Source organism: Hirundo rustica, chromosome 7 (assembly GCF_015227805.2).
Source record: "Hirundo rustica isolate bHirRus1 chromosome 7, bHirRus1.pri.v3, whole genome shotgun sequence".
Lineage (NCBI taxonomy): Eukaryota > Metazoa > Chordata > Aves > Passeriformes > Hirundinidae > Hirundo > Hirundo rustica.
Window position 1 is genome coordinate 14,958,092 of NC_053456.1, and position 516,250 is coordinate 15,474,341.

The 516,250-nt window shown below is 51.9% G+C and overlaps 23 protein-coding genes and 1 non-coding gene across 46 annotated transcripts; 16 read left to right on the plus strand and 8 right to left on the minus strand.

The window, feature by feature from the left end:
* Positions 1 to 163,662: 163,662 nt before the first annotated feature.
* TNS1 (tensin 1) lies at positions 163,663 to 229,919 on the minus strand. Of its 9 annotated transcripts, XM_040069400.2 has the most exons (34): positions 229,903 to 229,919; positions 226,140 to 226,254; positions 224,962 to 224,999; positions 209,962 to 210,000; positions 207,823 to 207,864; positions 205,026 to 205,075; positions 204,551 to 204,722; positions 204,143 to 204,193; positions 203,516 to 203,638; positions 203,157 to 203,221; positions 202,957 to 203,040; positions 202,725 to 202,837; positions 202,070 to 202,130; positions 200,609 to 200,684; positions 200,338 to 200,467; positions 199,900 to 199,965; positions 199,192 to 199,353; positions 188,884 to 190,584; positions 186,470 to 186,550; positions 182,519 to 182,697; positions 182,144 to 182,282; positions 179,719 to 179,811; positions 178,786 to 178,821; positions 175,278 to 175,464; positions 173,628 to 174,496; positions 172,260 to 172,346; positions 171,504 to 171,635; positions 170,998 to 171,090; positions 170,254 to 170,331; positions 170,080 to 170,151; positions 169,832 to 170,000; positions 169,517 to 169,585; positions 169,153 to 169,185; positions 163,663 to 168,172 (listed from the first exon to the last, which is right to left on the minus strand). In XM_040069400.2, exons 1-34 carry the CDS (start codon positions 229,906 to 229,908, stop codon positions 168,028 to 168,030), a joined length of 5,556 nt encoding a protein of 1,851 aa, XP_039925334.1. In that variant the 5' UTR covers positions 229,909 to 229,919; the 3' UTR covers positions 163,663 to 168,027. The 9 variants fall into 9 exon arrangements, with proteins under 9 accessions (XP_039925334.1, XP_039925338.1, XP_039925335.1 ...); XM_040069404.2 differs by lacking the exons at positions 178,786 to 178,821; positions 186,470 to 186,550 and having other exon boundaries at positions 182,207 to 182,282; XM_040069401.2 differs by lacking the exons at positions 224,962 to 224,999; positions 226,140 to 226,254; positions 229,903 to 229,919 and adding an exon at positions 217,722 to 218,090.
* A 6,712-nt stretch (positions 229,920 to 236,631) lies between these two features.
* On the plus strand, positions 236,632 to 241,782 carry RUFY4 (RUN and FYVE domain containing 4). The gene is made up of 9 exons (XM_040069541.2): positions 236,632 to 236,696; positions 237,430 to 237,536; positions 237,877 to 238,002; positions 238,269 to 238,375; positions 238,532 to 238,675; positions 239,330 to 240,398; positions 241,212 to 241,348; positions 241,459 to 241,590; positions 241,668 to 241,782. Exons 1-9 carry the CDS (start codon positions 236,651 to 236,653, stop codon positions 241,768 to 241,770), a joined length of 1,971 nt encoding a protein of 656 aa, XP_039925475.1. The 5' UTR covers positions 236,632 to 236,650; the 3' UTR covers positions 241,771 to 241,782.
* A 1,366-nt stretch (positions 241,783 to 243,148) lies between these two features.
* LOC120755205 (C-X-C chemokine receptor type 2-like) lies at positions 243,149 to 246,548 on the minus strand. 2 transcript variants are annotated; one of them, XM_040069889.2, is made up of 3 exons: positions 246,440 to 246,548; positions 246,254 to 246,316; positions 243,149 to 244,382 (listed from the first exon to the last, which is right to left on the minus strand). In XM_040069889.2, exon 3 carries the CDS (start codon positions 244,375 to 244,377, stop codon positions 243,301 to 243,303), a length of 1,077 nt encoding a protein of 358 aa, XP_039925823.1. In that variant the 5' UTR covers positions 244,378 to 244,382; positions 246,254 to 246,316; positions 246,440 to 246,548; the 3' UTR covers positions 243,149 to 243,300. The 2 variants fall into 2 exon arrangements, with proteins under 2 accessions (XP_039925823.1, XP_039925824.1); XM_040069890.2 differs by lacking the exon at positions 246,440 to 246,548 and having other exon boundaries at positions 246,254 to 246,378.
* A 1,321-nt stretch (positions 246,549 to 247,869) lies between these two features.
* ARPC2 (actin related protein 2/3 complex subunit 2) lies at positions 247,870 to 267,698 on the plus strand. 2 transcript variants are annotated; one of them, XM_040070472.2, is made up of 10 exons: positions 247,870 to 248,029; positions 257,744 to 257,778; positions 258,737 to 258,849; positions 260,861 to 260,906; positions 261,505 to 261,691; positions 262,120 to 262,213; positions 264,451 to 264,577; positions 265,946 to 266,046; positions 266,401 to 266,501; positions 267,248 to 267,698. In XM_040070472.2, the coding sequence occupies exons 1-10, from the start codon at positions 247,956 to 247,958 to the stop codon at positions 267,270 to 267,272; spliced, it is 903 nt and encodes a 300-aa protein (XP_039926406.1). In that variant the 5' UTR covers positions 247,870 to 247,955; the 3' UTR covers positions 267,273 to 267,698. The 2 variants fall into 2 exon arrangements, with proteins under 2 accessions (XP_039926406.1, XP_039926407.1); XM_040070473.2 differs by lacking the exon at positions 257,744 to 257,778 and having other exon boundaries at positions 247,889 to 248,029.
* Positions 267,699 to 268,080: 382 nt separating this feature from the next.
* On the minus strand, positions 268,081 to 272,267 carry AAMP (angio associated migratory cell protein). Its single transcript, XM_040070471.2, has 11 exons — positions 272,141 to 272,267; positions 271,698 to 271,850; positions 271,172 to 271,291; positions 270,900 to 271,039; positions 270,663 to 270,807; positions 270,428 to 270,511; positions 270,041 to 270,156; positions 269,597 to 269,700; positions 269,039 to 269,129; positions 268,618 to 268,772; positions 268,081 to 268,353 (listed from the first exon to the last, which is right to left on the minus strand). The coding sequence occupies exons 1-11, from the start codon at positions 272,226 to 272,228 to the stop codon at positions 268,278 to 268,280; spliced, it is 1,272 nt and encodes a 423-aa protein (XP_039926405.1). The 5' UTR covers positions 272,229 to 272,267; the 3' UTR covers positions 268,081 to 268,277.
* Positions 272,268 to 272,442: 175 nt separating this feature from the next.
* Positions 272,443 to 284,529, plus strand: PNKD (PNKD metallo-beta-lactamase domain containing). 2 transcript variants are annotated; one of them, XM_040069662.1, is made up of 10 exons: positions 272,443 to 272,533; positions 272,931 to 273,144; positions 281,744 to 281,859; positions 282,063 to 282,175; positions 282,417 to 282,475; positions 282,615 to 282,707; positions 282,937 to 283,100; positions 283,217 to 283,303; positions 283,414 to 283,529; positions 283,720 to 284,529. In XM_040069662.1, the coding sequence occupies exons 1-10, from the start codon at positions 272,506 to 272,508 to the stop codon at positions 283,891 to 283,893; spliced, it is 1,164 nt and encodes a 387-aa protein (XP_039925596.1). In that variant the 5' UTR covers positions 272,443 to 272,505; the 3' UTR covers positions 283,894 to 284,529. The 2 variants fall into 2 exon arrangements, with proteins under 2 accessions (XP_039925596.1, XP_039925594.1); XM_040069660.2 differs by lacking the exons at positions 272,443 to 272,533; positions 272,931 to 273,144 and adding an exon at positions 281,117 to 281,488.
* TMBIM1 (transmembrane BAX inhibitor motif containing 1) lies at positions 273,875 to 280,237 on the minus strand. The gene is made up of 12 exons (XM_040069664.2): positions 280,176 to 280,237; positions 276,479 to 276,723; positions 276,303 to 276,385; positions 276,168 to 276,232; positions 275,988 to 276,041; positions 275,825 to 275,875; positions 275,626 to 275,665; positions 275,455 to 275,492; positions 275,155 to 275,242; positions 274,949 to 275,044; positions 274,626 to 274,679; positions 273,875 to 274,528 (listed from the first exon to the last, which is right to left on the minus strand). The coding sequence occupies exons 2-12, from the start codon at positions 276,693 to 276,695 to the stop codon at positions 274,385 to 274,387; spliced, it is 930 nt and encodes a 309-aa protein (XP_039925598.1). The 5' UTR covers positions 276,696 to 276,723; positions 280,176 to 280,237; the 3' UTR covers positions 273,875 to 274,384.
* A 275-nt stretch (positions 284,530 to 284,804) lies between the features above and the next one.
* CATIP (ciliogenesis associated TTC17 interacting protein) lies at positions 284,805 to 287,394 on the plus strand. The gene is made up of 9 exons (XM_040070023.2): positions 284,805 to 284,905; positions 285,158 to 285,370; positions 285,492 to 285,547; positions 285,859 to 285,945; positions 286,090 to 286,260; positions 286,451 to 286,575; positions 286,664 to 286,740; positions 286,842 to 286,930; positions 287,164 to 287,394. Exons 1-9 carry the CDS (start codon positions 284,830 to 284,832, stop codon positions 287,392 to 287,394), a joined length of 1,125 nt encoding a protein of 374 aa, XP_039925957.1. The 5' UTR covers positions 284,805 to 284,829.
* Positions 287,395 to 288,980: 1,586 nt separating this feature from the next.
* On the plus strand, positions 288,981 to 294,234 carry SLC11A1 (solute carrier family 11 member 1). The gene is made up of 14 exons (XM_040069542.2): positions 288,981 to 289,107; positions 289,827 to 289,949; positions 290,224 to 290,343; positions 291,128 to 291,234; positions 291,315 to 291,385; positions 291,493 to 291,560; positions 291,693 to 291,848; positions 291,986 to 292,144; positions 292,309 to 292,398; positions 292,565 to 292,684; positions 293,120 to 293,269; positions 293,351 to 293,424; positions 293,868 to 294,021; positions 294,101 to 294,234. The coding sequence occupies exons 2-14, from the start codon at positions 289,878 to 289,880 to the stop codon at positions 294,200 to 294,202; spliced, it is 1,443 nt and encodes a 480-aa protein (XP_039925476.2). The 5' UTR covers positions 288,981 to 289,107; positions 289,827 to 289,877; the 3' UTR covers positions 294,203 to 294,234.
* A 3,704-nt stretch (positions 294,235 to 297,938) lies between these two features.
* CTDSP1 (CTD small phosphatase 1) lies at positions 297,939 to 302,806 on the plus strand. Its single transcript, XM_040070250.2, has 7 exons — positions 297,939 to 298,020; positions 299,274 to 299,416; positions 299,574 to 299,675; positions 299,906 to 299,962; positions 300,415 to 300,507; positions 300,786 to 300,971; positions 301,061 to 302,806. The coding sequence occupies exons 1-7, from the start codon at positions 297,954 to 297,956 to the stop codon at positions 301,187 to 301,189; spliced, it is 777 nt and encodes a 258-aa protein (XP_039926184.1). The 5' UTR covers positions 297,939 to 297,953; the 3' UTR covers positions 301,190 to 302,806.
* A 362-nt stretch (positions 302,807 to 303,168) lies between these two features.
* On the plus strand, positions 303,169 to 311,663 carry VIL1 (villin 1). Of its 2 annotated transcripts, none has more exons than XM_040069520.2 (20): positions 303,169 to 303,671; positions 306,079 to 306,180; positions 306,394 to 306,468; positions 306,605 to 306,801; positions 307,066 to 307,174; positions 307,441 to 307,551; positions 307,649 to 307,851; positions 308,351 to 308,429; positions 308,549 to 308,647; positions 308,737 to 308,890; positions 309,000 to 309,100; positions 309,235 to 309,372; positions 309,522 to 309,680; positions 309,760 to 309,939; positions 310,055 to 310,200; positions 310,296 to 310,440; positions 310,719 to 310,907; positions 311,061 to 311,129; positions 311,305 to 311,442; positions 311,530 to 311,663. In XM_040069520.2, exons 2-20 carry the CDS (start codon positions 306,106 to 306,108, stop codon positions 311,641 to 311,643), a joined length of 2,481 nt encoding a protein of 826 aa, XP_039925454.1. In that variant the 5' UTR covers positions 303,169 to 303,671; positions 306,079 to 306,105; the 3' UTR covers positions 311,644 to 311,663. The 2 variants fall into 2 exon arrangements, with proteins under 2 accessions (XP_039925454.1, XP_039925455.1); XM_040069521.2 differs by lacking the exon at positions 303,169 to 303,671 and adding an exon at positions 304,934 to 304,958.
* Positions 311,664 to 313,519: 1,856 nt separating this feature from the next.
* On the minus strand, positions 313,520 to 347,156 carry USP37 (ubiquitin specific peptidase 37). Of its 2 annotated transcripts, none has more exons than XM_040069848.2 (24): positions 347,075 to 347,156; positions 346,030 to 346,237; positions 343,058 to 343,229; positions 341,886 to 341,986; positions 340,465 to 340,646; positions 340,034 to 340,108; positions 339,417 to 339,514; positions 337,852 to 337,936; positions 336,780 to 336,941; positions 336,190 to 336,321; positions 334,326 to 334,449; positions 333,872 to 334,077; positions 332,679 to 332,796; positions 331,421 to 331,500; positions 330,745 to 330,909; positions 329,226 to 329,291; positions 328,157 to 328,307; positions 324,123 to 324,375; positions 321,999 to 322,165; positions 320,115 to 320,175; positions 317,865 to 317,980; positions 316,977 to 317,046; positions 316,326 to 316,464; positions 313,520 to 315,735 (listed from the first exon to the last, which is right to left on the minus strand). In XM_040069848.2, exons 2-24 carry the CDS (start codon positions 346,183 to 346,185, stop codon positions 315,648 to 315,650), a joined length of 2,967 nt encoding a protein of 988 aa, XP_039925782.1. In that variant the 5' UTR covers positions 346,186 to 346,237; positions 347,075 to 347,156; the 3' UTR covers positions 313,520 to 315,647. The 2 variants fall into 2 exon arrangements, with proteins under 2 accessions (XP_039925782.1, XP_039925783.1); XM_040069849.2 differs by lacking the exon at positions 347,075 to 347,156 and adding an exon at positions 346,647 to 346,745.
* Positions 347,157 to 347,318: 162 nt separating this feature from the next.
* CNOT9 (CCR4-NOT transcription complex subunit 9) lies at positions 347,319 to 359,599 on the plus strand. The gene is made up of 8 exons (XM_040070145.2): positions 347,319 to 347,442; positions 351,127 to 351,306; positions 351,669 to 351,784; positions 353,247 to 353,356; positions 354,216 to 354,325; positions 354,772 to 354,870; positions 357,204 to 357,295; positions 357,982 to 359,599. The coding sequence occupies exons 1-8, from the start codon at positions 347,419 to 347,421 to the stop codon at positions 358,148 to 358,150; spliced, it is 900 nt and encodes a 299-aa protein (XP_039926079.1). The 5' UTR covers positions 347,319 to 347,418; the 3' UTR covers positions 358,151 to 359,599.
* Positions 359,600 to 360,265: 666 nt separating this feature from the next.
* On the plus strand, positions 360,266 to 370,058 carry PLCD4 (phospholipase C delta 4). 4 transcript variants are annotated; one of them, XM_058421388.1, is made up of 16 exons: positions 360,266 to 360,363; positions 362,971 to 363,020; positions 363,373 to 363,531; positions 363,992 to 364,220; positions 364,438 to 364,567; positions 365,035 to 365,266; positions 365,666 to 365,867; positions 366,135 to 366,279; positions 366,701 to 366,853; positions 367,205 to 367,345; positions 367,705 to 367,861; positions 368,212 to 368,328; positions 368,603 to 368,781; positions 368,917 to 369,052; positions 369,144 to 369,293; positions 369,421 to 370,042. In XM_058421388.1, exons 2-16 carry the CDS (start codon positions 362,996 to 362,998, stop codon positions 369,525 to 369,527), a joined length of 2,262 nt encoding a protein of 753 aa, XP_058277371.1. In that variant the 5' UTR covers positions 360,266 to 360,363; positions 362,971 to 362,995; the 3' UTR covers positions 369,528 to 370,042. The 4 variants fall into 4 exon arrangements, with proteins under 4 accessions (XP_058277371.1, XP_039925901.1, XP_039925900.1 ...); XM_040069967.1 differs by having other exon boundaries at positions 365,825 to 365,867; XM_040069966.2 differs by having other exon boundaries at positions 360,276 to 360,363; positions 362,968 to 363,020; positions 369,421 to 370,058.
* Positions 370,059 to 370,182: 124 nt separating this feature from the next.
* ZNF142 (zinc finger protein 142) lies at positions 370,183 to 380,256 on the minus strand. 2 transcript variants are annotated; one of them, XM_040069965.1, is made up of 9 exons: positions 380,124 to 380,256; positions 379,379 to 379,711; positions 378,205 to 378,843; positions 377,697 to 377,957; positions 376,425 to 377,237; positions 376,022 to 376,199; positions 372,150 to 375,375; positions 371,175 to 371,280; positions 370,183 to 370,815 (listed from the first exon to the last, which is right to left on the minus strand). In XM_040069965.1, exons 2-9 carry the CDS (start codon positions 379,659 to 379,661, stop codon positions 370,316 to 370,318), a joined length of 6,006 nt encoding a protein of 2,001 aa, XP_039925899.1. In that variant the 5' UTR covers positions 379,662 to 379,711; positions 380,124 to 380,256; the 3' UTR covers positions 370,183 to 370,315. The 2 variants fall into 2 exon arrangements, with proteins under 2 accessions (XP_039925899.1, XP_039925898.1); XM_040069964.1 differs by having other exon boundaries at positions 377,697 to 377,960.
* Positions 380,257 to 380,276: 20 nt separating this feature from the next.
* LOC120755227 (mitochondrial chaperone BCS1) lies at positions 380,277 to 384,956 on the plus strand. 2 transcript variants are annotated; one of them, XM_040069972.2, is made up of 8 exons: positions 380,277 to 380,326; positions 381,118 to 381,494; positions 381,750 to 381,889; positions 382,005 to 382,199; positions 382,409 to 382,472; positions 382,827 to 382,996; positions 383,446 to 383,563; positions 384,256 to 384,956. In XM_040069972.2, exons 2-8 carry the CDS (start codon positions 381,175 to 381,177, stop codon positions 384,506 to 384,508), a joined length of 1,260 nt encoding a protein of 419 aa, XP_039925906.1. In that variant the 5' UTR covers positions 380,277 to 380,326; positions 381,118 to 381,174; the 3' UTR covers positions 384,509 to 384,956. The 2 variants fall into 2 exon arrangements, with proteins under 2 accessions (XP_039925906.1, XP_039925905.1); XM_040069971.1 differs by having other exon boundaries at positions 380,306 to 380,363.
* An 803-nt stretch (positions 384,957 to 385,759) lies between these two features.
* On the minus strand, positions 385,760 to 392,811 carry RNF25 (ring finger protein 25). Its single transcript, XM_040069970.1, has 10 exons — positions 392,759 to 392,811; positions 392,566 to 392,640; positions 392,391 to 392,493; positions 392,229 to 392,296; positions 391,457 to 391,526; positions 391,261 to 391,332; positions 390,412 to 390,552; positions 389,601 to 389,690; positions 388,969 to 389,103; positions 385,760 to 388,854 (listed from the first exon to the last, which is right to left on the minus strand). Exons 1-10 carry the CDS (start codon positions 392,794 to 392,796, stop codon positions 388,132 to 388,134), a joined length of 1,515 nt encoding a protein of 504 aa, XP_039925904.1. The 5' UTR covers positions 392,797 to 392,811; the 3' UTR covers positions 385,760 to 388,131.
* Positions 392,812 to 392,858: 47 nt separating this feature from the next.
* Positions 392,859 to 411,610, plus strand: STK36 (serine/threonine kinase 36). 3 transcript variants are annotated; one of them, XM_058421307.1, is made up of 28 exons: positions 392,859 to 392,886; positions 393,082 to 393,187; positions 394,036 to 394,176; positions 394,883 to 394,960; positions 395,383 to 395,513; positions 395,743 to 395,992; positions 396,397 to 396,490; positions 396,750 to 396,919; positions 397,128 to 397,327; positions 397,406 to 397,532; positions 397,643 to 397,786; positions 398,023 to 398,202; positions 398,418 to 398,515; positions 398,831 to 398,936; positions 399,635 to 399,776; positions 400,052 to 400,179; positions 400,779 to 400,883; positions 401,061 to 401,159; positions 401,347 to 401,441; positions 401,756 to 401,819; positions 401,990 to 402,100; positions 402,244 to 402,318; positions 402,706 to 402,835; positions 403,225 to 403,372; positions 403,551 to 403,710; positions 403,983 to 404,723; positions 404,824 to 405,313; positions 406,592 to 408,619. In XM_058421307.1, the coding sequence occupies exons 2-27, from the start codon at positions 393,104 to 393,106 to the stop codon at positions 404,986 to 404,988; spliced, it is 3,966 nt and encodes a 1,321-aa protein (XP_058277290.1). In that variant the 5' UTR covers positions 392,859 to 392,886; positions 393,082 to 393,103; the 3' UTR covers positions 404,989 to 405,313; positions 406,592 to 408,619. The 3 variants fall into 3 exon arrangements, with proteins under 3 accessions (XP_058277290.1, XP_039925220.1, XP_039925222.1); XM_040069286.1 differs by lacking the exons at positions 392,859 to 392,886; positions 406,592 to 408,619 and adding exons at positions 410,831 to 411,077; positions 411,188 to 411,610 and having other exon boundaries at positions 393,041 to 393,187; XM_040069288.2 differs by lacking the exon at positions 392,859 to 392,886 and having other exon boundaries at positions 393,041 to 393,187.
* Positions 411,611 to 411,682: 72 nt separating this feature from the next.
* TTLL4 (tubulin tyrosine ligase like 4) lies at positions 411,683 to 431,493 on the plus strand. The gene is made up of 18 exons (XM_040069290.2): positions 411,683 to 413,419; positions 414,076 to 414,185; positions 414,611 to 414,674; positions 416,514 to 416,638; positions 417,051 to 417,161; positions 418,056 to 418,132; positions 418,773 to 418,967; positions 419,051 to 419,133; positions 420,232 to 420,360; positions 420,987 to 421,109; positions 422,611 to 422,709; positions 423,262 to 423,396; positions 424,120 to 424,257; positions 426,097 to 426,199; positions 426,740 to 426,950; positions 429,100 to 429,170; positions 429,759 to 429,841; positions 430,632 to 431,493. Exons 1-18 carry the CDS (start codon positions 412,173 to 412,175, stop codon positions 430,720 to 430,722), a joined length of 3,195 nt encoding a protein of 1,064 aa, XP_039925224.1. The 5' UTR covers positions 411,683 to 412,172; the 3' UTR covers positions 430,723 to 431,493.
* A 1,514-nt stretch (positions 431,494 to 433,007) lies between these two features.
* On the plus strand, positions 433,008 to 438,310 carry PRKAG3 (protein kinase AMP-activated non-catalytic subunit gamma 3). Of its 3 annotated transcripts, none has more exons than XR_005701619.2 (14): positions 433,008 to 433,047; positions 433,387 to 433,470; positions 433,908 to 433,947; positions 434,212 to 434,432; positions 434,540 to 434,624; positions 434,711 to 434,769; positions 435,046 to 435,091; positions 435,204 to 435,258; positions 435,352 to 435,478; positions 435,590 to 435,755; positions 435,940 to 435,977; positions 436,207 to 436,353; positions 436,433 to 436,602; positions 437,129 to 438,310. XR_005701619.2 is itself a non-coding variant. In XM_040069367.2 (14 exons), exons 1-14 carry the CDS (start codon positions 433,015 to 433,017, stop codon positions 437,733 to 437,735), a joined length of 1,215 nt encoding a protein of 404 aa, XP_039925301.1. In that variant the 5' UTR covers positions 433,008 to 433,014; the 3' UTR covers positions 437,736 to 438,310. The 3 variants fall into 3 exon arrangements, 1 of the variants encoding a protein (XP_039925301.1); XR_005701620.2 differs by having other exon boundaries at positions 434,543 to 434,624; XM_040069367.2 differs by having other exon boundaries at positions 434,543 to 434,624; positions 436,433 to 436,526; positions 437,713 to 438,310.
* A 761-nt stretch (positions 438,311 to 439,071) lies between these two features.
* Positions 439,072 to 444,366, minus strand: LOC120754967 (sterol 26-hydroxylase, mitochondrial). Its single transcript, XM_040069366.1, has 9 exons — positions 444,133 to 444,366; positions 441,875 to 442,065; positions 441,405 to 441,604; positions 441,124 to 441,321; positions 440,824 to 440,984; positions 440,325 to 440,491; positions 440,019 to 440,100; positions 439,734 to 439,934; positions 439,072 to 439,635 (listed from the first exon to the last, which is right to left on the minus strand). The coding sequence occupies exons 1-9, from the start codon at positions 444,364 to 444,366 to the stop codon at positions 439,510 to 439,512; spliced, it is 1,560 nt and encodes a 519-aa protein (XP_039925300.1). The 3' UTR covers positions 439,072 to 439,509.
* A 9,070-nt stretch (positions 444,367 to 453,436) lies between these two features.
* On the plus strand, positions 453,437 to 466,142 carry WNT6 (Wnt family member 6). Its single transcript, XM_040070226.2, has 4 exons — positions 453,437 to 453,630; positions 461,604 to 461,824; positions 464,704 to 465,005; positions 465,291 to 466,142. The coding sequence occupies exons 1-4, from the start codon at positions 453,554 to 453,556 to the stop codon at positions 465,750 to 465,752; spliced, it is 1,062 nt and encodes a 353-aa protein (XP_039926160.1). The 5' UTR covers positions 453,437 to 453,553; the 3' UTR covers positions 465,753 to 466,142.
* An 11,125-nt stretch (positions 466,143 to 477,267) lies between these two features.
* WNT10A (Wnt family member 10A) lies at positions 477,268 to 494,012 on the plus strand. The gene is made up of 4 exons (XM_040069716.2): positions 477,268 to 477,357; positions 480,067 to 480,329; positions 488,197 to 488,573; positions 493,264 to 494,012. Exons 1-4 carry the CDS (start codon positions 477,299 to 477,301, stop codon positions 493,729 to 493,731), a joined length of 1,167 nt encoding a protein of 388 aa, XP_039925650.1. The 5' UTR covers positions 477,268 to 477,298; the 3' UTR covers positions 493,732 to 494,012.
* Positions 490,758 to 490,830, plus strand: TRNAV-GAC (transfer RNA valine (anticodon GAC)). The gene has a single exon. It is a non-coding gene; the product is annotated as a tRNA-Val (tRNA).
* Positions 494,013 to 516,250: the final 22,238 nt, after the last annotated feature.

Consider the following 516,250-nt stretch of genomic DNA (forward strand, 5'->3'; position numbering starts at 1 on the left):
TCATAAATCAAACCAAACTGAACCTTTAATGACAGTAGTTTATATCTGACGATAGTAAGGCAAATCCCTCGTAGAAATTACTCTTTTTCTCTCTGTTTTGACTTCTTTTGGGTTGATGAAAACCAATACCAAATAATAATTAATTTCAGTGCTGACTATCTAGACAATATTTGTTTGTCTTCTGAAAACCAATACCAAATAATCAGCAATTTCAGTGGCATCTATCTAGATAATATTTGTTTGTCTGCTTTTTTTCTTAGCCAAATGTTTGTATGTATATCCTGACAGTAGCCTCCTGCAATGGAGGAATATGGCATCTTGGATTTATCTCATGTAAGAAAAGCTGTAGACAGTGAATGGTCTTGCTATTCTTGCATTAAAATCACCATGTTGGCTTGGCCCATGTCCACAGACACCCCTCTTTTCCAATACATTAATATTTTTTGGGAAGCCACATTAGATGGACTCATCTTTACCATTGAAAATTTTCTTTATATTCTCTAGAGTTTCTTGAATTCTCATACCAAGTTTTGTATGCACGCCTCATCCCTAATATCCTCAAAATGTTATTCATGACTTACTAATTTCCAAGGCATATGAGAAAAATAAAATGACTGATTTCACTGATGTTGTTCCTTCCTAATCCATTCAGAACATTTTGAATTTGAGAGAGGAGTTGTTTTCTTCAGCAATTTAGTTTTTTCTGGTTGTTTTCCAAAAACTCGGCAATGTTGGATAATCATTCATTTTCCAAGTACACCAGTGCATGGTCAGACTGTGACCTGTCTGGAATAGTTTACAGGATGCATTTTGCTATTTTATCCTGCAGATGTGACACTAAGACACATCTCCCTTTAGCACTTGCTTATGCACTCTGATACACAGATAAAACTAACCAGTAAATCTCTTTATTTTAATCATCCACAGCGGCCAGATATGAACAAGTAGACTTCAGGACATCTGGAGATAAGAATACTTCTAATACTCAAAAATCCAAGTTGTGATTTCAGAAACTCTCATAACTTACAGCCAGTGAACATACTTCTAAACACTGGAGTCTTTTCATGAATGTCTGAGTTTGTGATTCAGAGATGGACAAGATCAGCTCACCCAGATAAAGTCTGCTGATCTCTTCCTGTAGGATATGCATCCTGCTAATGTCAAAGTTGTTTGAAAATACAATGTATTTTATACATACTAGAAGGATATTCAATGCATGCATTTTCTGCTATTAACACTAGTATCTTCACCCAGCAGTTAAAATTATATTTTCTTTCAGCCAAGTGTGTTAGATCTTGACATTCTCCTAAAAAGAACATATCCAATTTTTTGCAAACTTCTTGCAATTATCAACTCTTTTGTTGTTGGTTTGGTGCTTTAGATTGCCAGAGGAGAATGTTCCAAAGTAACACAGTGAATTTTTTTTTGCCTTATTTCTCTGGAAAGGTCAATAAGCCAAGGTAAAATCCATGCAGTGGTTTTATGAAGAAACTATGAGGTTTTGGCCCTGAAAGACATTGAACAGGACTGAAAACACCACAGAAGCTTGTAGCCTCAGGTTTGAAAAATACGAGCAGTCAGTTGTGCTAGGAAATAATTCAATGCCATGCTTTAAAAGGTAAAATCAAAGAATTCTGTGTGCCATATAAAGTTGAAAGAAAAGTAGAAAGAAAGGGTTGGGTGACCAGTTTTGAAACACTGTTTGAATAAGATGGATGGATTGGAGCTTGCCGTACTTGATTTGCAGCCAGGAATAATCTTTTCAAAGCTAGAAGTGCTTTTGATCTCTGCCTACTCCTCCTCATCACTGTGAATCTCCAGGGATACAACCCTACCGTGCAATACAAGGGAAAGAAAATGTGCTTCAGAAGAGGGAGAGGAAAAAGGACAAGGAAGCCAGTGAAACAGTATCTGAGAACAACACCGCTGCCTCTAATGACACTGACCTGCTGGTGCCAGTGGAAGAGTTTTGTAATATTTTTCCAGGTCTGCTCTTGTTTTTGATACTGCGCTGTGGAGCTGGTTCTGTGACTCTATACCACCCTCAGCACACTTCCAGGGGTATTGGGAATAGTTCCTATGAACCTGTGACTTGGAACTAGACACAAAATATTTACAGGCCAAAAGTCCCATCAGGCAAAATTGAGCCAAATTGATCTGACACCAGTGGGAGTAGGTGACGAGCAGCAATGAGCAGGGGTCTCTGCATCACTATCCTTATCCCAGCTAGGAGGTGGCTGTGTTGGAGGTCGAATGTGACGTGTTTGCATTGTGCAGCAAACCCAGGAAATAATTTGGGAAGAATTATAGGGGTATAATCCATCAAACGAGTACAGCAGAGGGCTCAAAGGGCACATGGTATTGTTTATAATGGAATGCACAGAGCTCAGCTTGGAATGACGTTGCAGCTCTATTTTGAGAAAAGTAAGCATCTTGTCTTTCAAGGACCATCAGACCGCTCAGCTACACATTACCTCCAAAAGCACCTTGGCATTAATTTTGGTTTAGACTGTACTTGTTGAGAAGGATGTGTCCACAGAATTACTGAAGCTGCAGACCTCTCCCTGGAGGTCTCTTCTTGCATCCTGCAAACACTAGAAAATCAGAATGTCCTGCTTGGAGCCTAGCAATCCAGTCATTTCGGGATGCTTCTTCTCTACAACTCAGATGCTGCTAAGACTGAAACAGAATCACCACCTTCTATTGGGTGGCATATCTTATGATGCATGGGAGATTTTAATAAGTTTTTTCTGTGAGTAATATAATCTCCTGGGACTGTGGATACAGGCTTGAGCCATGGAATAAATGTGGCTTTTTGGGCTTGCACTCATCCTGAGCAACATTCTCCACTCCAAACCGCACCCTGGGCTTTGCTGGCGGGAGAGTATAAACAGTCAGTTGGAAACTTCCTCTGGTTTCTTCCCACTCGACTTAGAAATCCTGGGTATGGAGGTACCCAAAGGCACCTCCAGCAGTGACCTCCATGCAGACCATTTCTGAAAGTCACCACAGCCACAGCTCCAGAGAAGCAAGCAAACTGCTGGCTTCCCTGAAGCCGTGCCAGGGAGCCTGGCCCTCTGGGGCTGTGGGCTGGGCAAACCCAGGAGGGGCACAGACCATACATCATGTCTGCAGAGATGGATCTCTGCCTGCTGGGTGGCTGAAGGGATGCCCAGGCCCCACTCAGAGCCCACATTCTGATCAGTTCCTTTACAAAGGTGTTATCTTTTGTTCACCACCCTGCTTCATGTGCGTAGTCATTCATGTACTTCTTGGAATGTCCAAGACAAAATGTGTATTGATTGGTATTTCCCTTGCTTGTCTCTGCATTGCCCAGCCCCACAATTCCTGTCAATTCCCCTTCACCAGCTGTTTGCCAGAACATTAATAATTTTCCAGAAATGGTTTTCCCTGGTGTTTGTCATCCTGTTGTGCACAGGGGAAAAAAAAATGTAATCATTTCTGGAAAAGAAATAAAGAAAAACAGAAAAAATGAGAAGAGGAGAGCAAGGGAAAGAGAGAGAAGAAAAGATGAAAAAAACTTTTCTTTGCCTTCAAAGGGTTTTCTTTTAAAGGTTTTATGAGTTTGCTGACAATATTAATTTACTGGCATCTCCTATACCACCCTACCTACTCCATAGAAACTTTAGCCAACTTTTAAAGCCAAACTGAATTCTAGGGAAAACTCACAAGATGCACAGAGAAGTAAATTTCAGCTTGTCAAGTGTTACACTGATTAGTGGTAGAGTAAAACAAAATCTCAAAGAACAACCTTCCCTCTCACTTCTTGTCAAAACCCACATCCTCCTGTTTTTCTCTCTCACCACCACCCTCACCTTAAAAATAAAAGCAATAAAAAGGAAAATAAAATAGCCCCCTATTTAACCACTTTGGAGAAAGAAAGCTTTGAAAGCAAAACAATTCCATGAAAAAATCCAACTGCAATTCAAAATAAACTGATCTCACAGAATAAGTTTGGTTATAATATTTGGAAAAACCACTGCATACATTCCTACCCGAGGTCTGGTAAAAGGCAGCCACAAATTGTCTGATCACAAAGAAGGAATTTCCCCCTCACTGGTTTGTGGCAAGTGCACATGAGGCTGAGAGTGATGCTCAAAGAAGACAAGCTGAGCACAACTTCTGGTGAGTGATTGACCCCTTCTCAGGCTCCACATTAAGTAATAGTAAAAATGGAGTAAGGAGAGAGGAGGAGACACAGTTCCATGCGTCAGCTGTGGTGGGAGCCAGCATAGACACGAGATGCTGAAGATCAGAAGTAAGCAGGAGGGAATCCCTAAAAGATGTTTTCAAGTATATGGCTGATAAGAACAGAAAGCCCAGACAATAGCATGAAGAAGTTTCTCACCCCTTGTATCTCTGAAGAACTAACTCAACAGAAGAATTCACAATATGAGGCCACTTTTGTGTGCTCCCAGGTACAAAAGTCACTGGATATTTTCAGTCCCACTAAAAATTTACTGTGTCAAGGGCAGCTCAGTAACAAATAAGAGACCATCAGTATCTTACTAAAATCTTGGTGGTGTCAACATTTATTTTCTTTCAGTTTCATTCAGTACATGGAAAAAAAAAAAAAAGGAAAAAAATAATAAGTTGGTCACCACTCTGCCTTACAGATTTCTGTGCAACCCCAGAAGCTTTCTCTTAGAGCTTGTATAGGATCAACTGATAAAGCAGAAATGCAGTGAAGTGAAACAAGAGCTGAGGAGAAGCATCATATGCATCGCATTTGGAATCCTTCACTGTTTTGACTGCTAAATGGGAGGTGCTGTGATTAATCTGTGATTATGTGACTCACCATAATTATGTCTTGTTGAAATTGAATTTATTGAAGCATGAATCATTCCACCCAAAGTAGAACCTAATTGCACGATTGCTGTGGCAGCCATTTAGGGTTTAGAGGAGAGGTTGCTATGTTGGGCGAAGACTTCCGCTCAATTCAAGCAATGAAAATTTCTGTCTTGTGACTTGCAAAAGGGTGAAACTTGTCTGTGAAATGAGAGGAGAAGAACCCATCCCATGAAGTTCCATTTGAAATGCTGGAAAATGTTCAGCCAACCTGATTGTGAAAAGATCACTTTGGGTCTGTGAGCCTGTTGCCAGTATTTGAACGTTGTATCACTCGAGCCAGAGACCTCCCACTGCTTCACTGTTATTTCTGGGCACATGCTCTCCAAGACTGGTATATATTCACAATAAACCTGTAATTTCTTCAGTAAGACCAGACTAGAGAGAGATGAGCCTGGCACTTCTGCTTTGGATGACACACGCAGGAGGTTGAAGTGTGGTGGTGGTGTATCTGTGGGGTGTCTCCCAACCAGCAGCTCTGTATAGGAGCGAGAAAACTAAGGTCAGCTTGGATGTTTTCCCTGTTTTAAAGAAGAGATCCACATTTTCTATTCAGCTGTTTGGATTTTTGGATGGAAAAGCCTTTTTTTAAATGGGAATTTTTATGGATAGTCTTTTTGTTCCATTTTTTTACCAAAAAGCCACATTTAATGAAACAGTCTTTGTACTCAGTTTAGAAGGGGAAAAAAAAAAAAAATTTACATTTTCTCCTCTGATGAAAAATGGACCCTTTTTCCAAACAGACTTCAGTACAATTATTGCTAGCATATATGAAGGAGTATAAACAATGACTCTCCAGTGTAAGGAGCTTTGTACAGTTGTTAAATTTCCTGCTCTATTTTTAAAATCATTACTGCTGCTGCTGTTGTCTGTAATATAGTAATAGCAAAGGCCCACAACAGCAGTTAAGGTTGAAAGGGGGATGAAAATTGCAATTAAAAACAAAACCAAAGTTAGAAAATACTTTGTAGTCCATAATGCCCAACCAGGCAGAAGAATCTGAAGGGGGGGGAGGGGGAAGGGGTGAAATTTACACTTTTTATTTCACACTTAATGCCTATTCAGAGATCTCTCACTAGGTTATAGGATAAAGGAAAAAATCCTGCCTCATATCACTCAACCTCAGGGCTCTGTGTACTATTGTTTCCCCCCAATTGTATTCAGCCAATGGGAAAGGGATGCAGGAGTCCCATCTGACAAAACAGAAGATGCTTCTTTGTTGGGATCACATCTGGTTTATGTTCACACTGAATCTTGGAAAGGAGATGTGGAGCCAGGGTATTTGCTTGTCTACTACAAATTTGTTACTTATTTCTAGCAATGCACCCTTGAAAGCAAATATTCAGTGCAAAATAGCTGGGCTTTATGGATGGGGAAAAGGAAATAAATATGACATTTTTTGAGAGATACTATATGAGTGTGTTTTCCATAGGTATTGCATTAGTGACCAGGAAGCTCTCCCTTTCAAGAGGAGAAGCTGCATAAGGTGTCAGCTTTTCTTTTCTATACCCGCCTCTCCAGAGAAAACTTTCACTGACCCTGTCAAAAAGCTTTCCAATTTTCAGTCTGAAACACTGGTTCTTGTGTAGGGCATCCATTATCCCTTTTTTTTTTTTTTTTTAAAAAAAAAAAAAAAAAAAAAAAAAAAAAAAAAAAAAAAAAGCTTAACTTGTTCACCTCTATGGCAGCCATTTTATTCTCAGACTCCTGCCATCTGGTCAGTAAGAGATGCCTTTTTATCATGGTTTCTTGCAGAGACTGCTTTTGTTTGCTCTTAGGTTTATTTTGGACTGGAGAGATGGAGTCACTTCTTGTTGTTGCATTGCCAAATACAGATTTTTCAAAATAAAAATGAATTGCTGTAGTTGTTCTTTTTGCATGCAAAGGTGACAAGAGGAAACCTTTTGCCTAGAACTGAAGTTGCGCTCAAGCCTTAGTCAATAACTCTATACATTTTCTGAGGTCCATTCATTCATGGTACAAAAAACTTTTGAAACTAATCTTGAGTATTGTACAAGATCCGTCCTGTTGCCACCTTCATGTGTCCAATTCTGGCTTGACATTGCTGAATGCTTAATGTTTAAAGGAAGGCATGCAAAAAACCTTGCTCCAGGATGACCCATGATTTCTCTTCTGGGTCTTGGAAACCAGTCCCTGCAGTCCCCGTGCATGGAATGGCACACAGTCCCTGCAAAAAATACAGGTGAGATTTGCACAAGGGGAAGCAACAGAAATAAGTCCCCAAAGCTGAGAGAAGCACGTGTTCCTTGCCTTGGAAAAGACCTTGTTCTTCTTTCTGGTTCTCTGCCTCTGCCAAGTAGAGTTAGAGCTGCAGAGAGGGATGGATGAACACGTGTATACATAGCAGTATTGCAGGCCACTGAGTCAGAGGCAAGGATGGTAATAAAACAGAACTTTTAGTCATTCTGCTACTTCATCCTCGAGCAGAATTGTGGATATCTGCCCCTTCCAGAGTGAGAGGAATGGAAAAAACAGTGACATTTCAAGATCAAGGTAGCTTCAACCATTTTGCCACAGTATTCAGTGATGGCTGTGACACCTTAGGTAAGAATACTAGGGCATGAGTCTTGTTGTTTTACTAGTAGTCTGTTCCTGGTCCACACCAAAAGGTCTGAACACCAACAGAGTCATCTTCTCATAGAGCATGGGACCACTCTTGATTAGATGGACAAATGCCACCTGACCGAGAGCTGTACTCTGTCTCCACCCCCACAAGAGTCAATCTGCTGTTCACCCAAGCAGGTTCCAGTTATTGGCATTACTTTCATCCTTTCTCCCTCTCTGTTAAATTTTTATCTCTCCTGTGCCCAGGAATAAACTGCTGGGTTTGTAGTTCTCAGGTTTCATGCTAGGTAAATGACACAATTGGTCCCACAGAAGAGTTGTCTCTTTGCATGAATCAAATAATTTTGTATTTCCATCTATCTATCTATCTATCTATCTATCTATCTATCTATCTATCTATCTGTCTTTCTACAATCTTTCTATCTTTCTATTTTTCTATTTATATGTATTTGCTGAGAAATGTTTAACCAGTTGTTTGGATGAGTGTTTTGCTGATTCTATCTGCTTTGCTTTCTTCTTCTCCAGTATATTTTTTAAAAGCATTTTTAAAGGAAGAAAAACTCCCTTCAGAAGATGTTTACAGACAGAAAAAGGAAACTTTATTTTCTCCTCAAGCCCCTACTGTTATTCATCTGAAAGTTGCTACCTTCCTCCCCACCATCTCCGCAGATGTCTTCACCAAATCAAAACTTTTACTCTAGAGTGCTTTTCCTGGGAAACGGAGTTTAATGTGATCATCTTGTTTATGTGTCAGCCCGCACAACTTCCAGCTAACAGCTTTGTAACCTGACAGGCAGGAAAGAATGCCTAAAAATATCGTGACTATCATATTTCGTCAAAATAAGCAAGTGGAGAAAGGAGAAAGACTTTCTTACTCAGGAATCACACCTTTTATTGGACACTAGAGAACCCACACAAGTTAGAGTCTTTGGAATGAGCTTTTGTTTCTTCCTCTACTTATGGAATCACTCTGTCTGTGAGTTGTCACTGCTCCCTCTAATTACAGCCCCCTCCCCTGGGTTGTATCACTTTTTCAGCAAGTGTGAAATATTGCCTTGGAACCTATCATCCCACAATTCACCTTGGGTCTTGCCTGGAGGATTGTGCAATTTCTGCAGTCTGCTCCAGTGCAAACAGGAAAGAGAACCTGAGCCCCAGTTTTTACAATGTGCAGCTTGCGTGCAGGAAATGGACCAGCTCGGCAGCATCTCTGGGATGTTTATTGCTCTGCGCTCCCGCCAGCAAGGCTGGGGACGTGCACCCTACCGAGGAAGGCTCGGAGCCTCAGCGTCCATCAGGCCTCTGGTGGCCCATCATCCTGATGAACATCAGCTGGAGCAGGCCAGGAGAGGTTCTCAGGCACTGCTTGAGGAACAGGGGAAGGTTTCTTCTTTTTCCAGAGAGGGGATGTGAACAATTGCAATGCTCCCACCCCCTGCCACCCCAGAGAAAAGGAGCTCCAAGTTACAAGCCAAATCTATTCGCAAATTTATTCAACTGCAACCCTGTGCTAGGTGTTAGTAGCACAGTCATCTGCAGTACAGTTGAGACCATAGGTGAATCCATCTCTGCCCAAGGCATGTCCTTTCTTCACCCACCTACGTTTTCTACATTTTCTACCTAGCTTAAATGTTCTATGTTACTTTGGTTTTGGTAGCTTCTGGGAATGAAGTTTCTCTCTCCAGAATAAAGATGGAGACTTGGGGAGCTGGGTTTAAATCTTCAGCTTTTTCATTAATTCATCCCATTTATGTCCACACAGGATGAAGCCCCATTCTCCTGGTGGTGTTTCTACAGTCATTAGTACTGCACAAATCAGTCCCATAGCTCACTGGTGAGTAGCTAGCTCACTAGCTCACTTGCCAGCTAAAGCAGACAAGATCTAAAAAAGCCTTTCTCCCACACTTTTCATGTTACCCAAATCCATCAAGGAATAATTTGTTTTTCTGAATTAATTTTTATATTCATTGACTTGTTTCCTTCAAAGTTAACTTTACTCAAAGGAGGAAATGGCCTAATCCCTGTTTTTTACTGCAGACAAGGAATTTGCATTCTCTCCTCTAATCTTTCACACCATGAAAACAGATGTGTAGATGTGGCGTAATATTTTGGGACTCCCTCTTCTAGCTTTCCAGACTCTGTGCCCTGTCGCTAGATTGCTGAACTGTGTCAATCCCACTGGTAAGTCACTTTCTCCCTCTATAGACCTTGGTTTCTCTACCTTTTATAAACTTCATTTGTGTTCTTGAGTGAGAAGAAGCCTAAGAGAACACAGTATTAATAGCAGCACAAAGACTACAACCAGGTGTACACTAAAATTCAGGAGATTCTTAACCTTGCCTTGGTTAAGGCAGCCTTTGTGGTTTGTGGTTTTCACCTACATATTGCTTTGACCCTTCAACAGTGTTGGGAGATCCACATGTGCTGGGACAGAAAACTGTCTTCTGCATGCCTTGAGCATGTAATCCAGACCAGGAGAGCAGAAGGAGCCACCACACGTTTGTGGAACGCAAGTGGTCCTGTGTGCAGCTGTAGATGTGCCCCTTATTGGGGGTTACCAACACATTCCTGCACAGGGGCAAGACCTCAAGCCCAGACATCACTGTCCCAGGACTTTAGGCCCCACAGCAAAACTGCATGTCAGCCAGAGGCAGTGAAACCCCAAGAGGGGTTAGGAAGTGAGGATGTTTGAGACCCTCTCCTCAAATGGGCACTGGAGAAGCTAGAGGAGAACATGTAACTTCTGAAGTGTTGAGCTGCCTCAATCCTGGACCCCCAGGACAATTGGAGGTACTAGAGCAATTCCTAGAAAAGCAGCAAGCTCTGCTGAAGGCCAATAGAGGGGGCAAGGTTTAGTACGTGACTGCAAGCTGCTTCATGTCACTCTTTCAGTATTACTGAAATCACAGTGGTGACTCAAGGAATGAACTCCAGAGATCTTCTTCACTCCCCCTCTCCCTCCCCTCGTTTATGCAGTGGATGACCAGAAGCAGCTGAACTGTAGTCCTGCTTTACTAGCAAAAGGTATGACATGCTGCAAAACAGAAACTTACCTCTACTGGGGTAAGATTTTCCCCTAGTATAGAGGAATATCAAAACTTCCTGCAGAAAAATGTAAATTTATAGGTAGAGGGAAAATCTGATTGTATTTAAGTTGCCTAAACTCCAGCCCAAATGTATTTTCCTTACAAGATCTCAAAGTGCTTTATTTCTAAATCTGTATTGTGATGTGTATCTTTATGGTACTCAGCAAAGATCAGGCGCCTATTCTCCGTCTTAGAACTGCAGATTTCCTAGAAAACTACAGTCCCCCAAGGCAAACAAATGTTGGAACTTTTTTTGACACTTGATGCCACTCCTGTTTGGGTAGTTTAATGGGAGATGTAGTCAATTTGATTTCTAGCTTATAGAAGACAACACAGGCTTGGACAACAATTCCCAAGACGCAACATAATGATGAATCTGAAAAAAAGTGCTAAAATTACCTCAGAGGAAGGGATCCTCTGTAGGCTGTCTCAGATATGAAGTGCTTCCATTATTTACCTTTTAAATGTCAAAACAAGATGTTTTGACATTTGCTACTAATAAAAAACACATTTGACATTTTCTGCAGATTAGAAATTCTGGAATTTTTTTTCTTTTTTTTTCTTTAACCTCATGTTTGGAACCTAAAACAAATTTTCAAATGTCAGATTTTCCCTTGGGATGGAGATTCATAATTTTTTCTCAGCTCTAGTTGTGATGCTTGGAATTACCTCTGAGAGCCAAGGGACCTACAATCCAAACAGTGAAACAGTCTGCAGGCTTAGGGAGAGGAGAATTTCCTCCGTTTGTTCTATATTTTGAAATAGTAGTCTTCCTTAATTCTATACCTCCTTTATCTGATATAGTTTAGCAAAGTAGACAATTCTGTCTAATAACTTTCTTCTTTACTATAGAGCAATCCCCTTTTTTTTTTTAACCCTGCCTAGATTATGTGTATAAATTTCCTAGGAAAGAGAAAAGGATCATAGTGTTGCAGTTGGGACCTGTGAATGATATTTCTCTTTCTACAGTTCAGGCTGAGGTTCTGTACACTCCATGGCCATTCCCTGGACAGCCAACAAAGGTTTGAATCCTTCAGATTGCCAAGATCTTGTCTGGATATCCCACATCCAACCCCAGTAAAAGACCGGGAGCTGACCCTTACTATCTGCCCTGTCAGCAGGAAGTGCATTACACCTGGGAAAAACTGAAAAGCAATGAAAATATGCTGACTATTGTACAGTAACCAAGACATGAGAAACGCACATCTCTATCCAAAGATTCTGCTAATATAGTTAGGTGTCAAGTCCCTGTTAAACAAGGTTTGGATGTGATATTGGAGACCCAAAGGAGCTTTTATCTGACCAAACTTTGTGCTTTTAAATAAGAGGAGGGTAGATGAGGAGACCATAGCATGTTGCTGGGGCAATATAAAAAAAAAGAGCCTATGAATAAAAAGTGGGAAGTGTGTTCCCTTGTGGTAGCAAACCAAGACACTGCGTTGATTGCCTTTGGACTTGGCAATGTAAGGAAGGCATGTCTGAACCTGTCATCAGACCCATGGGGACTGCTCAGGTTCATCCATGTGCCTTTGCAAACAGGCCGTTCCTTCAAGATGTGCCACATGAAGTGTTAGTGCACATAATTATAGTGTTAGAATTGAACATTGAACATAAGACAGGCCACTCACCCACAACAAAAAGCTGTTGATACCAAGGACTGCTCTGTCTGATTATCCTAACCAGTGGCAGCTGCTCTGGGATAAGTGCAAGAAACCAACCCCATTACAAAATTCATAGGTTATGTGAAGACTTTTGATACTCAGATTAGCTTGTATCCCACAGTTGTAGGATGTATTTTATTTTTTGTTTAGAATTAACTGTTGTACTCCCAGATGCTCGAGCTCTTACTGAACGTGTCAAATCTTTGATTGACTATATCAGTGTTCATGTTCATGAATCACGTTCTCTAGCATATATATCTGAAATAAATACCCTAAATAAATCTGACAAGGTATATATATCCTAAAGAAAAGGTGAGTAAAGGTAAAGCAGGTCTGATGGCATGCCAAAGAGCGAGCAAGGAATCACCAGAAAGGGTGAGTAGAGAGAAAAGTTTTGTCACCATCTTCCCTTTACCGAAGAACAGTGGCTTCAAAAAGAATCTGAAGTGATCTTGATGACTACTTGAAAATTTACTAGCGTTGGCTCCAGAGCACATTCCTCACAGGCTGTTAGCAGCAAAAGATGCTTTTGGACTTCAATAGACTGTCAGAAACTCCTGTCACAACTTTTCATACACAGGGGTGTGCAGCATTGTTCAATGCAATTAACTGGGGAGCTGAATATAAAGCTGATGTTTAAACTAAACTGGACCCCTGGGTAGACCATCTCATTTGGTATGAATGTGGCTTCAGTCTGATTTACCTTAATTCTCTCTGGGAGTGAAGTTGATGACTTAAATCTCAGGAAAATAAGTGCATTCAAGATAGAATTTCAAAGATCTTAGGGATAACTGAACTTGTCCAAGTTATTTTGAGTTAAATAATCTGCTTGGAAAAAAAGCTAATTCAGATTCCTTTTTTTTTTTTTTTTTTCCCTTAAACGTTTATTTGCAAATAAATCTGTGCAGATAATGGCTTTCTCATCCTGTGAAGCTTTCTGAGACTTCAGAATTTTTTCATGTCCCACAACAGGATAAACCCAAACTCTTTTGTAGTGGTTTTGGTTCATTTAGTTGGCATTTTTGGGGCTTTTTCTCTCTCTTCCCTTCCTCTCCCTGAACAAACCAACAAAAACTATCTCTCTCCGGAAAAGAGTCAGCTGACTAAAATAGCAGAGATCAGTTGGGGAAGGAGCCATTGCTCTCATGAAGTCAACTCAAGCCTTAAGACAATCTTTCAACTTTTAATGTTCATGAATGAGACCCCAAAACATCATCCTCGTAGTTGAGACCATGTCATGCTTATTGCAAGACATATATCCCCTGTATTAGCAGCTATTCTGAGCTGAAACAACCTACATTTGATCAGAAATTTCACCATCAAGCTGGGAAACCCACCTTCATTGAATGTTTGGATTTAATTTATTTTATAACAATGTTTTCTTGTAAAATTATGTACGATGAGAAAGCTGGAACAGAAATATTCTCTACTGAAAACCTTGCAGCCAACAGTCCTGTCTGTTTGTAAACTGGTTTTCCCTGGTCTGTGACTTTTCTGTGCTGCTACTATCTCATGGGCTGTGCTTACACATTTGATATTTTTATGTCCTTTCTTGTTGGACAGCCTAAACAATGCCACTCTCTGAGAGGCTTAGAAAGTACCAAATCCAACAGGGTCTCTACTGTCCCACTCTTCAACTGACCCAGACCTAAAAAAAGAGTGTAACAAAAGTCTGAGGAAACCCAAGATAAGGAACTAAGAAATGATGAGTGAGTCTAGACAAAGCTCATCTAAATCCTTAGAGTTGTTTAAGATTGTTGGGCTTAAGACTTGAATCTCATTCCTGAATTGCCACTTATTTCTCCAGGACTGATGCACACAAAAACATTTGGGGAATATATTTCTGATAGCAAAGTTCTTGTCAATGTCTATGTAGTCAAAAGAATTAATGCCAAGGATTTACATGAGTTTTATGCCATGAATGAATAGAAGTAACATGGAGTCTAGTAATCAAACTTGGTTTTTTAACTACAGTGATGATGGAAAAGAACTTGAGAGCATTTTCATTCAAAACTGGAATCTGCAAGTAACAGTAGCAAAAAGAATATATCCAGTATAATTCATGACAACTTTTGACATAGCCTGGTGAATGAGGTTGTAGAAACTCCATTTCTCTCCTCAGTGTGCCTAAGGAAGCAAAGATGCAAGCATACATGTCCAAGTGGCTTCTTACTAAGGATGACCAAGGAAAGCAGCCTGCCAAAACCACTTCACTTGCCAAAGCCAATAGCTTGAAGTCAGACGAGAACAGTCAGCAGGACAGCTCCTTGGGTTTTTGATTTTGGGTTGTTTGGATTTTTATCTAGAGGAATTAGTATTACTTCAGCCTCGCTACTTTGAACTGGTGGATGTTTGTCAACAGAATTGAGAAACATCTAATCATTGATCTGAAACTACTTTGGTGACAGAGTTACAAATGGTCCGAGTAAAGGAAATCAGTTAGAAGTTTGATCATGTAATACTTCATTGGTTTTGAAATAGATAACAATACCTTATATACAGCAAGATCTGAACAGTGTTGATCGGAGCTCTGACTTGTTATGGAGAGGAGGAGCTTGTGGAACAATGCCATTTTAACAAGGCAGCTTAATGCTGTAGTCGTGATCAGGTCCAGCTCCAGCTTTCTGAGGGAGCAACAACAGTGTGGTGTATCTTTGCATATTATCCCTTGGAAGTCCAGATTAAAGTCCCTTCTCTGTCCTAAGCTTCAGGAATATGGGTCAAAAAAAGACCAAGATGGCTTTGTTAGGGTGGCTTAAGCTAAAACATTGACATCCCTGGTGCGAAGCTCACTCGGCCAAGAACTTTTCAGGGATGCAAACACATTTACTTTATGTCACATTGCACCATGTCCTCATTCAGTCATTCTCTAAATTACCCTATGACTACAGATCCAGCTGTCTGTTTTTCTCTGATTGTTCACTGGAAGAAACTTTGGGTCACTGAAAATTGAACCAGGATAGAGCATGAGGGTGCCTGTACCCAGGGGGCAAACCCAAAGGCTCCCAGCATGGGTTGGGAAAGGGGCAGCTTGTTTGGATGGCTGGGACAGTTGCTTATTCAATGTTACTTCCCTCTGTCCATGGTCAGTTGCAGTGTGCAATAAGACCCTTAGTAAACTTGACCAGGAAGCAGGAATAGAAACAAGACTGAAATTCCCAAGTATGTCAGGGAGGGTAAAATTTCAATCTGCCTGCTTTATTGGAGAATACTGAAGCAACAGGACAATATTCATGACACAGGCTTGGAAAATTCAGAGCCAAATTAACAACAATTAACAACATTAACAACATAAAGTTTGGGTGATTTTGTTTGTTTGTTTGTTTGTTTGTTTTTTGTTTTGTTTTGTTTTGTTTCATTTTGGGGGGTTTTTGTTTGTTTGTTTAAGGAAGATTTGGAGCCAAATTTCTATGAAGGACAACAGTGAATTAGCTTTGCAATTCCTGGTAATAGGAGTCTGGTGAGCCTTCCTCATATACTGGGGGTTATCTGAATGCTGCCAACAAGAAGGTAGTTATACATTTGTCTTGCAGCAAGGACAGACAGAAAAATTAAGCAGGACTTTTCTTCTCCTCCCCATAAAACTTGAACATTCATACTCAAATAACTGCAGACAGCCCTGGGATCAGTAGAAAAGACTAGCAACTGGCTGTAAGCACCCTAACTTAGAGCACATTCCACACAAAAATGAAGAGGACTTAGGAAAAATAGAAATAGAATAATAGAAAGTGCCTCATCAAGCAAATTATTAGCACCCAGCTCAGAGAGAGGTGAAAAGTAAAAGGCTGAGGGAATGGACTGAAATTTCTGTGGCAAAAAAATGAAGAGAAAATATCAGGGAAGAATAAGAGTGTATAAAAGCAGTTGATGTCTTCCCATAAATCTTGCAATGTTTGCTTGTCAGAAGCAGTTCTAATGTCTGTAATCTTCTCCTTTTTCTTGATGCTTCCTGCTAAAGATGCTCACTGAATGACCTCCTTTGTTTTCTAATGGCTTATGCTTAGGGAGAAAAGCAAACATATCTTCTAAAATTCAGTTATTGTGGTAGGGAAGAAAAAAGACACTATTTGGAACTTCAATGCAAAAGTAGCATATTTAGTATGCTATTCTGGAAGTGATCCAGATGAAAACTCTCCTGGGTGTAAAATATTTACCTAGGTTTACTTACATCTCACCTCAGGTGTTTTCCTGTTCCATATCCAACTGATCTGTGGTGTGTGATCATGAATCTTAACTCTCTGCAGTTTCAACTCATGAAAATTGAAACCCATAATCTGAAAATCTGATACTTTCTGATCAGCTGAAGTTTCTTGGAAGCCCATACAGGGCTCAGCTTCAGGGCATCACATCCAAACTTGTCTGAATTTCTTGAAGGAAGGTTTGGATTCAAGGTTGTGGAAGACTGACTGTACCTCATAAAGAGCATGTATTTAAAGATCTCAGAGGCAACAGTGTCCTGTCAGTGAACATTCACTTTCCCATATGCCACTGAACTTGAAGAATAAAGATTATTCTCAGATTCTGTGGAAATTCTGCTATGAATCTGGGAAAAGATTCTCAGATCCTCCCTAATCACTTAACAAATTTTCAAAAATTGTGATAACAGTTTTTGTAACTGTTCACCAAAATCTTCTTCTCTTTTTGGTTTTTGCTCCCCTGTGAGTGTGTATTAACCTGAAGAGCCTAAATGCAATAATCCCTGCTAGGGGATCCCTCTAATAATTACAGTCCTACAAAGGAGACTATCCATTCCTACTGAATGCGTTCCCATCAGTGTTTTCCCAACATTCTTCGTAGGTCATTTCCTTCACCAAGAAAATCACTGCAGCTTGTTTAACAGGAGAAGGAATGAGAACTCCTTCTTGAAATCCCTTATTTACAAAAGAGCAATTATGGGTATGTCCATATAGCCTACCTGTGCCCTCTCCCTTCACAAGCAAAAGTCACATTTCTATAGGAAAGCTGCAATACAGATTTTTGGACCTGCAGTCAGACAACATATAAACCAATAAGAGTTCTCAGCTATCATCACCTCCAGCTAAAATCATAACAACCAAACTATTTCCAATTTACTCAAATGCCATGGTAGTTGGAAAGATGAAAAGAGTTTATTTTTGTCTTTTACTTTTTTTTTCATTTAAGTTTTTTCAAAGAATAAATCTTCATTTGTGGGGGTGGAAATTCCTTCTAGCACTTGGTTTAGTAGACTCAATGAAAAAAAGCACATTTTGTCTATTTTTATTTTTTAATAATTAATGTGGTTTGATTGGTCACTTCCCAGGAATGCTTCAGCCTGTTTTATGCTGGTGAAATTGTGGTGAAGTTAAAGAAAATAAGAGGTTCAGCACTTACAAAACCTGTCCAGTTTCTAAGGCATCTGGTGTTGGTATGAAAATTAAATATGGCTATCATGCACCACACATGATGACACCCACTTTTACTGTTGTGAGTCCAGATGCTACAAAACAGACACATCCTGGAAGCTGATTAAGCACCACTTGGCGAGCCTAAATCCAATGAAGAAATGCATGATGTTGTCAGAGCAGCAGCCAGGCATGACTCCTATGGGCATTTTTCAGTTTCTTTTGAGAAAATACTGATGTTGGGGGTTTTATTGGGCAGGAAAAGGACGTACCATTGCATAAACATGTGAAAATGCATCTTTTTGTGTCATCTATAGCTGGAGAGTGAGTCAAGAAGGCATTGAATAGTGAGGGAAAACCTGGGAAAGGTGTATCTAGCAGTGCCAGGCTGCAAGGTGGTGGGTCTGACAGACTGGTGTCCAGATGTGAGGTGTGAGCCCTGTTCCCATGGGGCTGTGATGCAGCTGTGCACCGTTAGCCTTGCCAGAGCATGAGTGCCCAAAGCCAGGAACACTTATATTCCAGAAGCAAAGTCTGGTGGTTGAACACCTCCAGATGGAACATTTGAGTAAATTTCTTCCAGTTGAGGATTGACCTGGGCCAGGTTTTAAGCACATTCTTGCGTAAGCATGGTTTGCAGGGACCGATATGCGGGTTTGCGCACAGTGTGCTCTGCACATGGGTCTTCTCTGGGTAAGACCTTCTGATTGCTGCATTTCCTTCTAGCAGGTCTGCTGCTTCCCAAGAAGCGTTTGCACCTATGCTATAATATCTCAGCTAGAGTCCTCTCCTGAAACAATGTGCTTGCTGCTGGGCCAGAGTGTCATCTCAGACAAGAAGCCAACAAGTCCTGAGTAGGTTTTAGACCGTGCACCATTGTATACCAAAAAGGTTACTGATGCCACCACAGCCCACAAAGTGATTTAGTGAGCTGGAAGGCAGAAACAGGTACAATCTGCAGTGTACCCACAAGGAAGACATGTGGCTGAAAGGGATGACATTGTCCTGATTCCTGGCATGAAAACAGTGCAGCTATTGCCAAAACAGAATAGGGGAAAAGCTGAAAGCTGCCCACTGGCCATTGGGCAGTGAAAAGCTCTCTAAGATACCAAGATGAGTATCAGCAGCCACAGCAGCATCAAGAGAAGCTGAACCAGACCTCAATCCATCATCTGTCTATTTTCATGAAAGCCTGAGGGAATGAGCATTTAGCATGTCATTTCAGGCTGCTACTCATCTCCATATCTTTTTCTTGAGTTCATAATTTTCCTTAAAATATAGTCCATAATAACCTAGTAAATGGCAGTATCCTTCTGTCCAGTTGAGATATCTTGAAAGTCTTCTGCAGTTGAAGTAGGTAGTAAATTGCTATGATATTCAAAGGTAATTTTTCATCATTAATGCCTTTTTTCCTCATCTGTATGTTTCATTTTTTCACCCAGCTGTAATCATATGAGACTCATTTATATTATTCATTCTCAAGTAGATTTGGTACATTTACCATGAAAAATTTCCTGATTTCCAGACCAGTCCAGGAGTGTCCATCATATTTCACAAACGTGCTTCTGGGCAGCCAGGTAAAATCTGTTCTTCCATAGCTTTCTAATTCCATAGATTGTTTCACTGCAGAAGGGACAACAAAACAAAGAACCAAGCCAACAAACAAAAATAAATGTACTCCCCAACAACCTTACCAGTAATATTCCTGGAGATGAAGAACATCCAACCCTCTGGTGCTCTAATGTCTGTCTAAAGTATCTATAGGCTCAAACACAGTTGTCAGCTTTACTCTGCAGTGGTGACAGCTCAGGGATTTCATGTGGCATCGTATTTCTGGTTGCAGTTTTCTGGAGAGTAGACCTGAGCTCCTGAGAGAAATTATTGCACTGTGTGCTTGCTGTGCTGCAGAGAGGGTGTCTGCCTGGGGGTGATCCAAGTGTCCATCTGCACTCAAACTCCCTGCTCCATAGGAAATTTTCTCCCTGGTTTCAGAAGTTGAAAGATCAATGTCTCCATGAAGAACACTCTGTATACCTACAAGCTAATCAGCTTCTGCCTCATTTTGCAGAGAGGTGTTACTGACCCTTCTGCATGGCTCACACACAGAGTCCCACATGGTTCCTGCTTCCCAGACATCCAACGTGAACCATGTGGGATGTCCAACACTGGCTTCATCCACAGTGAGCCCAGCCAGCCACCTGCCTAAGGGTAAGCCACGCTTCTCATAATTCTCAAGGCAATGGACCCTTGCCACAAAGGTGCTCAAAATATAACTTGGTGTATGTTCATCTCTCAAGGAACAGGAAGGCAAACAGCCACAGTGGTTTAGCCGACAAGGAGCAGCTCTGTTACGCGAATACAACACCATTCTGCAGAACAGGAGCTTCCACACACAGATACTTTCAGGACCATGTTGGAGTTAGGCTGGTGTTATGTGCCTGCTACAAACGAAGCCCATCCATGTTCCAAAACCAGCCTGCCCTTATGCTGCCATCGTAAAAAAGGATTGTTTTCTTCCTGCAGCCTGATTCAATTTTAAACCAAATTTTTATAGCTCCTATCTGTATAGGCTTCCAGTAAGACTATTCTCATCTGAGCAAAAACTGTTTTGAGGAATTTTTACCACAAACTCTTAAATACTTTGATATGATAGTGTCCATTGCACTGACAAACTCAAGGTTAAAAATAGAGTTTATGGGCTTAAGTTTGGCATCCAAGCTGACTGCAGTATTGCAAAGCAATTTAAAGTCAGCAAAGTAATGTTTAACATGTCCCAGATCCCAGATCTCCTTGGAGTAGCAAGTTTAAAAAAAAAAAAAAAAAAAAAAGAAACAAAAAAAAAACACCACTAAACAACCACAACATCAGGTCAGATGGTAATGTACTGCTGCCAAGCCTCGTCCATACAAAGTCATCGCAGATGCTTCCTGGTCAGTGTCAGTCTAAACAAGCAGTGAAACACTTACAGCTGTAAGCCTGCATCCCTATCCAAAACAGCCTTCTAGAAGAGAAAGTGCATGGTTTCAGAAAAGACTAATGAAGTTAGGATTCTATGGTAGTATCAGGGCAAACCTGGGGTTAAGAGAAAGAGTTGGATAAGAACATGCATGGATCTTCCCATAAGGGATGATGAGAGCAGTTTATTGACACTTTGCTGGTCCTATTTGAATTGTTGCTTACAGAATTTGTAGGGATTCACATCACCCAGATAGAGGGAAAAGGAGGATTTTATTTCCTGTGATTGACAGGCCCACTTCTGCCCCTCTTTACTAATTTTTCTCCCTGAGCTTTGCAGCTGAGTTGTAACTAGAGACAGGGTGTGGGACAAGCATGCTGGTGGTGCCAGAAGTAGTGAGAATTTCCCCTGGAGCCCAGCAGGTGTGAGGTACTCACACCATCCAGATAAATCCCAATGCCAGATTTGGATTTTTGAAGGATTTTTTTCTCATTGCTCAGATCTGGCATGGATTATTTTAGAGAGATTTTGCTTTTCCCTATGAGGTAGGGATTTAATCTGTTTTTCAGGATTCTCATCATAATAAAGTCCTCCCTGAAAGGAAAGGTGCCAGGAGTACACTTTATGCTCTCACCCTGAGTATGTGATGGTTCTCACATTCCCTCAGAATTTTACAACAAGATCTTAAACTTCAAAAGTGCACATGTGTACTGTGCTTGGAGAAAAACACCAGTTCTGAAGATCCTTTTTGACTACAGGTTTCCACATGGTGGTTTGAAACTATTATGATGGGGAGTTTTTTTCCATCTGTTCTGCTTTTTCTGTCCAAAGTTTGTTGTAGTTGGTTGTAGTGGCATCATACCACAACTGGAAAGGCTCAGCAAAAATCAAGTTGGTGATGTGCACAAAACTCAGTGACTTTATTAGAGACTGACTTTGCAGCACCGGCCACTTTCACAAGGCTTCTATTACAACACATGTTGTTTTTGGTTGTTTATGACTTTGCCAAAGCTGAATGTTTGGGTTCAGGTTTTCCATGCTGGATGTATCCCTTCAAGCTGAATTGCTCTTTGTTGCTCCTCTTCTGCCCTCCAAACACTTTTCTCATCTAAGCTGACCTGACAAACATCTAAAAGAAGAAAAGCCACACAGTCCCCCTTTCTCAGGCCTCGGTCTGAGCAATACTGAGGAGACTGCGTCACTAAGCATTGCTACACAGAAGGAATTAAACCACCTGGAAGATGTCAGGAAGGAAGTTCTTGGAGAAGCCAAGAACCACAATCAGGTTTCCCTAGCCTACAAATTGTGTCCTAAATCTCAAGCTTTTTGTTCTCTTTGTCCCTTGCTGTAGGACTTGTGAACTAAAGGTTGGGATGACATGGATGTCAGAGGAGTCAGAAACTCTGGGTCAGTTGGGTTAGGGGATCTTTGTTCTACAAAGAGCTTCCCTTGCAGGACTCGTGTTGGAAATGTCTTGTAATGTGGTATTTCTGTACACTAATCCTGTTCTCATGTGCTGCCCCACAGTCATCTGCGGTATCCACTCTCCCTGCTGAATTTCTCAGAGATGAGCCCAGAGACTGGCCAAACAAACAAACAAACAAACTAACTAACTAAAAACAACTCTTTCACAGGAAAGAGTGATTTGGCAGCAAATAGGGGACAAGGACAGAAAAAGGAAGGTGACATGAGGATAACAGAGCACAGCCCAAGACAGCGCCTGACCGCTCCCTGCAGAGCTCCAAGGTGTCCATCAGTACTGCCCCAAGGTGTTTAACACGTCCCAGGAAAATTGATAACATAGTCTCCATGGTTGCCCTGCTTTCTCTTCTTCTGTATTCTGGAAATGGCCAGTTGGAATCCAGCCTTATGGTTCTTACTGTGACTTCCTGGGAATGGGGCAGAAAAACACCTCCAGAAATATTCCCTGGTAGAAGGTCTCAGGGAACTTCATCAGACTTACAGAAACCCTTTTGTGGTAAAACTGAGGCCTCAGCCACCTTCACATCTAGATGAAGGGCTTTGAGAATGCCTAACCAGCTGGTGGAATGAGGTGCCAAAACTTTGGGTGCTTCGGAAGAGAACTCTCTGCCATGTGAGGAAAATGTTGCCGACTGAAAGTGTTTCAGATGGGAACGTTGAATAAAGCTGTCTGCTTTCTTTCCTAAATATATAAGATGTGATTTGGCTTACTTCAAAAATCTGTAATGACCCACCACCCTTTGAAACCAAAGCAGGAGTTTCTTTAGAGATTGATTCAGAGCAGAAGCCTGATTTCTTGTGCTCTGCATCACCTATCTCCCTACTGCATCTGACAGATGAAGACAACTAAATATCTGTACATGGCTAGCTGGATGCTGGGACATGAACGCTCTGTATAGGTTAAGTAGGTCTGTTCTAACAAATTTCCCACCAAAATATATTCTTCTTGAGGCTGGAGTGCCTTTCTTCTTCCTGCTCTAAAAAGTGATTGTAATTTACACATAGACAAAGGATAGAGGCAGGAAGCCAGGTCAGTTATTTCAGTCACGTTAAATCAACCCTTTTCCTTAGGTCATGTCATCATTATTATGGTCAGGAAGCCTCTAGGACTCAAGGTCCATCCACAAGGATACCTGAGTCTGTACATCCACTGCACAAAGTGACGAAGCTTTGTAAGGAACAAGGGATTGCCCCTAAGAAACCAGTGCAGACGATGTCTTACATGAATTGCAGTTTCTGGCTTGTTTCTTTTGCCTGGTACACCAGGTCAGAGAGGTTGTTGGATACACCTCCCTGTGACCTAGTGCTGATGTGGTATTAGCAGCCACAAGGAAAGCTTCAGACTGGTTCCTAGTCAGAATCACCCAGCACAAACTGAGGGAGATAGTCATGCTCCAGCCACATGATGTTTAAGACTGGAAAGCTCATCCAACTGAAACTGAACAGCTTTTATACTACCACTAGTTTTCAACCAGATCAGTTCCCTGAACACATTCATCACGAGATCACAGGGATGCCTCTGCTCCTCTAAGAGCAGAGAAGGGAATGGAAGAAATGTGAGGTAGGTAGATTTACCCCTGAAGATTAATGCTGGCTTTGCTTGCCCTGACTCAGGGTAGCCGTCAGAGGCAGACACATCTCTATGACATGATCTAGCTCCAAAACAGTATAGTTCTATGAAATTTCCTTATTTGAAAACACATCAACAAGCTCTTGGTTCAAATCTAAGATTATATATAAATCACAGCATTTTTTTGGCTTAAAATACAATGTCTTAAAAAAAAAAAAAATTATGTTCACTAATCCAGCCAAGAACTGTAATAAACTGTCAACATCAGTCTTGTTCACTTCATTTTGGGGTCTTGCTAGTCCTTACAGGAAGCTTCCTCAGCTATGATGTCCAGGCTGGTGGTCCATAGAGACTTTTCTGTTCCTGTGATTCTGTTTTTTCTATCTGAATCTGATGAACCTCATTAAAAAGGAGTCAGAACCCTATGGGATGAAATGTCAGGCTTGTCTTCATGAAATACTGTGCTCTGAATTGACCCAACACAAGCCCGCTCCATGTGAGATCTAATGCAGTCATTTAAGTGCATTGCTGAACCCAGCTAATAAGAGTTTTGGAGAAGTAGATTATATTAGTTGCCACTCAGCACCTTGTCATTGCATTTCCATGGCTTTTGGACAAGTTTGGACTGTGGGCAAAACTTGTCCTGCCCGCCTGCTTGCAAAAGACTGTGTGGATCCATGTGCATGTATATCTAATCACAAAAATGAATTCTCTAGGCAACATGAAAATCCTTGCCCATACTACAGGAAGGATGTAAGAAGCTGCATAGTCTTTGCCTTCCTGAAGTGCTGGGGCCACTTTGAATATAAATCTGAACACGAGAAAATTTCCTGAGGGAAGGCAAGGCCAAGTCAGGGTATTTCAGAGCTACACAAGTAATATAAAACTTCTGGAAAGCCATAAAGATTTACAGACAGGATGTCCTCTGTTCCCAGGTAAAGGAAAACAAGTACTTCCACAAGAAAAGGAGGAGGAAGGAGAAAAGCATAATTCTTGCTGTAAATTTCACTTAAATTAGGGCTGTGATACAGAGACAGCACATGTGGCAGCTCAGCTTGGTTTTCACAGTCCCATACCTTGTTTGATTTTGGTGGGGTTTTTTCCTGAGATGCTGTTCTCTCCTGAGCCACCCATGCCCTAATCATCCCTGTGACATAATGCTTCTATGTTAATCTGTAGTGGCTATCCCACATATTTGTGCCTGCTTCCTGCACCTTGTGCCAAACCTGCCTTGGTTTTTCTGCTACGCGGTTTCAGCCTTCACTCAGTTACACCAATTCTTGCCAGTACAACTTGTCATCAGCTCTAAGGTCAGTTCCTCACCGAAGTCCCATTCACACGTCATCAGGCAGCCATGGGCTCTGAGCTAAATCCAGCCTTAAAAAGAAAGGGCTTAGCAGTGCTATGAAAGTTAGAGTTGCCTTTGTTTGTCTTCATCACCTCCCAGGTGATGTTCTCTTGAGAGCAGCAGTTCCTTGTCTGAGCCTTGTGCCCAGCAGGAGCACTACATGGCAGGAGATCTAGTCCACGAGGCAATCAGCATGGAGTGGAAAGACCACAGTGGCTGCTGCTGCAGGAGAGACGTCATTTTTGTTCATGTTTTTTTTTTTCTTACAGCTGCCTATTTCCATGCAGTGATATTTAATTTACCAGCTTCTTGATTGTCTTAGGAATGTTTCAGACAGGTGCAGTTGGTTGTCAAAAAGACATTCCACCTTGCCAAGGTTTGACTCCATCCCAGCAGACTTGAGTGTTCCTCAAAGTGAGCAGCACATTTTGATTGCATTCATACTAACAAGAGGTTGTGACCACCCCAAGTTAATTTCTGATTTGCAGGAGCAGGGCAGGGTGCACGAAGAGGAGGCTGTGACAGTGAAAAGATTAAATGTGAGGTTTTGTCACAGGCGTCAGAATCTTCAGGATATAGTTTACAAACTGAGGGAGTCTACAGAGATGTTTTCTTCCTCTTTGTTCCTCCAAGAGAATGACTTGGTCAGAACAGACATTCAAATAACCACAGAGCACTAAAGGGTCCCTAGTACTTTGAGACAGCAAATGAATTGTACTTCCAGAACACTTCTCCTCAAGAGGTGGAGGGAGACATTCATTTTACCAAACAGAAGAGAAACCAAGGACTAGCTCATTTAGACTTTTGGTACAGATTGTGAGATAAAGATCTTTCGAAGTCCTGGTGTTCCATCACCTCCAGGACCCACCATTCAAATGTCTCCCTCCCCTCACCAGCAGAGGTCCAACCTCAGATAGTAAATGAACATTTCTGGTGGTGTGCAAATTCCTAATCTCATCACCTCACAGGTCTGGCTGAAACACCTGCTCCAGAGGGAATGGTGGCACAGCTGCTCCTTTCTCTTCCTTCTCCCTCGAGCCCCAGGCAACAGAGATCATAGAGGGTCCCTGAGCTAAAGACATGAAGAATCTATTTTGCTTCTTATGGGTAGTTACCTCTGGCATGGAGAGGTGACTTATACTCCTTACATCTTAATCAGACCTCAGATGTGGCATCAGCCCTAAAGAGGGCTGATTTCTTCTCAGGGCTGAAGATTAGAGACTTCGGTTGCACCCCAGTGTGGAGGCAGTCCCTGCAGGTGACCTCCTGCCATGCACCAGCTGGAGTAAACTCACCAAGCTCTGCACTGCTGCACATGGTTTTGTCACACAGACCAACCCTGTGCAGCCCTTTCCAGAGGGACAAGCAGGTCTGAACTTGTGAGTGACTCAATGGTCACATTAGCCAGTGCATTGTGCCTTTGCTCACACACCATTGACCGAGTCACTCTGACATCACGTGGAGGAGGGAGAGCAAACAAATTTCCCAGGTTTGCCTGGGAGCAGTGCATAGCTGGAAAACTGACTTGACAACTGCAGCAATTTGAATAAAATGCAAGGCCCCAGAACCTGAAGATGATGGAACCTGGTGAATCAGACTCCTTAGTCCTCCACAGCAGGCGATGGCCCCATTGCTGTTTTACAAGCACCTTCTCCACCATGCAAGGGGCTGTTGCTTCTGTGTGTAGTTGCCTGTCACTGCTGAGCTCACTGTGGGAGTGTGGCTGTAAACGTGCTGAAAAGCCAGTTTGTACTCAGGAAGAACAGGAATGCCTGCAGAATAAATAACAATGTAAATTAGACAGGATTGGAGCTCACCAGCCCCAGCAGGAGTTATCCCCTTGTCCAAACATTGAGCCAGCAGCTGATGAGCTTCCTTGTGTGCTCAGCAGGGCTCCTGCCAAACTGAAAAGATTAAGAAGGAAAACTTGCCCCAGCTGAACAAATAGCCCAAAGGTCTGTCTGAGGCTCAACAGATGATTGGGGTGGCATGGTTAGGCATTAGTTTCTGTAGCCTGAGAGACAGATGCAAGGAGCACCCCATCCAGCAGCAGCTGCCACACTAACCTGCAGGACCTGCAACAAGCCTGAAATTGTGCCCTCTGGAAAAGAACCTCACTCAACAGGCGAGAGCAAAGTTCAATTCCAATCATACAAATTCAAATACCATCCACTCTTAGTCATGCTCTTCTCTTAACCACAAGAACAGATACCTGGGAAACCAAATTCCTCCTACTTTCTTTGTCCCAGCCCTAGCACAGGAAAATAGTTAGTCTGTAAAAGAGACATCACATCTTCCAGAAATGTTGACAGTCCTCCATGTTTCACCACTACTTCTGAGCCCAAGAGTCAAGTTCTTCTTGGCTTATCTCCCCTAGGATGGTTGATGGCTCAGCAGGGACTGCAAATCTATGTCTTACAGCAAGTGAAGCACGGCTTCTAATTTACAGCCAAGCATTTATGCAAACATAAATTCAGTGTTGATCCATAGGGACCAGTGTGATCATACATTAAGAAAAACAGAGCGTTTTGAAACTCTAGTGACAGGTTCAACCCCACGTTCCTTAAATCACCTTCAATGATCTTGGCCTCATCTTAGTTCCCAGCTGAAATTAAACCTGCTGTCACACTATTTTTCCTGAGTTTCTGCTGCACCTGAACTCATCACCAGAGACTGGCAGCAGGGAAGAGAGGGGGCTGGAGAACCCAGTGAATATTATCATCACAGGGGGAATTTTTAATATGTTTTCCATCATAGCCACAAACTGAATTGTCCAGGAACTTTTATGATGCTATCCCTATGGCATCTCAAAGGATGGAAAATAAAACATATTTTTATTAAGCCTCTTGAAAGATATAACCATTTATTTTTATCTGTTGGAACCCTACAGATGGGAAGACTTGACAACTACTTCGCTTTCTGAATGCAAGGAAGTTTGTGGGGTGGTCAAACTGGATGTTACTCTAATAGCTTAACATCAGGACACCCCAAAACAATGTAGACAGGGTTTGGCATCTCTAAAAGGTCAGGTTTTGCATATTCTGAAGGTAAGCTGTGACTTTAAGAAAAAATTTGAGTGATAATTCTCATTTTCTCTGGTAAAGGAAAAAAAAAGTGAAGGTCTTTGGTTTATGACATTTGATACAAGCAGATGTGACTTTGTTCTGCTTTCCTCTGTAATTCTTTCACCAGAAATTGCTCACCACTCCATGCTGCTTGTGTTGCTCTCTGCCTGCAATCATTCATTCAAGATTAAAATAAGACCTAGCAATGATTCTTCCAAAATCACAGACTCTGGAGGGGAAGGTAGGTTTTCCACCAAACATGTATAAGCAACAGAGTTTTGTTTATGGAAATGGTATGTGACAGAAGCCCAGTGGAAAATACTATTGGGTCTCTGGGAAGTCTTTTTGTACTGCCCTCAAAGAAGCCTGAGAAATACAAACTCTAAAGGGAATGATCTTCACGTGAGAGATATACTGACTCAGCTTATCTTTCCAGGTGATGTTATGGGAACAAGAAACAAACAGAAGTCTAGCTTCCATAAAGCATTCCATGAACCTGGATTCAGCATGTCATCTCTGAGATGCTTCAAAACAGAGGTAGCCATGTCACTAATGTTATCTAGTGGGGATCCCTACCTGGACTGTAGGGTGATATCACATTTGCAATTTGGGCTTAGATCTGTATTCTTTAGAAAGCACCCCTCTTTTGCTCCTAAATATATGCACAGAATGTCTACAGTGATTCTGATCCTAGTATAAGCACCCATAGTTAGAGAAGGACACTTAGATGTGTTTTCACATCCCCAGTCTCAAGGAGTTTCCATCAGAGAATCTACAACCTGTATTAGCAGTCTTGTTGATAACACTGTCATTGTGCAAGGAACAGTAAAGAACATGATCCGTGGACACCAAGAGATTCACAGATGCAGAACACAGAAGCAGGGCAGTGGTTATAGAGCTGGATATATAGCACCCTAGGATAGGAGGTGATTTAAAGGGACTTATAAATATCCAGGCACCTTTCACTGGGGATGGTTTAGATATATCACCTTTGAAGCCTTCAGCAAATCACATAAATAAGGAAGTGACACAAAGGTAAATCAAAAAGTGGTTTAATAATCAGATACTCTGAAAAGTCCTCCGAATGTGGCAGAAAGATGATTACAAAGTTTAAAAATGTTAACTTGGAAGAAAAAAAAATGCACTTTTCTCCCACTGTGCAGTTCTTTTTCTTTGTCCTGGCATCAGACCAAAAGCTGCATCAATCTTTGGAGGCATGTCACAGAATGTGTATGGTTTCAGGACTAGAAATGGTGTAAGTGCATCTCAGACAACAGAAGTGCCCCTTGCTCCACTACGAAGGGTATTATAGAGAAGTGTCCCTGACAGGAAGGCCTTTGGGAAGGAAGGTCACTGTGGGCAGCTCCCCATGTGAGGGTAGTTGAAATGCTCATGCCTTGCCTGTTTGTGTATTCAGTCTGTATCACTGTTCACAGATAGGTGTCTAATTTGTCATTTTAGTCCTTCAGCTCTGGAGTTACCTCAAATTATCAGGCAGAGAGTTTAGAGCTTCACTCCCCTTGCTATCTCCTCAGTGCAAAACTGACATTTCTCATTCCTTTTCAAGCCTTCAGTCTCTCTTCTTTTGCACCATAGAACCCAAGAGGTCTTCAGCATCTTCCTCTACACCCATACCTCTTTAAAACACAAAGGTAGAGAGAAGGTTGGATACTAAAGTTTTCAGTCTTTCCTTTAGAGTTTTCTAGTCAGTCAGCCTCTTCTTTCTCCTCTGATCTCACCAATTGCTTTGTCCCCTTTTTGAAGTGTGAGGACCTTATACTTCAGCTAAGACTTCACTGATGATGAATTGGAGATTACTATTTTGGACACTTTTCAAGGCAATGTCCTCCTCTATACACCCTTTATGCACCCAGGGTGCAGCCTGAAACCCTGTTTCCCATTTTGTCTGGTCCATTTTCCACCCCCTCAATCTCATATTGGACAATGCAGAACTGCTGCTTTTCTATTTATTCCCCCATCCTGAGTACTACCCTCTTGAGCCATTGAATATCCCTTCATAAGCAGAAAAATTTATGCCTGTCTTTGGGGAAGGAAATTACATTTATTTAAGTCTTCTCCTGCAACTGGGAAAGACCTCTGCAAATTCCTGTATCTGCATCTCATCATCAACAGTTGAGATAGAGTTTTAAAATATTCAAGGTTCAAGCTAAATTCACGTTTAACCTTTTGACCATTGTAAAAGATGCTTGAATGTCATGCTCTGCTCTCCAGCTTCTTCCCATAGACTTAAAAACGTGGCACATTCCCATAACTCAATATGTCCTTGACTTCCATGGGCTTCAAATCAGTTCCTTCTCTTTAAGAAAATAGTGATTTAAAGGATTCTGTGTCTGTTACTGAACCACACTGGACAACTTCTCTTCCTTTTCTGAATAGTAAAAGAATATTTAATAAGTGTCCTGCTGTCATTATGGTCTATAGATCAAACCTAATGATTCTTGATAAAAGAGTTTCTTAAGTTTCCCTGGTTGCTTACATGGCTGTAATAAAATCACCAGGCAAAGGTATCTGGCAAGAATTGCCTCAGTTTCTGACCTCATTCCTCATGAATCTGCATACAGCTGCCTCTTACCCCCATCAAATCCAAACCCTAGAGGCCTGAAAGATTATTGTACACACTTGAACATGCCAAATTCCCAGTAGATTAACCCCCCTGAACGCACCACATCAGAATGCTTTACCCTTGCTTTGAAGAAATCACTTCCTTAAATGCCTCTGGTTTAAAGCAACAGATGAGTTCACCCCTGTGGCCCAGTTTTGGCCCTTGTTCTCTGCTGAGGCTGACATTTTATACACAAGCTGATGTCTTCCAAAAGCTTTAAAGCTTGCAAGAGTTTCTCCCATGAACAGACATGTGTGGTCACTTGCCCATGGTTCTGTGACTCTTTCAGGTATTTCAAGACCAAAAAAATTGTGGCTCATTAACCTTCTGAGCCAAAATGTTACTTTTTTTGTTTTGTTAAAACCTTTCATATATTCTTGTGAATTTGTTTAAATATTTTTGAACCCAAATAAACTTTCCCCAGCCACATAAAACTGCAGCATGGAGTTCCACAACTGAATTGCAAAATACATGGAAACACATCCTCTCTTCCTTTCTTTGTCCTGCCACTTAGTTTCTTTTGGTATACCCCAGTTCTTGAATGTGAAGAGACAGTGGGAAATCATTCCCTATTCATCCTTTCAGAGGTATTCATACAGATTTTTACCACAGCTTTCCTTGATTGTCTTTTTTTCCTGGCCATCTCATTAGCTTCACACAGATGGACAGATTGCTCCTTTTAACTTTTTCAAAGATCTACTTTTCACATGAACAATTTCTATGATGGACGCATATTCTTCAGAAATGGGCTGAGAACTATCAGCTTTATTATAATCATTAAATGGCCATTTCAGCCACTACTGAATGTGTTACCTCCTAAGACCAGTAAGTGGCTAAACACCTGTAGAATAATGCAGCAGAACTGGTAAGTACCAGTTGTTTTCCATTCCCATCAGTGTGAAAATGCTTGAACTTCTCAAGTGGCCAGAGTTGAGTTACCATGCCTCTCCCCAGCTCGGGCAACTCCCTGTATCTCTTCTCTTTGCCTGTGGCAAACACACAGTGATTCATTTCAGCTTAGTCTGAAGTGCTAAATTACATTATTCTTCATCTGCCCAGGGATAAATTGACTCAGCATTTAGGCTAAGCATTTACTGTAAGGTTTGCATCCAGACAATTACCTCAGCTTAGCTGATGCTTGGTAACTTGTTAAGCCACAGTATCTTAATTACAAGACCTAAGGCTCTCATAAAACAGATTGGAATTTTGAGATAACTTCTGCTTCTATTTTGAAAAGTTGGAATAAATTCCAGGGCAAAACTATTCTAAAACAAAGCTCTGCATTACAATCTCCCATCATGTAGTCAGAATAGTTTTGTATATAAAACAGGAGTAGCAACCATTTCTTTTCTAATCCAAACCGTCCACCAAATACAGAAAGAAGATGAAAAACTACCCTTGGCATAGCTAATTGCAATTAGAGACTTTTGAAAATTCAAGCTCTTGTTCCCCACTTCAAACACAATTCAGCAAAGTGTTTAAGCTCTGACTTGAATGGGATGACTTAAGTGATTAGAATTAACCACGTGCTGAAGCATTTTGCTGAACCAGGCACCTGAGGAGGAGAATTACACCTTAAAACTATAACAGTTCTTCAGCTGAAAGAACACAGAAGACCCTTATTCTGGGTACCAAAATCATATTTCTTACACCTTTTTTTTTTTTTTTTTTTTTTTTAAGACTCTTAACATGGCTCGTACTGCAGCCTTTGGACAGGGATGAGTCTAGTCTCTTGCAAGCAGCAAAATAACATCTCAAGGAAAATGTCTTCCCTCAGCAGTGGTGAGATGGTGCATGAGTCTGCAACACTGACAGCAACCCTTTAGCCCAGATATAGCCCAGTTTGGTTTAATATGTGTTCAAAGATGTGTGCCCAGCAAGGAATGCTAATTTTTGTACTTTGAGTATTAGGATCAATTCTGACAGCAACATAATCTGAGTAACTTCAGTACTTGCTCAGGACCAACACAGCATAATTTAGAGTAGGTTTTGGCACAGTATAGCTCTTAATACATCCTCTGTACCAAGATGTATTCCCAATTCATGTTGCACTGAATTTGTTAATGTTCTGTACTTAATGGACAGTTATGTTGAATAGGCCTTTAATTAGATTGAATCAGGCCTTGAGACTGGGATTTGATGTTTTGGTGGGGTAACATTAGAGAATGTCCTTGCTCCTCCCCAGCCATTCACCATGCATAACATGTACGTCCATGATTTTTATAACCTTACAAATTCTTCACTTGCTCATTTCCCATGGTAAATGCCAGTCATTTGCCATGGTAAGTGTGACTGCAATACCAAGGAAAGAAACTGTGAAGGCTGCAGTACAAGTTCAGTTCTTGTAAATATTCCAGGCATTCATGTTAGGCATCAGCTATGGATGAAATACAGATTTGTGGGGTTTTTTGTTTTGCCTAGATGATTGCTCTGTTTGGGATAATCACTGAAGCATGGCCTTAAAAGAAATGCCTTTACTCTGCTTCTGAGAGAACAACCTTGACAATTAAGGTCCATGAGTTTAAGGGTGACATGTATAGCTCTGCTTTTGAGAGATGAAGTGGTAACAGGAGTATTTTCTTCCCAGCCCATTTTCCTGTGCTTTTTGAGCTCTGCAATAGAGGCAAGTTGGCTTCCACAGTGCATGTATTCTAATATCTCACTGCTAAAATCTCTTTCTGTTCCCATTATCAGCAATGAATTAATTCAGGCCAATAATCTGCTCAAAGATCAAAAATAAATTCCAACAGAACATTAGAGGAGCAGCCCTCGTGTGTCATGTATCAAGCTTGTAACTGTGTTGAGGACCACGCATCTGTCAGCATATTATCCTGACTTGTGCATCAGGCTACTGAGAACCAAGGCCATTCCTAGATAAATTGTTCTGCTGTTAAAAAAAAGTGTTCCGTTTATATTTTTCTTTGATTTGTCATTCATCTTACAGTGGATTAAGTAAGGTCTTCATTCAGTAGTGCAAAGTCTTCTATCAATAAAGTCTTTTAGGCAAATAGAGCTGAAAGAAACTCCTAGACCATCTCCCTACCATAAAGTAAGACTCATTCTGCCTGTGCCCTTCCTAAGACCTCCTGTAATCTCCCAAGGCCTTCCCAGCTAGAAATCTCATTACCCTTTACGGAGTTTTACTTCCTGGAAGAACTCCTACCTTAGTGCACTTGTGCATCTGTCCTGTGTGTAGAAAGATTCCTGCTTTTCAATATTTGAGGCTTGCTTGTCTGCCTTCTCACAGAGGCACATCCTCCAGAGCCATTTTCCTAAACGGCACTGACAGACACCTATGTACAAAATGCTCGAAAACCTTCAGCTCATAACCCCCCTGAGAGCAGGTGGGCTCCTGTTGGGACTCCAGTGGTTTTGCCCTGGATGTTGCGCTTCTTATCCAAATGCCTCCATTTCTAGAGGAACTAAAAATGTCTGGCTCATGCAGCCCTTGCACATGATGTTTGGCAAATGCTGCAGATGAGGTTTCTCAGTCTAAGGAAAATGCAGCAATTAACACTACATTAATTAACAGAAGAAAAAGCAAGCTATTTTTGGAAGTAGGGCCTGCCCACTCAAAAGCATTCAGAAGACCCAGTGTACCCTTCTGCTAACAAAGCCTCGTTAGCCTTTCAGAACAACCAGTCCAGAAATGGGGAAAGATGATTTTAACTGGGGCTACACACTATGCATATCCATATTTTGAGAATCCATTTTCTGGCCTATGTCCCAAAATTCTATTGGATTGGAAAAGGAAACCCTGGGATGCCAGTAGAAGCAGAAGCTAAAAAGTAGCAGGGACTGCCCTGCTTTTTTTAATTCTGCTGTTGTGGGATAGAAGAACCAGAGCTCCAGTATGTGCTTGGCTGAGATATCTAAGTCTGTTTTTGGAAATCCATACTCGGCTCTTTTTGGACAGATAGTGTCTCTTTGAAGCACTAAAAAAAAAAAAAAAAAAAGTGCTTACAGAACCTGGCTTCTCTAATTTACCAGTGTAAGAAGAAGCAGGACTCTGCTCAATGTAATGTTTCACACGCAGATAAGAGGACCATACGAGGGAAGCTTTTTAGCTGTCTGATCCATGGCATGGTGGCCTCATAAGGAAGCTTCCTTGAGAAAAGAAACGAATAAAGGTAAACCACAGGGAAATCAATTATAGTAGAGAGAGAATGAAACTACATGCAAAAAAACGCCCCCAGAAATCCTAGTTTCTTCAGTTTGGTTAGATCTGCTTATGAAGATGATTCAGGTGGTGTTTGATAGATTTAAATACTTCTGTGTACACTCACCAGAGGCGCAAATCAGGAGCAAGAGCAGTGTAACCCTCATGTACCAGTACGACAAAGCCAAATTTCTGCCGTGCACAAGTCCCAGAGTGGCTGTCGTCTTCCTGGCCACATTCTGAGTATTGCTGACTCTGGGAGCAGCTCTGGGGACTTGGAGAAGGAATAAATTAGAGCTCATCATTGAGAACTGGGGAGGAATTTTCCAATGCAAGTGTTTGTTGTAGGAAAATGTGGGTTCATTGACAGCTGCACACATGGTAAGGATGGACTGACTTCAGTGACACTTTTATTTTAGGACAAGAACAGTTTTCATGTCCAAGCATGGAATTTTTATTCAAAAACAGTGCTGAAAACAGCAGCTCCAGAGTGCCCATTTATCCAGTGATTGCCATGTAAATTTGAAGATCGAAAACATAGGTTTAAGTCCCTGGTGCATATGATTTCATTTTTTGTGTCCTTGCATCTGTAGCAGGTTCCCTCACTCTGGAGGTGGTTGTCTGGGGAGAGGAACATGACCCCTCTTTCTGGGGAGAGCTGTTTCTGTCTTTGTTTTGCTTTGTTTGTTTGTTAAGAATACAGCATTATTTCATGCAGTAAGAGAAAAACAAAGTTCTTGAAATCTCAAGTGATGCCAGAACATATTTTCTACCCAGCTACTTGCCATAAATAAAACTGACATTTTATATCTTGGCCATTACAGCTAAATGACTGCCATGATTATTTTTTTCTTCTTAATAAATAGAAGTCATGTTAACACACACTCGCTACCAGAAAATTTGGTCTTGTTTCAGTTGGTGCAAAATGCAAATAGCAAAAATATCAGTTTAGAAAGACACATGAGAGGTTTTTTTCCTCCCTACCAAGCTTAATTTTCATTTGGGTGACTACTCTGCAATCCAGATGGTATCTGTGAGGGGGGAATGGAGACAGAAATGATTACTTTTTCTCTTTTTTTCCAAGGACCACATTGCAAATAAATTTAGAAAGGGGACCACTTAGAGAAGACCTGTTCCAGGAGATCCCAATTTTAATTCTGCCAAGGTGATTAGCAAAGTTCTATTTTCACACAGTTCTTTAAATTTTTCTAAGTCCTCAACTGGACATTAAGTGACTCACCAGCCCTTAGAATATTTTTTTTTCAGCTGAAACATTTCACTGTGCCCTTTTGGCAATGGATTTTTATGCTGCAATTTTATTAAAAAATTTGCATGAGGAACTTCAAGATTAAGAAAAAAAGGTTAAAAATTTTATGTCTCCATCTAGAACTGCCTAGTTCTGCACATCTGGAGAGTACCTGGGGATGGGATCTTTTCCTTTCCTGGCACAGATCTGAGTTTGATCCAAAGCTTCCATTGCATTACACATTTTAACACATTTCTCTGCATTCTCAGACAGTGATTTTTATGAGTAAATAACATTAACAATGAATAGCTCAAAATGTTGAGCTCTTGAACTCAGAATTGGGTTGCACAGTGAAGAGTGGAGCTCACTGTCTCAGGAAGAAAATAACAGGCTTGTATCTGAGAGAACCAAGTTAAATTCCTGCCATGGACTTCTTCAGTCTTTGTGATGCCTCTGGAGCTAAGACTGGGCTTTGCACATATATACAAACACACTCAATGGTATGCTGCTTTTAGTAAGACCCTTTTATTTCCTCTGAGTCCTGGACTGTGTTCATGCAATGACTCATGAGCAAACAGCTTTGCAGAACTTATCCTTTGATTTGTAATGCTCCCTGCCGTGCCTCTGCAAAGTCTTTTATTTCTTTACAAAGTTTGCACAGAACACTTTCATAACTATAATGTCCCAAAAGCAATCAATGAAGACTGTATCCATTACACTAAGGATGCCTTTGTCTTCTTATTTTCAACTTTAAAAATTGGAAGCTTTAAAGCATTTAACATTGAAGGCAAGAACACATACTACTACTTGGGAGACCAAATCCTGTTAGCTTTCAGTGGAGTTCAGGTACTAATGTCAGACTCCTAAACACTGCTTTTAGCAGCAGTCTGAGGTGGTTGAGCCTCCTTTTTATATCCAAGCTCTCCAGCTACGTTTGTGCTGCCTCCAGTAGAAGTCCTGGACCTCAGAGCAAACCAAATGCCTTGAGGTGGTGACACTTGCACTTATGGTGGGACCCCAAGTCACTCAGAAATTCATTTACCTGAAAATTCTGAATTCAGGCAGAAGCCAGACTTGGCTTGGCTTTTTAGCTCATGCTTCTGGCAAGCAAGGGAGGCTGACAAAACCCACTTTGGCCTCTGCAGACAGAGGCAGGGTATGTCTTGGCTAACATCAGGTAAGAGCGCTAGTAGAAGCTGCCCAGAAAGGCTGTGGAGGCTTCTTGGGAAATCTTCAAAATCCACCTGGACATGATCCTATGCAATCTACAGTAGGTGAGCCTGCTTTAGCAAGGGGTTTGGAGTAGATGATCTCCAGAGGTCCCTTCCAACCCCACCCATCCTGTGATTCAGCTTGAGTATGCGAAGAGGTAGCCTGAGGTGCTTTCCACAATGTTTATCCATCTCTTCTCCCCAGCTCTCATTTCAGTGACATTTTCATATCTAACTCCCCCAGCTGCCCTAGACAAACCTGGTAACTACAAACAGCACTAGCAGCGACATATGTTCTCCTATCCTTCCCAAAAAAGCCTAAACAGTTCACAAATGCTGAGAGATGCAGGCTTTGCAATACCTCTGTGGAGAGCAGGTTTGTGCTACCTGCTTTTATTTGACAGATGGAGAGATGAATGATGTGACTATTTATCAGAGATTGTAACAAAAATATCCAGCCAAGTGATGATGAATGTAATTGTTTTATATTTTCTTGGCAGCCTCCTTCTCCTTCTTGCCTCAGAGTTGAAGGACTACTAAAATTTTAACTGGACAGTGAGAGCTAGATGGGAAATTTTGTCTCATTCATCTTTCATTCTCTCTTACGGGACAGTTTATCGTGTTGGGGACTTCAAAGGACTGCACCAGATAAGCAGAGGAGAAACACAGATTAGCTGAGACATCAACAAGCATTGGATGAGGTCAATTAAAAGCCAAATTAAACAAATGGAGCTTTCAACTTCAATCCAGACAGGAAGAAACAGTCAGTTGCAAGGGTTGGAGATGAAAAGAATTCCAAAGGGCTGATGCAGAACAGGAGCATGGGAGTGGGAAGTGTATGACTAGCCAGGGGCAACAGGCAGTGTGGGGCAGAAGTACCTTCCATCTATTGTCTTCAGACAAGACCAAAGCTCAAACTTATCTGGACCAATGATACCTGAAGGAGCTGAAAGGGAAAAGCCCCGGTCAAGTTAAGAACTGTCTGGGTGGCTACAGAAAGGAGGATGAAGCAGAGCCCCAGAGTAAGGGTTGGGGTGAGTGAGGGCAAGGACAAGCCGTGCTGCAGCAGGCAGAGCAATGGACCAGCAGTGAGAAGAGGCTGATTTTGTGCCAAGTGGATTCTGGGTCATGTAACCGGAGCCAAGCTGCTGAGTCACTGTGCAGAGCCTTCCAAAAGTCACTTTGCCCACCTCCTGCTGCCTCAGTCAAACCCATCTGAAAACAGGGGTCAGGACAGTCAGGAACTGTGCTGCGAAAACAAGGTGCTGGCTGAATATGCCAGAGGTGACCATGAAAAGATCCAAGTCCACAGAAAGACCCTCTGAGACAACAGCAGAGGACCCCCAAAATGCTGGGATAAGAAGACTGACTTTGTCTCATAGAGGAGTTTTTTCAAGACTTTGCATTATTCTTTGCCCATCCAATTCACTCAGAATACTTCCTCTTCTTCAAGGCTCTTTTTAAAGTCTGGGCAACTAAAGCAAAAGCCATACTTGTAAGCAGTGATAGATCAGAGTTTAAGCAGATCATACCTTTCCCCTAGGCTGCCTCAATATTTTTCCCTAACATCTCTTGGTTTCACTCCCCTGACCATTAAAAAAATGATACCATTATTCAAATAGCTGTTCCAAACCACTTTGCAGAGTCATTGTTTTCCTTGTTTTAGCCTTTCAGTTCCCAAGTTTGCCTAATAATTGTATCCTTGCTTTCTAAAAGGATATAATCTTAATGATCTCAAAATTACTGTCTTTTGGCTTATGCTTCCACGTGGATCATCTGATTCCATCAAGAATCTTCAACCAGTGCAGTATAATCTCAAAGACATTATGTTCCCCAATTAACAATGGCAGATTATAGAAGCTGGAGGCCAACTAATGCTCTCTTGACAAGTGAAAAGCTACAGTGTGATCCTAGCAATTCTCTATTGTGCTTGGCCAGAAGGTCCTGAGTTTGAAAACTTAGTTTACTAAGACCTAGCAAGAAGAGAGGAGTTGATCAAGGGGCTACAGGACACAAGCATGGCAAGCAGTCATACAGAGTGGAAAGGTTGTTGTATGGTGAGGAATGACAAGGAAAATAATGGGCAGAAGTCCACAAGGAGAGTTTTCATGACTTTTTGTGTCCAGGGACTTTACCCTGGCCTGTATCAGAACATGGTTTACATGAACAACCTTTTCCTTGCGAAGCAATCTAGTTCCAGTAAGATACGCTGAATTTCTTTCTCTCTCAGTTTACTGGCATTGCAAAGGCAAGAACTTGGAGGGCCCTCCAACAACTTCCCTTCAGTATCTCAGTTTATCTTCCTCTCTTCTCAAGAATCCCAGGACAAGCCTGATGTCAAACTCTTCCCTTGAGGCTGATTTCCGTCACTCCCGGAGTTATGTTCAAACACTCATATAGCCTAGTAATTAATACAAACTATCATGAGCTGACACGTACCTCTGTCTGTGTATCAGTATCCTCCATGCCTCCAGAAGATGGATGGATTTAAATAGCATCTTTGAAGACAGCTGAAGAAAGTTAACTAGGGATTGACTAACACAGGAAAGCTATTTTTAGCAGTCAACCGATATCTGGTTACCTTGTTACGGGAAGCTTATGCAATGCTAGTAAATTCTTAACTAAAGAGATAGATCAGACACCAAAATTATTTCACTCTGAGAATGCTTATAGGACTTCAAAAAGAAATACATTTGACAGAAAGATCTTTACTTGCCTTCTGCTGTTGGATCTGCAAGAGATTTATTTTTTCCTTTAAGCTTTCCTCTGGAGCTATGCAGGCAACCAGTAAAAAAATGGAATTTCATAATGAAATACCTGCTTCCAGGAGCAACTTATTGAAATAAACTTTCAAATCTCACCATCTTCACAAGAATTTCATATGACCTAGTGGCACTAGAATTTTGGGGCATGCATTTTTAAAAGACTGGTGTTTTAGAATACACATATGCAAAATAAACTTTTCTGGGAAGCATTGGCATGGCCACAATGATCTGAACAGTCCTGGGCTGACCATCCCAGCAAGAGAACAACTTTGCACAGATGGAAAACACCGGGCAAAGCAAGCTGCCATTAATCTTCTGCCTCTCCTCCCTGGAGAAGGAGGACGGAAGAGGAGGCACAATTCTAATTTTGTTTTTACCTTTGCAACTCCACTAAGATTGTCCCTGGATCCAAGTAAGGACAGAGTTTGGCCCATTGACTACTGAGCAGGAGTAGGGGCTGATGCAACTGGACCCATGTGCAGAGGCAGCTGGCCAGTAACACAAACTGTCTTGGGAGCCAGGGCACGATGCTGTGAAATGCTTGATCCAGCACAGCAAGATGTTTTCCTTATTTGCAAGCCCTAATATGAGAACAAGGCACACCAAGTATATATAGCTCTGGGGATCTGGATGGAGAACTTTCATGTCCTCAAAAAAATTATAAATAAATAAATTGGTGGACAAAGGGGGACAGCACTGCCCAGCTTGGAAGGAATCACTTTTTTTGGAAGGATCAAGGGAAGGCAAATGGCACCAAGCCACTTCTAAAAATTGATTAGGAGGGCAAAGCATGTGCAGGTTTTCAAGCAATGAGTAAGCACCATGACATCAAGGAAAGGTTTTGTCAGTGGGCTGAAGAATTCCCACCGGTAACTTGTCTTGGGGATGCAGAGCTAGACAAATGCAAGAAGCCCCCAGGGGAGAGCTTATTGAAACCTATCACATACCCTAGACAATACAGTTCAGAGTTCTCTAGAGACAGGGCAGATTCTTTCACAGGATCACAAATAATGGCAGAACTAAGGTCTATCTATTGCCACGTCCTGATTCAAACAGTCAGCAGCACGAGGAGAGCCCCAGAAAGGAGTAAAATATTGGAATTTACCCTCATGGGATGAAACAAACCCAGATCCTAAGAGATCCTGCTCTTTAACAATCAATATTGGCCCGCACTAGGTATCAATGAGTCTAACATCCCTTTCAAAATCATAATAATTCATTCCAGTTCCTGTGAAAAATCTTGTATTCAACAGAAAACTCAGAGACTTTCTGTTTTCCCTTTAACCTGGCTAAATGTCCTGGTAGCTACATCCCACAGCGAAGTTCTTGAGTTTGCCTATATGCTGTGTTAAACACACACATACACGCACATTTACTCCATCCCTGGCCTGAGTTCATGTTGCTACTTAATGTCACTGAAAGGAATCTGTTCCCAGACTCTTATGCCCTTTGATCTCTGCAGGCGTGGAGGCGATATCAGTCCCGTACCCTTCCATGGCAGCAACTTCCCTGCTGGAATAGACTCACCTCCTAGTTTCTGGCCTCCAGCTGCAGGGATCAGTTCTGTTTTCCAAGGAAAGCAGCCCCGCCTGCAGCACCTTGCTAATTGTGCTCCCGTGTGGGCGTGTGGACGTAACTTGGCTCACGCTGCCAGTCAACGCCACCAGGCAGGAGGCACAGGGCTCTTGCAGCGATTATCTTATCTGCTGAAGTTGGTGGGTGCTGCTCTTACAAGTGAAGTGCCTAATCCTCTTGTCTCTCTCCCAAGCACTGGGCCTCCAGGTAGCCTCAGGCAAGCCCAATCCTCGTATTAATTATTGGCTGCATTTTCTTAAAGCCGTTCTTCTTTTCTTTTATTTCGCTCTCTCTCCCTCTCTCTTTTTTTTTTTTCAGTGACTCCTAAGCGAAATTCCATCCGTCACCCTTCCCTCATAACGGGTTCACATCTGTTTCTGTAGTCTTTCAGTATAATAACAAGCTCTGATTTTGCAACTGTAGGCAGATTTGGGGGTCTGAGGGCATTTTTGGGAGGGAGGGTGTTGGCAGATTAAACCGAACAAACTCAATAAATCTCCGTGATGACATCAGGCTAAAAGTCAAACTCACAGGGAGCAAAGCTCAGCTCTTCACCTCCAATCTTACATCTCACCTGCATTTCAAGTGCATGCTGGGGCTTTAAATAGCCAAATGAGCAAGCAAGAGCGTTCATCTGGCCCAGAATACACCTCCCTGATTCCCCTTTGCTGTCCTGCTCCCAGAAGCCTCAAAAATGAGAGATGTTAAATGCTGGGGGAGGGTTCACAAGCCTGTTAAAAGAGTACCATACTATTTCCCATGGTAGCACAGTACAGGTGCAAGTGAGAAAGCCAAAGGCATGTGCATTTCTTATTTTCCAAATGTAAATCATATATTTGCAATAACCCCATGCCCAAACCTATAGCAGCTCCGCCAAATGAATGTCTTTTGCTGTGCTTGCCTCTCTGCCTGCACCATCAACATACAGGAATCCTCAGCTTTACACCTTCTCCTGTGTGCTTTTTATCACTTTCCAATCAACCTCAGAGAGGACACACCACTCTGCTCACTACAATACGGTCATTTGTTCCAGCTTTGGAATGGATTCTTGCCCAGTTTTCCCTCACCTGCAGATCAGACAACCACGGCCACCTTGGTTGTTGCCAGCTGGAGCTGGATTTCCAAGGGTAACCTTCACCTGAAGACTTTGATCAAATCACATTCTTTTCTCTGCTCCAAAGGTAAAGATGTTGGAAATCTCCGAGGCTCTCCAAAATGCCTTCAATTCGGAAAGGCAACCCCACTTCTTCTCATCTACTTCATGACACTGACCAGAGAAAAGGAAGTCCTGCTGAGCAGGGGCAGGCCTTATTCCCTCCTATCATTTATCCCTGAAAAAAGACTTCACTGAATTTGTACTGCCTCCTGCTTCTACTGTTGAAAATGGCTTCAACTTTATCTCCTTCCACTGGCTGCCCTCACTCTGAGTCATGGCTCTGCACATCCCCTCACATGTCTGCAGGAAGGAAAAGGTTAAGTGTGACACGAATCTGTCTCTCCCCCGTCTCCAGAGAACTCCTTAGCACTACAGTGGAGAGGGACAAGGAGTGGAAATATCCAAATGTTGACAGCTTTTTATGGCACAAAATACAGAATATGTTCTTAGTCATCCCCCAAGACAGGCTGTTAGGGAGCACAACCATAACGGATGTCAGAAAATCTACTTGAGACAGGACTTCAAGAAAGTCCCAAACACAGATAAGAGCAACACAGGTGTGCACTTCCTTAAACAAAACAGAACTCAATAATCTCCCTTACCAGAACTTCATGTCCTTGAGTTTGTCAATTCCATGGCTCAAAACCTCTTCTGTTCTAGCTAACACTTCTCAGTTCCACTAGGATTGTGCTGGTTCTTGAGATGTCAGACCTCAGTATGAGCCCATGTGTGCATGTGCTTCAGGTTTTAGAGAGCAGTGCTGACACATGTTCTCAGAATATCCTGGCATTGTGCTGAAGCAATGCTAAAGAAAAAATCATCATCCTCCTCCTCATTTTTGCATCAGAGGTGTTGGGTCCCATGCTGTCTATTCTTAATCTGTAGCACCATCTTTTGAGGGCATGCTGTACTCCCAAGTAAATACACAGCTCTCCCCAGAGGATCCCCATGGGCCCTTGCTGGCCGCAGTCAAAGCTGGCTGAAAAAAAAAAAAAATTGTGACAGAAGCTGTTTTCCATTGGAAAGGGACGTTTCAAGGCAAAATGTTTCTTGGGAACATGTGACGCTGAGTAAATTTGTGACTGAAAAATGTCAGGCTGCTACAGCAGCAAGAAAAACTCTGTTCCAAGTATTTCAATTTGATCACGCACAGCTTGTTTTTGTCCAGCTTACATTTATATTTGGGCAGAAGGTACCATGTGTATTGATAATTACTATTCCATATTTACATTGTTAGATTTAATATCTTAGAATAATGTCTTGGCATTGATAAAATTGTCAATTTTTTGTTTTCAAATGGAAATTTTAATTGTGGGGGGGATAGAGAAATTTTGTTCTTCCTCATCCATTCTCCCTCCCTGTTGTTTATGGCAACATCATCCATACAAAAACACTTTCACTGTCTGGACCTGTTACAGTTAATAGCAAAGAATTGCTTTTTGTCACACTTAAGCTCTGAAGGACTTGCAAGGAAAGGAGTGAATGTCTGTGTGCAGTGTGTGCTTCCCTTCACTTTGTCCTGGATTTCAATCAAGGCTGAGGGAAGACACAGCAATATGTGCAATGATGTGTTAGTAACCTGTGGTGATGACAGAGCTGTGCACTTAGTGACTGTTCTGTCCGTGCAGTGCTCTGGGGTGAAATATTCACACCCAACGCATAATGGGGAAACTGAAGCTTGGGGAGGGGACATGATCCTTCTATAGCTACTCTTCAATATCTTCACTTTTTCCTTTCAGAGCTTTATGAAAGGCCATGGAATAAAAGAGGTCTGTTCCAGGGGAGTAATTTCTCATTCCACTTAGGTAGGCCCTGAGTACTGGCTCAGCAATGCTGCTCTGAGCCACCTGCAAATTGCTACTCAGGCATGTGGAAAGGGGTGGTCACCTGCTGAGCTGCAGGAGGTGGGCAAGGCCACAGAAACCAGAGCCTGGCATGGTGAAAGCTCGTGGATGCCGTGGTGAAGGTAATAATGGCAACATCTTCCAAAGGATAGCCATGTCTAGGGAGAAATATGAGCAAGGAAAAAAGTTTCCACTTTCCCTTTATTTTTATTTCAACCCCTTTTATCTGTCTTGTTTTATAGCTTTACATTGGAATACAGCCCATTTCCTGGTACGTACAGCAGCTTGACTGAGCATAGCTTGGCAACAGTGCCTGTTGCTTTAGGGAAGAACAGAGCATATTCTCATTGTGCGTGTTTTCCCTTGGAAACATTTCATCCTGTCTATATAATTCTATATATGGCTTCCAGCCATGCCACTACAAGCTGCAAAAACACCAGCTCTTATACACTAACAATGTCAAGCCTATTTAATAGCTGGATCCAGGGACTGCAAGAAATTACCTGTGATTCTATAGATTGTCTTCCTTGGGCAGATTTGGGAGGTTTTTTTGCCCAGCAGAGAGAAAGGAGCTATTTTGTCATTTTGGAGGAAATCCTCAAAATTCTCATTTCTCCCATGCTCATTGCATGCCTTCTTTGATGCTTTTCACAATGGTAAGAAAATTAATTTTGGTGACTCAACTAAATTTCAGTATTGATAATTTTTGTGGTTCTCCCTGTCCTATAGAGTCTCTTTCATCCATCTCAAACAGATCATGTGGAATGCCTGGGTCCCACTCCCACAATGGGGCTACATATTTCTTGAGTTGAACAGGGTATGCCTCCACTGTAGTACCAAATTCAGTCCAATTCTTCTGCTAAAAAGCTAAATAGAAGTAAAAAGGAAGGAATATCCCTCAGGAAGAGGGATGAGATTCTTTGGTGTCCTATCTCAGTAAAATGAAAAAAGAAATATTACACGTTGCTTTCAGGCCTTGTTTCATGTCTGTCCTAAATTCATGTTTGTTTTGCTGTTAATAACCATGTCAATGTCAAAACAGGAAACAAAAAGCTTGCAAACTTTCTTAGTGTTGAAGTCATAGCAGCTCTCTCATCCATGTAAGCATTGTTCAGAACAGCTGCACTATTCTGAGAAGTGCTATTTTTCTGAATATTTTTTGGCCCACACCATCTGAAGTAATTTACAGGGCTTAGACCTTTTATTTTTGTTCTTTGCTGCATCACACTGAGTGCCCTCAGCTCCCAGCATTAATAGTGGGAACTCCACACTGCTCCAGAGGTGATCTATGTAGGAGCTGTCAGCATAGGGAACAATAACTGTGGCAGGAGGATGTTTGCACCCAAAATGGGCAGGTTCAGCTCCACATCTGCCCTTCACATTGCAACCTGTGCTTTACTCATGCCATCCTCAGGCATAACCTCAAGTGTCTGAGACCTCTTGGCTCTGGCCACTTTTCTGCTGAGTGTTTCACTTCTGAGGTTAGTCTAATTTTTCTATGTTTCTCAGTTCCTTGACTGATCTGTCTTCTCAAACAGCTTGTGCAGCAAAAGCAAGAGGAAGAGACCCCTCAAACGTTTCCTTGATGTGCTCACTGCTGTACCTCTGGCAGCTCTGTGGACGCCGTGCTGTCCTTTAGGATGTGTCATTTGGCTGGAGAACACCCTTGGCAAGAAGGGACGATGAAAAATAGCAATAGCAGCAATGGTAGCAATAGATGGGGCTAGAAATCTCTCTCTGGGTGAATATGAGATCTGGTGCTCTTCTCAGCTGTTTGGGGGTCATTACTCAGTTACATATCCAGTGATGTTTGTACATGCCAGATTTCTCTGGTTCTTCTCACGGTTCTGCAGACTCTGATTCGGAGCAGCCAAAAAATGTAACATCCCAAAGTTTGAACCTTGGTCATTTCACAGAGCTGTGTGCATCTATACTGCCTGATTTCTTGCCATTCAGCTTCATGCTGTCTGCAGCCACCAGGAGTCTCTAGGTGAAATCCTGTTTACTCCTTGGCATCACTGGTTGTTATTGCAGGGGTGACTCATTATCTGCCTAGATTGGTTACCAGAGGGTGTGAAATCTTTCTGTAGTGGAGTCATTGACTACAAAGCCAAGAAGGACCATTTTGATGAACCTCAAATAACCTCTGAGCTGCAAGTGTTAGCTGGTGATTGTAAGGATTTTGTATGCGGAAATGGATATTTGCATTTTTCAGTTTGAGTGTGCACTTGTCCGCCTTCCCTCTCCAACCCTTTCCCTTTCCATGCTTTCATAATAAGATGGATTCTTCTATGGCACAACAATTATGGAGTAGAAATCCTTTTCCCAAATGGCAATCAAAGACAGTGGACAATGAACATTTAAACTGTCATGTACTTTGAATGGGTCTGATTCTCGAGATGGAGAGGTTAAACTTCGTATTTGAAGGACAGGAATATTCTTGCCAGGGTCCCCAGGTGTGACATCCACATGCCATCAGGCACCACAGGAAAGCTGCCTGTTCATAACCTGCCTTGCTAGCACAAAGTCAATTCCAAAATTGTAAGTCCAGATTTCCAGTTAAGGAGACACATCTAAATTCATCCAGGGCTGTCTGAGACAGGATGTCATGCTGCCACTCTTGCAGTCCTTAGTGTGAGTCCAGCCTCAAGAGCAAGGTGTTTTTCCTCTGTCCAAGATGACCTACGTGAACACCTGAGGTCACCACATCAAGCCATCTTCCCTGAATAGCACAGTTCCCTCCATGACTTGCTGCTCCCTGTCAAACCCAGCCCTCTGAGAGAACAAATGCCTGTTAGAAGACTGAATGTGCCCTGAACTAAAATTGTAGTCTATTCCCACACATCTGGATGCCATACTGTGTGGCTGAAAATGTTTCTTTTGACCATGATTCATCCCTCTTCATTTTTTCACTCTGTAAGCTTCTGTGAGTGACTCAAATCTGACACCCGTGAAAAGCCTTTTTCTTTATAATCCTGGTCAGACCACTAATTAATTGCTGTGTTTGTTCTTTAATACCTGACCAATTAGCATAAGTAAATAACATGGGTAGAACAAGATGGCATGCAGGACTAATAAAATTGCTGCAGTGGCTTTAATTGCCAGCTTAAAACCCTGTGAAATCTTTAGAGCAAAAGGAGAAGAAGGAAATAGGCTGAATGGCTAAATTATAAACTACCTCCATAGGTTCCACTTCCATCTTGTGGACTACTTGTAAAAAGTCTACAGATAATAATATATTTTAAAAGAATATCTATAATATTTTTTAGCCAACATGAAATCAGGAGAGCTGATGAGTCAACAAAAGTTGAAGACCAGCCTCTAAGCAAGACCTATAGCTGGGTCCAGATCCTCAGTACTGGGATCAATGTATTTCCACGCAGATTCCTATGTCTGCTGTTCATTTATTTTACTGGCTCACTATATAAAATTACAGTGTGGAAAGAGCAGGAATGTCTAGGGAAACCTTAGATGTCACTGTAACAGCCCTGCTACATTTCTAAAGTTGTGTATATGCATTAACACAATATTGCTTTCAAACTAAACCATATCCTGCCTCCTAGCTTGGCTTCTTACCCCAAACTCTGGTTCAGAAAGTCAGGTACATGGTTTCTGAAATAGAATCTCATATGCCCAAACAGCTTGGCCAAGGAATAGGGCCTGTTCAGAGGTCTCTGTGTAGAAGTGAGATATCCCCATCCCATCCCTCAGTGATGAGAAAAGGTAGCAAAAGCCCAGAAGCTACCTGGAGACATTAGAAAAGAGGGTTGGGCTTTTGATGTGTTTACTGAGAGACAGGAAAATGGAGTGGTCAAACATGAGGATGACGTTTCTCACTGCAAGGGTTCTCTTGAGGAAGCACCATCATTGACTCATTTCAAACTAGTCCTAACAAATTAAGAGAGAAAAGAGAAGCAGGCAAGCCTGGCAACAAGATTTGCGCTACAACATTGCTTGATCCAAAAAACTGTTGACCTTTCTCATCTTGAGTTTTCTTTGATTCTGCAGAAGCTTTTAATAATTTTATGGATTTTTGCATAAAACAGCTACAGTGTCACATAAGGTCTCTATTAGCAGCTCCCCCTCTGAAAACGTGTCAGCAATTCTGGTAGAACTGCACTCAAAGGGGTTGGGGCTGCAGGCATTTCATACACCACGGATATCCTCCATCACCACTCTTGGTGGAAGATGGGCTCAAAAATGATGTTTGTGGTTTTGCTCTTCTTTTAATATGAATTGCCTTTCTCTGTGGAAAAGCAGGCATAGGTGTCACAGACTGATAGGTGTCACAGACTGATTCTTCCACAGTTGTCTTCATCTCAGGCTTTGCAGCTGCTACAATGCCCAGTTTAAGTGTTAGTTTAGATACAATTCTCCTGGCCATAATTTTAAAGGCCTCGAAATTCTCAAAACCTTTAATGGCTGAGCAGCTTACTTTGCAAGCTAAATCCACCATTCAGCATGGAAATTCCCCGGTGTGAGTCTGTGGTACTTTCCCTAAGCTGTGGATTTCTGGAACCTGCGGGGTGCATTGGGGATGCTCTTGTGCTCTTCCCTCAGTGTGTTCTAGTTAGCTAGTTAGTTACCTGCCTACATGGATACTTGCCTGAATATGTGTGGAGACCTGGCAACTACAGGAGCTGCCTACCCAAGCAATGCACAGCAGGATTTAGATCTTTTCAGGGACAATCTTACAGGCACACAGTCGCCACGCTTATGTGTAAGGACCTCATGTGAAAGTTTAACACCAGGTTTGACCCCACAGTTATAGCACACAAGAAAGGCTCTTGGAAGCAGTGGGGCAGTTACAAGGAACATTTGGTATGAATTTTCCCTTGTTTTGCAGTTAATGAATCATTCCTGAGCCTGCCCTTCTACTGTTCTCATTTCAGTTTAGACTGCTGGGGAAAAAAGTGCTTTAGGAGACAGAGCAGTCTCTTTTTATGTATTTAATTTGGTTGGACAGAGACAGAGGGAAGATGGACTGTGTATTAACTGACTACATTCTTATTCAATACAAGTTTAAGCTTGCTCTCTAGGCAGTTTATCTCTAAATTCATAGGCTATTGTGAAGCTATAATGTTACAGGGGTCCCCAGAAAGTTTTTTCCTTTGCTGTGACTCAAGCATGGAACATTTGAATGCACCCTGCAAGGAGTTGCAAGTATGGCTTTTGCAACAGTGTACAGTGCACAAGGGTCTTCTGTTTACCCTTTCCTGGAAATTGTTTTCTTCAGCTCTGACCCTCAAGTGCAATGAACCAGATTCAGATAAACTCTCACGGTAAAATTTCTATCTTCTTACCGTCAGTTAAAAAAAAAAAAAAAAAGTAAACAACAACAAATATATATAAACACACACAAAAACAAACAACAAAACCCCCACCAACAAACAAACAAACAAAAAACTAAACACAAGACGCACCAAAATTGAAAGCTAAGGTGTCTGAAAAATAAATTAGGCACGTTAGGCACTTTGGTAGTAGGGTAAGGTGCCTGGGTTTTTCCTAGATCTCTGCTGTTATCTCCTTCTTGGATTGTTGTGATGGGGGTCCAGATAAGGAAGAGAGCTCTGTGGTCATTCTAGTAACTTTTGTGTTCTGCAGGGTTAACTCCTCTTCGGTTTAAAATGCAGAGCATCAACAGGACAGGCAAAAGTGCCTTTCTGTTAATTGCATCTTTTTCCAAAGGAAAAATAGATTCACATTTTTTGTCCAAAACATCAGCAGAACTTAGCTGATATATATAACTGTGTTTGAAAGCCAGTTGAGGGCACAATCCTACAAACCAGGAATGAGTTAACTTTAGAGAACTGTTGAGCTAGGCATGACCATTTATGCTGGCCTTCTTCTAGGAAATTCCCTGCAAGAGAAAATTAGAGGCAGAGGACAGCGTGTAGCCATAATCAAACCTTATTTAGTTTGGCACTTTTTCTATCTATCCCATCTCTACCAATCTGACTTGCTCTGCTGTTTTCCTTGGCTAGACCACTATAGCAGTTATTCCTTAGATATATGTAATATTTCAACATATATAACTAGTGCATTTGCTGCTTTGTCCATCCTTTGTGTAGCAAACTTCAGGGAGTGGTTTTGAATGTGATGAATTTCCAGGTTTGGCTGGAATTCTGCCTCAGGGCTGGGTGGATACCCAGAGAAGTGGTTCCTCTAGATTTTGCATAAGAGAGGAGGGCAGAGCCTTTTCTTTCACGTCTTAGACTTTATCAATGCACACATCACCATCCCAGTAAAACTGAATAATGTCCAGCTGAGGTAGCAAAAAACCTCTTTAATGTGTGAAAAAAAAAATGACCCCTAGGCAGAAATCTCACCAAACCAGCTGAGAATAGAATCCAAGGCATGATGATGTTTTCTTCCTATTAATGAACAAACTTTATATTGTAATATCTTTATTTTTTTTTCCAGAAGTGATTGCCAAACCCCATAAATAAACATAGCATTCTGCACACTAAGGAACTGGATTGACGTTCAATGACATTTCATACCATGTACACTTTAATTAAGACACGATGACCTGGATTAAGTGGGTTGATATGAAGGAGAATTAACTCTCCATTCTAATAGTTCTGCTGCCAAGGACAAATTCTCTGTTACATCGGTGTGACTCAGTTCAAACAACAGTCCTGCAGTTTAAAATCCCTGCAGGCCCTGGTAAAGTTTCCCCAGTTCTTGGATAACTTCCTTTTTTCTCCTTGATGTTTTTCCTTAAAGTGAGATATTCTGTTGCTTTGTCCTGATTTTCCAAGTAACGGGTGGGTCCTTATACTCCTGACAATAAAGTTGCCTTCCAAATATTTATCACATCAAATAATGTACTTTTCCATGTTATTAATCCTGGAGAATCTCCATATTTCCATTTAGTGAATTATGTTGTCTAATACGGACAGATATTTCCAGATTTAATGTCAGATTTAATCTCAAATTTCTGAGATTTCACTTTTGTAATGTGTATTGAAAAGTGTATAAGGAAAAGAATGAGAGTTAAATTCTGCTTTGTTCACTTTTTGTTGTTAACATCCATGTGGTTCTGCTCAGGTCAGTGGGTGTAACTCAGAGCAGGACTGGACACACTTGCATGAAACTGAGTGATTTAAACCGGAGATGGATGAACCTCCAGAGAAGCCATGCATATAGTCTTCTGAGAGATAGAAACAAAGTTCTTTTGGATTCTGTCTGGGTTAATGGACTATCCATTGAGTTCCATCCATGACTCACTTAGGTTCATATTGTCACTATGCATCAGATGTCTTCAGCACATTATGGAATTTACTGAGTTAAACTAAAAATAACCTTAGTCAGAGCTGATCAAATTTCTTGACTTCAACTCTGTGCTACAGAGACCTGAGCTTGCCTCCACAAATCTCCCAGTTTATCCTGGAATTTGCCCTTGCCTTCCTCTGAGAGGACCAGTAAAGGACTCTGCAGTCCTCTACTGAAAATAACATAAAGTAGGGTGAAGTTCAGTGACAAACTCTGAAAGCAGGGATGAACTTTTGCACTTTTCCCAGGTCCTGGTGCTGCAACAATCCAGGAAACCAGAATATTTTCCCCAGATCTTCAGGCTTTATCATACAAGTCTTTCTTTGGATTAAAAAGCGTAAATGCATGGAGAGAATATGAAAACTGAATCAGAAAGACAACAGTGTCACTGCAATGTGTCCTGTTCCCAGCACTAGCTAGAAGATCCCAAGGAAACGTAAGCCATTTGGCGACTTGGCTTGAAATGTGTCTGCCTGCCTTGGTGAGAGCAAACATTACAGGAGCTGGTTTGCTGCAGTTACTGGGGACAATCTGCTGTCTGAAGTGAGAGCCTGGCTTCACTGACCTGGAGTGTTTGAAGGTTTTAATGCTCTTCTGGAAGGCTTTGAATTCAACTGTGTTGCAATGCCACCACTAATAGTAGAAGGATGGTTCCACACTTTGTAGCTGGCTCCATGTTTCCCGAGCACTGTTAGTAGATTGGATAATCTATGTGCAAACCACTTTGAAACCAGGTCTGTTCATAAACTTTGGAATGGGCTAAGAGGTGGGGCTGCCCACTTTGCTGGGATGTGTGAGGGAAGAACTCCTCCACAGCATCACAACAGGTGAATTCCTTGCTCCCAGATTCTCCTCATCTGCACAGATCAAAAGCTTTGAAGATATTTTTATTTATTCTTATGTTTTAAAGATGTAAACTTTTCAGGGGCCTTTTTTTTCTTGGTTTCTTAAAAAAGGCATATTCCTGAAGCTCCTGTAACCCTTACCTTATCTCTCCAGGTACAGAGAGCTCTTGTACACATGCAGCTTTGCCTCCACCAGAGATTTTTTTCCTATGGTTCTGAATACCACCTGTTTCTGAAGGTAACAACTGGCTTGAAGTCTTCCCAAAGGATAAAGGTTGTGCACAGTATGATGGTTCCTGCAAGGAGCACCAGTAGCCCTGCGCAGCCAGTCTTCTGTTATTCTGCTTCACCCAGGACGGAGGGGGTCATGACAGCAGATACCGTGGAGTCTGCAGAGCTCTGGAAGCTGTGGAGGGAATAAATTCTGTGGAATGCACTTGTCTCCCTTCTCCATCGATAGCTTCAGACCACACACCGGTCTTCCATGCAGGACAGCTGTAAACACTGCCTACGATAGAGCTCTGGCAAAGGCCAGTTGTCCTCCAGCGGATCCAGATGGGTCTCGGAGGAGAACAGCTGTGTGTGAACAGGAAGGGAGAGCTTCCTCCTGCCTCTTCCAAAACCTACCACTCAACCGCTAAATAAATCAACATCAGCAGTGACTCTTCACAAGGGAGAGTGAGCCAAGCCCAGGCTGGGAGTTTACCTCAGTACGTAGCAAAGAGAGAGGATCTGTCTGCAGCAAACCAAGGCTTCTCCAATGCAAATCTTTAGGGCATCACCAACACATTTCTGCTGTGTGTTCATAAAGCTTCTTTACTAATACTGTTTGGACCACCTGCAGTTACAGCAAAAACACAGTGCATGTGACCACATGGAGACAAGGTACTCAGAGTGCAGAACAGGTGAAACAAAAATTACTTGCAGCTATACGACAGTAAAAATATCAAGCAGAGGCTTGGAACATTTTTGTTTGGGTAACACAGGAGGTCTGACCTCTCCTGTCACTGTCAAGAGTGGTGGAAGAAAAATATCACTTGCCTTTGCACAGAACATGAGGCAAGTGTATAATGTACAAGTGTATAGGTTGCAGGTTGTTTTGGTTTGGGTTTTTTGGGGGTTTTCTGCAGGACATGTTAAAAAAAAAACAAAAAAACAAAAACACTATGCTTTTGGATCTACTATTCCCCTTAAAGAAATTCACAATTTTTCATCAGACAACATATCAAGTGACAAAAAACTGTCTTCTCTGGTGTCTTCATGGAGCATTATACTGATCTTTCATCATTTTAAAACAGAACTTGAGGTCCTTTTAACATGATGTCTTGTAATCAGGCTTTCAAACCTCATATCTGGCAACCTCAACTTCCTTTTTTGGGTGTGTTGTTATAGGTGCTTAGTTCTCACCATCATCATGATGAATATAGTTAAATTTCATTAGGTTAAGGGGTATTTTATGGGTTTACTTTGTGTTGTGTATGGCATGATATGGTTAGAATGACAGAGACATTTGATTGGAAGGGACCTGACACATCTTCTGGTCCATTCTATAGATTGGGGCACTCATACAATGTACCAAGACAGAACTGTGCAGTGCACAAAGCAAGGATTAAACTAAACCAAAGAATAAATCATATTCACTAAGCTGCCCAGAGACATCCATAAGAAAGGCTGGATGGGACAGCCTGGCCTTCCTAGCACTGTATGAAACGGTCACTCTTGTTTGTCTGAAAAGGAGATCAGAACACATTTTTTCCAGTAAGATATTTTCCTACTGAAAAGCTTTATTTAAAAGAAATGCATTTTCCTAGAAATATGTTGGTTTGGACAGATGTTTGTTTAGAAAGAATAGTGTGAAATGTGAAACTTTAAAGCCAAGTATTCTCAAAGTAAGTAATTTCAGCATATTAGGGTTGGGGGGTATTACATCTTGAAACAACATTTTACCCGTCTCCATTTAGGCTGATAAATAGACATGACAAAGAGCTGGAAATAAAACAAACAAAAATAGCCCAAAGAAATTTCTTACTTCCTGAAAGGGAAATAGTTTTCTTTGTCCAGAAGAAAGAATTTGCATAGAAGCTTTCAAATGTGTTGTTGTTTGTCCCCCAGTCAGAATGCATCTCGGTGTGGATTCACAAGGTTTGATCCTTGTTCAGAACTTGCAGAAGCTCAAGAGCCAAGGTTCCCTAGCCTGTGTACCTCTCAGTCTTCACTCAAACAGTGAGGCTGAAATTTCCAGACACGAGAGAGGTTATGATGATGGTTTTTTAATCCTCCCTAAATTCTAGCATGATCCAAGGTGGTCCACAGGAAAATGCTACCAGCTGGTATCACACTTGGTTTTGGTTTTCCAGTCAGAAAGTCAGGTTCTCTCTCATAGCTGGGTGAACTAGGACAAGATCAAAGTATGGCTGGAGCACAGGCCTCTGCTTCTAAGGAGTATATGTCATATAGCTCTCTGGTACCTTTTCTCTAGCAGCTGAATTTCACCCCTGCAGAATATATTCAGGATTTCAACAACATACAAACTTGAAAGATTTCTAGGATGTTTTTGATTTTGAAACTTCACCAAGTCAGTCTCCCTGTAGAACAACTTGGCAAAGAAAATTTTAGCCTTTTCTTATTTGTTTAGATATAGGGGCAAGAAATAGGGAGGAAGAGGCTTGAACTTTTTTGGTTGCAGGAAAGCATATTTCTCCAGTCAGTCTGTAGCTGTTCTTCCTCATGCATCCAAATAAAATTTACATTCAGGCATGGATTATGTTTGGAAAACTTCAACTGACTATGTAAAAGCTCTGAAACAGAAAAAAAAAAGAAAAAAAAAAAAAGAAAAAAAAAAAGAGAATTAATAAAAGGGTGTTTTAAAGTGAAAACTCCTCGACAACCTTTATTATAAAGAACTGCCAGACGCCTCCTCTAAAAGAATTCGTACAAGGTATTGCTCGTTGGCCCCTTTGAGTCTGCGAACATAAATTAGGGTTACTCACATGCGTAAAGCATTGTGGGATTAGACTCCCCTTTTGCCTGAGTGTGAGCATCTGTAAAAAAAACTTTTTGGGATAAAAGACACAGAAGAACTATAAGACCCTTATGGTTGTCAAATACAATTTCCTTTACTTGCATTTTTCTCTTACATTTGGGCTCCGACCTCCATCTGTTTATGGAAATATTTAGATCCCTCTGGTGTATTTTTAGCAGATCGTTTTGCTTTTGCTGCTGCAATATCATTGCATCATCATTCTTGGGTTGCTCAGCTCTAATGCTTTCGCTTTTTTTTTTCTTTCTTTTTTTTTTTTTTTTTTTTTTTTTTTTTAATCTTAAGCTTCAAGCATTCCAGCAGACACACGCACACAAAGTAAATGCTATGCTGTGTTTACACTCACACAAACATGCTGGCAAGTTGCACACAAAGACACACGCAGACAGCATGGCTTGTGTTAATGCTGGGGCTTTTTCACTGTCATTTCCATTTGTGAATTATCCTGATAGAGACATTAGGGGATGGTTGCCCTGGGAGCTGAGATTGCAGGCTCTCAGAGGTACCTCCCATAAACAGATGAAGTCTGAAGGTACACCAGACTGTCACTGTCCTGTGAAATTTTTGCTGTCGCATTGTTCAGTCAGTCCTAAATACACACAGTCCTGGAACATACTCTTTATCAGCATTCAGCCCTGCATGCACGTGTGTATAGGAATCACCTTCTCCCTTGACTGAATACTTTTCTTCACATGGATATGGAATTCCCTATGTCTAGGACTTCACAGTGCTCCTTCCCCACCATGCCTGTTATTCTGCCTGCAAACATGTCAGAGCTTCAAATCCTTCCAAACTCAGGAGTTTTTTTAGGCCTAGTTGCTTACAAAGGCAGGAGAGCACCAGCCTGATGGCAGACATAAAGGAGAACACCTGCAGTCTGGAAACTCACTTGAGACCCAGCAACTCATTAAATAATCCTCTTCGTCCCTCTCCATCAGGTAACACTCACTGGGTTTTACAATGTCATTACCTCCAGTCTGAGACGACCAGGCACAACCCAAACCCTGGAAGAAGTTTTCAGGTGGACCCTGATGAAAGTCTAGGTGAGATCCATAGGGATACAATTAGAGCTGATTCCTGCATGAACATTTGAGAGACACTAAGAATTACGTCTTCTGGGCGAAAAGCTACCCTGTTTTGTGATAACCTTAGGGAAGTAAATATATGACTTGTCCCTTGAATTCAATTTCATAATGCTGTATTAGGTAACTAGGTGGAAAATAGAATATTACATCATTGGGAGGCTATGTCATTCTTTGGCCTAGCTGTGTTAGTTTTAGGAGAGACAGTGATTTGTGACTCATACATAAATAGACCTGCATTCAGGAGCGGTCAGGCTCCTTTCGCACACCTGAGGAGCCTCTGACTAGGCACTAATGAGCGAACCCATGAAAAGTCAAGCCATGCTCAGCATCTGCTCTTCCTAAATGCCTCAAAATTGTGTTGCCATTTGCAAAATTACAAACCACAGTGGTCTATTTATCTTTCCTAGCCAGGACAGAGAGTGTGTGATGCTTGCTCTGGACAAATCAAACAGTTGTGCCTCTCCAAATGCTTTCATCATCATCGTTATTTATTATTATTTATCATCCCTGCCATGTGTTATGTTTTTTCCATGCACAAAGAACAGGCAGATGTTTTCCATCTGCATGACTCCTTAATTTTAGATCTCAGGGGAAAAAAAAAAAAAAAGAAAAAAAAAAGAAAAAAAAAAAAAAGAGAGAGAGAGAAAGAAAGAGAGAAAAAAAAGAATCAAGAATGAAGAAATGCACAGTGTGTCTGGGAGTGGCACTGACCCTCATGTAGAGGTATGTGTATGCATAAGGTCTTTGCAACCAGAGCCAATGGATTTTCCTTTTGTCGGGCTCTTGGCTGACTTGAAGGAAAGGCTCCTGGGACTGCAATGGATGTCTTCCCCAGAGCACAGGTCCTAGGGCAAGCTTCACATCATGGGAACAAAGGACCTGTTTAGGAGGTTACCCTGACCCAAAATGTTGGGCTGAACTTGCGCAGACCCAGAGCAGGGTTCAGATCTGCTCCCTCCACATAAACCCTTTTTCATCCCTTTGGCCTGTAACCTCCCTTCAATTTCTCCTCTGCCCATAAGCTCTTGTGTCTCCAATTCCTGCTCAGCTTCTTTCCCTACCAAAGTTGGGTTCTTTGTTATTACCTGATGGCTCACATGAGCAAAGCTCTTGACTTTCTTCTCCCGATCATGCAAAATCGTTGTATCAAATCCAGCAGCCCAGGACAGCCCCAAGGCAGGAGGAGGTGGAGTTTCCCAGCAGTTTCACTCAGCTTTGCAACAGCTGTAGTCTACACTGGCTTTACTGGGAAACTGAAGCTTTGACACTTCGATTAAATGTACATTTTCTTGAAAAGTGTCTTCTTTCCACAGGAATTCTGACTTTTTGATGAAGACCAAGAAAGTTTTGGCCTAAACATTTAGGGGTTTTGAGTCTTTTTTTGGAGTATATGGAAGACAAGACATTTAAAATTTGCCACAACCAGATTCCAGAGCGAATGGGTTTATTCTGGTTTCCTTCACAGTTTTCCCAGAATCTCACTCTTCCCAGAATCATCCTTCTTTGGAAACTTCAGTGTTGATGTGAACAAATAGCTATGCCATACCACCTACCAGCAAGGGACCAGGCAGGATACCAAACTGGGATGACAGAAAGGTGAAAGGATTTGTACAATACTTCAGTTTCCAGATCAGTCTAGTTGCCCTAGAAAGAAATAAGACAAAAATAATAAAACTATGATGGGAACAGGAGCTATATTAATAATAATGCTTCATAAATACACATGGCCTTTTACAACCATATTACTAACAGACCATATCAAAGACCTTGCAAGAACAGCTCAGTGCCTCTAAGGCATTTGGAACACAGACCAAGATTTTGCCAATAGAAACTTATGTGATTCGTGAGGTGACACTTTAAATTCAGACATCTGGTGGGTTGTGGGGAACAGGGTACTGTGACTCTGGTATTAATAGCATGTTCCCTCCATTTACTAGTTCAAACAAGTTGCTGTGTTGTTGTTAACTTCAGAAAGCAACCAGGCTTGTGAAAAATTGAGCTGTTTTCTTTCTGCTTGACATATTGTCGAAGAACTGAACAGACACAGTAACAAGTTCAGGCACTCTGAAGTGTTTTGGTTAGTGATTATTGCTATAAAGTCCCTGTTTCTTCACCCCCACCACCCTTCTTGCCAAAATGAGAATTTGATGACAAGGTAACTTGACTCTGCCTCGCCCTTAGAAAGATAGAAACATTCAAAAATAGCTGTAAACTTCAGGCTACAGAAAGCTTGCAAAGAAAATTTACTTGAATAAGTAAAATGAAAATTTGTTGCATGGAGGCTGTCAAATACATGGTTGACCTGAAAATAATTAGAAAAATTTGGCTGAGGGTGGGTGCAGCAGGGTGTCAGCGAGAGTTGAATGTTTCCTGATCTTGGTAACTTTTTGGGCAATTAGAACTCCACCACATTGGGGTGGAATCTCTTTATAATTTTTCTCTCCAGTAAGAATTTAGTGAGTTTATTTCCAGCCTCAAGAAAAGGAAAGAAAGAAAAGCAGATGAAACAATTTTATAAAAGTAGGAAAAAAGGGCTAGAGGGAACATCTTAGTTAAGTTGTAATGACAGCAGGACAAGCCAAAAAAGTGAGGGGGAAAAAAGCAAAAATTTCTTTCAAGAACAATTTCGTTAATTGGAATTGAAATAGGCCATCAACTATTACATTGATTTTGATTTACCAATGTTTGGATTAATTTTCTCCCAAGAAAATTCCGGAGGGAGAGACTGCTTTCTTGGATAATAAGCCAAGAAGAGATTCCCTAACTTTAGGTCTATTTTGCCTGGTTTCTGGGAAAGATGAGCCCACAGACTTCTCTTGGAATGCCTGCCTTCTGGGCAGAGCCTGCGGGTGCCATGGTTCCATGCCCAACACAGCCGGGATAGCACCAGGCACTCCGGTGATGTCGCCCTGGGGCAGATGCCACGTACAAGTGCATCTCATCCCTAGCACCTTTTCACTGGTCTGAGTTTGGTCTCAATTCTGTTTTCCCTCCGCCTCACTTCCCCCAAAGAGTAGAGACACATCTGCCAGGTTGATCTGATAAAGAAAACCTGTTTGTCACCTGTTTCACCATAGCAACAGGTAAAAGAGCCTCTGATGGACACCCTGAAGACCTTGGTCTTGGGATGTTTCCATTCCCTTGTCCAGGTGCCTGAAGAAAAGGGTGTCAGAAAAATAGAAGAATTCAGTACATTGAACTTGATTTGAATACTTGATTTTGAGCTTGATTTCTTTGCTTTGAGAAGCGGTGAGACCATCATTTTACAACAGAAGACAATGGAAATAAATATTCAAAATCCCTGTGTCTACCACTCTGTGAGAAACAGCCTCCCCACTCATCCATTTTATTATCCTCACATGCAGCTCACTTTTAAACACCTTCCTGCACAGCACCAAGCTGGACTTCCTTTAGGAGGCAGCTGGTGAGCTGTGACCTCTGCAGACCCAGCAGGTCTGAAATATTTCAAAACCAAATTCATCTGCCCTATCATGCTGTGAACCTTCAAGCCTGCCCTGAGAGAAGCTTCAGTCCAAGAGCCAGAACTTTCTTAAGGTTCCAGGTGAGGTTAGGGGTGAGTTAGTGGGAGGCCAATGGCAGAGGAAGAGAGCAAAACCCTGGTCATGATTTGAGCATGTTGAAGGCCAGATGTCCACCTTGTAGCACTGGCCTTGGCAGATGTGCGGGGTCAATTGGCACACCAGTTCTGGGATAAGCGGGGAGCTGATCCTGGAAAGTGGAAAGTTAATATTTCAAAAGGTGAGAGATCCTGTCCCAATAAGAAAAAAATTCTTGGAATTCATTATATGTGAAGCTCTATTCAGAATATAACCTGTCTGCACTCATGTCTCTGATTATCCCAACCAATTTAGAGAACTTTTCTTCTCTTCCCACCCTCCCCCCCTTTGCACAACCCTGTCTCTATCTTGATTTTTTACTTCTTTTGGGGCTGCTGCTTCTGATTCTTTGTGACTGGGTTGTGTGGAGAGAGTCAAGGGAACTTCTTTACAGCCACAGAAGAAAATAATCACCTTGTTTCATATTTTTCTTTTATCCCTTCATATTGGGAGCATCAGTCCCCACTCCCAGCCTTTTGACATGATGGCTTAACAGTGTCCATGAGGGAGAAATTGGTTTATCAGCCTTGTGGAATTTCCCACTTCAGTTTACCTTAGAAAATGTGGGAGGTTAATTTCCATCTATTAAGGCTTTCCAAGTAATTCTATGATGCTGTTAAATCTTTCCCCATAAATGTGTAATGCCAGAGCTGTCAACCCAGATACAGCAAGTCTCTGCATGTACTTACTGCATAGACAGAGACCATATCTTTAAAAGAAAATGTCTGCATAAGCAGCTTTGCATTCAGTTACTGGTGGGTAATTTCTTTCCCTCCTGACATACATTTTGTCCTCTTTCTACAGCAGTATATATACATGTCTGCATACATTTATATAGATAAAACATTCTATATCTATCTATATCTATATCTGTATCTATATCTATATATCTATATCTACATCTATATTTATATCTCTATATATAGATGTATAACATTATACATTTCACTGGTTGAGTTACCTAAGGATAAAAAGGATTGCAGGTCATTTCTTAATTCTAAGGATGGGGTCCAGGCTTTGATGTTAAAGGTCACAGGTTCATCCCTTTGATAAGATGATGATAATATGGAGTGGCATGTGAAAAAAAAATCTCATCTCAATGTAGCAAGTACAATGATGTTACAGAACTTAAATTATTTTTCAAGTTTGTTATGCTGTTGGGTTTTTTTTGTGTTTTGTTGTTTTGGTTTGGTTTTTAAATTGAGAACAATATAATTTTCAATAACATAGCTTTATTGACCTTTTTTTTTTCATTTTGATAAATATAACTGACATGAACATGATTGATTTGGGGGAGAGTAGTGGGCTGGATTTGTCCTCCCCTATGTTCCCTGACAACAAATCAAAATATCCCTTAATGGCACAGCTCTGGGTTGAGTTTCAGATGGACTGAAATCCGATCCTGATCTTGCTACTATTTCTGGTGTGAACATGGGTATGCCCTTTCATTTCTCTGTGCGTCTTCTTTTCCTGCTGACCTCTGTCTCATCTAGACTTAGCTGGTCTCCTGTTTTTACAGCAGCTATCAAGAGCAGAGCCATAATATCGCCACTCAGCAGATAAAGATATAGAGGTTCCCAACAGATGCTGGAGTCTCAGCTGGGATGAAAGACAGTGGGGGCTGTTTGAGGAAGTCTGTTTTCTTTGCTCAAACCATTTTTGCCTTTAAGAGAAAATTCAAGGTATGTCAAAACACTAAATATGGAGTTGCTCAGATAGCTATATCCAAGGCAACTAGATGTTCTTGAGTCATTATCTGATCAGAAATCCATGTTAGGCCAGCCATTGACTTGGGAATAAACTAAATAAATCAGAACTATAAAGGACAGGAAATCAATTCCCATTAAAATGTTGGAATCTCTTTTAGTTTGCAAAAATGGAATTTTTTTTATTTTAGATTACATAAATGTGGATACCTGAAGGCATTCTGTTTAGAGACATAGGAACAGGAGATTTGGTTTTGAAAACAGAAAATATTTCACATGGAAGGTTTCCCAAACAAGTTAATTTAAACAGAGAATAAAAGAATGGTGCTCAGCGCTAATGAAACACCATGTACGCTAAGGGCATCTGCCTGAATAACTGTTTTATTATTATCCACTGCGACACAGCTGAAGAAGATAAACATTTCTTTTCTGGTATATTATCTTCTTTCCCATTCAGTGCAGAGATAGTATTGAGCCCCAATCCAGTCTTGCTGAAGGAGGTAGGTACATCGGAGATGAGGGTGGCAAAGTAGAAGGAAAAAAAAAAATCTTTATAGAGGAAACACCAGAGAAGTGCCATGCTCCCTGGACCACAGGCAGGGTATGCATTATTTTCCACATCTCAAATGGGAGAGTTAGGGGTTTCTTTTGGTTGTTTTGGTTTTTAGTTTTTGTTTTTTGGGGTTTTTTTACCAGATGTGAGAAATAGAATAAGACTAGGAGCAAAACCAGGATTTTTCAGAAAGGGATAAAAGATAGAAGTTCTTGACACAAAAAGAAGTTAGTTTGGCAGAGTGACATACCTGAAGACAGCCTAGGCCAAAGAATGAGAAAGAAAGATGTAAAGCCTTGCAAAAGCCAGCACATCATCAGAATGCAGCCAGGGATTAGCTCCCAGTGATGTGACTGCCCTCCCTCTGATGATCAGCTCTGTGTGATGTCATCTCTTTTCCCCTCACACATTCTAACAAACAACACTGTGCAAAGGGAGGTTGTCTCTTTTTTCTTCCTATCATTATTATTATTATTATTATTATTATTATTATTATTATTATTATTTTAATTTCAAAATTAATTTTGTAATAAGAGCAATTAGACTTTCTTGCCAGCCTGCCCATGGCAGGGCGGGGGGTGACTCTAGTAGTAGTAGTAGAACAAAAAATTTGCTCCTAAAGAACATCATAGCAGGCATCCAATAATCACCCAGAAACACACAGCCTGTAGTGTCTTACCACGTAATTATCCATCTTACCTTCTTTCAACCCTCTTCTTATTGTACCCCGTGTGATGCCTGTTTGTTTTACATAATTTTTCCCAACTGCCTTTCCTCCCTGCTTTAAGATTATGAGACTTGAAAACATTTTTGCCTTTCATTCTGCTGTCCTGAGGTTCCTTCTGCTTGGTTACTGCCAATCATTCCCATGAGGGATTACAAACTCAGCAATCTCTGAGAGGTTTTCTCATGTTTGAGTTTTTGGGGACAAATTCTGCCAGCTATAAAATCACTACCATGGTTTTTTCACCAAGTGTGAATGTGGCCTTTTGGTTTTAGGCCTGTTGACTGTGACCTGGTTCCTAAGAAGAGCCTCTCTTAAAGAAAGGGACATGAATCCAAAGAAACACAGCAGCCAAAAGTATTGCATTAAACTGTTGCTAGGAGTTCCTCGCCTGAATGTTCTGGGGTTAGCTGGACAGAGCATGTGCAAAACTGTACAAAAAACTGTTTAATGTGTATTTTGGTGTGCCTTGAGATCCCTTGAATTAAAAGCTGCTCTGGTTTAAGTTAGTTGCTAAGCTTTTCCAGATCTTGAAGTCACAGCCGAGCGTCTGAGTGGTATGAGAGTGGGGCAGCTCCTGTCCCTTCCGTCCAACCACACTGAAACAAAAAAAAATCTGTTCAGTTTGCATTGTTTTCCTCTCCCAATTTGAAGGGATGTTCTTTACTGAGCAAAATCTGGGCCTCCATATCACATCTAAGCAATACTCTCAAGTTAGTTTGAGAGTAGATTAGAAACCTAAGTCTGACGCTGAAGAGAGGAAAGAGATGAGCATCTCACTGGAAAGCAGCAGTGTTTGCATCACCCTTGAAAACAGGAATTGGTCTATGAAGTCACTGGAGTAAAATGATCTAAACTGATACATTTTTTATCCATGTTCCAAACTCCCTTTGGTTCCTTGACTCTCTGATTTCTTATGCTTTGTCTTTGGAACCAAACTAGGAGCAGGAACAGCTGGGTGCACTTCCTGAGCAGTTCAGCTGAGACACCTATGCCCAGGAGACTGGAAGGGACTAGTCCAAGACCAGAAGAACAAAAATACCAAAGAGAGCTGAGGAAAGTCACATTGCTCAGAGATGCCAGTGACAGGCTTCACCGTAGGTGAGGAGACTTAGATGGTATTTGAATTTTCCCTTTCTGCTTTCTTGGCTTTTCTTTTTTTAGATTGATAAAACAAAGAAAAATGCAGAAAGGGCAGGGGGAGATTTTCTTTTCCACTTAAATGATTTTTTAAGAAGATTTTTACGAAATGAGAGTTCAAATAAATAGGCATTTTTATACTGATATTTTAAATTCAGCATTAGCCATCTTTAAACACATGTAAAAATACAGAAAGGTAAATTAACTAATTTATTTTTAAATTAAGACCTATTTCCAAGGCAAATAATGGAAAACATTTATTTTCCAACCGAATGGAATGAAATGATTGGACGGGAAGGGGCTTTGGTATTATTATTGGGTGCTTTTTCCCTGTCTAAATGAACTGCTCAGGGGAAAACGCATGAATTCATAAAACATTTTGGTACCACTGAATCAGGAGGGGATTTTTTTTTCTTTTTTTCTTTTTTTTTTCCCCTCCTTTTATAAAAAGCCTTAGATGAAAAATATCACCTAGTTCAGTTTTGGCACCATGTCGGTCTAGTATTCGCTGGGGTTTGTACCTCAGTCGTTACCCACCATGTTTACCCACACTGAGAGCTGGGAGGGGAAGCCCATAACTCTCCTTGGCAAGTTCCTGCCTGGCCCCCCTGAAGAGCAGGTTTGCTGTGGCAGGAGCAGAACTGCGGGGATGCAGAGACGGCCACCCGCACACGGCCTCTCGTGGCAGCTGGGTGGCCAGCCCTGGGTGGGACAGGGAGCTCCTGGTGCTCACATCTGCACCCAAGGCAGCGCTTTATGAACAGTGCAGACAGAAGACCAGCCAAGGAACATCACTAGTAATTCCTCCCTCCAACCTACCAACTTTATTTTTTTCCCCTAAGATATGTGAGATACGTCAAGGCACGGCTTAGGAAAGGATTTTAAGAGATCTTTGCTGTTAAAGGCAGGCTGTGGTTTCATTATTTTTATTATTTTGGTAGAGTGAGTAACAGGAATAATAGTAGCTGAGGGTTGTTTCTCTTCATTGACTCTGTGTTAGGCTTGGAAGCCATTCGACCAGGACAGTCAAAACACAGACAGGAAATAATCTATGATAATGTCCAACTGGGGTATCAATTACGGTTTTGGAGTTTCATGTTAAAGGGATATTGTCAGATCAAATTTAAACCAAAAGTTGTGGGTTGCGTTTTTCAAATATATAGATATACATATAGATATGTATATACATGAGAGGGAGAAATGGAGACTGTTGGAAACTCTTCCAATTCTCTTTTCTTTTTAAGTTTAAAAAAAAAAAAAAAAAAATCTAAAGCAAACAATCTCCTCCCTGCCACGTGTGAGCCTTGACTGCTGTCCTCAGCTGAGTCTGGGCTTAGGAGCTTGCTGGAGCTTTTTTAACATCCTCTCCTAAAAGACTCTGGTAGGTGAAGAGACACACTCCCCAGAGACTAGAGAAAACATTGGACTAATCTACCACAGCAGCCCCACATCAGTCTCTGGAGCAGGAGTGGGCACATGCCTGCGCAGAAGCTTGACAAATGCATTCCTGACCAAGGTATGGTGCATCCAAGCACAGAAGTCAATGGGGCCTTTCTCCAGTTCTCAGGGGCTGAAAGAGATCTTCCACAATGAAAACCATGTCACGATTTTCAACCCAGTCATTTCAACCCCACCTTGTTCAGCATGGTCAGCCTTTCTTTTGGCCAGGGTGTGAGAAATCGATGACATTGATGCTGATGCTGTTCAAAAACAGCTTCTTTCTGGACATCTGCTGTTAAGTCTGTAAATATGAGTTGGTAACTGCTGTTTGGTGTTACAAAAAGAATCTGGGTGGTCCCCAGAAAACCATGAAAGATTCCTCTATGTTAGGATCACATAGTTATAAGAAATATCATACGCTATCATTTTCCTTCCCCCTCTTCCTTTTGTCATCAAGAACTGGCAGAAATAAATAGAAGAAGATGTATTCACAAATGAGTTTGCGAAGCCAAACTCTGGCAAGCATGTGAAAGTAAAATCCTATGTCCAGTTCTGGAGCTGGCACTTTAAAAAGAAAACTTGGAGGAAGCTCAAAGAAGAGCTGCCAGAAAGATTTATAGCCTGGCAAACGTGCTTACCAGCAAGAGAGGAAAGGAGAGCCATTTGTGAGATGGCATATTGGCTAACAGGTTAATAAGTGATCAGGGGACTCATGGAGTGAAAAACTCTGATATAAAATGAATCTTTGATGTGGCAGCCAGAGGCATGAGAGAATTCACGAGCTGCAAGTTGGAAATCAGAAAAGCCCACAGAGGAAATATGCCACGCGTTTTTGTGCAGAAGAGTAATGCAGTGCAGGGAGAGCTGCATCCCAAGGGACAGGGGGGATTTGCTGTCATTTGGAGCCGTGGGATGACATCCCTGGTCCCAGCCCAAGTGAACATAAAATATTACATCCCATGTTAAGCACAGGGCCAGATAAACTGGTGAGAGAGATGTCTTCCAGATCATCGGCTTGAAAAGTCTTCTGGGAAGTAACCATCATTGCCCTGGTGTCCCAGTTATGTGACCTCTCCGGTGCTGGAGCAAAGTTGTTTCCTGCACATGTGGAAGGAAAGGCATTTTCACATATGTGAACAGAGGGAAGGGACTGAGTCCCCAGGTGACGTCTCCATCCATGACAGGTCACAGCTGGATCTTGCCTGCAGGCCTGAAGAAGATTCACAAGCATTTGTCAGGCACAGAGGCCAAATGGAAGCCCCTGAGAGAAAAACAGCACATTAAGCCTTCCTGGTAGCTGCTAAATACGGCCAGCACAAGCTCTTTGGCTCACCAAGAGGGGACCTGAGGCATTGTTCAAGTGAGGCCCTGTGTTGGCATGGTAGAAGTGTTTGGCCTCACAAAGTGACTTGCATGGATTTGGGACCCTGCTGAAGGAAATTAGAATAATTTTTCAGCTCCAGGGCATTGATGTACAGAAAGTGGTTAGCAGGCTCAAGGTGAAGGACAGAAAAAAGGAGATTTTAAGCATAGAGTCACATGTATAAGACAGAGATTTCAAGCAGGAAAAAGCATCTAAATGAGCTTTTTCTGTTCTTTCAGTTCTCTGAGAGGTTTTTCATTAGTATTTTCATTAGCACTCATTCTTATAAAGATCATGCTACGAAAGACCAGTAGCTAGCACAGACTTGCCTCTCCATCAAGTTTTGGATGGGGCCTACCATCCTTAGAAAGTCCTTAGTTTCACCATGGTTGCAAAACTTGCTGAGCCATTAAGAAGAACGTGTGAAATTCCAGGGACATTCCAGAAAAGCTCACTCATGTGGAGCCAGGTTTTCACCCCAGGATTTGACTTATGCCTGAGGATAAGGGAAAGAATTCTTTATATTGGGGAAATGCAAAGCAAAGCAAATTTCCTGATTCAAAAAAATCTAGAGCTTATTCTGAAATCTATATTCTTCCCCATTCCTCTCTCACAGGTACTGTTAAAATCTGTGTTATCTCTGCAGGCAAGTCAGCCAGCAGAGGCAAACTGGGAGGTTTTACGTAGATGATGACTGAAATCTAGAACTGTGTTCCAGGATCTCAAGGTAGGTAGCTGGACCAAGACATAGAGACTGGACTCAGGGAGTGTAAGGGTAGGTGTTATCCCTCCTGTATTCTCCTCGGTCTTAAGGGCACAGCTTCCCAAAGCCACTCACTGCAGCATTCAAATCTCTGACCTCAAGGCAAAAGACTCCTGTTCCACTGCCTGGCTCTGGAGCTTTCCTGTTCCCAGTGAGGAGGCTTTTGTCTAAGCTTCCCTTCTTTCTCTCTTGCTCTCTCTCTCCTCAAGCTCTCTTAGGCAGTTCATGTTCCATGTGACTAGAAACTGGAATGATTAAAAAGGGAGCCTCTGATTATAATAAAACAAAAAAGGCAGAATTTGTTTTGTTTTCCATGAAAGAAGATCCGGTGGCTGGCTATTCTTTAGAGAGTTGCAATTTGGACAATTTGTCAGTGTGTTCAGGGCAGAGGAAAGCATGTGACAATGGATTCAGGGACCATGACCATAGCGTGGGACAGTGAGGGGATACACAGCTGACTGATCCCCACAGCCTGTTCTGCTTTTCTCCAGAGCCAATAAACAACCCCCAGTGATAATTAAGCAAATACCAAAGACACAGTTTAAAGTATTTTAACAATTCTTTTCCTTATTCTTGATCCAGGTAAAGCTTTATGCCAGAGCCCTAGGCAGAAGTGCTCATGGTGTTTCCCACAGGCTTAAGGACCAACCCCAAAAAACACGTGCAGAATTGGGGCATCCCACACTGACCAACACAATGTTGGTCATGTTATGTTTTAACCCTTTCCCCAGAGCCAGACTGCCATCAGGATAGGTTTCTTCTCCTCCAGTTTAACAAATAAAAATCAGTCTGCTAGCCTAGGCTGAGCAACCTCTGGAAGCAACTTATCCTACCTGGAGTCATCTGCAGAAAACTAAAGGCTGCTTTCCATTGACTAGCCGAAAGAAAGGTGGCATCTAATTCTAGCTGGCTGAGGTGTAAATAATCCCACATTATTCTGATGTATGCAAATACATACATAGAAGCATGCATTATTTGAAGAATGCATCTACTCTAAGTATCAGGAAAGATGGGTTAAAGTTGTCTAAAATATAAGTTTGATGATAAATATAATTACAGTACATTTAGGAGATTTTCTGTAGAGCAGAGTTGTGGCCTAAATTTCCGAAATAAGATACCTAACCTGCGGCCCTTATTTCCAGACCTCAACATCAGTTTCAAAATGTTGAGAATACCTGGATCTCACAGCAGTCACACACAAAAAAAAGTGAATAGTGTCGCTTATCACAAAGAGGTGAATTAAATTAATATTTCTTAAACATGGGAACAAATATGAGACAATGTGTCTCCCTTTCTTATGATAGGGGAAGGCTCAGACAGAAGAACAGAAGAGTGACAAATTCCATTTTAATGAAAAGAATGTTTTGTTTTCATGGGACATTGGGACTCATTGCCAAAGGAAGACTGGAATACCAAAAGCTGAAAATTTAAGCCGTTGCCTAGTTGGGAATTTGTCAAGTAGAGAGGAAGGAAAGGGCTGAACAGACCATCCAACAACTCTCTGGTTTGGATTGCACGACCTCCCTTCTGGTGCCAATCATGGCTGGAGACAATCTCATGTTCAAATGAATCTGGAGCACTGTGTCACACTGATTTCAGCAGGAGGCACATACAAATGACCTGACAGACAGGCACAAGGAGAAAAGCTCTGAAAGAGGCTCTCAGATGCCCCTGCTTTAATCACCCCATCCTGGCCACTTGTTTACTACCACCATACCCTAAAGCTGAGATCCTGTTCCCAGAGTGAATAAAGTAAAAAATTCCCAAAGGGGAATAAAAAATGGCAGGATCTCCTACAGGAAAGTATAGGGGTGGGACACAAACCTGGCATCAATAGAAAACTTGGCATGGATTTTCAAGGAGCTCCAGAAATGGCACACATGCTATCACTGAAAGCAAGAAGAGGAGGGCAAAGCAAAAATATATAGGTTTTATGGGGGATTTGGAAGATTAGAAGAATAAATAAGTAACACAATAGCTGGATATTGACTCAGAGAATACTTGAACTACATTTGACTGGCAAACAGTCCCAGTATCTATTTGCCAACTGCTTGGAATTGTTTGAGCAATGACCTTGAAAAACATACAGCAGATTCAGACTGGGAAGCCAGAAGGCCACACTGCACTGCTCTGATCCAATCCTCTGCACAACAGAGTCCCTCTAATGTCATCTAGCTTCAACTCTGGTAACTTTTTAAGCCAGCAAAAGTGGCTCAGCCACTTTAAGATATTAAACAGGTATAAAGAATTAAGTCCTTCTAAATCTTGAAAGCTGTTTAGCAGATCATGCTTTTAAGACCCTAAATTCTTAAACCACCTTAACTCTGATGGAGGAGCTGAAAGCTTAATACAACAGAGACGTGCTAACTTAAGAGTTTAAACTCTTAAGACACTTTTCACATTATCAGCCAAATTCAGGATCAAGCATAGTGCCCACATTCTTGGTTGGTGTCCGTTCAGTGTCCAATAGCTTCACCCCACACCAGGCTGAGAGACTCAGGCCTGAGTGTTTTAACTCATCACCTGCTTAGTCAAATGACTTGACTTGTCTTCCAAGAGCTTTCGTTCATATCAGTTAGTCTTAATCTATAAAGTTTATCTTTCTCTGCAGAGGGATTTTTTGCAGTACAAGAGTACATTGGGTAAGGTTTCTAAGTTCAGTTTATGTTGAAATTTTGTGATGATAAATACTAATGTAAGAGCATATCCAGACCAGATGAAAAATCCTAGAAGAGAGGCCTCACCCCAACAAATTTTAAGGAAAGGTTTCTGGTGGGCCTTTGTGACTGGAGTTGCACTTATACAATTAGGTTTAAAGAATGGGGTAGTTCAGAAATTTTGATTCCTCAACAAACATCAGCCCATCAAATTCACCTTTCAGCAGAAAGTTTTATGACTGGTCACATCTACCTTTTCCCTGGATGTACAAGGTTCATATTTGTAGCCTCAAAGGTGATCTTTGTTGAGCAGATGCGCAGACACAAAAAAGAACATAGAATCCAATTTTTCACATAGAATTGGGCTCATCTGGGTTGAGAGAAAACTCCTGTGGTTTAGTGGAATAGGACAGCTCCTAAAACAGTAGCAGTGGTAAAGAAAAAAACTGCAATTTACCGAACAGTTAACATATAGTGCACAAAAAGACTTGTATTGCATTTCTAATGTCTCTGTGCTGTCTAGAGAGAATGGTTTAAAGAATAGGGAGACTCTCTGAAAGGGTGGTTCAGAGCAGAAGTGTACTCAGACGATATTAAATTGGGGCGTGCAGAAGCACGCCCAGACAAATCTGAACTATGTGGTTTGGAGAGAGATTTGTGCGTGCATCAGTCCTCACTGCAACTCCACTGCCACCATTTCCATAGGAAGGAAACCAGGCACATGGTTCAGGAGGGAGCAACAGTGTTCTCAGTTTGGACCGTCAAGGAACAAGGAGCCTTGTGTGTACTCCTCACGCAGAGTGTCCAGAGTATCTCACACACAAACACACACATTGGGACTGACATCAAGAGCACCCTCTGGAAATGCTTCACTGTTAAATGGTCTTTTGGCTGAAGAGCAAATGGAGGCTTATTTTCTAGAGCCTGGTACTAAGTCCCTCAGATGACACTTGTTGTGGTCATATACAGAGCAGCTCAGCCCAAGACCATATTTTCAGCTTGTTCCCGCTGCACTGGGGTCAACTGTGTAGAGCTCATAATCTATCTGTCCATTTCTTTCTGTCCGTCACATACTTTACAGAGCTGTTTAAGAAGAAAGTTAAAGCAAGCCACATTTAAGAGCAACTTTGTTTTCCTGAGGTAACAGGTTTGCTCTGTACAAACACTATCTCTTATCTAATAGCCCTAGAAAGGCACGTAGCGTCAAGCTGATACTGTCTTCATGCTTGGCTTACTTTTGCATTTCAGCCTTGAGATATGCAGGCAACCTGCCATCAGCTGTAAAACCACAAACCCCAATCTGTGATGGGGACTGATAAGAGAAAATATATGAAAACAGACTCCTTAGAGCTTGACTCCGTTCCAGCAGGCTCTGGACTGAGATCTGGCATTTGAAAGTGATTGTTCATGCGTAAGAAGCAGCTTTTCTTTTTTTTTCTTTTTTTTCTTTTTTTTTTTTAATGTTTCCTTTTTAAGGCTGCAGAAAGGTTAGAAGAAAAGAGAAGTAAGTTGGGGGGAAATCAACATAATGTTGTTAAGCTCCCATCAAGATATTAGCAAGTGCAACATCCAGTAGAACAATGGCTTTGACCTTTGAAGCCCCTGTGATCCCAGAAGCCTTCTCCCCACTTCAAAATGAGAGGAAACAGCATGTCAGCAGGTTGATGTGATTCTCAGGGACAGAAAACAGAACACGAAACTGTCAGCTTCCACTCTAATAGACTACTTTATCAGTCCATCTTTCCCTTGCTTGCTCAGTCTAAGCAGCCACTTGCTGACCCTAAATTTTGGAGTCTACAAGTTTTCTCAGACCTCCCGCTTTCAAATTATACTTTGCTTGTTGATTATAAGAATCAGGTAGCATCCCTAGGTGATTGCTTGAGATGCTGTTTGTGTTCTAACATTTCAAGACCAAGAGAAAACACCTGGAGTGCCTGCAGTGGACGTGTGTGTAGTACAGTGGCAAACATGCATGATGGTGTGCATGCTCCCAGGCCCAGGGCACCACCGTACCTGCCAGCTTCCTTTGTACTGCTTGTCAAACTCTGCTCCTTCTCACAGAACTTCTGCCTGAAGACAGAACCAAGGTAATAGAGGAATAACTCCTCTGGGTCTGTCTGAGCCTGAAAGTAGGAACAGCAGGTACTGCTGCCACTGATGTGTGAAATCTGCTGCCCAGAAGGAAGTCTTTGTAGATGTTATTTAGCTTGTCTCCATCTCAAAACACCAGATCCCCCTGCAACTTGAGCTAAGAGGGTATTTCAACCACCTGTTTGCAGAACAGAGCCTGAGAAACACTCCCAAGCTGTTGTGCTGCTACCTCCAGGCAAAACCACCCCCACACTCCCTTCTGCCTATTAAACATTTTAAGTCCTTGCATTTCTTTCTGAGAGCAAGGCCCAGCTATGAGTGGGGAGTAGATAGTCCACCTCATTGAACTTACGGCATTGACCTATTCCCATATTTTGCCTCTCCAAAGTTCTTGGGAGAGGCACCCAACTGCCAAGCAATTTAAATGGATGAGGAGCCAACAAGTACACTAAGTGGCTTATCTGATTCTCTGGAGTGTCCATCTGGAGACAAGAGCCCTTCCCAATCTGCATAACAACAATTACACTGCCTTCTCACCCTCATCCTCCATAAACTCTCCTAATCCTCCATCCTTCCATCCAGACAAGGGCAGTGATTTTCTCTGGAGCAAAATGAGCTTGCCAAGGGACAGCTTTACCTTATCAGGAACACACCAGCTCCCGTGTTTTGTTGAAGAACCACCATGCAAACAATACCTCCAAGCAGAGCTCTTTCTCTCTCACAGCAGGGAAAGGAATAAATGAGATTTGTTATGAGAATGCTCTGGATGCACAAAATGGTCTGAATCTGAAGATTTTTATGATTCTGTGGCAGATGCAACTACCTGGCACCATTCTAGAACATCTTTTCTGCACCCCCTTTAAATCTTGAATTCTTCGGTGCATTTCTTGGGACCAGTGCAGAGGATTGGCATCTAGTCCCTATTGTGTATTTCTTACAGGTGTTAAGGACATGTTCTTGACCTCCACTGCACTGAGGAGAAGCAGTTATTGGCATCCTGGCCCATGTGGCTCTATTTGGTGGGTTCTCTTGAATGTCTGCCCTTGCAACACCTCTGAAGAAAGTAAAATGTAAGCAAGAGGACTCAGAGTTAAGGTGAGGAAACCAGAGTTGAGGGCAGCACCAATACAGGCAGCCTAAGAGGGCTTTTTTGTGAGAATGGCAGACGGTCTTCAGTGCCAAATATGGACAACTCTCCAACAGGCCATGGGCAATGAAGAAACCCAAGAAAGAGTTACAAGGAGAGAGCAAACATGTACTGACACCTTCCTAGAACACTACCTCTGGCCTCTGATATTTCAGGCTTGCGGACTTCCAGAGCAACATTTTTTGTTTTCCTACTGAACAGCTCTTGACAGATTCAAGGACCAGTTGAGGAAATTATTGAAGAAAAATTGGTAGCCACATGGGTTTATATTTTCTTTTTGATTCATATGATGCCTCCAATTGTTCTACCTTTAAGTAACTCTTTTATTTGTGGTCCTTGACCCAAATAAGTTGCAGAAGCTCTTTTTAATTCATATATATAGAATGATAATCTTTCTTTGAATGTGGAAGTTGCAAATAAAGACATGATCTGGACTGATTTCCTCCTGAAAAGCCTATGGTTGCTCAAACATACCTAATCACTTACCTTCATCTAGCCCATATTTTTCTTATTATAACGATCTTCGGTCTTTGACTGTAAAGGACTTTATTTTTGTATCATGGGGTAGCTAAATGAATTTGAAATGAATATGGATTTCCTGCTGATCTCATTTAGTTTTGGTCTTCACCCTGGAACTGAAAACATCAATGCCAGGGTGTGTTAGAGGTACACTTCTGGAAAGGCAATTATCCTATAAATGCTCAGCTGTAACTTATATAATAATTATTTTTTCAACTGAAGCGCCTTTTGAAGTACTTTCCAAAAACCTACAATAGCCCTAACCCCTAAGAATTTTGGTGAGGCAGGGAGACCAAATTCTGCACTCCATCTGAAACCATTCTACAAAAACCTTGTCTGACGAGAGCTGGCATTAAGTATAGCTGGATCTCTCACACTAGGTGTTTGGAAATCTGTCCTCAGAGATGTATGCCCTGCAATGTTTACTTTTTGAGTATTACTTGGAAATGATATGATGTATGACTGATACTTTTTTTTCATCCCCTCTTGGCTGAGGGTTTCTCTGGAACTTGAGACATGTCTCTGCTGAAAAAATCACTCAACATTTATGAAGAACAAAAGAAAGCAGAAGGTTATTCAGTGTGCCATGAAGTTTCACCTGAATCCCAGTCATTTCAGAGTACACGAGACATACCAACCACCTCGTTCAACTAAAAAGCACACTTCTTGCAAAACGTACACTAATTCTTGTGAAGTCAGTCATCTGCATGAACAGGTTGAATAACTTCTCTCCAACATAGTTGTTATCTGAGGGGAGAAAGGTATGGGCTAAAAATCAGCAGACTGGGAGAAGAGTAATACTTGGTGATTCAAGTAATCTTGGGAGCCTCCCTTCATACTCCTGGACCCTTACCTCCCTTTCTTTGTCTGAACCTTCTTTAAGTCAGGGAGTTGTTGTGCCTTGTTCTTACAAAGCCCATGGCATTAGGGAGCCCACAGCCACCACTGGGATCCTTTGTAGGCACTGGCTTGGTTTACAAATGATGTTCGGCTGCAGCATTTGGGTGAGTGACGTGGGAGAAGAACAGCCATTGGGGGAGGCTGCGCTGCAGCATGAAGCTGAACAGCTGGAGCAGTGTAGAGTCTGGTGTTTTGGGAAAAGGCCTTTCAAAAGCCAGCATGTGCTTAGGATTCAGAAAACAGTCACTGAGGGGCAAATTCACTCTTGGCAAAATCCCAGCCTGGGGTCACACTGGAGGTAAGTGTGCTTCCCTACTATCAGAGGGATTTGCAAGCAGAAAGAATTTTAACAAGGTCTTCAGACGTGACTAAAGACCCTGTTTGGTTTAGATTGAGCTCACTCCACCCCAGAGCCCCAAGTATATCTCTTGTTCATAAAATATCTCAAGCTCAGATATGTGTTTGTTTCCAAGGGAGACTCCTCCCCCACACTCAGCCAGGTTCACCTGTTAAAAGCTCGTGAGAAATTGCATCCATGGCATTCCTGTTCCTGTAACACAGGCTTGCAGTGAAAGCCAGCAAGCTGGTTCTCCTCAGAGTGCGTGAATATGCTATCTTTCAATCCTCCCTTCTTCTGAAGCACAATGACTCTTTTCCAGGGCTGGAACTTATGCATCTTAAAACACACACAAAAAAACAAAGTAGCTTTCAGAGGGTCTTTAAGAAACAAAATAATAACAACAATAATGATGATCATAATCATGATGATGATGGTGGTGGCAATGTAATAATAATAATAATAATAATAATAATAATAATAATAATAATAATAATAATAAGAGCCTTTTGAGTCTGTTGCTGTACCCCCCGCAGCTCCTTCTGTTAGAAGGAATCTTATTTCATGGGCTCAGATGAGGAGTCACAACCAATTCAATTACTCGAGAGTAAAATCCTTCATAAAGAAGAGCCCCTGCCTCTGTTCCTTTGGAGGGTTCCCCTTTCCTGCTCTAAGCAGCTGTGTTGGTATTTAGACATAGGATACCAGCTCAGACTCCACTTCCAGCACAACCTCTACTTATATCCTGCAGGCTTTATAAGTCCCCAGATGGTCCATAATGCTTGTGTAGCAGTTAGCCAGCCAAACAGTGTTTGCTGCTTATCTGGTGTATAACTCTCCGGAATGCGTGTGTGGGGAGAATGAGAAAAAATGCCAGATCATCTTCCCACAGAACATTTCCTTTCTTGTCCTCAGCCTCCCCTCTCTAAGCCCAGACAGAAACAAAACACCAGCTAGGGAAACGGCCACATTTGCGTTGCAATGGACTTGATCCTCGAGTCTTTTCAGAAGCAGCCTGGTCCTTTGTGGCTGTGAACCTTTGATGCCAGGGCATTTATGCTGATCTCTGAGCGTGTGACAACCCGTTTAGCTTCAGCTTAAATGACAGCACCAGATGGAAGTCAGTAACAAAGCATGTCCAAAGCTAGCAATTTTCAAAATAATGGAAATTCAGAGGATTCCTCCAGGAAAAAAAAAAAAAAAAAAAAAAAAAAAAAAAAAAAAAAGAGGACAAGAGAGAAAAGCTTATGGGGAATGGTCCACCACACCGTTAACTTCCAGAAATTCAGAAATATTTGTGAGGGTCTTTACTAGATTACTCTTCAGTCTCAGTTCTAGCTTGGCTCTTCCTTCACCATATGAAGAGCCACAGTGGTAGTCCTAATAGCCATTCAGTTCTCAAATTTAGCCAGCAGACATGTCTACAGTGAAGGAAATATTTTGGGCAATTATTAAATCAGGGATACCTTCAGTAAGTATGAAAGTTTCTGAAGGTGTCTCCAGGGCCAGTTCACTCTGCTTTCCCAGCAGAGACCTAGGTTTGCCTCTTTGTTTGTTCTATTCTTGATTTAACATTAGTATCTGCAAATTTGGATGACCTCCATCCTAGCACTGTGGGCAAATGAGGCACTGATTTCTCTTGCCAGTGTTGATCTGTTCTGATATTCAGCTAACCTGGAGCATAGTAGAGAGGCCAGGGGAACACACGGAGACACAGATGGAGGTTTTCCTTTCAAATTCACAGCTTCAGAAATTCCACACTTTAATGTAGAAAGAGAAACTTCTGTTTAGTGTGAAAAACAAATTAGTAAATGTTGTTGTTGTTGCTCAGTTTTTTGTTTTCATGAATAACTGCTGAATTTAGAAAGTGTTGGTCTTGAATATCATTTGTGGCTGGGCAAGTGGAGTGAACAGATCTCACCGGTGGTGGACACCTCAGGAGAGAGAAGAGGTTGTCATGGACCCCAAAATATTTATGTTTTGTTACACCCAAAAGAATAAATAAATAAATAAATAAATAAATAAACAAACTAATATTAAAAAAGAAAGCCAGGGTCAACACCTTCGCTCTGGGTTCCATAAACACTGTGACATTCCCAAGTAGGAACTCTGGGCTCTAAAGGGTACAACAGCAATTGAAAAAGCTAAAAATGTATTAAATAGAGGACAATAGTGACAAAAGAGCAGTTTCATATTCTCTTGGTGTGATGGTGACAATATACACTGTGACACTCCAGTCAATATCCATCCCCAGCCTCATTACCAGGTATTGAATAAGTAAGTGGAAATATATTCAGCCATATATTTCTTAATGGGAGTTCCTGAGTTTCTTTCTGACTTCTTCTGACTTCTGTGATTAAGAACTCACACAAAAGGACTGCAAATAAAGGTAAGGTGTCAGAGAAGATGAGTAACAGAAAGATCACGGAAAAATGTTGGTTCTTTTTCCCAGCATTTTCAAAGGACTTTAGGACAACATTGACCTGATATAGAATGTGGATACACCCAGTTGTAGGTCAGCAAAGATACTTAGTCATCTAACTCCCATTTCACTGGGTGCCAGAATGTCCCTGGGGTTTGCTACCCAGAGCCCAAATGACAGTAAGTTGGCCATTGAACTCCCTCTGGTGTTGGCTGCTCTCCAAACAATCGAGCTGAACGAGCATACTGCAAGAGCTAACTCAAAATATAACCCACTATCTTCCCACTGATTGTCCCTTTGATGGTGTTTCCACCTTTTCTTGTAACGTTTTTCTTAGTGCCTGCTGGACGTCTGTATATGGTCCCTTCTCTTCCACACTTCGTGGTCCATACTGATGTCAGACACTGACCCAGCCAAAGAGCGCTGTCTCCCAGCAGCACAACACTCACCTGACAATACAAGGCTTGCACCACCATGCAGGAGTCCTCTTGCCATGAACTGCTGGCGTGCTTTGGGAGTGGCTGACTAATTCTCCCTTTCCCCTGAAATAATTGCACAGGCTTTAAGCATCTATCAGGAAAACAGAAGGGGCTGTGAGGCAAAAAATGTGACATTAAAATTCAGATGCCACGTTCAGTAGCATGAATGAAAATTGTCTTAACCTCTGAGGTCAGGAGGTCGCCAGCTGGAAGCGGAAAATCGCCACCAGTAAATTGCTGTGGGTTGGAGTGATGAATGCTAGTTAGTACCAGTGAATTTCAGAAGAATCTCAGCTGTGGGGATACAGGGCATCTTGAAACAAGGCTGAACAATTGCCATCTGTGTTTTCTTTCTTCTTTATTCTGTCTTGTGCTCTTTCTGCTTCCACAGATTTCTCAGTTGAGGCAGCAAAAGATTAAACCCTTGTGGGAAAGCCATGTAGCACATAATAGGGGCGAAAGCAGTGAGATTCCATAGGGATTGAGTGGTGTTTAAGAAAATTGCTCTCAGATTCTACAGACGTCGAGAGAGGGCAAGTACTTTAGTACTTGTGATTTGCGAAGCTGTCTGCTGCACATAGGTGCATCCATTGCCCTCGTAGGCTAAAATCACTGCTACTTACATCAAACTACAGCCAGCAGCAGGCACTCTGTTCCATGTACATTCTGCTTGCCAGAGCCCAAGTTAGGAAGGTACTGAGTCCATCTTTCTCTTGCAGGTGGTAAACATGGGCACATTTTGTCTGGGTTCCCCATTGTCTTGACATCATTCCTCCTTCCATTGCTATGAATGTCAGCTTAGAGTCTTGCAGGGTGTAGTCACTGCTTAGCCACTCTCTAGAATAATGGGTTCTTGCTCTGTTCAGAAGACATAAAGGAGTGAAGTAAAACAAACTAATATCTATAGGAGTGTTTCCAATAGATGTGTCCAATTTACTCTGGCTAGTCCAAAATTTTAGGGTGGGGAAGATTTCAGGTTAAAAGATTGGACCACACCACAAAATGCTCCAGTAATGATACAATTCTCTACAATACTTGATGGGACACTTGAATATAAGCCCCTACTATTAAATTTGGTTTGAGGTTTCCATAAGGGAATGAGGCCAGCTTGCATTTCAGATGTCATTTCTGTAGGGGAAGCTGGACAAAAAGCAGAAAGTTGGCAGCAAAAAGTACCAGGCTTCTTTCTCCTTCCATCCAACCCTCTCCAACCTCTTTGGCTAATCCCCAAACCATGGCAGGAGCTGAACACTGCTTTTCATTGAGTGACATACCTGGCTCTAGAAGAACACGCCCTTGTGGAATTGGCACCCGGGCAACATTTCCATTCCCTCTGCACAACACTTTTCTTTAATGTCTTCCAAACTAAAACAAAACCAGGAGGATTTGCTACCATGTTCTGCTCATTATATTGGTTTTATGAGGGTGTGGCGTTTTCTTGCACCATGGCAGGATGGATTTGTCCCTGAAACCTAAAATCCAGCAAGAAAATATAATAGATGGGAAGGTTTTTTCTTTTTCTTCATCAGGCTTTTTACAGTTTTGGTTTGTTTCTTGAATAATTACCATTTCACCCCAAATCAATCCACAATCATTTCATGTGCTTTTTCAGGAATGTGTTCAGCCTTTAGAGCTAGAAAAGCATTGGGAAAATCAGACATCCTGGATTCACTATGTGGAAAATACGAAGGATCATAGCAAACAAGACTGCCAAAGTCTCCAAAAGTCACTGGAAAAAGTCATTCCAGTGTAAGATGGTTATACCTGTGCCATTCCAGATTTTATGACTTGTGATTCCAGTTCCGATGGACACATCTGCCCACGTGATGGACACATCGCCCCAAGTTGCTAAAGCTGTTTGTTTCAGTTTTAACCCATTGTCTCTCACCCTGTCTGCATTGACAGGCAAAGCCGGTTGTTCTTTTTGCTCCTTTTTTTTTTTTCTTTTTTTTAGCTTTGTGTGTGCACAAAGACATCTATCTTAGATTCCTTCAGTTTCTCTTCTCTAGACTAAACAACCCTACTTCTTTCAATCTTTCTAAGTCTGATCTTCAGTCATTCCTGTTACTATCCAGCTGGTTTACATCTTTCCTGAAAAGCAGTAACCCAAACTGCAAACAGTATTGAGTTCCTACTAATGGCAATAAGAGTGGAAGAATTACTTCATACTTACAGGCAGTTATCCCACTTATCCATCACAATATGGCGCTTGTCTCTTTCCCAATACCATGATTACATTGGATTGTGCCCAATATCCAACCTGCTCCAGGCAATACTCCTCCATCCTCTGGCAACTCAGATGATCATTCTGCTTAAGGGCAACAACCTGCATGTTTCTTTACTGAGATGCACCTTATTTTCCCTCCACAACCAGCCCCTACTCAATCGCCTCTGAAGGCAACAGAAAGAATATTCTGTCCTTACACTGCAATGGGTAATGAGAATGTGATCCATCTGCTCTGTAAGCGTTCTCCATAAAAGATTAATTTTACATTCCATGCTCATATTGCAGAATTTGCTAAATGGATGTTAGAGGAGCACTTAAAGATGTAGGTAAGAAAGCCACATTCTTGAGCAGGATACACCACTCTGCTGTTGCATGGTACTTCATTTTGTTATCCTTTCCAAGAACTTCTGAAGGCTGATTCAACCATAGGGAGATTAAGAGTTCGTAGGGACATAAATAAATTACTTTCAAGACTTATGGATGACAAGAGGGACTGAAATAGTTCCTTGATATATTTGAGGGAGTCTCTCCAGTAAACCCATGAAATGTACATCTCTACTGAGACCTTGAATTTTGAAATTAAACTCAAAGTTCCACATAGGGATTCTGTTGACTTTGCCACTTCCCACGCTGTGCAAAGGACTTTGAGATCCCTGGGTGAGGAAGTCAATGTGGGAAACCAATAAGTTCTAGTTCCTTCAGCTGGCTGAAGGCCTGGACTTCAGTTTAAAGGTTTTTATGGTGCATACATTTTTAAGGGGTAGGGAAGGTTATTCCAAGATCCCACGTGAGTAGAAGACGGGAGTAAAAGCAAATTGAGGCAGAGGTTTGTTTCCCTAAGCTGGCATTCCTAATAAACAGCTGTGTTTGCACAAAGCTTCCACAGACACATGGATGGGGAAAAATATAACTGGAAAAAGGTTATAACAGAACTGCCACCTTCCAGCTCCTACATGGGTTAAAGAGTCCATCACACTCCATTGCTCCTCCTTCTTCCCTCTCTTCCTAAAAATCTTGTAATGTGTTTCACAGAAAGTACCTTTTCTCTTCCTTTTAGTGTAATATTAATCTGGGGGGGAAGGGAGGAGGGGTTGGGGGAAGGGACATAGTGTTTTGAGGTTCATATTCCCCTTGCAGTTAATCTCTTTAACAAACCCCTTTAACAAACGAAAGGTCTGACAGGAGGCAAAGTCTTTAAAATGAATTAAAATGCATCCAGGAGAGATTAGTAATGAAGCCACTCACCAGACAATGCCCCTTTTCTTCTCCATGTGGACTGCTAGGAAATATCCCAGATTACAGAACAAAAGGTTTTACAGTTGAAAATGCTGATCCTTGAAAGATGTACCATGTTCTCTGCTCCTCGACTCCTTGCTCTACACAAGTACATCTGCAACCAAGAGATCCAAGCATAATCTCCTCAGGGGGAGGGTCAGAGGGATTTGATTTAAGTACCATGGAGCCTGAAAACCCTCACACACACTGAGGATAGGTCAGCAGACAATGATAGACGGCCCAGCAGTACATGACAGTGTCTGCCACCCTGGTGTGGTGAGACACCCACACATATCTGCTTCCACTGGGAACCAGAGGAGTTCCAAACAGGTCCAAGGGACAGTATGGCACAGGAGGGGTCCAACATGGGGTCAGTAATGAGTGCTGCACACAAGCTGCAGGTGGGAATATTGGGGGCATGGAATTATGGAGGCAGGGGAGGAACAAGAGCAGTCACCAATGCCTTGGTGACAAGTGGGAAGTAGGCAGCGGTAATGAGAAATGCAGCTGTAGGGGCGGAAAATAACTGGATTTTGAAAGCAGGTTTTCCTAACTCATACAGTGGTCATTCAGTATTGCAAAGGAGGCTATATAGATCCTCTTTGCTTCAAGAAACCTGTTTAGCTATTCAGCTGCAACTAGGCTGTTTTCTAGTGCATCATGGAGAGAGTCCCCAGAGACAAAGCTACATACCATATGCAATACTGCTAACAAAGACAGGGGTATCTGAATGATCTTCTCTTCCATCTGCTGTTGGAGGCACAGCCATGTGACCCGGTGTAGGAGCAGAGCCTGTGTTCCCACGTGTAAGTCAGGCAACCTGTGATCCACATGGGCATTTTACCCTCAGCCGCAAGAGAGACAAGACAAAACCCAGCAGGTTAAAGCTGGTCTGCAGCACTCAAGCCTTCAGAGAAACTGTTGAGAGGTCATAAAATCAACAGGAGGTTGAAAACAACTCCTCCAAGAGAAAGGTTAAACAATAGGTAAGTAAAACCTATTGGAGAAAGAAATTGAGATTGGAGAAAGATATCAGATTTTAAAATCTCCTAAGTTTTAAAAATATTATTCTTACTGTTAGGAGCTTCCTCTACCATTGCTCTGTCTCAGTTCTTTCAAATCTTTCCACTTTTCATTCCAGTGGAAAAAGAATGAAGAAATTCATTTGTCCTTTCTACCCACCAAAGCAGAAACCACTCCCTACTTCTTAAAGTGGCAAAATAATAATTTTGAAACACAACAAGAAAAATATGTTTAGTCTTAAAAAGTTGAATTCAGTTGATAGATCCTCAGTTTACCAACTAGCCCATGTATATGTCTGGAAAATGGCAGCTTCTGTATCTCAGGTCAAGGCTATTGATGAAAAAAGATTCCATTCTGCATCTGTAAACTCAACAAAACTTCCAGGGAAATAAAAAGCTGTAATAAGCTACTCCACTTACATGAATGAAATTCTGAGTTTTTTCAGCTGAGACTATATCCCAAAGTTTGCTGATGACAGAAAAACAATGAGGTAGTGAATTGATGAGGGACCCATTTCACTTGTGGTCTGACGAGTTATTATATCAAAACATGTCCAGCAGAGTTTAATAGTGTCAGCATTTAATGTTCAGCATAATGTCATTCCTACAGACCAAGACAGACACTTCCCATAGGTAATTAATCTTTTACAAGCCATCGTAAGCAAAAGTGGATGAAATGTATTAATGGGGGGAAAGGCTAGGGGCAAACTATGCATGGAGAAGCATTTCTCTGCATTAGTCCCAAAAAATTACAAGTGAGTTACAGCTGATAGATTTAGGACAGTTCCTGCTGAGTAATTGTATTCCATGAGGGTTTTCAATACAATGTGATATTCATTTTCACTTTATACAGTAGAGACAATAATGGCTACAGGTGCACAGGCTGTCTTGCTGGGAGAAATAAAACTGTGATTGTTTAACATCTGACTTTTCTCACACAGTTACAGCCTTTAGATTTGAGCTATATTTTGCACATATCTCAGACTCGAATTGTTCTCTTTTTTTATTATATTTTTTTTTTAAATACTCCAAGAGCCTAGCTCTAAAAAATGCAGGCTCTAAAGACCCATTGTCAAATGAAACACATTTCCCTCATTTGATTTGTTTTTTCCTCTCTTGCAATATCAGCTTTCACTACAGAAATGCAGACAACCCCATGTTTGGGCAGAGAAATGAAACTGCCAGCACACACAGGAGGCACAGCTGCCAGCCCGGGTTCCCAAAACCCAACTCCCAAAACAGGAACTTTCGTGTGCGGTTCTGAAAACCTGGACATCCCTGTAAATGTCTCTCCATTCTGCTGCTTTTTTGCTCTGGCATCTCATCACAGCTCTTCTGTGTCCTTCTGGGACTTTTCTGGTCTCTCAGACAAGAATAACAACAACAAACCCAACAAGCCAAGCAAAGAGAGAGCCTGAACTTTCTCCTGGAGAAGACAGTGTGGCTATTCCTGGATTTTGCCTGCCAGCTGCCTCCTGTCTCAGAAATGAACTCTCCTTCCTTTGTCTCCCCAGAGACACACCATGTTTACTTCTGACGTGACTGCAGCTAACCACATCCACCTGCCAGGGTGACTCCACTTCCTCACCAAAGATGCAGCATCTGAAGGTGGGATGGGAGGGAAGTCCAGCAGTGTTTAGCAAAAACTTACTGTGGGGTTTTCTCTCCACCAGAAAAGCTGTAGGTTCATTCTAATCAGGAAGTAATTCAGGTAGATCACTTTATTATGTTTCTATCCAATATTTCATTTCAGGGGGAAAGCTGATTGCCCCTAAAATTGTTGTGGTTTCCTGCCATGAAACATTGAATTATTTCTTCCTTCATACTTTAGAAAATTAAAACACATATTTAAACACTAACCTTTTTTTTTTTTTTTTTTTTTTCCCTACTTTGCTGGGAGAAAAATGTGTGGTAAAAATCAAGTTAAGAAGAGTTTCATTTTTTTAAACAAATACTGTAACAGCAAAATGGATTTTTTTTTTTTACCTTTTTAAAGAAAAATCCCTCCCTCAAGTCCTTAAGTACTTTGATTTAGGGAAATACTGAGTTTCAACAAAATTATCTTTTTTAAGTTAGGTGTCTCCAGGTTAACTGCCTCTGGACTTTGCCCTTTTGCACGTCTCCAGGAAGAAAATAAATCCTGTCAGTTTTGCTTCTAGGGTTATAGGGACCAGCAATAAAACTTTCCAAACCATCTTGGCGGCCTGGGAACACAAGCCCTCCATCCACCCGCTGGGCTGAGTACCCAGAGTGCTCTTTTGACCATTTTCCTCGTATTCTTGTAACTCCTGCAACATGCTGCTCACAGCAGCTCTGTAAGAACTGACACCAGTGCTGATTTCGTGCACTTTTTCTCTTCACCGCCGTGCCTTACAGTGCAAGTTCCCATCACAGTTTTCCCTGAGGATGAAACAAAGTGTCTTTGTGGTGTGTGAGAAGAGGCATCCTCGCCCTCCCTCCCGCACTGCAGTCAGAGTCCTGGGGTCCAGCTGCCAAGTTTCTCAGAGGTTTTTAAGAATGCAACCCTGTTGGTAGCTGCGCTTCTCTCACAGATGGGAGGAAAACCAGGACTCAGAAAATCCTGGGAATGGCAAGGACACACAGACAAGCATGAACAGAAAGAGCTGGGTAGTGTAGACTTTGCTTCTTTAGGAAGCAAAGCTGAGAACAACCAGTAAAACACACGAACACAATGTAAATAATCAACAGCATCCACATGCACCAGAATTTCTGAACTCGCTTTTAGAGCACTATGCTTGGGCCGAGCATTAGCTGAGGGTTTTGCTGCTCATCTGAAACAATTAAACTGTTCCCCTTGTGAACCTCAATCAACATCTGACCCCACAGACCCTGAGCACGATGTGTCACCTTCCCACTCCTGGGAAACAAAGTCCTCCAACGAGCACTGTGGGGACGAAATACGGATCACAGATGTTGAATCAGCAAAAGGCACAGAAACAAGTTTACAGAGCTGAAATAAAACTTCCAAAACCTGTATCCTTTGACATTTCAGTCAGCTGCTCCACAAGTCTTTGGGGGAAAAAGACTACAATTTCTTCCCTTCTTCTTCCTCCCCATTTTGTATTTTGCATTTTGCATTTTGTGTTTTTGTACAGTTATTTATTCTGTTTTATCTTTATTATTTATCTTAATTATTTATACTCTGTACTTTAACTTCTGTATATGTTTTGGAAGGCATCTCCAGTGTTTAGTTTTGTCTTTGCTCGTTCTAGGAAACCTTACATAGATCCACTGTGCTGCAGGCAGAGAAAGTACTGGGCTCCCCCAGACCCCATTCATTTATTTGTTTTTAACTCATCTTTGTGTTTCAATTCATCTTTTATAGAAAAAAAAATTCTAGTGGACATTGAAAGACACAGCTGGGCATGGGTGGCATGCATGCAGCGCAAGAGAAGGCTCCTGAGCAGGTGAGGTGTGCCCACTCACACAATCTAAAAGCATAAGCCATATTGAGCACAGCAAGCTCTGGAGCCCCGGCAAGTCATTAGCAACCTTTCAGCTCACTTTGAAGCAGATCTCTGAGACCTAGTCTGTTTTATATGGTGGAATGTGGAAAAACAACCACTGCAGCTAATAAAAGGAAGGGGAACAAAGCAATGTTCCTGTGCGCCTGCCAGTCCCTGCTTCCCTTGTCCCTTCTGTGCCTGCAACTGGCCAGACTGCACCCCTTCCCTACTTGACTCCTGTAATTTTCTGACCAATTTAAGCATGACCTGTAACTTCCCCTTTTACATCACTCATGAATTTGAATGCCTCCTAATTTTAGTTGCACCTTATAAATCCAATGGAAGTGATTGTGTGATCGTAAAAGCTTGGACTGGCTCCCAGAGGAGCTACTTCAGTTGTGAGCAATATGCCTGACACCAAAAATTAGTCCTGTTGGAATTAACCCACAGGTGCACACCCTGCACACTGTGTACACGTGTACTCACATGCACACCCACGCAAGTTAAAGCTGCACCAAAAGCTGAAGCTGCAGGTATGAACCACGACTGTGTACGTGCAGCTTCCATATCATACACACAGTTTCAGTCTCTTACCATTTCACAGCCAGTTCTCTCTAGACAACTTCACATTTTTCAAAATAAAGAGCATTTAAAAATAGTTCTTGTGAAGGCTCCCCTGAGTAAAAAAAGACTAGGGCTGAGAGTGATACAGATCAGAGGAGCAGAGGGGAAAGATGCTGCCTTTCAGCCTCACGGCCTACAATACACAGGGAAGCATCAGCAGTCGGTGCAGGTAGCTGTAGGCTGACGTTTATTTTGGCACCTGCCAAGGTGACTTTGTTGTTGGGATCTGGGCTTGGCCAGCAAGCTGTGCTGGTAGGACAGCATCCAGACCAATGCAATAAGCCATGTCTTGAGGGAAGCCAAAAGAAAAGACAAAAAAGACCACACACAGTTCAAGGTTAGAGCCTGGATTTTACAGGAGAATGTGTAGGGGTTTTCTTGCCTTTTTTTTTTTTTTTCTTTTTTTCTTTTCTTTTCTTTTTCTTTTCTTTTTTTTTTTTTCTTTTTTTTAAACTACTTTCTTTATTTTTATCCTTCTTTTCAAAATACTTAGGGACCTGTGAAAAGGTTTGAATCATTATGAAAATGTAATTCTATCCCATGATACAGCTGTAGTGAGCCAGGGCAGCTAGGTCTGGGGGAGTCAGCAAATCAGGCTCTCTGATTAGGAAGCAGGGAGGCCTTTGGTCAAATTTAATAAAAATAGACTTGTTATATTTGGAACATTTTATCTGAGAACATGTTGTCTCTTTAATGCTGTCTTGTATCTGTTTGTCGGGCAATGGGGCACTTCCTGAGAGAAGGGCAGGCTCTCAAGAGGACTTAAAGATATGGCTGGGAGGGATTTGTGGCTGCTGGGGGCAGAAGGAGCTGTTAAAATGATTTCAGGCTATCACAAAACTTTGTCCAGCCTGAGGGGAAAGGTTAACTTCTACACAGTATGAGTTGTCCATATGAATCTCTCTCCCTCCAATGCCATAGAGGAAAAAATCCTTTTACTTGTCTCGTCTGTCAGCTAAAAGCAAAGCAAAACACACCCCATGATATCTAAAGGTTAGGTTTTAGACAACTGCCTGGTATCTCTCCCCCCTGGTGAATTGCTGCTATTGATTTAATGTGTTATAATGCAGCATACAAACAGCAAAAGGCAGCCCAGATAAACCCATCATACCACTGGGAAATCCTCAGGTCTTGCAGTGCTGTTGTCAGCCTGTAACAGTGATGGACAGGTACTCTCTGGCAGTCCAGTTCAGGGGCAAACAAGAAAAGATGCACAGCACAGCACTTAGCAGCTCTAAGTGACTTTCTAAGGAGACAGAGAGGCAATGGACTTTTAAATTATTACAGAGAGTTATCATTTCTTTAATTCTTTAATCAAGAGCCTCTATCTGAAATACTTTGGTGGTTATGGGCCCTCAGTATGAGAGAAATCTAGAGCAGGTGAAGAGCCAGCAGAGAGCCCCTGAGATGGCCAGAGGGCATGAGCACAACACACAAGGAAGGGCAGAGGCAGGAGGCTGGGCTTGAGACCTCCATTAGCTTCAGACCATAAGAGACAGGCTGGTGAGTACCCTTTAATAGGAGGAAGCTATCCTCCCAGACCCCACTGGATAGATTGTGTTGGATTCCACAATCCTGATGTTAGGAAGTTTACAGAACTTCCAAAAGGAGATTTTTCTGATCTGATTCTGGTTTTGTTGTCTTCTATGGCAGACCCTCATGGAGTCTGCATCTCCTGTGTCTCAATTTTCTGTTTAGGTAGGAGCCATCTCTCTAGACTTGCCATCCACTCTGATCTCACAAACTACAGCAGGCCTCCTTTCAGCAGTGTCCTCATAGAACTTCTCCTGTGAAAACTTCTTTAATTGGGATATAACTGATGAACATCTGCAACATTTTCCTCAGAAAATAAAACTAAGATAAATGAGGAAAAACAAACAGTGTTTTTCATCTTGTGATAGATAATCTATCCACGAAGGAGCTGCTTTACAATCACTATGTTTTACAGAGTAGGTGTCCAAAAGGGAAAGACTGAGAAACATGATGAATTCTTCATACAGTCACATCTGATAACTGAGGTGTCAGAATGAATCTTTCACTATTTTACTCCTCAGGGCTTCATCACCTTCAGGCACAAACTACAGGACTTCTCTTGGCGTCTGGGACTTTCTCTAATCTTCAATAGCAATTGCCACCTGGATTCTTTATACCATATATGAACAGACAGATACTAACAACTTTCCCTGCCTTTTCTTTCCTGTCTATTTTTACCTGAGTAGCCTGAAACATTCATTACCTGAAGGTATAAAAAAGTTGCTGGTAAAACTGACTGCATGTATTTCCATCTGTTGTTTCTTACACGTAGATGTTCTGTCTGTTTAGGGTTAATTGTACCTTGGTTTTACTTCCCACAGAGGATCCAAAGGAGCTTGACCTTTGGCACTTACACAAGTTTTTTAGTGTTGTCTTATGCACATGGATTATGCAGCATGTGTGGAAAGGAAGTAGTTGACTGAACGTAGCTTTGGAAGTCATGAACTCCAGAGCATGCACTGGGATCTGGGTAGAGTCTAGGAATTTAGCATTTCCATCTCATTTTGCAACATGAGTATCACCATTCTGATACAAAACACTTAGAGACTTAATCTACCCTTGGGTGAAATGAATTCTCTCATAACTATAGCTGAGCCCGAATAATTGTATGCACTGTAGACACTTGACACGGTGGGGTAGATTTAATAAACCTGAGCTACACAGACCATTCCTGTGGTTTAGCTTTGGAACTTCTCTATTGAAAACTTAGGAAATGAAGAGTTAAAAAGGAAATCCCCATGTGTTTATAGCCAAATGGTCTGTAATGAATGTGTGAAATTAATTACCAAGGAAAGTCTTTGGTAAATTATGGTTCAAGCATCAAGGCCAGTCAAAAAATACAAAAACAAAACAAAACAAAAACCCACCACTCTTTGAATTTGAAAATGAAAAGTATAAACTTCAGATGGTGAGTTACAGGCAGCTGATGGGCTTGTCAGAACCAGCATCCTTCTTCTCTTGAGTGACTCATGGTTTTCACCTCTGTTACCACGTGTCCTCTCAGTGAGAGAGCAGACCACCTATGTGATACTGAGCTTCCTCTCCACGTGCACAGATGTGCCCATACACTTATAATCAGAAAGTTGTGTGGTCTAGGATTTCAAGGGGGAAATAAAAGTTGGATTCAAGATCCTGAGTTTTAACTCCAGTGGCTCCCAAAGGCTCATTGCACCAAACATGAGAAAGTCACTTGCTTCTAGCTGCAATTAAGGAATATGACACCTTTGGGGAACCATTTTTTATTGAGTAGATCTTTCTTGTTTCCTTGTTTCTTTCTGAGGAGGGCAATAAATACAAAATGGGCCTATTTAGATCGTCCATCTTTATGTTCCCATTCATTCACTAGTTTGTTTGCTTTGTCAACTGGCCTAGGCTGCAAGTAGCCCCATTAAGAAGGGATTGTTCCTGAAGGCCTGAAAATAACCTCAAAACAAATTTTTAGAAGATTTTAAGAGATGCCCAATAGAACACCTCTTCTCCAAGATTTGGCTGCTGCTTCTTGTGAGCCAACCCCAAATCTTACAACCACCACAGACATGAATCTTTGCCACGCTGGCTTGATTCTCCTGGAGTCAGTCAGGGCTGCTTACCCTAAGCCCCGAGCTTCCTGTTTTTGCTGATGGCTAAAACCTTGTGCAAGTCCCAAAAGAGGCAGGGTAAGGGACACTCATTGCACTTTCGTGCTAAGGCAATCTTGTTCCCCTTCAGTGCTTTCTTCAGGCTAATTTTGAATAGCTGAGCAATAAGGAATTTTCATCCCTGTGGATTACAAGGCTGCAGACTGATGGCATCTTCCTGCCCTGGCTAAGCAATGTAGCCTTGTTATTCCAAACTGTCCTTACTCCTGCTTTACACCATTTTCCTGAAACTGATGGCCTTCAGAAATATACAGGTGGCTTCCCTGGCTGACATACATTGGTGGCTCCCGGGCATGCTGAGGTTCATAGTATGTGAAAGTCATACTGGAGGCAGAGACAACGGTGCCAGGCTTGTATTTGTGTTGGAAGGGACAATTGTTTCTCAGGGCACTCTTTTGCATCACGCAAAATATTAATTTCTTCAAAACTTCCAGCAATGGAAGGAGGAAAGTTTTTTCAAAAGAAAGTTTTTTCAAAAACTTTCCATTAAATGCCAGATTGTGTGATACAAAGCACTGATGGCCCTCTGGCCACAGCTGCTTCTGTTTAGTCATAGTGTGAGCAAAGAGACACTCAAATAACACATTTGCACTGGAACAGCCCTTGCCGTAGCTTGCGTTACTGCAGCTGGACTCACATCAAAACCCAATGCACCGTGTGGAAAGCAATTACCCACTGCAAAATGGTGGAATGAAAAGCACTCTTCAATATCCCCTTTCTTAATGGTGCTGAACCAGATCCGGGAACTCAACAAAATAGTTGAGACTCTTGCTCTCTCCCCCTCCTCCTCCTTCTTTTCCTCTTTTCCTCTGTTGTTCAAGCTGCATTGCAAAGATCCACCAGGCACACTAAGCTGAGAGCTTTTATCATCCCATCCAGGTTCTTGACTGGCCTGGCAAGACTTGTGTAACTGCTTGTAAAACTGCGAGGATCCTGGTTAAGGGCCACATTGCACTAATTTACAGGATATAAACAGATATTGTGAGACCAGATATGGGGAGGATTCAGCTAAGCCTCTTGCACAGACTTTGGGGCCCAGCTGGTGGCCAGACATAACTTGGACACATAGTTTTGAATCTGGGAAGGGGTGAGCCCGGGGGCTGTGGGAGAAAAGGACTGCAGAACCCATGACAGAAAAAAATCACTATGTGCAGCCTAGTACGAGAGATGAGTGAATAAAATGTTAGAGGTCCCATTTTGCAAAACAGGTGTTTTTTTTAATTCAGCAAAACACATGCATGAGAAAACAAATCACTGGAGACCAAAATGACAGCCCTGTGATGCAAAAGAGAGAGTTTGCCGAAACAGCTTTGCATTTTCAAGTGTGTCCAATGGTGTGCCTTATTTGGGAGATGCAGCCTGTCAAGCTCAAGTGAAATTAGATCATTGATTTTCTGCTGCAGAAAGCACAGCAAGATTTCCCCACAGTCTGGAGGGTGGTTTGTTTGGGTTGGTGGGGTTTTTTTTATTAGAATTCATCTTTTTCCTTGCTGTCAAAATTTATGTCAGAATACAATGCCATTTGTAATGAAATAATTTATAGCCTCTTTTTTTTTTTTTTAATTGTTCCTGTTATTTTGTTTCTCACCTATCTGTGAGAAAAAAACCCACATTTGGAATAAAACATCTCCATTCAGTAGTTTGGGGTCTTTTTTTGCAACCTTTAGTACTTCTCTGTCACCTACTAACAAGCTAGAAAGTGCCTTATCAAAAGCCTACACCTAATTCTAGATGATACATGACCTCAACTGAAATGGTAGTTCCTGCCTCAGAGAGTTTGCTACTTACCCCAGAATAAAAAATGCACTATAGATGGGCACATATCAAAGCAAAGAGGACACAGGATCATTACCCGACACGGAAAGATAGACAGGTCACCCAAATTCAGACAGTGTCCTTCACTGCTGTCATCTCAGCATGCACCATGATAACACTCATATTTCCCAGCCTGTGGCAATTGTTGGTCTGCCAGGAGTGTATTGTCTTGATGTAGCCTTACTTGAAAGGGCAATGTCTATAGCACCCCAATTGGTGTGGCACACAAACCCCAGAGGTGCCACCCACTACCAGTGATAACCTGGGGTGGCAATTTGCAAAACGAACACATTTTTCCTCACCAGTTCAGCGGTGATAACAGACTGGTGAGTATGAAGAGGATCTGCTTTCTCTGGCCCACTGTGGAGGCAGTGGCTGGTAGACACCAGGGATTATCTTCCCACTGAGAAGTGTCCATGTCATTTGTCAGGCAGGGCCCCCACCAGCAAAGAGACACGGGAGATGCTAAAGGCATTTTAAATGAGTGGGACACAAAGAACACACCTCTGCCCTCAGGATGTGGATACCCAGCAGTTTTGGGGACAGGACATGGAGTAAAGAGAACACAGAGAGAAGCTGTGTCTCGAAAGCTGCCACTGAGAAGCCCTGCTGTAGCAAGCGCACAAGGACTCGAGGGGGGGTTAGCAGGGGAGTGTGCTGGGAAAGCAGAAGGTGCTAGCGAGAAGAGCAGCGAACAAGCGCGCTAATTGCAAGAGCAGCAAGGAAAATATGACAGGGAAAGGAGTCAAGGCAAAGCCAGAGGGGCCCCAGCAGCCTGCTGCTTGGTCGGGTGCAAATGGTTTCAGCAGAGGCAGCTCGCAGCTGTAGGGAGCAGGTGCAAGGGCAGACGGATGCTGCCCTGAACCAGGGGAGAAGGCTGTAGGCAGGAAGGAAACCAGTTTTCCCAAGCTCCAAACAACAGCACACGAAAGAGGGGAAAGGAAGGAGAGCAGTGTTCAGACTGAGGAGAAACAATTCTGTCACTCTCCACTTCAGGAGCATGATGGGCAGATGAAAGATGAATTTACTTCAGCCAGTCCCGTCAGATGTATCTGAGCTGTGGGACTTATCAGCTGTCAGACCAGAAAAGAATAAGCTAAACAAAAAGCTTTCACAACCCTCATTCCCAAATCTGTGCGTCATAGTGTGCCACAAAAAATGATTTCTGGCTTTTTCTTTTTCTTCGTTTTTTCTTTTTACCCCCTTTTCTCTGCTACTACTAAATATTTTTCCCTTTCTCTCACTGGACAGCTGGAGAGAATCCAGACAGCTGCTGCTCCTGCGGCTGCACACTGAATGCAATGCAGGGAGGCTTGTAGATGGCTTTCCAAGTAGCCAAACACAATGGTGGCAAGGCGCAATCTGTGTGGGGGGAGCAGAGGGCTTCCTCTGGACTGGGCTTCCTCTGAAATGACAGGGGCAATGACAGTGTGGGAACTCAGGGCTTCCGGTCTCTTCATTCTTCCATTATCTACCTCAAAACCTTCCGCTTCTCTTCCCCTGTGCCACCTCCTTTCAAGCTACGATTGGTGCCACCACACAAAGCCTGGATGTCTCTGCACAGCAGTCTCCTAGGTGGATTCAGCTGGTGTCTTGTTCTAATTAATTGCTTTTAAGCTGGAGTCTGGAGGTAATTGCCAGTCCAGATACTCTTGACTAGCTCGGATGAATACTCAGTACTGGGCTGGAAGAGAAGGAGGTAAGAGCAGCTCTGCTGTGCCAAACCAACACCCCACTGATGCCTCTGAATCAACAAGTATATTCACAGAATTCCTGAGGACATTTCCAATTGAATTATCTGATGATCCAGTGAAAGGTCTTCACTTCTAGAGGTCTACGCAGTTTGCTGGGGAACAGGGCTCACATGAAGTGATCCTTCCTTGCAAGGTTCATGTCTCAGCAGATAAATCTCACACCTCTGAACCATACAGGTGCTCATGCTTTGAACCATTCCTGACTTTTCTGATAGGGTTAAAAAATGTGTCCAGATTATTGTCTAGATTATTCCTCTTTGAGCGTCCAAGACGGTCTGAGGAGCCAGGCTGGAAAAGCAGAAACAGGTTAACAGCTTGAACCAATGGTGAGAGTGGCTTGAGGAGAAAACTATCTCATGTTCTTTATCCACCAAAGACAAAGAGATTGTGAATTCTTCCAGTTTATCATGGCTTCATGGATTACTAAGAATCAGCTAAACTACCTTATCAGTCTACATCAGCAGTCTCAGCTGTAACACAAGGGAACATGGCAGGGCACCATATGTAAAAGAAGGATCTCAGATAAGCTTGGTGTTTGGTTTGGGACAGCAGAAAACACCCAGGTGGTTCCTTTAGCTGTGCTGATGCCTGGTAAATTGCCATGCTCTTTATCATTTGATTATGACCACCACACACACCCTATGGACTTGGTTGACATTTTTTCCTCCTTGTTTTCCTCTGTGTCTTTGCATCCTGTCCCTGGTTTTTTTCTGTCAATTCTTTAAACAGCTGCTGGGTTCTGCTCCAGAGGTGGCTGCATTCCAGCAGTGGGGAATGTGACTCCTGACATATGGGAGAGCTGGTGCCGTGTGTCAGGAGCTGTGAAGCTGAGAGATGTGACACATCCAGGTCAGCTTGTCAGCGCTGTGCAGCCCCAGAAGAGGTCCCAGTTTGGACATCCATTTTATTATCTTCACGTGCTTCAGCTTGGTTTCTAGCAACAGCTTCTTGCGTTCATTTCCCGGCCTTTAACTTGAGTCACGCCCTCTGAAAGTCTCAGCAGTTGCTGTACACTGAATAGGCTTCACACATGAACTCCCATGCTGGAAATGACCCTCAGTCATCAACTCCAAGCAGCACCAGAGAACAGAGCTGCTGAGTGTGATCCTGGTGTCAAGTATCCAAGCAGCTGGGATGCTCTTTGTTTTCCCCATGCTGTGTTAGGAAGGGTCATGCTGCATTTGCCATGCTGGGTTGGGTCCCCATTTTCAAAATATTTTCTGGACTTCTCAGGAATCTCCCTCTGGCTTCCTCAGTTATTGGCAGGCACTTCACCACATCCCTCTTGCTTCTCCCTTGCACTCAGATGGTGCCAATGCTCTCCACAAAGAGGGGTACCTTGACCCCTTCACTGCTGGCCCTTGTGTTCAGCAGGTTCCAGTGTGCCTGAAATTTCTTCTGCTTTTTTTCCCAGGACAGAATATTGGCTCTGCAAGAAGGCAACTGTGGGTTTGCTGTATTCCTTTATTTCTCTGCTGCTTCACAGGCCACCTTCTGAGTTCTCATGGATCACCAGTGGTCTGTGAGCCGTCAGCTGGGAGAGTCAGAAGCAGAGAATATAATCTATGACTCAGTTTCCCACAACCCAATTCCCTTCGTGCCAGTACTGATGAGTATCAGTATCACAAACTCCAAAACTCCACACCTTGCTCCCAAGCTGTGGGCAGTGATGCTGCTGGCATGGAGGAACATTATGGTGAGGAGGCTGAGAACATGGTGGCAGAGCTGAAGCCACTATAACTAGCACATGCTTTTCTTCTCTGTACTTACAGTGGGAGACCATGAGTCTATAGAGCTCCACTCTTTCCGGCTGAGAAGTATCTGCCACAGTCCTTTTCCTTTAGCCAATATACTGCCTCTGCTTTGCCTTCCCTCCAAAAGATCTCTTCTCAACAGTTGCTTTCATGGACCCTCTAGGTAGCTCTTTTTCCAATCCTTTCAGGTCAGCCTCACTGATAAAGCGCATCAGTAAAGCCTCAGAGACCCTCATCTGCTTCTCCCTGGGTGGTGCATGGCCATTTCCATGGATTAATATCCCCACTCAACTGAAAGGTCAGCCTACAATCAGGATGCTCAGGGCATATTTTGTAGCAGACTCTCACGAAAGCTGTTGCTGGCCTCAACTCAGCTGATGGGAGAGGAGAAAAAGGGCCTTCAGCTTGACCTAAGAACACATTCTACTGTCATTCCTAGGGCTGGGAACAGATTTTGCTGAGATAATCCCAGTGCCAGGACACATAGCAGAGAAAAAAGCTTCTACAACAGGATCAAACCAGGGCCTAAGCTCTGTGCACCTGGAACAGGTTCTAAATTGCTGAAAGTTCAACAAAGACAATTTTTCTAGGAAAGACGGATTGTGATCCCCAAGCACTGGGGTTGTAACCCACAGAAATTATGTTGGCTGATAATTCAGTTATGTAGAATCAAAGTATATACCTTTTCTTTCTTTCTTTCTTTCTTTCTTTCTTTCTTTCTTTCTTTCTTTCTTTCTTTCTTTCTTTCTTTCTTTCTTTCTTTCTTTCTTTCTTTCTTTCTTTCTTTCTTTCTTTCTTTCTTTCTTTCCATAAGAATGTTTCCTAAGTTTCATTTCAATCCTTTAGTTGGAACAGGGCAGAATGAGACAGGGTAAAACAGGCAGGCACAGAACCAGGGATCACATTATGGGCACTCTGATCTTAGCTATCTGCCACCTACTAGTACCACTAAAACCCAGTACACTTTTACAGCAGGGAGAGGAAACCCATTCCTAGCCAAAGCCATTCCCTGGAACATTTCTGCACAAGCCTCTCATCCATTGAACCAGCACAGCCTCTTCCTTCTCATTATTCTCTCATGTAATACCTCTAAAAAATCTGTTCCTTGCTTATTTCTTTCCCCTCTGTTCATTCCCCTGCATCATGGGTGGCAAGGCCCTAAGCTCCAAAGATAATGCTGTGCCAAGGCACTTAGATACGGCTATGTCTGGACACAGAACATTTCTTTCTGATTCTCAGCAGTATTGTCTGAATATGTCACTGCTTGCATGGAGAGAAGACTTCTCAATGCCTTTATGAAACAGGAAAGGACTTTTTCTCAGCCAGAGAAGCTGAGGCATTATAGGACCTATCCAAAGCACCTAAAATAAACTTTAAATCCTACTGTGATGTGGAAGTTCAAGAGACCAATTGGAAGTTTCTACCATCAAGGTTTTGGGGAACTTGAATCGTGTCTGAGGTGGATGGTTGCATTCAAGGTCCTCATACCTTGCCCTGCTGCCTCAAACACTCTAGAGCTGGGAGATTAACATCTCCTGAACATTTGTGTACAGGTACAAGGAAACACATATATTCAAGATGGCCACAAATCCAAACAGAAGCGCTCCTGTTACAAAAAGAGACCAGGAAAAAAATAAAAACAGCCAGAATTACAAGGAAACACATATATTCAAGATGGCCACAAATCCAAACAGAAGCGCTCCTGTTACAAAAAGAGACGAGGAAAAAAATAAAAACAGCCAGAATTAGTTGGAAATCTCTTGTGAACTAAAAAAAAAAAGAAACAGAGAGTAGTGGCACCTGTGTCTTATCTTTAAATTATTTTTACACTACTGGAGTGTATGTAGATGAAACAACTCTGTATCACAAACCAGCAGCAGAGTTGTTTGTGAAACAAACATGATTAGTATTACATTATATATACAGCAGTATTCATACAGCAAGAATAAGAGGCTGAAACTGCTAAAGTAAAGGTGCAAATTGAAACTATCAGCACAACCACAAGCTGCTGATTTGTGTTCCCATAGCAAAGATGAAAACATCACTGCTGGCTCACTGCTAAATACACACAAACCTTTGCCAGAGGTAAAGTTGGTGCTGCAGAGTGATGCACCTTTAGTGGCGTCAGTGCTAAACAGTTTTTCTCTCACCCGTGAAGGAATATGCCACTTCACATCAAATGATCAGGAGATTAACTGTGTACTGCCATTGCAGAGTCCATATGAAAACAATAAACCAGAGCACAATGCTGTTCTTGTCCTGGAGCCAAATGGCAGTAATTTCTTTGCTTACCAATGAAATCAATCCTACATCTACGGGACTGCTATCTTGGGCCAGAATGCTCAAGCATGATATTAGACAACCAGAGATATTGGGGGGCTTTTTCTTGTACTAAGCCAACACAAGGATATATTGCAGTTTATGCATTATTTTTCCTGGCTTGTCTTTACATTGGCTTATCAAATTGTGAACTTCATCACCTGCCAAGTAGGAGATGTTTTCACAGACAGATCATCTAATGTATATTTCCTAGATTCATGGATTTTAGATCCACTACAATAAACTATTCCAGTTTCATTTGCAGTACAGACTATAATCAAGAATGCCATCAAAAGTAGGACAAGCGCACGTCCAGAACTGCAAAAAGGCATTACAGAGGTCTAAACAAGGAAAATTAATAGGAGATGATTGTAGCTTGGCCCTCATAATGTAAAGCTGAAAGGAGACAGACTCATAACAAAGAAAACTAAGCCCTTCATGCCATTTGCCATTGGACAGTCCAAGTCTGACACCAGGCACTGAGAAAATTAAAAGCTTGCAAGGACTTAAAAACTGAATTGATAGTTTAATGATCAATGGAAAAACAATCCATCAAGGACTCCCAGTCACAGATACAGCACCTCCGAGCCACCAGGTGCTAGCAGAGTTACTTGTGATGGATCTTCCCTGCCCAGGCAACCACTGTTGGCTTCTGTCAGAGAGAGGAGTTGGGACAGCTGGGCTTTTGGATGGATATGGCTCAGTCTCTCTTGTGCAGAAAAAACACTGACAGGCACACTGAATTTTCAGGACCATTACGAGCCTGAGACCAGGCTTATCATCTGTGCCTATAGGCAGTGGATCTGCCAGCCTACTCCAAGGCTGTACTGAATCTGAGGCTGGGACATCATGTGCCTCATCAGACTTGATCCCTCCTTCCTCCAGAAGTGGCTGAACAGATGTGAAGTGGGCTGATCTGGGATCATTTATCCAATCATGCCCAAAACCACACTTTAGAGTAATGTGGACACAGCCCTAGGGACTCATGCCCCTCTATTTGAAGTACAAACCCTTCATATCAGTTGCATTCTAGCCTTGGAAAAATACTTAAGGTGCTTAAGTGTGAAACCAAGCGAGTCTTCCCCTTCGTCCCTGCCAGGAAGCACTGCAGAGGGGCAAAATTTGTTTTTCTGATCAGACTCCACGCAGCACGACCTTTGCCATCTCCAGGCCAGGTCAGGCTGATTAATGGGCTGTCGTCCCAGCACAATGAGGACCAGAAGGGTGTGAGGTTGCTAGGACATTCTCCTAACAGCTTCTGCAGAAGAATCACTCTTGAATTGCTCTGCACCATTAAGCAAAGAACCTGGGGGTCTTTAATTTATCAGGTGGGAAGTGAGGATAATTACTTTTCAAGCAGCCAATATAGCCGATGTGCACTCACAACGGAAGCAAAGCAGGGAAGTTGGGGGATTCAGACACTGTTTACATTCCGGTGAAACTGGATCTTGGAGCTATACACCAAAACTGGGGAGTGTCGAACTGGGATGGAGAGGAGGACAGGCTGTTATATAGAGTGACTGACAGATTAATCTAATAGTCTGGACTCAGGCTCCACAGGTGTTCAAACCAGTGATCAGACCAGCCAAATTTGCAGACAATAAATCCAAAACCTGCATGGGGCCATTGCGACTAATTTTGCTAGGGGCAATGTCAGGTGTGTGATAGGATACAGGGACCCCCTCCCCCACAAGGACTGAAAGGATCTAGTGAATATTGAGGACATTTTTAAAAATTAATTTCTTTCTCCTTTCCAAGCTCCCTCTGGTTTTGATATCATACTTTATTGTCAGGAGCTTCGATCATTACATAAACATAAAGGGAATCAAAGCCCAGTGGGGGACAACACTTTCCCTTCTGAGCAGAGGGCTGGAATTTTTTCCTGTCACAACAGGACTCCAGTTACTGTTTATTTAACTTTCAGGGGAGGGATTGAAAGCATAAATATTTTATGGTGGTCTCACCCAAGAAAAGCTTGTCTTATATCTTAGCCTGGGATCCAGGACCTCTCTGTTCATTTCCAAAAGTGGAGCAATGGTTTGACTAGGGACTGGCCTGTGGAACTGATGTGGGTCAGCTGTACTGAACCTGGGTGATCATTTGGGATGACCACGGACAGAGAGGGATGATGGATTGCTCCCAGGTAACTGTCTAAAAGTCAGGGTCAGTGACGCTTGCTGTCATGCTCAGGAAGATAACAGCTGGGAAAGAAGCAGCTGAAAAAGGGAAAATCTAAACCTGCCTTAATTTCCCTAGGAAAGCAGCTCAGGAGCTCACACTTTTAGCAAGCAGGCAGATCTTTGTAGGATGCACAAGAGGAATGAAGCGAACACAAATCTTTTATCTGAGAGGAAGAGTGACTGAAAACTTGCCGTGAATGATGCTGATAAGCCTAGCGCACAGCCTTTCCTCGCATCCAGTGCAACCAGAAGACACAGAGGACTCCGTGATTTGAGTCTGTGTGACATCCCACTCTTGGATAAGGGAAGCTATCACTGAGCAGCATTTGACTTCCCTGCTCTGCACCATCCCACAGGAGACATGTAAATATCATACCTCTTTCAGCCTTTAGGTGAAACCAACCCATCAATGATATCTTCATAATATTTAACAGATGCTTGCACCTCCCCTGGGTTCAATAAATACATTCTGGGATCATCTCCTACCCCTCTTAAAGGCACTAGTTAAAAGAACAGAAGTGGGGGAAAAATAACCCCAGGTGCAGAGCAGTGCCCTGTGGAATGAGGCTTGGGTCTCAGAGCCTTCCTCACACTGAAACCCCCCACGAATTAAGTATTATGTCACTTGGGGCAAGAGGTAAAGAAATCGTGATCTATCAGCTGCTAAAATGCATCAGCACCAAGCAAGGAAAGGGAGAATCAGGCCCTGGGGGGACAGTCAGGGATCATTCAGCAGCACAGGCAGCAATGCTACAGCAAACGCGTTTACAGAGACCATCAATCCTCCCATTTCTAGGGCTGGGAAATTCAGCAAGAGTTTCTTCCCCTGCACCATGCAGAGCTGATGCCAAGGACCCGAATTATTATGCTGAGTAGTATAGGGGAAAAGGCTTTGTCTTCTCTAATATCCAGTGTTGGCTCACCATAAAAAACAGTGTAACAGGGTGGACGGAGCACCAAACTGGGATGTCCCAGCCTTGAAGCAGCAGGATGGCTGCAGGTGGCTGCAAAACGGTTGTATCTAAAAATGTTACATTTCTCTTTCCAGCTCACTGGGTTGATGGACAGGATGGTCCTTCCTCTGGAGTTTCAACAGAGGTCCACAGGGATCAATCCCTTGGATACCAAGGGAGCCCCTAATTCTTATATTTCCCCAGTGTGGTGAAAAGAGGTCTTGATCCATGACAAAGACTGGGCTGCAGGTGACCCTTTCACTCCTTCTCCTGTTTCCCCCATTTTCCAAGACCACCCTGTGCCCCAAGTGTTGTACTGCATGTGTAATCTTTAGGCAAAGATGAGGGTTTTGCTGTGTGCTTTTCCAATGCCTGGCAGCTAAAGCTGCTCCCTGTGCAGAGCACAGAGGTACTGGCTCCTCAGCACTAGAAATAGCAAAATACCACAAGTACTGTGTAGTTTCAGTAAAGAAATGTAACCACACATGAGCAGGGGGAATTCAGCTTTCTGGAAGAAATAAAAGGGTAAAGCAATGCTCTTAAGACTAATGAAATTTTCCTGGCTGTCATCAGGAATGGCTGGGAAAAAAAGGCTTTTCCTGTTGATTTTGCTATTTCCTCTAGCCAGTAATTATATCCTTCATTTTCTTTAAGCTCTCACACCTTGTCCTAGTAATCTCAGTGGCTGCAAGGATCCCATGCTCTGTGTTTATTGGAGATGTTTTGACAAGGTCTGTTTAGAGACAGGAAACATCTCTGTACTTCTATATGGGCAAATTGTCAGTTCCTTCGGGAATTTATATGAGCAAAAAGTCAATTCCTAGTACAGCAGCACTAGACAGGCATCTTCAACTTCCTCAGTTTTTCTTCTTATTTAACAGTAAGCTGCCATATTTTCAGGTAATTAGAAAGATACATCATTTGTTAGCCTACGAATTTAACTTAACCACAAGCTTACCTGTATCTGATAGAATGGGATCTGGACTTGGGACATGGAACTCCCAGGGAGTGGGCACACATAACAAATCATTATGGTACACAAAGCTCTAGAGATTCAGCTCACTAAATCACCAGCTATCTCCATATTATCTCTGGCATTTGTGCCAGCTGTGAAGAGTGTGGTTGGGTAAGGCTGCAGATAATCTCTCTGCCATTTCTCCTCTGAATGGATTGGTCAAGGTAGAAATGAGGCCTCCACAAAGGCATTGAGAATGGGCATTAACAGGGCAACATGGCACTTGACAAGTCAGAGAGAAACACTATTAAAAAAGGCATTAAATGTTTGTAGCCTAGTCAAGAGTTTTGGTTGAGCAGATGGCCTGACTGCAGTTCTACCAAGTCAGTTGAAATGGTTTCATGGCTGTGAACAACCTAAAGGAACTGTTTGCAACACCCACCATGGTACATATGCTTAAATAGCACCATTTGACCTGACAACTACACAAACAGAATCCCCTTTAGAGGACTGTCTTGTAGCACCTGTCAAAGATCCTCCTGATCCTCTAACACAGGGTCTGAGTGAAGAGATGGGGAATCTAACACCACACCCACACGCTGTCTAACCCCACAGAGAAAATACAGTCGACGTGAAATCCTTCTCAATCTGTCATCCATAACCAACCTGCCAGAAAGAAGCACATATCTGTAAATACACTGTGAGAAGGAAAATACATTGTTACTACACATAAAAACATGCTTCCTTCAGGAGAGAGGACTGAAATATGTCCAAAGCTAGTCAGCAATAAGAGGGTCTCCAAAATATGTGCTTCCTAAGAGCCCCAGTCCTTTCCACTGTAAGCTTTCAGCACAGCTTGAATTAGTACGGCAAATGTAAAATCTGTTATTCATCCACAATGTTGAGGTGAGCCTATGATTTGCCTTGCCTTTCTGTAGGGATGGATGTCAATCATCAGCTGTTGGGATTGCAATTTAATTCTCTGGAAGACAGTAATGAGATTCCTGGGAGCAGTACATTCACGTGGGAGTTTTTCTGCATTTGTCACTGGACAGAGGCGGACTTTTGCAATAGATTGTATATTTTACAGCATTACCGTTCCCTGGGCAAGCACTGCTCCTGTCAGAGCAGCAGAATTCGACAGTGCTGCTCTGAACCTCTTTCTCTCTGGCTCCAGCAGTTGAGTAACAAATGCTGAGATGAAGAGTTTGGTTTCTTTCCCTAGCTGGGTCCAGGGTCTAGCACAGTGAGACTTTACTGATCACTAGAGCTTTTAGGTGTTATGTAAATACTGCAATACTTTATCATGTCAGTGATTGCTCTTGAGGATGGCCTGGGGTGGGCTGCTACTTACAGCTGTGAAGCCAAAGAAGTGCCTACAAGAAAGACGTGAGACTAAGCTCCCAAGTAATTAATTGAAATATTAGAAGCAGTCTTGATACGTGACCAGAAAACTGTCCAAATGACCAGTCTTAGGTGTCTTACTCTTTTTATAAAGCATACAAATACATCACTTAGAGAAAAGAAAGAAAGGATGTGAGGTCTAGGATATCTCACAGATCTGTGAAACAAATATATTGGCTGGATAGAGACATGGCAGCAGAATAATTCTTTCCCAGAGAAGATGAAATACTGTCACAACAAAAAAGGAAGAGACGTGACATCCTGAGATAAGAGAACTTTGCCCATATTTTTGGCCTTAGTAGAGTGTACCTCAAAAATTGGTATTGTTGATCTGAAAATGCAGGGCAGGCAGAGTTCACTGGGGAGACAGTTCATTCATAGCAGAGGATGTTACGTCATTTCTCTGCATTAAGCAGTAATGGGAAAAGGACACCCTTAAGGACTGTTTGGAGGCATCCCTATGAAATATGCTATGGAAGAGATGAAAGAAATTACTCAGTCCAAATCAGAGACACCTCTATCACCAAAGATGTGAGACCAAGCCTGTGAGCTGAGCCTAAGAAGGCGATCTACCCTTCCTTTCTTGAGGCTCCCCACTGTGATGGGAGAAAGACATTTCCTTTTTGAGTCTCTTTGCCTGGTCTATGAATTAAGGCACTGCTCTCCAGGGATATCCATCTGGAATGCATCTGACATATTTCTCCGGTGTTGCATTTGGCTCACGGGAATTGCTGTCCTCCCAAATAAGATCAGGGGTCCATCTACCCCATCTGCCTGTCTTCAAGAACAGACAACACCAGATGCTGGAGGTGAAGCTGGAGGAAACCCCTGTGGTCAGGAATTATAGGATATCCTACCTAGGGAGACATTTTCCTTCAAAAATCCTATTGCTGAATGTAAACGAATAGGCAGGAACGTGAGGTTTCTGCCTTCTCTAAGAACATGTGCCTGTGAGCAAACACAAGAAGTTGCTATTTATGGGTTACTCTCCCTCAGCTGAGCTGCTGTAAATAACGGTATATGTCGATGGCCTGCTCCTGCTGAGAGAGAAAATGTGTTACCTTAAAACTCAATGAACTCCTAGTGCAACTCTGGCTCTTCCTGAAGAAATAAACTGCAAAAAAATAAAACGAGTTTGGCTCATATTTGATCCATCTGAAAACACCCCACTGCTCCTGAATCAAGTATGCATTGAAGCAAGATCATACTGGAATTGCACAGCGAGTGAAACTGTGAGAGCTGGCTGTGTTAGGTGCAGTGCTTTCACAACAGGGCATAAATCTTTTCTGAGAGCAAGAGGACAAAGGGAAGGTAAAAAGAAGTGGAAAAACAAGGTGCAGCTCTTAATTTCTCTAAAGGACCCAGACAGAAAATGCAAGCTCAAAGTCTTGACATGATGTGCTTAGGTTCATATTTTTCTTTTACACAGTGAAAAAAAAATAAATAAATAAATAAAAGCCTTACATTCCACAGCAGCAAGTCAGGACAAAGAGGAGACTGAAACCATGTCTGCAGGAGAAGAAACTGCAAAGATGCAATACAGCTACCAAGAAAGAAAAGGAGCCAGCACTGTGGGGTGTGGGCTGTACCTCTGGGGCTGACTACTGGGAGACTGAAAATTAAGACCTGGTCCACAGAGCGATGCAGGTGTCTGAACCCCAGAGTTCCCACTAATTCCTCACTCTGAAAAGGAGTTTGCTGAAGATAATGTTTAGAAAAGAGAAAGAAAATGCAACTTTTGCATTCTTTCTGCAACTCCATGAACTCACGCACTGGATGAGATTCATGAGATTCATCAGACTTTGTTTGACTGTTTGCATGTACGATAGGGCATTAGATTCCTGAAATCTTGTCAGCAACAGTGAGAGCAACAGCCAAGATTTTCAGAAGGAGAGGTGTTACATACCTGATGGATGAGAAAAGGTTAGGTCTGATACAGTACTCTGGGTCTTGATCTAGATTATCTACCCTTGTGCCAGTTCTGATCAGGCAAAACGAAACAAACTCTGTAGCTTTTCAGGCCCCAGCAAGTGTCCTGTCCTTGGCACTGCCGGATGGAGTCAGGCTAGCTTAGCTAGCAGGTAATGAGTAGCTAAGCAGGTCATTTGGCAGACAGGATGACTGATGAATCCTGGGTTCTTATGGCTTTGTGCCCTGTGAGTCATCACCCAACCCAATTAGTTGGTGTTAGAAAAGACTGAGCTTTCCCCAGATGTATGAAGTAAAAGAGACTCCCTCTTCAGCCAATTTCTCATGTCGTAATTGATTCAGTACACATGAGATGGTCAAGCTTTGGATCAGGGTGTCCAGAGAAGTGGTAGAATCATCATCCCTGAAGGTATTTAAGAGACAGGTAGATGTGGTGTTTAGGTATGGGGCTTAGTGGTGAACATGGCAGTGGATGGTTAACAGTCGGACTTAATGACATTTAAGGTATTTTCCTCTGTGTTATGGGGGAAGAAAGACAAACCCACACAGTGCAATCTTGTTGTTTTGGGAACCAGGGTGAACAAAATAACAGACCTCCCTGAAATCACTGCCTCTGAGAAGTTGCCCACTCCTGGTCTGCAACAATTGACAGAGACAAATCTGCAAACCCTTGCAAGACAAACTCCCTGGTCTGCCCTTAGGGACTCATGGAATTGATCCATTTCCATCCTCTTCCAGCAGCTTGTAAAATTTCAGTGTTATCCTGCCCACCTGAGGAAGAAAACATAAGACTGAACACAACAAGGCCATGAGCAACCTCACCTAACTTTGAAACAAGCCCTGCTTTGAGCAGAAGTTTGGATTAGAGATCTCCTGAAGTTCCTTTCTACCTAAACTGTCCCAACACAGACCGTGGCCCTCCAAGGGGACACCACCACTGGAGATGTGCCCCAATGTTCCTTCTGTTGGGATGCAACCAGGCAGTGATAGGATGAACCTCCACAGCAATGCATGGGTTTGACTGCTGACAGACAGCTGCCTCCAGCAAAGGTGGAAAAGGTAGTCTCCATTTGTTGGGTTTATTTAATCCTTTCAAAACTTGTGCCAATCAACACAAAAGAACTTCCCTCAGCAGGGAAAAAAAAAAAAAAAAAAAAAAAAAAAAAAAGCCCGAAAGAAAACTACTAAGCCCTCATTCAAAAGCTAACCATCCTGTCAGCCTAACCATCCTGTCAGCCTAATACTTGAAGCTCCTGAGGACTACCTTGCACCTCATCTCCCTCTTGCCTTTCAGATTCTGGATTTCTCTTCCCCCCCCCATCCCATTACAACAGTCTTTGAGCCAGTCCTGGCACCTCCCCCTCTTGTGCAATGTTTGCCTACTACCCGATCCCCTCTTCATCAAGAAGTTTCCCCTGCTGTAATGAAAGCTGACAGCAAACAGGGACCAAGGCTCATTTTCTGCAGAAATGCACACACCTCGCAGATTTCTACATGCTTCTTGCTGTTGGCCATAATAAACTCTCCTGGCAGTCCTCAACAGAATTAATGCATATTTGAGTCCCCAGCTGGGGGGGCTGATGGCACAGCAGATAAAACAAAAACAACTATTGTCTTTCCAAAACAGCACTGGGGGAGATGTCTTTTCATGTGACACCACATTACAAGAAATCACATGGATTTTCTCTGATGTGAAGCTTCAGGGGATTATTGTGTGAAACAGAGAGGCAATGGCTTTCTACGGCTCTGCATCTGAGTAATTTCCAATCGCCCATGCTCTCACACGTATCATAAGTTAATCTGGAAAAATCTGAGCAGGATATGGGACATTCAGGATGGAGATATTTCCAGGAGGAAATAGGTATCTGAAACCCAATCACTGCAGGATACCACAGCACAGAGCTTTACTAGGTAAGTCCAGTGGGGTCCAAGATTGCATTATGCCTTTTGCACTCACGGCAGAGTTGACCGTGAGGCAGGATCAATGTTCCTCTGCCTTTCCCTTCTCTTTTCAGGCTAGAGAGTGAACTGAGCTCACACAACACCTTTCTTGCCAAGAGTTCCCACAAAACATTTTTGATGGCAACCCTCTCCTCCCCGCTGGATACCAACTATCTCGTGCTCGTGCAGCTTGCTGCGTGTTTAAACATAGTCTCGACCTTATACAGCAGATTAATGCAAGGGGTCAGAAGTACTTCCCCAGGCAATGATTCAGGAAGTCTTTGGAAAGAGCAGCATGCAGTTATCCAAGCAGGAGTTAGGTGAAGGCAATAGAAGCCTTTCCTGCAAGACTTTTCTATGATACTTTTAGGACTGAAAGGAGACTGTGTCCCTTTGCTATGCCTTGATGTTTGCCTCTAAGGCAAACATCCATTTCTCTTCCTCATCCCCTGCATGAATATCTGAATCTGCACTATAAGGTCCTAACAACACAAACTGCAGAGCACTCGGAGCTGCAGTGAGATGCTGAACACCCATCTACATGAATTAGATGTAGAAAAACAATTAAGCTCAGAGTTCCTGCTCTGAGGAATTACCTGCTGTTCACTATCCAGACGAAGACTCAACTACTTTCCTTGCAATCTACCCTGAAAATATTTATCCAGCTTGGGATACTCAGGCCACTCACACTGCCATACAGTGTACTACAAGACTCTTGGAAGGCAGCACCTTCTCTTTTCCAAACCCCTGAGCCAGTGATGCACTGACTTACAGGACAGTGCAGCCCAGCAAATCTAGCACTCATCGCCAGCAAGAGAAGTAATAACTTTTAGGGGAGTAATGGCAAAATGCCACTAAATAGCCAGGGTCTAAATGAGTTGTGCACTAAGCAGACCAAGCAAGAGATTATCTTTGCACTGAAGGCATTATAACAATACAGAGAGGATAATTTAATGAAAAGGCAGTGGTATTTCCCCAAGGGAAATGCCCCACTGTAGGAACAGTGGTGAGAGGAGGTCCTGGATGTGCCTGTCTCTCTCCATTAGCTTGAACTCAGATGCCTCCTCAAACCACACCCGTCCTACAGTTCTAAAAGGAGTCCACACTACCGTCTTAGGTTCGGCACTTGGTCTGTAGACAGCAGATCCCGTGGCTAAGTGACTTTCCTGAGCTCAGATGAGGTCCCTGGATGAATCATGAACTGGATCTCTGCTTTTCACCTCTTTCTAAGTCTATCCATCCCTCTAATCACCTGAGTTTTCCAGTTTGTCAAAGTTTCTCGAAAATGAACAAAACTTAGCAATTAAAGGCCTGTCTCTTTAAGCACTACAGCATCCCCAAAGGATGAAAGTCAGTCCCACACAAATGCTAGTACCATGGCTAAATGGCTTGCTGGATTTCTGCTAGTTCTGTTTTCATGGCTGACTTCCAGCTCCAAAAGCTGAGCTCACATAGGTCTATGTTTCTGCTCACAGTGCCAACACTTTGCCTTTTCCTTTTATTCAAAACCACTGGAAAAGGAGGACTGTTTCTTCATCAGTTATTTGAAACCTTGGTGATTGTATTTTTCATTTCACAAGAAAGTGGAGGGGGTGGAGTTTAGACATTGCCTATAGCAAACTAGCAATATTTCACTATGTCTCTGCGATGACAGAGTTTCCAAACCTCCATAATCTGCTCATGAAAGAACACACTGACTGTGAACTTATTTCTTCCAACATCATTTGCTAGCTTCGACCCTAGACCTTCCTCCTGGTTTAGGATATTGGCTGAAATCTTGCTGTTGGGATTAATATCTCTCTCTCTAACTGAACCCTGGAAGAGAAAACAAGGTTTTACTTACAGGGAATTAAGAAAAGTTTTGCAAAGCACCCAGAAGACAATTAATGAACCTTTTCTCTAAGCACAGCAGTGTCACGGAAATAGAGATGTATCATGTGATGACTTGCACTCAAAGGACCAGGAAGCATGAAGCACTTTCTTCTATTGGAATCAGTTTTCCCATCTCTATGTTTTACTGGTTTGTCTGAGAGAGGAGAACAAGAGGCAGAAGTGGTGTGTCTGTAGCCATGGAGTGACTCAGTTCCAGATCTAAGACTGTGAATGCCCCTTGTTCTCTTAGCCTTCCATCTCAGTGAAGGCCAAACAATGTCCTCTAGGCTGCTGACAGTTCCTCAGCAGCTGAGTTCCAGTTTATTCCTATAGCTTTTTATGGCTACATTTATCATCCTGAGACAATTTAATCTCTAAGTATCATCAAGTTTACTTTTTTTGATCTGACAAATCCAGCCTGGTTTTTACTCTTCTTTTTAACAGTCTTAGTGGTTAATCTTTTGCCCACTGCAATATTGTTGCTCTGCAACTGTATCAAGCCAGGGAACTCAGCAGCTGACACTGCAAATATTGTTCTTAATCATTATTTGACGGGTTGTCATCCATAATGACAGCCAAAAAAACATGAGCAGGGATCCTGTTCCATCACATGCATTACCTTAGTTTGAATAACTGGATAAAAAAAAGCAAAACAAAACAAAACAAGACAAAACAAAACAAAACTATACACACACAAATCCTACAGCAAGTACTTAAGTGGCTGTAAGAGAAAGTCACTTCTTCATAGCAGCCTCCAACCAGGGAGCTTATGGCCAGCTGGTCAGCTGAATTCCCTTCTTTCCAATGACCCAATTTACTCCTATCACTTGTGAATCAGAGGCATCCTCCAGGATTTGGCAAGAGAAGGGGTGCAAGATTCTTGGTCCAATCCCATCTGATGAACCCACAGTCCACTCTCCATCAGCCCCAGCCCAGCAAAGCCCTTAAGCACATGCAAAACCCGCCTTGACTTCAGTGGAATTTCTCACTGGCTTAACGCTGAGCATATGGCTGCGTTCATAGCACCGCCTCCAGTGGCTCACTAGCGTGCCCAGGACCTGGTAAGCAGCTGACACATTCCACCCAGCAGCAGTTCTCCACTCTGAAAAAGGATTCCTGCATCCAGAGACTGGAAGACCCTTCAGCACAAGAAAAGCCTAACGGTTAAATGTCTTTTTATTTATTTCTTGTCTTTGTGCCCAGTCCTCAGCAATATATTGCTGTCAGAAAGGAGGAGAGTGAGAAAATTCCTGCTTAGTTTGCTTCTTATGAATCACCGAAACAGGCTTCTAAGAGGAAAGGGAGTGTGAGGACCTGAGTAACACACATCTGAGTTGGTCCACTACATGCGAGGATGACAAGGGTGTTACACGAAGGAGGGAGAAAGAGACTTAACAGCTTGAGGAAAAGATGCTGAGTTTAAAAAGAGCTGAGAGCAGGAAGGAATCTGCCCATAGGAAACTTGCCTGACAGGTGAGAAAATTCTGTCAACAGATTACAAACCCATGGCCAATACTTCATGTCTCCTTGCTCCTTTCCCTTAAGAGCAGCCATGCTTTGTCCAGCTGCCTTTTTTTTTTTTTTCCTTAAAGTCCTTTTGGCCCAAATAAAGAAATTTGGGCAGAGATGTCCTCACCTGAGAGAGAGGCTTGTCCTTCTCTCCTCTCCCATGGCTGTGCTGGACATAGAAACATCACACTTTGTAGGCCAGCTACACATGAGTCTGAGGAAGCATTGCATGGAAATTGCAAGTAGGACAGGATGGATGGGGCAAGATTCAGAACTTGGTACGGAGAAAAAGACTGAAAAGTTCTTCCAGGAACACTTTATTTAAAACATTGGTCTGCCTACAATTTAAGCCCATGTATGTTCTGTCACACTTCCAGTTCCATCTCACCAGTGCACTTAGAAGGATCAGACTTAGAAGGATCTCTAGTAACCCAGACTAACAAGATTTGTTCAAACGTTTCCCATAGGAGAGAGCTGAACCTGGCCAACTTTTATTGATCTTTCACCTGTACCTGTGTCAGAGGACTCAGTAAAATACACTGACTTTGTGTTGCCTTTATTTGTTGACCTCAGTGGATTTCATTGCTATAGCTCTGCTATCCAAGCCATGTGTGTGCTTTGGCAGAGGGTGAATAACTTCAGAAACGTTGACATTTGCTCCGTGTTTCCTTAGCAGGGTTTGGAGTTCAAGGACAATCTTTACTTTTGGAAAGCTGCGGGGAGAAAGCTGTTGACTGAGACATAATGACTCAACAAACAAAAGGTTTGAGCTAGAAATGTGAGGTATACTGAATTCTTCCCCTTGCTAGAAAGGCTGTGGTAATTTTGAAAAGGTAAGAAAGCAGGTAAACATGTACAGCCCATCCCCACCTTCCTTCTATTTGCTTTGCAATATTCAAGTATTATTTAAACAACTTTGTGTAGCAAGAGCAGTCACCAGACTTGAATTCTTTCAAGCCTTTCTGACTTCCCACTGACCAGTTCATCTAGGAATCATTTCTCCTTGTGAAGAGGCACCTGTCATTAGCCAACACTGGCATAGTGCTGACATGAAAATGGGGGAAGGCCCCATTTTGACATGTTCTACAAACAGAGGGAGCAGACATATTTAACAAAAAGAACAAGACTAAGATAGGAAGCATTCCCTTAATCAAAGTTCTTCCAGACAAACAGATACAACATATGTCATGACTTAAGCATCCTTAAGGAGTTAGCACCCCCTAGATTTTTGGCTCTTATCCATCCATCCATCCATCCATTTACCAAAAATGCCATACTTTTTTTCTCAGGTGCTGCATAGGTGGTTCAGAGGTCTTCTTATTATTATAAAGGACACAGAACAGGACTGAGCTACCGCTTGGGTAGATATCCATGAGAAACTTGTATTTCAGATCCAATCTCAGAATGCTAAATTAAGACTTTCCAGCTGAAGACTGTGGTATATAAAATTTGACAATACAAAGGAGGTGTTTGCCCTGTGTAGGTTACTGGCTACAGCTCACATGATGGACTGAAAGTTGCTGAGAGAAGGTAGGTGTGACAGTTTCTGCCATAAATGTGTGTCTGACTTGGCAAGAAAACAACTTTTTTTTTCTGCAGTAAAAGGATATAAAAGAATATTTTGTCATAATATCTGCACCAGGATGGAAATACATAGAAATAAATCCAAATGGAAATTGCCAGCTGGTCAGAGCTGACAAGGAAAATTTTGGAGGGGAAAAATGGTTGTGTTGGCTTTTCAATTCCTTTTTTCTTCAAATAAAAGCAAATTGAGAGCGTGCAATGGACTAGTGGAAGATTCAAAAGTGTAATGTTGGGCTTCATAAGAATCCCCTTCTCTGGAAGGAATATTTTTATCTGTCCCACTTACAAAATGGTTTAACCAGAAGTAGCATGGTGTGCCTCCTGGTAAAAGATCTAAGACAAACATCCTTAGACTTAACAACTTAACCTTAGATTAGTCTCCCAGGAGAGAAAAAAAATACCAGTCTCATTTTCTAGAATATTCTAAACTAATCATATTGCTGTGATAATTACTGATTTATCTTTTCAGTGGACAGAGAGAACAGATGAGAAGATTTATAGTTTTATTACATCTCCACTTTGATATCTGTAATTTCCTAAACATGGTACTCGTGTTGAGTGTTCATCAGAGTAAATAATAATGCATTTTGAAATCATGTAGAAAAATGGATAAATGTTCCATGACCACAGGTCTTCAGGGGATGGCAGAAAGCAGCTTGCTTTCAAGGGCTAGCTACACATATTACAAGTTCAAATGATGCACAAGAGATTTACTTGGTGACTGCGGCTTTTTGTCTTAGCAACTGGTCATGACCAAGACTTCAGTATTCTCAGAAGTGTTCAGCATGGAGGATTTATTTGTGAATTTCTTAGGTAAGCAACTTCTGTTCCACAAATTATGAATATCTCCAACTGTTTTAGAATACTAACAGTTTTTGACTGTTTGGCTAGCCTGACAACAGTGTATGGGGAGCCTTATGAATTCTGCAAGTCTATACTGTAAAACAAAAGAAAAATAAATGAGAAGTGAGTTTCTTTTTCTCCCATTACTATCTAATTTTAAAATTTGCCTTAGAAGGGAGAAGATCCTCTGGGGCACCGGTCCTTCACCTTTGATTATAGCATGAGGCTAGAGATAAAGAAAAGATTGTGTCTGCTTCAAGCTCAGGACAAAGTGTTGTGAGACAAATTCCACTTCTAATTTCATCCTATGCTGTATTTTAGCCATAAATGGATTTAACTGAAAGAAAGTTTTACTTCATGGCCATCAAACATGCCTGTCCCTAACTGATTTGAGGTCTTTGTGGAGAACCTTTCCAAGAAAGGCTGAGCCTCCACAGCTCTCAGGGAAACCCTCAGCACCTCACCACACTGGCCGCTTCGCTATTTGGCGTCCACGCTGCCAGCAGCATTGTATTTCAGTGGCACGTACCTTTCCACAGGGTGGAACACAAGCAGCAAGTGCACACAAAGCTTATTAAACCTGTCTCCAAATCAGCACACAGATGCAAAACACGACACTGACTTATTATTTACTAATTTTTGTGCACATCCACATAATGGAGGAGAGAAAATCCTCTGTCTCTTTGGTGACTGATTAGCCATGAAGAATGAGAAATGTAATCCAGATACGACTACCGAAGCAAGAAGAGTAAAATCCTGGACAAGATGGCCTGGAAAGTTTGTGAAATCTCCATCACTGGGGGATTTTGAAAGCAGCCCAGGCAACGGCTACTTTCAGCTGAGCTGCCATTGTCACGGGAAAGGTCAGGGCAGTAAAATGACTCTCAGGATTCCTCCCATCTGTTTTCTGTGGCTCCAAAAGTTTCCTGTTCTCTGCAACATTTGAGGTGTATTTGCACACAAGACCTGTCATGCACTGCGGTGTTCCAGAGGCAAGCAGCACATCAAGTAAAGCTTTCTCAACAGATTGCCTTGTCTGCATCTCTGTGCCAAGCAGCTAGAAAGGCTGAGGCACCCATGGGATGCTCTAATAAACACCCTGACCCAAATCTGGTTCAGAAACAGCCTATTTCCCCTGAAGAGCAGGATGACAGCACAACAGGAGGACACCCTCAGCCCCAGGACTGAGCTGCCAGGTCAGGACCTCCCAGGCCAGATGTGAAAGAAGATTAGCTCTCCTGTTGCCCACACCGCTGCTGACAGCATTTCTCTCCGGCAGCAGCCTCCTGCCCTCCCTGCCTGGCCCCATTCAGGCAGCCCCTCGAGGTTTCGAGCTCGACCCCAGGCTCCCCACGCAAGCAGGGAGGGGCACGTTCTGAAATGGCTCTTCACCGCTGGCTCCTTCGTTCCACGGCGGAACTCCGGTCGCAGCAGTCTCATTTGTTTGCTTCTATTGAGACGGAGGGGGTGGAGGGGAGGAGATGGGACGGGAGCTGCCCGAACATTCTGTTCTCAGGCAGAGCAAGAGCACCCTCTGCAGCTGGCTGCCCAGAGAGCAGGGGCGCTGGGAACGCCAGGATGATGCTGTGCCTCCGCAGAAGGACTCAGACCTGTTAAGCTGAGGTACGTGTAGGCTCCCAGATGTCTCCGGAGGGCCTGGGGTTCAGGGGAGGGTGACAATCACTTTGGTTCATCACAATTCTGACCTGGAAAGGCATTTGAACCAACTTGGCTGCTGAGAGCCACGTCTGACTTTCCAGGTTCTGGAGTGTTTCCAAAGATGAGTGTTGGAGCATCCCAAGGTGGACTCTCCTACACCCAGAGCACCAGGAAATCACAGGGTTGTCTTGCATGTCATGAGACTTCACAGGAATGCAAAATAATGTTTCATTTGTTTATTAGGCTCTGGGTGGGTTTTTTTACTAACTTGGGTCTTTCTGCCTTGTTGGAGAAGTTAGAAGAGTGTTTTCTTTCTCAGAAAGTGAAAGCAAAGAACCCTGTCTTATGAAGAACACATGATTCTCAAAGCTGCAGCTTCATGGTAACAACCAGAAGCTATTAAGCTGAGGAATGAGGAACACAGCTATTTGTCTCCTCCCAGCACTTCTCATCTTCTCTTAGGAATATAGATTTGTATCCTGTTTGCACTAAAGATTAAATTATTTTGTGTTTAGAAACAAATCAAAAGTCCCTCCTCCACCTCTTATCTGACCTTAGAGACAAGAATTTCTTTGCTAAATGTTCACAGATCCTCTGTTGATTGTTGATCAAAGAAAACATTGTGAATTTGACAGCCAGTGCCATACTTGATATATGGAATAGCACAAGGATGTGAGGGAACCTACTGTGATGCAAAATCCAGATCTCTGCTATTGGCAGGTCATCAGATCATATCCTCATGATAAAATCATTCACATCCATCACACAAGAATATCCCAGCTCTGAGGAGAGAGCTAAGATTTTTATGATCCTAGTGTAACCCTTTCTACAGCTTTTCCTGACAACAAGGGAGTGTAGGGCAATTAATAAACAGATTAGGGTCTGCTTTATTAATTTATTATGGGTTAAATACAACTAGAAAAACCTGTTTGTTTGAAAGTGTGGGCCAGGGGAGAGAGTTACATCACTGAATATTTCAGTTTAATGGTGCTGTAGATATGTATAACCCACTACAATAGGAAAGTAGCAGAAGGCTTCCTTATTTGTGTTTAAAATACCTCACAGGATGGGTCTCCAAGAAGCCGATGTTCATTCTCCTGATTCAAACCTTGCTATTAGAAAAGGCTGAAAAGAAAATCTCCAACAGAGCTTAAATCTCCTAGAGAGCTTAAATAATGTCTCCCTGGCAAGTATATTTATTGAAATGGCTTGGATTTTTCTGTTGAATTCCAAGAATGAAATTATTTGGGGTCAGTGAGGAAAGAAGAACGGACAAAAAGTAGCTTTTGGCTTGGAGCAGAATGGATATGTTTCTCTATTTTCAACAATAAAAGAGGTAAAATGGCACTTTCAAAACTCAGCTCTTCACTATGAAATGCCATTTTGACATTGTTTTCAAAGACACTCATTCAAACACCCAACATCTCCGTGATCAGCTACATGTCCCTAGAGCATCAAAAAGAATCCGTGTTCCTTGTCAACAAACACCAGCATTTCATTGTACCTGGTGACTTGCGCAGAAGTCCCATGGACATCAACAAGTTCCTTCTTGTGAAAATGTGTATCATTTCATATCTGTTTCTAAGGGGAAAGCAGACCAATTAAACAATAACCAGAAAAACCATTTCTGTGGATTTTTAGAGCTAGAATTTAATCCAGTTTTTTTCTCTCATTGTAGTAGACAATTACAGATAGACAGACTGTCCTGTCTCCTTAGTCAAAAAAAAAAAAATAAACTGAATTTTGCTTAGAGCTGGGACCCATTTGGCTTATTTGGAGATCTGAACCATATGATAATAACTAGAAATGACACAGCTGAACCCAGGGACTCCAAATTTCTAAATTCTGGAATCAGACCTAACTCGTGAGTTGGCTGGTCTCATCTCCGAAACTATGAATAACCCTTGCTCTCTCAAAGCTGAAAGGATAAGTTGACTTGAAATGGACCAGATTCATTAGGTTCCACTGATTTTCCTCCTTCCTATCAGCATTCTCAAACTGCTGGCATGTGTTTTCTCCCAGCTGCAGAACCTCTGCCTATGAGCAAGTACTGAAAGGCCCTTATGACTTCTTTTTCACCTCGCCTCTACACACCTTTTGCCTTCATGACAGGTCTTGGAAAGATGGACTATGCCACCTGCAGCACAGCTGCACTTAAAAGAGACTCCTGTAGTAGTGCTGTGACACACTTGAGCATCTGCAGAATACGACAACCTCTCTAAATCCTCCTCAGGCCCCCTTCCTGTAGGTGTTCCTGCTGTTCTCCCACAGCAGACCCCAGAAACACAGAAATCAATCTGGGAGGAACAGAGAAGATTACTTGGGTGCAGTCTCCTGCTTGCTCAGGCAAAAGCACCAGATTTTCTGAGGGGACATAATGCCTGTTACTACTGGGAGAGTCAGGAGGCTTCCGTGATTTGTGCACTACAAGAAAAGTGCTCTGAGATTTTTTTTCAGCGCTGCTGTTTTGCTCAAGCCAGGTTCATCAGTGCCCTGCTCATCTCTTGCACACACACAGAGCTGCTGGTCCCTAGTTCATTTGTTATGCAATTTAACCCTTAGGCGGGTGCTCTGGTCTCAACCCCAGACAGGGAGCAGCCCAGACAAACCAAGCAAAGAAAAATGCCCCTCAAACCACAGGGATCTGACTGTTCTTTTTATTTAAATTCTGTGTTCTTTCCGCAAAATACATCATTTTGCATTTCAAAAGCCAAGCCCTAGCCTTTCTTCTTGTAGGTAATTAGCTGGGAAAATGCCAATAGGTCCCAGTGTCCTTTTCAGGGCACAAAAAGGGTTATGATATTCCTGATCCAGGTCTCTGTACCTCCTCATTAACCTTGATCATTGTATAGGGCAAGTTCTCCTCAATGCGTGCTTTAAATTCCTGATTTGGAGGTCATGCACTGGTGATGCTCTACCCACCTTTAGGTGGAGGAGTGCTTTGAAGGAAGGCCATAAAATCACAATGCCACCATCCTCTAGACAAAGTGAAACAGCAGTCCCAAATGCTCACTCACAAAATATCATCTGCAGACACCAAGCAGCCTCCATCTGACTGTCAGCACCTGTCTCCAAAAGGGCCTGAGATGATGGTGTTGTCTGTGTGGCCCCAGAGGTGGCTGCGGGGAGGACAGAAAGCAGCCTGCAATCATGGGTGGCTATGGTTAAACAGTAGCTACATGAGCTTCAGTTGCAACAAGAGGGGATTATAAATTGAAGGGAAATAGAGCCCTTCTGAGGGAAAACATGACATTCCACCCATCTCCAGGCCGTGCTTAATTGACAAGGATCATTAGGAATAATTACCTTCAATTTTCAAAAGGGAGAAAAACATGGAGGTTAAGATTTTTGCCCCAGGGGCGCTTATATTACATAGTTTCAAAGACAGCATTTTGAGTTTGGACTCTAAAGCATTGGTTTCAAAACTGGGATTTGAAAGGGTTTTCAGGCAAGTATTTTTAGTAAACCAAAGAACATCACAGCCCAGAAAACAAGTCCAGGCTTTCTCACTCCTGACAAATAGTACAACCTTTTGGGCCAACCAGATCTTCTCCAAGATGCCTAATGTCGGGCACAACTGAACAACTAGCATAGTTTGGTCTCTTCTATAAGTACGGGTCATAAAAAGTAAATAAATTCCCTGTTTTGCATTTACGTAATTCTGATTACTTTGAAGCAATAAGTAGAGCAATTAGATAGTATTTTGCATGCACACTTGCACGTCTGTACTGTTAGAGAAGGTGGTTCCAGGCTAATGCTTGCCAACACAACTGGGCCATCAGTGTTTGAGCAGGATGCAATGTGGCTCAGATTCAGATGATATGTCTAACTTCTGTACAGGTGGTTTCCTTTATATGTCTACATGCAAACAGCAGCACTGCCAGTTTGCCCAAACTGCAGGCCCTGACGTCCAAGAGCTATTGTGTCTCCCGGTCACTCAAGGCAAGAGACCGCTCTCTCACTCCAAAGCCAACATACATGCTTCAGAATTTTGTCCTAATTTCCTTAGGCAAACTTGTGATGCGTTTGGTTATGATTTCTTCACTCTGAAGTCCCTCCTGTCATGGCCACATGCTCCTCATTTTGCATGACATTTTTGCTTGCACAAACAATCCTTTGTAGGCGCAAAATCTCTCATTTGTGCTTGCCAGTCAAGCAAGCCATTGTCTGCTCAGCCAGTCTTTGTGCCTGCAAAAATTCTAGGGCACATGCAAAGGCTGAACAGAAGAGCCTTTGGGACTCCCAATTTTCTAACCAGCCAAAGCCAAATGCATTTCTAACTCACAATGACCTCGTCGCAGTCAATGCAAACACACATCCATCCATCCATCCATCCATCCATCCATCCATCCGTCCATCCATCCATCCGTCCATCCCTGCACGAAGGCTGAAGTCCTGACCCTCTCCATGCTGATGGGAGCCCTGCCTCTGATTTCTGACAGATGACTGAACTTCCCTTGCGTGGCTTTTTCCAAGTCTCCCTTCAGCAGAAATGATGCTCCTCAGTTGCACATCCTCTGCCACTTGCAGCAGTAGAAGCAGCCACATGACCCAAGTAATTAAGGCACCGAGTGCTTCGACCGGCCGGCTCACTCCCGCATTCTGTTTGGTCACAAAAGAGCAGTCATGGACCGCTTCAGAAAACAGACCTGAACACAGAGACTCCATTGTCCCCAGGCCAGAAGAGATGGCTGCTGGGAAGAATTTGAAAGGCATAGGTTTCAGTATATATGTTGCTTTTCCATGAAACTATATACACTTTTGCAAATTATAAGCTGTTTCCTGTCTATGTTCCAGCACTTTGAGCTCAAATTAAAATCTCCTTAAAATTGGACCAGCAGGAGGGGGAAGAAGAAGGAGGCATTTGCTGGAGTTCTTGAGCAAATGGGAGGAATTTAAGGTCTTGTCCTCTGTAATTCCTCCCCTGTAAAGGAATGTACTTCACCAGGTTGCCACATACTGAAATAAACTTGGCAGAAGTGAGAGAAGCAATGTTTTCCTTCAGGTTTTTAATGCTTTTGGCTTGGATTGCATTCTCATTCCTTCTTCCTACTGCATTCTCCTGCCTTTCCATCCAGGTGCCACTTAACACACCGGCCATTTTGCCGAAGGGACACAGTAATAAAAGAAACCATTCCACCAGGCTGTGATGTTTTCCTTCCCCTTTGCCACTGGCGACCAGCAGACCTCCAGGCACCGGCCAAGGGATAGGTAATGTTTTATATGCCCCTTGCATGGGTTTGCTTGCATACCAATTACAGCCTGGCATGCCTCTGCCCCCCCTCCCCCAAGGATTGAGAACATCTGGAAGCATTCACAGTCCAAGCACAATCTGGCTCAAGTCCCAAACTGGAGGGAAAACAAACCAGGGAGCCTGGGAAGTCAAAGCGAGGTTCACTGAAACACACCAAGGACCTGCCTCTGATGTTTCTTCTCCTCTCTCTGCTGTGTGATGGGACTGCTATGAGGTGAAGAAATCCACCTGACTGCTGACTCCATGCTGTGCCTCTTTGGCATCACCAGGGATACTATCACCCATGCAATGGATCTCTCTTGTGGACTACTTTCTTCCTGTCTTCAAGAAGGACTCTGTTCTGGTCTCAAATGCCATAATCAAATATTTCAAGACTTGATCTTTTCCAGCCTTGTAAAACTGGTCTCCTGTTTCCCAGGGTCAGATTTGACAGTGCTTGCTGCATGCCTTGAGAGAGCACTCAGCCCCAGTGCAACTTGGAAAGGCACTTCATCTCTCAGGGAAGGGCTTTTCCCTCTAACACCAGTGCTCAGTCATGGCCCACTTTCACGCACCTCTTTCAGCCAGTGGAAATAGTTCAGTACCTGCCAGAGGAAAATTCAGGCCATGCACTTCACACACTGACAGCATCCTGAGGCACTGGTCTGCCTTTGCTGACTTTGCTCTGGAGGGATGGGCACCACTTCCCAAACTGATGCTGCAGCAGGCAGAGAGGTCAGTGCCAGCTGGCTGGGACAGCACAGAGCTCAGCATAATCCACCCTGCTTCTGAGGTGGGTTCTGTAGGATATGGTCAGTTCCATGCTGGCCTGGCTTGATTAGTACTGTGCTCCGGATACCTGGTTTAAAATCTGAAACTCAAAAAAAGTGAGGAAACCAAAGAGAATGGCTTGGTGTAGAAGAAAATATGGACTAGCCTTCACAAATTTTTCCTGATAGCTGTCCTCATAATGAAAGATGACACCATGGCAGAGGCATGTATGGACCAAGTATGTGCATGATTTGTAGCCTAAGATAAGTTCTCCATTCAGATTTTCATCCAACATTACAAAAAGCAGGAATAGTCTTTCTAGGCATATCATTGGTGGAAAATAGTAGAAAAAGAATGTGTCGAAAGTTTTAGATAATTTTCTTTGGCTTCTGTTCTGTTCCATATACACATAAAGACAAAGAGATAAAGACAGGAAATAGGCCCTCACTATGTTGGTTTGCTACTCTAATTGAAGTAGCAGTGACCCACAAGGCAGGCAGCACAACTGCGGTCTGATTCCACCTCAGCTTTCTGGATTAAGTTCACCAGCAACAGACCATTCCTTCATTTGCAGATGGCTCAGAATAAAGTACATATCAGAGGAATAACAGCAGAATGTATGTCCTAATCTGGACTAGGGAGGAGAGATGGATTTTTCAGTGCCTGATGCCTACCTCATGCTCCCAGAGGATGCTGGCCTTGTTAACTTCAAGTCTTGAGCAAGATCCTTGGCTTTTCAACATGGTGGGAACAGCAGCCTCTGTTTCTTTTAGTCATGGGAGTCAGGGGTGACCCTGCCAGCTCTGCTTGACTTTGCTAATTTATCCAATTCTCCCCTTGCACACCCTTGTTCACACTGAATATTGTTCCTCACTCTTTTGACATACCTGCAGCTTAGAAGGCAGAGAAGATGGTCATGAATCCATCCCAGGAGAGAACCAAGGAAAGGAACAGGAAGTCTGGTGGAGAGAGCTTGGTATACCAAAAATAAATGCAGTAAAAAGTGCTCCACCCGGACACAGGCATCCTGGTAGACAAGGACATATATTTATTTCAGAAAATATAAATCAGAATTCAACTGTGGCTTCATGTTTTATGGGGTGAATTTCATGGCAATAGATAAGTTTGTATTCTGTGAGACCAAGACAAGTACATTTATAAGGTCAGGAGAAGCAGGTACAGAACCAGCAAAAATACCATTTCCCTTCCTTCCCTCTCAGCTCACTTCAGCTCTGCTGCTAAGATTAAACAACACTGAGAATAAAGAAATTCCTTCATTTTTTCCAAATCCAGCTGGAAGGCTCTCAGATCTGAACTCAGCTAAACAAGCCAATTTTTCCGAAGTTGAATTTTATAAAGGAGAAAAACTAATACAGAGTCATAAAGAATGCATGCTGTCGCTCCTCTATGCCATGGTGTGCCTTCTGCTGGAGAACGTAGGGGTGCAGACTGGATATGCAGAGCTCAGAGGAGGAGCTCCTTCCTGCTCACACACGTACAACTGCCCTGGCAGCGTACATCTGTCAGCACAGGACTGCTCTGGCCCCATCTCCGTGCTGAAGGCAGGGGAGGCTGTAGCTGCAGTGGGCAATTTCAAGTTACCCAGCCCCTAGCTGCTCTCGGGGCCAAGTTGCTGCTCTGTTCCCCCTGTTAATGATCAGCTCCTTGTGATGTGTCCTGTGGGTTCCTTTGCTTTGCACCTCATCACAACCTGATGTCTTAGTCAGAGCCAAAAGAGTTAATACATCTGCCCTGTCGCTGTGGCATTTTCCCCTCCATACAAAGCAGAACACAAAAGCCTGTGTTGAGAGGCCTGTCATGGACAGGTGTATTTGTTAGGGTGCTCAGAAAAGATACTGACAAAGCAGATTTTTGCCTAATGAGGGAAAGAAAGAGAGGGAGAAAAAAAACCCCAACCCTGGGGAATCCCCATCCATTATAGTTTCATTATCTTTTCCACCCGAAGAAACAAACAAGGTAATTTTTGCTACAGCACTTGGGATTTTTCTGATCAGGATGGTTAGGTGCTGTCTGAAAACAAGGTACCCATGGTTTCTCTTTGGTCTTTTTGGTAATGCTTCATATGCCAACCTCAAAGACAACCACAGTGGCTATTGAGTGTGTAGATGAATTTGGTCAAACCTTTTTCCCACTTTCTGAGAGCTCCAGGGTAAAGCCTGGTCTGTGCAGGCTAGGGAAGGCAGAACCTCTAGATGTTCCAGTAGAGGCTGAAGGTGAGAGAGATTTAAGGTCCCTGTTCCAGGGCCCTGATCACACCGTAACTCCAGAGACCTAACCTTGGCCAGGGCAGGACTGATTACTGTTGTATCTGGCTGTGTAAGCTCTTAGCGGATGGGGAAATGAGCATCTCCAGAGATCAGTTTATCCAACCATTCTTGCTTCATTCCTGAAAGGCAATGAACCCTTCTAGTCTGAAAAAGAAAATAAATCTATTCTCTGTTCACTGATCCCAGGCTTTCCTATGCTAAGCATCACATGCTATATACTCTTAATTTTATTTCAAAAACACAAACAAACAACAACACACCAGTGGATGCATATATGGACTTTATCTTAATCCTGATTCCCCAGAGAGGCAGGGCTCCTTTAATATACCTCTGTTTCCTTATGGAACAGGAACACAACTTGGACATATCAAGTTCCAACCCACAGGGAGGGTTTATGAGCCAGCCATAAGAGCCTGAAACACGACTCCAAGATGTGTCTTTGAGAATATTGCCACTGAGAGCTCCTCAACTGAAAATGCTTCATATAAAAGCCTTAACTGGAACAGCCAAAGGAGAATGCTGGTGTCTGAGTACAGACTGAGGAATCAGCACATTCATTCAAAATTCAGATGCCAGCACTAAGACACATATGGAAACAGGCTCTATCCCTTCTAATATATATGATCATGGAGATCGAGTTCCTTGCAGGACCCAAGCCTCAGACAGACAGGAGATTTAGGCAATGGATGACCTTGAAAATGCTGCAGCATAAATCACCATGGAAATCCAGGAGGGTGGGTCTGTTTTCCCCATATGAATATTTAAAGAACACTCATTTTTTTCTAAGTGATAGATGACAAGCAGGTGGCCTGAAAACTGGAAGTATTCTTGCCATTTGTTCTGGGAGATTTCTTCACAGGTTTTGCATTTACTTCTTTATCTACTTATTTATTTATTGGTGGCTTGCCATTTTATTCTCCAAGGCCAGGAGTTGGTTTTGGAAACTTTCCTGGAGAACAGCGCTCCTGCTCTGGGATTGCTTTCTAAGCCTGGTTTTGATTTTAAGCAAGCAAGATCTGATTTCCCTGCTTTGCTCCAAGCTACCTTGCAGACCACGCTTTGGACCAGACCCTCGGCACTCACTACATGGTTGGGAATGTGCTGATTTCATTAGTGCATGAATACAGCCAGATCTGATCAGCCCAAAGGACCCAATACCTTTTCTTTGTCATTATGCAGTAACAGGTGCCCAGAGAAAAATACAAGGGCCAGGCAAGTGCACAGTGATACTGCCCTGGAGTGTTCTCCCACTCCCCGGTAAGACAGCGGCTCTGTGTTTAAAAGCCCTTTATTTACCCAGTCAGTTTTTGAATGCATGCCAGCTTTTTGCCCTTCCTAGCCTACTGTGGCAAGGAGCTCCTTTGGTTAATTTTTGGGAGTTAATATTTTTCTCCTTGCTTGTTTGTGTTCTTCATGCTTTTCCTGCTTTTACAGATATTTATAAAATCTTCTCCTGGCCACCTTGCTTCCCAGCTGAAGAGTTCTAGTCTGTTTATTTCTCTTACAAAAGCTCTTCTCCGCTTCTGATCACCTCTGTCAAGGGGGTGTGAGACACAGGTATGAAATCCCATCAGTCAGTCCCACCACCTGATGGGTCAGGGGAGTGGGGCAAGGCTGTTCGTACCTCTGCTGTGGCAGAGCTTGTACACACACGTCTCTATCCAGCACAAACATGTCTACCAAGAGCATCTTTTTAAAAACCTCAGTGGTTTTAAAACACAGATAGGAACTGGAAGGAAAACAAAAGTCATAAAGCAGAGGGCAAGATACTTTCCTCAGATAACCTGGTGACTGCAAAGTCCATCTGCAGGGTAGGTTAAAGAAACGAATGCCTAAGATATACTATCCAGGCATTAATGGAGACATCCACACAAGCCATTTCCTGGACCCAAGCAGTGGGAAAGCACTCTCCACTGGACAAAGCAGTAGTGGGACAGGGCCTAGAGAGATACTGGCAGGGAGAAAAAGTTCCTGAGCCTCAGTCTACCCCGGTTTATTTCCTCCCGCTACTCATTAGCATGAATAATAATGAGGTAACACGAGGAGGGGGCGTTGCTGGCAAGGCTGGTGACAGACCTAGTGATTCTCTAAGGAGAGTGTATGCAATTATCTGAATGAAGTAAGACTGAAGCCAGAGATAACCAGCACAAATAAATGAGCAGAGATGAGATCAGGCTGATGTCATTCACCCCAGGCAAATTTTGGATCTCTCTTCAGGCGGAAGTTTCACTAACCAGCACAGTGGAAATAGGAAATTGAAAACAAGACTCCGACCCATGAATTTCACCACTGAGTGCTAACACAACTGTCTCCCCAAAGCCAAGGAAGAGGCCAAGAGGGAGAGAAAAGATCAGGTTCCCATTTATCTAAGACTATCTTCTAGTCACCAGCAGTGCTTTGACATGATTGAGTGACTTCCAATGAGTCACTTCCCTTCAGCCTCCCCTTCCAACTTTCCTCCACCTTATGTTAGATGTTGGGCTTGTGGAGGTAAGACAGAAACCACACTCCAGTGGTCAAATCTAACAGACCAGATATCTGCCAAAGTTCCAGCAATTGTGCTATCAATTTTTTGGAAGTGTTAAGCACCACTTGACAGCAACAGGAGTCAGAGAAACTCAACAAGATTTTAAAGCAAAGCCAGAAAAGAAAATTGAGTTACTGCTGTCTTTTTTTTTTTTTTTTTTTTTTTTTTTTTTTTTTTTTTTTTTTTTTTTTTTTTTTTTTTTTTTTTTTCCCCAGTGAAAGCATATGTATAGAGAGCAGAGCTGCAGACTGGTGTCCCAGTGACTGACATGCAATCTCTTGGTGAAGACATTGGCCATGGATGCACAAGGGAGCATTCTTGTGCATCGTTTCCTTTGTTTATCTCACCAGCTGTATTTATAGATTTGCAAAATGCTCTCTACAGTCTGCAAATGACTGCTTCACACAGCTCACTCCATCTTCAAGATTTTTATGATGTGGACCCAATCCAACGTCTAGACCAATAATGACAGCTCACATCTCAGCCAAGCCTTTTCTTAATTGTCCACAGGTCTGGCAAGGAAATACAAACATTCATAGAAACAGCAACATTACTAAAAAGACTTTTGACCAGCTGGCATTTTTCCCTGCCAGTCTTGGGGCAGCTTCTTACTGTATATTTCCTAGAGCTCAACCAGTCTGGTCTTAAAATAGCTCAAATGATGGTGGTTCCCTGAAAAACAGAAAATGTAATGGCCAGAGATTTGCCTTCTGACTCTGTCTGTTGGGGTAAAACTTTGTTACTTCTTAACTCACCTGATGACCTCTCAGCTTTTATGACATGGTGTTACAGGAACAGGGTTTGGGGGTGTCTGTTGGGAAGGCTTCTCTATGCCCATCCTTCTTCCACATTGATGTGGCCACATTTCACATGTTGGAGCTCCAGAGCTGTGGGGTGTTCCAGTGTCAGTGGCAAAGTGCCCCTGGTCCCATTTAGGATACAAAGGCTCAACCACAGTGCAAAAATATTGTCCCAAGTGATGGCAGTTTGCATGAGAGGAAGTCTGGCAGTCCCATCATGGTATATGTCTTTGCAATCCTTTCCTTAAACTGTATGCTGCTCTTCTGGACATTCAGCATCTCCTGAAGGCTTTGTCCTTTGTTTGCAGCACAGATTTCTGTTACTTCTTTCCCCAGACAGCTGTCTTTCAATTTGGTGATCTTATCATACATCCATAGTTTCTCTGGCTCACTTCCAGATTTTTTTGTCTGTTCTCCCACTTTGGCTATGTATCATTGCCAAAAACATGTCCAAGGCCAAGTGTTGTGGTACAGGTGTGACTGTACCATCAGTCCTGACAAATCCTTCCTTATATTTCTCCAAGACTGAGATCCCCACAAAGATTGTCATGAAACCCTGAGACCATATGGTCTTGTGCCTTTGCATTCATCTCTGTATCCACCTATTTTTGTCTTGCAGGAGACTGTAAATTGGCTGGCTTACGCTTAATTTTGCAGTTTAAATAGCAACAGGCAAAAGGAGAGCGGAGTGGGGAAGGGAATGAGTCTGGTTCCTCAGTGTTCCCTCCACATCAGTGAACATTAGTAAGACAAAAATACAAACTGCTCATCTCTCTGGCACTTACAGGAAGGACCCCACCTCACCAACCTAGATCTTGGGTACCCCATCCCAGCAGGGTCTAAGCTTCACATGAATTCTGACACAAGCTATACTTTGTGGCATTAAATTACAATTAAGGTCTGAGCAGGCTTTATGAAAACTCCACGAAGAGAAAGAAGTTTCACCACAGCAACATTATCAGAGATCGCTGACTCAGCTGCTGCAACACCTCATTTTCAATTTCACAAAAGCTGCAGGATCCAGACTCCGATGCTGGGGGGCCTGGGGCTTCAAGATTTTGGTTGGGGCCTTTGTCCCCTTGCAAATTACCCATTGAAGACACAAGCAAAGCTGTGGGCTGTCATGCGATATGAAGCATTTTACTGCAGATGGGTTGGGGTTTTAAAATAATATGATACCATGCAATGAGCAGTTGGGAAACAGAGTTAGAGAGAGTGCCACTGGGAGACAGCAGCAGAGCCAAGAATTAAACCCATGGCTCCCAAGACCCAGACTAGCGGCTGAGCCACAGGATCATTCCTCTCCCCTTCCTGCAATTTCCCCAGCTGAGGGCCTGTAAGGTCCCTGCCATACCAGAACCCCACAGCCAGAGTAAATTTCCAAGGCATCCCTGCCAGAAAGACTGAAGCAATGCAGGGGCTTGTCCCTGCAGCACAGAAAGTGCTCTCACTGCCACCAAAGGCAATCTTTCTGTGCTTGCTGGCAGAGCCCAAGGAAGCTGCAGTTGCTTCAGCCTTCCAAGTATCAGCTTTCTTTTTCAGACACTAGAAACCCAGGCAGTCCAGTTTCCTTCATTCTGTACAAAGATTCTTCCCACACCACTAAAAAATGCAACCATCCCATTTCATATGCACAGTAAGAGAAGAAGCATGCCAGCCCATCAGGTTGTCAGAGTCAGAGTTTAGGAGGCACAATGGGAAGTTGAAATGCACAGCACATTGGATAGGAAAGCTTCAATCCATCAAAAAGAGCTTCCAGCAGCAGTCACCATGTGTTCTATTTGGTTCCCAACAGCCCCATTGAAGCACTCAGGTGCAATGGCAAGTGATCATTCTGTGGTTGAACTCAAGTGGAGTCGGATTTCGAATGTACCAGTGAGAAACGTCCACTGTATCCCAAGTTATTCAGGAACCCCAGAGGAGCAAAAGAAATAACACATACAACCATGTCTAAATGAGTGGTGCATAGGAAGACTATTTCTAGATATTTCTGATCTCCTGACCTTGAGTTTGTAAGCAGAACACTCTATTAATTTCATTTTTATTTGGTGTAATAACAGCAGACTTCCTTCATGTCTCTATTACTCTTCTAACCACTTCATTGCACTAGGAAAGTGTGTTCATCTGGACATTCACCATAAACGCTGTCTTCTGCATAGTCATGATCTTTGGGAGAAAGCTTTTCCCTTTTTTGCCTTTCCTTTTTGTTCAGAGATAATATGGTCATAGATACATGCATGTAGCCCTGTTAAAACCCACTTCCATGTGGAACCAGCTATCACTGTTCAGCTGGTTATTAGCAGCAAAGGGACTGAGCCAGATGGACACATCACTGCACACTTGTGGTAATGACAACACTGCCCTGGCACACAAATGATAGGGTTTCTAATGTCCTCCGCTTCATCATTCCATAGAAGTCTAGGTCTTCCAGACTGGAACACAGTGCTTTAGGCTACTTGGGGCATTGGTACTGTAGAAAGAAAATAGATGGGTGTGTAGGTGGTTGGAGACTTGCCAAGCCAACAAAAATAGCTGAGCAATACCACAGCCTAAGCCAAGAATGGATAATGCCTAATTTTTTAAGAAACTCTTATATTGCCTTCCAGGTGTTTCAGGTAAATGCAGCTTAATGTTGCAACTTTATCAATGTACTCCACCAGACCTATCATGGGCCTGCATTGCTCCCCCAAAAAAACACTCCCAGGATGGTAGGCCCTCCTGTGACCTGGATACTGAGACCTGCATCCAGCTTTTGGGCTGTTAGTTAGTTAACCCTATAAAAATCTAAACAGAGAAAGTGACCATGAGATACAGCGTCCCCTCTCATTTGACAATGCTCTTCATCTTGGATAAAAACATCAAGGCTTCCCAGCTGCATAAATCCTTTCTCTTTGTAAGGACACATTAGGCAGATGGCAAACTGCTCTAGGCGTTGATTCCACACAAAAATTCTCACATTTGGAGCATGACATCAATTTGGCCCATTGGTCACATGAATTCCCAGGCCTGCATTTCTCCTCCCTTTTTTGCTTCTTGGGTTGTTGCTAACAGAAAAACCCACATTTCCCCCATTCTGCAAAGACTTTTTGCAAGGACAGGAGTGTTTCTTCCCCAAGGTTAAAGCAGCTCCAGAAGAGCCATGTAGAATGGACAAGTTTGTTCAATTGGGAGGAAAGAAAAATCACAATAGCTCCAGGAAAAACCTGGCATAGCTGTTCTTTGTTTGACACTAGTGTCCAGTCTACCCAGCCTAGGCAGGACTCTCCTGCAGGAATGTTTCATTGCCTGTCTGCCCACACCATGGGCTGCATTCACAGATCATGGGTCACCTGCTTCTGGGGACACAAGACTGAGGTTTAACAGGTGCATTCCTCAGGGGGCCACAAACCCTTTTGAGGAATGTAAATAAAACCCATTTCCACTTGTAAACTGTAGATAATAATTCTTGTCAGACCTCCTTTGCCTAGTAAATTTGCTGCTCCTCCAAAGACAAGAGACACATAATCCCCACCACTTCTGACCTGACCAGTCAGAGCCACAAGGTAGCTCTTTACTCACAGTTTGGTAGGAAGGTTTTGCTAAAAGAAATTTTGAACTCCAAGTCCTGCACCCACAGAAAAAGCCTTAATTTGCTTTGGTATCTTGTTCCATCTGGAAACAGCAAATTACAAACTAGATAAAAAGAACAGTGTCAGCCCTACTCTGCGTACACTCTTGTAAAAATGGAACCCATGGGTCTCCAACAAGTGCACCTCCACTTAAAGTAGCAGTGACATAGACTGTGAGTAGCTCTAATTCAACCAGAGCTCTTAATGGAATGCTATGGTAAAAGCAGCAAAGTGGGACAGTCATTCCTAGAGCTAACAGCAGGAAATTAAATTTGACACCTCTGTGGATATAAATGCATATTTAAAAAACTGTACACTCGGCTTTGGAATAATTTCATTGAAACTGCAGCAGATTTTCCATCCTTTGAAGTCTTCAGGGGAAGACTGAACCCATATTCAGATGACCTACTCTAGACGCTTCACTTAGTTATTGCACACACTATGCACTAAAGAAAAAAAAATTAAAAATCAAGAAATTCTGGTTGTCTTCTCTCCAAAGCTATAAGATCATTGGATACCTATGCAGTCAAGGAAGAGAGATAGTCATGACATGAAGTCAGTTTCCTGGAACTGCTGGCCTGCATTTTGTTGTGGCAGCCTTCTCCATGACAGGTTTTGGCTTTACCTCAAACCGGTGAATTCAACAAATTAATCACCAGAGAAATTTTTACAGAGTTTGGTTTATCTGCCACGTGTCAGAATTTATCTTCATAACTGTCTTTCCCAGCCTTACTGTGCGGGGACCACTACTCAATAGCCTTTGGGAAGGACCAAGGTTCTTGGATAAAGTAGAGATTGTCAGCTAGATAAATGGCAATCAGCTAAAAGTTCGTTAAGGGACTTTCTGCTAGAGCAATAGCTTTGGGGTTTTTGTCAGCTAGGACAGAGTAAAGGAGAAAACCAGAACCATCATTTCCCCCTTCTGTGGGATGAATATATCCAACAGCTCCCTAATCTGTCCCCACTGGTGACCATCCTTCCACTCCACGCATGAACACCATGACCGGAATAACCCAATCGCCATTTGTACTCAGCAAAGAAGGGTTAAGCAAGGCCAAGAGCACCTTGTAAACAGACTGAAAGTGTAACCTTTGCTTATAAATCATGAATTCAGCCCCAGAACATGCCTTTAATCCTGTAATTACATTCAGAACTCACTGTTTCAGTCAAGGAAATACTAGCTCCTCTCCAAATGGCACTGAGGCTGACCTTAAATGATACGCTAGCTCCCCGAAATGGCCACAGAGCTCCAGGGCTGCCAGCCTCCCATTCCTGGTCAGTGGCACAGGGAGGGGGACACGCCCGGCTGTGTCCCCTGGAGTTCTGTGAGGCTCCCCTGTGGGGCCCTGCTTCCCACCAGCAGCTCCCTGAGAGAGGAAAACTGCCCACAGACAGCGGGTTGGCTTTGCCCTTGTGGCTGGCAGGAGACCAGATCCTCCACAGCTTGGGAGCAGTCAGGACCTCAGCCACGGGCAACGGGGCAGGCATTACTGGTGGAACACGGTGTGCCTTCTTGCAGCTCTCCTCCTTTTGTGGGCACAGCCTATCCCCACCATCCCTCGGGAATGAACAGTGGTCAGGAGCAGTGTGAGAGCAACCAGGCAGCTCCCTTTCCAATTCCAGCTCTTCTTCTGCGCCAGCATCTCCCTACAAGCAGACTGAAGTCTCTCTCTGGTCTCTGAATGGCTGCAAGAGGCAATACACCTCACTAGACCATCCTCAGGCTGGTGCCCTGTCAGATTCCTGCCTGTGCCACTCAGCTCTTACTCACAGACGAAAGGCTGGGAACTTCAAGAGTTTTCCACCACAACAGAAATGGGGGGTGGTCATCTGCCCTTGAGTAACTCTATAACAGCGACTTGTGCACCCAAGGTTTTCATTTATTCCCAGAGCATCTATAGTATCTTTTTCTGGTGAGCCCCAGGGTTATTTTCATCCCTATTCACCTCCTCTCCATATCTACTTCCTGCAGAAAACGTGCACCAACAGCTTAATACATGTGCTTGGGGAAGATTTTCAGGCCTGACCATCATCCTTCCTCAGATATGTTATCTTCCAGTAATTTCTGAGTCACTCCAGGTAGATCAGCAAGAAAATAAAAATCATAAAAAAGGGGAACCATAGTGGCAGTATAGCACCTGGCTCCCAGCTGCTCTGTCCTGGGATATTTACTTGAGCTAAAACTTGCTGAATGTTATCAGAGCTTTCAGTTTCCACTGGGAAATGGAGTTGCTTTCTAGACTCATTAGTCTTAGGACATAACAATGTGCTGTTTCTGAGGCATCTCAACTGGACAAATGAAGCACAGATCTATTATTTCCAAAGAGTGGCTGGCAAGATCCTACAATGAGCAGATGTTCTGCCAGCACCTCCTGAATTGCTGGAGTTCTTGAAGTTGTAAACAGGGTTATCACATTGCAGTGAACTCCAAGATCTCTCTGGATTGGATCCATTTTCCATCCCCTTCGTGGGAGTGATCCAGGAGCTGGATGATTCATTAGCAGCGACTGGCCAGAGCACACAGCAGCAGCACATGTCCTGGGTTTTATGGGAGTAGTTGTGTTACTAGTAATGTCCTCACTGCAGAAACAGTGGTGTGAGTTTCACCTCGTAGTTGCCTCACTGCTGTCCTTACTGAATCTTCACTTGGAAGATCTTGCCTTCCTCCTAAGCTTGCTTTGCTCAGCATCTCAAGGACAGGAAATACCAAAGGCAAAGCTGGACCAACAGGTCATGGTCTGTTAGTGGCACATCAAACAACACAGTCTCAAATGTCAAGGGGAAACATACACCCATGGTGCCCCTTTAAATGGTGTATACATCACACTGGGCAAGAAATTCAAATATTCATATCCCTCTGCCAAAAACCTACATCTGCAGAGATGATGTGGTGACCTGACCATCCGTCTGAGGTCAGATGAGATGCAGAGGATACCACTGTCTTATCCAGGGTCTGTAGGTACAAATGTGTTTCATTGTTTGTACCTGCAAGGACACCACAACAGCCTGTCAGCCCAGATGGAAAAGAAAGTTCCCTGGCTCTTTAGCTTTGGAACTGTTAAGGACAGTAAGTAAGGGCAAAGGGTAATACTGGTTTGTGTAGTTGGGTAGAACTGGCTGTTGAAGTCATATTTGGTTTTCAAACCTGCTGTTGAAAACAATTCTTGCAGTTGAGCCAGTACATATCAATCTCTCGAGTCCTAACCTCTAACTCAGCAACTAGGAATTCACTCACTTCCTCTTAGAAAGCTCGAGCATAGTAGTTCTGCAAGGATACTGAATTTCTAAATGTGCGATAATCTTACACCTTTGCTCACAATCAAGTAATTTCTTGCTAGAAAAGTCTCCTTCAGCTTTTACAACCCATATCTCCAAATACACTCTTGTTTTCTCCCATCTCCATTGCAAAATGTTAGCAACCAGACTAGATGTGTGTCATTCCAGCAACACGTGGCTGATAGCTTTTTAGGCTTGGCTCACTCTCTGGGGGAAGATTGCCCAGAGCTGATCTGTTCCCCAGTGCTAAGGAGAGATTGCAGCTAAGAAGCATTTTTCAGAGTTACATCCCAACTTTTACAGGCCACAAATAATTAATCTTGCCCAAAGCACGGTAAAAATCTTCCATCTTATGCATGGGATACATGCCCCTGAGTTTTACTATTTCTCTGTAATTTCTTCTAAGCCCATATATTCCCTGTGACAGCAAGGCAGATGCATTCAATTTAGTGCATTGAAGGGAAGGAAGAACAACTTCTTCTTTATTTGAGGGTCTTCCTCCTGTCACTGCTGTTACCACAGAATGCATTTGAGCAGGTTAAACTGACCTCCATTAGCACCCTGTGCTGCTGAGATAATACCACAGCACTATAACAACTTAGATTGTCAAACTTGGCTGCCGTGGTAAGGCACGACCATTGTAGAACTGATTTATGTGACCAAATGAATGTGGTGCGGTTGAATTTGCCTTCAGAAATCACAGCTTTTCCACAAGAACTCCTCCTCTCCCCTCGAGGTCTGCAGTGAGATTTTAGCAGAACAGGTAGCTCCAGGATGAGAGGAAGTGGACCTCACATTATTGGTTTTTTTCTGCCATGCAATTTGGGGAAGGTTGAACTGAGGAAAAGGAGAGCCCGGACACCATGCACTGACAGGAGTGGAAAATTGGCTGCAGAGCAAGAGCTGTCAGGTGATTCCCAATGGAATTCTTTCTAAGTGGGAAGGAAGTTGCTTATGGAATACCACAAGGATTAGCACTGGGTCTGCACAGCTTTTAATTATTTGTATTGCATAAATTAGAGCTGGGGAGCACTTGGAGCAGAAAAAAATGCCTTACCTGGCAAGCCAACTCTTATTCCTCCAAACCAAGCTTTTGCTCTGTTTCATGCCTACTCTCCATTCTTCCTCCCTTTCAGACCTCTACTCTCCATCATTAGCCAACCTTTTTTTTTTTTTTTTTTTACCCCTCCTTTTTTCCCTTCTTTTGCTCCAAGATTGTGCGAAACAATGCTATACTCCAATATGGTCTGTAGGTACTGCAATTCCACCAGCTTGTGAACTCAAAAAGAGGCGCAGTCAAGGCTGTGCTGGCATTTTGACCTTTAACCTGTTCATTGCCAATCATTAGTGATAGGCAATTACTTAGAGCCTTGTTGCAGAATGTCACTGTGCCGTCCTATAACAGGAGAGTCTCTGCCCCCAAAATTCAAGGAGCCATGAGCCAGGTGTAGGCAGGAACCTCACATTGTCACTGATCTCTCTGTCCCAAGTTCCGCTCTAGTCATGTATGGGATTGGTACCTGAGCATGACAAAGTCCAGACAGTAGTGTTACTGACGTGTGGCCTGGGCAGCCTAAAGGGCTACGCCCACCCACTCCAGTGGGCATGGAACTGGAAGCAGATCTGGGATCTGCTACATCTGCCCAGTCTACCAATGACCAACATTTTGGATGAGTGCAGTATCCAGGCTAAGTGGGACCAGACCCAGCACGCAGGTTATTTTCAGATTTGCTATGCAAGGAATTTCTGGTGCAGTGACACCTGGGAGGTGACAGAAGACAAGCTCACTTCACACCACCATCACTGCCATAGCGTTGATTACTGTGCAGAAGGACATCGCCACTTTCAGGGAGCATCTTTATTTCCAGTCCCACTAAAATGGGGGTTGGGGACTTGTTCTTTAATTTAAAGAAGTGACAGAGAACTGGCAGCCCCTTGGCTTTGCAGAGGTGGGATCTGTCCCACTTCAATGGGTCAGCTGGCTGAAGAAATTGAGGCTGAACATGAGCCATCTGCAGAGCCACATTTCTATCACTCACTGTCTTCTTTCTCAGCTAAGGCACTATCACTATTCAATGATGAAACCAACACAATCTGCAGCTTCACAGGATAAGCATGCAGTTTGGGAGGAAAAGTCAGGAGCCATAAATTTTGCAGTTAAAAGGAATCATCTGAGCAGTTATTTGCATTTTTCCAACAAAGCTTTATTATTTTTTTTTTTTTAAAGAGCTGAACGAAAACATATGAGAAAAGGATACACAGCCTCATTTACAGGCATATGAACTGCTTTCTTCAGATAAGACTAAAGAAATAAATGTTCAGCCTGGGAGTAACTCCATCAGCTCCTACACAATCACACAAAGTCTGAATCTGATTCACAGAACAGAAGAAAACAAACAAATTAACTCCAAAAAGGTCAAACAGCCAAAGAAAGTGAGAGGAGTGGAATGGGAAACCCAGTCAGTGGTTTCCCTCATGTCCTGAACTTCTTGTAGGCTTGAACCCTGAACCCACAACGTAAGCACAGACATTTTTCATTACAACAGAGGTATTTCAAAGCATTGGGAACTTTGGCAGTTGAGCCTTATTCTGCCCATACAGCCCCCACCAGGAGCCAAAAGGGATCAGTTTCATTGCTAAGGTGGCTAACTAGGATCAGATGAGGACTGAGGTTTGGGGTTGCTTGTCCTTATGCTCTACAGTCACTCATCCAGCAGCAAGGCAGCTAGAAAGTTATGGGGTGCAAATGGATGTTCCCTTCAGACTGACCTTTCCTGGGAAAAGCAAATTCATCGAGGCAAAAGCTTTTCTGGCCCTGGTACATTTTCATCCAGTGAAATATTGGCACTTCCACTCGCAGGAACGAAGATTTCCATCCCAAACCAATGCGATATCCTTTCTCTGACAACCGCCAAAAACTTAATGCCTCAGAGGAAAGCAATAAACTGCCACAGCACACCAGGCCAATTTTGTGTGGCTAAAAGGAGCAGAGGATTGGGCTAATTCCTTCCTGGCTTCCAGGATGATCTCTTTGCTGATGCCTGAGATCTCATTACTTCCCTCCTTCTCTTGCATGACTGCAAGCACATCTGCATCTGCACTTCACTGTGTTGCGAGCCACCGCATTTCTGAAATTTCTGGTGTCTGCTCTCCATCCTGCATGCCAGGCAATCCCCTGCTGCCATGATCAGCTGCACCAGCCAAACCCCTTCTGTAATCATTGAGGTGGGAAAACAAGCATCCCATATGTCCACATGGACATAGATTAAACAAAAATCTCCATGGCTTTGCTCTGCTTAGACAACAACCACAACAACCCACAGGAGGGTTGTACAGTCATCTCAGAGGGTGATGCTCGCTTTGTGACATGCAGTCACAGGCCATAGCCCGGACTTACCTGGTTTTGTCTGTCACCCCCTGTTACCATGACTTCCTAAGAAACATGAGTGGTGTGATGCACATCTGCTCTGCCACGTGTAATTTTTAACCCAGTTGGTTTCTTTCACCAATTTCCATAATGGGAGCTCAGGGTGATAGTTCAACACATTTGGGAAAGTGTGTCTGAAACTGAATCCTGCTCTTATAAGAGAAATGTGATTAGCCACCACAGCATCTACCTGAGACACCACATACTTTTTGAAGGGCTTCAGCCATGGGACAAGTTTCAGCAAGAACCTTCTGAGAAAGCAAAATGAGCCAGATGTAAGGCAGGGCTTTTCAAGTACTTTGGTACCCACCGTCCTGCCCTGTCTCCTTCCGACACAGAGCAGAGTAACCTCTTAGAAGGAAGAAGGATGAGGCAGAGAGGCAGAAGCAGCAGTAGCACCAGAGCACACTCAAACAGCATGAAAGAAGAGCCATGCATGGGAAGACACAACCTATTCTCCAGTGGCTCAGCCCCAGAGCTATGTAGAAGGACAGAAAACCTCCTTACAGTGAAGTCAAGCTGCAGTGGAAAACCTTTGGCTTGGAAAGGAAGAACGTTTTGCGTGGAGGCTTAATTACATGCATGATGTATCCCTTCTGAGGAACATTGAAGAGGGAAAAGCGTTTCCATTGAAACAATAACAGAAAGGGAAAGTTTCCATGACCCTGTTCTCAGGATAAACAGAGGGATGGGGAGCAAGAGCTCACAGTCTATTGTTTGCCGACAACTTTGCTTTGTGTTTCTGAAACCAACCAATCAAGAACACAGAGGGCTGCCAGACTTCCTGTAAACCCCACCTTCTCATTCCTCCTATTTTACAAAGTGCCTTTTATTTTTGACATTATTCCCTAAATGAACAGGCTTATGCAATCTCACTCATTCTCCATCTGCCCCTCCCCATAGCAGCTCTGAAACGCAAAGGTCCTTTCCACTGAGTTTGCTCAAAGGGAAGAGGTCTCAAAGATAGGCAGCTACTGTCAGACTTGTGAAAAGGTTTTCAAGAGAGGACACAGTCTGTATTACGGATCTGGGTGTTATTAGGGATCTCACAGTAGGGTGAGAGATGAACTCAGCCGTACCAATCCACACAGTTGCACCATCACTTACTACACTACATTTAGGCGCTAAGGTCTGGCTGCCCAAGGGTCACAGCCTTGGTCAAGGATTAGCAAGAGCTGATATGCACCAAGCCAAAATCAAACCCCATTTCCCACAGCATCTGAGGTGCTGCACCCCTCTGAGCCCAGATGTTGCTGGGCCTGGAGATGCCTCTAGATTACACATGGGAACATTAGAAAGCAAGAAGGCTTTTCTGGAGTAAAACAGCTAACAGAACCTCACCAGCAGCCACAGGCAGAAAGTAAACTCAGTGCCAAAGAAGTCACAGCCTGTGAGACTTGGTCTTGAGTATCGCAGCCGTTCTGCTAGGGCTGTCTCTGTGCTCTCCACGGGAGATAGAAAGGGACCTATACCTCCTTACAAAGAGTCTGGCAGCAGCTGGTAAATGCTTTTGGATGGCCTCACTCTTTGAGAGGGGATCAGCTCCAGCACAGCAGAATCAAAGGCATTACAAAGCTTTGTATGGGTGCTGTGCTCTGGGGTGTGTCTCTGGTACAAGTCCCTGGAGAAGAGAAATAAGGACTCGTCACAGAGTTTCTGACCTGGCCCCTAGGAAGCAGTTCACAGAAATGTTCCTCACAGCCTGGTTTAATGTTCTTGTACCTCGGGGCTGTGTCTGGTGGTCTCTGTCTCTTTGATGGGGTGACAGTTCCCCTCTCTTCCCAGAAGGAAGATATGATTGTGCAATGTTTCCATCATCACAGAAGGGGAAAATGAGAAGCTGCCCCATGGATCTATGGCATGGCTGGACTCAGAGCAACTCGGCGAGAGGTCTTACGCTGTTAGCAACAACTTGCCAGCCCCTCCATGCCTCATTTTTCCAGCAGAGCCCTCTGAATCCTATTGGTCCTGCAGCTGCAATGCTCAGATCACAGAAACACTGGGAATGACACTAGTAGATTGGTTGCAGGCTCCCACATTTTGCAAGACTGTTTCAGGCACTCTTGTTTCCCTTGGGGACATTATTGATGTGTCCAAACACATCAGCAGCAGAATCACCAGCAGAGACCAAGTTTCTCAAGCTGCCACCCCCTATTGCAGCAGCAAGAAACCAAAGGAACAAGCCTTGGCTTCAGGGAAGGGGCTGAGCCCATCAGCTGTCTCACACTACCGTGGGAGTGCAAAGCTGAGCAACCCTGCCCTTTTCTCCACACCCACCAAGGAATGGGTGCTGTGGGCATGAAGCATCTCTGTGGTTCAGAGAAGCAAACTTCCTGGCAAAGGGTACCCCCCTCGGATGGCATCCCAATGTTTTCCCCACTCCAGCCTCTCTGCCAGCCAGACTCCATCTCTCTAGCTGTCACTTTGTCATGTGTCTTCTCCTTCCCAGCTGTGCTGAGGCTCCTCCATCCACTGTCATGCAGTGGAGGTCACCACAAATTGCTGACTCCCTGTGTCTGCAGAAACATGCCCCATCACTGGGGGGTGGGAGAGAAGAGGTCTTTAGCTCTGTGCCAAACACACACACCCTCCAACACTGATTGTTTTCCCTGCAAGGCTGCCACGGCTCCGAGGAAAGCTCCCTGAACCCACAAAGCAGCTACTGGCTCAGACAACACAGCCTCAGGGCCCTAAGCCCAGCTGTGGCTCTGTGCCCCAGCCCCTGCACTCACACACATTTTCCACTTCACACAGATGCTGCTCAGCTAACCAGAGGCCAGGCTGCAGGAGTCAGCAAACCTCCAAAGGGGAGGCCAGGAAGGAAGAAGACTCCAGGGTAGGCAGCTCTTTGCTCTGGGGTAGGCAGTCCCTCTGGTCTGAGCATCCCTCTCAGCAAGGAGCAGCACTGCCTGACAAGGTGCCTGCACAGGAGGCACCTCTCACTATCGTGGTGTAACTTCAACAACAAACCTCCATCTCCAGCCACTTTACCTCCCCACTCTTGTTGCAGAGCAACTTTCAATCACCAACAGTATTTACATTTCCTTGTCTTTCCCTGGGAGAGCTCAGCAACCTGCTGAAAACCATCATCCCTTTCCTGGAACTTCAGGTACCTGTTGGCCTCTTTAAGATGGAGAAGACAAGTTCTTTGCTCCTGGTTCACCAAAGAGCTGTGAAAAGATTGGAGCTCTGCTGCTCTCCTGTCTCCTCAAAAAATGGCAGTGGAATTGAGGCTGAGGGCAGATGCTTCAGCTGGGACCCTTGGAAAGACAAAATAACCACTGGCCTTCAAGTACTGCTATGGAGAAACACTGTGCCCACTACTCTTCCAGAGGTCAACTGGGAAGATCTGTGGTGGTTATCCTACTCGACAGACTAAAACTGAGCAGCATCAGTGACGCCAGGTTCCCTTCCCTCCTGGGAAGGACCAAGTAAAATGTCTTGCCTCTGAGTGTGACATGGCTAGGGGAGCTCTCAACAGCTCTATGTTTTTAATGTGCTCACAGCCTCCTTCAAAATAGATAAAATGCAAAATCTGGTGTCTCCCCAAAACCACTGAAACCTTTTGTATACACGTATTGCTGCCAAGTCCAGCCCAAGGTAGTCAAGACTAGTGTTAAGCAGCTGGATTCACACCCCAGATTTTCCTACCTGCATTGTGTCTTTCACAGTTGTTCATGCTCCAGCATTGCTCAGAGCTAAATCAGCAAAGTCTGGGTCTCTCAAGGTAAACTCCTAACAACTTGGGGCTCTATGCTGAGACTTGAGAAGTGAATACACAGTGACCACCTGAACAACACTTCTTTATGTGACCAAGGTCACATTTGAACTTAAACTCCCAAGTAAATAACCCCTTACAGATTCTTCTGTGCTTCTTTTGATTTATACCCTACACAAGAAGGGCTTCTTGGTGCCTCCCAGTGTCTACCCATGAGAAATCTTAAGTACAGAACTGCCATGAAAACAGGGTTGAGTCTGGTGCAAGGGGAAGATTTATTTTGCTGGAGTTGTCTGAGTGAACTACTTCAAACATAAGAAAGGCTGTGAATGCCCCCCCAAGTCTCAGTGTCATTTACCAGCATGCTGTCCCCTCCACTCCAATGAGTGGAAACTGTCCAAGCTTGCAGCTGCTTGAAGGTGACTGGGTAAACATAAAAAGTACTCCCCCCCCCAAAAAACCCAACTAAGCAAATAAAAATTTGAAACATGATGTCATTTAGCCAGCACAGTCACAGTCTCAGTGTAAGCTCCACCAAAGGGCAACCAAGAATCTGGGAAGGAAAGCAGAGCTTGATCTCATCTGCAATTCCATAGAGCCTCTGACATTAACAGGAAAAATTAAATCCCCTGAGAGGCAAGAGGTGAAAGTCCTGCATTGTTTTGTCCAGCATTCGCTGAAGCCTCTAGGAGCAGGACAGAAAAAACCACACCATTTTGAATTCTGACAGAAGACTTTTTTACAAGAGGGTGTTTTTTCCTTACTGGACTGAGCACCAGCAATGAGAAGCACAACTCATGTTGATCTTTACCAGGAAGGCCATAGAATGAGTGCTTGGCTGGCTGGAGGGCTGACACAGATCATAAAGATGAACACAGGAACCCACGTGCCTTGCACTGAGATGTGAAGCAGGAGAGTTCTGTTCACCTGGGGTTGTCATCAGGCCATGCTTCCCAATCCCCTCTTTACACATCCTCTTCCTGATCAGATGAGTGAGCAATTGTACATGGGGTTACTGTAAATCAGCTCTCAGAAATGAGATGAGCTACCTGTGCTACCCAGTACCTAGCCTGGTAAACAAGAAGTAAAGAAGCATGAAACCCAGGTTTCTGCCCTGTTCTCACTTGGGCAGGTAACTCACCTTGGTGCCCCCACCCAAGAAGTGCAGATAATCTGCAGTTACATGCCCCTCCTGGTGTGCAAATACAGCAAGAGGTTTACATATTCTCTCAGTGATTCCTGGTGGCTTATCACCATCGAAATGTCTGCCGTGTGTCTGGGCTCTCAGACATCCTCTGCAGTATGACCACATGGTGCTGCCCAGGGGATTTAGAGGCACCATTCCAAAGCAAATGCTTGCTTGGCTTCATAACAGTATCTTTGCAAGATAAATCACACCGCTCCCTGCCTTCCCCATCCAAGAGCAGCATTTATAATCAGAGTTTTTATTTTGCAAAGCAGAGCTGCACCCTGACCTCACAGGGAAGGAAGAAGATCCTTTCTCTCTCCTGGAAGGAGGTCTGTTCCCAGTCTCAGTCTGGAATAGCGTGTATGAGTTCAGCAGGGGCAGCATCCAGTGCTGAGAGGAGCGATCCCTTTGACACAGCCCATTTGAGGTTTGGGGTGAGGAACAGTGGTGGGAAGGAATTAAACACCATAAAAACGTAAAAGGAGTGCTAAAGACACACACTGCCATTTAAATAGGTCGGCATGATTAAAACCTGATGTGTTGTAAGATCTTATGGGCATCTCATTAAAAACCTATTACTTAAAAAACACAGCTTAGATGGGAATGTTGTTAAAGGGCAACTTAAAATAAAACTGACCATCTGGTCCTCATTAGGCAATTGTCTATAACCACCATGTTATTATAAAATCCACTGTGTGCTCCACATCTGCTTATCTCTGCTCTCCCTGCCTGCCCCTAAAAGGGCAACACCAGCTGAGACTGGGAGTCAGGAAGGAGCACAATCTGGGGGAGATGGAGGGGGTCTATTCTGGTGTAGGATTTCTAGGTGATAGTGATCAGCTCTTCCCACACTACAGGTCTGTCTATGCACTCCTTATTATTTTATTTATCCTCCTGCCTTCCATCCATCCCTGTATGGTATTTCTGTTGCAGTATCCACTTTTTTTTTTTTTTTCCTGTCTCCCAGTGTAAACCACCCAGGTTTCTATCTCACCCCACTCTGAGCTTTGGCCACTGCCCCCAGCATACTTAAGGCACACTCAGTGACCATTCAACCAGAACTCCAGGTTCTTTCACCCCAACCTGCAACAGCATGATCCTAAGACCCACGCCCTATGCTGCAGCCCCAGACCACCCACACTCCAAAAGTGTGGAATGGGTCAGCATCAGAAGAGGAACATGAAAGACAAGAACCCACCTCCAGCTAATGCTAGACTGATCAGCTAATGCTAGACTGATCCGCTAATGCTAGACTGATAAATCTAACATTTCCCAGAGGTGTTGCACTCTGACATGGTGTTTTGAGACCAAGCACGGACTCCATCAGACATTCCTTGTCCCAAGGCAGCTGTGGTGGAATAACAAATCAAACCTGCATGTAGAACTATCAAGCCTTTTTGTCAAAAATATTACAGGAAATCCTACAAGCATGCTAATATTTTCTACACAGAAAACAAAAATAATAAACACCCAAAAAAGAAAAAAATATATATATATATATACGATTTGGCTTTGTGTCTGCTAGTGGCAGAGTTTAGGATGAAGGGGCTTTGTAGGAACAGCTGAAGGGTTATCCACCCAAGAAAGATGCCCCAGGGAAGCTTGTCCTCTGCACTATTGTCCAGAAGCAGGGCCACCTGCTGATCAGCAAGTACAACACCAACCCCAGAGAAGGCAACCAGTTAATCAGGCCTGACCTTATACAAAGAACTCAGTCAGGGACAGCTAATGGGCAAAAAGACAAGCTACAATCCACCTCAGAGGACAGATTTGGGATACAAGTCACCTGGAGCACAAGTTCAGTCTGTCCAGGAGGCAGGATCAGAAGCAAAGACTACAGCCAAGCACACCCACAACACAGGAAAGAACTAAATACCCCAGGTCAAGCTGAAACTGGGCTCCTGGGGTGGGGGCCGAGGGTGTGGGTGGAGGTCCCAGGAGAATTTAGGGTAATTAGTGCCTATAACTATCCTGAGGGAGCTGCCAGAAGAGTTTCTGTACCATGGAGACACGGGTATTGTCAGTGGGGGAATGATTCCAGCAAAAGAGTAAAGCTCTGCGTCTGCACTGGAACAACTCACAAAATCACTTCCTTCACTTCAGCATAATCTCCAAGCACTCCAGCTAGACTTGTAAGAGACAACCTCTTGCCTGACCTGTCATTAATGTACCTTGCCTGACCCTCCCCACAAAGCCAGCTAGCATGCTCCTTCATGCTGAAGAGTGGGACCACACTCTCATGGTGCCATACATTAGTCCACCCAGCAAACATGGGATCAAACCAACGGGAATCCTCCTTTCACGGTCCTTGGACTCAGGAAGCAGAGACAAGGCCATATTAAATGTCTCAACCATCTTTCCAGACCCAAGGATGGGGCTTTCCCCAAGAGGCAAGGGTCAGAGGAACGATTTGCATGACTCTTAGCACTTTCAATACAGAGCACAGGCAGTTCTGGCCAGGAGGAACATGCAGGTAGGTAATCCAGAGACATGGCACGTGAGCTTGGAAGCCCTAGGAAACACTGCCTGCCAATCCTACCTGCAGTGGTGGAGCGGCAGGTTTCCAAGAGAGACCTGACACCTCTGAAATGTTTTTGTCTTGCTCAGAGGAGGAAAAGAGAAGGATGGAAACAGACACTTGTCGAGTAGGAAATTATTGTAGGAACAACATCCTGACTACATTCTTTTTTAGAGGGACTAGACGCACAAAACAGGTTTTGCTGGAGTTTTCATCTTGCCTCCCCAGAGAAGAAGTCAGTGATTTGCAGTTTGTTCCAAGTATTCACCCTGACACAGTGCTGTGTTTACCACCAAGGTACACCTCCTGTCCCCAGGCTCTGGAGAGCAGGGTCAGATGCTGTTTCAGGAACACGGGGCCGTGTGCGTGTGTGCTTGCTTGTTTGTTGGTTTGTTTGTTTGTTTGCTTGTTTCTCATTGGGATGTTGTGAAGACTGCTTGGTTAGTTTATTTGTTTCTTAAATCTCCCAGGGGAAGTTTCTGGCAGAAAGCACCTCCTGAGCAAGCTTGGATCAGGGTGTGCTTTGGCTGGGAGCTGAGGAGATTTGTGTATGAAGAAACAAGAGGTGAAGAGGAGATGTATGAGGTCAGAGGGCTAAGGATTTGGCTTTGCTGTGTAATGTGCTCATCAGGCACATTACAAAACAATCAGAAAATCAGAAACAAGCTTTGCCCACAACACAGCTCAAACCTCAGCAAAAACCATTGGAAATATTTTCATTTCAATTTTTTTGCCACTATTGGGCCTTCTTGTGTGTTTTATGTGACAGGCACTACTCTGGTTCCTATTGAGATTCCATGGGAAGCAGCCTCCTTTAGGCTGGAACACTGTGAACCCCCTGCTTTGAGAGAGATTGAGAGTTGTTAATGCAGCCTTACGTCTCAGAGATCTTGGACATGGTTTTCTCTTGGAGTTGCATCCAAGACAATTAACATTCCCTACAGGAGCACCTGTCAGCCAGCCTTACCTCTGCCACTTGTTGGACCATTTCTGCAGGGACTTTTCCCGTGAAGATACCCACAGAGCTCAAAAATACGCCTGATGGGGAAATCTCCGGACAGAAGAGAGAGCCAGAGGGCTGGCTTATTGCTGTCTTTACAGCCAAAGGAACACGCTCTGCGGCTGCTGGGCGATCACAAAGCCATAGGAGCTGTGGTGAGCTGCACTTTTCATGCAGGCTGGGTCTGCAAGCCACTTCAGCTGACCATGTCATTGGTTTCAGAGTAGTTGGACATGTGGAAAATAGAGCTACCTTTCCTGTTCACCCTTTCCCTTGGGATGAACGAATATTGCACAGATCACTACAAAGAAATCTTTCTAACGAGATGCCAGGTCCCATCTGCTCTGGGAGAAATCACACTCCTGCATTCAAAAAATCCTGATGGAAGTAACAGATGATGTACTAATGATCCTTGGGGCTTTTAGACAGGTTTACTTAGGAAACCAGGCATGTGAGATCACATTGTCTTTTAGTCTGCCAATACATTTGTCTGGGTCCTTCCTAATAGCTTTTTAACTTACAGGTCAGTTTTAAGAAAATATAACAGAGGAGTGTAAGTCTGCAAAATAGAAATGTCCTCTGACTTTTATGAAAATGATTGACCAAGTGGAAGAAAAAAAGAGAAAAGTATAGGTTTAATAAAAACACCTACTGCTGCATGAGCTCAACTCTTTACAGGGCTTCAGAGACTCCACAGAGATTCTCACCTTAAGGTTTGATTAGAAATAGAGCTTCTTCAGTTTTCCCATTCATATAATGATTTAGGACAACTTTAGGCTTCAGGTTTTCCACAAATGGGTGTCCTTGCCCCCTTTATCATACTATGCAGGTCAGGACAATATGTCCTGACACAAACACGTGTGTTTGTGCTTGTTGGTATAAACTGTGCTCTGGATAGTGAGGAAAGACACACAGGAAGTGAATGGAAGCTGCAAACCCCAGTGCCCAGGGGATCAGCATGGTGTTGATTTCTGTAGCTGGTGCTAACACAGGAACACTAAAGCACAGCTCTCCTGGTAGCACCTGGCACCACCACGTGCCTGGGGAGACACCAGAGCATTGATGCCAAACAAAATTCTTTGCTTGTTTTTCAAATGGCCTCAATCCTCTCCCCTTCCCAACACCCCTCTTTTCACTGGTCACATCACTGGTTTGGAGGACAGGTGTCTGCAGTTTTCCCTGCAGAGGCTGATGCAAGAGGAGACCCACCAGAGTCAGCGCGTAGCCGTACCCAGTGAGGATTAATCTCCTTGTCCCACCTGCTGCGTCTCATCACACACCCGATACTCCTCACGTATTAACGTCTGGAATGCCACCTCTGCTACTTTATCCTGGGCTTCCTTGCCCAGCTATGCCAGGCGCAAAAAGCCTTTTCCTTCCCTGATCTCCTTCTGGACCTGACACAAATATGTGGAAAGAGAGGGGAGGATGGTGCGATAGTTGTTTCTTTTTCCTTTTTTTTTTTTTTTTTTTTGGTATCATCTGAAGATTTCAGTGGTGAAAGATGCTCTGTCAGTGTGTGCCGTGAGTGGTGAGCTGTGAACAGACGGCAAGTTGTGGTCCCTATCCCCGGCCAGCTGGGAATTGCACATCTCCTATCGTATTTATTGGTCACACATATTCTGTCACCTCCCCCTTTCTATTTACCCATTGTCCAGCTGCTGTCTCTCGTCTTTTAGATCTCTGGGACATGGAGATCCAATTAAGATGATTATAGCTATGTATGAGCCTTCAGCTGCCTCCTAACATACATATTGGAATAGTGTTTACAGGCTTATTTCCATTCAAGGACATTGTCAAACTCAACTTCATATGTTGATATACATAAGCAGAAAGTCAGAGATCTACCCAAGATGCAGCAGCCCTAGGAAAATGGGTTTAAGGAACTGTAAAGTACAGATTCACATCACAGGCAGTGAAGTACCCTGAAATATTCTAGGCCTGTCCAATGTGTCTGATGATGAATGGATCAGCCTGCAGATCCATTTCAGAAAACCCTCTGAACCTTTGTTAAAGTATTCTTACAACATTTTACATCAAAACCAGTTAAGCAAATTCCTAGAGCAATTCAAAGAAAACACTCACTTAGCCTGTTATGAAAACTATAAATAAAGTATAAAAGCATATTGCACATTATTTCCCTCTAGACCTAAACAATTAACAGAATGGGGGACATGTTATGATTATTTCCAATTGAAAAATTGATTACACAAATGCAGTATATTCTTGATGATATCTTGTAAGCATTTTTTGTCTGAATTTTTTTAAATCCTAGTTTCCTTTAATAACAGTGGTAAGAGTGGCATCCCTTTTTACTGCTGAAAACTCCTTAAGTAAGGTCCCTATGCTCCTGTGAATTTTGTTTCTAGAAAACCTTTTATCTTTCTTTGCTTCTTTGCATGTTATATCCTCACTGCCCAGGTAATTCAGAAGTTGTCTCAATTTTAACTTACTTCTCTACTCCATTTCTACAGAAATAAAGTCCTGGACTTGGGTTTGGAGCTGCTTTGGACCTGGACAGACAGGCTGAAGTATTCATAAGAACTTTGAAGCAACAGATATGACAAAATCACAAGGGTCCTGATAGTCTTCTCATCCATGATTTCCCACAGTAATTCCTGAAGGACAGACAAAATTCTTCCAAAATGAACACAAGTTATGGGGAAAAAAACACAGCAGAGAAGCTGGTAGGAATTCACCTGTCAACACAGTTATAAAGAAGTAGGGGTGACATGAGCTGCATCTTTCACAATGCTCAACATACCAGCTAAAGCTGGAAGACTTTTCCCCAAGGCAGACAGTCTTCTGGCATACCCAGGTCCCCTCATGGCCAAGAAATGTAGACTGAACCTCTGAGGGCTGAGGTGCAAAACAGTTATATGGGAAGTCTGCAGTCAGAGATGGTAATGGCTGTCCAAGCAGGTATGCCGCTCCATATCTGGGAAAAAAAACTGAACAGTGTGATGCTGGATCCAGGACAATCCAGAGACAATCTGGGTTAAAATATACAGAGGGATTTATCTCCGGATGTCTTCACATCAAGATCTCACATCACCAGTAGGACCCAAGGACAGGTGATGCTAAACCTCCACCACTTCAAATGCTGCCTCTTGTAATACATGCAAGAAACAAAGCAGGTGACCTTCTAAGAGCCACTGGAGCACCTCAGCCTGGATGTGTCTGAGCACTCAGGAGCCATGTGAGCATCTGTAGGAAGGATCCTAAGCAGCAAAAGGCTGTTTAAGAAAAGTGCAGCGATGAAAACTGCTCAGGTACATTGCAATCTGAAGAAAGAGTACGTGGAGGAAGAGACAAGCACTCTGCTTCCACACCACTGAAGTGTACAAGTCCCTCAGCCTAGACCCAGCTAAATCTTGCAAGCTCACTTCGGACGTGGTGTGGGCACAAGGAGGACAGTCAGCACTTGGCATACACGAGCATACCCTGGAAATTCAGCTGTATAGGAGCAGCCAGAAGTTATCTGTGTCTGTACTGCTTTTGCTGTGTGCAGACAACCTGCCCGCTATATCCTTGCAGCTTCCCCTCTCCATCCTGGACGAGGTGGAGGAGAAGGGGGAGGTGTTTGTTTCTCCCAGCCCTGCTTTGGAAGCTGTATTGTGCCCATGCACAGCACTCCCCTCCCCCTCTGCCAGCCCCTCCCCAGGGTTCTCCTGGTGGCCACAATAAGAGGTTAGTCAGCCTATTTCAATTAGTGGCAAACCGTGTGGCGTGACTCCAGGGACTCCATATGTTCATAAGTATATGCAACCACACTTTCCTTGACGCATTCCTCATTCCAGGGAAAGGCCACATCTCCACAGCTTGCTGGCACAAGTCACACAGGCAACTGCAGAAGAGATGGGATAACAAATACACGCTCACATACACACACACACACACACATATACGTAGGAAAACTTGGCACCCTCCCACCCTCTCCCGTGTTGACTGCCACATGGTCCCCATCAATTTTTGTCAGAGCCAGCAAGCCAGCCAACCGCTCACAGATGCTGACAAGGCAATTTCAACAGCTGAGGGATCTCTCTCCTTTCCTCCTCCAACACGCAGGATTTTGGTTGACTTTTTTTTCTTTAAAGTCATCTGCTCCAGCCCATGGCATTGCCATCTTCCTGAGGGCTCCTTGACTAGAGTGCCCCTCTCTGCATCTGAGGGCCAGCAGCTTCCACTTCACCCTGTGCAGAGATGGGGTCTGAAAGCAAAGAGGTCATAGGAACATGCTGTCTCCACTATCTTGAGCATCCCCAGAGAAGAATAAAGATCTCCCAGTCCAGTTGCTGCCATTTCCCCCAATACTGGCTGCAGGAGTGCAAATTCTGTCTGCTCCTCCTCCTTGAACACCGTTGCTACCTTCAGAGGGATTAGAGGGTTAAGGACACATCTCAGTGTCCAAGAGATCCTCCTGTAAGGAGCTCGTTCTTCCATGTCATGTTTTCAGGGCTTTCTGCAGGTGACTGGGAGTTTGTGTCCAGAGTCAAAGTCAGGCCTGAATTAATGAAGACCTCCAAAAAGATATTTGACACATTTCAGCAAGTTTGCTAATACCTAATGACACAACACACACGAGCAATGGCCCCCAGGCTTAAGTGAAGGGCAGGAACTGTCCTCAAGAGAAAGGGATGCAGAAGTAGTTAGGGGAGGAAACAGAAAGCAGTGGTGGTAGAATGAGGTTTTCAATCTCAGTGAAATCCTGGTCCCACTGAAGCCCTGGCAAAATCTCTCATGATTGCCCACTTAGACCCTATCCTGGGTAGAGCTCAGTCTGCTGTCATGTAGATTGACATTTTCAGTCCCACGAGAAGAGACATTTTTGTGTCCAGGGCCTGAAGGTTCTCACTTATCACCTGCACAAATCCCTGATATCTGACAGTTCTTGCCCAGATCAGTCCTACCCCGAATCAGAAGGGTCTGTCATTGTAATGTGGTTCAGCAAAGGGAGAAAGCCCCTGGTAAGGCAGTATCATCCACCCAGCACTTCTCAACACAGCTGTGGGGCTGCATTTTGCAGGCAGGAACACCAGGCTTGTTCAGATGCCCAGAAACATCTGTGCAGACAGTGAGACTGACAGGCACACGGTGGGATGGTAAACAGAGGGAGAGCAGGACTGGAGGGACTGGGAAATGACTGAAGTGAACCGTTTCAGAAAGCTAAATCCATCAAGTTTTTACAACTGGGGTGCACATGCAGGTTCGGCAAAACCATCCAGCTAGCACAGGAGTACTCATCTTCCTCCACCCCAGCCTTGTGTCAATAATGGGCAGCACAACTGAAACCTCTCTCTTCATTGTTTACTGTCAGGTCATGTCAACCCTTGCCACGCAGTCAAAGAAACCACACTGCTCAAGCAGCCCCATTTTTCAGAGCTGGAGGCAGCTGAAACAAGGAGATACTTGAGAAAATAATGAAGTTCAAGAGGCGGCTCAAGCCTAGATGGGGTCATGGATAGAGTCAGGGCAGTCAGGAGGAAGTGCTCTGACCACAAGCGTACACTGTCTGTCACATCCACCAAAAGACACATCTTCTGACATGAACAGGGGTGTCATTAGCTGTTCAGACTCTGAAAACCATCCAGAGTTGACGAACCTTTTCCAAACCACTATCCTGGGCACAAGATGCATGGTCAGAGGATTTCCCTATTCCTATATTATCGCGCTACTCAATTCTATGTATTATGGTATTTCTATCCCTCCCTCAGAAACCCCAGGTGCTGATCACAAGTCACGGCTGGAGAAGGGGCAAGGATAACTGCCAGCTTGGAGCTTGAGACTAGAAGCTTTGGGAATTGGGCTAGGCAGCCTAGTCTCACAGAGCAAAATATCACCGCTTCCAAGGATGCACAAAGTGAAGGGTGCTAAGGTGCTGGGATGAGCTGAGGATTTGTAAACCCTTGCAGCCCTGTGTTCTGTTCAGTGCTCTGTCTGGGACTAGGATGGGATGTAGAAACTTGGCCATGGCAGGGAGACGAAGTACAACTGGAAGAGGAGCCAAAGAGTGAAAGCTGTGAAGACTGTCAATCCACAGGACTTAGGCAGCTTCCCCAAGCTCTCTGATGGACTGCTCACTGCAACTACAGCTGTCTCATCAAGCCAAAATCAGGTGTATCAACTGTGATTTGAGATGGATAAGCAGGGCAGAGGAATCTGACAAGAATCTGTCTCAGAGAGTCCTGGCAAGTGACCATGGGAAGTACTATTTCATGTTGCAGCAGGCAATGAGATCCATGCTAGAACTTATTGCTCCTACCATAATTCAGGATTTCCAGTCCTCTTCCTGAGCATGGATTCTGCAAGGAAGTGAAAGAGAGAGATTCCAGATTAAACCAAAGAGTCTTCCAAGGAAGACAAAATGATGCTATGAAGTGGAACCTGTCCCCTGTGTCACACTCTTGAGATATTCTTTCTCATTCCTGCCTGCACATCTAGGAAGATCAGAAAAATGGCACAGGGAACTAGAGGATATTTCAGAGAAAACACAATTGTTCTCAGATTCAACCCAAAAGTGTAGGGAACTCTCTCTGTCCCATATTTCCAGATGACCAGTGACTTCAAGAGCTCACTGCTGCCTCAGTGCCTGGGGTGACCCCCCCATTGCTGCTCTGCAGGTTAACAGCAGACACATGGTCCAAGACAGCATGGATGTGGGACTTTTACTTCCATTGGTCCAAGTCTTTCTCCAGTCAGAAATACTTGCATTCTCCTGGATCGCAGCAACAAATATCATCTGCAGGGAGGGAGGCAAAACAGAAGGAATAATTTCATTTCTGAACTTTGCCAAACTGATCTAAGGCTAATTGTCCCTACATCTGCCTAGGTCAGAACTAAACTTCATCATCAGTTTGAAATCTTACTTACTGGCCATGCCTCGGTGGCTGGAGCCATCTGCAGAACAGGGGCATGCAGACAGTCAGAAAGACATCCAGCCAGAGCACAGGGAGAGATCCTGAGTTTCACTGTTGGTTGAATAAAATGAGCTGATTTTACTAGTTGTCAGGCAGCAATCACAGCACTGATGAATGACAGAACAAACCAAGTCCCTTCTGCAGCCAGATTCCATGACACCTCCACAAAGTTGACTTACACCATCCATCACGACATCTGCTGATGCCCACGGGAAGGGGAGAGGGTATAGCTCTCCATCCCTGGGTTATTTTTACAGCTGGGAAAGGAGGTGGTGAACCTGGACGAGAGGGTAGGAGACTTTCCTAAGACAGCTCACAAAAGCTGTGAAATGAGAGCCAGAGCTTAGAAGGCCCCAGATCCCCAGATCAGCAGCTTCAAATGTGTCACTGGCAATGAACCCAGAAGGGCTGTATTCTCCAGAAAGGAATGTCCCTGGTTCTGACCCAGCAAACAAATAAAATCTCCCAGCAAAGTACCTGTCTCCCACTGGTGTAGAAAGCTGAAATAGATGATTAGAACTCAGAAGCATCTCCAGCCATCCTGTAGGACACAGTTTCAGGGGGTAAAGGCAGGACACTGGGACACAGAGATCGCCTCTGACATGCAAACCTCTTGCCTTCATTGACACAAGACTTTTGGAAAAGATCCAAGCAAGCAAAGACGATCGAGCTGTACTGATTTATATCAGATGAAGATGGATCTCTTGAAAATCAGTTCCAGGTGAGCTGTGTGGAGCTGCCCAGAAGCTGTTTGCCAGTTTCTCTCTCTCCGTTCCCTGTTGCCAAAATACATTCAAGTGAAGATTCACAGGCAGCACAGAATGGTTCCCTCAGGAGGAGTCATTCCACACATGCCTTTCCAATAAGCAGAGTGGCAATGTTTAGAGACCAAATTGGTCATCGCTGGCAATTGTAGAAACAGACGAAAATAGCAGAAAAAAATTTTCACAATTTCCTGCATATTTTTTCTGATTGTTCCACAAAAAAAATGTTGGGTTATCCAAAGGAGAAGAATGGCTTAAACAAGCAAAACATCAGTAATCACCTGCTTTGCTAAGTGTTTGTAAATAACATAAGCTGGTTTTCTTAGCCAAATGTCATTCCTTTCCACAACCATCACTCCCTTCTCCCAGTTACTCACTGTGACTAATGGGAGGGGAAAGAGATTGTTGCCCTTTTTTCCTCCCCAATGGATTTTTAACCAAAGAACTTTCAGTTTAGTTGGAAAGCACTCTCCTCGCCTCCTCTTTGCCCCCCCAGGATGGGTGACACCATCCTGTCTGCGGCACGAAATCCTTTGGCTTTGGTCACTTAAACATTCTACAAAAGTAGAAGACAGTATCTAAGCCCCCAGTGGCAAACTGGGAGTGGTAAGACAAGACTGCTAAGTTTATAACTCTTCTCCAAGATGGTGAAGGTTCCTTAGCACATCCTCCATCAAATTCTCAGTTCTGCTAATTAAGCTATCAAATTCGTGTTGGAGGGGACAATTGTTTATGTTTTGGGGGTTTTTTTCAGAGCTGTAGATCTTGCCAGTAGAGTCTTCAGAATAAGAAAAGAAAAACCCTCTGAATCACTGCCCAGAAACTCAATCCCAAAAGCCTCCTCCCAACCTCTGTTTACAAAATTATAAGCTTTCTTTGTCCTAACCATCTTCCTGTTACAATAATATTCTTCATTTTCTATCTGACTTTTTTCTTTTTTTTTTCTTTTTTTTTTTTTTTTTTTTTTTTTTTTTTTTTTTTTGGTGCATGGAAAATGTGATTTCACTGTGAAAGGATTTCTTATGAATCAATACGGCAAAGAGAACACAGAGATGTTTGCAGTAAATCACTCTCAAAGTAGAGACGCATAGAAAAGGAGTTACAAGAAAAAGTAGATAATCCCAAGCCATTTCCAGATGGAAAGAAATTATATTTTCCATACAATGTATCTGGGTTTTGTGTCACAAAACATGCTGGTATTTATTTAAGGTATTTTTTCTTTGTACCACGGAGCTATGATTATATGAAATGAGTTTCCAAAAATTACAAACATTGGCCTGGTTTAGTTAACAAATGGAAGAACTGAGATACTGAGTTCAAACCAGCTAAGGCTCAGTCCCTGTGGAAGTAAAAAGCCAAGTCCAGCAGCAGAATGATGACTTCCATCCCCTGAGATTCCCTCCACTTCTGGGACAGTAATGACAAGGGGAGAGGTTCAGTTTTCCAGTGCTTTGCTGTTTCTTTCACCCACCTCCCTGGGGCTAGCAGGGATGACATTTGGAGGTGGACTGACTTCTCTCCTGCAGTGAAATGAACTGTGTCACACCATCTCTTCCGAGAAGGCTTGGCAGGACTGAATGCCCAGCTACTTGAGGAAGCCACTGGATCGCTGACTTCTCGGAAGCACTGGACAGGGATCAGCCTGTCCAAGCCACGCATCAAACCGGGTGCTAGGTACCAAGCTATTCCCCTGAAGGAGAGACATCTGAGAGCCATTCAGAGAAGGAATCATTGTGGCTGGAGGAGGCTGAGTCACATCCTCCTAGTGGCTCACTCATGCAGTGACCTAAAACTTAGACAGGTAAATAAGGGAACTACATCCCCCTTCCAAAAACTCCCTGAGACCTGAAAATCTGATGAAAAATCATGGAACCGTGGTTCATCAACACTGCTGGAGTGCACCATCCTGCAAGGCAACTGAGAAACATGTGACTGTAGTAGGTGCAACCCCAGACATGCAACCAAAGAAGCAGCCTATAAAGAAACAAAAGTAAAACAAAACTCTTTAAACTTGAGTCTAGCTGTGGGCAGACAGCATAGGAAAGCTCCTGTGGAGACAGTTGGGGGTAAAATGTTCTCTACAGGGGAAATCTTGAATTTTAAAAACTGGTGAGGAAGATCATTGTGGTGCTCACATAAACAAAGCAGTGTGGGTCTAGGCTGCCTATGGCAGTAGCCTGTCCCCATCCAGGCTGGAAGGTGGCTGGGTGCTGGCCCAAGTTGTCACTTGTGCTCTTGCTGGTGTTTTCTGCCTCGTTGTACTTAAATTTCTGGCTCCAACAGAGAAGTACAGCTCTGCCGGTCATGTCTCATGTGTCGTTTAGATAAAGTGCCAAGAAAAAGAGCTGGGGTCACATGAGCCAGCTGGACAGGAGGACGAGGGGGGTAATACAAAAGATGGTTTCAGGGAGTAGTTGATGGAGCAAAGCTCCCCTCCTTCATTATCCAGTTAATGCAATATTCACAATAAACCTGATGCTGGCTGTTTCACGGTTTTGTTGAACTGGAGAAGGACTACAAATATTACATATAGATGCTCCATAGAACTGAGCAAAAGAGGAGATGGGTCTTCATTAGAGCCCCTGGCTGCTCCCTTGCTCTGAATTCCTAATGCTAATTGCAGTGACAAGGGGTGGGATCCAGAGCCGGTGGTTATGAGAGCTTCATGCTCAGTGAAATGTCCTGAGGGCATGACCAGGTCTTGAGCTCCTGCAGGTCACTGAGCGATGGAGGAGCGAACCCTTTTCCATGAGGTCAGGGACAAGAGTCTTTGCCTTTACGATGGCTGGGGCTGCCTCTGAGAGAGGCCTCTCCCAAAGCTCTCTGTGACCAGCTGCCTGCTGCTATTTTCTTTCTTTCTTTCTTTCTTTCTTTCTTTCTTTCTTTCTTTCTTTCTTTCTTTCTTTCTTTCTTTCTTTCTTTCTTTCTTTCTTTCTGCCTTTCTGCCTTTCTTTCTTTCTTTCTTTCTTTCTTTCTTTCTTTCTGCCTTTCTTTCTTTCTCTTTCTTTCTTTCTTTTGCTTTCTTTTCTTCTTTCTTTCTTCTTTCTTTCTTTCTGTTCTCTTTCCTTTTCTTTCTTTCTTTCTTTCTTTCTTTCTTTCTTTCTTTCTTTCTTTCTTTCTTTCTTTCTTTCTTTCTTTCTTTCTTTCTTTCTTTCCCCCCCCCACTTTCCCAGGAAAAGCTGGCACTCTGGCTATTCCAGCCCACTCCTGCCCATAAAGACCTGACTGCTTTTCTAGTGTGTCAAATAAATACACCGATCGACAGGAGGAGCAGCAGCGAGCCCGGAAAGCTGGCCCCGGGCTGGAAGTAATGCCTACGGGAGGGGAGGTGTTTGTCACACAGACACGCACACGCACAAAGCTCCATCAGCCAAGCAGTTTGCGGTCGGTTTGGGATCGTCGCTCCCTCCTCCTGCTTCCAGCGATTCCATCGCTGGGGACCGGCCGACCTCTAGTGGTGTGAGCCCACAGTGCTGGCAAAGAGGAGCAGGGAGGGAGCCTGCGTTCCGAGCACGGCGCCTTCTGCTTGCGTGGGATCCGTCCCCGAATTATAAAAACGTCCCACAGAACTGGAGGAACCAAAAAGGGTGGGAGAGCATCTGGGAGACCAGAGGAAAGCAGACACAAAAGCTCGGGTTTCCAGCATCACCGTGGGACTTGTGTAACCAAACCCTTCAGCAGCTCCACCACAGATGTTCCCCAAGGACTAGTGGCTCTGAGAGGACATTTGGTTAAGAGGAGGTTGAGAGAGAGAGCAGAAACGGGACAGCAGGATGTTGACTTCGGAGGGGGCTTGTGAGACCAGGAGCTATATTATATTTAGGGTCCCCTAAAGGAGTTCACACCCCTTGCTCTGCAGAGTCATTTTTCTTTCCCTCATGCAGCAGTTCCTGACTCGTCTAAAGAGGGGGTGTCTCCCTAGCTCTCAGCAGCGTGAAGAGGAGGGAAGCCAGGAATGAGCACCAGAGCTCTGAGAAACCTTATAGCCAAGCATTTTCTCCTGTTTGGAAGGTATTTAGGATCTCTCTCTGGGATGGGCTGAGGCTGGAGCCGGGGTCCTTGGGAATGAAGGACAGCCATTGCTTGGCTGAGGCAGAGAGCAGCTTGACGGGGCAAGGCTGAGGTTTCTCTCACGTGGAAGTGTGAGCTATAAAGACGTGTGAAACCCTATCTCCAGTGCTATCCATATCAAAGATTTTGAGGGGGCTGTTTTAAAATAGGACCTTGGCACAGGTTCCTGCTTCTCCTCACGTCTTACTGAGCGGCACTCTGCCAAAATGTCAGCTTGGCTGCTCCACGTGTCCCAGATACCCCAGGCATGTCCTACAAACCTTTCCGGTGCTCCCAGGGAGATTGCTGCCTCCACAAACAGCCTCTTCTCACAGCTGTGGAGGGTCCCAGTGGCCCCTGAGCGCCACTTCCTCAACTGAGGAGCAAGAGGAGCGTCTTCCCTGAAGTGCCAGAAACAAGGGTTGAGAACATACATTAAAAGGTCTCTGGAAAAGCATCAAGGAAATTGTCCATAGGGACTCACTTTTCCCTCCCACCCTGAGTGAGCACAAGTGAGACATCTCCTAGGGACCCTCCAAAGTACCCCAGTAAAACCCTAGAGGGACCATAGAGACCCCCCCCTCATGTCCTGAAATCAATCCAAGCTGTCTCAAAGGGAGAATAACCATAATTATTTTCTCCCATTCCACCCAGGATTTCCTCCTGGGTTGTTTTTGCCCTTTTCAACCTAGTGCACTTGCAAAATCCAAGCCCAGAGAGGGAGCCTACAAGAGCAGAAGCCTTTCAAGATTACCTCGAGGCTAGTGGGTCAGTGTTTTCCCCTTGCTCTCCCAGCTGGAAGAACAGGCAAGACTAATTCAACAAAGATACCCAGCAGCACTGGAAAAACTGAGATCTCAGCAAAGCCAAAGGCATTTGCTAAGCATCTCCCATTAGGAGAGTGCTCTCACACAGCCACCCCACAGACAGCCAAGACAACGAGGTGCCTCAGCAATAAACCACTCTTCTCTGCCCTCCTGAGTGCAGTGCATCCCAGTAGAGCTGCGCTATGCCAGGGCCGAGGTCGCTGCTGCACTCTGCTTTGATTCAACACAATCTCCCCTCCCACATGCTGTTTTCATTAGAGCCTGGATCTTCTGGCAAGGGCACTATGCACAGTCATGAGAAGCTGCTCACTGGTGACTTGTTTTATCCAGTTGTTGGAGGCTTAAAACAATGAGCTTGCAAATATTTCATTCCTCCTCCGCACTCTTACTTACTTGCTTCTTACTTCCTCTCTTTCTTTTCCTTTGCTGCTTTTTTTTTTTTTTTTTTTTTTTGAGGAGAGGAGAGGAGATGAGAGGTATATAGGAGATAGCACTAGATCTTGGGATTGGGAGGGATGAGGGAAAAGAGGTCAGAAGGGTCTTTATTTCCTGTTGTGAATACACATGCATGTGAGCACACTTGTGTTCCAGCGTTTCACACCCGCCCTCTCCCAGCTGTCCAGCACCATCACAAACTGCACACGTTTGTTGCCCTGACACAGGCAGCAAAGCTCAGAGCAGGGCCCCTTGTGAACACCACTAGAAAGATGGTGCTGTGACTAAAGCCACACAGCTGTCACAGTGTCATCAGGACAGAGGCACATTCCTCTGTGCTTTCACTCTGGCAGGCCCAGACATGGAGAGGAGGGAGCCTGGAATCCAAAAGGATAACCTCCATTTTGTGACTAAACGCTCTGTCCCTGCCTTCAGCTGGGAAACTTCTGCTGGGACCAGCTGTCATTAAGACATGTTGATGCCCCAAGCCCCAGGTGACGTGGTGTGTGAGGAAGGATTGGTTTTGACTGGAGACAAATTTCATGTGTGGTTCTGCCTGAGTGCTACGTAAGGATAGAGGGTTAAAGCAATGGAACAGGGCAAATTTGGGGTGGCAGCCAAGAGGCAAGAGGGTGTGACTCACCCTGTCACCATGAAGGCATGAGGAGGCAGAGGATAGTTCCAAGAATATGTGGGTACAGCCAGCTAGAGGCCATCAGTGAGGTAGTTGGAAGCAGACACGAGGCAGAGCATGAGTGAGGTGATAAATGAAGAACCACTGAGCATGTTAAAAAAACCCCTTGCCCTGTGCTGGAGCACAGAGGTTGTGAACAAATTGCTCCATATCCCTTCCTGACTCACTTTGCTTTCTTTAGCCTGGCTGTAGAATGTTGGGACCGCCTGGACTCTTCTTTGTCACTACTTCATGTCTGCCTAAAACTGCCGGCACAAAGGGCATCCAAGGAAGGACAAGGACATAAAATCACAGAATCATTTAGGTCGGATCCTGAATGATCCTAAGATCCTAAAATCCTTAAATCATTGAGTCCAGTCATTAACCCAGAACTGACAAGTCCACAATGTAACCATGTCCCTAAGTGCCATATCTACACATCTTTTAAACATCTCGCTGGATGGTGACTCAACTACTACCCTGGGCTCCCTGTTCCAATGCCTGACCATCCTTTTGGTGAGGAAATTTTCCAAAATATCCAATCTAAACTTCCCCTGGGGCAACTAGAAACCATTTCCTCTTGTCCTATCGCTTGTAACTGAGGAGGAGACTGCTCCCCACCTGCCTATAGCCTCCTTTCAGATAGTTGTAGAGAGTGATAAGGTCTTCCCTCCTTTTCTCCAGGCTCATATTCCCCCAGATCCCCCAGCTGTTCTTAGTAGGACTTGCATTCCAGAGCCTTCACCAGCTTCATTGCCCTTCTCTGGGCATGCCACTGGACATGGTGAGCATCAACTAATCAGGGAGAAGAGACCTGTCTAGTGCTACTTTGACTCGTTTAAGCTTTTGAATTAGGCTGCCTGCCTGATTTGTTTGGATTATATGGTCCCGTGGGAGCCAAGGCTGCACAGTACTGCTATGGGGTGGTAAGAGTTTCTGGCACTGAAGGCTTGCACAGGGACATCTTTGGGCTGCACTCATGTGAAAGACAAGCAGTCTCTGGCAGAGGCTGTGCAAAGCACACAAGTCTGGGACCAGCAGTGCTGGGAGTGAGTGCTCTGCACCCAGCTCAAAGTGCCCTGACTGCATTCGCATCCTGCAGCCACCGGGCTGGCTCCCAGCCCTTTTATCTCAGGGACGCACAAACCCATCTGCCTCTGAGCATCTCTCCATCTCAGGACATCTCCTTATCTCACCTGTACAAGCCCAGGTGTCATTGCAGAGCAGCAGGAGCACGATGCAGAGGTGGGCCCAGGAGAGGAGCTACAGAAGAAGCTGGCTGCAGGCAAGGAGACATCACCTCCTGCCCAGCCGGCTTCGGGCATGCAGCCGTCCATGGCCTCCGTCACTTGGAGACACATCCCTGTAGATGGAGCCAGAACCTCACGAAGTAGAAGGACAGCCCAGTCCGACCCAACACCCTCCTCCAATCGCTCTGCTCTGAACAGAGACTAGCCCAGCCCCTCTCCTCTCTCGCTCCCTCCCTCTCTTCTTCTCTCCCTCCCTCCAACACATCCAGGGTTTTGTCTCCCCTCCCTCTGCAGATCAACCATTCCCAAGTGTCACATTGTCCCTCTTTATTCCATATTTAACCCATATTCTGTTGTCTTTTCCTGTCTGCCACAGCAACGAAGGGTAATTCCTGCACCAGAGACTGCATGTTGATGCCCTTCTCCGAGCAGTAACATCCTCCTGGGATGATGATTATGCCCCCAGAGTAATTTCTGGGCTGTCTTTTCTTGTCTCCTTTTCTTATGATGGACTTCTCCAGGCCCTGCTGGTTTGGATGGCAGCCTTAATCCTGTTCTGGTGCTGCTCAGCCCCAGTCTGTGTGGCCATAGGAACCCCGGACAGGTGGGTGAGGGGCCCTTTGCCTTTCCATCAATCTGTCTCTCTGTCCCCATTGCACGCTGTGGCTGAGCCACCCAGGGAAGCAGTAACTCAGCAGCAGCATCCTGGACACCACGGCAGAGTTTGCAGCTCACAGGGAGACACTTCTGTTCCTGTGGGCATAGCATGAGCACAGGTAACAGCAGCCCCAGGGTGGCTTTTGCCCACATCAGGTCTGCTCCACCCTTCCCATCCTGTGGAATTTGTCTGGTTCCTGGCCTTTGCCCAGACATGATACTCAGGAAAAGCCATGTTGTATCATACTTTCTTGTTTCCCTTGAGGACACTTCTGAAGGGTACCCAGCACTGCTGAGAAGCCTGGGAAAGAATAAAAGAAGTGAAGGGAGATGAAACCTCTCCATCCCCACCTCTATGATCCTAGTTTTGCTCCAGATCTGAGGGCTGCTTATAGCTTAGTCAACCAAAAAGAATGGGGGGAGAGGAGAGTAAACCCACCACTAGGGTTTCCTGACTGTCTGATAGCACACCCACCCCTTTCTCTTGAAACAGCAGGCAGAGAGGGGAGAGAAACTTTGCCTCCATTCACAGCCCCACAAGAAACACCCCCTGGATGACCCTGGATCCCCAGAGCTGGGGCTGAAACGAGGGAAGAAACACTGACTTAGGAACCTGAAGGTGAGGACTCGACAGACAAGGGGAGATGCAATGGGGGCAAGGTTTCCCAGCATGAAGCTGGTGCGACCTGCCTTTCCCAATGGTCACACCAGAGCCACAAGCCTGGCCTGGGTACAGCAGCAATCTGCAAAAGAGAGACCCTGAAAAGCCTGTGCTGTCAGAGCTGGCGAGGGGAAATGGGTGGCAGATAAGAACATGCTGAGGAAAAACACAAACCAGAAGTTCCGGAGGAATTTTGGAAAGGAAATGGGGAATTAACTGCAGAAAAGGCGGGGGGTGGGGAATGAGACGCAGTTTATGGCTTGCAACAAATAGCCTGTGTGCGCCGCCTCGCCAGGCACTCACTGCCTGTCCTCCCTGCCCAGGGATACTCAGCAGTGGCCATCCCAGCCAGGCAGAAAGAGCAGGAATGGGAAAGTGGCTGGTGCGGGGTCGCGGGGAGTTGATTCCAGCAGGAATCGGGGAAAAAACAAAACTAAGGGAAGCTAGAGAGAACATACCGACCCTAGAGTGTCAGAAAGGGAGAGGAGGCTGCAGGTCCTGTCTTGCCTGCAGGTAGATAAGGGACAACTGAGGCCAAGGCCGGCGGACGCCAGGTACCTCACAAGGTCCCGTGGTGCAGCCTGGCTTCAGGGCACTTGGTCCCCTGGGTGCCCACCCACAGCCCCACAGCTATTTCCGAGGGGCCAGAAACCATTCCATCTCCGCCCCTTTCTTTTTTTACCTCTCCTGCCTTTGCCCCCCGGCACAAGCCCCACAGCACGGGGTCCCCGGGCGAGCAGTCCCCGCAATCCGCCCCTCGCCCTGCAGCTATTTTAGAGAAAGGCAGGAGGTATTTTTAGTGCTGCCGGCTCCCGGGAGAACTCTGAGCCGCAGCAGTGCTGGCGCCAGAGAAACTGCCGCTGCTCTGGCTGATACTTCTTGTATAATTAAACTCAATCCATCCAGGGGGCTGGGTCTTGGCCACCAACTCAGCAAGGAGAGGAAGGAGCGGAGCAAGAGAGCCAGGGGCTGAGTGTTCTGACAGATGCTGGGAATTGCTCCGCAAATGCTGGAAAAGCCTGGCCTGAGGCTTTGGGGGGAAGTTTAGCCAGGCACAAGCGAGCAGGATGGCTCTGAAAGGCATAGGGACTGGGATTTAATGGGAGCGGAGCCCAAACTGCTGCCTCGGCGAAGGCAAAGACCCCATACCAGCATCATCCTATCCTCCTCCCCTGCGGGAGACGCACCCTAAAGGGATGCCCAAGGCTGGACAGACAGCACTAAAGGCAACCTGGGGGAAAGCAACAGGACTTAAAGAGCACCCAGTGGCTGCAGGGCGAGCCAGAGAGATCCCTGCTGGTAAACAAAAGCCCAAGCTGGAGCCGGAGCCGTGTCGGAAGTTTGGGGGCTGTCTGGTTAGCCGGCATCTGGTGAACACAAGCTGCGGCTGGAGGCTGACAAGCAGCAGCACAACCCCTCCTTCTTCCCACACCCACCGCCCGGCGTCTGTCCGGGGGCCCCACTCTGCCATCGAGGAACAGGGGGAACGACAGCCCGGAGAAAACACAGCACCCGCCAGCTTTTCATATGGGATTGGGTTCTGTTTTGGTTTTTCTCCCCTGTGCAAAAAAAACCCAGAGCATTTATTCCTATGCTGCCTTAAACTTCAAGACACATTTCCAGCAATCCAAACACCAAGCTGGCATTCCAAGCAACAGTATATTTTATATAACTGGTTCTCTTTTTTTGTTGTTTTTTTTTACCACTTTATAAAGCCATACAATGAACTGCAAAGAATCCAACATCTGTACAATGGGAAGACAACAGCGGAGTGACATTCACACACGGACATGGTGCGACCGAAGTCATCCTTACACGCACGACAACATTATGGGCATAAAGATACAAAATATAATGTATTTTTTTCCATCTATATAAATACACAGAAATGGGCAAGTCTAAAAGTTTGAAACTGTTTGTTAACACTGATTAGCAAATAAATCTGTAACATTCCCAAAGTAACAAAGACAACAACAACAACAACAAAAAACCCCCACGCATAACACGGCGGCACAGGATCCGCCAACAGAAACGTCATATTGCTTCCTTTTTTCTTTTTTTTTTTTTTTTTTCCTTTTTAAGGAAAAGAAAAAAAAAATTAGTAACCCCAAACCAACCTCGCAATTTGCAAAACAAACGAACAAAATGAAACAAGCCCCTGCGGGCTCCTTTGCTGTCTGATCATCCTGCCTGCTCCAACGGGAAGGGTTGCCTTTTGTTGATGCTGTTGTCTGGGGTTTTTGGGGCAACTGGTTTCTTTACCTGCCCGACCTGCTAGGTGGGGATTTACTTTGCGCTTTGGTTCAGGCGGTTGAATTCACTGAAAAAATCAATGCCCAGAGGCTGGGTTGGGTTTTTCTCCCCTACCTGGTTTGTTTTTCATGTGTAATTTGACCAGGAGGCAGCCAGCAAATGTTGCATTCAGAGCAACCCCAAACTCTGCTCAAAACCATGAGCCCTGCTGTCTCCACCAGTGATAAGGGACTGGTGAAGACCATGCAGTGGTACATCCCATCAGCAGCTGATGATATGGATCATCTCCCAAAATGGCTCCCAGGGACAGAGCCAGAGGCAGCCCCATTCAATGGGAACCCCATATTTTCTGCATTGCAGGTGCCACTGAGCAGGCCAGACAGCAAATTACCTCCCCAGGGAGCGTTTCCCAATAGACAGCTGTATCGACAGCAAAGGCAGGACGGGCTTCTCCAAAGAACAAATGGACACAAAAAGGGCACGTACAATAAATTTACACACACACACAAAAAAATAATATATATCTATCTATATATATGTGGGGAAAAGTGCGTTTTTAAGGATATCTTTGGCAAGAATATATGCAGTTCTTTGTGCAGGAAGGAGGGATGTGTTTGTGTGTGTGTGTGTGTGTGTGTGAGCGAGAGAGATACCATCCGGCTGCTGACAACGGCAGTGTGATTACAACAAAACATATGCTGGGCTTAATTCGTGTGAGCTCGAATCTCAAATAGCATGACCGCACTTAAAAAAAAAAAAAAACAAAAAACCAAACCAAAACTGGGAAAAAAAAAAAAAAAACCAAAAAAAAAACAGAGAGTATTTTCTGTCCCTTTCATAAGGAAAAAATATCAGCACTAGGTCCCCGCCAGCCCCAGGACCTGGGCAATCCTAAATGTTGCTGACGGTTTCTCCTGGGGACAGAAAGGGTTATTACACCTTAAAACCTTCTTTAAAAAATTAGCTAAAGGGAAAACAAAGTGCCTTTAAAGGGAGCTGATAAACACCCGGCTACATCATTGGAAGGTGATTAGCTGTGTGTTAAAAAAATAATACAATCATCAGATGATTTTGTTAGTGTTTGAGATTTGGATACAGTCTAAATTTTCAGCTAGTGGGTTAGTGGGGAAGCCGGGAGAGGCTCGGGGCCCGAAGCAGGCGTGATGCTACTGGCAGGTATCTGCTGGGGTCGGCTTCTATGCAACATCTCTGGGGTGTTTAGATCTGCTTCGTTCGTATGGGGAGATAAAGAGAAATAGGAGTTCCAAGCACCAGTTTCCAAGGCAGCAGATTAAAATAAAATTACATTATTATCATCTCTTTTCTTAGCAGTGAGAAAACCAAGTCTGAAAAATAGAGGCTTTCAAAAATATATCTTTATATATCTATAAACACAGTGTTTTCTCTGATGGGTGAACGGCAGGGTGAGGAGATTACGGGTGAGATCGTCTCTTGTCTCACTTGAATTTCGCAGAAGGAGGGAATCGCTTTTTGGAAATATCAAAAATTAAAAGATCTCTGCATCTGTGCGGCCAGGGAACGGGGGAGGGTTCGACCCCCACCCCACCCCAGAACCTCCTGCCCCACCACCATCTCACAACCAACTCCTCGCTACCCATCCTTTCACACTTCAGTACATCAGTACAGCCTCTGGCCCGGCAGCCCTGGCCGGCCGCCCACGCCGCTCGCTCCCCCGCACACACACACACCGCACACACGCACCGGTCACACGCAGCCACCCCGACACAGGGGCCCCCGCCTCTTCCCCCATCTCTATTCTGCCTTGCTCTGGATTTTCTTTTAACATGCAGGTGTTTCCCCAGGGCAGGGGAAGCGGGGGAGATATAGTGGGGGAGATATGATGTGCAGAAAGCAATATGGCAAAAATAAATATTTTTGAGTGTAAATTTAACCTTTTTTTTTTTTTCTTCCTCCTTAAAATTTCATTAGCTTACAGTATGTTGTCAGTATAGCTTGTATATATATTATAGCTATAAAGGCAAGGGTGGTCCACGGGAGACAAGCTCTCCAGGGCACTGCAGTGCTATGTTTCTAATTTTTGTCCCCAAAAGACTATCTGGGCCACTTTGCACTGAAAACTTTGCCCAAAAAAGCTCTCAGGGGGAATATTTGCAGCAGAGGGCTCAGCAATGACCCTGCACCTCCAGCTGGACCGTTCCCCCTGCCCTAAACCTGCACATATGACCGAAGCATCCTCTGCCCCCTCCCCAGCACCACAGGTCAAGGACCTCCACCGGCTGCACTCCCACCACGATCTCTCCCCCTGTAGTGGCACAGGGGCCCTCTGCCCCTCTCTCCACCCAACTTGCCCTCCTCACCTACCAGAGCGAAGGGAAAAGCCGACAGCACTGAAATCACTGCAAAACTATGGTGCATTTCGGGGGCACACGCCTCGAATCAGATGGTTTTGGGGGCACACATGGGTCAACGAGGGTGGCTCTCAGAGGACCTGTTACCTCCCCACTGAGCCAAAGTTGCCCAGCCACTGCAGGTCCCTTCCTTTTTTCTTTTTTTAATTTTCTTCCTCTTTATTTTTTTAACGTGGCCTCCAAAACAAAAGGAGAAAAAAGCGCCTGAGTTACTTGTAGTCAATTGCCTTTCGTGCAGCTTGAATGTCCATGCAATTTAAAAACCGCTTGCGTGTCTCCGAAAAGCTAGATAGGGGTAGCCACGGGTCTGCTGCTTTGCACAGGCAACCCACCTGTGCCAGCAACCGCTATTATTATAATCATTATTATTATTACAACTATTCTTTTCCTTTCTGTTTTGCTTTTTTTGTGTTAAGAGAATGTGACAGGCCGCAGGAGAAAACTGCCAAGGAGGATTAGTGACGGGAGGGAAAAAGGGAAGATGGGAGAGGAGGCGACTTTCTGCATCCTCCAGGTTCCTGGGGAGTATCCACCTACCCCAGGCACAGGGCGGCAGGAACCCCTACACCTCCTCACAGGCTGGGGAGCACAAGAACCTCTGGGGAAGTGGAGAAACAGTGTGACCCACCTCTCTGGGTGGACTCACAGCATCTCACCTGTGACTGGTGCAGGGCCCTGGGTCAGCAAAGGTCAGCCCATGGCCGAGCTCCCCGGGGATTGGAAGGTTCCAGACCGATTTCCCCATGTCCCCAGCAAGCTACCAGGTCATGAGCAGGTTTAAGGGGAAGCACAGGGATCACTGAGGACCCTCCTCTGCAGCTGGACAAGGGAAGGTTTCTGAGAGCATCTCCTCTGGTGTCCCATAGATGCAGCACATGTCATTATCTCTTACAGGTCAGTTCAAACACACAGCAGATGGAGCTGCTGGGATGAAGCTTCTTCCATGGGTTTTGCCAGTTGCCTCTTTTTTTTCCAGATGGAAAACACCAGTCATGGTTCCACATTCAGTCCCAAATGGATGTCACCACTTGAGGCCATGAAGTTGAAAGCTGGAAGCACACCTCTCACTGCCTCCTTTGCTTTGGTCACCTTCCCTGCCATGTGACATGCATCCTGTCTGGCGTGACTTTGTGGCTCTCTTTTGTAGGTGCGTGGCTGTGGTTCCTCTATGTGTGTGTTTGGCTTGTGTTGAGTTTTTAGGGGTTTTGTTGGTGTTTTTTTTGTTGTTTGCTGTTTTCCTCCAAAATTCCAACCCTTCCCCCCCCCCCAATTCACTTCCCTCTCCCACAATGCACTTCCTCACACTCCTTCTCGGATCAGCTCCAAGTCCTTCTCCAAAATTCAAGAATCACCCGCAAGTGCCCAGCTCATCTCTTCTGGCCAGAGCCAAGCATGACCCTGGAGACAAAGTTGACGATGGCTGCAGCTGGCTGGTCTGGGTCCAGCTCAGCAAAGAGGTGGCAGATGTTGTCTGTGGTGCTCCCTTGCTTCCTGGCCACAAAGCCGAAGAGCCTGTGTGGGAAGAAGGCAAGAGCCTCAATATTGCTCCTGCAACGATTACCATCACCCTCTTCCAACATGGTCTTGTCCCAGTTCTCCTCTTTAATATCCACCTCTCTCAACACAGAGGGATAATCCCAAACCAGCCTGATGAAGGCCCATCTCCTCTTCCCTTTGCTGCAGTTTCTTTGAAGGCCAGCTTTCAATCATTTCTTGACCAAACTGCCCCTGCTCTGAACATCTCTGCCACCCTTCCCAAGTCTGTCCCAAAGAAGGGACCTTCCAACGCCCACGGCATTGCCTTGGCTTGGCCTCTTGAAGCTAGAGGTGAGATGGGCTGGCCACTGGGGGAGACCCTCTAAGAGGTGAAGGCCATGCAAGGACACAGGAAGCTGAGTGAGACCATCTGGTTATTTCTGTCTGTCTCTCCCCTGATGAATAAAATGTCCCTTATTTTTTTTTTAATTAGAATGTGCAAACTCAAGTTATAAATACAGGGGGAACAGAATGTGAGACAGGCTCAGGCTATGGCATTTCTAACTGGGGAGGGGAAATATCCCAGCAGCTGGACATCCTAATAAAAACCCCTTCAGTCACACAATGGCTAAAATTAGTGGGAGCTGGCCCCTGGAAATGGGCTCAGCCAACAGCTCTGTGCTCCCATGGGTCAGGACAGGAAGGACAGGAAGAAAGGGAAGAGATGACCAGTAGCTCAAATGCCATCAGCCTAATTCCAGCTGTGCTCCATAAGCTGGTTCCCAACAATTCTGTTGGGAGAGTTTCCAGTTTGGTCAGTTCAGCAAGAGCCATGCCTGATCTGACCAGGAATTTGGGGCTGAAAGATGCATCCAGAGTCCCTGAGAGCTGAGCCCATCTCACAGACAGCCAGGATGCCCTGCACAGGGCATCTCCGAGCCAATGCCGAAACACAGGCAGAAGCTGCCTCAACAGCAGCTGGGAGGAATCTGCTGGGAAGCACAGAAAGCACTTACTTGGCTGGGCCACTGCCATCAGTTTTAGTCCACCTGCAAGGAGAAAAGAAGGTGTGAGAGATGGTCCTCCCTCCTGCACCCCACAGAGAGACAGGGCCAATGCTGGAAGGCCAGCCTGGCTTTGCACAGGCTTGACTTTATGGAAAAATGATGCACCTCTCCCTCAGCATGAATGTGCTCGGAGACATCAAAAAGCCACCAGAAGAAGCTGGCATTGCACCACAGCATCCAAGGGGACCTTGCATTCCTGCTCTCTGCAAGAGCAGTGCAGAGAGCAAGCAAAGACCCTGCTCCAAGCATCCCAGGAGGCTAGAGGAGTGAAAGGGCTGGGGGTCATGTGCTCTCCCCGGGTTAGGGCACTCACTTTCGCTCCTGGGGGTCTAAGTCACAGAAGGTGACGGTATTGAGGGGGTAGTGTCTTCGGAAGAACAATCTGAAACATAAAGAGGGGAATGTCAGCGCCACCTCAACCCAGCTCCACCAGCCCAGGGGACACTGCCATAGGTCTCCCATAGGATGTTCCAAGAGTCAAGGTAAAAGCTCAGCCATGTCCATGACCAGGCTGATGCCATCCCAGGGACATCCTTCACCAACACACTTCCTGAATCACAGTATTGTTGGCTTTGGGAAAGAGCCAGCACTGGTTTTTGGCCAGAGATGTGGCCATGGAAGCTCTTACTTCCTCTGGTTGTCCGTTAAGGTGATGCCTTGTGCAGAGACTTTGAAGTGAACAATGGTAGCTGTGGGCGTGGGATCAGCCACCAGCGTCTCAGCAACAGCCTTCGAGATGGCCTGAGGGCCCGTCAGAGACTCCATCTCCACTGAATTGATGAAGAGGACATTGCAGGCTGGAAAGGGAGACAGCAGACATGGGGTCAACCAGTACTGCAAGCCAAGTTCACCCCACAATAACCCCTCTCAACTCACCTGCACCCTGTTTGAGGAGGTCTGTGGCTGAGTTGGTGGCTGACGCAGAGTCTTTCTTTTCCTCCATGGGATCTAGAAGACACGCGATGGTTACTGGTGCTCCCTGCTTGGAAGCCTACCCCCTCCCTGCAGGCTGTGGGGACAGATGCAATGCCTTCTGCTCCTAGCTCTTACCTCGGTCAGGAATGACCAGCTTGCAGGGCAGGGCCAAGGGTGTGATGGAGTGCTGGTACACCAGCGCTGAGAGACAGCCTGGGGAGAGAGGGAAGATGGTCAGCATAGGGCCAGTGTTGCAGGATGAAGAATTGTTTGCATCTCCCGGGTTAATACAATGATCCTTTTGCAAAATCATTGGGCTATGAAACTGCACAATCCAAAGTACGATAATCATTAACCAAGGAAAGGAATAAGAAACTCCAGCTTTCCCTGATTAGGTCACCATTGCTTAGGTGGATGGAAACAGACTTTTACATGGGTTTCTTCACTAATGGATCTAATGACACAGGTGGCAATTCCTCTCACTGAAACCACCATGTAGCCCTCCACAGAGGGGCCCCTCAGGGAGGGGACAGAGGTGCCAGGGCCACTTTAGGAATGAAAAAGGTCTTCTTGCAGCTCCTCAGACATTATTCATGGAATAAATGGAACAAGGGGAGCCCCTGCCCTCCAACCTCCCAGCAGCATCAGCTGTTCTACACATGTGCAGAAAGGTATGTACCTTTGCATACAGGCACGTTTGTGTGCTCTCATGAGTGTGCATGATCAGAGGCTCCAAATGCCCACAGGATTCAGTTACACAGGGACAAGAGGCAGTAACAGGTTCTCCCAGACACCTGACAGTTCTGCTTTGACAGTATGGTGAAGGAAAGGCTCTCCCAACCCAACCCCGCATGCGGAAAGCAGGCCGGGGGCACTTACCAAAATTAGGCTCGTTGGGACATCCTTTTAGTTTCACACCTCGTGAGCTAGTCTCAATGAGGAAGTGCCTCACCAGCTCGTTGGTCAAGTCTCCTGGGAAAAGATGAGATGTTCTCAGACCAGAGCCATGCTCCTCCTATTACTATGCAGTACTATTAAGATACCAGTGTTCCAGCTCAAGGGAGGGGCCCAAACACTACACACACCCTCCTCAAATCTGTCCCTCTGCACAGGGTCAACCCCAAGCCAAGCTCCCCCACAGTGTTGGTGGGCTGGAGAGGCTGTACCCATTTCATTACACCAAAGTCCAAGATGCAAGTGCTCCTGAGCCCTCCACAGCTCAGGGCAGAGGGTGTCTGGTGCTTCCCTGTGCCCTGGGAGGCAGGGATCCTGCCACATCAGCACATACCCAAGGGCACAACTGGCTCAGCAGCCCCAGCTGCCCGCTCGCCCCGGCTGAACGACGGAAAGCATCTCAGCGTGGGAAGGAGAAGGGCGCACAATACCTTTCTTGTTCTGCTGCATGACCGTGGGAGGCGGAGAAGCAACTTTCATGGCGAGGCCATAGGCTCCCCGGAAGGAGTGGCTGTCTCGGATGATGAAAGCCCCCGGCTCCCTGTCCTTCAGCAAGGCAATGGCTGCAGAAGAGAACAGCAGAACTCAGAGATGGCATAGGGAGAACCAACACACCCTCAAGACACCAGCAGGTGTGGGTTGGGACGGGTTGCCCCAGCTCCACATCTCAGAGCCAGGCACCACAGTGTTACCACATCTCCTGCATATCTGAGTGGGTTGCCAGGCACAGGCTCATCTCCCCCCACCTCCACCACCCTTGTGTGGGCATCTCCAATTCCCACCCTGCCTATCTCCTACTGGAGAGCAAGCAGGAACCAAGGCCCAAATGCTGGGACCATGCCCCTAGAGGCATCCTGCCACCTCCATGCTCTCCTCACTAATTTTGGCTACGTTTGCAAGACGCCTCTGAGCATTATTAACTCAAGATCCAGGTGTTTTGTACTCCAGACTGCAAACATAGATCCACTGCACATAGCAGGGACTCCTCTACCAAAAATAAGGTTTGAAGAGCCCACATCACACAAACCTGCAGCCGAATGGGGCTTCAACCCCCATATGCAACAGCCTGAGCAGGCATTATTCACCTTCACTTTCAACACAATCCATAAGGGAAATCCTTGCTAATCCCTGTGATTCCAGACATGGGGACACAGATCCCAGTTCCCAACCCTGTGCCATCCTCTTACCCTGCTCCCTGGAGATGTCTGGTTTGTACCAGTACTTGGAAGTATCCTGCACAAACTTGACATTGGCACGAGTCTCGGGACTGATGTCTGCAGGAAAGGGAAGAAAAGACAAGAAAAAGTTGAAAGATGCTGTATCTGAAACTCTACAGATACTCTACAGATACTTGACAGATATTCTACAGATACTCGATGGGGCTGCTGGGGATCTAAAGCTAAGTCCAAGCTCAAGGGCCCTCAAAGGACTGTGCATCAGATGAGCCCCTGTGGCACAAAGCCAGAGCTGAAATAGGAAGTATTCATTTAAAAGAAGCTGGCCACGTGAAATAAAAACTGTTTGAGGAAGGAGGTATGTCTGGAGGTGCCAGGGAGATCCTGACTTCGGACAACCTTCACTGCTCTCTAATGTTAAAGATTTGGATCACACTTCATAAATTTCTTCCCTTATCTTTGCTCTGTGAAGAGAAACTGGACAGGTCAATCCACCCTGGGCAAAGACGCCCCAGCCCCAGCCTGACTGTGCCTTGTTCAGAGCCCACCAGGGGCACAGCCCCAATGGGAGCTGATCCTCCGCCGGTGAAGCTGTCATTTACTCAGGCAACACTTACAACCACCTGCTTTCCAAAACCAACCAGGCAAACAACAGAGAGGACTGGATAGCATCTCTGCTGGAGACATGTTATCAGCCTTCAGCAATCTGGTCACCTTCAGGGAGGCAGGGGGCTCACTCCCCTCTCCAAGCTGCTTGTTAATTGTTACAGGTTTAAATTGCTCATGCTTTCCCACTGGGAAAGGTCCCTGGCCACACGAGTCACGGGGCCAGGACGAGTGCCAGAGTGCCCACAAAGGACTGCCTGCTCAGCAGAGAAACTGGCCCAGCAGCCGGAGCCACCGCTGCCCCACAGCTTTATTCTCCTGGTCCTATCAGCCCAATCTTGGCGTCACCAAGGTGTCTGTTACCGCAGCTGGCAGAAGCGTTCCCGGCAGGATGGCACCCAGGGCACGGCGCCATTTGAAATGAGGAGGCAGCACCGCAGCAGGGTCTGAGAGGGTAAAGCTCTCTGGGAATGGGGCCAAGAGGTCAGTGCATCCCCACGGCAGAGAAAAATCACTTCCAGGAGCTTTGATCTCCTCATACACATCTCTGGAAGCTGTTTATGCCAGAGATGCTGGTCGGTGTTTTTCCTGTTTGGATTTGTCAGAAAGCGCAGGAAATGGCCCCAGCCCCAGCGGTGCCTTTGGTTTGCGGATGGACAGGAGGGGTAAATCAGGACACGGCTGCAATCCCTTTCCTGACGGGCAGCAAGGAGGAGGAGGAGAGAGCCTTGAGTAGGGCAGGAGGACACGGGGACCTCCAAGAGCATCCCTTACCTGGCATGGAGAACTTGGAGAAGTCCGGCAGCGTGTGGGAGAAGGCGACGGCGCTCCCACCGCTGGGGCTGGACATGCCGCTGGAGAGGGGTGAGGACACCTTGCCATTGACAGTGGCATAGTTGGGGAGGCTGTTGGAGCGGTCCCCAGCTGACATCCGCCGCTTCTCAGGCAGAGCAGGCTGCGACGTGGGGCTGCCCTGGCGGTAGGCAGCCGAGTCCGGGGAGGAGGAGTGCGGCGTGCTCGTGCCAGGGTAGTACGCTGGGGAGACGGGGAAGGACGGCGTGGAGGGAGGCTGGTAGCCAGAGGAGCTGCTCTGCCGAGACAGTGTCAGGTGCCTTTCCTCTGGGCTGGAATAGCCGTACAGGGGGCTGCCAGGGGATGTGGCTGCCGCCGCTTGGTGCCTGGACAGGCTGGGGCTCCCTGGTGGTGCCACCAGGTTGCCATGGGCCACGACAGCATGCCTGCCCAGCCCGGGGCTGCCGGGAGCACCGCTCATGCTGGGGTTGATGGCTCTTCTCCCGAAGCCGGGGCTGGGTGGCGTATTCGTAGCCACTGTCCGGTGCAGGCTGCGCGGGCTCCCTGGCAGGGTGTGGACACCCACCACATTGACCTGCGGCTGTGGCCGAGCTTGGGGCTCCGGCTGGAGGCCAGCTCGGCCATCAGGGTAGTCGGGGCTGCTGTATGCCGATCCCGGGACCCCTCCTTGGACCATTGCAAAGGAAGATGGAGACGAGTTTTGGTAGCTGCTGTGAGCAGAGGGCATCTGCGAGCCGACAGGCGACCGGTACAAGGGCTCAGCTGAGGCATGGGGAGGCGTAACCGTGCCGTGGGGGCTGCCTTCTGACGGGTAGCTGCGGAGGGAGGCCCTGAGGAGAGACAAAGAAAGGTAGAATTCAGCTCCACCGCTCATTCTGCTGCTGACTGGTACTGGCACCCTCCCACATGTGGCACACAGGGAAACCGAGGCACAGAGCCAGTCAGGTACTTGGTTGTTCAGAGGCAACCATGGGATGGGTCCAGCCAGCTTCACGGAAGCAACCAGAGGCAGCTTTAGCTCCACCATGAATCCCAGTTCCATCTCAAAATATGACTTTCTGAGGAATATAGCCTTTTTTCAGCTCTGCTCCCAGCAAACACCTGATTTATTCTGCCCTGCCGGCCTGTGTGGTTGCAGAACACCTCATGGGCAGGGTAGACAGGATGGACAGAGGAGAGGGACAATGGCTCCATCTCACCCCAGAGGACTAATGCTCAGCCTAACCCAGGGCTAGGGGTTAGCACAACCCATCCCTCCTCCCACTCCAGGGTCCAGGTTCCCAGTGAGATGTTTCTGAGGTCTAGTAACCACCAAGTGACCAGCAGTGACCCAGATTCATGTTCTCAGGGCACTGAAGTGGTCTGGGATACTTGCATGGAGAGATGTGGGTCTTTGCAAAGGCAGTTTTAATGCGGGAACAAGCACCATTCCTGGAGATGTTCAAGAAAAAACTGGACCTGGCACCTAGTGCCAATGCTCAGTCAGAGGCTGGACTCTATGATCCTGGATGTCTTTTCCAACCTTAATGATTCTGTGACTCTAAGCCTGTGCGCCAGGCAGGGTTCAGCCCCAGCCCCACCAGTCCCTGGGACCTGCACGCACTGCCTTACCCGTCCATGCTGTGAATAGGGCTGCTGGTGGAGACAGGGCTGGGGGCAATGAAGGAGTTGGAGAAAGTGCCATTCCTGGTGGGCACCTCTGGGCCTCCGGGCTGGGCAGCGGGCTGGGCAGCAGGCAGTGTCCCTCCCCTGCCCGTTGTGGCCGTGCGGGCCACTGACTCAACATAGCTCCTGGGCTCTGCAGCAAAAGAGAAGTGAAACCAGATGAACCTACAGCTTGCATGGGAAGAGGGCCACACCCTTCCCAGGATCCACAATTCACGCCAGTGAAGGTGCTTGAGCTGACCTCCCCCAGATGAACATTTCCCCCTACCTCTTCCACCAGGGGCTGTGCAAAAACACATCTGGCTTCAAGACCTTGAAGTTGCTTCAAGAATGCTGAAGACCCCAGCCGGGGGGGGGTCTTCCCTTACCCTGGGGGGACTGGAACACGGAACCACGATCCCTTTGCCTGCCACAGCCCCTTCACCCTGCTCTGAGTCAGCGTCCCTCCCACCCAGGATGCCACAGGGAACACGTCCTGCTCCCTGTTCATCCACAGCCCCTAAAAATAGAGCCGGTGACTCTGCCCAGCCTGCGCTGACTCACACGGGACTGATGACAATGCCCTGTGGTCCCTGTCCCCTGCAGCCCACCTCTCCCAGCCGTCTCCAGCAGCAGACCGGAGGGCAACTCCAGCTATTTCCACTGCAGCATCCAACACTCACTCCCAACCCAGCTTGAAACCAGAGCCTATGATCTCGACCAAGAAAAGTAATTTTCCTTTAGAGTCGCCAAGACGTCCCGTGCCAGGAGCAGCAGGCTGGGCTGGCCATTACTAGCCATGGCAGACACCAGAACCAGTCCTCTTTCATACCTTGCCCCCTTACCTCCTGCTCCACCCAGGCTGGTCCCCATCCCTCAGACAACCCTGACAGCCCACAGCCCCCACCAAGAGCTGCACCAGAGGAAGGGGCTGCAGCTTTAGTCCCATTCCGCCAAGCCCTGCAGCCATGTCACACCTCAGCCTGCCCTACACAACATCCACTGGCATCAAATCCTATGGGCCAGGCAGCCTTGCCAGTCTCTGGCTGCAGGCTGGCCATGCCCAAAGCAGCTCTGCAGTAGTAATTAGCATGACAAACATTATTAATGTTATTACTAGTCATAACAGCTGGGCTCTGGCTCAGCCTGCTGGCAAGCTGGCCTGCACACAGTCAGCAACGCCAATGCACAGCTCCACGTTCAGAGCTGGAGCAGAGACAGGCAAGGAAAAAGACTATCACAGGTCCCAGTCCTTCCCCGGCAGCATCTCTGTGCCCCATCTGTCTGTGGAGAGGGGAGGATGAGTCCCACCCTAAGGCTGATGTCCCTGGCCAACAACCCCAGGGAAGATCTGAGCCAAAACCAGACGATGGACCTCTACACAGGCTGGGTACCAGCATCTAAGGCAGGACATCCTGAGTGACAGGGATGAGGCACTACCCAGGGCAGCTGCAAGAAATTCATCGCAGCTTAGGTAATTAAATTAATTTCACAGCTACTCACTTTATCCCTTCCCAGCTCCCCAGCCCAGACTAAAATTAGCCAGACAGTACATATGAGTCAACCTACAAGAGGTTAAGACCATAAGGCTGTGAAAATGCCAGCTCCTCCTAAGGAGGCAGGAGCAGGGGGCTTTGGGGCTGTGCCACAGTAAGGTGAGTGACCATGGGCACAGGTTCCAGTATACTGATTAGTATACTGATTCAGTACAGGACAGGGGAAAAGAAAAGAAAAGTTGGGAAGTTTCAGGCAGGATTTTTTTAGGTTGATCTGATCTTGCCTCCTTGTGTTTTCTTGGAATGGACTCTGGAGATGGGAAAAAGGGTGGGAAAATAGAGAAGCTCTGAGTCACCAAGGAGACGGGCATTTGTTTGGGAATCCCAAATCCAAGCAGGACTGCATTCTGGCCAGAAATCCCCAGCACTGCATCTGTGTCAGGCTGTTTTAAAGCCTCCTCAGAGCCGACAGCCACACCCTGAGCTCCCACATTGCCAAAGCATCTTCCAACCCCATACACAGGGCAGCCATTCCAGCTGGGATCTGCTAGGCAGTGCACGGAGGGGCAGGGACTGCCCCTCCTGGAGTGTGGCTCCTGGAATGTGTGGCTAAGAGCAGAGGGTCCTAAGCCAGAGGTAAGCCAAAACACCAGTCCCTTCTCAGAACTGTAAATTCAATGCCCAAAAATATCATTTTAGAGAGGATGAGCAGGGCAAGAGGCCCTTGGTGGCCACCCAGCCTAGGCAGTGCAGGGTCACTGGACATCCTTGCTTGGGGGTCAACTATCATGCAAGGGGACAAAGATGCAGGGCAGCTTGAGCTCCTGAGGGTTTAGTGGAAAGGAGAGAAGAGGCAACATTTGAGTCTTTGGAGGCTTAAAGCTGCACAGAAATGGTAAAGCTTGGGGGAACTTATAGGGGGAAAGCCTGGTTTTATCCCAGCTTTGCTTCATTTAATGTATCCAAAAAGCCATCACTGAAAAATCAGTTCTGAAAGTAGAACTTTTTTCAAACAAACGCTTTCTCCAGTATCACACAGTGTTCAAGTTTGGGTTGTGTGCATTTTGAGAAACCTCCAAGGAGAAATGCTGATGGCTGCTAGGGCTAGAGGAAGCACCGCACCCACCAAGAAGAGACACCCTTTCCCCAAAACCCCTACTGAACACACAGTTCCTCATCCCAGCTCTGAGAGCCCAAAAATTCATTAAAGGAGGAAGCAAAACCACCCAACGACCGTTGCCTAGCAGGCAGCACTCCAAGGAATCACAGCCACTCCCAAAGTCCCTATCCCCACATGAGATGTGCCATCCCAGAGCCCACAGTCCCTGCACCATCAGCACAGCCACTCCTGAATTGATGTCCCAGCTCAGCCCCATCCCTGGCAGCCCCAAAGTGGCGCAACCCAGAGACAGGAGAGGTGGGGGGAGTTTGGGCAGCTGCCTGGCGGGCGGAAGATGTGCACTGGCTGCTGGTGCTGCACCACTGCCCGGCCAGCTGAGCTGGCAACACGCTGGTGGCCTCTGCGCCTGCTGACCTTTTGTGCTGCACTTTGGTTTATTTTCACTCTGAATGGCAACAGCGAAGCCAAAAGGGGAGGGAAGGAGACTAAAACTGGGGCTGTTGCTCTCAGATCCCTGCCAGGCTCATCCAAAGCTGGCTGTAGCGTGCCAGTATCCCCAGCATGCCACCAGTAAGGATGCCGCTCGCTGACAAAGAGCTCTCAGTCCCCACGGATGACTGCCACACAATGTGACAGACCTTCAAGTCCAACTTGGACACTGAGAAATCCTACCATGACACAAGGCATGATGTGCCCCTCCTCTAAAGGGAGCAGGACAGACAACTCAGGGTCCTACACCCCTGAGGGACGGCGCAAGGGAAGGCTGCTGGAACAGTCACCTGTGCCTGCTCTGGGTGACAGTCCCAACAGTGAGGTTGCATGAGGAAGAGAGATTCAGAGAAAGAAAAGCCTTTCTTACCTTCTTCAGAGTGACTGCCCGCTTCCCCTTCTAGCTCTGAGAGACGGAGGGGCAGGGGAGTGATGGGAGTGGGAAGAGAAGGAAGGGAGGTGTGAGACAGAAAGAGAAATCAGGGTTAAGCAGCTCTGCCTTGCTCAGGCAGGGGCACACAAAGCACAAAGGAGAGCCTCACACCTCTCAATGCTGTGCTCCAAACTGAAAGCCAGCCTCAGACACCCCCACATCATGTCAACATCCCAGAAATTATGTCCAAAACCCAGGAGACTGGCTTCAAATGGAAAAGAGGGAACAGTGCAGCAGAGAGTAACCAAAGGGCTGCTCCAAGAAGCCCAGCAAGCACCAAAAAAGCATCAGCTTGCCCTTGAGGGCAGAGGGAGAAGGGTCTTGCGAGTTCAATCAACCTGTGGCCCCCAGGCTCAGATGGGTTTGAGGGGGTTACACTCAGCCCTGGGCTGGCTCAGGAAGGGGCCCTGGGTGCCGGAAAGCAGTAAGGTCTGGCTTGGCAGGCTACTCCAGGACACGTCCCCAGGACAGCAAGGCCTTTGCACTCAGAGACCGCTGTCCAGGATAGAAAGAGCTCTGGATATTGTTCTGGCTGACAGGCTCAGCTCCCAGAGAGCAAACTGTCTCCAGCTGTCCTAGGGAGGAGAAGGAATGTAGGGGGTGGGAGAGGAAGAATATGGGGCTGGGCAGGAAACAGGGCCACAGGGTTATCTAGCCTTCACCACTGAAGACCCTACTGTGCTGAGCCCCCCCAGGCCAGCACCAACATCCCCTAGGCTTACACAGTCTCAGTTCCCAAAAAAGGCGACAAGGACCCCCATGGCCACCTGGCCCCAAAAGGGAGGTGGAAGTGTCTTCTCCAAACTAGGGACCCTTCCAGGGTATCCTCACAGATGCCCCCACTAAAAACATCCCCGCATCCGCACTCACCTCCCACTGGATGCAGCAGGATCTCAGCCGGGTTGTGGGGTTTCAGCCCCAGTGCTGAGAGCGGGGTCTTGGCCAGGCCAGGGGGAGAACGCACTGTCGGCACAGTGGACAGAGAATGTTAGTGGAGGGGTGGGAGGTGACGCTTCAGAAAGGTGGGAGCTGCCCATGGGTTCAGAGCCCCCGTAGCGCATCCCACCCACTGGCTGCAAGGGAGGGCTGCTGAGAACGAGCTGCCCTCGTATGAAGCAACACCCTGCAGAAGGATACTGATCCCCCTCTGATCTCCTCATTTGGGAGAGGACAGAGGGCAGGAGATGACTGGGTACAAGCCCCCTGCCTCATTGCAAAGCTGGCAGGATGGAGAAAGGGGACAATTCCCATCAGGACAGGCCCACACCCCATCCCCCAACACCATCCCCAAAAAGCCCCACCATAAAGGCATGAAGCCCCTTTCATTTCCCTTATGTGAGCAGCCACCACAACCCAGCTCTCCCACACGTGAACTCCTTTCTGTCAATCCCCACATCCGGCTGAGCTGGAATCCAGTTGTCCCAGAGCAGCTCATCACCCCCACAGAAGGGACAGAAGAACTGCCAAAGAAACCTTGCCCTCCAGACCAGCTCAATGGGTGGGTGAGAATGTTCACACAGAGGGTTGGCAATGTACATGTGAGTTCTGCACCCCTGTGCCCAGACATACACACCAGGAGGAGCTGTATATGTATGGCTATGTGTATGGATGGCAGTGGGTTTCACAGGGCAGGGCAGACTGCACCTCCTCTCTCCTCCTACCCACTGAGTTTGCCCCATCTCCCTGATGCTGTATTTTCCCATGTCAGGGGAAACCTCAGGGCATCATCTTCAGCAAGAGAGACCAAAGGGTACAGGCCTCCAGCAGTGTCCAAATGTCTCTGACTGGTGGCACAGGCACAGGGCCTGTGGTGAGGCTGGGATGCAGTGGGTGGTGGGAGATCCAGAGGAAAGCCAGAGCCTTGCCCTGAGGCCAGGTCCACCCAGCAGCCTGGGGCTGGAGCAGCCGAGCAGCCAAGTCCCTGGGAAACTAAGACAGCAGCACCTTCCCCAGTGGGTGTCTGATTTCCTCAAATCCTCAAATCCCCAAGTCACACTGTCAGCTCACACCTCAGCTGGCTGATGAGCAGCAGGTTCCTCACAGGGCCACGAATTCTCCGGGACCACAATCCCCCAACAGAGGGGAATTGCTCCTGTATCCCCCAGGGCCACTTTGGCAAAGCCTGAAAGCTGCAGCTTCAAGCTTCCCAGGCTTCCCTGGCTGGTGCTGGATAAACAGCACTGTCTTGGGGCCACGACCCCTGTCCCCGTCACCTCTGCAAGTGACTCATTCCCCAGAGCCACTGACCCACTGCCAAAGGAGCTGCTGCTACCCTGGGGCCGAGCTCTCAGTCCCCAGGAAGAACAGGGCCATTTCCGAGCTGCCAAGCACCCCAGTGATGCTCCCACACTCATCTCCTCATCCCAAGAGACAGGGCTCAAACATCAGAGGGTTGCAGGGAAGGGAGAGCAACAGTACAGAAGAAAACAACCCCAAGTCCCGTAGGCTGAGCTGTGGGGGCAGGTGGTTTCGCTGATATCAGGACATGGTATCAGAGGGGGCTGTGCTCAGCCCAAGCATTCCCAACCCTATAGCAATCCCTCAGCCTTCAGCCTACAGAAGTGTTTTCGAGGGGATGGGGGTGGGGGGGGACTGCCATCTTTTTAATGGGCTTCCCAGTTGACTGGCTGCTCCACCGTACTGCTCTGGCCCGAGCCGTGCTGTGCCAACGTGTGGCTGCTCCTCAGGGTTCGTCGCTCAAGCTGGTCACACAAACCCAGTCCACACAAACCCACCACAACTGAGACAGGGTAAGTCAGAACAGAGACGCTGTGCTGGAGGAGCAGAGACAAGCTGCATGCAAAGAATTGCTGCCCAGCCTTTTTCCCCTCCTGCCTTTGAAATTGCGAGCAAGAAGTGATACGGTGTGTGAGTCTGCCCTCCTGATCCTCAGTCCCTCCTACTGCCGTCCCACTTGCCTGCCACTGCAGTTTTGCATCTCTTCATGCCATGCCAGTAGGAGAAAATGGGGAGATGCAGGACTGGAGATGCAGGGATGGAGTGAAAGCATGCCCCTCTCCTCATCCCACCTTGGGATCTGATCATGAAAACACTCCAGAGAGTGCAGGGTACGAAAAAGCCAAGACAAGGGTGCCAAGCATGGGATGCTGAAGAAAGTGGGATGCTGACAGCAGCATGGAGTGGCAGATGTGGAGGAGAAAGGAGGATGGAGAGGAGAAGTGGTTAAAATGGCGGTGGGTGTCTGGAACCTGGAGCTGTCTGACCCTTGGCAAATTTCTGGCTTGCCCAGAGCCACCCACCAAGCCCCTCTGCCTCCCAGAGCCACGGCACTTACAGGTGTTGGAGTAAGGGGTTTGTGGTGACACAGGGAAGGCTGGGGTGGGGGGAGAAATCTCACCGCCGCTGGAGGGTGGGCTGGTGGGGGAGGCACCCTCCATCTCCTCGAAGGCTTCCTTGTAGCTGTGGAGGTGAGGCTGGGGAGAGCAGGAGAAAGGGTCAGTCCCATCCCCGTGATGGGCATAAACCTCTAGGACACCCTAAGGAGAGGGCAGAGGGAAGGGCTGCACCTCCTCCCTGCTAACTACCCTCACCACAGAAACCATCACTGACCCTCAGCTCTATGGATGCTGTGAATGCTGACCAAGCCATCCCCCTCCCTGGAGGCCAGGCAGCCACCCCTCCACACCAGCACTCCTCTACTCCGGCACACCTCTTTGGGCCTCCCTCCAGGGTTGGCTGCGATGGTGCTGACCACCTCAGGTGAGAGAACGGTGGGGCTGCGGGGCGAGCTGGGCTCTGGTGAGCTCTTCTCATAGTGGCTGTCGCTGGGGGTCCGCTTGCGGGCAGGGACTGTGCTCTCCTCCAGAGGCTTCTCCCGGGATTGCGCCCCTGCAGGGCAAGCACAGGGTGGTAGAGGGGTGAGGAGCTGCCAGCTGAGATGGGCACCAGCAGGAGATGCTCCAGGCCTGACCTGAGAGGTCTCAGCTTAGCACTCACCTTCATCAAACCCCCAAACCAGCATGGGTAACTGGTGCAGATATACCCTACAACAGTGACCCCGGACCAGGTGATAAAACAAGGGTTGTGGCTAGTGGCTGAATTGCTGCACTAGCCCTCCCAAGCACCATTAGATTTTCAGAGACAACAACCTCCACCAGTGGGTGCAAGGGGCAAGAGCATCCTGAGATTATTCCAGACAGCCCAGCCCTGCAGAGCAGGGAAGCAACAGGGTCTCCTGACAGCATCAGAGTGGGAAAGGACCAAATTACCCATCACAAGGACAGCTGTATTCAGCCTGCATCCCTGCTCCCACAGCCAGATGTGGCTTCAACCACAGCAGTGGAAAAAACTGGTTTTGTGAATCCCCAAGGCAGAGGGAGCACTGGATCAAAAAGAAAAAACCCAACAGAGGAATGCTGCAGGGAACCTTAAAAAACTACTGCTGCTCTGTCCCCAGTGCAAAGCCTCTCTGTAAGGAGAGATCAGCATCTCCCCTCCATCTCCCCCAAAACATCCTTCCCAGGTCCCAGCAGTATAAGCCACCAATGTCCACAGCCTGGGGGGAAGAACAGAGTGACCAGTCATCACAGGAGAATGGGTTTCTTGGGCTGTGGAGATCCTCACTGGCTGGGATAAAGCCCAGGAACACAAACAAAGCTGGCACAGGGCAGGGCAGCTCCCAGCACCTGGCAGTGCCCAAATACACTTTCTATCCCACCTCGCCTGGTTAAGAGGTTAATCTGGGCTCATGGATGATGGTGCTGGGTTCAGTGCACAGCAACCCCACAGAGTATCATGGGCACAGATCAGAGCCCCGTGGAACTTACACTCTTACCCATTAGCAGAGGTGACAACACTGTCCCCTCTACTTTTCCCACAGAATCGTTGAGCACTCATGCTCCCCTTGGTCAGCACATTAGGGAAGAAAAATAGAAAAAAAGAGAAAAAAAAAAAAAAAAAAAAAAAAAAAGGAGAAAGGCCAGAATCATGCTCCAGGAAATGCACTTTTCAAACACCAACTCCTTTCCCACGGGCTGGCGGAGGAAAACCAGCTATCAGCTGCTTCCCCTCTCTCCTCATGGGGCTCTGCATGGGACCCACGCCTCACGCCCGCTGACCTCCCCTCTTCACTGCTGGGCACACACACCAGAGCTTTCCCGGCCCGGGGAAAGCGCTGGGAGGGCAGCAGGGAAGGAGGTGGCCTGGGCACATTTCTAAATAATCAGCCCAGTGAATGGCAACAACAATAAAATCGCGGCTCGGGGGGAGAGGCGGCCAGGCTGCGAGGCGGGGGACTCGAGCCAACGGGGCTGGCTCCAGCCGCGGAGGCGGCCTGGAAAATTCCACTAAGAGCAGCTTTGAAACACAACTCCCGATCCCTTCTGCAGGTGCTTACTGGCATGGGGGATGGCCATTAAAAAGACTCATGGAGAGAACGGGGGGACAGAGAGGGTCCCTGGGAAGCTGTCTTGCAAGTACGGGCAGCATTGCTTATCTTTTGTCCTGCTCTTCACTTCAACGGACTGAAGCCCACAGTTGTGAACACAGGGAAAAAACAAGATACTGGGGGAAAATAAAAAAGCAAGCTCTTATATTTTCTTTTTTTCCTTCCACTTCGTGCACTCTGGGTTCTCCTGAACACTGTGTGAGCATCACCAGGAGCATCCCTTGGCCCATTCCAAAGTGAGCTGCAGGGCCCGAGCACTTCAGAGAGGCAGGGACTGGCTCCTCGAGCTGTGCACGCCTACCCTGCTTTGCATTTTTCATTTGGGAAGCACTAAACGAGGCAGACGGATGGAGCCTGGCTATCAGTGCACATCACACATCTGCAGCGTGGGACCCCCTGCTCCATCCCCAGGGCTTCGCGTCACACAACCACAGGGTGCTGGGTTTGGCCCATTGGGACACCCAGGAGCTCAGCAAGCTCTGGCTGCTCCACTCCCCAGACATGGAAAGCAGCCGGGGCCACAGGGAGGGGAGGGAGGAGAAGGGAAAAAAGGGACTCATTGTTCAGGAGCGGAGAGTGGGAAACTTCACAGGCCGCCCGGAGCAAAGCCTGGAGGAAACCCAGGCTCTGAGCATGGCTCCCCCGACCCCCTGGGTGATTTATGGGATGGAAACTATGCTTGAAAAACAAATTCTCCTTTCCCCAGCTTGCTTTGCCCCCTCAGCAGACATACAGCCTCTCTTAGCCATGGTACTGTCACTGGACTCCCAAGGACACCGTGGCTGGCTGCAGGATGGCAGATTCCTGTTCACAGAGGGGGAGCAGCAGCCTGCACCCCACTCCTCACCCTCTCACCCAACACCTGTGGCACTGTCACTGCTTCTGCTGCTCATCTAAGTACCTAACCTAGTACCAACCCACTGTCCTGAGACTCAGCACAGCTCTAGGGCTGGGGAAGGGCAGGGAGCACAACAGCTGGGGAAGGAGGAGACAGGAGGGACAGCAAACCCCGGTAATTTTGCAGCTGGGGAGCCAAGTTTTAGGCCAAATCAGGAGGCAACTGCTTTTAGGCCATGAGATGCTAGAACTACTGCCAGGCAAGAGCCAAGTGATATCCCCACAGCAAACAGGAGAGAACAAAGAAGCATCCCAAGGCCCTCAGGGATGTGCACTCAGCAGTTAAACAGGGACACACAACACCCAGGAAAGAGAGATGCAAACTCAGTCCCTGCCTGCATGAGGAACAGACATTCTCCTGTGCTGCTCCTCACCAGAGCCCATCTCACCCCATCCTGGCACAGACTGCTCCCCACATCCCACCTGATTACCTCAAATGGGCACGATAAAATACTTTACCCTGAGGTATATGACAGGGCTGAGGACTGGGAGTGTTCAAACCTCTTTGGTCCTCCTGGGGAGAAACCCAAGGTGCCAGTGAGGAGAGAAAGGTCACACAGAAAGGTGGTGACTCCCCAGCCCCACTCTATCTCCCACCTTCTCCTTGCCCTGGGACAAGTGTGTGCACAACAATCACCAAGCAGGTCACCAGCACACATCACACAGTGCAGACTCACCTTCAAGGAACAAAAGTGACACTGTATGAAATTCAGCCTCAGCAGCCCACACCCTCCAGATGCAGACCAAGACATGGGGATCCCTAAACTCACATAGGAAAGACCCTCCTGGGCTGACAACTGGCTAAATCTGGGTTCTGCGGAGCTGCACCCCAGCCCCTGCTTCCCCAGGGGGTGAGCTATAGTCAGGGCAAAGCTTGAAGGAGATGCAGCAAAGGTCCAGAACTGGCCCAGCAATGAAAACCCCACCAGCAAGCAGTGCCAGGCTTGGAAGAGAGGCAAAACCAAGCGTGGGCAGGGGAGTCTGTACCAAGGGCCAGGGGCTCCCCCATCACTGTAGGAGCTCAATGAGAGCCCTTACCATCACTCTGCTGAGAAAAGGGATCAATGCCACATGGAGATGGTCTCCTGAGCCCCCCTCCATCCCATATCCATGCAACACACAGATCACTCGGCATGCACAGAGGAGGAAGGAAGGATGAGAAGGAAGGAGGGATGAAGGGGAAGGAGAGAGAGAAGATGGGAAAAGGAAAGAAGGAAGGATGAGAGGGAAGAATGCAAGAGAAGGAAGGAAAAGGATGGATGGGAAAGGCTGGAGAACAAGGAAGGAGGGGAAAGGAAGGAGGTGGAATGAACGAACCGGAGAAGGACCGTTGCTGGTTCAGAGGAGGACGGGGGACTTTGATGCTCTTGTTGAGTTCCCTGAGCTTGGCGTTGTACTCTGCCAGCATACCAGGACAGGGAGTGCAAGGAGGGTGGGAGGTCACAGAGGACAGACACAGGCCCCCACAGAGAGAGGAAGGGGCGGACAGGACAAATGTCACAAGATACAACAGAGGGGAAGAGAGAGAGAGAGAGAGAAAGAAAAGGAGAGAAAATATTATCTGGGGTCCAACAGATGAGTCTGGGGTCATTTGGGGTCTGAAGGAACTCGATCTCTGCTTGGAGCTGCTTTTCCATCAGCCAGCTTGGCTGGCTCCAGGCACCACATAAATCCATATGGGAAATCAGTCATATATAGCCTCGTGCAACACCACAGTTGCCCCATCACCATCCCCTCAGGGATGACACCATGCAGGTCCCCTTCAACACAGAATGCTCAGGACTGGGACAAGAAGGGGTGACCCCAAGTGCCTTGCTAGGTGATGAGGGGGACTTAAATGATGACAGGACCACCTCTCCTCCGTGGGGAGATGCTGGGCATGCCAGCACTGCCCTGTGCCATCTCTTCCCCTCCAGCATCAGCAGGAAGAAGGAACGGGAGCATTCCCACACCAAGAATGGAGGAGGTGTGAGATGCTCCTCATCTCTGCGCCAGGACATGCAGGCAATTTATAGCAGCAGGGAATGTAAACAAACATGTCCATGCCCCACTGTCCCCGCTGGCCGTCCCCTCCCAATGCTGGCTTCAGGACACCTCGTTCCCGCCAGAGGTCAGGCCACCCGCCTGCGCTGTCCCCACCTCAGCACAGCTCCAGCAGAGACAGGTGGCCACAGGCTGGGGACCATGCCCCAGATGCCTCTCTCTTCCCAAGGAAACCCACTGGCTACAAGGGGATGACAGTGACCCCAGCCCAGCCCTGAGGACCTGACTCAAGGGTTGGGGGGATGCATTCTTCTGGTAGTCAACATCAAAAATCCATTTCCCACACACTGCAAATGCTCCTCCTCCTCTCACTTTTCCAGCCCATTTTAATACTTCATATGGGGCGACAGGGGAAAGCAGGCATGTGCTGCTTATAATATTAAATCTAGACGTACAGCGCAGTTTGGGCATCTGTGTGTCCTTAGGTTTGTTTAAATTCTTTGCAAAAGCCCCATGACCCTTTGTGAATCTGATCTGGATCACAGAGGTCAGATTCAGACGGATGCAAACTTCTTCCAACAACTCTAGGACCCTCCTCAATCCCATTCCTGCCACTGGGACCCTTCCTGCCCCCCACCCCGTGACTCAGTCCCCACTCCTGGGAGGTTGATGCTGTTGGATTTTTCCAGCCAAGCTTTTTCCCCCTCCCTTTAATGCCGGACGAGTTTCTGGACTGAGCACAGACTTGGAAGGGTCAGGGCTGCCAAGCCCCAGCTTCATGAGCTGGCCCACAGCCCCAAACCCTTCCCAAATGTCACTCCACAATTGAACAACTGCAGCCAAAGCAGTGAGGAGGGAGGGCACCAAGCCGCCGCAGCACCATGGCACCTTCTTTCTGGGTGCCTGGGACATTGTTGTGTCCCCAAAGCCCCTAAGCTAGAGCTGCAGGAGGGCAGGGGATTGGTGGATGCAGCTTCCCCTCCACAGCACGGAGCTAATGCCTTCATCCAGCCATAGCACTGCCACTCAGCAGTGCACCCAGCCAAGCACCAAACCCCTCTGGCAGGGCTGGGAAATGTCTTCCTAGCCCCTGACCACTGCCCAACGGCTAGGACCAGATTCAAACCACCCTGCGCCAAGCTGGGCAGAATTACAGCTGACAGTCCCCACTCCAGCAGCACCCCAAGGAGAAGGTCAGAGCACTGAACCCAGCAATCCAGGGGGAAAAGCAGAGACTGAAATCAGGGGTGACTACAGCTACATCCAACAAAAGGCAAGTTCTCTGCTGGGACCCTACACTAGATCACACTCCAGGCAGGGAGAAAACCATGTCCAAGTGGGATCCAAGCAGGACAACCTCAGCCAGAGATGAAAATATTTTCCAAGATTCTCCATATTCTCCCCAAAAGAAAGCTATCCCCCTGAGACCCAGCAACTGGCCCCACCACCAGGGATGGACCAGCCCTGTTACCCTAACAGGATGGGGGGAATCCAACACCCTCAGCCACGCCTTCCCTTCTGGTCAATGCTGCTGCAGACAGCAAGCTGCAAAGGAGGATCTCAGCAAAGAGGAGCAGCCTGTGCTGCTGTCTCCGTGGCAGGTGGCTCAATCCCAAGCCCAGATCCAGCACGGACAAGAAGTCTCCGCATCACTTATCCTCAGCTCTACCATGCATGCCACCCCTGTGTGCTCCAGCACCTCGGGACATGCATCCTCCCCATCCCCCCAAGGAATCAAAGGATCCTACCTGCCACCCTGTGGGCCACCAGGCCCTCCAGATTCAAGGGCTCTTCTGCCGACCTCGACAGCTCTTCATAGCTCTCCGGTCCCTTCAGGGGCATCTGGCTTTGTGCTGGGACGGTGGGGGAAGGTGGGGAGGAGGCGAGTTGCTGCTGAGACCCCACAGGGCTGTAGCACGAGGTGCCGAGTGGGACGGTGCCCATCTGCGCTTCGGCCGGGGCATGGCTGTAGCTCCTGGGCTCTGGCAGCGATGCCAGCTGGTAGCTGTAGGGTGAATAGGTTTCCCGATAATCATGCACCCCGTAGTCCAGCTCTGCGGGAGAATAGGCTTTGCCCCCGGGCTCAGAGACCACAGGGCTCACGGATGTGCCGAAGGACCTCGGCTGGGACACCTGCGGAGTCGGCCGGGCGTAGAGACCAGCAACGGGCTGGGTCGAAAGGGAGGAGGGCAGGGGTCCGGCCGCCTTGTCCTGACGGGAGGTGGCCGGCACACTCTGTGACTTGTGGACAGCAGGTGCGAGGTCCAGCATGAGGACATCCAGCGCTTCGATGGACTGCTCAATCTCCCGGCGAGAGGGCACCCGGGGGAATTCGGGCATGCTGTGGCTGTGTGGGGGCACCGTCTGCAGCGGGCTGGGCTGGGGGCTGCAGCTCGAGATGCTGGGGCTGTGGCTCTCCATGCCGCCCTCCTGCAGCCGGGAAGGCGGCCGGCTTCCTCCCTGCTGTTGCCAGGAATTTAAGCCCCTCTGCACAGCCTCCCGGCTGCTGGTACTGCGAGCCGGGGCCTGGGGCAGCGCGGGGTTCGCGTCGTACTTGGCGGTGTCCACTGCCGGGAAGGACCGCGAGCGGTAGGTTCCAGGGTGGTCGTAGGCATACAGGTAGGGCTGGGAACCGGGCAGTGGCTGAGGCTGGAGCCACCCTGAGGCGTGGGAGCCCGGCAGGCGCTGTGGGTAGCCAGCCAGGTGCTCCTGAGTGGATGCCGAGGGCCGCAAGGAAGGCAGCGTGTCACGGAGGTGGTGGCCCATCAAGGTGTTCTGGTTATTGTACGGGTAGCCACCATTGGAGAGCAGCTCGCCATCATACAGCCCCTCCTTCAGCAGCTTCTCAGCCCCGTTGCAGCTCGAGGGGCCATTGGGAAGGGAGGACAGGCTGCCCACCCGGGGTGCCTCCTGGTAGCCGGTCTCACTGGCAGTGGTGGTGCCATCCAAGGAGGAGAGCGTGCCCAGGCTGCCCACACTGTGCCCATCCTGGTTGGGCAGCTCATCATCCAAGATATCCGTCTCCCGCTCGGCCACCAGTGCCGCGGCATTCCCATTGACGTGCACCTGAGCCGGCACCACGTGGCGGCCCGGCACGGCGGGCAGGCGCGCCGGCGCAGGGCCGGGCACGTGGTTGTGCATGGGTGGCGCGCTCTCCAAGCCAAAGCCGACAAGAAGACGATCCAGCTCCTGCTTCTCCTCGGGGCTCAGCACCGCCTGGCCACTGGGTGCCCCGGTCACCCCCGGCTCATCGGTCCGGTCGGTCTTGGTGGAGGCGGTGGAGTTGCCCGAGTCGCTGCTCACTGAGAGTGTGTGCTCGACGTGGTTGGGGGCTGCTGAGAGCGGGAGCCGGGCAGCGTTGACGGCACCGGTGCTGCCGTGGAGGGAGTCTTTCTTCTTCACTTTAGCGTAGAGGCTCCCATCCAGGGGCCCTTGTGTGTGCCCAACTTCTGCAAGGGGAGAAACGAACACGAGACCCCAGATCAATTGCTGGCGCTCTGCACGGAGCTAATGGGTCCCATTAGCCGGTGATTTCGATTTCTTCCGTGTGCCAGAACACTTAACGACCAGCATCGATGTCTCCTCGGCACCCTCCACACTCCCACCGGCGCCACCATGCAGAGACATCGGAGCCAGGTCCTCCCCAACCCCATGTCCCCGCAGCCCCCCAGTTCACACACAAGCACTGCCTGCTCCACTGGGATGCACTAAATATCCCGTGCACTGCTTCCAGGCATCATTCCTGGCAATTCTCCTCCACAGCTGGCAAGGGCTGGAGCTACCCACACAGTCAGCGATCTCTGCTCCGCAGGGTTCATCCAGCCCCAAAGGACCATGTGGTACCAGGGAGGCAAACAGGGAGGGTGGAGGAGATGCATCACAGGCCATAGGAAGATGGGGTGGAGGCAATCAGTATGTGGCCTCGTAGCTCTTTGTGTCTCCAGCTGGATGGATGTACTCAGACCGCAGGTGAAGGACAGATGAACCACAGACCCACCTTCCCTCTCCCTGGCCATTCTCCTCCCAAATGATGCATGGATGCAGCCAGACAAACATCCTTGACTTTTTCTTCCCTAGCTAAAGAGGCTTCCACCCTTTCTGTTCTAACCCTTCCCTCTCTCAGGCCAGGTCAAACTGCCCCAGAGCTTCCGCACCGACAGTGCCCAGCCCTGAACATGCAGCATCTCCTCCCCGGGAAGGCCCTGACACCATGATTCAAGTCCAGTGTGGGCAGATGGCTCTGCTCCACAGCCCCTAAAAGCTGAGGGGAAGCCAGGGCATGGTAGCGTCGCCGCCAGTAATCTGGCACTCCAGTTCTGAGCCCCCCAGCTTCCATCACACCCATCAGCACCAACACCACAACAAGCTGCCCCCTTTAAACCTTTCCAAGTGGGGCAGACAGATTTTGGGGATACAGAGGGACCTTGGCCACTGACAGCAATGGGAATAGCTCCGAAGCTGCATCCCCCCCTGCCAGAGCAGCACAGCACGGACCAGGCTGCAGACTCTTGTTTTTCCAGCTCCCTGACGAGGTTTCCTGGAAGGTCCCGCGAGCAGTGTTAAACACTTTCTTTTGGAGGAAAAAATGACTCTTCCCTGGCGGGGGGCCAGGCGGCTGACTCAGGGACGGAAGACGGCCCTAGCACGATAGTGTGAAATCAGAGCGGTCCTATCTGCAAGCAAAACACTTCCGAGCCGGGACAGCTTAACCAGTCCCACGCCGCCGCACCCCGGCAGCTCCCACACCAACAGCCCCCCTCACCATAAAGCAGAGGAGGACAGTAACACTGAGCCCAAGTCCTACAAAGTCAGGGCCCTCTCCTTGTTGCTGATTTTCCACTCCTGAATCCCCACTGGCAATATCCCAAGGAGGCATTTGAGCCCCAAGGCCTCCCGCTGGCTTGAAGATATCTCAGGACCATGCAGCAAGGTCCTCTCTGGGCACTTGATATGAGAAAGGGTGAGAATTTCTCACAGAGACTCAGAGCTTCTTCATCCAGCCAGTAAAGCCAGGAGCCAGTAGCATTTGTCTCCACAACACCTCCCATACTGGGGAAAAGGGGAAGACACGGAGTGAAACTCTTTCCACGGAGGAAAAAAGAAAAAAGCATATCCAGGGGCAGTGTCGATGCTGGACAGGCTGAGACACTGCTTGGAGACAGGGGGAAAGGCACAGCCCTCCTGTCTGAAGGCAGCAGTGGGTGCTGGCTGGTCTTGAGAAACAGGGCAAAAGCCAGGATGGGGGCTGGGAGGACAACGGCAGAGGAATAGAAAGGAAAAGGGAATAAATAAATATAAATGTAAGCACATGGTGCCAAGGGAAAAAATAGACAGGAAAGGCTTTAATTACTCTTTGGGCTGGGTACTGCCCCACGGCTGGGAGAAATGTCTCCAAGAGAGGTCAGGATGGGCACGATGCAGTTCATGGCAGAGACAGAAAGCCCCAACTGCTACGTCCCACCTTCACCAAAACCTATGGTGAGGAGGGGACATAGGGGGGCTGGTGGCCACCCCCCCAAGAGTAGTACCAGGGTAGTAAGCAAGGAACAGCCTGTGGCAGCTCAGCCATCAGCCAAACCCTTGTCCTATGGTTGCTCTGCCCAACACCTCATTGTTCATCCTGTCCTCAACCCCATGTACCTCCTGGGCTCTGATACCATAAGACAAACACTGCTATTTGCTGCCACTTCAAAGCCTCCTCCACTATCCCTGGGCCACACCATCTTTCATATTACTATTACTATTTATTCAACTTCTCAGACTTTTCACCTGAGAAGTTGAATAGAAAACAAAACAAAACGAAACTAAATTAAACTAAATGAATAAAATAAAATAAAATAAAATAAAATAAAATAAAATAAAATAAAATAAAATACAAAACTAAGGGATAACAGGACAGAACGCCTTAGCCAAACCAGCCACCCTCAAAGCAGCAGGCTCTCAGGACCCCATTTGCAAAGTGTCTGCAGCTCCCAGCAAGGTCGGATTTCATCCCTGAAGGTCGGAGTAGCTCCTGCTGGCAGACTGTGCCATCCCATCGTGGGCTGGGTTTGCTCTGGGCTCAGCCCCGGACGCAGCTCTGCTCTGGCTCTGTCTGCTCCAGCTGCATGGAGGCAGCTGCGGGAAACGCTCAGCCCAGCCTGGTCCCAGCCCTGCTGCCAGGCTCGCTGCCCTGGAGAAGAAATGCTTTGTCCTCTCCCTCTCCAGCACCCCGTGGCTATACCCAGTAAAAGAACTGGTCCGGGACAAGTGTGACAACGCCAAGGGGGTGAGCTCGCATCCCCAAAATCCCAGGCAACTGCCTCGCACACAGTGGGGTGCAGCGCACAGCATCGTGCACCAGCACAAATCTTGTCCACGGCTCTGAACCGCTGCAGAAGATAAGGCTGAGGTATCACTGTGTCTCCTCGTCGTGCCCCCAGCAGCATCCCACCTGCTGCCTCCACTCCCCACCCAGAGCCCCTGCCTCAATGCATTTCTGGAGCATCAGCCAGCAGGGAAGACCCTGGGGTCCCAGGACCCTTCACAGGAGGGTGTGAGCTGAACCTCACAGGGAAGAGTTTAGCCGCTTTATCTCTGGTTTCATCCTGTAACCAGGTATGATGGCATGGAGCAACCCCAGCCCCTGAGCCGCAGGTCACCACAACCATGAATTCACCACCCAGCCCCCAGACCGAAGAAAAGCGAACTCAAGACTTACCAGATAGGGACGGGGATTAAAAGATCCCAGGCGAAGGGAAGGAGCACGCAGCAAAATGCCTTTCCTTCACCCCTTCCAGCACCAGAGCCTTCCTGGGGCACCTGGTGTGGTGGCAGCTCCGACGGCGTCCACAGGCAGCCCCGTGTGTCCGTCCAGGACAGGAGCCGACGGCCTGGAGCTGGCTCGGGTTGGCGTTTGTCCCTTTGGCTCTGCTTTCCCTCTCGCGGAGGGAGCTACTCCCTTCCCAGCGCCGTGTCCCGCGGGGCCGCCAGAGGGGAACCCGGGCGGCGGCGGGGCGCCGGGAGGGGTGGGATACCGGGAACCCCGGGACACGGGGAGCCGGAGGGGAGGATGGACGAGCCGAAGGTGGGAGAGGCCGGAGATGGGATGGAGGCGAGGAGGGGCGGCTGTGCTCCCCTCCGCCCCAGACCACACAGGGACCGCAGGGAGGAGCGGGAGGGGAAGGGGAGCGGCGCGGGGAGGGCGGCGGGGCCGCCGGAGCTCCAGCCCCAGCCCGAGTTAACCTCAGTGAGGTACGGAGAGGGTGGGAGCCATGGAGGGAGGACAGCCAGACAGACAGCTTCCAGCTATGAATATTAACTACTTCCTCCACGAGCAGGGCTCCGCCGCGTTAACTGTTTCCTAGGCAGGACAGACAGCCGGACAGCTGGACAGCCTGCCCGCCTCGCGCCGTGCACTGAGCATCACCCCGCTGGGTGACCCCCTCATTTGAGACACCCAGCCCTGCTCAGCTCCTGTGTGCGTGCGTCACACCTGTCCCCAAAGAACAGCGACACATTCAGGGTGGGGATGTCCTTCCAAACCACACACGATGCTGAAACCCAGACGGGTCTGCAAATTCAAATGTCTTGCTGGAGACTTGAGTTTCTCCATCTGAAATAACTAACACAGCTAAAGAGGGGTGGAAACCAGCCACGGACAAGCCATCGACCCCACTGACCCATTGTCACAATCCCCTTGCCTGCCCTGCCAGTGCCACGGGAAGAGCATGGACAAGCCAGCCCTGTTTTCGGGATGCACACAGTGCCCTGCTCTATGACAGGAGGAACGGCATGATCTCATCCACTCCAGAGCTGTCTGAGACTGAACTGCACCACCCCAAGCAAAATCCATGCTGGTATGGTGCTGACAATTTGCTGGTCCAGGTGACAGCAAGCCCACCCCACATCCAGGCCCCTGCCTGAACACATGTTCAGGACTCCACTCCTCAACTGATCCACTACACTCAGCAAAACATGAGGCTCCCTCCACTCTAATGCTCCAAACCATGTGTTTCTCACACCCCCATGGATGACGGCAGGGGATGAGAGCAGTGTTTCCAGCCGGCCCCCTGACTCACAGCCCTGTTTGCTCCCAGATAATAGCACATGCCAAGCCAGGAACCTTCCAAAACCTCCCAAGTTTGCTTATTTTTTGTCCTGGCTGTGCCAGCTGCGGGAGGGCAGAGACAGAGCTCCCCACTCCTGCCGTGGCACAACCCCAGCCCAAAGCATAGAACTGCTACAAAGTTTTGACTTCAAGGACAGCTTAAAGGGGGAAGAGAAGGGGCTGAGTTTTCACCAGCTGATCTCTCTCTCCCTGCATCCCAGCCCTGCCTGGTTCTCGGTCCCAGTGGGAACAAACCCCCCCACCACCTCACATGACAGCCCCAAATACCAGGTCAGAGGACAGATCCTGTCCTGGGAATAGCCACACTCCAGCTGAAATGTCTAGCCAAGCCCGTAGATGCTCCAGCATTTCACCCACGGGGGATAACCAGAAGCAAGGGGAACACTCCCTGTGCATTCCCATCCAGCCCGTGCAGATCCTCACTGCCCTCCAAAATGCCCACCTCAACACACCCTTACCTTGGAGCAGATGGAGCAGAGAGCAGCGGAGAGGGGCAGAATAAGGAAGGGAAGTGGATTCCTTCAGCTTTAGTCAGCTGGTGAAGGCAAGAGGAGAGCCAGTGGCCCCCCTCCCCACCGAGCCTGGCCTAGGGACCAATCCAGCCGCAGGGGGAAAGCAGCAGCCTGCCAGCAGCTCCAGCAATGGATTTAACAGCTCTGGCCTGGCCCATTTGGCTCTCCACCTCTGCACAGCCTGGCCTGCCCTCCTAGGCAGCCTCAGCCCCTCCTGCTAAGTGGGACAGGATTTGACCCCACTAGGAAAGGTGTGCCCCATGATATGCCAACCCTCCTGGGGGACAGAGGACAGGGACCCCATTGAGGGGCTTTCTCCTCCATGGAAAAGTGCAGGATCAGCATCCAGCTCTATTTCTGGGGCTCCAAGACCCCCTGACCTTTGCCACATGTGGTTCAGGCTCTGATGTGACCTCCCCTCACTGGAAGGGTGGGATGCTTACCCCAGTTCCCACCCTGGCCAGCCCTGCCCTGCTAGGGGATGTGTGGGAAGACAGGGATGAGCTGCAGGGGAGCCCTACGCCAGAACCATGACTCAGGTGGGGATTTAGCAACTCTCTTGCAGATGTCGGATTTGGCCAGGCCCTGGCCACTCTCCTCCCAGCCTGGTAAAGACACGGCAGGCAGGGCCAGCCCAGGGTGGGTCCAAAGACCAGTGGTTACAGGGAGCTGCTGGGCTGGGGACACATCTGGCCCTTTCAGATTTTCTCACAACACCACAGGATGACAGAGCTTGGGGACCTCACAACAGTCACACATGCAGACCTTGAGGACAACCCGTACACTGATTCCATGCCAGTCCCAGCACCCAGTTCTCCATCAGCACTGGTTTTCTCAGCAAAATCAAACCAGGCCATAAATGATCTCCAGAGTTACAGCATCTGTAGTACCCCAAACTTTTTCTGCAGTGATCCTCCAACCAGCTGCAAACCCAGCAATGCCACATCCAGCTGCCGGCCTCCTCCCACCTCTCTGGAGCCAGCTTGGCACCCCAAGGAGAGCTACCACAGTGCTAGCAACCACAAAAACAGCCAGAGTATGAAGCATCACCTCCCTTCAACCTCTGAACACCCTCGGCCAACCAATGGCCATGGGGACTGCAGCAGGAACCTGCCAAGCAGCCACCATTGACCTGAAAGCCCCTTCAAGGAGGAGGAAGGAAGGCAGGGAGAGCCACTCGCCTTCCCCAGGCTGTGCAGACATGGCTGAGGGGCAGAAGGACAGGCTGTAGGGGTATCCCAGCATACCCTACTCTCCATAAGGACCACGGGGCAGCCCAAACATGGTTGGCAGCAGAGACTCTGTCTGAGTAAAGCAGGAGGGTGAGCTCGCTGATGGGGCCAGCCTCTCCCATGGAAGTGGCTCACAGAGAGCCTGCTGAATCCATCTGCGTCCCCTCAGCCAGAGAGCAAGATGTGCGGGTACAGATCCCCCTCTCACGCCCCCTGCTCTGGAAGAGCTTAGTCAACCGATGACCCCGCTGCAAGTGAGTTTCCCCTTCTCCAAGTCCCCACAGATAAGCACGGCAGAGGCGAGGGGACGCCAGGACAGGCACCATCCCCAGCCACCCGCCTGCCCCTCCAGCTTTGGGGTCCCACGGGACCATCCCACCCTGGCAGGCACCCCCCAGCCCTTATGGGTGCTCCATGCTGAGACGAAGCTGCCGGAGAAAGGGCCTCCACCTTCACTGAGAGTGGCTGTGGCCAGCAGAGACGCGGCATGGGGGAACCCACCGTTCGGCAGGCGATCCCGATCCCGTCGGCCCGGGCTGCAGCGAGCGTCTGCGGGGAGCCTTCGCCGAGTGGCAGCACGGGCAGCGGCAGGGACAAGGAGCAGCGGCTGATCCCAGCCCGGCGTGGGTCCTGGTGCCAACCTCACCCCCCTCCGCCCCCGGACGCCGCTTGCTCACGCCTGGTGGTGCCAAAAATGTGGCGTGCAATTCCCTGACCAAATAAGGCAAGAACGACCATAAACAGGGACCCCCCCCTGCACAGCCGGACACCAGAGTCCCCATCCTGGCTTGGGACAGGCTGGAAAAGAGGAAAAGTGACAACAGAGAAGGAAAAAGATAGGAGCCCCTCAAGCTCATGCTGACTCCCACCACCACTGCCCAAAGTGTCCCATGGGACAGCTGGGAAAGACCCCTTGTAGGTGGGCTTCTTGCAGCTGCTTGTGCTGGCATGGGTCAGAGGGCAGCTTTCTGCCTGTGGCTTCACCCTTCCACAGTCCCGGCTCATCTCCAAACTGGGGCAGTGTTTACAAATTCAAGGTGCCCTCATTCTCTATTGCCGCCCTTCCCAGCAGAGAGGACAGCCCAGTCGGTGCACGGAGGTACCTCCACAGGTCCCTGACACCTGCTAAGACCCCCAAGGGGAAATGGAGTGGAGCCCTGGGGTACTTCTGCAGCACCAATATTCACAAAGACCCCCATGAAAGTACAGAGATGAGTCCTGGGGTACCCCTGCAGCCCTGGGAGGGGCTGGGGTGCAGAAACTTTGGCCCAGGATCCAGAGTGGAACACGTGCAATGAGGCACTCAGGTTTCTGCAGGCAGGAGGGGACTGACAGGCAGTCTTTGCCAGCTTGAGGCTGGACCCACAGCTCCCCAGCCTGCACATAGCCCACAGCTGAGCCTGCACATCACGAGTTGCCTGTTTACTGCCCTGTGCCAAGGCAAGTGCCCATGCCAGCTGCACAGAGCCGCCCCAGGTCCAGTTCGGTGTGGCCACCGCAGCACAGACACTCTCGGCTGGCCCAGGCACCCAGAGCCCCCACCCTGCACCGCCATCCACAGCTCCCACTCAAAGCAGCCGGTGACCTTCGGGGACATCAGGGACCGCAGCTGTCCCTGCTCCAGGGACGCCTCTCCAGATCTGGCCAGCAAAGCCCAGGCATCTGCTTGGCCACGGGTGGCCTTGCCTCCAGGACAGGGGCCCACCACCCTTCGACATACAAGTGCTGCCCGTTCCTGCCAAGTGGGTGACAGCAGTCAACTTGCTGCAACAAAATGGGTGCTCAAAGGGCTTTTCCCAGCTCTGAGAGATGCAGCAGACCATCGAAGGCCAGTAAGACATCCTCATCCCCTAGGGATAATTAAGGCACATCTACATCCTGCCATGCTTGCAGCACGACAAAGTAGCTGGGATACCTAGCGGTCCTGCAGACATGGGGTTTGGATTTCTTAAAGGTCTGGGGCATAAACTAGGGTTGGACCTGGCTTGTGCAAACAGGACTTTGACAGCTAAGTGCTGAAAAGAAGAGCCTAAGCTCCCTGGCACTGTTGCAGAAGGCAAAGTCCATCAGATCTTGCTCTCCCATCCCATGGCCACGCTGCCCCCATCAGCAGCCGCTCTGCTGCCCACCAGTGTCCCCTGTCCTGGGGCAGGGCTATTTCCATGTGGCCATTTTGGCCACTACCACCTTGTGAGCCCTAACCTTTCTCCAGGTGCTTGCTGGGCAGGGGCGGCTCAGCCCAGGCCCCCTCTGCACTGTCCTCACGCTGGATGTTGAAGTTCTCGTAGGAATCCCACCGGATGAGTGGGTCGGATGTGTTGTAGTCCACAGAAACACTGGGCCCATTCTCCAGGTGCTCCATGCCTGGAAAGAGACAGCATGGTCAGGTAGGACGACAATGGAACCAGCAAGGGTGGGATGGGGGAATAGGTGGAGAAAAGTGCATGCAAGGAAAAAAAGTGCAGGAGCCATGGGGCAAGGCAGGAGACTCCTGTAGGAAAGGCAGCATCAAGAGATGGATGAGCACAGGATGTACACCAAGACTCACAGACAAAGTGTACAAGTCTGCCTGGGGTTTTTGGGATTGCCTAGAGACCAGCACACAGACTGGCAGTGAGTGTGCATGGCTCTGGACTTCCTTAGCAAGGGAGTCCTCCATTCCCAAACATTCCTTCCACCTCCCCTGGGCCAGCAAGGGCTTTGGAGAGCAGCCTTCTGGGGAAGAGAGCGAGATGGATAGGGTGCTCCTAGATCAGCCTTACTGCCTGGATGCCTCACCCTACCCTGGGGACAGTGGGACTTCAAGGGGACAGGTGGAGGTCACAAGGGAGGGAGCAGAGGCTACAGCTGAGGGGAAGGAAAGGAGACAGCATGCACCTCCAAACCCCCATGGCACTGAGCCAGCCATACCTTGGATCTTCTCGGGGCCATAGGAGAACACAAACTCCACCTTCCCATACTCAGGGAAGCGGTCATCTGGCAAGGAGAGAGCAGAATAAAGGGACTATCTCCATCCATAGCTTCAGTAGTAGCCAGTCGCCCCAAACGTGCCCCCAGACCAGCTTAAGGCTGGGAGCTGCTAGGGGATATCCCTGCATGGTGCAGTGCATCTTAGCCCCCGAAACAACCCTGAGCCAGCCCCTCTGCACCAGTAATGGTTTTGGCAATGAAAGGGATGACGGTGCCACCACTTCCCAAGCAGCACCACACCCTGCAGATGGAGCAGGGGTGCCCTGTTTTGGCGGGGGTGGATCTGGGATGGATGCCCAGATGTCCCCATGATGACACCAGAGTTAGAGGGGTGGGAGGATGAGGGAGTGTGGAGCAGGGAAGTGCCAGGGCAGTTACCTCTGAAGGCCTCATCCAGGTCCTCCTTGCCAAAGACAACATCAAGATCATGCACTGCACACGTGTGGAACTGCACACGGAAAATCACGTCACGGGTAGGGCTGCGAAACTTCTTGTGGTAGCACTTCAGCTGCAGGGAGGAACGGGGATGGGCCATCAGGACAAGCCCCCAGAACTGGGCAAGGGGAATCTGGGGATCTGGACCCAAGGCAAGGCAACCACACAACCCCTGTGTGCTTCCTACACCGGGAGCTGAGCTGACAATCCTTACCAAGATATCGCCCTTGAGCAGCAAGCCAGGCTCAATGGTGATGCAGATGCCCGTCTGGCTGTCTCCTTGCACATTGCTGCGGAGAGGAACAGTGGGAGGATGTGAGCTGTGGTGCAGAGACCCCCGCCCAGAAAACTCCTAGCAGCACCTCAACCAGCCCTCCACCAAAATCCAGGCAGAAAAGGCGCAAAGCACAGAGCCTGCCTTCCCTGTGACTGAGGGAGGTCCCGTCCACCACCTCAAGGGGCACCCATTCCCAGTGGAAGGAGGACGGGAAGGGGAAGCTGAGGCACAGCTCAGCAAGGGTGCAAAAACTGCTGGGTGGGAGGGTTTGCCCAGGTTCCAAGTGCCAAGGCTGGGCTATCAGCCATCCACCCAGCTCCCATGGCTCAACTGGGGCATGGGACACAGAGGGAGAAATCTCTGGGAAGACTCTTCTCCCTGCCTCAGTTTCCCTGTGGGAAGCCCTCCCCTCCCAGTGCACCACCGACAGACTGCCGACGGGCGGTGGCGTCAGCAGCCAGGGACAAGGGAAGAAAGGAGTTGGATTTCACAGGCAAGATAAACCTGGAGTTTATTATAGGCATCCCATAAACAGTCTATTAAAAGCTGAAAGGCAAGGCCAGGATGGCAGTAAATCTCAGCTAACAGGGACCCATGGCTGTGTGGAAGTCAGATCTGGTCCTGGGGGTTGAGATGGGAATATCCCAGAGGTGAGGTGCTCCGGTCCCTCCAGGGAGACCAGGGGTCCCACCCAGACTGGGATGTGGCACTGGCAGAGTGTCTGGAAGGTCGGAGAAATCAGCTCCTGCTTTCCTTTTGCCAGTGATTACTCTGGTAATCAGCATCAGAAAAAGACTGTGTGGAGATTAAAACGAGGGGAAAACCTTTTTTTGGAGAAAGAAAGGATATTAGCTCAGCTGGTCAGAGCATGGTGCTAATTACACCAAGGTTGCGGGTTCAATCCCCATATGGGCCATTTACTTTGGAGTTCGACTCAATGATCCTTGTGGGTCCCTTCCAAATAAGAATACTCCGTGATCCGTAAGGACTAATCCAGGCAGGAAGAGCAGTTCTTTAAGCAGGGAGAGAAGAAATGCCTTCATCTCCCACGGTGCGCTCCTCTCCCAGATGCCTCCATCGCTTTCCCCACTCCCTCCGGGGACACCCAGCCCCAGGCTCCGCGCAGCCCCAGGCTCCCTCTGCTGATACGCGGAGTCACTACAGCCCTCGCAGCAGAAGGGTCCAGTACGGCCCAGCACCACGGACGAAAAGAAGTTACCACCAGTTACCACCGCCGAAAAAAAAGGAAGCCCCCTTTTTTTTCCCCTGGCCCCCAAACGGACTAAGCACAGAGCACAAGACCGCAGGAGACTTGTCCTTGACCCTCTCTATCCTCCCCCGCTCGCCATGCCCCCCATGCTGGGCAGTAGGAAAGCCCCACGGCGAGGAGATAGTTACTAGATCCCCGAGGTGTAGACCGGCTGCATGGCCTGGTAGATTTTCAGGAAGGGCCGGCAACCTGGAAGACATCAAGGCGGGGAGAAAAGGCACGCTGCTGTTAGGCGGTTGGGCGGAGGGGCCAGGGGAGGGATTAGTCACGGGGGAGAAATCCAAACAGGGAGGGAGCCAAAGCAAACAGCCGCTCCCTGCCCCAGCCAGCCCGCACCGATCAAGGGCAACATCTGCAATGGGCAGAAAGGATGCTGTGGATGAGCTGGGAAAGGGCAGAGCGCTCAGTTTGGGTCCTGTAGGACCTAGGGCAAGTGCTGGACTGGGGATAGGGGTGGGATGATGATCTGGGTGAGGTAGCAGCACAAGACAGGATAGTGCATCCCAAACCCCAGTCTGGTGCCATCCTTGGAAAAGCTGTCAGAAAAACATTGGCACCCCACAGCTCAGGTTAGGGCCCAGCATCGGGAGGGCATCCTCTGAGGGCATCTCTGCCAGAAAAGGGTAGCACCCTGCTAACGTGAGTGAACAGTCTCTGAGAGGGAAAGGGAAATTCAAGCTGGAAATGGTGGAAAATATCACCCAAGGAGGACAAGCCTGGCCAGGCAGGGTGGGGTGGTGGTGCAGGAAGAAGCAAGCTGGGGAAGCAGCTGGGGGAACCTACCGCCTTTCGACTCAAAGTTGGGGATGCCGTGCATGATGACGTGGTGGAGGAAGAGGGGCTTGTTGTTCATCTTGATGCTGCCAGAGAGGAGCCCACTGAAGTAATGGATGTACCTGGAGGGCAGATGGGCAGCTCAGGGGGCAGAACCCACAGAGGAACATCCACCTTGGAACCCTGCATCCAACTACCCCGTGGGGAAAAATCCAGCCTGCAAAGGTATGCCAGGACCCACCTCTTCTGGGATGGCTGTCCCACCGGCACCACCTTGTCCTCATAGAAGCGCTTCATGGCAAACCTGTCCAGAGCCTGGTCAGCACTGTGGGGATCAGAGGACAGATGAGGTTGAAGTATTGGCACCAGCACCCCACCACCACTGGGACGGAGATCACCAGTGGGCCCCAGGACCACCCCAGGACGTCATGTCTCTCTCACCTGGCTGAGATGTTGCTGTAGTGCATGTAGGCAGCCACTACCACCCCCAGCCGGCCACGGTTCCCCTGCAGGCACACAGCAGAAGGGGTGTCATGGGGGCAGCGGGGCCTGTGAGCACCCAGGCACAGACATCCCACAGAGGCACACACTGATCCCTATAAGCATACACCAGCCCACGGCTGCCCCAGCCCTTATTAGACACACACCAATCTACACACATGTGCTGACACCTACCCACACCCCAAAGCACAGTTCTCTCCACCACATTCTCTGCATCCCTCACCCCCTGAGGCTGCTCAGCCTGATCCCTGCAGCCCCACAGACCCCATCACCGTGCCCCAGTGACAGGTCCTGCCCACCTTGTTGTGCAGCACCACCACATTGTGTGCCGCTGCGTTGAGCCACGTGTCCATGGCTTTGCAAATGCTGCAGATCTTCTCCAGTGCAGGGGTGTGCATGTCAGGCCATCCAAAATCCAGCACCTGAACAGGGGAACAAACAGCCTGGGGTCACAGGCACTCCCGTGCGGAGTTCCCAGCCTGCCAGTAGGCAATGCCCCGGGCAAGTATGAAGGGCATTTCTGTGTTGCTCTGACACTCAACCTCCCAACCCTGCGCCCCACTGCCCAGATCCCCAGCCTGGGGAGGCCACCATGGTCCCAGATCTCAGGCCCCTCACCCCAGGTTACGTGGCTCTGTTTCTGAGGACTCCCCTGTTATCAGAGGGATGAGGACAAAGCCTTAGGGAGGCTCCCAGGAGATTCCAAACAGCCAGTTTTGGGCTGAGAATGGGGGGCTGGGAGCGCAATGGGAGTTAAGCTGGAATACCATAAACACAGTATGAAGTCTAAGTGCTTTTCTCAGGGCCTTTTCCAGCTGGACAGAATAGAAGAGGTGGCTGTTTCTCCCCTAGACATCTTGTAGCAGTGAGCTGGTCCTGCCCTGAGGCCCCTGAGATCCCTGCTGCTTCTCACAGCTGTGACCCACCTTGGGGTGAAGTTTGTTGACATCACGTCTCCGCTCAGAGAGGTTGAAAAGCTTTAGGGAAGATGAAAAACAGAGTGAGAGGACATCTTTCTCCCTTGCTGCAGCCTCACCTCTTTCTCACCCCAAAGCCTTCCAAAATCCTGCTATGAGAGGCTTCCCCAGACACATTATCCCGAGTAACAACTTGCCACAGGGCAGTACAACAAACAAAAACTCCCAGGGCATCTGAAAGGGACTGGTAATCTTCAAGGAAGAAAACATCTATCCAGCATAGTGCAAAGACCCTCCCTTAACAGAGCCAAGATGAAGACAAGGATGCAATATCCATCCCCTGCAAGCACCCATCCCCAGCAGCTGAGCACCCCAGCCTCTCCACCAGCCTGACAGGGACCTGGCTGTGCCCCTCACCACATAGTTGTTCCCATGCTTGGACTTGAGCATGTGGGCCACTTCGCGGAGGTTGCTGGAGTAACTCTGCTCCTCGGCCGCGCTGGGGTAGGAGACAGCGATGATCCGCTCCGTGATGTACACCAGGTCCAGGTCACAGCTGCTCTCCATGGCTGCAGTCAGGCTCACGCTCCTGGGCAAGGGAGGGGACCACTGTCAAGACACAGCACGGGGAGGGGACACGGGGACCGTTCCCCACCCTGCAAGACAGGCTGGGACACATGAGGACACAGCTGCCTGTGGCCTTTCCCCTGCTCCCAGTCCTCTTGGGGTGTCTTGGGGATCCAGGTTGGGGATGGTGGGTCATAACTCCCGTGTCTTCTTCACTGGAAGCATCTCCCACGTATAGCACCTCTGGAGAAGCAGGTGTTGGTGGGAGGGAGCTTCAGGCAGAGCAGAGATGGTCATGAGAAGGGGAAAGTGAGGGGAAAAGTACCTGGATGTTTTGCAGCGTGACTGCCCACTTCTGGGGGATTTTGTGGCATCCTAAAGAACCAGGGAGGAAAAGCAAGTTACTGCCATTACCCAGCCACAGCCAGCACAGAGATGTTGCTAGACCTGGATGTGATGGTGCTGCCAAACCCTCCCACCTCCACCACACTGCACTAAGCAACCTAACACCCCCAAAATATCGCTGTCTCCAAATCCCACCAAGCATCCCAGCGGCACAAGCAGCTTGACTCATCCCACACGCAAAACCCAACTCTCTCAACCCCAATGCTGCTGGGACCAGCTGTCATGGGCACTGTGGCGCCGCTGCCTTGCCAAAGGGCCTCAGAGGACCTTCTGGGAGGATGCTGAGCAGGTAGACACAGTCTCAGGCATGTCACAAGTCCCTCTTGTCTCCATCAGGCTGTGGACGCCCCTGTTGGGACGGAGCTGCTTTGGCCCTGCCCGAGCAGGGGCAGGTTCGCTGCCCAAGCGGCATCGAGGAGCCAGCCAGGCACGACAGTTTGCTTTGGCCCCAGCTTCACCGAGCCAAACGCCTGGAGGAAATGTTTGAGCTCTTGGAGCAGGAAACTTCTATTTATGCATGTTCTCCGGCCTCGAAAATTTCATCTGCAGCCGGCTTGCTCTGTGACTTTGTGACCTCAGCCGAAAAACAAAGCAGGGTTTCCAAAAAAAACCACTGAGGAAAAACACACTCGCACCTCATTAGCTTTAGTATCTCCAGCTAATAAGCAGGAGTCATTTAAATACTCATCTCACGCAGGCAACACGCCTGGAAGGATCAGAAATAAGAGATGCATCCTGCGGCTGCTTCCCAGGATGCCCCATTGGTCCCTGGAGCTGCAAGACTGCCGCTACTCTCCTCAGGGCTGCAGCATCCCACAGCTAGCACAGTAAAGGGAATGGGAGGAGGGGGAGAACGGCTTCCCTGACAGCCTTCACCTGCCACCTTCTGCCCACCCAGCACAGTCCCAGAGCTGCTCCCATGGACAGCCAGCGTCACCCTCCACCAGCCTCGCATGCCCCTCTCAAGGTCAGGTTGCCCTGCAGAGCCGAGCCGGGCTCAGCAACCCTGGGGCCTGGGGACAATGTCGCCGCCCCCAGCCAAAGCCATTCCAGAAGGCAGCAGCTTTGTCTCTGTGCCCAGAGGTGCTTGAACAGTAGTGACAATTCCCCCTCCAGTTTTTTTCCTCAGGGTGTCCCAAATTGCCTGCTCACCTCAGAAACCCTCCAGCAATGCTGAGGGCAATTAAGGAGTTAAAATGCAACAAAAAGAGAGGCAAAACCTTCCCTGGGAGAGTCATGGTGCGTGGAACAAGCCTGAACCTGAATATGGGCTCGTCCCTGCATCACCCACCAGTGATCAGGACGGGATCCCTACCATGGCTTGTTCAGTGCCCCAAATGCTCATAATGGGGTCCCATACCCACACCCACCAGCCAGGAGAGCCCCATCAGTCTGTGTCACCCCATCTAGCTGCAGCAGCTTCCCAAAACCACAGCCCTTCCCAACAGAGAGCTGACATGGGGAAACCAGGAATCACCCCCAGCTCCCACATGGGTGAACTGAGGCACAGGACGGCAAGCAAGGTGGGGACACCAGAGCCCCTCTCCCTCCCCATACCTGGATAGCAGTGAGCCCCTTGCTAATCCATTTCCACGCCATGGCGGGTCCACTCCTGGCACCCTCCAGAGCCGGGGGAGCGGGTGCCCACAGCCAGGGCCCTCCAGCGTCCCCTGCCCCGGCGAGAGCCCCTGAGCTCTGCCCCGCTCCCCGGGTTCTGCCCTGCTCCCCCCTTCCCAACCGCAGCCGCGCTGCGTCTCTGCAGCCAGCCCTGCACGAGGAAGAGTCAGCCTGCAATCAGCTGATAGGAGCAAGCACTCCTGTTATTAAACACTCCTGCCCGCTGCTGGGCTGCCAGACCTTGCAAACGTCCCCTATGGAGAGAGACTCCAGCCAAGCCAGTATAACCCAGTCCAGCCCAGCACAGGACGGGCTGGTCCCAGTTACGTTGGGTTGAAGATCCCTCTGCCAACAACATCAAGAATATGCCTTCCAGTCCCAAGCTAGCTTGGTATGACCCCAAGCTCCTGGCAGCATTCAAAACCTGAAAGTCCCTTCTGCTTGGAAAGGGTGAAGAAAGGCACAAGAAAGGCTTCAGAAATACCAAGAAACTTCCATGAAAGACAGCGAAGCCAGCAAAGGAGGCTTCTGACAGGATTTTTCTGAGGATGCCCTTTCCCAGGGTTGGAAACATGTCCTGGACAACCAAAGGGATTATGCAAAGCCAGATCTCAGGTGAGGAAGGCTTTCATCCTCTTCCTCATGGGAACCATCATGTCTCCATCCCTTGGGTCCCAGCCCACAGAGAGGCCAGCAAGCTGGCTGCAGGCGGGGGGAAGCTGTCCGCGTTGACTTTGGCAGTGCATTTGTCTACACTGTCTTAGCAATTTCATGTCCACAGATTAAGTAACAGATCCCCAGCTCCAAGACAGGAAAGCCAGCTTTGCAGCAAAAGCCTCAGCCCCCAGTATGCGGGGTTCCACCACCGACTCTGCCACCAGCCCTGGGTATCTTGCTTGGCCTTTGGCATGGCCATCATCACCTTGGCTGGCAAGGGGAGAGGACTTCAGGGTCCCAGGTATGTTGGGAAACTACAGGAGCATTCCAGGCTGAGGGATTTTGGCTGCAGGGAGTGCTTGCAGCAGCAACAGGACAGGTATGAGCGACCCCCCAAGGAGGTCTTGAGGCAGTGATCAGCCTCCGTGGCTTATTGCACTTACCAGAACTTCTACCTGCTTGGTGATGCTCTCCCCTGGGGATGGCTGCAGACAGGAGCAAAGAGAGGGTGAGAAAAAGGCAAGCGAGAGAGGAGAGATTGAGAGAGGGACACACACACACACGCACACAGAGTGGGGACAGGGTCAAAAGTTCCCCCTGGATATTTCTGGTGCTTCCTAGGAAATGCATCACGGTTCCATTCCCTTCCCTGCCTGCCAACATGTCCGCTCTTCCTAAAGATTGGGAATCCCCCAAAACCCAAGTGCAGAGCTGGGATACTCAGGTACCAAGGATGCTGCCATGCTGCCTCTCAGCCACCACCGCTGGCACTGGACCAATGGGAAGCATTTGGCTGAACCCTGAGCCTATTCCATGATGGGCACCTGGTGTCCCCCACAGATCTGGGATTCCAGATGGATCCTCCATGGTCAGGCCCTATAGCTGGGAAGAAAACAACAGGGCAGACCCAGTGCAGTCCCACACCCAGCCTGGCAATTGGCCACCAGCAGGACCAGCTCCCCGAGATAAGCCTGATCCCACAGGGCCAGTGAAGTACCTCAGTGGGAGCAGAGTCAGGGTTTGAGATGCTCAAAACAGGCAGAAATTTGGTGACATGCCACTGCAGAGAACTCTGAAAGGAGGCTGGGGACAGGAATTAACTTCCTAGGGTGGGGAAAAGTGTCTGGACTCCAAATATAGGAAGCAGGAGACAGACATCTCCGTCTGGGAATGGTGGTTGTGGTGCCTGGGGGTGGCACAGCAAAAGGACCAGATGGGAGTCTTGAGACCAAGAAGATGGAGGTCACCCCCAAAACCAGGCTGCTCTACTCAGGGCCAGAGCAGACATTTCCATCCACGAGGCAGAGCAAACCCTTTCAATTTCCTCCCAAAGCCACAGTAACGGCCCCAGCTCAAAGCCAACACATTTTTGCTGTCGATAAGTGCCCAAGGAGGCTGGCAGGGGCAGGGGGTGCAGGCAGAGATTAAACTCGGGGCAGATAACCACCATGGGGCCCCAGGGCAGGCAGCATGTTCCACTCGTACCCCACGCCCTCGCTCACCTGGGCTCTTGCGCTGCCCTCGTGACCTTGCAGGTGATCATCCCCTACACTCACTTTCCATGTGAGCCCCCCGCCCAGCTATGGGCTGCCCAGCCCAGGGCCCCGCATGAGGCACGGGCATTGCGGCACTGCCAGGCTGCTGAGCCTGAGCTGAAACCCTGCCAGGGCCTCCTCTCCCCGGCGCCTGCCCCAGCAAGCCTTGGCACACGTCTGGAGCAAAAAGGAAGGGCTGCCGCACCGGCCCCAGGCTATGCCAGTCTCTCTGCTGCCACGTGCCTGCTCTGCCTACTGCCACGGGCATCACCGGGCTGGGGATGGGGCATGGGAGCTGCTCTGCTGGCAAGATGCTGCCTGGTAGGGTAGGCACCATCGTGTCATGCTTCCCAAATCTCTTGCTGGGCATGGCCCTGCTCCAGGTGACACCCCAGAGCCCAGCCACGGCCTGGAGCAGTGTGGCAAAGGACTGTGGCTGTCTGCCCAGCAGCCCCACACCCGCACTTCCCAGGACAGGGTGAACGGAGATGATGCATCCAGCTGTTCTCCTGGTGTCCAGAGAGGACAGGGTGGGAACGGCCTGCATCGCCCTGGCCCCAGCAGATTATTAAAGGCCCCCAGGACAGACAATAGTAGAGGGTGACAATAACAGGAGCTGCAAATGCACGGCCTTGGGCGCCCCGAGCCAAAGGCACATCTGGTACAGCCATCTCCGGGTATGCAAGAAACCGCCCCAGCTCTGGCCAGGGACACCCTGAGCTCTGCATGGTCACGTCCTATCTGCCTCCCAGCAATCCTGCAAGCCTCTCTTCCCTAAAAGCTCCAGCTCCAGGAGTCCCATGATGGCTGGGCTGCTCCAGCTTGTGCTGCTCAGCTGTGGGATGCCCTTCAGCCTGCAATGATGGGGCGCACAGCACCAAAATGGGAGTGCCCTTACCCCCAGCTCAGGACCCCTGTGATTTTGAGAGTGGAAGATTCACGTCCTGAAGCCTGGGGACAGAGAAAGCCCTGTACCCAGAGCGGGATGCTCTAGCATCCCCAGAGCCCTGGTTGTCACCCATGGCTCACAGTGGAGGTGTCACTCACCAGCTCATAGTTGACAGTCGGGGAGCAGGGGGTCACAGCCTGCAAGGAAGCAGAAGAGAGACAGAATTAGTCACTGAACACCCCTGTCCAACACAGGGCACGGGAAAAGGCTGGAATGCAGTATTCACCCACCCCACAGGGAAAACAGCACCCACCCAACAGGGTGACAGGGGCATCCACGGCCTTGCCAGCCCAGGCAGGAGCGCAGACAGCACCCCAAAGTCAAGGCTGACTTCCTGGGAGTGGAAGTGGGTTCAGGGCCCTGGCAGCTGTGCCATTCGTCCTTGGCCAGGGAGGCAGGAGAGCCCCAGCCCGGGTGGGCACGGCGAGCACAGCACGGTGCAGTGCAGGGCGGGTGCCTGATGCCAAGAGCAGCTAACTCCTGGAACAAACCCCAGCCCAGCCTCGTGAGCTCCAGCAGCCGCCAGCTGAACAGCCCGGCTATTGTTACCTTAATTACCAGCGGCAATTACTGACAATTAACCTTGGGTTTTGCGTGCACCCCAGTCCGTCGGGAAGCAGCAGCATGCCAGGGTGGGAGAGGCAGCGCCTCGTTGGTGCTGGGGCAGCGGGCACAGGCACTCCAGCTCTGTGTTGGCCCAGTGATGCCAGCAGTAGTAGGAGGGTGTGATTCAGGGCACTTTGTCCTCTACAGATCCCAGCAGGAGCAGTGACCCGCAGTAGGCCATCCCCTGCCCCATCCCAGGATGGAGCCAAGATGGCAAACACCACTCAGGAGCTGGTCTCCTACCATGGCAGCATGGGGATCCATGCACCCCACTCTGCCTCTCCTGCCCCAGGCCATAAGAAGAAGGATTTGCCCAAGCACCCTACTAGGAGCACCCAAATCCCATCCCATCCTGGTCCCCTGAGCACGATGCCCAGCGCCTGCTCCCCACCCCGGCTGCCAGCCTGTTCCCATCCCGTCTCACTGTTTTCTTCAGGGGTTCCTCCTCCTCCCGCTCCCTTCCCCTGCGCATTATTATTATGATTTTATTCTAATGCAGAAACGCTTCCATAAAAGGCCCTTTTCCCTGCCCCGCGGCGCTGGCCCCGCGCCAGCCTCCCTGGAATGTTCTCCGGCAGCGAGCTGCTGCTGCTGCTGCGGACGGAGCTGACGAGGGCTGTGCCGAACCCTGCACCATGCCCTGCACACCGCCGCGCTCCTCCCCTGGGGATGCTCAACAAGCGCCCCTGACACCCGCCCAGCACCAGCCACAGGGCCAGAGGTGGGGGGAAACATGCAGCTCCCCCACAATGGGACACACTGGTCCCACAGCCAGGTAGGATCCATGCCCAGTCCTTCTCTGCTGCCGGCATGAGGAAGCTTGCAGGCTACAAATGCACCTCTGGCTGGAAAAGGGAAAAAACTGGGGTGCCTGTGGTTGTATTTCCCCGCTTTTAAGGATTCTCTGACATCTAATACGGGCTTGTGCTCACCCGGGATCACTCTTCCCATCCACAGGAGACAGCAGCTCAGGCTGCATGGCACTCTCGCATCCCAGAAAGGCAGTTTTACAAGGGCTGCAGGAATGTAAAGCTGTTTCCCTCTCTCAAGTTTGGCTCAAACATGCCCCCAGTTCAAGCAGAAGAAGGAAGACCCTGCCCCAGACAACGGATCTCACCCTAGGGCAGTCCAGTTGCTGGACCTAGAGATGCAGGAGCACCCTCCTCCCCCACGGGACCAGTGAGACTATCACTCCATGCAGGACTGCAGCCACACCAGAACAGCCGCCGCCTCTGTCCTCAGGGCTTCCCGCATCCCTCGGCGCGGGGAGGGGTGGGAAAGGCAGGGGGACACCCACACCCCTGGTCCAGGCTTCGCTTCGCCGTGGCAGACACAGCGGCCTTTCTTCTCCCCCTCACCGGTGTTTGCATTCCTGCCGGCTGGCCCCCGCCGCCGACCCCGCCGCCCGGCAGCCCTGCCCAGGAATGCGAGGAACGAGGCGCAGCAGGGCTGCCGCCCACCCCGCCAGCCCCCCATGGACCCCCACCCGCCCACTCGGCCCCCCAGGTCGTAGCCCCATCCCTCCCAGCAGCCGCATCCCACGAGCTGCTGCCTTGAGAGCCAAGTTTTGCCAAGCAGAAAAATCAGTTTCGCAGCAAACGAGGCCCCGTGGCCACGAGCGATAGCAGTCTCTGATGTCTCATAAAGGGTCGGGCACACCCTGCAGCCTTCCGCTGGAAAGCGATGATGGGCTCCCTCGCTCATCACCAGCTGTCACTATACCTAGAGAAACTCGATACCCTTGACATGTCCAAGCCCAGAAACAAACACCTGGCTGCCAAACCCCTGAGAGTCCCCAGCCACACCGCCATAGTGCAGAGTAACTCATGAGATCCCTCTTCCACCTAACCCCTCCAGCTGCAGCTCAGGGACTGACCTCTGCACCACAGATCCCGACAGGACTTCAGCACCATTTCACAAGAACTGAGCGAGGCTGGAGGAATGCAGACGTCCACCTCCTATCCAGGGATGAGACACCTCAGAGCCCTCTCCATGCTGCAACCACTGCTCACACCTCCCTCCCTCAGCGCCTCCTTCCTCTCCCTCCTCCTCCCTCAGTAAAACAACCCTTGCACCCATGGAAGTGCCCAGGGCCGCTGCCAGGTCCTGCTCCAGCGGAGCATCCCCGCGGGTTGTAGCCCCAACCTGCAAGATGCCAGCAGGGCTGGGGGAAAACAAACCTCCATGGAGGGCCCTGCGATTCAGGATCGGGCTGGATCAGTGCGGTACTGGGCACACCGGGGTCTCCCCGGCTGGGCTGCTGGAGCCAGGAGAGCACTGGCCCACAGCCCACAGCGTGGCCCGTCCGGCCGCCGGTGGGTGATCCAGGCCCATCTCTGACGCATATCCCTTCCTTTGGGTGGCGGTTTTTGTTTTTCCCTTCCCCAGGAGCTCCGATAAACATTCCGGAGCCGGACAGTATCCGGGCTGGTGCTGACCCTTACAATGCCAGGAGCAGATGCAGCACCAGCCACCCCGGCCCTCACGCAGACCCCCGCACACCAGGGATGCTTCCCACGGCCAGGCACTGAGACGCTGGCAAGCCGGCCAGCTGGTGTGGTTGGAGCTGGAGACACGCTGTCAAAAGGGACACTGACACCCCAGACCCTCCCAAAGCAAGCCAGCTTCACGGCTCCCCTATTCAGAAAGAATGTGGATCCCAAGAGAGGGAATCAAGGCTCTCCTCCCTCCAGCCCTGGAAGTGGTTCCCCTGCCCAAGCCACCCTGTGGTCTGGAAATGTAGTTGTCGAAGAGGATTGAGACTCAGCAGCCACATTGGTGTCCCACAGGACAATGCTTGGGCAGCATAAATGCCAGCTCAGCCCATGTGATCCCACCTCATGGGGTCCCACATCACCCCATGAGGGACCACTTCCCTGCAAGCAAGTTCATCTCAGCTTTGTGCCACCTACATCCCAGCTGGGCTGCGAATCACTTCCGCACACACCTTACAACTCTCTGCACACCCCGAGACCCTGCCTCAAGCAAAGGGGATCCCAGGGACAGCCACAGGCCACAGCAACTTCCCCAGCCATTCCCAGAGCCTTTCCCCTACTCAGCAGTCCCTCCAACCCAGCCACAGCCACCAAGCCCTTCCAAGCCCTCTCTTAGCCACAGTGTGGGGTGAGGTGTGAGCTGCCATCGGGCACCTCACAGCAGAAGACACTTTTAGGGGACAGGGTGGCACCACTAAACTGGGGATGTTGGGGAAAGTTTTTCCCTCACCAGCACCCCTACCCCCCATTCCAGCTGCAGCATCCTTCTCCCCTACAATGCCTAAGGGACTATGGTGTCTGTGCCCCAGTCACCTCCCTGCCCAGCACAGGGATCAGGTACCCTCTGCCCACGCCACGTGCTGGCTGCTCCTGCCCTCACATTTTTTGCAGCTCTGGCAAAACTCCTGTTTATGCAACATGTCCCCGGCGGGAGGACGGCATGTTTCCATGCACACCCGCTCCCCCCCCCACTCCAGCTCCGCCCTGCCCAGCACAGTCCCGGTGTGTGAAGCACAGGGCAGCCACACAGAACCCCAGACCTCCAGCATGGGGGTCGCTGGGAGGGGGCAGCACCCCGTGCACCGCACAGCCCCTCTCTGCCCCCACCAGCGTCCAGGGGTGCTACTTTTGGGATTTCTTCCACCGGGTGGGGGGAACTGGCAGATGTGCCGAAGGGCAGGGGAGCGGCTTGGCCAGCAGCTCGGGGTGAGTCACACTGGGCTGATGCTGGGGCACGGAGGTCTCACCGCTCCCAGGCTTCCCTCCAAGCATCCCCAGCCCGCCCTGCAGCTGGGTCAGGGACTGTCCCTGTGCCATCCCCTCCGTGCCTGGATGCCTCAACAGCACCCTTGCCAGGGCAGAAGCTGTCAAGTCTACCCCACCCCTGCATTGCCCAAGAGATGCTGGGGGCACCAAGGAGAGTACCACCGGGCAAAGAGCTGCTCAGGGATGTCCCCCAAGCTGGGACAAACTCTGTCTCCTCCGTTTCTCCCCTGGTATGTTGACGAGGAGCCGCCCTGTGGCCCATCCCCGCCAGGAAGGCGGCAGCAGGACCAGGACAGAGGTTACCCAGTACACACAGCCCTGCAAATCAGGGATGAAATGCCACAGGGGACACCAGCCATTCCATCCCACAGTGGCCGTGGGGGCCACCACCTGCACCCAAAGACACCCTGGGACACACAACACCCTGGGAGGGTGATAGACCCCAGCAGCCCATGGCTGGCCTGGCCAGCAGCCCTGGCACAGGGATATGGAACAGGACAGAAAAAACAACGTACAGAGAAGCTTCAAGGGGTTGCAATGGAGGCAGCTGCACCAAAATAGCCCTGGTTTCAACCCAAATAAGGGCAGGTCCCGGCTCCGGGGCGGTTTGAGCAATCGGCCTCAGTGCTGCCAAGTGCAGATGAGGAGAAGGGAGAGAAGGTAGCATCCTTGACCCTGTTTGGGGGGAGAAGAGTGTTTTTGGGGGTCAGGAGGGGGACAGAGATGCCTCCACATGACCAGGACAGGAACTGTCCCTACTTTGCTTGCAGGCGCTGGCTCGGCACGGGGCCGGCCACAGGCAGGGATATGCCGTGCTCCAGTGCCTAAAAAGGCAACATCTGGAGGCAGCAGGTCTGGATCCAGCCCCACGGGCCAGCATGCGCCTGCCTGGCTCTGGCCCCACAGCCCCGGCCCTGCCCTGCTCTGCCCTGCCACCAGCACCAGATACGTGTGCTGCCACCCCATCGGGGGACACCCCTCAGCCCAGCCCCATGGGCACCCCACAGCCAGCCTAAGGGAGAGCATGGGGTCACTGCCCCCTCTGCACCAGCTTTCCCCAAGAAAAAGTACCAGGATCCACCCCACCCCCTCACCAACTCCCCAGAGCAAAACCAGACACCAGGATTGGCCAGGGAGCAGCTTCTGCACCAGGGATAGGCCAGGAATAGAGTCACACCAGGACTGGCTGGGACAGACTGCTGCAGGGGGTTCCACCAGGACTGGTCCATGAACAGGTTCTTACACTGGATTGATCAATGTGTGGATTCTGACATGAGATTGGGCAGCAACTGGATTCTCATCTGGGGTTGGTCTGCGCACGGATTCTCACCTGAGATTAGCAAATGTGTGGATTGTCACACAGGATTGGCCAGCACATGGATTCTTACATGGGATTAATCATCCACAGACTGTCCCAGAGGACTGGTCAAGCCATGGACTCTGACAGGTGATTGGCCAGAGCACTGACTCTCATGCAGGATTGGTCAGAGCAGAGATTCCCACGCAGGATCGGCCAGCGCACGGATTCTCACGTGGGACTGATCAACAAATGGATTCTGACCTGGGACTGCCTGGAGCACAGGCACTCCTGTGGGAATGGTCAGCACCCCAGCCTGTCAGCAGGCTGTGCCCCACCCTGAGCCCAGTGCGGGATCCTTGACACAGATCCACTCTGGTGGAGCATCAGGCAAACTCCTTCCTGTGCACTCAGAGCCCGCTGCATGCTTTCGGCTGCCTCCCATCATCAGGGACATTTGATGTGTCTGGGACGCACCTCGAGCAGTGGTTAAGGTGCCAAAATAAGCCCTGGCTGCTCTGAGGGGTCTTAGTGCCCCAGTACTGAGCCCAGGGGCTCTACTTGTGAGGGAAAGGCCTGAGGCAGATGGAGACTGGAGTCCGTGCTGTGTCCTAAGCCTACAGCAGAACAGAACTGAGAACACTACAGTGAAACTGAAATGCTGAGCAGCACCTCCAAAACTGGTGTCCCCCCAACATGTAGTTTTGAGAAGGTGAGGGAATAGGAGGAAGAGATGGAGACAAAGAAAGATACACCCCCATACCCAGGAGCTGTGCTATGGGGCTCGTCTTCACTCTTGTGTCCCAAAACCCAACAGGGAAGCTTCAATGCTGATCAGGGTCTGCTGGCACTGTGACCAGATACCCTGGAGATGGGTTGCACAAGGCCAGGGACCAGACAGTGGCAAAGCAAGAAGTAGGGTGGCCAAGGGCAGGAGCAAATGGAGCCCCCCAACTCGGGACCCCAGAAGGACCCACATGGGGGAGCACAGGTCCAAGGCCCAGCACCCTGCCCAGGGCTAGCAGGATCACTAAGAAGAGGCTTCGTTAGAGCTAGAGGTTTGTTTCCTACCGATACACTTTCTGTGGGGGTGGCTCCAGACTCTGGACAGGACACACTTTGTCTTACCAGGGCCATCACGTGTAGGGACAAGAGGTGCCTGCTTGGTTGCCCCCCAGAATGCCCAGACTCAAGTGCCATGAGCAGCCCAGGAGGCGCAGCCACTGTCACCCCACTGTCCCTGCCAGCTGTCGCCCAGCACACGCACTGAGGTCACCGGTCCCGCACCAGGACTGACGCCAGCGCCGAGCGGGCTCAGGCGCCCGGGAACCGAGCACTTCTCTTTTTTTCCATGTTTTCCCCTCAAACCCAAGCGGGCCGATGCCTCCCTCACTCGGTCGTTTCCTCTCCCAGAAGCACAACCCAAAAACATCTGCGCTGGGACCTGCCCTGACGGAGTTAACCCTCTGCGGGCCCGGCGGCGCCGAGGGGCCGGGGATCCCTGCCGGGGGGGCGGCGGGGGGGGGCTGGCACCCGCCGGGGCTGCCTCGCCACTCATTAACCCGGAGTTTAACCATTGACGGTCCCGCCGCGGAGGAGGGTTAACCCGCGGGCTGCCAGGGTGTCCCGGCCGAGGGGCACCCCCTCACCGTGTCCCCCCGCGGGGGTGACAGGCGCCCGGCATCGCCCCCCCGGCTGCGGGGCGGGAGCGGGGTGCCGGGGGCGGACCCCGCTTTCCCGCGCAGTCCTCGCTCCACGGGGACGTGTCCCTGCGCGCTTCGGAGAGGGGGGGGACGCAAAGCCCAGCGCCTGTGCGTCCCCCTCCGGGACACCCTGAGAGTCACCGGCCCTGGCCAGGCGGGGAGAGGGGCACGGGGGGCACGGCCCCCAGAGCCGCTCACAGGTCCCTGCCGGCAGCAAACCGGCCCTCACCCCCCGCCCAGGTTCTCCTCCCTGCGAGCACCGCATCGCCCTCTTCAAGCCCCCCCGCACCCCGAGACCCCTTCTGGTGACAGACAGCTGCGGACCACCCCCCCCCCGACACGGAGGGGCAGCACCCCCCCCTCCACGCACCACCCCATCACCGCTCGGATATCACGCATGGCCCCCGCCCCCTGGAGAGATGACACCCCTTCCAACACCCCCCGGTCCCGGGGGGCCTGAGAACCCCCGTGCCCCCACCGCCCGCCCGTACCTGGTTCATGACGCTCCCGAAATCCATCCGGGGTCTCGCCTGCCTACATCCGAGAGGGACGGCACCGCAGCCTCACCTGGCCCCGGGGGCGCGGGGGGCGGCCGGAGGGGCCGCGGGGGGCAGGCGGGAGCCCGGCGTCGCCCGGGCGGGCAGGCGTGAAGGCAGACTGCAGGCAGAGCCCCCCTCCCTCCCCGGGCCAAGCCTCGAGAAGGAAGGAAGGAAGGAGGGAGGGAGGAGGGAGGGGAGGGAAGGAGGGGGAGAGCCGAAGGGTTTCGCTCCCCAGAAGCGGGACCCCGGCGATGGAGGGGCGCGGGGAGGTCCCGCCGGCTCCCCGCTCCCCTCCGCACCCCCGGGGCGGCCGGGGGCTGGGGAGCCCGGGGGCGCCGGCCCCGGCCCTGGGGAGGAATGGGGTCCCGGTCGACTTTTTCCACCGCTCCCCTCCCTTCCCTCGCTTCTTCTCCCTCTTTCTTCTCCTCTTCCCTCTCCCCAGCTGCACGGCGCGCTCCAAGTCCGGCCCCGCTCCGCTCCCCTCGCCTCCCCCAAAAACGCCCTTAAAGGCAACCGGGAGCCTGACTCGAGCAGCTGGCCCTGGGGTAGGGGTGCCGGCAGGTGGGCAGACACCCCCCCCCCCAAAAAAAAAAAAAAATTACCCCCACACACCTCCGCCACCTCCCCGTTCAAAGCTCCTGGCCCCCGGTGCCGAGGGGCCGCGGCGGGCGGCGGGGTGCAGCGGGGTCGGGGCCTTATCGCCCCGCGTGACGCCACCGGCGTCCCTGTGCCCTTGGCGGGGGGGTGGCAGGGACCGGAGTGTGGGGCCCTGCTTGGGGCCTGCCTGGCACCCCCTGGCACGACCTGGTGCCCCCGTGCCATATGCGGGACCAAGTGCCCGGCTAATGGTCCTTGGGTGTCCCCACACCCCCAGCGTTGGGGAGGATGTGAAGATTTATCGGCCCGCCTCTCAACTAAAAATCAAAGCCAAAATGCTGGAAAAGCCCCGTTTGTCCCTCAACACGTAAAGTCATGCCCTTCCCAGCTTGCCTGTCCCAAACCTGGAGTGTGCCCAGCATCCCCCTGGCCTTCCTCCTGTCTCCCTTCCTCCTCCTTCCTCCTCCTCCTCCTCAGGAGGCTGCATGTCGATGGATGGAGCCCTGGTGTCCTTTGCTGCCCCTGGGACAACCCAGCCCCAGCCCTGCTGTACCAGCAAGTGCTCAGTGCCAGGAGACCCCACAGCGAAGAGGGGAAGCCCACCAGCAGTGGCCCAGAGAGTGGTGAGCTGGCCAGGGAGGCGGCGAGCCAGGCACCCGGCCCAGTGCTGTTGACATTTTCTCACCCAACGCCTCCCCGTTCCTGTTTGCATTTCCGTCCTGAAGCTGTGGGCTCAGCCAAAAGGCTGGAACTGGCTCTGCTGGAGCGGTGCAGGACCCCAACACCCCTCCTAGCTTACCAGCCCTTCAAAAGTCACCAGGCAGGGGTCTGTGGTAAGGGCTTCTCTCATTGCCTATCTCCAAGTCGCCCTAAGGGACACCACCCCTGTGAGTACACTCCAGTTCAAGGAGATCTTTCCCAGTCCCTCCATGCCTCAGTTTCCCTCCATGCCACAGCAACCCAACACTGTCTTGGGTGGGAGCACCAAAAGGCACCCTTCCTGCTGCCAAGGACAAAGCACCAGAGCCAAACATCTCTGGAGGGCATCTCCTCATCCCCCTCCCAAGCAAGCACCAGCCAGCCCTTCTGCCCTCCCCAGCACCCAACAGCACAGGGTCAGAGCCCAACAGCCACCACTCTGGGACAAAATCCCATGGCCACGATCCATTGACACCCCTAAACAGGTCCCAGGCCAGGATTCTTTGACACCCCTAAACAAGTCCCACCATCAGCACAGCCCACAAAAACCAGGCATCCCAAAAAGATGGGAGCGCTGCAACAAGGATGGAGGGGCAATGAACAACCTGCACCAGCAGAGCACAGCATCGACCCCAGCCCAGCTCCAGCACAGACCCCTGCACAGGCCCCAGAGCCCAAACTCCTCAGGAGGAGGCCAGAGGATGGCTCCCAGGCCCTGGGAAACATCAGCGGAGGAAGAGCTGGGAGCAGATGGGAAAGTATCAGCAACCGAATGGGATGGAAATGAGTGGGTGAGCGAAGGGCACTGACAGCACGTCCCTGCCCTGGTCCCGGGGCAGTGACAGGAACTGTCCCCTGGGGACATGACGTGTCCCTTTCACAGGACACAGCCAGAGAAATCCTGACAACATCCTTGAACTACAGCTGCCAAAGTATCTCCCAGAGCCATAGGGTCAAAGTGCCAGTGGGAACAAGTCCAGCGGTCTGCAAAGTGGCTCCAATGACTCCCAATCCTGCAGACAAACCACCCCTCACATGAAAAAGCTCCTCTGTGACCCAAAACACTCTTGAGCATCACTACCCCAGATGTCATTGGAAGAAAGGAGACCTGGGGACCAGGCACCCAGGTGCAGTTCATCTCCAGAGATTAAAGCACACAGGAGATAAGCCCCAGTGCAGGGTCTATAGAACCCCTCTTAAGCCAGACCTTTCAGCTATTTTGGGATCACTCCCACCTCTTGGAGAGTCCTGTGAGTCCCCAGGGACCCAGCACCCTTCCCTGGGCAGGTCCCAGGAGGAGTGTCCTGGGGGATGCAACCTGGTCTGGGACAGGAGAAAATCAGCGGGAAATGAGGCAGGCCTGGACCCTGCTTCCCACCATGACAGGGCTCTAGGAAGAAGGATGCATCCCTGGCAGCTGCCAAGGAGGGAGGCTGGTGGTCCCCGCTGCCTCATCTGACACCTCTCAGGCCAGTCCTGGCCAGTGCTCACCAGGGCAGTGAGCACAGGCTCAGCATCCCCTCTCCCCTACCCATCCTCTCTGTGCAGCACCCCGAGGGTGCAGAGAAGGGCCCCAAGTCCTCCAAGCAGCTGAGCCAGCCCCCCACCGGAGCTGAGAGGCCGAATATTTGGGCAGTGACGTAAAGAAGGAGAAAAAGGAAAGAGGCGAGGGGAAAAAAAAAAAACAAACCAAAAAAAAACACCAACGAAAAACAAAAACCTCCAGGACCTGCTGCACAAATACGGCCTGGCACAGCACCGGGACAGGGCTGCACCCCACAGCACCCCATCCCTCCACCCTGGCTGAGCCCATACCAGGGTCAAGGACATATTCCTGCACTATTCCTTCCCTCCCCCGCCCCGCCCACCCTGTTGTGGAGACCAGGCGTGTTGCTAATTACCTGTGCCAAAGCACTGGGGGGTTGGCTTTGAGCGGGGACATCGGGGACAGGGACCTGATGGGCAGCTCCCGTGTGACCAGCACGTCATCCCCTCGACAGCACGGGGAGGAAGCAGAGCGGCTGGGGCAGGGAGCGGGGACCAGACAGCGACAAGTCTCCTAGCAAGAGCCCACCAAGCTGGGACATGGATGCCCCCTCCTCGCAGCTCCTGTTCCTGGCACAGCCACCGACAACCTGCAACGCACGGCCTGGCCATACCCCCCAATGCTGCCTGGACCCTGGCCATGGCACGGCTGGAGAGTGCTGATCACCAGGAGTCAGGCCTTCCCAGAAGCGTCCAATCACTCCTTGCCTCAGTTTCCCTTCCTATTTTCAACTTGCTTTACAAGCAGGGAATATCCCCAGCACCAGCTGAGGGGTGGCACATCCCCTCACCACCACCAGCACACCCTGCCATGAGTCCTACAGCCGTCCAAGGGGCCATCAATGCCGCGGGCACTGGGAGCGATTGCTCTGGCCGGGACATGCCTCGCTGCCCAGCCCTGGCCCTGCTCCAGCCCCTGGTTTAATGATGGACAAACCTGCCCCCCCGGAGCCCCATCCCAGGGGGCACTTGAAAAACAACCCAGGCCTGGCACGAGGCCAGCGGGGGATGGATGGCAGTGAACTGGGAGCACATGCATGTGACCGCCCACCTGTGTGCGAGCGTGCTCGCGCACACGGATGGATGTTCTTGCACACATGTGCATTTCTCTGCAGCTCATGCACTCATGCATGCGTCTGTCAGCACGCACGGTCACACACACACACACACGTGTTCACGTACACAGGCGTACACAGGCACACACAGACGTGGCCCAGCAGCCTGGCATGGCTCCAACACACACTCTCAGCTCCCCAGGAAGAGACGCCGGGGGGACAACCCCTAGACCCCTTGGCCTCATGCTGTGTGATGTGCCACAGTTTCCCCTCTTGGCACAGCCCCGCACCCCCACTCCCCCAGCACTGGTGGGCCCCTGTGTGGCAGGGGCGAGCAGGGCAGGCTGGAGCCTTGCCAGGCCCAGGGGCTGGCACAGGCGCCATTTCCCAGAACCAAGCACCAGCAATCACCAGCCGATTCAGCAGCCAAACACCACAGCGCTTCCTGTCCCCCAGCCAAACCATCCATCATGGGGCCAGCTCCCACTACGGGAAACAGCATAGTCCCCATCTTTTCTCAGCCTCTCCAACCAGCATCACGGCAAAATCCGGACACAGTCAGAGTGAAGGCATCCTGGGGGATGGGGACACTCCTAGGATATCCCTTGATTTGGTACATGACTGGATGGCCCCACTGCTCGGAGCACCCTCGGTCAGGAGAGCAGTGTCACCACCAGATCCTGGCTGTGCCACTGCCACCACATGCCACCCACGACACAGGCTCACCCACGCCTCAATGCAGGCACAGAAGTACTGCACCCCACACCATGTTCCCGGCCTCCCGCTGCCCCCGGGCAGTGCTCAGTGACTCAGTTTCCCCATTTTTCAAAGGAAGATACACCCCTAGCTTCGGGCAGGCAGTTTTAGTGCAGGGAAGGAGGGAGGGGGCAGGCTGTGTCACATACATACCAATGTCCATCCGTCCCGCTCGGAGAGAGGGCGGGAGGTTTGCTAAGCAAGGAAAAATCCCTGAGCAGAGGCGCAGGGCGCAAAAAGGGCCTTACATGGGCATGGGAACAGTGTTGTGCTTCCCAGCTGATGAGTGTGCAGCTGCCCTGGCCCCTCCACAGCCACCCACGGGCACCAAGCATCCCACCAGCATCAGTGCCAGCACAGGGCAGTGGGTTCCACCACTGTTCCCCCACTGTCTTTCAGGCAGGATGGAAACTTGAGGGATGCAGGTCACTGCCAGGGCAAAGGTCCTGCCCTCCCTGCTACAGCTCTGCCTGCTCACTGTCTTCTCATGCTCACCAACACCTCAAAAGCTCCCAGGTGTCCCCACATACACTCCAGTGCCCACCTCCCCTTACCCCCATCACACCCATGGCACCACCTGGCACCTCACACGGATTACCAGCAGCACAACTCTTTACACCCCACCCACACCCCCATCTCTCCTCCCTCCCCTATACCTGAGGTCCATTTGAGGTTTGTAAGTGGGGGCTTTCCCCCAGCTGGGCCAGGATGCAGCTGGCTGGGAGCTGGCCGTGCTAGGGGGCAGAACAAAGAGGTGGAGCCAGTTCCAGGGAGGTAAATATGGGGACCAAAGGGCAGACACTGCCAGTAGCATGGTGGGGTAGACTCCAGGGCCAGAAGACATCAGAGCCAGGGGACACCAGGACCTCAGAGCAAATCCAGGGAAGGAAGAGAAAGCATTGCAGGATGCAATTTGCACTTTGGGGGTGACTCCACCTTCCCTCTCCAAAGTATCCTGGAGGTGCAGGGGTTAAACACGAGGGACTTCAGGTATACAAGAGGCCATTTTTGCTCCATGCCAAGCCCCCTCCCCACATGCACTCTCCCCAGAGACCCTACAATAACAAGCTGGCGTGTGAGTCAGCTGGCCATTTGCCCGACCGGAGGAGCCCCTCCCTGGGCGCTGGCCCAAAGGAGCTCTGCGGAAGGCCCCTGGCCCTGGCCTCATGCGCGTTCCCCCCCAGCAGCAAACCCCTCGGCTAGCTGGCCCCACCGAGGGGGCTCCAGCTTCCAGCGAGCGTGGGAAGGGTGATGGAGGCTAATGAAATGCAGCCGGCTGCGAGAGTGAGCCACGGGCTGCCCCTGCGCAGTCTATCCAGCTGCTGGGAGCCTGGTATGAGCCCCCTCTTGGTGTACAACCCCCTGTCAGACACCAGGGAATCCCCACCGGGTTCACACCCAGACACACACACTTCCTGGCACTCCCTCCTGCCGGGAAGCCACTGGCAGACGATCCCTGCCACAGCCTGTCCCGGGGATACCCTCACCACCCCGCACACCCCTTCCAGCGCTCCCCACAGCACTCCAGCAAGGCCAAATTCTCTGGCCTCAGCCTTCCTGGCATCTTTGGCACAGGCTGCCCGGGGTGACTCAGGGTCCCGTGGTGGCCCAGAGTCGGCAGAGAGTCCTGGAGCTGGCACAGCTCCACTAAGCCTCCCAGCCACCTTCGCCCAGCCCGCTCAAGGCCCAGGGTACCCCGGGGCCCCCACTTCCCCCAAGAGCCCAGCTGGGGCTCAGTGCCACGGCTGCTGCCAGTGCCTGCCCTGCACCGCCACCCATACCGTGGCACCCTGCAAAGCACAACACATGCCCGGCCTCTGGCACAGCACCCCCCTTTCCTCTCCCTCTCTGCCCAGCTGGGCACAGGCAATGGGCACGGGAACAGGCATGTCCCAGCCTACGCTGTCTGCCTGGGGCATGCCAGCCTTTCCCGCCCAGGATGCCAGCCCCAGAGATAGCTGGCATGAATGCCTCCCCAGGGATTAAGAACACGAAGCCTCCCCTGCCCCGGCAGCGCAGTGATGGGCACCGTGCCCACCTCCAGCTCCTCGGAGAACATGGGTCGCTGTAGGGTCCCCCTCTGCCAGAGCAGCAGCTGCACAGACAGACACCACTGGGCATCCTCAGTTCCGCTGTCTCCTGCCAGCAAGATCCGCCCCCGGCTGGGCATCGGCAGAGGTGTTCAGCCTGCGTGCATGCGGCTGGCAGCGCTCGGCCGCGGCCCATGGCACCCACGTGCAGCAGCACTCACCCTGGCAAAGGGCACCCCGCTCCAGGCACTGCTGGTGTGCTCTGAGAAGGGCTGCACCCCAAAACCTAGCTTCGTACACAGACAGGCACATGCTGTCAGTGACCCGGCAGCAGGATGGCACTGTCAGCCTCACCCAGCGGTGACACCAGTGCCACGATGACCAGCTCAGAACCAGCAGCCCATTTGGGTGCCCATCCAGTGAGGTCAGCTGGTATAGACCATGGTATCCTCCCTCTGAGTCCGAGCACCCCCAGGCAGGGTTGGGGACACCTCAGGGCACTGGCCTTACCTTTGACTGGCATTTGGTGTGGCAGGAGAGCTTGCAGCCTGTGGGAGAGAGAGGGGAGAGAGGATTATTGGAGGCAGGAGGGGGAGCAGTGCCGGGGGGCAGTCTGCAGGCACCCTGCATGCAGGGCAGGAAGGGAGGGCACCCGACACTGCAAGGCACAGAGCACCTTGGCACTGGGCACTGGCTGCCGGGACGTGCACACACATGCAGGGACACCCACGCCCTGCACCGGTGGGCACACATTCCGGCTGGCACCAGCACGGCACAGCAGCAGGCACACTAAACGTGGCTCTGGGGCACACACGGTGCCAAGGTGCCAGTGAGTGTGCATGAGTGCGAGCCCCAGTGCCCAGGATGAATAGCGTGAAGGGAGATCATGCACAGACAGGGGCCTCTCATGGACACTGGCATGGCTGAGAGCACCACAGGGGTGCTGCCATTGCCTGTGGTCCCTCCCTCCTTTCCGTGCGCTGCTGTTGCACACCTTCACCCACGCCCCCATGGATGGCACGTGCTCACGGGCAGTGCAGGCGTGTTTGCCACTGCTGGGGACACACACTTCTACAGGACATCACTATGCTGCCTGGGTAGCCCTGCAAAGACACGTGTCCCATCCCCAGGGGACACAAGGGTCCCCACGCAGCATAGCCCAGGCCACGGCCGCACCTCAGTCCCTGTTCCCCTTGGGCCTGTTTCCTGCAGCACAGGAAGCCTCATTGTTCCCGTTTCCTCTGTCCGCCCCTCGCACGGGGCTCAGCAACACCACACACGTGCGAGGGCTCTCGGCCCTGCCTGTGACCCGCAGGGTGCCACGGGCAGCAAGCGCGGCTCGGGGGGTGAGCACCCTCACGTGCGCACAGACCCGCACCCGCGTGCACATATGTGGTGGCCGCTGCACACTCACTGCACGTGCATGAAGCTGACACACGGCCACGCACGTGTGCGACACCTCAGTGCCTCCACGGGTCACCCTTGCCTCCCAGCCACCTTCCCACCACACACACCTTCTCACAGCCACGGCTCTCCCTCCAACACGCAGGCACACGTGCGTGCGCAGGCTGGCACAGGCACGTGTTTCCACATTCAGATCCTCGTGCACGCAGGCACACACACATCCCCGATGTCCTGACCTCCCTGGCACGTCCCTGTGCACGCGCACGCCCACGGCCCCAGCTCACCTCTGCAGGTGCTGCCCTGGCGCGTGATGGCCTGCCGGCAGATCCCGCATGCCTTCACCTTCTTGAAGCTCGTCATCTTGAAGGAGTGCGCTGGAGGGGCCTCCAAGTCCTGGGGCTGGGGGGAATATGGAGCTTCATCAGCGGTAACAAGGTGGCACCAAAACCCAGACACTCAACTCTGACCTGCCTGTTTCCCCTGGGTGGCGGTTCATCCTCCACCCATGGCACCCACACCCCTCCACCTGTGGCTGTGTCCCCTGCATCTGGGGTACAGGGTATGGGCTACAGGATACGGGGTCCAGGGCAGGGGACGGGGGGTGGGCTATGGGGTGGGAGATAGGGGACACAGGGGAATGGCGGGAGGGCTGGGCACTGCCTCCACCCCTTTAAATAGTCTCTGCCGCCCCCTGGCGGGGTGTGCCTTTGTGTAGTGTGTGTGTGCACGCGTGTACATACGTGTGTGTGCACATACATTTGTGCATGTGCACATATACGTGCGTGCACGTGTGTGCGTACACACAGAAGTGTGTGTGCACGCACAGACTGTGTGCACGGATGTGTATATGTGCACGTGTGTGTCCATGCTGTTTGTGTCTGTGTGTGCAGCGTGCATGTGCACACATACACAGGTGTGTACTTGCACGTGTGCACAGGTGTGTGCAGACATGTGTGTGTGTGTGTGCACAGATGTGTGCACACTCATGCCTCCCTGTGTGTCGGAACATCTCCATGTGTCCTTGTGAACACGTGCCTGTGCACAAGCGTCTCTGTGAGCATGTGTGTGTGGGCACACACAGGGGGGGAAGATGCTTGCAGGCACATGTGTGTGCAAACTCGTGTGCATGTGAGCACATGAATGCACATAGATAAAACGTATAGATAATACATGCACATGTTTGTATGCATGCGTGTGAGTACACAGTGCACAAAAACCTGTGTACACACCTGAGTATGTGTGGGTGCTGCCAGTAGGGTGCCCATGCTGGGGGTGTGTCACTGTCATGCTGTGTTTTGGGGTACGTGCCAGGCAGTGTGTGCTGAGATGTCTCCTGGAGGGGCATAAAGGGGGCACAAAGCCCCCTGAGCATGAGCAGCTGTGCCCACCCTGTCTGGCACAACCCAAAGCAAGGGGAAGCTGATGCCACGAGTGTGACTGAGTGCAGGATGGATCCAACCTGTGCAAGCATGTGTGTTCACACATGGGGGTTGAGGACAGGGAGGGGTCTTGGCACAGCTGCAGGCAGCCAGTGCTCCTCCCAAACCCCAGTTGACTGGGTTTTTGGGGGGTGGGGGGGGGCAACCCTTGGCAGCACTCCAGCCCTGCCCACCTACCCGCTGCCAGATGAAGACGTGAGCCCCTGTAAATCCGCCTTTTCATGCCAAGACTAATGAGATTAAGCAGAGGCCCAGTGGCCCCCCCTTGCCGTGGCACCCCGCTCTCCTCCAGCCCACTGCACCAGAGCCAAAAGGGATGGTGCCAAAGCGTTAGGGGTCCAGGTACCTCCCCACAAAATTCTCTGCCTCAGTTTCCCCAGTGCAAGCACAGACAGGAGATAGGCCATACACGTGTACTGCACGCTCCTGTGCGTGCAAGCACCCCTGGGCTGTGAGAGTGCTGCGAATGCAACATGGAGTGCATGTGTCACGGCCCTGCGTGCACACACACACACCTGCAGGCATGCACGTCCCCACCAGCCACAGCAGCAGCAGTGGCACGTGTGCATTGTTCCCATATGCAGGTCTATGTGCCTCCAAGCACACGCACAGGTTTGTCCATGTGTGTGCAAGCCCCTCTTCCCTGGGCACCTGCTCCCACAGGGCCACTCATGGGTGGTCCCTCGGCAGCCCCCAGAGCTGGTGCCACCCTGCCGGTGGGTGTGTACACAGACACGCACACACACACACACGTGCCTGTGCCCAGACGTGGCGTCACCCACCCAGCAGCCGTGGGAAAAGCTCCCCCAGGACAGGGGCTCCCACGCCGCAGTTGCTGGGTGACAGCGAGACCTAATGATGCCATGAGCTCCTTTGCATATGCAAAGCGGCATCATTGCCGCAGGGTGCCCCGGGAAGAGGCCTTGCCCCCCGCTCCCAGGGACCCACTGGGATGCCCAGGGATGCTGACACATCTCCCATGCACGTACCCCCCACTCTGCCCTGGCCTCCACAGCTTCATTAACAGCAATTATCCTCACTAGTGAAAGAGCTGCGCCATTGATTCCCACCCCTCCAGAGTCCCTTCTGCTTGTCTCATTGCCAACATCATCACTGTGCCAGAGGGGGACCAACCCAGCACCCAGCTTTATGCCCCCCCCCAGCCCCCTGCTGCTGGAGGGGAACTCCACCCACCCAGTGCCACTCTGGCAGCCAGAGAACCAGCCCATCCCACAAAACAATGCAGACCCAGCTCCATACTGGCAGCATCCCAGTTAGCCTCCCTGCCCCCAAGGCTGGAAACTTTTGGGGGAATGCAGGGACGTGGGCTGGAGGGCTTCTCGGGCATGTCACCTGGGTACCCACGCATGGGTATCCACCTCCAGGGACCAGCACCCACACGGTGCAGGAGCAGGGGTGCAAAGTATTCCTAGCCATGGGCCCTCCAACACACAGACCAAAGGAGGCTGGAAGGGGACCCAGGTGTCCTGGGCTGGAAGAGGCACCAGACAGAGATGCCAAATTAATCAAGAGCTAGGAGACCTGGGTTCATTGCCCAGCACTGCAGAGAGTGCAGTGGTGGGGGGGGAACCTGTGACACCCGGTTCCCTTGAGGCTGCAAAGCCAGGGTGGGTGGAGGGCACCGGGACACCTGGGTGCAGTCTTGTAGGCTCAGGTCCACCCAGAGTTTTGTGACCCACTGGGCCCACGGACCCAACTTGGACCGGGGAGGATGCAGAGTCCCAAACCCACACAACTAACTGTATCCCCCCCCCAGTTCTGCGAGTTTCCCTTCCCTTCAGTGGAGTAGCAGAGCCTCTGCCCCAGGGAATGGTGGAGCCCCCGGTCAGACACGCAGGCTGTGGGTCTTGGGGGATCAGCCTCCCATCCTCCCCAACCCCACAGATCCTCTTACAGCCTAGTGTCCCTGTCCCGCCATCCCAGCCCGGTCCCTCCTTCGTGTACCCCCCCAGCCTGTCGCCCACCGCCACTTCTCTGTCGGGCAGGGTCCCGCCCCGCTCCCCACAGTCCCCGGGGCTCCTCCCGGCCCAGCTCCCGGCCCGGTCCCCCCAGCCCCACCTCGATATCCGGCCGTCCCTGGCGGTCCCCGCTGTGTCCCGGTTCCCCCAGAGCCGGTGCTGGTACCGGTCCAGCCCCGCCGGTTCCCCGTGCTCCCCGTCAGCCCGTCCCGGTGCAAACGCCCCCGCTCCGTCCCGCTCCCCTCGCGCCCGCTCCCATCCACCGCCCGCTCCCGAGACCAGCCCCTCTCCGCGGCGCCGGGAGCCCGCGGCGCTGCTGTCCTGCTCCCCCCGGTGCGGGCCGTACCCAGAGCAGGCAGGAGAGGCACAGCCCGGTCATGCTGCCCGCGGCGCGGCCCCGGCCGGCCGAGCCCCCCGGCCCCTCGCTCCGCCCGCCCGCCCCACCCCGGCCCCCCCGCCGCCCCTCCGGCCGGGGGGAGAAGGGGAGCGGCAAACGCCCCCCCGATCCCGCAGCGCCCCAATCGAGTTGTCCCGGAGGCGTCTGGGACACCCCCCCCTAACGCCAGCAGCGGGACTGCGGGGCCCGAAGCGGGGCTGTGCGTGTCCCAGGCCCCCTCTTCCCCACTCACACACATTTGGGATCCATTTCCTCCGCTGACCGGGGGACACCCGCCACCCACGTCACCCTCATCCCTCCTCCGGCCTCCAGCGGGTCCTGCGGCGGGATGCACCCCCCCCCATCCCCAGCCGAGTCCCCTGGGTGGTCCCGGGATGGGAGACGGGGAGGGATCAGCGGACATCCATGCGCGGAGCTGGGGGGCCTCAGCGAGGGGGGACAAGCTCCAGGCGGGACGGAGAGCGGCTTGGCAGCCTGCGGCCCTGACCGGGATGGATTTGGCAGAGGGGTGCTCCAGCCCCTCCTGGGGGGCTTGGCCGTGCGACACACGGTTCCCCCTCTCTCCGCCAGTGCTGACTCCGGCTCCAGCCTGGAAACTTGTGCTCAGCTGGCCGTGACCATGAGGGTGTGAGTCAGGGTGCGGGACGTGCCAGGGGGAAGGACACAGGACGAGCCACGGCTGGCATGGAAACCTGGGCATGGAGGGGACGTGGGCACTGTAATGCCCCGCTCCCCATGCCTCAGTCTCCCATCTATACTCTGCATAAAACCGCCAGCCTAGAAAGGAAGGGGGGGAGCTGCCCTTCCCAGAGACTGGGGTTGCATCTGACTCCCCCCGAAGTGCAGCATCCCCTTTCCAAAATCTCCCTGTCCCATTGCCCTCCACCCCAGCACTATGTTGTGCTCACCCAGCCCAGGGTGGTGGTACCCCTGTGGGGATGTGCCAGCTGGGACAGGGGACAAGGGGACAACACTTCCCACCTCTCCATGCAAACCAGATCCAGGGGCAGAGGGAGGCTAGGGGTACTGATCCCGCTCACAACACCAAACAAGCAAAGAGCCATCCCTGCCCACCCCTCTCACACACCCCTCCCCATCATTAGAGCCCTCATTAATCAACCTCGTTACTGTCCACAAACGAAAGCCCAAGCGGAGAGAAGTGTCCACCTCCCCCCCTATAAATCACCTCCTCCCATTCACTGCCGTGACAATCCCAAGCTCCTCAGAAGGGCAGGGACAAGGGTCATGCGACAGGGATAGGGTGGCTGCAGGGACACAGCCCATCACATCATTTAAGGCTCGTTTTCTCAGCAGGTGGACACATATGGGGTCATTTAGCACAGGGACACCCCCCCCACACACGGGTTCGACTGGTGTAGGCATGTACTTCCAGTGCAGAGCCAGCCTTGGCAGTGTTCCTTTGGGTCCTGGGGTCACAACATGCCCAAGGCCCTCACACCCACTTCCACCAGAGCTGTCTGCACACTGCTCTTGAGTGCACAGGGCACACACACACATCACACATGTCTCCCTGTGTACATGCCAGGACACACTCATGAACACCACACACAGCCCATGTCACACATGGTGGGTGGGCCCCACATGTGTGTGCCTGCTGGCACGGAAAGAACTGAGACCCCCCTCTATAACAGCTCGCACTAACATAAAGCCCTGCTGCTACTGCCCCCAGCACACAGCCATGTGTTAGGGGACACGCACCCCATGGCAGCTCCACAGAGACCTCCTGTGCACCCACACCCCTGTGAGCTGCGGTTCCCTCTCACCTCAGCCCCATCTGCATGCCCATGAACACACATGCATAAGTACATGTGTGTTACAACCCCCCAAAAGTCCGTGTTCTCACACCCACATCAGAAACACACGGACAAAGTGCTGGACATGGGACTGCACAACTACCAACCCACATCTCACCAGTGCCACCCACCCACAGCCCTGACCACCCCCCAGTACTCCCATCAATTCACGATCCTGCATCCCCGGCGCACTCTGGGGTCCCCAAGCAGTCAGAGGCCTCTCCTTCGTCCAGGCTGTGTCCCTGTCCTGGCATATACTGGACTGTCACCAGCCTGCAGTGACTCCCTCAGGCACTTCCCAGCAGTGGCTTTGGCACCTGCTTTTCTGGCATGGTGCAGCTCAAATGTCCCATGCCATCCTGCCAGGCACGGGGCAGCTTCCCAAAGACTGAGGAACGAAGTGAGGGTGGTGCAGTCAGAGTCCAGCACCCTCCAACAGCTTCCCCCCCTCCCTGCCTCAGTTTCCACAGCCTGGGTGGCAGAGCAAAGTCCCCACACCAGGTGCTGCATGGGCACGGGGATCCCCTGTGGGGCAACCCTTCAGCACATGGATCCCACACATGCCGGGTGCTGACGGGCACAGAGGTGCCCTACACAGGGTGACCCCACAGGGGTGTCTCGTGTTGGGCACAGGGAGCCCACACTCACTGAATACTTTATGGGCATGGTGCTTCCCAGTGCCAGGTGTTTACAGGTACAGGGATCCCCCACACTGACCACTTTATGGGCACAGGGATTTCTCTTGAGGGGTGTTTTATGCGTTCCCATTGTGGGTTCTGTAAGGACAGGGACAACCCTTGCCTCTACGGTCTCTGTAAGGACACAGGGATCCCAGCAGATCCCTTAGAATGAAAGGCTGCACAGCAGATCCTCTCCAGTCAGGCACTGCAGGGGTCCTCGGGTGTGGGAAGAGAGGGTCACAGTGAGACGCTCTGGCGGGGGGCAAAAGGAGGGACAAAGGACATGCTCTGCACCCTGGCATGCATATGCAGGGTTTAACCCCCGGCTGCCCGGAGCAGACAGGGCCGGCGGCAGCCCATACACCCCCTCCCCGCACCCCGGAGCCCCCCAGCTCCGTGTCCCCCGCAGCCCCTAACCCTAACGCCGTGCCTGGCGATGCCCGCTTACCTCCCGGCGGCGGCGGGCGCGGAGGGGCAGGAAGCAGGACACCAAGGACTTCCCCCAGCCAATCAAGGTGGCAAAGCACCAGCTCAGCCGGGTCATGGTGCCCCTGCCCGGGGCTCACCCGGCGGGGGGAGGGTGCAGGGGCCGACCCCTGCCCAGGGCACGCTCGGATGAGCGGCCGAACCCAGCCGTGTCCCTCCCCCGGCGCCGGCCGCAACAAGCTCCCCTGCCCGGGCAGTGCCCCCGAAGTGCCCGGCCCTGGGCACGGGGCCGTGCGACAATGATGTGCTGGGGGGCTGCGGTCCCACCGGGCCCTGTCCCCCCCCGTCGGTCCCCCAGCGTCGCCTGCGCGCTGGCAGCCAGGCAGGGAGCACCGTGCCCGCCCCTGTCCTGCAGTGCTTGGGTGGGAGCCAGATCCGACACGCTCCCCCTCCTCCTCCTCCTCCCCCTCCTCCTCCTCCTCCTCCTTCTCCTCCTTCTCCTCCTTCCGCACGCGGGGCTCGGGGCTTGGCACCTCCGGCGCTCACCCGCCTGCCCTCCGGGCACGGCATCTCCTGGGGTGGGTGCCAGACCCTAGCAGGGACCCCCGCTCCAGCGCCGTTAGTTTTGGGGACGCAGGAGGTCGCACACCGTGGGTTCGATGCTAGCTCAATCCTCAACCCTCGCCCCAACCCGGCCTCAGTTTCCTTCCAGTACCCCCTACCCACCCCTAGCCCCAAATGGTGGTGCCTACACACGGACGGGGGGGGTCTTCCCTTCCCCTCTGCCAGTCCTCCTCGTATCCTACCAAGCCTCTCCTCAGGAGCCTGAGGACACAATCAGGGGCTCCCCACACAGCCCCCTTCCAGTGGGGTCCCTTCTCCAAAGCCTGCCTGACTGATGCACCGTGCTGTGGGCACAGCATTACCATGGGGAACCTCTCACTGTAGGACAGTCCAAAACCGCCCCGGGCACCCCAAAACCGTCCCGGGCACATCCACCTCGCCATGGGGATTGCACAGCGCAGGGGAGCAGAGTAACAGGCTGCAGCCGCCTGGGCACCACACACCCACAGAGGCAGTGCCAAGAGGAGCCGGCAGCAGCGCCCCTGCATGCTGCCATGATGCCGGGCAAGGACCCATCCCCACGGGGCAGCTGCTGGTGCCAAGCGTGGGCAGCGGCCATGCCAGGCATGGGCACTAATTGCATCTGCCTTGGGAAGCCTCCTAACAAGCAGCAGCATCAGGGTGGGGTGCAGGGAGTTTGGGTGGTCCCCCCCACTTCACGGCTGTCCCCCACAGCTCTGTCTGGCACCCTGGGAGTGGCAGAGGGCTGGCGGGCAGAGGGGGCCCGTGAGCCTCAGGGAGGTGACATCACCGCTGGCTCCATGGTCCCCCACCCCCATTTAATTAGCAGATGGCCCCCGGGCCCCCCCCGCTCCCCCCCCCGGCGGGCAGCGCCAGGCCTGTGCGGGGCCATTAGCTTTATTGGCTGTGCTGAACCAGGGCCAGGCCTCCTTAATTGAATTGCACCCACGCCAAGGATGGGTGAGAGTCTTCTCTGCCCCCCCAGCCCGAGGCACCCCCGCCCTGGCCCTTGGGTGGGGCAGGGAGAGGGGACCCTGCTGCCAGGCTGCCGCAGTGGCACGGTGGGCAGGGGCAAGTCCCCCCTGCAGGTGTTGGGGTCTTGCCCTTGCAGTGCCTGGCACGGGGCACGTGGGTGGGTGCAATGAAGGGCACGCACGGCGCCCTCTCAGCCTCGCACCCACAGCAGCCACACGAGCACAGCTCGCACCCACACACGCAGCCACATAGCTGTGCTCGTACAGCCTTCACACGTGTGCAATTACACACACACACACACACACACACACACGCGACCCCAGCACAGTGGGCTGATGCTCCACTGCCACGCAGCACCTGTCCACACCCCAATTCAACATGGGGTGCTGTGCCCCATGCCCACAGTACCACACACTGCAGGGTGGCACGGGGCAATGGGGTGCTGAGGAGGCTGGGGTCGCCCCAAGTACTGCCACTGGTTCGCCCATGCTCCCCAGCTGCACCTACAGGCCAACACCCACCCGCGAGCCAGGAGGGTGATGGGAGGCCCAGGCTCCCACTCAGCATCACTTCCTACTTTCACTTTGGTGCCGAGCGAGGCCTGGCCAGAGGGACACGGGTGTCCCCCAAGACATCCAGGTGGCACAGGTAGGGGCAGCATGCGCTACAGGGAGGGGCACAGCAGAGGATAGACGTGGGCATCACTGTGGCCATCCACCAAGATGGTGGTGGGGAGCGGGATGGCAGTACGTCCCCATGCCTGGACTGGTGGGATGGGCTGGCACCACCTCTGACATGCCCCCCACAGGGGTTTTTCAGTCCCCAATCAAGAAGGAGCCTGCAGGATAGGGCTGACACAGTACAGGGGTCCAGGCACAGTGAATCAGGCACATGCTGGGTTGGGGGCTCCCTAACAAGAGAGAGCCTTGTCCGGAATGCTCCAGAAAGAGCTTATACCCTGGCTCCGGGTACAGCCCATATGTGGAGGCCAGATGATTGGGGAGGGTTGTGATCCTTGCTGGGGGCGCTGCAGCTGCTGTGCCCAGGGGCTGTTGTACATGGGGGGACCTCTGTGCCAGGGTGTGCTGCTGCTGGCTGCTTCTAGCAGAGTATGGGTCCCGGACACCCTTCAGAAAATCTGTGGGCAGTTTCTTCAATACATTCAAATTTCCATTTGCACTGGAGAGCATCAGGGGCCCCTATGCCTGACACTGTCCTTCCTCTGCCCCTGCAAAAGTTGCATAGGGGGACCAGCCTTGCTGACCCTTTCCCTGGAACTGGCACCCTCACAAACAAGGAGCTGGGTACTGAGGGCTAAGCTGCAGTGCCTGATGTGATGTGGGCTGGGCAGGCTGTGGCTTCTGCAGCCCCACCGACCTCCCACACTTCCTCCTGCCCAAGGTACAAAAGGAGAAGCAGGCAGGCACGGCGTGGGCACGGGGACATGCCAGCGCACCCACGGTACTCAGGAACCGCCTCGGGGCACCCCACAGCTCCTGGACACAGGTAAGGGGCTTCTCTTCCCAGGGGAAACTGAGGTGCAAGTAGGGTGGGCAGATGCAAAGATAGCTCATCCAAGGTCTCTCAAGGGCACTGGGATGGGAACACAGGCAGCCCAAGACCTGCATCCTGCTCTCTCACTCTGCCATGGTAGAGGGCACAGAGCACGCACACGCTTGGACACGTTTGGGCACACTGGTGCACCCACTCCTGAGTGCACATGCACCCTGCTGGGCACGCCCCCCACACACACACCCACACATACACATGCTGCCCCACACCAGCCGCTGTGACAAGTTACAGACCTGCCACCTCCATGGGCTCTTTCCCTCACCCTGTCCCCAAGCTGCCACCCACCCTAAAATCAATCCCTTGCACTGTGCCCTCTGGCCCCCCACCTCATGCCCACAGCTTGCCCAAACCCTGTGCCAGCCATGGAGGCAACATGCTGTGCCAGAGGTTTCTGCCTAGGGAGCTGAGCTATGGGGGGCTGCATGTCAGGGGTGGTGTTTCCCCTTGCTCAACCACCCAGGACCCCCCCACATTGTCCATGATATGACTGAGGGAAGCGAGAGCAGAAGCAAAAACATCACTTCCCCTGCGCCAAACCCACATCCTGAATCCTGGTGAACAGGGACAGGGATAAGGACAGGGACAAGGACAGGGACACACTCAGAACACGGTGGGCTCAGCCCCAGGAACTCCCCAAGGAACGGGAGCAGAGGCTGAGGACATAGAGGAGCAGGGCATGTGGACAACTAGGAGGGTGCAGGATGGGACACCTTTGTCCACCCCATCTGCTCCAGCTATGTAGTGGGGGAACGTGGGCAAGGTAATGGGTGTCTACACCTACCCCCTCTCACATAACAGCAGGAAGCTCTGGGGTAGAGCTGGGGGGGCAGACCCTCTCTCTGGGACAGAGAGTTTGGGGGTGCTGAGGAAGTGCCGGCCTAGAACCTCTCATCACTGCCCCTGCCTCTGCAGATCCCTGTGAACAGCCATGGCAGGGGAAGGGGAGCTCAACCGTGTCATCAAGGACCTGCAGAGTAAGTGTGCCAAGCAGTCCCCTGCCAGCATGTTCCCTGCATTGTACGTCTCACTCTGGCCATGCCAGATCCCTTCTTGCACCCAAGTCATGGGCAGTGGGGGTGCCAGGGGTGCTCCAGAGGATCCCCTGCCAACCCTGCCACTGCTGCCTGCTCCCATCCTCGCTGCCAGCCCCGGGGAACCAGCAGTGCCCAGGAGGTGGCTGTGCTCATTGCTTCCCCTGCTCCCCTCCTTCATCCTAGGGCAAGTTCCTCTTTCTCTTTGAAGGAAAGGAGGCTCAGTGGGGGATCTTATCACTCTCTACAACTATCTGAAATGAGGTTGTAGCCAGGAGGGAGTCAGTCCCTTCTCTGCAGTTACAACAGTTAGAATAAGAGGAAATGGCCTCAAGTTGTGCCAGGAGAGGTTTAGTTTGGATATTAGGAAAAATTTCTTCATGGAAATGTTTATCAAGCATTGGAACAAGCTACCCAGGGAAGCAGTGGAGTCACCACCCATGGAGGTATTTAAAAGACATGTAGATGTGGCATTCGGGTGCATGGTTTACTGGTGGATCTGGAAGTGCTGGCTTAATGACTGAACTCGATCTTGGAAGTCTTTTCCAACTTAGAGTCTATGATTCCATGATTTTATCAACCATCAGAAATCCCCAAGGCCAGGAGTTGTGAGGCAGTGGGGAGAGGGGTAGGATGGGAGAGGGTGCCATGCCAGCCCAGCCCTGCCATCCCGCAGAGACCGTGGCCGAGCTGAAATGCAGCTACCAGGAGCAGAATCTGCCAGTGACAGACGGGAGCCGGGAGCTGCACAGCCTCTGTGCCCAGCTAGAGTTCCTCCTCCAGGTACTGCTGCTCCTCCATCTCTGCTGCTCCCTACCTCCTTTCCCCTTAGGCACAGCTGGGAGCAGAAGGGACCCTGTGTTAACCATTCAGGGGATAGAATAACCCCACCCAGCATTGTCTGGCCCTGGGCATCCCCAGCCACCTGGACCAGGCTCTCCCTTGTCCACATGTGTAATTACATATGCTGCAAAAGGGAAATAGAGGTATGGAGACAATGAAGAGAGGGACACCCGGGGCAACCCTGCCGGGGGAGCTGGCTGGATTCCAGCCGCCCAGGGGCAGGCTAGGGGGAACAGGGGACACTCCCAGAGAAGAAAGTCCAAGCTTTTACCTCTGCCAGTTTGACCTCAAGGAGAAGAGGAGCTTCTTTGGGCAGCGCAAAGACTATTGGGACTTCTTGTGCCAGGGCCTAGCACGGTGCCGGCAGGAGCATGAAGGCATTCAGTTCGTCACCTCTCTGGACAAGGTGGGCATGGGCTGGTGGGGTACCCAGGGTCTTGTGCCCACACACGAGCTTTTGCTTGCTTGTGGGTGCACGTGTACCTGTGCACAGGCACACACTCGCCTGGGCACCAAGCATTCGCCCACTGGGGCTATAAACAGTTTCGTCCCCTCTGGGATCCCCACTGCACCCTAGCCCTGGGTACCCTTTTCCCCCCTGCATGGGCTGGGAGGGAAGTGTGGGGGGGCAGACTGGAATGATGGGGATTGATAACCCCCTCTCCCCCGCAGCTAAAGACCCCCGTGGGCAGGGGCCGAGCCTTTCTGCGGTACTGCCTGGTGCACCGGCAGCTGGCAGAGTCCCTGCAGCTCTGCCTCCTCGACCCTGAGAGCCTCTGGTGAGAGCAGGGGCGCAGTGAGGGGATGCTTGTAGTGGTGGGGGACATGGCCAGGGTGGGCAGTGCCCTGCAGCACCCAGTCAGAAGAGGTGATGCAGGCATGTGTACCTGTCCAGGGCATGAAGGGATATGCATGAGCCTGTTTTATGGTTGCAGCGAGTGGTACTACGCCCGTAGCCCCTTCCTGAACCCCAAACGGCGAGCAGAGATCCTGGGCTGCCTCTATGAGCTGGACTGTGTCACCTTCCACCTGGCCCTGCTTAGGGATGACCTGGACACCGCCTGGCCCATGTTCTCTGAGTGAGCTTGGGGACACTGGGGGCACCCAGAGGTATTGGCAGCACTGGGGGTGTCAAGGGCATCAGAGGCACCTGGGGCTCAGCATTTCAGAGAAGCATGTTTGCATTGCCCTACTGCCCTAGACCCCACAGAGCATTCCAGATGTGCCAGCTCTCCATATGTAGTCCCAGGAGGCCACAATCACTGGCACCAGCATGCACATCCTGCCTGTGCCTGCAAGCATGCCACATTGCATATGTGGACACACAAAGCCATCCTCTGCCAAGTATATCCCTGCTGCACTGCTGTGACACTGTGCCACTGTGCCACTGTGACATCTGACACACAGGGACACATGTATGTGCTTGCACACCCTTGCCCCGGGCACACTTGTGAGGGGGCACTCATGGATGCAGCTGTCCCAGCACACTCACACCTGTTCTGCTGCTCACACGCTCGTGTGCACAGACTGCCACGAGCACACATACTTGGGTCCATGGGTGCCACATGTTCTGTGGGTGCTCAGACTGGTGGCACCAACATCCCTGATCCTCTGCCCTGCTGCCCCCTAAATTCCTGAAGACTGGCTGTGCCCAGGGAGCCTAAATGGAAGGTGGTGATGCCCTGTTCACCTTGGGGATGACCCGGTAGTCCTGAGCCCTGTGTCCCCTCTAGGCCACTGGTACGGCCCAGGCCCGTGATCAGGAGCAGCCCAGCAAAGACAGCCCTGCAGACTGACAGTGTCGGCACTGCGGCGCATGGATCATCCGATGGCATTGGCCACCCCACTGTGGCACTCCATGCGGCACCGGCCCATCCGTGCCCACACACCACGGCCACCCTGCAGGAAGGGAGTGTGGAAATGGAAGAGGGATACGTAGAGCACAGGGAGGTGAAGAAGGACACGGAAGAGGAGGATGAAGAGGAGGTGGAGAAGGATGACAGTGAGGATACAAAGGAGGTGAAGGCGGAGAATGTGGAAGTGGACGTGCAGAAGGACGTGGAGGAGGATTTGGAAGAGAAGGATGAAGAGCTGAAGGAGGATGAGAAGGAGGTGAAGGACGTGGATGTAGAGGAACTGGAGGATGCAAATGGTGCTGGCAAAGCAGTCCAGACTGATGGTGCTGGAGAGCCTGGCATGTCCCCACTGCCCGCTGGCACAAGGTGCATGCTGGGGTCCCTGTCACTGGTGCCCAGGCAGCCAGGTGGGACAGAGGAATCCCTGCAGGCACAGGTGTCCCGGCTGAGGGCCGAGCTGGCTCAGCGTGAGGCGGCAGCACAGGCGCTGGCGGTGCAGCTGGCACAGGCAGAACTGCAGCACCAGCGGCAGGAGGAGGGCAGTGCCCGGCAGGCCCAGCTGTGGGCACACGAGGCCGAGGCACTGCGGGAAACCAACGCCTTCCTGGAGCGGGCACTGGAGGCAGCGCTGGCAGCGGGGGACCTGGGGGCACTGGCACGGGCACAGGAGGAGGCACGGGGCTGGCAAGAGGTGGCAGAGGAGCGGGGTACCCAGCTGGCTAAAGTGCTGGCAGAGGCGGCAGCACTGACCTCGCGCCTGCAGGAATGCCAGGAAGCGCTGGTGGCGGCAGGACAGACGGACGTGATGAAGGATGCTGATACCTCAGATGAGGTGGCTGCCGTGGAGGAGGTGCTGCGGCAGGCACTGGAGCTCGCCCGTGGTCCCCAGGAGCCCCCACCGGCCCCCCAGGCAGAAGAGGAACCCACGGTCATCAGCATGGCCATGGTATGGGCAAGCCCAAGGGGATCCCGTGGTGGGGTGGGGCTTTGGGGTCCAGGATTGAGCCCCAGCTCTCCCCCAGCTCTTGGCCAGCCTGGCTGCCACAGCACAGGAGGAGACCTGGCAAAGCCGGCAGCAGCTCCAGGCCCAGCAACAGGAGATGGCACGGCTGCAGGAGGAGCTCAGCAGGTTGGGCAGGGACCCCTACTTCCACCACCCATCACCGCACAGTGGGACCTCCTATCTCCACCAGGTTTCCCCTGGGGCCCCCAGTGATGCTGATTGGACACAGCAGCTGGAGATTGACAGGGGGAGAGAGGGAAGGATTTGAGGGGGGGGACACTGGAGGGAGGGGTCAATTTGGGAGTGATAGGTAGGTGGAGGGGTAGGTGGGCAGAGTTGAACTGGTTTGAGGTTAGTAGATAGAGGAAAGGAGGGATCAATTTAGGATGAATGGATAGAGATGGGACAGCGGATGGAGAGACACAGGGGTGAATTTGGGATGACTAGATGGGTGGGTGGGCAGAAGGCCAGGGGTACGGATGTGGAAAAGGATGGATGAACAGTGGGGAAATAGATGGGTGGCAGATAACAAAGTGGTTGTGAGGATAGGGAGAGAGCTGGAGGGCAACAGCAGAGAAAAGACGGGAGGGAAGGAGGGACGGAGGGAGGAAAGGAAGGAGGGAGGAAAGGGGAGAGGGAGCGAGGGAGGGAGGGACCAGCGGCGGGAGGTTTATCCGCATGCATGGAGGGATGGAGAGACGAGCAGCTGAGAGACAGGGGGACCGTGTCGCCGCTGCCCGCACCAGGGCTCGGCAGGACGGTGAGCGCTGGGCATCGGCGCTGCAGCGGGCGCAGCGGGAGGCCCTGGAGCGGGAGGCCACGCGCGGCGCCGAGCAGGCACGGCAGCAGGAGCTCATCCGCGACATGAAGGGGCGGCTGCTGGAGCTACTGCGGTGAGAGCCCCGGGGCCTGCACGCAAGGGCAAGGGGGACCCAAACCCCTTTGCCCAGAGGAGGGCACCAGAGCCCAGGAAAATCCAGGGCTGACCTCTCCCCTCCCGCAGGGAGAAGGATGCCCTGTGGCAGAAGACAGAGGGCATTGACACCCCGGTGGCCAGTCCGGTGCCCTGCGACCCAGGGTTGTGTGCCCGCTGCCACAAGGATTTCCGCCTCCTCTCCCGGCGATACAGCTGCAGGTGGGCTATGGCGGGAATGGGGGTGGCACTGGCACAGTGCAGGGTGCCTCAGCTCTCCCCTCCTGCTCTCTCGGCAGGCTGTGCCAGGGCAAGGTGTGCCACGCGTGCTCCGTGGGCATGGGCAAGCACGGCCGCTGCTGCCTGATTTGCTACCAGCAAAGGCACTCGCAGGCTACATGAGGGGACAGCGGCCCTGGCACAGTGTCTGAGACACCTCCTGCCCTGGCTGCCTCCTCTCGGACTTACTGGGTACCCAGGTCCTGCTGCCCAGCAGTTTGGGTTTGACGTGTGTCTTTCTTGCGGCTGGTCCACAAAGAGAAAAACTACTCATTTCTGCTACCCCTGTGGCTTCCGTGTCATCCATCAGTCGCTGCCAGACTGACACTCGCGTTGGGTGCAGGGTAGGGAATGCTGACGCGGGCATGTTCAAGTTCTCCTGGTGGGAAACCATCCCCAAAAAGGGTGTCCCAGCTGCAGCCAGGGTGAGCCACTGCTTGCACCATCCCACAGTGGGGAGAGTGGAGATCTCTTGACCAACAGCCCTGGCTTCCTACCACATTGCAAGGAACCACTTGGGCAAGAGGTTTCTCAGATGCAAAGGTGATGGGCTGTCCTTGCTTCAGCACCCCCCTGACTCTGCTCTGCCCCAAGTCCCCAGAGTTCCCACCGGGGTGCTGGGGACCCCCGTACCCACCCAAGAGCCTGCACGTGGGTGACATCCGCTGATGTCCCCATGGTTATGGACCCCTAGGAACCTGGATCAAGGTCAATGGAGGAGCAGTGGGGACTCCAGTGGAGAGATGTGTAGGTGTGCTGGGGCAGGAATCCTGAGGCCTGGCACACAGAGTGGCAGGAGAGTCCCCAGCAGGGTCACAGTCCCTTCTTCAGCTCCTCGACCCCAGTCAAGTGTCAGCCCCAGTTGCCCAAGCCAAGGCGGAAACACCCTGGTTGTGTAAGGGACAGGTTCCCAGCCCTTTGCACAACAATGTCCTGACACCATGGCTGGGGGGGAGCGGGGGTGCCTGGGGTGCTGGCACCCTTCAGGCAGGGGTCACAGGGCTGGCTCAATGTGAGGGGCTGCACAGAGGTCTTTCAGTGATTTGCTCTGCTGGGGTTGACATTAGGGTTGGGAAGGGAATGACTTTGTCCCCAGGTGGAATAGGCTCTACATAGAGACCTCTGTACCATCAAAGTGCCAGGACCTGTCTGGGGAGCTGTGGGAAGCAAAATCTGGGCTAGGGAACCCTGTGGGATGCACAGGATGCCGAACCCTGTCCTGGAAGAAGGGTTACCCACACTCTGACAGGCTCAGCAGGCACCACTCTTTTGTCACTGTCCCCAGAGAGGTGCTCTGGCCTTGTCCTGCCATCTCCCTTACCGTGGCAAAGAGGAGCCAGACATGGGTGACCAACCCACCAACTCCTTTATTGCTGGATGGTCATCAGGTAAAAACACCATCCCCACAGCAGGCTCACAGAGGGTCATAAGCTTTGTCCCAAAGAAAGGGGCGGGTGGACACTTGACACCACTCCTTCAGCAATGGGGTCCTACCACCTTGCCACCCAAGCTTCCTTCCAGTTGGGGTCCAGCATCCAGTGGTGGCCCTGCTCATCCCCATGGTATCACCATCCACATTCCAGGGGGCTGGATGAAGATGCTGAGGTGTGTGGGGTGCTGCTGGTACCCACAAGGGCTGGGTCCCAGAAGGGCTCAGAGGGTTGTGGATGTATTGCCGGAGGTGGAGGCATAGGAAGTGCGGCCATAGCGGGCGACAGCATCCTTGCTGATCAGCCCACGCTGCGCTAGGATCTTGAGGAAGCTGTTGCGAAACTTTTGGCCGATGAAGGCATAGATGATGGGGTTGATGCAGCTGTGGGCAAAGCCCAGGACCTGCGTGATGGAGAGGGCGGTGTCGATGCGGTTCCTCCTTTCACAGGTCTCAGCAATGGCATGCGTCCTCATGAGGGTGTCGCTCACCAGTGTGATGTTGTAGGGCAGCCAGCAGATGAGGAAGACCAGCACCACAGCAAAGATGACCTTCATGGCCCGCTGCTTCTGAGCGTTCTTGGTCTGCAGGAGGGTGTGGATGGTGACGCCATAGCAGAAGAGCATCACCAGGAGGGGCAAGATAAAGCCGAATGTCTGCGGCAGGATCCGCAGCACCACCCGCCACTTGGCCGTGTCCTCACCACTGATGTGCTCATAGCACACGGTGCCATTGTTGGGTGAGCGGAAAGCCTCACGGAAGAGCAGCACGGGCAGGGAGAGCAGCGTGGAGAAGACCCAGATGCCCAAGCAAACAAACTTCACCCAGTGCCTCTTCTCAGTGGCAGCCCGTGTGGCATAGACAATGGCCAGGTAGCGGTCCACGCTAATGCAGGCCAGCAGAAGGATGCCACTGTAGAAGTTGGCTTCCTGCAGCACGGAGATGGCTTTGCACATCACAGTGCCGAAGACCCACTCGTGGGCTCGGTAGGCTGCCCAAAGTGGCAGGCTCAAAGCAAAGAGCAGGTCTGCCACAGCCAGGTTGAGCAGGTAGACATCGGTGACGGAGCGGCTGGTGTGGCTGGAGGTCACCACCAGCACCACCAGCCCATTCCCTACCACACTGAGGATGAAGACGAGGCAGTAGATCACCATCACCAGGTACTTGTTGAGGACAGAGCTTTCAGGATGGCATGGGGAGGATAAGATAGCAGTGTCAGGCATGGCTGTGCTGTAGTCGTAGGTGTAGTTGTAAAAGGAGAAGATGTTGGAGAAATCCCCACTGTAGGACAAGGACTCCATTATGCCTGTGGAGCACAAAACGACATGGGTGTGGGGTGGCAGTGTTGTGGACCAGGGGTGACAGCATCTCTGGGTCCTCTGGCATTTCCATTGTCCCCCAGGTCCCCTCCCAGCCAGTGGGCAGCAGTCCTTCATCACTCCACTATGATGGAGGACACAGCATCCACACTGTGCCAGGTAATGGTCAGTGCTGCAGGCAGACACTGTTCCTCATATGCCCCCTTGTAAAACATGCCCTGCATGCCTCAGTCTCCTGCATTTCACCCCAATCCTCTCCCTTTCATGAATCCTGTGGAAGAAGTTGCTCCCCCATAGACTGATCACCACTTCACAGTTTGGGGGGCTTCCCCATCAACGTAGCTTCACGTCCCTCCAGGAGACACCTGGCTCCTCCAGAAATCCTGGGCTCCCCTGCTTACTGTGGGTCCTTCAAAAGCCTCTCAGCTCTTTGGGCATCTCATAGCCCCTCAGGCACCTCCAAAGTTCTTCAAGTACCCTGTATCCCTCCAGGCTCTCCACCCCCTCAAGCATTGCTGTTGTGTTGCCTGGAATGGAGTTGCCTCTCCTGCCACTTCAGCCAGCAGCAAGGCTGTGGTCACAGTGCCAGGGGCAGGCAGCACTCATGAAGGTCTGAAGTTGATTTTGTGCCCTTCTTCCACCTCCTGGTTTTGCTCCTGTGGGAGTGGTTTCAAGACCCGGACAGAAAGGCATGTCACACTTTGCAGGCAGCTTTGGAAATACTACATCTCTGGTTTTCCTGTTGCTCAGCTGGGCACTGCCATGTCCCCCCGTGCTTGGCCTCAATGGGGAAATCACAGGTGGCAGTCATTTTTCCTGTCTCCTCACACATAGGAGATGGTGAGCTTGCTCTGTTCCTGCCTTCCCAAAGACCCCTGGCTTTCAGTCTTCTCCCAAAATGGATCTGGACTCTTGTTTCACTCCAGTCTCAGCCCTCTGTCCCCTTTCTGAGCCCCAGCCCCTTCAGGGCTTGGAGATGCCAGGACTGCTTGGAGTGCTGAGTCCCCCCAGTGCTGGGGACCCCCACCTCCAAGCTGTCCCTGTTTGAACCCAAACCATCCCTGGAATCAACTTTCCCCTTTGGCCTGATGTGAATTCCCTGCTGCGGCTGCCCAGAAAAATCTCTCCCTGGCTCTGCTGTATCCTGTCTTGCAGTGATCCAGGGATGGAAATCCTGGGATGGTGATCCCAGGGTGATGATGCTGGGATGCTGAGGCATCAGCATCCTGAAGGACCACAGCCAGGGATGCTGCCAGTGCTGATGGGGGAATGTCCTCCCAAGTGGGGCTGCCATGGCACAGGGCAGAGCCTGATGGCAGTGCTTCCCCTCCATCTATTTCTGGCTGCTGCTTTCTGCCTCCCCACTCCAAAATTCTGGTGGTTCCTCTGGAACCGGATATTCCCTGGGTATACCACACACAGATACTCCACAGCTGGCCCAGATGGGGGGAACAAGAAGCACTCCATTTTCCCTCCTGACCCTGGAAGGGCTGGGGGACACTGGGGTGGCCCTGGGGCTCCCAGTGGGGTGGAAAGAGGGACATGCCATGGGGAAGGATCCTCCCCAGCTCATTGCTGTGTAAGGAAATGGGAACAGGCACTTTTTCCCTGCGGTCCCAAGGCTGATGTCCCTGCAGGCTATGGAGGGTTTGCACCCTAGATGAGCCCTCAGCACAGCCTTGGGTGCTCCCACCCACCACCTCCCTCTACCCTTGCACCAAGCAACCTCTTGGGCAGCTGGAGCAACCCACCCCAGCCCCCAGCCTGCTCCACATGCGAAGGGGCTCAGATGGGTGTTGTGGGGCTGTCAAAGCCCAAGGAAAGCCACAATCTCCAGTGGCACACCCCACAGACTCACTGGTTGCTGCTGTCGCGGTCCCCTCCAATGTGGGGTCTTCTCCTGATCGCAAGTTGTTTCTCACTGGGAAGCACACAGGCACGGGTTTAAATCCAGATGTCACCCCCAAGGGGCTCCAGCACAAAGTATGGTGGGATGCAGGGCAGCACCAGACCCAGGGCTCTCGCCAGCAGGAAGATCCCTCACCTGCGCCTGCTGCTGTGTGCCGTGCCGCCTCCCAGTACCCCTTTCCTCCACCAGCCACTTTATACTGCCCGGGGAGGAAATGTTGCAAAATCTTCTAGCATGAAGCGGAAGTGGCAGCCAAAGGGACCCTTCCCTGGTCCCCCCAGATGCCTTTCCCAGGCCGAGGGGAGCCCGCAGTCCCGACACCCTCCCGTCCAGAATGTCCCAGGCCACGCTGCACTGGGGGTGCACCCAGGGGCTCACTGTCATCCCTGCGATGATGCACCCCAGGGATCTCCAGGTGGGGGTCTCCAATTTGTCCCCAGGCCCTCAGTGGATGAGGGGATGCCCTTCAAGGCACCCCTGTGTGCTGCAGTCCCCCCAGGAAAGAAGAAGCTCTGCAAGGCCATGGCCAGTGGGTGATGGCAGTGCAGGGCTCTGTGCCTCAGTTTCCCCATTGATAGAGCAGGGGTGGTGTTAGCATTTGGGGAAAGCACAGGGGGACTGCAAGGCTGTCCTCTGTTGGGGGTTGCTGTGGGGGACCCCCCCCCCCCGGGTTGAGTCCCGTGTCCCTCCTGCTCTGGCTGTGCCATGCCAAGCTAAGAGAAGTCAAGCCATGCCCTCAGACAGAGCCGTGCCCCTGTGCCAGCCCTGCTGACTTAGCAAATGCTGTGGCTCTGAGTACCCCTATTGCTTTTAGGGGAAACCTGCACACAAGGGCATTCCCCATGCTCCCCCATTACTCCGGGGCACTCACAAACCCTTTGAGCACCCCCAACCTCACAGCTTTCCATGCTCGTCTGTCATAGGGGTGCCCCACGTTTTTGGGGCACCTGTTAAGTGCCACCATCATATTCCTTGGATATCAACACAGACTCAAGGATACTCCTATTCTCTGGGAACACCTGCCCAGTTTTGGGCTACCTCCAGCTTACCATTACAGCCCCCCCTAGGATATCCCCACTCCCTGTGTCACCTCACATTTTTGGGCCCTTGTAGCCCTGTAACGATCCATTTTACAAGATACCATTTTCCCCTGTAAGCACCCCACATCCCCGGAGCACCAATTCTTACAGAGACCCCCATACACTGGGGCACACCTGCTACTTCCTAGAGCGTCCCTATAATCCCAAGGGCACCCCACTGTTTCGGGGACCTCCAACACGGTGAGTATTCAATTAACGGGGGGGGGGGGGGGATGGTGGTGTGGCACCTGACACTTCTGGGGACTTCCATGCCCCAGGCACACCCCATATCCCTGCCTCACCCAGCTGGCGGTGATGCCCACTCCACGAGCACCGCCCGCGCCCCCCGCATTTGGGGGACATTTCCCCACACGCACACACACACACTCCCCGCCCGAGGGGCGGAGCTGGCTGTGACGTCACCCTGGTGGGCGGGGCGGGCGCTGCGCCTGCGGAGGCGCCGGGCCGGAAGTGACGCGCGGGCGCGAGAGCGGAAGCGGCGGCGCAGGCTCGGGCGGGTCCCCGGTGCGCGCAGCGGGCTCGGCTCTCTCGGAGCCGCTCCCGGCACCGACATGATCCTGCTCGAGGTCAACAACCGCATCATCGAGGAGACCCTCACGCTCAAGTTCGAGGGCGCGGCCGCCGGGTAGGAACAGGGGAGCCAGGGCGGGGCGGGGACGGGTCCGCGGAGCGAGGGAGGGGCGAGGGGGCGGTGGCTGGCGGGGCCCGGGCCGTGCCAGGCGCTCGGGCACAGAGCAGAGCCCGGCGGGTGGTACCGTGGGAGGATAGGGCTGAAAGGGGAGGAAGGAGTGGGCCGGGGAATGGCGACAAGGCAGGATGTGGGGCTGGAGAGTGGCGGGGAGCGACACTGAGCCAGCGGGTGCTGTGTGCTGCCGGGTGGTGGCCCGGGAACGAGGAGGGCACAGCGGACACGGGGTGGGGGCCTGCAGGGTGCAGGGTCTGGCAAGAGGGTGGTCAGGGTGCGGGAACTGAGCTGAGAGCGGCGGGGTTGGGCAGAGCTTGGGCAGAGGGAAGGCCTGGGGAATAAGGGAGCAGAGTGGGACAGGGCAGTGTTGGAGGGGAGAGTGCGGCTGGGTGGGTTTGGTAGTGCCAGAGCGATGGAGAGCCTCGGGGGAGCAGGACGGATCTGGGAAGAGTATCGGAGATTGCCGTGCCGAGGTGGACTGGAGGACAGGGCCTGGACAAGGAGGAACTTGGGAAGGGAGGAAGGTGGATTTGCAGGGTGTTTGCTTTGGGTAAAGCGGGCTTCATCAGCGTGGTGCCAGCACTGGTACAGAATGTGTAGTGGGAGCCGAGGAACGGGGAGCCTGTGTATGAAGTCATGGCCTCGGCCTTTTGCTTTGGGAGTGAAGAACAAATTCCGGCTTGCTCCCTTTTTGCTTTCTCGAGTAGAAAGGATAGAGGCACACGGGTCAGCCATGGCCGCTGGTGCCAGCTTGGTGGGTGTCCTGGCCTCGGGGGGCAGACTGGAGGGTCTAGTTCACACCCACATCTCTGGCTGGGACGGTTCAGTCCTTGGGAGCCAGTGGGTTTTTTTTCACTGTGAGTATTGCACCAGGACTGTAAAGATGCTTGTGAGGACACAGCTTAGCTTAGAAGGAAGTCCCTTCAGTAGGAATGTCCTTATCAGCCACCGAGTGGCCTGTGGGCTCGGTGCGCTGCCTGCTGACTGAGACACCTTTGTACAGAGAAGAGACAAAGCCTTGAGAGGCAAAGCACAGTGGTGTTATCTCTGGGGTGGAGCCTGCCTTGGTGCCTCAGAAGGCACGGCTCGGGCTGCTCCGGGAAAGGACCCCCCAGGCAGGTGCCTTTTTCTGTGTTACCTTTTCTTCTCCAGCAATTTTTGAAGCTCGCAGCCTTTTGCATGCAGAATGTTGTCAGAGGCCGCTTCCTCTGCCTTCCCCTCACTCTCAGTTGACTTGTTGCTTGGATTTGGTTTTTGTTTTGTTGTGGTGGGGTTTTTTCATAAAATAATATCACAGGCTGCTCTGCCTTGGAAGACAGCTGAGCTGCTCCCAGATTTTGATTCATCTTAAGCCCTGATCATTTAATGCAACAAGCTTCCTCAGAGTACAGGCACTGCACCGGGCAAAGAGAGCTCCCAGGTGACCGCTGTGGTATTGCAGCCGCATCCGTTAGAAAATATGGCATGTACAGAGGTTCATACTGAGTGTCAGAACAGCTTGTCAGTCGCTACTCTGTGCCAAGGCACTCTTCCTGATGGAGAGAGAAGAATGTGCACGTATCCCTGTGTTGATGTGACGTGGAGGGGCAGTTTACAGGTTTAAATGCACCCCACAACCCTGACTCTGTGAACAGAGCTGCTGTTGTTTACCCCGCACCAGCCTGCAGGTCCCTGAGATTTCCATTTTGCTGTATGGCAAAGCCATCTCACTTGTGTGCTGGCACACGCGTGCCTGACATACTAATTGTTCCTGGGTCAATTGGTAGGGTGGCTGATGGCGCTCTGCCTCTGCCTCTTAGTCATTTATGGCATAGTCTGTTCTTTAAATGGTAAGTTTCTTAAATGGTCTTTTCTTTAAATGGTTTCATTTCTAGGTGAGTTTTATGCCTTGAGTGTGTTGCTGAAGGTGAGGAAGACATTTACTTCTGAATTTTCTTCTGTGTTTGTTCTGGGGTCCCCCCTCTGAGTGCAGGGAGGTTTCTCCTGGTTTTAGTTCTTCTAAGGAATGGATGTTACAAAACATTTATTCAAGTGATACTTCTTTTTCCTATGGCCATGGGTCTCAGGTTATTCCTGTGGTGCTCTCAGCCTAGAGGCAGGAAAGGAATTCCTGTATTTTGCTATTTTGGTGATGGTTTTCCAAGGTGTATCTTGGGGATAAACAAAGGACAGGGCAAGGTCAAGCCTTGAAGAATTTGGTGACTGGAAGGAGAGGTTCTGGACACTGGGGCAGAGTTGGGTTTACATTATTTGCTGTAACCCAGAAGTGCAGCAGATGCAATGCAGGGATTTGTCAATAGTGGTATCTCAGTGCCAGGTGTGCTTGGTGGCTTCAGCACCAGCCTGGAAGTGGGACAGGGCAGGGTTCATTTCCAAATCCTTTGCCAGATTCTTGTCCTGTGACATGGGATGTGCCACTCCCATCTACTGCAGTGCAGCCATAGTTTAGCAGGTTCCTGCAGAGCTTTCCTGGGCTAGCAGGTGGGAGACACTCCATGTTCCACCTTGTCATATAGAACTAGATCACGTTTAGAAGCTGGAATTCATTAATTGCCATAACATTATTGTCATATATGTCAAAATCTGCTCTGCATGGAGGTCTGTCAGCTGTCCGTGGAGTTCCCATTTTGAAGGGTACCGTGGCAAGACTGCAGACAGAGATCAGCACTTGAGACAGGGTCTAACCCATCTCTTAAGAGTCTTCCCTGGACAAGGTCCTTTGGGCTTGGCAGCATCTACCTGTAAATAGGGTAATTTCAAATTTTCTTAGGTTTTGTGGGGATACCCCATGGAAATCTCACCTTCTTGGACAGCCACTATTGAAATACGACATTTAGATCAGAGTACTAACAGATGATGGACTTCAATGCATCTGATTTTTTTCCTTGATTTAGTTCTAATAATTTCTTTATTTAAATCTACTCTCTTAAACCAACTGCATTTTAAAAGAAAAGCCTAAGGCTACCAGAATCTGTTGAAACAACTTGAGTTAGGAATTTGCTGCTGCAATGTGGGAATACCTGGTCAGTACCTGGAAGTAAGTTTGTTGAAATGAGGTTGGCTCATGAGCTTTTTTACATGTCAATAGAAAGCTTCCATAAGCTTTTGACCGATTCATTTGTACTTAAGATGTTGCCTAGAAGCTGGTGTCACAGGTGAGTTTTCCCATTTCTGATAGAAATGTCGTGTGAGGAGATGAGCTCTACCAGTTGGAAGATCCTGTTTCTTATCATTGCTTTCATTTGCTAACTGCACAGATGTTAAAAAAACCCACAAACACTTTAAGTGTAGAATATTTTGATTATTGTCTTCTGTGTCGGATGAATACTCATTCTGTTTGACACCAACTGATTTGCCCTCCAATTTTGTCCTGCTCTAATTTAACTTACTCCACTGAAAGCGTGGCACAGGGCTTTGGTCATAGGGTTTGGTTTTCCAGTCATTCATAGCTTACCCAAAATCTTTAGTAAATTAATCATCTGTCTCAAACTGTTACTTATTATTTACGCACCGCGCAAAAGAACACAAATTTGCATAGTGGGGGTAAGGCACAACTTTTCCTAGGTTGGGGGCAGAGGGAAGAAAAATTGCTGGTTTCTTTACAACCATTAGTACGTACAGCTCTGCAGGGCTTCCTGACAATTAGCTGCATAGGAAATCATCTGAAGCTTGAACTTCCCTGATGCAGAGTGGTTCCTGTGAGCCAGCAGGAGCTGGGCTGAAGCTACACCCTCCTGCTTTATGGTATTTCCCACCTGCGGTCACTTGATGATGGTGGGCTGCAGAGCTGAGCCTTTCAGACACAGGCTGGGCCCTGGCTGAAACCAGGCAGTGAGAACTCCATGTTCATGATGTGACTTAAGTGAGTTCACCATGGGGAGACTGAGGAATGTCTAGAGGCTGTTGTTGTGCTGGGAGGGTAGAGGAGCTTTGAATCCTGCCAGGCACTACCGAGGAACTCTCTTCAGGAGTGGCTGTGGTTATATGTGCTTCAGGGATGCTCGGAGACGCCACCAAAACCAGAGATTGTTCTTCTGCCACCCCTCCTTCTTGCTGACACAGGCATTTTTGTGGTTTCAAGGGAAACAGGATTGAGGAAGTGACCTAAGTTAAAATTAAACAGACAAAACTGGGTATTTTTAGCTTAGATGAGTTTCTTCTCATCTTCATCCAGGACACAATTCCATTCATTGTGTCCTGGCTGCTCATCATGGTGCAGCCATGGAGCAGGGATCAGATCTCCCTCCAGCAGGAGTGGCGGGTGCTGGCTCAGTGTCCTCACAAGCCTAGTCTGGAGCTGCACATCTCTCCAGGCACAGCCTCACCTCCTGAAACTCAGTTTGCCTGACTGGGAAGTGCTCGGGAGATGCTGCTGGCAGAAAGAGGTACCCTTGGGTTTTGCTGGCACAGGAAGAGCTCATGGACAGCGTGGCTGTCCACATTGACTGAGGGTGCTGTAGATGTTGGAGCATCGCTCCTGGGTCGTCACAGCACATCCTGTTTTGGACACCAGGGAAGGTGACTTTGCATTAGCAGGGGATTGTGAACCACCTCTGTCCGAAAGTAGGCAGTGCTCCGCTTTTGTGCAACAGCACCAGGAACAGGAAGGAAGAAAAGCCAGATTTGAAAAGTGTTAGGCTTTCACAGGTGGTTCTGTCATCACTCCAGCCTCAGTTTTCACCTTGGGTTCCTAAGAGGAGCCTGCTCTGTTTTATCTTCAGAGAGTGGTTCTCACTGCAGCCACCAGTGCTTGACACCAGAGAAGAGTAGATATCCATCACTTTACTAAAGAAACACAGTAAAAGTCTTTGCAAAATGAGGCTCTTCCTCAGGGACTTGGCACAACTCTGGATCACTCTGGTGGGGAACCACAGGCTGTCAGCCTACAGCTGAAGATGCACAGGACAAGGAAGTGGCTGGAAGGGCATCTGCCAGTGCCAGCGTGCTGCAGGACCATCTGTGCTTTGTCCACTGTGAATCCTACCATCCTGCTCCTCCATGCTACTGGGTGCACAGCAAGGGAAAAGCTTGGGCATGGAGGGGTCACCTAACCAGGAGGGGAGAATTGGTGTGTGTAGGGGCTGCCGTACACCGCTCAGCACCACCCACCTGACGGAGCACTCCTGCTTGAGTTGGGACCTATGGGAGCTCTTTGATTACATATGCTCCTTCAGCTTACGCAGAGAGGCTTTTGTTAGCTGAGTGGGGCCCAGAAATGGAGGAAGTGTTCAGATAATTTTAGCCATTGCTCATAATTTTTTTTTATTGAGGTGACCTTTTTGTAGCAAGAGCCTGCAGTCTGTCACTGAATCTGGATCACTTTATCCAAATCATGTGTTGACTCTGGTGATTTGAAAGCTCTGCTCAGAGCTTTAAGCTTTGAAATACCCCTTTTTTCCCCCCTCTCCTATGGGGCAAGAGATTAGAGTATCTGCATGCCTGCAGCTTTTGAAATAATTGCCATTCTCCATTATTTGGTAGAAGCCTTAATTGTGGTGTGGGAGATGCTTCAGTATGGTTCTCAGCCAAGTTCTTAAATTTGTTGTAACATACAGCTAAGAGCCTTTGTGGCCTGAGAATGAAACAGGGAAGTTGTCCGAGTCAAGTGAGGAAGTGCTGTCAGAAAAAAAATTTGCTATTGCTCTTAAATGCTCACTGGTGTCTCTCCATGGGCACTGTGGTTCTTCACAGATGTTATGCCAGGGTGAAAATTCTGATTTGGAGCTGGCTTTGTGTTAGGTAGACAGGGCATAGCAGCCATTTGGAGATGAACAGGAGGAACACAAGCAAGAAGATACAAAACTTGTCAGGGTTTTTTATTGTTACAAGCAGAGGGCAGATGGGATTTGGTGTGCGTTTGACTTCAGACCTGATAACTGTTATCACAAAACAGACTGCTGCTGGGAACAGCTGCCATTTTAGCATCTGAGTTCAAGCAGGGGTTTGCAGAAAGGTCTGGTCTGGATTCAGTGCTCAGTGCAGAGAGAAGCCATCTCAGTTATTCCTGGTATGAGCTGGTTTTATTGTTCTTTCAGGGCAGAGGGTAGCAAACAGGGAAGGTCACTGAGGGACAGTTCAGGTAGCATTGCAGGTAAGGAGCTTGCAGAGGTCACAGGAGCTCTGTGCCCCAGGAGTGGATGAAGTGTCCTGTTGGAAATCCTGAGTATAGCTAGGCTTAGTCTGTTTCTCAGAGATTTGGATCAGGGGTAGAAGCCAGCCCCAAGGGACCTTCTGGCTTCCCATTTGGGATTTACAGTCTGGCTGGGACTTAGAGATGGCTGTGATTCAGAGTCGTTCAGCACCAAGCTGCTAAACTGCCAATTCTCGCTATGGGTGTGGAGGGTCTCCTCATGGAGGCAAGGGACGCCAGAGCACACTAGACCAAGCAGAGCTCTTTGGGATCATGCCAGTAACCTGACAGAACCTGGTACCCACCCTCAGTGGTGCAGGCCCCATCCCAGGCCTGCTGTGAATCCTCTGCACTGAGCCTTCCTCCACAGAAGAGCAGGAAGGATACAACACAGAGAGGACACATGGTGCCTCCTTAGGGCTATTTCTGGTGGTGGAAGATGGGGTTGCTGGAAGGTCAAGAGGAAGTGAGCATGTGTCTATGACCTGCAGCATTGTTGCTTATCCAGAAACGATGGAATGCTGGAGGTGAGAGCTCCTCTCTCTTCTGTGTGGGGACTTCTTAATGTGGGAACAACAATCCAGGTAGTAAAAGGAGTGGTTTCTCTGCTGGAGAAACATTTTGTGTAGCCAGGGTAATTTTGGTGAGGTGAGCTAGAAAAATGAATAGAAGCACTTTAAACACTGTGATTGTGAAGCTTCTGAACTGTGAAAGGCTAAGAGGGCTCACTTTGCTCCCAGCTACACTTCCAATGCTCTCTCTGTCCTCCCGTGGGCCAGGCCAGGCCTGGGTTACTTAAGTGTGTGCCCGGTGAGGCACCCCACTGTGCTGTAGGTGTCAGGGCTGCAAGGAGCTCTGTATGCAGCTCACGTGAGCTCTTGCTTCACTGAGGCTGTGCCGGGAAGTGGTTGAATATTCAGCACCCAAAGTTCTGCCCAGTTACCTTCTTTTCCCCTAAATACTCCCCCTCCTCACCATCCCCAAGTACTGGAACTGAGCCACTTGGGAAATCAGCATTAAAATAACTTCTCTAAGAAATGACGTTTGCACAATAACGGGCTCAAACCCAGCTGTGTTAGCAGTGAGCTTTTGTGTGCAGAACAAAGGCTCTCACGAAGAGCTATCAACTGGCTCCTGTACTGGTCTTGCCTAGCTTCTTCAATGATGTGATGAGTGATCTTCCTGCCATCCCCTGGGTACAGGGCAACCAAATGGGGAATCATCCTTCCTCAGCAAAACCACTCCAGTGCACTGGCTGTCAGCCACTTCCTTGTATTTCTCAGAGGGAGATGCTGTTTGGAAGGTTCTGCCGGGAGCGGGGGCTGTGTGAGGTGTCAGCTCTATGTGTGTGGGGAATGGGATTTGAAAGGTGTAACTCTGAGAAGATGGAACAGAGGTTTAAGGATGCATCCTGTTTAATATTCCTAGCTCTCATGTGCCTGGCTGTGCTATCTTTAAAGCTTCCTACATAGGTTTCTTTTTTTATAAAAATTTATATTGCCATCCAGGCTGATTCCCCCATCTGAGTGTGGTGCTCTAAAAGAAGAACACGTCTGCATCAGCTGACCAAGTGGGATCTCTGGGATTTTCTTTCATCTCTGCTCTGATGAGAGCATCTCATCCTCAGTGAGCAGAATTGGCTTGGACATGGCTTGGGGAATTGTTCCCCTTTCCAAGAGCCCAAGCTAGATATGTAGCCAGGGATGCCTGCTGAGCGTGTCTCAGGTCCAGATGGAAGGGGAGATGAAAGCAAGGGAGGTCACAGGTTGCTGGCACAGCTTTTAAACTAAAGAGCCTGCTTTGGGTTCACTTGCACCGCTACTTTAAAGTGCATGGTTTTTACCTTCAGCAACGTGGCACAAAAGACCGAGGCTCCCCAGCCTTCAGACAAAAAGAGGGCTGTTGCCTTTCACAGCTAATCATTTTCAAGACACAGGAACACCTCTTCATTTTCACTTAGGATCACCATCAGGGGGTTAATTCCTTCCTTTCCGTTGGACTAAAATGTTGTTAACCTGGTGAGTGTCTGGGATCAGTCTTGGTCTCCCTGTATTGCCCAGCTTGAGTTTTATCACATTGTGGTCATTTCTGCCTTCCAGGAATGAGGCTGGCTGCAGAAAAGCTGATGGAAAAACAGTGCTTGCTGCTGAGATAAAATCATTTCAATCGTTACAGAATATTGTCAGGGAAAACAGATACTGAGTCATCACTTCCCCCCACCTTTCTCTACCACGGTGTAGCCAGTACCCAGCAGCACATAAGTGTGTGGAAGAGCAAGCTTTGGCAGAACAGTTGAAGCTGGTCTCTGGGCAGCAGCAGCAGCATAGTTGAAACCAGTGACTTTACTCTGGGGAGTTACTTCAGTGTGTTGTTTCAGACAGGTGGGAATGAACTATTATTGGAGACTAGATTTCTGTTAACAGCAGCATTATTAGTCTGTACTCTAATGTCATCTACTTTTGAAAAATAAATGGAGATACAGTGTGAAGCAGCAGTAGCAGACTGGCATTTTTATCCCATTCTCATTTTCCATGCCTGCTCTCAGCAGTGGAGATGCCTTTACAGCAATTCCCTGTTGGAGAATGACCTATTAGTACCAGTCCCCTTGGAGCTGTGAAAGCAGTTATGTAGTGCCAATCCCAGTGAAATAACCTTCCAGAAGCAGTTACATCTTTCATGGAGTCCTACTCTTTCGCAGATCAGGGACAAATGTCAAAATAGGGTTTGTTAAGAAGCAGTTAATCTTCATAGTCACAGTGTAAGATGTGATATGCCTTTGGCTTCTAAAGGGTTTTGTTGCTGACCAGAGATCCCAGAGACCACTCAGGACAGTGTTAGAGCACATCCAGAGTTACATGCAGAGTTTTTCTGCAGGGGCAGTTGGCAAAATGTTGGGGTGTTTTGGAAGGGGGGCAGGATGAAATGGACATGTGGAAAGTTTTCTTCTTTGGCTTACTCCTAATACTGCTCCTAACACTACTAACACTTTTCCTAACTTGGAAAAGGGGTCTTCTATGCAAGCAAGTTATATCAATGTATTTGCAGGGCTGGTGTTGATGGCAAAGGGGGCACTGTGTCAGGAAGTATTACTCAGCTCCTTCCATGAACTGGTATTGCAGGACCTTTCAAAAGATCCTCTGTCCAAAAATCTGTGACGTAGCCATTCTGTACAGAGTGTGTACTTGTGAAAACAAACTTCTTAGTAAGGAGTAGCTTTCTTGCTCATTTCTAACTGGAAATCTGTGATGTCAAAATCTATTAATAAACTAGAAATAATAGAATTCTGTGCCAGCTTCAAAGTCTATTTCATGTCATATGGGGTAAAGCTGGTGCTTAGAGGAAGGGGGAGAAGTCTAAGATCTCTTGTCAAAGTTTACTACTATTCGGACAGCAGGAGATAAAATGGTTTAGAGGAAGAGCTGCCTGTGAGAAATAAAGCATTGGAAATTAATCTTCTTTCCTTCACAGCTTGTAGGCTGCTCTTAGACTTCTCATTTATCTCCTTTGTTTTCTTTGCTTTTTAGAAATAAACCAGAGGCAGTAGAAGTAACATTTGCAGGTAAGCTCCGCAGGTCTCTTGGCTTCTCTGAACAAAGGGCTGGCTGGAATAGTCGGCCCACACCACTGGGCAGGGGCAATGTGGAGACCCTGCAGTATCCCCAGAGCTGGGGCTTCATTGGTTGCCCTGCTATTTCTGTGTCCGTCTGCCTGTCCTGGGACTTCCCTAGACCATGGAGTTCGCTGGTGCTAGTGCTTTGGTGTGTGCCTGCTACGTAGCTCTTCTCTTTTACCTCATATGTTCTCCGGTCCTGTCCTTAGTGCTACTTGTTATGAGGTCTTTAGCACTGTCTGGTTTGGGTTGTTAGGAAGCTGACTTAGGGTGACTGGCAAAATGGATTCATCACCTCAAGTTTGCTCTTCAGGAAGAGGGATGCCAAGGAAGTTCAAGTACTCATTCAGCAACTGATTTTTTGCTTCTGTTGTCAGGAATCTGTGTAAGCTCCATGGGGAAGTGGAGCTTACTATGTGGCTAGAGGGTTGCCTTTCGCTTCCTCCTGCCCTCCCTGCCTGTTCTGCAGTGAAGTGGAAGCTCTGACAGCAGGCAGCAGCTGAGCTGCCTTTGCTGGCAGAGAGGTTTTCTCCTCCAGGCTGCAGCTCTGGCCTGGTGGGCACATCAGTCACTTTCTGTGCTGGCTATCCAGACGGCTTCTGTCTCTGCATGTTTGTATCCTTGTGCATTGAGCACAAGTGGATTTGCCAGGGGTGCTAAAAGACACTAGACTAAAGCTTTCTGTGACGGACAGGTGTCAAAATTGTTTCAGCGTGAATGATAGCAGATCTCCCTACATGACATTACCATTTTCCTTAATTGCAGATTTCTCTCTTGCTGCATGTGTGAGGGCTGGAGCAAGAGGAACAGTTTTGCTTTATGCAGTTACTAGAACTTGTAGGGAAAACCTTCCTCAGAAATAGGAGCTGGTTCCTGTTTCCTCACATTTCTCTTGCTTGCTTCATAGACTTTGATGGAGTCCTTTATCATATTTCAAACCCCAATGGAGACAAGACAAAAGTGATGGTCAGTATTTCTCTGAAATTCTACAAGGAACTCCAGGAACATGGTGCTGATGAGGTAAGCATCTCCAGGCCTCCTGCCTACAAATACTGTGTTGGTGGCAATGCCCTTGTGATGTTGATTGATCTAACATCTGACCCTTAGAGGAGCATCTGGGTTCCCATCTCACACTGGTCAAAGGAGCAGCCCTGTGCCAGCCAGGAGTCCCACTTCGCTGAAAGACAAGGACAAGTGTGTTCACGCTCTCTCATGAAAAAGTAATTATCTTGTATGACCCTGCAGCCTGAAAGGCAGAAGGCACCACTAATTTTGCAAGTTCAAAGCAAAGCCTGACCATGTAGAAATAGTTTCCCTGACTGATGTGTTTGAGCCCACAAGTGAAGGAAGGCACCAAGACAGATCGGTGTTGCATCTCTTCTGAACTTTAACCACGTTTGAGAGCAAGTGCTGGGCTCCTGCTGGGTGTGCAGACCTTGGTTTGCAGACTGGTTCCCTTTTCACTGCTGCTGTGTGAAGTCGCAGGCTCAGTTCCTGTTGACTGGGCCCTGTGGCTGTGGAGGGCCATTTATGGTAGAAAAAAGGAGCCTCTCTGAGCTGTGGTTGGATGGCAAGGCAGGAAGTGTGACTCAGTTCTTGAGTCAGTTTTCAAATCTCTGCATGGTAGTGAATGGGGTTCACCCAGGGCTTTTCAGCAGGCTTTTGCCTCTGGGTGTCTGTCCTTGGAAGAAAACAAGGAAACTGCTCCATCAGTTTATTGTGAGTTTGGTGAAAAACGGGTGACTTGAACCCAAAGTGAATTCCTGTGAGTTGCTGTAAGACCCACCTAAGTCAGAAGAGGTATGATTGAGTGTCCTGCTTTCCTGATTCCTGAATGCAGAGCTTTCTAGGTGTAACATTGCCTGCTACTGAAGGCACTGCTGCTGGCATGAGGAGTGTCAAGCAGCTCAAATGGTGGAGCCTCCCCAGCATGTTTAGTGAGGATTAGTGCAGTGTGTGACCCCAAGAGAGCCCCTGTAGTGGGCAAGTGGCTGACAGCACTGTGTACCAGCAACCATTGTGGTGGTGGTGGAAGGCAACTTCCTATAAACTTTTAGAGGAAAATGGGATCTCTGCAGGACTGGCTTGGAAGTACTGTCTAAATAGAAATTACGTTTTTCAATCTCCAGTTGTCATAATGTTGCTTTCTGTACTTCCCTGCAGACAGTGTTGCTTGTTTCTGCTCTGTCTTTGGTGAAACCCCACTGTGAAGAATGCAGAGGGGGCTTCCTGCTAAGGCAGGGCATCTTCCTGCACTGCTGCAGGCAGGCTTTCTGCTGAGGGGAGCTTTTGGCATGCAGAGAGTCTGTGTATTCTTTCCACGTGGTAGTGGGTGTCATCCCAGGAGGGCCAGTTCTGCCACAGCACTGTTGTGTTCTTCTCTGTGAAATACCGCCTGTTCCCAGCCCCCTCATTGACACGGAGCTATGGCTCAGCTGGAAATTGCCATTGATGTAAAGTTCAGCAGTAATTATGTTTGAAGAAAGGTTTTTGCTGTGCTGTAGGCGGTTCTGCTTCTGGGAGGCATCTAAGCCTGCCTGGCAGTCTCCTCTCAATCCCCATCTGTTTGTGCAATAGGCTGAGACAGTGTGTGATCACCAGGCCATGGTGTGCTCTGAACTTGCCGTCCTGTAGGAGAGGGACCAGGCACACTTTGCATCTGCCTCTGAATGGAAAGAAAAGTGGTAGCCCTCAGATCTCTTGTGTCAGGCTCTGCTGATTGTTCTCCTTTGAAGGTATGAGCTATAAGGCTTCCTCACACAAATCCGACTAACAAGAACTTGAAAAAGTTCCAGGTTTGAGTCCTCTCCTGCAGTGTGTCCCCTGTCAGTGGAGTTCAGGGAGCCCTTCCTAGAGCAGGAACAGCCAATAGTACTAGAAGCTGATAACTTAATATTTGTCTGAGTTCTCTTAGACTAGAGGAGGCAGGTGCTGTAATTTGATACTTTTAGAAGACCAAACACGGCCTTGGCTGTGCAGGAGGAAACAAGTCTTGATAGCTTGTGCTCTCAATGTTTAATTTCTTTTCTAGGTACTGAAGAAAGTCTACGGAAGCTACTTGGTAAATCCTGAATCAGGTAAGCCTGCAGTGACATTCTGTGTGTGTGTGTGTGTGTGTGTGTGTGTGAATGCAATTCCAGAATTACTTAAGTCACCTGAGAAATGCTCATATGAAGGCTGCCCTTGAAGAGCTGGATATCTGAGGCTCTCTAAACAATGAAAAGCAATTTGAAATAGCCAATTTAAAAGGTGGCTTAGACACGTCAGGGATGAAGTAGCTTGCAGCACAAGCTGTAAGCCTTTATGCAGTCCTCCTCCAGGAAGACTCTGTTCCTCAGGTTGGGGTCTTTTTTCTTCTCAAGGATGCTTTGTAAGACACAGGAAAACCATGGTTACCTGTGACAGCATCTCTTCCTACTCACTGCAGAAGCTTGGGAGCAGTTCAGCCAGCACGTGTGCCTGGGAGCTTGGGAAGGAGCCCTGGGAACGTTGCCATGGCCACGCGCCGAGTTCAGGCATGGCTTTTGGCAAGTGCGTGGAGTAGGAAGAACTCACCTCTGGGCTTTTGGGAGGATTTAAGGCAAAAGTGGGACTGTAGGTGTCTCTTTAAAAAACGTCTCTGTTTTTATTAATGCCCTATGTAGATTATTAAGGCTAGTGGCTGTCTCTTCCCAGGTTACAATGTCTCTTTGCTCTACGACCTGGAGAACCTTCCTGCAGACAAGGATGCTATTGTGCACCAAGCCGGCATGTTGAAGCGCAACTGCTTTGCTTCAGTCTTTGAGAAGTATTTCAAATTCCAGGAAGAGGGCAAAGAAGGAGAAAAAAGAGCAGTCATCCACTACAGGGATGATGAGACAATGTAAGTGTTCAAACCAAACAGCACGGGGGTTGGACAGTGATCAGTAGTCTGCTCCTGTGCACAGCTGTAGGTTTTGGTGGAAAGTCAGGAAATCCTCCTGCTCCGTGCTTTGGCCAAAGTAATAAGGGTCTGTCCTAGGCTGCCACAAGTATCCCATGAGAGTAATGCTTATGCCTCGGGCTGCTGGGATGTTACACAAGAGTCTCTGTTAGTGGCAGCACTTGTGGCTGCATGCAGTAGAGAAACTGGCCACTCCCAACAGAAATGTTGTGCTCCTTGTAAATACTGTCTCAAGGGAGGGGAAATTTACAGCAGCAAGGTCGTGGATGGCTGTTGTATCTACTTGACCTGGTCACACAGCTGCATCCTCTCCCAGTTGACCTTCTTAGCTGTGGTTCACAGGTGGGTTCTCTCTTTCCCACCTGCAGGTATGTTGAGGCAAAGAAGGACCGTGTCACAGTTGTGTTCAGCACGGTATTTAAGGACGACGATGACGTGGTGATTGGAAAGGTGTTTATGCAGGTATGGAAACTGAATTACAGGGAAGGGGTCTGGTCCTGAATTCAGATTGCTGCTTCAAGCCTGCTCGCTTGAAGCAGCATTGTCAAATAAGGCAGTTTGACACATGTAAATGCTTTGCTTCATGCTGCACTGGGATGGAAGAACATGCTAATAGGCATAGACAGTGTATTTTCCTGGCTCTTGCATTGGCATCTGTATCATCAATAGTCTTGCTCACTTGGACAATCAAGTGTATTACATGTGTTACAGATGAGAAGCACCACAGTGAATACTTGAGTCCCCACATTAAGGCCCTGTAATGTCGATAGCCATGGTGTAGGGATCTCCAGCCAGCTGAGGAGCTGAGCATGTTGAGGAGGCTGTAAAGGGAGAGGAAGGTTGAGACAAAGTCATGCTATGCCTGAGGATGAGCTGAGAAAGGAGCTGAGAGTAGTCTTCACCTTGAAGGTTCTTCCTGCTAATGCTCAAATGCTGCAGAAACACTTAGCAGCTCAGTGTGACAGCTCTTGAATTTGAGCTTTTTTGAATTTGAACTATGAATATACTGAATTTGTGGGCTCAGACCAGTCATACTGCCAAGTTATGGACTGGACTCAGCTACTTTTTCCAATTGCTGTTTAGAAACATTGAGTGACTTGTAGTAAGCATTCTGTGTGCCTGTGAAGGGCAGCCTGAGGACAATGAGACATCTGTGTGCAGCTGGGGAGGCTCAGTGGGTGCTTGTACCTATGTTCATCTGTGCCACTGGTCCACCTCACTCATCTGCTGAAGCTCCTGGGGAGCCAGCCTCCTGTGTGGGCATAGCCATGGAGCAGGGCCTGCAGGGTGTTCCAGAGATCTTTAACCCTGTTCAAGGGTGCCAAGCCATGCTGCTGACAGGCTCATGGACAGCAAGTTACTGGCACAGTTTGCTGGAGACCCCAGTGTACCTGTGTTGGGTGTCATCAGAAGGGGGACTGTTGCAATGGAGGTCTTCACAGCTCTGTTTGCTGTGTTCATTAGCTACAGACAGGATATCTGCTCTGGCTTTGAGGTTTTCCTCCACCAAGCAGATCCCTCAGTCTGGAATTCAACTTTTAAAATGGGAAGGGAGGCATGATGTGAACAAAATGGGGCTACTGAGGCTCCTGGGGAGATGGCAGTGCTTCAAGGCAGCAGCTGTCCTGGAGTCTCCATGTCCCAAATTCTTGGTTTTTTTCAACAGCAAACCCTGCCTCTGCCCAGCCACAGGAATTTCCACTCTGAGTCACACTGGCTCTTTCCCTGTAGCTATTACTCTTGCATAATACAGCTGGGCATGGTGTCTGCTCTTCTGGGCTCTCATGGAGAAAATGTGACCATCAACTAATCAGTGAAGCCATTTGAACCATGTCACCCTCTGGCATAAGCAGGCAGAAGTGCAAGCTAAGCATTTCATTAAGGAAACCCCAGTGATCTACTCTAAAAGGGACATGGATGCTCCTGCCTTTCCCAGGGGAAACTGCTCAGAGAAGAGGCCAAGTGTAGCTGATGTGTAGGTTGGGATGGAGATCAGTGAGGCAGAGGGAAGGAGAATGGTCTGGACATTCCCAGCCCACAAAGAGAAGCTCCTTACAGTTCCTGAAATGCAGAACCAGTACATTTCCTGTGAGGTGGGAGTTGTGCTGCTGTCAGAGGTGGGGGAAGGGATCTCTCTGCCTGAAGGTATTGTTTCAAGGTGTAGGGAAGCATTAAGAGGAGCAGGCTTCACACACAAGCTTCAAACCCCCAGGTGCATCTTGATGCTTGGGCAAACTTGTGGTGGGAGATGGTTTCTCAAATGGCAGAACCTTTACGCTAGGTGTGGCAGAGACCTTGCAGCCCTTCCTGAGAATTTCTGTTCCTTGGGGACGATGGGCACTGCCCACTTTCACTGGAAGCATTGAAGTTCCAGCAGGAGCTGTGCTATCTCATGTGCTTGCTCAGACCGAGATGTCCCTTCCACAAAACACCCACGGCAGGGGTGTGACACACTAAAAGCCACCCCAGCTGAGGGGCTGCACTACGGTCATGTATAAACCAAAGCAACCATGCATTTTGGGCTGATTTTGCTGGGAAAAAGGGTTACTTTCCTTGTGTTTGGCCTGATGAACTCGATCCATTCCGGGAAAGCTGGGCCATCTGCTCATTGCCCTTTGGGAGTGAGGAAACACCACTTGCTTTCCCAGCATGTTGCTGAAGGGTTGCAGTGGGAATCACCTTCACTTTGTCTTGTTCAGGAGTTCAAGGAGGGTCGCCGGGCCAGTCACACAGCCCCACAGGTGCTCTTCAGCCACAGGGAGCCACCCTTGGAGCTGAAAGACACGGACGCGGCCGTTGGCGATAATATTGGCTACATCACATTTGGTAAGCAGGCAGCTCTCAGGCTTGGGGATGCTTGGGGAGGAGAGAGGTTCCTGTTGGCTGCGTGAAAAACAGAAAGGAGTTCACCTTCCCTGAGTGTTGAAGTGGGCCATTGAACGTTGCAAGGACTCTGGGGTTGCATTCTATGTTGTGTGCCCCCTTTGGAGTGTCCCTTTTCTGTACCAGGTCACCTCAGCTCTGCTGTGGGCAAGAGCATGTGGAAGTGGACAGTGAACTGTTCAGTGTCCACCTAAAAAATAAGTCAGTATTTGGAAGCAAAGGGAAGAGTGGTTTTGCTGTGATATTTTGGAAGCTGGAGGTTTCTTGTGAAAGTTTTCATGCAGCTGTACTTGTAGGTTGTCCAGCTGCAGGGAGCTGTGCAGTGCTTGAACAGCAGAGGCAGTCAGAGAGCAGCAGCCGAGCAGTGCATTCTGCTTCTCCAGCTCTGCCTCTTTGCTCTGGGCCAAACACTGGTGAGCCACTTTCCCCTGTCTGCAGAGGTGGTGGCCAGCAGAGCCATGACTTGCACCGGGGTAGCAGTGTCGAGCAGTCTAAACCCTGCCCTGTTCAAAGGGACTGGTCTCTTCCAGATGGTTGGGTGTGTTACTAGGGTGTCTCTGGCCAGCACTCCTGTAGTTTGGAGCTCAGAGATGGAGCACAGACACTGCAGGGAAAAGTGAAGGTAGCATTGCCCTCCTCCTGTGCTGGAAATGGTGCCTTGAGGCCTGTGCAGCTGTCAGCTATGGAAAGAAGAGGTCTGGGATGGCACATACTTTTGTTCTGTTGAGACTAAATTTCCCAGTTATCTGATCTGACAGTCTCAGGTGAGATCATCACCTAAACAAAATGTTCTTTCAGCCCTCGGATCTGGGACACCTAACAGAGCACCAGCTTATGGAAAGAGCAGGCTACCAGCCTGTATTCAAGTCTGTCTGTGTAACATGGCTGGCAGGTTGCCAGGCAAAGATCCACAACCAATTTCAAGACCCCAGGGCAGACTGGATCTTGAAAGGTTGAGCAGCCTTGGTGCCCTGGTCTGCCCCCAGCTTGCTCCTCCAGTTGCATCTCCCAAGCACTGATACAGCATCATGGAGTTTCCTACAGTGCCATTATTTCCGGACATCTGGCCTTGCCTGAATCCTGCAGAGTGCACAGGCTGCTGTGGGAAATGTGAAAAAGTGCTCTTAAGCCTTGTATTTAAAATCACAAGTGCTGCTTAATCTTTGTATGTGTCACGGGTAAAGGGCTCTTTATAGAGAGCAAGGGGGGAATTCAATGCAGCACACCCTGAAGCCTCCAGCACTGATCCTGAAGGCCTTGCACAGCCTTGTGCAGGAGGTTCTAATGGTCTGTGTCGGCCTCTTCTTTCAGTGCTGTTTCCCCGTCACACCAATGCTGCAGCCAGAGACAACACCATAAACCTGATCCACACATTCCGGGACTACCTGCACTATCACATCAAGTGCTCGAAGGTATGAGGGTCGGGGCACACAGGGTGGCTTCACCCCATCTAACCTGGGTGCTGAAAGGGAGAAGAGGGGACAGGGGTGCCCCTTGAGAACTCATTAGTGTCTGCCACTGCCCTCCCCAGTCATGCAGGGGTGGCAGGTGATGCATCATTGCCTTCTCCCTGCTCTTGGACCCAAGACTGTTTTCTTTCCATTCTAGCAGTGAAGTAGGATTTTCCCCTTTTGGATCTGGTTTGTTTCCTTTCTGAGAACAGAAACGAGGGTAATTGTTCAGTGACCTGGCTTTGATATGTCCTGAAATCTCAGCTATGAAGACAGGATCCTGACATGTCCCCATTTTGTCCTCATGAAACACAGGCCTATATTCACACGCGTATGAGGGCGAAAACATCAGATTTCCTCAAGGTGCTCAACCGTGCCCGTCCAGATGCAGAGAAGAAAGAAATGAAAACAATCACGTGAGTAGCAAAGCAGGGCCTGGCTCTCTAAGCTTCTCTGGCAGCCACAAGCTCAGTCTTGCTCAGTTTGGCATACTGCAGTCCAGGGCAGGCTGGTGTGCCATGGGGATGATCCACAGCTTACTGCCTCAGATAGCCTGTGTGGAGCTGGGCTTGACTGTGTGCTGGCAGGTCCTTCATAAAAGGCTTAAACATGGCCTTGCATGCCCTGGTGTCTCCATTTTCCCCCCTCTAAGCTCTTGCTGGCATTCCTGGGGCTTTTTCCCTGTTATATTAGAGCTGCCTTGTCCTGCTCTGGGGGTAGTTCCAGCTCACAGCAGGGAGGAGCCAGGTCCTTCCTTGGAGTTTATGGGCACTGGACCCCAGGTCTTGCTGCCCAGTGTGTCTGCAGCTCCTCAGAGTCACTGGCTGCCCTTGGGCAGCTGATGGCTGGCTCCCTCTTTGTTCACAAGCAGCCCAGAGTGAATTGGATGGAGGAGAGCAGTTGTGTGTACATGCTTCACTCAGGTCCCTTACCTTCTGCTTATCCCAGAGCCCCTTGGTGTCCTTTTATCCTGTTTGTCCTGGCAGGTCCCCTTTGCATGCTGTTTTGGGGCAGGAGGGTTGTCCCATCTGCACAAGTTAGCCCCTTCCCAACGACCCTGTGAACTCCAACCCAGCGGTGCGTGCCTGGCTTTGAGAGCTCCACTAGTGTGGAGCCCCACAGGCCCCTGGGGCTGTGCTGACCCCTCTCTGCATCCTTTCAGGGGGAAGACGTTCACAACCCGTTAATGCCGAGTCACTGAGGCTGCCGTGGAGGACGAAGGTTGGGGCACTTGCTACCCGATAATCGTAGCTTTTAATGTTGCACCTCTGTGGGCTCATAAGGAATTCAAGCAATCGGGGTCTGTTTGTACGACAGTTGGGGGAGTAATCTGCAGAAACGAGCTGTGCTTGCAAGGACTCGATCGTTCCAAGAAACAAAACTTTAATTCCAGTTTGATTGACTTAATTTCTTTTCTTTTTTAATTTTTTTTTTTTTTTTTTTCTTTTCAAGCTGTTTCGCTTTGCAGTATGTTACCGGAAATAAGTTGCAGTATTTCTTATGAGAATAATGCAATATTAACTTGTTTTCTTCTGAGTATTTGAGTTCAAAACTCCTGTATCTGAAGAAATACTGTTGGGGTTCATTAATAAAGAAGAACTTTCTATCTTAAAGGGCTGTGAGGCTTTGGCTTGTCAATACATGTGACCTTGCCCTGGAAGGGGTGTTTAGTCACAGCCCCAAGGGCGATAATTCCTGTATTGTGGAACATAAGCCTTCTGGTGAACTTAGGGGTGCAGCATCCAAATCTGGGAAATAGCCTGTTCTGCTAAGGATCTCCTGGACTGTACAGAGCAGGATTCTCCAACCTTCAGCTAGCAAACTGCACCCTTTCCTCCGATCCTGACCCCCTCATTCTACCTAGCAGGGAAAGCTAGGATGGGAGTCTCTGCCACTGATCCTCAGGCCATGGTTGGATGCCAGGGAGATCCCTGAGGAGGGAGCACAGCTCCCCAGATCCTCTTCCCCCCAACAAGCAGAGTAAATGGCATCCAGTTAATTGAAATAATTTATGTAATTAGACATCTTCATACAAAACCCCTGGCTTGGCCCCTAGTTGGTGAGGGCAAAGCAGGGCGGCAGGCTGGAAAAATTACAAAGCACGCACTGGAGCAGGGTGGTGGAACCATGTCCCTTGTCCCTCTGTACACAAGGCGCAGGGCGGTGCCAGGACGCCATCCCCTGACACAGTTCTAGCGATCGGGGCGCTGGACGCAGAACACTTTGGCTTGGTGGTCGCCGGAGGTGGTCACCACAATGGAGGCATCCCTGCAGGGAGACAGGGCTCAGACGTGAGGCTGAGGGCTTCCAGTATCTCTGACCATTACCCCCAGCCCAGCTCCAAAGTGCTGCACTCCCCCCTTGTGACATTCAAGTCTCAGCATGGATCTAGGTTTCTCCCCCACCTTGGGACCAGACCACAAGGACACTCAAAGAAGAGGCTGCTTGCGATTCAAACTCCTAGTGTGGAGGGTCCTGCCCTTGCTGCTCCCTCCACCCAGCAGGGAAGGGGGCTAGGTGTTGCCTGCTCACTTGTTGACGGCGAAGTCGAGGATTTCGGCAGAGTGCCCTCGGTACTCGCTGATCATCTTCCCCGAGCGGGCGTCCCAGAGCCGCACGGCCCCGTCCAGGCTGCAGGTGTACACCACGGCCGAGCTCTCCTCCCACAGCAGCTGCACGATCCCTGACTGGGGCAGGGGGAGACCACAGTGGGGACCTCCAGCAAGTCTTGGCTCTCCCCATGTACCCCCACCCCCTCACGGTGTCTGCCATACCCAGAAGAGAGCCAGACCCCAGGGCCAAGCACATCCGCTATGCAGAGACTGCGGCTGCCCTTGGGGGAAGCCCAAGGCTAAGGGAGAAGTACAAATTGGGAACTGGCCTCCAAGGGAGATCTCCAAGAGGCCCAAAGGCCACCTCCCAGGCCTAGTGAGAGCAGGGGAGAGTGCAGTACCTCGTGTTGGCACTTATGCCTCAGGCTCTGTGTAGAGAGGTCATAAATAGCCAGTGTGCCATCAAGGTAGCCCACAGCAGCCAGTGGCATCCTAGACAGGGGAATAGGCATTACATGTGACATGGGGAAGCAGGGATGGAAACACATAAAGGCTCCAGGTAAAAGGCAAACCCTATGCTGAAGACTAGATGTCTGAGAAGATGAAGGACAACCTGATGGCTGGAGCCATCAAACACCCTGCTTGGCAAACCCAAGTACAGCATGTCAGCCCATGGCTTGTAAAGAAGATGACAATGTCCTGGCAGGAAAACACCTGTCTGAAGAGTATCCCAGCCAAGCAGTGGTGCAGCAGGCTAGCCCAGAATCCCAGCAATTGCAGGGAGGGCTGAGCAGCCGATCTCCCTTGGCCTCATAGCCAAGTGATCTGGGATCTCCACACCCAGCCAGGTAGGATGGAGGCAAGAGAAATGCAGCAGATTGAGCACAGGGGATGCAAATGGATGTGTATGACAAGCCCTGTGAGATCTAGCACTGAAGAGGGGCTGTCCCAACACTCACACATTACAGAAGCCCAGCGACTCCACTGAGTTGGACTCTGCCTCCTCGCCCTCACTGATGGGTGCCTTGGGAGTCACGCTCTCCATCTTGAACACGCACACCACCTGGGTAGAGGGAGGGTGACTATACCCCGAGGGAAGGAGACCCAGATGCACCGAGGTCCCGTTCGTACTCCATACCCAACCTGCACCCTCATTAGAACAAGGCACAGCCTCAAATCCTCAGCTCCTGGGAGCAAACCAGAGGGAACTTCCAGGATCCGGGCGGGAGCCCCCAGCCTGCGCTCCACCCGCAGCGCCACGGCGCCGCCTGCCGGCTGCCGATGGCTGCACACCGGCCCGGGATTTGGGGATCCGCAGCGCTCCTGGCTCTGCCCCCGGCCCACGACACGAGGCTCGGGGGATCCTCAGCACTTCTGGCTCTGCCCTGCCCACACAGACACACCTTGCCCGTGGCAGAGTTGACCAGCTTGGCGTGACAGTCCACGGAGCCCGTCATGATCAAACTGCCATCCTGGTTGCTGGCCACACACGTCAAGGGGTCCTGATGGCCATCCTGGCCTGGGGGGTGAGCAGCAGGTATGAGCTTTATGTGTTCTCCCCACAGAGACCCACAGTGAGCCCTGAAATACACCATCCTGCAGCCTCCACCCTGCCCGGCTCTGCCAGCACCCCGGCAAGCAACAGCCACCGATGGGGACAGAGAAACCCAGTGCCAGGCATCCTCCTGCCCTCAGAGGATGCCTCCTCTCCACCAGGTAGAGGTCAGAGCCCACTAGAAGGGGCTGTTTGCCAACTAGAGAGTAGCCCCGGTGATAAACCTCTTCCTTACCTTTCAGAACATGCAGCGAGGTTCCGTGCTTTAGGTCCCAGATACGCATGGTCCCGTCCTCATACCCCACCACTGCTCGCTTCCCTGGGTGAGACAAAGATAGCAGAGGGAGACAGGGCCCTCCTCATTGTCCTACCTCCCATTCATCTCAGAAAAAAGCAGGGAAAAGCAGGAGGGCAGATGGCCCACATAGAGCCAGTGACATTTCCCACTCCAGAGAGGCCCTGTGCCTCACCATCAGGCAGGATCCTGCCACATGTGGCTGGGCATGCTGGACCCTGAAAGGTTTTGCAGTCTCCACTGGGGATCTTCCACATCCAGGTGTTGCCATCAGCTGTACCAGCCAGAAGTACGTGGGCTTGAGGGTGCCACTCCATCCACTGGGCAGAGAGAGGAACAGGCAGCATCACAGAAATGCTGCCACCCCACTGGCTGGCTGGGGAGCTCCCCACATCCCCACAGCACCACTCACCTCCAAGTCCCCCACCTCGAAGGACCACACCTCCTCCTTGGCATCCACCCGCCACACTTTGATAAGCCCAGACATGTCACCTGTGGCCACGAATACAGAGTCGTGACTGAAGCCAGCACAGGTGACCGAGTCCTTGTGTCCTAAAAACATCAGGGGACAGAGACTGCTCAGGACAAGCTATGGCAGATGGTCAGGAGCACAGCATCAGCTGGAGAAAAACGTGTCCATATTGACACAGCCGAGAAGGGACGCAGCTGTTCACTGCACCTCACCTGAGCACTCAAACAGGAGTTCCCCATCACTCACACGCCACACGAAGGCCTTGTCATCCTCTCCGCCTGTCACTGCCAGCGTGTTGGTTTTGGGGTCAAGGCTCACACAGAAGACAGAAGCTTCACAAAAGAGCAAAGAGAGGTTACGTGGCTACAGTGCCAATCCCACCTCACCTGGCATTCCCAGGGGATCCAAACCCCATGCAGCACTGGGTTTGGGTGGGATGTCAGCAAGCTGAGCTCCCAGTCCTAGTGGGCACCAATTCTTCACGTGGGAGAGGAGCGGCACAGGCTTTCTGCTGAGTTTAGAGCCAGCTGCCATGATGGGAGGCCCAAAGGGCTCCTCAGCCAGAGCACAAGGCAGAAACAAGCCCAGGGCAGCTCTGAGTCCTGATGGCTGTCCCAAAAAGCCTGGGAGACAACAGTCTAGCAAGACCCTCTGCACCCCTGGACTCTGGGAAAAGCCAAGACGAGACCAGGTCCCGAGGGGGGATCCCAGCTGCTTCTGCCCGTGCCCAGCACTCACCCGAGTGGAGCGAGAACGTGACCTCACTGTCATCCTGTGCCTCCATGCCATCCTCCACCCCCTCGTCATCCTCCGAGTCCCAAGCCTCGGCATCGGGCTCTTCTGCTCCCTCGTCCTCAAAGTCCACGTCCTCCATCTCCTCGGCCAGGTCATCTGCAGAGGGCGAAGGTCAGGGCGGGGCTCGCGGCCTGCCCGGCTCGGCGGGATACCGGGGGTCCCTGCGGGACGGGGCAGCGGGGGGATGCGTGATGCCGCGGCCACGAGACCCGGAGCAGGGAAACCGCAGAGGAACGGGACGAGACGCGGGGAGAGGCCGCGGGGCGGGGGGATGCACCGGCCGGGCCTGGCACTGGGGTGGGGCCGCAGCACTCCCGGTGCCCCGGCGGGAGGCCGGAGCCCCCGCAGGCCCTGCCCGGCGCGTGCCGCAGGGCGCTCCGTCTCACCCGGCCCGGGCGGGCCCAGCTCCACCACCTCGATGATCTCCTCGTCGCCGTGCAGGCCCAGGGACCCCGGGCCCTCCCCGGGCTCCATGCCGACCCGACCCGACCCACCCCGCCGCCGCCGCTTCCGCCGCTTCCGCCGCGCGCCCCGCCCCGGTCAATCCCCGCTCGCCACAGCCAACCGCGGCCCGAGTGCGCGCGCGGATCCCGCCCTTTCCGTCAGCAGGGCGGGCCGGCCCCGCCCTGCGCGACGCACTCTGGGAGATGTAGTTTTTCGGGCAGGGAGCGGGCGGCGCCGCCCGCTGACGGTCCTCCCGTGGCGAGACTGCAGCTCCCGGCATGCAGCGGAGCTGCCGCACACCGGCACCATGGCGGCGGCGCGAGGCGGATTGCGGGGTAACACCGGGCGGGTGGGCAGGAGCAGGGGGCAACCCCGGGGCGAGTGGACCGGGACCGTTCCGCCGCCACCCTCACAACACGGCTCCGCGGCCTTCGACACACGCGCCCCTAGACGCACCCGCCCCGCCCCACCCCACTGAGGAGAGGGCTGAGGGCCGCGCCCCACTTGTTTTGGACGCGCCCCCGGCTCAGGCTCCGCCTTCAAGCGCCCCCTGGCGGAAGGGCAGGGGCTATGGCAGGAGGATGGACAGGGAAATGGACAGGGAAGAGGGCAGGGAAGAGGGCAGGGAAAAGGCTGGGGGTAAGGGCAGGGTCAGGAGCTTCAGGCAGCCCGGGGTGGGCACCCCACACTCTACTCCATGACTGCCCTTCCCTAATGCTTCTCTCCCCGCAGGACTGCTGGTGGCGGCAAGACTTTCAGTGTGTCCTGCCAAGGCCTGGGGGAGGCCGGACCTCCGGGGGACACGGCTCTTTGGGCAGAGCTGCCACCGTCCAGCAGGACAACGGGCCGGTCAGGAGCCTGGCAGTGGGGGGCTCCCCGAGGGGGTGGAGTACATCCCCACACGCAAGAAGGGCAAGAACCCGATGAAGCCGGTGGGGGTGGCCTGGTGAGTGGCTCAGGTGGTGGGAGAGGGTCGGCACTGGGAGGCTGCGCTGCTCTGTGGGGCCCGAGGTGAAACAGGGGTCTTCGAAGTCTGAGCAGGGTGGCACAGCACCCTTGTTTCCCCACCCACTCTCTCCATCTTCTTGACCGCTGGTTGTCCTGCAGGGCCATTGGATTGCCTTCCGGCATCATCCTCTTCCTCCTGACCAAACGGCAAGTGGATAAAAACCGCCTTGAGCAGCTCAAAATCCGCCAAACAATGATGGAGGCCAACCAGGGCGAGTATCGTTCGGAGCGATACAACAGGGTGGTCAGGGGGGCATAGCCAAGCTGGCCCCCATCCCCAGGCTGTCCCTGCAGCACCTTGGAGGGACTGGCCAAGGGGACTCCAGCCCCATGGAACACATGACAGCGGCATCTGCCCTGCCTGTCCAGATCATGAAATGGTTGTGGAGTTGAATAGGGACAAATAAAGTGAAAAAGCTCGCTGCCACTGTGGTTGTTCCCTCAATGTTCAGCCCCAGGCTCTGCCTGCCTTAGCGTTGGGGGCCCCAGCTCTTCTGCAGCCGGGCTTCTGCCCACAACAGCAGGGCCTACAGGCAGGGAGGGAGGCCAGGCCTGGAGCAGTTTGACCTTGGTTTTCCCATCCCAAAACAGTGTTTGTGCCGCAGCCCCCACTGAGGGGGGGCTGCCCACAGGTTTTTTGAGGGAGTTGCCACACCAGTAAGACCATCTGGAAAACTGAAGTGTTTTATTTAGCAAGTGCAATTTTGCCCACATCCGTGGCTGCAGGGCCTCTGCAACGTGAGCTCTGCCACAGAGGTCCCAGCTGCCCCCTGCCCACACCGGGCACAGCCACAGCTCGGCGAGGGGGCATGGCCAGAGCCGCATTTAAGGCACAGAGTGAATGACACCAACTGTTCTCTGCCAAAAAATCCCAACATGATCCCAGCAGCTGCTGCCAGCTCTCTGTGCCCAGGCACAGCTGTGACATTCCACTGCCAGCCCAATGCCATTGGCACGGCCTTGGTAAGCGGTGCCAAAGCCGCACTAAACTGCCTAAACACTGGCAGCCGGTCTCCCCAACTGCCCTCAGAGGCTTGTTGGGGGGTGATCGAGGGAAGCCCTTTTCCTTAGCAGCCTACAGGTAGGAATGCCAAAGCATTAAGAGTCACAGTAAGCGGACTATCCTGTACAGAGGAGGGGTGAGGGGCAGCTAGAGATGGACAGGAGGGGTCCCAGGGCTAATCCCGGCCCACTATCTGCAGGATGAAGGTGAAGATGTAGATGATGTCAGTGTAGATGGTGAGGGCACCATAGATATACTCCTCCGGGCTCAGTGTGTTCTTCCTGTTCCCCAGCACAAGTTGGGTGTCATAGGCAAGGAACTGCAGGGACAGAGAGTGTCAGGCAAGGACCAAGGGGGAATTCCTCCCTCTCCAGTCCCTGCCCAACACCCTCTGCCCGCTCCAGCCGTCAACTCACCAGTGTGAAAGCGATGGCCCCGATGGCTGCGTACAGCATGTGGAGCCAGGGGACCTGCGCAGGAAGGGAACACGAGCAGGGTGAGCTGGGGTGCTGGCAGGCAACAGGCAAGGCAGGGCAGGCCCTGCCCACACCCAGCTCTTGAGGAGCTGCTGCTGCTGCCATCGCACCCTCCCCCTGCAGGCAAGCTGCCTTCCACGGCTGGTACCGCACCCTGCTTCCCAGCGAAGGGACCACCCAAACGTCCTCCCTGCACCAGCCCTGGGGACACCCAACCAGGAATGCCCACGGCACCCCACAGCCCCTCTGTCCACCCCACTCACATATTTGAAGGAGAGGACGATGGCAGTGATGATCCCGGTCACCATGACCACGATGCCCAGCACGCAGAACAGCCCCGGACACGATGTAAAATCAACCTGACGGGGACACACACACATATGTCACTGGAGAGCCCAGGGTGTCCCCACTGACCAGCTCCCCTCACCTGGCCCGCAGAGGGCAGGGCAGGGTGCATCCCTCTCCTTGCCTTGGTCTGGAAGCAGAAGATGGTCACAATGATGGCCACAATGGCGGTGATGAGCATGGCAATCAGGACAGCTTTTGTGTCGTACATACTACAAAGAAAGTCACCTCACACTTCAGTATCCTGCCAGAGGGGTGCTGGAGACCCTCCCCCACAGCCCTGATCCTGGGCTGGAACTTCTGAGTCGTGAGCCCAAGGGACTGGAGCATCCCCTGGCTCCTGGCAGCCTCTCAGTTGAGCTGGCTGCACTGTGGAGGACAGGAGGGACCCAGATCCTTTAACTGCAGGATCCCCAGGGCGTACCTGGCAATCGTGCCTGTCATCAGCCCCATGGCCAGCGTCTGTGGGAGAGAAGGGTGAGCTCAGTAGGCTGCCCACCTGCCCACATGTCCTCCTATCCCTCCTAGCCCACCTGGGGAGCTGGGGTGCCATGGGGGCACCACCAGGACCCCTTGCCAGTCCCAGCCCACTCACAAATATGCTCAGCAGGATAATATTCCAGGGGAAGCGTCTCCTGAGGACGAAACAGGAAAGAGGTAAGCTAGAGACAGCAACCATGTCTTGTCCCCCTGGTCCCCATCACCCAGGGGCAGCCCAGGCAGGAACCTATCTTGATGCTCTGCAGACATCCCCCATACCCACACACCCCACCATGGGGATCCTAGAGACTCACCGGGGACCCTGGCAGCAGGCCAGCACCAGGTAGGTCACCAGGAACACAGCACTGCAAGGAGACACAGCAGGTGTCAGCCCCACACCCCCCACCAGGACCAGCCCCTGGGCTGCGAGGCTGTGGTTTGTGGGGGCACGAGCCGGGGGGGAGTACCCCTACTCACTATGAGGCGTAGTAGATGGCGACATTCCTCTGGACGAAGCTGCGGACGGGGTGGCTGTGGGACAGGAGGGACAGGTGTGAGGGAGAGGAGTCAGCAGCTACTGTCACCTCTGAACACCCCCCAAGGAACTGAAGCTCCCCTCTTTTTCAGGACAAAGGTAAGGAGGAACCCTCTACTCACACGAAGGTGAACACAGAGATGATTCCCACCGTCAGCAGGAGCTGCAGGGAGATGATGGCATAGACCTGCAAGAGACAGGGGGGTCAGCACTTGGCCTCCCACCCTGACAGGTGCCCCCGGCCCCTTGGAACTCACCTTGCGGATGAAGGTGTGCCGGACTTTCCTATCGTCCCAGTCAACTGATTGGAAGTGAGAGCCATCCCCAAGGCCGTTGTCACCTGTGGTGGTGGACACCCCTCAGCCAAGCAGCCCCTCACAGCACCCGTTTCCAGTGCTGCCCTCCTCCAAATAAAGCCAGGTGCCCCACTTACCAAACCGCATAGGCATGGTGGGCATGGCCATGCCCGGGTGAGGGTACCCCCCTGGTGCCGGGTACCCCCCAGGCTGCGCGTACCCCGCCGCCATAGGGTATCCCCCTGGCTGCGGGTACCCCCCGGCATAGTGGGGGGGCGGGGGGTACCCCCCAGGGGGCGGGGGGTAGAGGGGGTTCTTGTCATCGTAGGGCAGGGGTGCGCTGGGCTGCGACATGCCGGTTCCCCGCGTCTCCCAGGGGCGCCTGGAGGGGACAGAAGACATGGGGCTTCAGTACAGGTCCCCTTCCTGGGCAGGACCTGTTCTTGATGAGTGGAGCCACAGGGGCAGGGACAGAGGGGACCGTGCAGCCACAGAACCTCCCCCTCCCACTTCAATAGTGGCTCCTAATTAATAAGGACAAGTCAGCCTCAGTGCCAGCAGGTCAATAACAGATGAGGGATGTCCCCACTGTCTCTTGGCTGGGGCTACCCGCATTCCTGTGACCTGAGTCCCCAGCACCTGCGTCAGTGGTCAGCCGCGGGCAGGGCGCAGCCACGCGCTGACTCAAGGTGCTTCGAGGACGTGACCTTTCCAGAAGGGATCTGACTCTCCGGTCTTCGAAGCCCACCCTGACATTGCCAGGGAGGAAGGAGCAGCAACCCTGGCTGGTCTGTGGCTCCTGGTGATGCCTTAAGTTTTAGCTTTCATGATTTCCAGATTCTCTGCTGCCTAGGGGTGCAGTTCTGAGCCTCATATTCAGCGCTAGTAAGCTCTCTTCACAGAGTAGGTAGACAAAACAAATCCTTTTCCTGCTGAAGACCAAGGACAACGAGTACAACTTTCAAGCCCACAAGCATAAACAGTGGTGGACCGAAGAGAGAAACAAGAAGGATAAGACCTCACAACCTGAAGCCGTAATTGGACAGTTAAGCCCCAATATGCAAATGGACCAAAACTTACAAAAGTGGAGGACCTTGTGACTGGCCAGCCATTTTGTGACCATTCTAACTCCACCCTGAGTGTAGCAGTGGTCAGGCTCTTGTCCTGCCCGAAGCGTACCCTAAAGGCCTTTCAATAAATATCTGTTCTCTAGCTCTGTCCAGTCTCTGTTTCAGGTCAGCCTCCCCGAGACATCACTGGTAGCACTGAGGACAAATTGCATCACCCTGCCAACTGCCTGGGATGGAAACAGAGGGTCTGATCCTCATCACAGTCACACGGATCCCACTGTCCCCCCTATTTCGGAGGCATCCCCCACCCGACAGCTGCATGTGCCACACAGGGGCTCCAGAATTCCTGAGTCCCCCCAGGGAGTTATAAGGGGAAGTGACACCCACATCACCTCTACAGGAGATGGACTCTTCCTCGGCGAGTGGAGTTGGGACCCCCCTGGGGCTGAGCTCCCCTCCTCGGCCACACCAGGCCCCCTCACAGAGCCCCCGGCAACTGTGAGCAGGCAGCCCGGGCTCAGGGCCAGCTGGGCTTGGTCCCAGCAGGAGGAGGAGAAGGAAAGTAGGATCTCCAAGGCTAGGAAAACAACAGTGCTGCCAGTAGACAGCGTCAGGCCTTTACCCACCCCCCCAGCACTGGCACCCCAGGCCCCAGGAAGGTGCCAGGACCCCCCATAATCCTTCTGCTCACAGCGGTGATGTGATCTTGGGACCATCCCAGGGAATGAACCAGGATTCGATCCTAATCAGGACCAGGCTGGGAGGGGCTTGGGTACTTCCTACTGTGTGACGCCAGTGCTTCCCGCAGCAGGGCAGGACAGGCAGAGATTCTGAGGGCACACCCATGCTAGCCATGCCAGGCTGGGGGGAGCAGTTCCGTGTCTGTCCCTCCATCCCTCCTGCCATCCAACTGTGCCAGCCATGGCCGAGCTGCCACAGTCCGCCCTGCCCTTCATCATCACGATGACGACAGCGCCAAAAATAAATAACCGGTGTGGCAGTGACCACACGGATAGGAAGTTCACTTTCTCCACACTGTGGTTCCCGGTCACTCGGTACCCCTCAGTACCACGTCATCTGTGGGGCCAGGGAAGGGCCCAAAATAGGACCTTGACCCTAGAAAAGTCTCTGTGACTGACAAGTTACAGGGGCACCAGGGTCCCCAGGAGGGAACCCAGGTGTCTGAGGAAAGCGAGGTGTATCTGGCCGGCACAAGATCGTCAGTGGGGTCCTACCCTGTGCCCATGACCAGCAACTTGCGACTGCTCCAGCCCCTCCTGCTCCCACCCCATTGGGGTAGCCTTTAGGCACCAGGAAGGAACCAGCCTGACGGGTCCCAGCAGCTGCCACACCCAGGGAAGCAGGCAGCTGAACCCTCCAAGGTCCACGGCACTGCACGGTCCCGAAACCGAGGTCACCGGTTAGATGGTAGATGGCAATCTGGGGCTGGCTCAGTGGCCACGGCATCACATGGTCCCTGGGGACAGGGTGCTACTTCTGCACTGGCACCGTGACACAGCACAGATAAGGCACATGAAGCAGGCACATGGGACACTGGCAACCATCGTTCCTTTCACAATCCCATGGGTAGCACAGGTTTGTGTCCCCAGCATCTGCCCTGGCATTCCTGCCAGGCTCAGGCCCCTGCCACCAGGTCCACAACTTCCTGGGGGCAACACAACCACCTCAGGAGAGGATCACGGTTTGGGGCAGGACACAGAGCTCACCACACTCAGGCTGCCTGAGAAAGCAGCTCACTCTTGAAGCACCTGGAAGCTCCCAGCAGTACAGCACGGGTTCGTACAACACATCCTAGTAGGGCACAGCACAGAGTGGCACAGCCCGGCACGGCATAGCACAGCCTGGTACAGTACAACAGGGCACAGCTGCCTCCAGCAGCACAGCACAGCTCAGTACAGCACAGCCCAACACAGCACAACTTGTCTTGGCCCGGCCCAGGCCAGCCCCGCTCAGCTCACACGAGCGGGTCAGTACGGCCCACCCAGGCCGGACATCCCCGCTGCCCCACACCACTCACACACGACACAAGTTTGCTGGGGTTCAGCATCACCACTCCCACATCCCTGCCCCTCTGCGAGCTCTCTCCCGGGGGGCACAGACACGGGATAGAGATGTCCTCCTGTGCCCCAGCCCCGGCAACCCCACAGTCCCCCGTGCTGGTCCCCACGCACCCCCATGGCGTCACTCCCACACCTTGCCGGGCACAAACCCGCGCCCACCCCTCCCGAGACACCCCACGGGGTCGGTGAGGACACCCTCCAGAGCACGAGTGTCGCTGCCGTCCCACGGACCACCCCGCACCACGCCCCGATTCCCCGCCACGCCATCGCGTGGGATCTGGAAAACAACACCAGCGCCACAGAGGGACCCCGCGCGTCGGAGCCCCGCCCGCCGCGTCCCTGCCGGCGGGACCGCGCTCCGTCCCGCTCCCTCCGCCGCCGGACCTCGACCCGACGTGCCCCCACCCTCTCCGGTGACGGGGGACCGGGGGGGGGGGGGCGCAGAGGGTCCCCGCTGTCTACGGACCGGCCGCTCAACTTCGCCCGGACCCCGTCGGCCTCCGGGACGCTCGGAGGATCGCTGGGACAGCCCCTCGCCGGCTGCGGCACCGGAGGGCGCAGGGTCAGGGGGGTGAGGGGACGAAGCGGGCGGAGGGAAGTCGAGAGAACGAGGGGGACCCGCCGGGAGCCTCAGGCGGGACTCGGGAACGGCGCGGGGCAAGGAGCGGAGCGGGCCGCCCTACCTGCTGCGCGCTGCTCCGCCGGGCTGCGGCCGCGACCGGACGGGACGAGCCGGGACGGGTCGGACGGGGCGGGCAGACGGGGCGGGGGCAGCCCCCGCCCACCGCGCCGCCCCGCGGCGGCTCCGCGCCCCGCACCCGGAGACGCCCGGTGTCCGGGAACGGCGTGCGCTGTCCCGCCTGTTGCTCCCCGGGACGGACCCCGCTGGCCCTCGCCCGGCCCCCCGGGACTTCCTGCTCGCCGGCTCTGACGTCACTCAGGGACCCCCCCCCTGCCTCGCGCAGTGACGTCAGCGGGGGGACACCCCTCTCGGCGGCGGGGGAGGGGGGAATCCCCTCCTCTCGGCGGGTGACGCGCGCTGTGCCCGGCGCATCCCCCCCCGCTCCGCTCCCGGTGCGGCGGCGGCGGGGCCGGCAGGGGCGCGGCGGGCGCGTGACGCCGGTCGGTGGCATGGCCGCGGGGCCCGGCGGGGCGCGGCGGCGGCGGCGGCGTCCGGGGCGCGCTGGCTCGGGGCCGCCTGCCTGCGCCTCCTCCGCCGCGCCGGCCGCGCCGCCGCCGCGCTCATGGCCTTCGCCGCCCCGCTGCTGTTCCGCCTGGGGTGAGTGAGCGAAGGAGCGAGCGAGAGAGCGTTCGCCGCCGCGGGACCCCCGCGGGGAGGCGGCCACCGCCGCCCGCCTTTGTGCTGCCGCCGGGAGGGAGGGACGGAGGGCCCACCGCCCTCCCCTGATCGTGCGGAGCCGCCCGGGGAAGAACTTGCGGCCGCGCCGGCACGGAGAGACCGGCCTGGGGCTCAGCCCGCTCCGGCCGGGGGAGCGGGGGCGGGCGGTGTCCGTCCGGCCGCCGGGGCCGGGGCCGGGGATCAGCCGCCGGCTTCGCCCGCGCGGTGCCGGTCACCCTCCCGTGCGCGGCGCCTTCTCTCGGGTGTCTGCCCCCAGGATACCCGGGGCTGGCGGGAGCCCCTGCTCCCCGGGTTCGTGCTCCCACCGCCACAGACGCAGGGGACCCTCGGCTACTGCCCCGATCGCTCCCGGTGTGCCATCCAGGGGTGCCCTCGGCCGGGAATGGGCTTTGGAACCCGGCACGTTACATGTCCGTCATTGCACCGTTCCCCGTCCCGTCCCAAATCGCTGCTGTGCAAACGGGGAGGTCCCTCCGCGCCCCGCAGCCTATTGTTCTTTGCACCCCGACATGCACGGTGGCATTTCTTCGCCCTTTTTCCTCGGCCCATTCTCTTCCCTGATGCCCCATACCATGGCAAGCTTGGGCATTTTCCCCCCGGAGAATGGGGAGGAACAGCCAGCTCCAGCCCCTCCTGGTGAGTACCCTGCAACAATGCCCCCCCAGTCCTTGCTGCTCAAAACAGCTGGAGGGTGTCTGCTGGCACCAGTCCTGCCCTCACTATGCATCTGGGATGTGGGGTACACACACACCACCTCTAGACCCCCCCAGAATGAGAAAGTGGCCCTGTATATGTTCCCTGTGGGAGTCGCAGCCTCGGCAGTAGCCCCGTTCCCGAGTGGGCTCCTTAGGGAAGTGGGGTTTGATGCCGTGGGGTGTCTGCTCTCCCTAGGTACAGTCTGTACGCCCGCACGCGCCTGGGGTACCTCTTCTACCAGCGGCAGGTGAAGAAGGCCCGGGAGCGGTATCCGCACGGCCACTCCGTGCCCCAGCCCTACTGCTTCCCTGGTGAGTCCTGGGGAGCCCCTGCCACACCACGGCCCTGCTGTGTCCCCCAGCACTGGCACTTTGAGGTGGGGAGGGGTTGCCATCATCGAATTGCCTAAAGCCTGTTTAACTAAGAATTTGATGTAAGACGTGGGGAGTTTGGCCTGGACTCCCCCTTTTCCAGCTGGGGGGGTCCTGCCCTGATTCTGTCTGTTCTTCCCCAGGAGTGAAAATCCTGCCCATTCCCGTGCTCTCCAACAACTACAGCTACCTGGTCATCGACACTGTCTCCAGCCAAGCAGCCGTCATCGACCCCTCTGACCCGCTGGCTGTACAGGTGAGACCCCCACAAGCACTCTGACCTGGTGTCTGGCTGTGTCCAGGTGAGGGGATGGCATGTCTCTGTTATTTTTGGGGTTAGAAGGGAGAAAATCTGCCCCTAATCTACAGCCCTTAGTGCCCAAGGCAAGATTGGAGCATGACAAGGGAGCTGGGGGAGACAGGGTTTAGGGGGAAACTGGTACTTGGGTTCTCTGTGTCTCCTAATCTCTCTGTCCATATTTTCTCCCCATTCCCAGGCTGCCATTGAAGAGGAGGGGGTGATGCTGGAGGCCATATTCTGCACACACAAACACTGGTAAGGAGCAAGAGTGAGCCCTGGAAGGGTTGGTAGCTGCTGTGAAGGTTGCCCCACCTGAGGTGACCCCCAGCCCTGCCCCATTTAATGGGGAGAGTATGGGGGGTACATTTAGGGTCTCTGACCTCCCCGTCTGCAGGGATCACAGCGGAGGGAACGAGGCGCTCTGCCAGAAGCACAACTCCTGCAGGGTGTATGGCAGCGCTCTCGATGCCATCCCACAGCTCACCAAGTAAGTCCTGCGCTGCTCTAGCAACCCTGTAAAGTTGTGGGGGGCTTCATTCCCAACCACCACTGTCTGCAGCCCTCACCCACCAGTCTGTCCCCCCGGTACCATGTTGGGCAGAGACCTGGCATGCTCCTGACACCAATGTGTGGGAAGGGGTGCCGGGGGAGGTGCGTGTTTTGAGGTGCTGGGGCTGGGGGGAGCACCCTGACGGTGCCCCCTGTTCCCGGCACAGCCCACTCGCAGACAGGGAGAAGGTGAGCGTGGGCTCCCTGACCTTCGAGGCGCTCGCCACGCCTGGCCACACTGTGGGCCACATGGTGTATGTGCTGGACGGGGGCCCCTTCGGCAGACCCCCCTGCCTCTTCTCCGGGGACCTCCTCTTCCTGGCTGGCTGTGGTGAGTGCACCCAACCCCAGAGGGGGGGATGGGGTGTCGGGGAGTTATCCCATCTTGGGATGGGCTTAGGGGTAGCCCCAGACCCCCCCATGACAGGTGGCTGTGTGGGGGTGCAGGCAGGCCGTTCGAGGGCTCCCCTGAGACCATGCTCGCCTCCCTGGATGTGGCCGTGGGCTTGGGCGAGGACACGCTGCTTTGGCCAGGTGAGTGTCCCCAACAGCAGGGCAGAGCTGCTGGTGTCCCCCTAGTCCCCTCTGCCAGGCTGGAGAGCTGGGTGGGGGTGATGCTAAGGGCTGTGCGTGGGGGTCCACAGGCCACGAATATGCACTGGAGTGCCTGAGCTTCGCCAGCCTCCTGGAGCTGGACAATTCTGCACTGGAGCAGAAGCTGCAGTGGGCAGCGCAGCAACGCCAGGAGAAGAGGAGCACGGTGAGGCATGGGGGTCCCTGGGTGCAGCACCCACCACCCCAACCCCTCACGGGGTTCCTTTGGCAGGGACGCTGCACCCCAACACCCTCTTGCATGGTGGGTGCCATAGGGGCAGGGGGTGCTGGGGGCATTCCCAGCTCCCTGCCGGGGGTGCTGCCTCGGCAGGGGAGCTGAACAGCTGCCCCCACAGTGCCCCTCCACGTTGGGGGAAGAGCAGACCTACAACCCCTTCCTGCGGACCCACCGGCCAGAGCTGCAGGAGGCACTGGGACTGTGGCAGGGCGGGGCAGAGGACCCCGATGCCTTTCGTGCCCGTGTCCTCAAGGAGGTGCGGAGGCGCAAGGACCTCTACCAAGCCACCTAGATCCACCCCACACCCCGGATCCCCCCTTTCCACGGGGCCGGGTGATGGTTGGGCACAGGGTGACCAAGCCTCTGTGGTTTGTTTTGCTGTGAATCTCCCTCCTGGTGTGCAGAGGGGAAGGGGAAGAGTGGACACCCCCTTAAGTGAGCGCCCCAAAGTGATCCCTGCCTTTGCTCCCTCGAACCTGGGGGTCACCAGCTGTCACATAGAAGAACCTCAATCCCCTCTCAGGGGGTCTGTAGCCCCCCACCTCACTGCTGGGGCTATAGGAATGGCAAGAAGGGCTTTTCCTACAATCCCCCCCCCATGCCCCTGTTTTTCTGGGAGCCTCCAATTTCCCCTCCACCACCACCACCCAGCCCCCTCCCGTTAAACCCCCAGTGTTGTACATCTCCCTTGTGGGGGCTGGGATGGAGCCAGCAAGGGGAGGCGGGCCGGCAGTACTACCTCCAGGCAAGGGGCTCCTTTCCAGCACCCCACCTTTGATGCCGGAGCCCCCCTGTACGTACACACACACCCAGACACACTGGGACGGGGCCATAGGGTCACGCTGCTGCGGTATGGGCGGTGCTGCTTCACTGGGGATCGGAGCCACAATCATCTCCACTCCCCAAATAAAACACTGGATCGATTTTACACCCGTTCGTCCCTTTCTCTCCTCGTCTGCGGGGACCCCCCGGCGCTAGACCCCGCGGCGGGGCGCGGCCCCTTTAAGGGGTGGGGCCAGGGCGTTGCCCGGGAGACGGAGAGGCGTCGGGGGGCGCCGGGGTCGGTCCGGCAGGGCTGGGGCCGGGGGGGAAAGGGGGGCTGCGGGCTGCAGAGGCGGGGTGGGTGTCACTGCCCCCCCGGGTCACGCGTGGGGCGCGTACCGCGGTTCGGGGGAGCCACGCCGCCCGCTCGCCGCAGGGTCCGGCAGCAGCAGCTCCCAGGCGAGGCATGGAGCCCCCTCCCCAGAGCGCACAGGAGACCCCGACCGCGGCGGACACCGCTGCCGAGTTCCTGAGCCTCATCGGTGTGTACCCCTCCAGCCCCCCCTTGTCCCGCCGCACCGAGCCCGGTGAAAGGTGGGGGAGCACCGGGACCGGCGGGAGGGGGACGGAGAGTGAGGGATTGAGCGGGATAAATGGCGAGGGGCTCGGCCCAGCCTGCAGGGGGGGAATGGAGACAGGGAGAGGAGACAGTCACTCCGGGAGGGAGTGACCAGAGTGACCGTGTCCTCGCGGTCACTCTCCCCCTGTGTTGGGGTCACCATCCCTCCGTGCAGGGCTGAAAGAGCTGGAGTGGTGCCTGTTTGCTGAGACGCTGGCAGTGGTGGCCGTGGGGGCCCCACCAGGGGACAAGGCAGAGGGCCAGTGGTGGATGGCAGCCCAGTGGGCACCCTACCAGCGGGAAGGTGAGCCGGTGCAGAGCTGCATCCTGGTGCAAACCAGGTTCCGAGGCAAGCAGGATGGTGTGCCTGCCTCCAGCACCCTCAAAGGTGAGCCAGGGTGGCTTTGGGAGGTTCCCTCCTCCCCAGGGCTGGAACATCCCTATCCACCGGCCCCCAGGGCTGGGAATGCTGCCAACGGGATTGGTTAAGCATGGCTTTTCTCTGCCAGCCTATGTGACCTGGCAGCTGGAGACCCTGGAGCAGGAGGAGAAGGAGTGCCTGGAGGTGACTGATACGGTGGTGGCATGTCCCCTTCCCTGTGTCCTACCTGCTGCCCTGCAGTGGTGCCCTCCTGGGGGCTGTGCCCCCTGCAAGGCTGTTGTGGGTAGTCTGGTGTCCCTTATCATGCTTAGACTCCAGCTCTGCCCCACCAGCTGGGTCCCCATCCCCTCCTCTGGGTGGCAGCTGGGGTGGGGAGTTTCCCCCAGAGCATCTGGGATGGTACCCCGACTGACAGCGGTGCTGGAAAGTGCCACCTCAGTGGAGGGGATGCCCTGGCCCTGCCCTCCACCCCGTGCCTGCCACCCCTCCCGCAGCTCAGACCACACCCCACGGAGAAGACAATCCACATGGTGAGCCACGAGCATGGGATGACGGTCACGAAGACCCTGCAGGAGGGAGAGGTGAGGTTGAGGGCAGGGTCACATCCTGGGAGGCGGCAGTACAGCCGGCCTGTCCCACCAGGGGTGCCCCAGGCTCCGGGGGTTGCTGTCCCGGGGGATGCTGGAGCTGTGGCCGTCCCTTGAGGTAGCCAGGTCTCTCTGCAGGCAGAGCCACAGTGCCTGAGCTTCTCCTACAGCCGGGCCAAGCTGCGGGGGCTGCTGCTGGAGGGGGCCAGCCTCCTGCTGCTGCGGGTGCTGGCACGCCGGCAGACAATGCCCCCCGACCTTGTCTTCCCAGCCATCAACACCGAGGGCGATCTCTGCACCTCCAGCTATGTGAGCCACCAGTCTGGAGGGCCTGAGGGATCCGGGGGGGTCTGGGTCAGGTTGGGGAGACCAGGGTGGGATGTGGGAAATGGGAGTGGGCAGAATGTGGTTGACAGCACGGGGGGGGACACGAGGGGATGGCACCTGGGGGCTGGGGTGACTCTGAGACAAGGCTGACCCCGGGCTGCACCGCCCCCAGTCTGCCCTGGGCATCCAGCGGCAGGCACTGGGCTCGGCAGAGACTGAGGTGTTGGTGATCGAGCGAGCCGTGCACACCAGCACAGGCGCCTCCACCGTGTGGCACAGCAGCTTCCTGCCCAGCGGGTAAGGGCAGGGGTGGGTCAGAGACACCCCAGCCCTGCCAGTCTGCCGGGACCTGGCATGGCGAGGTCAAGGGCTCTTCCCCTCTCAGGCGTTTGGCTCAGCGGATGCAGATTGGCTCCCCGGTGCTGATGCTTCTACGGGATGAGTCCATCCTCAGCAAGTCAGGTATTGAGCAGGGGAGGCCTGTGCTCCCCCCAGCACAGGCAGCCCCTTCCCGCTGTCTGGAAGTCAAGTGGGAACACCCTGCCCTGCCTTTCTGCTGCCAGGTAGGTTCGAGCCCCAGCTCCCCTTCCCCAAAGAGCCCCTGGACTGGGAGGAAGACATCCAGCTCTACTCCTGTTTCCTGGACAGGAAGGTAAGATGGGTGGACATGGGGACAAGGGGACGTGGGGCTGTGCCAGTCTCCAGCAGGGTCTCGCCTGATGTGCCTAGGAGGCACATTGAGGGGGCAAGCCGACTAACATCCTTCCTCACGCCTTCTTAAGTGTGAGAAAGGACCCAGGCTCCTGTCCCCATCTCCCTGGCACAGTGCCCAGGGGGAAATGTGTGTTCATGCCCACCTCACCCATCCTGTTCACCCCACTGCAGGATGAGCTGCAACTATCCCACGCTGCCTACCTCCAGCAGCACCCCGAGGTCCGGTCACTGCTGTCTGACTTCCTCCAGGCGTTGCTCTTCCAGCAGCCACATGACCCCATCTCCTTTGCTGCGGAATTCTTCGCCCACCAGCGGCCCGTTGGGACCCCGTTTGCCTCCACCGGGGCTGCCAGCCCCCTCCCCAGCTCCCCACCCGGCCACCCTCCAGCTAACAGCAAATAAAGCAGCCAGCACTGCCTGTCCAGTCTTGTTTGCTTTGGGGAAACTGAGGCTCAGGGAAACTGTGGCTCAGGGAGGGCAGGTGGAGCTGAGCTGTGCTAAAGCCCCACCACACCTTCTGGGTGGGACCCTGTCCCCCTCTCAGCTATTCTAGCCCTTGCTTAGTGGGTGGAGGGTGCCTGGGGCACACTGTGGAGCAGGGCCAGGCTCCAATCCTTGTGCCTGCCACCAGCCCACGTGTTCCTGGGGGACACCCCTTGCCCAGTTTCCTATGGGACACAGCCTGGCTGGCAGAAGGGTACCCCAGAAGGGCAGCCGGTACTAACCAGGCACCCATGGGAGCACCTGGGCTGTTCCCCCGTCCACCTCCACAGCCATGAGGGTCGTGGAGACAGGGTGCCCCACTTTTTTGCCGCAGCTTGACACTGCAACACTGACACCCCATTTTTGGCATGAAGGGCCCTGCACCCGAGGGTGTTGTGAGCACCCTGTGCCACAGAGCCTGCCTAGCTGAGTGCTTCCCCCAGCAGCTAAGGGTGCACTTTGATATGCTTATGCAACACGTGCCTGCTTCCTCCTCACTCCCGTTTCTATGGCATTTCCCCTACTCCCATGGGGCCAGCCCTCCCTTCTCATTCTGTGGGACACTGTCCCCTGTCCTCGCAGTCACCCAAGCAGACCTTTTGGCATGTGATGGAGAGTGACATGCAGACATGCTCCCACGCCCTGGTGAGGGTGCCTCGTGTTTGCATGAGTGTGAGGCAAAGTGGAGGGAAGGGGCCTCCTGGCACGGGGGGAACCGAGACTCTGTGTGTTCATGGGGTAGGGAAGGAGCACTTCCTTCTCCTATCCTTCCCTTCTCCTCCTGGGGGGGTGGAGGGAAGGGAATGACACAACCGCGGGGTTTCCTTTAAAAGCTGGGCGGCAGGCACTGCACTCAGTGCTGAAACCAGGGAGCCTCAGCACTGCAGCTGGATCGGGTCCACCCATGTCATCACTGGAACCAGGTGAGCCTCACAACACTTCTTGGGTCGCCTTGTGCCTCCTTTCATCCCCTAGACCCCCTTCCCTCCACCCTGGGACCCCTGGCTGTGCTCCATCTTTCAGTGGGCCCCATCCCCCCCAGCCTGTTTGGGATTCTCCACCTGCCCCTTTCCCTCAAGCCTGGGAATGTGATTCAACCAATTCCAGGAGAGAGGTGGGCTTCAGAGGGGGGATTAGGACCAGTACCAGCTTCTTGTCCTCACTCTATGCCCATCCATCAGCAAGAGCTGGAGAAGGGTCCCCTCCTGTCCCTGCTGCCTAGAAATGCACTTGGCTCTTGGACTAGTGAAGACAGGGCTGAGACCAGGGGTTTTAGGGACACCTGAGCTGGAGGTTGGCATCTGATCCCTTTGGGTAGCCTTTGATAGACCCCATATAGCCATCCTCATGGCTCCCCTGGAAAACCGGTGCTTGTCCCTCATGGGGTTCATCAGGCAGGGACTGGAGGAAGCTGGTACCAGGGCAGCCAGCCCATCCACCAGTGTCCTTGTCCCCCTGGCAGGCTGACACCTCCCCTCCTCTTCCTTGTCCCCCTCAGGCCTCACCGGGTCCCTGAACAGGGTCCAAGAGCAGAGTTACAGCACTGGCAGGAGCCCCACGCCCCCGCAGCGCCCTGGCACTCAGGACCAGGCCTACCTGGATGAGCTCATCAGGATCCCCAAGGGCAGTGGGGTAGGTGCCACAGGGCTCTCTCAGGGGGGGCGGGGGAGCAGGACAGTGCTGCAAGGAGCTGGAGGTGGGGAGGCAAAGGGCCTCACTGCAGTGGGGAATATGTGTCTTGGTCACGCCCTGGGGACGTGCCCCCAGCACCCCAGACCCAGCTCAGGCAAGTCACAGCCCTAGGATGAGTGTTTCCATGCTTTAAGTTTTCCAGATGGAGAAACTAAGACAATGGGGCAAAGTGTTACCCAGCTGCGAGGATCACCCCGCTGCTCACACGCCTCCTGGGCCAGCCATGGGTGAGCCCAGTGGGGGTCCCCAAGGCAGCTTTGCACCCCACAGCATCCCAGCCCCCCATCCTTGTCTGGTCCGGTGGCAGTGGAACAGAGAAGGGGAAGGAATGCTATTCTCTAGTCAGGAGTAGTAAAAGTAGAGGACAGCAGTGGAATCCCATGGAATGCAATTAATAGTGCCTGACAGCCCTGGGACCCCCTGCAAACCACTGTCCAATGGGTGAGATGGGGCTCACCACCTCTCCAGCACTGCTGCTAACAGGGAGAGGCTGGGGGCAGCAATTCCCTCTCCAAAACTGTCAGGAAAATTACCTCCATGGGCTAAACACATCCATGGGATGCATCCATGGCAGCACTGGGCTAAAGGGAGCTGGATGTGCAATTAGGAGACTGGTTTTGAACGGCAGCTCCTGGCTCTGACCTGCTGCCTTGTCCCAGCCTGGGTTCAGCTTTAGGAAACTCTGGGCTTTCACCGGTCCCGGCTTCCTCATGAGCATCGCCTACTTGGACCCAGGCAACGTGGAGTCAGACCTGCAATGCGGGGCACTGGCGGGATTCAAGGTGAGCCCGGCTCCGGGCTCAGGAAGCGGGCGGGGGTTTCGTAACCTCTCCAGCGCCAACGGCCGCCCATGGCAGCCGGCTTCCCCAGCCCGGGAGCAGGAAGGGTGCGGTGGGGCCCTCGGCACAGGGAGAGGGCACCCAAGGGTGCCAGGGGGCTGGGAGAGCACCTGCACCCCCTCTCTTCCCTGCAACCCTGGCTGAACTGGGCATCCCCGGGCAGCCGGGTCTTGCCCAGCGCCCAGTCCCTACTGCCTCCCTCCCTCCTGCCCTCCAGCTGCTGTGGGTGCTGCTGTGGGCCACCATCCTGGGGCTGCTGTGCCAGCGCCTGGCCATCCGTCTAGGCGTGGTGACGGGGAAGGACCTGGGCGAGATTTGCTACCTCTACTACCCGAAGGTGAGCAACCACGGGGAGGCTCCTGGGGTCACAGTCTGAGGTGGACCCGGTGCTTGGGCTAGTGACAGTCCCAGCAGGGACCTGCAGGGCTGGAGAGGAGCAGGAAGATGCTGTGAGAGACCTACCTCTCTCAGGGGCTCCCCAAAGCCCCCCAAGCCCCAGTGCTCCCCATCTAGCGCCCCCATCCCTGCAATACAGGGGCCCAGGGTGAGAGGTGGTAAGCAGCTACGTCAGTGTCCTGGTTTGACCTGGGGACACACGAGAGCGTCCCCCGCGGGAGCGAGCCCAGGCGTCGGGGCAGCAACGCGAAGCTGAGACGCGGGGAAAGCCTGAGCATGTTGGGGCAAAAAGCTGGGAGTGCCTGAGGGGAGGGATCAAATGACAGAGGAGGGGGAGAGTTTGGGGTCCCGTCTAAGTGTTAAGATCCTGATGGGGGGAACGAGGAAGGAGATGCTGTCTGAATGACAGGTCTCCAAAAGGAGGGTTGGACACATCCCTCTGCCCCACCTTCCTCAACCCTCCCATATCTAGACAGATGGGTCCTATCCTTAGCTCTCACTGGGGCAGGGATGAGGAGGGGAGAAACAGGCTCAGATTTAGCATCTATCTTTCATCCTGGGACTGTGTTGTGAAAGAAGCTGGGGTCTTTTGGGGTCCCCACACTGCTCTGGGTGGCCTGCTACAACCTGGAGACAGGGACTTGCACACAGGATGCTGTGCCAGCCCGCCCAGAGCTACGTGCCACTGCGGGCTCAGGCGCCGCATGGTGCCCTGTCCCCTGCAGGTGCCCCGCGTGCTGCTCTGGCTCATGATTGAGATTGCCATCATCGGCTCCGACATGCAGGAGGTGATCGGGACCGCTATTGCTTTCAGCCTGCTCTCAGCTGGCCGGTGAGCCTCTCCCCAGCCTCCCCCACAGCCCCACGCCACAGAGGGCCATGTATCTAATCCCACCCCTGGCCATCCTGCAGCATCCCCCTCTGGGGTGGGGTCCTTATCACCATCGTGGACACCCTCTTCTTCCTCTTCCTTGATAAGTACGGTGAGTGCCAGGATCAGGGCTGGGGGTACTGTCATCCAGGCGGCCCTGGTGCTCATGTGGCACCAGTGTCCCCCACTCTGTTCCACCCCATCTCTTGATCTCTCTAGGGCTCCGCAAACTGGAGGCTTTCTTCGGCCTCCTCATCACCATCATGGCCCTGACCTTTGGCTATGAGGTGAAGGGGGGAGCTGGGAACAACCCTTTTCCTGCAAGGCTGGCAAGGGACCCTGCCACATGGCGTCCCCACTGCTACCAGCCTGTGGTAGGGGGATGGCAGCTCACAGTGCCCCTTCTCGCTGCTTCCCAGTATGTGGTGGTGAGGCCGAGGCAGGTGGAGGTGCTGAAGGGCATTTTCCTGCCCAGCTGCCCGGGCTGCGGGCGAAAGGAGCTGCTGCAGGCCATGGGCATCATTGGCGCCATCATTATGCCCCATAACATCTTCCTCCACTCCTCCTTGGTCAAGGTGAGATCAAGGCACTGCCATGGGCACTGTTCTGCCAGGGTGCCTCAGGGGACACTTGGTGGGGACCAGCTGGTCCTGGCTGTGGCACAGGGCTGTTCACATGACCCTGTGACACCCATGTCGCTGGCCATGCCCAGACACGGGTGATCGACCGGTCCAAGAAGGAGGCAGTGCGGGAGGCCAATATGTATTTCCTGACCGAGTCCTGCCTGGCCCTCTTTGTCTCCTTCCTCATCAACCTCTTTGTCATGGCTGTCTTCGGCGAGGCTTTCTACCACCAGCGAAATGAGGACGTGGTGAGTGCCACCTCATGCCCGCAGGGAGATGAGGGCTGTGCCCAGGACGAGCATCCCCTGGGGACTGCATGTTCCCGTTCCCTGAGACGGGATGTGTGGGTACCCCCCTGTGCCTGTGGGAGCTGCTGAGCGGCTGTCACACTCGTGCCTGTCGCGCCTTACAGCACAACAAGTGCGTCAACAGCAGCATCAGCCACTACGCCGGCATCTTCCCCACCAACAACAAGACAGTGTCCGTGGATATCTACCAGGGGGTGAGTGGCACCCAGCGAGCATCCATTCCCATTTGGGGGATGTATCACTCTCGCCATCAACCCCTGGGGCTGGGGGCAGTTACAGCCCCACTGGAAATCTGGGAGCTGACGGGAATGCCTGGGGTAGGGGACACTTTAGGGTGCCCACTGGTGTGTCCCTACACAGGGCGTCATCCTGGGCTGCTATTTCGGGGCAGCGGCGTTGTACATCTGGGGCATCGGGATCCTGGCAGCCGGGCAGAGCTCCACAATGACTGGGACTTATGCAGGGCAGTTCGTCATGGAGGTGAGAGATAGGGACGCTGGCCTTTGCCCCCACAGGGAGGGATGAGAGCAGCGAAATCGCAGGAGAGCTCTGGGTGGAGTTCACTCCTCCCAGGAGTATTTGGAAAAGTTAATTGCCCACCATTACTGCAGGGAGCTGGTGGGGGGCAGCTTGCTAACACCAGCGTCTCTGTTCCCCGGGAGGTGGGATGGAGACAGTGCCCACCCACGGCACCCTGTGGGCGCCGCAAGCAGTGTTCCCCTAATTAAACAGAACCTCTGTTAATGAGTCGGAGCTGACACCTAGTGGGGCCCGGCAGCCCTGCAAGAGCCCGCTGAGTATCCTGGCACAAAGAAGGGGGAGATGTCCCCCATCTTCCTCCCAGTCAGGGTTTAGGGTGTCGCCCCGACACGGTGCCCCACGCACAGCGAGGGTGCAGGTTCTGCCGTGTTCCAGGGCTTCTTGCAGCTCCGCTGGTCCCGCTTCACCCGGGTGCTCTTCACCCGCTCCTTTGCCATCCTGCCCACTGTCTTCGTGGCCGCTTTCAAGGATGTCAGCCACCTCACAGGCATGAACGACCTGCTCAACGTCCTGCAGAGCATCCTGGTAAGGGGGTGGGAGGGCATCACCTGCCCCCAAACACCCCAGCCTGGCAGCCGTGATGTCCTCACCCCCCTCTCCTTCCAGCTGCCTTTTGCCGTCCTGCCTGTCCTCACCTTCACCAGCCTGCACCCGCTCATGCAGGATTTCAGCAACAGCCTGTGAGTGCCAGGGCACGGGGAGGCATGGAGGAGGCGGAGCAGGGAGCTCTGGCTGCAGGCTCCTTCCCTTTGGCCCGTCCTGCCCCCACAACCCACGCCATGGGGCAGTCATTGTACGGACATTGGAGGGGCATGTTCATTCCCACCTGCCCAGGAACAGACCCCATCACTACTCTCATCATTCTCCTCCCAATGACACATCTGGTTCCTTGGGCACCCCTAGCCCCTCAGCATCCTCCTGGCACTGCCAGCCCTGGATTTGGAGGGTGGCCAAAGTCCACACCTAGAGCCCCACCACAGGCTGAAACACAGCTGTGGGGTGCAGAGATGTCCCCGTTGGGTACTGGTTCACCTACAATTTCAGATCCCCCAGCCCTCTGTGCCCAGTGGCCCACAGGATGGGGCCCCTGCCCTTGCACTGATGCCCAGTGTCCTGCTCACAGCCCAGGGAAGGTGCTGATGACCTTCATCACGGGGCTGGTCTGCGCCATCAACGTTTACTTCGTGGTGGACTTTCTACCAACATTGCACGGCCTGGAGTACCACATTCCCCTGGGCCTGCTACTGGCTGCCTACTTGGCTTTCGTCGCCTACCTGGTAGGGCTGGCACCACGGGACAGGGGTGGGACAGTGTCCCTGGTGGGTGCTCACGGACCTGTCGTCTTTGCCCCTGCAGATCTGGACGTGCAGCATCGCCCACGGAGCCCGGTTCCTGGCCCGGGGCCATCACAGCCGGTTCAATTTTGGTCTCGCCCTCGACCCGACAGGGAAACGGTGACGAATCCCACCCATCCCTGCTTACTATCCCCACGTCCCTGCCCAGCGCGACCTCCTCACACCGGACACGGATTTGCTGCCACCCCGAGTCCCGGCATCTTTTAGCCAGGGATGCACCCAGCAAGGAAAGGCTTTACAGACCGGCAGAGCTCCCCACAAGATCTCAGCGCTCGGCGCTTCTTCCCACCCCCAACACCCCCGCCAATTCCGGGGCGCCGGTCCAGCCTTGATGGGAGGGGAGTGGGATAGCAGCGGGAGGTTCTCCCATCCCTTGGCACAGACGCTTCAGTGAATGAGCCTCGTCGGAGACTCCCCCTGCTCATTACTGCCAGGAACCGCCGGCCCCCGGGACCGCTAATCACCGCTGGGGACCGCTAATTACCACCGGGGACCGCTAACCACCCTCCACGGCCCGCCGCCGGCGGGGCCAGCCCCGGGACCGGCCTCAGCCCCACGGGGGGGCTCCGAAACTCCTGGGGAAGGGGACGGCTGATAAACGGCGTGTTTGCAACCCGGCCTCGGCCTCGCTGCTGCTGCGTGGCCCCCCCCTGGGCCACCCCCCGTACCCCGGGCACGGCCCCTTCGCCCCGGGCGGGGTTGCCAACGCGTGGCCGCGGCGGCGCGGGGGGCTCGGCGCCAGCTTTTTGCATTCCCCCGGAGCGAGGGGGGCGGGGGGGGGCGCTCCGCCGTGCCCTCCCCGCCCCGGATGCCCCGTTTCCCGCCTGCCGGTCCCGCCGGATGCGGATGCGAAGCCGCTCGGGCCCTCCCCTCGTCGCCCCCTGCTCGGTCCCGCACCGCGGGTGGGGGGGTCCCGAGACGCTTCGGCCCCCGCCGCGCTCCGCACTTGCGAGACGCTCCCTGGCCGTTTCAAGGCTCCCCCCTCTCCCCAGGACCCCCCCCACCCCAAAATCCCCCTTCCCGACCCACGCCGGCCGGGTGGTGGAGGGGGGGAATTTGGGGGCGGGACGCCCCCCCCCCAGCCCGCGCCCCCCGCTCCGGGAAGGGACCCCCCCCTCGCTCCCGCGGGCCGCGCTTGTTTATGTGAAGAATGTCCCCTTCCTTAAAAGGGCGATGGCAGCAGGGGTGGGGCGGTGCCTCCCCCCCGCCTCCGCGTTGGCCCGGCCTCTGGCGGCTTGAGGGAGGGGCCGGAGCTGTGGGCCCCACTGAAAGGCGGGGGCTCCCCCCTGCTCCGAGGGCGCAGCCGGCCCGAGCCGCAGGTGGAGGAGCGGGCGATGCTCCTAGCTCGGGGCGCACCTGCCCTGGGGTACAAGCCTTGGGGTGGTCATCAAGGGGTAGGGGGGCAGCGGGATGGTCCTCAGCGGCGGAACGTTGCGGGAGCTGGGGTCTGTGGGGTTATGCCTGGGGGATTTGCTGTTCTCCAGCTGGGACCTGCAGCCTAGAGCACTCTGAACCCAGAAACACCTTCCTCCATCCCACCCTTAGCAGGAAGTATCCCACTCCAGTACCTGTCTCTACCTTAGCCGTGGAGCAGCTATTGGTGGGGCAGAGCTTCCAGGGTCAGGGTGAGGTTGGAGAATAGGGGAAAGCATCCAGGACCCCAGTCTAGGAGCAGTGGGGTGGGACAGAGGGGTCCCTGAGTGCCCGATTGAGGGGAGCCTGATACTTTTCTGCTTTGTGCCCGTATTCTAAATCCTAAAGCTGGGCTCTGCCCACTCCTGCCCTGGGCTTGTCCCACAGCCCCAGGACAGGGACAGAGTCTCCCTGAGCTCCCCAGTTGCCCAATCTGCCCCCAAGCAGGCAGTGGGACTGGAAGCGGTGCTCCAACTACCACTGCAGGCATTGGCCCGGAGACTTTCCTAATTGCATTAATTGGAGGATTAGCAGGGCCTGGCTGGACTCATCAGGGAGGGAGGAGGCAGAGGAGGATGTAGCCAAAGGGGCAGGGGTCCTGCACAGGACAAGTGTGTGGCCTCTGCAGCTGCCCCCGCAGAGCAGCATCCCGCTGGGGATGAGGCAGGCATCCTGTCCAGTTCCACCTGGGCTAAAGGAGTACAAAGTTCAGCCCAAAATAGAGAGCAAAGGAAGCACAGCCTCTTCTTCCCCTTCCTCCTACTGGGCCAGGAGACAGTGGTGGCTGCCTCATGTGGGAGCCGGCTGCCGTACTGCGGGGGGGGCAGCGAAACTGAGGCACGACCGCTGTCCGCCGTCAGAACCGGTGGAAGGGGCGGCAGGATGCTGTGTCCCGGTTCCCAACAGCAGCTGGTCCTTGGCACGGCTGCCCGGGGACACTTGGTGTCGGGTGTTTCACTTGGAGCCGACGGTGCCGGTGCTGCAGGTGTAAATGGGCCCGAGTTCCGCCAGCCCCGCAGCATCGCAGCTCCCTGTGGGAGCACCTCCCAATCCCGGGCCCCATTTCCCAGCGCGGTCACCTGTGGGCAGCTGTCATGTCCCCTTGTGCCCCACGCTGGGAGGTGGGACGGGTCCCTCGCAGCGCTGTTTCCCAGGGGCTGCTCTCGCCGTGCCACGTCGGCTCAGCCCTGGGGGATAGAGCAGTGACCGGGGTCTGCCACCGCCCACATCTCTGCCTCGCCAGTGCCCCTGGTCCCTACTGGGCCAGAAAAGGCGATCTCGGCTCTTGAAGTTCCCAAACCGCAGGTGGGAGAGGCGGAAAGATCTCATATGAGCTCAGATGGGAAATTTCCAGCCTGCTGCACCCTCGAGGCAGCGCTGACAGCGCACAGCATCTCCTGCCACCGGGATGGCGAGGGTGGTGACCGGGACTGGCCCCCGCCAGGGCCGGACGCTGCCCGGGCGGGGCTGGGGGCACGGCGGTGAAAGGCTGCCCCGGCAGAGCCCCGCAGGGCCAGCGAGGGCAGGGGGCTGCAGGATGCTGCATTTGGGGGATTGGGGGGCTGGGTTTCCTCTGAGGCACTTGTGCCATCCGCAAACTCCAGTCAAGAGTCGCTTTTCAGAAAGCGCCTGGAATCAGCCCCGTTGCCCTGCCGAAGGCAGGAGGGAAGGAACTGCAAGGGAAAATATGTGCATTGATAAGATAGACTTATTAATTGCCCAGATAATTGGGGGATTGCAGGGGAAAGACAGAACGACAGAAAAAAGCGGCGGCTATTGGTGCAGACCCCCGCACCTGCTGTCCCGCACCGCTGGCCTGTGCAGGCAGTGCGGGATGGGCCCTGGGGGGTAATGGGACCCCCCAGCCCTGAGCCGCTGCTCCAGGGTCTCTGCTCCAGGGAACACCCAGCGTGTTCGTATGCCGGGGACAGCTGCAGAGGGTTCCCCAGGCTGCCAGCTGCATGTGGGGGTGACAGCAGGACTGATCCTCTTCTCCACGCTCTCTCAGTCGGGGCGGGGGCGTGTGGGAGAGCCCGGCGGCGTGTCGGGGACCCCTGCACGGCCACCACGGAGCAAGGAGGGGTGTCGTTCGCAGCCAAACCACAGAACACTCCGCGTCTCGGTCCCACTCGCGGCTCAGCGGGGACCCCAACTCCTCCCGGGAGGCGCGGGTGCCGGGAGGAGGAGGGAGGAGCAGGGAGAGGGAGGAGGAGCCCCCCCCGCCGTCGTTGCCCTTTTAAGGGGTTCCTTGAAACCGCGCCCGGGATCCATGTTTGCAGCCCCAGCCCGGGCGGAGGAAACTCCATGTTGTAACAAAGTTTCCTCCGCGGCGCCGCTCCCGCGCCCGCCGCCCCGCGCCGCCGCCGGCCCCCGCCCCGCCTCCCCCCCCGGGGGCCGCGCCCGGGGGGGCCGCCCCCTCCCACCCCCCCTCCCCGGCGCCCATGGAGCACCAGTCCATCATCGCCCAGGTCAGCAGGGAGGAGGGGAGCGCCCCGCTTCAGGAGAAAGGTAACGCGGAGGGGGATACGCTTCCTCCTCACCCCCTTCCTGCGCGGGAGAGGGCAGAGGGGGAGGGCCCCGGGGGGGCTGGGGGCCTGCGGGGGGGCTGCTCCCGGAGGGTGCGATGAGCTGCGCGCCGCCTTAGCCCGCCCCCGTGCGTCCCGCTGCCCAGGGCTGGGGAGATGCGCCGGGGCTGCAGCTCGGAGCCGGCGGGGCTGTGCGCACCCGCCCGGGAGCGGGGGGCTGTGGTCCGGCCCCTCGGAGCCCGCTGGTGCCCTGGAAGGCTCGGGGCGTTGCTCGGATTATCTGCGCCGTTTCCTCCGGAGCCGGGGGACGGGTACGCGCAGCGCCCGCGGGGAAACTGAGGCAGGAAGAGCTCCGGGCGCTCCCGTTCCCCGCGTCCCCTCCACCCCGCGAAGGGGGTTTGTCGGGGGCCGCCGCTCGTCCCCCTGGTCTGGGAAGCTGCCAGGGCCGGGAGGAGCAAACGTGGGAACGCGCCCCGTCCCCAGTGGGGAGCTCCTGCCACACGGGCTCCCCACTACAGGGCTCGGGGCCCTGGCCCGCCTGAAGGGGGGCACGGCCAGGGAGAGTGCAGCCTCGGCCCGGGCTGCGGCAAGACCCGGCCCCGGGACCGGTGGGGCCGGGGCTGGAGCCGTCGCACTGCCCCTGGGGCGCGGGGTGGGCGAAGGCAGCCCCTCTGCCTCAGTTTCCCCTCGCTCCGCCAATAGGGACTGCGGGAGCGGCGCCTAGGGGCGGGCGCTTCGCGCTGATTGGCCTCTCGCCTCCGGTTGCCTCGAGTCCGCCAATGAGACGGGGGAGTTGTCCGGAGGCGGGGAAAGGAACGCGCGTAAGCCCCGCCTCCCTGGGAGAGGCCCCGCCCCCACGGCACCCCCCTCCCCCCGAGTGGGGCTGTGCCCCCCGGGCCTGGACAGCGGGGACCGGCCCCGCACCCGCGGCTGCCCCCGGGCTCGGCCCCGCGCCCCTGGGTAGGGTCTCCGGGCACGCAGGGGGGGCCCACAGGGGGTCACTCGTAGAGCGGGATGCGCCGGTCAGGGGCTGTGGGCGGTCACCGAGCACTCGTGTCAGCGACACCGCCTTGGCACCGTTGCTTGGCAGAGCAGGAAGGCTGACCGGATGGGTGTCGGGGTCCGATAAGGGCACGGGGGCTCTGGGACAACACCCAAACCCTGCTCACCTGGTCCCCAGCGCTGTCCTGGGGGTACCACCGGGGCACCCATGACCTCCGCTCTGCCCTCCCGCAGGTACCCAGACCCCTGCCAAGAAGCCTCGAAGCCGCAGCATTCTCCAGTCCCTCTTCTGCTGCCTGTGCCGCGATGAAGGGGAGCCCTGCACCGGCAGCACCGGCGCACCGCTGCTGGTGGAGGAGAACGGGGCGCTGCCCAAGGTAACCCCACGTGCCCAGCCTGGCACTGGCGGGGGTGGGTTACCATCCCTGCACCTCCCCTGCGTGGCCGGGACTGGGGGGTGCACAGCCACTTCTCCCAGTGCCCCCCCCCGGCCACCCCGTTGTTACCCTGCTGAGCGGTGTCCCCCTGCTGCAGGCTGCTGCCAGGCACCTCCTGCCCGAGATCAAGCCGCAGGACGCCAGCAAGCTCTGCGTGGTCATCGACCTGGATGAGACCCTGGTGCACAGCTCCTTCAAGGTGGGGGACACCCTGGCCCACCCTACACCTCTTGCCACGCGCTCCCCTGCGTGCTCTGCCACCTTTTTCCCACAAAGTGACGCCCAGCGCAGCCTGGCTGGGTCGCTTGGGGTGTCCCTGTGAGGGGGCTGCGGGGCTGGCAGGGGTGCAGAGTGAGCAAGAGGGCAGGCAGCGTATGGGCAGGGGGTGCCTGACGTGCCCGGTGCTCATCCTGGTGTGCCCTTCCCCAGCCAGTGAACAACGCTGACTTCATCATTCCGGTGGAAATCGATGGCATCATGCACCAGGTAACAGCGGGGTGGGTGCCTGCTGGGAGGGGGCCATCGTTCCACCTCCCCGAGGACCGGGAGCCGTCCCAGTGCTCTGCACCGAGGGGTAGTGGGAGGCGTCGGGGTGCCAGCTTTGGCATGCTGTGGGGCAGAGGTGGGTGCCCCTCTTTTAGCAGGGCAGGGAGGTGAGGACCACCCTGGCCTGGTGTCCTCCTTCAGTGGCCAGCCCCGGTTTCAAGTAATCCAGGATAGGCTGTGGTCTGGGCAGTCAGCCTGTTCTCGGTTACTTGGCTCTGGAGCCGGCCAGACACTTCGCCCTGGACATTCCCGTGCGGCCGTGGCATCCCCCAGCCCGCACAGGCAGCTCCTGGCTGGGTGTGGGGACACAGGAGTCCCCTGGGGAGGACGTGGGGGTGCTGGGTGAGCGTAGCCGGTGCCAGTGGCGCGCTGCCCTCTGTCCGTGCCCGCAGGTGTACGTGCTCAAGCGGCCGCACGTGGACGAGTTCCTACAGCGCATGGGTGAGCTGTTCGAGTGTGTGCTCTTCACTGCCAGCTTGGCCAAGGTAGGTGCCCTGACCTGTCCTGGCATCGCCCGCTCCTTCCCAGACACCTCTCAAGTGGCACAGCTCCCTTGCCTGCCACCTGCAGGCACCGCTGGCCTCTTGTCCCCTGTGCACTCATGGGCAGCCCTAGCAGCCTCCCTACCTGCCCCTCCACGGCACTGGCCAGGGAAACTGAGGCACAGCGAGACCTGACGCCAGCAGAGAGCTGGTGCCATTTTCACTGTGGGGTGGGCAGCGTGGTGCGGTGCGTCAGAGTGACCCCCCTCCTGTGGCTGCAGTACGCAGATCCTGTGGCTGACCTGCTGGATAAATGGGGGGCCTTCCGGGCACGACTTTTCCGGGAATCCTGCGTTTTCCATCGCGGCAACTACGTGAAGGACCTGAGCCGCCTGGGCCGTGACCTGCGCCGGATCATCATCGTGGACAACTCGCCCGCATCCTACATCTTCCACCCTGACAACGCTGTACGTACCCGCGGGGCGAGGCTGGGCGGGGTACACGGGTGACGTGCTGGGGGACCCTCTCTCAGCGCTGTCCCCTGTGCCCCCTGCAGGTGCCGGTGGCCTCCTGGTTCGATAACATGGCGGACACGGAACTGCTGGACCTGCTGCCCTTCTTCGAGAGGCTCAGCAAGGTGGAGGACGTGTACGCAGTGCTCAAGAAGCAGCGGACTAACAGCTAATGGCCCCCCCACCCTCCGGGTGCTGCCGAGGGGCACCGCCGGGGGAGCCAGGTGCCTTATTTTGGGGGAGGGAGGGTCCCGCTGTGCCCCGCGTCATCCTCCCCAGCCTCGGTGGGCGCGGGTGCCCTCCGTGCCTGCCGCTGGTGGGAGATGTGGGTGCTCCCGCCAGGAAGCTGGGTGCCCCTCTTCTCAGAGAAGGCCCCCTCCGCCGTGGGGTGGGGTGACCCCACTGCCTTGCTGTGCTGAGGACCTATTTTGGGGGGTCCCATCCTCCCCCACTGTCCAGCCCCTGCCCCCTTCCCCCCAACCCGTGTCCCCCCTCCACAAAACGGTTCTCAGGTCCTTTTCCCCTCTGTCCCCCGATTGGGGATAGGGGGTGGGGTCAGCAGCTGCTGCTTTCACTGCCTTTGGAGGACTGAGATCCCTCCATCCAGACACTGCCTGCTGGGAGGCTGGCAGCCCTTGGCCCGTCTGCCGAGGCTGCGAGACAAGTTACCGCTTGTCACCCTCCGAAACAGCAGGGAGCTGTCACCATACCCTTAACTCTGCCCTGGGTGCAGCTGATCACCTCGTGGGGGCATGTCCCTGCCTCTCTCCATGCCTGCTGCCCCCACCTCGGGGTTGTGTTTTGCAGGGGCAGCCCAGCCTCAGGGCTGAGCCCCTGGGCACAACTGCCTCCCACGTGCCTTGGGACACCGTGTCTCTGCTCTCCCTTAGCCCTGCAAGGGGTGTGCCTGGGGAGACTCTTTACTGGCCCCCTACAACTTTGGTTTCTTCTAATTTTGGGGGGGAGGTGGCCTCCCTCCCCCTCCAGTTACACTGTGTCACTGGGAGCCACTCTAGTTGCCAACAGAAGGGTCCCCTCCTGTGGCGGTGGGCACACCCCCCACCCCTTATCCATCTGCAGCTTCACCAAAGGCTGCCACTCCTGGGGGAGAGGGGATCCCCATACCAGCCTTAATGTGCCCCTCCCAGCCTTACCCCAGCCCCAGTGCCCCAGCTGGGAGGGGGTGGGGGACACTGCAGGCCCCCCTGTATCCTGGGGTTACCCTGACCCCCGTGGGGTTGGACTCGTGCCAGGGTGTCCCCCAGCTTTGAGAGTCTGGGGGCTCTCAGGGAGGGATTTTCTGGAGAGGGCTGAGCTCAGCCGGGCCTTTTTTAATGTCACAATACGGACAATGCCTCGTTATCTTTTTAGAGGGAAAAGCAATGATTTCCCAAAAAAAAAAATCATTGGGTGCCTTTTTACCGCTGTGCCAGCGAAGGGAGCGGGGCAGTATTTGGGGGGTGGGTGTGAAGGGTTTTAGCTTCCCGGTGCTGTTCAGCCGGCTCCTGCCGGCGCTGCCCTGCTCCCGATGCCGGGGCTGAGCAGGGGACCCCCGGCCCCACCCACAGCCCTGCCCTGCTGTGGGAGGTGGGATAGGGGAGGTGTAGCACAGCCGCCTGGATCCCTGCCAGCCCCGGATCTCGTCCTGCCCTGCCAGGAGGGTTGAACTCAGCACTTTATATTAGACAAGTCAAAGGGCGCCAGCGCAGCCGCTGCCCGGCGAGCGCCTGTGGGCGCTGCGGCGCCCGAGGAGTACGGCCCCCGCCCTGGGCACCCTGGGGAGGGCTGGGGGATGCAGAGGCAGCATGGGGGGCTGGGGCGGGCTGGGGTACCAGATCCAAGTGCCTTCATGTGATTAAAGCTGTTAAACCATCTTGGAAAGAGTAGTCCTGAGCGTGTGCACGCGTGGGTACGGGTACATATCGCATGTGTGTCGCTGGTGGCTGTGCACAGTGGTGAGGACACGGAGCCCTCGGGATCCCCTGAGTCCCCTGGCAGTGGGGGATGCTGCAGGTCAGTGCTGGGGAAACCCTTGGATCACAGGATTGAGGTGTCACCCCTTGCCTGGCGCCCTCACACTCGGGGACGGACCCTCCCATTCTGCCCTCGTGCCTCCATCCAAACTCCTTCCCCTTCTCCTGGGAAAAGGTCCCTGCTGCCTCAGGGATGGGTATCCTACCCCTTAACAAGGAGGGGGTAAATTTACTGCATAGGCTGTGCCCCCCCCTCCCAGCTTTCAGACTTCAAATGAGTTTGCTCCAAATAAGGTGTCAGGCCTTCCCCATATACACTGGGGGGCAACTTGTGATGCCCCCCCTGCCTCACCATCCCAGGCAGTCTGCTGCCAACATGCAGGCGCTGCGTTCCTGGGGGGAATGTCTCTTAGCTGCCCCCTCCCCCGTGCCCTCATTAGCCTGTGCCTCCCCTCGTTAACGAAGTCTGTCCTCTCCGGTGGCTGCACTAATTACAGAGTTCATTAGTGGCCCGGCTGGGGGGCCTGGGGAGGGGGTGAGCCTGCTGGGGCCAGCGTGGGGTCCCCTACCCCTGTGCCACACTGACAGACACAGCCCTGGGACGTGGCCGCTGAGCGAGGACGACAGCGACCACCCTGGTGTTCCACCCAAACCTCAGCCCCACTGGGGGTTCTGCACACAGGTAAGGGTTCCACTCGTGTGGGGGGCGGGAGGGTTTGAGGGCCAAGGGCGTGGAGTGCAGAGCAGAGGCCCCCTGGCATCAGGACACCCCTTTTTTAGTGGCTGACAGTGTCCCCTGTTCTGGTTCAGCCCGTCGTCATCATTTCGGGGATCCTGGCGGGGTGGGACCGTCAGGTAGGATTTGGGGCTCGCTGCTGCCCAGGCCAGGGTTGCAGGATGCCTGCAGTGCTTGTGGCCGGGACTGCTGGCTCAGCAGGGCAGCCAAGGTAAAGCTGCAGCAATCCCGCAGGGCTGGGAAGATAAAACAGCGGGACAGGAAGGCTGGGGACCTGCCTGCTGCTGATACCTGCCCCTCCCACCTTTATGGACGCCGTGGTCATTCCCCAAAACCACCTTCGGCCTGGGAGCTGCTTCGGTCTGGTCCCTCCTGTCTCTGCCAACATCAAGGGCATCATCAGATACCAGCCCTTGGGACGGGTTTGGGGCCCAGGACAGGGCATAGGGCTTAGCTGTGCCACCGCTTTTTGTCCTGTCCCCCAAAGCCCCAGCCCCGTGTGCCATCTCTGTACCCCCTTTCCATCCCCAAGAGGACCCTGCGGCTGTGGAAACCCCCAAGGCAGGGAGGCAAAGCCAGGAGTGACCAGAGCTCCGGCTTCCAGCTAAGGTGTGAGACAGCCAGGGTGATGATATGCCAGTGGAGGGGTGGGAAGGGGATGCCCCAGGAAGATGGTGCTGCATTGCTGTCACTTTATGGAACCTTCTGGGGAGAGGAGGCACCAAAAAAAAAACCCCACTTCCATGGTCTTAATGCTCCGTGTCTGGGAGGGTTTGGGGATTTTAGGGCCCAGGGAGTGAAGAACAGTGGCAAAGCCCATCCCCACAGCATCAAAGCACCTCTGTTTGTGGTAGATACCCACATGTCCTGGTCCAGCCCATTACTACCACTTTATGGAACTTCTTGATGGAGTGCAAAAGAAAAAAAATTCAGTGTACACTCAATAGCGAGGGTCAAGAGGGGAAGAGGCCTGGGGGGCAGAGGAACCACCCTGGGCACAGCCAGCCTGTGAGCAGGGTGTGACAGCACCCCAGCATGGGGGGGAAACACCCTATGAGTAACGGGGCTCTTAGGTGCCACAAAGTCTTGGAGGGCTGTGGGGACCTTGACTCTGGGCTGTCCCTGCCCTTATATGGTGAGCAGAGGCTGGGACATGAGGGAACAAAGGTCTCCTGGGTGCTGGCACCTGAGCACTCCACCTAGGTACGCTCACCTGTGCACCCGGCTCTGCAGGTGAGGGGTTGGGGTAGGGTGAGGGGACAGAGGGTGGGCATGGCGTGGGCAGCACATCCCATGGCCACCATCGCTCCTGGCATCAGCTTAGTGTGGGGATGGGCTTGGGCACCCACCTGAGCCCGCCTTGGGGCTGTGCTGTGGGGAATGCTACCCCCTGGGTCTGAGGGATGGGATGCGGTGCTTGTGGGGCAGCACAGTGGGGCCAGGTGGGCTTTTGCAGGGCTGGGAAGCAGAGACCTCCCCTCTGGGCAATGCCAGCACTCCCTCCAGCCTCCAGCTGGGGCACACAGGGTCTGCCTGACACTGGCTGCTCAGGCCCACTGTCTGCTTGCGGGGAGCACAATCTGCCTGGCAGAGATGGCTGTGGACAAACTGGGCAGCACTGGCACTCAGCACCCCCGTGGAGCCAGGATCTGCCCTCCCTGGGGGACAAGGATCTGCTGGAAGGATTGGAAGCAGGGGGTCTGAAGGAGGCAGTGTGTGTGTGTATCTGTAGGTGTGTGTTATCCGTGTGTGTGTTATCTCGTTGTGTGTGTGTTATCTCTGTGTGTGTATCATATCTGTGTGTGTGTGTATCTGTGTGTGTGTATCATCTGTGTGTGTGTTATCTCTGTGTGTGTATCATCTGTGTGTGTGTGTTGTGTGTGTAAGCAGTGGCCATGTCATGCTGTCCCACTCCATGCCAAGCTGTGCCAGGACAGGGCTGAGCAGGGCCGGTTCCTGCCGGTCCTCGGGAGGAGCGGGCCACCGTGCAGCAGTGTCACCCAGCTGTGCCTGCTGTGCTGCGGCTGCCCTGCACAGCCCTGTCTCATGCTTGAGGACAGGGCAGGGGCGCTGGGGCACTTACAGGACTCTGAGCCCTTCCACCCTGGACTCTGGTACGGACCCATCAGCTGCAGTGCCAGCCAAGCTGTGGGGATGGCAGCCGCCCCTGTGTGCCCACAGACACGGTACCACGGTGCTGGGGGTCCCCTCGGCCCGTGCAGCTCTGTGCAGGGGGGTCACAGCTGGGCTTTCTGCAGAGCAAGCGGGGAAGCAGATGGCACTGTGGGTTGGCTGTGTCCCAGCTCTTAATGACACTGCCTGCCATTAACGAGGGTGTTGCCGACGCTGGCAGGTCCCCTTGCCTGCGGTACCTGTCACCATGGTGGAGCTCAGCGCCAAAGTCTCCAGGACACTGAACAAGACCACACCGGGCATCCAGATATGGCGAATTGAGGTGGGGATGGGGGCAGATCATTGGGCTGCTTGGAGGGGGGTGAGTCTCTGTGAGGGAAGAGCCTCCCTTGGTGTCCTCAGCTCTTGGGTTTGGGGGTCTTGCTGCAGCATCCAGGGTTAAACCCAGCAGGTCCCGGTGCTGGGGGCAGTGGGGTGCATGGGGCTGGGGTGAGGGTTTCCCCACCAGGGCTAAAGTCTTCCCTTCCTTCTGCAGAACATGGAGATGGTGCCAGTGCCCACCAAAAGCTACGGCAACTTCTACGAGGGAGATTGCTATGTCCTGCTGTCGGTAGGGCAGTCAGGGGTTACATGGGGAACTGGGAATGGGCTCTGCCCTGAGCGGGCTAGGTGCAGGGAGGGGTGTCCGTGCCCAGCGTGGCCTGGGGACACCACGGGCTCTTCTAGCGGGGACCGGTGTCCTGCAGACACGCAAATCTGGGAGCAACTTCAGCTACGACATCCACTACTGGCTGGGCAAGGAGTCAAGCCAGGATGAGCAGGGCGCGGCCGCAATCTACACCACCCAGATGGATGATCACCTGGGCTCAGTGGCCGTGCAGCACCGCGAGGCCCAGGGACACGAGAGCGAGACCTTCCGCGCCTACTTCAAGCAGGGACTCATGTATGTCGAACACCCCTGGGGAACTGCTCCTGTGGTGGGTGACAGTGGGAAAGGGTCCTGTGGAAACATCTCCAGTGGGGATGGGGACAGCTCTGTCTCACCAAAGTGGGGGAGAGGATGGATCTGGAGCTGGGCTCCATCTATCCATTACCACGCGTGTGGATGGGGGTCCCCGAGCACCTCCCCGTGCACAGAGGTGGGAGGGAGACCCCGGTAGTGTGAGGAGGGGGACACAGGGCTGACACCGTGTCTGTCCCCTCCCAGCTATAAGAAGGGTGGGGTGGCCTCAGGCATGAATCATGTGGAGACAAACACCTACAACATCCAGCGACTGCTGCATGTGAAGGGCAAGAAGAACGTGGTAGCAGGAGAGGTGAGTGATGGGGTGTATGGAGTCTGGATCAGGATCAGGCCAGAGCTCCCTCCAGACACAGCTGCCTTCAAGCAGAGCACAAAGTGGGTGTGGGATGGCGCTGCCTTGCCTTAGGAGCAACAGCTCCCCCAAAAATCCCTCTCAGGGCAGGGAGGAGGAGTAAAGGCTGGAGGCCTGTATTCCTGAGTGAGAGGGGCTGCAGAGCCATGGGGATCCAGGCATTCTGCTGCTTGACGCACACCCTTCCCAATCCTGTCCTGCTGCAGGTGGAGATGAGCTGGAAAAGCTTCAACAGAGGAGACGTATTCCTGCTGGACCTGGGCCAGCTCATCATCCAGTGGAATGGCCCTGAGAGCAACCGACAGGAGAGGCTGCGGGTATGGCCAGGGGGTCCCAAGGTCCCCTCCTGGAGGAAGGTGGGTCGCCAGCCACCCTCTCCCTCATCTGGGCTTATCCCTTCTCCCCTGGCTGCAGGCGATGACCCTGGCCAAGGATATCCGGGACCGGGAACGTGGGGGCCGTGCCAAGGTGGGCGTAGTGGACGGTGAGGATGAGGATGCCTCACCAGGACTCATGAAGGTCCTTAAGCATGTGCTGGGTGAGAAGAGGGACATCCAGCCAGCCATCCCTGATGACAAAGTGGACCAGATACTCAAGTCCTCCCTCAAGCTCTACCAGTGAGTTGTTGGGGATGGGTTACATATAGGGGCACTTTCCATGGTGCCAGAGGGAGCCAGCAGCCATCTCTGCTATGTCCCACAACTCCCATGGACAGATACCAGGAAAGGTCAAAGCCACAGCAAGGGTGGGGATAAGTCCTTTGGGTGCCACTGGAGCAAGAGGAATACCAGGTGCCAGGAGAACTGGTATCCAACAGAGATGGTCTTGCAAGCATTCGCCTTTGGATGCTGTGGCAATGCCCCTCAGTGGCCCCGTAACATCTGACACCCCTCTGTCCCTCCTTGTGGCCGTGAGTGAGCTGCCTGGCCGGGCAAGCTACAAACCAGCCTGCCACCATGGCACATCCAGAGAGCCCCTGGGCAGCACCTGTGGCATGGTCTGGCTGGGGAAGGGGATGGGGAGGAGACACCCCACTAAACCCTACAACCCTGTAATGGGGATGGGGTTTTCCAACCCAGTTTCTCAGCCTTTTTTCCTCTCTTTTCCTCTTGTCAGCGTCTCCAATGCCAGTGGGAATCTGGTCATACAGGAGGTGGCAATTCGACCCCTAACTCAAGACATGCTCCTGCACGAGGTCTGTCATCCATGGGATGCTTGGGGGTGCCCGATTTCCTTGGCAGCTTTAATCCTTCAAAGGCAGCATTTGGTGGACTTGCCTTAAGTCCTAATTTCTATTGTTGCCCCTTCTTCAAGGACTGCTACATCCTTGATCAAGGAGGTATCAGGATCTTCGTCTGGAAGGGCAAGAATGCCAACAAGGAGGAGAAGCAGCAGGCGATGAGCAGGGCCCTGGTGGGTGCTGGGTTAGGGGCTTGGTATGGGATAGCCTGACTGCTCCCTGCTCCCTCCCAAACACACACTCTGTGTTTGGGTCCCACCAGGGCTTCATCAAAGCCAAGAACTATCCAGACAGCACCAGCGTGGAAACAGAGAATGATGGGTCCGAGTCAGCCGTCTTCAGGCAGCTCTTCCAAAAATGGACTCTCCCCAACCAGAGCAGTGGGTTGGGCAAGACCCACACTGCAGGCAAAGTGGGTGAGTGTCTCCTTTCAGCGTGGAAGGATTTCTTGCATTGGGACGGGCAGGCTGTGGGGAGCCCCTGTGGCCTGAGGGATTTGGCTCACCCTTCTGCCCTTCCCCACAGCCAAGGTGGAGCAAGTGAAATTTGATGCGACCACGCTGCACGCCAAGCCCCAGATGGCTGCCCAGCAGAAGATGGTGGATGATGGATCTGGAGAAGTAGAGGTAAGGTGGCTGTGGAAGAATGTGGGTCCCTCTCAGGAGCCCCCTTCGCTATACCAGGGGATGCTCTGGGGTCCAGGGTCTGCAGGGCACGAGGATGCACCAGCTCTGACAGCAGTATATCCCTGTCCCACCAGGTCTGGCGTGTGGAGAACAACGAGCTGGTGCCTGTAGAGAAGAAGTGGCTGGGCCATTTCTATGGTGGGGATTGCTACTTGGTGCTCTACACCTATTTTGTGGGGCCCAAGGTGAACCGCATCATCTACATCTGGCAGGTGAGACCTCCAGCCCCATGGGTGGGGGACAGGGGTCTACCTCCCTGGACTGGGGGTGCTCTGCCCCTTGGGAACAGCATGAGAGTTGCCTCTTCCCAAGAGGGCAAGGGGGGCTGTGGTGGGTGCTGAGCCCCCTCTACCCTGCCCAGGGCCGCCAAGCCAGCGCAGATGAGCTGGCCGCCTCTGCCTACCAAGCCGTGGCCCTGGACCAGAAGTACAATAACGAGCCCGTGCAGATCCGCGTCACCATGGGCAAGGAGCCAGCCCATCTGATGGCTATCTTCAAGGGCAAGATGGTGGTGTATGCGGTGAGCACAGGGATGGTGGGGCATGGGCAGGCGAGTGAGCTTGTGGCACCGGTGGTGACCTCCTGTCCCTGTCCCCCAGGGTGGCACCTCTCGGGCAGGCAGCACAGAGCCCACGCCCTCCACCCGCCTCTTCCAAGTGCACGGCACCAACGAGTACAACACCAAGGCCTTCGAGGTGCCTGTCCGTGCCTCCTCCCTCAACTCCAACGATGTCTTTGTGCTCAAAACCCCCAGCTGCTGCTATCTCTGGTATGGGAAGGTGGGTACTGCCGGGCACTGGCATGGGTGCTGCCACCTCCAAGGCAGCTCTCCCCACCTCCTCTTCCTCGTCTTTGGCCTGGGCCAGTGATGGAGCAGCTGTGCTTGCTTGGCAGGGCTGCAGCGGGGATGAACGTGAGATGGCCAAGACTGTGGCCGACATAATCTCCAAGATGGAGAAGCCAGTGATTGCAGAAGGACAGGAGCCACCTGAGTTCTGGCTGGCCCTGGGGGGCAAGTCCCAATATGCCAACAGCAAGAGGTACCAGTCTTGTCCCTACCCATGCCCAGGGGTAAGATGGGCCACCAATCCCCAAGCAAGGTGAGCCTCATTCCCATCACATTGACCCTCCTCAGGCTGCAGGAGGAGAACACCTCTGTGTCCCCCCGACTCTTTGAGTGCTCCAACAAGACAGGCACCTTCTTGGCCACAGAGATCATAGACTTCACCCAGGATGACCTGGATGAGAGTGATGTTTACCTACTAGACACCTGGGACCAGGTGAGCTGGGGGAGCATGGAGTGGGGGACAGACTTTTGATCCCACAGGTTGATGTTCCTGGGGTTGGAGGATCTGCATCAGCTGCAGTTGATGGGATGGGAGGCTGGACACCTGCCTATATGTGGCCCCATGATGCATTTTTCCAGCCTTCTTGCTCCAGGGAATGCTGAGGATGGACTCCCAGTGTCCTTCCCCATGGACAGAGCCCATGTGCCTCCAACCATGGCCCCAGAGGGCTCCATCTCACCCCAGTGGTGAACACAGTAACTTTATTGCAGGTTTTCTTCTGGATTGGGAAAGGCGCCAACGAGTCAGAGAAGGAGGCGGCAGCAGTGATGGCACAGGAGTACCTGCGGACCCACCCCAGTGGGCGTGACCTTGGCACTCCCATCATTGTGGTGAAGCAGGGTTATGAGCCCCCCACCTTCACCGGCTGGTTCCTGGCCTGGGACCCTCTCAGCTGGGACGTGAGTCAGGGAGGGGGTTTGAAAGACCAGAGAGTCTCTTTGCAGAAGGGACCAGATGTGGGTCTGGCCCCAGGAGCATCTCCAGGCTGCGTGCAGCGGCTTGCCTGACCCCTGCGCGTGCTGAGGGGCTGGGCACTTTTGTCTCCTTCCCAGGACAAAAAATCCTATGAGACGCTGAGAGCTGAGCTGGGTGACGAGAGCAGCCTCGGGCAGCTCACCTCGGTAAGTGGCACAAGAAGGGCAGCTGGGCTGGCTGGGGACACAGAAAGCCATCCCATCCTCTTGGCAGGTGCCAGGAGCTGCAAGGACAGATTCTGCAGTGAGCAGACACCTGGAGCCAGCCTGGTGCCTCCCTTCATGGGCCGGGCCCTGATGTGACTCTGCACCCCCTATTCAGGTGCTCACATCCAGGCAAGAGATCTTCACTGCCTCCACCACCCTTGTCCCCACTAAACTGGAGACCTTTCCCTTGGATGTGCTGGTGAACACTGCAGCTGAGGACCTGCCCCGAGGTGTGGATCCCAGCAGGAAGGAGGTAAGATGAGGCTAGGGAGCTGCTGGATGGGGAGACAGGGAAAGCCCCCCACAGGTCTTCAGCTCGGCATCCTTTCTCTGGCCCCAGGACCACCTCTCCGATGCAGACTTCCAGGCTGTTTTTGGCATGAACCGCTCTGCCTTCAGCAGCCTGCCCTTGTGGAAACAACAGAAGCTCAAGAAGGACAAAGGACTCTTCTAGGGCAGGAGCTTGGGCACAGGGGACAATCCCAACTTTTTAGTAAATAAAATCTGTTGGAAAATAGGGCTGTGGTCTCTCTCCTCCAACCCCAAGGCCCAGCCCCAGGTGTGGGAGTTATTTGGTTAAGAGCTGGCACGCAGGGAGCCATGGGGCTTGACCGGGCACCGGCGGCACAGGGGAGGACCCTCAACTCCTTTTGAGGCCTTCCTTTGTCCTCGCTGTGCTCAGAGGTGATGCACAGGCTGGGCACACTCAGGAAGCCAGGACTCTCCCAGCCCAGCACCTGCAGCTCCGGGCTAAAGGTCCAGTATACAGCTGGAGCCACTCCTTTGCTTATCGCTTGAACTGCAGTAAAATCCGTGTGGTATGAAAGGTAAATGAGGGGACACTGCCTGTGGGGACAGGCACCAGGGATCACTTGTTTTTGGATCCGAGAGGGGAGAAGGGTGTCTCCCTTCTACTTGAGCTCTACAAGGATGCTGAGAGCCACTGCGGTGTCCCCTGTGGGGACATCTCTCTCAGGGGGGCCAGGATGGACACGTGCTGAGGGGCACAGAACACACAGAGGATGTTCCCAAGCAAAATCCCAATGCAGTTGCAGTGCCCATCAAGAGCCAGCAGAAATAAGATTCCAAATTCGTAGAGGGTTAATAAAGAGGTTTTAATTTCACAAAAATCTATCTACACATCATTTAAAAACGGGCAGGGGAACCCAAGAGCAAAAACTGTAAAGAATAAAGAGGAACAGGTCTGCTAAAACACAGAGAAAAGCACTGCTCCACATCAACGGTGTAAAGAACCAGAGTCAGGGTGCAGGCAGAAGCCAGCGGCACGCACAGCTGGAGTCCGGCAGCAAACCCCACGGACAGCAGCTGCCAGGGGTCCTGCACCCCTTTATCTCTCTTTGGCGGGTGATTACAGGGATAATTAGCTCCATTAAAAACAAAGCAGATGAGTTATTCCCAGCCCTCCTCCCCGGAGCACGACGTTCCCCACGTGCCTGGTGCCAGGGTGAGCCGCAGCAGGAAGCGCTGAGCTGGCAATCAGTCCCTCCTGGGATGCGGGACGGGAAGGAAGATGCACGGGCGATCTTATCTGCGCTGCACTGAGCAGCGGGGGAAGGCGAGGCCGAGGCCATAGGTGTTGCTCTCTCCTCCCCATCAGTCCCACTCTGCTGCTCCGGGTGGGAAAACAGTCCTTGCTTTGCTCTTTGTGCAGCCCTGCTGGCCAGGGCTCCCCAGGGACCCGCACACAAGCTCCAGCTCATTGACACAAAAGCTCTGCCCCTCTCAGATTAGGGGTGTAAATCAAGAGCAAATTATCGTAGTCAGACAAGAAGGGATGAAAGGAACAGAGGGATGAGAGTTCCTTGAGTTTCTGCGCTGAATCACACTTGTACTGAACTAGGTTGATTCAGAAGTGGGTAAATGTTTAACTGAGGAAGAGCTAGTATATGTTCAGGGCCCACAACTAAGCTTCACCTAACTATACCCAAGGACAGGTATCCCACATGGAAGGGCCAGCCTTACTGAACTTGCTGCTGCAACAGCGTGAGCAGTGGGAATGACACAACCAGTGAGCACCACAGCTCCTGAGGATTACGCACCTGTCATCCTCCCCCTGCTCGTGGGCAGGGAAAAAGCTGGCTTCTGCGAGGAGGGGGTTCTGTGGACACTCCTGCCCTGGTGAAGGTGCAACTGAGCTGGTGTATGTCAAACAAAAAAGCTCAAATTATAGTCTATGTCTGCAAATTCTTAATGACTAGAGTAACAAGCAAGAACTTTCCATAAAACAAAGAACACTGGTTTCAAGCATCAGCTTTTGCACCTTGATCCAAACAAAACTGGTTTTGAACAAAAGTTACTGCACTGAAAAATCAGGCAATGTTTGCTTTTATTATAAATTAATTGGAGTGCAGCGCTTTGTAAAAACAACCTTGCCACCCAAAAAAGCAGAGCTGACTTCTGATACTACAGGAATACCAGTTATTTACAGCACAAGCACAGGATGTGCTTGGGGAAAACAGGTTTGCCCTCTGGACGGAGCAGTCCATCACATTCGCAGGGCGATCAGTTCAAAGGACAACTCCCACATCACCACCTCTTCCCATCGCCCAGTATTCGACCAAAATTAGTATTGACAATAAAAAAGTATAATGCTTTGTAATAAATTAACACACACACACCCCCCTCGGGCTGCATCTCACCAGATAAACGCTCTGGCATTATCTACAACCAAGCCTTTGCTCCTGGCTCAGAGACCAGGAAGAAGTCACCGTGAGCAGGGCCCCTGCGCTGGTCCCACCTGGGGAGGGAGGTCGGTCTGCACCACTCCGGGGTCCCCCAGGTGCTCGGGGTGGGGAGGACACAGCGCTGCCACTCGCTGCTGCGTACGAGCGGGAAGAGGCCCCTGAGGACAGCGACACGCCCTGCCACGATAAACTTGAGCGTGGAAGTGCCCGTGAAAGGTGCCTGCTGTCTTTGAAATCCATGGTGCTGTCTGCTTTGCTGCAGCCGATTTATTCCTGAGAAACTCCTAATGATAGCTTAAAAAACTCAGAAACCATCTCAACGGTAAAAGGGTGATTTTCTTTTTTTCTCCCTTAAAGAAGTCTTTCACCTCTAAAACTCAAGCTGCAAAAATCAGAACTAGAGGCCAAAACAAGAGCAACTATTCTGCTTCCAGTAACAACTCCTCTGAAATGAGTAAATGTCAGTGAAAGAAACATCTGCCCCTGCTTAATTAGTGCTAAGGTGCTGAAAAAAAATGAACTTAATAGGCTTCTCCCCCCACTGCTGAAACAAGCTATAAAAGGAGCATCATGCTTCTAAACCCAGCAGAAAGCATCACTTCTTCCTAACCATGTTCTGTTAATGCTGAACAAGGGCCTTCCGAAAGCTTTCCACCCGGTTTAGTTTCACAGTCTGAGCACTCTTGCACTCCACAAAGAGGAGAACGGAGACGTGGCTGCAATTCAAAGCCTCTTACCATGGGGTAACACAAGATTGTGGCAAGACCACGGTTCAATCATAGAGCACCTCAAGTGCCGGGTGCTGCAGAGGAAGGGTAATGCCAGAATGTTCTTTCCCTCCCGGAATGTGCAGAGAGGCTGTCTCACCTCCTGCCACTATTCTGATTTCAGGTACCCAGCTATCCCAGAGTCACGTTGGAGCAGCCCTAAGCAACAGAACTCCAGTGTTGCAACACAACACAGCGCATCCAACGAGAGACCTCGCCTCTCCAAACGGCGCTGATGCAACCACCTCATGGAGAAAATGCAATCAAATAATAGAACTTGTAGAACAAAAGAAATCACATATATAATCTCACATCTAAATGAGGATGACAGTGAATGGTGTAAAAAAACCCAACAGAGCTGCCACCAGGTATCAATACATTCCACAGCACCGACAGTTTGTTTCCTGGAACCGCACATAAATAGCAGAGCGCTTACAAGCCCGTGAATGTCACAACGCATCAGCTCGAGTGATTCCAAAACGCCTGTTAACCAGATGACTGGCAAGAGCCTGCTCAGTGATCTGGCTTTCCAGTGAATATTACTAACACAACACACACCAGGTTACAGTCTATTGCTTAAATTGCTCTTGGAGAAAAGAAAAAAAAGCGCCAAGTGATATGTAAATCTTCGCCACTCACGTCTCGCAGGTGAATGGGCTTTTAAAGTCGAGTCTCTTTTTGCACTATTTTTTAAACCAGTTTATGAGCAGCTGTAGTCTTGTGGCTTGTTACAACTCTTTAAGGCTCCATGCTGACGAAATCATTTGAGAAACGTTAAAAATTTCACCACAGGAGGGTCGCTCTGGATGTCAAGGTTTAAACACGAAGTTCAGCCCAGGACTTGCACAGATGGTTCAACAAACTGAGCGTCCCATATTTCCACCTTTTGTCTCATGTTTTGGCCCTGAGCTGTTTGTTACTCCTGCGTGTCTGGCACAAGTTCAGAATCTTCCTTGCTCCTCAGGAGGAACAAGGTGTTTTACTCTTCACAGGGGCTGACGAACCGATCTTCCTACTTCCATGCTAAGTGGCTGTGCATTTTTTTCTGTTTCTAGTAACTCATCGAAGATATCTCTAGAACAGAAGGAAATACCAACAGTGAAGCTTTTGTACGACAACAAACCACTACATAAGATAGCCCTGAGGGAATCGGCAACTGGATTTACTCCACAAACTCAAGCATTACAAATCCTGGCAAAGAGAGATATCTTATCTGACATCTCCAAGCACCAGCAAAGACAGAAGAGGGGGACACAAACCTTCTTTGGTTCTGTGTGCCTGAAAACATGTAATTTCTACCTACAAACCTCATTTCTGCTGTGTCCTGAGATGACTGTGGCTGCAACAACACAACTGTTAGGAGCAGGGCTAAGAGCATTTATAAATATCACAGCACTCAAGGAAAAAAACCAAGCTCCATTATGACTCCTGGTGTAACACATGCACCAAGATGCTGAATCCCGTTCTTAAAACACAATTTAATGCATTTGTTAAAACACTATGCATTACTGACATGCAATCCCACATCTCTGAACTCAGAGCACTTAAATTTTGTCATTCTGGAGGCATTTTTCATCCCAGCAGAGGACCAGAGGAAGAAGAGAAGCCCACCTCCTCACAAACAGCAGGTAATTTCTAGGACCAAAATTCCCCAAGACACCTACTTGTGCATGTAGAAGAAGATGTATCCGCTTCGGTCTCTGTCGCACTGAACGGTGGTCTCTAGAGTTCTGGAGACTTCCAGGTCATTGTAGGTGAACCAGGACTGCTTCTTGATATCATAGACATCACTGATATAATGACCTTAACAACAGAATCACAGAATGGTTTGGGTTGGAGGGGTCTCAAAGATCATCGTGTTCCAAACTGTCTGCCATGGGCAGGGACACCTTCCACTACATCAGGCTGCCCAGAGCTTTATCCAGCCTGGCTCTGAACACTTTTGGGAATGGGGCAGCTACCAGTCCTCTGCACACCTTTGCATGTTGCACTTCAACCAGCCAGCTGGTTAGCTAGGTATCCCGGTCCAGCCACCTATGACAGATTTAAATGCTAAAAGATATTTAAGATCCTCATCCCTCAATCAGCTGGTAACAAGCACAGGCAGTTCTATGGAGCCCATAAACTGTACGTCTCCTGTCTGCCACAGTCAGGCACCCTCATATCCCCAGCCTGCTCTCCCATCAGCAGGTCGTGACAGAAGATTTGCTTTGCTGCCTGAATTCTTCCCTATAAATAATTCTGCTACGGTAATTCTGTATTACAGATTCTTCAAGCTAGGTAAGAGATGAAGAATAAAATGTGGTATCTTTTACCTGAGGATGATGTGCTTCCGATATGGCTGACGATGCTGATGAGACGATAGGAATGAGGAAGCTCTCCTGTCTGGGGAAAAAAGAATGCTTGAAAGCTTTAATTATTTTTTTTCCCCCACATAGCTTATGGACAAGATGAATTATACCTGAGATATCAACTTTGGCTACTGTAATCAAAGCTGAAACCCAGTGAAGGACTACAGAAACAAGACACCCTGGTTCACACCAAACAAGGAGTCCTTCCAGAAGTGGGAAATGTGTATTTAATCTATCAGCAAGCCAATGAACATGCAAAGGAGCCTCTCTGACCTCAGAACAGATGCTGACATGAGCTCTACACTGCAAAGTTTTCTAAACAACCATTTCCTGAGCAACTTCCACTGATGTCAGAATTAATCCAGCAAATAAACAGAAAAGCCAAAAAGGAACACCATGCTTACTTCTGAAATATCAAAGACATACCATTGATAATGGTACACAGATTCAACAGCTAGTACCGGATATGTAGTCCAAATTCTCTTGTCCTGCACCTGTAATGTCAGTGGACAACTGACCTCTTTACAAACATGCTCTTTCTATCAATGGCTTTTGACAATCTATTTTTTAATAATCTCTTGACCAGGAAATGTTACTTATAAAATTCACTGACAATACTGCTAAAGAGCATTTCTTAGAGAAACTCAGAAGGTCCCTGCAGCCCATTGCTGATTTTTTTTTTTTTTTGGTAATTAAAATAACATAGTAAGACTTATGGATAGAAATTTTCTGAGTTTTCACTTTAGAATATTGAAGACTTTTCTAGCCTCTCTACCTGCACTGTAAAACTACCTTCAATACTATAAAGAATAGCTATATTTCTCAGTTGGCTTTTGAAACCATGGATCACACCTCAGCATTTCTTTTCAGCTCTTCTGCTTCAGCTTCTGAATACTCCATGTCCAGAACATCCTCATTCCCAGAGTCTTCATCAGAGCCAACGCTGTCCAGGAGAGAGCTGTTGAACTCTAGATAGCAAGGAAACAATGATAACTGCGTGAGAAGCTGTGGACCACACAGGAATTCACAACAACGTTGAGGTATATCTACCCACATAAAGGTGTAATAAAATTTCAAGCTTCATTTTCAAGGAAAACCGGGGATACTGGAATTTCCACATAAAAGCTCTTGCCCCTTTCCAACTTGTCAGAGCAACAGTTAAGTATCTTGGAATTAATTTTAGCACCATCTCCCTCATACTTTTCCAAAAGGGCACTATGGCAATGAAAGGTGTGTGATAAAAGAGCAGTTAACACCCAATGGGCTCTGGAGCACCAGTGGGCTGCAGACAGGACAGACAGCAAAAGGAGGACAGCCAGTCTGGTCAGTGAACTGCGAGTTCCTGCAATGAGAAGCTATGAATTACAGTTTTAACTATAAGTTGCATTAACAAAGTGCATTTTTGAATTAAAACTGGCATCAAAATGCTACTGCTGGCAGCAGGCATCTTTTCATTGTTTTCAATGGTAAGAAGGCTGCTCACCACAGGAACTTCCAGTTTGCTTGGCTGAGCAAAATGCACACAGCTTTCTGCAAAGAGCCGGAAGGCACCACTGCTCCCTGTACACGCTGTTCCAAACTTCACAGGGCTCTGCAGCTACCCAACTAATTTAAGATTTTGTACAGTTCTCATTAGGAGAGGTAGCTATGCTTTCACCAGTTCAATTAAAGCTATGGAGTCCCGGGTGGATGAGAAGTTGAGATTAACAGGACACTGCTCAGGAATTTTTTCTCATCTGTTTTCAAGAGACTATCACACCAGCTGTGATGGAGTTGTTTTGCCAAAGAGATTCTCACACTGTTTGTCCTGTTAAATCATCAGTCACTGGATGAGTATAATCTTCTTGGGAAGTTTACAGAAGACTCCCTTACATAACTGGGAATTCTTTACTGCTGCTTTCCACACGTCTTCGGGCTGTAGGGTAGACTACAGCCTAGAAACACAGCCGCTTTGGCAGGTCTGTGCATGAAGCACCTGCCGTTGCTAAAGGCCACTTCACCAACGGTGCCGGGATGACAACTGGTTCTTTGCTTATGGCATCACTGGGATCCCTCATAAGAGAAATGCGACCAGCTCTGTGTTCAAGGTTATGCTCCTCTCCTTGAACAACTGCTTCCCCTTGCCTTACGAACAGGACAGTAGCAAGGAAATGCTCGTGTTTAAGACAAGCAACTGCAAATCAAGGGGACTGAAAAGATCTCTAGCCTTGAATTCTTCCTGGATATGAATCAAGGAAAACCCAAAAATGACTGGTCACTTAGTCTGCCAGAGCTCAGGGTGAGGGATGCCTAAACAGCATTCAACTTACTTCTATTCAGGAGCTGACACAGGTTCATCCAGTAACAACTGAGGGCCTTTAAAAGGTCCTGAGCAACTACAGGTATCCTAACACAACACTTTATTATCCCTCCCTCTCCCTCTTTGGAGCAGGAATTCTCTCTCAGTTATGCTTTGCTCTGCCAGATTGTATGAAATCACTTGCATGCCAGCCTCACACAAATGTTAAACAGTGCCTGAGGAGGCCTACAGCACGGTCTGGATTTGGAGGGGACAGATAGTACATTTTGGGCGTCTTTCTTCACCCCCTAGAGCTATACCTTACAGTGAGGTCTGTTCCCCTCCCATCATGTATCTGATAGAAACAGCACTGAGTTATTTTTCCAGGCATTCATTAATGAGCCCTAAAATTCCAATGCAAGTAACAAATAATCTTTATGTTCTGACTAGGGCCATTAGCATACCGGCTTTGCTGGGAATGCAAAGTTTCAAGATCCACTGTGCTTTCTCTAAATTAATATTATGCCTTAATGTATATTATATACATTGCTTTAAATATATTATACATATCTTTCCATATATCTCTGTATCTAACTAAAAACTCAAGCGACTGAAGTAAGTAGTTTTTCAGCTTGAGCTTTTCCTGGCATTTGCTTTCACAACCAAGAATAAGAAAAACTGACCTTGAGCGCCAAACACAACAAAGCACACACCAAAAGAACATGAATCCCAGCTGTCCTACTGACAGTCAGGAGCTGCACTCATACACACATATCAATTTTCTCTCAAAAGCAACATACTGGAAGAACTGAAATAAGTTTCACCTTGTAGACTTAATTCCGTGGCTCGTTTGAGGTCATCATCCTCTTTCTGTTCTCGTGCCTCCTAATGGGGAGAGAACAAAACTTAGCTCATTGAGACATTTCACTGTTTAAAATTCTTGTGGTGCTCTTTTTCCATTGAAACTGTGCTGCTCTGGTTTCTACAACAAACTTGACATTGTAAATTAAAGGTTCTGTGTGAAGGAATGTTTGCAGCCACCGAGAGTCCAATGTTCCTGTGCAACAGAACCTGGGACAAACCTTCATTAAGGCTTGTCAAAGCTCCTGAAGTTTGGTATGCAGCAGAGCAAGTCTCCAGTAACACTAAATGCTTTCCCTGGATCATTAATTTGAAAAGCATCTGAATGAATTTGCAACCCTGCACTCAGGAAAGCTGTCACTTGCACACAAAGCTCCTCACACTTCGGCAAAATTTAGTCTACCCCTGACCAAAGCCAGCTGAGGGCATGGTCATTAAATCCTGACAGATTTTGTTATTTTTAAGCCATTTGAAAGTGGAGCCAGTGGTTCTATGTAACAGGTGTAATCCACAAAGGCAGGATGCAAAAAGACATCACTAAACAACCAGGTATTAAAAATATTACCATGACCAAGTAGCAAAGAAACCTCAAGTCAACAAACACTTCCAATGTTTGGATAATATCATGCCCCTAATTCCTCCCACCACTCTTGAAAGCCCAGAGCTATATAGCAAGCCAGTCAATAAAATTTAATGAGCTGGCTTCTAAATTTAGGGTTTGAGCGCTTCCAGCACACCTGAATGCAACACCCCAACTATGTATTTCAAATCAAGATAACCACAGCTACTGCATTTCCATGCCCAAATCATTAGAATAGCAGATTTTTGCTTCACAACTGTAGCAGAAACACTCTCAAAGGGCAGTTTTACATTATTAGCATGAGGCCTTTTATCTCACTATTTCCAAAGGATTTGGGAATCTTTGTTAAACTATTCAGCATTGATGAATCAAAGCTATGTCTGGCATGGAACATACCAACCAGCACCTCCTAATGAGTAATGGGAGAGAAAAAAAAAAAATCCAAGAGCCATGGAAACATCAGATCTCATAAGGAAAACCATGACAGCTTTGGTAGTAATAGAGAGCAGACAAGGGCACCTATTAAAGGAAGACCTAGCTAAGTGCTTGCTTTATTCTCTGCTGCTTGGTTAAACTCGAAGAAATCAGTTACGGGTCTTGCAATTCGAGTGGAATACAGACAGTTAGCACACAACCCAAGAACACCATTCTTTCCAAGCCTAATTTAAAGGACTTGTTTTCAACTAAATTATCTGGGATCCTTCTTCCACTTTACTAACAGGTAAGGATCACGTAAATGCTCTGTTCCTATATTCTTCATTGAGCATGCCCTGCTCGCTAGCACCAGAAATGCACCTAGGATAGACACATCTTTAGCCTGACCTGAAATGGCCATTCTTAGCCATGGCTTTGAAACCTGCCTCTTTCACTGAGTCTTGTCAAGACGCACTGCAAGAAACAATTGCCAGAGAAGCTAAAGCTGGGATGGGATCTTGATGTCAGAGAGGAAGCGTTTAGTTGAGGTTATCATTGTTTTTAATATAATGTGACACACCAGTGCACAAAGATGCATGGGGAGCCCTGAGAAATCTGTGGGTCTGTGATGTGATGGCACAGTTTTCAAAGCACATACAAAATGTGCCCAGATGTATCCAGTGTCATCAATCTACTGACATTGGAGCTAGAAGAAACCCAAACCTTTTTCCATCTGGTTATCTCAAAAAAAGCAGAATTCTTCTGCAGTTACTGCCTGAACGCAAGCTCTTCCTTTAGCTTTCATGTTTCCAATGTTGGGGAAGACAACTTAAGGAAGCAAACTATTTCTTACTTGCTCTTGCAGGCTTTGAGCCAGTGCCTGCTGAAGTTCTTGTTCTTCTCTCTCTCTCTCCATATCGTACTGCTGCAGCCAGTCAACCTCCCCTTGGGAGCCTTCTGGAGTTTTGTTTTCCTTATTCTCATCAAAATCTTTAGTTATCTCAGTGAAACTGGCAGGACCTGAGGAATCACAAAGTACAGTTATACTTTTCTGGGTCTTCTGCTTGTTAGCAGCTAAGCCCTCTTTAAATCAGCACAATCCTTGCAGCATAGTGACATCTATTGACAGGGAGCTCACCCGCCATAAAACACCCACACAAGAGTCAAATGCAAAGAGCTCCGAAGCGCAATCTTATACTCATTTTAACTGGTGCACAGTGAACTATTTGATTAATCCCTGAACCTGTTCTCTTCTTAGCCTTTTATGTTCAGTCAGAAACAACAAGTTTAACTACAGAAGCCACACACCACTAGGTTTCTGCAGCCATGAAGCTGACACCTGAATTTCTCTATAAGAAACTATGGATTATAAAAATTTGCATTGCGCATTATACCTTGGAGTACTACAGAGGAAGCCACAATAAAAGCCAAACCAGATGCAAGATGATAAAAAGCACAAATCTCAAGCACTGTTTAAATGTGCTACCTTTTGCTTCAGCTACGAGCCTCAATCCTATGTACAGCTTTAAAGGTGCGTGAAGATTATAAATTTTTAGTTCACCTTTAAAGTAAACACTGTGGCAGAAGTGCTTTACGAAACATCTGAAATTAACGTTCACTCAACTGCTGCACACACTCCTGCAGTTGCAGGACATTTGGATTGCTGCTTGCAACTAAGAAAGTGTCAGGACCTGCTCCAACAGCTATGAAGCAGCACCATGTGAAACTTCATGGTTTTGTCCTGTGCAGACTTCAACTTCTGCTTAGTTATTAACAAGGATAATACAAGGCAGTCTCAGTATCTGTTAACTCTTAACACAAGGCCAACAGCGCCAGAACCATAATCCATCAGTCTAATCTTTTAAGATGAAAAAACTCCCACAAGTTATTACACGACCTTTGAAAACTTCCAACATAAGAAGAAATACAAAACTTCTATTAAACACATACTTTTTGCTTAAGAGTCACAAAAGAGCCTTCAAATAATTACATAGCACTTTCCAAAGAAAACCTGGACAGAAATACGTTTATGTAGCCACATTCTATCACAACTCTCTCTCACAACACCATAAGCAACATTCCTGTAGAAAAAGGAGGGCACAAAGCAGGCTGATCTCATGCTAGCATTATTCTTATACAGCGCCTTCCATCAAGGCCATCAAGAGCTGCTCATTGAAACAAGTATCATTTTTGGTAACAGTGGGTTATTCTGCTGTTAATTAACCTCCTGGCTCTTAAGAGGACACAAGCATATTGTTGGTCTCTTTTTCCATGTTAGTGCAATTAAAAACTTGACTGCAAGCATGTAGCACTCAATAAATGATAAACCACTCCAATTTCCTTCAGCTGGCTGAAGGAAGACTCAACTTCCCCAGACTGAGATCACACAGGCTCCTCCTTGTACTTAACCACGTCTCTCTGTCAGAGGCCGTAATTCACCTGAGTCTCTTAAGCTTACAAGTCTACTCTCACATAAAAAAGCTTTAGAAAAAAATACAGAGATACAGTTAAATTCATTAGTAACTAGTGACAAAACAGCTGCATTTATGAAAGCATTCTATCCTTATGCCGCCACGTGAACACTGCTACTGTGCTGCCCAGGCTACAACAGCTACAGAAATAAAAATACTTTCTGCTTATGAAGCAGTCAGTTCTGGACATGGCCAAATATTAGGAAATTGAATTGTCTGGCACAGGAGCCTCTGGAAGCATGCGTTAATGTGTAAAGGGAAGAAAAAAAAAAAGAAAATTAGCTTTGAATCATGGAGGTGACAGACTTACAAGAAAATACATTTTCACAGTTTGATGAATTAAATTCTTTATACACAGGAAAATGATAAAGTTTAAGTTCCTAAAACTCTGAGCAAGTCAGGCAGTTTCAGCAGTGCACTTATATCCAGTTCCTACCACCAACCTGACGTTGTCAGTGACCTGCTTTAGCCCGCTAGAGTCTGGTAAGATCGTTACTTTACCTTACCTGAGTCTAATACTGTTTTGGGTTTCTCCATCTCCATAGGTTCCAGGTTTTCTGGCAATTCCTGAATTTCATCATCTCCAAAACCAGTGTCTGGGCTGCTTGTGGGCTTATCTTCATCATGGCTCAGAGACAGAGAAGCTTCCCTTTTGCTAATCTCTAAGACAGCCGCTAGCAGTTCATCTTCACTCATCCCATCAAAACCAGCATTACCCAGCTCGGGTTTATCACCCTCCATTTTACTTCTTTTTGAACCCTAGAGATGAATGGAGTTATGATTAAGTGTTCAAATAAACAGGTATATAACATCAGTTTTACATTTCCATGGAGATTTATTTTTATTAACCCCAGGGAGTGGGAGCTTGGCACTGTCAACACTCAACACAGTTACATGAGACTCAATGGAGAGACAGCCTTTGTAGCTACACTTACTCCACATAAAAAATACTTAAATATGCACTACAACCAGTTTTTACAGGCCTTGTGGATTAACATACACAAGATAACTCTTCCCTTCTCCTTCCTTTCCTTCAAAATGTGTTTCCCTTTTAGGTTCTGATGAATTCTCAAGCCTCTGCCAAATCGATACTGAGATACGAGCAGGGAAATTGCAAGTTTGTTAAAAAAGGATGAAGAAGCAACATGAGAATAACTGAACTCAAATACAGAGATGGAAGAATAGAAACTGAAATTGAGCAGGTATGAAGAGCAATTCAAATTTGGTTTCATGCTGCAGATTTGCCATATGAAATCTTGATGCGAGTAGAGGAAGGAGGGCAGGACTTGTAAAACAGTAAGAAAACAGTTAAACAAGGAAAAGGAGAATTATTCTTTCCCAAGGAGAACAGAATAATTTTCAATTGTAAGAATGAAAAAACACCTTAGTCTTAATCTCAATTCTCCTTTTTATAGTTCATTTTCCTAAAACTGATGCTCATCAACTCCTACACAACTGTGATTTGCAAATAATATAGTAATTTCAATCATTTTGATATTAACTGTTAATCAGCAGGTAAACCTCCATGTATGCATGTTTACACAATTACACTATTTACCATATGCTTAGAATTCCTTTTCCTATATTATGTTAAAAATGGGGTAAGAGTTTCTATTAAAATGTACTTATCCAGATCTTATTCCAAACTGCATTAGGATGGATCCCAGAACTTTGTTAAAATGAGCAAAATTACATTTTTACTGCTGCTTTTTACTCAAATATAGCAAGCATTTTGTATTAAAAATGCCTTATCAAACAAGATTAGCAAATGAATTAGCCAACTAAACTGCTTGTTCTAGACACGTTGCCCTCCAAGAATTAGAAGTGACAAATTTAAACCTCTCTCCTCACAGCTATTTATGCACTGAATAAGTAAAGCAGAGTACCTGGTTTTTAAGCTTTCTGATTTCTCTCTCTGCACCTGTAGGCTACCAACATCAAAACTGCTCAGCTCTTCAGCAAACCCTAGTTCCAGGCTCTATGCCAACAACTACCACTAATTCAGTGGCTAGACTTCAAAGACTTGGCATCATCTGTGTGTTATTTGAATACAACTTTTCTACTAGACATTATTTGCATAGATTTTAAATAGCTTAGGCTCTAAGACAGGCTGCTTTAAGTAAGCATTTTAAAGAAGTCCTTTAAATACTACTTCATCTGCAGAAGCAGAGATCACAGGAATTGCAGTTCTGCCCTGTTTAGCTGGATAACTGCTATTTGGCCCTACCACCCAGTGCTATATACAGATGTTATTCCAGCTGTTCTCCCACATGGCAGGGACATTTTGCAAGGAGTGCCTGGCAAGGGATGTACTGGTCAGACAAAGTGACCACCAAGCCCTTAATGCAACCCCATCCACAGCTGTTTTGAGAATCATACCAAGAGAATGGTGCAGCAACAGTATTGCCACTTCCAAAAACCAGGACCAGGTCTCCCAGAAAAACACTGAGAAGGTCAGAGAACCTGGTTAATGGTAACAGACAGTTGGTCAGGCCTGTGGCTGAGAAGTGGCCAATATGCGTGGCCACAGAATAAAATAATTTATGTAGAACCATCACCAATGGTGTCTCTTTCCCACAACAGGCTGTAAAGCCTGTAATTAATTTGTTAGTCAAATCAGTGTGCTTTATTCCCACAATTTTTGCACTTACAGGGCTTGTGCAGTAGAAACTACCTACTCTTCCTCACAAACAAAACTCCCGGAAGGATCAGTAAGGAGAGTCTGAAATACCCTTTCTGTATATAAGGGGGACTTCAAAGACAAGGTTGTTTCCTTCCCTCAGCTGCAGCCAGGCTTAGATGTGCCATGCAGGACACAGCAGCCTCAAGATCTTCAGCAAAGGGTTTTCTGTGTTTTCCCACAGTAATCCATTCCATCCCTACATATCCCGACCATCAGGAAGTTTTCCCTAATATTTAATCTAAATATTACTGTCTGCAATTTAGTCTATTACTTTTTGTTCTACCCACCACAGGCACAGAAAAACAGCTCAAGTGCTTCTATTAACTTCTTCCCCTTCCTTGAAGACACAAGCCTTGCTTACATTTTTCTTTAAACTAAAGACCAAACTGAAGACCACTTGCCTGCTCTTTCTCTCAAAATCTTCCTTTCTAGACCTCTGACCATTCATGTTCCTCTCCTCTGGCCCCTCTCCAGTTAATCTATAACTCTTTTCAGTCCAGAGCCCAAAGATGGATACAGAACTCCAGCTAAAGCTCAATTCTGAGGAAAAAAGGAGGGTTACTTCACACAATGTGTATGTAGGCTATGGTTCTGTCTAGATACTTCTACTTTCAACCTGCCTGACTGTATGATTGACTGTCACCTTTCATGCCCTTTCTGAAGGCCGACTGCTTTCCCAGCTGTTCCCATCCCACATATATAGTCAATTAATCCTGATAAGATTAGCACCTTTAGCCTGTTTCTACTGAACAACCTCTCCTGTTTTAACGCAGTTTCTCAGATTTGTCAAGATCATTCTTATCTGTAGTTCTGAGTTTCATCAAATTGGCAGTTCTTCCCAGCTCTGGATCTCCTAAAAACTTAATACTCAGTATCTGTCGTTTATTAAATACTGGGTCAGGATCCTCCCTTGGTTTGATTTTTCCTATCAGATCAGAAACTGTAGATATCTACCTCTTGTTACCTACTGCTATTAATCCAGATTTACACCTGACCCTAAATACCATAATCAAGGCCACAAGTCTCTGCTTGATTAAAATAACCCTACAAGCATTGTCAAAAAGTTTAGTGAAGCAAAAGCTTTATAGAAGCAGAGATGAAAGAAACCTGTCCTAAGCACTAGGCCTGCAGCACTCTCAACAGAAGAAAGTGGTACTGCAAGATAATCCTCTAAGCTGCTTCTATTCCCTTCTGGGTCATCACTTCTTCCCACACAACTCATCTACCTGCTAATACACTGCCCTGACACAGGCAAAAAAGGCATCTTGGCAGCGTTAACACTAGTCACAAGGAAAAGCTCAAAGGCAATTTGAAATTAACCGTGCCATTACACCAGTGAACTTGGTCTCTTCACACTTCCATGTGTCCGCCTCCAAAGACTGTTAGTTTCAGATTCTAAAAGCATTTTAAAAGCCACACTTGAAGGAGGCCACAGATTAGATGTGCATTAAATTCTCTCAACTGAATATTTTGCATAGCCCAACTCATACTGGATCTAATTTAATCAAGGGCTTTACTGCATACTTTTATTATTGACAGCACATTATACCTCAGCCCAGGAACATTATTAGTGCAAGTTACCCAAAGGACTGACCAAACTGCTAAGCAGCAGGTACACATAACCTGAAAACTCAAGTTCAATTGCAATGCAATTACTTCTGTTCCCAGTGGGAACCCAAGACAACTGTAGAGAGAGGTCAATTAGCAAAGCACTCCCTTCTGGCATTGCAGTGCTAATTAGGAGGGAAAAAACCTCATCTGACATAAATTTCACTCAGATTATGCTAAAAAAAGCATGCAGCAGACATGAGCACATACAGGACCTAGTACATGAAAGTTTGTGGGTTTTTCCCTTACCTTTTCTGGCTCTTCCTGCAGCTGTTGCTGTTCTCTACTCTGTATGTTACACAACCTTTGGCTATGGGCAACAGAGCGTTTCAGTGGCTCATCATCACTGTCAGAATCTACATAGAGTGCTGCAGAGCTCTTTGACTTGAAAGTGTATTTTCTGTAAATTAAAAACATGGCTATAAAACTTCACAGCATCGTTGCGTCGTACAAACACGTCTCAAAGTAACTGCTGAAGCAGTGCTTTCACACTGTTCAACTGGGGAACAAACTGCAACTACTGACAGTGACAATTTATTAACACGGCAGTCAAGGTTTTCAGAAAAGCTGTGTTTTTATTGGGTTAACTGACATATCTACTTGAAGCCTGCAATAATAGTTTACAACATTAAAAGTAACCAAGTGTGGCTCTTGCTTTTGAGGCCAAGGATTCTGCACTTTATTACCTTGCAATCCCAGACTGAACTCATGAGACAAGGCCACATTAACACAGAGGATTTGGCATAAATCATTTGACTTTAGTTTTTTAAGCTGGACACAGGACTTCTCACAACATTAACCAGATATTAAAAGTACAAAAATGCACCAATTTTTCACTTTTCCTGTTTATTCTTCCATTAAGACAAATTCTTGCTTCTTAAGAACAGAAGACAAAGGAGTCTGGGGAAGCCACCATTTCATTTTATTAGCATACCTGGTCTTTAAGCATCCCTCAATGCACAACCATCCACTGTGATATCACATTTTTCACAGTATCAAAAACTGGCTGTCTCATCTTTGCAAATAAGCTTAGGGAATCAACCACCTGTTTCCAAAACACCCATTTTGGCTCCACAGAGTCAAAACAAAGAGCTAGATTGCAAAAGTAGGAGTAATTTTTCCTCTTAAACTAGGCAAACTGCACCATTGATGTTAATTTCAGTATCATGTAACACCAATAAAACTCGGATATGAAAAAAGAGAGTAGCTGAAATCATTTACAACATAAAAAACAGGAAAGAACTATAAAATCTAAAAATGCCTTAGAAACTATGCCACAAAACCCCAGGCCGTTGGGCATTTCAGAGCTATAACTCACCTACAAGGCGTGGAAGTGCTTACAGTACAGGAATTCACCATCTGGGAGGCTTTCAATGGACGGGAACTATTGAAAGAACAAAATATTTATCAGTCTTTAAAAAATAAGTGTTTACTTGTCTGCTATGCATGCAAATCCATGACCAAAAGAACAAGCAGAATACCATTATGTACTTGCTAATTGCTTAGATTTACAGTAGTAACTTCATCACACTATAAATAAACAACAGTTGTTCAAAACCATGTATAATCCTTTAAACTTGATTCACTTCTGGGCGATGCACCCTTAGGGACCAGCTCATAAATTAAAGGCTCTCGGCTCCCATGTCAAGACAACTCATTCCTTTATATTTTATTCCCACCAGCACTTGAGTTCCTGCTCCCAAACCACAGTCTCCTCCTGTTGTCTGGATCAGCCGGTTTTCTGGCATATCCCACATCTTAATTTCTCCTGCCTTACCTAGATTCCTCTGAACCAACTTCCTGCTCCATTTAATCCTTTCATGGGCTCCTCAAAGTCCATCACTATCACTACACATCTATCAAACAGATGGTAGCCACTGCAGAAATCTTTTCCAATCGTCCCCCTAAACCAGGGCTGCTTCTCTGCAGCCTAGCTCCCCCTTCCACTCCCTGGTCAATCACAATGGTTTCTATGACTGAAAATAACTCCAAACATTAGAAAGCTATTTCCAACTTGTTTTCAAGTATTGCTGCTCTGGCTAGCATTAACTGCTTGAGATTTCTACCATTAAAACAAACTCACAGGAAACATCCACTTACATCTGAAAGCACCACTAAACATTTGGCACAACACCTGCCACACTGCTGAACATATGCACCAGATGTGTCCTAGCCCACAGTGGATACCCTGGCTATGTCACTCAGCAGAGGCTACAAGAAACCTAAGGGTTTCTTGGTCCTTATTCTGCCACATGCTTCCTGTGATAACTGGCACATTTAATCTCTCTGTCACAGGTCAGGCAGCTGTACACAAATAACACTCAAAAGGAGTGAAAAGGAAAAGGAGAGAGTATTTTCAGCATGCAAAGTGCTCAGACACTACAGTGGCACAGGAAAGACAACGAAAAATGAAATGACAGCACAAGAGGTGCAAGTGGAAATTGGCAGAAAAAAGCAGGATGTTTTGTCTTCTAAGCAGATTTAGAGTGCTCTGAAGGGAAAGGTAATCTAGATGACTTTGGACTGAGAGGCCTACATTTTAAAAATTACTAACAGAAGTGTTCTTAAAAAGAAAATAAAGCTACTTTCAAGCACAGTGAAGACTATCTTTCCAAATATTCCCTAGATAATGCCCAACCATCTCTTCTTACTGCTTCTATCATGCTTCCTTTCCGAAACGTGTTCCTATGACAGCAGCACTACAAGCTAGCAACACACACCTGAAGCTGCATAACTGTAACGTTTCCTTGTACAGGCATCCTCTGGAGAAGATCTGCCAAGCGCCAACCTTGTGGCATACATGATTAACACAGCAGGGACCAAAGCTGTACACTTACATGGCAGAATGGACGCTCCATCCCAGTGTCAGTGGCAGCCTGGTGCTCTCTGTACAGTGGGAAAGCAGGGTTAAGTATCTTGGAATAACCACCTGCTGCCCCACTTTATGGTTGAGAGACAATGCCACGTTGAAACTGTATCGTTTCAGATGAAGAATCAGGACCCTGAGAGAGATGAGAGAATGACAAATGTTAATCTCATGACAGAAGTCAGAGAAAATCTATTCAAAATCCAAGTAAGTCTTTTTTCAAAGGCATTCACCTGACCAAGACAGATAATCATAGGCAAATGCTGACCATCTCTTCTCTGCAAGACACAGGTAATTATGCCCCTGTTCATCACTCAATTTGTGCAGTATTAAAATTCCAGAATATATTTACTGTATCTGCTTCGTTCACATCCCAGAAACCCCAAGAAAATGGGAAGGGGAAAACTCAGTCCTCCTTGTGTAGTGATAGGGAGGAAGAAGCAAGCACGGCTGAGGGTTTCCAAGGGGTTCTTTAGGGTGAAACTCAAGGACAGCATGAAGACTGACTGCAGGTGCACCTCTCACTGACCACTGTACACACTGTCCTGCTCATTTTCCCAGCTTTACTCTTCAAGGGATTTTTGTTGCTTGTTACTTTTTTGTAACATATGCCTCCAGGAAGAAGAGGAACAGGCGTCACCATTTACCTGGGAAGTCTGTTGAACTTGTGTGTGACAACAGCAGACTTTCCATTGCACTTCTCACAGGAATACTCAATCTCCTCTGCCTGTTTAAGGGCGCAGAGAAATGATTTGTAGAACCAAAGAGAAATGAAACAGATCTCAACTAAAAATACATCACATCTGTCACACAAACTCTTCAAAACAGCAGTAACCACTTAAAATTATAATCACCTTTAACTTGACCTTGTGAGAGGGCATTTAGTAAGAGAACAGGCAGCACAACTTAAAATTTGACATCATATCCACTAATACAGGCGGAATTCTTCTTGCAAGTCTACTTGCAAGAAGACCAGGGAATGAGTCACCATAAAGACACGAATTAGCTACCAAAGAGAGGGGACAATCTTGTGAGGTTAACAGTTTTCTCTCCCATACACAGGATTTGTTTGGGTGTTTTTTTCCCCTAATTACCTGTGGTGGAGGATGGTGCCATGGAATTTTCTCCCTCTTGTTCAAAACCTCTGCTTTGCTCCTCAGAAGCTAACCTCATCTAAACTTACCAAGGTATGCTACATGAGAATAGAGTTCTGAACAGACTTCAAAAGGGGAAGCATCCATTTTCTGACATTACATAACTTGCCCATCAAACATTCCTATAGCCCTTTACCTGAAGCGAAGCCAAATTACAATTTAAAAATATTCCTAAAATTGTTATCTTGTAAGACCTCCAGCAGCTTTTTCTCTCTGTTGAAAGTACTATGTATACAGAGAGGAAAAAAAAGGTTTGTCTCGAGATATGACAAAACACAACACCAATTCACAGACGTATGGCTTCACCTTGAAGCTCTGCTTCCAAAAGTAAACACCCACATATTACAGCTATTTATTTTTTAAAATTATTGTACCTGCATGACCTTTTTCCTCCATGCTAATTAAGGCTTGTACACAAGCTGCTGAAGCATCCTAGCCCAGGAGAGGTAGCAATTCCTGAGTGATTATCTCAATCTGACAGCCTCCCTTCTCTCCTCTGTATTTGTTTACACCTCAACTCTTTCAGCACAAAATTGGGAAGTTCACCTATTTTACATCAGTTAATTTTTGCACAGCATTTTACAGTAAAAACTTTTATATGCTGTTAATGGACAAAGCTCAAAAAAGTGCAACGCTATCTCACATGCCTGCAAAGCACTGCCATACAAACTAATATTCAGCTGTACAATCAGAATTTCCATAAGGTATATAACCTACACACACTCCACACAATCACCCTGAAAGTACATACCCGAAAAAAGAGGTCAAGAGAATCCTGGATCGACCGGGAAGGAAGGAACTTCTTCCTTCGAGGAAGGTCAATGGAGAGGTCATTAAACTGTTCTCGTTTAGTGACTGTTTCACCACACCTAAAAAAGAAACAAGTCTGTGCAAGTCTGATGAAAAATAAACTTGAAATTAATGAACACTTGCATGCTTTAGGGCAAAGTGACTTCCCAGTAAACATATACTTCTTGATCATCCTATTTTTACTCATCAAAATGGAACTGTTTGATACTCAGGACAAAGACGGATCTTGCAATTTCTTTTTGATGCTTTAGAAGTTGAAATATTTGCGCAAGGGTAAGAAAGAAAATGTACAGATTGCTTTGGAGAAGCAAGGTGACTGCTACAGCTGAACTCATCTTCATTCAGTATTCTCAGGAGAAAATAAGTAAGCCCAGCCCAGTTTAGCAGAAGGGAAGTGCTACAAATACTTTTAAACTGTTCTTATAAACAGAAGAGTTGAGTCCATCTAAAAAACCAAAACCAACAAAACACCTTAATTTTTCTTACATTTCATTTTTCTTAGGGGAAAAAACCCCAAAACCTACTACAGTCATTTTTCTTCTGTAATTATTACCTGGATGCACTTTACTTTCAATTGTTCTGTGGAACTGATTAAGCATACATAAACTATTATTCCCAAATGTCTATGTTCATAAAAACTCTGGGGAATGAAACATTCCCATATGGAAATCTGCTGCACAGGTCATACACAATGAATGCCCAAACATACTGGTTTACATCTTTTTCTGCAAGAACATAGAGAGACAGAAGAAAATGCCATTCCCTGGAAGCCCTTAGAAAGATCAAATTTAAAACATAGCTCCCCCCTTTTCCTTTCTTTTTTTAAGAGGAAACATTACTTGGCTGAAGCTCCCTTTTCTCTCCATTCCTATGCAATTGGTACACAAAGAGCACAGCACAAAAGCTTTCCGATGGACATGCCATGAAGAACTAGGTGGTATGATACTGGTTGAATAAAGGCAGTGTGGTGTGAGGTTTACAGCCCTTGTAGACAAGAGAGTATTTTTCTAAATATCTAGCTTTGGATAAAACACAGTTCTTAATTCTGGTTACAACCTGCAGACGAAGTCATATCAGATGGGAACACTTCCTAGTCCTAAGATAAGTGTAAGGAAAGCTGTCAAGCACACTTACATTTTGCAAATGATAGAATGCTGAACCTCAAACTCTAAGTTACTGATAACAGGACATGTATAAACTTTGGTGGCTGAGAGGTCATCAGAAGCACGCCCTGGCGAGTTATCCTCGTTAGGGACTGGTTCACTCTTCCAAGTTTTGTTTAACTTTTCCATGTCTTCCTTCAGCTGATCCAGACACTGGCTCAAGAACTCATGTGCATCCTAGAAACAGGGCAAATGCAATAAAAGAGCTTCATATAACTGCATTCAGTATTTTTCTCACACACATAGAGACTGGGGAAATTATGTTTAATTCACTGCATTCAGTAATACTGAGGCAGTTCTGCTCCAACAATCACTGCCATTCAACCAAAAGTCACTGTCAAACACAGCTGAAGCTTGACAGGTGCTCAACGCAGTCCAAACACTGAACAAACTGCACATAACTGTTTCCAGACAAAGATACTTACATTCTGCATGTACCCAGAAAATCTCTCTGCAGTAGCTGAAATGGCACTTTTCACCTTCTTGAGCAGCTCTTTCTTAACCTCAGGGCTGCAGACATCCTTCTTAGCAAGCAGATGGGCAAAACGTCTGCAGAAGTCAAGGCAATGAAACACTGGTTGATTTTCCAGGACTTTAGAGAAACATAATAGAACTCTTGATACCTTATTTTAAGAGTTCCTAAAAGCTTCTCTCCTGCGATTAGTGGTTCAGGGGTTCTATATGAAAATATCCCACAGATAATTAACCTTTTCCATTTCAAGTATTTCAAGATCTCATTTGAGGCCATCATCAAACAGCACTCAAATGAAAAAAAAAAAACAAACCAAATCCACAATCTTTTAAGGTAAAGAGAAAAGCCTTATAAAGCTCTAAAAACTTATTTCTGCTCTTTTGCAATAAGAAAAAGACTCATAATGCTTTTTGAAAACATTTGTACTGATAGGAGATATGATATCACACAGTACCAAAATAAGCAACACAAAATCACTAAATTCAACTTGAATGGTTAGAAAGGTTTGATGTATTTTCTATTTTTACATTTCCACTCATTTCCAAGCTTTACTTCTTTCAGCAGTAAAACCTTTATAACAGAGAAAAAAGCTGTAGCAAAAAGAGCCACGAGGAGTTCCTTGGTTCAAGCTAGTATTTCTGTTAGCTTTGCTACAAAACTTTTGAAATGAACTTTACCTGTGCCTCTCAGCTACCGTGATTTAGTTATCTTTTATAACTGCTTTACAATTTCACAGGACACACACCAAATACATTCCAAGCACAAGTTTCAGTCCTGCTACACACATAGGATGGTGACAGGAAGATGTCACATTCCATGACACAAAAACTCCCAACCCAAAGACAAGGAAACCCCTTGCATCCCAAACCCAACAACTAATACCTAGTTACCCCAAGAATCTGATCTGTTTACTGCAGCTTGACAAGTTTCTGCTACTCTGCCAAACTCCAAGAACAGCTTGTGCTGTCCTAGCCCTCTACAGCTGCTCAGTGAAGCATGTTAGGAAACCACAGCACAGGTGATAAGCAATCACTGATCAACCAGAAAAACAGTCACCAGGTTAGATGATATAGCCAAACCAAGAGAAGACAAAGTAGATGCTTTGAGTATCAATTCTGACTTGTACAGGATTACACACTGCCCATTAGGTATATGGAGCACAACCTTCAGAGGTCTTTCTACAAGAATTAGGGAAAGGACATTTCAAGAGGCAGATGGAACAACCTCTGATCCCAAGCAGTGTAGAAAGATTTCAAAATGACACACCAAGAATAGAAAGTTACCTCAAAAGATATAAAAAATTATTAAACAGAAACACAAATGGTTCTGATAATCCTGAATCTTATTTAGTGACAGAAGAGAAATGAGGTGCACAAGAGAAAATATAATAAACATCCCGAATGGCTGAATTTAGAGAAGATTAAGTATGCAAAACTCAAACACTTTCCACAGCTACAAAACAGAAGGCAGATAAGCCCCCACACATCAGGTGAAGTTAGTGATCAGCTTAAAGTCTACCTGGCAAAGTTTTTAAAAGAGATTTTGCTGCATTTAACTTATTTTGCAATTTCTTACATTTTCTTCTGAAGCATTTCACTCTGCCACTAGAAATACAGTAAAAGAGCGCCTGTAACTCAGTATTCTAAGTTTTAAGAGCCAATTTCCTATTTCAAAAGAAAAGCTCCACCACGCAGAGCACTAGGATTTTTTTTATTACCTACACAGGCAAATGACCCTCTACAAAGATGCTTCAGCATTACCAAACCAGGTTCTCAGTAATGAAGGAGAAAACAGCTTTCACAGAAAGTGATTTTTACCTGATAAGTGCATTGAGTGGAATTTTTTTCCATGGGATACCCTGTTTGAGCAAATCATTAGCAAAAGACTGAATTGAAAATAAGGACTGTAGAATGGCATTCATATAGCAGGTGTTTCCCAAGTTTGAAAACCTGGAAAAAAAAAAAAAATTGAATACTTTGTGTCTGTAAACACAGCACTACTAACACATAGGAGTCACCCCAGCCACTCCCCCAGAGTTTCTTACAAGAGCTGTTCCCAGCCCTTCAGCCTAAACTGAAAACTCATGGGGGGCAACATTTATCAGGAAAGCACCCATGAGTTTCTACAATCAAACTTCAAAAAAATGCATATATATATATATATAAAAATAAATATATATATATATATAAAATCATCATTAAAGGAACTTGAACTACCTGAAATTGTTATGCCTCTGAAACTCCCAGGTTGTGAATTCAAGAATACATACCCTCCAAACTAAGAAAAGTCTTCCCTGCCTCAGTGTTCATTAAGTTCAGGATTATTTTTTAAATTAAATAATTATAACAAGAATGTGCATGCTCTGATGATCAAAGTATGCACGCTAGATAAAGAAAATTAAATTTACCCTTGCAACTGTTGTTGAGGATGGGTGGAAAGGGGCACTCGGGGTTTGTTCCACCCTGTGTAATCTTGATTAGATCTCATTTTTTTAACAGAAAGAGGAGCAGGCTGAGAAAGGAATCCCAGGCTTCTTTTGGCTGAAGAGGTCTGGCTGGATACACTAGACCTAGAAACATAAAAGCATAAGAAGGGTAAGATTTGTAATGCTCAGCTTTAAAGAGCTGTAGTCCATGACACTGGAATCACTACAGAAGTCAAGGACTGGTAAAGTCATACAAGCTAACTGGAATGTGTCACAGTGAAAGAGAAGTGTGACAGAGAACACCTCTGGAAAGAAGTGTTAAATTCTTAGGTTGGTTAAATTTCCTTATAACCACTGCTTTTCATGCAGTATAACCAAGTCTTTGGTCTTACAAACATTTAATAATTCTCCACACTGTATGAAGAGAGGAAGAATGATTACATAGTATGAGATCACTACTCCCAAGACGTGCTTAAAATTCACATCTGGGCCAGAGTCTCCATCTTCAGTCTCTTGCTCTTGTAATCTAATCACTATGGACCTCAACTCCTAACATTTAAACACGGACAATGCTTCTTTACTCCCTTGATCTTGTATCTCATCTGTCTAGGGCAGAGACCATGACTGCACAGCACCTGGCAAAGAAGAATCCCAAGCTCAGCAGGGTTTAGTATTTGCTAAAATACTGTTATTAAAATATAGAATTGCATGCCATTTATCTACTTGGGGAAAATGAAGCAAGGGTTCAGACTTAATTTCCAGAGTTTATATAGAATTTGAACCATCTAGAGTCATTCACAACAACTATAACAGACTTGAGTGATTTTATAAAGTCTTCCTGTTGCAAGCAGTAACCAGAGTTTGTAGATGTAAGCAGGGCAGTTGAAGACACACTGAAGAACAGGACTGTGCTCCTGAAGGGAAAACAAAAATCCTAACAAAACTCACCAAGTTATGCATCTAAGCACCATGAGATCAATACACAGGAAACTGAGGAGCTGAATTCCTGTGAAACAACTGCTCTTTACAGTGCATTCTAGTGAATCAGCCCTACCTGTCCAGGGTGGAACTGCCAGTGGAGTACTCTTTTGAAGAGGACCGACTACCATAAAAAGATGACGACTGCAGTGGTAAAACACCTTTAAAAGAGAAGGAAAGGCAGAGTGTTTTGTTCCAGGTTACACAGCTATTTTTACAATAAACAACTAGTTCAAAGTGTTTAGTCAAAAGGCTTAAAAATCCTCAAATAGTGGTTTCTAGAATTGGTTGAGAGTCTACTAATACATATGCTTAGAAGTACTAATATGAATATTAATGATATGTAAATAAAGGCATGATGGAATTTAAGGTATTCAATTCAATCTCCATCAAACTCAAAGTGCAATATGAAAAATTAAAAAGTCATTATCTTAACTATGATAAAGTTAATAAATCTCTTGTTCAGAGAGATAAGACACATGTACAGAAAACTCCTGATTTCTAATGCAGTGCTTTCAAAATTCAAGGAAAATATGCAGAAGTGAAAACAGTTTCTCTTCCCGCTCCCGATTCCACAGTAAATTACTATATACTTGGGGCAAAATAGGATTGTTTCATTGCTATGATATCATTGTGACAGATCCTGAGACTCTAATGCCTCAGATGGTGCCACATCAAAAAAATGCTCTCAAGAGTCAGAAAGCCACCTATTACAGTGAATCACAGTGTAATTTAGTTTGAATAATGAAAAACCGTTTGCTTCTTTTCCAGCCTGAAGTTGTTTGAGCCATGTGACTTTCTGAAATGCAGGTACATGAAAGAAGTTTGCAATACTGTTACCAGAACTTGAAGGGATACACAGACTCTAATTTCGACTCTGAAGACAAAACCAGATTTCCATTCAGAGGTAAACATTCACCTTACTGGCTGTTCCAGCAACCCATCTGTGCCATCAGAGATGCACTAAAAAATTAATGCATCTACCAACACTCCCCCATAAAAACAAGATCTTGAATGCATTCCTCTTTATGAGGAAAGAAGGTATGTATTCATAAAACTGGAGAACAGTGCTGCTTACTAACTTAGCTACATACTGTCAGTATTTCTGTATTGTCTGTAAAGTCTTGTCCCACAGCAGCACCCAGCAGAACTTTGGTACAAACAGGACAAAAGTCCTGGCCCCAGTGAGCTCCCCCTCTAAGTTCTGGGGAAGAGATAAGGAAGTAAAATCAAACAGTACACATTTTAATCACAAAAAACAGCATACAGTTCACATATGCATCAAGAGGAAAGTTTCAAAAATAAGTAAGGAAGCAAGCAAAACTGAGTTTACAGAAATCCCCTCCCAAGGGAAAGAGCAGCTTGGAACAGTTTGGAGCTGCTTGTTGGAATTTTCAAGCAAGCTGGCTCATGTGCTGTCATCAGCACTGAAGAATAAAATCAAGGCCACACTAGAGCAGGACAGGCTTTGAAAGGCAGGTTATTTGCATCTCATGTACAGCTCTGGAGGAAGCCACAAAGTTAATGGCCTATCAGATTAGGAAAAAACATCTCTGCAGCAACTCGCTGAACTAGTACCAAAGGGGTAAAATTGTACTGGTCAAGGCTAGGTATCATTTGGCTTTACATTCATTTTTTTACCTGATGTCCTATTCTCCTCAGCCTGCTTCAGGTTCAACTGTTTCTCTCTGCTACTATTCAAATACTTCCATGCTGGATCACTCAAGGCTTTATTATTCCTAGAGAGAAGAGTGGAAGACATTGCAGTTATGGAAGACATGGGACATTCCTGTTCAGTATTTACAACTTGTTTTGAACCATTTCTCTCCTATCACCTTTAATACTTGACCACGAGCAGTAGAACTGCACTCACATGTAAGTTTAGCCAATTCATTTAAACAAGCCCTCTTACAATTAAATCTGACTTCAAACACATGGAGCTGCCTCTTCAAGTGGCCGTTCCCCTTTATCAGTTTTGTTTTGAAAAGGGTCAAAGCACACATAATCCACATACAGTTCTGACTGACATAACTGACAAAAGATCAATGACACAAAATTTCCATGTGCCAGTTCATGCAAATCAGCTGCTGGAGTAGTTTGCATTTCCCTTATTAACCCTGAACACATACCTCATATTAAGTACCCAATGTGCTCTCAAGCTTACTGACCTGGTCCATGTGGCTGAGAGCATTCTATTCAGAAAAATATACCTTTACAAATAAACAAGGAATTTAAAATCAGAAACAACTGTTACTTACGTTGAAGAATCATTCTCTTTGGGATAGTCTTCGCTCATTTCTGAACCAGGGGGTTGTGTTCTTTTCCTCTTTTCACTAAGGACACAAAAATTTGTGGTCATTCTTTCTGAAAGATTAGTAAATGACCCTCTTTCAAGTGAACAGAATTCCTCAATGCTTTCCATGCATTCTGGACCTATCTTCTGCAACCTCCACTTTTATAGCATACAGAGAAGCATTTGGTATACCCAACTCTTAAGCTGTACTTAAAGTTCTAATGCCCATACCAGTCAGAGGCTATAAAAGGATGTATTAACATCCTGTTAAAAGTAACAGCAAATCTAGAGGAAGATTTATATCCCTTTATTATGCCTCAGTGTACTGAGTTCCACCTGTAGCTTTATCAAGAGATGGATTTTAAGAGTATTATAGTAAGAAGAAAACCCTCCTACCGATTCTCCAACAAGCCTGTCCTGTGAGGGACTGATGATGCAGGAGATGATGAAATGTTCACCCTGTTGCTTGGTGTTCCAGCTCCGGCAGAATTCTTAATAGAGCCTCTTGCTGGGGTACCCAGCACCTTCCGAAATGTATTTTCCTCCTTACTCTCCACAGTCACTCGTTTGGGAGGAGTCTGCAAAGCCCGAGTGGAGTGGGCCAGGGAGAAAACCCAAGAGTGAAAAAATAGGACCATCTTCAGTCTAATCTGATTTCCACCACCTTTTATTTGCTACAGTGTAGCACCTAGAAGCTGAGAGATGCTACTTGTAAGGGATTCTGAGAGTTTAAACACGAAAGACATCAGTAAAATTCTGAGTCATACAAGTCATAAGCATGAAACTACTGCAGTAACCACTTTCCCTTCTCATTTTCCAACGCTAAGTCAGTTGAACTTAAGTTTTTAAAATCTTCCTTACAAGCTTTGACATTAAAAAACCCAAGGCACGATTCCTAACTATCCCCAGATCAATCCTGGGTGGTATTACAATTAAAAATATTAAAAAGCTGGACTAAAATCCACATAATTAAAACAGTGCCCTGACCGCCTTGGGCCAAACAAACTCTACATGTGATGCAATGGAAAGAGGTAATAATTCGTTGACTAAGGAATGTTAGTCAATTTTAGACTTGAAAACTGAACATGTCTAATCTCACCACTGTATACACAGCCTCGAGTTTTTACAGTGAGATTGCCTTTGAGTAACATGTAAAATTTGTTTTGGGATAATGTCAGAAATAGTCTCCCTCAGGGCATTAACACAAGTATATTCACAGAGATAAGATATTAAATTAAAATCAGTAGATACACCATGAAATCTGGGGAGAAAAAGAAGAACAAAAATATTTTGAAGGAAAACAACTACTGGGGAAAAGTCCGTGAAATTTACACAAAAATGTGAGCAGAATGCCACAAATTCAGTAACTTTATTCTGATACAAACCTGGATCAGCTGCTTTTCAATGTACACCTTTGGCTGAAGTCTGCTGAACTCATTAAGACCTATGCTGACTAAGACATGGTCACACACATGTAAGGTGTTTGGCATAAAACAGAGATTCAGAACTACGCGAGAAGCAAGTCTCAGTCGAGTACTTTCTATTTCCACTTCTTCTCTGCCTAAAAGTTCTAAGTGAAGAACATAGTCTGACTTCCACAGCCAGACACTGACCTTTCCTACTCATGCAGATGTCTCCTCACATGCAAGATACAGCATTGCCAACCACCCCATACACATCTATTCCAAGCCCTCTAGATTAAAAACACTTTGGATGTAAAGTATCTACAAGTGCTATTACAACATACAGTAAGAGAATGAGAGGAAGAGAGGAATAGAATAAAACTAGAGAGGAAAAAATTGAATGATTTAACAAACCTGGTTCTCTATGTGAGAGAATTGCCTGTTAGCTTCCTTCTGCGTGGCCCTGCTGCCCAGGACACCTCCAAAGCTGCCAGATCCTTGTGAGGGTTTCCCAGCTGACAGAAAAGGTACACAGTATTTGATTTGATTGTCATTTAACTGACTGGGATTTTTATTTGCAATATGTTTAGCTGGAGCTGATTTTGGAAAGGGCAGGCTAGATTTCTTGCCAATGGACTACAATATTCTGAATGCACCGACATAAGCACATGTTTATGGATATCCCTCATATTGGTCATTTAGTCACTGGGCAGCGAACTTCCTATCCTTAAAAAGAACAAAATTAAGTAAGTAAAATAAAAAACCAAGAGACTGTGCATGGGTGATTAACAGACAATCTTTCAAATACCAACCACAATGTAAACAAATCCTGTATATTAACCTTTGATTATTGTTCAGCATGAGAAAGGTATAAAACAAAAATGGGGCCAGAAAGAAGCATTTACAGAAGTGAAAAGAAAGCCAGGAGGACAAAACGTGCTGAAGATGTGCGCTGGTTTTGGCTGGAGCGGAATTAATTTTCTTCACAGTAGTGACGCTAAGGCTGTGTTTTGGATTTGTGCTGGAAACACTGCTGATAACAGAGATGTTATAGCTGTTGCTGAGCTCTGCTCACAGAAGAGTCAAGGCCTTTTCTGCTGCTCACATCACCCCTGAGAAAGCAGAGGGTGCACAGAAAGCCAGGAGGGGACACAGACGGGACAGCTGACCACAGGGATATCGCACACCTTGCGGCACCATGCTCAGGGTATAAAGCTGGGGAATAAGTACGGGAGGCACAGTGATGGTGTTTGTCTTCCCAACTCATTTTTACACATGGTAGAGTCCTGCTGTCTTGGAGATGGCTGAACACCTGCCTGCCTACAGGGAGTGGTGAATGAATTCCTCATTTGCTTTGCTAGCGTGCACTGCTCTTGCTTTACTTAGTAAACTGCCTTTGTCTCTACCCACAAGTTTCCTCATTTTCACTTTCCTCGCTGTCTTCCCAACCCCACAGGGAAGAGTGAGTGAGCAGATGCTTGGGGCTTAGCTGTTGTTTGGTATGGTTAAACCATGATAAGATGGGAAAAACAAAACACAACACCTCTCCATAACGTTATAACATGATTTACAACAACTGCACTTACCAGTATGAACCCTGTCTTGATGGACTGCATCCAAATACATCCTCATTTCATTTGCATCTTTAAATGGTACCTTATCAATTGTCAGAAAGCTGGTATCCTTTAGTGTTAGCATCAGGCAGCAGAGTTTTCTGCCATTTGGTCGTAAGGTCACAGTTTTAATGTTATGGCTTAACTGAAAACAAGAAAGTGACTATAAGCATAAATCCAACTTTAAAAGGCCAAAAGACTTACAAATTTAAACAAAATATTTCAAACAGGGAAGATAAAAGAGACTCACACCAAAATACTTCTCCTTGGTCCACTTCAAGGAAACATTAAACCTCACAGAATTAATACAATCTATGACCTTGGCATCTGACAGAACTGCAAGGACAGCGTCACTATTGCTCAACAGTCTCTGGAGTTCTGGATAAGCTTTCTGAAACTTGCTTTCCTACTGAGTGTGAGATTCGTAAAATTAGAGGAAAAACAACTTTATGAAGTCCCATTTGGTGAAAACTTCCACATAAAGTATGAAATACAATTTAAGATGGAAATGTTTCAAGTACTAAACACAAATGTCTCACTTCACAATTTGCTCCCAGAGAAGACAGATTTGAAATGTCTTATAAAATCTGCTGAGCAAGTAAGTCAGTAAGAAACATGCTTAGTCTGTATGCAACATCGTAACAATTAACCAGTGCAAAACTTTCAGGGTTATGGAAGACTTTGCGCTCCCTAATGATGCCCCTGCTACTTTAAAATAACCTTACTTGCTAATTCATGCTAAGTCACCTACAAAAAGTGGCTGTTGGGTAAAGGTTCTACTATTTATTCAGGTTGAGGGTAGCTCAAAAAGATTGAGATAGTAAAAAACCCTCCATGTCCACCAATGAGATTTTTTTTTTTTTTTTAATTAAGGTCTCTAGCTTCTTGGAAAACCAATCAAGACACAACAGAAGCTTCTTAGAGGGGCTGGAAGACCATCTTGATCAGAAACTTAGGGTTTGTTTTAATGGGAACATTACACTTTTGAAACACTTTGTGCTCAACCCTTGTATTTTGGGTTTGGGTTTTTCTATGGGCTGATGGGATTTTTTAAAAATATATGCTAAAAATATCTTCAAAGACCTAAGAATTGAATAATAGACTCCAAGTTTTTCAGGCCCTCTTAAAACACTGAGCCCAGTGCAAAGCGATTACAATTACTTCACCATCTCAGTCCAAAATAACCCATTTCAACTCTAAATGCTGTCAGAAGACTCCATCCATACTCTTCACGCACCTGTTATGATCCAGTCAGCACCACAAAGTTTTGTGTGGGGAAACAAAGTAATTCTCTTCATACTATCTAGGACAACTTAGTGAAAACTCTGAAACATCTCTAAAACATCATCTAACAGAAGAAATTTGATGATACACCCAATCAGTCTAGAAAGAAATATAACACTGGATCCATCCAAATCTTCCATTACAGAAACGTAAAAATAGGCAGGGAAATCACTCAGAATCCTCTTAGAGCAGCTTGTCAAAGAAACCAGGGAATGCAACTTCTCATGCAAGATCATCAGGAATCTATCACACCTGAAGTGGCATGCTGACAGCCTGGGGCTCTGTTATACAAACTACCCTGCAGCACAAGCCTCCTCCTCCGCTGCAGTCCCAGCTGCATGGTGGCTTATCAACACTTCCACTAGACCCTGCATTCAGTCCTTTCCATAAATTTCTGTGAAAACCCTCCACTGAGCTCACAAAGAGATCTGACAAGTGCCAGAGACAGCAGACGTGAGAGGCTGGGAACAGAACCTGCCCCTTTAGGCCACGTTTAGGTGCTCTGTAAGGTCATCCTCCCTGTGGAACCTCCCTTTGAGCTGCTGTCACACCACATCACTCATCCAGGCAGAAAAGAGTGTGTGAGAACAAGCACCCAGGGACTGCACGGGGGGAAGACAAGACTGCTCTCCTCAGGAGCAACATGGTCCAACAGTGGATTCAACCAAACCTGCAGCCACAGCAGCACACACGAGAAGGCAGAGACTCTTTTCAAGACTACAGCAATACAGGTGGGAACAATCCACAGCTAAAGATTTTCTCAAGGCCTTAATTTCAAGGCAACACTAGCTGCCAGATTCTCTGCTGAGACTTCAGCACAATAAGGCAGCAAAACCCTAACCTTTTAAAGAGAAATGAACTTCTTTTCATAGCATCTGCACACAGAAATAAATAGCTCAGTGAACAGACTGGTGAACACTACTGATGAAAAACAACAGTGGCATGAAAAAGCAGAAGCCAACATCTAGACCAATTTAGGCAACCAAGTGGCTAAGTAAGATGAGATTTTTTTTTTCTTCCAACTGCTCTAGTGTTATTTACATATTTTTTAAACAGGTATCTATTTCTCACAGAAAAAGCACTCTGCTTTTGATTTCAGGCATTTCACACAAAATCTAGGAAGACTGATCTGAAAACAACTATAGAATGAGAAAAATTTTGGCTGAATATTTCAAGAGAATCTTTAACAACCATCTGAATTTGAAACCTAAAACTGTAACAACTAACATTCAACGAAGTCTTGCAAAAGGCTACAGGTGTGTTAACACCATCACACTTCAGCTGAGGAAACAGCTAGTGTAAAGTGGTCAGGCTTTTCTCTTCCAGAGAAAGCAAATGTGCCAGTAACAGAAAGGCTACAGGTTCCAAAAGTCCAAAACGTGAGCCATGATGCTCTATGCTTCTGTAACTTTTCTCTGCTTTTTTGGTTCTTTCCATTCAATGGTATCTCAATGCCAGCCTTGGTAGATCCTTTAACAATACGTGTAAATAATTTACTGGAGAGTTATTCAAAGGGATTAGTGTTCAGGAGATGAGGAACAAGAAACAGTGACAGAGGGAAGTGGAAGTCTGTGGAACACCTAATAGCCTTGAAGAGGACAGCTGTTCACAAGAGCACAATCCACACACTGTTAAAACAAAAGCCTTAATGTCTGGCATACCTGAAACGTAGTTGGAATTCCTCCAACATTGTAGTGAACTACTAGATTCACTTTGTTGTCCTTCTCCACAATTTCAAAGCTCCCTTCTTTCCATTTTGTAATCCCAGTCTGCATGCTACGCATCCGGACAGGTCCGTGCACCTTTAACAGAGCCATGCTTTCTCACAGAAAAGAGCTAACAAGAGTAAGCGTGCTCCACCTTAAAAACCTGTTAGAAAGGAGAAACGTATAACTTGGCAGGCCAAATAATGGCTAGAGGAAGACAGAAGCATGGCTTGAACTTTCCGTAGAAGTTTGGCAAAGCGTTTCACTGTTTTTAAAAACAGTGAGAAAGAGCTGGACAGCAGTGAAGGAAACTTAGATTAATAAAATCACCCCCAGCATGAACAGCAGTGCATCGATTCCTTACTGCTGAAAGGTGAGCAGACACCATTCCAGATACCACAAAACCCTTTAACTTCAACGGATCTAAGGAAAGTTAAAAAAAAAAAAGAGGGAAAAAAAATAGAAAAAAATAAGTTCCCGAGGAAAGCCAGAATGAGATGGGAACCAAAGTTTTGGAGGAAGCCTAAGAAAGCAAATGAGCTCGTTTCTGACGGCGCGAGACCCGCGGCCACCTGGCAGGGCCCGGACGGAGATCTCCGGCTTCTCCCGCTGCTCTCCGCCCGGGAAAGCCACGGACCCGAGGGCGCCGGACGCAGCCTCAAGAGTTCCGGAAAGCACGGCGAAGCGTATTCCCGATAAAAAACACAAGGAATGAATGGAGCGGCCCCTGCGCGCCGCCCGGGAGGCGCTGCCGGGGAGGTTCCCCCAGGCATCCCGCGCTCAGGCGCCGCCGCTCCCAGCCCGGCCTGGCGGTGGTCCCGCTCTTCCCGGGCCTGGCGCCGCTCCCCTTCCGCCGCTCACCCCATACACGGACACGGAGAGCACGGCAGCGCCGCCCGCCCCGGGCCGGGCCGCTCTGAGGGCAGGCGGTCGCCGCGCGGCGGGAGGGGCACGCGGCCGGCGGGAGCGGGTAGGAGTCGGTGGCGGCGTGCCCCGGTACCTGCGTTCCGGCGCGTTCCGGCGCGTCCCGCGGGGCCCGGGGCGAGGCCCGGGGGAGGAGGGTGAGGGGGCGGGGGAAGGGGGCGGCGGCGGATGGCGGGAACCGGCCACAGCAGCGCGAGACGGCGCGCGACGCGCGCCCGCTCACGTCAGCGCGGCAGCGCCTTCCCGGCGCGCCCCGCGCGCCCCCGCTCCGCGCGCAGGCGCCGGCGCCCGCCCGGCCCCGCCCGGCCCCGTCCCGGCGGCCCCCGCGCGGCGGGTGAGAGGTCGCGGCGGTGCCGAGTCCATGGCGGCGGCGGTGACGGCGGCTTGAGGCGGCACCGGTTCCGTTCCCGCCCTCCCACCATGCACAGCCTGGCCACGGCCGCGGTGAGCGTGCGCCTCCGCGCCCTGCCGGGCGGCGACGAAACGGCGCTGGGGACGGGGCCCCGTTGCGCGGGCCGTGCGGGGAGCGGGAGCGCGGCCGCCGGGGGGAACTTGAGGCCGCGGGGCGGCGGAACCGCCGTGAGCTCCGTCCCCTCGGCATCGCCGGCGGGGCCCGTTTGGCAGCTGCCTAACTCCGGCCGCTCCCTCGGGGCTGCTCCGTGCCCGTGGTGCGGGCTCTGTCTGCTGCGGCTCGTCCAGGGCCTGGAGGGTTCCCCTGCTTGGGTGACCCGGCTCTGCCTCGGGTGCATCACGCAGGGCTTTCCCTTCTTTCCCCTTGCTTGGTGTGCTCCCTCCCTGCGCCCGGATGCCTCCTGTAGCGAATCGGTGTTTTACGGTGCCTTAAAGAATTGGTAGCAAAGGTATCGGCAAAAGCAAGTTTAATACAAAAGCGTAAGAGTGATGACAAATTTCCTCGATAAGGTTTGCTCTACTACTTTAAAAGTACGTAGAAGAAAAGCGAACAAAATTCTAAAACTAATTAATCTACAACCAAAATAAATTTTTAAAAAAATTTTCCACGGTGTGTGGAGGGGGAAGTGCGGGGGGAAAAAAGGGTAAGGATAGGAAAGGGTAGGATAAGAAGGGATAAAGAAGAGCCTCCAGCTTGGGCACGAGATTCAGAGTAGATCTTCTTTAAATGACTTTAAAACTCTCATCTTTGATGCCTTGGTGCCCAGCCACCTCCTCTGCCCTCTGGGGAGCTGTTTTACTGCTGCCTTGACTGCAGAGGGAAAGAGTAGATAGCAAAAAGCCCCTCAGGGCAGCAGATGCTGTGTTCCTACATACCTTTTGCCCCATTGCGGTGCAGTACCATCCATGGCTGATCCCCCTCAGGAAGCTACCAGGACTGGATTGGGTAAGGATTCTCCAAGAAAGAGAAAAGGTGTCTCAAGATTCTTCCTGATGTAATACTGTTGACAAGTTTTGCTTTGCCTGTGTGCGAAAGAAAGTCTGCCTGGTGGGGTTCTGTCCTGGAGCTTGCAGGATTTGTGTGGTCCTCAGAGTTCCCCAGAATTTGGGGTCTAAGAGGGTGAAGAAGAAACAATAATGAAATAGGGAATTAGGAAAAAAGCCCACATCTTTCCATTTCAACTAAAACAAAAGGAGCAACTGTAGAGCCTATGAAAAGCTGTTTGTTCTAGCTAAGGCAGATATTGGACATCATAAACTTAATTGTGTGGAAAATCAACTTAGTGCTCTCTAGGGATCACAAGCACATGACTGTGCTTTTAAGGGGTCGATGTATTCAAGCTTACAGGAACTGAAACTTCCAGTGAGTCTAGAAAAATAGATGGAAGCTTTAGATAACACAATTATAACAACATTATTGCTACACTGCCTGTCAATCCACCATCCCACATAAAAACAAATGGGCTCTGTTCATTCTTCCTCTCTTTTTGAGCTTCAGTGTGGAAGTTAGCATTGCAAATGCACTCACAGTTGTAGGGGCACAAAAAACTTGGTGGGATCATGAATTTAGTTTGAGATTTTAGGAAAAAAACTACAAGTGGAGTAGGCAAGTGTCCTGGTTCTGGCCAGAACAGACATTAATTTTTGCAGTAGACAGGAAGGAGCATAGCTAGGCCCCAGAGATTATTTTGTACCACCTCACATTGTTTTTCAGGGAGGGAGGAAGGACTTGATTTGGGTTTGGGCTAGTGTGGCCCAGGAAGCAGCTGGGTATTGTTGGGGGCGTTCTGTGGGGTGAGCAGTAAGTTTTCTTCTCTTGTACCCTCTGTCACTATTATTAGTTATTAGTTAGTTTTCGTATCTGATTGCTGTTTCCAGTAAATTGTTCCTATCTCAACCTGTGATCTTTACTTTGTGTGCCTTCAATTCCCCCATCCATCTTGGAGCGGAGAGAGTGGGTGACAAGTGGCTTGGAGTGGTTTCAATGGGAACACTAAATTGGAGAATACCATCCCTAAATCATGACAATGAGAAAAAAGAGGATAGGAGGAAATATGAACAGCTAAAAAAGTATTTGAGCCTTAGAGTACAGGGACTGATAACACTGCATTGGCTTATGTGTGAACATTTAAGTTAAATAATACCACAGAAGTGGCTGAAGGAGAGGGAAATCCCACAGCTGGGGAAGAATCTCTTTGGACGTGACTATGGATATAAAATGGGGATAAACAGAGGAGAGAAACATTTGCAGACATGGAGAAGGAAAGCTGTTGGTATCTGCCAAAGATTTAGAAGTCTCTCTCCATCCCTCCTGCATTCCTTCTGGGACTGCCTCTGCCACGTGGCTTCAGGTCTCACGTCAGGCACTTTCAGTTCCTGAGCTCCCCCGTGCTCTCCTGTGTGTCTCGTGGTGAGCTGCTTGGTGACAGCATGGCTGTCGTTGTGGTACGGGCTCTGTTCTCATCCTCTGTGGGGAGCACATGAGGAGTTTCAGTTGGGGTTAAAAAAGAAAAAGCAGTCCTGTTCGCAGCCAGGATCACCGTGCACAGCAGGATGCAGAGCTGGGTGTATGCTGGTAGGGCTGGCACAGGAGCAGCAAGTACTGACAGGGCTGTGCTTGGCTTCAATAACAACCACTGCAGCTGTGTTTGAAAAGGTTCTGACCTGGCTTTTGGAAGTGTTCACACAGGAGGTTTTAGTGATGGCTTTTGTCTTCCTCAAAATTTTGTATCTGAGTCACCAAACTATCTCCTTTAGGGAGTCTGCAGAGTATTTTTTTGCACCAAGTGCTGCTTGTGCCAGCGGAGGCAGAGTTTCAGTGAAAGACTTATGCCTTGCCTTCTCCACAGAAATTATGACACAGTCCCTCTTTTCCCTCTTCTTCCTCTTTTTTTTTTTCAATTGAGAACTTGTTGATCTTGATACTGTTCTTTCCCTGATGTTTCAAGAGAGGCAGAAGCAAAATCTGGATTTCTCCTGAGTAGTAGATGTGCCTTGGCTAGGAATATAGACCTACCCTTCTCTGGGTTTGTTTTGAACAGGAATCAAATAATCCTGAGATCTTGAACAAAGTCATTCCTGAAAAATTCCCTTTTAGCTTCATGCATGTGAACAATGTACCTGGTATCAATATGATCCATTGATAACAGCAGCTGTCACTGGCTGTGGCCAGTGTCAGGCTGATGGTGAACTAGTGAAAATTTTCTAGTATTTGTATGAATATTTTTTCATGTGCATTGAGTGAATCTCTTTGGCAGTTTCCAATATCATGGGTGTTTGTAGAGAGAAAAAGGTAACCTCTGCCTTACTCTGAATCTGTGGAATCTTGCACTTGAAGCATGAAATAAATGCATGCTTAATGCAGGTGGAGCAAATGCTAGCTGGCTGGAGTGTGTGTCACTCCCCAGGAACTCTGCTGGCACAGATGGGCAGCAGCTTGGCTCTCACTGCTGAATGAACTTACAAAGGTACTGCTTGACAAGGGGATTAAGAGAGACTGTCTTAACAAGTCAGGCCAGGAAATAAAGCCTTAGAATTTCAAATAGTTGAAATATTAAGACTAATCTAAGGAAGGGATGGATCTATATCCACAACATCTTAATAGAGCTTTTGGTCCTGCCCTCTCAGTCAGGTTTCTTTTTCTGTCACGTTGTGGGAACGGTTTGAGTGAGAACTGGATAAAACGTTTGGACTGAAGCTTTTCTGTCTCCCTCCCAGCCTGTGCCAACAGCACTGGCTCAGGTTGACCGTGAAAAGATCTACCAGTGGATCAATGAGCTGTCTAGCCCTGAGACACGGGAGAATGCACTGCTGGAGCTGAGCAAGAAGCGCGAGTCTGTGCCTGACCTTGCCCCAATGCTGTGGCACTCGTTTGGCACCATTGCAGCACTCCTTCAGGTGGGTCAGGCTGTCTGTGTCTTCATTCCGTGGTGCAGCATCAGGTTGTTGCAGAGCTTGTGCATCCGTGAGGTGGATCTGGGAAGGAACTGGTGGGATCCCTTATTACCATTGCTTGGGAATATCATCTTTGTTGGGTCATGTGGTGAGGGGAGCAGGTTAAGGTTTGAATGCACTCCTGTGACTCTGATGCAGTTCTGCCCTTGCCTGAACAGCATGGTGGCTGCCACGTAACTTGAAAGTGATGCTTGGTGAAAGCAGACTGTTATCTGCTGCAACTGCACTTCCTTGCCATGCAAGAGCTTTGGTCTAGCTTTCTGATATTTTTCTCCTTTAACTTTCCACTCTCTGTTAATTTTTAGGAAATTGTAAATATTTATCCATCAATCAACCCTCCGACTTTGACAGCCCATCAGTCCAACAGAGTCTGCAATGCTTTAGCTCTATTACAGTGTGTTGCATCACACCCTGAAACGAGGTAAGTGTTTCCAAGTCCTGTGAGTTTTCTGAGGTGTTGATGTTGACACCTCAGCCCATGTGTTTGACTTTAGAAGCTCTTTAGCTCCTTTCTCTTTTTTTACTTGAGAGAAATGAAACAGACAACAGAGCTGATAGTTAGGCAGCTGCCTGCTGCTTTTACTTGTTTGCATGGATTATCAAGATGGCAGCTTTATGGTCCTAAATGCATTGCATTCCGTGGATCATCCTGAGATCTTGCAAACTCTTAGAACATTGGGTTATGGCAGTTTCTGGGAGGTCAGCCAGAGCTAAAGGTACCTTTGTGTTGAGTGCTGTATGCAAGGATCCTTGAGCTTGCAATTATTTAGACAAGGAGCTTGGTTAGAGCGCAGTGTTAATAATGCCAGGGTTGTGGGTTCTGTCCCTGTATGGGCACTCACTTAAGAGCTGGGCTCCACAATCCTAGTGGGTCTCTACTAACCTAGAATATTCTGTGAAATCAAAAAAGAACTCCTTAAATTTCAGCTTACAGTTTTTTAGACCAGTTGTTTAAAGGGTGGAATGAACAGGACTGTCCTTCTCAGGCAAGTGTGAAGCAAGGGAGCAATAGCAGAGCCATTTTTGGAGTCCTCAGCCAGTGTCTGACTTCATGTTTTCTCAATCTGTGCCCAGCCTGTGTCAGTAGGGAAAAATATGATGTTAGTTCAGCCAAAATCAGTAGCTAAAACTCAGAAGGCAACTACCCAGAGATCCACAATCTCATGCTTCTGTTACTGCTGAGCAGCAGCGTAGCTGAAGTTGGTTTTGAGCTGCTGCAAAGCAGGGTTAAATAGCAACCCTCTGCGAGATGATATCCAAAAAAATAGGGGAGTTTTACATGACTCACCTTTACATTTAAAATTTGAAAACTGAAAATGGAAGAAGTATTTTGGATGATTGTGCAACAGAGCTTCCCTCTGTTAGCAGAGCAATCTCCAGCGTTCTACATGCAGTCTTTACTTTTCACTACTGCCAGAAGGCCATGTGAGGACTCTTGGGGAAAGTAGTTGGTGCACATTTAAACTCTGGCGATGCCTAAAGCTCAGCCAGTCTGTATTTCTGAGAGGTACTTTTCACGGGCATTGTGGCTGACGATCCTTGCCATTGGGAACCTGCAGGGTGAAATGCAGCAGTGAGTGTAGGAAACAGAGGGTCTGGGTGGCAGGAGGAGGAGGTAATAAAAACAACAGAGTGTGCTCAGTTCATGGTCAGCTGAGGCAGGAATGCAGGTAATTGACAGATCAGGTGTTAGGTTTTGTGCTGTGCTCAGTGCAGGATTTGCTTTGTGCCTTTCCATCAGAGAATTAACTGTTAGCCACTTTTGAGGAGCTGTAGCTGTTGGGTCCACCAGGAATAGTCTGAGGCTCTGTGTGATAATGCTAGATTGTGTGCTCACTTTGTTTCCCTTGTTGCTCACATTGTGTGCTCTCTCTTTCCTACAGATCAGCTTTTCTGGCAGCTCATATTCCTCTCTTCCTGTACCCCTTCCTGCACACAGTCAGCAAGACCCGTCCGTTTGAGTACCTGCGGCTCACAAGCCTCGGAGTCATTGGTGAGCAGCCAGACTAATGCTGGAGCACTGATCTCTTGCTGTCTTAGGGCACTCACTTCATGCTGTGGGCATAGAGACCTGCATGACCAAAGCAGGCATAGAGACTCACTTCTCTATGTGGGCATAGAGACCTGCATGACCAAAGCCAGAGGTCTCTTGTTTCGGGATTTTCCAAGTCCTGTAGTAGTAAGAAAAGGAGCTGCTCCTTTTCCATTGTGGAGGCAGACTCCTCTTCCTTTTCACTTATTAAAAAAAACCCTCTGAAGTCTAAATGCATTGCCAAAAGTATGTTTCTTCAACTACAAGTACCTGCAGACTTGTACCTTCACCTCAGCCCTCCTAGCTAGGCACTGAAAGAGGTGGGTGCAGGCTGGGCTTTCTTTGGGTTTCTGTCATTGATTGACTTGGGTGTCTTTTCCCTGTCTTCCCCTTATCCTGCTGGGGTTTTTTGTTTGTTTGTTTGTTTGTTTGTTTTTTCCTTTCTGTGCAAATAATTTTTCTCTCAATGCATAAAGAGTCTTAAAATGTCTCAAAATGAATTTCTTCCTCCCAGAGGTTTCTGTAGGTGCCAGGATCCTGTTGTGTTTGTGTTACTACTGAGGGAGAGCCAAGAGTGCATCCCCCTTCTGAAAAATAAACAACCACCAAACCCATTACTTTTACACTAATTAGTTTTACCCTGTCAAAATGATTTCTTCTTCAGCCGTGTGCTGCAACATGTCTAGGATGACAGTTGCTCTGCCTGGCATTCAGACTGAGTGGTTTCTGGGGAGGGCAGAACAAAGGCCCTTTTTGAAAGGTGAGATTTTTTGGAAATGGTCTATCATTTACTGACTTTGGGTTTTGTTTTTACTTCAAGGGGCCTTGGTGAAAACTGACGAGCAAGAAGTGATAAATTTCTTATTGACAACAGAAATTATTCCCCTGTGCTTACGTATTATGGAGTCTGGCAGTGAGCTCTCCAAAACGGTACCTTATTTTTTGTTTTAATAAAGACACTTCATTGTTCACCTCTGACTGAGCAGGCAGTGCCCTGCAGACCTGGCTTCACTGCTGTTGCAAAGTCTGGGACAAGTCTGGGTGGAGTTTTTACCTCCTCAAAAACCAAACAGACCCAAGACCTGAGGCTCCCTGAGTGGCTTGGCAGTAGTTGGCATCTCATGCAACCTGAATCCAGTCATCTTGTACACTCTGCTTTGTGTCCATCTCTTTTCTGTAGCCGGAGATGCCAGGCATTGTGTACTGTTCTGCATTTTCTTCTGGCTTCTAACTTTCACTGAGTAAAGCATTTGCTGCCTGCTGGAAGGCTTTTCAACTCTGGGGCTGACTTGAAAAGAGCACCACACAAAAGCTGTCCATTTTCAGGGTAGATAAGTTGTTTATATGCTTTGTTTTCTACTTTCTCCCTATTCTAGGTTGCTACGTTTATTCTTCAGAAAATCCTCCTGGATGACACAGGGCTGGCATATATCTGTCAGACTTACGAGCGGTTTTCCCATGTTGCCATGATATTGGTAAGATTATTTTTTTTTTAAGTATCTACATCTAAAAAAGAAGATTGTGCTATAGCAGTCAGCTTCTTCAGCACCTGCTTTACTGCTGTCAGGCTGGAGCACAGGATGAGAGAGTCAAATCATTCTTGGGCTAATTGCTTGCAGTGCTGTATCTCTGCTTCCACGTTTCCTTTGTGTGATTCTGGTTTGCACGTCAAGAGAACACATATTAGTTGTGGTATACTAAGTCCCCAAGACAAAACAGGTAAACCTCATCAGAGAAGAAAAAGGTTTTCCGGAGTTGTGGGTGTTTCCAGTTGTTCATGGGACATGAATTGATATTACTTTATGTAAGAATGATCACATAGTTCAGATCATGGATCTGTGACCCATCTGTCTCTCACAACATGTTGAAAGAGCAGGGCAAGTATGTTTCATACTTGTCCTCATAACAGTGCCACAGCTGCCAGCTACTTTCAGCTGTGGATTTCTGGGGCCACTTGAGGGGTTTCTATGTAGTAACTGCCAGTGTTTGTCCCATCCATCCCTTGAACCTCTGGAAACTTTTTGCACCCACAGTGTCTTTGACCAAGGAGTTTCATGGGTTTCCTGTTTGCTGCCTCATTTTTTCCCTTTCTGAATCTGACTCCTACTAGCTGCTCTGTATGCAATATTTTTTGTGTTGGAACACAAAAAGAGCAAACAAGTTCTGTCCATTCCGTGATCCCTGTAAAGAACAGCTTTGGGTACTCAAAATTTGTTCATCCCAGGAGTAAAAGACCCAGCTTGAGCTTTTTCTTGAGCTTGCCAAGGGGATTACAAATCTACCCTGGAATAGTTACTGCCATGCTTTTGTGTGTGTTTGTGTGCTTTTTAAAGGGTGGCCTCAGGAGAAGAAAATGCAGCAGTAAGTTAGGCACTTAGCAGTACTGGTTGTCTGACTAAATGTTAATATTTTCATTAGAGATATTTACTTGTCTGTTTTTGCAAATGTAAAAAAACCATCATCTCCTATTCACCCACAAACAGCAAAATATGAATGATTTTGAGCTGATGTCCCTAATATCCAGTGTGATGTGATTTTTGCATTCAAGGAGATCAACTTTGATGAAAGGATCTCTGACTCAGGGGAAAAGGGAAGGATGCAATTAGAAACTCTGAGGTAGGGGAGGGAAGGAGACTAAGCTATTCCCAGATGTGAATTATTCCTTGAACACAGGAGGATGTGGGTGTGTAAAGCATGTTAGGATGTGTAGTCCCACCACTGGGTGAAGCACTAGCAGGATCAATATTCAATAGTGCAAGAGAGAAAGATGAAAATGTTACACAAGCATTATGTGCTTTTAAAAGAGCAAGTTAGTATTTTCCATCCAGGAGCTCTCTGAGAAGCTTGTGGTTGCTTATTTTGAAGAAATAATTGGTATCCTGGGGGATTTTAAGAACAGGAAGCTTGCAGAAGGGCAGATGATGGGGACCTGCTAATTGCTGACAGCCAGGATATCCAAATACAGGTGAATTCAACAAATGTGGAAAATGGTTAGTGCTAGCCAATGTAGTTTACAGGAAAAACAAAACAAAACTTGTTGGGCAGATATGATTGACTCCTAAACTACAAGCCAGCAGTCTGTTAAATTCTTCAGAGCAGGTGTGCGAAGGCATCCACACTGTTTGCTCAGCTAGGCACATTCAAAGGTGCAACCATGTGCAAAGTCCTACTTAGTGTGAGAAGCAGAGGCTGGGCCAGGAAGATCTGTCCATGCCTTGTTTCCCTAGAACAGCTTCACAAGGGATGTAGCAGAAAGAAAAAATATGCTGCTTGGATACGTCCTAAGACTGGATAAGGATCTTGCTACATGAGGTGTGGGCGAGCCCATTCCTATGGCCTGGCTTTCCAGGGTATTGCTATTGTGTTAAAAGAATGTTGAAATGAAGGGAATGCAAATGGGTGTTGCAGAGCTTGGGAACACACCTCATCATGTTATCATGTGACTCAGCCTGAACTTATCAAAGTGTTTGGAATGTGTCTGTCTTCCAAGAGAGGGAAAACCCCAGGTTCTCTTTAATCTCACAAAGAGTTGCTAAGTAGTCCTAGGAAGGTAAAAATTAAACAGAAATGGGATGAGCTTTCCCCAAGCTGCTGGGAGAACCCTTTCCAAGTCATGGCAAGCTGTTATTCTCAAAGGCATCTTGGAAAGCAGCACCAGGCTCCGTGCAGGAATATCTAGATAAAAGGTAATGGGCTGTGCCGTGTGGGAAGCCAGAGTGAGTGATTTCATGATCTTTCCCAGCCTCTGTTGGTTGTGAAGCTGTTTTTTTAAAGACTTTAACTGATGGCACTGGCCTCTGTCAAACAGGGTAAAATGGTCCTGCAGCTCTCCAAGGAGCCATCAGCACGGCTGCTGAAACATGTCGTCCGTTGCTACCTTCGCCTTTCCGATAACCCCAGGTAAACATTTTAGGAGTCTGGGCCCTGCCTTCTCCTGTGCCCTTGGAAGCACAGTTCTTCTCCACAGTGCCCACTTGGGGGGGAAATCAAGGTTCCTGCTCTGTCAGCCTTTATTCAGTGTGGAAGATGGGTGGGTTTTTTGCTTTAATTTTTTTCCTAATAGTCACAGGAGCTTTTATGGTACATGGGAGAAACAGTGATTGTTGGGGAATTGTGCAAATTCTAGCTGTGCAGGTTACTACTGCCTGAGCCCAAATGTAGCTTGAACAAGTTACAAAGCGGGGCTGAGGTGGAAGGTACACTATACTCTCGCTCTTCTGCATCAGACAGGCTGTTAGCAGTAGATAAAATTCAGCTGGGAAAATACAAACTGGTCTCCTGCTGACCAGTGCTCTGCCCAAAGCTGCTGGGTGTGTATTTGTTGCCTCAGTCTCTCTGGCGTCGCATCACTTTGCTGCTGGGTGTCGGGGTGCAGGGGCTGCTTGGCGGGGTTTAGTGTGAGGGGTGGGAGCTGAGCTGGCTGGCTGGCTGAGTGCCACCTGCTGCAGTGCTGCTACTCAGTGCTTTTCTTGGCTGGCTCTGGCAAGAAGACCAGGCAGAGGAACGCTTTGTCCCTGGTGGGGTTTGCTCCCCTCTTGCCCCTGTGAGTTTATTTGTTGGGCCCCGTTTTTTGTCTCTTGATGTAGGGCACGTGAAGCTCTCAGGCAGTGCCTTCCTGACCAGCTGAAGGACACCACCTTCGCCCAGGTCCTGAAGGATGACACCACCACAAAACGCTGGCTGGCTCAGCTTGTCAAGAACCTGCAAGAGGGTCAAGTCACTGACCCACGGGGCATCCCTCTTCCTCCGCAATGACTGCTGGGGGAGGTGGGGCTCTGGGGAAGAAACAGCTCAGGTTTACAAAGAACCAGGAACAGGTGACCTCTTCTGCAACAAACCGGGCACGCCAGCCGGCTGCTGGCCTGTCGGACCATCCCACCCAGCCAAAGGGCTGCTCTGTAGCAGTGCAGCAAGCCTCCGGGGATCCCAACACCAGCAAATGCTGATACTACAGCTTCAAAAAAAATCAATAAAAACAGTCTGTATAGATCCCAGTCTCTCCGGGAGGCTTGGGTGGCATCTCTTCCCCCACCTCCAGGCTTGGGGTAGCGCAGATGTCCACTCTTCCAGCAAACTCAGCCTCCGCCCAAGTGGTACACGACAGTGGGTATGCGTGCCATGTCCCTCCAGTTCCTTGTCACTTCCTGTTTACATGTCTGTTTAGATGAGTGAACTGAATAAAAGCTGATGCAGTTGTTTTAGCCCCTGCTAATATTGCTACTCAGCTGCAGGTAGCCCAGGGACAGCTTTTTTTCCCTGTCAGCGCATCCTTGCTCCTGGCTCTGCATCCGTCTGGCAAAGTGAGCTTCTCTCTTCCTTTCCTTTAGTGTGAGGGAAGTGGCTGCAGCCAGGCCACTGCGGTGCTTGCCCCAGGAGGAGGGGTGGATTACTTGCAGTGAGCCCGTGCATCCTAAGGTCGCTTCCCAGGGCTCCGGGGAAGGAGAAGACAGCAGGATTCTGCCTCTCGTGCTGTAAATAGCACACTCCCACAGCTGACCAGTGGCCGGAGGCTGTGTGCTGGCCTCTCACCTAGACCTGGGAAGGCTGCTTATCACATGGAGCTCGGTGTGCGGGTACCTGCTTTGAGGTGGTGGGCAGGCCACCCACCCTCTGATCCCCTGCCGCCTGCAGGCTCCAGGTACGCTGCCTTGTGCACCCGCTGCTGCCCGCCAGGCGCCGCTCAGTCCCGTCCCCTCCCTTCCCCCCTCTTCCCGCTCCTCTGCCAGCCAGGTGCATCCATTACAGCTTTGAAACCTGCCTTGGCATCTGCCATGGCCCCACTGCAATTAAACTGGACCAGCAGCCACTTACCTGCCGCCTCTGCCGAGGCTAATGCAGCTGCAGCAGGCTCTCGGAAGCAGTGGAGGACCTCCCAGGCTCTTGGCTGCAGGCAAGCCTGGGCAGCTACTTATTTCTCCCCCCTCTTCGAGTAGCCCATTTTGCTGATCATCTGCAGTGTCGTGCCAACAGTGTCTTAAATCCTACCATTTCCCTTCCGTCCTCTCACAGCCTTGCATAACAAGGGCAGAGCATAGCCTCTTCCGTGCCCTCGGGTTCCTGTTTTATAACCATTGCCTTTTCCCTCCTTTTCACCCTGACCTTCCCAGGGTGTGAAAATGCTTCTGTTTGGTTGGGTGGTTGTTTTTTTTGGGGTTTTTTTTTTGTTTTTTTTCGGATTAATAAATAATAAAACCCCAGCCAGCAGAGATTTGTCCTGGTCTGGTCTCTCGCGGGGGGTGTGGGGGCAAGCGGCGCAGTGGGGGTTTATTGCTGATGGGAGGAAGGGTGGGATGTGCCCTCTTGGGGATTTAAGCTGGAAAGAGTGGCCTTTCCCAGTGGGAGCGGGCTGGGTCCCTGCGCTGCCGCATCTCTTCTGGGGCAGGTAGTGTGGAGGGGGTGCTGCTCTGCTTTGCTTTGCAGGAAGGCAGCGAGCCTGCCAGGGAGAGAGCCCTCGCTGCCTCCCTGACGCGGCTTTGCAAGCGCTGCCGCACTCCGCCGGCGCCCAGGTGTGTCAGAGCATCGCCCACCCGAAAGTTCAGTCCCTGCCCCGCGCTCTTTGCCCCCAGCTCGGCCTGCCCTAAGGCTGCCCCAGCTTGGATCCCCCATCGGTGCAAGCGCGTCTGGGGACAGACAGGCTCAACCGGAGGATGAGAATGGGGGGCTCGCCCCCAAAGGAGGGGCACCGCAGGATACTCCCAACCCTGCCGGCCCCTCCACCGCCTTCTTCACCCGGCCCCCCCGCTCCGCCTCGGGAGTGGCATGACCTTAATCCGAAGCGACCTTGAGAGGCAGCGGCTGCGGGGCGTGCGGGGGCCGGGGACGTCCCGCGGGGGCGGGGGGCCGGGGGCCGGGGGAGGGCTCGCCGCCCAGGCGCTGCCGAGGGGCGGGCGGGCAGCCCCGGCTCCGTGCGGCTGCTGGCGGCGGAGCACCGGCGGAGCGGAGCGCAGCGGAGCGGCAACGTAGAGCGGGTACGGACCGGGCGTGCTGCGGAGGGGAGGGGGCCACGGCGGGTACGGGGCTGCGACCCCCAGGCTCTGGGACCCCCAGGCTCCGGGATCCCCAGGCTCCAGGACTGCCTCTCTCGGGCTGCGGTGCCCCAGAGCGGCTGCACGGTTGGGGTGGCGCGGGGCAGGAGAAGCGCCGGCGATTTTGTCTCCTTTGCTATGAGGTGTGATTTATCCCCTGAGCCCCAAATCCCTTGGGGTTTGCCGCCTCATCCCGGAGCCTCTTATCTGTTCCCTACCTCGCCCCCAAGTCCTTCTGCCCTCGTCGGCTGCCGGCTGAGCGAAGCTCTAGGACAAGGGCAGTTTGTGAACACGCCGGGACAGCAAGGTGTGGGGGGTGCCTGAAGGGCCGTGAGGGCCGTCATCCTTCCCTGTTCTGGCACGGTCACCCGTATGGTGGCAGTTTATTCTGCCGAGCGACTCTGCCCTGGAACGGCTGGAGACCGCTCACAGTCACTGCCCCTCCAGCTCTGCTGGGGCCTGTCGCCACCAGGAGAGACCCTGCGATGGCTCAGAGGGTGCTGGGGTAGCTGGGGCTGTTGTGGCAGCAGGCAGCTGCCCTGCGGGAAACTCTCGGGTTGGATTTCTCCACACCCTGGCTCTCATCCCGCTTAGCTCAACGATGTAATTCAGACTGGGGTAAGGGGCCTGCATGTGGCCAGGCGGTGAGGGGCTCATGGCATCCTTCGCTCAACAGGAGAGAGCTGAACAGATGTGTCCTTGCACCCGCAAAATGCTTCTTTATGCTTCCTTGGGTTGGCAGGGATCACCCCTTCTTTGCTGCATTTGTGGGGAAGGCACTGCTCCCTGGTTGGGACTGGGCATGCTTAGGCTGTGCTGGGAGCCTGGAAGGGCTGGCCCTGGGGGAGAAATTTAGCTCCAAACTCTCAGTGTGGTTATGGGCCCAAGGGCTACAAGCTGCTCCCTTGCATGCTGCCACCTTGTACACATGCATGGCAAGGCGCCAAGAGGACAGAACAGTTGGCGGCACTGAGCCATTCTTTGTGCCGGTCCAGTGCATCTCCCTGCTTCTCCATCTCTGGTGACTCTTCCTCCACTCCAGTTTCCCTAAGACATGCCCATCTCCCTCATCTGCTGCAAAGATGGTGAGCACCTGGAGCTATGGTCCAGTGAAGTGGCTGGGTGTTGCTGGGAAGCAGGAGAGTGCAGGCAGATGGGTGACTGGGGTTGTCCCCACTGGTTCTGTGAGGCCCATGGGTGCAGGGGCTGAGAGCACACTGTGGAGGGTGGATGTGGGTCATTTCTGCTAGCCAGCATCAGGGCACCAACTCTGAAGCGCTCAAAAGGAGCACAGGGATACCCCCCATTTCTGAGTGCAGGCACTCCAAGTCCTGGGCCAGTGGGTCAGTGCCCTGTGGGTTGGATGTGGGGGGACGCGAGCACTGCAGCAAGTCCTTGCAGTCTGAGCCTTGCAAGAAGGACCAGTGTTGGGAAAACACAGCCCCAGCACTGGAAGGCATTTGGGATGGCACCCCAGCTGCTCCATGTCTCCAGCAGCATGTGAGGTCCCCAAGGGTGGACAGATGATCCCTATGTGCTCTGGGGACAGCCAAACAGCCACAGCTTGCCACATGGCTAGGGTGTCTCGCAGGAGCAGGGCCACAGCCCTCGCCAGTGCTATTCCATCCTGCTGAACCACACAGAACAGGGATGGCTGCTGTCTGGCCTGAGAGCCCACAGCGGTCTGGCAGTTGGGCTTGGCAGCTGCCTGCATGCTGACGGCACTGGCTATTCCCAGCCCTGCTTCACTCAGCCTGTGCTGAGTCAGGGGCCTGGGGCACAGCTGCCACCCCTGCACCCTGGCACAGAGCCCTTTGCTCCCAGGGACCCTGGGTCCCTTTCTGCACCCAAATCCCAGTCCACCAGCTGTGGCATCTTCTCCTCCAAAGCCAAACTCCAGCACCTGGGTGACAGGCACATCCAGTGATTTGTCAGCATAATTAAAGTCTCAACAGCCTAATCAAAGTCTCATTGTCCAGTAGTATTTATAGTCCCGCTCGCTGCCATGTGCTCCCTGTACAGCTGTGGGTGCAGTCACTGCCTGGAGTGCTGGTATTCCCCGGGGAGAAGAAGCTGTAGGAGCTGAGGGTCATTGCTCTGTGTTCCTTTCCTTGCTATCACAGATGTGCGTCTCCCTTACTTTCAAATTTGCTGCTTGGGGTAGTTTTCTAGGTGGTGGAGGGTGTTCTTGGGCATTGCCAGAGCATTTTTTTCCTGGTTTTAGGGGCTGCTTCTTACCTGGGAGCAGCAGGGCTGTGATACCCACTGGGCTGTGGGGCATCAGCGCTGGCAAGTTTTTCAGTTTTCCACCAACGCCTTTTGAGCTCCGGCTTCCCGGTAACACAGATTAATATTTCATGAGTACGGTGGTGTGAACTCGACACTTAAGGAATGCAGTGACCCAGCAGGAGACAGACACAGGTGCACCCAGATGCGCACACGCCTTGCACACACGTGGGTGTGGCTGGAGCCCACTCGTTGGGACCTGGGCACAGCATGAGGGCCTGACCTTGCTTCCTCCAGCCACCTTCTCTCTTCCTTCCCCAGCAGCTGCCAGCGTGGAGAAGGCAGAGCCATGGCATCGCTGCTGTGCAACGCCCGTGAGTGCCCCAGCGGAGGATGGGTGCAGGGCAGGGCAATGGGCCATCTGGATTTATGCCGAGGCAAATCTGGCTTCTGGGTTGAGCTCACCTTGTTGCACTCAGAAGCATACCTATCCCACCATGGCCATTGGGATTTGGGCTTGGAAGTGCCAAGGGTGTGCCAAGGGAAGGGTTGATGGGGAATTACCCTGTGCACCTCTCGTGCTGAAGGGAGTTTGTTTCTGATTCATCCCTCCTCCCTCACGGGTTGAGGGACCACGTGTGATCTCAGAGGTGACAGGAAGCAAACTAACAGGGCACAGTGGCTGGACACCCCAACCCTCAGTGATGCAGCCCGTGCTGCCCCCAGGCATCCAGCTCACAGACACACTGGAGCAGATGCAGCAGGGGACTCTGATGCGCAAAGTCAAGTCCAAGAGCTGGAAGAAGCAGCGTTACTTCAAGCTGCAGGAGGACTGCATGACCATCTGGTACCAGTCCAAGAGGACAGGCAAAACGGAGTCTGCCTGTGAGTACCAGCTGTGTATTGGCCGTCAGTAGATTTCAGAGTGAGCAGGGATGTGAAGGTATGGAGATTCTTGGGCCATGCTTGCTAAGGGTGCTGGGGGATTGAAGAAAGGCTCTACATGTATGTGTGATCTCTTCTCACCCACACCTCTCCATGAAACATCCTGCCCCATCAGGACCCATGGGTTGAAAGGGCTGAGTAGAAATTGCAGCTGATACAAATGGAACCTCTATAATGCCAGAGCAGGAGTAAGCAGACAGAGGGGCAGATGGATGACTGGCTGGCTTGATAGCTCAGTGGTTAATGGATAGATAACTGTATGGATGGATGGATGAATGGATGGATGAATGGATGGCTAGATGGAGTGGAGGAAGGAATTACTGTAAGGATAGATGTCTGTGGGCCCCTTGCCCTGTGGTCCTGGTCCCCTACAGACAGGCCTCCCCTCCCTCTGCCCCAGTCTCCATCAGCGATGTGGAGACGGTGCGGGAAGGGCACCAGTCAGAGGTGCTGCAGAGCGTGGCCGAGGAGTTCCCTGCTGAGCGCTGCTTCACCATTGTCTTCTACGGCCGTCGCGGCAACCTGGACCTCGTTGCTGGCTCAGCAGAGGAGGCACAGTGCTGGGTACAGGGCCTCCGTCAGCTCATCGAGGTGGCCACCACCATGGACCAAAGGGAGAAGATAGACCAATATCCTTCCTGAGAGCATCACTCTGCCCCCCTCACCCATTGCTGATCATCACCTAGGCCCTGCATCTTCAGCCTTACCCCAGCATGTGTGTAGCTGTTCTGGGTCTCACCATCTGCATCAGTGTAGGGCACAGGAAAAGATGCTCTCTGATACTACCCAGCCCCATTTCTCATAGCCAAGGTCCTTTCCCTTTACATTTGCCCTGGTTTCCCGCACATGGATTCGTGACTGGTTCCAGAAAGCTGATAAGAATAAAGATGGTCGCATGAATTTCAAGGAGGTGCAGCGTCTCCTGAAGATGATGAATGTGGACATGAACGAGGATCATGCCCTGAGGCTATTCCAGGTGAGCACTACGCTTGAGAGCCTGGAGAGGTTGGGGAGGGACTGGAGGGGCTGGAACAAGCTGTACATCCCCTCGTTGCAAAAGGTTCTGGTCACTTTCATCCATCCAGGAGCATCCATGCATCCATTTGTTCAGCCATCTACCGGTTTATCCCATTTGTTCATTCATTTGTTAACTAACATGCTCTTCCTTCATCCCATTCATTTGTCCATCCAGCTGCTTATCTGTCTACCCAGCTAACCAGCCATCTGCTTTTTTTAACCCTCTTTCCCATCCCTCAGTCCACCCAACCAGCCCTCCATCTGCCCATTCATCCCTTCCCCCATTCATCAATTCCTGCCACTACCACTGGCGTAGGGTCTCTGTGCCCTCTGTTTGGGATGGGAGAATCCCCCAGCAGCAGCTTTGGTGGCCAAGACACCCTGTTTTGCCCCGTCTGGGTGCTGAGGGAGCTCCATTGCAAACAGGACGCTGACAAGTCAGAGTCGGGGACGCTGGAAGGGGAGGAATTTGTACTCTTCTACAAGGCTCTCACGCAGCGTGAGGAGGTGCTGAGCCTCTTCCAGGAATTTTCTGAGGATGGAAAGAAGCTGACGCTGCTGGAACTGGTGGATTTCCTGCGGGAGGAGCAGCTGGAGGATGTGGGTGCAGAGGAGCTGGCCATGGAGCTCATTGACAAGTATGAACCATCGGAGACAGGTGAGAGCTGGCTCAGACATCAGCTGTGCTCTGCATGGGGGCAAGGAGAGGTCAAAGACTCACAGTTCCATGGCAGGAGCATTCCCAACCCCATCCTGGTGTGAACAGGCACAAGAGAAAGACTCACCAAGGTGTGATCTGGGTGCAGTTCCCCTTTATTTGTCCGTTCCTGGACCATTTTGGTGTAGAAGGTTGACCACCCCTGGTGTGCAAGCACCAGCTTTAGGGTCCACTGCCCACTTTTCTAAAGTTACCGCCCTGCGGTAACTCTGCGCCCCAGACTCTGGCAGCAGCCCTGCCCATCAGTTTGGGAATTCTGGGAGCAATCCTCATCCCTGTTTGCCCCCATTCTGTCTCCTGTGTCCCTGGCTGTTGCTGAACCTCCCCCTGTGCCTGCAGCCCGGGCTCGCCATGTGCTGAGTGCTGATGGGTTCCTCATGTACCTCTGCTCCCCGGAGGGCTCCATCTTCAACCCCCAGCACCGGGCGCTGTGGCAGGACATGAGCCAGCCACTCTGCCACTACTTCATCTCCTCCTCTCACAACACCTACCTGATAGAGGATCAGATCCGGGGCCACAGCAGCATCGAGGGCTACATCAGGTAAAGGGACTGCTCCCTTCCAGCTGCCCTCCAACACCCTCCCACCCCAGTGTCATGTCCTGAGCAGCTCCTGAGGGTAAACCCCAGAAGCTCCTTTGCTCCTCTGCGGTCCAGCATTCCTCTGGCCATGCCCTGCGTGCAGCACCATCCCCACCCTTGGTGGGTGTCCCCTGGTACCTTAGGGGCGACACCCACGGGCAGAGGGGAGGGCAGGGAACAGGTGCCCTGGCTGAGTGCAGGGCTCCAGAGGTGACAACCCACCCCCAGGGCTCTGAAACGGGGCTGCCGGTGCCTGGAGGTGGATTGCTGGGACGGGCCAAATGGGGAGCCCATGGTGTACCACGGCCACACCTTCACCTCCAAGATCCCCTTCCGGGAGGTGGTGAGCACCCTGGGGAAGTACGCCTTCAAGGTAAGGCACCCTTTCCCAGGTGCTGGTGGTTGTGGGTGGTCTTTGGAGGGTGAGGATACATGGAAGTGGTGTATCCCTGGAGGGGGAGTGGTATTGAGGCTCACACACCTGGTGATGCAGCAGGACTGGTCACGCTGCGGGGAGGAGAGTGGCTGTGTCACTTTCTGGGGGATAGCACCGTAGGGTCTGACCTACAGCCTGCGCTGGGCTGTGCCAGGGGTTGGGGGCTCATGCACACACGGACTGTTGGGGGTGCAGGGGTGAGAGGGGGATACTGGGGGATTGGAGGGGTATGAAGGTCTCAGAGGAGAAACAGACACAAGGGGCTCCATCCTAGCACTGATCGTGCCTAGATGAAGCCCTTACGAGAGCTCACCAGCCCCACCAAGGCTTATTTCCAGGTGTGCATGTTGCTCCTCAGACCTCAGACTACCCGGTGATCCTGTCCCTGGAGAACCACTGCAGCATGGAGCAGCAGGAGGTCCTCGCCCAGCAGCTTAAGGACATCCTGGGGGAACAGCTCCTCACCACTACCATCGATGGGCACGTCCCCACCCAGCTCCCATCCCCAGAGGTAGGGATAGAGCACAGCTGTGCAGGGCATCTCTGTCCTGCCTGAGAGTGTGGTAAGGAGGTGGATCTGCTGTTCAGAGAACAGGCCAACCTGTTCCACCAGGAACACTGGTTGAGGACGCTGGGGGTGGGTACTGTGTCCTCATGTTCACAGAAGTGCCAAGGCTGTTCCCAGGGTTGTCTCCCCATGTCCTACAGAATCAGACAGTGGGGCAAAACCCTCCTACCCCATCCCCTTCTGAGTGCTGAAGGGAGCTGGTCATGCTGGCCTCCAGCAGTGCAGGATCCAAGGGGACAAGGCCCATGGAGGCTCTGGGTAGCTGAAGGTGCTTCTCTGTCCCGGACCCCACAGGAGCTGAAGCACAAGATCTTGCTGAAGGGCAAGAAGATTGGGAGGCTGGAGGACACCCTTGATGGGCCAGGGGATGAGGCACCTGATGTGTCTGATGATGACAACGGGGCAGAGGCAGAGGAGGAGAGGCGGAGGGCAAAGGTAAGTGGTCCAGGCTGGGGACCAGCTGGGAGATCTGAGTCCCTGGACACAGCTGTGAGCTGTGATGACATCTTACTGCATAGACGAGAGACAGAGACTGCAGAGACATCACCAGGCAGGGAGGATGGCCTTTTCTGCCCCTGGCCATGCCAGCCCTTTCTTTGTTGTGGTGGCAGCATATTGGAGGTCCCCTGCTTGCTCTGTTCCTGGCAGGAAGACCGCTCATAGTAGGGATGCTGCCACCCACCAGCACACCCCTGCCTGCTCTTACCTGCCCTGGCTCTACAGCCCCTGGCCTGGGTGAGTGCTGGTGGGTGGTGCTCCCATCAGGAGGGACCCGACATGGCTCTGCCTTGCAGAAGGACAGGGAGACTCTGGCACAAGCATTGTCCGACTGTGTAATCTACTGCAAGAATGTGCCCTTCCGAGGCTTCCAGGAGGCCCGCAGCCATTCCCGGCCCTCTGAGATCTCCTCCCTCTCTGAAGCCAAGGCCAGGAAGCTCATCCGGGATGAAGGTGACATAAAGGGGGCAGTGGCACCGGGTGACTGGGACAGAGTAGAGGGGGCCGATGGCTTCCCCATGGGTAGCACCAAAGGCTCCAGACACTGGGGTTCCCTCCCTGTCTGGGAGAAACAGGGTCCAGTGGGGCTATACTGTGGGATTTGGCTCTGGTAGTTGATGAGATCATTGGCTTAGAAAACAAGGCAGGGCACCTAGATTCCTGAGTAGGGAAAGAGATGAGAATTGGTGGGTGAGTGCATAGGTGGGTAGATAGACAGACAGACAGATAGATAGGCAGTACATGTGGGTGACTGTGCAGGCCAGAGAATGACCCCACAAGTGGGCCTCATGTTCTATCCCTAGGGAATGAGTTTGTTCGCCACAATGCCTGGCAGCTGACACGCATCTACCCCAGCGGGATGAGGACTGACTCCTCCAACTACAGCCCCCAGGAGATGTGGAACGTGGGGTGCCAGATCGGTATGGCCAGAGTGCAACAGGGCTGGGGAGATGCCCCAAGTCCTGTGCTAAATCCCACCATCAACACCTGTATTATTGCCAGCTACAACCCCATCTGGAGCCAGGTCAGGTTGCTGGCTCTTATGCTGCCCTGGGGGCATTCAGGCATTAATACCTTATTCCCCTATGCAACTCTGCATCTCTCTGGCTATGGGGACAGGCTGGTTTTCAGCTCAAAGCAGAGAGTACCATCTCCAAGCTGTTCTGAACCCTTTTCCCTGCCACCTCCCTCCAGTGGCCTTGAACTTCCAGACAGCCGGCATGGAGATGGACCTGTGTGATGGGCTCTTCAGCCAGAATGGCTGCTGTGGCTATGTGCTCAAACCACCCTTCATGAGGGACGAGGAGACACTCTTCAATCCCAGTGACCCCAGCAGCTGGGCAGGCCCTGGCCCCATCACCCTGACAATCCAGGTACAGTGTTGTGGAGAGACCCTGGGAAAGCTGTGACAGTGTCCTGGGGCTCTGTTGGTCCCAGACAGATGGCGACACTGTTGGGCAGTGTGCTGAAGCCAAGTAGCCTCACAAAAGATTAATTTGGCCCTGCAGGTAATCAGCGGGCAGCAGCTGCCCAAGGTGGCCAACAGCAAGGAGGGAGCCATCATTGACCCACTGGTGCGTGTGGAGATCTACGGGGTCCCCGCCGACCAGGCGCACCAGGAGACCAAGTACATCGAGAACAATGGTGAGACCCACGACAGTACCATGAACCCTGCTGTGCCCAGGCACAGCTCCGGCTGTCCTTCACTCTCTCAGCACCTGCTCTCTCTGCCCAGGGTTTAACCCCCGCTGGGATGAGACACTGCAGTTTCAGATCCATGTGCCCGAGCTGGCCCTTATCCGCTTTGTGGTGGAGGATTATGACAAGACTTCCAGGAATGATTTTGTCGGTCAGTTCACCGTAGCATTTGCCAACATCAAACCCGGTGAGTCACGGCTGCCCAGTGGTTTTGGGTGCCCAGGACAGCCCTGCAAGCGTGTCTGGGGCTCAGCTGGGTACTAGAGAGGGGGATGGGACTCCAGTTAGCCAGAACCTTGCTGTCCTTCCTGCAGGGTATCGCCACATTCATCTCCTCTCAAAGGATGGCACCAGCATCCCACCCTCTTCGCTCTTTGTCCACATCCGCATCACTGAGCCACCTGGCCCTGAGCAGGACTGAGCTCATGGGGTGAGCAGCACCCGGATGGAAGCCATAGTGCCAGCTCTGTGCAGCTGGGGCCACAGAGCCAACCACCTTGCCCTCTTGTTGAGCTGTTTCTGTCATCCCTGTGTCATTGTTGCTGCTGTGACTCCCTTTGCAGTAGCCGCCGAGGGCTGGGAAAAGGCACTGACCTCCCCTTTCCAGGTTCAGGATGCTGCTGCCTAAGTATGAGTGGTGGGGTCTGTGCCAGTGCAGCTCCCTGCACCCTCCACAGGCACCCTGCCCTGGCCCACAGTCAGAGCTTGACTGTGGGGAGGAGAGATGGTGTGTGGCCCAGCTCTGCTGCAGGGGCTGGTCCCCCCCAGTCAGGGGAGCAAGGCTGGAGCCGAGCAAACCCCAGGGCTGGGCACAGCTGGGAGTGGAAGTGGTCCTCACTGCCCCCTAACCCTGCAGAGCCCTATCACATCCCTTGGCCCCTACAGCCCCAAATTAACCCTTATCCCATCCTTCCTCTGTAAGCAACTTAATAAATTGTTCAGTGACAGACAGGTTTAGGTCTGGGTGCAGTGGTGCTGGGGGGAGAGAGGGAGCCGTGCTTGGGATTTTCCTCTTTCTCCATGGGCACCTGGCCCACTGTTCACACAGGGGGTCCAAGCAGCACAAAGAAACGGTCTTAAAAGGAACCGAGCAATTCCTTTTATACAGCTGTGTATTTTACAACCCATATACATACATGCCTGTACACACACATACATTGCTGCAGCAGGCCTGTGCCACCAGCACCTTTAAGCAGTTGGGATTCAGCCTCACTGCAGTGTGCCATCCTTCTCTGCAGGGCACCCTCCTTCTTGCTCCATCCTGGGGGGGCCCCTGGCCTGGCTCTCCCTCTGCACAGTGTGAAGGTGGACGGTGTGTGTGCTGGGGTCCTTTCCAACCCCCTGGCTAGGGTCAACAGCCCTGTGCTCAGGGTGATGCCGCTGGATGTGTTTGATCACCTGGAACTTCTGCTTGGCCTTGTAGGGGCAGTAGCGGCAGAAGAAGGGGTGCTCATTGGTGTGGGTCAGGTAGTGGTGGCGCAGGCCAGCTGCCCAGCGGAAAGCCCGCCCGCAGGCGTTGCACACATAGGGCTTCTCCTCGCTGTGCTTCTTCAGGTGCGTCTTGAGGAGAAAGCGGGTCTTGAAGGCCTTGCCACACTGCTCACAGATGAAGGAACGGGCCTCCTGGTGCCGCGTCTCCTTGTGCACCCGGAGGGCGTCCGCGCGGTTGGTGCAGTACTCGCACTCATCGCAGCGGTATGGCTTCAGGCCTGTGGAAACAGGGAAGGGGATGGCTCTGGGATGGGGGCACAGTGCTCTCCAGTCCATGGCTCTCACCATCCCTGTTACAGAGCATCAGTCCCCAGGGACTTCCCCCCAACATCCCATTTTGTTAGCAGGCACAAGATCCCCATTTCCAAGGCACCAAATAGTGCCTGGGGTTCTGTGTCACCCAAACTCCCCTCCCGTCTGAGAGCACCACCCCCATCCTATTAGCACAGGATAATGTGTTGCCCCCCTAAATGTCCTCATCTGTCTCCAGCTGGGCCACCTGCAGAAAAGAAAGCATGGAGCAGCCCCAACACCCTCCCCAGTGCTCGACAGATTGCTCTCAGTGGGCTGCACTCACCCGTGTGCTTTGTCATGTGGTACTTGAGCTGGTTCACCCACTTGCATTTGTAGCCGCAGTCAGGGCAGAGGTATTTCCTCTCCTCCTTGTGGATCCGCATGTGATACTGAGCAGGAGGATAGGGTCAGCGTGAGACCATGTCCCCTGCCCTGGGGAGGTGCAGGGCTTTGTGGGGGCAGTGAGAGGCTAAAAGACAGCTCTGATATCTCCAGCTGCATGGGGGAAGGAGGGCTGTGTGCTCGCTTGGCAGGCTGTGGGCAAGGGGGATCCACACCAGGGGCAGGATGAGATGCCTGTGCTGCTGAGCTGCTCTGTCCCAGCCTGTGGACGGCACAGGCTTTGCAGCCAAGTTTGGTACTTAAGGCAAAGTCAAGTTAAAAACCCAGCCCAACAAAGCTGAGCACATAGCACAGCCTATCCCAGGTGGCCCCAGGGAGCTCCAGCTCAGCCTGGCCATTAAAATATCAATACTTCTTTTAGCAAAACCAGACTATTTTTCCCTCCATTATCCTATGCCTCCATCACACATTTCCTGTTTTAGGAAAAGCCCTTTACCATGCATCAGGATACAAATCACCTACAGCAGTGAGGGCAGGGTCATCTCTGCTTGCAAGAAAGCTGGAAGTTTCCCTGCACCCTAACTGGCATCACGGAGCATGCTGAAGCCAGCAAGCAGCCAAACTTGGCTTTGAATGGTGCAAGGCTGCACCCAGAGAAAGACACAGATGTCAGAAGGAAAAGAAGTGAACTTAAGAATGCTGCCACCTTCTTGCTTTGTTAAAAGTCTCCCTTGCCCTTAAACTGCAACAGCAGAGAAGAAATGTACTGACATGACTTTTATCTGCTTGCCTCCTATTTCTGTTCAGTATGAACACTAAAGATGAAAGCCCTTGGGAACTTCCCCAAATCCCTGCAGCTGGATGCCCCTCAAGCAATGTATATGCAGTAGGATACATTCACAAGCACAGCTCTTACCTTGAGACGTGAGGGGTCAGCGCAGGCGTATTTACAGAGGTGGCACTTGTAGGGCTTCTCACCAGTGTGAATGCGGATGTGCCATGTGATCTTTTGCCTGTTCTTGGTGGTGTACTCACAGTCCGAGCACTTGTACACACGGGTGCCCCCATGGCCCTTCATGTGCTGGTCAAACACGAGCTGGTGCTGGCAGGCAAAGTCACAGAAAGGGCAGTGCAGGGGTTTGTCCTGGGGGGCAGCCGGCTCGTGGCTCTCCATGTAATGCCGCACCAGCTGCTGCCGCTCCTTGGCTGCAAAGCTGCACAGCTCACAGCGGTGGCTGAAGTGCTGCGTCTTGTGCTCCTCCAGTGCCTCCCGGGTGGCGAAGGTCTCCTTGCAGGTGCTGCACTCCAGGTGTGGGTGCTGCTTCTGCACGTGGCACTTGAGTGTGGCCTCACTGTGACACAGGAAGTCGCAGCGTGGGCAGCTGTAGGAAACCTTCTCCTCATGCCGTCGCAGGACGTGCTGCTTGAGGGCTGTCTCAGAACTGAAGCGAGCCTCACAGCGGGAGCAGCCAAAGTTGAGCTCGCCGTGGTGACAGCTGTTGACATGGCGGGTGATGTCATTCTGCAGGTAGCTGCTGTAGTCGCAGAGCGGGCAGAAGTGGGTGGGTGTCTTCTCATGCACCCGCAGGCGGTGGATGCGCAGCTTGGAGTTGGTGCCGAAGGTCTGGCTGCAGATGCCGCAGGCGATGCGCCCCACACCGGTGTGCAGAGACTGGTGGGCCTGCAGGCGGTAGCGTCGCGTGGTGCTGAACTCGCAGTAGCGGCACTTGTGCGGCTTCACCCCCTCGTGCTTGATGCGGATGTGCTGCCGCAGGCACCGGGCCTGCTTGCAGGTGAACTCGCACTGGCGGCACTGCAGCTGTGGCCGCTTGCTGTAATGCTTGCGGTGCAGCCTGCGGTGCAGCCGCAGGGCTTTGGCCACCTTGGAGGTGAAGGGGCAGGAGGTGCAGCGAAACTCACCCAGAGTCACGCAGCCCCTCTTCTTGTGAGTCTTCATGGCCCGTTCCTGGTGGCAGGTGAAGGGGCAGGTGGGGCAGGAGAAACGCCTCCTCTTGGGCAAGGTGGATTTTGGTGGGGCTGCATCCAGTGGGAGCTCGCTGGGCTGGTCTTTCACAACACTGAGCGGGTCCCCCTCAGGGAGTTTGGTCCTTTGGGGCTTGTCCTCCTTGAGATGCACGATGTGCTTTTCAGCACAGTGGCTCTTGAGGGCCCGCCGGGAGCGGAAGGCCTCAGGGCACAGGGAGCACCAGAACTGCTCCAGGTTCCGGCAGCCATCTTCCACGTGGGAGGTGATGGTGATGACACGGGAGCACACAAAGGAGCAGGCGTTACAGTGCAGCTTCCCTCCCTCCAGTCGGTATTTCTCTGAGGGTTTCCCAGGCTGGGAGGCACCAGCAGCTCCACCTGGCTCAGTCCCACCCCCTTGCTGGGGAGGCTCTTCTGCCACCTCTGTGCTGTCACCTAGCAGGGATTGCTCAGGGGCGTGACAGCCTGATGTCTGTCCCCCAGCCAAAGGAACACCTGCTGCTTGTGTTTTATCAGGTAGCAGTTCAGTTTCGCAAGGGCTCTCAGCATGTCCAGACTCCTCTGAGCCTCCCTTCTCGCTCTCTGCTGTTTCTGTACCATTACCACCAGGCTGGTCAGCACGCTGGCACAGTCCAGGTGCCTCCTGATGGGCTGGTTTGAGGACCTTGTTGCTCTTCAGGAGAACTGGGCACTTCTTTAGCAGGTGAGTGTTGAGTCCCCTCTGCTGCTTAAAGCTGGCGCCACACTCACGGCACACGAGCGGGGCCCGGCGACTCTGGCAGCTGGCTTTGGAGTGCAGGGACATGGATTTCTCCTTCCGCGTGATGTACGAGCACTTCTCACACTTAAAGACCTGGCTCTCCGACTGCACCACCAGCATCTGCACCCTGCCTTCCAGCACTAGAGTCTCTGCCTGCTCCTTGTCCTGCTTCCGCAGAGCCTTCAGCACCGACTCTGAGCCGCCCCTGGCATTATCACTGGAGGTGGTCACATCCTCTGGGACAGGCAGGTGGCCCTGTTCAGGTGTCTTGAGCATGCTGAGCCAGGCCTCTGGCAGCTTGGCTTGGCTGGTCTCTCTCACCTCAGTGTCTGCCATCACCTTGTGGTGGTCTGAACATGACCCCTCAAGATGGCCCATGTCCTTCTTCAGGATGTCTTTTCCCTGGTTGTCTCCTGACGCTACACTGCCCTTCACCACCTTGTCTTCCTGTACATCTACCTCCTCCTCGAAATCTGGGATGTCTTTGAGTGTATTGCCACTGTCCTCCAAGACAAGGCCCTCCTGGGAGCTCAGCATCTCATATGCTGCAGGAGGCTCCTTGCAGGACAGCATTTCCACACTCTCTGGCTGGGTCACACAGGCTTCTTCAGCCAAGTTCTCCAGGAGAGGGTCAGATGAGACATTCAGTGCCTCCAAATGCAAGGTGCAGGTCTCTGCCACATCTTCAGAAACAGTGAGTTCAGCAGAGCCTGTGGCAGCATTTCCTTGTACGCAGTCATCTTCCAGGGCATTGCCAGCAATAGGACAGGTCTGCTCCCCCTCGCCCATGCCTCTCTCTGCCTCGCTGCTGCTCTCTGGGGGAGCGGCATCCTGCTCAAGGAGGGGCACCATGAACACTTGCTGGTAGCCCTCTTCTCCCTGGGACTCCACCTGGGATGGCTTCTCCTTCACCCACTGCTCCTTGCCAGTGAGGGGGGAACTGGCATCCACATGCAGGGCTGCACTGAGCTCATAGCCAAAGAGTGCCTCAGATGAGCTGATCTCCAGCTCCTTGCTGGCATAATTTTCCAGCCAGTCCTTGTCACCAGGAACGTAGCCATGAATCTTGCGCTTATGGAAGAAGAGGCTGGTGTTACTGAAGGTGCAGTACGAACAGAGGGCACAGCGAAACTCCTTCTGCTTGGTGTGCTTGCAGTTCTCATGGTTCAGCAGCGCCTGCTTGTACTTGGTCTGGTAGGTGCAGTACTGGCACTGGAAGACAGGCACCTGGTAGTTCTGCGAGTGCTTTGCCTGCATGTGCTTCTGCAGCTCGTACTTGCGCTTGCAGGCGAAGCCACACACCTCACAGATCAGGCTTTTACCCTGGTGCCGCAGCTTGTGGCTGCTCAGCTGGTCAGCACGGTGACACCGGTACGAGCACTGGTTACATTGGTACCTGCAGGGACAAGCAGAATCGGTCAGGCAGCACGAGGAATTAGGGCAGGCTGAGCTTCATCAGGCAGGCTGAGCTCTCCTTCCCCATCTCAGATAAAGGGTACTGTTTGGTTTGCTCGATCTGACTTTTGCCATCCAGACAGCTCTTACCGTAGGTAATTCCTCCCTGCTGCAGTCCTTGGCACTGCTGATGCTTTAGACCCCCAGCCTGGGGACTGGAGATGGATTTCCTGAGTATTCCATACAGTGACCGTGTCAGAGAAACTGTCACATGTGTATGCCAACAGCACTTCCAGCATCCCTGGAGGCAGGCTAGACCCAAAGGAGGTGATAATTTGGCAGTCCTGAACAGGCCTCGACCCACAAACATCAGAAGAGCAATGAATGCAAGCTCAGAATTGCATCTCTGAGGTAATACACCTCCTTGGTGGCATAGAGACACCAAAAATACCTTTGTTGCCACAGCACCATGCTGTGGTTCAGCACCAGGCATGTAAGTTCAAAACCCAAATTTCTTATGTACCAGAAAGGGCAGGACAGGCATGAGAAAGTGTGGCACACAGTGCAGCCAGAAGCAGACCCTTGGAGCAGGATTTGGGGAGTTCTGACTATGCTGCCAGGCCAGTGGAGCAGGGGGTCTCTCTTACCGGAGATCTCCAGTGTGCTTGCGCATGTGGACGTTCAGGTAATGCTTCCACTTGGTGATGTACCCGCACTCGGTGCACATGAAGTTCTTGTCGTTGGAGTGGGTCAGCATGTGCTTGGACAGGTAGCTCACATCCCGGCACGTGAAGTCGCAGAGCTCACACTTGTGAGGTTTCTCTCCTACATGCAACACACAAATGCCTTCAGCATGATAGCCAGATAAAGTGACATGGCAGGGAAACCAGATCAGTAGAGAGCATGCAACAACTTCAGCCGAGTGATCCTGGGCTGGCAAAGCTGGTGGTGGGACCCAGGAGCCCTGACCCAGCCCTCCCACCCAGAAGCAGGACAAGACACCTTCCCCATCCCAGCTCAGCTTTTGGGACCCCTACAGGGGACACCCACCAGTGTGCAACAGCATGTGCCGGATGAGCACCCGCTTGTGCGCTGTGGCGAAGGCACACTCAGTGCACTTGTGTATCTTCTCGTTGGCGTGCATCTTGCCCACGTGGTCGTGAAATTCCACAGGGTTGAAAGTGGCATAGGGGCAAAAACTGCACTGGAGCTGCTCGCTGCCCGGGTGCCCCTGCTTCTTGTGCTTGCGGAAAACGTGCTTGTTGGAGCAGATGAAGTCACACTGCTGGCAGTGGAAGGCGTAGTGGGTTTTCCGGTGAGCCTCCATGGCCTCGGCTGTGCCGAAGAGCAGCGAGCAGGCATGGTACTTGCACTCCACTGCCTTGATGCCGTGAGCATCCTTGAGGTGACGGACAAACTCCTTCCGGTCCTCTGCACAGTAGTTGCAATCCCCATGGAAGCAGCTCAGCCTCTTGGGTTCGGCTTTGTGAGTCTTCAAGTGCTCCTTGAGGGCCTGGCTGAGCCGAAACTTCTCCTCACAGACGGGGCAGGAATAAACATCGGAGTAGAAGTTGGAGATGTCCTCGTGCATGCTGGCCATGTGGCGATTGAGGGCGTTCTTCTCCACTGAGCTGTAATGGCAGAGAGGGCAGCGATGAGTCTTCTCGCCTGTCTCCCGCATCATGTGGATTTTCAGCTTGCTTTTGCTGGTGAAGTACTTGTGGCAGTTGGGGCATTGCAGGCTGGGGTCAGGGAAGTGCAGGTGGAGGTGCTCTACCAGGTGGGTCCGCTTTTTGAAACACCGCTTGCATTCGGGGCACATGTGGGTTTTGAAGAGATACTCAGAGCCTTCTACAACATCCCCTGGGGGAACAACAGAGCGGGAGCAGTTAACAGGAAAAAGATGGAGAGCACAGGCAGATGTTCTGTCCCTCATCCAGTCGTGCCAGAGTGAGGGCTTATACACATGTGCAATCACACAGCTGACACCTACTCAGAGGGACTGTCCTCACCCCAAGCCACCAGCACACTTGAGGTGAGTTCTTTCCAACCCAACACTGGCAAAGCACAGCCTACATCAGGCCTGCCCACGTGCCCCTAGTCCCCAAAGCCAGGCAGACCTTTGACTAAACCTGGCAGCACGTGTGAACAGGAAAAGAAGGGACATATTTGCTTGGGCAGAGGTTGAGGGAACAAGTGCATTGGTACATGCAGGAAATGTGAGGTCACCCACCAACCTGGGCCACATTCCCCTGCCAGCCCTGAGGGTGTGGTGCCTGTTCACAAAGCCTGAGCAGCTCCTGGTAAGGCCCTGCATCCTACCTTTGAAGTGCTGTGCCTGTGGTACTCCAACTTTTTTGGGAGCTGCTTTCCCATCCTCTGTGGCCTCAGCTTCGCAGAGGCTCTCGCCATCTTCCTCTGGTGACTCATCCCCAGTGCTGTCCGAGTCCTCTTCTCCAGCTGATGCCTTCTGTCCCTTCAAGGAGCTGTGCCCAGTACCTGCAAGCTTTGCTGGCCTGGCTTCTGCCATGCTAGCTTTCCAGCCAGGGTGGCAATTACCTGGCTCCTCCTGCCCTTCTGATGCTGCTTCAGTGAGGAAAGACAAAAGATCATGATGTTCCATTCAAGAGGAAGCCACCCTCACACACCCACACACATGCAGAAAAAACACCTGGCTCAGATGGAGGGCACAAACTGTGCTGCAGGGAGCCACAAACGCAGGGTTCCCAGCCCTCCAGCGTCACCCCCCACTCCTGCAGCTGTAACTGGGATGCACAGACACAGCCAGCCCTGCAGCACGCACAGGCCCCAACTTCCCACCCAGCCATACCCGATGGCAGGACGCAGCACCGGTCACGGCTGCAGGGGTCAGAACCGGGGGGGCTGCCCGTTGTGGGCATCTCAGAAGGGGACTCTGTGGTGTGACCCTTCCTGTGCTGCCAGAAGAGCTTGGCATTGGCTGTGATGAAGTCGCAGCGGCCGCAGTGGAAGGGGAAGTGTGTCCGGTGGTGCTGCTCCATGGCCTGGCGGCTGGGGAAGAGCAGCGGGCAGGCCCGGCAGGCGCAGGCCACGGGGGAGGCCCCATGCACGTGTCGCAAGTGACTGCGCAGTTGCTTGCGGTCCTCTGTGGTGAAGGGGCAGCCCCTCTCGGGACAGGGCAGGGCTCCCGACGGGGCACGGTGGGTCTTGAAGTGCTCCTTGAGTTGGCCAGGCTGCAAAAACGCCTCCTGGCAGACGGGGCATAGCAGGCACTCGAGAGCAGAGCCTTCCTGTGTGCTGGCTCTAGGCAGCTCTGAGCCCCCGGAGTCGCTCTGGCCCTCGGTGGCAGAAGCCAACAGTGGCCCTGGGAGTTCCAGGTGCTCTGTGGGGAGCAGCAGCAGGCACTGGTGCTGGGACAGCAGGGAGGCCTCTGAGAAGCTCTGGCCACACCTCTCGCAGAAGTACAGCTCCACCACTTTGACCAGAACCTCTGCAGAGAGCAAGGGATAAGCATTAGAAGGAGCTTTATCCAGGCCCAGAGCTTGGGACTAGTGGTTCAGTTCCAGCTCTGGACAAGGAGAATAAATCCCTTTCGACACAAATTATGTTTTGGGAACCACATCCCTCATAAGAGAGGGAGTACCACCACCCAGGTGGCCACAATAAGCATTTCTGTCCCTTTGCACCTTTGAAGCATGCAGAGGTGAGAGGCTGGCCTGGCCCCGTTCCTGTTAGGATGTGCCCACACTGGACCCATGTAGGAAGCATGCTGGGGGGGGTAGCAGTTCATGTGGAGATCTCTGCCTGGTCCCTACTGACAGCCTGGAGAGACGCTCACACAGCATGCAACTCCCACAGCCACCCGCCCCATCCACACACTCAGCTGGTGCCAGGTCTGTGCTCAAAGGTGACACCAGGCTCATGATGCAGGGTCAGAGATCTGAGGACACCTAGGGTCCTTCGCCAAACCTCTCTGGCTCTGCTGGCTGCAGTGGGGCCCATTCTGCGCTCCCTGCACCCCATACCTGTGGCACTGGCTGCGTTGCTCAGCGTCACATTGCCAGCCACCGCCTCGATGAATATTTCCACATTGCTTCCTCCAGCGTGAGCCCCTTCCCCAGGCATTGAGGCCTCTGCCAGCAGCAAGTCCTGGCTGGCAGCCAGCGGGGGTGTCACAGCCAGACCAGTGCTGGCCACGCCAGGGCTTCCCACGGCTCCCACCACTCCTGGCGTGTGCAGGAGCAGCTCCGAGCACAGGGTCTCCATCTCCCTGCTGGCACCCTCTGATACAGTCACTGCTGTGCTCATCGCCACCAGGCACTGCCTTGGCGCTGGGCCAGACAGGATGACCTCTCAATCTGAAACAGAAGAAAGCACTCTAAATGAGGGACATCCCAGAGCCCAAGAGGATTTTGGGGAGCAGCCTGTGATGCCAGTCTCGAGGCAGGCTATTTCAATGCTGGCTCCTCTCTACTGTGCCCCAAGCAGGTCGCTGGCAAGCCCTCTGTCACGGGGTAGACGAGAGTGCAAGGACACCTGTACCTTCTCGCTGGGTCCAGTTGGGCCGATCCCCGAGCCCACCCTCAGAGCTATGCCCAGTCCCCAGCCAGCAGGTGCCCCCAGGAGTCCCGCCGGGCCAGCCCTTCGCCTTTCACCCCGGGCTGTCCTCGGCACCCTCAGCCCCTCATCCCAGGCTGCTTCCGGCCCTCCCCAGTCCCCCACTCTTCACCCCAAGCTGTCCCCGGGTGCCCCCAGCCTCTCGCCCCTTACCCAGGGCTATCACCAAAGTGCCCTCAGCCCGGGCTGTCCCCGCCGTCCCGGGTCCCCCTGCCCCGGCACATCTCGGCGGCGGTGTGGGGCGGCGAGAGCGCCGCCCTTTGTGCCTCTCGCGCAGCCGCTCTGCCCGGCCCCCGGCCCCGCTCTGTGGTGCGGCCGGAAGCGGCGCGGGCGGCAGCGGAAGCGGCGCGGCGCAGGTGAGCGGTGGTGGCGGCGGCACCGGCTGGAGCGGGGGTGAGAGCGGCGCGGGATCCTCCGCGGAGTGGCCGCGGCTGGGCCTCCGCTGCGGGGAAGGCCGGTGTAGATCCGGGTCTTTTGCAGGGGAGGGTGGGGCTCCTGCGGGGGGGCGCTGCGGGACCCTGCCCCCCAGACCCTGTGCCTTGGTAAGGAGGAAGGTCATGTCTTAGTCTAGTGCTGGTGGGATTCTGTACCTGGGAGGGCAGAGCGTGTGTGTGTCTGGCGGGGAAGGCTCCCCCTCGTTCCCAGTACATGACAGACCTGCTGAAGGAGGTGGAGAAGCTTCAGGCCCCCGGAGCATGTGGCTATAATTTAGACGGAGGTGTGCCTTCTAGCACCGTCGTGTGCCCGTTCTGAGCAGCAAAGACCCGGCTCTTGGCTCAGCCTGGGGATGTGCTTCAGCTTTTTCAAACGATAAACCTTAAATAATTGCAGTATTCATGATTTCTGGCTGTTCAAAGAATAAAACCCTGCAAAAGTCTGGCCTTGTCTTGACTGAAGAAGCAGCAGATGCTCCCGTGCTTCTTCAAGAGCCTCCTGCCCCCCTCCTGCTTGGCTTACCCACTTGCCTGCAGAGAGGGAGAAGGTTCCTGCAGCCAGCAAGAACACTTGGTAATAAGCACAGATGTGGGAAATCCAAATGTGCCAGGCAGCCCTTCACCTTGAGGCCTGGCCCCGATAAAAGGCAGGGAGCTGTGGGACTGTGGGTGATGTGTCGTGTTCCTTGCTACCGTTCAGTCTTTCCTCACAGGTTTGTTGCCGGAGTGCAGAAACAATGCTGTGGAAAGGAGCTGCCTAACCTCCCACAATGCCCCTTTCTGACTTTGTCTTAGCACTGAAGGACAACCCGTATTTCGGGGCTGGGTTTGGCCTCGTCGGCGTGGGCACAGTCCTGGCAGCAGCTCGTAAGGGAGCGCAGTTTGGGCTGGTGGCTTTCAGGCGCCACTATATGATCACCTTGGAGGTGCCCAGCAAGGATAAGAGCTATCAATGGCTGCTGAACTGGGTCTCCCACCACGCCAAGCATACGCAGCACCTCAGTGTTGAGACCTCGTACCTGCAGCATGAAAGTGGGCGTGTCAGCACCAAGTTCGACTTTATCCCCAGCCTCGGGAATCATTTCATCTGGTAAGGGAGGGTAGGGCAAAGCAGACTGAGGATTGAGCCTCACTTTGGCAAATTGGGGGGTCTGTAGAGGCAGTGGAGAGGATCCTGCCTCCTCTCTGGGTCTGGGCTGGGGCAGGAAATGAAGAGTAGCAAGAGCAGCCTGTACTCAGCAGTGTGAAATGATTTCCGTACATGAGTGTTCTTGATGTGTGGAACAGGTGAGGTGCAGCTGAGCAGTGCTGGATCACTGCACACCCACCTGTCTTCCTGCCCCAGGTACCGCAGGAAATGGATTCGCATCGAGCGCAGCCGGGAAACACAAATGCTTGACCTGAACACAGGGACCCCCTGGGAGTCTGTCACCTTCACTGCACTGGGCACTGACCGGGAGATCTTCTTCAATATCCTTCAGGAAGGTCTGTAGGGGAACTGTGTGGGGTTCTGCTGGGAACAGCCTACTCCGTGGAGATACCCAGGGCTTCACAGGAGATCCTCTTCCCTGGCAGCTGTCCCCTCTGCCTCTCTCTGCAGCCCGGGAACTGGCACTGCAGCAGCAGGAGGGGAAGACAATCATGTACTCGGCCGTGGGGGCAGAGTGGCGTCAGTTCGGCTTCCCCCGCCGCCGCCGGCCCCTCAGCTCTGTGGTGCTGGAGGAAGGCGTGTCAGAGAGGCTGGTTCAGGACGTGAAGGAGTTCATCAACAACCCCAAGTGGTACAGTGAAAGAGGCAAGGCTCTGGTGTGGTGTGCTCTGTATGGTGTGGAGTGGGGCAGGATGCTTATGGTTCACTCCAGAATTGGCTGTGGAGAGATTTTTCCCTGCTGCTTACCTTTCCCAGGATTATCCTCCTTGCGTGCTCAGCACAGCACCGCATCTTGGAGGGAGGGAGCACAGAGCAATTCAGGTGGTTATCCTAAAAGAACACTGTCTTCTTAGGGATCCCCTACCGAAGAGGCTACCTGCTTTATGGACCTCCTGGATGTGGGAAAAGCAGCTTCATGTGAGTACTGTCAGCTCCCTGCTCTGGGCCACAGCAGTCTTGGATGAGAGGGTGTGGATGAGTTTGGGTTTGGAATACGGGAGTAGGCTGTGCCTTATGTGTGGTGCCTATTGAAAGCATTTGCATTGCTGACAATGACAGGTCAGGGTGACAAGCCCTTCGTGTCCTTGCTTTGCACAGTGCTGTGTGGTATGGGTGGGCTGAACAGGGGCTTCTGCCTGCCCCTCAGATCTGATCTTCGCTGGGAAAGAACCCCTCTGCCCTCTCCCTTACTGCTAAGGGGAGAAATCTGTTTTTTCCTTGACTGCGGGCAATCCCACTGTGATTCACCCTTCTGGTTTGTGTCCTTTCCAGCACAGCCCTGGCCGGGGAACTGGAGTACAGTATCTGCCTGCTGAGCCTCAGTGACCAGAGCCTCTCTGATGACCGGCTCAATCACCTCCTGAGTGTAGCACCACAGCAGAGCATCATCCTGCTGGAGGATGTGGATGCTGCCTTTGTCAGTCGGGACCTTGCTGCTGAGAGTGAGCACTGCCCCTCTTCCTGGGTCAGCAGCAGGAGGGAGGTTCCATGGCTGTACTGGGAAAATGTTTCGACTGTGGGCTACTCAACTGCACCAGCAGAGACCAGGAGTGGGGGAATCTGTCAGGCCTCAGGGCCCAAACTGGAACTTGTCCAGTTTTGGCTAGGCTGTAAAAGGGAATTTGGATCCTTTATCCTCAGGCAAAAGTCATTCTGCTGCCCAGCTACTTTCAGGATAAGGGAGAAGATAGCTTTCGTTCTCATTCTCTGTATTCTCATGGGTGTGTGCGGGCAGGGGAGATGAATGTGCTGCCAGCCAGGCAGAGGGTCAGCCTCCAGTCAAGGAGTGAGTGGGGAGCTTGGCATAAGCCTCAGGTGATAGGAAGGTGGCCCACAAGCCTGTGCAGGGTTAGTGGCCAATGGCTACAATCTCAGACATCTTTGTTCCCAGACCCGGCTGTGTACCAAGGCATGGGGCGCCTGACCTTCAGTGGTCTCCTCAATGCGCTGGATGGTGTGGCCTCCACAGAAGCCAGGATTGTCTTCATGACCACCAACTATGTGGACAGGTCAGAGCTCCCCTTGGGAGGGAGCGGGGTGGGTAGCACAGAAAAACCTTGCTCCTTTTTGCTGGGCTTTATTCATTGAATCCTCCAGCATGAAGACTGGGGGTTCAGATTTCCCACATTGTCCCTTGGGATGGAAATCCTTTGACTGCTGATCAGGATCCCTTTTGCTGGAGCCTCAGATGCTTACTTGCTGTTCAGAACATGGTTGTGTCCTTCAGGAATGGTACCACCTTCCTGCTCATGGAGAACTGCAGGTTTTGGGGTTATGTCCACACTGTGAGTGAAGCGCTGGCCCCATGTGCAGCCCACTGGGTTGGTGGGATGCAGCCTGGGCCCACGGTGCCTGGACAGCTGCTGTGCTGTGGCAGACTTGGTTCACTCCAGACCGAGTTGACCTAGGGGTTTGCTCAGAGGTTGCTTATGGAACAGAGGTGGGCAGAACTGTTTGCCAGGACATTCTTGTCCTCCTTTGGAGTCAGTCCTTCCCCAGCTCTCTGCTTTTTTTTTGAGCTGATTTCCCCCCTCAATCTCCCCAGGGATGAACCTGTTTCCCCCCTTTACCATCTCAAGGTGCATGGCACTTTGCAGAAAGGACAGGGGCTGTTCTACTGTGGATAGGGGTTTCCTGCAGGACCCACCCTGAACAGATGCTTTGATCAGGTTTTTCAGCCACACCCTTTGTCTCTTGACAGGCTGGACCCAGCCCTGGTGCGTCCTGGCCGTGTGGATCTGAAGCAGTACGTGGGCCATTGCTCCCACTGGCAGCTCGTCTGCATGTTCCAGCGCTTCTACCCCGAGCAGCCCCCGGATGCAGCCCAGCGGTTTGCAGAGCGGGCGCTGGCGGTCTCCAAGCAGATCAGCGCTGCCCAGGTGCAAGGCCACTTCATGCTTTACAAGACAGACCCTGAAGGAGCCACTACAAACATAAGCTCCAGCCTGCTGTGACCAGGGGCCAGCTTTCCCTTGTGACACTGAGAGGACTGGGACAAAGATTTGACCATCCCGGGGATGCCATGAAGCTGCCCACCTGCACAGGCCAGGTCTCTATTCACCTCTACCTCTCCTATGCCTTGGTTTTGGAGAGTTGGAGCTGCCAGCCTCACAGCAAGGGAGGGAATCTGGCTCTTGCTACTCCCCAGACTTGGGTGCTACTGCACCAGCCCTGCTCACCAGTGTGTGCCTCATGTTGGGATTGCTGTAAGCTACCAAGGCTCCTGGTGTGAATCCCCTTCCTTGTGGGTCAGCCTGGAGGTGTTCCAGAAGGGCATTTCCTTTGGGCAGGACATTGGGGTTCTGCACTGCTAAAGGTGTCTGTTTTTTTAAAGGACAGTGGTCTCACTGGTTTGTGATTATCCTCTGTGAAGTGCATAACACAGCTCTTGTCTCTCTGGTCCATTTTCCTGTTAGTTGCCCCTCTATCCAGCTGCTGGTCCAGAGCCCTCCTGACCAGGGCCTGGCAAGGCCAGTACTGTAAATCCAGAGTGCTTCCGAAAAAAAGCAGCTCCTAAGAGACAACTTTGTCCCTTGGGCTCCAGGCTGGTGCCACTGGTCCTGCTGAGTTACAATGCCAAGCCACAGATCTACTTGGATATTGTTCCTAGGTGGGCATGACTGTCCTTCCCACCAGAGGAGATGTGGGGCCCTGGAGCTGTATGAGGGCAGTTACAGCTTATCTTCCCAAGAGCTCTCCCCTTTCAGTCCCTCTTTCAAAATCTTGAAACTCAGTTTCCCCAGAGCCAGTCCTATGTTAATGTGGTCAGTTTTGGGGGTTGCATCACCTTGCTTGGAGTGGGGAAGTGGATTCCAAGCCAAATGCAAATTTCAGGGCACTGTTTAGCCCTCCTCTAGGCTCTGCCCTGTGGGTCCAAGGGCATAACGAAGAGCACATGGCAATACACAGGGGCACAGTCAATGACATCTGGATGAATTTTGGTGTAAACAGGCACTGCTTAATGCAACCCCAGACTTGCACAAATGTTTTTACAAGTGAAGGATCAGGATGCTGCTGGTTGGCATCTCAAACCCTGTGTTTGGCTATCCCACAGGTGCTGGCTGCTCAGATCCAGCCTCTTCCCTCAGAGCTGGGGGTCAAAACTGGCCCGTGAGTGAGAGGCAAATGTCCTACAGCTGTCTGGAAGAATGGGGAGTGTTTGGGGGAGATCCAGACAGACCTGATGCCACCACACGCAACATCTCTTGCTGCTTGCTTTTAATAGTGTTAATGCTACAGATGCTGCCAGTGCCTTCCTGCCCAGCCTGAGAGCTTTTGCCAGTAAAATCTCACAACAGCCTTGTGAGGTAGGTGAGTGACAGAGGTGGACAGCAAGCAAGGGGACCCAGGTCAGCATGCAGGCTCTCTTCCTCCCCTCTGACCTGGAGGTTTGGTTTGTTTATCCCAAATTCATTTCCACATACTGTTGCAAAATGCCATCTGCTCCAGGCTGACAGCAGTGAGTCAGAGAGGGCCCTTCCAAAAGCACTATTCCTAGGGAAAAATCCCTTCCCACTAACGCATCTGGCATTTGATTGAAGTTATACAAGTCCTCACTGATTTCAATTGGCTGAATTCCCATGCTCCAACCATGGCACAGCAACTTTCTTCCTGAGAATAATCCTGGCTCACCAGAGGAAGCCAAGGAACTTCAGCTGCCGTGACAAGCAGAGATCTTCCATGTTTCTTCCAGGACACAATCAAATGCCTTCCTTGAGGCATAGCAGTTTCATCAGTGAAGGCAGGAGGCAGCAGAACAATCACCAACGTCAGGTAAAGTTTGCGCCTTTTTGCCCAAGTGTGGGCAGGCCCTTCCCTCAGAAACCAGCTGAACAAGAACAGAGGGAGCACTGAAGAAAAATTAGAGCTCTCTTCAGGGCACGAGTGCTCAGCCTTCATCCACAGGAGGACACATCTGTCTCTCAGATCACCCAGCCCAGGACAGGTAGTGTAGGCTCAGGCCAAGGAGGGAGAAAAAAGAATGATTTTAGAGCATTAGGGCTGAAAATAGACCAGTGTTGGAAATTTAAGCACAGAAGGTTCTTGGGCAACAGATTAAGCCAAGCTCTTCAGGTCAAGACCAGGCATGGAGTAAGCAGGGCAGCAGATGAGTTCTCAGTCAAGGAAGGGGTCAGTGCAACTTTCATGTGCCAAAGCTCACACAGACAGATGTGTGCACTGGCAAATGCCCTCCTGGCACACAGTCATTGGTTTCCTGGGGATCTCACATGAAGTTCTTGCAAGTCCATTGTAGCACTGCTCTTTTTGCACTTAGCAGGAGGAAGACAACAACCCACGTGTGGGCACAGGAGGTGGTGGACAAGGCACAAACAAGTGTGAAGGAATCAGTATTGTCCAGGTGAGGCAGAGAGCTTACACTAAGCCAGGCAAAGCAGGGAGCCTTTCTGCCACCCAGGAGTGCCAGGGGAAGGTCTCAGCCTCACCCCTGGTTGTAGGGAACAGGAAAGGAATTGAGAAATACCAGGGATCAACACCTTTGCTCCAGAAAGCAACAAACAGGAGCAAGAGGGCAGAGGAAACAAAGGGAGCAGGCTCTGGAGAAGACCCAATGAATTAATTTAATAGCATTGCCTCACTTCAGAGGCTTGGGATCACTCTTCATGGCTTTGGATTGGGACACTATTTACATCTGTGGAGCAGCAGCAGACGTAACTGCACCAAGTTAGTTTAGACAGCAAATCCTCATATAAGCAGTATCAGCTTGAAGATTACAGGAGGGTAGCAGTATCCAAAATACTGGAGCATGTCTTCACTTCTGGGTTGTCACAAGTGCTAAGAGATAGCCTGGTCTTGGAGGGGGATTCTGACACACACAGGTTACAAAGCAGAGTACGCTTTTCCGAGGTTCCCCCATCAGCTTCAGCCTGCACAAAAGCAGCTGAAAGACAGGGCAGGAGCTCCAGCTAAATATGGGCTTCCTGGAGAAGCAGGAGCCAAGATGATGCCCTAGCCACCAGACAGCCATGACCTGCCAATGTGCTGACTTAAGCTTAACTTGGATCTCCTGGCTGGGACTTGGCAATGTCCTGTGTAGTAAGGACTTGCCTGGCTAATCCCAACAGTTGAAGGTGCTCTGAGAAAGAATGGGGGAGGGGCACAGAGCAGGTGGAGCTGAGCTCCAAGATACTGCCCTGGCACCACCACAGCTCCACTGGCTTCCAGGGAAGGTCTTGCCACACTTTGGCTCTGCCATGGCACCATGCTGGGCTCAGTCCCTTTGTTCTGTAGGTGTGCACATTTCTTGGCATTTCACCTATAGGGACAATGGCTGCAGGTCCCCAAAGCTACCTCTGTCCTCTGGGTCCACTGAGACCAAGGCTATGATCTGTCAAGATTCCACTTCTCCAGTGCTGGTAACAGCCAGCTGTTCATGCCAGGATGCTTCACACTGCACATACCCTGGTGACACTGCCTGCCCCAAGCTGTCCCATGTGCCATCTGCCTCCTCCCTTCCAGGGGGTGTACAGTATCTGCTTGCTACTGCTTCATCAGAGCCTTCATTGTTCTCCCCAGAAACAGCCCTTTTTTCCCCCAGCCCAGCCCCTCATCATTCCTGCTAGGAGCCACTCTCTTTCTCAAGATGGGCTTCTCGATGTCCACTGGGCCTGAACACCCCTCGCCCTCTTGGTGCTCTGGGGTAGGAACCACGGTCCTGAACTCTGGACCTCTCCCATCTTCCACAATCCCAGGGCCTATGGTGGCCCTGCCAGTTGGGGGCAGCTTTGTGGTCACTGCGGTTGTACATCAGGTTCTCCTTTTTCCTGCCCCGAGCCTCAGTCCCCTCCTCTGTGCTCCATTTCTCCACGTCATGGTGCTCCTCTTTCAAGTCCACAGTTTCTTTTGCTGGTGAAGGATCTTCATGGCACAATTCTTTTCTTTCAGCCAAGGGAACAGCCCTGCTTCTACTATGAGGCTTTGAAAACTCCTGGCTGTGCCGTCCAGCGGGTCTACGCTCTGGTCTCTGGCTGAACACCCTGGGCCCCCTGGAGCCATGGAGTGGATGACAGGCTTCCTCTCCTGGTTCCTGCGAGCCACCGCACAGCTGCCTGCCCCGGCCTCTGGAGCCTGGCCTCTCCCCTCTATGCCTCTCCCTCTTGCTCAGTTGCTCTCTGGGCACAGTAGACCTCTCAGGCCGCCCGGGTTCCACCCTGGCCTCTGACGCCCCAGCTGGCTCGGAAGCCGAGGCTTGGCTGGGTGGCAGGGGCACGTCTGCAGCACGGGCACTCACCGACAGCTCGGAGGCAGTGGCTGCTTGGCCTGGATCCACAGCAGCTGGAGGCTGAAAGAAAAACCACCGGTTAAGAAAAGGACAGGGGTGTCCCACAGCAGATGACCAGTGCCTGGTCCTGCAGCCCAGAGCCCCATCAGCAGCTCTCTGCCCCCAGTGCCGTACCGCCTGGAGGCTGATGAAATATCGGTTCCTCTCTGCCTCGGGGTCGATGATTCCCCCTTTCTCTTGCTGTCTCTTGAAAATGAGGCGCAGTTCTTCCTGGTGCTGCAGCACTTTGGCATCTGGTCTGTATGGCTCCTGAGCAGAAGAAAGCAAGGCAGGGTAAGGGCTCTCTCAACACCTAGTGTGGATAGGCAGTGGCAGGGCTGGGAGCTACTCCCCAAACCCTGCTTTGCATAGTGCCAGGCAACCTGCTTCCTTCTGCCACACCGACCAGGCCTACAGATTGCATGGGAAATCCCTGGACAGAAAGCGAACATCCCAGTGCAGACCCACTATTTCTGCAGTGACTGCCTTGGGCCATCCTGCTGTGGAATGGAATGCAGAGCAGCTGCCATCAGGTCACTCTCCTGACCTGATTGTATCCCAGAGAGTGCAGGGATGTTCTCTGTGGCAGAATCACCTCTCCCTCAGCACATCTGCTCAGCTCAGGGCTATATAACTGAACCTGCGCTCTGTGAGCTGCCCTTTGGATGGGACATCTAGGAGAACCTGAGAGAGAGCGTGCATGCATTCACCCCTTACAATGTCCCAGTGGGAAGGCACAGCTGGGCAGGTGAGCCCCCATGTCTTACCAGAGGGTGCTGCGGAGGCGGCGCTGCCTTCAGAGCACAGAGGTCGTAGACCAGGGTCTCCCGACAGACAGGGCACTGCACACCAACTTCCTGTGGGGAGGCAAGAGATGACAGCAAACCCTGACTGTGATCCAGCTCATGCACTGCCCCATAACCCCACCCTGGAAGTGGAACAGGGTGGTCTTCACTCTTCTGCCAAGGTAAGGAAGCCCAGAGGGGTTCCAGCAGCATGAAAATAGCATGTGCCTCAACAACTGCTATGGAAGGTGTCTCCACATGAGGCATGCTGGGATTTGTGCTCCAGCAGCTGACTGTTTTACAAAGCACCCCTGTCAACACATATGGCTTCAGCACTCAGCTTAGGATCTATTTTTTTCTGTTTCAAAGTGGGGTGTGTCATCTAGGCAGCACCTCTTTGAACGGGTTTGTAGGAAGAAACCTTTTATTTGTCCCATACTCAGCTGTGCTGTTTGCTCTGCAGCTGGCAACTGTTCCAACATGTGCTAGGCAGGTTTTATCACCCCAAAACACAGGTGATTGTGTTTACCCTGCTGCAACCCCCCACAGTTCAAGGACTAGGGAAGGAGCTCTCTTTTCTAACATCTATGGTTGAAGAAGTCTAAAAATGCAACTCCTTTACCCCCTCACACAGCAGGCACTGAGCAGAGATCCAATAAACCAACTTGTTTGGTCAGAAAGGGCCCTTGGAGATAACTTAGTCTAATCCCTGCTGATTCTCAGCACAGGCTCCTTGTCCCAAAGTGGGTGATACAGATGTTAGAAGGGTCTGTGCAGGGAGGAGGCCCAGTACCTGTTTGGGGGATGGTTCTAGGTGCTGCTCTCTCTCCTCCTGCTGCATGAGGATCTCTTCCTCCATGTGCTGGGCATAGCGGGCCAGACAGTGGGAGTGGAAGTAGTGGTAGCACTGGGTCTTTGTGAAGGCTTCCTTCTCCTATCAAAAGAAAAGGGCATCTTTGAAGAATTTCTAAGTAAAGGGTTGTGTAACCCAGCTGAGCTGGGTTTTCACCTCCATGTCAGTGTTATCATGGGGAAGTAGTGATAGTGCTCGCAGAGCCACCCTACATCTTCTGCTGGGCTGCATCTCCACTCCCTCAGCAATTACTGGGATGCTGCTTCTTGCTTCAAATGTTAGAAACACTCCTAATGTCAAGATGCAAAGATTTTATGACTGATTTCTCTGCATGTGTTCCTGTGTAACCACCAGTCTTCCCACCTAATGGGTTCTCTTTCCTAGGCAGGTGCTGATTTTCCTTGCAATCCTGGTAAGGCCTGCTCCCCTGTCCCCACAGACCTCAGCACCTGCATGGATATGTTCTAGTCACTCTTGACCACCTGTGTGCTGAGCTCCAGGTGAGGTGTAGCCAACACATGAAATGCACCATCAACCAGCCCCAGAGCCTAAGCTTCTTTGGAGATGCTCCAGCATCTCTCACTGCCCCATACCCATTTTCTGTAGATGATTATCTAGAGGCTGATGGGAAGAGCAGCATGTATTGCACTAGGAAGGGCCCTGTGCAGAATGGGAGGCAGGGGGCTGCTGGGTTGCATCTTGGTCCCACGCTGATATCTCAGCGTCAGGCTTCCTGTTCTTTTGCCTCACTTCCCAGTCAGTTTGCGGGGTCAGGAGACACACGCCTACCTGGAATCCATAGAGGCAGATTACACACTGTCCTTGAGGAATATTGTTGTCAGTGAGGATCTCCTTTCCCTTCTGTGAAAGCATAAAAGCAAACGTTTTACTCACTGGCCTGCCCATGGGCTCAGGGATGTCCCATCCCTTGGGCAGTCAGGGATCAGTGTCTGTGGCTGGTCACACCCAATCTCCTCGCTCTCACCTCGATCAGTTCATAGAGCACCTCTGTCCCCAGCCTGGCTTCAGCAACACTTCTGAGGGTCTGGGAAATCCTACAGCAAAGCAGCAGAAATCCTTAACACAAATTTAGCTACATCTTTTCACTGTCCCACATACCTGCCATCCTGCCACGACAACAAGAGGAAGAAAGAGAGCACTGGCCTTCAGGCTTTGCTTGGAGCACAGGACAGGCACACATGCACACACATATTCACGTGCTGTCCTAGCTCTCCATAAGCCAGTGCACAGGAAGCCTTTGTCATGATAGGACTTGCAGGAGCAGGTCTGCTGATGGCCTCAGCTTGACCTCACCCCGCACTCTTTGGTTTTTGTTCATCTGAAAGCAGCCCCTGAGCAAGCCTGTTGGGAGCCGCATCCCCTCGCACTGCTGTCAGGCACCAAGGTCTCTGCGCACGTTCCACTGTGCCAAGGACCGAGGCACAAAGGCAAAAACGGGCTGCCCAAGGACTTGGATAAGTCCCACCTCTGTCAGGGCAGGACCAGCAATTTTCAAGGCCCCGGAGATTCAAGTAACATTTCAGGGGACCACAGGGAAACAACCAGAAGGTGAACCCCTCTGTGTCAAATTCAGCACCAGTGGCTCCTGAGAGATCTAGGACAAAGTGATTTAGGGACCTGTATCCATCTGTTAACCAGACATGAGAAGTCACATGAATTAAGAGAAGGCTTGTCCATCTCTAATTCGTGGATCTCTGGACGAAAGAATCACCATTCCCCACCCTCCCGGCACTCACTTTTGAATCTGCTCATCTGACAGCCCCCGCGGATTCCTGATGGAGATCTCCGGTGCTTTATCAGGATACTAGGATAAAAGAGAAACACCCGAAACACAACAAGGAAGGTGCAGAGGCCCAAAGCCCAGAGATGCAGGGGCGCGGGGGGCGCGGGCAGCCTACCTGAGGGGGCACGGAGAGCACCAGGGTGAAGCGGACGTACTGCGAGTCCTGGTCCTGGGCAGTGGCAGGGTGCAGGGTGATGCTGATCTCCCAGGGCTCCCACCTGGAGAAGGGGCAGGTCGGGGTGAGGAGGGCGGCGTGGGGCCGGGCCGGGGATGGGGAACGCGGGACGTACCTGCCCAGGCCCCGCGCCACCTGCAGCTCCTCCAGGTAGATGGACTCCAGCACCTCCACCTCCGGCGGCAGCGCCCTGCGGGAACCGACCAGGCGGGGGTCAGACGGGCCCGGGGGGCGGGGGGTGCGGGGACTGGGAAAGGTGCGGGCGCGTGGGAGGGTGCGGAGGCCGGGGAAGGTACAGGGGCTCTTACCAGTCCGTCGCCTCCGCTTCCTCCCCGGCCGCCGCCATCTCGGCGCTCGCTCCGGAAACGGAAGCGGGCAGCCCGTTGCCCGGAGACGCCTCGGCGGCGGGCCCGGGGCGGGAGCGGAGCGCGGCGAGGTTCATCCCGCAGCGGCATTGCTGCCACCGGCGCTCGGGGCTCGTCCCGCCTTCGAGCTGGCGGGCGGGAACAAAGCCTGGGGCGGGGGGGACGACCCTCGTCCAGGGGAACGGGCGCCGGGTGCGGCCCCGCGGGAGGGGAGGTGGCCGTGGAAGGGGGAACGCTGCTCCTCACTGGCCTCTTTGCCTCGGCAGCTCAGCGGCACCGTCCCGGAGGATGGAGAACTACCACGTCCTGGAAATGATCGGCGAAGGGTCCTTTGGGCGCGTGTACAAGGGGCGCCGGAAGCACAGCGCCCAGGTGAGGGGAGGGCGTTGGGGCTCCGCCGTGTGTGGCCGGGGCTGATTTCTGGTGCCTCTTGTGTTCTGAGGCTCTGCCAGGATTTGGGGACTTGGCGTTCATTCTGCTGACATCCCTGCCCCGCTCCGGCTCGCACTAAGGTATCTGTAGTCAAGGGACATCAGGAGCAGCCACAAGACCTCAAAGGAGAGCCAGCACTAAATTTAGATCCTCTGAAACCCCCAAGACAAACACCCCACAGCTGGTGCCTGACTATTACTAGGATGAATGTGTTTTCTCTTATCAAGTTGAACCTCCCTCTGTTTCAATTTGTAATCCCCGTATCATCGTCCCACATGTTTCAGTCCTCTCACCATCATGGGTCTCTCTGTTATACCCATTCCAGCCTATTGAAGTCTTTCTGGGCCAAAAAACCTGGCCACAATGTTCCTGCCATGGTGAACAAGATTAGAAATAAAGGCCAACCACCTTGCTGCCTGTTGGTACAGCTCAGGGTGCTGCCAGTGTTCCTCATTTCCAGGGCACACTCCTGGCTCCTGTTAGGCCTGCTGTTTACCAGCGTCTTGAGGTCCTGTCCCACGTTTCTGAAGTCCTGCTTTTACCTGTGTTCACTGATTAAATTTCTTTGCTTTAAATGCCAGTGTGAAAAGAAGTGTGAGCACCAGTATTGATGTGCAAGGGCCTGGGGAGAGCCCTGGGTCCAAGGGGCCCAGTGAATAAATGTCTCATTGTTCTCTTGTCTGTGTTCAGCTGGAAAGTACTGAGTCCTGTTTGGGTCAAAAGCAGCCTTTGCCAGGATGGGTCTGACCAGGAGCCTGGTCTGATCCCAGCTTTTTCTGCTTTGAAAGGTGGTGGCCTTGAAGTTCATCCCCAAGGTGGGGCGGTCTGAGAAGGAGCTGAAGAGCCTGCAACGGGAAATTGAGATTGTGAGAAACCTCCATCACCCCAACATCATCCAGATGCTTGACAGCTTTGAGACTGCTAAGGAGGTGAAGGGGACTACTCCAGGCAAAGGCTTTTGCTTGACAGAAGCAGGGGAACAAGGGCTGTCCCCTGCTGTTGTAGGGACATCTTTCTTAGGAGATGTTGGTGACTTCACCCCAGGGTCTGGTTAGTGTTTTTCAGAGCCCTTTAGTACGTGCCGTGTGGGGAGCCAGCACCTGTGTGGCCTGCACTAGGTCATATCCAGAGGGGAAGGAGCTGACCAGGGGCTATGTGATGCAGGAGGAGTGGTTTGAGATCACAGGCTGACTGAATGAGACTCTTCACTCATCAGTCTCTTCAGAGACTGGCTTTTCACTGATTTAAACTCTCATGGATAGAATATGATTGAGAGAGGATTGAAGACTCTTCTATAGTACATGGAAACAGGAAATAAAGTCACTAGACAGCAGATTCAAAACACGCTCAAGGGAGTGATTCTACCCACTGGGCTTGGAAGTACCATTCTGGGTTTGTCCTGTCCTTTCCTCTTCCCTTATTTCTGCTTGCTGTCTGAGATATGGACAGCTACAAGACCTCTGCCAAGTGCCAGGTCCTTGCTGCAGTGCAGCCATGGGAACTCTCTTCCATTCCAAGTCCTAGCCCAAGCTGATGGACTTTGCATGATGACACCCCAACACCTCCCTCGGATTTCTTACCCTGCTCTGTGCTGGTCCCCAGGGCCTGATCTCACCATGCTGCTCTTCCCTCCAGGTGGTGGTAGTGACTGACTACGCAGAGGGAGAGCTCTTCCAGATCCTGGAGGATGATGGGAGTTTGCCTGAGGACCAGGTGTCTATCATGGCAGTGGCCATGCAGTGTTTGCTGCAGGCTGGAGAAAACAGGACTTGTGTGCCTGCAGGCAGAGGGTCTCTGCTGTGAGCCAGGAGATGTCAGGAGGGTGAGGGTGCTTCTGGGGCTTTACCTGGCAGAGCTTCTGTAAAGCATGGAGAGGGGGCCAGGTTGGCACTGTGGAACATTGGGGTCCTGCAGAGACCTCAGTTTCTCTTTATAAGGGCCACAGCACCAGACTGCTGCCTTGGCTATTGGCCCACTCCAAGAAGCTGCTGGCCCACAGCTGGGGTTGGTCCCTGGCCCAAACACGACAAAAGTAGAAGTAGTGTGGCAGCCAGGCCGTAAGGGACCTGGACCCCGTGGTTGTGCCAGTGGGTGGCACCGTGTGACACAGGGTGAGGCTTCTGTGTCTCCAGCAGGTCCAGACCATAGCTGCCCAGCTCATCTCTGCTCTCTATTACCTGCACTCCCACCGCATCCTACACCGTGACATGAAACCCCAGAACATCCTGCTGGGCAAAGATGGTGTTGTCAAGCTCTGTGACTTTGGGTGAGTGGGATGCTTGGCCTTGGAGCAAGCAAGGGGTTTCCTGGATGCTGTAGAGGAGTGGTGGAGTGCTGAAGGGGGCCTGGATTCTGTGCATATCTAGATGTTAAGCAGAGAGGGGAGATTTTGTCCTCCAGATGGGAAGTAGTATTGGTAAACTTATAGGGAACATCCTGGGAGCTGCAACAGATGTTTCAGCCTGAACTTGTGATCTGTGCTTTGCTCTGAGCAGGTTTGCCCGTGCCATGAGCATCCACACCATGGTGCTGACGTCCATCAAGGGCACCCCGCTGTACATGTCCCCTGAGCTGGTGGAAGAACGGCCGTATGACCACACAGCAGACCTGTGGTCTGTGGGCTGCATCCTGTATGAGCTGTTTGTGGGCACTCCTCCCTTCTACACCAACAGCATCTTCCAGCTTGTCAGCCTCATCATCAAGGACCCTGTCAAATGGCCCATGACCATGAGCCCAGTGTTCAAGGTAAGGGCCGAGGCCCTCTCTGCAGGGTGAGATCTGTTAATGCAGTTTTGGCCTTGCCTGCTGCCCTGGTGGGTCACTCTTAGCTTTTATGTCCCCTAACAGGGACTTCAGAACACAGAAAAACAATGAGAGCTGGCAAATCCTTATCACTGGGCAATCCTTATCACTGTTACCAAATGTCTGCTGTCCATAAGCTGGGAAACTGGGTGCAACAGCAGAGGAGTGATTTATTGGGCTGTGATGGGAAATGTCCTCCCACCTGCCCTAAGCACTAGAGCTACTCCTTTCCTAGAGCTAGGCAGGAAAGGCAGGCCTCCTGCGTGCTCTCAGTAGGGGAGACTGGTGGGTACACTATGCTCACTGGTGGGTGCTGAACATGTGTCAGTGATCCTGCTGCTCTGCAGAGCTTCCTTCAGGGATTGCTAATGAAGGACCCCCACCAGCGCCTGTCATGGCCAGAGCTGCTTTCTCACCCCTTCGTTGCTGGACGGGTTACTGGTGAGTACTTACTCCTTTTCCAAAACTGTCCAGGTCTGTTTCCTTCTACTACTGTCTGGAGACTCAGAGAACCCCCCTGCCCTGGTATTTTTACTATCCTGGTCTATGCCTCTCTCCTCTCAGCTTTTTCCAAGCACTGACTCCTGGCTCCTGCTCCTGGTCTTGCTCTGGGTCCCTTAGGATTCCCCTGGGATCTCAAGAGAGATCACTCTCTGTGTCCCAAGAGAGAGCTGCTGCTGAAGTTCTCTTGCCTCCCCAGTGATTGATGACACAGAAGAACATGGGATTTCAAACCCCTTCACCACCAAGCTGTCCCCAGAGCTGCAGGCCCTGAAGGAGCAGCAAGTCCATTCCATGGCCCCCAGGAGCAGCCAGTCCAGGATCCTGAGAAAAGCCCAGCAGAAGATGGTTGAAGAGACACAAAAAAAGGTAGGAAAAATGTGTAGTGTTCCCCTGGATATGTTGAGGCAAAGGAGGGGCACTGAAGTGGGCCCTGGGATAAAACACATGAGTACTTGGGTCAGGCTGCAATGTCAGCAGACACAAAGCAGGATGTGAGGTGCTCGTGGTTGTGGAGTCTAGTGGACTCATCTGGTTGAGTAACCCTGCCCTGACCAAACTTCTCTGCCATCACCAGGGACAACTGAAGGCAGGTGATCCATCTGTGAAGGATTCTGTCAATGGACATCCCACGCATAGACCCAGAACAGCATCATGGAAGGCAGCCTCTGAGAAGAGGGAGCCATTGGCTGCCTCCAATGAGAAGAATCCATGTCTCCTGCAAGGCAAGAGCAGCAGAGCAGAGTGGGAGTTTGAGGAGTCTCCTCCTAATCCAGGGTGAGGGAGGCAGAGGCTGGGACAGGAGGAAGAGGGAAAGGAAAGGTCTTTCACTGACTGTACTCTTTCCTTGCTCAGGCAACACAGCCTCTCTCGAGACTTTGAGTGGGAGTTTCCTGGAGCAGGTTCCCCTCCACAGCCTGGTGCTGGCAGGGCAGAGCCCTGGGGCAGGCAGAGCATTGAGGCCATGGACCTGGAGAGTGAGGTAAGATGGTGTCTTGAGTGAGGACATCAGGGCCCAGTCGCCAGGGGCTGGTACAGAGACCCTGGGACTGGCAGGGTCTATGTCACCAGTCCTCTCTCCTCCGTGGCTAGGAGCTGGAGAGCGATGAGGAGTGGCAGCACTTGATTGAGGACACTGAGCCCTCAGCCATGCAGCTGAGCGTGCCTCTGAGCCTCCTGAGGGACCCGGCCTTCCAGCACCGTATGCAGGACTGCCTGGCAGGCTCTGCTCAGCAGGTAAGTGATGGCTGGCCCAGGCAACTAAAACTGGAGACTTGGATGCTGCCTTCTTTGTCAGCATTAGGTTGGAAACATATGGAGAATCTTCAGCCAGCAAGATGATCCTTTGCTTTCCAGGAGTTATCTGTTCCTCTGTTGTCTCCTGCCTGAATGGGTTGAAGGGCTGCTCCATGATGGGTGGAGACACCAGAACTGCTGCTCATTATAAGTTCTTGTGGCTTCTCTGTGTCCAGGTGCTGGAAGGGATGCTGGAGGGAGCCTCCCATCTTCGTTCTGTGCTTCGTGTTATGGGCAACCTCCTGTCTACCCGGTGTGATGCTGAGCTGCTGGACCACTTCTGCCGAGAGTTGAATGTGCCCCTGTCCCTGCTGTGTCTGGCCAAACACATCCTGGAAAGTGGTGTCACCAAGCAGGTGGGTGTAGAACCCCAGAGAAATATGGGCGCCTTCCAGCCCTGAAAAATGCTGGTGCTGAGGAGGCCCTGGTGTCCTGCTGGATGTGGCTCACAGGCTCCTCTTCTAGGCACTCTTGAGAAGGTGGAGGTTCTTGTAGGGAAGGATCCTGTCATAGTAGTGTGGGGATGGCCAGCAGACAATCCCCATTTGTGGTTTCTTTCTGGATTCTGCAGCAGCCCTGGTGTATCGCTGTGCTGACAGACCTCCTCATGGTGACCAAAGTTTATTTCAGCATTGAATGTGGCCTGGAGGAGAGTGGGCAGGAGGACAGGTAGGGACGACCTTCTGTTCCCTGAGGTCTCGTGTTGCCACTTTGGGGACCCAGCAGTAGGTGGAAGGGTGGTGTTCATACTCTGCAGCTGGAGTTTTCTCTGTGGGGAAGACCTGCACACAGAGGAGCACTTTTCTTGAATGGGACTAATTAAAAGAAAGGCACAGTTGGCAAGTCCAGTTGTGCTGCCTGCTGACAGCAGCTCACAGTGTGAGTGTGTGCGGCCTGCTCCATTAGCCAGGGCCATGTGGGCCTGTCCTCACAGCAGAGGGCCATGTTTCTCTGCACTCATCTGCCCCTGTTGCCTCCCCCCAGCCTGCAGGCCATTCAGGAGAGTGCTGACTGCTTCCTGGCCGTGCTGCCGGAGCTGCTGGCTGCACCAGTCGACAGTGAGATGAGACTCTGCCAGCAAAGCCTCCTGGTAAGGGTGCCCCTATCTTCCTCCTCCGCTCTCTGCCCCCAGGGTCAGAAGCTATGGGGTTGTCTGCGTATGTTGGGGGAACACAGCCTGAGGATGCTGCTCTTAACTATGGGGTCTGATGTGTTCTTGTCAGGGCAGGCTTCCTCATCCATTGGGGTTTTTGTGGGGAATTGCATATAAAAAGGTCTCTGAGGGGGCACCTTTGCTGGCCTTACCAGCTGAGCCAATGGCAGGTGCAGCCCCTTGTACACACCCTGGCACAGAAAGTGTCACTTCACCAGATATGCCCCTGTCTCTGCTGCCAAAAGTTCTGCTCCTGGGATTGTGAGCATAGCAGGTTGTCAGCATTGGAGTATGATTCACATGTGGCTTGGTATCTTTTAGCCTTTGTTTTCTAGCTGCATGTTTTAGCACCAGAGTCAGCAAGAGCAAAAATAGCTGTTGGGCATACTCTGCCAGGCTGTGATAGAGGTGAGGAGGGACACGTGCTTCCATGCGTACCCCTCACTTTGGCAGCATGCAGCCAGATGTGGGTCCCATACAGTAACCTGGATGGAGTGGACATTTAGAAGTCCCTGAAGTTCCAGCACAAGTCCTTCTCCCATCTCTGCTGTCCTCCCACAGCTTCTTCCTGTGCTCTCCTTCTCCTCCCTCTCAAACTCAGTCTGCAGTGATGGCAACTCCTGTGTCTTCCCCAGTGCTTCACCCAGCTCTGTGAGAGCCTGGACTTGAAAGACCCCTCTGTCGCTGCACACTTCTACACCAGGCTGCAAGAGGAGCATCAGCCCCTGCTGAACAGACTTCTTCAGGGATCCATCTCAGAGCAACCTACTCTTCGAGGTAGCAGTGGTAGCTAGCTTGCCACCTTTTCCTGGGTTTTTTTCTTCCTTCTCTTGGGCTCCATCAGACCACTGATGGCCGTTGTGCTGTTGGCCAGAAGAGATGGCTGGAACTTACCTCTCCAGACCCCTGCTAACTTGTGCTCTACTACCTCAATCCCAGATTGCACCCTCCTCATGTCACAAGCCTGACTTTTACTCTCTTGCCATCCAACCCCGTCCTGCTACCCCTCAGCACCTTTAGCACAATGACTCCCAAGCTCTGTCCCTGTGCAGGTGCAGCAGTGGAGGGCAAGTCAGCCCATGACCAGAGCCCATGTGTGGCAGGGCTCTTCCTGGCTGCATTGGCTGCTGCATGCAGCATCCCCCTGGAGAGGAGCAGCTGTCGGGAAGCCAAGCAGCAGGTCAGACCAGCTCTCTGTACAGGGTGAAGAGGTGTGGTCTCCACAGAGGCAGCAGCCCTTTCCAGGAGGATCTTTTTCTCAACAGTAGAGTGGAGGGCTGGGATTCTCTAGCTTTACTGGCTGCAGGGCTCATATTTGTGGGCTGCACCTCCCCAGCCAACAGCTGACCTTAGGAATGTAAGGATCCTTTAATCAATTAAGAGACTCAAACTTAGGATTTGAAAACTGTGGAATGGGCTAAGTAAAGAACTAGGCAATGCATGGAAAACATGAAGAATTCTTTTATTACAGTTATATGAACTGTAGGAAATCGGAAATTGAAGGGGCAGTAAGAGGGAAAAAAAATCACAGGTTTATATTTGATTTTTAACTGAGTCAACAAGGGGGGAAGCAGAGGAAGAATCTTATCCTGCTCATCTCAACCCTGGGACTGTTCATCAAAGCCATGCTTGGTCATGGCAGATAGGCATCCTTCAGTAGATGGAGGCAAGAGGTAGGAAGCAGATGCTTTCTATCATTAAACTGTTGTTAGCATTGAACTTCTCTAGTCTGTGCAGTGCTTCAGGTGCCCAGAGTGCAAAACAGGCTGATTTCTGCAGGTTGCTCATGCAGTAGCTGAAAAGCTTATGGAAGGAGAGAGCCAGCAGCTTGCAAGACTGCTGGGGAGACTGGAGCACCCAGGCTGCTCCTTGAACGTCCTGAAGGTAATGGCCTCATCCTTTTATCTGGCTCTGCCCAGAGGTGCATGGGCCTTTGCTCTGGAATTAGGAGCATGAGGAAGAGGGAACTGTGGGAATTGTTGAATAAATGAGCTTGTGGTAGCCATGGGCTGGAACCTGCCTACAGGGTGCTGGTAGGCATCTCTCCCCTCTGCCTTGCAGATCCTCTATGCTGGCTGCCATGCCTGCCCAAACCTGTGCCAGCACCTGGGAAGGAGCCAACCACTGTGGGGTTCCCTCATGCAGCTCTTGAAGGGTGAGGTAGGACTGACCACAGCCCTGGTGGGGGGGGTAGGAATGTGGGCAAGCAGGATGCATTCATCTGAGCACTAGCCAGATGAATCTGTGTGGGGGAAGGAATTTAGGGGAGTCTAATCTGAAGAGTGCAGTTCTCTGGGGCCCAGAAACACCTCCTTCTCCCCTGCTATGACTCCTGTTTCTTTGGTAGGTCCCTGTGGGGGAGGTGACCCAGGAGGCAGTCTGTGAAGCCTCTCTGTACCTGCTGGCCCTGCTCACCCCACAGCTTCAGGCATCCCCTCCCAGGTAAGCGCACACTTTCACTCATGGGTAGGAGAGGAACATGCCCTGCCCTGAACAGCCCTCTGTCCTGCACACTTCCCAGAGCTGGGAACCTGGTCCCACTGATCCCTCCGATCCAGACATACTAGCAGAATGCTGGGCAGTGTGGTGCTGGGGATGTGGTGAGGATGACCTAGTGAAGACAAGGAGATGCTGTGAACCAGGGCTCCTCCTGAAACATGGCTGCTTCCCAGCCTTGTGGGTATTTGGATGCTGCTATTCTGCATGATGTAAAGCTGTGGGAACATAGTGCTTCTCTCCTGGTCCCTTCATTTCAGGTGTGAGGAGGTGGTTACCCTGGCTGTGGATCTCATCACCCAGTCTCCTGTTGTGTCCCTTGTGGTAAGCCACCCCCCTGCCAGAGCCACTACTGAGAGCCTTTCAGAGCCCTGCATCCCATTTGGGCCTTACTCTTCCTCACTCAGAGTGGGATGAGGCCAAGGGATGAAGGGTCAATAGTGACTGAGCAGATGGGAAAGTCCCAAAGATGCTGAACTCTCCTTGTCCCACAGGGTGCTGCAGCATTTCTCCTGGCACAGCTCAGTCAGCATGGGGTAGCTTTGGAGCTCAAGAGAGAAACTATCCTACCAGGGGTAACAAATGCGCTGACAGTACCTGCTGAGGTATGGGATGGGGACAGAGGAGCTGGGGATCCATGTACCCCCACTGTGGAAGTGTGCAAAGATGGACTCAGAAGGGTGCAAGTGTGATGCTGCTGCCCTCAAGCCCAGCACCTAGCTCCAGACAGTCTCCCACTCTCTTACAGCTGCAGCTCCCCCTGCCAATGGGCGCTGGTCTCTATGATGGGTTCTTTTTCCTCCTGCTGAAACTCCTTGAACAGGTACCAGTCTGGCCATCTCCTTTGCCTGGTCCTTGCCAAAAGGTGTGAAGGCAAAAAAGGCCTGAATGCAGATGGTAACGAGGCTGAGGGAAACCAGGGAACTTTGCAGTTCTGGCTGAGCTATGCAACCCCATGAAAGTCGCTTTATGTCCCTGCAGGGTTGATGGGAGAGTGGTGGGCAGGGAGGGGTGATCTGTGGGCACACTGGAGTGAAGGAGGGCAGAGATGCCCTGGGACTGACACTGTTAAAAGGTGTGGCAGACCCTGGCCCATGTCTGTCTAGTCCTGACCTTCACAGGACCCTGGGACTGGCAGAGCCAGGTATCAGAACCCTGGGAAGCCATGGAGGACCATGTAGGCCTCTGACATCTGCTTCTCTGCCTCTAGGAGGATGTGATCTTGGAGCAAGGCTTTGCTTCCTCAGAGTTATGGAGCCTGGTCTGGCATTGTGTTGCTGTGGTACTTCATGTGGGCACCAACAGGGCAGAACCAGACTGGAACCTTCTCTCCCCTCGAGGTAGGAGCTGTGGGACAGCAGGGCATCTGTCTTGGACCCTGCTTCGCATCCTGCCCTCAGACTTGCCCATGTTTGTCCCTGTCCACATCTGTTCCCTGAGGCCAGAGGACTCAGGTGGTTTTTCTGAAGAATTGCAGTGTCTTCTGGGAAAAGAGGGCTAAGCTGGTCCAAGCTGTGCCTAGTTGGCATCAGCTCAGCTGAGCTGGCTGTGGAAGAACAAAAAAGGGTGTCTATGCTACAGGGAATGTCCACCTGGGTGGAGATTTTCTGGTTTTGGGCAGGGAATCACAGAAACCACCCTGGAGCAGCCTCGAGGTAGCACAGACAGAAGTCAAGGGACATTACAGCCTTCTCTAGCTTTGCCCTTCTGCCTGCTGTTTCCCCTGCAGGAACTCTGTTATTCCTCAGCCTCGCCCTCAGTGCCTTCACTCGTGAGTCTCACCAGTGTCTGCCTCAGCTCACCCAGTCCCACGGTGTCCTCATGGTGACACTGAAGAGACTGCTGTCCCCTGGCTTCATGGCATGCTTGGCACAGATGTGAGTTATGGCAAGGGCTGAAGTGGGCAGAGCTCAGCTGCTGAATGAGCACACCAGGGCTGAGAAGTTCCTGACATGGCACTTGCAGAGTGCCTGGCATGGGGAATGCCCTTTGCCCCTTGCCCTGAGTTTTTTCTGATCACCTCTGTATTAAGTCCTCTCTCTTTCACAAATTCAGGCAAGCAGGAAAGGATGGGGACCATGAGGTTGTCCCAGATGTGGTCATCCAGGTCTGCCAGCTCCTCTCTTTCCCTTTTGCCCTGGATGTGGATAAAGACACCTTAGCACTGATTGTGGAGGCTGTGAGAGATACCCAGATCCCTTCCCAGCTGCTGCAGGTACTCTCTTGGCCCTGTGTTCCTCCTTCCCCCCATACTGTGGTGATGCCTCCCTACCTTGCAGTCCTCAATGGATGGCACCACTTCACGTCATGTTGGCAGTTCCTGCCCACAACAAGGATGTCATTTGGGTGCTATGCAGCCCTTGGAGAAGTTTGACTGGCTGCTAAGCTTGTGCTGACCTGCTGGCTGCCTTCAGCTGCTGCTTGGCTTGGCTCAGCTCACACGTGAGTGCAGTGCACTCAGCAATGCTGTCTGTCCTTTTGCCTTAGGTCTGTGCCTGCCATCTGCCCTTCTCGTTCACCGAGCTCCCCATGGGCCTCTTGTGCCAACTTGTGGTGTCTGATACACAGGTCATAGACCAAGTGGTGAGGGAAGCTGCTGCCTCGGAGCACATTATTGCCTTCTTGAAGTCTGTCTTGTTCTCAGACAATGTCATACTCACGAGTGACCTCCTGTCTCTCTTGACCCACGTGGCGCGGGCCTCTTCAGAGCACCTGCCCTTTCTCCAGAGGGTCCTAAGGGACTCAGATGTGGCTGACCAGCCACTGACCTACCTGCTCAGCCACAAGCAACACCTGATACGGGCCAGAACCTGCAACTTGCTGGGCAACCTGCTCCGCCACAGCTTTTCCCCAGCGCTGCAGAGCCAGCCCGGTTGGCTGGAGAGGCTGCTGGAGTGCCTGTCGGACCCGGAGAGCTGCGTGCGCAGGGCAGCCACCTTTGCGGTGGGCAACGCCGCCTGCCACGCGTCTTGCCCGGCTGGGACCCTGGGCAGGGCCGTGCCCACGCTGACCCGGCTGCTGAGCGACACGCAGGCCAAAACGTGCTGCAACGCGGCCCTGGCCCTGAGCAACGTGGGCCAGCGCGGGGCGGAGCTGCGGGACATGCTGATCCAGAACAGGGTCCCCGACCTCCTGCTGCGGGTGACCAGCCAGGACCCGCGGGAGATCGTGCGGGAGGGAGCCCTCGAGGCACTGCGAGCCCTCAGCCAGCACCCTGGGATCCAGCAGGTGCTGCACGGGGACTTCGGCTACTTTGGGGGACCTGACAGAATTGTGGGGACAAGGGTCAAGCTGGTGGGTTACTCCTGTCTCTCTCTTGGCTGTGCAGGTCCTGCTGTCCCTCAAAGCCACCGAGAGGCTGGCCGCGCTGGCCGATGTCAATCCCCGGTCGCCTTCTGCCCGGCACTGCGAGCTGATCCTCGGCCTCCTCGCAGCTCTGCCCAGCCGCGCGGAGCCCAGCCAGCAGCCGCCGTGTAGCGGCGCTGAGCGGTGACGCCCGGGCATCCCGGGACGCCACCGACGCTTCCTTCGCCCTCAGGCTCCGGCCCGACATTCCTTGGAACCCGCGCTGTCCGCCTGAGGGGGACTCTGCCCGGCCGTCTTTACCCGGGGTGCCCTCCGGGGGAAGCCGGCCCTAAAAAACATGCCCGTTGCTTCTGTAACCGCGCATTTCCCTACGGCTCCCGGAGCCAGGCTCCGCCGCGCCGCCAGGGGGCAGTACACCCCGCGACGCGGTGGCTGCCGGGAGCTGTAGTCACGTGGGCCCGCCGGCTCCCCATGGTAACGGCGGCGGCGGGTCCGGCGGGCCCGGGCGGGTGGTGAGTACGGCGGCGTTGCCCCTCTCTGGAGTGGGGCTTTGCTCTCCGTGTGTCTTCCCCGGGTTGCACTCTCAGAGTTCCCCCACTGGGGCGTAGGGCCCGTGGTTTCCCCCGCTGCCTCCCCGGCCCCTCCGCCCCATAGCCGTGCTCGTGCCCCGAAGAGGCACCTCGCTCCCCCCGGGCCTCCTCGCGGGGCTCGCCACGGTCCCGCCCTTGTGATCCCGTGGGGCTGGGGTGGCGGTTCGGGAGCGCTCTGTGGCGAGACATGCTGGGGCTGGCGGCCTGGGCGGCGCGCCGCTGCCAGCATAGAGCATCCTGGTGGCGCCTTTGGCTTCAAAGGCTTTTGCTTGGGGAAATGAGATACAGAGCATGTTCCCTGGGCGAGCGGCAGGGAGGAAGGGCTGGCTCCCCAGCCACCCACGCCCCCAGGCAGCCTCTCCAACTCTACTTGGAGTGTTAGGATGGAGCTGGGATTGACCAGGCCCAGGTGGGATGCTGGGACATCTTAGCTGTCCATCCTTTCATTGGGGTCTTTGCTTGGCTGCTCTTGCTTTGTCAAAAGGAGCCGTTGAGTCTGAAAGATGAAAGGCAGAGCTGAGTTGAGAAAATCCTGGAGTATTTCCTGAATGCCTCCAGAGTTTGGGCAGGGAGTGAGGAGCAAAGATGTGGGGAAGCCCTGTGTCACTGTGTCAGCCTCCTGTCTTCCTGTGCAGCTGGGCTGTGGATTTCTCATGGGAGGCAGAATTCAGCCCCACAGCTCCACATCAAAACTCTGCTTACATGACTCCCTGAGGCTTGTCTTTCTTATTGTGGTGTTCTCCTCACGGAATGGGCAGATGACATCTAGTGACTCCTGTATAGTTTGGGGGAATTTATAGTAGATTGTTGGCTGTATAGTTTTATAGAATAATATTTCCACAATTCTTACTGTTTGTACCCAGCAGATAGTAGCATTTGTCCTTTTGTTGCTGTCTTTCTACAGCTGTTTTTTGTTAGGTAAAGTTCGTTGAACAATTGCCCCTTCCCACACCTCAGTTGAGGGGTACTTCTCAGCACAGCAGGGATCGCATTTCTAGGAGGAGCTGAGGGGACAAATGTCACCATCCCCACATAACAGCGCCTGCGTGGAGATGTCAGACCAGTGACACAGGTTGGGGGTTTTGGCTGCTCTACCAGCCTGGCTGGGTGCCACTCCTTGACGTTTTCCAGGTTCCTGCCATGCATCGAGTCTGGGAGTATTTGGCAGCTTCTCACCTTGAGTCTCTGTTTCTTCTCCAGTCCTGAGCCCTGAGAGATTGCTATACGGAGTGACGGTTTTGTAGTGCCTTCAGAAGAAATTTTCGTAGCCCTGTCAGGACATGGAAGAGTTCTCAGCACATACTGAAGGACAAATCTGGGAACCTTTTCTTCTGATTGCAGATATGTTTCAGTAAAAAATATCAAGAACAGAAGATGGACTAAGAAATTACACGTTTTGAAATAATTGTGTAGTTCTTGTCTCCTTGCTATGTGTTGATATTTTATACTTGTTTCACTCACTCCAAATCCTCTACTCTTATTTTTGTACTAAAGGCCAATCTGCCTAAGACCAGATGGAGCTGTGCTGATTGCCCTCAGATCCTACACTGGTGGCCAAACTTTCCAGGTCTTGCCATGTAATTCTCCTGTACCTTTTCTCCCATCATGAAGATCAATTTAAATTGCTGTTCCTTCAGTTTGGATCTTCAGGAATGGGCTGTAGACCTCTTTGGTGAAAGGCTGTTAAACATCTCATGATTTAGCTTGTTGCTTTTAACCCAGACTTGTTTCTCTACTCTTGTTTATGCTGCAGTACAACTGCTTCAGTTGCCCACGTGATGAAAAAATACAATTTGAGTTGGAGCAAGGGCAGGGACTTGCCAGTTCCACTGCTGGGGAAACAGAGCTGCATGATCCACTGTACTGTACACTACGTCTGCTTCAGGGTCTGGGGAATCTGCCAGGGAGAAAAGTTGATATCCTTTGATAGCGATAGGGACTCCATGCTCTGCTCTTTGCTGTGGCCCCTGCACTGTCTGGTCACAGCCAGGTCAGCTCTGCTGGGGCGAGCACTGAGCAATCCCTTTATTTTAGGCGTCCCTGGTACACTCAAGCTACAGCCCTGGATTTTCTGTCTGCTGTGCCAGAGTTCCTCACCTTGTCTGGCAACTGTGCTTCAATGCCTTTAGAGTGGTGGGAAAGTCCCTTGTGAAGTCAAACACATGAGCCTTGAGTACCCAGCTCACCTCGTGTGTGCATGGAGGGAGGCATTTGCTGCAGTGCAGAATGAGTTGGTGGTTGGATTCCAGCTCTCCCATGGCTTCGTCCAGCATCCTGCTGACCCCGAGATCCGCCTCCATGTCGGGAGCAGGAGCACACACCTGAGCTACTCTATTTCTCTTGCAGGGCAGTGGTCTGTTTAGATAAAGGGTCATTTCAGGCAGCCATACACTCCTCATACTTCCTCTGTTCAGTGTGTACTGGAGTTCAGCACCACAGCTGATGAATGGAGATGACCAGCCCTGGCACAAATGTAATCCTGAGATGTAGGTGGAATTTGCTGATGCATCCTCACAGAGGTTTATTTCTCACTGAGGTTTTTTTTTTTTTTTGGATGCTTGTGGTGGTTGTGTGTTTGTTTGTTTTTTTTTTTACCTGAGTGGCCAAGGATGTCTTGATTCGGACAGAAGCTGGTTGTCACCCTCTGGATTTGCGCACAAAATGTGGTTCTGCAGTGAGGATATTGAAGCTGAGAGGGAACAGTGATGCTTAACTGTGTGGCAAAGCAGCACACCAGGCTGTTGCACCCACATCATTTCTGCGATGGCCAAGCTATCTCGGAGCTGTGTTGTTCTTGTAGACAAATTGTGGCCAGCAACACCCTCTGCTCTTCAGCTTGAACTTGCTGGTGGCCTCGGGTGCTTTGGCTTGGTGTGGCTGCCCTTGAGGCCACTTGTTTATTGGAACTGATCTAGGGGAAGGAGGGCTGTTTCCATGCTGTTGAAACACAGGTTTATACTTAGCTACCAGGTGTTGGAGCAGTTTTAGGAACTCAATTGGTTTCAGACCAATGTTGCTGATCTTGTTCAAAGTTTTAAATTTTTTGAAGGGATACAAACACTTATTTTGAAATGTATATTGGTTTTAAAACCTGTTTGTTTTGCGTTGTTGTTAAGTTGCTTGTTCAAGCTTTTATCAAAAGTCCCAGAGTTGCGAGTGAGGAACTTGGTATGAACTCAGGTCTCATTTGGAAAAGGTGCTGTCCTTTTAATCATAAAAAACAGAACAAAATATGCACCCTGCAAAGGCATAGAAAACAATAGCAATTGCAGTTGTCTAATCTCTCCTCCCTGTGATTTTAGGCTGTGTGTGGCTGACAACACATTATCAGGTCAGCTTGCAGTGCATACATTTACAAGCTCTTGTTATTTTAAGTGTGTCACCAAGCCGCACTTAAAATAACCTCCACAGCCAAGCTCCTCTAACAGTGGGATGATGTGCACACCCAGGCTCTTAAGGTCTTGTTCTTTTCTGTTTGGAACAGGACTGTGATGAGCTGCCACGCTGCCATTAGAGGAGCACATGCTGCAATGGGGCTCAGGCTGAAAGAAAGGATTTTGATGCATACTGGAGTGTGCAGAAGCTGCGGTGTGTGTTGGCCCTGTGCTCTTGTGATGTGACATTTGTACAGGCTGTGGCAGTGCTCCAGCTGACATCCCAACACTTGTGAGCAAGCTGTGTGGCAATAAAAGGTGCTGGCAGAGTTGCAAGCAAGTGCAGCTGTACAGTCACTCCAACAGTGACAGGTTTGGCCTCTGTTTTATGTGTCAATAAGTCCAAGCCAAAATCCATTAATTACTTGTTTGGGTTTGAATTCCAGCCTGGCCAGTTCACCCGGGGCTTTTCCTAGCTCATGTTTCTACAATAAAATTTCAAGAGTGTAGTTTTATTGCCATTATGAGATGCAGAACACCCTTCAGCTCCTTTGTTGTAGAGTTGTTTTGGCAGAACTAGGGATTGCATCAAGCTGTAACCTTCGTCCATCCCAGAACTCCAACTGAATTAAACATAAAGGGAAAACTTCCCTGCTGGTAAACAGCAGGGATTTAACCTGGGGCAGGTGACGTCGTTCCTACCCAGAGCTACAGAGACGTGGCAGCTGCTGTCCTGTTGTGACCACAGCCTGGCACCTGAAGGTGCCTCTCCATCTCCATCAGGTCTGGATGCTCAGCAGTTCCTTTGTCAAGCTGTCCTTGCAGTAAGGATGGGAGACAGTTTTCAGGTGCGCATTAGAGTTGGCTGTGCTGGCATGCAGGAGGTATGAATGGAGGGAAGGACAGGCAGCATGGGCTGCTGCTATCAGTCCTGCCCTGCTCCCTGTGGGTGCATCTTCCTTTCATCCTTCCTGCCCCTCTTACCCCTCTCTCTGAGCTCCTGAGGGAAGCAGTGATGGTGACTAGCAGTTGGCCAACCTAGGCCTTACCCAAAAGCTGTACGAAAGGCCCTGTGGCTTTCTTATGCAGCCACTGCTTCCTGCACACCCCCCGTGCTGGTCCAGGCGCTTCTGCAACTCCATGACAAAACTGCTCCGGAGAGGGGCAATCTCAGCACATTTTTCTCTGCTGCTGTGGGGCTGGGTTCCCAGCAGTGTTAGCTAAGGCTGTGCCATGGCCAGACCTCCACCCTGGCGGCCACACCTGTCAGCAGTACCCCCGTGTCTGTGTCAGTCACATCTGTGCTACCGTTGTCACTTACTGCAGATCAGGGTCATTCAGGGCTTCTGCTGGCATTTTCACACCTGTGTATAAGCTGACTGTAAGATTCACGGCCCTTGTTACAGCTTCATTAGGCCACATCACTTTTATTTTTACAGCAGGATGATCCACTGATAGCTGTAAAGCCGGGTGGAGATGAGGTACAGATGGCTTTCACTTCGGGCTGGTTTTACAAGGTCATTCACAGCCTGGTGAGAGTGCAGGCGATGGCCAAACTGACAGCGCATGTGGTGATGCCACAGTGACAGACCCTCTAGGCAGGAACGCTTTCATTCTCCTTGGATTTGAATTGCTCTTTAACACCTCCGTTCACTGATGTGCTGGGGTCACTTTGTGGTCCGAGTACACTTGTGAGCTGGGTACATCTGGGGGGGGCAGTGTGTGGAAGCCAAGCTCCGCTCCCTTGTTTACTGGTGGAAATTTGAGCTGGGCAGGTGGCGGCATCTGAGCCACAGCTTCTTCACTCTGTGCTAATCGCTGTGAATGTCACAACACAGCCAGGTTTGCTGCTGGGGGCAGATTGCGTAGCAATGGAATAGTGTTGTACGTCTCAGTTGTGGGATCCTCTTCCCTGGGGCTTGGAGCCCCTCTGGGCTGCAGCTCCCACTGGGGTGCAGGCGCCCTGTCCTCACCAGGAGTTCTCAGCTTGACTGTACAGGTGCTAACAAGCAATGCAGCCCTATGGGCATGGAATAGACTTGGTACCTTCCCTATTTCCTTGCAGAGCTTGGTAGGGCAGCAGCTGTCCTTGAGAATAAGTAACTCCTATGGGATCCTGCATGGGATATTCCATCTCCTGCATCCTCTGGCTGAGATGCTGCTGACCTGATTCACAGGTTGAGAAGGTCTGGCAGGTGTAGGTCTGTCTGACCCAGCCCTGTGGTGGTGTGAGCTGCTGTGATGGTGCTACAGAGCAACCTCAGGGTCTTCAAGCTACACTTTAACTGCCGCATCTAAGGCTTGTCTTTCAGGTGAGAAAGCAGTGTGTATGTGTATGGCAAGAAGAGTGTGATGGTTGATGCACTGCTTATCCTTCTTTTTATGTGGTGTTTTTTTTTTTTTTTTTTTTTTTTTTAATCAGGCAAACGTGTGAGAGCTGGAAGGTAGAAGAACCAGCCAGCCTGCTTGGAATACAAATTCCTATCGCAGCTGTATCCAGGGCCCCTCCAGGCATGTGTTAAAGCAATAACTGACTAGTGGTTTGTCTTCTCTTTTTTCTTCTCCTCAGGCAAGAGGATGTTGCAGGTATGGTGCAATAGTTTATTCTAGGAAGATTCAGGACACTTACATCTGTAGGTCTGTGGTCTGCCAGTTTGCTCCTTGCAGGAGACTTTTCTGTAGGACTGCAGTGAGGAGAAAGAAATGTTAAGTGCACGGTATTGCAGAAATGTTATGTGCACGGTATGTAGCCAGCCTCTGCTGGAAACAGAGGTGTTGATGTTAGAACAGCTCTGCATTTGCTTCTTTCTGCCTTCTCAGTCCTGAGCTCTATAGGAAGCCTTTAGCCCTCACTGAGCTTTTCTACAAGAGTGAGAAACATGTTCCTTTTAAAAGCAAGGGCTATGGTTCTCACCTCGTTGTGTAACATTGTGAGCTGAAGCTTTGAGGAGCAGGGTGAAAAAATAAAGCAGATGTTTTGGGGCTTGTGGCAGAGTCAGGAGGATGGTGTTGGAGACAAAGACCTGTAGGAGCGAGCTCCAGCTGCCATGTGGGTCCCAGGCAGGCAGCCTCTTTTTTCAGACAGGGTGACCGTGCTTGGGCTGCTACTCCATGGCCCTGGTTGGTAGTCAGGCGCCCCCCCTGTGTTTGCAGGGTACAAGCTTTCCTGCAGATGGCTCTCTTTACATTGTTCTTTGCATCCTCTGGTTTCATGTGAGATGCCAGCCGTTCTTTGACTTGGTCTCAGGAGACTCTTGGTTAGTTTGGTAAATGGGAGATGCGGTTTTCATCCTGCAGGAAAAGCAGCTCACCCTGCTTTCCTCATGTGGCACTGGGCTGGCTGCTGTGCCCTGACAGTGTCTTTCATGCTGTCCTTTTGTTTCAGGCCAGCAAAGGTGCTGCTGTAGATGACTGATGCCCTTGTGCCTCACGTGCTATGGCTCTACATGGCGTCTGCAGGACCAGACCATGCTAATCTGGGCCCCAGACAGCGGAAGAGCATTGGGCTGGAGTCAGGCACCCTTCCGGCAGAAAGACCTCGGTCATGCTGGGCCTGGCACCTCGCTCAGCAGCAGGCAAAACCCATCTGGAATTTAGAGAAGAGATACGTGAGTGCTTTCCAGGATCGCATCCTGCTGCCCTCAGGGATCCCTCTGCAGCAATCCCACTTCTTGTGCTCACCGTCACTATGGCATGCACAGCCCACTGAAGACAGCCTCCAAAGCCCTGCAGACACTGGCTGTGTCACGGGAAGGGTGATGTCTTCTGTGCTGATGGAGCCCTGCCGGCTGGCAGAGGAGCACTCTGGAACTGGGGTCAAAGGCTCTGCCCTCAGCTCAGGTCAGCAGGCTGCCAGCTCCTGTAGACCAGTGCTCAATAACAACTCCTTTCTATGGCCAAGCAGTGCTAAAGTGCCTTTTCCGCAGTCACGGAAGATGAAAAAGGTGGAAAACACCTGGAGTTTTCCTGCTGCTTCATGGTCCCTCTCCAGGGACAGTAGAGACGGCTTCCCTAGCAGCCTGATCAACAGACCAGTGAAGAGCAGCAGCGTTGTGTCAGAGCAAAACACAGACCCCTCCCTTACCCCTGTGCCAAGCAGTGTGATCCTCAGGAAGGACCAGTGCTTGTTGGAGGACACTGAGGGGAGACTTCACAGCTCAAAAGAGAAGGAACCAGAGAAGAGCCTCTCGAAGGCTGTGCAGCAGCTCCCTAGTCAGGCTGCCACACACAGAGGCTTTGGGTGCCAAGTTGAAAGTTCTGGCCTCATGAATGTGGGCAGCCTGTCCAATCAGAACAGCAGGAGGAGGCAGCATGCCGGAGTGCAGATCACCCAGAGAGAAACCATTGCTCCCCTAAACTTGGAGCTTGGGAGCTGTCGCCTTAACAGGAAGTCGAGCCTTACAGGCACCTGTGACGCCGTTGGCCGCACTAAGCAGATCAGTGTCCATCCCTTGGCCTTGCATGCTGACGCTCCTGACTGCAGCACCGGCTGCTGTCCCATGGGCGTGCTGAACCCTCTGTGTGCCGGGGACGGCCTGGCAAGAGCAGAGCCTCTGCACTTTGCTGCCATCTCTGAAGTGGCAGCACACGTGTCCACCATCCAGCTGGAGAACGAGGAGAAACAGGCCGAGGCTGTGGTTCCAGGAAAGCTTAAGTAAGTAAAGGCAGGAGAAGGAGGGAGGCTGTGGCAGGATGTGCCAAGCTGGCTGTTGCATCTGCATGTGTTGGGAGAGGACGCACTGTGGGCAGTACGAGGTGGCCATAAGGATAACCATGGGCTGTGTCCATGAGCAAAACCCAGCTGCAGCATCCTAGTGGGTGGGGCACCTTCCTGCAACCCCCAGCTCAAGGCAGGTGCTTGAGACGGCTCCAAGCTCTTTCACCTTCTCCTTCAACCACAGCATGGAGTTGCTGTGTGGCATTTCTAGTTTGTTCTTCTCAGCTGGGGGCTTGCTGTTGAGCTTGCTGTTGAGCCATGCCTTCCTAGTCCGAGGCATGGGTTCATGAAAGAGCACAGAGCTGATACAGGACGGAGAGGATGTGAGGGCATGGAGCTCCTACTCTCCTGTTGAGAGAGGGTGTCCTTGTTCCTCTTCTTTCTAATTGCTCTGGAACATGTTCCTTCTCAGCATGGTCTGGGGCCTCTCCATCTTGCTAGCTTGGGATGAGTGCTTGTACATCAGCTTGTACTGGAGAGGGCAGTGCCCTCATTCTCCTGCCCACATTATCTCATGCTGCCTTGTGGGCTTCTGGGGTTTTGGCCCCAGAAGGCATGTGCCATTCCTTTTTATGTGATGTCCTTTGTCCCAGTACTACTGCTGAGAAGTCGCTTCTGGAGCTGAGCCACCCCCAGGATGAAGCAGAGGAAGAACTTCCTGATGGCCTGGACGAGAGCTGCAGTCAAGAGGAGTATGAGGACAGTGAGTGCTGGTTTCCCAGGGAGGGCTGTGCTCCATGCCTCAGTGTGGGGAGAGCAGGAGCTGTCTGGGAGCTGGGGGTGAGCACAGCTGCCTTCCTGTCTTATATTCATGCTGTCATTTCAGGATGTACTGAACCCAAAAGTGATGTAACAGCAAGGAGGAACTGCATGGGTTCCTTCCGGGAGCAAGCTAGGGCTGACCACTGTCTTTCTCCAGAACTTACCCATCTCCTTTCTGTGCAGGGCTGTCAGCTCTGCTCCCTTCCCTGTTTTTAGAACACCAGTTGGTAGGCAAAAGCCAGGATCCAAGGACTTGGGGCAGCTGGAAGGTTGTGTCCCCTGGTGCATTTGTTTCTTCTCTTCCCTCCTTAACTTTGTGCATTCACTCCTCATGGAGATGAAACTTGAGTTTGCTCCCTCCTGCAGGTGACTCGGATGCTTCCTCTGATGCCGATGTGTCATCCAGTGGCTCTGTGACTCCTGGATCCAGGTTAGTAGCTGTAAACAGTGCACTGGACTTGGTATATTTTTCTAGACTTTTCCCAGGACCTGAGGGAATGGCCTGAAGTTGCATCAGGGGAGGTTTAGGTTGGATGTTAGAAAAGGGTTCTTCACCCAGAGGGTGGCTGGACACTGGAACAGGCTCCCTAGGAAGTGGCCACAGCACCAAGCCTGACAGAGTTCAGGAAGCATTTGGACAATGCTCTTGGGCACACGGTGTGACTCTTGGGAATGGTGCTGTACAGGGCAGGGAGTTGGACTTGATGATCCTTTGGGTCCCTTCCAAATCAGCATATTCTGTGATTCCATCATCTTTGCCCTCCAAGGTGACAGAGGAGATGGTAGCCTGTGGGGTAAATGAGTGAACGTAGGAACAGATGTCCCAGCCAAAGCAAGTTTCCTTGCTACCCTGCAGACTAGAACTACCTCTCTTGCTACAGGCAGCAGCCTGTAAAGTGCTAAGGGTGCCTTCACTGCAGCAAAACAAGGGTCTTTATTTCACTGGCACTGACAAGTCCTGGAGCCTGGATTTTTCTTTAGCTTCTGGGAGAATCTTTGTCTGTGGAGGATTGGTTATCCTGTGGTCATCTGAGCCCCGCTTCCATGACTTCTGGCTGACCTTTGTTGTACCTGTTTTTGCCCATCCGGCAGTGGGAGCTGGTCTTCCACCAGGGCTGCCTCAGGCTTTGCTGTCTTCCTGACAACTTGCTGCTTCCCGTCATGTCATCACTAATCTGAGAGACAAGCAAGGCTTTCTCTGAGCAAGTGTTGAGCCTTAGGGTGCTGCAGAGCTCTGGATGTGCACATGTGGTTGTGAAAGTCCTGAAGAGGATGTAAACTAGCCCAGCAGATGTTTCTGGCAGGATGTGTCTGGTTGGCCTCTGGGGCAGGTGGGGGAAGCAGTGGTTGGGTTAAATGCCTCTTGCAGAAAGGAGGGAGGGTTGTTGACTACTTCTTTGTGCAGGCTGTGTGCTGGCCTGGCCTTGAAGCTGTCTCCTGTCTTCAGTTTGTTGTGGACAAAACCAGTTTTGTGCCAGAGAGTGTTAACCAATATAAGCCTTTGCCAATTAATAAAGTTTTGATTATTGATTTCAGTGCTGAAAAGAAAAAAAAAACCCAAACAAAACAACAAGGGCTTTGTCACCTCAAACAAAACACCTCTTCTTCCCCCATGCTTTTCTCCAATTCTTCTGCATCAAGTTACAGTCAGTCCTTTCCGCGAGGCAAGGGGTGGCCTGAGAGACTGGTGATAGTGTGTTGTAGTTCCTTTTCTTTTGCTGCTCTTTGTTCCTTTTTGGATCGCTCTGTTGTGGCTTCTTCCACTGTCTGCAGTGGCATATATTTCAATATACGTTCATTGCAAACCCTACTTTTCAAGTCATCACAGCCTTAATAGAAACATTACAAATTCTGTCCTTCCTTCCAAGTATTGGGGCTTGCTGTGGTAAGGTGTACATACTGTGGGTAAAACTCCATCCCTCTTCCCTGCAACACAGAAAAACCATGAGGGTTGCAACAGTTAAATCATATGTATTATAATCTCCACCCCTTGTTCCCTTGGACAAGGTTATGGGGTTTGTCATGTAAAAACTCCACTCCTTGCCCCAGAAAATCACAAACCCCGCAGTGGTTATTTGGCATGTGCATTCATTGCAGACTCATCCCCTCATTGCTGCAGACTGAGTTACTGACCTTAGTGCCCATTACTTGCACCACATTGCAATGATGGTGCAAATTCCTGATACCCAGATTAAGGCTCCTTCCAGCTTCCCTCTTCCTTCATTACTTTTCACTTTTAGCCAGCTGCCTTCTCTTTCATCTTCCTTAGGAACTGCATCGAGTGCCTGGCCCAGCCTGCTGAGGCTCAAGATAAAGTGCTCAAACCAGCTCTTGTCTGCAGTTTATTCCCTAATGTGCCTCCAACTATCTACTTCAGTACTTGGGATGAGACAGGTGAGCCAAGGTCTGTTGTTGCACAGGGTGAGAGTGGCCAGCCCATTATTAGGAAGCCCATTATTAGGGACCCATCATTATTACTGGTATTAGCACACAACCTGGAGCTGGCTGGCAGTGGCTGCCCTTAACGCCTCCCATGATGAGACCCAGCACTGCTGTAAGATCCAAATGGCTGCAGTAAACTGTTGCTTCCATTGCCTGGAGCATGACTCAGGCTGCTGCTGAATGTTCCAGTGTTCTGGATCTCCCCTACCTGTGGAGTCTTCTGCTCCATGACGGTTCTGCAACAAGGGCTCTGCACCCCCTTCTACAGGCCTGCTGCCTGTGCAAACCACAAGAATTTTGCAGCTGTAATAAATCCAAGTATTGTGTTTGTTTTCCTTCAGTCTTTAACTTTTTGCCTTCCTAGTGGAAAAGCTGCCTTGGGAGCAGAGGAAGCTGCTGCGATGGAAAATGTGCAGAGTCACGCCTAACATAGTGAAGCAAACTATTGGCAGGTCCCACTTCAGAGTTAGCAAAAGTAAGTTGGGGGAGGCAACATTTTGTCCTTCCTTGCTTCCAGCGCAGGGACACAAGAAGGCAGAATGCCTGCAAAGAACAGAGCAGAAGCAATACAGCCTTGGCACTGCAGGATGCTGGGTTCATGCATTTGCCTGTCTGACCTGCAGTATCCAAGATCTGTGGGTCCCAGCAGGATCTGATCTGCCTCTTGGCTTGTTCCAGGCATACAGGACTTGCTCCTGGGCTGTCAGGAACTGAGGCAGATGTGAGGCAGGCTTCCTCTAGTTTGCCTCTCTGAGAAGCCTGGCTCTCGTGTAGTTCCAGGCCCAGCACTGCTGCTCCTTGTCCCCCAGTACTGAGGAGGAGGTCATCTTCTCTGACCGTAGCCAGAGCTCTCAGGATTGGGAAGCTTGTCATGGAAGAGATGTGTAGGAGAATCGCTGAGCATTTGCATCTACAATCCATACTCTGGAATGTGATCTCCTGGAATTATTTATGGGACTCCTGCATGTATCAGGAGACCTCTGCACAGACTATTTTGGGGCTATAGTGAGACATGGAGGGCAGAGGAAGTCCTAAGAAGTTTGGCATCCTACATGTCCCTCAGGAGCGCAGCATTCTTTAGCCAGCTGTTTCATCTGTCAGCTGTAACGCACTGAAGTCAGGATGCTGAGGAATTAAAGGCATTTCTGTGACTCTTCAGCCTTGCAACTGGTCATATTTGCAAGGATATGACCCACTTGGTTAACCAGATGCCACTCAGAGCCCTTGCTTTGGCAGCTTTGCCGTAGTGAGTATGAGTGCTTTGTGCTACAGCTGTGCAGCATCCCTGGCACGCTTTTGCTAGCCCAAGGAGATGGGGTGCTGTGCGTGGCAGGGTACTCGGTCATGGACTTTCCTGTTTTTCCTGCAGAAAGCAATGACTGGCTGGGTTGCTGGGGCCACCACATGAAATCCCCTGGCTTCAAAGCCATCAGGGAGCACCAAAAGGTAGGGGCTGTTTTTGGCTGATCTCCTTCACATGCATGGAGAGTGTGTTGGAAGCAGTTGGGGTGCCCCTCCCCTCAGGGCCAGGTGTTTGCTGTGCAAGCAGTCCCTACAGTGTCCCTTCCAGAACTGGGAGAGAAATCCAAGAGACAGGCATAGCTGGATGAGCATCTCTGTTGTGAGGGTGGCTCTTGTACAGACTGAGGCTGTAGCCAAATTGTGTTTATTTGTGAGCTTCTCTAAATTCAGTCATTGCTGCTTAAAGCGGTCCTTCTTCTGGCAGAACTGAGGGGTAAGGACAGTGCCCTCGCTGACAGTGCAGTGAAGGACATGTACCTTGCTCCCATCACAGAACAGTCAGGTGTGGCTCATGGCTTGAGAACCTGCAGGGGACCAAAGCTTTGGTATCTATCACAAGTACCTGCCTTCTCTAAAGAGCTGTGATGCTCTAAACTATGTGGTTTGACCCTGCAAAGATTCAGGGGTAGGTGGAATCAGTTTGGGTGCAGTCTTGAGAGGGGAGCAAAGACTGTCACCCTACTCTGTATTCAGAAAGGATGTATCTTCTGCCAAGGGAGCAGGAAGGAGTTGGCAAGGAGATGCGGAAGCAGAGAGATCTCATAGTATCTGTGTTCCTTTCTAGCTAAACCACTTCCCTGGTTCATTTCAAATTGGAAGGAAGGACCGTCTGTGGCGCAACCTGTTGAAGATGCAGGCTCGCTGTGGGAAAAAGGAGTTTAATTTCTTCCCTCAATCCTTCATCCTGCCCCAGGACATCAAATTACTCAGGAAAGCATGGGAGGAAGGAGCTAGCCGACAGAAATGGATTGTGAAACCAGTAGGTGTAAAGCAGAACTCAATCCTCTGTCCTTCTGTAGATGCAGGGAGAGGATTGGATCCATTCTTGTTTGTGTTTTGCAGCCAGCATCAGCAAGAGGCATTGGTATCCAGGTCATCCACAAATGGAGCCAGCTCCCCAAAAGGAGACCACTGCTAGTACAGAGGTGAGTGAATATAAAACCAAGGTTGACACACAGCCTGGGACCTCTTAGTGTCTTGTATCTCTGGCCAGTTCTGGGTCCCTGCCTCTGTGTGGCACAACAGAAGTACCTGATTTGCATCTGGAGACTTCTCTGGAGACTGCCTGGTTATCCTGCTGCTGGAAGTTTGGCTCTGTCAGCTGCAGCTGGGCTTACTGGAGTGCTGCTGTGTCTGTGTAGATATTTGAGGTCTCAGACACAACTTGATTTCATGAGCTTTCTGCAGTTTCTGTCTGGCAGGTGGACAGCTTCAGGCCTGCTGTGATCCAGCTCCCATTGCTATGTACTCTGGTGTTTGGCATGTTTGGAGGCAAACAAACCTTATCCAGTTCACACAAGCAGAGTGGGAAGAGAAGTCCCAGGGAAGAGGTGGCAATTGTCAAAGATTTGTTCTTATCCAAGTTAGAATGGTTCAGTAAAAGCCTCAGTGCGTGTGGATGTTAGTCAAAGGATTTTCTTGAAATAACAGTGTTCTCAATCTCCTTCCCCTTCTGCAGAAAAGTGGAAAAGTAGTTCATCTTGATATGAGGTTGCTTTCTGGGAAGATTCTTGTGAGGGCAGGAAAACTGCAGTGTTTGGCAGACAACGAACTGTTTTGTTTCCTTGTTAGTTCTCCCTATCCACTTTCTATGCAGAGAGATAAACTTTCCTGTGGAAAATCATGAACTTGTAGGATGAATAATCAAACGATTTGGATTAAAATACCCATCTGTTTCTGCTTACTGTACAAAACCATCTGTGGTGTACTGCATGTCTTAGATATTCCTGAATATTATGATCAGTGTTGTGGGTGTGGAAAAGCTACTGTGCCTTAAAACTAGGTAAAAATCTCTTCAAAATGGAACTGAGCAGAAGGAAACACTGCTTATGTGCTGCAGGAACTCCTCACAAATGGGAGAGCTGCTCTTTCTCTCATTTTGTCTGTGATGCGATTAACTTGGAAATGCTGCGCAAAAACGCTTCTGCATTGATCCCTTGTTTTGCCAGTGCTTCTGAATTGTGGGTTAGAGATGTTCCTGCATATGAGAATCATAACCCTTATGTGCTTACTTCCCTCTGCAGATATCTGCACAAACCCTACCTCATTGGCGGGAAGAAGTTTGACCTGAGGATCTATGTTTACGTCACTTGCTATGATCCTCTCAGGGTCTACCTGTTCAAGGATGGATTGGTTCGCTTTGCCAGCTGCAAGTAGGTTGTGCAGGGGAGCAGTGCTGGGGGCTGCCTTGCTGCCCAGGCATCTGTGGTTTTGGTATCCACCTTGGCTGGGGCAGGAGGGAGTCATCCCCTGTAAGGGTGATGCTTAAAGCTGTATCTTGCTTGCTTAAGAAGCAGTGTGGAAGCACACGGGGTCGCTGCAGGTGACTGTTGAAAGGGAATGTGAGAGGATGCTGCCTACATCCAACCCTCCCAATGAAAGATCAGCTCAGTGCAAAGCAGTTGTTGAAATACGTTGTCTGTGCTTTATTCTGCATAGAAACTGGCACACCAGAAATTGAAATGTTTCTTCCAGTTTTCATTGTATTGCCTCAAACTGCTGCAGTTCCAGCAGTGCTTCTGCTCACTGATGCTCTGGCTTTTATTTCTTGAGGACAAGCTGTGAGGGTGGGATTGCATTCCACTGTCCCAAGGCAGCCTGTTCTGTCTCATGTTTTGTTCCATTAGTTCGGGGCCTGTGGGGACAGAGAGCTGCAGGCAGCCGGGCTGGAGGGTGGCGGAGAGTGGTCTGAGATGAGGACAAAGTCTGTTCCCTTCTCAGGGACCTGGGGACAGGCACTTCAGTCTCAGACAGCTTGTGTTACTCTTGCCTCCTCCAGTTACTCCTCCTCAATGGAGAGCCTCAGCAACAAGTTCATGCACTTGACCAACTACAGTGTGAACAAGAAGAACACGGAGTACAAATCAAACTCGGATGAGACTGCTTGTCAGGGACACAAATGGTAGGTGCTGCTTTTAGGGTACAAGGAAGCTCTTTCTAATTCCCATTAAGTCAGACTTTTTTCAGTATTTTTATCCAAAACTTGAAGTTGCTTTCTGTAACATCTGCTCCTACTTGGGAAACTGAAAGAGCAGAGTGATTTTAGCATGAGTTACTGTCAGTGGAATCTGGATGGTCTCTCTGGCTTGTGACTTATCCTATCCACTGCTGCTTGAGCTGTGGGTGCTGTTCATCCTGCCTGTGTCTATGCCATTCTCTGCTTCCAATGCTGCACTCATCTCTGCTCATTCATCCCCTTTCTCTGTTGTGGGGGAGTGGGATGTGGTTAAAGCAGAATCTGATTGGTTTTTGTTAGATATTGAATGGGTGGTGCTTTAATTGGTTAGATGGGAACTTCTGGCCATTCCACTCTTGACTTTGCTGTGGATGCAGAGAAGGGGACAGCCCTGGTTCAGAACTGTTAATTTATGTGTGACTCAGTGGGAATGAGAGCAGTGGTGCCATTTCCAGACCTTTGGGAGGAGGGCTGCAATCTTGCAGGAGTTCCCATTCCTTGCTGTCCCATGGGTGAATGGATGCAAGCCCCAGGAACTTGTCTCTGATTCCATGGTGGTGTTTGAACACTTTTAAAAATAGTGCGGGATAGAGTTCTCAATTCTCAGCCTGGGCAGGGCTAACTGCAATTCAAAGGGAGTTGCAGAAGATGGTTTCCTGTGGCCAAATTAGAGCTGGACTTGCTGCACAGTGGTCTCTTCCTCCACTGGGACTTTTAGAATAGTCTGCTGCCTCTCAAGTTGCAATTGCGTGGGGGTGGGATTGTGTGGGTTTTCCATACTTGTGTGCAAGTCAAAGCTAGCTGCTCCTATGTTAAAGATAAATGTGGCTGTAATCCACTCCATCTTGTATGAAGGAAGTGTGACCTTTGGATTCCTGGCCATTAGCCACATGGTCTCACTTGAGAAATATCTAAGCATCCTTGGCTCAGTGTCAGAGTAGCTTGCAGCACTTCAGTGTGGTGTGGGAAACTCCTGTAAAAGCATAGATGCTCCCTCATACCATCTTGTTACCCACATTTTTCAGATGTTAGCCATGCTTTTTTCATCCCTGAAGCCTCAGTGAAGTGGCTTTAACTAAAACATTTTTGGGGTCTTGCTGGATCCCTGCTGAGCTGCTTTGTAGTGCTTTGGGGGAAGGCCTGCAGGAAGGGGAGGTTTGCTGAGGACATGGAGGGGGAGGGAAGAGATCTGGGCCTGACTTACCTTGCTCATGTGCTAATTTGGGACTGTGCTGAGAGAAATCTATGACAGATTCATGTTCCTAGTATCTTGGGCCTTCAAGACCAGGGGCCAGGCTGGGGAGAGCAGCAGCTAGGAACTGAGAGGTTTGAGGATGTCAAGAGGTTTGCCATGCCAGGGAAGAGTGCTGTCAGTGTTCCTCTCTGTTACTTCCACCACCAGCAGCAAGGGGCTACAGAGCTACTTCCTTTGTTTTCTCTCCCGCAGGGCACTCAAAGCTCTGTGGAGTTACCTGACCCAGAAGGGAGTTAATAGTGAGGCCATCTGGGAGAAGATTAAGGACATCGTTATCAAAACCATCATTGCGTGAGTCTTGGCACCCCTTGCTCCGTGTGTTTGTGAGGCGCACCCTGGCCTCTTTGACTGTCCAGTCCCTTCTCAGCCTAGTCCTTTTGCTCTTAATTGAAATGGTATCACTGCTGTTGGCTTCAGTATTTCTCTGAGGATCCCTCCTTTCATCCTGTTACTTATGCTCCTGCTACAGTAGCTGCAGTGGGTAAATAGACTACAGTTTCCCTGACCTGCCTGAAGGCCAGGAAGGTGCAGTGTACCCAAAATTGCCCAGCTTGCCACCCACTCCTCTGCTTTGCCTGGGAGCCTAAGAAAATGGTCCCTGGTGCAGGATAAATTTTGTATTCAGAGGTGGATGCTACCTGACACAGCAGGGATGTTCAAGATGGGGTGCTGGATCCATACATGTTGAAGCAGTAGCAACTCACAGGCCTGTGCTGGTCCCTCAGCCCACCTGCTCCCACGGCACGTGGCTGCATTACACTTCCAGAGCTGTCAGCATGTGAACAGTCAGAGCTCTGCTGTCTGTCTGACTGTTGGAAACAAGAAATTTTTCTTGGCTTGCAGTTCTGAGCCCTATGTGAACAGCCTGGTGAAGATGTACGTGCGCCGGCCGTATTGTTGCCATGAGCTGTTTGGGTTTGATATCATGCTGGATGAAAACCTCAAACCCTGGATCTTAGAAGTCAACATTTCCCCAAGGTAAAGCATATTCTGAGCCACAGCAGAGAGGGATAACGGTCTTTCTTTTTCTACAAAGTGAGTTTGGCTTAGCACTGTAGGTTGTGCTAAAAGACCACGGGCTTTGAAGCCTCCCTCTCCAGATTGCAGGAATCAAAGCCCTCCCTGTCTGTGAAAGCAACATTCATCTGCAGTTCAGAAAGCTTTGCTAGGCATGCTCCAGCTAGAGCCAGGGAAGAATATGTTAAAATAGGGAGGCCAAGGAAAGATGTGTCTTGTACAGAACGGGTGATGGCAGAGATTTCTTTGCGTGGGCAGAAGCAATCAGCAGTTCCACTGCCTCGTGCACCATTTGCTTCCTGACGGCATCCGGCCGCGTGGTGTCGGCTGTGCAGGCAGGGCCCGGAGCTGCAGTGTAACCGAGCGGGGCCTCTCCTGCCTGCCAGAGTGGGTGGGCATGAGCCGTATGCAGAGCCAAGTCCGCAGGGCTCTGGGGATGGATTTGCCTGTTTCTAGCAAACTTGGGAAGAGATGGAAAAATTAACTATTTCTGATAGGAAGCACCCCCTTCAAAGAGCTATTGTCAGGATTTTTCTCTCAGTGTCTTACGGTTGGTTTCATGAGGCAAGGGACAGGCTAGTGTTTTTATCCCAGTCAGTAACAACCCAGGGATTGATCTCAGGGCCATGGGGCTCGACACCTCCATTCTAGCACTCAGGCTTCTGTGATGCTTCCTCTCTGCAGCCTCCACTCCAACTCCCCACTGGATGTGAGCATCAAGGGCCAGATGATTCGGGACCTCCTCAACCTCGCTGGCTTTGTTCTGCCCAGCATGGACAATGTGGCCTCAAGGACACAGACGAGAAATGGCTCTACCTGCAGGTTAGCCCCCTTCTCTGTCAAGAGAAGCAGCTTTTTACTTGAGGGATTTCATCTGTGGGGGCTGCTTGGAGCCCAGCAAATGTTGGCTTCTAGCTGTTGAGAGTCTGTGCTTGCTGGTGCTTCAGCTATGGGTCCAGAGAACTTGCCTCATTGCCTGAGTATCTGGTTCCTGTGGTCTTTGCAAGGCAGAAGGATTTATGCCCTCCCTGCAGGTCCATAGTTGGAAGTGAGGCCAATATAATTTGTGCTTGCTCTGCAGTTTGTCAAGTTGTGCTCTCTTGTCTTTCGCCCTGCCAGAACTAATATGATGCTAAGTTTCACTGCCTCTCTGTCTGCTTGGAGGACTGGCTGGCTCTGTTGGGGCTGGATCTGCTTACCCTCTGACTTGCCACAACTGACATGCCGCTGCCTGGAGCAAGAGGAACACCTGTTTTTTTGCAAATGCTGGAGTGATCAGTTCTTTAGGCAGGACTGCGGGTGTACATGCTGCCGACCTAGGGGTGGAGGTGTGCACAGTCTTCGCAGCTAACGTGGTTGTTTTTTGCAGAATGCTAATTCCTGGGTGTGTGTCCAGCCAGGCCCCTAATCCTTCTGGGGTTCACCACCGCTAGGGCTTGTCCTGGTTTCAAACCTGATGGCTGGAAGGAAACCAGTCCGTTCTCTGCAGCAGAGTGGCTGCTGGCCATATGTCATTGAAGGATCAGCTTGCTGGGTTAAGCACCAGCATGCAGTGATGTGTGGGCATGCCAAAAGATGGGACTCTTGCCCTCTGAGTGCCCTGTGCCTTCAGTGGAGAAGCTTGGAACATGGGCCTGTTCCAGATGGGGAGCTCTCACCAGCTTGTCTGCGGTGCTTTGATCACATGCTGGTTTGCCACTTCCAGTGGAAGTGCTGAAGGGCAGGTGTCTGCAGAAAGACCTGCAGGGGATTAAGTGGATCCTTAATAAAAAGAGGTTCAGATGATGCATTACCAGGTTTCTTGCATCCAGAAGCAAGCTTGTTTAACTGTATTTCATGCCCTGGGGAGCATGTGAAGGGTTTTTGTTGTTTTGGGGGTTTTTTTGTATATGGGCAGAATTCCAGTAGATTTGTATGTTCCCCAAGCGCCATGCAGCACAGATTCAAGGTTCTGCTCTCCCTGTTTGGATCTGCACACAACTAATAAGTTTTGCAGCAGCAGCAAAAAAAAAAAAAAAAAATCTATTTCAACAAGTATTTCCCAGATTCTGGCATCCCCAAGTGGTTCAGTTGGTGCTTAGAATAGGTGGTTGCTGGTCAGATAGTACAAAAGGCCAGGGCTTCCTATAGCATGTGGCAGAATTCAAGTTCTAAGAGTACTTGGGTATTGGCAGAGAAAGTTTTTGATATAAGAGTTCTCTTCTTCCTTGTACAGTACCAGTACTGAGTACAAGTACCCCCATCCCTGTGCTTGCAGTTAGGAAGCTGTGTTCCAAGCGGGATGTAAACACGAGTTCCCACCAGGCTTCATGTGCTGTGAATCACATCGTGGTGTGTCTTTGACCCTCTTGCATCCTGCATGAGTGTGAGGTGATGGCTCACCTTTTGGGTGAAGGAACACTGAGATGTCTTAGTGGGGAGCTGGTAGACTCCTCCTAGTATCCCTGCCCATATCCTTCCTGGATTCTGAGTTGATGCACAAGGCCATGGATCCATCACTGATCTCAGAATCAGTGGAATCCTTGGAGAAAGTGTTCTCTCCTCCATGTCATTTTCATGAAGGTGTCATTACCCTCTCAGAAGTTGCTGGGAGCAGCTCTGCCATGAAAGGACTTTGTCTTCTCCACTTAAATGCTCTATTGTCTCTCTTGTGTCCTCTAGTCTGAGCAGTGCTTTGAAGGAGAAGCCCAAGCCAGTATCTGAGCATTTGAGAGCAGAGAAGATGAAGAAGGCTTATTACTTGATGCAGAAGATACCTGACCAGGTACAAAACAACTTCCTCTGTTATTTGCACCATCATGCCAGGCCCATGTCTATTCCTCTTCCCTCTTCAGATTGTGCTCTTCTCTGGGGTCAGCCAGATAGTGGGGTGCACTTGGGCTCCAGTGGGTTACAAGACAGTTGGTCAGAAATAAATTTGGTTTGCTTAAGCCACTGTCTCACTGACTTATCTGTACATTAAAACAGGTGTGTGCTGAGGGGCACATTACCCATCAGTCTCCAAACAGAGTCTGAGCACTGCCTGTTCCTCCTTATGTCTCTGTGCAGCTCTTAGAACGTTTGCCAGCTGATCCCCATGCTGGGTTGGTAGGGTCACTGGCCATGTGTGCCTCCTGGCAGTGTATTTAGAGAGGCTGGGCTGCAGAATTGGTGTTCTCTTCAGTTCTGTGCAGTGTTGGTGTCACCACTGAGCCTAGATTCATTCCACAGTTTCCATGTGGCTTTTGTCCCAAAGATCTCAGACACATGGAGACCTCTGCTTGAGAAATGCTTCTCCCTCACCTTAGGTTGCTCTTGTCTGCAGGATTTTTATTCTTCTGTCTTGGACATCCTGACTCCAGATGACGTTCGCATCCTGGTGGAGACAGAGGATGAGTATTCCCGGCGTGGGCAGTTTGAGAGGGTGTTCCCCAGCCACATCTCCATGCGGTACCTGCGCTTCTTCAAGCAGCCTCGTTACTTTAACATCCTGGTGACCCAGTGGGAGCTCAAATACTACTTGAATAGACACAAAGGTAACTGCCCTCCAAAGCCTGGCACAGCCACCTGACTCAGGCAGGCTGCCTGCTGGCAGTCGTGGGAGACTTTTGAGCTATGCATGTTGAGGGGGAGCTGCCTGCCTGCATACCAACCCCTAGGAAATGTGTTACCTTCCCAGACTGCTTCAAATATCACAAAAAGCGTATTCTGACTTGATGAGAGATGATGACTGTTCTGGTACGCACAGCACCAGCGCTTCTAGGTGCTCTGGGCATGAAACAGACTGGGATTTTGCCTTCAATCTGTAGCTTTGGCCTCTTACTGTGTTACTCTGCTCTCTTTTGATGGAAAAACAGCTGGATTTGCTGGGCTTTGCTCCTGACAAGTGATCTCTGAAGGAAAAATCGGGCCTATTCCCTGGTTTCCTGAAGGCTTCTAATTGATGAAATACAGTATACAAATGGAAATTTTTCCTAAACACTTCCATCCTTTCAACACACAATTCTGTATTTTAATAAAAAACCATTATCCTTTAATGAGGCATAGCTGGGCTGGACCAATTCCTTCTCATCCAGGGTTGTCTCTATCAGGGCAGCAGTATAAGCTATTTGGGAGACAGAGCCATTGAGATCTAGCATGAAGGGTTAGAGAAAATAAAAAGAGACTGTGTCTCAGGGCTTTCCATCCAATATCTGATCTAGATGGAGAGGCTTCTGGAGGAGCTGATCCTCCATTGTAGTGACTGTATGTGTGGTCCTCACCTGGCTATCAAGGAGAGAAAGAAGAAAAATGCTTTTGTCACTTTTCACTGGTGTTAAAGCAAGTATCGAAGGAGTCAGTAACAGTCTTTCACAGAGACATGCTAACATCACAGCCTTCTCTGCCTGTGTTGTCAGCATGTAACATCCTTTGCCTTGCAAATATCTTTGCTGGATGAGCTTCCATCAACTGGAAGAAAGATTCTGTCATCACCCTCACTGAAGTGCTGCCCTGAACTTTGCCACTCAGGCAAGGGTCCTGGTTCAGTGCTCCGGCTTCCCCAAAGAAGCCAAGTGAGCAGATTTGCTCTATCCCATCGTTGCTTTTTACCTCTGAGCAGAACTCACCCTCCCCCATCCCCTTCCTGTTCCCATGTGTTCCATGCAGCCCTCCTCTTTCCCAGCAAGATGCAAAGCCCGGGCTGGTGCACAGACCCAGGACAAGGCATCTGAGCTACCCTGCTCCCTTTGGCCCCCAACATGTGGGGATATTTTTACAAGGTTCTGGGGCTTGCTGAAAGGTGACCAAGTAACAGGCTTTGGACAGTAAGGATTCTCCTGATACCTTATAGAAACCCACAGTAATCCCAGCTGGACAGCATCAGTGGACTAGCTCTGCTGGTTCTTAATTGTCAAGTCACCCTAGCCTTCTGCTATGACCCTGAGGCTCTTAAGAAAACAGGATGGGAGTAGTCCTGAATTTCTCAATATTTCTGGGTTGGCCACGAGCAAGTTGCTTGGCTGTAGTGGGGACAGCTAGCCAGAAGCCCTGGAGGAAGTGGTGCCTGCTCAGTGCAGTTGAACACATGGCTCTGCTTCAAAATGACCTTGCTTGTGCTCTGGAGCACCATGTCTTGGGTGTGGTAAGAGGATCTCTGCCTGTGCCAGTCTCGCCCTCTGTCAGGGTGTGTCGAGCTCTGGATGGATCCCTGTAGGGAGGAGATGTTGCACTGGGATGCTGCAGCTGATCAGTGCTTTGCAAGGAGGAGGTTGCCTGAGTTGCCCTTCTCTGGGAAAGGGGTCGATGACAGCAAAGCTGCTCTATATTTGCGTGCTGGGAACTTTCACCGGTGCAGCCCAAATCAGGTGCTGCTGTTGGCAGACACCGGGCTCAGGGGGACAGCCAATCTGGTCTAATTCGGCAAATCCTGTGTTGCCCCAGTTTCCCTGTTTCGCTGAGCCTGCTGCAAGGAATGTCTTGGCTCCCTGTGAGGACGGCAAGCACTTGCAGCAGCCCACGCACTGATGTTTGCTCGTACAAAGGGTGAACGCCCTTGGTTTACCCCGTGTTTGCTGGCGCTCGAGCACGTGTTCAAGTAGTTATTGCATAGCATGTTCTGTGTGGTCAGTGCAGCATATTTGTATGCCCTGAGCTGGGAAGGCTTAACTCTCTCTAAACCTGACTGTTTGTTCTGTCATTTCCCAGGTCTGGAGCTACTGAAGAACTGGTGTGTCAAAGGGTACCACACCGGGGCAGGCACGGATTTGGCCCAGATGGTGCGTATAACTGTGGGTAAGGTAGGCAGAGATAGTTGTTTACCTGCACAGAGTTGGGTAGAGAACCTCCTTGTTCTGCCTCCTCTGGCTCCTGTCTTACCTGTTTGCCTTCTTCCCTCTTTGCCAAGGCCTCCAGGAGTTTGGAAAAACCCATGCTGCCCTATTTCCCACAGACATGAAGTCATGAACAGTATATCAGATCTGCAAGTATTTTGCATCTGAATATCCTTGGGTGCACTGGTCACAGCCCTACATATTTGGCACCTGTTGTGCCCATTGTTGCTCTCTGAGGGAGTCGTCTCTGTCTGTCACTCCTGTGCCTTACAGCAGAATGCTACTCTGAAAGAAACCCACTCTTTTGACCTCGAGATGCTCTACTCCCACTTTCAGCAGAGGGATTCATTAGGCAGAGAGCAAAGATTGCTCTGTTTGCTATTCTGGGAACAGTCTTGTGGCAGTGACAATGCTCAGCAGTGAGGCAGCTCTAGCTGAAGCTCTCTAGGGCAGCCTGTGGCGAAGCACAGCAGGCTTGAGGGATTTTTGCCACGACTTAAATAGCCATTCTGTTGTCTTCCTCTCCTCCCACAGTGGTCATTGCCAAAGTCATTCCTCCTCCAGAAGAGTAGCATTCAATCAAAGGACTTCAGCAAACTGGAGCTGGGCACATTGGGGTGAGTTTGTACTGGCCATGTCATGTTCCTGGTGTTCATAGTGTGGCTTTTGGACTGGGGTCCTGGTAGAAAACTGGCAGTCTGAAAAGCAGCTTTATTTAAGGGGAAAGGACCAGGATGGTTTGCAGGCTCTGAAGCCACTGCTCTCTGGAGAGCCAACAGATGGGGCTGGCATGATGTCTGTGCAACTGGGCATGTCTCCTTGGCACTGATGGGAGTGAAGCTCAGAACAGCCAGATTAGGTGATGCTTGGAGCTGTCATAGTCAGAACATGCTGACAAGATACTCCCCACATTGGAACTTGTATCACTTCTGTGGACACTGATGTGGTTAATGGTGAGCAGAGGCTCTCAGCTGCAGCACTGGCTGGGGGAACAGTGAGGCCTCCAGGCCTGTTGCACTCTCCTGCTTCCCCAAGCAAAGCTGGGCTGCTGACAGCTTCCTGCAGAGGTGGATGACTTGAGTTTCTATGGGTGAGCCAAAGTGAAGGGGAGGCACACCTCTGGTCTCTGGTTCTAAGAAAAAGGCCATCCCTGTTCCTGTGCTGAGGCCAGGATTGAGTTGGGTTTACACACAGACAGGGAGACTAAGCTGTGACCCTGAAGTCCCACTGATATTGGGATACCTGTTGGGGTCACTGGTGCTGCCTGGGGTGGGAGATGGAGTAGGTGAGCCTGGCAGCCTTCTGTCTGAGTCGATGTGTAGTGAGACGCAGATGATTATTGCACCATGGTCTTTTTGGTCCTTTCTCACTGTCCTTAAGAAGCTCAGGGTCTCCTTTTTGTTGCAGCACATACCTCCCTTCAGCTGGTGAGGATCTCACAAGATGCCTGGAGCCCAGCGCTACTCAGAGCTTACCTCTCAACAAGTGCACTGGTTAAGCCAACCAGAGACCTGCTGGCTGCTTCTCTGACACTGCCCTGGTGATGTGACCAAGCAGCCACCGTCCCTCCCTGGGGACACATCAACCTACCTCAAAGGAAGAGACAGGAGCTGATTCTGTAGGGCAAGGACTGTGGGAGCCCCTTGCACTGCACATTTGTTTTGGGGCTAATTGTAGAGAGGGATGCTTTCCTGGCCAAAGAGGAGACCTGTGTGACTTTGGTTTCTAAAACAAGTGGCAAAGCTTGAGGAAGTGGGGGTTATCTGGCCTTTGTCCTGGACTGTTCTTAAAGCCTGACATGGCGGTTTCTTTGCTGCATGGGAGCTGGCTGAGCCTGCCCTTCTTGTCCCCACTTAGCACAGGCTGAGCCCTTGCTCGCCTGTATCTTTGTCCTGAGTTGCTGGCAGCTGAGTCTGCTCTTGCCCTGCTGCAGCCTGGCCCCTGGTGATAAATCTCCAGTCCTCACGCCTGGGAGGGAGTGAAACTGTCCAGTTTTATCCTTTCTGAATGTCTGTGCCAACATCCTGCCCTCCCCCAGCAACAGGCCCTGCAGGCTTGCACATCGCAGCTCAAGAGAGACCACAGGTACCCGTGGGGCTCCGGTTTGTCGTGGGGGCAGTAGGGCTGCTGGGGAAGGAGCATCCTTCTCGAGGCCATTGGCGCTCTGGTGTGCCCTGCAGCATGTGTGCATGGACTGCAGGTTAGTGCTGTTCTGGGTCTGCTTTCTATTTTCCCTTTGTTTCTTAAGGATTTGTATTAAATTTTAACATTCAACTGCTCTCCTGGTTCTCATCTGCCTTCCTTTTCTCTGACCACGTTGTGTCGGTGGGAAGCTCACCCCTTCCCATGCTTCACTGGGTTCTGGCACAGGAAGGGTTTGTGCTATCACCCCACTTTTCCCTGTCCCTCCCAGAACTGGGGGTAACTCTTGCTGCCCTATGGCAGGTAAACATACCCCCCAGCATGGAAGAGCAGCTCTCAGCATAACTGCTTTGGTTTGGGGTCTCCCTTGTGTCTTGGGGACTGTTCTGTGCATCATTCATTAACCAAGGGGAACAGTGCAGTCCAGCCTTACAAGAGGGGCAGGAAGGTTTGGGTGTCCAGAGCTGGCCCTTGCTGGTTCAGAGTTCTGTTCCCCCAGTATGGCAGGTGAATGCTTGGGCAGGTTCCTGGGGTCCAGAGGAGGTGCTGAGGTGTGGGCCCTGGGTCTGGTAGAAAGCCCTTCCCTCCCCTCTCCTCACAGCCCACCATTTCCCAGCGCTGGGCCCTGTTTCTCTGGTCTCCTTGGTGACAATCTCATCTCTCCTCGGCTTCTCTCCAGCACCTGAAAATAGCCTCCGAAAGTGGAGATGCCTGCTCCCTTCCCCGCTGCCAGCACCCGCGATGGCCAGGCTGGAGCCGGGCTGCTCTGCAAGCACAGCTGTAAGGGCCCGGCGCCATGGGCCCCTGCACCGCTGCGGGATTTGGGCCGCCCTGTGAGCCAGCACCGAGGTCCTGGCCTTGTCCCTCTTCCTGCCTGCTGTGAGGCAACACCAGGGAACTCCTCGTACCCCGCCGTGGGCCAGTATCGGGCTCTCCCCTGCAGCCAGACAGAGCCCTGTCCCTTTGGCCCTGTAGCCACCAACGCTGTAGCTCGCCCGCAGCTGCCCCGGGCCAGCCCGGCGGCCTCCCAGAAATAGGAAACGGAGCCGGGAGCGGGCAGAGGGCGAGCAGGAGGGGGAGGCCCCGCGGCAAGGAGGGAGGTTCCCCCACAGCAGGAGGGGCTGCCCCCGCCGTGGGACCGGGGTCGCCGCGGACAGTGAGCTGCGGCAGCACCCGGGCAGGGACAGGCAGGGCTGGGCAGCGTGGAGCACAAGGGGTCCGCATCCACCCAGCCCATGGCTGGACCCAGCCGTTCTCCCGCATCCCCGTGGAGAGGGGAGCGCTGTGCCCCACACCCGCGACGGGGCGGGGGCAGCACCGGGCAGGCTGGACGGTGTCCCGACGGCGCGGAGCACCGCTCCTGGAGGACGGGGGTTCACGGAGCAGGGTGTCCCTCCGCTCTCTGCCCCCAGTCATCCTTCCATCGCCCCCTCCCTCGGGACCCGGGGCCGGCGCTGTCCCCGGGCCCGCGACCACCTAGTTCAGCGCGGGGCTGCGGAGTGGCGGCGGGCGCTGCTCGGTGCTGTCGGCCGCGTCCCCCCCCGCGGCAGTGGCGGTGGGGGCATGGCTGGCATTGCTCGCTGACACTCTATCTGCCAGGGCCGCGCCAGCCGCGGGCCCAGAATAGCAGCGCTGCCCCGCAGATAGCATGGAGCGGCTCCGTGGCCCTGCCGCGTCCCAGGTACCGTCAGGCTGTGTGGGGGGCGCGGCCCGAGGGACCCCCGATTGGGGACAGGCCACCCCTGGGGTGGGAGAATGTGGGCGGCTGACGGGCCCCTTCCCACGGACGTGCAGCCCTGGGAACAAGGACGTCCTTGTCCCAGCTGTGCCGAGCCCCTTGCGAGCGGCTGGGGCGGGTGGTGCAGGGTCTCTTCCTTCTCGGTGTTGGCTCCAGGCTCCTTAGGGAGTGGACCCTGTCCCTGTGCCTTCGTTATTTTAGGGTGGCCTGTAAAGTTTGGCTCTGTCAGGCGGGTTTGTGGCCGGGGTAGCTCTTCCCTCTGCACGTGCTGCTGTGTTATAGAAGGGTCTCCTGGGGACTGGGGGAACAGGGTCAGCCACCCGGCCCTGTGGACTCCCTTCTTCCTCGGGCTGCCGCTTTGTTAACGTAAGTTTCCTGGGATGCACCTGGTCCCCGGGAGGGGCCAATGGGGTTGGTGAAGCTCTCGGCACGGGAAGAAGCAAGAGCGGAATTTACACCTTGGGCCTGGGAGAGGATGGGCTCAGAGCCGCTGTGGGATATGCTTGGCTCCAATAGCAGAGAGAGAAGGCAGGAGGTCCTGCCATCCATGCCTTGTCCTGCTCTGGAGACCCCTGCTGTCTCCCCAGAGCAAGAGGACAAGCTGGGTGTCCTGGACTGGAGCCGCCATGGGGACTGCAGGCTTTGGGGGTCCTGGGCTGCTGGGGGATGCCCACATCCGCACCCTGAAAGGACAGTTCTCTCTGCTTGGCTTGGGTGGGCCAGAGCAGCTGGGCGGGTGCAGGCAGAATCCGTGGGTGGGGAAAAGACTCCTGCTGACCCCTCCTCACTGTGTGCCCTCTCAGGTGGCGCTGCTGGATGCTGTTGCATGCCCTGAGGAGGAAGGTGGGTAGCAGGAAGAGTCTAGGTGTGTAGGAGGGGAGACTGCCTTACTCGTGTGACAAGTGCATTGGTCTTCTGGCCACCCTGCCCATATCCCTCTCCTCAGCTGGAGTCCTCCTCGTGCTGGAGAAGACGCAGTGCTATGTGCTGCCCCTATGGAATGCGGAACAGGGGGGCTCTGGTGGGAGCATCCTCTGCTCCCCCCAGGCAGGAGGGTGCTGAGACCCAGCAGATAGCTGGCTAGGGCTGGGCTGACTTTGCCTGCAGGGTCTTCGGAGGCTGTATGCCCCAGGGAGGAGGAAGAGGAGGAGGAAGAATACAGGAGACCTGTCACCTTCACACTGGGAAATGAGATACTGGGGCTGGGCCCAGAGACAGAGTTTCAGACCCCTGATGCTGAGGTCTACATGCACTTCTTGAGGAGCCACTGCTGTTACGATGCCATCCCCACCAGCTGCAAGCTTGTTGTCTTTGACATCTCCCTGGAGGTGATAACCTGGGGGATGCGTGGGGGCGGGCAGTGAAGAAGCAGTCTTGGGGATCCTCTGAACCAAGCAGTCTTGGGGATCCTCTGAACCCCTCTGCACTCTGCCAGCAGATCAAGAAAGCCTTTTTGGCACTGGTGGCCAATGGGGTGCGTGCTGCCCCTCTCTGGGACAGCAAGACACAGAGCTTTGTGGGTGAGTGCCAGAAGCAATGCCTGGCCCTCTCCCCTGCCTGGCAGAGAGGGTACAGGCAGAGCTGCCAGTCCCACATATCTCCACAGGGATGCTCACCATCACCGACTTCATCAACATCCTCCACCGCTACTACCGCTCACCTTTGGTGAGTGCCGTGAGAAGTGCTTGGGGGATCAGGACATTCATGGGGCAGGGAGGGGCTGTCCCCACCTCTCCCGGTCCCTTCATGATCACTGGACAATGACCAGGGGATAATTCTGGGCCGGACCAGGATCCACTTGTTGCTCCCCTGCTTGGCCCCCAAAATGTAATCCCTGTGCTTGGGTGATGAGGTGCGATGCCCAGGGAAGGGGGGCAGTGTCTCGAAGGGCCTTCAGTCCCCTGTGGAACCACCATGACCAGGACATTTCCCTGCCTTCAGGTTCAGATCTACGAGGTGGAGGAGCACAAGATTGAGACCTGGAGAGGTAAAAATCATGTGGCTGATGTTGTCACACAGGGCAGGGAGGTGGGCCCTGGGGTTGTGCGGCTGCAAGAGAGGGCTAGAGGACCTCATCTCATAGCTCTTTCCCTTGGCAGAGGTGTACCTGCAGGGCTCCCTCAAGCCACTGGTCTACATCTCTCCGAGCAATAGGTGAGAGCCTGTCCACTGAAGGAGAACACACCCCTTGGAGTGGGGGTGTGTGCGTGCCTGGAATGCAGCCCTATCCCACCACATCACCCACAGCCTCTTCGATGCTGTCTACTCCTTGATCAAGCACAAAATCCACCGCCTGCCTGTCATTGAGCCTGTCTCGGGCAATGTCCTGCACATCCTGACACACAAGCGCATCCTCAAGTTTCTCCACATCTTTGTGAGTGCTGGGGCTGCTCGTGCACACTCCTGGCTGGTGTGTAGGGGCACAGACAAGGGTGTCAAGGTGTGCCAGCCCAGCCCAGCCCAGCCCTGCCCTGTCCCATTGAAGGATTCGACCATCCCCAAACCACGCTTCCTGAAGAAAACAGTGCAGGAACTGTGCATTGGCACCTTCCGTGATCTGGCTGTCGTGCCTGAGACTGCCCCAATCTACACTGCCTTGGAGATTTTTGTGGATCGCCGTGTCTCCGCCTTGCCTGTCATCAATGATGCTGGTACCTGGGGAGGGAAAAAGTGATGTCCTCATCTCCCTCTGCTAGCTCTGTTCAGCCTTGCTCCAGCACCATCCCTACCCAAAACCACTCCCCTGGCCCTCGGGCTGCCCCTTGGGGTGTGGGAGGAACGTGGCTGGTGATCCCAGGGCTCCTTCCGCAGCCCCTGCACTGTTTCTCTTTGCAGGGCAAGTGGTTGGCCTGTACTCACGGTTTGATGTCATTGTGAGTACCCTGCGTGTGTGCATGCCCTGGCACAAGTTTGGCCACTTGCATGCACTGGTGGGGTGCTCATACCTGTCTGTGCCCATGCAAACTCACTCCACATGCAGTGTCACGCATGTGCCAGTGCGTATCTGCTCTGTGCATGTCCTGGGCTCAGTGTCCCTTCTGTGTTGGCACAATGGGGTGCAAGGACACCCTGTGGCGCTGAATGGGGTCACATCTGTCACAGCACCTGGCAGCCCAGAAGACCTACAACAACCTGGACATCAGTGTGAAGGAGGCACTGCAGCAACGCAGTGTCTGCCTGGAGGGGGTCCTCACCTGCTACCCGCATGAACCTATGGAGGACATAATCGACCGCATTGCCAAGGAGCAGGTGAGTGGCCGGGGTGCCCTGTGCCAGCCACCGCTGCCAGCTGCCCCGCCTGCCTCTGAGGCTCTGCCTGCACCCACAGGTCCATCGCCTGGTTCTGGTGGATGAGAACCGGTACCCGCGGGGCATCGTCTCCCTCTCTGACATCCTGCAGGCCCTTGTGCTCACTCCTGCAGGTATCGATGCTCTTAACTCTTAGCGCACGGTGCTCCATCTTTCTCCACTTGCACCCTCAGTTTCTCTCCACTTCAGGTAGGCACCACTCCCCATTGCTGTGTCCCCTCCCTGCTGCTGCCTCTGCCCCATCCAAAGTGGTCCTGGGGGATGGAGGAGGCTGGGGCTGGGGTCCGGCAGTGCTGGGGTGCCCAGGTGGGGAAAGCAGGACCCAGATGCTGCTTGTCCCAGGGGTACACAAGGATTCCTGGTGATTGCGAGGAAGGATAGGGGCACCTTCCACGGCGACACTCTGCCAGAGCCCCATTCAGGCAGCGTGTGGAACGCAGGTTTTGCAGGTCCCTGGGCTTTGGGCTGGGTGAGGGTTTTGGGGTGGGATGCACCCCAAGACAAAAGCGTATTTTTGATCTTGCCTCAATTCCCATCAAGACCTGAGCACCTCCAGGGCCATTCCCAAGGGACACAGAGCAGACAGACCCTCGCTTGCACACCCCAGACATGCTGCCCACCACTAGCTGTAAGAAAAATGTGGCCAACCAAGGGCACCATCTGGCAGAACCCCTACCCCTTCCAGTTGCAGCAGCCCCAAAACTGTCTGTTCCAGAGATAGGGCTCACTCCCAGGCGGCACTGCAACCACACTTCTTGGCCACCTGCAGCTGGCTCTGCTCACCCATTGCCTGGTGAATCCTTACTGGCTATGGGTGGGCATGTTCCTGGTACCCACAGTGGCACCTCTTTAGGGCTGAAATGAAGAGGGGGGAGCTGGCTCCAGTTCCCATCTGCTTCCCAAAGGTAATTACACTTTTTGGGGTTGGGCAGTGGGTTGGGATAGGTCTCTGCCTACTACTTAGGCAGCAGACTCCAGCAGACCCCAGCAGTGCCCAGCTGCTTTTCACAGAAGGGGACTGGGAATGGTGTGTGTTAGCCCCATATGGGATACCCCCTTGCCCCCTCCCCTGACTGACTTAGCTCACCCCATCCCTGGTGCCTACAGGGGTGGTTGTGTCAGGAGCTGCAGGGGACCACTGAGATGTCCCTCTCCAGACAAACTGCCCTCCCTCCTACCCCAGGGCTTGCATACAAGCAAGGACGGAGGAGAGACCCCAGTGCCCCCTGGGATGGTTGGAGGGTGCCCAGTCCAGCACTGATTTGGGGTTATGGTCTCACACGCTCCCTTGCCCCACAGGCATCGATCGATCCTCACTCTGAAGACACCAGGGAAATGCCACTGTCTTGTCTGACTCGGGGATCTCTTGCGTGACCTGTGAGAAGGAGGCCTGGGCCTGAAGGCTCTCTGTGGGGAGGACATGCGTGTTCACCCCAGTCCTCGGGCTCGTCTTGAGTCCAGGGCTAGATCCTGCTGGTCCTGGAGAGGCAGAAACACTGAAAATGGGACCCGGGGGTGCCTCCTGCCAGTGAGCACACAGTGATGCTCAGTGGGCGCTGTGCTGGAGGGGCTGCAACATGCCTGCAGCTGGGCAGAGACCCGTATAGCCCCGGAGGACCTGGCCACCCCTCTGCCATCCTGCTAATGGATTTGAGCGTCTCTATTGTGGCTCCCTCCTAGTGAACACGGTCCCGCCCGGTGTCTGGTAGCATGCCCGGTGCCTGGTAGCGTAGGCTCAGCTGCACACACAGGCTTTTTTATTTCAGGATCACACAGAGCTGGAACTCTCTGGCAGAGGCACAGTCTGTGCCAGAGCAGGCAGCAGGATGGGCACTTGCATGGAGACCCTCTGCACGTTTTGGGGTGGGCAGGGGATATTTATTTATTTGTTAGTCTGTTCAGCCTTGCTCTAACAAAGCAGCCTGATCCAAGAACTGTCTCTTGCTTTTCTGGGGTAAAGCTGGGCATGACTCCTCTGGAGAAAACCAGGCTGGGGAAGGGGTACTGGCTGCTTGCCAGCAAGTTCGGCACTGGCAGAATAGCACCTCTGCCCGTGTGGGTAGAAACGAGGGGATGGGGAGACAGGACATGCAGTCCTAATCATCTTGGTGGTGTGCAGGTCCCTTCGGGGACACACTGAGGGACAGAAGCTTTGGTACCAGCAAGGTTTCTGCCTGCTGCTTCCCTCAGTCCAAGAAGAAGGAAAGTATGAGGGGTTCACTGTTAAAAATGTCCCATGTCCTATCCGAGTTCCCTGGGCAAATGGCATCCCCTGCCTATGGCTGCTATCAGCTGAGAGCCTTGCAGTGGTCCTGGCTTGGGGGCAGGGGATTCTGAGCGGATCTTTCTCCTCCTGCTTTGCCTGCAGCGAGCCCTGCCATTCTCGAGATCCCCTATCAGCATCTCCATGCAATAACACCTGACAGTGGAAAGTCCCAGGAACTGAACACCCCTCCTGTGCTGGCTGGCTCTGCCAAGGGACAAAATACCAGTGCTGGGTGGTGCCAGGCCTCGCCATCACAGGGAATGTGCTGTGTTATTGCTGTGCTTTCCCAGGACCAGGGCTGGTTCCATCCCTTGGGAAAGGCGCAAACCCCAAACGCCACCAGCACTCAACCCTCCCCTGGGGGCAAGGGGTAAAGTGAGTCACAGAGAAGCTTCTGAGGCCAAGGTCAGCTGTTCAGAGAGGACCCAGATTCCTGGCTCCAGGCACAGATCCACAGGCAGCTACACAAGGACGGGACAAAGGAGACACTGAATGGCTGCAAGCCCCCTCCCGGCTTTCCCCCAGCCCCAAAAGAGCTCCCGGGTTCCTGATGCAGCCCAGCTGGGCACGGGATGGTGGGGACACAATGCCCCTGCAGTGTGTCAAAGGCACAGCAGTTGCCCAAGCCTCCTGCTGATTTTGGGCAGGGGTATACTAGTGCCCCAGGGAGGTGATTTGGAGGCAATCTCTCATCCCCCCCAGCTTTCCCACTGTGGGGCTGTGAGCCCCCTGGCCCAAGCTGGCCAGGGAAGGGGTTTGCCTTCCTGTCCTCCTTGTGGGGCACTAAGGGGGATCTCCATTTGGCACCCAGGGTGGGGGTGGACGCGCAGTCAGGGGGCTCCTGGGCGAGCGATGAATTCCAGGTTGATGGGCTTGTCAGCCACCAGGACAATGCGGGACACAGATGTCACTTCCACGCCACGGGGGTCCGGCCGCACCTCAAATGCCTGGATCATCTGTGGGGAGAAGGGGGGTTGGGAGTGCCTCGGGGACTCCCTGGGACCCCCATCCCAGTTCATGGCAAGATCCCCGAAGTGGGGGGATCCCTGCTTACCCTGGCAAGGGCCAGGTGCATCTCCAGCTCAGCGATGCGGCGCCCGACACACGCACGGACCCCGTAGCCGAACGGGATGGAGCTGAAGGGGTGGTGAGGGGAGCCATGGCCCCGGAGCCAGCGCTGGGGCAGGAACCGCTCAGGCTCGGGAAAGTAGGTCTCGTCATGGGACATCGCGTAGTGGGCCAGGACAAAGAGGGTCTGCAGGGCAAGAATTGGGGTTTAATGACCCCACCTGGCCCCACTGAGTGCAGTGGGGGTCCCCACAGCACGGCCCCCACTCACGTTCTTGGGGAAGAGGTAGTCTCCGATGACAATGTCCTTCTCATAGAAGACCCTGGCGTTGGTGGGCACCACAGGGTAGACTCTGGGATATGGGGAGAGTTAGTGGGGGAGCAGGACTCACCTGGAGATCCTGGAGAGAGCAAGACGCAGGCAGGACAAGGCTCAGCAGCTCCCCGCGGGGGGAGGTGGATATTTGAAGTACAGAGGGACTGAAACCCAGCCTTGCATCCTGCCTGGGTGATGCATCCCCCCTGGAGAAGGGACTGGTGACCAGGACCTCAGGGCAGGGACAAGGCTGGGATGTACCTCAGAGTCTCTTTGATAATGGCCCGAAGCATCGGCAGCTTGGGGATATCCTCAGCAGCAGGAAACCGGTCAGCAGGCACAACAGCTTTCAGCTCCTGGTACAGGGTCTCCTGGATCTCTGGGTCCCGGGAGAGGTGGTACAAAGCCCAAGACAGCGTGTTGGAGGTCTGGGGGAGTGGAGAACCAAGGGGAGTGAAGGAATTGAGGCCAGTACCTGAGCAGCCTTGTGCCAAGCACAGCATCAGTATGGCACCAGAAAGCTCCTGCTCTGGTGCACAGAAAAGTCAGGGGTGAGGGACAGCAGGCGCAGGGGAGAGAGAGGCAGGGAGCAGGGCGTGAAGCAGAGCAGAGGACAGGGTCTTTACTGACCAACCCCTGTGGGACATCAGCCCCGCAGCAACCAGGCTAGGGCTCACAAAGGCTGGGTGGAGCATGGCCCCGTGGGCTCCCCTGGGCATGGAGTTTAGCAGGGACACCCTGGCAGCTTCCCGGCTCTCACCGTGTCCACACCGGCCAGCAGCAACTCGGCGACACTGCCATAGACCTCGTCCAGGCTGAGTGTGCCACTGGCCAGCAGGTAGCTCAGGTAGCCGGACACCTCCGTGCCGCGCTCCACCTGCCCCTCCAGCTCCTTCATCTTTCGGTCAATCAGTGTCTTGCCTGCAGAGACACAGAGTGGGAACCAGGGCTGACAGAGCGAGGGCTGCCAAAATGACATTTGGCCAGGGACTGCCCCCGCTTTTGAGGGTCCTTAGGGATTCCAGTGCCACCATACTGGACCCCCATCGTCACCGCTCACCAAAGGCGAAGATGGTGTCCCAGCTGTCCAGGTAACGGTCCCAGAAGGGCAGCACCTTGCGGCTCCATCGGGGCAGGACAGTGGCAAAGATGGAGTTCTTGAACATGAGGTTGATGGAGTCAATGAAGCGCTGGGTCTCAGCTGGGACCTGCTGCTTGAGGCACCCGATGCGGGTCTCAAAGAGGATGTAAGAGATACCTGCGAGGGACAAATGGCATCCAGACCTCCGGGGGAACGGGAAGAGTGGGACAGGGCAGGGGTGAGGGGGAGGACACCCCTACCTTCCAGGGCAAAGCGGTAGAGCAGGTTGGCCACGTCCCCCACCAGCACCCCCGAGGGGCTGCGGCTCCGCTCCTCCCGCAGCCGCACCATCAGGTCTGACACCACCTCCCCGATGGCATCTGCGTACAGCAGCGCCTCCGAGGGTTTCAGCAGCCGCTTGTTGAGGACCTGGCGCAGGCGGTACCAGCGCTCCCCTTCCCTGGATGGGGATGAAGCTCAGCGCTGGGGGCACGGGATGGGCAGGGGGCAGTGGCTGGCAGCAGTTCCCCAATCCCCGTGGGCGTACTCCCCACCCCAGGCTGGAACCATCCCAGGGGTCATTCCACCCGCCGTGGCCATGCCCTTCTGCTTGGTGGGGACACACAGCTCGCAGGAGTGGGGGTGGTGCGAACTGCCACCTGGGCCCTACACCTAAGGAAGGGCAGGCGATGTGTGCTGCCCCAGAGAGCACAGCCAGGGCAGGACTCACTCAGTGAAGGGTCCGTAGGGCAAGCGGCGGGTGTCCCGATGCTCCTTCCACAGGGCCATGTCGCTCCGCATGGGGTACTTGCCCTCCTGCCGTAGCAGCTGCTCCAGCACCACTGGGCTCCCAATGTTGATGTTCCTATAATGTCCGAAGGTTGACTTCCAGATGGGTCCATAAAGGCGTCGGGATATCACCTGTGATGCACAAAGCATGGCAGGGTCAATGGCACGAGCTGGGTCAGATCCTCCCTGCCCCAATGCTGCCCTGAATGTGCCTATCTGCACCCATCCCATGGACCCCTCAGCATCACCTGAGCTCAAGCACCTGCCTCTGACCTTCCCAAGCTGGCAGAATTCTCAAAGTGCTCTGCAGATGGCCTGGGCTGGTGTCTCTGGGCTCATTTGCCCTCCCAGCACTAAGTACACCCAGGCACTAACCCCCTAGCCTAGACTGGCACATCCTTCACCCACCCCAGAGATGCAGAGACAGCCTGGTGGGTCTTTTGGGGAAGGAAGACCAAGAACGGACAGCAGGGACAGAGAAAACTGCCAAGCACAGGACTGTGCTGAGATTCAGGACCATTGCAGCAACCACCAGCAGGACTAAGTCCTGCTGTTTCCAGCATGGCTCTAGCTCTGCTTAACCTGGGTACAACAGTTGCTGAGTGGGTCCTTGAACTTACCACCTAGTAAGGGTGGTTAATGATCAGCAGTGGGAGGGCAGCACCAGGCTAGGGTATGACTGGGCTGCTCCCAGAACAGGCTGTCATCTCCAGGGCAAGGCCCTGGGGCCACAGGCTCACAAGCCAGCTAGGGCACGTTCACCAATGTCAGCCCTGCTCTGGGCCCTGTAGGCTGCAGCTCCCCTCCTCTCCTTGTTTGCAGCCACAGGTGCCATGCCTGCTTCCCTGGCAGGGAGCACCATGACCTCCAAGTGCATCTCTTGGGGGCAGCTGGGCACCCCTTTGCAAGTGGATCTGCACAGGGCCATGTCCAAAGGACACTCTCCATCCCACCCAGGCACTGCCAGAGCCCCTGCAGGGCATGGCCAAGCATGGGGGTATGCAGGGGACTTAGCAGGGAAGCCCTGGTCCCCATTCCCCGTGGCTGCGGGGATGCACGTGGTACAATCTCCCTTGGTGACTGTCTGCATCGCAGCCTGCGCCTGGATTCAGCTGGATTCGTCACCACGGGGAGACGTTCCTTGTGCATGGTGGCAGGAGGAGGGGGAGGGACGGCCGCCCCGGTACTGCAGGCAGCTCGTGGGCACGGGGCAGCTGTGCTCCGGCTTGAAGCCTGCCCATCAGCATCTGCTGGCAGCCAGGACCTGACACAGTGCAGGCCTCAGAGAGCTGGGCTGTGCTCAGCTAGAGCTGCCTGGATCTGGGGAAGGGCACCTCCAGAGCATGTGGGCATCTTTCTGCAAAGGTAGGCTGTGCTCAGAGTCCCAAGGGCAGGAGGGAGCAGGAGGGAGCTCCAGCGCCTACACCCTGAAATCCCGTTGTCCTATGATAACCCCTTCTCCAGCCAGCTGTGCCTGGTGCTCTGAGATGCCAGGAAGGCCTGACCCTGCACACTTCCCGGGCTGGTCAGAGCTCCAGGGCACTGGAAGATGCTGCCTGGCTTGCAGCCAGCCAAGCCCGTTGCTTGCTTCATCCGACGTATGAGGAAGTGTTGACAGAAGAAAACAAATACCTCTGCCCACCCCTCCTCTGCCTCGCTATCATCTGCCCCAAAACATACCCGGTCACCTGCACCCAAAACCGTTGCTCCCTCCAGCTGTCACAGCCGGGAGCCCGGGGATGCCAGGACCCTGTGAGATGCCCCCGACCCTTTGCCCTCAGCTGCCTGGCCGGCTCGGGGACGCCCTGGGCTGGCTGGACCCTCCCGAGGTCTCTCGGTTGTGCCGGCCCCTCTCCGCCTGCTGGCCCCAGCATCACCCTACGGCGCCGGGTGCCCCCCACCGCCCAGCCCCTCTCCTCCCCTGCTCTGCCGCCCCCGCTCAACTCCGTGCCGTCGCTTTTCGGCAGCTAACCCCTTCCCCGGAGCCCATCTCCCCTCGCCCCCAGCCCGCACCCGCTCCCTCCCTTGCAAAGCCCCCCCGGGTACTGCACCCTCCCTGCAGTCCCCCCGGCAGCCCCTCCATCCCACGCACCTCTCCCAACCCTCCCCCGCACCTACGGCCCCGTGCAGGGTCTCCAGGCCCCCACGCAGCCCGACCGCCGCCCCCCGCAGCCCCCGAGCCGGGCTGCCCCGGCGCACCTGCAGCCGGTGCGTGTGCAGCAGGTAGCCCCGCAGGAACAGCCAGACGAAAGTACGGAACAGCCCCGGCCCCGGCAGCTCCTCCGGTCCCTTCAGCCGCGCCGGCCCCGCCGCCGCCGCCGCCGAGCCCCCGGTCCTGCGCGGCGGTCCCGGGCTGGTGCGCGGCGGCGGCGGGCGGGGGCGCAGGAGGAGCGGCAGCAGCGGCCGCCGGGCCCCGCCGCTCGGGCCCGCCATGCTCCGTCGGCAGCGCACGGGACGGGGCGGGGCGGCGAGGCACCGAGGGTGGTGGAGGGCGGCACCGGGGGCGGCGCGGGGGGCGGCGCGGGGGCGGCAACCGGGCACCGGCACCGGGGACTGAGCGTCGCGGACCGGGTACGGCGCGCCGGGAATAGAGAATCGCGCACCCGGGGCGTTGCGCAACGGGTACTGGCCCCGGCCGCTGCGCTCTGCATGCGGGGTACGGGCTGCTCTCAGCGGGGACCGAGCAGCGGGCAGTCCGGCTGCGGCACACCTTCTACCGGGCCGTGGAGACCGGCTGCAGGGTGCTATGTGCTCGGTACAGCGCGCTGGGTACCATGAGCCACACGCCAAATACCGGACGATGCTGACTGCTCGGCAGCATCACAGACCAGGCACCGGGTGCCGTGTACCGGGCACTGGGTTCCATGTGTTGTGCATGATGGAACCGTGCACAAGGCAGCTGGCAGCCAGCGCTGGCGTGGCACGGCAGATACAGCGCCCTGGCGCAACGGAGCCTGCAGCACCAGGTGCTGCGTCCTGGGCATGGCGCACGGGCGGTGGGTGCTAGGCATTGCGCACCAGGCACGGGCACGAGGACTGGGCACAGCACCACCCAGGCCACAACATGTATTGGCAATGCACTCTGGCACCGGGCACCACGTGCCAGACCCCGCACACCTTGTGTCAGCTCCAGGTTCACCACTGGGCCTGCTCTTTGGGTCTGCTGGCCCTCCTGGACTGAGCCCTCCTGCCCTGCTTCTGTCACCTGCCTGTCACCCCCCTGTGTCTGCCTTGTCCCCCAGCAGTGCAGGATGGTGCTGTGGGGAGCTGGCTCCAAACTGTCCCAGGCTTTCTTTCAGCACTTCCTCCAGGCACTGCCAGCCAAGACCACAGATGTGGAGACCTTGGTAAGCCCACTGTGGCTGCTGGCAGCAGACTGGAGGGAGGTTTGGTATGTTTCCATGCCAGGGAGAGAAGGGCGCCAGCTCCTGCCTCAAGCTGGTGCAGGCCAAGCTGTCCAACCCTGCTGGGGTGTCTGGGACCGTGCCTGCAGGACATGTAGGCTCTGGCCAGCCTGGGTCAGTAGGACAGGGCAGTACTCTGTCCAGGTGTCATGCCAGGGGTGTCCAGCACCATGTCACTAGGACACCAGTGCTGATCATTAACCGCCCTTATCGGGCGCTGGGTACAAGGTCCTGGACAGGGAGGTTGTGTGAGGCTGGGCAGGTATTAGAGAGCCCCGTGAGTGGCTGTTCTTGCCCTCGGTCCTGTCCCACCAGGACAGTGGGAGTGTCCCGCGCTGGGCTCCGGACTGATGCTTTGTGTGCTCTCTGCCAGTGGAGCCGGGACTGGGGTGCGGGACACGGGCACTCCTGTGCCTGTAGACACCCCTGAGGCACCCCAGGCTGAGACAGCCAAGAACAAGCGCCTGCTGCCATCTCATGGCTGCTCACAGCCAGCTCCGTCACTTTCCCTGCTCTGGCCGGGTTCAGAGTCGGGGCAGCAGGAAAGCCCCGGCCCGAGGACTTCTGTGAGCTTCCCAGCCTGGGAAACTGAGACCCTGTGGCTCTCACTCCGCCTGGCAGAGGATGCCTCGGCCTCTCCCAGTCTGCTGTAACTGTGGTTCTCCTTTCCGGGCAGTGGAACTCTGCAGCCTCTTTCAGTTTAAAACAATTGCCTCTTGCAAAAAGAGTGAAAAGGACACTTCTTGGTAAAAGGTCTCTCTGCATCGTTCTTATAAGCCCATTTATATATTGAAAGATTGCCATAAGATGTTCCTGAGCCTTCTCCAGGCTGAACAACAAAAGTCTCTCAGCCTGTCTTCACGGGAGAAGTGCTCCAGGCCCAAAATAATTTTGTAGCCTTGTCTGGCTCCTCTGAATCTGCGCCAACAGGTTCATGCCTCTCTTGCACTGAGGACCCCAGAGCTGCTCTGCTCCAGGTGGGTTCTCACAAGTGTGAAGTGGAGCAGGACCCACCACCTTCCCTGCCCTGCTGGACATGTTTCTCATTTTCCAGTCTCAGATGTGACCTGCTTTCTGGGCTGCAAGTGCACATTGTCAGCTCATATGCTATTTTTGATCCACCAGTGCCCCTGACTCCTTCTCTGCAGGGCAGCTCTCCATCCATCCATCCATCCATCCATCCATCCATCCATCCATCCATCCATCCATCCATCCATCCATCCATCTGACAAAACTGTGTTCAGGACCTCGCACCCGGCCTTGTGGAAGGGCAGGCTGTACCACCGTAGCGACTCCCCGGGCAGGTTCCCGGTGCCGCGCACCCTCGGGACACGGAGGAGGGCACCGTTATCCCGGCTGCTTCCCGCTCCTGCCGCTAGGCTGTGCTCCCCGTCCTCGGACGGCGGGAGCGGCGGCGGAGACCGGCCGGGGGCTGTGCCGGGACCACTGCCGGGGTTCTGGGGGAGGCCGTGCTGGAGCGGGCCGGGAGGGTTGAGTGAATCACCTCCTCTCAGAGTCTCCCGGCGGGGACTTCCGAAGGGAACAGGCTGGGCCGTGACACATCGGCGGCCGGAGGATGCCGCATGGAGCCGGGGACGCCGCCAGCTCCCGGGAGGTCCTCCAGTGCGGGGCCAGCCCAGCTTGGCGACAAGCGCAGCAGAGGCGGGAGAACAAATGCTGTCTTTAGCCATGGGGACGTAGAGCTGGGGGTGGCAGGTCACATCCTGTGTGTCATTTTGCCCCGGGGATGCTGTGACTCTACTCATCCCGCAGACCCATTGTCAGGTCCGAGCTCATCTCCCTGGCGGGAACTGTGGGTGCAGATTCAGGCACTGTGGGGCCCCCTGCCTCTCTGTCCCCCAGCCATCCACCACACACTGCTTATGGAGGGTCCTGGCTGCTGGTCCTCCTCAGAGGGAGGGACAGCTTCTTTATGTGACTTGTGCAGTGTCACCCAGGAGCTGGAAATCTTTCCCAGAGCTGCGTCCACTGACCCTGATTTGCTCTCCCACAGATGGGGGGAGGAAGCGGGGTGTCCCAGGGGAGGGCATCCCTTGACTCATCCCCAGGAAAGCCCAGGCTGTGAGAAGGCCGATTCTGGGTCCTGAGGACTGTAAACAGCTCAAAGCACTGAGCTAGAGATAGCCTGTTACGTCAGCTGTGTGTCACCACACTGCCACTGCCTGAGTCATGAGCCATGCTGGGGCCAGTGGGGCTGCAAAGGGGGACATGGGAAGACCAAGAGGGACATGGACAGATCCCAGGTGTGGAGACAGCTGCTCTTCTCTGACACAGAGAGTTCAAGTGGGACCCTCTTGGCCCTCTCTCAAAGGTCCCCTTCCCCTCATTTCCCTCTGTCTGACCCCTCAGACCTGGGCAGGGGCTTGGGATCAGCACAAAGCTCTTGAAACAAGAGGCAAATCAACCAACATGATGGTGTGTCCCCCACGACTTCCATGGAGGGCTCAGCACCCGGCAGAAGGCTCTGATCCAGACTCCCCCTGCTTTGTGCCCCATGGGACCCTGGTGGGCCAGGATCTTTCCCTGGGGACGTGAGAGTGGGATACCGGAGAGAACCCGGGGCTGGCATGCTGTTATCACAGGAGACGGGAGGCAGCCCCAGGCTGCTCTCAAGTGGTCCTGGCTGATTAGTGACTTCAAGTGCCTATGGAGTTATTCTAAGTCAAGTAGGAGCAAAGGGAGCCGACCCGAGAGCAGCAAGACCAGCGCCGGGCTTTCCTGGAGTTTCCCACATCATCTCTGCTCCCTGCCAAATTCTCCAAGATGGGGAGGTGTCTCCTCTTTCCGTCTGCTCTCCCTGTCCCTTACTCCTCCTGCAAAAGGCCGTTTGCTCCAGCCTAAAGCAAACCTGATTTTATCTCCTGACTCCAGTTCCCTTGGCTGTGGGCCACGGTCGATGCCTCCCACGCAGAACTTGCGAAGCCCATTCGGGGACCCGTGCACAGAGCGGGCTGTGTGTGCTGCCACATGACGGCATGTTTACAGCCCGCGGGGGCCCAAGGACAGCGGCACCGCTTGCAGCCCAGATAATGCCTGTCCTTCCCATGGATGGACAGATGGACGTGTGGGGAGCTGGAACGAGTGGGACTGGCCACAGAGCCATGCCTCCCTGAAGAGGGGTGGTTTCAGCTTTGTTGCTCTGCAAGCCAGTCTCCTTGGCCTCAGTTTCCCCTCTGGGCAGTGAAGAATGGGTTCTGGGCTAGCAGTGAGGGTGCACTGCTGCAGCAGAACAAGGTCAGGCCCGCAAATTATTCTGCAGAGAGAAAGGCAAATTTTCTCCCCTTGGGACTTGGATGTTCCCTTCTCTCCCAGGAGAGATGCTGTGTGAAACTTAGGTTGTTTGGAAAGAGCAACAATGTCCAGGGCTATACGGGCTTACTAAAGGGTGCTGCTAGGGCCATCCTTTCTCCTGTCCATCCATCCATCCATCCATCCATCCATCCATCCATCCATCCATCCATCCATCCACACTTGTAAGCAGCTTTTTCATAGTCAGGTCTCTATCCATCTGCTGAGCTGTCTGTGCACTCATCCATACATCCATCAACAAGTGCATACATTACTCTTCCCACCCAGACCCACACCTACATGTCCACCCAGAGAGCTACCCTCCCATCTGTCTGTCCATCCTCCCATTCACCCCTCCATCCATCTCCATCTCCATCTCCATCTCCATCTCCATCTCCATCTCCATCTCCATCTCCATCATCTCCATCTCCATCTCCATCTCCATCTCCATCTCCATCTCCATCTCCATCTCCATCTCCATCTGGTGCCTGTCAGTGCCCAAGGGATGACCAGCCCTCCCTGAGGGTGTGCTGTGTGCTGACAGGTGTGTGCACATACGTGTGTGGGTCATGCTGGCCACGCAAAGTGCTGTGGGCCGGGATGTCCCAGGCTATGTCCAGCCATGGGGCAGGGCCAGGAGTGCTGGCCAGGGGGAGGGGGACTCGTCTAATTTAGGAATGGGCCCCACAGTCGCTGTCAGCACCGGGCGGCTCTGATCTGGGGACAGGTCCTCATCAGCTCCGCTTGCTGCCCGCCAGTCTGACATGAAAGGGCTCTGCACCCCGATAAGGCCCCAGACGCTTGGTTCCAGAGGTGGGTAGCATTGTGGCCAGGCCTGGGGGACCCTGAGGAGTAAGTTCCAGCATGGCTGTCCCCAAATTCACCGTCACTTCAGCACCATGTGGCTTGCGTGTTTGCATCAGTTGGGAGCTCAGCCCTGGGGGCCACCCTCCACTCTGAGCACTGGATCATGCCCCGTGTCATCACCATCTCCCACCGGTGACATAACCCCAGGGAGGGCACCCTGCTCATCGTCCCCTCGGCTGCCACGGGCCTGTCTGCTGGCTGCTACCCTGCGCCGGTGTCCCCCAGCTGTGAGCGGCCGTGGATGGGGACCGTGTTGTTTTAATAAGATCATTCTCCTCCTGCCGTGAGGTCGCAACCTGGGCTTATGACATCACAGCGCGCTGCCATGGAAATGCCGGGATGTCACAAACACAGCTCGATGACCTCACTGCAGGAGCAGGAGATGAGGCCAACGTGGGTTTGATTGCCAATGTCCTCAGGAATAAAGGAGGGGAGGGATGCTGGGAAAGTATGCGGCCGCTGAGCGCCGGGGTGTTTGGGTTGGAAATCGCTACGCTTTCCCCACAGCGGGAAAGGCCCATTACTTCCTCCCCTGTCCGCTCTCTCCCAGCAGCCAGAGCCCTCCTCAGCCTTGTGGCTATGGGGTAGGAGGGCTGTTGGAGCAGGGTACCCCCATCCATGCTCTTGGGGCTGCATGGTCGGGAGTGAGAGACAGAGGTGAGCACAGTATCAGGGCACCAGCCAAGAGGCAGAGGGAGTTCAGTGGGGGGTGCAGGATGGGCCACTCAGGGGATGCTTTGTCTCACAAGCAGGCTGGGGATCGCTGGGGATGCTGTCACAAGAGGCAGAGTGGGTTGGAGTCCTGGGGAGGTCTCCTCTCCCTCAAGAGGACTTCAGAGTCATGCTGCTATATGGGGACGATTCTCTAACACAGCGCCCTCAAAGCTGGACCTCAAAGCACCTCTTGGCCCTGCCCAGCCACCCAATAACTGTCCCTTCCCCAGCCCATAACCAACGGCTTCTCCTGGCCACCAGCCCCTCTGTCCCATCACCCCTACCCCAGCTGAGTTCTCTATCCTCTGCAGACCTTGTCACTGGGAAAAAACGTGTCTGGTTGTGGGGGCACCCGTCCCCCCACCTCTCTGTTTCAGGGGTGCAGGGGTGGCTGTTCTCCCCCTGCATCCTCCATCATTAATTTCCATCAGTGGCCAAGCAGGGCCGGGGCTGCCTGGGGGTGGCCGAGGAACACGGCGCTTTCCCCTGATAGCAAAAATAAATACATTAAAATTCTTGCAGGAGGCAGAAGAATGCGGGACGGCAGGAAAAAATTGTTTTATAATTTGTAATAACACAAAAGCCGGGCGGGGGGGTTGGGGGGAGTGAGCTGCGAGAGGCTAGGAGAGGCAGAGACAAAGGATCAGCTGCGGTGGTTGAGGCTGCTCCAGAGTGGCAGTGGCATACCCTGGATTAATATGACCAGTGTCACCCTGTCCCCTGAAGTAGGTGTGCCTTTCGGACTTGTTGCAGAAGGGGAGGCAGCGAGAAAATTACTGAGGCTGAGCGAACAGGCAACCACTCCTCACCTGCTTAAGCAGGTCTCTGCATCTCCGTGCCTCAGTTTCTCCTTCCTAAAGGAGAATTTTTATGCAGCTGCGAGAAAAGCTGTGAAATAGGGGCAAACTCCTGGCATTCACCCCATGCTAGCTCCTCTGATCCAGACACAAGGCAAGGAGCCCACCTTTGTCCACTCTGCCCCACCGGCCCCACTGAGGGGGCTTTGCCATCCGACCCAGGCAATGGGGCCAGTTCCCGTAAGTGTGCTGAGGGCATCACAGCCCCCCCAGCCCCCTCCAGCCTCACGCAGAGCTGACATGATAAGGCGAGTTGCTGAGCACCAGCCGCACCTGCTCGCCGAGACGGCACCCCCCCTCCCTCCCACTCCCCTTTTCGGGGCAAAATCAAAGGGATTTTTCTGCCCTTAGGAAATCAGATAAAGGCTTCTCACCTGCCCCGCGCTGCCTTTGCGAGGAGGCCAGGCGCTAGGGGCGGAGGGACAACAGGCACTTTCAACACGCCGGCAGATGAGCCGAGCGTTGCAGGGAGCTCTGCCGGCAGGGGCTGGGCCCCTGGGTACAGTGTCAGCCTCACCCAGCCTTAGCAGGGATGTCCCCCCTCCACGGGCTACTCGTCGGGGACCCCCAGATCAGAGGTGATGGGGTCCCTGTAGGACAGCTGGTGGGTGAAGGCAAAAGGCAGCAGGGACAGGGCATGGTGCAGCAGCCCAGATGCAGCGCCCAGCTCAGGGAAGGTCCCTGTGTCCCCATGTCCCCATGCTGTGGCCAGGACAACTCAGTCCTAGTCACCATGCCAAGGGTGCAGACCCGGAGCCATTCTCCTGTGTGGGAGGGCAGAGAAAGAGCAGGTGTGAAGCCTCCAGAGGTGGTGGGAGTCTCTTACCTCCTGTGCCCAGGAGGGAGAGAATTGTGCCAAGCTGCAGATAAAGCCTGAGTGATTCACCACCAAATGCTGTTAGCAGGGAGCAGACATGCCCAGGTGAAGGGGTGAAGCTGCTGGTGATCAGGGCAAGGGGAACACTGATTGGCAAGCCAGGGGCTTGAGATGGGCAGGGTATGGGAGGCCGTGGAGGGGAACACGGCACGAAGAACTGTTGAGGGGAGAGGTGGTCTCACCAGCAGCAAGGGTGCTCTGCTTTGCCCATCACGGGTGGAAGACACCTCCTTTCTCCTTGTGGTAACTCAATGGGCTGGCTGGTTGCTCGGTGGAGGTGGGTACAGGGTTCAGGTGAGACTCCCCCAGGGTAGCTGTCCCAGGATCCATGGCCCAGATGATGCAGGCTCGGAGCTGCATCCCCAACATTTGCTGGGAGCCATGATTGGCACAAGAGGAATCAGAGATGCAGAGCACCGGGCCGAGCACTGGAAAACCATTCCAGAGGCTCCTCTGTGCGAAGAATTGGTGTGGCAGGCTATGGGCTCCTCCTGTCCTCAGCTGCCCAGCCCTTGTGTGGCCCCCTGCTACCTTCTGGGCGCGTCAGCTTCCTCCTGCCCCAGGCAGCTCCTGCTGCTCCTCCTCTTATGATCTGGTGCTGGGGACTGTCTCCGTTCTGGGTCCTGGCTGCACCCGGAATGAAACCACCATAAACAAGAAGTCCATCACTGTACCCTTCTCCTGGTCTCTTCGCTCCTGGGGCTGGCTCGATCATTCTCCTGCGTGTCCCTCTGCCCCAGGCGTGTCTCTCCAGAGTGCTGGAGCTAAGTGTTGGGACATGCACCTGAGGGGTCACTCCTCCAGCTTTCCCATGCAGGACAGACTGGTCTGAGGACAGGCAGGGTCACGGAGCCAGGGTTGTGCCAGGCGATCCCAGTCCAGGGGCAGGGGCCAGGCAGGACTGTGCTGATGGCAACACGGGGACGGCCGGTTTGGGCAAGGCCGTGCCAGGGGTGTCAGGGTCGGGCAAGAGTGAGACAGGAAGGTGTCGGGGACACCTCGAGGCCGGGTCGGGTTTGACAGGGCTGCGGCAGGAGCCGGGTACGGCTGTGCCAGGCAGGTCCGTGCCAAGCAGGTCCGCAGCAGGTCCCGGGGCTTCGAGGGCAGGGCTGTGCCAGCCAGATCCGCAAAAAGTCTGCACGTTCAAACGCGGCGGCGGGGCGCGGGGCCGGACAGGCTGCGGCCACCGTCCCCTGCCGGAGGGTGCCCGTGCCCATATCGTGTCCGTGGCTCTGCGCTGCGAACGGAGCCTGGCACCCGGGAGTCCCCCCGCCCGGCCCGCCCTGTCCGTCCCCCCGGGCTCCGGTTTCCCTGTCGGAGCAGATGCTTTCGCAGCCCCGTCCCTCCTCCTCCTCCTTCTCCGGAGCAGCCTCCGCGCCGCGCTCCAGCCGCCCGGAGGTGCCTGCCCAGCCCAACGCAGCCCGGCCCGGACGGCCCCGCCGGTCGTGCTGCCTGCCCGGCCCGGCCCGGCCCGGCCCGGTGGAGGGAGACAGCGGGCACCCACCCGCCGGGGCCCCGGCCCGACCTCGGGGCTGCCCGGCTCCCGGCGAGTGGCGTGGAACGAGTTCGACGCTTTCCTCAGTCCTGGCAGGATGCTGCCTTTCTCCCGGACCCAGCTGGGGCTCTTCTTCATCCTCCTGTGCCCCGCTAACATCATCGGGCTCTGGTGGTGAGTAGGACATCCCTGGGGGGCGCGGGTAAGCAGGAGAGCGCAAAGGGTATCTCGATCTCTGGGGATATTCTCCACACACACCCCCCCCCCCCCAGCTTGGGGACAACAGAGTCCCCTACATCCAGGCACCAGTTGGGTTGGAATTGCTGCTCACTGGCTGTTCTGATCCAGTCGGGGGCATCCACATACTGTGAGGGTTTGGGCACACGAGCGCTTTGGGGGCATCAGGCTTGGGGATCCCCAGGTCCTGTGGTGAGAATTGCACTTTGCCTCCCCGCACCCCCAGCCCACAGCCTGGGAGGCTTGTATGCCTGAGGGGTGGGCAAGGGGGCTTAGTGGCTTCCAGACCCCTCCAATAAGTCAAATTTAATTAAAAGCCTTAGGGTCCCTACAGTGTCCCCCCTGAATGGTGACCTGGACACAGCAGGGACAAAACCCCCATTTGTAATGGTGCCCTCATCAAAGGCAGAGACGGTGGCTTGCAGGAGACCAGAGGGGGTGGGGGATTCATTACAGGCACAGAACTGGGACCCAGCCTTGGAAAGCCCAGGTATCTGTCGAAACATGAACTATTTAAATCTATTAAGAATTTCACCCAGCCTGTCTTTATCCGGTTTTAAGTGCTTAGATTCCAGCTCCCCGGCGTGCCGTCCGGGCTATCATTCATTATCTGAGGCTATTCGTCTCCACATTGTCACAGTCTTTTGACCCCTAAAATAAAGCTCTCCATAAGCCTTTCCCCTCATGGTCCCCTGCCTGCCCACCAGTGATTTATCCCACATCTCCATTCCGTTTGCTAGCCCTGGCTCCAGGGCTGCAGTGAGGGCCTTTGTGAGTATAAATGGTGCTGTTATGGTCACTTGTACATCAGCTGAGAGTTCGTCCCCGGAGCCCAAGCACTATGTTTATTGCCAGGCAAAGGTTTAACGTGGGTCTGAGAGGGACTTGCCTTGAGTTTTTTGCTAGAAGAGGGGAGAGCAAGGTAGGGCAAGCCCTGGCCAGGGCAGGGTGCTCATGGAGTGTCTCCACACTCCCTGCCACCTACCTCAGGGTAGCTGTGCCATTGCAGGGAATATGCCCTCCTGCTGCCTGAGACCTGCTGTTTTTCCCTGGCTAATTCTCAGACACACACACAGCTGTCCCTTCAGCTGTCCACGCTTTCTCTGCCCCATCCTCATCCATATCTCCAAGGCCATGCCCTGTGCTCCAGCTTTGAGGACATCTGACCATGACTGGAGCAGGTAGAGGTGAAGCCGAAGCTCCTTTTGCCTTCATTTCAGGGTTAGGCAGACAGCACCAACAAGGGCAGGGTGCCCCTTGCTCCAGGTGCTCAGAACTGCATCTCACCGCGGAGTCTGGGTCCTGCTGGTGCCATGTGTGCACAGGCAGCAGCGACTTTGGGAGATTAGCAGGATTTGGCAGCAGAGGGCAAGGGGTCAAACTTGTTTTTTCTTCATTTAAAAAAGAAGAAAAGGAACACTTATTTTAAGAATAATAACTCAGCTGCCTGATGCACAGCGAATGCACTGGGCAAGGGAGTGGCTTCAGGGGGATCACCAGCTCACAGTCTGCTTCGCTCTGGAGCCAGTGAGCTGGGAAGAGGGGATGGGTGGACGAGGCCACCAGCACCACCAACACCACCACCCGTCCTGGGACAGGGCACAGGAGCAGCTGGGTGATTCATGAACTTCTTCCCTCAGAGTCTGGTGTTCCGGCCCCTGGCTGAGATCATCTCAGGGAGCCCTTCCTGTGTGGGACAGGAGTCTGGGCACTCATGACAGGCATCTTCCCTTGTGCCTGCTCCTGGTGCTGGTCCCTCTCCCAGGTCTGGGTAGCGCTGCTGGTGGTGGGGAGGGATTCAGAGGAGCAGCTGTGTGTTGTGCTGGAGTTCCTGGAAGCCCTAGGACTGGTGGCATTGATAGAGCTGTTCCTTACTGTCACTGATGCATAGGGACTTTGGGGGCACACCTTTGTGTGTGCCTCACTGGGCACTTGTGGGTACTTAGCTGAGAGGGCATTTTCCCCTGGCCAAGAAAGAAATGTCTTTACAACTTTACCCTGAGTACATTATCTGTGTGGTGGGAGGGATGGAGGGGTTGCCTGTTCAAGCCAACTTTCTCCCCCACTGAAGACCTAATTTGTGAGAGTGGTGCAGTGGACTGCAGCTGGGCTGGATCTCAAGAAGCACAGGCCCAGCCCAGGCAAGCAGCCGGGCCTGGCTGCTCACGGATGGTAAATGTGCCCATTGGGATCCTGGCAGATGGTTGCACCTATGGAAAAAGATTCAGGTGTGCCGTACAAGCACTGACATCCTGCTAGTGACATTGTAGCCTGAGACAGAGCATCCTCATTGCGTTAGGATGTCCCCAGAGAGGGACACAGACATTTCCTTTTGGTCAATGGTCAGTGCCAATGGAAGATACGTCACTCTTATGCTGCTGGCACCTTGATTAGTGCCAAAGCTGTGAGGAGTAGGCTCTCCTTGCTCCCACCGGCTCTGTAAATTCTTTCTTCTTCCTCCTCCTCCTCCCCCTCCTCCTCCTCCTCCTCTATTCTTTACACATTTCTTGCTCAGCTCCTTGTGCAACAGTGATTTCTCCTGAGCAAGACAGGTAGGGACTGCCTGGGGCTCCTGGGCTGGCCCAGAGGCTGCAGAGATACAGAGCAGGCAAACTTAGTGCCTGAGGAGCCCCAGGGCAGGATTTCAGCCAAGCCGGTTTGCAGTTGGGCTGTGCTTGCAGGAACAGAGGCGCTCTGGGGGTGGGGGCAAGCAAAGCCACCTTCTCTGGTGCCTGTTGGCTCTCCGTGGGCATGGCTGAGAGCAGGTGGGAGATGGAAGAGAAAGCAAGGGAGAAAATCATCCCAGCTGAAATGTGCCCTGCTCCAGCTGGGTCTGAGGGGGCCCAGAGGGATGCACACCTGCCCTCCATCCACTTCCCATCCATGCACGAGGGCAGTGCACCTCCAGATTTCCATGGGACTTGTTCAGAGGCGCTCGGGGAGGGCCGCTCCTACCAGCCCCTGTGGCTGTACCTTTGCTCGAGGGGGTCCCAGTCCCGTGTCCCTCAGGCCGTGCACCCTGGGCGGTTTCATACGACAGTGGTCTCTCCTTTTCTTTCACTGCCCTGACCAGCAGGCACACTGCAAGGCTGGAGCCTGTAAGGGCAGGCTGCTGGGCTGGAGGGCCCTGCCCACGTGCCTTGGGGTGAGCCTTGTGAGTCACCCCCTGGGCTTGCTGACCCACAGCTGCTACCCCACGGTGCCCAACAGACCGGGCTGCCCGGCCTTCCCCCGCATGCCTCTCCCCTGGAGCAGCCCCATATGGGCAGGAATTAATGTCCCAGTGGGAGAGGCCCTGCCTGGTGCCATCTCCCTGTGTCCTTGCTGCGACTTGCTGGGTTTTTCAAAGGGACAATATTCCTCTTGCACTTTTTGAGACGACTACTGGCTCCAGCATCGGGCTACTTGTTTTTTCCCCGCAAAGGCAGCTGAACTTTCCCCGATGCCATCCCTTGTCCTGGGTCACATCCACTCTCCCATGGTGACACCCAGGCTTGCCGGCCATGCGCCGGTTGGAGGGTTTGTCTGGGCTTTGCATCAGAACCTTGGCTGCTTCAAACACCCCTCGTGCAGGAGGGTACTGGGCACACCCTGACATCTGCTCAGGCTTTGCAGGGTCCTCCCACAACATGTAGCATCCACATTTGGGCATGAACTAGCCGAGCTCTCATGCTACCCCATCTCCAGCCTCTGTCAGCACCCAGAAGAAGGACACAGTGACCATGCCTGGATGGACTTCTTTCTTCTCATCCCAGCCCTTCCAGGGTTTGGATATGGCTTTAGGACCACCACCTCTGCAGGTGCATGCTCCCTCCATCCCCCCAGTACCTGCAGCACAAGTTTGGGCAGCTCCTGCTCACTACAGCCTGGCCTCAGCATGACCCTGCAGCTAGCAGGTCCATGGGTTGACGCAATGCCATGCCAAAGCCTCTTGCCTTTAGGCAGCTCCCCAGCTGTTTGCATGCCATCCTTGCCAAGGAGCTGTAAGGAGGAGGGCAGGGAATGGGGTCTCCCTTCTCTTCCCAACCCATGGCATTTCCTGCTCCCTCAGTGCCCCGGGTGCTGCTCGGCAGCCAAACCCCGACTGTGCCCCCCAGGGCAGTGACTTGCTGCTTACTCACCACACCCTCGAGGGCCTCCTGCTCGCTTTCCACACCCAGCTGCCCCGGTTAGTGGGTTAGTGGAGGCACCCACGCAACGCCCCGGGTGAGGGCCTGAGTGCCCGCTGCGTGCCTGCATGGGCTGCAGGAAAGCCTTCACCTGGATGGGTGAAAATTCATCTGTGTGTCCCCTTTGCCCTGTTTGCACAGCTTGGAAAGAGATGAGCTTCCTTTGGGCTGTCAGTGTGATATCATTGTGCGGGGCATGAGGTCACCCATGTCCCCGGGGATGGAGGTCAGTTCTCCAGGGCTGTCATCCCGCAGTTCTCACCTCTCCAGCTGGGTGCAGAATTACCTGTGGGCTCAGAGTGATGATCTGGGTACCCTAGCACCGTTCATTGCCCTGCTGAAGGCCTCCAGAGGCTGGGATAGAGACCTGCATGGGAGGCAAGACACAGCCCTACTACCCTAGAGCAGAGTCCCCTTGCCTCACGGGAGTGCCCAGGCAGCAGTACTCAATGGGTGAGGCCTGTCAGGTCCCACATGGGGTTGGCATGGCCCAACCACTGCTCTCCCGCAGGTGTGACTTCTGAAAGCTGACTATCCTCTTTCTCACTGCATAGTTCTACCAGCCTCACTCTTCTTGGCTTCCTGCAAACCAGGACCCTAATGGGTCTCTTCCCTGCTCCTCATTGTTCCCATGCCCAAGGTGAAGATGGCAACTTGGCCCAGGCTCCTTGGTCCATTATTTTGGCTGGGAATGAGACTGGGACATCCTGGAAGCTCCATGACCGTGAGCTGAGCTGGAAAAAAATGGTGATTATGGCTCTTAGGAACCCTCGGTTCTGTCGCAGCAGGCACAGCATCCAGAGCACAGGGGTTGCATCAGAAGCCCCAGTGACTCCTGTTTGACGTGCGCCACTGGGACTGGGCTCAGGCTGTGTCTGTGGCAGCCTGAGGGGTGACAGCAGGAGGCTAGCAGTGGTTTGCAGCCCCTTTTCTGTGCCTCAGTCTCCCCTTTCAGCAATGGGAGTTGTTTCCCTCACATGGGGGTGCTGGGAGGTCGGAAAGTGGAGCTCATCATCCCATTGGCTTTCAGGGCAAGACAGAGCCCCCAGCAGCGGTTCTGGCAGCCAGCAAAGGGCACCAGGGGCAGGTGGGAGGGATGCTGCCGGGCTGCCGAGCCTGGCTGGGGGCTCCCAGGCAGGAGGCGGCAGGGGCCCGCGGTGCCCCAGGCAAGGTGCGGGGAGCCGGGCTGGCGACCCTGTTCCTTCACCAGGGCAGGGGGAGGAGTGCCCGGCAGCAGAGGTGGGGCACCTTAATTGTAGATGCGGGAGGCCTTGGAGTGGGACAAGCTCAGGCAGATCTGGGCCCTGCGCCGGAGCCCTTGCCAAAGTGGTAGCAGTTTGGCAGCATTTTTCTTGCCCTTGTCTCCCTCCATTCTCCCCCCCCCTCGGAACCCTCCAAAGCAAAACAGCTCTTGGGCTCCCGGCAGCCTCCCTGTGCCAGAAAGCGAAGCCCAGCGGAAATTAATATCGCGCTGGACTTAGGCAGCCCGCCCCACGCCTCGTCAGCGCGGACGGAAGGCTCCTGCGCTCTCTCGCCAGCCTTGCTGCCGCCTGGACCATGGATGGGGACCCCCGGGGAGCCGGGGAGCCGCCCATCACCCCCCCAGACCCGCGGGGCTGAGCTCTTCTTCCCGGCCTGATCCAGCGGGCTGGGGTGAGCCACAGTTCAGCATTTGATCTGACGGCCCCGGGGGGCTGGCGCATCATTTTTATATGAGTACAAAGACTCATCTCTTAATGAAAGTCCCATCCCGGCTCCCCCTCTTCCCCACTCCACCGGCGGAGGCAGCCAAAGCTCCGCCACCCCGCTGAAGATGTTGGGAGCCCGTGGTCACAAAGGACAGCAAGCTTGGAGACCAGCATGGGGGCTTGGATCCCTCTGTGGTCATCTTGGGATGGGACTGGTTGCTTTCCACGTGGGCCTCAGTTTCCCTATCTATGTAGGACCTGTGCCAGACAAGCTCCGCGACGCTTCCCTGGCTGCCCCCATCCCTTTGCAGAGGTCCGTGTGAATCTTGTGGCAAATGGAAACTGAGCTGCTGGGAGCAAAGGGAGGTGGGTTCTCCCCGGCAGGAGTGTGAGCTTGCCTCAGTTTCCCCGCTGGAAGTTCCCTTTCCAGGCTATGCCTCTCTGTTGAGCTGTTTAACCTTTAAACCTCCAGCCAAAGCATTAGGGCTCCTTTTCCAGGCTGTGTGAGAGGGGACATCCTCTCCAAGCCCAGCTGGGGTCTGGTGAGCAGGAGATCTAGGCGGCTGGGGAGCCCGACATGAGGCAGGGGGATCCTGGCAGGGCCTTGAGCTTCAAACAAGGGGCTTGGAGGGGGTTTGCACTGGAGACAGGATTGCAAGCAGAGTACTGCAGCCTGATCTCCCAAACACAGCCCCCAGCTGCACAAGAGCAAAAAGGAAACCCAGAACACACTTAAACACTGAGATTCAGCTTGTGATTTTTGAGCCCCTGGGGCTTGGCCTGACTATAAAGCTCTGGGTTTGGAAGCTGTGCAGCTGATGCTCTCCAGTGAGTGGGGCTGAAGGCAGCCCAGGCCGCCCAAGCACCGCTCCCCAGGGAATCCCAGGGAATGTAGCCTCCCAATCATCAGGCATGTCCCCGTCCTGGGGTATGCTGGGTCCAGCCCTGAGCTTCCATGGGCATCCACGACCATGAAAATCACGTTGTTGAGCAGGATGAGCTCTGAGCCCACAGGAGCAGAGCTGGAGGCAAGGGTGGGCTGAGTTTAGGGTGTGCTTAATTCGTGTGGCCCACGGCTCTGGAGCTGCCCGTGGCAGAGCTGGAGCATCGCCCGCGCCAGCACGAGGCGGGGTGCTGGCAGCTGCACAGCTGCACGAGCTGTGCCGGGGAGGGCACTCCGGGCAAAATGTGTGGGGAAAGTACGGGAGTTTCTGTAGCCGATGGCACGCCGGGGAGCGCAGCCTTGTGCTCAGACTTTGCCTTCAGGGCCAGGGAGCCAGGCACCTCACTCCAGCTGTGCTGGCAAGGAGGAGCTGCCTCTGACATGGGCCCAGCCAAGACTTGCCCTCCCTCACTGGCATTGGCAAAGCTGGCGATGCCACCTGCATGCCTCCCTTGCACTCCCGCGCCCGCCTGCAGCTCCATTCCCTGGAGTCAGTGCCTGGATTTGGGGAGGTGAGTACAGGATCCTGGCCAGCAGCTGAGGGGCTTTATCAGAAGCAAGGTCACTCATCTAGTCTCCCACGGGGTAAAGGCAGCGAGCCCCCGTGGAGAGGGGGAGACACACCAAGAATGCTGGCTGTGATCCTTGTTGTGTCCACAGCTCTGGGAGACACAGCTGAATCGGGCATCAGTCACATGGCAATGCCAGGGCTGGGTTAGGTCAGTGCCAGCCCCAAAGAGCAGATGCTGAGTAGCACAGTATTTCTGCCATCTCCTGTTGGGGACACCACCATCACCCCCATGGATATCCCCAAGGATGTAGAGTGGTCTGTGCCAGCATCATCCTATAGCCTGTCCCACGGTTGGAGATGCGCCCCCATTCCCTGAATGAGTGGATGGGGCAAGGCATTGCGCTGGTGCCCCACCCATACCTATTGTCCTGCCCCCACTGCATACTCTGTCCCCTCGTCACCCGGGCTCAGCATGGAGCTGGCACTGCCCTGCAGCCTTGCTCTGCCCCTGGGGTTAGGTCTGGTCAAGTCCCATCCACAGCCTGGTCTCTCCTGGGCTTGGGTGCTGGTTTTGCTCTGCTCGCTGTCCCCTCCTGCAGGGCAGTGGGGAGCCCCCTGGTCATGGACCCCAACAGCATCTGCCGCAAGACAAAGCGGCTGGCGGGGAAGCAGGCAGAGCTGTGCCAGCTGGAGCCAGAGATCGTGCAGGAGGTGGCCAAGGGCACCAAGCTGGGCGTCCGGGAGTGCCAGTACCAATTCCGCTTCCGCCGCTGGAACTGCACCAGCCACAGCAAGTACTTCAGCAAGATCCTGCAGCAGGGTAAGGCCAGTCCGTCCTCAGCTTCCCATCTCCTAAAACGACCCCAGCCTGGTCACACACCTCCCCGGGACTCCTGGAGCAGAGTCTTGGTGTGCAAAGCTCTGCGTGTGTGTGTGTGTGTGTGTGTGTGTGTGCGTGCAGGGGGTTGCTCTGTGCTCCCCGGTGCAGTCACGCTGAGGTTTTACTGCTGGGACATGTTTCCCTGTGTTGTAATGAAGCAATTACCAGTGCTCCCAGACAGTGCAGGGCTTCATGAAGCCCAAGAATGCACCCTCGTCTGGCAGTGATTTACTGCTCCCCCGGGACCCCAGGGTGTGCTGCGGGAAGGGGCCCGGGTGGGAAGCTGTGTGCAGCCGTTGGGAGCTGCCTCTCACCCCGTGGGTGCCCTTCACATCCCTCCTGCTGGCCTTGCAGGGAGCAGAGGAGTGCTTGTGTCCTGTCCCTGTCCCCGCATGGGCACCCTGATGTCAGCCTAAGGAACAGTGCTGGGTGGCAGGAAGGTATGTGCAAGTCTCAGACAATGGATGCAGTGGTCCAAGACAGGCCCAGCTGCATCAAAATCAGAGCAGGAGCAGAGCACAAGGGCACACGTGAGTGTGTAAGGGATGGGAAAGCCCTGCCATGCTCCTCAGGGAGAGAGGCTGGGAATGGATGGTGCTCCAAGCAAGGGGAGATGCACCTTGGGTTGGTAAGATCACTTGGTGTGAGGTGAGTTTAGTCCTGCCCCTCTTCCTATGTTTGTCCCTGTGCTGTGGCAGATGAAGAGGCTGGAGCAAGCCCCACATCTCCTCAGCCATCACATCTGTTGGTGCATGGCCAGCCCGAGGCAAAGTGGATATGTCCTTGGGCCATGCAGGGTGGTCAAGGTGGCATCCCTGGGGGGATTGGAAAGGGTGGGGTGCCCCAGGCACCCAGTTGACTGCTGGTACTAGTAGGAGTCAGAGCTAAAGCCCCAAGGGGGACACTGGCCCATGGGAGGGGGATAGGCTCTTTTAAAAAGCAGATATGGATTCCCCCCAACACAGGGAGGTGTATTCAGTCGAAAGGCAGAGGGTTAGGGCACATGGGGGACTCTCCTGCCTCTGGAGTCACCTATTTTCACCATAACCTGGCATTGAGGCAGGTGGGATGTGTGCCAGGCACAGGAAGCGGGGTGGTGCCAGAATGCAGGGCCAGACCAGGTGGTGAGTGAAAGGTACTGGCAGATGAGCTGCTGGGTACCCAGGAACAGCTTGTGTTGGAGGAGGCACAGGCACATCAAGCACGGGGATGCTGAAGGAGCCACCACACTAGTCCAGCCTCACTGCTGGGGTGATAGAGATAAGCAATGTCGTAGGGACAGGGGTGAGTTTGTGAGTCCCTGACACTTTGAAAGACCTGGCGCATCCCAGTCAGAAGTGTGGAGTTCCCCAGGGCAACAAGATGGGTGTCAGAAGCCCTCAGAGGTGCCAGGAGGCACCACCCTCCCTGTGAGCCTGCAGGAACTGTATAAAGTATCCCAGCATTTTTGGGATTCCCAGCTCCATCAGATGACTACCTCCCATCCTTTCTATCCAAGGATGCTGCCAACCTCCCATACCTGGCCATGGCCTCCCTGGCACAGTCAGGGCTGTCCCCTCTTCCCTTGCTGCCACCTGTGCCAGGTGTGGCATGCCATGGCAGGCTGGCTGGGGGGCGGCCACGTGTCTGGAGGAACAGTCAGAGGAGCAGCATCCCCCCAGGGCCCGGCTGGCAGGGTGGCACAGGGATCTCTGCCAGCTTTGGGCTGTCTGCTGAGGGTTCTGCCAACCCCAGGTGGGAGCAGGCGGGTGGTCAGGTGGCTTGCGGGGGCAGGAGGGCCTGGGGAGGGGGTGGTGTCCCCTCGGCAGCTCTGCCAGAAAGGCACCGGTGTGCCCAGTTCCTGCTGACACCAGATGGATGCAGGTGCTGCGTGGGCTTTTGGAGGAGCTGCTCATGGAAGTGGTGCCTTGGCATCCCTCTTCCTGCAGCCTCCCCGAGTCAGAATACTGAAGATGGAGGGATGGGACACCCCCAAAACCCACCTTCCCCTCCCTCCCCAGGAATCCCCTGCAGGCCACCACCCTGGGCCAGCCCTGCCCTGGCATTTGGGTGGGCAGGAGTTCGGCTGGCATGAAGCGGGGGGAGCGCAGGAGCCCCCCGAGCAGGGCGCCGCACCCCTGCTGCCAGAATCCCCCGCTGGCTGCGGCTGCGAGCGGCAGGTCCGGGCAGGGGAAAGATGCTTGGAATTCGTGTCCCGGAGCAGAGAGAGACAGGAGCAAATACTACTAATAAATAATCCTGCAGGGTGGAGGCTGTGCCGGTGGAGAGAGGGGGGCAGGCAGCTCCCCATGGCAAAGAGGGTAGCGGGGGGAGAGCAGGCGGCACGGCTTCATCGCTGCCGCCCTGCAGAGGGTGAGTGGCACCCTGGGTATCCCTCACAGCGTTCGTTTCCAGGTGCCAGTTTGGAGCTGGGGTTGGCGTTTTTACTGCTTGGAGGGATACTGCAGGGTAGCGTGAGGAAGATGTGGGTACCACCTGGTCACCTGGGACCACTCTCTGCTCCCTGAGCTTCCCTCTTTCCTGCGGGGCAGCACCCAGACGTGCAAGAGGAGGTGGGAGATTTGTTGCCTCTCCGCAGCCGAGTGGAGGAACACTGGCAGGGCCTCACCGTCCCCCAGAGTCTTCAAATCTGCTTGCAAGAGGCAGCTCCCGCTCCAGGCAGCCTGTTTCAGGGTGGGTGAATCACCCAGGGAACAGCACCGAGCACATATGAAGGGGGAGAAGGCGGGGGGGTCTGAGCCCCTGGGATGTCAGCCAAGGGGTGGTGCTTTGCTTGCCAGGGCTGACCCCACGTCCCGGCCCTGTCCCTTCTCCTGCAGATATCCGTGAAACAGCCTTCGTGTACGCCATCACGGCGGCTGGAGTGAGCCACGCCATCACGCAGGCCTGCAGCATGGGCGAGCTGCTGCAGTGTGGCTGTGAGCTGACACGGAGCCGGGCCCCCCCCTCACCCACGGTGGGCCCAGGCTCAGAGGGCACCGCCTGGGAGTGGGGGGGCTGTGGGGATGATGTGCAGTTTGGCTACGAGAAATCCCAGCAGTTCATGGATGCCAAGAACAAGAAAGGCAAAAATGACATCCGAGCTCTTATCGACCTGCACAACAACGAAGCCGGGCGTTTGGTAAGACCCCTGCACCCCTGTCCCCTGCGCCCCTCGTGCCCCTACCCAGCCCTCCCCCTTCGGCGTCCCCAAGCCACGTACCTGCACCACCTTTGGCGGAAATATGACCCAAGATCTTTCGGGTATCCTTTGCAGGTGCTTTGGAACCCCCCTCCCTCCCCATGCCACTCTCCACCCCCAGCACCTCCCCCGAGCCAGGGCAGCCCCAAGAGGCAGGGTTTTGGTCGGGGGCGCTGGGCGGCGAGAGAGGGAACCGAGGGCTGAGCGCCGCTGTCTCTTCCTCAGGCGGTGCGCAGCTACATGAGGACAGAGTGCAAATGCCACGGGCTCTCGGGCTCCTGCACCCTGCGGACCTGCTGGAGGAAGATGCCCCATTTCCGCGAGGTGGGCGATCGCCTGCTCGAGCGCTTCAACGGCGCTTTCAAGGTGATGGGAGGCAACGACGGGAAGACCCTCATCCCTGTGGGTGACAACATCAAGCCTCCGGATAAACAGGACCTCATCTACTCGGCCGACTCACCTGATTTCTGCTCGGCTAATCGGAAGACAGGCTCGCTGGGTACCAGGGGCCGCGTCTGCAACAGCACAGCCATGGACACGAGCGGGTGCGACCTGCTGTGCTGCGGGAGAGGGCACCGGGACGAGACGGTGGTGTTGGAGGAGAACTGCCTTTGCCGCTTCCACTGGTGCTGTGTGGTGCAGTGCCGCAAGTGCTCCGTCCGTCAGGAGCTCAGCCTCTGCATCTGACGGCCTGGGGTCAGGCGAGGACGATTTGGGAGGCCACCTCCAGGCTCACGAGGCCCCCCCGGGACAGAGACAGGTGGAGCCAGTGGCAGGGTCAGCGTGGGTGAGCTAAACTCCACGCTCTGGGGAGTCCTGGCTTCCCCAGAGGGCAGCGTGGGGCTGCCCAGCATCCCCGTGGCCCCGTGGTGGGAGCTGCGGGCACAGAGCTTCCGCTAATAAAGCTATTTAAAGCCGGTATGCCACAGCGCTTCCTGGGGAGGGCCGAGAAGCGCTGGCCACCGTACTGGAGTGGAACTAACCGGAGAGCTGTCTTGCCCCAGCTGTGAGTCCCAATCAGCCACTCTCCTGCCAGCCTCTGGCCCTGCTGGGACCTGTGGCAAAGTCCAGCTAATTTTTTTACCTACTCTCTGATTTTCTCTGTGGTTGTTGAGCCTGGAGATGTGTGGGGATGAGGGAGAAAACTCTCCTGCCCTGCCGTGCTGCTTCCATTGCCTGAGTGCTCTCCTCCCCTCACCCACAGCTGTCATTGCTTGGGGTGCCGGTTTGTGTCCTGCTGCCGTCTGACCTGGGATGTTTGCAGTCCACGGTGCCTCCTCTCATGCCTCATGCTGGAGGTGCATCTAGCTGCCATAACGCTATGATGTTGTGCTCTGACTTTCTTGAAGGGGCCCCGTATTCTTTTCACTCCAGCCACGGCCACTGCAGTCCCCGCTGCAGAGCCTGGCACACAGAAGCCCTGGACAGCGCTGACACTGTTGGCTCGGTGGTATGCAAGGCATTCACTTGGTGTGCCATGGGCCACGTGCAACCCCACCTGGATGGCAGGGTGCCAGGCATCTATGTCTTTATAACCTGATCACCCTGTGCCCCTCATGGGCAAACACAGGGTGAGGAGCACCCTGCCTGGCTGCCCAGCAAGGCAAGCTGCCAAGCCTCTGTTCCAGGGGCTCCAGGGATCTCTGTGGGGGTCCTCCCATGCTGCAAGGAGCCCACAGGAACTGGTTTCTCCAGGGTTGCCCAGCATAGGTGTTTAGGTAACTGCAGAGGAGTGTGGGTGTGCAGTGCCTGCTCAGCTGGCAATGCCCATTGGGCTGAGGATCTCCAGAAGGGTGCCAGCAGGGCGAGAGTCCATGCTCCTGTGCCCACCCTCCACGTTGCAGCAGTGCTGGACACTGCTTGACACAGCAGCCATCCTGTCCACCCCTGTTCAAGAGAGCTCTAAGCTGAGGCAGCTGAGGTGGGCAATGCCCCTTGTGCTGGGCACTGCCAGGCAGGGTAAAAGCAGAGCTCACAGTGGTGGGCAGACTGCAAGGCAAGGGAGACTGCATGGGGTGCTGAAGGTGCCCACCAGTGGGTCCTTCCTCACCCGCCCCAGGCAGCCAGCAGGGAAGGGCAGGAGAAGCAAGGTGCTGGTGAACCATTAACTTGGCCTAGCAATCACTGGGGAGGGAATCTCTAATCTGTCAGTTGCAACTTCGCAGCTGGAAATTCCCTTCTGACTTGGCCACAGCGGTGCTGGGAGAAGGGAGGCACACAGGGCTCCCGGGAACTGCTGTCCCCACGCCCGCCCATGGGAACACGTGGGTGGGTGTGAGCAGGGTAGGGTGGGTGCCGGTGAAGGTACCTGCGCAAGCAAGCAGCTCGGTGCGGTGTGCATGCACAGGCAGCATGTTTATGCTTGTTCATGACCATATGTGTGCATGTGAGTTTGTATATACCCCCCTCACTGTGTGTGTGAGCCCCTCGTGGGTGTGTAAATAAGTTGCCCAGTGTCTATTCCTGCATCTCTATGAACACACAGCGAATTTTCAGTGTGTGCGCCAGTGACACTGTCCCCACGTGTGCCTGTGTGAGAGCATGTTTGCACGTTGTATTGTATTTCCTCAGGTGTGTCTGGGACAGGGAGGACATGTGTGGGTGCAAAATGGTGCTCCAGGAAAGGAGCTGGAGAGCTGCAGGAGCGCTGTGCTGGAAGATGTGCAGAGCTGTTCCGTGGGCTCTGCAGGTCCCTCTGAATTGGATGCGCTTGAGCACACCTCAAGGCCTGGACTGCCTGTCAGGAGAGGTCAGTTCAGGCAGGTCCTGTGGAACTTTAGGTCACCCCTGTTGTCCTCTGGAACCATAGCTGAGACCACCTATAGAGGATTCTGAAACCCTCTGTGAGATGTTCAGAGTCTGAGCTCCAACCGTCGGCAAGTTCCTTCTCTGGATTCGGTCTCAGCGACCCCACAGGGGGCTGCTTTCATACTCTGGGCTGCACGGACATGGCTCTGGAGATGTGGCAATGCATAAACCCCTGGGAAGACATTTAGTACCTTTGAGTAACATATCTGACCTGTGTCCTCTCTGCCATTGCCCCAAATCACGACTCCTGGAGGACAGAGAAGCCAAAAATGTGGAGAAGAAGCACATGGCCTGAGCTTGCGGGGTAACTCATCTGCACATCCATGAGTTACTTCTGCACTGGGTCTCTGAACCTCTCATGGGTGTGCAAACCAGTTGGGCTGTGCATCTTGTTCTCCGTCTGCCTCGGGAAAAGGGACAGCTCTTGTGGGGGCTGACAGCTCCTTACCACAGCTCCCTACTGCTCCTGACCTGGCAAAGGCAAATCCATTTCCTTTGGTAGCCAGGAGAAGCCCTGACACAGGCAAATGCTGCCAGTAGCCTGTCAGTGGTCTGGAGAGGGCTGAACAGCCAGCAGAGCCCCCTGGAAATCTCCCAGTTCTCCAGACCTCCACAGCTCCCCAAGAGCTTCCCATCCAATAGGACCTCACCCCAGATTCCTCACACACCCCAGCAGTCCCTAAGGGCAGTTACTCCCCGGGTCCCCAGAAGTGTCCCAGGAGTCCCCCAGATTCCTTGAATCCTGCAGCCATCCAGACCCCCAAGACCCTGTTGAATCCCTGCTGAACCCCTCAGGACCCAGCAGCTCCCGGCCGGGGGGAGCGCAGCATCCCCGCCGGAGCCATGGCAACCCGGGATGCGGGGAGCGGCGGGAGGAGACCGCCAGGGGGAGCTGCGGCACGGCACGGCACGGCACGGCACGGCACGGCACGGCACGGCACGGCACGGCACGGCACGGCACGGCACGGCACGGCACGGGGAACACGGGGAACACGGGGAACACGGGGAACACGGGCAACACGGGGAACACGGGCAACACGGGGAACACGGGGACGGGATGGGAGTGGGAACGGGGACGGGGATGGGAACGGGGACGGGAATGGAGATGGGGATGGGGACGGGAATGGAAACGGGGACGGGAACGGGGATGGGGAACGGGGACGGGGATGGGGTTGGGGATGGGGATGGGATGGGAATGGGAATGGGAATGGGAATGGGAATGGGAATGGGAACGGGGACGGGGACGGGGACGGGAATGGGGATGGGGAACGGGGAACGGGGATGGGGTTGGGGATGGGGATGGGAATGGGGATGGGGATGGGAATGGGAAAGGGATGGGAATGGGAATGGGGGTGGGGATGGGAATGGGAATGGGATGGGAATGGGGGTGGGGGTGGGGATGGGAATGGGGGTGGGGGTGGGGATGGGAATGGGAATGGGGATGGGAATGGGGATGGGGATGGGAATGGGAATGGGGGTGGGGATGGGAATGGGAATGGGAATGGGAATGGGGGTGGGAATGGGAATGGGGGTGGGAATGGGAATGGGATGGGATGGGATGGGATGGGATGGGATGGGATGGGATGGGATGGGATAGGATAGGATGGGCTGGGATAGAGGAGTGCATGGGGAATGTGGGAGTGGGCGCAGGGTTTAGTGGTGAACATGGCAGTGTCATGTTTACAGCTGGACTCGATGATCTTGGTCTTTTCCAACCTAAATGATTCTATGGCTCTATGAATGTGGCCGTGTGTGGGGGCTTGGGGAGGCTCATTGGGTTGTGAGAGCAGGGGAGCTGCTCATGTGGATGTGTGTGCGGGTGTATGGGTGTGCACGGGGCTGTACTTGGGAGAAGGGGCACGGGAGTGTGTGTGTGAGCGTGTACAACCCCCTGATTCCCATCCCCATGCTCTTGTGGGCAGGGGTCAAGCAGGACCCTGTTCTGGGGGGAGGCTGGTGAAAGCCAGGGGGGCACAAGGGTGGCTGTGTGGGTGCAGCGAGCAGATGGAGAGTCCGGGGGGTGTGGTTCTAGATGTGCATGTGTAGCCCAGACCCCTGCTACTGGACAGTTTACACTGCAAAACTTTCAGGATCTTCCCAAGGGAAAAAGAGGAAGTTTATAATAATTGGATTAAAAAAATAAAATAGAGAGAGAGAGAGAGAGAGAGAATCCCAGACCCCAGTAATGTTAATGACTTTTTTTTTCTTCTTTTTTTTTTTTTTTTTTTTTTTTTTTTTTTTTTTTTTTTTTTTTAATATTTTCTTTTGAAATGGGAAGAATGTGATTTTCCCTTCAATTTTCCAAGTTGAAAACAGCTGGACAGATTAATTCAATCAAACTTGAAAAAGAAAAATCTCTCTGGACTGAGGCCAAAAATAGAGTATTTTTCACCCCCAAAAGAAGCACTTTAGGAAAGTTTGGAGTAATGCAGATAAGTCCTAAGAGGGGGAGGCCAAGAAACCTGGATACCAGCTCAGCCAAGCTGAGTGGTAAGGCTTGGACAGTGGCACCCAAAGACCGTGTCAAACCCTTTTCCTGTGGCTGCACTGCCAGCTCACTGATCGTGGCTGAGCAGGGGCTGCCTGGCCAGCAGCAGAGCTGGGTCCTGGCCAGGGCTCCTGCCTGACCAGCCCTGCTCTCCTGGGAGGCCTCTAACTCTTCTCCAGGCTCTGCTGCTCCCTCCAGGGAGCTGCCTGTAACTGTCCTCCTCTGTCCTCACCCCATTTCTCAGTGACAGACCTCAGTCACCCAGGCAGCCATGAGGACACATTAACCCCATTAACCCCATTAACCCCTCAGGGCCTGGCTCATCCCTGCCCATCATGGGGGTTCTGCTGACCCAACCCAGCTGCTCCTGGCTCTGCCCTGTTTCTGGGACTCCAGTGTGTGCAGTGGCTGCCTCTGGAGTGGGGACATGTCCAGGCAGTCCTGCTGCAGCGTCTCCGAGCACTCAAGCAAGGGAATATGTTGTGACCCAGGGTACCTAAGGCAGAGTGCAGAAAGTGGGCGTCATCTCTTGAGGGACGGGAGCTGGGGTGCACAAGGACCTCAGACACGCTCTTTGGAGGCACTGCCTGTGAACATGAGGGGTCTGTGTACTTCCTTTTCCTGTCAGGCCCTCTCCAGCACTGGTGTCTGCTCTGTCCACATAACTGCAGCATCCTGGGAGCGGCTGTGCTGGCCTGGCACACACTAAGCAGTGCTTGTGAGGGCAGTGGGCTCTGGAGGCTGTCAGGGAGCAGGACACCAGGGCACCCCTTAGCTCCCCCACCCCAGAAGAAGGGCAGAGCAGAGGCTCCCTCACTCCTGGGTCCTGTTTCTGAATGCCAACATCTCACCTCATCCAAGTATCTTCCACTCCATGGCCTCATTACTTACCCTGTAACAAAGGCAGCGGCCATCCTCCATCACTAGGGAGAGGGATCTGCCTGTGCACATCCCTGGAAGACAGAGCTGCGGGAAAAGTGATTGCTGAGGTGGGTTCACGCCCTGATCACTCCACGTGGGGACCAGCACCTTCCCCCTATCCTTGTGGCTGTGCATCCCTCCCCACGGGAGGCACCTGGAGCAGCCCTGCACAGGTGTGCTTGGGCAGTCCTACCCAGACACCTCCCTGCTGCCTCAGCCAGCAGCCCGGCCATTTTGGAGACAGGCAGTGCCAGGGTCGGGATCCCCCATCGTGGTCAAACCAGCTCTGCCACGGGGTGACCCCCTGCACGGAGAGTCTCCGCGGTGCGTGGGAGGCAGCATGCACGGGGGCTCCCTCCGGCCCCACGGGATGGTACCCACAGCAGGGCTTCAACCCCTTCCTTGCACCCGGCTGCGATCGAGGCACCCTCTGCCAGGTGCTGGGAGGAAGGTGAAGAGGGAAGATCGCTGCAGGGATGCTCCCAGGGAGGGCCAGAGGCAGCCGGGTCCTGCCGTTCCACCCTGACGCGAGGGCAGCGTGGCTGAGCGCTGGCGCTGGCACCCAGCCACTGCCCCGGGCTCTGCCAGCGCCCCAGCCCCGGGCTCTGGGAGGACTGGCCGGGCCAGACCAGTGGCCGTGCGGTCGGTCCTGAGTCACACCGAGCAAACTCGGGCAAGTTGTGGGGTGTGAGCCAGCAAGGCAGCAGCGATGCCGGGGGCTCCAGTGCTGCCGGGCTGCGGAAGTTCGGCACGGTGACTAATGCCGCCACAAAAGGCAGGGTCACCCTGACCCCACACCCAGCCCTGACTCACGCACCTGTCGCTCCAGTCCCATGGGTGCTGCCGGGCAGGGGAGCGAGGAGAGCTGCGCTTCAGAATGTCCAAAGCTGGGTATGTGGGTGCGCTCCCAGAAAACCTCCCCTTCCTCCTCCTTCTCCTCGTCCAAACTTCCCCTCACTTTAAGACTCCCCAGAGCTTCCCTCTGCACCCCTTCAGCCCCACTTTTGTCATCAGAGCTGCCTCATCCTCCCACACCTGCACACACGGACTGGCTGGCCCTGGCGGTCCCAGAGGCCATCAGCCCCTCCAAGGCTTGTTCTTGTCCAGAGCAGGCTGTTCTCTCCCTGTGCTGCCATCTGGTCACGTCTGTGGGCCCACAGCCAGTCTGTAAGAACAAGTAGGAGCAGCAAAGATACACAGACATCTCAACCCCTGCATTCTCCTGCCATGGATTTCTAGTGGGTCATCCTTAGACATCGCAGAAACTCAGAGAGGCTGCATGACTGTCCAGGACACGGGCCTTGGAAGCTGCTTATCACAAGGCAGAAGGGGCTAGAGAAGGGCATATGCCAGGAGGAAAGGGGGGAAGAAAGCCAGCAAGTCATAGGCTGAGTGCTGAAGTTCTGGAAAGGAGTTCTGACGGAGATGACAACAGGAGAGCCAGTCCCATTCTCGCAGGGGTGGGGAGCCTGTGCTGTGGGGCGCTGGCAGGACCTGCTCCTGCACACGGGGAACAGAGCAGGCAAAGTGCAGGCAGCCTGTGGGCTGGGCTGGAGGATGTGCAGTGTAAGAGATGGAGGGAGGGCAAGAGGGATGGAGAGACAGAGCGACAGAAGGATGGAGGGAACGGAAGATGGAGAGGAAGAGGTATGGATGCTTCCCCAGTCCCCTGCACAAAGCACATCCTGGGGCATCATGTAACCTGCTGAAAGAAGGGACCTGGGAAGGGGAGCTCCAAGGGGTATTCCCACAGTGCCCTGCACCAGGGACTTCCCCATCACCTTTTGTGCACTGGCTCTGGGGAGCAACCACCTCCATTCCAGCTCTGACAGCATCCCACATCTCCGGCTGGTCTCTGCAGAGTGTGGGGCTGCTGTGCAGCGCTGGAGATGGGAGAGAAGCTTGGAGGTGACAGGTCCCGTGACCCACTGATGCTGTGTTCCCAACTGGGCGCCTATAGTAATGATAAGAACAGATGCAGAGCTCTCAGAAAGCTCAGCTTTCTGCCCTGAGCTTGGATGGTCCCATCAGGACCAAAGCACCCTCCACCAGCCTCTCATGCCTGCCTACACCCATCCCTGCTCAGAGGGGCCAGGTCCTGTTCTCAGTCCCCCAGTTTCCCCGGCCACAACAGGTGCTTAATCTTGTGCTTAAGGGCTTTGCCGGTGTGATGCAGAAGAAAGGCTGGAGCAAAAGGCTCACCTGGCTCCTCTTCAGTCCCAGGACATTGCTGGGACATGAGGAAACAAGTCCCCCCCTGCCTGCCCCTGCTGTGAGCACTGAGACTGTGGGACACAGTGGCTGCTCTCCTCCCAAAGCCAGCAGGAGCGTGCGAGCAAGATTCCCACTCTCGGAAGTGATTATGAAAGGATGAAAGCGTTTCTCATCTGATTCTCCTTTATTTTTTGTACAGGATCCTAGGGAACATACAAACATCTGTGCTCATGAAGCCTGGAAGTGAGGGTCCCTTCCCACAGGGAAGAAGCTTCTGGTGGGAAGGTGTCCCACTCTCACCAGGGGATCTCTGGTGAGTCCAGGCCAAGGGCAGCACATGTAATCCCTGGGGTGGCCTGAGGAAGAAAGGGGTTCAGGGGACCGGCTGAGGACACCTGAGCCAGGAAGCTGTCTGAAACTGGAGGCTGTTCCTCTGCCCTACCCCTGTCTGCTAAGTGGGGGCTCAGACAGTCTGTTCCAGAATGTAAAGAGGAAACTCAAGGTAGAAGCCAGGCCTTGTGTGAGAGGACATGGAGAGGGTGGGAGCAATGGCTTCTATGTTAGGGACCATTGTGTGTCATATCCACAAGTCTGCTGGTGTGCTCTGCCCACCCCTGACACCACATCTCTCACCACCAGTCTGCACCTCCTTTTGTGGCAGGTGACTAAAGGGTGTCCTGACACCATTCCCAGACTCCTGTGGGACACTGCACATCACTTGCTGGGTGCTGGGGGATCCAGGAGGGCAGCAGCTATGGAGGAGATGATGAGTGCCGGGTTGTGCTGTGCCAGGAACCTCTCTCTATTCTCAGGTCCTTGTCTGAAGGATAGAAGGTTCTGCACCCTCACCTCTTGCTAAACTGTGTGGGTAAGGAAGTTGGAGGGTAGATGCTGGCTCTGCACCAGCATCCATACCTGCACACAGAGCTGGGGACAGGAGAACAGCCAGTAACCTCAGGACTACAAAAGAAGCCTCAGTGGTGACGCCACACAGCTGCACCCAGGGAGAACCAGCACAGTCTTAGGCTCACCCCCGGATTGCAACTCATTTCCCAAAGGAAGCGCATTTTCCTCTCTGGTGCAAAGAGGAACCATCCCACAAGCAGAGAAGGTAGCCCCTGTCGGTGCTGCTGCGCTGGTGCGGGGATACACGGTGCCCACCTGGTGGAGGGTGATTTGCCAGCTGCCAGGCAACTGTTTATGGCCCAAACACCACCCTGGGGTGGGCTGTGATGGCTGGCGATGGTGGGGGCCTGCAAGAGTACTGCCTGCCATCCCCCACCCCCAGTGCCCAAGTGGAGGCCCCTAGCCCCAGGGTGTACCCCAAACTAAGGGGGCACCAAGTATCCCCACGACTGGGAAGAGGCTGCATTGGGGCAGATCGCATTTGCTGCGAGCCCAGTGAGCCTGGGCTTTTCTAGGGCCACCCTCCTGTCCCCAGGAAAGCAGCAGGGTGACACAGGGATAACCTGCAGGGCCACTGCACAGCGCCCAGATGTAAGATACCCTGACCATCGGGAATCCATGAAGGTAAGGGGTGCCCAAGAACTACACTGCTGGTGCCAAGGAGGTGGGCAAAAATTGGGTGCCCAAGCTGGGAGAGCTCGTGGGCTGAGGCTGGCAGTGCTTGGTGGCCCTGTTGAGGGGAGGCAGAACCACATCCACAGCTTCTCCACGGGCACTGGTCTGCATCACGACCCTCCCGGCATTGGGCTGGGGGAACCCAAAGCGGGGCTGGCACATGGGATGTACGTGGCCATTCTCCACACCCACAAGCACAGAGTCACACCCTCAGCATGTGTCACTCACGCTCATACCCTGCGCACACTGGCAGGCACTCACACGCCTCGCACCAGCAGGAATGCCTTCCTGCACAAGCACAGCTCATGCCAGCACCCCCAGTCCCCATGTGCACACCCCGACAGCTCTGTGAACCTCGAGCATCCCCTGCACACTCCACGCCCCAGGGATACTCACCCCCACTCCTCCTCCATGCTATGCACAGCCCTCTCCCTGTGTTCACTCACTCCATGCCCCATGTGTTTCCTGTCTGCCGGTACACGCACCCCCCACTCACCCCACACCATCTCTCCATCCCCATTAACACTCACCCACGCCCCATCCCCTGCCTAGTCACCTCAATCCCACTCGATCCACACTGTCCACACCTGACCACATTGCACACGTCTTACACCTCACGCACATTTGCCCCATGCCCAGTGCACACAGGCATTGAGAACAGTGATACCCTCACCACTGCACACACGCTCACGCTCACCACGCACGCTTTCTCTGTACTCCATGCAAACTCAGCCCATGCCGTGCAACCTTGTGCCATACCTAGTGTCTGCTCACATCCCCCGTGCCCTGCGCACTCACCCCGCACCATGCACGCATCACAGCCCTGCCATGCACACCCACCTGTCTGCTGCTTTCTCACCGTGCTCAGGTGCAAGGGTTCCCCCCACTCATGCACGCTGTGCACGCTCACCCTTGTCCCACACACACTCAACCAAGCCACGCACCGATCACCCCACGCCCTGTGCCCTCACCCACACTTGGCGCACTCTCACGCTGAGCGCATTCACCGCACACCCGCTGTACGCTTACCCCGCACCGTGCACATTCACCCGTTCTCTGCACGCTCCGCTTCCTTGCGCACACCACGACACCCCACGCCCACAGCACCTTTCCCTCATGCCCTGAGCACGCTCTCCCCGGCAGCGTGCGATCCTCCAAGTCCCCACGAACACGGTCCCACACCGCGCACGGTGCCCCGCAGCGTGCAGAATGCCCGCGGGCCACGCACACCCGGCTCTCCGCGGCTCGCCCCAGTCCCGGGCCGCACACGCTCGCCCCGCACCACGAACACTTACCCCGCGCCCTGCGCGCGCTCCTCCGCGCCGAGCATTCCCACCGCGCGCGCTTCTCCGCGCCGCGCACGCTTACCCCACGCACCGTGCCCACTCACCCACTCCGTGCCCACCCCGCGCCGCTTCCCCCCCCGGCCCCGCGCCCACTCTCCCGCCGCCCGTGCCCGCTCGCCCCCCCGCCGCCCGCTCCCTCCCCGGCAGGCTGCGTGCGACACGCCGGCTCCCCGCCCCGCTGCCACCCTCTGCCCCGTCCTTCCCCCGCGGGCTCCTGTCTGGACGTGTCGGGACTCGGGCTCCGGGCGCTGAGTAATGCTCGGCGCAGCGCGATCCCAGGCAGAGGCGCTGCCGCCGCCGCTCCGCGCCCCGCGCTCCCGGGGCGCTCCGGCCGCGACCGCGCTCGCTCCGCCGGAGGCCCGGCGACACCGGCGGCGGGGGGCGGCGGGGGAGCCGCTGCTCCCCATGTGCCTGCGGGCCCCGCGGGAGCCGCGGAGCCGCTCGCCCGGCGAGCCTTGCCCACGCCCGCCGCGGCCCCGGAGCCCCGGGGCGCCCTGGGGAGCGGCGGCGGAGCGCACCCCGCGGGCCGAGGGCCCCCCCGGCCCCCCGGCGCGTCCCGCCATGGGGGGCTGAGCCGGGGGGCTGTGCGCGGAGGGGCGGCGGCGGGCAGGGCGGGGGGCGCGCGGCCCTCGCCGGGCTCGGAGGGCGCCGGGGCGGCGGGAGGCGGGGGGGGCATCCCGGGAGGATGGCAGAGCCGCCCCGGCGAGCCGAGCCCCGGCGCGCAGGGAGCCAGTGAGAGGGAGGAGAGGGGAAAACACAAACAAGCAAACAACCCACAACAAACAAAGCGGGCAGAGAGCAGCGCCGAGCCCCGCCGCCCCTGCCCCAAAGGCGCCCGCCCGCCCGCAGCCCGCACAGCCGCTGCCCCAGCGAAGATGCGCCCGGCCCTGGCCCACGGACTCTGCTCGCTGCTGCTCAGCCTCTGGGTACCCAGGTAGGAGCTGCGCCCCTCCGTCCCCAGCCCCGCCGCCGAAAGCCCCGGCCTCGCGGGGAGGGCGCCGGGAAGCTGCCGCGCCCGGCCCCGCACCGGGGGCGGTCTGCCCAGGGGGCTCCTGAGGGGGTCCCGCCGCCCCAGCCCGGCCCCGCACGGCTGCGGCCCCCCGTTCGAGGGACTGTCAGGGCTGCTGCCCCCCTCCGCCTCCCCTCGTCCCGACGGAACCCTGGCGGGATGCGGAGCTTCTCCCGCTCCGGGAGGCTGTCCCCCCCTCCTCCCCGGCCGGAGACGCTCCAGCGCCCGCCCCGGCTGCCTCAGTTTCCCCGCTCGCCCGCGGAGGACGGGGGAATGCCGGCTGGAATGTCACCGTCGTGGGGGTCGGTGCCTACTGGATCCCCCTGCGACCCCTCCCTGGCTCCGCCTGTCCTAAATGCTAGAGGGATAAGAGGGGGCCACCTGCTTCCCAGAAAGCGAACCCCCAAATTCACCATCCCCGTCCATCTTCGCCTTCCCTCTGCCTCTCCCAAACTTGTGCGCTCCAGGCAACCAGGGGTTAATCCTGGTGCTAGTATGAGTGGTGGTGGGGGGGGTCCCCCGCCCTTCCCCCTCCCTCCAGCCCCTTTAAATATAATTTGTTAACGTTGGGACTTGTATTAATTAAAGCAGCAGCCGCTGCAGCCTGTGACCTGGGGGCCTGTCACCGTGAAATCAAGTTTAAATCCAGATTTAGAGAGGGAAGAGAGCTGGGGGGAGCGCTATATCCTCCTAAGAAGTGTGACAGTGACAGCTTCTTGCCGCTGCCTGGCCCTCCTGAGCCCTGGGTGGAGCAAAAAGGCAGAAGGAGCGTCCTTCTACTCTCCAGAGCCCCTGCCTCAGTTTCCCTGCAGTGCAGTCGGGAGAAAGATTGTAACATCTCCCTCATCGCGGGATGCCCTGGGAAATGATGGCAGATGCTGTGTCAGGCTCTGGACACGCAGGGAACGAAGTCGTTGCCATGCATGGGGCAGGAGCTCCTGGGGTTGGGGGTGGTGGTAGCTGCATCCTGCTCTGCATCTTTCGTCAGCCAGGGCTTGCTTGACAGTGGGAATGAGTGCAGGAAGCCAGGAAGAAGGTTTCCCCTCCTGTGTTGGGGTTTTGGAGGGATGCACTCCCTTTGTCTCTCTTCTCCGCTCCACCTCGACCCTCCCTATTGGAGTCACTGTGGATTTGCACTGGGGCATATTCATGTTCTACCCATGAAAGTGGTGGGATGGGTGCAAACACCCTTGGGAAGCTGGAGGAAGCAGCAGCCTGATCTTGACAGTTCTCCCTCTCCCCTGTAATTCAGCAGAGATGCTGGGGCTGAACCCTCCCTCCAGAGCTGGGTGAGCACTGAGCTGGGGAACTCATCCCAACAGCTGCTTCTGCCCAAGTACCAGTCCAGGGTTTGAGGGAACAGAGGTGGAGTAACCCTTCTCCCCAAGACCTGGCAGCTGCCGTCCTTCCTCCAGCATCCTCCTCCAAGCCTTGTTTCTGTAATCAAAGTTCAAAGGGCTTTGAGCTCCTTGCTTCTCCCAGGGACCCAGCTCTTGCCCGTCTCAGGGAACAGAGAGAGACCTTCCTGGGGAGAGCTCCCAGCAGGGACCAAGCTCTCCTGAATATGCAGTGGGGTGGTGCTGAGCTCCTAATGGTTCATGCTGCAAGATGCTGGATGTTGCTGGGGGTCCCACTGCCTGCTGCTTGCTTTGTGGGTCTTCCACTTGAACACTGTTTACCCCAGAGTCCTTCAAGCCATTCCCTGGAGTTGGGCAAACGCCTCCTACTGTCCCCTTCTCCAGATTTGTCTGTCATGTGTATCTCCATATTAGCTCCAGGCATCTCTTTCTGGACATGCTTTGTCTCCCCAAATCCCACATCCCACATCCCATCTCCATGTGCTCCATCCACTTCCTCATTTCCCCCGGTAGCATCTCTAAGTACCTGTATCCCATGGACCATGTGCCTCTCCTTGCACCCATCCATTTGCTGCTCTCTGTGCTTCTGTGGCCATGGCCATCTGGTTCAGTGGAGCTAGGATGTGACAGTGGACTTGGGACTGTTGCTGGGAGCTTGAGGATTCTTGGCACAGTGCTTGGCTCCATACTTCACAGCTGAGCTGAAAAGAAAAGGCTGATCACTCCCTTTACCTCCCTTGCAAGGACCAGCAGTGTTGAGGGGATGCAGGAGATGCAGAGAGGGGGATCAGCCAGCAACAGGGATGGAGCCAGGCCTGGAATGGGCCTCCTGCTCCAGGGTCTTTCCATTCTCCCAGGGGGAAACCCACACTTTCTGTGGAAGACAATGTGTGCTGAGAATCTGCAGTGCATGGCCAGTGTGGGAGATCCCTGGGGGAGCACACAGAGAGTGCAGTCCTGGGAGATGCTGGGCTCCAGAGGCAGGATGCCCAGATTTGCCTGCTGCTGGGCAAAGGCTGCCAGGGTGTCTGTACTGTCCTTACGTTGTTGGAGGGGATCGTAGCCCCGGAGCTGCTGGGTATCTTTGCCTGGACAAGCTGCCGTTGAGCACAGGATTTTCCCAGTCTTCCCTATATGCAATGGGCACAGTGTGGATTGCGAAGCATCTCCCTTCCCCGTGTGTGTCCCTCGCAGACTTTTCCCCTTCCCCAAATGGAAAACCAGGTGGTTGGCACATTGCTTGCTCTGAGCTCAAGGGTGTCCTTTTCCCTCCCAGCTCCTGCTCCAATGAGATCCTGGGCCTGAAGCTGCCGTCAGAGCCGGTGTTGAATGCCAACACGGTGTGCCTGACCCTGCCGGGGCTGACGCGGCGGCAGCTGGAGGTGTGTGTGCGCCACCCTGACGTCACCGCCTCGGCCATCCAGGGTATCCAGATTGCAATCCATGAGTGCCAGCACCAGTTCCGGGACCAGCGCTGGAACTGCTCCAGCCTCGAGACCAAGAACAAGATCCCATATGAGAGCATCATCTTCAGCAGAGGTAAGGGTTGGACGGTTCCCCTCCTGTCCCGCTATGCAGCACCTGCTCTCTGGAGCTCCCATGGGCTCCCTCATGGGTTCCCCCTGGGCCCCTGCACAGCTCTTCCCTGGCCCAGGGGATGAGGCGAGGTCTTCAGCATCCCCGTGGATGAAGGCAGGGAATGTTATGGTCTGCCAGACAAAGGAGCACTGCAACTTTGGCAAAGCTGCTCCATGCACCTTTGTACCTGCACTGGCCCTTGTCCTGAGCTGCTCCTCCCTGCCCAACTCCAGCTGCTCCTAAGGCTCTTTCCGGGCCCTCCTGCTTTCTGGCATCTTCTGCCCATGTGTAGGCTGGTGTTTGGAGCGGTGCCGTGGGTGCGCAGCACAGTTTGTGGGTCTGAAGGTGGATGCCATACTCTGGGATTTGGTTTGGTGGATACAGTTGAGCATCTTGGCTCAGTCCTGCTCTGGAGTTGGTGTTTTAGTGTGTTGTGCTGAGCTGAAATGCCCATAACTAGTGGGACCTAGCTCTGTGAGCCTGTCACCCTGGTGTTCTGCCCTTGTGTTGGCTTTCCAGTGCAGAGAGCTAAGGGCTCTGTTTTGTGGGACCCTAAAGCATGATGACAGGGGGAACAGGGATACAGGCTGTCCTGGGAGCTCACCTGTCCACAGAACCCCCAGCTGTGCTGCTGAGAGAACTCTCCTAGCTCTCCACATTCTGCCAAGGATCCTGGTGCCAGGATCTCATCTCCCTCACAGTCATGTCTGGCTCTGCCTCTGTCAGGACCTCCCTGGTTGATACTCTTTCCAGCAGACTCTGGAGTGCAGAGGTGCTGGCCTGCATGGTGCAGATTAGGCTTGTGACCTGATGGGATCTTCTAGAGGACTTGAGTGTATCTTTTCACCTGAGTACCCTTTCTTGAAGCCTGTGCTTCAGCATATTTCTAAGTGCCCATTGCTGCAGACCATGGTCAGGAAGGACAATATGGTGCCAGTGGCCGGCAGCCAGGGTGCTGAGGGCAGGACAGGTGCCCAGCACACATACCACTCCTCCAGCTCCCAAGAAAGGAGAAAACTACCTAAGAAACTGCTCATACCTGCTTTGTGAGCCTCTCAGCCTGATGCCCAGCAGAGAGTTGTAACCATCCACTCTTCTTCAAACATCCTTCCAAATCCTACATCTTCTTTCCCTGGGACTATGAGGAAAGTCTCAAAGAGGAGAGGCTGACAGCTTGAGGCTTACATGTCATTTGAGGGGACGTGGTGACAGGAGCCCACAGGCAGCTGTAGCAAGAGGGGAGAAGGCTGGAGAGGGGATCGCAGAAAGGTTTTGGTGTCCGGAGGTCTCTCATGTCCAGGGCAGCCTGGACAGCCTCAGTGGGTGGAATGCTACCTGGAGCATGTCTGGCATCAGGGCTGCGATCCTGCCATGGAGCAGCCCTGGTCCCTCTCAGGACCTCAGCGCCTGGGAAGGGCAGTGTCTCTTCCCTCTGTGAGCAGTGCCCAGGTTAGGGCCTGGCAGGAAGGGTGGGGACTGTCAGCCCTGATAAGCATCGAGGTATTTCCAGGTCCTCTGAGGAATGCGGTTCACTTCTAGTCTCCTCAGGCGGCAGGAGACACCAACTTGCTGGCTCAAGTTGCTCACACACCCAGACAAGCTTTCTTGCCCTGGGTCCCACCGAGCTGGGTGAGAAGCCCCAGCAGCAGAGAACACTGACCTGCGTCCCTCCCTAAGCCCACCTTGTCTGCTGGTGGCCTCAGTGACTTGCACCTCACTTCTGTCTCAGAGGCTCCTGCAGCCCTTCCTGCTCTCAGGGCTGTGGCCGATGGATGTGGGGACTCCCACAGATCCCAGACCTCTGCCCCTGTCTATTGGATATGGCTCAGCCCAGGCTCTCGGCACTGGTGGGATCCCATTCCCTGGAATGGAGACACAACATCCAGCAGCAGGGCAGGATGGAGGTAGGGCTGGAGCATCAGAGCAGACAGGCATCTCATGGCACTCCTGTTTTGGCAGCAGAGGTTGCAGGATGAACCCCAAGCACCCAAACTGTCTCATGTAGTTGCTTGGAGCCATTTGCCACGGAGCAAGCCCTGGCGCTGGAGCCCTGGCCAGCTTTGAACCCACTCATGTCCCGCAATAACAGTGCCAGAGCTCTGAGCTTTGCCTTCCATCTCTTACAGGCACAGCCATCAGGGAGGGGGTGCATTTTAGGAGCCCAGTGCTGGAGGAGAGGCAAGTGGTAGGAGTGAGGGGTGCGGGCTCCATGCCGCAGACTTTAATGCATCTGACCTCCAGGGACCAGGTCTCTGCTTTGCGCCCTGCCTCATCCTTGCCGTGCCTGGGAATGCAACGTGCTTGTAGGATCATTGTTTGTAACCCGAAGTGACAGACCCCTTTAATCTTTCATTCCTTTTCCCACTTCTTCTGCCATCAGTTCAGCCGTGCGTGAATCTCACTTTAAATTATTTGTAGCTGGCTTCTCCCTGCCACTCTCCCCGCTTGGCTCCGCTCCCCAACTCTGCCCTGTCCTCCTGCATCTCTCACATCGTCTCCAGTGCGGGCGTGAGCCGGACTGGATGCAACACTGTTCCAAGCTGTCCCATGGTGCCCGTCCCACACTCTGCAGGCACTCAGTGGAGCCAGGGTCCTCATCCCCTAGGGACAGAGAAGAGGACAATGGCAAATGAGTGCCCATCTCCTCATCCTGCTGAGCTGCTCCCAGAAGTTTGAGTGCAAGCCCTGGGGAGACAGGAAGGAGAGGCTTCAAATCAGACAGGGCTGTGAGTCTGGGTTGGCCTCAGAGCAGCTTAGCTGGAGACAGGGATACTGACGGCATGCTGGGCAGAGCACAGACCTGGGAGATGCTGCCATCCCCGAGGCACGGGAAACAGTGGCTGTGAGGCAAACAGCAGGTTAGTGGAGGGCAAGGGGAGTGCCCAGGAGTTTGTCATCCCTGCTCTCACAGAGCCACCAGGTTCTTCTGAGACACCACTATGGTCTTTGGGGTTTTTAGGTCTGGTCTTCTGATGCTGCATCCTTGGGGTATGAGATGTCCTTTGTACCTCTGTGGAGTCTCCAGTGCCATCTGCACCCACCATCCTCCTTGGCCCATGCCCCCTCCACATTAAGCTAGGTTCTGTTACAAATCCTCCTCCAGTCCTCCCTGGCTCCCAAGGTGGCTGCCTATGTACTCACCACCTTCCTACCCATTCTCTGGCACTGTCACTTCTGCCAGGACTCTCCAGTCCCTGGTCCCATGCTCCTCTGCTGTACCTCCCTCTCCCTCCATGTGCTCGCCTGGCTGACAGAGACATCCTCTCCTGGCCTCAGGAGACATAGGGGGATGGAACAGTGAGGTGGAGGCAGGTGGTTGCATCTACATCAGCAGTGGAAGTAGGTTTCCTGCTCCAAGAGTGAGCAGGACTATTGTGTTCACCTCACTGGAGCGGGTGGCCTGTTGTCCTAGTATACTGTCCCACCACAGCATCTGTGGGCTGCCAGGCACTGTGTGGCTTGGCTGGGCTGACCCGTGCCTGGTTGCCTGACAAAAACCCAGCTGGAGATGGTGGCATGTCACTGAGTCTTGGTGCTTGTCCAGCACGTGTGCACCCATGGGTGGGTACAATGCCATCAGGGCTGGGACTGTCTGGCTGCTGGGCAGGGGCTGTTTGAGGTGTGCTATGGGACTGACTATTCCCCTTTGCTCATCCTAACCCCAACCCCATCTACATGGAGCTCTGAAAAAATTAGGATCCCCCATGGAGGAGCTGGATGTCCTTGAAGGCCTTCAAAGGCTCATGTTTGGAGGGGATGTGACTCTGGAGAGCAGTATCTCTTAGTCTCTGCAGCCTTTGGAGGGATGGGTGATGCTTCCATGCCCAGTGCCCACCTTAGAAGGACTCACTGGTGACAAGGGGTCTGCACGTCCGTGGCCAGATCATGATTTGTTCCAGCAGGGAGTGGGGATCTCCCTGCAGGGATGGAAACACCAGGTGCTGGGGCCCAGCCAGCTGTGAAACAGAGCTTGGGGAAGCTTTGCTGTGTGCTGAGGGAGGCAGGTGCTGTTACAGCTATCCAGGGAGATGCTGCCAAGCTCAGGACCCCGGAACCCAGCTCTGCAGAGCCCCAGCCAAGCTCCGGTGCCCGCAGACCGCAGCGCCTGGCCTGGCACACCTGCAGCTGGGCTGCTGGCAGGGTTTTATGCACCCCCAGGCAAACCAAGGGCTTTGCCCACCTGGCCCTGAAGGACATGCGGGTGCTGTGGATACTTGGCTTCATCTCTGTGGGTTCCCCCTTTCCCTGGACCTTCTCCCCACTGGTGGGTGCAAGTGGGGCCCTGGGGCCAGGCAGGATTCCTGGCGATGCGGGGCTGAGCTCGGCTCCCTGCAGCCTGCACAGCAGCAAGGGCTGCTCGCAGTGCCGTGGGCGGACAAGGAGCCAAGGCTGCGGGCTGTCCCTGGCACGCTCAAGAAGGTGCAGGGAGACAAGTTGGGATCTGCAGGGAGGCATTTAGCGCCTGGTGCTGGGCCAGACCCTGGCAGGTTCACCTGCAGTTTAATTAGGGAGAGGGGAGGGGAGGGAGCGGGGCTGGGGGAGAGGCAGCGTGTCGAGACTGGCCGTCTCAGCAGGCCTCGCAGGAGGTGGCGGGAGAAGTTCTCCTCTGCCTTATATCAGGGCTGGGGCAACGTGCCCACAGCTCCTGGCAGCTACGCCCCCCTCCTGGGGGGTATTGCCGTGTAGGGGGCAGCTGAGCATCCCTGGGGTACCCTAGGGCGGGCCTACGTGAGGCTGTCCCCTCAATGCCACCCAGGCATTGCAGTGATGGGTGCTGGGACAGAGTGGCTGCCTGCATGTGATGGCGAGCTGTGGGAGGAAGGCCATGACTCCAGCTCTCCCTGGTTTACAGACTGTAGACTCCGGAGCTGCACCTGAGTCAGCCCTGTAGCCTTCATCACACATCTGCTTGAAAGATGGAGGAACTGCAGCATCCATGGTGGGGCCGGTGTTGCCGGGGCTTGATGTCTTGCTAAATGACCCCTCCATCTCATAGGCACATCTTGACAGGGAATACTTTCCCTGCTAAGAAAGCTGCTTGGGGATTTGACCTGAGGAAGAGATTTCAGGCCTGTCCTCCTTGCCTAGCATGGTCTTTGAGTACACAGAGGGCTGGATGCCTGTGGTGGTGTCAGGATTGTGTCCTCCATTCCCTCTTCCCTGCAGGATGCAATACTTCTTGTACCTCCCACAGACTCTTCTGTGGTCTCCAGAGGGATATGGTGACTCAAGAATCACTGCTGAGGTCTTAGGTGGCTGGGGCAGCTGAAGTGCCTCCCTGCAAAGGGCTGGGGCTGGCCACCACATGCCACTCTCGGCTGTGGTTCCTGGGAGCTCTCACCTTGCTGAGCCCACGAGGCGGGTGGTTGTTGCCTGCAGCCATGTTGCTCGTTGCTTTGTTTCAATCCTCTGTCTCTGGCGTGGCTGGGGTAGAGCAAGAAATGTAAACTGAACCTCCCAGCAGAACCGTACTGGCATGGCTGCTGTGATCCCAGTGCTGCCCCGACCCCCTCCTCCCCTTTGCTCACAGCTCCCCATGAGAGCAGGTGAGGGAAGAAGGGGAGAAGGCAGGGAAGAATGGTGGGGCCAGGCAGAGTGATACTGAGCAGGGAAAGGACCATGATGAGATGGGAACAAGACTTCCTGAATGCTGTGATGTCATGTCCTGGGGACCAGTCTGTCCCCAGCCCACAGCTTGGGGAATGGCAGCTCCAGGGACAAGGACCCATACTTCATCCATCAACTCACATGTACTTGGAGAGCACTAGAGGAAGAAGGAGGACTGGGGCTTTAACCCACGGGTTTCCCAGCCATGGAGGGCACCCAATCAACCTGACCTCTTTACCTGTAAGGACACGGGCTTGCTAGACGGACTGGGTGGGGTAGAGCTTGTGTCTGGGCTCCAGAAGGGATTTTAAGGAGATGCCACACCAGAAATATTTTTTTTTTTTTGTCTGGAGAAATGTGCGAGAAAGAGGCAGGGCTGAGAGGAGGGTGCTTTGCTGGGGGAAGGGTTTGGTGCCCCTGTCCCCAGGCACTGGCTGTGCGAGGAGCTGGGGATGCCCAGCAGGGTGGCAGTGACAAACTGGGCTGTGCCCAGGTTTAGCATATGAAGGGCTGAAGCTGGCCCAGATGGTGGGAGGATAGAACTGACATCGGGAGGATTTGGGAATCCGGGAGACCCTTCTGTGCTGGTTCTCCATCCTCCATTGCTCACCTGGGGGCTGAAGTTCCCCAGATGTGGGCCTTCATGCTCCAGCAGCGCTGTGGGTGTGTTGCAGGCACTGCCTGCCAGCACTCTCCCTGGGGAGGCTGCACGGCACATTGTACGCACCAGCAGCCCCATTACCTGCCCGCTGAAAAATGTTGTTCAACTTGTGCATGGAAAGAGGCAGGCTGAGAGCAAGCTTGTCCCACACCAAGGGGAAGCTGGGAGAGGCTCCTGCTGGCTTTTAAGCAGCGCCTCGTTAATTTTTTAAATGCACCGGTGTCAAATTAACACACAAAAGAGCAGCACGACTTTAAATGCAGGTTTCCGGGCCGCATTTCATTTTCCTTTAATAAGATCATAGCGTTTGCTCAGCGGGCGGCAGCAAACCGCGGGGAAGACATGCGTGATGGGGAACACTGCCGAGGATGGGCGACAGCAGCGGTCGCACCCTTACCTCTCCTGACTCTGGCACAGGCAGGGAGCTGGCAGAGCTTTGGGGTGCTCACCCAAGGCCCCCGTTTGATGGCGTGGATCTGGAAAAGAAAACACCCCAAACCTGCTGTCTGTTCAGCTGTGTCAAAGCCAGGGCCAATCAAACTGCTCATGTCCAACAGAGGGAGAGAGGCTGGGAACTCCAGCTATTTATTTATTCGCATGTGACTCCACGGCACAAAACCTGGCTCTCCGTCCGTCCTCGCCTCATGCTGAGGCCGGCCACTGTGCACTAAAGCAAAGGGCACTGCAGGCTCCCCGCCTGACCCAGGAACCGCAAACAAAAGCCTTACTTTGCATTTAAAATAAAATAGAAACTCCCAGAGAAGAGAGGTTCCTCACCTGGCTTCAGGGAAGCCAAGAGATTCTCAGGCATCCCCTGCTCACTGCTACGCGGAGCCCCATGGAGCCCCTTCTGTGAGACCCGTCCCTGTCCCCATCTGCCCTGTCCCCAGCTAATGACACTTGTGGATGTCCTCGCTCCCTAGCGTTTAACGACAACCAGCTGCCGGCTCTGGCAGTGCATGGCGTGGTCACAGCATGCTCTAACTGACAGGGGATGCTCATTTTTTTCCAGTGTGGTATCACATTTAGAGCTTCTTGTGGGACCTGGCAGGGTTCAGGGTGGGAGGGGATATGGGCAGATGAATGGGGCTGGACAGGCAGTGCAGCCTGCTCTTTTTACTGCCTAATCTACACCCTGTGAGTAAGCAAAAGCGACCCATTCTTCAGCAGAAATATCTCTTGGCCAGTTATATTTAGTACAGTAGGAAACTCCGAGAGGAGAGGGGAGGAGGGATTGCCTTTCCCATCAGAGCCCTGATGCTGATGCCTGAGCAGCGCTGTGGTGGCACCTCCCGGAGTGAGGCGAGAGCAGGACGATGGTGGAAGCTGGGGTCCCAGCTAGGGCGGGGCCGGCCCTCAGGGTAGCAGTGTGTCCTGGTGGGGATGGGGCTGGAGAGCAGAGAGCGGCGGTTCACTCACGGCCTGTCTGGGTACATCAGCAAAAAGCAAGGCGCAAGCCGACCCTCCAAATCCCTACAGCCCGGTGTGACGATGAACTCATCCAGCCCCCCTTGGGGGTCACGCCTCCCAGGCTGAGCCCCACTATCTCCTTCCTTGCAGGCTTTCGGGAGAGCGCCTTTGCCTACGCTATAGCGGCGGCCGGCGTGGTGCACGCCGTGTCCAACGCCTGTGCTCTCGGGAAGCTGCAGGCCTGCGGCTGCGACCAGAAGCGCCGTGGCGATGAGGAGGCTTTCCGGCGCAAGCTGCATCGTCTCCAGCTGGAAGCCATGAACCGCGGCAAGGGCATGGTGCACGGGGTGCACATGGAGCACATGCCGGCAGAGACCCCCGGCCTCCAGGACTCCTGGGAATGGGGAGGGTGCAGCCCTGATGTGGACTATGGAGAGAAGTTTTCCAAGGATTTCCTCGATTCCCGGGAAACCTACAGGGATATCCACTCCCGTATGCGGCTGCACAACAACCGCGTGGGCCGGCAGGTGAGTGAGGCGCTGGAGAGAGCCGCGGAGAGATGACGGTGGGAACAGGGTCCCCAGGACGTGTGTGGGAAGGCTGTGAGGGTCTCATGCTGGCTGCTGTGGAACCGTTTGTGAGTCTGGGACTGCCCCCAAGGCACGCCCTCTCCCCAGTCTCACCCAGAACAAAGGCAGGGCTGCAAGGATATGCCAGTCAAACACCTGCTGGGAACAAGAGCATTGCTGCTGTGGCCTTGCCAAGGGACGCTGTCCCAGGCCACTGACACCTGTCTGTGCTGCAGTGGTGCTACTGGGGTGGCGCAGCAATGACTCTGGCGCCTGCCTCTCAGGAACTGGGTGAACTGGTGTTGGGCAGCTGCAGTGGGAGGAAGCTAAAGACAGGGAGGAGAAAGTCACTGGCATCATGGGGACACAGCACAGATTCTGCAGCACCCAGCCATGACTCTGCCTCCAGAAAGGGAGCCAGTGCCCTGAGGAGGCAGATGTGAATGAGGTTGAGTTAGGCAGTGGGCTCCTGTACCAGCTGGGAAACACTCTTGGGAGCAGAGGTGACAGACCACAGCCTTGCCCCCCATCTCTAGCAGCATGCTGGAGCCTGTCCAGGCAAGCAGGACAGCCTCCCCTCCATTCTTATGATGTCAGGTCTTGTTAAAGGTACTAATTAGTAGCTCACTCTGTCTGGAAGCTGAGGTTTAAAAGTAGCCTGGTATTGGAGACAAGAAGCATGCAGGCAGGAGGGGCTGGAAGGATGGCTGCAGTTCCCTGCCTGCTTTTGCTCACGGCAGGTGCCTGAGAGATCCCATCCATTGAATACAACAGGACACATGCCCCCAAGACCCCAGCCACATGCTGCCAGGACAGTGCCAAGGGATGTGTAGTGGCTGCAGAAATAAATAATTAAAAGTCAGAATTCCACAGGGAATATTTCCTTGGGATGGCTCAGACATTTGGATAAGCCTCTTTGAGCCAGGCGAGGATGCTGCAGGGCAGGACCTCAATGTGTGGCTTTTCCTGATGCTGGAGCTGAGCTTTACCACTCTGGAGAAGTGACCCCAGTTTGGCCAAGCTGTAAAGGCCTGGGGAGTAGCAAAGCTTTTGATTTGTTTGGCTTTGTTTGCTTGTGTGTGGTGAAAACTCACTCAAGGTTAGGCAGCTAAATCCTCTGTAGGCTAGTCTGGCCCAATCTGGGCAAGACCCCCATTCCAGTTCTGACTGCAGGGCTCATCCTGATTCCCCTACATCTCTCCATGCCCCGGATCTCTGGGACTCTTGGCAGTGCTCAGAAACCTGTGGTCTGTTCCCTGTTTCCCAAGGGAAACCTCACAGCCTGCAGAAGGAATGGAAGGTGAGAGAGGAATATTTGCTCTGGCAGGATGTCACGAAACATTTCCTCTGGGATCCAGTAACAGTAAAAATGCCTGGGGTCTGCTTGTCTCTGAGGGCAGGCAGGCATGGGACTGGCAATGTCAGCTCTTGGTGGCTTCAGAGACAAGATCTGGAGTGATGAAAGAAGCCTGGGAGCTAGAAGAAGAGGCAGAAGAAGACTAAAGGAATAAAGGAGGGGACAGTGCCTGTGCAGGTGGGGAAGCAATGCCTGGACAGGCTGCCCAGCCCAGGGACCTTGTTGAGATGAGGGTGTGAGCCCGTATGTGATGGCAGTGGGTGCCAGGCATTGGAACAAGGAGATGACGCCGTGCCTGGTCTGTGTCTCTTGGTGCCGGGCTTATTGCCTGGGCTGGTCCTGGCTGCCCCACTGGGGATGGGTTCTCTAACCTCCCCCCTGCTCTTTTCCCAATGCTGTGGGTCCCACGCCCACCCAAGCCCCACTAACTACCAGGGGCATTTTTCCTGCTGTAATAAGGAAAAATCTCCTGAGATTTCCCAGGAAAGGAAGAGCTGTGCTGATTGCAGCAGCTCTGTGGTCCTGCCCTCCAAGTCCTGAGGCTTGAACCCCTTTAGCAGAGCAGTGATGTGGACATGCCCTGCCATGCACCATCCCTCTCCATGCACCAAGTAGGTGCAAGGTGCAGCGCTCAAAGCTCTCTCTCCAGCGCATCACTGCTTCTGAGCATCCTCTCTGCGCTCCCTGTGTATCCCAAGGGTGCTGTGCGTGTGGGTATGCCTGTCTCCCAGCCCAGGGCGGTGACAATTCCATGAATGGTGGTGTCCAGGTGCCATCAGAAGTGGGTTTCTGTAGTGTAGTGGTTATCACGTTCGCCTGACACGCGGAAGGTCCCTGGTTCGAAACCAGGCAGAAACACACTGATTTTTCCTTTTTCCGTGAAGCTGGGCAGGGGATTGCAGCCGCAAGGGATCTGCAGCGTCTTCTGATAGTGGCAGTGGTGGCCTTGGTCCTGAGGAATAGGAAGCCCTGGGACAATCATTGCTTGGTTCAACTCAAGACTGAGATGGGTGCTCTGCATCCCTGGGAGGCAGCAAGCTCCCCAGCAAAGAGCAGCAGGAGTGTGAAAGAGACTTTGCAGGTCCTCCTAACTCACCAGATCAGAGAGGAGAGAGGATGAAAGGAACTACCCATTACCCTCACAACAAAGACCTACGATAAAGCTCTTATGAGCGTGCCTGGGAGGAGCTGGGAATGTGCGAAAGAAAGCACCAGCGAGTCCAGGCATGTGTCAAACTTGGGTGTCTATGAGACAGGGAAAGGACGGGTAAAGGTGCATGGAGAAAATTCAATGACAAAAGCATGGGGCCAAGACTCAGATGGGCCCTTCTTGCATCTCCCAGCTCTGTCAGGGTCCTGTCCCCTCTGTGCTGCCTGTGCAGGAGGGAAAGAAGCCATCGCTGGTCAGGCATGGTTGGGTATTGTGGTTCTGGGGCTTGGGATGCTCAGCACTGATGGCTTGGGTGATGGAGATAGCCGCACTTGACACCTTCTTCGGCCCCTGCTGCCATCAGCTGTACCCCAAATGAATCCCTGTCCAGTTGTCACACCAGTGTCCCCTCCATCCCAATGGTGAGCCTGCCAGCCACAGCCCCGTATGCAGATTTTTCCTAGTCCAACCAAGCCAGCAGGGAGGGAATGTGGGAAAGGATGGGGTCCCAGTGCCATTGTGTTCCCAAGGATAGTGACAAGAACAGTGGCAAGCAGCTGGTGTTCCTGGCTGGCACACCCAGGACATGGTGGAGAGGCCAGGCAGCTCATTACCTCTGAGGTGGAGGCTCTTCCCAGCAGGAGCAGGACTCTCAGCAGGATGAAAGCCAAACTCCAGCCCAACCCAGACCTCTCCACCATGTGCCCCAAGCTCCAGACATGTTTCCCTGACCTGCCTTCATTACCATTACTGCTTAGCAACTTGGAGATGTGCTCAAAAATAAGAAAACAAGGAATAAAAACTGCCCACCCCTACCTAAACAAGGCACTCCCGTCATTCGTCCCCCCAGGGAGGGGGCAGGAATAGGCAACATGTGGCAGGCATGAAGCCAGGTGTCTGTGCAGGACTGCACTGTAGGATAGCACCTTCCACAGGGACAGGTGTCCCCTGGAATCCCCCCACAAGCCCTGGGGCATGGCCCTGGGTATGGGCATCAGCCTGTGACAGTCTGCAAGCCCCAGCTGAACTCCTGGTGGGGTTTGGGTGTCCACATAGGAAAGGATCTCACTGAAGCCTGTGTGAGCACATGGATATGGGGGCAGACAGCCCAGCAGGGAATCCCTGTTGGGACAGGGCAGAGGACATTATAAACTGTCTCTCTCCGGGCTGTGTATGGGGGATGTGGGGCCATGTTGTGCCCCTGGGGATTGATGGGCATGAGCTGTTTCTCTTGGCTTGGCCACAGCAGTATCCCTTACAGGGATGGGGGATGTAGGGGATCCCAGTATGCAACCTGGGGGCTCAGCAACCTTGTCCAGGGCATCCAAGGAACTCCATGCTGGCCTCTGGCCTCTGCACAAGCTGTGCTTTCAGGCTAGCCCAAACCACAGCCAGAAGCCAGCCCGTACACCCTGGCCCTTGGATGGGGTGGATGTATGGCACTGGCCACACTGCAGCCTCTACCAACCGTAAATCAAGGATGTGATCCCTGCTTGGAATTCGGGTGGTGGTGGGAGGCACCGCCTCAGCCCCCTGGCACTGTGGCCAAGTTGGCTGAAGGGGAGAAGGCAAGAGCTAAAAAAAAGCAAAGCTGCTCCCAGGACTCCCAGAAACTGGGGCTTTGTGGGATGAAGGTCTTGGGGAGGGGAAAGGAAGGGGAAAGCATTCCTCCCACCTGCCCCACTTGCAGTGCCACTGGCTGTGAGGTGCGTGGGAGACCCTTGCACTGGGGGGTCCCGGTGTGGCTGCACAGATGCAGCCGTGCTGGCTTTTAACTGGGATCCGGGATTAGGTTGGTGCTGCTGGAGCCAAGCAGCAGTGGGAGGCGAGATCCAGGCTCCTTCTCCTCCCTGTGCTCAAATAGCTCACTCTCTCCTTTAGGTGCCAATCCCTCGCTGAAACATAAAAGCCAGTTGGTATTGCCAGGATGGGAAGGGACAGGGTGTGGGACGTGACTTGCACTGGGCACAGAAACAGGGTGCAGCCTTGCTGGCTTTGCAGTTCCAGAGCTTTGATGGCTACTCACGCCAGCCCTTGATGTTCCCGTAGCCCCAACCCACACAGAGCTCCACGGCGGCTTCTCCAGTCCCCAAAATGCGTCTCCTTCACGCTAACTCCTCCGTCCTTCCTTCCCCGCCCAGGTGGTGATGGACAATATGAGGAGAAAGTGCAAATGCCACGGTACCTCAGGGAGCTGCCAGCTGAAGACGTGCTGGCAGGTGACGCCTGAGTTTCGCCTGGTGGGGTCCCTGCTCAAGGACCGCTTCTACGGGGCCACCCTCATCCGGCCCCACAACCGGAACGCCGGGCAGCTGGAGCCGGGCCACGCTCGGCATCGCCGCCGGGCTGGCATCAGCGAGCTGGTCTACTTTGAGAAGTCACCCGACTTCTGCGAGCGAGAACCGGCCCTGGACTCCTTGGGCACTCAAGGGCGCCTGTGCAACAAGACCAGCCCGGGCATGGACAACTGCGAGAGCCTGTGCTGCGGCCGCGGGCACAACATCCTGCGGCAGACACGCAGCGAGCGCTGCAACTGCAAGTTCCACTGGTGCTGCTTCGTGGCCTGCGAGGAGTGTCGCATCACCGAGTGGGTCAGCGTCTGCAAGTAGCCAGGCAGGGACGGGTGCCCGCCCCAGGGTGCCAGGGACAAGCACGCCTGCCTGCGGCAGGGGAGGGAGACGGGGATCGGCGCCGGGGGGGAGGTGGAGCGGCGATACCCGCTTCCCTCCGCTCCGAGGGAGCAGGAGAGGACACGCTCAGCACCCTCCAAAATCAGCACTTTGTCGTCACCCGGGAAGGGCGGGGCTGCCCGCTGCCCCCCAACCCCGCATGAGAGCACCGCGGCTCCCGGGCCCGGGGAGCGCACGGCCATGCTGTACAGACCGCGACACCAGCACCACTCGGGGGGCGGAGGGTGGGCCTGGGGTGGGGGACTGCCCGCTGGCACCCGGCGGTACGGAGCAGGATGGGGTCGTGGACAGCGGGGCAGGGGGAGCCCGGGGCGGGAGGGGAGCGGGGGGGACACACACTAGCACTTGTGCACAAGTTCCTCCAACCACACGCGAGGTTGTGCTGGGAGCGGGATGGGGTTGGAGCGCCCCGTGGGATGGAGAAGGGGCACAGCACCCCGGGCTGGGGCTCGCCTCACCTCCGGGCTGGCTTGGGCTGTAGCATCATGGCCGGAGGGTGCCCGGGGCTGTGCTGTGTGTGTCTGTGTTATTATATGGTAAGTTATTTTCTGATTGTGAATAAAAGTGGATTGGAGACAGCACAGGGTATTTCAGGACGCAGCACCTTGCTCTTCCTGCTGTCAGGGGCTCTCCATTCCTCTAGGGTGACAGAAGGATGGAGGGGGACCCTCGCTGCTGCTGACCTACTTGTGTGAGACTTTCTCCCTGGTGCTCTGCTGCCATCCCATAATAACCATCCTATGAGCTGTCTGCAGACTGGCGGGAGGTGGGGACCCGTCACAGGCATCCCAGACGCTTGCAAGGCGGCTGCTGGGAAGCTTCTGCCCTGTTGGATGCTAGACCCCATCCATCCCATGGGGATCCTGGCTGTTGCCCCCATGCCCGTGACCATGCTGGGGCTGGGAGCTGCCCCACTGTCTCCCATACTCCTGGGGAGGGATGGTGGGGCTGGAGAGCAGGGAGAGGGGAAGGCACCGTGGGTGGGCCAGGCAATGGGGGTCTGCAAATGGCAGCTTGCTGTGCTGGTGGGGAGGGCACCCATCTGTGTGCAGCAGCCTGCAGGGGCCAGGCAGTGAATCATGCTGCTGCTGTCTCCTGGCTGATAACTTCCCTGCTCCTCCCACGGCTGTGCACCCCTTGGGGCTACGAAAAAAAAAAAAAATAGAGGTGAATTAAAAAAAAAACTAAATCAAGGAGAAAAATACCAAGCTGGAAGGAAGCCAGCACCCTGGGTCCAGCAGGGAGTGGCCTGTGTCCTCATTTCATAATGCTCACACACACAGCTGGAGCTGGGTCAGCTGGGATGGATGCTCTGCCCTTCACCACCCCTGGATGGGAGCCCTGGCTTTTTCCCTCCAGGAGGGACCATGTGGGTGGGGTCCTTGCTTCTGGAACCATGTGAGGAGGAGAATGCTGTAGGTGTCAGAAGGAAGTATAGGAGCTTCAGTGACCTTGTGGCACCTGTGTGGCACTGTCTGCCAGTGCAGAAGGGACAGCAAGACACGCGGTCTCCACAATGGCTCCCAGCAGCAGAGACATTGGGCTGGTGTGTTCTTGCAGGGAACGGGATCTCAGCTTGGGGTTTGGGGCACCCAGGCTTGCCCTGTGAGGCACGAAAGCAATGTTGTTCCCATGGGACAAGTTTACTCCGACAGGGCACACTCCAGTAGTTCATTTTCCCCCCTGAGATCCTACTTGGCCATCTCCAATATCCATCCCCAGTATCAAGGCCCTTTTTCCAAATCCCCAAGACTTTAGGCCTTTGACCATTGCCCCAAGAACTAATTGGACCCCATGAAGTTCCCCTCCCTCCCTCCCAGGCTGGCCAAAACCCTGTGTCCCTAAGATTATGCTACTCAGGGCAGCGTAGATCTGCACATCTATCATGCTCCAGCACTCGGTAGGTGACGTTGGCCTCCCACCCCCCAGGGGCTGCTTTGCAGATGCCTGTGATCTTAGGGCTGCCTGGGGTGATGCCTGACTCACCGCAGAGGCTCTCACCACACTGCACTGGCCCCTTCCCCGCCTGCTTGCCGATCCCAGGCCACCTGCTCTGCAACAGCAGGATCCTTGGATATCACTCCCCCATAAGGGGGCCAGAGTGGGGACAAGGTGTGTTTGATGATGCAGAGAAGTGATGCAGGACAGGGCCATTCCCCCCAAGGACACATCACATCCCCAACGAGCCACCAGGCTCTGGGCACCCTGGATCTGCAAAGACTGCAGCTTGTTCTCGCCTTGCCAGCCAGTTTTAGGAACAAAGCATTGTGAAAGAACACACCAGTAATGCCAGCACACCTAGGCTGAGACTCCCAGCACAGTGCCCAGTGCTCTTTGGCTCTGCAGAGAGCCTGTGTGCGCTGGTGACATTCAGAAGAAAACACAAAATCCCTTGATCTTGGTCTGTCTGCAGGTGTCATGGTTGGGGTGCAAGTGCTGTGCTGGAGGGGTGCTTGGGGCTGCAGGCAGCATGCTGTGGGTGCAGGCAACTCCAGGGCACAGCCACCCTGCTTGCAGCATCTCATTTGCCTCCTGGGGCCAGCTGACTCCCAATGCAATACCAGTCTTCAAGATCTGCTCTGTGGCTTCTCTGGCTGACTGGGAGACACAGGCAAGGTGCCAGTGTGCCTGTGGTTACGAAAACTGTCCCCATGCTTCCCTAACTAGGAAGCAGCCACCGGGCAGCTGTCCTAACAACCACATTGCTGGGCAGAGCACGTGCATGACACCTCCTTTCCCCACGGCCACTGCGGAGCTTCCAGAGCCAGCTGCCAGTGAGGGCTTGGCAGCCCGCGGTCTGGGCATTCCAAACTTCTCTTCCATGAGCCATCCTCCCTGATCCACCTATGGGATATGTCCCAGTCCCACCAAAGAGTCATGTTGCCTCACATGGAGGGACTATTTGAGCCTGCTGGGTTGCTCCAGCCTTGCCCGTTCTGGTGCATAGCCCCCTACTGCCCCGTGAGGGACATCTCCACCCCGCAGAGCGCTGCACACAGTGCTAGGCTGAAGTGGGAAGGTTCAAGGTGCTTCACCCAAGAGAGAAGAATGACCATCAGTCTAGAACAGCACAGGCAGATGATGAAGGTGGTTTCCAGTAGAGGGGGCCGGATTTTTCCAGTGTTTTCCCGTCATCTTCCTAGAGAGGCAAATCACTGTGGGAGTTCCAAAACAGAAAAAGGAAATGGCCATTCCTTTCACTTGCATGTCATAAAAGGGCACTGAAGGCTCTAAAGAAGACAGCAAGTCCATCCTGGCAAAACCAGGTAAAACTTATTCCAGTTTCATTAAGTATTTTGGCCCAAGCTCTAGAAATCTCCATCCTTGAGGGTCCCTGCTGCAGAGGGAACCACCAGCCCACTGGCTCTGCTAGAGCTGTGTGAAGTGCCGTGGTTTTCTCAAAAAAATCTTCCTGGTCCCAGAGGCAGGGAAGCTTCTCAGATCCTTCTAGTAAACTGAAAGTAAATCTCACTTCTTGCCCCTGTGGTTGTGGAGAGTGATGGGAAAGCCTGACCTGAGTGTGACCGCTGAGAAGGCAGTAGAGAGAGCTGAGCTGGCCTGATCGGTTTGTACCTCTGCCAGGTCTGAAGCCAGATCTGCGGCTGTCCAGATGTGGAGACCCCAGGCTGGTGCTCTCTCAGACCCTGGCCTTGTGCCCGCCAACAGACACAGAGTGGGAGTGCCAAAGGGACAGTGGATTCGCTCCAGCACAGCAGGTTGCTGGGTCTTTTCTCCTTTACCCAAAGCCCCGGCTCATCTCTTGCTTCTGGAAAGCTCCAGCAAGGGTGGGGAAGGTCTCTGGGGGTGGCAGGGGAGTAGTGGGGGGGGGGGGCTGGGACTTTCCCCAGGAGATCACAGGAGGAACTTTGGCTGGAGGGTGGGGGGAACCGATGAGGAGTTGCTACATCATGCCTCAATGAGCCGTGAGTAACTCCTCTGGTATTTCTTCCCCTCACAGAACAGTCATCAGAGCCAGATCCTGCCTGGGGGAATCACTACACGGGAACGCCCAGCCTCATCCAAATTCCATTCCTGCTCCCATCAGAGCTCACAATATGAAGCAGAGCCGTGAGTGGACAGCTCTGTCTCAGTAGTACCCCCTGTCCCATGCCACTGGGGTAGCATGAACCTGGACATGGGCAGGGCTGGCAGCGCTGGCTGGCTCAGCCTGGTAGGCTGCTGACCCATGAAAGCAGCCAGGTGTGCCTGGGCTACTGGAAGTCACGAGAGAGCAGAGCCTCATCGTGTCTGCTTATCCAAGGGGAGCAGAGGGCAGCCACTCTCCCGCTTTTGGTCTGGGCAACTGGCTACCATGCTTCCTCTGCTTGAGAAGCAAGTAGCCATGGCTTGAGACCCATCCTGAGAGCCTGGCTGGCACTGTGCTGTGAGCTGAGATGCAGAGAGGTGCTCCAAGGCTTTCCTGACGTTCAGCCCCAACATGTCGTGCTTGGCACCGGCACCCGTGCAATCCCCCGAAAAAGAAAAAAGTTTGGCCCTGACTGACCTGCTTGGCAAGGTGAAGTACCTACAGCGAGGCAGCACCTGGCTTGGGATAGGAGCCCAGGAGTCCTGTGCTCCCCCCACCAGGCCCAGCTCCTGCCCACCAACCCCCTGGCACAGCATTCCAATGGCATTGCCCTCCATGGTGAGGGATGGGTCACCTGCCCAGTGGGAAGGCTGCAGCCACCACTGTGTTGAGCTCACTGAGGTACCAGACATGTTGGCAGCAGCCGGAGCATCACCAGGAGTGTCACCACTGGCTGGGCAGACTGCAGCCTCCTTGCTCAGCCACAGCTGCACCAGCCCTTGGTCCTCCAAGGGAGCCCCTGGCCATGGGGCTGCCACATGCCTGCAGAAGGGCCAGCGGAGTTTGGACACGGGTGGGATGTGGAGATGGAGAGCAGAGGGAGGGCTTGGGCTAAAGGCTGTGTCGGGGCCAGGGCAGCTCAAAGGCTGGGGTACGACAAGCTCTAGGGGGAAGGATGGTCAAGGGATGGGAGAGATGGGGGCTGAGCAGAGTTTGGGGTGCACTGAGCCCCTTAGAAAGAAGATCTGAGCAGAGGCACTGGGTGCACTGGAGTGAGAGCTGGTGGTGAGATGCATGAGAAAGGAGGCTGATGTTGTTTGGGAAGGGGAAGATGTGGAGGTCCTCCCCAGCCCAGACCCCAGTGGCTGAGATCCTCACCAAGCAGACAGGCACCAAGTCTCCCTAGAGAGTCTCTGGACAAGAGGGAGAGCTCTAACCATTAGACAACTTAGCTTGTCTTGTGCCCCTGCTGTAATGGCTACAGTTAAGGTTGGATCCAAATGTTCTTTACTCTCTCTGTCCTAAATGTGGTCCTCTGGCCCAGAAAACACCAGGGACACCCCAGGCCTCTGGGAGAGTGTGCGAGGAGCACTGGTCCCTGGCACAAGTCTGTGACATGCAAGAATAGGGTACCCAGCACTTTTCTTTATCCCTTGATCTGTCACAGGCAGTGCCCAACCCTGGTCACTGTGTGAATAGGGTCCACCAGCATTCCCAGCTCATTGCTTCCATGAGGCTGGTGGAGGTGGCAAGAGGATGCCCGGCTGTGACAGCACAGGACACACCAGGGAAGGATGTGAGACTGGAAGCGGCCTGGTGGGGACACCAGGACAGGTGGGGAAAGGGGGAGAAGATTTTTGGACACAGATGGAGAACTCCGAGGGCAGAGTTTGTGCTACTCCTCTCCCTCCCCTATTGCAAAGGGAGATTTTGGGCTGTGGAGGGACGTGATGGAGGGGCACATCTGGCACGGGGGCAGGACACCGGTGCGGGAGGGTGGGGGCAGGCAGCCAGGGGTCGGCAGATAAAAGCATGGGGTCCAGGAGGAGGGAGCGACAGGAGCAGTGCAGAGGCAGCCAGCACAGCCAGGTGCGGTAGGAAGGGTTGGGGGGAAGGCAGGGAAAAGAGGCCAAGTGCAAAGAGAGCAAAGGCAGCGGAGGAAAAGAGAGCGTGGCCAGAGAAGCAGAGATGAAAGGGGGAGTGAGGCAGGGGAGAGATGAAAGGGCCACGGCGCGGGTGCTCCTGCCTCCTCCCCAGGCTCCCGGGGCTCTGTAATCCCCGAGGAGCTGGCTCCTCTCATGTGGTGGCCCGCAGCTGTGTGCGGTCGGCTCAGCCCCACCGCTCCGCACTGGGACTTTCCAGGAGGGGGAGAAACCCAACACAAAACACATGACTTAACCAGCGCCTGCCAGGCCCCTGCGCACGCGGGGTTGGGGGCACCCTGGCACGCCGCACACCCCGAGGGGCCACAACCCAGCGGGGCCGGGGCCAGATGGCAGACATGGTCCCCTCTGCGCTGGGGAAAGGTGGCCCGGGGCAGGGTGAAAACAGCGTGAACCTGGCTGGTCAAGGAGCAAAGCCACACGGTGCAGGCAAGAGCTTGGTAGAGCCGGGGAGAACACAGTCAAACAAACCTGCACCAGCATGGGCTGGTCTCCTAGGGACTCTCCTCTGAGATCACAAAGGTGAGGGGAATGCAGAAGCTCCATGGGCTTGGTCCTTCTCTCTGGATTTCTGTTAAGTGCCTTATTGCCTGCTGGGCTTGGCTCTGGGTACCAGGGATGCAGCAGGACACGGCACTTGGAGCTGGAACCCATCCTGGTGGGTCACTGGGTCCTTCGTTTGACTGCTCCAAGGCAAACTGAAAACTCAGGCTACTACAGATACCGGAGCAGCACTTTCAAGGTGCTTGTTACCCAGGGTATCCCTGTTCTCCATGGCCAGCTTAGGCTGCTCCAGGGGTGTTCTTTCCCATAGCGGATGACTTTGCTGCTTGGCAGTCTCCTGTTCACCACTGCTGACTGCAACAATAGGGGTGCAAGCTCTCTTCTCATCTTTGGGACAGGTGGGGCAGCAGACCTGGTGCCCATGGAGGGTGCCTTATGTCTCCCTTCCTCCTTGTCTCAGTTTTGCCCACCCAACCTTCTTTTCTGTGCCTTCGTGAACCTGGTGAGCTCATCTAGAAATCACTGTGACTGAGCTTGGGCAGCACCAGAAGCTGCCTTCGCCTTCTTGTCTCAGGGATTTTCCTCTCCCCATCTCCAATCATCTTTCAAGATTGAGGAGGCAACTTTGCCAGGGAGTTCCTCTGATCTCCTAGTGAGTGACACTCTGTAGGACCTTCCCCTTCCAGAGGCTCTCATGGGGCAGGGTTGTCATCTCCACAGCTATTGCCCCTCTGGGAAGATCCCATCTAACTCAATTTTTTGGGCTACGTCTGGAAGCATTCTGTCTTCCTCTGGAGTACCCCATCCACACTCAGCAAGGAGCTGCAAGGGGACCCTCCATGGGACAGGGAGGTCTCATCCTTGATACTTTGTCCCTGCCCATGTCACATCCGACTCCTGCTCTGCGCCAGCTGGGGCGGGTCACACCACCTCAGCCACACGCACAGGAAAGAAGCGGCACAGCTACCCCAGGGTGCTCCCCACAACTGCACAGCAGTCCTGAAATTGCACCTGGGAACACATCTCCGTGCTGGCTGGGAGCGGTGACTCCGTGGCGGCAGTGGGGTCTCTCCTCAGGGACCAAGCTGAAGAGGCGATGAGGGTGCTGCGGGGCAGAAGAGCCCAGCACATTTGGAGAGCAGGAGGTGGCTGTCCGCAGGCGCCCATCGCTCCAGTACGAGCCAGCCCTCCTCAGAGGAATGCTCCGGCACTGCCGCAGCTGCAGGGAGGGGAGGCGCTTGCCAGGCGCCGTGGCACGAAGGCATGATAGGGCACGCTCCGCCGGACCGTGAATACCTGTCCCAGACACTTAGAGGCACACAAGGCGTGTACGGGTGGCGCAGGAGCTCACAGCTCGTCGAGCCTGGGCGGTGGTGCTCCACCGGGAGAGGAGGCTCTTTCCAGGTCGCCCTCCCACTCCCGCTGGTGAACGGCAAGCTCCCTCTCGGCAGCAGCCCGCTTCCCCATCACACTCCGCACGTAGCGCACGGGTCTTGCGGGGGAAAGGAGAGAGGGAGAATGCCCTTTTCTCCCTGGCATAGGGGGTACGAGGGGTCTGGCCTGAGGCGTGGAGTGGGCTGGGTGGTCTTACTGGGTCCCTCCAGCCGTAGCATCGCTGCTGGAATTAATTGCCAAGGGAGTTGCTGAGTGAGGATCCCAAAAGAGACGTGTAACATAATGAACGAATAAAGACAAGCACAAGCAGTGGTGCCTGGTGACTTGCTGTCATTTGCTGCTTGCATGGACGTGGGCTGCATGCCTGTCACACGCACGGGGATACATCCATGTGAACCTCACCTGTACTGCCCACACGCAGCTGCGCCTCTGCTGCTCCTGGATCCTATTGCTTGGAACAGGCTGCACCCCTCTGCCACACCACTGATCACACTCCCTGCCCCAGGCCAGGAGCATGTGTCATCCCAAGAGGCCCCCAGATTCTGTGCTTGATCGTGCTCTCAGCCCAAATACTGATGCACATGTCCCTGGGGGCATCCTGAAGGGCTGGCTCCAAGTAAAGAATGAGGAAAAAGCTGAAGCCAAAATCTCCAGCTGTTTGCAACAGCTGCCTAAAAAGAAGGATGTACCTCACCATGACATTGCCAGTGCAAGCCCTCTGCCATGAGTAAACACCTCCAGAAGAAGGGGCTTTTGCTGAGCAGACCTGGGCTGGTATTGATAGCCCAGTGCAGGCTAAAGGTGTGCTCCAAACCTCCTGGGAGCCAAGGGCTGGGAGCTCAATTTCTGTATATTTGGGCTAGCAAAAAGGCACCAGAATGCTGAAATGCTTTTAGCCAGGACCGAGGAGTCTGCAGCACTGGAGGAGCTTGAGCCAGGTGAGCTGACAACAGTTGAGGACACCTGTCCTCAGAAGGTGGAGGCTGTGACAGGAAAAATGCAAAATCAGGAGAAGACGTCTGCCATGTGCCTCCAGATGTAGAACCCACAGCAAACCTGAAGTTGCTGTGAAGTGGAAGGCAGCAGCACTGCCGTTGCCCCCCACATCCCTCTGCCTGCACTTACTGCCTGTCCAGCCTTACAAGAAGTAATCTGTGCTGTCATGATGTGCCATGCTCACTGTTCATGGATGCTGAAGCCTGTCATGGGATGGAGTGTCCTGAATTGTCTTTGATGTGACTCCCTGATGAAACCACTCCTGCAAGGTCCCTTGGCAGCAGCCCTGGCTGCAGGGCAGATATCCCAGACCTGCAGGGGCTCCCCTTTAGGTGGTGTTGGTTGGACTGAAAGGGGAGCCTGACAGCATTGGGAAACCCAAGATGTGCTGGATGATAAGAAGTTTTTCCCTGGAAACACTTAGCAGACAGTAACCTGCCTGCAAGGTGTATGCTATCATCTTCGGTGCCAACACACAAGAGCTCCTATGGATAACGCAGCAAGAAACTCCAGACTGGGAGTAGGACACAGAAATCCTGTTCCTGGTACCACTTCCATGCCACATGTCACCCAGACTGAGAGGGAGCCTGGTCCTTGTGCAGTCTCTGTAGCCTGGTGCTGCTGCTGTAGGAGATGCCTTGAGTACACATCTCCGGAGGCATTTTGCCATGTGAATGCCCCATGGCAGGTATGCCCTGCAGTGAAGCAGAGTTTTAAATCAAGGTTGAACTGGGCAGGGGTGTGAGGCACTTTTGTTGCTTGACTTGGGGACCAGCCCATGCACAGTTCGGGGGATGCTCAAGCTGAGCAGAGCTGCAGACGCAATTGATCCATGAGATTCCTGGAGCCTCCTGACTCCCCATTCCTGTCACAGGGCTCCTGTTGTCACAGTCCCAGCACTTTAGGATCTGGGGATGCAACTCCATCCCTGCTCTTCTAGGGAGATGTCTTTTTCCACCAGGCACCTTTCTCCCCTATGCCTCTGCAAAGCCTGGGGCTGGCCCCGTGCTCACCAGGGACCACAGCATCCCTCAGCCAGGCAGCTGGGCCCAGTGGGAGCCTGGTGCTCCAGCTGCCAGCAGAGTGGCTCTCCCTTGCCAGCTGCCCCACACTGGGGCTGCAAATAAACAAACACCCCAGAACCAAGCCCCAGCAACTCATCCCCTCCTAACGACGTAATTACAGTGAAGCAGCTGGTGAGCAGCTCTTGAAACCTGGCAGGTAAACATGGCTTTCTCCTCCGCCGCTCAGGCAAATTACTCTCCTCCTTCAAGGGGAGCAGTAATTTCAGGAGAGGGGTCCACGTTTTTGTGGTGAGGGTTGTGGCCAGAGGCTTTCATCTCAGCCTTTGATGCAGAGCGGGAATAATAGATGGCAGACGTCAACACCCCACCTTGCTGTGCTTCCTGCTCTGGGCCATTTTCCACCTCCCGGTGGGTATCTGAATCTCCTTGCCTTTTCCAGCCCCTGGGCCAGCTGCTGGCTCCCTCTCCTTTGTCAGGATGGGTAAGGGCACAGGGAATCTCAGAAAGCCAGCCCAGAGCTGGGTCCAGCCATCCAGGAGATAGAAAAGCCATCTTGTGCCCAGAAGGGCTGGCAGAGAGAGGCACAAGGGGATGGCAGGGCCCCATCACCATCCTGGGCCACATCACCACCCATCTCACTCTCTCGTACCACCACTTTAGGGTTGTGTCTGCTCCAAAGCCAAGGGACTAAGTGTGCCCTCAGTGGTGGGCACCCTTCGAGACCAGTCAGGGAGGTGAGGCTGCCCAAAATAAGAGATCACCAGAAGATCCCCAGTGATGTAATCTCTTGCAGAGCGAGCCCAGACTATCACATGAGGGATGTCCCACTCTGTGCACAAGCATGTTACATCATTGCAGCGTCCCCCAGTCCAGTCTCTCAGCCCTACCCAGAGGTCCCTTGGGTCCCCCTGAAAAGAAGAGGAGGTGTGTGGGAAGAAGAAGGCAGGTGCTGAGGAAGCTGCACAGATGGAAGAGGATTGGGAGGAAAGATGGAGTGAAGGAGGATTGTCCCAGCTGGGAGACATGGGCGCAGAAGACCCTCGCTCCCTGCCTTACCTCCCAGCCCCTCCAGTACTCCCCAGTAAGCAGCCCTGAGCACGATGCTCCTGAGCTTTGGGGCCCTGTGCCCAGGTGCTGGCTCACCATCACCGTGCTCCTCGCTGCTCGCCCAGCCCGGTGTCACCAGAAGCCTCCCATGCTGAGCCCGGCAGAGCTGGGTCCCTCTGGGGAAGGAGGTGCCAGCATGGGGAGGAGTGCCACTCTCTCCCGCGGTGACAGTACAGCGTCCGTACTGGGAGAGGGAGGGACAGGACAGCCCACAGTGCCACACCCACTGGCAGTGCCAGGCAGAGCACTGGTGAGTCCAGTACTGTGGCATGCCAGCTGGGCATGGCTGTCCCAGGGCATGCAGTGGCAATGCTTTGAGAGACACTTGGTTTTGTGGGAGTCACTCCTGCCGGCCATAACACCTGGATATCGTGCGCTGAGCTGTGCACGCTGGCAGCAGGGGGACAGAGGACGTGGGGGTGGTGGCTTTCAGGTACCTCAGGCTGACTCTGCACAGTGTCTCTGCTCTGTTAGCCAAGGGCAGGCACGCTGTGGGTAGGTCAGACTGTCTCAGCACACTCCGCAAGAGTGCTGGGTTGTGATGGGATTGACACTCAAAGTCTGGGCCACAGTGTGCTGCTGGCTTGGTGCTCTCCTACAACCAGAGCCAGGGTGTTAAATCCACTCCCCTGGGCCACTTCCAGTTCAGGTAAATGCACCTGCCAGGACCCTCTTCCCTGCAATTCGAGTGCAGGGGCACCATCTTTCACTTGCTGAGGATAGAAGGGATGCTGTTGCCTCCTGGGAATGCTCAGCCCGTGCCCAGGATCACCCCTGGCAGGCCCAGGGTTGGTGCTGGCTGCCACAAAGCCAGGTGCTGCTCTGAAGATGTGCATGGTCCAACTCCCCACTGACGTAACTCCTGCGAGGCAGACAGGAGTTGCCAGTGGGGAATTGGCTCACATTTCTTAGAGCACTTGGGGAGCTGTGTGGAGAGGAGGTAATTGTTAAATGTGGGCTGAGATAGGCTGAGCAGGGAGGGCAGGAGGCCAGGGAGGTGGCAGATACCTCACCAGGGCTGGCTTGGTTTATACAAGTTGAACTTTGTTCAGCATCTCCCCAGGGTTTTATGGCTGGGAGGTACCATCCCATGCTGCTCGGATGATAGGGAGCCAGGTGGCTTTTTTGTGGAGCCTTGCAAAATCTTCCCCAACAGCCATTCCTCAGCAGACTGAAGCACTGATGGGAAGGGACCAGGGCAGAACTGCCTCAATTCTATCCCAAATGCTGGTATGAAATCCCTGTGTAACAATGGTCTCAAAAAGCCTTGGGAGAGCAGCACGGGGCACAGGTGGTGAAACCTCTTTATCTGAACCAAGAGATGGTGACCACAGCCTGACCAAGCCTTGGCAGCCTTTATCTGGAAGCCAGGTTGAGGGCAGAAGCAGTGGGATGGAGGCTGTAACCTCCCCCATCTTGATCATGGTCCTGAATACCAGGGAAAGCATCATCTGGGACAGTCCACATTGGCCAAAGACCCAAGGCACAGGGTTTCCAAGATTTAAGAGCATCTGTTGGGCCAATCTTCATGGACCCCTGCAGGCACTATGGACTCCTGTGGGCAGGTGAGAGATGCCCACAGTGTGGTAGGAGACAGGCCCTGGCTGCTGGGACAAGCTCCTTTAGCCTTCAGTCATCCAAATGCATGTCCATGCCCACTAATGTTGATGTCCAGATCACTAATGGTGCTGGGACGCGGCTTCTCCTTGCCAGGGGAAGATTTTGCTCCTGCAGTGCTGTTGGCTAAGAAGGGAAGATCCATCGGTGTCTTGGACAAACAGATCAGGTCTCTCTTGTGCCAGATCTTGACAATGTGATCTAGAAGAAAAATGGATTATGCACTAATGCCCAACTTCCCCCCATGGGCACTCTCAGCTCCCCTGTGTGTGCCCCAGCTGAGCCTGTGGGTTGCCCGCGGTGCAGAGCTGGCTCCCAGGCTCCCATGGCCCTTTCTGCTGTCACACATGGTGGAAGTGGAGCCTCCTGTCCTGCAGGTATAACCTGTCCTTGTCCTCGTCCCGGCACTGCCTCACACGCGCTGCGCTCAGCCGGGCTCTCTGCTGCTCACCGCCAGCACCCTCCAGCCTGTGCGTCACCAGAAAATCTGGTCGGTGGTGATGCCACCTCTCTGCTTGCTGCTGCCTCAGTCAAATTGACAAGTGTCTCCAGGACTCTCCAGCATGTCCTTGCCCACACTGCCCTGTCTTGCTGACATCCCTCCCTAAGCTGCACGTCCCCAGCACCAACCAGACACATTGTGTGTCTCTGCACTAAAACCTCACAAAAAACAGGCAAGGACCTAGCTGGCTCCCATGCTTACTGTCCCCAGGCTGGGCTGGGGCCCACGTTCACAGCAGCACATCTCTCTAACCTGGGGTCTGTGCCCACAAGAACACATCTGCTCCTCATCTGTGCCCACAAAAGGGAGGTCTAGTCCAGAAGAGATGCCTCTGTGGGCTCTGTTGAACAGGGTCCTGTGCTCAAAGCCAGCCTGAGAGAGGCTCCTTGTTGGCTTCTTGGGTGTATATAAGTCCCTCTGAGCCTGCCTGCCCCAAGGATTTGCTGGCTCACAGGAAGTGGAGGAAAAGCATGAGGGTCTGGCTTACACTGTACTACAGTCTCATAGGTTATATGCATCTCATGGCATCCAAACACCTCCTCATGCAGCTGTCGTGGACCCCAACCATCCCCAGCTCTGCAGGCATGGCCTCTTGGCCTCTTCACTGCCTGATACTCATCTCTGCCGGGCCGCCAGACCTGGTAACTGAACATGAAGGTCTTTTCTGCAGGCCTCTTGCCTGCTGGTCCTTCCCAACACAGCCAGCCTCTGGTTTTCTGGCTGCTTACAAGGGTGAGCAAGTCTTACCCAACCCCACAGTCTTGAGCTCCCCCGTACTGGGTGCTCCCAGTTTGGGACAGCCACCCCATCAATACCACTGCAAAGGCCTCTGTGAAAGTCATGGGGAAGGGCAGAAAACACATCTGAATCTCACACTTTCCACAGCCACATTCCACCTGGCAGAGCAGGAGCAAGGATCTCGGGAGGGGCAGCTCCCTACCTGCTCGCTCCCTCGGCCACAGCTCAGCGGCTCCCCAGCACCTGCCTCCCCCCAGCCTGCAAGCCCCGGGGCAGCGTGCAAGGAGTGACAGGTGAGTTGGCAGCAACTCAGCTCTGGCACCCCTTGGCACGCCTTCTAAACCAAGCCCTTTGCACACCGTGTTTCTGCCGTGACGAACCAGCAGACATCAAGGAGAAGTAATTTGCTGGGATTCTTCTGGACAGGTGTGTCCTGACGCCCACACGCCGCTCTCACCCGTGCGGACAGGAGACACGTGCTCTGATGTTTGCCGACACCTGGGCATGGCTGCTGGCTTGTGGTTGCTGGAAGCACTGCAACTGGCAGAGGGGTTGGGTCTGTTTCTCTCCAAGACCTTAGATTCAATGGACAGGTATCGGCTCGGGGTTTGCCCTTCCCAGTACACAGGTCATGAGACACCGAACGTGCGGGGTTTGTGGAAAGATTGCCAAGGCAACTTTTCTCCCAACAGGACAAAACCAGCTCCAAAGGCTGCAGTATTGCTCTGCCCTTCCCTCTGTGCCATCGCTCTGGAGCATCATTTGGCTTTAGGCAAGTAAGATCCTATACCCAAGCTGTTGCTCTGAATCACCAGGTCTGCCTCCTGCTGCCGCTCTGATAACTGCTGATCTTCCTCGGCAGAGCCAGGAACAAGCCCTCTAGTCTACTTTCCAGGATTCCCTGGTCTCTGAAAATCATTCTGAGTTTATAATTCCTGGCTCTGAAGTCACGCTATCCTGTTCCATCTCTTGACATCCCATGCCCCGTCTCGTGGCAGGGCTTTGTGTAAGCTTAGAGCAGGGCTCAGGAAGCAGGATCTTGAGCAGGGCTAGTGTGGCAGCTTAGCCTTTCCTCAGCAGGGAAATCAGTCTTGGAAGCTCAGTGCTGACTGTGTCCATTGTGAAGCTGGGCTGGTGGGACAGGCCTTGGGGTCTGGGACACGCCCAGCTCCCACTGTCTTAGCAGGAATTCTGTTGGACTGTGAACAGGAGCAGAGGGCCTTTCCCATCCCCAGCACGGAGCAGCTCAGGGCCTTGCCCCAGCTGAGGACTCTTCCATCCAAGTAGCATCTCAGGACCTCGGGCCAGGGCAGGCATCTCTCCTGCACCTCTCATCCTGGGAGGGTTTTCCAGGGAAAGGACACTGAGCCAAGCTCCACAAAGCACGCCTCTCCTGGCAAGGCAGACAACAGTCTCTGTCAGGACGGGCTGCGAATCTCTTCCAGCCAGTGCTGCTGCAGGCTTCCCCATCACCCAGGAAAGCCACAAGTGGACGGCCAGCAAAGGCATACATACCCCAGCATCTGGTGAGACGCTGGCACGCTCAGCCATAGCCTGGGCTCAGTGACATCTGGGCTCAAACGAAAGTGCTGATGTGGCTGAATCCAAGCCAGGATAGCTCCTACACTTCCAGCAAACCGAGAGGCTGCGAGCGACAGAGGCTTGGGGATCTGATGGCAAAGGCAACATCCCACAAGACCCCTGCTGCCTGCCCAGCTCCCACCACCCTTCGTGGGGCCAGCCTGGCCTGAAGAGGAGTGGTGGGGTTGGGGTCTGGGAACACCCTCTCTGTGGCTTCCCTCCTAATAACGAGGGGATGACGCCATGTGTGCAAACTGTTCCTGAGGGGGGAATGTCTTTCTTCCCTTGCCATGTCGCGGCCGGCTAAGTACAGGCCTTCATCTCAGCAGCCTCCTCATGGCTTGCTGCTGTCGAGTGTCCCTTCCACATCTGGCCTGAATGTTCCCCAGCTGCCGGGCCTGCCCCCTCTCTCTTCCCAGCCCCAGCAGCAGCATCGGGAGCACCGAGAACTGGTCCGGGCTGCCGTGTCCTCCCGTGTCCCGGGCACATGGGGGGCGTGGGGGTGCCACGGGTGTGCAGCACAGGTGCGCAGGCAGGTGCGTGTGCATCCACTGCCCTCTGCTGAGGAGCGCGGGCAGCTCAGCGGGGCTGAGCCCTGCGGGGCTGCTGGGACCGGACAGACACCGGCCACGGGCACCGGCAGCTTCCTCAGGGGCGGATTTTGCTCTTTCTACCCCTCTTTCTACCCCTCTCATCACTCACCGGGTGTTATTTTCTGGCCCCAGTCCCCTGATCCCCGGCTCTCAGCACTTGTCCCCGCGCCGCTCCCAGCCTTCCTTGCCATACCTTTCCTAGTTTCTCATTGATCTTGGTCCCTCTCTACCCCTTTCCCATTATTTGCTTGGAGTGTATGTGCAATTATCCATCCAGTCTTTACCACCTCCAGCTCCAGCCAAGTAGCTCCATCTGAATTAATAACCAGGAACTGGGGGGCACAAAGGAGCTGCTGGCGGCAGCTGGAACCGTGGGATAGTGGTGTACATGCCCAAGCCAGCCCTAGTGAGTGGTGATGCAGCTGCCTGCAGCATCCGTGCTCCCCTCTGCCCTGCCCCTGACTTGTGGGGCGCTTCTTCCTGGCCTTCATGCCCAGCTCGTACAGCAGTTGATTGCAACGAGCCAGTGGGGTCTGGCCAGGCAGGACCCCCCGCACGATGCTGAGAAGGCAGAACTGTGTCAGCAGGGCCCGATTCAGACTCTCTGCAGCACCTCTACTTATCTGAGGAGCTACAGTCACATGCTTTGATGCCTAGAGGGTCCCTGGTGGGTCTAGGGTACTGCCAGATATATTGAGGAAGAGCTGTCCCCCCCACCACATACCTTCTATTCCCTCACTGTCTCTCTGTAAACAAGCTGCTTAATTCAAAGCCTCCAGAGGAAAGGAGTGGGAATCTCTGGTTATGTCTGCACTGGTAAAACAAACAGTCCCAGGGCATTGCCAGGCACAGCATTGGGATTGTCCCTGTGGGAATTTTTAGCACTGTCCTTTCATGATTTTGGCTTGGGCCAGCTTGCAGCAATCCAGACAATTTCTGCTCATCGTTGAGGAGTTAGCCTGGGTCAGGGACAATACCAGCAGGATCTGGCACACAGGCTGTCCATTTGCAGGATGTATTTTGCAGCCTGGAGGTGGGCTGGTCCATGACAGAGGTCCTCAGGGGCAGAGAGAATTTCCGAGTTTGTTTAACTTAGCATAGGGCTGTAGAGAATCCTTCCCAGAGAGACTGGGAATGAATGCTTTGAAAATGCAGCCCCGTTGCCCCTGACATGTCTGCTCCAGGTGTTTGGAGGGATCTCTGGGTAGAGGAGCTCCCAGGCCAAGGACAGAAGTGTGATTTCTTCCATAGGTATTGTGCAGTCAGGGTTAGGATGAAGGTTAGGGGGAGTTTCAATGGCTGGACTGTGGGACTGCAGGCAGGGGCAGGGCTTGGGACAGAACCTGTTGGTGGGACGGAGTAGAAATTCATCCATCCATCCATGACACAGGAGAGCCTCAGCCCATTTCCCCCTAAACCTGTCTCTCACATACATCAATACCAACAAGATTTATTCACACATTCAATGACACACTAGAGTGACCCCAAAGGACTTCCACCCTCCGGGTCTTTTCAGGCATCACTTGCCCTCAACCACTGTGGCTACACAATAGCAGCTGCATTTGCACACCTGCTGGCCTGAGGGGGGGTGAGGATGCGTGCACACACACACACACACACACACACGTGTGTGTGTGCTCACATGTGTGTGTGTGCTCACACTTGTGTGTGTGCTCACATGTGTGTGTGTGCTCACACGTGTGTGTGTGCTCACATGTGTGTGTGTGCTCACACGTGTGTGTGTGCTCACATGTGTGTGTGTGCTCACACGTGTGTGTGTGCTCACACGTGTGTGTGTGCTCACATGTGTGTGTGTGCTCACACGTGTGTGTGTGCTCACACGTGTGTGTGTGCTCACATGTGTGTGTGTGCTCACACGTGTGTGTGTGCTCACATGTGTGTGTGTGCACAGGCACAGGTGATGGGCAGACGCCCCTGGCGTGCCGTGCGCCTGTGTTTGCACTTGCCATGTGCGATTTCGGGCACGTGTGGGATCTGGCAGGCCGATGCGGGTGCTTGGCGTGGGCAGGGGGTGTTTTGCTCAACACCTGCCTTCACCTACGGCTGCGGTTTTGATGCAGAGCAAGACGGGCTTTTGATGTCTGCGTGCGTGTGCTCTGCGGGTATTTCACACGCCCTGTGTGCAGCCTGCGTGGAGGGCTGTTTGCACATGCACGTGTGTGAAGTGTGAGATCAGTGTCTCAGCTGGCCGCCCCTCCTGCTGGAATCCCTGCCTCCCAGGCCATGTTATAGATGAATACACTTGAAAGCATTTTTTCCCCCTTAGCCATCAGATTTCACTGAGAGAAGAAAAGGAACTGGGCACTTTATCTTCATTAGCAGCTGGGAGCCTCTTGGGGCAGCTTTAGTCTGGGTGATGCTCCCTCCGCCCCTGCTCTTATCCCCTGTCCTCGCTCATTAGCCCTCTCCAGAGGGCGAAGGGGCTGGCTGGCAGGGACCTGCAGCTTCGCTGCGTCGCTGTTCCTGCTGACCACCATGTCCGCTAGCCCAGCGGCCTGCTGCAGCTGCCCCTAGTTAGCAGGGCTGGGAGGGAAGGGGAGACATCCTTTTCCTTATCTGCCCTGGGAGGCCCCAGAACCATTTCAGACTCCAAGAAGCTCCTTCAGTTGCGAGCTGCTGCCACCTCTGGGTTTGGCATTGGCTCAGGCCAGCGCTGGCTCAGGGTCTGGAGCAGCTGGGGATTGGTCTGGTGGTGGCTCCGTGGCCAAGCCCCCACGGGAATGGCTCCAGCTGGGCAGGTTAAGGGCAGCCCTTCCCTTCTGGAGCTGCTCATCTCTGGGAAGCAGTCATGCCCGCAGCCATTAATACCCAGTAACCATGACAACTGCTGCGGAGCTGTCATCCTGGCCCCAGGCCAGCCACCACAGGGCTCCTCTCAGAGGGGTGTCAGGACAGCGGCTTTCCTGGAATCACTGCTGTGTGTGAGGTGGGCTGTGGACTGCACATTCCCCCACTGCCTGGGGCTGGGGCATTTGGGGGGACACAGCAGCCTTCCCTGCAGCGTGCCAGGGCATCCCTAGGCAGGGCCAGGGGTGCTGCTGACAGGAACGGGGCAGGATGCTGGGGCTACCGTGGCTGTGGGGAGGACTTTAGGAGAGGATAGGAGCAGAGAGAGTGGCTGCTCCCCTCTTGCAAGCCCAGATGCTAGGATTTCAGTGAGACAGAGAGGCAGGGGTGTTGGGGGCAGACTGCCTTAGGTAACATTCCTTCCTGCTTAAAAGAAGACATAAATCACTCATTCTTTATTAAAAGCTCTGCCTGACTGGGAGAGAAATGTCAGGAGCATAAATCAACTCTACTGCTCTCTTGCAAGGGTCCTGGCTGGCCAAGGACTGCTCCCTCCACTGTCTTCAGGTAGAGCACAGCACAGCCACACAGTTTTTGCCCACTCCCGTGGACGAGGGATGGGGGTGCAGGTCAGGGGCCAGTGATGTGGCCTGTTGAAAACCTAGGCTTTCTGGGCCAATCCTTACCTGGGGAGTCGTGAGGAATAAAAGCAGGGTCTATGCAGGGAGCATGGGCCAAAGTCCTTTGCTTCCCCTGCTTCTCAAGCTCACAGGGAGAGCCGGGCATTGCCCTGTCCCTCTGGATGCAGGGATGCTACAGAGGTGCTCACACAGCTGTGGGCAGAGAGCAGCACCACCTGGAGCCTCCTGGATCCCCTTCTCCTTCACCTGCATGGCAGTGAGAAGAGCTGGCCTTCCCCAAACGTGCAGCCTTTGCTCAGGAACTGAAAGGTTCCAGCTGAAGCCTCTGATAGACTGCAGTTTTGCCCCAAAAGATGGGGACTGGCCTCATTTTGCTGTTCCTGCCCACCCCTGGAGCAGAGCTGGGGGGTGGGGAGTTCAGAAGGTAGGAAAACACCCCATCCAAAGCCCAAGGGCAAGCTGTATGGGGCAAGGTGCCCATGCCTGCCTCCTGCCTGCATAAGGCCAGGCAGGGGGATAGAGGTAGGCAAGAACCCGAACAGGAGGAGGACTCACACACTGTTAAAGCATCTGCGGGCACTGAGGCAGCTGCTCTTGCTTCTCCATCTCCTGTTTTTCCAGTTAGATGCATGGCTTAATATAGCAGCACTTATGTTGTAAAACATCACTCATAAAACAGAGAGGATGTGCTGTGTGGGAGCGTGTGCAAGCCAATCCCCAGCTGCTTTTTGATGTCGGCCTGGAAATTGCAACGTCTTGGCAACGGCTGCTCACTGGGGTTTGTGTGCAGCGGGGCCAAACCTGCCCCGGGTGCAAACCTGCAGCGATCTCTGGACGAGCTTGCAGGGTTTCCATCCATTCCAGGCTCTCCGTCCAGAGTACAAGGGATGGGAGCTACTGAGGGGTGCTAGGGGACACGTGTGAAAACCCTCAGCCCATGCCTTCAGTCCATACCACGGAGCTGGTGCCAGGGGAGCCTTTCCTTGCTGAGGAGGGACAGCAGCTATGGCTAAATCTGTAGCCCAAGGGAAGGGCAGCAGCCAGCAGCAAGCACCCATTGGCACTGCCAGCACTGACTGTGGATGCTGAGGAGGAAACTGTGCTTGCTGATGGTTTCTGCTGTGTTGGTGGGGGGAACCGCTGCCTTGGCTGCTCCCAACAGCACTGGCCTTTCTCAAATGACTCCCCCCAGAGAGGGAGCAGGCTAATAAAGGAAGCTGGTGAGGCAAAATCAGAACAGGCTCAAGTACTTTGCATACAGCCGGGCTTCCACATGTGGGAAGGCTGAACACCGGGGCTTCAGCCTGCATGGAGGCAAGGGCTTGACTCTGTGGGGTAGCACCAGGCTGGACCAGGCAGCCAAGGATAGCTCATCTTCTTATCTCAGCCCAGACCTCAGCTGGAGAGGGAATTGGCTGTGAGGGGAAAGAAGAGACAAGGGGGAAGAAATTGGGATCTTCTTGCTTGGGAACTTGCCAGGACTCTTCCTTCAAAGGGAAGGAAGTCCTAAGCGCACAGCCACAGGCTTTCATCAACCACTTGCTGCAAACCCCGAACCCCATGGGGCTGTTTATCCTGGCACAGGAGAGCCTGTAAGACGCAGCCCTGCTCCGGCCCAGAGAACATGGCTTTCCTGCCTGCAGCAAGCCCAGCAGCAGGACTGTGACATCTCTCCAGGGCCATGCTCATCTCCGCACAGCTCTGGAGCAGCTGAGCATCACCAGGGCGCAGGGGTCTTGGGGTCCCATCTCAGCTACTCACAAAGCTGAAAGCAGGTCCCAGCCCAAGGGTAAGGGGACGAAGAGCAGTGCTGGCAGCTTGGCACCGCAGCTGGCTGGCACCCCCAAAGGTGAGTGCCGCTGTTGAGTGTGTCTCCTAGCTGGGCTGACCCAGGCTGCCCTGTAGTTTCCCACGTTCCCTCCCGCCTGCCACCCATCATGTTTTGCATTTCTTCCTCTATCTTATCTCCCTGCTAGCTCACCCCTTTGCAGCTGGTCTCTTGTTTTCCCTCTGCCCTGTCCCTTGCTCCTTGGCCTCACCTGCTCCAGCTCCAGCCCAGCTCCCATGCTGAAGGGCCTCGAGGCAGGTCTCTGATAAGGGCCAGACCAAACAAGAACCTTTTGTGCCATGCTGGGCTCATCCACAGGAACTGGGAGAAGACCTGGCCTGGGCAGGGCAAAGAGCAATGTACAGAGGGGGAGAGTGGTTCAGTGCCTCCACGTGGTGTCAGACATGCAGCACAATCCTGCCTCAGCTTCCCATCTTCCCTGAAAAACTTTCTTCTGCCCCTGGCCAAAGAGGCTTACACCCCTGGAGCTGGGAGGGAAAAGGGCCCGTGATGCAGGCTGGACTGGGGAGGGAGGGCACATGTCCTGCTGAGAGATGCTGTCAGTGCTGAGCCCTGTGTGCACAGTGGGCCTGGCAGCCAGCTAGTGCAAGGAATAAAATTCTCCCCCCTCCCAACCCACTGCCGGGTTAATATTCCCTCTAACGACAGACGGCTCCTTTTATCCTCTCTCGCACTCCCGCCAGTGATTTAATCTTGGAACAAGCCATGATTATTTCCTGTACAGCTGCCTCCCTCGCTTCCACCGCAGACCAGGCAAGGAGCAGACTCTCCTCCAGTCCCCCAGTCTGGCCATGACCGAGGGTAGACAGACCCTCTCCAGTACCCTGACTTCCCAGTCCTACCCTGGGGGTGCCATGGAAAGAGCAGGGACATTCAGGGATGGGAACCCTTCACGGGACTGGCAAGCACATGGGGAGAAAGGAAGGTATGGTGGATTGCATATTGACAGGGGGCTCTTCCAGGTCCCAGCTTCATGAGGCAGATCTAGGGCTGTGAGAGGGGTCTGGTGGGTGCCAAACTGTCTTTGGGAGTTATCATGGTATCATCACAGAAAAGATTACCCCTGAACCCCTCAAAGCTAAGGCAGCTGGATCTCAGACTGCCAGTCCTTG

What these genes read in the sequence shown, in the direction of transcription:
- TNS1 (XM_040069400.2), bottom strand. An exon ending in CCAAGCAGGTAGAAGTTCTG is followed by an intron (nt 205,076 to 207,822) that starts GTAAGTGCAATA and finishes CTGGTTCTTTAG; the next exon opens with GATGCCACAAAATCCCCCAG. An exon ending in TCACGCTGCAAAACATCCAG is followed by an intron (nt 204,723 to 205,025) that starts GTACTTTTCCCC and finishes TCCCTTGCCCAG; the next exon opens with GAGCGTGAGCCTGACTGCAG.
- RUFY4 (XM_040069541.2), top strand. Translation starts at nt 236,651, where the DNA reads ATGGCAGGGGAAGGGGAGCTCAACCGTGTCATCAAGGACCTGCAGA. An exon ending in CTCGACCCTGAGAGCCTCTG is followed by an intron (nt 238,376 to 238,531) that starts GTGAGAGCAGGG and finishes TTATGGTTGCAG; the next exon opens with CGAGTGGTACTACGCCCGTA. An exon ending in GCCTGGCCCATGTTCTCTGA is followed by an intron (nt 238,676 to 239,329) that starts GTGAGCTTGGGG and finishes TGTCCCCTCTAG; the next exon opens with GCCACTGGTACGGCCCAGGC.
- LOC120755205 (XM_040069889.2), bottom strand. Translation starts at nt 244,377, where the DNA reads ATGGAGTCCTTGTCCTACAGTGGGGATTTCTCCAACATCTTCTCCTTT.
- ARPC2 (XM_040070472.2), top strand. Translation starts at nt 247,956, where the DNA reads ATGATCCTGCTCGAGGTCAACAACCGCATCATCGAGGAGACCCTCACG. An exon ending in CTTGGTAAATCCTGAATCAG is followed by an intron (nt 260,907 to 261,504) that starts GTAAGCCTGCAG and finishes GTCTCTTCCCAG; the next exon opens with GTTACAATGTCTCTTTGCTC. An exon ending in ATCACATCAAGTGCTCGAAG is followed by an intron (nt 266,047 to 266,400) that starts GTATGAGGGTCG and finishes CATGAAACACAG; the next exon opens with GCCTATATTCACACGCGTAT.
- AAMP (XM_040070471.2), bottom strand. Translation starts at nt 272,228, where the DNA reads ATGGAGCCCGGGGAGGGCCCGGGGTCCCTGGGCCTGCACGGCGACGAG. An exon ending in ACTCCTGTTTGAGTGCTCAG is followed by an intron (nt 271,040 to 271,171) that starts GTGAGGTGCAGT and finishes TGATGTTTTTAG; the next exon opens with GACACAAGGACTCGGTCACC. An exon ending in CTCGCTGCATGTTCTGAAAG is followed by an intron (nt 270,157 to 270,427) that starts GTAAGGAAGAGG and finishes CTCACCCCCCAG; the next exon opens with GCCAGGATGGCCATCAGGAC.
- TMBIM1 (XM_040069664.2), bottom strand. Translation starts at nt 276,695, where the DNA reads ATGTCGCAGCCCAGCGCACCCCTGCCCTACGATGACAAGAACCCCCTC. An exon ending in GCCATCTACTACGCCTCATA is followed by an intron (nt 275,876 to 275,987) that starts GTGAGTAGGGGT and finishes GTCTCCTTGCAG; the next exon opens with TGCTGTGTTCCTGGTGACCT. An exon ending in ATGACAGGCACGATTGCCAG is followed by an intron (nt 275,243 to 275,454) that starts GTACGCCCTGGG and finishes CTTTCTTTGTAG; the next exon opens with TATGTACGACACAAAAGCTG.
- PNKD (XM_040069660.2), top strand. Translation starts at nt 281,235, where the DNA reads ATGGGCTTTGGAACCCGGCACGTTACATGTCCGTCATTGCACCGTTCC. An exon ending in CCAGCCCTACTGCTTCCCTG is followed by an intron (nt 281,860 to 282,062) that starts GTGAGTCCTGGG and finishes GTTCTTCCCCAG; the next exon opens with GAGTGAAAATCCTGCCCATT. An exon ending in GCCAGGAGAAGAGGAGCACG is followed by an intron (nt 283,530 to 283,719) that starts GTGAGGCATGGG and finishes CTGCCCCCACAG; the next exon opens with TGCCCCTCCACGTTGGGGGA.
- CATIP (XM_040070023.2), top strand. Translation starts at nt 284,830, where the DNA reads ATGGAGCCCCCTCCCCAGAGCGCACAGGAGACCCCGACCGCGGCGGAC. An exon ending in TGCCTCCAGCACCCTCAAAG is followed by an intron (nt 285,371 to 285,491) that starts GTGAGCCAGGGT and finishes TTTCTCTGCCAG; the next exon opens with CCTATGTGACCTGGCAGCTG. An exon ending in GTCCATCCTCAGCAAGTCAG is followed by an intron (nt 286,741 to 286,841) that starts GTATTGAGCAGG and finishes TTCTGCTGCCAG; the next exon opens with GTAGGTTCGAGCCCCAGCTC.
- SLC11A1 (XM_040069542.2), top strand. Translation starts at nt 289,878, where the DNA reads ATGAGCATCGCCTACTTGGACCCAGGCAACGTGGAGTCAGACCTGCAA. An exon ending in GCTACCTCTACTACCCGAAG is followed by an intron (nt 290,344 to 291,127) that starts GTGAGCAACCAC and finishes TGTCCCCTGCAG; the next exon opens with GTGCCCCGCGTGCTGCTCTG. An exon ending in CAGGATTTCAGCAACAGCCT is followed by an intron (nt 293,425 to 293,867) that starts GTGAGTGCCAGG and finishes TCCTGCTCACAG; the next exon opens with CCCAGGGAAGGTGCTGATGA.
- CTDSP1 (XM_040070250.2), top strand. Translation starts at nt 297,954, where the DNA reads ATGGAGCACCAGTCCATCATCGCCCAGGTCAGCAGGGAGGAGGGGAGC. An exon ending in CGCCCCGCTTCAGGAGAAAG is followed by an intron (nt 298,021 to 299,273) that starts GTAACGCGGAGG and finishes GCCCTCCCGCAG; the next exon opens with GTACCCAGACCCCTGCCAAG. An exon ending in TCACTGCCAGCTTGGCCAAG is followed by an intron (nt 300,508 to 300,785) that starts GTAGGTGCCCTG and finishes CTGTGGCTGCAG; the next exon opens with TACGCAGATCCTGTGGCTGA.
- VIL1 (XM_040069520.2), top strand. Translation starts at nt 306,106, where the DNA reads ATGGTGGAGCTCAGCGCCAAAGTCTCCAGGACACTGAACAAGACCACA. An exon ending in TCCAGATATGGCGAATTGAG is followed by an intron (nt 306,181 to 306,393) that starts GTGGGGATGGGG and finishes TTCCTTCTGCAG; the next exon opens with AACATGGAGATGGTGCCAGT. An exon ending in ATGGATCTGGAGAAGTAGAG is followed by an intron (nt 309,101 to 309,234) that starts GTAAGGTGGCTG and finishes CTGTCCCACCAG; the next exon opens with GTCTGGCGTGTGGAGAACAA.
- USP37 (XM_040069848.2), bottom strand. Translation starts at nt 346,185, where the DNA reads ATGGCTCTGTTAAAGGTGCACGGACCTGTCCGGATGCGTAGCATGCAG. An exon ending in CTCAAAGCCTGCAAGAGCAA is followed by an intron (nt 320,176 to 321,998) that starts GTAAGAAATAGT and finishes TCTCCCCATTAG; the next exon opens with GAGGCACGAGAACAGAAAGA. An exon ending in CGGAAGCACATCATCCTCAG is followed by an intron (nt 316,465 to 316,976) that starts GTAAAAGATACC and finishes TCTGTTGTTAAG; the next exon opens with GTCATTATATCAGTGATGTC.
- CNOT9 (XM_040070145.2), top strand. Translation starts at nt 347,419, where the DNA reads ATGCACAGCCTGGCCACGGCCGCG. An exon ending in ACAGCCTGGCCACGGCCGCG is followed by an intron (nt 347,443 to 351,126) that starts GTGAGCGTGCGC and finishes TCTCCCTCCCAG; the next exon opens with CCTGTGCCAACAGCACTGGC. An exon ending in GCATCACACCCTGAAACGAG is followed by an intron (nt 351,785 to 353,246) that starts GTAAGTGTTTCC and finishes TCTTTCCTACAG; the next exon opens with ATCAGCTTTTCTGGCAGCTC.
- PLCD4 (XM_058421388.1), top strand. Translation starts at nt 362,996, where the DNA reads ATGGCATCGCTGCTGTGCAACGCCC. An exon ending in AGCATCGAGGGCTACATCAG is followed by an intron (nt 365,868 to 366,134) that starts GTAAAGGGACTG and finishes ACCCACCCCCAG; the next exon opens with GGCTCTGAAACGGGGCTGCC. An exon ending in CCATCACCCTGACAATCCAG is followed by an intron (nt 368,782 to 368,916) that starts GTACAGTGTTGT and finishes TTGGCCCTGCAG; the next exon opens with GTAATCAGCGGGCAGCAGCT.
- ZNF142 (XM_040069964.1), bottom strand. Translation starts at nt 379,661, where the DNA reads ATGAGCACAGCAGTGACTGTATCAGAGGGTGCCAGCAGGGAGATGGAG. An exon ending in CAACGCAGCCAGTGCCACAG is followed by an intron (nt 378,844 to 379,378) that starts GTATGGGGTGCA and finishes TGCTCTCTGCAG; the next exon opens with AGGTTCTGGTCAAAGTGGTG. An exon ending in CCACATGACAAAGCACACGG is followed by an intron (nt 370,816 to 371,174) that starts GTGAGTGCAGCC and finishes CTGTTTCCACAG; the next exon opens with GCCTGAAGCCATACCGCTGC.
- LOC120755227 (XM_040069972.2), top strand. Translation starts at nt 381,175, where the DNA reads ATGCCCCTTTCTGACTTTGTCTTAGCACTGAAGGACAACCCGTATTTC. An exon ending in CAAGTGGTACAGTGAAAGAG is followed by an intron (nt 382,200 to 382,408) that starts GCAAGGCTCTGG and finishes CTGTCTTCTTAG; the next exon opens with GGATCCCCTACCGAAGAGGC. An exon ending in TGTGGGAAAAGCAGCTTCAT is followed by an intron (nt 382,473 to 382,826) that starts GTGAGTACTGTC and finishes TGTCCTTTCCAG; the next exon opens with CACAGCCCTGGCCGGGGAAC.
- RNF25 (XM_040069970.1), bottom strand. Translation starts at nt 392,796, where the DNA reads ATGGCGGCGGCCGGGGAGGAAGCGGAGGCGACGGACTG. An exon ending in TGCTCTATGAACTGATCGAG is followed by an intron (nt 391,333 to 391,456) that starts GTGAGAGCGAGG and finishes ATGCTTTCACAG; the next exon opens with AAGGGAAAGGAGATCCTCAC. An exon ending in TCTGCCTCTATGGATTCCAG is followed by an intron (nt 390,553 to 391,260) that starts GTAGGCGTGTGT and finishes TTCTTTTGATAG; the next exon opens with GAGAAGGAAGCCTTCACAAA.
- STK36 (XM_058421307.1), top strand. Translation starts at nt 393,104, where the DNA reads ATGGAGAACTACCACGTCCTGGAAATGATCGGCGAAGGGTCCTTTGGG. An exon ending in GAGTCTCCTCCTAATCCAGG is followed by an intron (nt 397,328 to 397,405) that starts GTGAGGGAGGCA and finishes TTCCTTGCTCAG; the next exon opens with GCAACACAGCCTCTCTCGAG. An exon ending in AGCACCCTGGGATCCAGCAG is followed by an intron (nt 404,724 to 404,823) that starts GTGCTGCACGGG and finishes TTGGCTGTGCAG; the next exon opens with GTCCTGCTGTCCCTCAAAGC.
- TTLL4 (XM_040069290.2), top strand. Translation starts at nt 412,173, where the DNA reads ATGACTGATGCCCTTGTGCCTCACGTGCTATGGCTCTACATGGCGTCT. An exon ending in GAAGTCAACATTTCCCCAAG is followed by an intron (nt 423,397 to 424,119) that starts GTAAAGCATATT and finishes TCCTCTCTGCAG; the next exon opens with CCTCCACTCCAACTCCCCAC. An exon ending in CTGGAGCTGGGCACATTGGG is followed by an intron (nt 429,842 to 430,631) that starts GTGAGTTTGTAC and finishes TTTTTGTTGCAG; the next exon opens with CACATACCTCCCTTCAGCTG.
- PRKAG3 (XM_040069367.2), top strand. Translation starts at nt 433,015, where the DNA reads ATGGAGCGGCTCCGTGGCCCTGCCGCGTCCCAG. An exon ending in GTGGCCCTGCCGCGTCCCAG is followed by an intron (nt 433,048 to 433,386) that starts GTACCGTCAGGC and finishes GCTGTGTTATAG; the next exon opens with AAGGGTCTCCTGGGGACTGG. An exon ending in ACTCACGGTTTGATGTCATT is followed by an intron (nt 435,978 to 436,206) that starts GTGAGTACCCTG and finishes CATCTGTCACAG; the next exon opens with CACCTGGCAGCCCAGAAGAC.
- LOC120754967 (XM_040069366.1), bottom strand. Translation starts at nt 444,366, where the DNA reads ATGGCGGGCCCGAGCGGCGGGGCCCGGCGGCCGCTGCTGCCGCTCCTC. An exon ending in TGCACACGCACCGGCTGCAG is followed by an intron (nt 442,066 to 444,132) that starts GTGCGCCGGGGC and finishes TGTGCATCACAG; the next exon opens with GTGATATCCCGACGCCTTTA. An exon ending in ATTATCAAAGAGACTCTGAG is followed by an intron (nt 440,101 to 440,324) that starts GTACATCCCAGC and finishes CCCATATCCCAG; the next exon opens with AGTCTACCCTGTGGTGCCCA.
- WNT6 (XM_040070226.2), top strand. Translation starts at nt 453,554, where the DNA reads ATGCTGCCTTTCTCCCGGACCCAGCTGGGGCTCTTCTTCATCCTCCTG. An exon ending in CAGCAAGATCCTGCAGCAGG is followed by an intron (nt 461,825 to 464,703) that starts GTAAGGCCAGTC and finishes CTTCTCCTGCAG; the next exon opens with ATATCCGTGAAACAGCCTTC. An exon ending in ACAACGAAGCCGGGCGTTTG is followed by an intron (nt 465,006 to 465,290) that starts GTAAGACCCCTG and finishes TCTCTTCCTCAG; the next exon opens with GCGGTGCGCAGCTACATGAG.
- WNT10A (XM_040069716.2), top strand. Translation starts at nt 477,299, where the DNA reads ATGCGCCCGGCCCTGGCCCACGGACTCTGCTCGCTGCTGCTCAGCCTC. An exon ending in CTCAGCCTCTGGGTACCCAG is followed by an intron (nt 477,358 to 480,066) that starts GTAGGAGCTGCG and finishes TTTCCCTCCCAG; the next exon opens with CTCCTGCTCCAATGAGATCC. An exon ending in ACAACCGCGTGGGCCGGCAG is followed by an intron (nt 488,574 to 493,263) that starts GTGAGTGAGGCG and finishes TTCCCCGCCCAG; the next exon opens with GTGGTGATGGACAATATGAG.